This window comes from Panthera tigris, chromosome A1, assembly GCF_018350195.1.
Source record: "Panthera tigris isolate Pti1 chromosome A1, P.tigris_Pti1_mat1.1, whole genome shotgun sequence".
Classification (NCBI taxonomy): domain Eukaryota; kingdom Metazoa; phylum Chordata; class Mammalia; order Carnivora; family Felidae; genus Panthera; species Panthera tigris.
Genome location: NC_056660.1, coordinates 66127077 through 66564773, shown reverse-complemented (window position 1 = coordinate 66564773; position 437697 = coordinate 66127077). Strand labels below are relative to the sequence as shown.

The window sequence follows — 437697 nt, the reverse complement described above, 5'->3', positions numbered from 1 at the left end:
GCAGTAACCAAACTGATTTTATCCCCACCCACCCCTGTTTTTTTTTGTTTTTTTTTTTCTAGAAAGCATAATACAGTAAAACCTTGGTTTGCGAGCATAATTCGTTCTGGAAGCATGCTTGTAATCCAAAGCACTTGTACATCAAAGCGAATTTCAAGCACCATTGGCTCAGTGGTGATCATGTGACATTCGGCATCATGTACTACGTGGATTGCAAGACGTCACTCGTTTATCAAGTTAAAATTTGTTAGAAACGTTTGCTCGTCTTGCAGAACACTTGCAGAGCAAGTTACTTGCAGTCCAAGGTTTCACTGTACTTCCTCCTACCTCAAGGGGTCTCGTACATGTTCTTCCCTCCCTCCTATGAACCAATCCCCTACTTTTACCTACTTAATACATTCTTGTAATCCTTTAGAAGACCTCAGCTCAAAGGTTACTGCATCAGAGAACCCCTCTGTGAGCACCATGCTGTGAAGTAGCCCGAGATAAAAGTCCACAGGGTGAGAGAAACCTGGCCATCCGTCTCTTCCAGCCATCCTGGCTCAGGCTACAATGTAAGGGGTGCCATCTTGGCCTCTGGCCATCTGCAGGTGTATGGGTGAGCCCAAGTGAAGCCAGCAACAAAACTGCCTAATCAACCCTGACAATTGTACTAAACAAAACAAACAAACAAACAAACAAACCAACGAGTAACCATTATTTTAAAACACAGATGTCTTGGGGTGATTTGTTATGTAGTAATAGATAACTGAGTCATTCCTACCAAAATTCTTGAGTTGTACACTAAAGAGAGCTCCCTGATATTGTGTGGAATTTTCCCTTCACCTCCGTGCTCTGTCACCCTTCATGGAACTGTTGGCCCACACTGGAGTTTCTGAGTCATGGTCTACTTGAAAGATTGATACTCTGTTCCCAGCAGGTCAGTGAGTAGAGGGGGGAGATTGTTTCTCCCTTTCCATTTCACCATCTTGTCCTCTTAGCCTCCCTAAAACTGCAACACTACACTGGGAAAGGACCTTCTGATTCTGTTAACTCAAAAGTTAGAATAAGTTCAAGAGTATTTCGGTGCAGGAGAGGAACGGCTAAAGTTTTTCACCACTTGTCTTTCCCCAAAGTATAAAATGGAAATTATTTAATCCAGCCATTCACCAATATCCAGTTACTGGAGTAACTTCCAATGCCAACACTGTTCTCCTTACTCTTGGGTTTTTGTTGAGGGCCCTTCTTCAGTTCTCTTCATGTGACTCTCTACCCATCTCCTTCAGGAAACCATCCTCATAGAGACACCTCATCGTCACCCAAATAGATTTACACTCCCCTAGCTAGTAGTGCAAGTATTAAGTCTAAACCACTCAGTCTAGGGTGGTGGGACATTTTTCAGGCCACAGGTCAGTGGCATAGGGGTGTCTGAGAGAGAAAATGCTCTGATGTCATTGGCTTTTGGGTCTAGTGTGGGTATCGGTATCCATCCAGGACGATGGATTTCCTTCAAGAATCCCACCTCTGAGAGGTTTGTGAGTGTCTGTTTCTTTAACTCTTTGATTTGAAAGAACGAGTTGGTCTATAAAACTCACCTAGCTTTTATCAGGAGGTGAGGCACAAATTTCTGAGGGTAGACATCACTCCTCAAGGAAACAATGCAGACTACACTCATATTTAAGAAACAAATAATTTCCTTAACTAACCCAGTGCTTCTCCCTTATAGCTAGGTCTCTAGGAAATAGCACACCTTATTGCTGGGCGAAGAGGGTTTGATTTCTTCCTGTTCCACCACAGCATGGCCTGCGAGGCTATTAAAGGGACACTTTACCTTTAATGATTATTACCTTTGTTACCCCTGAAGGCAATCCTAATGAAGAGAAACAGACTAATTCCTTTTCTTATCCCAGAAGGTCTCATATAGGGAAGGTGTTGATATAATATTTTTTGTTTTTAGTTAGTTAGTTTCCTGAAATGAGTGATAATCCACGTGTCCTTCTTTTGAGGAAGAAGATTGGATATTAGTTAAATGGAGGGGACAGAGCCTAGACATTAGGGTGCATAGAGAACCAGGTGGGCTTCTAGGTGATGGGCTAAGATGGCATCATCAACAAGGCAACAGTGTCTCTGTGTTTATAATGTGGAGGATGAAGAACAGAGGTGATAGATCTAACCTAACTGTAAATCAGATTATCTGGATTTAAGAAGAGCTCATTTATCTTCTAAAGAGCATTTATTATCTAAAGAGCTATCTTTATCTGTTGCTGTTCCTTAAATGTTACCAAAGTCTTATTTCAGCTTTCCAGGGCAGATGCTTTTTGGGGAGCCTGGGTGGCTCAGTCAGTTAAGCGTCTGACTCTTGGCTCTCGGCTCAGGTCACAATCTCACGTTTCGTGAGTCTGAGCCCCGCATTGGGCTCTGTACTGACAGTATGGAGCCTGCTTGGGATTCTCTCTCTCTGTCTCTCTCTCTCTCTCTCTCTCTCTCTGTCCTGTCCCTGCTCTCTCTCTCTCTCAAAATAAATAGGTATAAATAAATAAATAAATAAATAAATAAATAAATGAATAAATAAAATTTACATTGTTTTTTAAATCAACTCTGCTATGGATTTCAAAGGAAGGATGTAACTGGGTCTTCATCCACTCCCCAGGTGGACAATTTATGCTTCATCTTCTTCTATCTCACTCTCTTCTCCTGGCTAACAGACCCCTGTAAGCCTGCTGCCTCGCCCTTGCTGATTTTTCTAGACCCAAGCTGGAAATGACTTACTCTTAACACACGCTGATGGCACGGGATTCTCCTTGGCCAAGCTGGCAGCTCGCTGGCTCATATCAGGAGGCGAGGCGCGAGCCACACTCAGATGGGTTCTACCCCCTCACTCTCCCCTCTCCCTGGAGGTGTGGAGGTGGTGACAGTCGGTGACAGGGATCTCCAACTCTCTGCCTCTAGTTCCCAAGCGTTTGCTCTGGGTTTTAATCTCTCCCATGGAGGAACACTTGATTGGCTGTTCTTGCAAACTACACTGTTCGCGCCAGCACCAGTGCCCTTCAAACTCAAAACTCAAGAATTCCATTCTCTTGTTCCTTTTTGCACTTGGTGTGGCCTTCTATTTCTTTCATGCCAAGCGGTGAAGGAGGAAGAGCAACGCGATACCAAGGGCATTATGGGGACACAGAGATGACATCGTGCTATTGTGTGAAGGCACAGTAGCCTTCCAGTAATACGGGGAAGTTCCCGACGCTGGCCGTTCCCATCGGTGCTCAAGAAGACAAGAGAGATTAGACAGATGAGCGTGTGACCCACAAGATCAGACAACAGGCCCTGAGAACCTCAGAAGCTGTTCAAGGAAGCAGAAGATCCCATCAGAAACTGTTGAAGGGGAAGAGGAATCCTCTGATAAAACAACACGCACATAATAGGGAAGTGGTAAGAAGCTGTCTCACAGGGTTTAGCCCACAAAGGGCTTTAACATCCACCTTGGCCCTGTGTGAGCTGGTAGGCACAATATGGACGTCAGCCGTTGTGTCCCGGCAGGCTGCAAGCCGAGGAAACAAACAAAAACAGAAGCTATTCTGGAGTTTTCCTCTCCCACCTAGCAGCAAAAGTGGCAAAGCTCTGAATTGCCATGGAAACCTAAATCAGCTTTACACAAATGCTGGCCCCTGGCCTGATTTCTGGAGATCAAGTAAACAAAGGTTTTCTTTATCAGATAAAGTTCCCAGATTCCTGTGCTAATAAGTACTATTCATCTTAAGAAAGAGACTGATAACTACAGAGGCCAAACTTTTCATTTAATAAATATATTCTAAACAAAATAAGACATCCTCATAGCAAGAGGAAAACGTTAATAGCCACTGTTTTAATTTTGGAGAGTTTTTAAAATCTCAATTGAAATAACGATTAAAGATAGATAAAATGCCCCCTACCCTATATGGTCCATGAACCGGCAGCTTTAACATCACTTGGGAGAGGACGAGAAATGCTGATTCTCAGGCCCCAACCCAGACCTACTAAATCAGAATTAACATTTTAACAAGAGTCCCAGGTGATTTGTGTAAACATGAAAAGTCTGCAAGGCATGGATCTATGCCACTTTAAAATTATTATAGATAATAAAGGCACATATTTGTTCGCGACGACAGATTGGAGTCTTTAGAACAATGTGATTAATATGTCAAGATAATATTTATTTCATAGAAGATGCAGGTTGCTTGTAACTATGACAAAACGATTCCCCTAAAATCTTGCCTAACTCAGATGTTCAAGATAAACATTTGCTTTGAGTTCAGAATCATTGATGTGCTGGAAAAATTAGCAAAACCGAGTTGAAGACAATGTTAGCCTTACTCTGTGTGAGGGCTGGACGCACTCAAACAAAGCAAACGTCTCATGGCCACTGTCTGCACCACTCACTTTCACATGTCGTTGCCCACAGGAGGACTTAGCTGTTACCACAAGTTCAAAACAAAGACCAAGGACAGTCCATAAACACCAGGTCAGCACACTCTGCATGCTAGTGGGCAATGCTCTCTTTTTATGCAGCTGTCTTGAGTCCGAACCCACCCAGCACGGCCCACTTAAACTAAGTCTTCAAACACCTTCCACGGAAGCGATAGTCAGTGGTTGATACAGAGAACATGGAGGTAGTCGTGTTTAGACATTATGCGGACGTTTGTTTTGAGCGGAAATCTGGTTTGGAAATTACTCATCCTGGTGAATGAATTAGATTTTGAACCCAATTCCGTTGTCACAGTGGAAAGAGGAGGAATCTGCAGACCCATGACCTTGCTCCTACAACATATGCTGGCATCCTTGTCCTTTAAGCCACAGTCCATCCCATAATCATCTCTAGGCACCTGCGTGCTTTAAGATGCCCTAAGCCTGCTACGGGTTCATGTGGCTTTTCCACGTGGGTATTTCTTGGGGCGCCTGGGTGGCTCAGTCAGTTAAGCGTCCGACTTCAGTTCAGGTCGTGATCTCACAGTTCATGAGTTTGAGCCTTGCATCAGGCTCTGTGCTGACAGCGCAGAGCCTGGAGCCTCCTTTGAGTTCTGTATATCCCTCTGTCTCTGGCGCCTCTCCTGCTCACACACTCTCTCTCTCTCTCTCTCTCAAAAACAAATAAACATTAAAAAAAATTCCATACGGGTATTTCTTCACGCCTGTCTGGTTGCCTCCTACTCTTATGAAGCTCAGTGAAGATTACCTAAGAATGGCTGGTCAAGACTGCAGGCCATAATACTTAGGTATGAGCGGCAGTGGTCAGTAGAGACCTCTATTCTGTTCTGTTAGTATGTTATCTTTAGTCTACATATACTGTAACATGTTCCTCCATAGCATCCGACAAATACACAGACAAATACACAGATTCATCACATCCCCGAATGACCTGTACGTAGGCGGGTGCGACCACATCCTTGCTGAGGACTCAGTGTGGCACCCGCAACCTGGCTTCATTATGAAATAGGAAAAGCTGGTCTCTGGCCACTGTGGGACCTTCTCTTTCAGTATGGAATCTCCTCATCTTGCCTTCGAAGAGAGATCCCCTCGAAGAGAGGCCACCACAAAGAGAGAGAGAGAGAGAGAGTGAGAGTGAGAGAGGCATTACAAACCACAGAGAAGAAGTTGTCTTGCTCACTGTACATAGGTTACTCTTTCCTTTGCAGGATTTAAAACAAAACTGCCTTGAAAGCAGAATGGAAGCTTCTGAGTTCAGCCTTGTGTTATCCAAGCAAGAAAGTTAAAGTTCAAACTGAGGATTTCCTGGACAATTAAGCAGTAAAATAGCATCACTGAAGTGAAGTTCTCTACTTGCACATTCAAGTTCTGCACGGTCTTATCACGTTGCAGTCTGACCTAGCCCCCCTCAGAAAGGGACTGGTGATCGGGATCAGGTTCAGAGTTACCACAGAATCTAACCACTAACTTAAGGGGGAAAAAACCATGAAAGGCTTTTGAATAGTTCACAAAATGTTGAGAAGGGGGACAACCAGGATTGGAAGTTGTGTCCATAGGAGAAATATGTCCGAGATTGGGTCACCCAGCTAGGTTTGTAAAGATGCCCTTGCTGTTGCCACTGGCCACAGACATGGCCCCTCACACCGTTCCTGGATGCTAGGCCCTGTTAGAGCTATTATCTCCACACCTCTAGAAGCTGGCTGGGGTAACACTGCTTGTGCAAGGGTGGATTCTACCCAGAACTGCCCCTTTGCATCATTAGTTCCTGAGTCAAAATCTTGTGTAGCTAAGTCCACTTGGCGGGGTGGGCCAGGTATCTGGCCGAGTGGGCTGGTGAAAAGACACTGCTGGGTGTTACCCTTCTTCCCTGCTGGCCCAGCTCCAGTTTGGATCTGGTATCTATACTGAATGTGGTCCTATGATTTAGAAAAAGATGCATCCAGAGGCTCCTGGGTGGCTCCGTTGGTTAGGCATCCCACTCTTGATTTCAGCTCAGGTCATGATCTCACGGTTTGCAGGATTGAGCCCCGTGTCAAACTCTGTGCTGACAGCCCAGAGCCTGCTTGGGATTGTCTCTCTCTACCTCTCTCTCTGTGCTCCCCTCCACCTCTCAAAATAAATAAATAAACTTTAAAAAAGAAAAAGAAAAAAAAAAAAAAAGGAAAAGGTGCATCCAACCACCTCAGGAAATGAATCTTAGGCCTTTCAGGATTTCTATTCCCTTGTCACTTACTGACTTAGGAAGGGACATGTGAGCCAACTTTAACCAACGAGATGTGAAGATAAGTTTGTTACAGGGGCGCTTCTGAGGAAAGTTATAAAAAAAAACATTTATGAATATAATTTATTGTCAAATTGGCTTACATTTTTTTAGGAATAGAATTTAAATTGTTTTTAAAAAGAGACACAAGTCAGAGGTAGTAGGCTTTTCCTTTCCTTTTCGGCCTACATATTGATGTGGTATGATGCAATGTTTGGAGCTTTTGCAGCCTTTTTGTGACCAAGAGGCAAAGTAATTGACATTCCAAGGATGACAGAGCAGAAAAGAAGAAAGGATCTTGGTCCCTAAAGATATTATTGAATCATCCTTATAACAACTATGCCTATGGAGATGATATAATTCATTTTGTGTAAGCCCATTAATTGAGTTAAAGTAATTTTCAGCTGGAAGCATTGCATCTAATACAGGACGACTCATCATTCCATTTTATAGAAAGAAAACTGTGGCTGACCTAGTTTAAATAACTTTCTAAAAACACATGGATTTTTTTTTTTTTTTTTTGAGAGAGAGAGAGAGAGAGTGCATGCATGTGAGTGGGGGAGAAGCAGAGGGAGAGGGAGAGAGAGAATCTCAAGCAGGCTCCATACTCAGCACAGAGCCCTGATGAGGGGCTCAATCCCACGGTCCTGGGATCATGACCTGGGCTGAAATCAAGAGTCACATGTTCAACTGACTGAGCCACCTACGTGCCCCTAGAATTTTGTTTAATTAAAAAGTAAGTTCACACCTTTAACAGAGATGTGTAGATGCCTCATGTATGAAATCTGCTATGAGAATCTGAGCCCCTGACAATCATCTCCTTTGTTAAAACCCAATTGTAGGTGGCACCTACACATGACCTTTTAGTATTCAGTTATACACTAGATCACATACTTCTCTAGATATTTGTCATATGTTCATCTGTGCCCCCAACTAGAAAATAAACTCATTGAAGACAAGTCCATAGATCTTCTGGGTTACCACAGCATCAGGGCATACAACAAATGTTGAATATAGACCAGAAAAGTGTCAGTCAAGACACATGAGTGAGTTTGGATTGTACTGACACATTAATAATCTAATTTTGCAGGGGTAATATAAGAAATTTAAAATTCTCTGCAGAGCTCTTTTTTCCTTTTAAGGGAGGTGGCCATAATTTCATGCTGTATGTGATTAATGATAATAAAATGTTAACAACAGCGATAGTAGAAACTATTGATTTAGCGCCCTGGGGCCAAACCTCCTGAGTGTGTGTTCATATATAGATACACACATATACATGTATTTACATGTATATAATTTTTAATCTTTGCGACAGTCTTGTGAAGCACATTTTAGTATCTCCATTTTACGAGTAAGGAAAGTAAGGAAACATTTTCTGCGAGGGCAACCTGATCATGGAAACCAAGTAAAGAAGCCGAGTTTGAACTTAAAAACATATCCCTTTGGCTTCACAGCCATACTTTTTCTAGTCTACCACATGGTTTCCATTGATGCTGCCCATATCTGTCTAGAAGCCAGGGGACAATAGCATTGGTGTTGTCCTTACTCCCCAAGTCGGGTCTGGATGAGATTACAGTGGCACCGACTGATGACAAGGGTACCCCCTGAGCAAAGGCGGGCTGTCCACATGTGTCCATATGGTGCTTTGTCACATTTAAGTCTGTTAAATGGCAAAAAGACTTCAGTCCCATAACTTTCTAGCATAGAATAAAAGCAAAATTTTCTTCACTCAGAGCCTTCCTAGACCTTTCCAAGATACTCAGTTCTAAGTTTAGGGAAGCAGAAGACAACAGGGCCTAAATGTCCTCTGCACCAAACAGAGCCTTGAAGTCTCAAGTGGTTAATCACCGAGCTTCAGTGTGCATGTGTGTGTGTGTGTGTGAGAGAGAGAGAGGGAGAGAGACAGAGACAGAGACAGAGACAGAGATAGAGACAGAGATGTACTAGGGAGGGGGACTGGCCTGCTCTCATGAAGGGACATATGAGAATAGGAACAGGGGTGCTTGGCACTATTTTCCCCCATTACATGCTCTGGTCATAGCACATGGAATTTTGAGTGTTTCAAGGGCCTATGCCAATATTTGGGTGCACAAAATAATTATCAGCTTCAAAATTTCAAAAGAAAGCTATAATATTGAGATTTATAGTTATTTAATTAAATATGTGTACAACATAATCTGTGACAACACCATTCATTGCCAATTAAGATTTGTTGAAAGTAATCTCTACCCCTAACGTGGGACTCGAACTCACAACCCCAAGATCAAGAGTAGTGTGCTCCACTGACTGAGTTAGCCAGGCACCTGCCAGTTTTAGTATTTATAAATGTTTTGTTATTCTTTTTTTTTTTTTAATTTTTTTTTTAACGTTTATTTATTTTTGAGACAGAGAGAGACAGAGCATGAACGGGGGAGGGTCACAGAGAGAGGGAGACACAGAATCTGAAACAGGCTCCAGGCTCTGAGCTGTCAGCACAGAGCCAGACGCGGGGCCCGAACCCACGGACTGTGAGATCGTGACCTGAGCCGAAGTCGGACGCTTAACCGACCGAGCCACAAAGGCGCTCCTAAATGTTTTGTTATTGAAACTGATTTGAATGGCCTCATTTTCTTACTGCATAAGAATTCCTAAACATATACACTATTTGTAGATATATCTATGGCGAGAGGTCTCAGAGCCGATCATAAAATAAATGAGTTACTTGTAGCCCCATAACTGCAAAGCAAAATCCTTTCAAAAATGATTCCAACAAAAAACATACTTTATGTAGGATGTGAGTGCATTTTGATATGTGATCTAATCTCAGGTGGGACCCAGCAAAGTATCCAGGGCCAACACTGACTCTGTGGGTGTGCAACCTGTGTACAGGGTCCCATGTTTGGAGGGCCCCGAAATTGTATAATGCTCTGTTGTTGTCATTTTGAGAGTCTTAATTTTTGAGCAGTGAACCCCACATTTTCATTTTGTACTCGGTTCTACAAATTATATAGCTGGTCTTGTCCAGAATTTAATAAGATTTTAAAACAGCCCTGGATAGGGGCACCTGGGTGGCTCAGTCGGTTAAGCATCCAACTCTTGATCTTGGCTCAGGTCATGATCTCACGCTTTTTTGAGTTCAAGCCCCACATGGACCTCTGTGCTGACAGCATGGAGCCTGCCTGGGATTCTCTCTCTCTCCGCCCCTCTCTCTGCCCTTCCCCCACTCACACTATGTCTCTCTCTCTCTCTCAAAATAAGTAAACATTTAAAAAATTAAAAAAAAAGAAGTCTCCTCTCTTATTAAAAAAAAATAATAATTAAAAAAAAAAAAAAAAAACCAGCCCTGGACAGAGCTGTGTATTATTCTAAAACAATATAAAGCAGTTGCTGCCCTTTGCTTCAGTTTACTTTTAGGTCCTGGGCTTAACTTATTTGAAAAAATGGGGGCACCTGGGTGCCTCAGTCAGGTAAGCATCCAGCTTCAGCTCAGGTCATGATCTCACGGTTTGTGGGTTCAAGCCCCACGTTAGGCTCTGTGCTGACAGCCAGGAGCCTGGAGCCTGCTTCGGATTCTGTGTCTCCCTCTCTCTCTCTGTCCCTCCCCCACTCACACTCTGTCTCCCTCTCTCAAAAACAAAGTAATAAACATTTAAAAAGTAATAAATTAAAACAAATTTTTTTAACTCTATTAAACAGAGACACAGACCAACATGGAAACGCATTGCAAACAGTACCAAGAATTTACAAAAAATAAAGGGTACTTCAAAATTAAATTCAGACTAAGCACTTCAAAAGGTATTGGAGGCCAAATTCCATCTAGGCTAGGAACCAAGAGTGAACAAACATTACCTCCACAAAGTAAATTTTAAGTGGCTGCAGGACATTTTCATCTAGTTCAGATAAAGTTTTAAAATGATTGTATCTACAATCCATCAAAGTACTGTCTAGACAAAGGACGGTATTTTCTGTTTGGGGAAGCCCGGAGAGGAAAAACCTTGGGGCCACATCCTGCTGATATCCTAGGAGCCTCAATGGCAGGATAAGGCCGTAAGTGTTCAGGGAGGCACACACCAACACTTAACCCTCCCCTTTCCTCCCACACCCTGAGGAGTCAAGGGCCAGGTGAGGACATTGCCATTTGTGGACATGAGAGGAAAGCTCGCTCGAGGGACTGGCGAGGGGGCACACACATGCTAGCCGACTTTAGTGCTCTTTGGACAGGATGGAAGGAAGGGCGGCCAACGGGAATGGTCTTGTTCATCACCGTCGTCATCAGTTCTATTATTTAAATAAAAATGATTTTAATTTGCTAGCCAATCTTTTCACCCTAAACCTAATATCTACCCATCATGGAAAGTTTGGAAAATATAGTAAAAAAAATACGATGGTTGAAATAAGTCCAAATACATCAGTTATCATAATAAGTTAAAATGGATTTACCAGGGCTCCTGGATGGCTCAGTCTGTTAAGCATCTGACTCTTGATCTCGGCTCAGGTCATGATCTCATGGTTCCTGAGTTCGAGTCCTGCACCTGGCTCTGTGCGGACACTGTGAGCCTGCTTGGGATTCTCTCTCTCTCCCTCTCTCTCTGCCCCTCCCATGCATACTCTCTCTCTCTCAAAATAAATTAATTAATTTAAAAAAAGAAAGCAGGGGCGCCTGGGTGGCTCAGTCGGTTGAGTGCCGACTTCGGCTCAGGTCACAATCTCGCGGTCCGTGAGTTCGAGCCCCGCATCGGGCCCCTGTGCTGACAGCTCAGAGCCCGGAGCCTGTTTCAATTCTGTGTCTCCCTCTCTCTGCCCCTCCCCCATTCATGCTCTGTCTCTCTCTGTCTCAAAAATAAATAAACGTTAAAAAAAAAATTAAAAAAAAAAAAGAAAGCATAGTCACATCATACAAAATATATTTCATCCCTAAAATAAGATTTGAATAAGAATGAAAATATTACATATCAAATCTTGTGGGCTACAGATACACTGTACTTATCCTGAGCAATCTGGTGTCTGTAACAGGTACCTGGTTTTACAACAGGTATTACAACAGGTATCTCTATTTTACAACAAAACAGTCGTTCCAAATTCCTTTGTATTCTTGGCGCGTGTCCTACTCCACCCCACCTCACCCACCCCAGTCCCCTCCACTCACACCTTTTTTTATGAAGTCATGATCAAAATATATTTTATCTGGATAGTCGCTATAAGAGGGTCACAGAATAACACGTTCCCAGTCCTTTCTAAATTAAAGAGACTGTTCACTTTAGATATTCTGAGGGCAACCAAAACCAAAAACAAAACTATTAAGGAAGGAAGGGCAAGTTTTCCCCCCATCCTAGCCCCCAGTCACCCTCTGCAGGGGCAGCAGCTGTTCAGTGCTGTGAAGCGCTTTGTTCACAAACACACCTGAGTGACATATGCTCGCGGTTCTGGTCTTTCACGAATAGCACATATGAAGACACTATTCTCCCTGATGCTTTTCTCATTTCATGGACAGCCTTCTATATCAGCACCTAGAGGTAGATCTCCACTGTGTTAATGCCCCACATGAATTTAACCACGACCAGTTTTGTGATAACATCTCTCTTCAGAGATACCGACACCCGTGCATGACTCTATCTTTAGGATGTGTTCCTGAAGTACAAAGTTGTGCTGAAACACACACCCATTAAAATTTTGATAGATTTCTGTTTTCAGAAACTTTCGCCAAGATTTACAAAGGTCCTTATGTCCACACTCTAGCCAACACTATACATTTTTTGATCTTTTATACTCTGTGAGATGAAAAATTGTACCTCACTGTTGTTTTAATTTGCATTTCCCTAATTATGAGCAAGGGTGAGCATCTTTTCTCTGGGTCATAAGCAAGTTGCATTTTCCCCCTATGAAGGATCTTCTGGATCTTTTGTTAAATTTTCAGTAGGGTTGCTAGTATCGTACCTCTTTTTTTTTTAATGTTTGAATTTTTTTTATTTTTGAGAGAGAGAGAGAGAGAGAGAGAGAGAGAGAAAGAGAAAGAGCCAGCTGGTGAGGGGCAGAAGAGAGGGAGAGAAACCCAAGCCGGGTCCACACTGTCAGCACAGAGTCCAATGCGATCTCATGAAACAGGAGATCACCACGACCTGAGCTGAGATTAGGAGTCCGTCGCTTAGTGGATTGAATAACCCAGGTGCCTCAGGTGCACCTATTTTAAATAAAAGTTGCTGAAGAGACTGTGCAGGAGGGACATTCAGATCCTCCCGGGTCCCCCCCCCCCAAAAAAAAAGCAGGAAATAAACCTCCCATGTGAAAGATGCCCTCCCTGTATCAGGAGGTCAAGAGACATCCTTATCACCAGAGATGGGAAATTTAGAGCCAAGCAGGCTGTGAAGACAATCCTTATTACTTTTTCCTAATTTACTACCCCAGCAAAACTCTGTTTAGAATTCCTTCTAATTGAAGCTAAGTTTTCTCATCCTGTCAATTCCCCACAGATCTATTGTCTTTTTGTATAAAAAGTATAAAAACTGCCTGCCTGGCCATTTCTTTAAGCCTCAGTTTGATTATCAGGCCTCCGTGTGCACATAAAACTTTGGGTTTTTTTCTCCTGATAATCTGTCTCATGTAAATTTAATTCTTAGTCCAGCTGGAAGACCTTGAAGGCCAAGGAAATTTTTCCCTTCCTTTCCCCCTGCAGCAAACTTTTACTTCTACTGAATCCATTTTAACAGTCTTATTCTCTGTGGTGTCCAGGTTAATGCCTTTTTAAGAAAGTCTTCTCTAAGCCAAGATTATTAGAAAGAAATAATCTATGTTTATTTCTAAGATTTTTATAGATTCATTTTAAAAATGTGTAAATCTTTGATCCACATATACCTTTTCAGTGTGAATTTGTATCAAATGTATCGAATTCTCAGTTAGCTTGTTACTGCCACACCATTTATTGAAGAATGTTTCTTCAAGAGTCTGGATTGCTGTCTTTGTCATTTACTAAATTCCTTCATGCACTGTTGTCCATAATTAGAGTCCACTGTTTCATGACTTTGCTGTCACCGAACTATTTTAATTATCTTAGCATAGGTTTTTGCCTTTTCTTCTCTGAGATGCCAACTCACTTTGAGTGCTTTTTCTGTTTTGTCTTATCTTTAAGCACATTTTTTCTTTAAGCCCTTCGGATTTCTTCGCAGAACTTTTCTTCCAGACAGACCCTATTTGATTTAAAGGATTACTATTCCTTCTAAATGTCCTTCCAGATTACTGGCACTTTCTGTCAGTGGTTTCAGATGGAGGCTTGGCCCCACAGGGCAAAGCTACTACTTAGATATATGAGTAGGCTCCATTGTTCTGGGAGTAAGACTGTTTACCTTGAAATTACCTCCTTTTCATGGAAAAGTCAGGTCACTAGTGTCTCTTAATTATAAAATTGTATAGCAAATAGGTCTTTGAGTCCTGTAATGATTTTTTTTTTAAGTTTATTTATTTTGGGGAGATAGAGACACAGAGTGGGGGAGGGGCACAGAGAGGGAGACACAGAATCTGAAGCAGGCTCTAGACTGTGAGCTATCAGCACAGAGCCCGACACGGGACTCAAACCCACAAAGCGCGGGGTCATGACCTGGGCCGAAGTCAGACACTCAACCGGCTGTGCCACCCAGGTGCCCCATAGTCCTGTAATGATTTATGCGACCTTGATTGCTCAGCTTAGAATCACAGAAATTGTTACATAAGGTGTAGACCCATGCGTGACTCAGGGAATAAAGTTTAACACGACTTTTTCTGTTTTGAGTGGCTTCAAGTCTCTGCTGTGGAGGTAGGAAAAAGGTGGGGTCTGGACTGAGAGGCACAGACTCGAGAACATTCCAGACCTAGCCCTTCGGTGGCTGGCCAGTAGTAGGTAAAATGGTCAGGTTTGTGAGGCAAGATAGTTGACGCCTGTGATTTTATGCTGTGCTGTGGGCCCAGGCCTATTTGGGTGTAAAGCCAACTTGACTTGGAGGAAAGTCTTCGTTCAGAATCTCTGTACAATGGCTGCACCAGCCTGGAATGTAGCCCCAGAAGCAGGGGATCAGGCCTCCATCATTCACAGGGCAGAATCTGTTTTAAGATACTTGGTGACACTTACTCCCTAGAGCCAAAAATCTCTGTAACTTTCCACTTTGTAGATAGGCTAACCAGCACCAGCTTCCCTTCAGCAGCCGGAGAACCGCTGGGCCAGCCTAAGCTGGAAGGGTGAGCTGAGCAGAAATGGGCCCTGTTTCCAATGACCTCAAACTTGGACTTTCCTGAGGATCCTGGTGCCCGAAAGGGAGGGGGCCCAGGCAGGGGAGAGCCTGGATCTGTCCCCTGAGGGCACTCTGGGGATGACTGGGGCACCTTATACCCCAAGTCACAGAGAAACACCCCCACTGCTCCATTAAATGTGACACATTGAGAGCATGTAAAGCAACCTTGACATTGTGATTCTAAGAAACAGATGAAGGGGCGCCTGGCTGGCTCAGTCAGTAGAGCATGTGACTCTTAATCTCAGGGTTGTAAGTCTAAGTCCCACGTTGGGTGTAGGGATTACTTAAAGAAAAAAAAAAAAAAGTGAAGGCATTCCTTTTTGCTTCTTGCTTTCAGAAATAACACTTTAAAAAAAAAATCATGGTGGAAATATGCCACTCTGGCATAAGGATTATTTTGAGCCGAAGGCAAATGAGAATTAACAGATGTGAGGAGGAGCCTTCTAGGAGGTTCCCTTGTGTGACTAAAAGCAGAAACTTTTGAGAAATGAGGACTGTCACAAATCCCCCATCCTGGGAAGGGTTAAGTCCATGAGGAAGACAGAAAGTGGGCGTCGAGATGGGTCTACAAACAAACCTTAGGAAAGAACCTCGTCTTCCATTAGTTTCCCACCTATATTTACGTCCCCACAGTGGGCCACCCCTGAAAACCTAACCCCCCTTTCTTTTGCCTTGTCATTTCTCTACAAACTTATTTTTCTTTGTTAAGATGCTATATATATCCCAAGTTCTAATGACCCCTCTGAGTTACCTATCACTGAATTTTCCCACACTGCATGTGTTGATAAACTGTTTCTCTCTTGTTAATCTGTATCAGTTGAATTTTCTTTTTTTTTTATTATTTATTATTTTTGAGAGAGAAAGAGTGAGAGAGTGTGTGCGTGTCAGACGGGAGGGGCAGAGAGAGGGAGACCAAGGATCCCAAGCGGGTTTGATGTGGGCTTGAACTCACGAACCGTGAGATTGTGACCTGAGCTGAAATCAAGAGTTAGACACTACCCACTGAACCACCCAGGCGCCCCTCAGGTGAATTTTCAAGGCCCAGCTAGAGAACTTAGCAGGGTGGAAGAAAAGGATTTTTTTTCTCTCCCAAATGTGATAAAATACATGTAACATAAAGTTTAGCCTTTTAACCATTTTTTTAAATGACTTTTTTTTTAAGTTTATTTATTTTGAGTGAGACAGAGACAGCACAAGTGGGGGAGGGGGCAGGGACAGAGGGAGAGAGAGAGAGTCCCAAGCAGGCTCTATGCCATCAGTGCAGAGCCCAGCGTGGGGCTCGAACCCACAAAGTCCTGAGATCATGAGTCAAAACCAAGAGTCAGGCGCTTAACCGACTGAGCCACCCAGGTGCCCCAAACCCTTTTTCCCACTTTTAAGTGTACTGCTCTGTGCATTAAGCACATTTACATGGCACAACAGCAGCAACCATCCCTCTCCAGAACTTTTTCATCTTCTCATTAGACAGTAACTCCCCGTCCCCCACCGCTTCTGCTCCCCAGGGCACCCCACCCTTGGCAACGGCCAATGTCATTTCTGTCTCTGTGAATGTGACCACTCTAGGTACCTCACAGGACTGGAATCACAGCGTTTGTCTTCCTATGACTCTCAATGTTTCTGGACACCAGTGTGTGGGTTCCCACACCGCCCGGTTTTCTGGTTCTCGAGACACCTACCCGGCGTCCTATAATGTCACCCAATTCTAACACCGTCTACCTGGAGTTAGCGTCAGACCCCACAGGTCCAGGCTCAGCCCCACAGGTCTGCCGGCCCCTCCCCCACCTCAGAAGCCAATCCGCTGCAAGGGGAGGTTGTCATCCGTGCTTCTGACCAACTGGCTGTGAATGGGGTTCCCATAACCCCCTCCTCGGGTTCGGTAATCTTCTAGAGGGGCTGGCAGAGCTCAGGAAGGCGGTTTACTAGCCAGACGTTCGTCATGAAAGGGTACAAGCTCAGGAAGGCCAGGTAGAAGAGATGCCTAGAGCCCGGGATGGGGGAAGGGGTGTGGAACAGCCACGCGCAAACCAGGGGCTCCGCTCTCAGCCCCTCCCCAGGTTCGCCAAGCCCGAGGCTCCCCGAACCCCTTCGTCAGGGCTTTTTATGGGGGCTGCGTTTCACAGGCATGATTGATCACGGCATTGGCCATGGTGAGTGACCTCCGTCTCCAGCCCCTCTCTCCTCCCCCAGGTGGGGGGTGGGGCTGAAAGTACCAACCCTCTAATCACCCTTCGGTTTCCTTGACAACCAGCCCCATCTTTACAAAAGTCACCTCATTAATATACCTCAGGTGTAGTTGAAGGGGGCTTGTTAGGAAAACAACTGGAAAAGGGCTGGTAATTAAAGACATCTTACCATTCTTCGTGCTCCTAAGGGTTTTAGGAGCTCTATGCCAGGAAAAGCATGAAGGCCAAATATATAGTACTTTTACTTTTCTTTTCTTTTCTTTCTTTCTTTTTTCTTTTTTTCTTTTTCTTTTTTTTTTTGAGAGAGAGAGAGCGCAAGTGAGTGAGGGGCAGAGAGAGACAGAGAGTCCCGACATGGGGCTCGAACTCACCAACCGTGAGATCATGACCTGAGCCGAAGTCGGATGCTTAACCCACGGAGCCATCCGGGCGCCCCCCACATTATCTATTTCTAATTATAAATCACAATATTACAGTCTTCAAGTCTCATCCATGTTGTTGCGTGCGTCGGAATTTTCTTCCTTTTTAAGGCTGATTAGTATTCCATTGTCTGTTTCCACACTTTGTTATTCATTCAAAAAATAACACTTTCAAGTGCACTTACTTTCTTCCTATAAATATTGACTTATATTCAGATGGGTTTCGTAGATGGGGAAAAAAACCCGAAGTTACTTGTTTCCTTCTTGTGTTGATACCCATGTATTAGTTTTTTGTTTTTGTTTTTGTTTTTTTGAAGGGCAGAAAATCGAACCAACAGGATTCTTTTTCCCTTATCTCCTGAAGATTAGTTTACTTTTTACATGTGAATAGAGTAGTGAGTGTATGTATTCAGCAAATACTGCTGATAGGTAAATAAAAGCTGTTGCTCTGTGAGTGACCGAAGTAGCTTATTCGACTCTAGGTAATTGTGCAACGTGTGCCATTTTTAGCCCTGGAGGTTCAAATAGACTTTCAAGTTGTGTGTTCTTGGCCTGGGCAATTTTTGCAAAACCATGCCTTGCTGGACAAGTTGCTTTTTCTGCCGTTCTCATCGTTAACGTCTGTGCTCTGAGCTTTGGAGAGCACAGCATTCCAATCGTTCAATCCAGCACGTTTCTGCTGCCCCGTTTCAACCTGCCCGAGGCAACTGTCGCTTCTACAGCCCGTCTTCAGATGCGTCCAGCTTTGTGGTTCTGAATTTCAGCAAGCACGTCAGACACGTTGACACAGCGACCATTCCGACCATTCCTTAACTTTCTGTTTCTGACTCTAAAATAATCGGTGAGGATGGAGAGGGAGGCAGCCGATGGGCTATGGGGGGTTGACATTTGGGTTCAAATCTTATTTTGTTTTTTCTCCATTGTGGAGACTTGACTTCACCATTCTTTCAACTTGTCTGAACTTTATTATCTGTAAAGAAAGAATAATGAGACCTCACAGTAGTCTTGCGAGGACTTAGATGATAAAAGGGTAGTACAGTTACACATTCAATGAACGGTAGCTGTTGTTTCATTCGTGAATGAAAAATATCATGCTTTGCCAAGCAATTGTCTTATATGATGTAACATTTGGTCTGAAGCATAATTCTAGATGATTCTAAATTTCTTGGAAGCTTGGATTTTTAGTGTGTTTTTCATGTGGATATTGGTATATCTGCTACTAGTTGCTGAGAAAGCTGACGTGGTGACGGTTTTATTTAGTAACCAGGTTTTGCTCTTTCAAGGCTGACTTCCAAAATTTGCGAAACCTCTGCTAATCTGTAGATGATACTAACAGCACTTCTTTTTTTTTTTTTTTAATTTTTTTTTTAACGTTTATTTCTTTTTGAGACAGAGAGAGACAGAGCATGAACGGGGGAGGGGCAGAGAGAGAGGGAGACACAGAATCGGAAGCAGGCTCCAGGCTCTGAGCCATCAGCCCAGAGCCCGACGCGGGGCTCGAACTCACAGACTGTGAGATCGTGACCTGAGCTGAAGTCGGACGCCTAACCGACTGAGCCACCCGGGGGCCCCTAACAGCACTTCTTAAATAATTTTTTTTTTCTTGGCGGGGGCACCCGGATGGCCCATTTGGTTAAGTGTCCGACTCTCGGTTTCAGCTCAGGTCTCACGGTCTCAAGGTTTTGTGAGTTCAAGCCCCACATCGGGCTCTGCGCTGCCAGTGAGCAGGGAAAGGGGTAACGTTAGGCAGGGAAATACAAGGGGCCTTCAGGGAGGCAGCTGCAGCTCCAAGTAGGGGGCTGAGGAATCCTCAGCGGCAGCAGAGTTTGGGGAAGAAGAGGAGACGATAAATGTGTTCCGGACCTGCCCGAGCTAGGTGTCATGTGTGAAGCCTCACGAACTTTCTGATGAGGTCCCAATAAAAAGTCAGGGACAGAAATCCTCAGCGGCTACCCAGTGGGGACCCCTCTCACTCTTGAAAGCTTTATCCTTTCCCTCAATAAACTTGATCGCTTTGCTCGCTTTCTGTCGTCAGCGAGATTCATTCTTCGACTCCGTGAGACCAGGACCAGTCTCTCTCCCACCCTTCTGTTAACACCAGCTCAGAGCCTGCTGGGGATCCCCCCACCCTCCCTGCCCCTCCCCCACTCACAGTTTCTGTCTCTCTCAAAAGAAATAAACTTTTTAAAAATTAAAAAAAAAAATTTTCCCTTGGGGCACCTGGGTGGCTCAGTTGGTTAAGTATCAGACTTTGGCTCAGGTCGTGATCTCAGGGTTTGTGAGTTCAAGCCCCACATCCGGCTCACTGCTGTCAGCCTGTCAGCGCAGAGCCTGCTTTGATCCTCTGTCCGCCTCTCTCTCTGCCCCTCCCCCTGCTCTCTCTTCTCTCTCTCTCTCTCTCTCTCTCTCTCTCTCTCTCTCTCCCTCCCTCCCTCCCTCTCTCCCTCTCAAAAAATAAATAAAACATTTAAAAAATGTGCGGGTAAAAAGATTTGTTTTAGTTTTTAATCACCCGTAATTCCACAATATAGAAATAATTACTGTTATCATTATGTAATATTTTCTTCTGATGTTTCTTAGTTTCATGCATTCTTGTACATAATTGGTACACTGGTTTCATGTCATTATATGATTATTTTCTGTTGTCTTAGTTTGGGTCCCTAAAACAAACTCTAAGGAATCTGAATGTAAAGAAGTTTTTTGGGAGGTGAGCCCAGGAAGCAATGGTAATTGAGTGCCAAGTGACACAGGAAAGGGAATGAAGACACGCTATCAAGCACATTTCCGGCATGGGCTACTGGCGTATAATGCTGCTGGGGAACTTTAGGAGACAGTGTGGGACACAAACCTGGGCATTGGGGGTATTTGTTGTGAAAATTAATGCAAGGGAACTTCATTTAGGGTGGAGTTGGAAGGCCGTGGGAGCGCGCGTGCCCCACCACTCCTTGCCAATGGCAGACCCAACAGAAGAGACCCACCTTGCACTGGTACTATTTTATTGCCCCAACAGGAGGAGGAAAGACTTTCCTCCTCCCCCAGCAACAGCCCAGCCAATGAGAAACTGTCACAACTCAGCCAATGAGAAGCTTCTATACTTCTCCCAGTACACTCCAATAGACTTTCGGTTTACAACAACTCCTCCCAACTCTCCCCCACCCCCTTTCCTCTGTAGGAGAGCTTTCCTCTCCTGTGTTCTGGGGTCTTGCTTTCTAGTATACTTGAACCTGGTGGTAATTTTCTGCTCTTCCTGAAGGAACCCATTTTTTCGCTGGTAAAATAATTGGCAGTTTTCTTTTTAAGGTTAACATTACTTGGTGATGAGAGGTGGGATCCAGAGAAGACCCCCAGCAACTTCGGAGGTGAGCCAAATAGGTGGCGCCCCCCACAGATCTAGTTGGGTTCACGCTCTTTCGCCAACCCTGGAGTTGGAGGGTATGTCCTCGCCTGGATTTCGAGCTCCATTCTTTGTATTAGAGCCGTCTAAACTTTATGTGAGATCTGTTTTAAGGCTTGTTCTCTCGGAGAGGACTGATTTGGCCTTCAGTCGGACTCCTTTTTGCCATTGGATTGTTCCTGTTGGAATTGTGCCAGTTTGAACTGCGTTGGTCTTTGGTCCAACTCTTTTTTTTAGGATCAACCTCTGCCTGTTGGAACAGTGCTAGCCTTCTGTCCTACTCTTGTTTGGAACTGGACGGTTCCTCCTGGATCGATGCAGGACTTTGGTCTGATTCCTTCTGGAACCAGGCTGTTCCTGTCGAAATCGTGCTGTTTAGGAATTTTTCTCTTTGATCTAGAGAAAAACCTCCAAGAAATGGGATCCCAGTCATCAAAATATTTTGAGCCCACCTCCCTCCACACCCTCACTCTGGCGTCTGGTTTGATGTTTAAAAACTATGTGGCTTCACATACACATTTATAACTAAATAGACTGACTTAACCAAAAATAATTTAGAACTTCCGTGGCCATTATGGGGAGCTTTTGCTCTCCCAAACTTGTTTTACTCAAAATTTAATTGGAAAGATGCAGCTTCTAGGGGGGAAAAACTGAGATGCCTATTTAAAAAAAATTTTTTTAATGTTTATTTATTTATGAGAGAGACAGAGCATGAGTGGGGGAGGGGCAGAGAGAAAAGGAGACACAGAATTTGAAGCAGGGTCCGGGCTCTGAGCTGTCCACACAGAGCCCAACGGCTGGAACTCAGGAACCCTGAGACCTGGACCTGAGTCGAAGTCTGATGCTTAACCAGCTGAGCCACCCAGGCACCCCTGGGATGCCTATTTTAAATGGTTCCTTGAGGCTTCCAAATATTTTCAAATATTCTAAGTTTGTCTCCCTGCAAAATGCTCTTGCTAAGTTAACTTAGACAAACAATTGAAAGGAGTCAAAGTGGTTTCTAGGCCTCTTTCCCCCACTCCCCTATCTTCTTTGTCTGCAACCACTTTGTGGTCATGCCTGCCTCTGTGTCATTTTCCTCTGTTGTCTCTGCCGAACTTCCCCTTTTCCTTTGTACCTCTCCCACCCCCCTCTCCTTTACCTACTAAAACTGCCTCTTTGAAGTTAACTCTCCTGAGGATCTAAAGAAACCCCAAATTTGTTATGTTCCCTGGACTAAGGCCAAGTTAAGATCCATAGTTAGAGAGTTGTTTTTTTTTTTTTTTAATATGTGAAATTTATTGTCAAATTGGTTTCCATACAACACCCAGTGCTCATCCCAAAAGATGCCCTCTTCAATACCCTTCACCCACCCTCCCCTCCCTCCCACCCCCCATCAGCCCTCAGTTTGTTCTCGGTTTTTGAGTTAGAGAGTTTTCTAAAGTAACTGAGGAATCCCATAAATTTGCTGAAGACTTTAGCATAGTTGTTTAAATTTAGCAACTGGCTTCTCAAGATTCATGTTAATTAGTCCACATGCTTGTTGGTGAGGGCCAGACCAAATATTGGATGAAACTAGCCCAGTGGGAACAACCTGAAAGGGATTTATTTAGAGAAACAGACTCCTAACTTTTGGCAGGATGCTAGAATGCTTGCTGGAAATCTCCACTGAGCAATTACAGTAGCTTTTCCTAAGCCTGTTGATTAGAACAAAATTTAGGCTGACACACAAAACCCTGATGAACACATTCATGACTGAAAATCGACTCCAAATTGTCTCTTAAGAAAGTTCAGGTCTTCCTTTAGAGGTTGAACCCACCAGGCAGCATTTAACTCTGTTTATTAATGGACTCAACCCAGATCTTTCTCCTTTAGTTAAAAGGACCAGGTTGGAATGGGAAACTATTCACTAAACATATAGTTAATTTGGCAAGCCAGCTCCCTCACATCCAAATGAAACAACAACAAAAACCCATCTAGTGCCTGCTGTCACTGGAAAGAGCCAGGGCATTGGTAAAAAGATGATTACAAATGTAAGTACTCTAGGCACCTTCAGTTTTCCACTGAGTCCAGTGTGTTTCTAATGCCCAGTATCTGGGCTCTGAGGAGCTTCAGGGCCTCTTCCCAATCCTCCCCTCTAACTGGCCCCAAGAAACTACTCCGGATTGGGAATGACTCTCGAACCACACTCCATGCCCAACCCTACCGCTATAAAGCAGCCCCTGCCTTGGAGTTACTGAATCAGTTCACATAGCGGGGGTCTCAAACCTCAACGGATTTCTGTCTGAACCCGTTCCCTTTTGTCTGTCCCTTTGAGAGTTATACACCCTTATCCTTGTAGTTCCTCTGCCTCTATTCATTTATTGGGCTAAGATTTCTTAGAAAAGAATCATGCTGGAATTTTCTTTTCCCCAAAGGGAGAATAATGCTAAAATTTGATCATAATCATCAAAATAGCCAACTAGGTAAATTAAATGGTCTTTTGACATTTTTTATTTGTTCTATCTTTAAAAGATATTTTATTTTAAAGTTTATTTATTTTGAGGGAGAGAGAGAGAAAGTGTGTGTGTGTGTGTGTGTGTGCACAAGTGAGGGAGGGGTGGAGAGACAGAATCCCAAGCAGGCTCCACACTGTCAGTGCAGAGCCCAATGCAGGGTTTGATCTCACAAGCTGTGAGATCATGACCTAAGCCAAAATCAATAGTTGGACCCAACCGACTGAGCCACCCAGGCACCCCTAAAGATTTTATTTTTAAGTAATCTCTATACCCAATGTGGGGCTCAAACACAACTCTTTTTTTTTTAATGTTTTTTTAAAATTTTTTTAAACATTTATTTATTTTTGAGACAGAGAGAGACAGAGCATGAATGGGGGAGGGTCAGAGAGAGAGGGAGACACAGAATCTGAAACAGGCTCCAGGTTCCGAGCTGTCAGCACAGAGCCCGACACAGGGCTCGAACTCACGGACCGCGAGATCATGACCTGAGCCAAAGTCAGCCGCTTAACCGACCGAGCCACCCAGGCGCCCCTCAAACACAACTCTTAAATCAAGAGTCACATGCTCTACTGACTGAGCCAGCCAGGTGCCCCTATTTGTTCCATTTTTGACGGCTCTATAGCCGAGTCCAGAGACACTGATTATTTGTTCCTATTGGAACAGGTGCCATCCTCGTTGTGGCAAAATCTTCCACCGATATTTCCCTACCAATATTGACGATCATTTTGTCAGTAGACCAGTAGTTTATCCTGAAGATAAAGATTTACCAGAATTGAAGCCGGTGACATCTGACAAGACCACTTCCCCAAGATGTCCAGACCAGGCCTGTATACTTTTTTTCTCACTGTTGCTTCTTTCTCTCTCTCTCTCTTGTGGGAAGACAGTGCCTCTGTCGGCATTTCCCAAGCCCTTGTGAAAGGGGGAAACCTTCTGATTATGGTCTTTAAGAAATAGCCTCCTCGTGATCCTGGGACAAATTAATTTTTCACTTGCTTTTTCTGAAGGGTTAGAAGGTCCAGAATTCACAAAAGTCTTCTTTCATTCGAACTGTTAACTCACTTTGGATTCTTATCCAAATTCATGGTCTCTGAATTTGCAACCCTACAGGCTGTATTATCATAACATTTTTAGTTCCAAACAGTTATTTTGAGATAACAATACTGTTTTAAGATGTCTTTGACATTTTAAGATGTTCTGCTCTTTTGCAAAAAGTTCATCAGCTGTTGCTTCCCATTTATACCTGGACTGCTTCTCCCCAGATGGACTTGTGTTCTTCCTTCAGTGTTGTCTTGCAGTATTCACTATTATGCTTTCATGACTGCTTTAAGCAGAGACTTCCAGGAGGCATACATGACTATGGTTTGCCTTCAGAAGGAGAATTTTTCTCCCTGTCAGAATAAATATTTCAGTTGGCTACTTTCAGCCCTAGAGTCTTGTTTTAGAACCATCCGTCATACAATTTGGAATTATGCTACTTCTTCTGTTTTTACGTATAATTACTTAAGTTTTGTATTTTGTCATCAAACTTAAAAAAAAAAAATGTACCCTATAAGGGGATGCTGGTTCAACACTTAGAGATGATCTCAAACTCTTATGACCTTGAGAAGATCTAGACTTTAGATGGGAAGTGGCTGAGAGTCCCTCCCTCCAACCCTTCCTTGTTATTCAAATGTGGCCTTAAGTGGTTTCCAACAGCTATGGACTTTGACATAGGACAGGAAAACCAGGAAAGGTCCTTCCTGGCACTGAGGGACAAAACCACTAAATATAAAGAAATTGACTACTGATTAGAGAGGCTTTCAAAGAAAGATCTTGATTAAAAGAGGGAAATGTGAACATTAATAAAAGGAAATTTTGTTTAGAAATGGAGTTGGGAGGACAGGCAGGGGGAGTGCGCATGCCCTATCACTCCTTGTTCATAGCCGACCCCACGAGATGAGACCCACCTTGCACTGGATACTATTTTACTACCCCTTCAGGAGGGAGAAAGGTTTTCCTCTTCCCTTGGCAACAGTCCAGCCAATGAGAAACTGTCACAGATCAGCCAATGAGAAGCCACTGTACTTCTAACTTCCAGTTTACCCTAATGGACTTTTCCCGTCTAACAGCCCCTCCCAACTTCCCGTTTTTTTCTCTAAACTTTTTCTCCTTTGTTTGGGGGACTTGCCTGCGGTTTTGCTGTAGCTTGCTTGTCCCGGGTTGCAACTCTCTGCTATTCCCAAATAAACTCTTTTTCCCCCCCTGGGGAAATAACTGGCAGTTTTATTTTTAAGGTTAACATCGCACACCAGCTCCTATCGGCCTATTGATTGAAGGCTTCTGGGGAAGAGAGCAGAGGGAGACTTGAATCCCCTGGCATTCCTGGCCTGCCTTGTACTTGGGCAGAGCAGACGGTGGTGATGGAGAAAGCCCTCCGGCAGAGCTGCAGGAAGTCAGGCCCAGGGCTGAAGGGCAGGTGCCGGCAGCATCCACCACACCATGGTATTAAAGACCGGCTATAGAATAGTCTAGATGGTGGATGAATGCCTTCTCAGGGATTACACTCCTGGTAATTATTTCTTTTCTGTTCCTCCTAAGGGTAAAATTTCTCAAAGGAGTTCTGGATAATCATTGTCTCCACACCTTCTCATTCCTTTCCTTCTTCAGGACATTTTTTATAGGGTTTCTATCGCCCTCTCTTTGAAATACTGCTTTAATTTACCCAAAACCCCCATCTTGCCAAATCTCATCATTACTCTTCTGTCTTCAATTTACTAGCCTTTCAGAAGCATGGGATCCAGCCTTTTCTTCTAGAAACACTCCCTTTGTGTCTGTGACTACATTTTTGCCCCCATCTGTCTCCTTGGGTGGGTTCTCTACCTGGAAATGTTGGAGAGCCTCAGGGCTTGGTCTTCGGCTTCTCTCGCTTTGTTAATTTTTGGGGTTCTCATCTTCTTTCGTTAACAAACATTCTTTTTTTTAACGTTTTTTTATTTTTTTATTTTTATTTTTGAGACAGAGAGAGATAGAGCATGAACGGGGTGGGTCAGAGAGAGAGGGAGACACAGAATCCGAAACAGGCTCCAGGCTCTGAGCTGTCAGCACAGAGCCCTACGTGGGGCTCGAACTCACTGGCCATGAGATCGTGACCTGAGCTGGAGTCGGACACTTAGCCGACTGAGCCACCCAGGCGCCCCATCGTTAACAAACATTCTTAAGTAAATCTAGCAAATGTCAACATTAAAAAAGTTTTCTTTTTATGTTTTTATTTTATTTTTGAGAGGGAGAGAGACAGAGTGTGAGTGGAGGAGGGGCAGAGAGCGAGGGAGACAACAGAATCCAAAGCAGGCTCCAGGCTCTGAGCTGTCAGCACAGAGCCTGGCATGGGGCTGGAACCCACAAACCCGTGAGATCATGACCTGAGCTGAAGTCGGATGCTTAACCGACTGAGCCACCCAGGAGCCCCCAGATGTCAACATTTCATATAATCTTGGGATATGTGTACATTTTTAAAGTAACATTTTGGGGATTATTTTTAGTATTCTTGAAATACTTTATATTTAAAGAGGAAAGAGGGGTGCCTGGGTGACTCAGTTGGTTAAGCGTCCAACTCTTGATTTGGGCCCAGGTCATGATCTCACAGTGTGTGGGATCAAGCCCCATGTCAGGCTCCGTGCATGCTGTCAGCATGGAGCCTGCTTGAGATTTTCTCTCTCCCTCTCTCTCTCTCCCTCCCCTGCTTGCATGTGTGCTCTCTCTGCTCTAGCTCTCTCAAAATACATAAACAAACAAACATTAAAAAAAATAAGAGGAAACTTTTACAAATTGTTTAGGAACACGTAAGCCATTTGTAAACCAAAGCACATGATAACATTCACTTCTCCAGCTGTCATTCCTTTTTTTCTTTTATGTTTATTTTTCAAGAGAGACAGAGCATGAGTGGGGGAGGGGCAGAGAGGGAGGGAGACACAGAATCCGCAGCAGGCTCCAGGCTCCGAGCTGTAAGCACAGAGCTGTCAGCACAGAGCCTGACGTGGGGCTCCAACCCACAAACCATGAGATCATGACTTGAGCCAAAGTCAGACGCTCAACCGACTGAGCCACCCAGGCTCCCCTTCCAGCTGTCATTCTTCAGGCAATTTCATCTCACAGAGGACAACTGAAGACAAGAGGCACCTAAGTTGCCAAAATTATATGCCCAAACTAATAATTATTCCTAGGAGAGATCCTCAGATCCTTACTTCAAGCCTATTAAACTGTACCTTAAAAATAGTGAAAAGTGAAATATTATTAGAAACAGGAGAAGGAATAAAAATATAAGAAAAACAGACATGAAACTTTAAAGAGTTAAATGGCCATTATTAAGTATATGTAAGGAAATCCATAAACCCCTATCCCTGTGTTTCATTACGCCTTAAGAGTACTGCATCAAATGGCATAATAATATATGCTGGTAATGAGACCAAATAATAACAGTTGTCATTCCGTTTTGCATACCTTAAGGGTAGAAGAGCATTAGCAATACAGTTTAGAAAAGTGCCCTTCAAAATTAACATTTTTTTGTTTTAATATTGAAACCTGATGGACTTCATTTCTGTCATCCACCTTATAATAAAAGCCTTAACCCAAAGATGTGACTCCAAGAATGGGAATCACAGACACAGATTGGAAACCCTGTGAGGGCATGAAACATGCATTTCAGTTAGATGCAGTTTGCTGCTTTCGTACAAACAGCTTCCCCCAGCGTGCAATTGAAAAACTTAATGTTTATTTTTGAGAGAGAGAGAGACAGAGTGCAAGTGGGGGAGATCAGAGAGCTGGGGAGACACAGAATCCAAAGCAGGCTCCAGGCTCTGAGCTGTCTGCACAGAGCCCAACACGGGGCTGAACTCAGGAACCATGAGATCATGACCTGAGCTGAAGTGGGTCGCCCCCCGCAGAGCGCAATTGAAAGTAGAATAACCAGAGGGGATGAGGGGAAGTCTCTTGTTAGAAAACAAAAAAGAATTCCAAAATTTCTTTATGTATTGAAAGTACTCCAGCTTTTTTTTTTTTAAATATATGAAATGTATTGTCAAATTGGTTTCCATACAACTCCAGCTTTTTTTAAATCCCTGAATGTCCTACAATGTATCTGAATATCCAAAATAATGACTGAACATTAATAATATGCAGTGCAAATTCATTTCACAAATGTTTCTTCAAATTCTATTTCTCTTAGTTTAACTGAAGCCATATTTAACAAACAGAAAAAAAAATTAATGAAGAGAAAACAGACCCACTGATTTAAATCGCCAAGGGTTGGGAAGGAGATTATAATGATAACTTCGGTAGTATTTCATAAATCATTATTTTTTTATTTTTTTTAATGTTTATTTATTTTTGAGACAGAGAGAGAGCATGAATGGGGGAGGGGCAGAGAGAGAGGGAGACACAGAATCAGAAGCAGGCTCCAGGCTCTGAGCCATCAGCCCAGAGCCTGATGCAGGGCTTGAACTCTCGGACTGCGAGATTGTGACCTGAGCTGAAGTCCGACGCTTAACCGACTGAGCCACCCAGGCGCCTTCATAAATTTATTTTTTAAAAATTGACAGGATAAAGGCTATGTCTGGCTTTCTAATTTTCTTTTTTTTTTTTTAAGTTTATTTATTTATTTTGAGAGAGAGAGCATGGGGGAGGGGCAGAGAGAGAGAGAGAGATTGAGAGAGAATCCCAAGCAGACTCGGTACTGGTAGCACAGAGCCCAATGCAGGGCTCAGTCTCACGAACTGTGAGATCATGACCTGAGCTGAAATCAATCATCAGACACTTAACCAACTCAGCCACCCAATTTTCTTGATTGAGTCAAGGAAAGCTGTATCTCTATCAGATGATGTATAAGTCTGTGAATTTCTCTAAGGGATCATTGGGATACTTTATTAATGTGGAATATTAATCTATAAATTATAAAAAAAACCTCTCCATTTCCTCTATTATTACCCTTCACCTTTTAGATACATAATCTTCACCAGTATTTTATCAGTATTTCATAGACCTTTTCTTTTTTTGAGTGGAAGGTACAGAGATTTCCTGTACCCCTGGTGCCTGCACATACATAGTTTCCCGCCCCCAACATCCCGAAGTAGAGTGGGTCCATTTGTTACAATTGATTAACCTACACTGAGGCAGTATGGTCAGGCAAAGTCTACAGTTTATAAGAGGGTTCATTCTTGGTGTTGTCAATTCTATGGGTTTGGACAATTCTGTAATGAGGTCTCTATCGTTATGGTGTCATACAGAGCATTTTCACTGTGCTCCACCTATTCACCCCTCCTCCCACCCATCCCCCCGCCCACTGCTCACCACCGATTTTTTAACTATTTCCATAGTTAGCCTTTTTGAGAATGTCATGTAGGTAGACTCATATACTATGTAGCCTTTGCAAATTGGCTTCTTTAACTTAGTAACATGCATTAAAGTTTCCTCCATGTCGTTTCATAGCTTGGTAGCTCATTTCTTTTTAGTGCTAAATAATATTCCATTGTCTGGATGTACCACAGTTGATTTATCCATTTGCTTATTTTTTTTTTAACATTTTTTATTATTTATTTTTGAGACAGAGAGAGACAGAGCATGAACAGGGGAGGGGCAGAGAGAGAGAGAGACACAGAATCTGAAACAGGCTCCAGGCTCTGAGCTGTCAGCACAGAGCCCGACACGGGGCTCGAACTTACGGACCATGAGATCATGACCTGAGCCGAAGTCGGACGCTCAACCGACTGAGCCACCCAGGCGCCCCTCCATTCACTTATTGAAGGACATCTTGGTTGCTTCCAAGTTTGGGCAGTTATGAATAAAGCTGCTGTAAGTATTACACAAATTAAAAAAAGAAATTCTTGTCCTTCAGAATTGCTCAACCAGTTTCTTTCCAATATGTATCCACACCAAACTGAAGAAGCACCTCCCCTGGTCCACTTCATGCTCTCTCCATCTTTGCCTTAATTGCATTATTGCGAGTTGATGTTTGCATATTAATTTTCTTATTTATTTATTTATTTATTTATTTATTTATTTATTTAAAACAATTCAGGAAAATATAATAAAGCACTCAAATGGATCTGTAAACAAGTGCTTTATTTATAGTGCATAACTGGTTGTTTTACAGAAATGAAACAAGTTGGTAGGCAGAGATGGATGGCGACCTTGATATTCAGTTGCTGGATGAAAGTCTGAATTTGAAATAAGAAAAGTGATGGTGTTAGGGTAGCAGAGTAAAGGTTGAGGTTCCATAGGACACACAGATGTGTGCTAGAAAGAGCCTGCCTGTCTGTTTTGATTGACAAGTAAAGACTTAAGTAGTCTGGCTGTTGAAAAATGAAAAATTACACACAGACACCCCAGTTGGTGAAACTTCTGGTCCAGAATTTGGTCTCAGTTTAGAGAGAGTGGTATCACTTACTGGGTACTAGCAAGCTGAAGCACATCGTGTGACTCTGAACTTTGCATAGATACATGACATGGGGTTAAATGTGTCCTTACAGACCAGCTCATTTGAAGAGGTGACATATCAGCTTTCTTAGCAGAGCTCTGGGCTGAAGGCCAGCTGCCCTTTTTCACTTGTTTCTTATCCAAAACTACTGTCTTATCTTGTTTCCTCCTTCTTGTAGACTGTGGGCAGTGGTAAAATACCCATTACCAGGAAGAATCTGGTGAAACCCACTGCAGGAAGTAAAAAAACAAAAAAACAAAAACCCAAAAATCCACCTTAGTCACCAGGGCTCAGGCACAGTCAAATGGTCACATGTTAGGAATCCAGAAAGAATCTACAGTTGAGTCAATAAAAGGTATTAGCCATTAGTGCAATGAAAATGAATCAATATACAAGTCAAATAGCTGGCTGGTCCTGAGTCCATAGATGAGGTGATAGCATGTGTTTACCACAAAAGAGAAGTAAAGGATGAGAAATGGGTAGAGTATAACCCTCTCTGCTATAGTCCCTCACCACGTCTTTGTTGCTTTTATCCCTGCTCCTAAGATACACCTTTTGTGGGTGCCTGGCCGGCTCAGTTAGAAAAGTATCGACCCTTTTTTTTTTTTTTTTTTTTTTTAATGTTTATTCATTTTTGAGAGAGAGAGAGAGAGAGAGAGAGCAGGGGAGGGGCAGAGACAGGGGGAGACACAGAATCCGAAGCAGACTCCAGGCTCTGAGCTGTCAGTACAGAGCCTGATGTGGGGCTCTAACTAACTGGCTGTGAGATCATGACCTGAGCCGAAGTGGGATGCCCAACCGACTGAGCCACCCAGGTGCCCTGAAAAGTGTGTGACTCTTGTTCTTAGGGTTGTGAGTTTAAACCCAACGTTGGGTGCAGAGATTACTTAAACATAAAAATTGCTTAAAAATAAAATCTAAAAAAAAAAAAAAAAAAATAGGCCTTTTGAAAGTTCTGCTTCCATTCTGGTCATGATTCCAAGCTCTCAATACCATTTTATTGGTTCCCCTTGCATGATTGTCCCTTCCCTTACTCCTTCCATGCTGTTTCTTTACATAGATCTGAATCTCTGACCTACATTATTTTCCTTCTCTCTAAAGAACTTCTTTTAACATTTTTTTGCAAGGCAGGTCTACTGGCAAAATAATCCCCCGATTTTTGTTTTTCTGAGAAAAACAAAATTTTTGTTTTTCTGTATTTTTTCTTCACTCCCAAAAGATTTGTTTTTCTGAGAAAAACAAAATTTTTGTTTTTTTGTATTTTTTCTTCACTCCCAAAAGATCATTTTACAGGGTATAGAATTCTAGGTTGTTGTTGTTGTTGTTTCCCTCTGCACTTAAAATTTTCACTCCACTCTCTTGTGTGGTTTCTGAGGAGAAGTTGGACGTAACTCTGATCTTTGTTTCTTTTATAGGCAAGGCCTTGTTAAGGTTTGAGTGTTCTGGCATATTTCAAAATGGTTCCTTTCCCCTCCCCCCCTGCAGGAAGCCTCTCTGATACCAACTGTGGGAACCTGATAAAGCTCTGGGAAGTAAATGTCACGATATTGTGGGCATCCCTCCGTGACTGGGTTCCCCCGGACTTTTTAACTTTCAGACTTGTTCACACTGAGCCTCCAGCAATTCGTCAGCTACAGTTCAGCTGGTCCCTCCAGGCTAGGGGTCCTGGGGTTCCAGGATTCACCTGTCTGCCTCCTCACTCTTGGGAAAATGGTTGACTGTGAGTCCTTCTCTCTCTTACAGACCTGGGAGGAGTTCTCTTTCTCATTTTTTTTTTTTTTAAAGCTACACTCTCCCCCTAAGTTATACTATATAATGCCATGGATTTTTAATTTTGGAATTTTTGGTGTTTTGCTCCCAGATTTACACAGGCTGGCTCCTTGTTTCAGTTCAAGCCTATCTTCTGAGTAGCATTCCTCACTAGGTAACTTAAATCAGCTGGCCAGCACCTTTAAGCACTCCCTTTCACATCCTATTTTCCTACATTGTCCTCACCAAACCTGAAATTATCTTGTTCGCCAATTTACTTACTTACTGTATTTATAGTTTACTGTCTATTTCCCACTATTGACCCTCAGCATTTTGAAGGGAATCTGATGTATGGTAGGTGTTCAAAAAGTACTTGTTTAAAAGTGAGTCATAATTTACTTAAACATTCTGCCTTTGCTGGGCTTTTAGCTGTTTCTAAATCCTATGCTCTGATAAGCATATTTATACATAAAGAAATCTGTACATAAATTATCATCTGTACTTTCCATTTATTTGTTTGTTTGTTCATTTATTTATATTTGAGAGAGAGAGAGAGAGAGAGAGAGAGAGAGAGAGAATATCTTAAGCAGGCTCACATTCAGTGAAAAGCCCAAAGTGGGACTCAATCCCACAACCCTGGAATGATGACCTGAGCCAAAATCAAGAGTCACATGCTTAACCAACTGAGTTACTCAGGCACCCCAGTACTTTTTCCCTTAATAATCCTATAAATGGAATTCCTATAAGTAGAATTACTGAATCAAGAGGATGAATATTTTTAAGGATCTCAAATGTATCTCAAATGTAAGTATTGCCAAATGTTTTCTAAAAAGGCCATTTTAAGGGTTCCTGGGTGGCTTAGCCGGTTAAGCATCAGATTTCAGCTCAGGTCGTGATCTCACAGTTCATGAATTCAAACCCTGCATTGTTAGCACAGAGCCTGCTTCTGATCCTCTGTCTCCCTCTCTCTCTGCCCTCCTCAGCTTTGCATGCTCTCTCTCTCTCTCTCAAAAATAAACATTAAAATTTTAAAAAATTTTTTAAAAATAAAAAAATAAAGAAAATAAAAAGGCTATTCTAATTTACCTTTTGCCAATAGTATACTACATACAGTGCCTCTTATGTTTTGCCTTCATTAACATGGGGTACATTGTTTTTTAAAAAAAAATCTTTGCTAATTTGAAAAATAAAAAACCTTTGCTAGTTTGATAGGTGAGAACAGATGTATTTACATATTTATATTTATTATTTGTATAATTTTGGTATAAGTTACTTTTTACCCATTCTTTTTCTAGATTGCAAGGCTGGAAGTAGGGATTTCATCTTTTTAGGTGTATCTTTTTCTGAAGACATCTTGATCAACTTTTAGCAGGTTCTGGACAACGAATCTCAATAATGGATTGGTTTTCCAAACGACTGAAAGCAAAATAACTTGAACTTTTGATATTATTATCACATCTTAAAGGAAGACCAGGTAAAATATATCGAACCAGGCTTTGTGAATGTTTTAACTATTTAACTCGTTACGATAGCATCATAACGTAGAAATGACTAAGATCCAATGGGAAGTGACACAAGTACTTCATTACTATTAAGGAAGTTCTGAAACCTAAGGATGACCTCTTTTTATGAACTAGAGCATGTTCAAGGTCACTTGTATAGTAACACGAATCTTATTTGCTTGCTTTCTTGAGTGGGAAAGAAATTAGTGGTGTTCGAGCCTATCCATTGATTACAGCAATGCTGTTCACAGAAATATACACTGAGGGGGCACCTGGGTGGCCCAGTCTGTTAAGTGTCTGACTTCAGCTCAGGTCATGATCTCACGGTTTGCGGTTTCGAGCCCTGCTTTGAGCTCTGTGCTGATAGTGGACAGTGGACAGATGATAGCTTGGAGCCTGGAGCCTGCTTCAGATCCTGTGTCTCCTCTCTCTGCCTCTCCTCTACTCGTGCTCTCTCATTCTCTCTCAAAACTAAATAGACATTCAAGGAAAAAAAAAGAATGTATTTAAAGAAATATACAGGGGCGCCTGGGTGGCTCGGTCTGTTAAGCGTCGGACTTTGGCTCAGGTCATGATCTCGCGGTCCGTGGGTTCGGGCCCCGCGTCGGGCTCTGTGCTGACAGCTCAGAGCCTGGAGCCTGTTTCAGATTCTGTGTCTCCCTCTCTCTGACCCTCCCCTGTTCATGCTCTGTCTCTCTCTGTCTCAAAAAAATAAATAAACATTAAAAAAAAAAAGAAAGAAATATACAGTTGAAGCCACAGCTGTAATTTTATGTTTTTTAGTAGTCACTTTAAAAAGGAACATGTGAAGTTGAAATCAGTATTAGCAAGATATTTTTAAACCAGTGTGTCCAAAATACTACCATTACAATATGTAATCAATGTAAAAAGTCACTGAGACATTAACATATATTTTTGTATTATGTTTGAAATCCAGTGTGTGTTTTTTACCCTTATAGCATATCTCAATTTGGACCACACGCATTTTAAGTCTTCAAAATCCTCATGTGAATAGTGTCGCTCCTTTGAACAACCCAGAGTTTATACTATTTGTTAGGATTTTAGGGGTGCAAGACGATGAATATAATTTTCAGTAATGGGAAGGATATTTCCTTCCCATTTGTCTTCATTTGGGTTCTCATAGTAGTAAGCCGAGATGAGGATTTGAGTGGATGTAGTTTATTTTGGAGGTGATCCCAGGACAACATTTGCAGGGAGTGGAGAAGTGAGACAGAGAAAGGAAGGAAGAAACAAAGGGTGTATTAGGTTGCAAGTTACTGCTTAGGCAGCTGGGCTCCATCCTGCTGGGGAGCACTGGGAGACAATTATTGTAGCTGTAGACAAGGAGATTGGGCATTCATCTACAGCTCCCCATCACTGGTTGAGGGTTGATTACAGGCTTTTGGCTTGCCTTGCATATGGGCCCAATGTCCTTCCATAGCCAGAAAAAGACCCTTAAGCAGGGAGTTGCAAGTATGCAGTAAGCTGCTGTAGACCTGGAGATGGGCACAGAGGATATGAACTGGAGAGTCCTAGGTCCTGCTACATAACGTCACACAATCTAAGTAGGGATCCTCTTAGCTTCAGGATCCGCAGAGATCTGTTACCACCAAGACTCTCTCTTGTATTACTCCTCTTGTTCTTCCTTCCTGGAATTGTTCTTGGTACAGTAGGTGTTTACTAAATAGTTGTTGATTGCATGACTTTCCATTGGGTACCTGCTTTATTCTTTCAGGCCTCTCTGCATACATGGGAGACATGGCCACCAGCAGTTATGGGTCATATCTTTACAACTCCCTGATCAGAAAGGAAAGGGAGGTTTTCCCTTTGTAGCTCCAGCAAAAATAAATTCTCAAGAAAGAAAGCCAGTTGGCTGGCTTGGGCCATGAGCCTGTTTCTGGGCCTGCCCCTCTGGCCATGGCCGTGGCATATTATGATTGGCTGCTACATTTGAGTCGGTGCCCACCCCTAAGGATATGGAGGTGAAGACTTACTAGAAGGTGTACTGATGGAGCATTTGTGCTCAACCCATTGGAGTACGTTTAAATTGTGAATGCCATTTGTTCCATATGTCTTGGGAGAAAAATGTTTGAAGAATAGCACTGTCTTAGCTGAACCAGCTTAGTACTGCATTATTAGCTCTTATACCTACTGCAGATTTAACACTTGATGCTTTGAATATTTGAGAGGGATCCTGAAGACCATCTAGTAATTTATAGCTTGTAAAGGCACAATATGCATCATGTCTCTGAGGTTTGGGAATAAATCAGGTATAAAAAGATTGAATGTCTCCCTAGATGTTTGCTCTTTGCTCCTCACCAGTCAATGACTGACTTCATTCACGCAGCATATTTTCAGTGTTCGTGCCTGTTATAGCAAATGTCAATGTCACTCCTCTTAATAAAATGCCAGATAATATTTCATTGGATGTAAGACCACATTCTATTTATCCATTCACCAGTGGGTGAGTTGATGGACACTTGGTTCTCACTCCCCCCAACCCCAACACACACCTTTTGGGTTTTATGAGTAGTGCTGCTATGACACTTTTTTTTTAAGTTTATTTATTTATTTTTGAGAGAGAGAGAGAATGAGCAGGGGAGGGGCAGAGAGAGAAGGGGAAGAGGACCTGAAGCGGGCCCTGTGCTGATAGCAGAGAGCCCAATGTGGGGCTCCAACTACAAACTGCGAGATCATGACCTGGGCTGAAGTTGGACACTTAACCGACTGAGTCACTCAGGTGCCCCTGACATTTGTGTCTAAGTTTTTATTTATTTTTACTTTTAAGATTTTTAGTTTTATGTAATCTCTATACCCAGTGTTGGACTTGAACTTACAACCCTGAGATCAAGAATTGTATGCTCTACCGACTGAGCCAGCAGGTGCCCTTGTGTCTAAGTTTTTATCGTGCAGACATGTTTTCATTTATCTTAGGTAGACAGTGCTAGGGTATGTCGTTGAAAAGACATGACCATCAGTTGACCCATGAGCTTCACCCCAGCCATTGGAGTCTCCTCACCCCCTTCCTTGTCCTCGGAATGTGGGCTCCCACTCCCAGAGGCTGCCCCAAGGACACAGCCTTGAGATAGTGATGTGGTATTGAGAGAATCTGCATGTTATATGTGTCTGAACCTAGTTAAGGCCTCTTCACAGATTTAAGATTTGACTGGTGGGTGTGGGGATCCATTTTTCTTGCTGCCACTCAAGACAAGCTGTATAAAAGTTCACTTTGTTTATGAACACTGCCACCTACCAACTGGAATGGGCTGCCTCTGTCTTCGGTCTCTCCCTGCCCTCCAAGTACAGGGGACAGTTTCAGGTTACACCAGGGGAGCTCTTGGGATGCCTCCAAACCAACAGATACCAGGAGTGGACTTCCTGGGTAAGGTGGTAATTTTATGGCTGTACCATGTTACGTCCCTGCCAGCAATTTGATTGCTCCACAGCCTGTCTGATACTTACTGCCTATGTAGTTACAGTACTGAACTATTTATTTAAGATCAGTGAACATGTAGGATGCCTGGGTGGCTCAGTAATGATCTGGTGGTTCATGGGTTCGAGCCCCATGTTGGGCTCTGTGCTGACACCTCAGAGCCTGGAGCCTGCTTCAGATTCTGTGTCTCCTGCTCTCTCTGTCCCTCCCCTGCTTACACTTCTGTCTCTCTCTCAAAAATAAATAAACATTAAAAAATATTAAAAAAAAATCAGTAAACATGTGCAGGTAATGCTTTGCATGCTCTGTGCCTGGCCTCGTGGTCATATACTTAAAAGGCATTCACTAAGCATTTGTTAAATGAATGAAAAAAAAAAAACCCTTTTATTTATATGTTGCCTTAGGTTTTACAAAGTACAGTTATGAGTTGTGAGGCTCACAATAACTCTGTCGGAAGCAGGAAGGGGGGGCATATTGATTCCCATTTTAGACCTGGGGAAAAGAAGGGTCAGGAAGTTTAGGTAATAAGTGAAAAGTCTGTACGCCTGGTCCCCTGGTTCCAAATCTAGTCTTCTCCCTATAATTTAACACTGGTTCTCATAATCCTTCTAAATACCATATTAGTTCATGTACAGGAAATAACGGTAAGAGGTTTCAAAAGATCTTAGTTTGAAAAAAAAAAGGACTCAGCAGAAGCTGAAGGGACAGAGTGTTTTTGGCAGTTTGTAACCAGCTAACTATAATTCTGGGAGTTGTAGGGCTGGAGAGTGGCCTGGGGCAGAGTGACAAGGGAAGTCACTTGACTTCTAACTTTAGAGAGCATGGCCTTCATCTTGACTCAGACCTGCTGGCTGAGCATTTAGGCTGGAAAATGTAGGGAGTTTCAAGAACTATAATCAGGGGAGGGCTGATTATTTAGGTTTATAGATTGCATTATCTGAGAAAGAGCTAACACAGAAAGGGAATAATTGAATAATTATAGTTTTCTTATAATATTGAGACCTAAATGTCTTCCTTTTTATAATGGAAATTATCAAACATACATGAAATATCAAGGAGATAGTATAATAAACTCCCATCACCCATCAATTAAACATGGTCAACATTTTGCTATTCTTACACATTTGACTTATAAAAAAATGAATATAGTAAGGTTTTCTTTTTGTTTTGAAGTATACTTATTTATTTTGAGACAGAGAGAAAGAGAGCACAGAGAGGAGAGGGGCAGAGAGAGAAGGAGAGAGAAGGAGAGAGAGGAGAGAGGAGAGAGAATCCCAAGCAAGCTCTGCACTGACAGGGGCTTGAACTCATGAAGGGAGATCACGACCTGAGTGGAAATCAAGAGTCGGACACTTAACTGAGCCACCCAGCTCAGCCCCAAGGCTTTCTTTAAAGGTCATTTCTCTCCTGCTTTACTGAGGTATGAGTGACAATCAAAAAATTGTACAGAAGGTGTACAACTGAGACTTGGTATACATCTACATTATGAAACATTTACAACCAAGCCAATCAACATGTCCATCACCTCACATCTTTTTGTTTAAGTCAAGAGAGACAGAGACAGTGTGAGCGGGGGAGGGGCTGAGAGAGAAGAGAGAGAGAGAATCCCAAGCAGGCTCTGAGATGCCAGCTGCTGAGCCTGACAAGGGGCTCGAACCCATGAACCGTGAGATCATGACGAGCTGAAACCAAGAGTCGGATGCTTAACTGATGGAGCCACCCAGGTAACCCCTCCCATCATCTCACATCTCAACCATTTTTCTTTTTTTCCTAAGTTAAGAGCACCCAAGATTTGCTCTCTCAGCAAATTTCAAGAACACAGTATACTTGACAGAATAGTATTGTCAACTATAGTCACATTGGTCTACACCAGTTTTCCAACATTTTTCATATTGCATAACTGACATTAAAAATCATTTTTTATTCAAGTATAATTAACACTGGTATTGTATTAGTTTCAGGTGTATATAATGATTCAACAATTCCATACATTACTCAGCGCTAATCATGGTTAAGTATATATATTTTTTTAATATTTTATTTTTGAGAGAGACAGAGCACGAGCGGGGGAGGGGCAGAGAGAGAGAGAGAGAGGGAGATCCAGAATCTGAAGCGAGCTCCAGGCTCCGAGCTGTCAGCACAGAGTCTGACACCAGGCTCGAACTCACTGACTGTGAGATCATGACCCGAGCTGAAGTTGGAGGCTTAACCGACTGAGTCACCCAGGTGCCTGGCAAGTGTACTCTTAATCCCCTTCACTTATTTCACCCACTCGCCTCCCCTCTGGCAACCAAAGCCATTATCGATAACACCATTTTAGCCAAGGTAAATGGGAAATTATTAAAAAGTAAAGTGATCTTGGGGCACTTGGCTGGCTCAGTCAGTAGAGCTTGGAACTCTTGATCTCCTGTGGTGTATTTGAGTCCCACCTTGGGGGTAGAGTTTACTTAATTAAAAAAAAAAAAAAGTGATCTTGCTGTAAGTATTTTGAACTGAAACCTTTGCTTTTTCTTCAATTAGGGTTGAAGGGAAGAGAAGCTGCTGAGCTGGTAAGATGGCCACACAACAACCAAAGACTTAGGAGTGGGAGTCCAAGGTTTTGTTCATCAGGTCCTGCAATCATTCATTCATCCCACCAGCCTATTTGGGCACTTTTCACGCACACTGACCATCACTAGTGGGGCAGCCCATGCTGGACTCTGACTTGAGTCCAACTTGGGTTTCATCATTTATGGACGATGTATAAGTTCTGTCCTTTAGTCTTATCTTTCTCATCTGGAAAACAGGGATAATAAATAACAACACCTTCTTGAATCTGGCCTTGTTAAAGTTAGAAGGGAGTCAAGGCCCCCCTGTAGTGCAACTAACCAGTGTTCTGTAACATGTTCCCTTGGCTACTTTTACTCTGCTGGGCTCCCAGGGCATGATGAATGAAACCATAAGGCCGGCTCTCTCCTCCCTACCGGCCTTTCTCAATCTCAGAGGGCAGCAAAAAGCTGCCAAGAGCTCCTTCGTGCAATGCAACAGGTGAGATGGGAAAAGCTTCCCCCAATGACAGCATGCATTCATCTTCAATCCTCTATTACCTTTCTTTAGGTCTTGCAGCTCTACAAAGATAATCTGTGCTAAATCCTGCTGTTGTCTGAGGTCAAACGTTTGGCTCGCAGGCTGGACCACCTGCCCTAGCACCCTTGTTTGGTCCTGATGAGGGCAGCCAGCCCAGAAGGCAGGCGAAAGCCGTCCCGCAGCTCTCAAAGCAGCAGCCCAGGGGGCGCGTCCGAGCCGCGGGGGCGGGCAGAGTCGGCGCCTCCCCTCGGCACCCTCAGCAGGGTGCCGGGGCTGGGAGCCCGAACTTATGCAAAGTTTGCATCCAGGTTTGAGCACGTGGGCGCCTCCGCGCAGGGCCCTGCGGGCCGCGAGCTCGGCCTACCCGCCTTCATCCAACGGCGTCGCCTCGCACCTGCTCGGGGTACGGGCAGCGTGGTCTCCGCCGCCCCCGTCCCGCCGCCTCGCACGCGGCGCGCGGCTCCCGTCTCCCGGCTGCAGCAGCTGCGCGGCCCGGGGTGGGGCCGGGAACGGGGCGGGCCGCCGGCGCTCTGCTCCCGGAAGCGGGTGGTTCTTGGGCTCCCGCCGTGAGGACCCGCGCGGCACAGGAGCTCTGGCATCCCCGCCCGCGTCTCCGGGAGAAGCACGACCCCGCCGGCAAGATGCTGCCCGTGTACCCGGACGTGAAGCCCAACCCGCTGCAGGACGCGAACCTCTGCTCGCGCGTATTCTTCTGGTGAGCGCCCCGCCCGAGCTGCGACATCGCGCCGCCGCCGCGCGCCTGCCTGTCGCTGCCGGCGCCTTCTGGGGCTGGAGGGCAGAGGGTCGCGGCGTGGGAGCTCTTGCAGCCGGCGACGGGAGCACGCGGCTTCCAGCCGCCCGTGGGGCCGCCCCACGCCGGCCGCGTGGTCCCCGTCTGCGCCCCGGCGCCCAGGGCGGGCGGGAACAGGGCCGGAGAGGGGTTCTGGGGACCAGGGGATCCCTGCCTTGGTGCTCGCGGCTCTGCCAGCCTCCAGTGCCTGGGAGCAGCAGCAGCAGCAGCAGCAGCAGCGACCGCCGCCGCAGGAGTCGGAGCAGGAGCTGGGGAGGGGGAGAGCCGTAGCTGCCCGGGGAGAATTACTGCCTAGTGGGAGAACCGACTAGACCCTTCCCCCCTTAGCCCACTTCCCCCGTGCCGCTCAGGGATTCGCACTTCTCATGAGCTAAAGCTGCACCTTTTTCTTCCTAAGCAAGCAGCTTGTGAACAGCTTCCTTTATCTAAACTTAACCGCAGTTTAATTAGTGCCCTGGACCATTGCCATCTCCCCCACGGCGTTCCCACCTCTTCCGATATTCCTTCTGTGACACTGAGCTGCAACTCCACCGGGCTCCCTTGTGTGTTTGTGTGGCTGTGACCATGTCTCTCTCTTCCCCTTCCTCTGTTCCTGTGTGTCTCACACCGTGTCCTGGTATCTAGTTGTGGCATATTTCGTGTGGGTAAAATAACAGCTTTTTTATTTAATAAATGGGAACACTGCTCTTTAACACGTTTTTATCCTGGCCACACAGAGCCACAACTGGAGCATGTCTTTGAACAGCCGCTTTCCTTATTGCAATTATTTCCATTTCCACCTTTGAGGACCGCTCTGGAGATGGGGTCCTTGAAGCCTGTGGTCTCTGGATCTCTAGCCTTTGTAGAAGTGATCCGTGGTCTTAATGCAGGTAGTCTTGTCCAGGCGCCCTATGGACCTAAAATTATTGGAGGGTCCCTGAGCTGGGAGAAAACACAGGGGTGAAAAACGGCTCAGAGAGGTGAAGCTCTTGGCTAGTTTTCCATGTCGTAGCTGGGACTACTAACTAGGTGGGCCTGAACCTTTGGACTTAAATTGCATTTGCATTAGATCTTTTGTTTCTTGACCCCAAACTAACCTGAAGGCTCTAATCTTACCCACATTCTGATAATTTACTCTTTTAAATGGGGTAAGCCTAGGAGATCCCAAGGGGGTGAGTATGCCTACGTTTGTTTTGATTGGTGTATTCACTTTGTGTGGGAACATCTCTTGGCCCTTTGGCCCCTCTGAAGGAAAGAGGACTATGGGTAGAAGAAGAAATTTGGATGTGGGTATGGTCAACAGTGGTGAAGCAGGCAAATGTCTCCTTAACTTCAGGCAGGGCAAGGAATTCTGAAGCACTTTCTGTTTGTGGATTTTTCACGTGAAAATGGGAAGATGAGGATTTTGGATGAAGCTATTTCCAACTTCCTTACTGCAGGGGAAGGAGTGCTTCTCTCTGTTTTACACCTGACAGTCCTGAAGCAGAGGTGAAGTTGCTTGGGATCACACAGCTATTTAGATGTAGAGCAGGATCCCAAAGCAGGCAGTCTGGCTCCTGAGCCTGTGTTTGTAACCGCTGTACTGAGCTGCTTCTGTTTGGACACTTGTTCTTTTTTTTTTTTTTTTTTAATTTTTTTTTTTAACGTTTATTTATTTTTGAGACAGAGAGAGCATGAACGGGGAGGGTCAGAGAGGGAGACACAGAATCTGAAACAGGCTCCAGGCTCTGAGCCATCAGCACAGAGCCTGACGCGAGGCTTGAACTCACGGACCGCGAGATCATGACCTGAGCCGAAGTCGGCCACTTAACTGACTGAGCCACCCAGGCGCCCCGGGACACTTGCTCTTAAATACGTGGAGAAGGCTAGTCCATACACACTTTTGGTCTTGCAGGCCGGAGTTTCTTAAAGTTACTGCTGTTGGAGATGAGATGGTGCTTGTGAAAGCTATCACCATGCTTTAGGGTGTCCTCAAAGCCGGGCTCTTAGGGCTCTTAACGGCTTTAGCATCTGCATCACCTGGGAGCTTGTTAGGGATGCAAATTCTCCAGCCCCCATTTCAGACCTGTTCTGTAAATTATGTAGAAACCCTGGGGGGGGGGGTTTGAAACAGGTGCTGCAGGTGATGCTGATGGAAGGTTGAGCCTGGCTCGCTGCTTGAAGCCACCGCCCCCAGTGGCATTGTTATTCCAGTTTTAAAAAAGGGTTGTGCAAGTTTTTTGAGGTCAGATTGACCGTGATTGCTATCCTACGTTGGTTTATTTACCTTCTGCAATTCTAGGGCTTAAAAAAATTTTTTTTAAGTGTTTATTTAACTTTGTGAAAGAGAGAGATCATGAGCGAGCAGGGGCAGGGAGAGAGGGGGATACAATCCGAAGCAGTCTCCAGGCAGGCTCCAGGCTCTGAGCTGTCAGCACAGAGACTGACGCGGGGCTCAAACTCACATGAGATCATGACCTGAGCCAAAGTCTGATGGTCAACCAATTGAGCCACCCAGGTGCCCCTGCAGTTTTAGAGGTTTTAAAGTCGGAGGCCACCTTAGTGATTTCCATGTGTACCCTTCTGGCTGCAGGTGGGAAAGCTGAAATGAGCCCAGTCAGGGAGTACTGCCTGGAGATAAGGCCCAACTTGTAGAGAAAAGCCCTAGTTTTCAGCTTCTCATTGGATATTTGCTTTTCTTAAATTTCATCTGCTTTCTAAACTTGTGAACTGGTAGCTGTCTATCCAAATGATGCTGATAACTAGCTTTACTGACTTCTATACAAAACCCCCTTACTGGGGTTTTGGTGTTTTCACAGCACACTTTGGTCTTAGAGTCTAGGGGTCATACGTTTGTGGCTATTGGCAGTTGTTGTGGATTTTTGCTTTATTTAAACAATTTTTAAAAAATATTTATTTTTAAGTGAGAGAGGGTGTGCATGCAAGTGGGGGAGGGGCAGAGACAAAGGGAGACCCAGAATCTGAAGCAGGCTCCAGGCTCTGAGCTGTTAGCACAGAGCCTGACGTGGGGCTCCAACCCACAAGCTGTGAGATCATGACCTGAGCTGAAGTTGGACCCTTAACTGACTGAGCCACCCAGGTGCCCCTGTTCTATTTTTTAAGTAGGCTCTGTGCCCACCCAGTGTGGGGCTTGAACTCACAACCCTGAGATCAAGAGTTGCATGCCCTACAGACTGAACCAGCTAGGCATCCCTGTTAGGAATTTTTCAAAAGAATATATATATATTTTTCTGTTTTTGTAAGAAATTTAAAACTACAGAAAAAGAAAGGAATATGGATGGTTTATTTTACAGAGAGCGTGAGTGGGGGGGTGGGGGGAGGCGGAGAGAGAATCTTAAGCAGGCTCCTCCGTAGTCAGCATGGAGCCCAACTTGAGGCCCCATCCCACGAGCCTTTTGACCATGAACTGAACTGAAATTAAGGATCCAATACCCAACTGACCGAGCCTCCCAGGTGCCCCTGGATGATTTGTTTTTATTAGCCAAGTATATCTGCTGATGTTTTGGTTGTGTTTTCGTCTTCCTCCTAAAACTCTTGTGCATGTGTCTTTTCTACAAAACCAAGTAGTCCCCCCCCCCCCCCCCCCCCCCCCCCCCGCCAAATAGTTTTGGATCCTGATTCTTTCTTAATTTCCAATGGTTAACATTTATATATGGGCTTAAATCGTCAAAACAGTATATTTAATGATTGTGGTTTATTCAGTCTTTCACTTGTGTCGAGTACAGTTTATTTCTGATTATGATGCAATGCACGTCCATGTATCTTTGTGCGTCTTTCCTTTTTCTCTATTCCCCGAAGTAGAGTAAGTGGTGAAAGGCAAAATGATTTCCCAGTTTTGGACCAGTTGACCCTCAATATCGGCTTGTGTGCATGTTTCATTGTGAACTTTAAATACCTGAATTAAGGTGCTTAAAAGGTTAAAAATATCAAAGTTTTAATTTGAATTTGATTCATATAGATGGAGCTTTTTTTAAATATCTTTGAATTTGTGTTACATTTTTTCCCATGAGGCATTTATACCTTTTGAAATAACTTATAATAGTGCTTATCATATTTTTTCAGATTTTCATTTGTCTCAATTTAGATCAGAGTTGTTTTTTTTTTTTTTTTTTTTCCCCAAATAATCTCTACACTCATTGTGGGGCTCAAACTCACAACCCGGGGATGAAGGGTTGCCTGCTGAACTGACTGAGCCAGCCAGGCACCCCTCCCCTACATAAATTTATGTGTCATTAATCGGGCTTTTCTTTCTGGTTTTTCCTTTTTTTTTTTTTTCTTTCTTTCTGGTTTTTCCTGTTGCTTCTGTAATAGATCTTTTTTAGATTCCGGCGTCATCTAAATCTCCATAAGCATTTTCTTTCTAATGTTAAAGGCAGCTAGAATTTCCTTTTGTATTTGGTGTAAGAGAGGCCCCATTTTTCCCCAGACAGCCCATTTTCTCATCATGGTTTATTGAATAATTCTTCCTCTTTTCCCATTATTGGAAGTAAATGGTGTGGTGTATCCAGCTGGGCACTAGATCGTCCTGTCCCTCAAGACTCCCTGGACATGTCCCCGGCTCCCCCGCTGCACAGCATCCCTGGGGGTGTGCTCTGCATTTATCCATCCACCCTCCTGCCTGTGGTTAGCAGCTCAGACCTGTCCCCAGAGAATGGGGTTGAGGAGGGTTTGGGCCACCGGAGAATGGCTTACATTCTCACTCCCCTGACACTGGCACAGTCGGTGAACTGTCATCTTGCAAAGTGAATGCTGTTGTGGAGATTGCCACTGGTGCCAGGGTAGACTCTCTGGAGACTTCTCAGAGAAGGCTGAGGATGCGAGGGAAGTGCAGATAATGCTGAGTGCTGTAATGGTTTCTAGAGGTTGGCTGCATTGGGCCCTCAGTGATTGGGAATGCAGACGTGTCATGTATTCATTTAGTTTAGTTTCTTTCCAAACAGTGGCTGTGGTGTACGTTATTAGGTAGCTGATAGTATTTTATTTTTTTTTTTTAAGAGAGAGCATGAGTGGGGTAGGGAGGCAGAGAGAGAGAGAGGATCTGATTTTTAAAAAAATATATAATTTATTGTTAAATTGGCTTACATACAACACCCAGTGCTCATCCCAACAAGTGCCCTCCTCAATGCCCATCACCCATTTCCCCTCTCTCTCCCCCCCCCCCCCCAATCCACCCTCAGATTGTTCTCTGTACTTAAGAGTCTCTTGTGATTTGCCACCCTCCCTCTCTGTTTGTAACTACTTTTTTCCCCTTCCCTTCCTCCATGGTCTTCTGTTAAGTTTCTCAAGATGCACATATGAGTGAAAACATAAGGATACTGTCTTTGATTTATTTCACTTTGCATAATACCCTCCAGTTTCATCTACACAGTTGCAAATGGCAGGACTTCATTCTTTCTCATTGCCAGGTAGTATTCCATTGTATGTATAAACCACATCTTCTTTATCCACTCATCAGTTGATGGACATTTAGGCTCTTTCCATAGTTTGGCTATTGTTGAAAGCGCTGCTATGAACATTGGGGTGCATGTGCCCCTGTGAATCAGAACTCCTGTATCCTTTGGATAAATTCCTAGTAGTGCTGTTGCTGGGTCGTAGGGTAGTTCTATTTTAAATTTTTGAGGAACCTCCACACTGTTTTCCAGAGAGCTGCACCAGTTTGCATTCCCACCAACAGTGCAAGAGGGTTCCTGTTTCTCCGCATTCTCGCCAACATCTGTTGTTGCCTGAGTTGTTAATGTTAGCCATTCTGACACGTGTGAGGTGTTATCTCAGTGTGGTTTTGATTTGTATTTCCCTGATGAGGAGTGACGTTTAGCATCTTTTCATGTGTCTGTTGGCCATCTGGATGTCTTCTTTGGAGAAGTATCTATTCATGTCTTCTGCCCATTTCTTCACTGGATTACTTGTTTTTCGGGTGTTGAGTTTGGTAAGTACTCTATTGATTTTGGATACTAACCCTTTATCTGATATGTCATTTGCAAATATCTTTTCCCATTCTGTCTGCCTTTTAGTTTTGTTAATTATTTCCTTTGCAGGGCAGAAGCTTTTTATCTTGATGAGGTCCCAATAGTTCATTTTTGCTTTTAATTCCCTTGCCTTTGGAGATGTGTCGAGTAAGAAATTGCTGTGGCTGAGGTCAAAGAGGTGGTTGCCTGCTTTCTCCTCTAGGGTTTTGATGGTTTCCTGTCTCACATTCAGGTCCATTATCCATTTTGAGTTTATTTTTGTGAATGGTATAAGAAAGTGGTCCAGTTTCATTCTTCTGCATGTTTTGCTGACCAATTCTCCCATCACCGACTGTCTTTTTTCCATTGGATACTCTTTCCTGCTTTGTCAAAGATTAGTTGGCCATACATTTGTGGGTCCAATTCTGGGTTCTCTATTCTATTCCATTGGTCTATGTGTCTGTTTTTGAGCCAATACCATGCTGTCTTGATGATTACAGCTTTGTAGTAGAGGCTAAAGTGTGGGATTGCGATGCCTCCTGCTTTGGTTTTCTTCTTCAATTATTTTGGCTATTTGTGTCTTTTGTGGTTCCATACAAATTTTAGGATTGTTCTAGCTTTGAGAAGAATGTTGGTGCAATTTTGATTGGGATTACATTGAACGTGTAGATTGCTTTGGGTATTATTGACATTGTAACGATATTCTTCCCATTCATGAGCATGGAAAGTTTTTCCATTTCTTTGTGTCTACTTCAGTTTCCTTCATAAGCTTTCTATAGTTTTCAGCATACAGATTTTTTACATTATTTGGTTAGGTTTATTCCTAGGTATTTTATAGTTCTTGGTGCAATTGTAAATGAGATCAGTTTCTTTATTTCTCTTTTGCTTCATTACTGCTGTATAGAAATGCAACTGATTTATGTACATTGATTTTTGTACCCTGTGACTTTGCTGAATTTATGTATCAGTTCTAGGAGTCTTGGTGGAGTCTATGGGTTTTTCCATGTAGAGTATCCTGTCTGCGAAAAGTGAAAGTTTGACTTCTTTGCCAGTTTTGATGCCTTTTATTTCATTTTGTTGTCTCATTGCTGATGCTAGGCAGGACTTCCAACACTATATTAAACAACAGTGGTGAGAGCGGACATCCCTGGCATGGTGTCCCTGATCTCACCGGGAAAGCTCTCACTTTTTCCTCATTGAGGATGATATTAGCTGTGGGCTTTTCATAAATTGCTTTTATGATGTTTAAGTATGTTCCTTCTATCCCGACTTTCTTGAGGGTTTTTATTAAGAAAGGATGTTGTATTTTGTCAAATGCTTTTTCTGCATCGATTGACAGGATCATATGGTTCTTTTTTTTTTTTTTTTTTTTTAACTTTTACTTATTTTTGAGACAGAGAGACAGAGCATGAACCGGGGAGGGTCAGAGAGAGGCAGACACAGAATCTGAAACAGGCTCCAGGCTCTGAGCTGTCAGCATAGAGCCTGACGTGGGGCTTGAACTCACGGACTGCGAGATCATGACCTGAGCTGAAGTCGGCTGCTTAACCAACTGAGCCACCCAGGCAGCCCTCTTTTCTTTTATTAATATGATGTATCACATTGATTGATTTGTGAATGTTGAACCAGCCCTGCAGCCCAGGAATGAATCCCACTTGATCATGGTGAATAATTCTTTTTCTATGCTGTTGAACTCGATTTGTTAGTATCTTATTGAGAATTTTTGCATCCATATTCATCAGGAATATTGGCCTGTAGTTCTCTTTTTTTGTTGGGTCTCTGTCTGGTTTAGGAATCAAAGTAATGCTGGCTTCATAGAATGAGTCTGGAAGTTTTCCTTCCCTTTCTATTTTTTTGGAATAGCTTGAGAAGGATAGGTATTATCTCTGCTTTAAATGTCTGGTAGAATTCACCAGGGAAGCCATCTGGTCCAGGACTCTTTATTTGTTGGGAGATTTTTGATAACTGATTGAATTTCTTCACTGGTTGTGGTCTGTTCAAATTTTCTATTTCTTTCTGTTTGAGATTTGGTAGTGTGTGGGTGTCTAGGAATTTATCCATTTCTTCCAGGTTGTCCAGTTTGTTGGCATCTAATTTTTCATAGTATTCTCTGATAATTGCTTGTATTTCTGAGGGATTGGTTGTGATAAATCCATTTTCATTCGTGATTTTGGGTCCTCAGGAGAGAGAATTTCAAGCATGGAGCCCACCGCATAGCTCAATCCCAAGACCCTGGGATCATGACCTGAGCCAAAATGAAGAGTCATACACTTAACCTTCTGAGCCACCCAGGCACCCCCCAGAGATGTTTCATTTTAAACTAGGGCTTGGCGCCATTTTCAAGATGCCCCCCACTTTTTTTTAAAGATTAAAAAAAATGTTTACTTTTGAGAGAGCAGGCACAAGCAGGGGAAGGGGCAGAGAAAGGGGGGGTCAGAGGATCCAAAACCGGTTCCCTGCAGAGAGTCTGATGCGGGGGCTTGAACTCAAAAACTATGAGATCATGACTTGAGCTGACGTCAGATGCTTAACCAACTATGCTACCCAGGCACCCCTGAAGGTTTTTTTTTTTTTTTTTTTTTTTTTAAAGTACACTCTACACCTAACATGGGGCTCAAACCCACAACTTGGAGATCATGAGGTGCACGCTCTTCTGACTGAGCCTGTTTGGCATGCTCCCAAAATGCCTCTTAATGTTAATCTTCCGTTGTTTGTTACCAGAAATCCAGATGTTACTGATGGAGGCTGGGTTAGCTTTCCAGGGCCCTTTTTCTGGCCTCAGCCTGTTTGTGTCTTCAGCATTTAGTTTGAGGAGTTTTGGCAAATTTGTACAATAACTACAGCCTGAAGCAAAACACCCTTGTTGAAATTTACTAAGCCCCTGCAGTGAAATAAACAGTGTAACAAAATTTACTAAGTTTATCTCCTATAGCTTAAACTTAATTTTTTTGGGTCTTTATCTCTATAGTTTCTGCATCTGCTCAACATAAAAGGGGTTAACTAGTGTTCATTCAGCTAATTTGCCTTTCTGAGTCCTCCAGGGGATCCCCTCCCTCCTTGCACATCTCCCAGGCTGCACCTGCTCTGTGGGGTGTGGAACCCAGGGTCCTTGTGTGCAACATGAGCCTTTATCCTAAATCTTAACCTGTAACTTTTCAGTGGAGCCAGGACACCCTGTCTGATACCACCAGAATGTCTCTGGGCGGGGGCGGGGGGGGGGGGAGGGGGGGTGTTCTTTGTGTGAGCTCTGAGCCTGTGCAAGTATTTTCAATGTTTCTATGCTGATGAATTGTGCAGAAGTGGTTGGCAGTGATGCAGTGGGAAGGTCTAGGCTTTGGAATGGACCCAGCTCTTATCTCTGGCCCTGCAAGTTCTTTGTGGCTGCATGTAAATGAATATCTGAGCCTTAAAATTGGGAGACGGGGATGATCGTTAATGCAGGTCACCTAGAAGTCACCTAGTCCAGAGTTAAAGCCTCAGGTTGTTATGGCCAGGGGGCTCCTAAAGACTGGAATATAAGTTTTAGATCCATTTAAAGATTGATCCAATTATTTTTATTTTAAAAATATTTTTAATCTCTACATGCATTGTGGGGCTTGAATTTGTAATCTCAAGATCGGGAGTTGCATGCTCTACCAACTGAGCCAGCCAGGTGCCCCAAAGATTGATATACCCAAAGAGATTAATCCTTTTATATATATTTATATATTATTATATTATATATATATTATATATATTAATATATATTATTTATATATATTATGTACATACAGTGACACAACCAAAAGTATAAGTTAGAGAGTAAGATGAATGTTTTTTAGAAGTTAAAACTCACGTTATCTGTTTCAGCAGTATTTTATGAGATGCCCATAAAAATACAGATGAGGAACCTTCCCTTTCTCTAGGTATCCTAGTTCTGATTGGTGTGGGTGGGATTTGGGGATCTACATTTTAAGTTCCTGCTGGGCACTTAGGGGGGTGGAGGATGCTTAGTCCTCCTGAGATGGGTCCATTTAGATAACAATACAGATCGTAACTAACACCTATTGGATGCTTCCTGTGGGCTCAGAATTTTTTGCTCACTCGTTTACATTTAATGTCCCTGTTAATCCTCAATTGTATAAGACCGTGAATATGTCATACTGGAGGAAATCCAGGCCCAGAGGGGTTATGTAACTTGTCTGGGACCTGTAGCGAGGAGGAGGGAGGAGGGGGAAGTCACTGCCCCAACTGGTACCCTGCCCACAGTCCTCAGCACACACAGTGGCCACCTGTTCTCAGGTTCCTGTTTTTGTCTGCCTGCCTTTAGCTCCGACAGGTTAACACTGGTTGACCAAAGAAATAAATGAGTATGCTGACTATCCAGCAGATATTTAAAAGTCATGTTAGTGAGTGAATTTGCTCTTCACAGATGTTCGTCTGTGAAACACATTTTCCTACCCTGTCTCCATCATGCCGTCTCCTGAATTGCCATGTGTTTTCTTGTCCATCCAGTTATTAAGACATGAATCTGTCCATTTTTTTTTAAATTTTTTAAATGTTTATTTTTGAGAGAGAGAGAGACAGTGTGTGAGTAGGGGAGGGGCAGAGAGAGAGAGACAGAGAGAGAGAGAAGAAGACACAGAATCTGAAGCAGGCTCCAGGATCTGAACTGTCAGCACAGAGCCCGAAGCAGGGCTGGAACTCATGAGCAGCGAGATCATCACCTGAGCCGAAGTTGGACGCTTAGTCGACTGAGCTGACTGAGCCACCCAGGGGCCCAGAACCTGTCTGTTCTCAAGGACTTTGTCTTCTGACATCAAATCCCATTGATTCAACTTCAGACATGCCCTTTGAGTCCTTCATTCAGCAAGTGTTTCCTGAATGTGAGTGTGTGAGCCCAAGGGAAGGTGGACACCTCTGAGCCTGTATCCCTCTCCTGTTCCAGCCTCAGCTCATGCTCTTGGCTTTTCTTCCTCCCAGCGGATCTTCCTACTTCCAGTCTTTACCCTAAAACAAATCCCTGCCATCCTCCTGCTTAAAAACCTCTGCTACTCCTTACTGCTTTCAAGAACAGTTCTTAAGAGTGGCATTTAGAATTCTTCAGAACCTGCTTTTTGAGTCTCCTCTTCAACAGTTTCTCACTATGAGAGTTTTCTGATGAGGTGAGGCAGATTTTGTAACTATTCTGCCTGTGCAGGTCCCCCAGAGCCAGGATTGGGGTCCTGACTGAAGAGAGGCAGCTGGCTCTCAGTGAACCCCTGGGTTCACAACCAGGGTTGTGGGAGCGGATGGGGGAGAGCAAGGCTGAAGCCTGTGTGGCTTTCCCAGCACCATTGCCCGAGGCACATTTATACAGCACTGAGCCCTGATCCTGGTTACAGTGGAACAGCGCGCCCCATCTGAAGCTAAAAGTGCCTGGGGATAAATCTGACTCTACGACTCCCCTGACCATGGGCAAATGAAGTGGGAATAATCGTCCGCATCCCATAGGGTTGTTGAGAATATGAAATGAACCAGACACTGGTAAACAGAATGGTGTCTGGCAGATAGTGAGCAGTGAATACATATGAAAAGGTAGCTATGTTACCTTAGTGTTTGTAACCTAACATTTTTGTTTGTGTATTGCCGTACTTTATTTCCTAGATAGCGAATCAATGTAAATTTCAGAATCTCATTCCTTACCCAAGGAACATAATCTGGGGCTTGGGGGGAGAGCTGTTGGCATCCTGAAATCAGAATTTTTTAACAGGATTCTGGGTGACTCAGATGCTTAAGGTTTGGGAACCACTTTTCTGAACTCTTTCTCAGCCCTTAAAATCCATCTCTGTTTGAGAGCACAGTGGGAGGCCAGGGGTACTGATTCAGCCCCTTTGTGGTTTAGGTAATAATTCGTTCAGCCAACATTTGAGTGCCTTTTTCATTGCGGCATTCAAATCCATAAAAATAACATTCCTGTTCTCAAAGCGCTCACACAGTCTTGTCTGTTTAATTCTGTAAATAGTGCTAGTTGCTGAACAAAACAAGCCCCAAATCTTAGTAATTTAGTTAAAAAACAAAACAAGCCACACTTAATCTCATGTTTATAGTCTGGGGTTGGTGGCAGTGGGGAACCACGCTGTACATTTGTTCAGTCGCTGGACTTTTCATGTCTTGTGGCTTGGTCCTTGGGTGCTCTCCATTGAGTCCTCTTTATTCAGCTGGAAAGAAGTTGTATGTGGCTGGTTTCTGTGTTCGTGGCGTGGAAGTGACCTACGTCATTTACACTCACATTTTGTGGGCCAGGTGTCAGTCACCTGGTCACCTCTGACCATAAGGTGGACTGGGAAGTGTGATCCATGTGTCTAATCACAACACGTCAGGTGTGCGCTGTTGTAGGGCAGAGTTGTGCTCCCGTGGTAGCGGTTGCATGAGGAAGGTGGGCGTGTGTGGGACACAGATTTGTGGAAAAGGGGTAGTGTGTCCTGAGAACATCGAGAAGTGTTGTGGATGCCCCTCAGTCATCTTGCCCCTCCCTGCCACCTCGTAGTGTTTGATACAGTCGTTCAAGACCACGTTCCTCCCCTTTTACATCTTAGCCAACCAACTTTCATACTTACCTCTTCTCCCCAGTCTTGTACTGCATGGACTTAGCTTCTCATTCCATTTCCTGGTTCCATGGCCACTTCTCTGCTGGCCTCTTCATGGGGCTAGTTTCTGTCTGCTCTTTTTCCCCAAGCTAGCTCCTGTCTGCCTTACTTCCAATGTCAGGGAATTATACGGTTGGACAGTAGAGTTCTTCACTCATACTCAGTACAGGAATCCCTTCCAGACATTGTGCAGTGGGCAGTGTCTCTTATGCCTTCATACCGAAATACCAGAAATGTTGTATTAAGCCAGTTTTCTTTTGGGCAGTTTCTAACCATCTGTATCGCGTGTGCGTGTGCGTGTGTGTGTGTGTGAGAGAGAGAGAGAGAGAGAGAGAGAACACAGCACATTGACTCCCCCCCTCACATGATGGCCTTGTGGTATTCAAAGACCACTGTCGTGGACCCATTAAATATTTCAGAGAATTGTCTCTAGTTCCTAGGATGCCTTTAAATGGCAGGGTTTTCAGACCCTCTTCCATCTGGTCGAACTGAATGTGCCTTGGTTTATCAATGTCTTTATATTAATGTGGCTTCTAGAACTAGACCTACTATTCTAGGTTTGCCCTGGCCAGAGGTAGTATTTTAACACTTTGACAATTTTTTAAATTTTTTTTTTTTTCAACGTTTTTTATTTATTTTTGGGACAGAGAGAGACAGAGCATGAACGGGGGAGGGGCAGAGAAAGAGGGAGACACAGAATCGGAAACAGGCTCCAGGCTCCGAGCCATCAGCCCAGAGCCTGACGCGGGGCTCGAACTCACGGACCGCGAGATCGTGACCTGGCTGAAGTCGGACGCTTAACCGACTGCGCCACCCAGGCGCCCCAACACTTTGACAATTTTAACAAATATTTTTGAGTGCTTACTACACTCTAGGTAATGTTCTAGACTAGGGGTTGGCAAACTGTGACCTGTAGGTCACATCCAGCCTACTGTCTGTTTTTGTAAATAAAGTTTTATTGGAATGAGGCTATGCTCATTCATTTGTATATTGTCTGTGGACTACAACAGTGGAGTCAGGTAGTTGCAACAGAGACTGTATGACCTGCAAAGCCTAAAATATCTATTTCTTTATTCCTATTCTATTTCTATCTGTTTCTAGCCATAATTATGATCTAGTTCTTTATAGAAAATGTTTGCCTGTCCCTGGTCCAAATTTTCAGGATATAACAGTGAACAAGATAGGTAACAGTCCCTGCCTTCACTTGACTTAAATTCTAGTGAGAACAAATAATAAACAAGATAAATAGGTAAAACATAGTAGGTTATAGGTGCTAAGAAGAAAAAAATGAGGCAGGGAAAGGGGTCAGGAGTATGTGTATGGGAAAGAGAGGTGGCAGTTTTAGCCAGGGTGGCAAGGGACAGCTTCACAGAGAAGTCCTGCACATTCTGGGGGAGTAGCCAGTGCAAGAGAGGAGGTCTGGAGGGCTCTGTTGGCCATTGGAGGTCTTTGGCTTTCCTTGGAGTGAAGTGGGGACCGCTGGAGAGTTTTGAGAAGAGACACGACATGGTCTGCTCAGGATTTAGTAAGATTATTCTGGCTGCTGTATTGAGAATAGACTGAAGAGCGCCATGGGCAGAAGCAGGGAGACCGGCAGGAGATTCCATGGTGGTTCAGGCAAGAGGTGAAAGTGGCTTTGACCAGCAGGATGGTGGGAGTGGCGGTGGTGTGGAGTTGGATTCAGGGAAGAGCTTATTCGAAGGTAGAGCTGGGCATCTTGGATATTAGGCTGTGGAACTTGAGAGGAAGAGACAGGCAGCGTTGCCTCTGGGTTCAGCCTGAGCACCTGGAAGGATGGAGTCGTCATGAAATTGAGCTGCTGAAGGCTGCAGGAGGACCGGTTGGAGAAGAGCAGGAGTTTGGTTTTGATCATGTTAACTTTGAGATGCCTGCTGCACACTTAAGTAGAGAGGTTGAGTAGGCAATTGGTCATGAGTCGGGGCTCAAAGGAAGAAGTCTGGGCTGGAGGTGAAATTTCGGTATTGTGAGCAGTGTGTGCAGTTGGGATATATTGGACACACGGTCAACTGACGTCAGAGTCCCTGGGACTTATCCACACGCAAACCTCTGTTGTATCGCTGTTTAAGTTCATTTTGTTGACGTCAGAGTTCAGCATCTCATTGTTGTCAGTTGGAAGTTCTTTGAAAACTTTTGTAGTCTGAATGCCAGAAAGGGCAAGTCTTGGAACAGTCCTGTGGGTTGTGGCTCATCCACTGATGAACACTGGGGAGTAGATTAAGTTGGCCACAGTTGTTGGGGGAGGTCATGTTATCTGTCTTATGGGAGTCCAGAGGTATTGTATCTACTGGGTAGTCATTCTGAAATCCTACAAAAAAGGAATTGAGGTTAGGTTGGCATGATTTCCCATTTTGTTAAAAAAAAATTATTTTAATAAAAAAGTTTTTAGAAAGCATGTGAGCAAGGAGAGGGACAGAGACAATCTTAAACAGGCTCCATACTCAGCACGGAGCCCGATGAGGGGCTCAATCCCACAACCCTGGGATGATGACCTGAGCCAAAATCAGAGTTGGATGCTCAACCCACTGAGCTACCCAGGTGTCCCATGCATGATTTCCTCTTAATGCAAGCTGGCTCTTGTGAAGTCTTGCTTAAATGTACTTGCAGATGCCTCCTTCAAAAGATTGTGGATGTGTATCATTTCTATTAAGCTTGCTAGTTCTCTTGTGTGGTAAGTTCTTACTAGTTAATACATAGCAGTATCTCAACCCTCACAAAAAATGAATTGCCTGGGCCCTCCGTAGGTAAACTTGAATTATCTCTGGGGGTGGAACCCAGGCATCAGTATTTCAAAAATATTCCCTGTGAGTTTCTGATGGACACTGAAGACCAAGAACCACTGACTGATTAACAGTTTCCCAAAGATCAGTCACCTTTCTGTGCATATTTCCATTTTTCTGGTCAAGGGTCCTGAACTGCTCTCATCCTCAAAGCATGAGATCCTTTGCTGCAGGTTCCTCTCAGAGCACGAGAACTGGTACCATAGGGTGTATTTTCAACCCCATGTGGACTCAGCAAGTGATTGGAGAGGAAGGGGGCTTGGTATATGGAAGTCTTAGAGATACTCCGTTCTTAGATCTTTATCTAACTCCTTGTTGAAGCTGGCCGTGTCCTCCTTTTGCCCAGACAGGACATCCGGGAGCTTGGAATTGAGTCAGGTCTGACTGTTTCCAGAGCACGAGCTTCCGCCTCCATGTTGCTGTGTTTATTTTTTCCTCCTGGTCAGACAAGGATGCCTGGATTGATTGAGTTTAGGAGGGTAATTGAGTGGCTATCCCACATTTGTCAATTAAAAGCTTGTGAATATAAAACTGCCCACTTAGGCGCCTGGGTGGCTCAGTTGAGCATCCAACTTCAGGTCAGGTCATGATCTGACGGCTCCTGAGTTCCAGCCCTGTGTTGGGCTCTGTGCTGAGAGCTTAGAGCCTGGAGCCTGCTTCAGATTCTGTGTCTCCTCTCTCTCTCTCTCTCTCTCTCTCTCTCTCTCTCTCTCTCTCTCTCTGCCTCTCCACCACTTGCTCTTTTTAAAAAAAAAAAAATTTTTTTAAAACTACCCACCTAATGAATTTTATTTGCAGATGTTTATTGGTACATTCTATTGGTCAGAAGGTGACTGAGATTGTATGATAAGCCCAATTGACCACCTCTTTTAAAGTCTTCTATTGAAGCCATTCTTCACAAAGTGGCCCATGTGCGTTTCTGTCTGTCCTTAATGTAAGAATTTGTAGAAGGGAGATTTATTGATGGCCTAAAATTTTAGGCTGGGCCTTCTTCTCAGTGTCACAGAACCAAATGCGGTATTTATGAGAACTCTGAATGTTCATTATACGCTATTTGTTCACCTGTAAAACAGATAAATGTATTTTTATTTTTAATTAGTTAATTTTAAAGTTTATTTTGAGAGAGAGGGAAAGAGACAGCAGGAGTAGGGGGAGGCAGTTGTGGGGAGGGGGGCAGAGAGAGGGAGAGAGGGAATGAATGAATCTGAAGCAGGGTTCTGTACTATCAGCACAAAGCCCAATGCTGAGCTTGAGCTTCCAAAACGTGAGATCATGACCTGAGCTGAAACCAAGAGTCAGATGCTTAACAGACTGAGCTGAGCCACCCAGGTTCCCACCCCCCCCCACCTCCGCCCCGACTCCCATTTTAAGTGAATTTTCCGTTATTCGGTTTCCCAGGAGAGAGCATCAGACTAGAGCCGGAGGACCTGGGTGCTAGTCCGTGATCGTGTACTTATTAGTTGTGTGACCTTTGGCAAGACGCATAATCATTTCAGGCTTCAGTATTCTCTTCTACAAATTGGGAAAATTAAACTTAATCTCGGTATGTTCTCGAAGTTATGTTTTAAGTATAATAAACGAATAGAATTCTCTACACTTATTTTTCATCCCCACTTGTAGTCTGGCAGGGCAAGTCAGCAGGGAGGTGTTGTGGAAGTGGTATCGTGTGTAATGTCCATCTCCAATGCATGGAGAAGTGACCTGTTCGCAACTGCTCCACAGAGATTAAGATCTATTAAAAAAAACAGCCACAAAGGAGAATATAATTTATACCCAGAACTGGGCAACTAGCTGTGGAAGCACTTTGAAAATTATAAGGTGAGGGGCACCTGGGCGGCTCAGTCTGTTCAGTGTCTGACTTTGGCTCAGGTCATGATCTCACTGTTCTTGAGTTCGAGCCCCACATCAGACTCTGTGCTGACAGTTCAGAGCCTGGAGACTGCTTTGGATTCTGTGTCTCCCTCTCTCTGCCCCTCTCCTGCTCATGCGTTCTCTCTCTCTCTCAAAAAAATAAAAACATTATAAAAAAAGAAAGAAAATTATAAGGTGGTGGTAACTACATCCACCAGAAGTCTTCTAGAAAGCAGTTTCACAGCAGAGCAAAGTGGTTGAAACTGCTCAGGTCCTAGCTTCTGGCACCTGCCTTTCCGTTAATGGTGCCAACACTCTGATCTCCAACCCTGCAGAGCTGTGAGAGACTACATTTTTGTTGTTTAAGTCACCCTGGCGGTGGTATTTTGTTAGGGAGCCCAAGCCGACCGAGGCACCCCACATGCCCCACGGAGATCTTGGTTGGAGTTAGTGCCCCTGGTTGTCATTGATCAGAGCTGTTTTGTTTTGTGGTCATTTGTGCGTTATTACACTGAGTCACTAAGGATTCTGACCCCGCAGCCTTAACCTTCTACTTGACCTGCTTATCATAGACCTGCTGACTCCCAAATTTTGATTCGAATTCAGGTAAAAATCCCCGAAACTTTTCAGACTTGGTGGCCATCCCCTTCAGCCCTTCAGAGTACCTTACTCAGGAGGAGAAGGAGTTCTGTCCCTGGACAGGCAGGCGGGTGGGTGTTCCAAGGACCATTCCTGCTTTTGATGTTAGATCACTCACTACTGTTGCTGTTAGTGTCCCAGAACCAGGTTTGTGCATCTGGTGAAGGGCCGTCTAGTGTAAGTTAGGTTCTTTAAGGCGGTGAGATAACTCAGACTGTGCTCTGAACTTTCTCTCTTATGTCTACATGCAAATTTAACCAAATGGTTTTGCTTCTGGGAAAGCCCCATGCAAGTCCTTCGTGTATCCAGTATTAATATTGGGTAACAGATGGCCCGGTTCGCGGGCAAACCCGGAAGCCTCTTGTCTCTCCCCCTTTTGAATATGATGCATTTTACGGTTTTCCTTGAAACCAGTATCTTGAAGAGAAAATTAGTCCCTCTGAGTAAGCCAAATTAGGATCCTCTCCCTCCTTCCTCCCCCTCCCCCTCCCCCGAGTGGATGTTGGTCATCTCTGCTAGGAGCCGCTCAGAAAGTGAATTGAAGTCTTGCAGGGAAATTCTTTGTGGCTGCCTCATCTGCACGGTTCCTCACGAGGGCGGGATTCCTTTCCTGTAAGGGGGAGGCACCGGCTCTGAGAAGCTTCCAGGAAGGATGAGGTGCAGCAGGAAGGAATCCCACAGAGCAGCCGACTCACACGCGCTTTTGAAGAGGGAATGAATCAATCGCCTTTGGCTTCTCGGAAGCCGCGTCTCCCCCTCCCCCCCCCCACCCCCCAGGGCAGAGCAGAGCGAGAGCAGCGTGGCTACTAAACGTCAGGCCGCGGGGAAGGTGGTGCGTGAGGGGGCGGGGCTCGCCTCGGTCAGATGAAACTCGGACTGGAAAATTTGAGGTGAACCGGAGGCAGGCTGACATGAGCTAGCCCTGGGTCACGCAGACAGAAGGTCTGGTTCAAAGCCATTACGCGGTTTCCTCTCTCACAGCAAATTCCTGGCAAGAATTTCAGGCGAGAGGTGGACGTGAGCGCGGCGCCCTTCGTGCTGAGGGGCCGCCCGCACCAAGCTGGGTGGACACTGTAAAGACGAGGGAGGCTGGCACGTTCTTTCAGGACCCTCGCCCCCAGGCGGGCGGCCTAGTGGCCGCAGCTCCTCCCCGTGGCTCCTGGGGAGCTGGTGGCGGCTGGGGGTCCCATGCCACGCTTCCTGCCCGTTCTGTGCTCCCTTCTTCCTCCCGCCCCGTGTTCCCACCCGTCATGCTCTCTGGAACCATCTCTGCTCCCTCCGCCCCGTCGCATGCTCAGCCCTGTTTACTGGTTTCCACGGAAATCCATCGGCAGTGGGGTTTGGGGATTTTTGGAGATGGAAGTGGAGGAGTATTGGGTGGGCTTTGCCCCGTTCCCCTCCATGTTCTCTCAGTTCCCTTCCCTCTCTGATGTCCCCCCCCCCCCCCCCCCCCCCCATCGTGGGCACAGCCCTTCTGATCACTCCAGGACTTTGAGCAGTTTTCCATCTTACTGTGTCAGTTCCTGCAGAGCTACCTCAACCGTGATAACGTTTGCCTCCAGCCGAGGAAACAGGCGCAGAGGTTGAATTTTGCGCCCAGAGTAACGCGACTTAGTAAATGGAGCGGACGGGGCTGTGTGGCCAGCTTCAGCGGCAGAAGTCACATGCATAGGTCCTCGGAGGGCAGAAGAGGGAGAGTTACATTCAGGCGTGGGTTAGCATCAGGAGCTGGTGTGGTGCAGGAACGCCTTCTGGGGACAGGTGGTGCTTGTAAAACTACATGGTGTTTTAGTTTGTGCAGAAATTCTCCTTCCTGTCCTTAAATTCCTAAAAGAGGCGCACCTCCAGAAGCATATTGCATTACAGACAATGACTTCTTTCCCTGGGCTTAGTGATCCCGTGTGGATATTCAGGCCCTGCCTTGACTTCAGACGTGGCCCCTGGCTCCTGATGGATTTTATCAGCCTTGGGTCCGATTGTAGAGAAAAGGGTTTGTGTTCTTATCCGGGTCTCCTAATAGGCCACCATCCTATGTGTTATTCTGGCATCTTTGTTCTTTAAGGATGTACATGGTTTGGTGTGCCAGCCTTTCTCCTACCCCCGCCCCGGCCACAAAAGGAAAAGAAACCCTACTTTGATTGGGTAGGAAATCAGATCAATAATAACATTTTTTGATTGCCTGACGTCCTAGAGCTGTCGCCAGTCTCTGTTGTTGTTAATTTTTCTTTTCACCTGTACCATGTGGTTCTAACTCTTGGTTTGCCCAGGACAGCCCTGGTTTACATCCTTTATCACACTGTCATTGTTAACAGCACTTCCTTTTACTCTTCAGAGGGTCTTAGATCGGGTGATAAATAATATCGCTTTAACTGAGCTGAAGTTCATATTCCATAAAATATGCCCCTCACCCCGCCATGGAACTTGGGCAGCAAATGTGGTCAAGGGTGATGCCAATATTTGCTAAACTTTTACGAGGAGTAATCGCTAATCAAAACCTATGATCACCCCCACCTAAGCGGGTACCCTTGGACCTGTGACCTGTGCTTTATGCGTAAGAATGACGGCTGTGAAAGTTACAGGGAGAGTGTGTGGTCCTGGAGGCGGCCCTTCACAGACCAGGCTGCAGGAGCGTTGACAGGAACGTCTCATGGGTGATCCAGTTCGTGCGGGCTGGAGGGACAATACCCAAAGGGTTCTCCCAGGGTGTATGTGAGTCCAGCCGTTGTAGTCAAGCACTTAGCTTCGCAGTGTGAGACAGAGCAAGCTGGACAGGAGGCCACGACCAGGGGTCTGTGCTGAGCTGTCTGGGAACCAGGAAAGTCCCCCAAGGTGACACAGACCTTCACTGTCATGGCTGGCTTGGCTGATCACCTGGTTCCAGAACTTTTGGGTGGGCTGATGCCTGAGGGGCCCTACACTTGGGGTCTGCGGAGCTGATGGAGGCTGAGAAGTGGTGTGTTTGTACTTCACCATGGCCAATTAACTGTGTGTGCTCTTGGCCAGATCCAGTCCGAGCCAGTTTCTGTATTCATCGATGGAACATACTGCTTACTAGTAACTCTGTGGGTGGACAGGAGGTGTCCTGAAGCCCAGCCACCGCTCCCAGATTCCCTCATTCACTCCCTTCTCCAGGACACTACAGGACAATCTTTTCTGACCTCTGCTCAATTAGAGGCAAATGCTTAGTGTTTCGCCCTTTTTCTGTAAGTGCCTTAGACCTTAGGGCTTCCTACTTGCTGTTCTTTTTGCTTGGAACACGCTGACCCTGCTCTCGTCCTTGGGGTCTTGGTCCACGCCTGGCCTCTGAGAGCCCGGCCTCCTCTCCCTAGCCAGCCTAGCCATCCCGTCCTCAGCCACATACATCTCTTTGCTTTATTTTCTGTCTGATCATGGTCATTGTTCTGAACCTCCCTTAGTTTGGTTGTCCCCTGCTTCCCTTCCTGAGTGTGAGCTCTGTAGAAGATGCTATCTGTGGTCTAGAATCTAGAAAAGTGCTTGTCCCGTGGTGGACAAGCACTTAAGACTTCATTTGAATTAGTGAATGTTAAAATTCCTGTTTCTTACAGTGTTGTTGTTGAGATTCCTGGTTTAAAAAAAAAAAAGTGAGTTGGGGGTTGCATTTTTTTTTTTTAATTTTTAAAAATTTTAATTAAAAAAAAATTGTTTTTAATGTTTATTCATTTTTGAGAGAGAGAGCGCAAGCAAGGGAGGGGCAGAGAGAGAGGGAGACACAGAATCCGAAGCAGGCTCCAGGCTCTGAGCTGTCAGCACAGAGCCTGACGTGGGCTTGAACCTACTAACTATGAGATTGTGACCTGAGCTGAAGTCAGACGCTTAACCTGTTGATCCACCCAGGTGTCCCCCCCCCCCCCCCCACCTTTTTAATTAATAAAGTTGTCGCACACATGCTGTGCTTTGAGAGCGTTGGAGGGCTGCTTCTGCAGGGATGAGGGAGGAAGATGTCATTTGGCTCTGGCCTCTTTGGAGGGAGAAAGGAGGTGCATCTCCTCTGCTCCTGGGTTACACAGTTGGGTGCTCACTGTTGTTCTCCACTCTTGCAGGGCGTATGTGGGAGGAGCGGTCTGTCTTCCCTCTGAGTCCCCTTCCTCCTGATGAAGTGCAGGTGACCTTCATGGAGGGATGAGGAGCAGAGGGGTTTGCTAGAGGGACTCGGATTTGCCTGGGAACGGCATTCAGATGGCTGGGGTTGATTTAGGACGGGGGACAGAGGACGGATGGGAACCAGGGGTGACAGGCCGTGTGTAAAGTATCTCCGTGTGGTATTCCCTTCACTTACTGACTAAACCCGCTTGTGTTGTTTTCAGTTGTCTTTTTTTTTTTTTTCCACCACTGAATTTTTGTGGTTATAGGAAACGTTTTTCAAAGCGAATGGGAGGAGATCCTAAGATTATTAAGAAAGCTGTTTTAGCATATCCTGAGATTCCCTATGGAGTTTTCCCTCTTCTGCTTCCTACGGAGTAAGCCCTTTAACAGACCGTGTACAGAGGCTTTTCAAAGGATATTTTTGTTCTTTCTGAATACGCAGCTATTCAAGCTGAGGGTTGGTATGTTTGTAGTTGACCTAATGTTTCAAAGAATGAACTAGTTTAGCTGGAATTTTCCTAAAAGCTGTCCCATTGACATAGTATTGCCTAAATAGAAAAGTGTATGATTTATAATTAGCTTTTCCCCCCCTTAACTCTGAATAACAGGCAGAGAGGTTCTTACATTTTAAGTTGGTGTTATCGTTTTTGGACAGCTGTTCTCCATGTTGTGTATAAAATACGGTACACACCGGTCTTCTTTTTTCTGGTCCAATTGTTTTTGCTTGTCAGAAGTGGCCGACGCATTCCGTATTCCAGGTCTGGAATCACTGCTGAGAGTTCTAAACTGATGCCTAGAAGAGAGATGGAAGGGGATAGTCCTGGAGGACTGATTTGGTGTGGAAGAGCAGTTTCAAGTTCAGGGCCAGCCCGAGCAAGCAAGCACCCGGAGACTTTTTGATCACACCTTCACTCTGCCTCGGGGCTGTGAGAGCCTTGTATGTTTTGTTTATGGACTTTAAGCAATCTGTTATTACCTTGTGGATAATTACCAGAAATATGAAATTATATGTGTTTATTAACCCTTTGCCTTTTCTCCTAAATCTAGGGTGGGGACATTATAAAAATTAAAGGAAAAACTAGGCTCTACTATGTTAATTTGTTATTGTGTTTACTTGAAGTAAAATCTTAGCTGTGTAACCACCTGTCCTTTCCCTCCACACTTCGTACCGTTTGCCAAAAAATAATTTTGGATTGTACGGCAACCCAGGCAAGGGGCTGACGTCTCCATCAGTGTTCCACTGGGGCCTTAAATAATAAAACTCGTTTTGCTGTGTGATGATCTAGAGAGAAATCTGATGGCCAGGCCAGAGGAGAAGGGAGCTTGGGCAGAAATAATAGCCCAAGCAGACAAGTTAATAAAATCCTGGCATCAGCTGGAAAAAGCCTGGAGAGAGCAAGAGGGTCTGTGGTGCTAAACCAAGTTCTAGGCCCCCGTTCACTCAGTAGAACAGAAGGACATGCACCAAATACTACCTCTGGATGTGTTGCCTTTAATTTTAACTTTTTGTATTTTTACTGATCTGCTTCAGGGAATTGAAGGCATGACTTTGCCTGATAGGTGGGCCTGAAGAGTCATGACCCCAAGGGAGGGGACAGGCACAAAAGGAAGCAATAACGAGGGATGCCATTCAGGACTTCACACCCGAGCCAAGCTGACAGAGCTTCCGCAAGGCTGGGCGAGCTGGAGCTGCCCCTGAAATTAGGCCCGGGATCCGTGAAGGCTGGAAGAGTCACCAGGAAAAGAAAATGTTTAAGAACCATAACACCACATGCTGTTTGGAGACTTCAGGAAAAAAAAAATGTTGGGAAGTTTTTGGGGAGATTTCCAAATCTAAATGACTTTTGAATTAGAGAAAACTGATGGCAGTAGATACTTCTTCCTGAAGTTTTTGGGCTAAATGTCTGCCTTTCTTTTTTTGAAAGCAGAAAATCAATGAGTTCACACATTGGGTGTATGTGTGTTATTTCTGGGTTAAGTGGAAGGTGTGTAGATTTGTCTAGCATGTGCTGTTCGCTATACCAGGCACTTGGGAGGAAGTGAAAAAAGTAGAAACAACCTGTGGCCTGGTGGGGCTTCTTGTCAACTCCGAGTAGAGGGGATTGCTCTTGGAGCTCATGTTTGCTTATGGAATTTGTGGAATTTCAAGAGAGGCTGGGCCGGGCACTGCCTGTGAAACGTTTGTCTGAGGCACACGAACGTGGAAAACCTTGTGAGTGTATTTCACCACAAACACCCGATGTGCCCCCTGCTAACGTTCTTCTCAGCTGAACCCTAAGAGCATCTCCCCCAAGGAAGCTCCCTCAGGGGTGTCCTTGACGTTAACCAGCCTGTGCTCTTTGAGTGCGGTCAGTAATTTAGATTTCTGAAAAATTCAGAATTTAGTAATTCAGTAATTTAGATTCAGTAATTTAGATTCAGAAAAAGCCAGATTCGAATGGCTTTTTCTTAGTGGGCAGAGCTTGCTTGGAACTCTTGGGTGGATGGGAGCTTCTTGGCTGTGGGGCATGTTTTCCAGGATTTTGGCTAATGGCGATGGAGGGCAGACAGAGTCCTGTTCCCCTCCTGCAGGTTCGTGTGAAGCCACACCACGCGTAGGCCCGCTGTCTGTCCTGTAAAAAGAAAAGGATGGATAATAAACAAATGAACGAACAAACATTTAAAAAAAATAGAAAAACAACCTAAAGTTTTTGTTAAGTATTTTGAGAGAGGGAGAAAGAGCACGCGTGAGGAGGGGAGGGGCAGAGAGGGAGAGGGAGAATCCCAAGCTGACAGCACAGAGCCTGTTGCGGGTCTCGATCTCACGACCGAGATCATGAGCTGAGCCAAAATCAAGAGTTGGATGCTGAACCGACGGGGCCACTCAGGTGGCCCAAAGTTAAGTAAGCTTGAACTTCAACCCAAGACAGTCCCACTGCATTCCAGAGCGTCTCAAAGTATTGTTGGGGGTTACTACCAAGTTCTCATCTGCTTCCTGCAAATCCAGGACAAATAGTGGTATTCCAAGGGCTAAGGTGATACAAATATTTGCCGAGGTTTTATAGGCAAACCATTTGTTGATCATCGCTGTGGCCTCGGGGAGTAAACAGTCTCCGTGGGGGTTTCTTTCTCAAGAACAGCGTGGCTGGTGGAGGGACTGTGAACCCAGGGCCCCCATGTGACCTTTGTGCTCTCTCCTCCTAGGCCAGCTGCCACGGTTTCCGTGCGGCGGCAGTGACCGTCTTTGCCAATCTCACTGTTGACAGCCCCGTCCTCTGACTCAGGGTAGCAGATACTGTTGTTGATAGAAGCCGGCCAGCCTGTATCACATTGCACACACTAATGTAATCTGTCTGCAGTTGTCTTGGCATTCATTTGCGAGCTGTGCTTTAAGACTGGAGTTAATCATAGGTCTGAGCTGAACTTTGTCACAAGTCAAGAGAGGCAGGCCAGCTGGCTGTTTTCTCGGTTGGGGCTTTTATGCTGTGTCTGCCACTGCTCATGATTTGATCACCGTCTCTGAGGCATCGGAAAGGAGAGCCTCTCCTGCGGGGGGCTCTGCCTAGGACCCTCACTCCTGCAAATGTGGTCTGCAAGCCAGGCCCATTGCCAGCACCTGGTGCTTGGAAATGCAGAGTCTCAGGCCGGGCCCTATTTAGTGAATCAGAATTCGCCTCTTAACAGATCCCACGCGATGCACCTGCGTGGACATAAGCCGGGCTCCTGTCGGTTGAAGCTGGGTTGCTACGTCCTCCAGGTTTGGGTGGGTGGGAAGAGGGGGAGTGTGGAGAGGTGTGTAGAGTTTTAAGGCCTGAGCCCTGCATGTGAGTGGCACGCATTCCCTCCTCTCCGGTGCCACATGGTTGCACCTAACTGTAAGAGGAGGCTAGGAAATAGAGTCAGACCCTGAGCAGGGAATAAGGGGAGAGGGGGAGAGACTCCCAAATGGGCCAGGGAGTGGATTAGGTGGGCTATGCTGTGGGTGTGGTTCATTGCTCAGCAGATGCCCATCTGTGCTTTTGCTGCTCCTTTTCTAGTGCTTTTTCTTTCTTTCCCTTTGTTTTATAAAAGTTTATAGGTAAACTTTTTAAAAGCTTATTTACTTTGAGAGAGAGCACACGAGTGGGTAGGTAGGGGCAGAGGGAGCAGGAGAGAGAATTCCAAGCAGGTGCCGTGCTGTCAGTGCAGAGCCCGATGTGGGGCTCAAACTCCCTGACCTTGAGATCACGACACGAGCCAAGGTCAAGAGTCGGACGCTTAACCGACTGAGCCACCCAGGCGCCCCTCTAGTGCTTTTTCTTTCCTTTCTTTTCCATGCCTTAAATTTGTTTGAGAGCATGGAGGAGAGGGGCAGAAGAAGAGAGAGAGAAAATCTTAAGCAGGCTCCATGGTCAGCAGGGAGCCCGACTCGGGGCTCAATCCCATGACCCTGGGATCATGACTTGAGCCAAAATCAAGAGTCGGACCCTCAACCCACTAAGCCACTCAGGTGCCCCTCTAGTACTTTTTCTTTTAATATTTTTATTTTACTTATTTTCTGAGTGAGAAAGTGCGCCAGCATGCGCTAGCTGGGGAGGGGTGGGGGGAGAGAATCCCAAGCACTGAGAGTGCAGAGCCTTATGTGGGGCTCAAACTCATGAACCGTGAGATGATGGCCTGAGCTGCAATCAGGAGTTGGATGCCTAACCCATTAAGTCACCCAGTGCTCTCCTAGTGCTTTTTCTTAGATCACTAGATTAATTAAACTATTTAAAAAGTATATTTACTGATGATTAGAGAAAAACAATACTAATTTTGTTCCTAACTACAAATGACATTGATTTAATAGTTGGATGACTCACTTTTATAGAGAAAATACCCAACATCTAGGACCCACACAGATGGGATTTTCCTCTCGTTTCCCTCTCTCCCTCCTTTTTATGATGGAGAATGACCAGCATATTCTACAGTAGAGGGAACAGTGTAATGAACCCCTGAGTACCATCTATAAGTGTCTGCAGTTTTCAGCTCATGGCCAGTCTTGCCCCTGTTCTGTTCTTGACCTGGATGTTTGTGTCTGTTCTTTTTTTTTTTTTTTTTTTTTTTTGGTAAGGCTGATGTGTGAACAATTGTGTTATGGGCTGAATTGTGTGCCCCCAGAACTCATGTTGGAACCCCATTGCAGGCCTAGTACCTCAGAAAGTGATGGTATTTAGAGAAGGGGCTTTTAAAGAGGTGATTAAAATGAAGACAGTAGGGTGGGTCCTAATCCAATCTGACTGGTGTCCTTAGAAGAAGAGAAAATTTGGACACACGTAGATGGTGCCTGTACACAGAGGAAAGGCCATGTGAGGATACAAAGGAGGCCATCTGCAAGCCAACGAGAGAGGCTTCGGAGGAAATTAACTCTTCCAGCACCTTGATCTTGGACGTCTAGCCTCCAGAGCTGTGTGAGAAAGTAAATTTCTGTGTGTAAGCCATCTTGTCCGTGGTGTTTTGTTATGCAGCCACAGCAGCATTATATGAATAGTGTTGCTGTTTCTTTTTTCTTTCTTTTTTTTTTTTTTTTAAGGGAAGGTAGCAAAACCTGCTTTTCTTAATAGGTCACTGTAAACATTCGTTATGTGATTTTCACAAGTATTTCTAGGAAATGGTCAATATATGATTATATGTAACATACACTGTTAAGTTATCCATTGTACCTCTCATTTAACATCAGTTTTGTAAGCTTATGTCATAAAAGAGGCACGGAATATTACACAAAATAAAGGCATAGCTTAGAGAATTATGAGGTTAGCCTCCTTGTAACTACCACCTAAGTTCCAGAATAAGATTTTGCCAGCTTTTCTTTCCCACCTGTCCCCATATCCTGTCCCAGTCACAAGCCCTTTCCGTCCCTCAAAAAGAACTAAAAGTTGCCTTCAAACTCTCCATGGTATTTTTTAAATCTTAATAGGCGTATATTTTTTGTCATAATTTTTTATATTTATATTTTATAAATATATTTATATTATATTTATATATTTTATATTTATATTTATTTTTATATTTATATATTTTTTATATTTATATTTATATTTTTTAAATTTAATTTTTAATTTTTTAAAATTTACATCCAAATTAGTTAGCATATAGTGCAATAATGATTTCAGGAGTAGATTCCTTTGTGTCCCTTACCCATTTAGCCCATCCCCCATCCCACAACCCCTCCAGTAACCTCAGTTCTCCATATTTATGAGTCTCTTCTGTTTTATCCCCCTTCCTGTTTTTATAGTATTTTTGTTTCCCTTCCCTTATGTTCATCTGTTTTGTCTCTTAAAGTCCTCATATGAGTGAAGTCATATGATTTTTGTCTTTCTCTGACTAATTTCACTTAGCATAGTACCCTTCAGTTCCATCCATGTAGTTGCAAATGGCAAGATTTCATTCTTTTTGGCCGAGTAATACTCCATTGTGTGTGTGTGTGTGTGTGTGTGTGTGTGTGTACACACACACCCCCACACACACACCCCACATCATCTTTATCCATTCATCCATCGATGGACATTTGGGCCCTTTCCCTACTTTGGCTATTGTCAATAGTGCTACTATAAACATGGGGGTGCATGTGTCCCTTTGAAACAGCACACCTGTATCCCATGGATAGATGCCTAGTAGTGCAGTTGCTGGGTCTAGGGTAGTTCTATTTGTAGTTTTTTTTTGAGGGCCCTCCATACTGTTTTCCAGAGTGGCTGCACCAGCTTGCAGTCCCATCTTTTGTCGCAATTTTTAAAAAGATTTTCTTTTTGAGTAATCTCTACATGCAGCGTGGGGATCGAACTCACAATGATCCCCGACCCGAGAAAAAGAGTCGCATACTCTACCAACTAAGCCAGCCAGGTGTCCCTGCTTTGTCTTATAAAAACAAACAAAATTATTGTTTTGAGGAGGTAGGGGGAGAGGGGGGGAGAGAGACAATCCAAGGAGGCTCAGTGCTGTCAGCGCAGAGCCCCACATGGGGCTCGATCTCATGAACCATGAGATCATGACCTGAGTGGAAAGCAAGAGCCAGACGCTGAGCTGACTGAGCCACCCAGGCGCCCAAATTCTTTGGATTCTTTAATTCTGAACCATATAATCATTCTTCGTGAAAATACATATTCAACACCTTCTCTGCCCCAGGCACTAGCCTGGGCACTGGGGAGAGAAAGTAATGGGCTTCTTTCACAGGATTTAAAGCTCAGTTTTGTGGAGTAAATTTCTAAAAGTTAAAAAAAAAAAAAAAAGGATGGTTGGAGGCAAAGGATACTCTGGCTTTGTAGGTTTAGTCACATATTCCTGAATTGTTTTAAAGAAAAATTGGATCAGTTTGAGATATTACAGTCTTGTAAATGTGTCTGTTAACTCATAGCCCAGCCAATATTGGAATGAACCCCCCCCACCCCATATATATATTAGAACATACATGTAAAAATTGGGTCTGGCCTGGTACCTTCAATTTATTCTAATTGTGACTCTCGGCAAGGCTGATGGTTTCCCAGCGTGATTTACTGCTGGGTTTTCTGAGCATGTTGGCTGCTTATCTGCAGCAGTAAGGTCGGGTCAGGTTTTCTCCTCAAAGGTGCCCCTGACTTGAATCCTACCTTCTTCGTGGTGGCGTGGCAAAGCCCAGGTGCTCACCTTCCCTCCACCAAGAGTCCTTTCTCCTCATGCATGTTGCTGCTGTCACTTTGCATAGCTGTCTGGAGCCTTAGCCTGGTTCTACCTTGAGCCAGTGGGCAGTAGTGACATGAACTGACAGGAACACCAGGGCCTGGTGTCCTCATTCAGTAGCTGGTCTGCTGGGCAGTGTCCACAATCCCTGCTCTCTGCTCTTCCCTCAGACATCTACGGTTCCTTTCTGGGTTTCCTCGGGCCAGGTTCCCCAGAAGCCTGGGATTTTTGGTCCTAGTTCAGTCATTTAACTGACCTTGATGTTTGATGTCTTAGGCTGGGTTTTCTCTCTGGGGCTCACGGGCTGCACCAGATTTTCTAAGGTGTGTTCTCTAACACCCTGTGATTAAAGAATCATTTACCACCCACCTTCATATGACTCTCTTGTCTGGAACCGTAATTAAATCTCCATGCGACTCAGACCAAACCAGTGAGGAGAGCTTGTTTAAAATGCAGATTGTCTGGGCACCTGGGTGGCTCAGTTGGTTAAGCGTGCGACTCTTGGTTTCGGCTCGGGTTATGATCTCATGGTTTGTGAGATCGAGTCCCGCATTGGGCTCCACACTGACAGCACGGATCCTGCTTGGGATTCTGCCCCCACCTCTTCTCTCTCTGCCCCTCCCCCTGCTCACGCGTGCAAGCTTGCTCTCAAACTTAATAAAATGCAGATTCTCCGTTTCTGCCTCAGATCTTGGGAAACAGAACCCCAACGAGTGGGGTCTGAGTTTATTTTTAATAGCTTCTCAGGTGATTTCATTGTAGGTTAGATGTGGCAACTGCGTCCTAGAATTAGAGCATGTGGTCACAAGGCAAAGGGAGGGAGCTTTTACCATATTTTCCTGGTCTTTTGCTTCCGGCAGAAGTGTTCACAGTGACAGTGATGGGCTGGTGGGCACCAGGTCTGGGACTATAGTTTTGTATTAACTGAGGTGAGGACGAGGAGACCATGGGGGAAAGAGGCAGAGTGGAGGGGCCGGTGGGGAGCTGACCTTGAGGCCAGAAGGAGCTAAGGAGGTGGTGTCCTGAGACGGGAGCATCTGGTCTTGAGCTCTGGGGAGAGTGTCCCCTGCACGGAAGCTGGCTCCAGCGACCTGGAATTCAGGCAGACCTCACAAGTGAAGGGCGCAACCCTCCATGAGACTGCCCAATTTTCAGACACCTCTCTTCACTTGCAGGTTCGCAGGGTCCCCAGGCCGCCTTCATTTCTGACCCAACTGGCTACAAAGTCTGTTCCCCAAACCCACTTAGGCTCAGTAATTTGCTACAACATGCAACTCAGGAAAGGGCTGTACTTACAGTGCCAGATTTATTATAGCAAACGGATACAAATTGGAACCAAAGGGAGGGTGAGGTCTGGGACGGTCCCAGACTTGAAGCGTTCTTATCCCTGTGGAGTTGGGACATGTCACTCTTCATTTCATCAGTGTGTGACAGTATTCAGAATACTGCCAACCAGGGAAGTTCCCCCAAGCTTTGGTGTCAGAATTCCTGTTGTGGTTCGATCATGTGAGCATCATCAGTAGACTCACTGATGATGCTATTGATTTCCATCTCCAGCCTCCTCTCACAGAGATTGTCCTGTCACTTACAGGCTCAACCCTCTGGTCACGTGGCTGGTCCTTGGAGCTTTGCTAGTTCCTATCCTGAGTCATCTGTTAGCATAAATTCTTTTGGGGCCACCATGAGTCACCCTTGTTAGCATAAACCATCAGGGCCCATACTCTCGTTGCTTGTAAAATTCCGGGGATTTAGAGGAGCCAGGACAAAGTCCAGGAACTGGGGACAAGCGCCAGCCAAAGTCTTTTTTCCACCCAGCTTTGAGGCATAATTGACAAAACTGTAAGGTATTTAAAGAGTACAGTGTGTTGATTTAATATATGCATACGTTGTGAGAGGAATCTCCCACCCTTTAGTTAATTAACACATCCATCGCCTCATAATTACACCTCCCCCCCCCCCCCCGCCCCCTTGTTTTAGGGAGAGCATTTGAGTCCTCTCCTGGCAAATTTCCATGATACGGTACGGTGTTATCAACCATAGTCGCCACGTTACACATTAGAGCCCCAGCCCTTACTCATTTCATAGCTGCAAGTATGTATCCTTTTTCTAGTCTTTTTATTCCCCCTCCACCCCCTCACCCACACTTCTGTTTCAATGACTTCAACTTTGTTTTAGATTCTACGTACAAGTCTCTGTGACTTATTTCATGTAGCGTAATGCCCTCCACGTTCATCCATGTTGTCACAAATAACAGGATTTCCTTTTTTAAAAAGGTTGAATAACATTTCATCATGTGTGTGTATACATAACACGTTTATATATGTACACACAACACCACATCTGACGTGAATACTGTGGTGAACATGGGAGTCCAGATTTCTCTCGGAGGTAATGATGTCATTTCCTTTAGGTGCAGAGGCGGGATTGCCAGATCAAGGGGTGCCTGCATCCTTAGCTGCTTGAGGATCCTCTTTTTCTAGAGTGGCGACACCAGTTTATGGCCCTACCAGTGGTGTATGAGGGTTCCTTTTCCTCCACATTCTCTCCAACACCTGTTACCTCTTTTTTTTTTTTTTTTTTTGTCTCTTTGGTAGTGGCCATGCTAATAGGTGTGAGGCAATACCTCGTGGTTTTGATTTGCATTTCCCTGATGATGAATGATGTTGGCCATCTTTTCATGTACGAATGAATCTATTGGCCATCTCTATGTCTTCAATAGAAAAAATGTCTGTTCAGATCCTTGGCTCATCTTTTATTTACTTAATGTTTTTATTTATTTTTGAGCAGGCATGAGTGGGGGAGGGGCAGAGAGAGAGGGAGACACAGTATCTGAAGCAGGCTCCAGGTGCCGAGCCATTAGCACAGAGCCCAGTGCAGGGCTCGAACCCACGAGGTGTGAGATCGTGACCTGAGCTGAAGTCGGACGCTTAACCGACCGAGCCATCCAGGCACCCCTCCTCTGCTCATTTAAAAAAAAATATTTTGGGGCGCCTGGGTGGCTCGGTTGGTTAAGCGTCCGACTTCGGCTCAGGTCATGATCTCATGGCCCGTGAGTTCGAGCCCCGCGTCGGGCTCTGTGCTGACCGCTCAGAGCCTGGAGCCTATTTCAGATTCTGTGTCTCCCTCTCTCTCTGCCCCTCCCCTGTTCATGCTCTGTCTCTCTCTGTCTCAAAAATAAATAAACGTTAAAAAAAATTAAAAAAAAAATATTTTGGGGGCGCCTGGGTGGCTCGGTCGGTTAAGCGTCCGACTTCGGCTCAGGTCACAATCTCACTGTTTGTGAGTTGGAGCCCTGCATGAGGCTCTGTGGTGACACTCAGAGCCTGGAGCCTGCTTCAGATTCTGTGTGTCTCTGTCTCTGTCTCTCTCTCTCTCTCTCTCTCTCTCTCTCCCCCTCCCCCTCCCTCCCCCCCCCCCCCGCTCACGCTCTCTCAAAAATAAATAAATGTTAAAAATTAAAAAAGAATTTTTAAGTAATCTCTATATCCAACACGGACTCGAACCCATAACCCCCAGATCAAAAGTTGCGTGTTCCACCGACTAAGCCAGCCAGGCACCCCCTTCTGCTAATTTTTCAATCAAATTATTTCTTTGCTGTTGAGTTGTAGGAGCTCTTTATATATATATTGTATGTTAAACCCTTGTCAGATATGTGATTTGTAAATATTTCCTCCCATTCATTAAGGTTGCCTTTTCATTTTGTTGATGATTTCCTTTGCTGTGTGGAAACTTTTTTTTTTCTTTATTGAAGTGTAGTTGACATACAGTATTCTTAGTTTCAGGTGTACAACATAGTGATTCAATATTTATATACATTAGGAAGTGATCCAAGTGACCAAGATACATTTATTCAAGTGACTAAGATTTATCCAAATGACTAAGATAAATTTAGCTACCATCTGTCACCATACAAAGTTGTCATATGTTATTAGCTATATCTCCTATAGTATACATTGTGTCCTTGTGTCTTACTTTATGACTGGAAGTTTATATCCTTTTATCCCCTTCCCCTACTTTGCCCATACTCTCATCCCCTCCACTCTGGCAGCAACCATCTGGTTCTCTGTAGCTGTGAGTCTGTTTTGTCTTGTTTTATTTTAGAGAGCACGCTAGAAGGGGAGAGGGGCAGAGGGAGAGAGAGAATCTCAAGCAGGCTTAGTGCAGAGCCTGAAGTGGGGCTCGATCCCAAGACCCTGGGATCATGACCTGAGCTGAAATCAAGAATTGCTGCTCAACTGGCTGAGCCACCCAGGCTGTTTGTGTTTGAGATTACATGTATACGTGAAATCTTACAGTATTTATCTTTCTCTGACTTATTTCACTTAGCGTAATACCTTCTAAGTCCATCCATCCATGTTATTGCAAAAGAAGCTAAACTAAGACTTTTTTTTTTAACTTTATTTATTTATTTATTTATTTATTTATTTATTTATTTATTTATTTTTGAGACAGAGAGAGACAGAGCATGAAGGGGGGAGGGGCAGAGAGAGAAGGAGACACAGAATCGGAAGCAGGCTCCAGGCTCTGAGCCATCAGCCCAGATCCCGACGCGGGGCTCGAACTCACGGACCGCGAGATCGTGACCTGAGCTGAAGTCGGACGCTTAACCGACTGCGCCACCCAGGCGCCCCTAAGACGTTTTGATATAGTCCCACTTGTGTGTTTTTGCTGTGTAAAATTTTCTTTTTTAACATTTATTTTTGAGAGAGGGAGACTGAGCGTGAGTGGGGGAGGGGCAGAGAGAGAGAGGGAGACACAGAATCTGAAGCAGGCTCCAGGCTCTGAGCTGTCAGCACAGAGCCCGATGCGGGGCTCGAACTCACAAACCGTGAGATCATGACCTGAGCCAAAAGTTGGATGCTTAACCCACTGAGTCACCCAGGTACCCCGTTGTGTTTTTGCTTTGTTGCCTTTGCTTTTGGTATCAAATCCAAAGTATTGCTAACACCAGCATCAGGGATCTTACTGTCTATGTTTTCTTCAGGGAGTTTTCTGATTTCAGGTCTTAAAGTCCATCTTTAATCCATTTGAGTTAATTTTTGTGTATAGTGTAAGGTAGTGGTCTAGTTTCATTCTTTTGCATGTGGCTGTCCAGTTTCCCAACACCATTTATTGAGGAGACCATCCTCTCCCCATGGTATATTCTTGCCTCCTTTGTCGTAAATTAATTGACCATATATGTGTGGGTTTATTTTGGGGCTCTCTCTTCTGTTTATGTGTGTATCTGTTTTTATGCCCATACCATACTGTTTTGATTACTGTAGCTTTGTAATAATGTATTTTGAAGTTAGGGAGAGTGATGTCTCCTGTTTTGTTTTTCTTAAGATTGCTTTAGCTACTGGGGGTCTTTTGTGGTTCCATACAAATCTTAGAATTATTTGTTCTGGGGCACCTGGGTGGCTCAGTTGGTTGAGCGTCTGATTCTGGCTCAGGTCATGATCTCATGGCTCTGTGCTGGCCCCTCAGAACCTGGAGCCTGCTTCAGATTCTGTGTCTCCCTCTCTCTCTGCCCCTCCCCTGCTCACACTCTGTGTCTTTCTCTCTCTCTCAAAAAGAAATAAACATTAAAAAAAATTTAAAGTTAATTACTAATCTCTAAAAACTTTCTGACCACTAAGTCTTTGAAGTGATTATCTTCAATAACTTATCAGCAGAAGTCACTCCCATCCACAGTATCATTAGAATACAGCATTGCAGTTGATTTTTGTTTATGTATTACACATCTTACAACTTGCCCGTAGTACCTTTGTGTTGGACTTTCTAATTTTGTAAAACTATATAAAAACCTTATTTTTCTCTGTCTGCTTCCCCACCGCTCCAACCTTTGATAGCTGTTAGCCAGTATGGGATGAGCCATCCCTTTCTAGTATCTTCCTTTAAAGGGAATAAATTTAGTGTGTTTTGCTAGAAAGCAGAGTTGCTCACAGATGTAGTTTCTTACATATTTAATAAATATATTATAGAATTATAAAATATATTTTAGAATATGTTACTGCTATGGTAATTTTAAGGAATTCAGAATAATTGGATACGGAGATGCTTCAGTTTATATTAAATAGGGTATTAAAAAGTTTTTTTAAAGAATGGTGTGAGTTGCAATGTTTTTCTCTTGTTTTGATAGAGTAAATTAGTAATAGGATATTGAATTTTATCTATTTATTAAAAATTTTAATGTTTATTTATTTATTTTTTGAGAGGCAGAGAAAGACAGTATGAGCGGGGAAAGGACAGAGAGAGAGGGAGACACACAATCCGAAGCAGGTTCCAGGCTCTGAGCTGTCAGCACAGAGCCCGATGTGGGGCTTGAACCCACAAACTGTGAGATCATGACCTGAGCTGAAGTCAGATGCTTAACTGACTGAGCCACCCAGGTGCCCCATAGGATATTGAATTTTAAACTCTGATTTCTGATCATGTGGTTTATCTTTATGGGGGAGTGGCAGTCCCAGAGTTAGGACCAAGCCATGGGAAGTGACATCTGTTAGCTACAGGGGAATAAGGCTGGGAGAGGGACCAGGATCTAGTTTACTTGCATGAAGGAATGTGGCTTATTGCACTGTCTTGATGTTTCTCGCAAATCCAATTCCTGATTGGTTTTCTTGCCTTCCAAAGTCTGTCATCTACAAAGTGGCTTGAAAACTGTATTGGGCGCCTGGAGGGTGAGCTCAGTTGAATAAGTGTCTGACTCTTCGTTTCAGCTCAGGTCATGATCTCACGTTTGTTGAGTATGAGCCCCAAGTCAGGCTCTGGGCTGAGTGGCAGAGCCTGCTTGGGATTCTCTCTCCCTCTCTCTGATGCTTCCCCACTTGCTCATATCCTCTCTCTCTCTCTTTCCCCCTCTCTCAAATACACTTAAAACAAAACAAAAACCTTGTACTCTTTCTGTTTTATGGGATAAAAGATAATGTTCAAATTCTTACATTTGGAGGATAAGACCTTTGGATAGTTACCCTATTACCGCACCAAATCCCATGTGGTTTTGAACCTGCTGTCCCTAGGCAATATGTCTTTGCATGTCTGGTTTTGTTTTTCTGGAAAATCCCTCTTTCTCCCTGCTCTCCTCAGTGGGCTCCAAATGATTCTTCTGAACTTGACCCCAGCTTTGTCTCTTCTTGGTAGCCCTCTCTAACCTCCTTTGAGGCTCCCCAGGTGCATACACTTTCCACTCTTCATTGTGCAGATGGCTCCTTGGACTGACCAGTGACCAGAATTGGCAGGGCTTGGGCGGCCTTTTGAAAAGGCCGCTAGTGGGGCGCCTGGGTGGCTCAGTTGGTTAAGCAGCCGACTTCGGCTCAGGTCATGATCTTGTGGTCCGTGAGTTCGAGCCCCGCGTCGGGCTCTGTGCTGACAGCTCAGAGCCTGGAGCCTGTTTCGGATTCTGTGTCTCCCTCTCTCTGACCCTCCCCTGTTCATGCTCTGTCTCTCTGTCTCAAAAATAAATAAACGTTAAAAAAAAAAAAAATTAAAAAAAAAAAAAAAAAGGCCGCTAGTGGCTTCTAACTTGGCTTACTCTGATTCAGTCATTGGATGGGGCTTCGATATATTTTGGTCTTGGGTTTAAAATGCTCCAGGCCAAGACTGGGATTTTACTCTTTAGCCAGGGTTGGGACGGTTGGGACTGGTGATATAAGGACCACACAAGAGCTTCCCAATGGTTATGCCAAAACACACTGTACAGCACAGTCTTTTTATTATTACTATTTTTTAATAAAAATATTTTATTATTTTTATTTCTTATGTATTTATTTTGAGAGACCATGTGCGTGTGCACGTGCAATAGGGGAGGGGCAGAGAGAGGGGGAGAGAGAGAGAATATCTGAAGCAAGCTTCACACGGTCAGTACTCGGGGCTCAAACCCTCTTCCCGTGAGATCATGACCTGAGCTGAAATCAAGAGTCAGACGCTTAGCTGACTCAGTACCCAGATGCCCCTGTATGAAACATTCTTAAATTTGGGCATCCTGGAAGAGTTGGTAAGACACAGAGTTGTGACACTCACTGTAGAGTTTGTGATGCATAGTTCTGGGGTCTGCATTTCCAACAAGTTAGGGGATGCTGATGCCGCTGGTCTAGGGATCTCATTTTGAAAATCTTTGCTGTACAGAAGATTGGTCCTTGGCGTGTGGGGTATTGATCTCTTACCCCTATGGAGACCCTGCAGAAAGCCAAGAAGCTGATCTTCTTATAGCTCATGACCACCCCTGCCATGTCCTGCTGTCATTCTTCAATATAAATCCCTCACTGGACTGTGAGTTCCTGGAGGAAATTTGGACCAATGAGTATGAAATGGGTTTATACTGTTACCCTTGTTTCGGTGGCTAAGGGACGACTAGGAGTGGCCTGTGGGTACTCTCTGGGGCCAACATTTGAAGGAACGTTTTATGGCTTTTCTAGAAACACAAAAAGCTTGGGACAGTGGTTCTGGCCCAGGGGATTTTGCCATCCAGGCAACGTCTGGAGATGTTTTTGGTTGTCACAACCTGGGGTGGGGAGATGCTCCTGGCATCTTGAGGGTAGAGTCCAGGGATGCTGCTCGTCAGCCCCCTACGACTAAAGCATCCAGCCCAAGATGTCAGGAGTGCTGAGCATACGAACCCCTGCTTTCAGTGGAAGGGTGTTCAAATAATGTAGGGTGGGTCTTTTTTTAAAACATTTTTAGTTAGTTTATTTTGAGAGAGAGATAGCACAAGTGGCGGAGGGGCAGAGAGCGAGGGGGAGAGAGAGAATCCCAAGCAGGCTCCATGCTGTCAGCGCAGAGCCTGATACAGGATTTGAACCCATGAAACTCTGAGATCATGACCTGAACCAAAACCAAGAGTGGGACGCTGAACCGACTGAGCCACCCAGGTGCCCAAGGTAGGGTGGGTCTTACTGTGAGATCTGTGTGCCTCTCATTTGTCCCTCCTCCCAGTCCCTGCTCTGGGGTGTCCTTGACCCTGACCACTCCACCTCCCTCCACCCCCTGTCCCCACCCCCCGCCCCCCCCCAGCTCTGCCCAGGTTGGGCCACAGGAGTTTCCAGTGACAGGTTGGCAGAATCTCCAGGGCAAATTAGCCAATGATTAATAATTAGCCACAGGTAGAAGTACTTTAAAATACATTCTTTCAATAATAAATGACTTACTTGAGTGGGGTTAGGGCATTCGTTGAATGATTTACTGACCTCAAATGACTTCCACATTCCCCTTCTCCTACAAGAGCTTAGCCAGGGTCCTAAGAATGTTCTCTGCCCCCACTTCTCAACCAGGGGAGAGTTTTGAGTGACTGACTCCCTATGTGCCAGGCACAGGGAACACCACAGAAGGACTGTCTTGCCCTCATGGAACTCTTGCTCTAGAGGGGAGAGAGATAAATCCACAAAATAAATGGATTTTTTTTTCTCTCTCAACAAATAGATTGTAGTAAGTAGGTAAAGAAGGTTAGAAGAGGGAAATAAAGGAGGGAATCGTATGTGTTTGTTTTTTTAAGAGACGGTAGCCTAGGTTTTGCGGTGGAGGTGGCTGTTAGTTTGGGACCTGGAGGAGAGAAGGCACAGCTGTGGGAGAAAATGGGGAACAACATTTGTTCTCAGCAAAGGGAACAGCAAACAGGACCTGGGAACCACTGAGGCCGGTGCTGGAACACCGAACAGGGATGGGGGTGGGGGACTAGGCTGGAGATGGGGCTGGTGATCCAGGAGGGACCCGGTCATGCATGCCACCTCGGTAGGAAGGAGGTTAGGTGTAATTCTGCTGCGGCAGAACAGCATAGCCTTGTGTTTTTAAGAAATCATTCTGGCGTTTCTGTAGAAAGACAGGGAAACCAAGAGTGCAAGCAGGCAGGTGAGTTAGCAGGCTGCTGCGGCCCCAAGACCCAGTGCGGGGAGCAGAGGTGCCAAAAGTGGATGGGGTCAGGAGGTAGCAGCTACGGGAGTAGTTGGTGGGTTGGCTGAGGGGCAGGGAGGCATCCAGTGACTACCAGGCTTCAGGTTTGAATGGTGGGCTCTTGTTTTGGAGGTTGATATTTACAGAGATGGGGAAGAATGGTTTTGGCGGGGAAATCAGGAGTTCCGCTGTAGACGTTAAAGGGAGCTACCTCTTTGGCATCTGAGAGGAGATGACAAGTGGGCATTTAGCCCTGGGAATCTGGGGTTTGGTGGGAGAGGTCTGACTGCCGGCAGGTGGATGGTATTGGAAGGCAGGGGGTGGATTGCTGTCCCCTAGGGAAAGCACAAGGCTGCACTCCAGGGAGCGGCTTGCAGAGTAAGTAAGAGGATGGCAGGTGCACAGTCACAGGCACTGATGAGCATGGTGGGGTCTGGAAGCCCATCTTTGTATTCATCAGAAGATTGAGAGGAAGGTTCCAGAAGAGATGAGAACCAGAATGTGAATAGCTGGGGTTTGGGGTGCTGTTTGTATTGGGTTTGGAAGCCACTTCCGGTGATGCAGGGAGTTGGGGTGAAGGGAAACCCTGGAAGAATGACAGTGACAGAGAATGTTGTAGGTGCAGCAGTGATAGCAGGTGCCAGGGGTGTTTACGGCTAGGAGGCATGGACCGGGTATGAGGCTAGAAAACAGAACTGGTATCCTGAAGGGCCATCCTGAGGCTGCAGGAAAAGTTGTGTCCGAGGGGCCAGCCAGGCGTGTGCTAAGAGCAAGGAGCTGAGGGCCCAGGGGAGTTTGCTGGTCACAGGAGAGTTTCCTATGGAGGGCTGGGAGGGAGAGTTGGGGACGGCAGTCAGACTGCTGATGGCAGCTTGGAAGGAGGAACTTCCTTTATGGGGATAAAGTGTCCTCCTTTATGAGGGATGAGGTTTAACAGTTTGGAAGAAAGCATTTGATTAAATGGGCACTCATGGCCAGATCTTTGCAGAAGAGTCCGCATCAGGCGCTCTTGGGCTCAGAGGGGATCTTGGGTGATGACTGACTCCTCTGTCTAGTGGTAGCCATGCTGGCTATACTAACTAGATAGGGTATCACCTGCTGGTTGTCTCCTTGCTGGTTCCAAACAATGGTGATTTAATCCCTTTAAGACCTTGTGAGTTGACCAGCAGGAGTAGGATCTTACTCATGATTCTTCTCACTTCCTGAATTGAACACAATATTTTTTTAAAGAAGGGGATTAGGACAGTAATCCATGCATGATGGTTATATAGTCTCTGTGTTGGTGATGGTGCGGGGGCAAGGGACCCAATAAAGAGATATGGATTAGCTGGTGGGAGTGGAGGAAAATAGGAAGGACAGCTGTGAGCCCTGGAAGCCCCAAAGTCGAGGTCAGGGCCCGCAATATGGGCCCTGGGGTGGAGGGAACTGGGGTGGTGACCCATTTTGAGATAGCTCACCTGCAGGGTAGGTGTTCCCGTATTGCACTGGCTGGATTCTTGCACTGGATGGATTCCTGGGACATCTGTGCCCAGGCACCATGACATACCAGGCTCTGTGCTTGGGAGTGAGTCCAAGTGGTGTGTGAGTCGTCATTGCCCTGAAGGGCTGATGGTCTGGTGGACTGGAGGAAAACACACTGCTGTGTTCAGTGCTGTGCAGGAGGCAGGAAGGAGAGAGTAAGCTGTGGAGGGAAGGACTGTTGGGGTGGAGCTGGCTCAATCCCCAGTGGTCTGGAATTGTTGGCTAAATGTCCCCGGGGAGAAAAGATAAGTCGACATTCAGAGGTCTGTTGTCTCAGGTCTCTGTGTCCAGTCCTTACTTAAGTATGTTTGCCATCAGATGGAAAAGCAAGCTTTTGGCCTTTTCTGGTGTCCACGGGGCTCAGCCTGGCTTTTTGGGATTTGGGCATTGGGAGGGCTGTAGTGAAAGAAAAAGTTTGCTTAATTAACTTCATCTAAGTTATTAGAGCCTTTTTAAGGGGGCCCAAATGTGATTAAGAGCTGTGTCATCATAACTGCTGGTATTTGGTGTGTTTTTTTTAAGAGGGTAGATTTCGTGTTATTTTTATTTACTTATTTAATTTAAATTCAAATTAGTTGACATAGTGTTGGTTTCAGGAGTAGAATTTAGTGATTCATCACCAGTGCTCATCCCCACAAGTGCCTTCTTTAATGCCCATCTCCCATCTAGCCCCTCCCAGTGACTAACCTCCCCTCCAGCAACCCTCAGTTTGTTCTCTGTATTTAAGAGTCTCTTATGGTTTGTTTCCCTCTGCTTTAAAAAAAAAAAAATTTAATATTAATTATATATAATATATAATTATAAATTATATATATTATATAAATATTTAAATTAATTTTTTAATTTATTTTTGAGAGAGAGACCAAGTGTGAGTGGGGGGATGGGCAGAGAGAGAGGGAGACACGGAATCTGAGGCAGCCTCCAGGCTCTGAGCTGTCAGCACAGAAACTGAGCCAGAACCGGGAAATCGTGACCTGAGCCAAAGTCAGACACTTAACTGACTGAGCCACGCAAGTGCCCCTCCCTCTCTGTTTTTATCTGATTTTTCCTTTCCTTCCCCTATGTTCATCTGTTTTGTTTCTTAAATTCCACATAGAAGTGAAATCATCCAGTATTTGTCTTTATCTGACTGACTTATTTCACTTAGCATAATACACTCGTTCCATCCATGTCGTTGCAAATGGCGAGATTTCACTCTTTTTGATGGCAGAGCAGTATTCCAATGTATGTATACACCACATCTTCTTTATCCATTCGTCTGTCAGTGGACATTTGGGCTCTCTCCATAGTTTGGCTGTTGTTGACAGCACTGATATAAACATCGGAGTGCATGTGCCCCTTCGAATCACTACTTTTGTATCCTTTGGATAAATATCTAGTAGTGCAGTTGCTAGTTGGTTAGTTAGTAGGTAGTTCTATTTTAACTTTTTGAGGAACCTCTATACTGTTTTCCAGAGTGGCTGCATGTTGGGTGGGTGTTTGTGGTATTGAAAGAAACCCCGGCTGACGCCCTCAGCAGCCTTGGGAGGTGTTCTCCCTGTTTCCCAGAGGCCAGTACTGAGAGATTGTGTGGCTAATTCAAGATCATACCACCAGAAAGTTAGCAAAGTCTGGAGTTCCTCCGGTGGTACACCTAGCAGAATTTTTTTCTCATTAAATTAAAAAAAAATTGTGGTAAAATACATGTAACGTAAAGTTTGCCATCTTTTTATCTTTTTAAATATTTATTTATTTGAGAGAGAGTGATAGAACCTGAGTCGGGAGAGGGGCAGAGAGAGAGGGAGAGAGAGAATCCCAAGCAGGCTCTGTGCTGTCAGCATGGAGCCCAATGTGGGGCTTGAACCATGAACTGTGAGATCACGAGCTGAGCCGAAGTCGGAAGCTTAACCGACTGAGCCACCCGGACACCGCCCCACCCCCCTCACCATTTTAAGTGTACAGTTCAGTCGTGTTAAATGCATTCACACTGTTACCTAACAGTTTTCATCTTGCATTGGTGTTTCGTCAAGTGCGAGCTTCCAGTTTCCCCTTCCTCCCCTGGCCCCCCGGCAACCACAGTTCTTTCTGTCTCTCCATATCTGACGACTCTAAGTACCTCCTGTAAGTGGAATCGTAATATTTGTCCCTTGTGACCCCACCATTTTACGTTTCCACCGCTCTGCGCCAGGGTTCCAGTTTCTCCATGTTCTCACCCAACTAGATATTTATTTTCTGACCGTAGCCCTGCTGATATGTGTGAGCTGATGTCTCATGTGGTTTTGATGTCCATTTTCCTAACGAAAAGCATCTTTTTCTCTTCAAAACCAGAATTTTAAAGAGGGCCTTTCAGGGCAGGGTGTCCTCATCTGGGTAAGTTCCACTGCTAATTGCATGAGCGTTTTCTGCAGGGAATAAATGACCCAGTATGTTTCAAGCTGTTTGGTGGTTAAAGCTCACAGATCTGTACTTTTCTCTTGGAAGGAAATTGAGACACCGAGATACTAGGTGACTGGCAAAGGGTCGTGGAGGTGCTGAATTTGTAGAATTGGAGCAGGGGCAGTCTGGGACCAGAATCCAGCCTTCCAGCTCCTGAACTGGGCTTCTTTGGAGGTACCAGGCTACCAGGGTTAGCAAAATCTGAAGGTCGGTTTCTCTTTTTTGCTTCATGATTCGTAGACATGCATTTATTCAACAACAAATTCTGGAGCACCTCTTTGGTATCCAGTATCATGCTAGGGATAAAGCAATGAATAAGAGAAGTAGAATCTCTACTTTCACAGGCTATTATTGTCTGGCCTCAGAAATTTCCTTACCCTGGTGAATCGGTGAAATGGTGTTCATCGTTAGGCCGTCTCTGCATATTAATTGTTGTCATCTAAATAATACATAATGGATTTGCAGAGGTTTTTTTTCTTTTAATCTTTAAAAAAATTTTTTTAAGTTTATTTTGGGAGAGACAGAGCAAGCAGGGGAGGGGCAGAGAGAGGGGTTGAGAGAGATTCCAAGCAAGCTCCTCACTGTCCGCGCAGAGCCCAATGTGGGGCTCGAACTCACGAACTGTGAGATCATGACCTGAGTCAAAGTCGGACACTTAACTGATTGAGCCACCCGGGAGCCTATGTATAGGTTTTTTTTTTTTTTTTTGATCCTCTGTACAGTTATTTTTTTGTTTCATAATTAGTAATTCGTAGAGATCATTTGGAATTATACAAGTACCGTGTTCCACATCAGACTTACACCCATGAGTTTTAACTTCATTGGTAATTTCCTAACTCCGTGGTTCCTTCTATATTTGCATTCTAGAATGCAAGAGCTTTCTCTTCTCTCGCGTTTCTGTGGCAGTAAGGATTCATGGATTCTTCTGTTACTTAATGGTTTGACTCCTCGCCATTTATTACGTGATGCTGGGAGCATCCCAGATTTGTCTGGTGAGAGCCCTTTGCACAGTCTCCTCTGTCTTTTGGACGCATCTTCGTGATTCCTTGAGTGTAAGGTGTTGTGGGCTCATCTCAAGCTTTCTCTGCCTGTTCTGTGCTCGTGTCAGCCTGTGAAGGGAGGTGCCCTTGTCAGGAAAGCCTGGGACACCGCTCACCTGGGCTCTGCTACTTTTGTGACAGCCCCGAGGGCATTGTCCCTTTTGCAGCCGGTGTTGTGGTCGGACCAGCCCGTGTGATTCTCGTGGTTGCAAGACGCGTCTCAGCGATAACCATCAGGGAACTTTAGAAATGACAAGGTTTATTACCCATAGGTTCTAGAGAGTGCACGGCATGCCTGGGCATGCACACACCTGGATCTGGGGTTCTGCCTCTACAGAGGTTGGGTAGGGTGCCTGGGGTTTTGCAAGTTCACTCTTTCTTGGTGAACTGAGAGCATAAGTGGGAATAAAGGCATGGGAAAAGCCAGCGGTCAGAGATGGTCAGTTATCTCTGTCATCCTGAGTTTTCTTTACAAAAGAAATTTTTTTTAATGTTCATTTTTGAGAGAGAGAGAGAGAGAGAGAGAGAGAGAGAGAGAGAGAGAGAGAGAGAGGGGCACAGCACGAGCAGGGGAGGGGCAGAGAGAGGGAGACACAGAACTGGAGCAGGCTCCAAGCTCTGAGCTGCCAGCACAGAGCCTGATGTGGGGCTCGAACTCATGAACCGTGAGATCTTCTTGACCTGAGCCGAAGTTGGACGCTTGACCGACTGAGCCACCTAGGCACCCCTAATCCTGAGTTTTCTTACAAGAAGAGGGAACTTTATGGGTGGTGTAATGTGGCTCTTGATTCAGTGTGGCTGTCTTTATTTGAGATGGAATGACTCCCAGTGAATGCCTCGGCAATCAGAAGCTTAATGCCAGGCACTTACATGACAATTAGAAAAGCTAATCGTCAGGTGCTTCCGCATATTGCCCAAACCTGGAAATGAGACATTTCTTCAAGGAGACCTGGTTTCTTTAGGGAAGAAAGATACTGAAAAACCCAGGATCTGGGTGCAGGAGGCCAAAAGGCATAAACTTGTAGTTATGAAGTAAGTAAGTCCTGGGGATGTAACGGACGGCATGGTGACTATAGTTAATAATTCTGTATTACGTATTTGGAAGTTGCTAAGAGAGTAGATCTTAAAAGTTCTCATCATAAGGAAAACTATTTTTGTTTTTCCTTATGGTAAAAAAAAACAAAACAAAAACAAAACCCAGAATCTGGGCTCTGGAATGCTTTTTGCTGCTGGAGTGTCAGTGTTCCCAGGGTCTCTCAGTGGATAGAGCTGTGTGTGTGTGTGTGTGTGTGTGTGTGTGTGTGTGTGTGTGTGTGTGCGCGTGTCTACTCACACACACATTTATTTTCCCCTCCATATCTCTATATTTAAAATGTACACTTTCAGGGGCGCCTGGGTGGCTCAGTCAGTTAAGCGTCCAACTCTTAATTTTTTGGCTCAGGTCATGATCTCACAGTTGCTGAGTTTGAGCCCTGCACTGGGCTCTCTGCTGTCAGCCCAGAGCCTGCTTCATATCCTCTCTTGTCCCCTGCCCTCCCCACTTCGCCCCTACTCATGTTCATGTGCTCTCTCTCTCTCTCTCAAAATTAGACATTTTTTTTAAATGTTTATTTATTTTTCAGACAGAGAGAGACACAGCATGAGCAGGGAAGGGGCAGAGAGGGAGACACAGAATGTGAAGCAGGCTCCAGGCTCTGAGCTGTCAGCACAGAGCCCGACGCGGGGCTCGAACTCACGAACTGTGAGATCATGACCTGAGCCGAAATCGGATGCTTAACCGACTGAGCCACCCAGGCGCCCCTAAATAGACATTTAAAAAAAAGTTTAATAAAATGTAAACTTTCAAAAAATTTGAAGTATAGTTGTCACAGGATATTACTTTAGTTTCAGGTGTACAGGTTATGCTGTGCTCACCACAAGCTTGGCGACCATCTGTCACCATACATCACTATGACAACACCACTGACTGGGAGCGCCTGGCGGCTGAGTGGGTAGAGCATGCAATTCTTGACGTTGGGTTGTGAGTTTGAGCCCCACGATGGGTGTAGAGATTACTTAAAAATAAAATCCTAGTAAAAAAGTCAACACCATTAACTATATTCCCAATGCTGTGCCTTTCATCCGTGTGACTTCCTCATTCTGTAACTGGAAGCCTGAACCTTCAACCCCACCTTTTGCACAGCCCCCTCCCTTCTGGCAACATCAGTTTGTTTTCTGTATTTATGGGTCTGTTTCTGCTCTGCTTTTTGTTTGTTCATTTTGTTTCTAGATTCCACATATAAGTGAAATCGTACAGTATTTGTCTTTTGGAGCCCCCCCCCCCCTTTTTTTTAAGAAACCCGATGAATGTAAGTTCTAACAAGACAGATGTGTAATTTGGATCTGTGTCACTCTTCTTTTCTCTTAATTTTTAACAGGTGGCTGAACCCCTTGTTTAAAATCGGTCACAAACGGAGGTTAGAAGAAGATGATATGTATTCGGTGCTTCCAGAAGATCGCTCAAAGCATCTTGGAGAGGAGTTGCAAGGGTAAGCCATGGGCAGGAATGAGCCGGGTGAGGAGGAATGAGAATTTCTAAGTGTGTGTCTCCTGGTTTGGGATGGGTCTGGCCTGAGCTTCCTTTCCTAATGCGGTACACTCACCTCCCCTTAGGCTGTCCCTGGGCTTAGCCTACTTTGGTGGCTGGGGAAAGCATGTTTCCTGTGCATTTGTGGGGTGGCAGTTGCCAGCAGCAGAGGCCCTGGATGCCAGGATCTGTCCCGGAGACGGTATCACTGGAGGAGGCTGTCTGGACTCAGGTCTGCCTTACTGGCTTGCTCATGGTGCTGTAAATCCAGCAGCGCTTGGCCGTGACTTGTTTCCTGAGACTGGAACTTTCTCCCTCAAGGCATGTTTTTCTGGTGCTTCAGGTTCCGCACCACACATCTTTTAGGAGCCCTGCACACGTTTAGCAGTGCCAGTGAAGCAGCCACAGAGTGCCCTATGATAAACAGAATGTCCTGTAAACACGTAGCTTTTGATTTGTCGTCGTCCCCCCCCCCCCCCCCCCCCCCCCCCCCCCCCCCCGTTCGGCCCTGTAGCCGGGTGTGTGGTTTCTCACTGTTCTTTTGTTTCTCTTGCAGGTACTGGGATAAAGAAGTTTTGAGAGCCGAGAAAGATGCACGGAAGCCTTCCTTAACGAAAGCGATCATAAAGTGTTACTGGAAATCCTACTTAGTTTTGGGAATTTTTACGCTAATGGAGGTAAAACTTCTACACACAGTGTGTTGTTTTCCAGTGTGTGCGGATGGGTACACAGATGGCAGCATTGCCGGGGACAGAGGCAGGTGGGTTACGGTCTGACGATAGAACACGTCTGGGAAACATGATGTAGCTCAGCGGTCGTGTTCATCTTCAGAATGGGCAGATACTTAAATGGGCCTCCGGCGGGGGTGGGGTGATACTGTTTTTCTTCTAACCAATCGAAATGCAGTGTTGCGGAAGGCTGGTGCTCTGAAGTTTTATGGCATGTTGGGATATTGCTGGTGCGTGGGAAGGGTTAGAAATGCTAACAGTGATCCTTGACCCAAAGAAGACTCTACAACCTCAAGGAATATGCGTGCTCTCGTTTGGAGGAATTCACTTTGGATAGAGCCCGGAGTAACACAAAGCATTTTACAGGTGCTCAGCGAATAGCAGCTAATTTGACCTGGCCAAATCTGATGAATGCTTTCCCAAGAAGGTATTACTGCCTCCCCCTTCCAGGGGAGCAGAGCCCCGGGGCTCTGTGTGGAGGGTGGAGCCGGCCAGAGCTCCCGAGAACACATGTCTCTCCGGGCTGTTTGCAGAAGGACATGTACTACGAGCCAAAACCCCGTCTGTGGAGGAATTCTGGAGGATTCACACACGACCCATTCTGGTTTCCTGTCCCCGGTTACTGGGGAGGATTGGTGGTTGGAAGGAGGAGCTTTGGTAGCCCGGCACTGCAGTGCGCGTAGGAGTGATGTGCGGAGGCAAAGCAAAGGCAGAAAGTCATCAGGTCCTTGACCTCCATTACCCTGAAGCGCCTCCGTCCAGATCCTCCAGTAAGACTGTGTTCTCCTGGACACGGTGTCGGTGAGCCTGTGCCTGTTCTGGGCTGCAGCCTGCTGGAAGCATGCTGCAAACCCACCTGGGTGGCTCGTGCTCTCTGGTACCTCAGTACTGCCTTAGGGACGTTGGTGGCCCTGTGAGTGTTTGTGGGTCGAAGGGATAGAAGTTGTGGTTGCTGGGAAAAGGTTGTTTTATTTTATTAAAAAAAATTTTTTTTTTTAATGTTTATTTATTTATGAGAGAGAGAGAGAGAGAGAGACAGAGCATGAGCAGGGGAGGGGTAGAGAGAGAATATGAAGCAGGTTCCAGGCTCTGAGTTGTCAGCATAGAGCCTAACGTGGGACTCGAACTCACAAACTGTGAGATCATGACCTGAGCTGAAGTCGGATGATTAACCGACTCAGCCACCCAGGTGCCCCGGGAAAATGTTGTTTTAGATGGAGAAGGGCGCTGACTTGTCCTGAGCGCTGGGCGTGAGATGGGTGGGCTGGTTGGTGTGTATGGGGGAGGGGCAGCTCCCATGTAAAAGGCTCTGTCGTATTGAAGGGCAGTGGGTGTAGGTAGGTGATCTCTGTCCTGTGTAACTGGAGGAAACCACAGGGTCTGTCAGCTGACAGGGGACTGGATGGTCCTGGGAGATTGATGACAAAGGCGGGTTGGCCGGAGGGTGGGGACAAGTATATGGGGCACCCATCACCACCTAGATACTGCTGTGGCTTGTTAAGGGCAGGGTGGAGATGCAAAGCAGTGGGACTGACAGGGTGGGGGGTGGGGGCGGTTGGTGGGAGAGGGTACAGGAGCTCCTCGGGCAGCCCCAGCTTGTCACTGACCTGTGGACAGGGGTCCCAGTGATGGTGTTTCCATGTGGTCACAGCAAATCTCAGTTTGAAATACACAGGGTGACAGGTTGGTGTTGTCGTGGCCGGTGTGTGTGCAGGATTTCCTCATCAGATATGGGTGCTGACCTCGCAGAGCATCGAGCTCATGGATTCTGCTTGGTGGGGAGTCCCGCAGCCTCGACGTGGGCCCCGTGTCTGGGTGGGGGTGGGCAGGCACGTGTGTCCTTGGACCTTGGGGCCGGACGGCGTCCCGGAGCAGCCTTCCTCTGCTGCCCCCGGTTCTGTACTTTCCCTTGGTGACAAGTCCTGAAGACGAGGGATCAGAAGGGTGGCCCTTGTGGCTGGGTTTGGACCATGCTCTGGCTTTCCTCACTGTAGTGCGCTGCGGCCGTCTTGGGGTGGGTCGCTAAGCCCCACACGGTGACTGGAACCCATCTCAATATGAGCTGCATCTTTGCTGCGTTTGGGAGAAGAGGTATGAGGTGCAGAGGCCGGGCTTCCCCCTGAGAGGATAGGCCCCACTCTGGTGCAGGGAGCACCGATTACTGAGTCGTTGAGCCTGGGAATACCTACTGCTGGGAGAGCTGGGGGTGCTGGGATGGGGGGCTAGATGAGGGTGCAGCTGGTGAGAGTGCCGGCCTCTTTTAGGACGTTGGTTATCGGGGAGTGGAGTCTGGCAAACGTGGGGCTCATACCCGGTAGTAGTCGCGGTGGTGGTGGGAGGGGCTCATACCCGGTAGTAGTCACGGTGGCGGTGGTGGTAGGGCTCATACCCGGTAGTAGTCATGGTGGTGGAGGTGGTGGGAGGGGCTCATACCCGGTAGTAGTCACGTTGGTGGAGGTGGTGGTAGGGCTCTTACCCAGTAGTAGTCACGCTGGTGGAAGTGGTGGTAGGGCTCATACCCGGTAGTAGTCGCGGTGGTGGTGGGAGGGGCTCATACCTGGTAGTAGTCACGTTGGTGGCGGTGGTGGGAGGGCTCATACCCGGTAGTAGTCGCGGTGGTGGTGGTGGAGGTGGTGGGAGGGGCTCATACCCGGTAGTAGTCACGTTGGTGGAGGTGGTGGTAGGGCTCTTACCCAGTAGTAGTCACGCTGGTGGAAGTGGTGGTAGGGCTCATACCCGGTAGTAGTCGCGGTGGTGGTGGGAGGGGCTCATACCTGGTAGTAGTCACGTTGGTGGCGGTGGTGGGAGGGCTCATACCCGGTAGTAGTCGCGGTGGTGGAGGTGGTGGGAGGGGCTCATACCCGGTAGTAGTCACGTTGGTGGAGGTGGTGGTAGGGCTCTTACCCAGTAGTAGTCACGCTGGTGGAAGTGGTGGTAGGGCTCATACCCGGTAGTAGTCGCGGTGGTGGTGGGAGGGGCTCATACCCGGTAGTAGTCACGTTGGTGGAGGTGGTGGGAGGGCTCATACCCGGTAGTAGTCGCGGTGGTGGTGGGAGGGGCTCATACCCAGTAGTAGTCACGGTGGCGGTGGTGGTAGGGCTCATACCCGGTAGTAGTCATGGTGGTGGTGGTGGAGGTGGTGGGAGGGGCTCATACCCGGTAGTAGTCACGCTGGTGGAAGTGGTGGTAGGGCTCATACCCGGTAGTAGTCGCGGTGGTGGTGGGAGGGGCTCATACCTGGTAGTAGTCACGTTGGTGGCCGTGGTGGGAGGGCTCATACCCGGTAGTAGTCATGGTGGTGGTGGTGGAGGTGGTGGGAGGGGCTCATACCCGGTAGTAGTCACGTTGGTGGAGGTGGTGGTAGGGCTCTTACCCAGTAGTAGTCACGCTGGTGGAAGTGGTGGTAGGGCTCATACCCGGTAGTAGTCGCGGTGGTGGTGGGAGGGGCTCATACCCGGTAGTAGTCACGTTGGTGGAGGTGGTGGGAGGGCTCATACCCGGTAGTAGTCGCGGTGGTGGTGGGAGGGGCTCATACCTGGTAGTAGTCACGGTGGCGGTGGTGGTAGGGCTCATACCCGGTAGTAGTCATGGTGGTGGTGGTGGTGGTGGTGGGAGGGGCTCATACCCGTTAGTAGTCATGGCGGCGGTGGCGGCACTGGTGGTTGCTCAGCCTCAGCACCGGGATTGCTAGTGTCAGCAGCAGCAGCAGGACTCACACTCAGTAGTAGCAGCAGCGGTACTGTTACTGGTAGTATTACTGGTGTTACAGCAGGAGCGGTGAGACTCCCACTCAGGCGCGTTAGCAGCAGCGGCAGAGGCTCATACGCTGTAGCAGAAGTTTTCTCACTGGTGGTATTGCTCCTCTTGGTGGCAGCGGAGCGGTAGAGCCTCCCACTCGGCAGTAGTATTAGTAGCAGCGGTGGAGGCTCATACTTGGTGGAAACGGCAGCAGCAGTAGCAGTTCATACTCAGTGGGAGTCGTACCACTAGGAGCAGTTTCCGCAGGGGCCCACACTCCGTGGTAAGCTGGCTCTGGTAGCATGGGAATGACAAGGACTTGAAACTGTCAGCAACTGCTACAAGCGCTTTACATGGAACATTACTTTCATTCTTGTAGCCAGCTCCCACACGGTGGCGAGTATTACTGTTTTCCCCACTGTAGGGCAGAGGACGCACAGCACCAGGTAGTTCTGTGGTGTGCCCGGTGTCCCACAAAGCATAAAGGACGGAGCCGAGACTCAGTCGTGGGTGCTCTAACTTAGGAAACCTGACCGTCTGGACGACTGAAAGCTCATCCGGTGTCGGGAAGGCTTGTTCTGAGGACTTCGACTTCAGGGTCTCAGATGCACGCATCTTGAACCTGCCTTAGGCTTAAAAGTAAACGGCTAAAAACTCCCTGGATAGAAAACGAGATTAGGGGTCGGGTAGAGCTCAGGTGACAGTGTCCCCTGGGAGCCGGAAGTGGCTAGGGTGCCGACACTGGCAGTAGCAGCATGGTGTCTTCAGATCAACCAGGAGCCCTTTAGAAAGCCACCTCTACTCTTTACTGTCCCTAAGTGGACGAGGGTGTGGTTGCCCTGTGCCTAAGTCTTAAACATCCATCTACACTCTTGTTTTGCTTTGCTTTGCTTTGCTCCCCTCGCCTCCCCTCGCCTCCCCCTCCCTTTCCCCCTCCTCCCATGTCCTTTTTTCTTCTCTTTACTTCTCTTCTCTTTTCAAGTTTATTTACTTATTTTGAGAGTGTGTGAACAGGAGAAAGGCAGAGAGAGAGAGAGAGAAAATCCAAAGTGGGCTCCACACTATCAACTCAGAGCCCAACGTAGGGCTCAAACCCACAAACCGTGGGATCATGACCTGAGCCGAAATTGGGAGTCAGACGCTTAACCGACTGAGCCTCCCAGGCGCCCCACATCCATCTACATTCTTGAGACACCATTCTAGATGAGCTCCTGGAGACCGGCCAGTGGGAAGACTGGAGCCTCAGAAGGCACTTGGATGATCTGAGCAGAGGCCGAGTTCTCTGTTGTTACCAGCAGGTACACCTGGCTCCCTGCTGAGAGATGGTGTCTCTGTGAGCCTCCGAGTGGGCGTGCGTTGGTGAGGATGAGAACCCCGGTCAGTCCCTGGTGTGCAGGCGTGTTCCCACGCGCACGGTGTGCAGCCGGCCCGAGGTAGCGCAGTGACCGTCTGGGGTGGACTCCGTGCCGGCAGCGGACACGTCAGGTGTGGAGTGGACCCGGGCTGCCGCCTGGAGGGCGCTTGCTCCTTCGTGCTGTGATGAGGCCCGTATCTTGGCGGTTTCCCGTATACAATGAGACGGTGGCCTCCGAGCCCGGTGACTAGCTCGCTTCTCACTTCATGTCTTTAAGAGAACACGCGCCAGAGCCCTTACTCCTGTGGCGGGAAGCTCAGGCAGCTCCCGGTGTTAGAGCTCAACCGGAAGTAAACCTTGAGTTCTTTTCTGACAGCGAAAGGAGCCTGAAATCCGACACACGTGACCCTTGTTTTCCTAGACTTGCCTGGCTGACACACTGCTGTTCTGGAGAAGTTAGAAATGAGTTTTGATGGTGGAGCTACTAAGGATCTGTTACATTTCAAAATCACTTTCAGGTGCTATTTTTTTCCGTGACTAAAGGTAGTTATTCAGTTTGATAGGATGAATGTTAGTTTATTATTTTTATTTTTTTACTGTTTATTTTTGAGAGACAGAGACAGACAAAGCGCAAGTGAGGGAGGTGCAGAGAGAGAGGAGGGACACAGTATCCGAAGCAGGCCCCAGGCTCTAAGCTGTCAGCACAGTGCACCCCGAACCCACAGCCCGCGAGATCATGACCTGAGCCGAAGTCACACGCTTCACTGAGCCACCCAGGTGCCCCGGCATGTTAGTTTGATAATAAACTCTATGAAGCAGCTTCTTGTTTTGTGATCTTCTGTGCTGCTTGTTGCTCTTTGTATTTTAGGTCGTGGAAGATCTGAACTCAACCATAGGATTTTTGGAAGAGCTTGAGGCTTGCTGATTATGCATGGTTTCTAAGCGGTGCAGGGTTCCCAGCCAAAGCGTGGGCACGGCCTTTCCCGGGCACTACCGGCAGCACCAGCGGAGAGAGGCAGGGCGTTCGATGCAGGCTAGGGCGAGGCTTTTGAGGTTGGATTTCACAGGAGCGAGAATCTCTGTCCCATGATGATTGAGGAACGATTGTAATGCTCGCAGAAACCGGCTCCGTGCTGATGTTGAACACAGCGTTCTTGCAGGCCAACGCGAACTCGAATGGAACAGCCAGCGAGTTCCCGGCCCGCCTGGTGCCTGTGTGCACCTCCATGGGGACGTGGTGGGGACCGACCAAGTCTCCTTCTGCCCAGAGGAGGAGCCTGAAGCCTCCTCGGGAGCAGGCCTCAGACAGTAGCGGGGACTGCCTCCCCATGCCACCCGGGGCCTTTGCTGTGAGAGGCGCGGTCACTGCCTGTTGTGTTGGTGGGGAGGCCGCACATTGCCGGTGTGCTCCCAGTGCCCCTGCCCTGACAGGGGAAGGGTGCCCGGGGGTTAGGTCTGCTACGTGGGATGCTTGGAAATAGCCCCAGGCGGCTGCCGGCGTTGGCCAAGGCCACTTTTGCTGATTGTGTGTGGTCCAGGTGGAGGCTGTAGGGAGGCGAACGTTTGCCTAAATCTTCAGGCTGGAACTCAGCTGATGGGCAAGAAGTAAACAAAATCCTTTGAATTCCCCAGTGTGGTTTATACCCCAACTTAGGGCTGATTCCAGGAGAGCTGCTCCTGGGTTTTTGCATTTATTTTTTTTAACATTTTTTTAAGTTTTTTTATTTTGAGAGAGAGAGAGAGAGAGACAGAGAGCATGAGCAGGGGAGGGGGAGGGAGAGAGAGAATCCCAAGCAGGCTTCGCACTGTCAGCGTGGAGCCCGACTCAGGGCTCGAACTCACGCACTGTGAGATCATGACCTGAGCCGAAATCAAGAGTCAGAGGCTTAACCGACTGAGCCACCCAGGCACCCCAGGGCCTTTGCATTTATGTCCTAACTGATCCTTCCAAGAGCCCCTCGCCTCTGCTCAACCCAGGGGGCTGAGGAGTGGCTGTTGGTAGCTGACACGGTGGGTCATGAATGACCATTAAGGACTGCTTGGCGAAGGCGAGGTGAGGAAGTGGACAGGAGACCTGCTGGGTGCACCTGCTGTGTACCCGCTGCCGGGTCTTGGGTGTGTAGTGTTGTTAGTATCCACAGTGATGACCGCCCCCGAGTCATAAATAAAGGTGATGCTTCTCATGCGTTTTCTTTAAGATGTCAGGGAAGTAGGTGACTGGTTACCGAAAAATTTTTTTAATGTTTATTTAGTTTTGAGAGAGAGAGAGAGACAGAGACAGAGTGCGAGCAGGGGAGGGGCAGAGAGGGAGACACGGAACCGAAGCAGGCTCCAGGCTCCGAGCTGTCAGCACAGAGCCCGACTTGGAGCTCGAACTCATGAGTGGTGAGATCATGACCTGAGCCGAAGTCAGACGCTTAACTGACTGAGCCACCAGGTGCCCCTAAGTGACTTGTGAGTTCGAGTCCTGTGTCGGGCTCTGTGCTGACAGCTCGGAGCCTGGAACCTGCTTCGGATTCTGTGTCTCCCTCTCTCTCTGCCCCTCCCCTACTCATGCTCTGTCTCTCTCTGTTTTTCACAAGTGAATAAATGTTAAAAAAAAAAAAAATTAAAAAAAAGTTTCACTCACTTGGAGTCCTTGTTCTCCATTGTCGTTTGTAAGCAGCAATGGATTTTCCAAGCCTGTGTGAAACTAGCCTCTGCCACTAAGAATAGAATAAGTCTCAGGGCACCTGGGTGGCTTAGTCATTTGAGTGTCTGACTTCGGCATAGGTCATTATCTCAGTTTGTCAGTTCAAGCCCGGCATCAGCCTTTGCGCTGACAGCATGGAGCCTGCCTGGGATTCTCATTCTTTCTCTCTCTCTCTCTCTCTCTCTCTCTCTCTCTCTCTGCCCCTCTCCTGCTTGTGTATATGCTCTTTCTCTCTCAAAAAGTAAACACCAAGAATAGAATAGGACTCTATTCTACAGGACTCCTCTGTAATAAGGGTGATCTTAGTTTATACTTAGTTTATGTTGGTTTTAGGGCACTTTGAGCAGTTGTATCTCATTTAGTTGTGCCTGGGTTCCTCTGAAGTAGACAAGGCAGGTATTTCTATGCATCAGGGTACAGGGGCCCAGGAGGGCATGGATGGAGTTAGGGTCATGTGATGTGCAAAATGGCTGACCTGGTTTCTGAAGCAAAGCATTCTGATCGCCAGGCTGGTGGTCTTTGCATTCTGTCCTGACGCCTTCTCCTGCCAGAGCCCCCACCGACAGTGGTCGGAGAGTCAAGAGTAGGTAGGTATGTGGGTTTTGTTTTCTTTGTTTTTTTTCCCCATGACAACAGTTCTGTGCTCCTCTGTCAACTGCTCCATATACTTTTTGTCCCCCCCCCCCATATACTTTTTAAGAACACTTCAAAAATACAAACATAGAATATGATTGAAGGGTAACAGAATATGCCACCCCAGGATATGCCTCTTTGGCATACAGATTATTTTTGAGAAGCATCAGACAGGAGAGGAGAAGCCCTGAAGACAGAGTAGAAGTTACTCTTGTGTAACAGACAGTTACATTTATAAAGGAAATCTACATCTGTAAGGGTGTCTCCCTCTTTGTGCCAGAAGACAAGACTGGCTCTAAATTACAAGACAGTCTTGTCAATGGAGAAGTCTTTTTTTTTTTTAAATTCATTCATTCATTCATTCATTCATTCGGAGAGAGAATGGGAGCACAGGTAGAGAAGGGGCAGAGAGAGGGAGGGAGGGAGAGAGAATCCCAAGCAGGCTCTGCACTACCAGTCCAGAGCCCGATGGGGGGCTCAAACCCACAAACCATGAAATCCTGACTTGAGCTGAAGCTGGATCCTTAACTGACTGAGCCACCCAGGTGCCTTTGCTTAAGCAATTTTTGATGTTGCTCCTGCTACCTAGAAAGTTTTTATTTGGTTAGTTCAAGTTTGAGAATATATATTTTACCAGTTTTATTTCTTAAGTTGTTGAGGGTGAGGATGTGTGGGAAGGCGTGGGCCATGAGCTGGCCTTACTCATTAGTGAGCCTATTGGTTGGCTGGATTATTAAGTACTATCAGAAAAATCCAGGTGCTTAGGTGGCAGTGACCTGCCTTTATACTCTTTTCGCTGGATTTGTTGCATCTGTCAGTTTTCTCTCTGATGGGTGACTCCGATTATATTTTCCTTTATCCACACCCATGTTAGGCTCAAATGGAGAGCTGAGGAACAGACAACAGTGACTCCCAGACACGATCCTCCATTTTAGGAATGTTTGGGACGGCGGGTGTTTACCGCTCGGCTGCTGGTGGTCGGCTCCAGGGCGTGTGCTGCCCGCCAGGGCTGGGACTGTCCATATGTACAGTTGGGAGTTTTTGCTTCACTGTGTAAGCCTCCAGATTTTCATCTCTGTAATCACCTAAATGGTCAGTTTTATGGCCCGTTGTGTTTGGGTTGCTTTCTTAAACTCTTAATGCTTCTTGGGATGAATGATTGGGCATGCTGGAAACGTATCAGTGAGCCTTTGTGTTCTTGAGATCTGATTGTCGTCTTTAATAAACAGCATTTCCTTGTAGAAGAGAACTGTCATGATGTCATGAAAGACAAGTCTGTCGGTGAAGCCTGAGAACGTGCGTGTGCATGTGTGTGCGGTGTTGGGGTTTAATGGCACACCCATGTGATGGATGGGAACATCTTTCTATAAATATCCTGAAGGGGTGCTAGTTGGTAGGGAAGAAAATGCATTTTAGTTTTGTTTTTGGATTTGTTTTTTTTGGGTTCCCTTGCCCTTTTGTGCCATGGGTTCCTCGCTTGGGACAGACAGAAAGAAAACCTGTTGGTTATTTGCCATGTCTGGGTTAATAAGGAGAGATTGCTTGAGGGGAAACGCTTGTTTCAAAGTCTAGTGCTTGAAGTATTTCCAAGCTTTTGGCATTAGAGGAAATGATGTTGAGGGCCTGTGTGTTTACTTTTGGTGATGTGATGTGGGCTTGCATTGAGTGTTTGATATTCTTTGATGCCAGGGGAAGGTACCTCATAAGAATGGAAGTAAGGGCACCTGGGTGGCTCAGTCAGTTCAGCATCCGACTTCAGCTCAGGTCATCTCACAGTTTGTGAGTTTGAGCCCCATATTGGTCTCACTGCTGTCAGTGCAGAGCCTGCTTCGGATCCTCTGTCTCCCCCTTTCTCTGCCCCTCTCCCACTCTCTCAAAAGTAAAAGAAACATTAAAAAAAAAAAGTGGAAGTAGGTTGTGGGGTGAAGCGGCCATCTGGCAGGGAGGGGCAACTTTTGCTGTTTCTTTGCCTTTTAGTTTTAGGGAGAAGAATTGCTTTCCCGAAGTCTTAGGAAGGAAGCCCCAGTGCCTCCTCCCTCATTGGTGTAGAATTTTAATTTTTTGCCTCGGGGTGTAAAATAGATGATGGTAAAAATTCTTCAAAACCGGCACCTGCCATGTGTGGCTGATAGGGAACCACTGATGGCATTCTTTTGAGTTTGGCTTGTGCTGTGTTAAACTCCTGACTCCAGGAGGCGGTGCTCAGTTTCACCCCTGCTATGGAGAGCCTGGGAACCTCTCAAGCCTGGTCCTTTTTCTTCCTCCATCAGAAGTTGGAGAATGGACTCCGTTCTCCGGACCTACCGGCATGTGGAGTTTGGGTTGGGAAAGATCGGAGGGTTCCCTCTTTGGGGTGTGTTTGGTTGCAAGGGTGTGCCTCCCACAAGTGAGCCATTCTTGGCTTTGCTTTGGGCTGGGACGTTGAGAGTGCAGGTGAAATCGGTGGGCACGCTGTGAGCTGGGGCTGCCACATGTATGCACATCCCTTACTCTTTTTTTTTTTTTTTTTTTTTTTTTTTGCTACTCTTTTCCTTATTCATTATAGGCCAAGACTTATTTGATAGTTTGCCAAATGCATTCTGAAACAGTGGTTGTAACATTTATGGAGCATCCACAGTGTACCCAAGCACAATGTACTAAAGCTTTATTGCCTTTGCACTTCAAATTTTGGCTTAAGTTTAAACTATTACTGGCCTGTCTTAAAGAAGAAAATAGTTCTGTTTTGCTTTGAGATTAGTGATGAACGTAGTACTTTGTTAAAGTGCTTTTTTTTTTTTTTTTTTTTTAACATGTTAGCAATAAAAGCAAAGCTCGTGTTACGAAAAACTGGTATGACCTGTATTTCTAATGAAGGCTTTTTTTCTTTCCTTTCAGGAAGGCACCAGAGTAATCCAGCCCATATTTTTGGGGAAAATCATTAATTATTTCGAAGACCATGATCCTGCTGATTCTGTGGCTTTGCGCGAAGCCTACGGCTACGCCACGGTGCTGACTGCCTGCACGCTCGTTCTGGCCATACTGCACCACTTATACTTCTATCATGTCCAGTGCGCTGGCATGAGGCTAAGAGTTGCCATGTGCCATATGATTTATCGGAAGGCAAGTGTCATTTGGTATCGTGTGTACCTCACCTGAAGCATCTCGTTGCGGGGGGCGCCTGGGTGCCTCGGTCGGTCAGGTGTCTGACTCTTGATTTCAGCTCAGGTCATGATCTCATGGTTGTGAGATCAAGTCCCACGTCGGGCTTCGGTGTGAAGTCCGCTTATGATTCTCTCCCTCTTCCTCTGCCCCTCCCCCACTGGCTCTCTTTCTCTCGGGGGCGGGGGGGGGTGGGGAACAAAACATTTTGGGAAAGTTCGTACATTAAAATTTTTGTATATAGCATCATTTCAATATCAGAGAAGCTTGGTACTTACATCAGGCTAATGTGTGTGTGTGTGTGTGTGTGTGTGTGTGTTTTCCTTTAAGTGAACTTTACTGATATATAATGAAAGTTTTCTATTGGGATCATATCAGGGCTGCCTTTGATAACAGGGCTGCAGGCTGTTGCAAAATACTCTATTTGTAACGGAGTCTAATTAAAAAGTATCTTAATTAATTAAAAAGAATCTAATTAAAAAGTATCAAAAATAAGTATCAAATTGATTTAGGCATGAACAATGTCCAGTGTTTTCACACCCTAAATCTCCTAGTTGTATGTATGGAAATGCTGTTCATTAAAACTTTTATTTACATCAGAATTGTATTTTACGAGTGACCTTCTGTGAAACTGGATCTATAAAATTGAAGCTGAGAGAAAAGATTCTATTTGAGACAGGGAATAATTTTTTAAATGAACCATTTAATCATGTTCCGTCTAATTGTGTTAATTAAAGAAAAACATAAATAGAATCCATGCCAAGCACATTCACTATGTTCCATAGTTGTGGTTGTTTTTAATAGTATTAAAGAAAGTAGTTGGATGTTTAGGATGAAACTTTAAATTTTACATTGTTTTTAGTAATTTTGGAGAGAACTTATAGTTTCATGTGCTTTACGTTGCTTTCCATTCAAATTATTATTTTATGCAGTATTTTCTTCTCCCTTAGTGTAGCAGTTTTAATGACAGGACCTGATTTGATGTGTTCAGTGTTTTTGTATGCAGAAAATGCCATAATCTTCACTATTATGAAGGGAGTGAGGATCTCAGGTGTTTTTACAAAGGAGTTGCCACAGACATACCAGTGACAAGAGCTCAAGGGCTTTGCACAAATTTGATCCCGGATATATCTTTGCCTTGGGCTTTAAAAACAAAACCACAGGGGCGCCTGGGGTGGCTCAGTGGGTGGAGCATCAGCAACTCTGACCTCAGCTTAGGTTAAGTCAAGCCATGATCTTGCGGTTGGTGAGTTCGAGCCCCACATTGGGCTCGCTGCTGTCAGCCTGTCCACACAGAGCCCACTACAGATCCTCTGTCCTCTTCTCTCTGCCCCTCCCCTGCTTGCGTTCTCTCAAAAATAAGTAAGTACGAAAAAATAAAAACACAGACACCTCATTTTAACTGTATTGTATATGTGAAATTTGCTAAGAGAGTAGATCTTGAGTGTTCCCACCACACACACACACACACAATGATAACCGAAGTGATGGATATGTTAATTAGCTTGACTATAGTTCTCATTTCCCAATGTATAGCTATATCAAAGTATGACATTGTACACCCTAAATATATACAATTTTGTTTGAATTTTTTGAGGTTGAAGTAATCTCTACACCCAACATGGGACTCGAACTTATGACCCCAAAATCAAGACCCTCATGTTCTTCCAACAGAGCCAGCCAGGCACCCCAATATATATAATTTATATTAAGTCCTTATTGAAAGATAAAACCAAACCGTTTAAAATATTGCTTCTTGGGGGCACCTGGGTGGCTTAGCCGGTTAAGTGTCCAACTCTTGATTTTGGCTCAGGTCCTGATCTCATCATGTTGGGTTGCGCGATCGCGCCCCATGTAGGCCCCTGTGCTGAGCATGGAGCCTGCTTGGGATTCTCTCTCTCCCTCTTCCTCTGTCCCTCCCCCGCTTGCTCTCTCCCTCTCTCGAAGTAAATAAATAAACATTTAAAAAACATTGCTTCTTGAGGCACCTGGGTGGCTCAGTCGGTTGAGTGTCCCAACTTCGGCTCCGGTCATGATCTCACAGTTCATGAGTTCGAGCCCCGCGTCGGGCTCTGTGCTGACAGCTCAGAGCCTGGAGCCTGCTTTGGATTCTGTGTCTCCCTCTCTCTCTGCTCCTAACCCACTCACATTCTGTTTCTGTCTCTCTCAAAAATAAATAAACATTAAAAAAAACTAAAAAAATATATTGCTTCTTTTACCTAGTTGCTGCTTATATAGAGCTTCTGTTTCTTGTGAATACTTTCCTTGGCAAAACGCAAGATGTCTCCTCCACGTTCTTCCTTTGAGCAGAGTCTTATTAATCTTGGAATTGTGTGAATCTCAGAGGCCTCTTACTGCCCGTGTTACGACATGTAAACTCCGGGTCCTCTTCTGTGACCTGGAAATGGTAGTAGTGCTTGTATGCTCTAGTCAAGGGGTCTTTGCTCTAGTCAAGCGGTCTTCGTTGCTGTCCCCCCGCCCCCCCCTCATTACTCCATTGTAGTCCATTGTACCATTTAGGAGAAGAATAGTCCGATTTCTCTGTAAATTAGCTAGATTTTTGTTTTTCCAGGTCATGCTTATTAGCTTCCATAAATAAATAGGAAATTCCACTAGGGCTCTACCGTGAAAACCTGCAACATGGAAGTCAGGTTTGAGGTGACATTTCAGTCCAGCAGAGCTCTGCTGCACAGGTTAGTTGTCGTTCACCTGTTTTTCTTCCTCTTCTCACTAACTTTGGAAAGTTACCTTTGGGAAATCCGATCTGACCTGGCACATTTGCTTACCTGGATGTAAACATCTCTCAAAGGTGTTAATTTGCTGGCTTGATTATCCTAAAAGGATTGTTCCCTCACAAAGAGGGTTAAACCAGTAGGCGTAAGCTGAAATTCCAGAAAGGTGGGAAACACCAATTTCTAGAATCCTGCTAGGTGAAGACATAGACATTTCAGCAGCTCTGAAAGCCCTCTGTGAACATTTGTGCCTTAGGCTCAGGCCCCACCTCCTGATCCCCGTCCTGGGAGAACACCAGGTTGGGTGTTGTCACTAGAGTAGCTATAGTTTATAATAGTGAATGGTGTTGAGGGATGTATCGTATATATAAATGACTTGTCATTTGTCTACCTTTGCACAGCTTTGGTACAATTACTCTTTAGAAGCTTTGAGATTTTTTTTTTTTTAAGATTTTATTTTTAAGCAATCTCTACAGCCAGTGTGGGGCTCAAATTCACAACCCTGAGATCAAGAGTTATATAAGCTCAGGAGCAGGCATTGATTGATTGTGGTAAAATATGCATGACATAAAAACTTCCCATTTTAGCTCTTTATGTGACATTAAGTACATTCACATTGTTGTGTGGCCATCCTCACTATTCATCTCCAGAACTTATCTTCCCAGACTGAAATTCTGTACACACTAAACACTGAACTCCCCAGACCCCTCCCCCACAGCCATCACCTTTTTACTTCCAGTCCCTAACCCTAACCCCTGGTCTAGGTACCTCCTGTAAGTGGATTCATGCAGTATTTGTCATCTTGTGCCTGGATTATGTCAGATAGCGTAATGTCTTCAAGGTTTATCCATATTGTCAGAATTTTACTCCTTTTTAAGGCTGGATACTATTCCATTGTATGGATGTACCACATTTTGTTTCCCCATTCATCTGTCAGCATTTGGGAGATTTGTCTCCATCTCTTGGTGATTGTGGATACTGCTGCTGTGAACGTGGGTCTACAAATACCTCTTCAAGTCTGTACTGGCAGTTCTTTCGGGTACATTCCCAAAAGTGGAATTGCTGGGGTATATAGGCTTAATCTTTTTGAGGAACTGCCATGCTCTCTTCTGCGGTGGCCGCATCATTTTACGTTCCCACTTGATCATTGATTTTTCTCTTAAATTTGATTAAATTAAGAGGAGTTTTTATGAACTATGACATGTTGCTTGGATTAGTGTTTCCAGTTGGTGGTCTGTAGAAACAGCCCATGGTGGTCTGTTGAGGTTCCTCAAATTTCTAGGGCATTTTTTTCAGAACTTTGTAGCAAGTCATGGGATTGTGCAACACAGGCTGTGTTTTTATAAAGTCACCAGATTGGCGTGAAGAACACAGGTTCCTCACCTTAGTGGTGTTTTGAACATTATACTTCATCATTTTAGAAAGTCCCTGCCAGTCACGAGTCATTTTCCCAGCATGGATTGCTATTACCTCTATGGTGGGACTAGTGGTTTACTTACTGTCTTTGTTCTTGGCCAAGACACAGAAAAGCAGGACATGTCCAGCTTCAAATATCAAGGGGCTACTTCCTCAGCTGAGAACACAGGAGGGTAGGTGCCAGGCTGGGGGGAGGATGGTACCTTCAGACGAGGTGTGCACGGATCAGAGGACAGTCTCCAGCCCCGTCACTAGTGGGGATGGATCTCTCATTTGCCAGCCTGACCTTGGCTTCAGGCCCAGGTGGAAGTGAACCTGAATGTTATAGGTCTGTAGTCCTGGGGTGGGCAGGATGGGAGTCTCAGTAATCAAGACGGTCTTGGCCTGTGGTACAGAGAGTTTCTTGTATTGCAAAATGCATATGGCACAGAGGTTTTTACTGAAGATCTTTAGTCCGATTGGCTCTGGGTTTCTTGACTTTGTGTCCCTGTTGGTGGTTGGTTTGCTCTGAATGCCGGGTAAAGCCAGAGCTGGCACTTTTTGAGTTCATGGATGTTGTTTTTTGCTACTTGCTTCCTGGTGCAGACTTCTTACAGAGTTGGATCGGTTTGACCATATTTCTTCTTGTGGCTAAAGTCTTGTCTTCACTTTTTTAGTTACCCCAAAGGATGATTTGTGAGAGAGTATTTTTCTTCGTTTGAACTTCTAGGATGAGCTGATTCCCTGCAAATATCCTGGTTTCCTTTTATCCTCTGTTGTGGATCTGTCTTGCCAGAATTTATATACAGTCAATCCTCATTATTCACAGACCCTGTAGTTTGCAAATTTGCCTACTTGCTAAAATTTATATGTAATCCCCAAATCAGTACTCGAAGCTCTTTCATGGTCATTTGTGGGTATGCACAGAGTTGCTAAAATTTTGAGTCACTAGCTGTCATACTGTAAATAAGTGCCTTTTCACAGTCTATTTATATTTAGTGCCTGTTTTCTGCACTTTTGTCCTTTTTGTTGGTGATTTTGCTGTTTAACATCGTCTCACATAGAGTGTGGAAGTGCTGTCTAGTGTTCCTGAGCACATGAAGGCTGTGATGTGTGCCTTGTGGAGAAAATATGGCACATACTACAGGAAAATGCCTGTCTGAGATAAGCTTGGTTCAGGTATGAGTTGTGCTTTTGGCGTGAGTCCAATGTTAATGAGTCCACAACGGACAGTAAATATGGTGTCATTAAATAGAAACACACAACATAAGGTTATGTGTGTATTGATGATAAAAATGTTATCAAAGGCTGGCAGGAACCCAAGTCTGTGTTTTCCCAGGAGCAATTAGGATTCACCAATTCATGGTCACAGTGACTTTATAGCACACACCTACCACGGATAAGGAGAGTGGACTACTGACATTTATGCAGTGCATCTCACGGGAGGGACATCTGTAGAGCAATCTTCTATGTAGAGAAATAATTTTACTTACCCCAAGTGTATTTTTAGTCATTTAAGTGGTATAGCTGTGTTTTCAGAATTCTGTAATTTGGAGAAAAAGACATGCTGCTTGTATCTATACTACTTAGATCACATAGTCTTTCTCAGTGGACTCTTCCCCTTTCTTCTGATCTTTTCCCTTAAGACCCTCTTCTCTTGACCATTTTACTTCTTCTTTCTAGACCCTTCTCCAGCTCAGCCGTATTGTAAGATCAGCAGTCAGGACATCAGGCACACTTTATTACAGACTCTGAGAAGGAAGTAGAAGGGGACCGGCCAGGAGGCAGAGTCAGCTTGCTGACTTCTCCTGAGCAGAGTCTGCAAGAAATGGAGCTGGAGTTAAAAAGCAAAAACCCCGTGCAGCAGAGTGTACTGGTTGTGAGAAGGGAAGGGTCCACCCCACTTGTTCACCTCCCCCTGAATTCACTCTCTACACTGTGCAAAGTTAGTCGGCATCTCAGCCACATGGTGTCATGTCCATAGTTCTCAGACAGAACTTTGTTTTGTTTTTGCTTAAAGCTAATTTTGTTTCAGTATAGACACCCTGCGTTTTGCTTTATATTTAGGCTGGATAATACGAGATTGCAGATATTCAACTGTTGAGGGCTTAATAAACAGCAATTTCATATGGCTCAATCCAGTATTTTGGCTATTAGTCTGTGGTTACATTTTCTTTCTGAAAATGTCTAGGGGCTAGCATCCTGAGAATACGGTCAGAGTGAAACTGCAGTATTAATGGAAATAGAGCATTCCTAAGAAGTACATTTGGTTGGAATTTCTGTTTCTCTTTGTAACATTCTGACAAAATTAGAATGAGGTAGTAATGCATCTTACATTGTTTAACACTTTAAAATCTTTTAAACATATTTCCCCCTCCATTTTCCCCTTTGGATATAAACTTGAGTTGGACCTGTGCATTTTGTGAAAGAAAAGTTCATCTCTAGGGGCGATTTGTCAGTGTTGTAGTTGGCTAGGGAAGAGCAGTGTATCCTCACCAAGACTTGGTATTGTCAGTATTTTTAATTTTAGTTATTCATGGGTATGTGTAATAGTATCTCATTATGGTTTTGGTCTTCACTTCATTGTTGAGTAATGATGCTCAGTATCTTTTTATGTGCTTCTTTGCTGTTCGTGAATCTTCTCTGTGAAGTGTCTATGCAAGCGTTTGCCCCTTCTCTTTTATAGTGGGGTTTTCGTCTTGATGAATTGTGTGAGTTCTGTATATGCAGGAGGCTAGTCGTTTGCCAGATGTATAAATTGCCAACATTTTCTTTCAACCTGTGGCTTGCTTTTTTATTTACCTAGTAATATCTTTTAAGGAATGGAAAGTTTTTGATGAAATCCTGTTTATCAGTTTTTGTGTTTTTTTTTTTTTTTTTATGGTTATCGTTGCTTATATTCTGTCTGAGAAACCTTTGTGTTTTATTCTGGGTGTTTTATGGTTTTAGATTTAGATTTTGGTTTGCATTCATAGTGTATTAATTTTTATATATAATGTAAGGTAGGGGTTGAATTTTATTTAATTTTGATATAAATATTTAGTTTCTGCACAATTTATTGAAAAAATTACCCTTTGGCCCTTTGAATTTAATTGGAAACTTTGTCAAAGATTAAATGACTATATGTGAATCTCTTTCTGGATTCTTATTCTATTCTGTTGATTTATAGGTCTATCCTTTCTCCAAAATGAAATTCTCTTGATTACTGTAGCTTTATAATACATCTTGAAATCAAGTAGTGTAAGCCCCCATCTTGTTCTATTTTGGTTACTTTGGTTATTCTAAGTCTTGTGTTTTCATAGAGGTTTTAGAGTCAAAAGATGCTATTTGGATATACATTGGAATTGCACCAAATTTTGTAGATCATTTAGAGAGAATGGTGTCTAAATATTAGTTTTCCAAAACATGAGTGTGGTATATCTCTTTAAAATTTTTTTTTTAAATGTGTATTATTTATTTTTGAGAGAGAGAGAGAAGGACAGAGTATGAGCAGGGGAGGGGCAGAGAAAGAGGGAGACACAGAATCTCAAGCAGGCTCCAAGCACAGAGCCTGACTGGGGCTCCAACTCACGAACTCTGAGAGCATGACCTGAGCCGAAGTCGAATGCTTAACCAACTGGGCCACCCAGGCGCCTTGGTGTATCTCTTTATTTAGATGTTCTTTAACTTCTCTTGACCATATCTTATAGTTGTCAGTATTGAGGTCTTTAGATCCTTCATTTAATTTATTCCTTAGTATTTTATGGTTTTTTTTTGGGGTATTATAAATGGTATTTTTAATTTTCATTTTCCACTTCTTATATAGAAGTACAACTGACTACACACACGCGCGCGCGCGCACACACACACACACACACACACAAACACACACACACGTTTTTTGCTTTGTTTCCTGAGACCTTGCTAAGCCCCATTTAATTGTAAATTTTTGGGTAGATTGATTAGGATGTCTATATAGATAATTATGTTGTCTTTGAATAGAGACAATGAGAGCAAGAGATTAAACATTCTCAACTGTGAGAGGTGGTCCATTTTCCTCTTTAGTCATGAAGTTTCTGCATCCTGACTTTTGAAGTCTCTCATTAGCTTTGTTGGCATTTCAAATTGAGTTGTAATTAATTAACCTTCACCACCATACACTGTTGTTACTTATGCTTTAAATATTCATTTCTTCAGAATTTAAAAGAAAAGGAACTATCATTTTTATTTATCTGTCTAATTACCATTCTATTGCTTTTTGTTCCTTCACTGCCAAGTTTCCATTTGGTAGGATTTCTTTTCCACCTGAAAAAAAACATCCTTTAGCATTTCTTAAGAATAGGTCTACAAGTGATGAATTCTCAGTTTTTGTTTATCTAAAAATCTGTTTTTCTCCCTTGTTTCTGAAGGATATGCTGGCTGGATATCGTATTCTGGATTGATAGTTCTTTTATCCCTTTTAAGTATGTTAAGGGTATTGTTCATTGTCATCCGGCCTCCATTGTTTCTGATACGAGTCATTCCTCTTTTGTGTCTTTGTTTTCCTCCTTGTTTCTGTTTTCTCTGGCAGGCTTTAACATTTTATTTTATTTTTTAATTGATTTTTCAGGAGAGTGCTACCTAGGTGTAATTTTCTTTGTATTTATGCCTCTTGGGGTTTGCTGAGCATTTTGATCTTTAATGTGGTTCTTTTTTTTAAAAAGTTGAGAAATATTTGGTGATTATATCTTTTTTTTTTTTTTTTTTCAGTTTATTTATTTTGAGAGAGAGAGAAAGTGTGAGTGGGGGAGGAGCAGAGAGAGGAGATAGAGAATCCCACGCAGGCTCTATACTGTCAGTGCAGAGCCCGATTTGGGGCTTGAACTCACAAACCATGAGATCATGATGTGAGCCAAAGTTGGATGCTTAACCAACTGAGCTACCCAGACACCCCAAGGCCATTATATCTTTTAAAATACTCTCCTCCTCCTCTTTTTTTTTTTTTTTTTTAAATATTTTATTGTTTTTGAAAGAGAGAGAGAGTGTGAGCACAAGCAGGGGAGGAGCAGAGAGAGAGAGAGAGAGAGAGAGAGAGACACAGAACCTGAAGCAGGCTTTAGGCTCTGAGCTGTCAGCACAGAGCCTGATGTGGGGCTTGAACTCACAAACCATGAGATCATGACCCGAGCTGAAGTTGGACACTTAACTGACTTAAGTCAGGCACCCCTAAAATATTCTCTTCTGATCTGTTCTCATTTTTTTCTCTTTCTTTTTAATTTTTCTCTCTGTTCTTCAGATTGGGTAGTTTTCTATTGATCAACCTGACTACTTTTTCTTTTATCTTCAAACTGTTACTAAGCCCAGTTTTTTTTTTTTTCCCCTTCCAGTTTTGTACTTTTCAGTTACAGAACGTCCACTTAGCTCTTTTTTAGAGTTTGTGTTTTTCTGTGGAGAATCTGTTTATTCCTATTTCTTTTCAATTCTTTGAACATACTTCCCTTCAACTCTTTAAACATAAAATTTTAAAAAATCCAATGCCTGGGTCAACTTGGGTTTGTTTTTATTCTTATTTATATATTTTGCTTTTTATTATGAAGACTGCTTTGCTTCTTCCTGTGGGTTACATTTTCCTGTTTTGTTTGTTTGTTTATTTTATTTTTTGCATGTCTAAGACTTAAGATTTATTGGACATCATGAATGCTACGGTATAAGTCTACATTCTGATAGTCTTTGAGAATGTTGAATTTTGCATTAATAGGTCACTTAGTGGCTGATCTCTTTGAACTTGGGTAGGCTTGATTTATGCTTTGTTAAGCTTACATTTTTGGAAATTCTATGGTGTTTTCTCTTAAGCGTCTCCAAGTTGGTGGGTCTCAACCTTCAAGCTCTGTGTCCTTTGTGGGTCCTTGTTAGGCCTCTGTATCTTTTCTTTCTTTCTTTCTTTCTTTCTTTCTTTCTTTCTTTCTTTCTTTCTTTCTTTCTTTTTTTTTTTTTTTTTGCCTCTGTATCTTTTCTAGGATGAGTCTAGAGCAAATCTGTTTTGTGGAAGAGATTCTCAACTTCACTACTACATTTAGGGCTGTGTAATTTTTTATTGGGTGGGGAATGAAGGGAAGCTCATGCGTGTAGGATGTTGAACAGGAACTGTGGCCTCTACCCACTTGATGTCAGCAGCATCTTTCTAGTTGTAACAGCTAGTAAGGTCTTCAGACGTTGCCAGATGCCCCCTGCGGGCAGGGGATCAGGACCAAAATTGCCCCAGTTGAGAATCACTGCTCCAGAGTGGTCTTTAATTCTGAGACCTGTTCTTTCTGGTGTGTCAGCTGCGTACCAGCCTTGTTCACGATACGAAGGTTTCTCCACTCTGGCTGGGCAAGAACTCCAGTGCCCTAACTTGACCTTCGAGTATCCGTGTTCTGCTTGCTATTCTTTGCATCAGCTCTCTGGCGACCTGGGCCTTTGTAGCCCATCCCTCAGCTAAGGCCTTCCAGCAGCACCCCTTCCTCGCCCTGCCCCAGGACTTTGGGGACCCTTTCATTGATCCTCGAAGAATCTGACCTCTGACTCCTCAGCTCAGTGGGGCTGCTGCACTGTTGGACTTGAGCTCACTGCCACAGTTGAAAAATGGTCTCCCGGCTGAGAGCCAAGACAACGGTAGTGTTTACCTCTTGAGTGTTTACGTCTTGAGTGTTTCTTCTCTCAGGGATCAGTCTTGCACCGCCTGTTATCTGGAGCCTGGAAACATAATTTTGCCCAGTCATGTAGCTGCGTATGGCAGAGGTGGGGGCTGGTCCCCTATCAGTTACTCAGCCATTTGTCAGAGCAGCTGTCTGCTCACGGCTTTTAATAGCTGGATGTTTATGGGCCTTGCAGCTGGGAGCTGTGTGAACACTGCAGGGCACGGTTAGGATCCCCTGGACGACATACCTGTTCAGCTTCCTTGCCGAGCAGATCAAGGGTGAGGCAGACATATGCTAGGCTGCGGGTCACTAAATTCTGTTATGAGTCATCTTTGTGCTTAACAAAAACCCCTCCAACCTGGGCTTAACCCCAGACCTACTCCCTCAGGATTAAGAGAAACCCTGGAAATCTGTATATTTAATCTGCGCCCCAGGGATTCTTACCATTAGGAAAATTGAGGAATCATTGTACTCCAGAAGGTGAAGGAAACGAGGGGCAGGGCAGCAGGGGCAGGGCAGGGCAGCGCAGCGCAGCGGTAGATGGCCCGGGGTGGGGTGGGCGAGGCAGGGGGGGGGAGCCTTCTTGGCACGTGAACAGGCAGCATGAATGTCTCCATTCCTTTCCCCGGGATTTATGCTAAAAACAGGACTTGATACTTAAGTTTTAAAAATCCAGTTTAATTTTTAAATTTTGATGTTGGTTGGGGCGTCTGGGTGGCTCAGTTCGTGAAGTGTCCGACTGTAGCTCAGGTCATGATCTCACAGCTCTTGAGTTCATGCCCTGCGTCGGGCTCTGTGGTGACAGCTTGGAGCCTGGAACCTGCTTCAGATTCTGTGTTTCCCTCTCTTCTCTCTCTGCCCCTCCCTCACTCACTCACGTGCTCTCTCTTTCTCTCTCAAAAATGAATAAATGTTAGAAAAAGTTACCAAAAGATTTTTTTATGTTGTTCTGAAAATGTTTTTATTTCTTTGTTATTTTAAGGTATTTCTGTAGGTTTAGAGTTTTGGTTTTAGACCACGTTTTTCCCAGGTCTTCAAAGGTAATCACTTTTGATTGATTGATTTTTTTATTTTTAAGTAATCTCTATACCCAAGGTGGGCTTGAACTCACAACCCTGAGATCAAGAGTCACATGCTCTGCGGGGCACCTGGGTGGCTCTGTTAAGCTTTCCACTCTTGGTTTCAGCTCAGGTCATGATCTCACAGTTCGCGGGTTTGAGCCCCACATCTGGCTCTGTGCTGACAGTGCAGAGCCTGCTTAGGATTGTCTCTCTACCCCCCCCCCCCCAATAAATAAATAAAGTTAAAAGAGTCACATGCTCTAATGACTGAGCCAGCTAGTGCCCCTCATTTTGTTTTTTATTTTTTATTTTTTATCTTTATGTTTTATTTATTTTTGGGGGGTGGAGAGGGGCAGAGAGAGAGAGGGAGTCACAGAATCTGAGACAGCCTCCAGCCTCTGGCTGTCAGTGCAGAGCCCAACGCAGGGCTTGAACTCACGATCCGTGAGATCATGACCTGAGCCAGAGTGCGATGCTTAACTGACTGAGCCACCCAGGCACCCCTCATTTTGGTTTTTAAATGTTTAGTTGTGGTCAAATACACATGACTTAAAATCGACCACATTTACCATTTTTGAGTGTACAACTCAGTGGCCTTAAGTACATTCACATCCTTGTGCAGACATCACCACTGTCCACCTCCGGAACTCTTTTCTTCTTGTGAAACTGAAACTCTGTACCCATTAGATCAGTTTCTCATTTCCCTCTCCCCAGCTCCTGGCGACCACCATTCTACTTCCTGTCTCCAGGAAACTGACTGCTTAGGTACCTCATGTGAGTGGAATCGTGCAGGATGGGTCCATGAGTGACTGGCTTATTTCACTTAACACAGTGTCTTCAAGGTTAACATCATTTTTTTTTTGAACAGGTGCAAGTCATATATTTACTCAGTGTTCATTGAAACAATGACAGTTCACCCGGATCCTCAGCAGTGGTGATAAACTTTCAGTTGCCTGTGGAGGAAAAGGAAGGCATTTCAAAGAAGACTGTACCCCTCTCTGGTTCCCTGTGCAGAGCAAGCAGCTCTGTCTTGGTTATGTGTTGAAGACCTTGTCTCCTCCCTTCTCCTCCCTCTGGGACTCATTAGTTGAACTGACCGGGTTATTTTCTTTGGTATCTCTGAGACTTAGCAGCCGTTGGTACCTGGCTGCTATTGGTTACACCCCTTGCCAGTGAGTAGGAGAGTGTGGAATTGGGTTGAGAGTGTGATGGGTTGCTTTGTGAGGGAGCATTTTCTTGCTCTGTGCACTTTTCCATTAGTCGCTTTGTGTGTACTGGTGATAGATAACAAGGCATTGCTGCTTTTAGTAAGTTTGGTTTTCAAAATGTATGCTGTGAAAGTCATGATTTAGACCGTATCTCCTCTCATTTTTCTCCTGCACGGATTGACTCACTTCCTGAAAGCTTCAAGCATGGTGTTTACAAGTGAATGAGTAATACAACTAGTTTTGTGACCTTACAGAAGTGTGCAGTGTTGCTTAGGTGTGCTGTATATCCAACTTCCTTAAGCTCTGTACTTTGATAAATATAAAACATTAGAGAAAAGGAAAATCCCGTTTGTAAAACACTCTTCATTTTGACGGTAAAATTATGCACCATGGATGAGTTCGTAGAGGGCATATCACTTCCCTCCTGTACTTTTGGTCTGAAGGAAGGCACATGATGAGCAAAATTTAGAAGCTTCTTTATAGACAAAAGAGTTCTAATTCTAAGTATAGTTGCCATAAAAGACTTAGCATATGGGGGCGCCTGGGTGGCTCAGTCAGTTAAACGTCTGACTTGGGCTCGGGCCATGATCTTGTGGTTCGTGGGTTTGAGCCCCACGTCGGGCTCTGTGCTGACAGCTCAGAGCCTGGAGCCTGCTTCGGATTCTGTGCCTCCCTCTCTCTCTGCTTCTCCCCTGCTCATGCTCTCTCTCTCTCGCTCTCGCTCTCTTTCTCTCTCTCAAAAATAAATGAACATTAAAAACGAATTAAAAAAAAAGAGACCTAGTGTATGGCCTCATGTATAAATTTTTAAGACTAAGCATGCCACTTTTCAGAAGATAGTTTATGCTCACATTTTTTGTTATAATTTTTAGAAACAGAAAAGTGTATTAAAAGATATTTTTAAAGTTGATAGAATTTTTTTCCTTCTATTGGGAATGTACTTCATTTTTATTTTCTCATTAAGATAGTCTCTCTAACCCTAAAGTGCATGTTTGTAAGTGTGTGTGTGTGTGTGTGTTTGCTTTCCTTTCTCTCCTAGTTACTGGGTTTTTCATGCTCACTGTATTGTTACTTCTTCCTGCTGCCCCACCAGCTCACCTTTGGCACAACTCTTTGTGCTGCTCGTCTCTCTCTTCTCCTCTCTTGTTTAGGAAACCAGTCACATGGGGCTTCTCTTTCAAAGCAAGAAATTGGTGATGGAAGGGTGTGAGTTGGGGGGAGTCTTTCATTATCTGGGGACGTGACCTCACTTTGAACACACTACCATAATTAATATAGCCTTACACATTCGGGGACTCATGGCCATTAGGGGTGATGAAGTCAGGGAATGTGGAGTCGGTCTGACCTCAGAGCAAATATCCCAGGCCCCCAAGTGGTTCTTGGGTTCCACAGTGGGGCCCTTGTGCTCAGGTCTTGTGAAGTCTGTACGTGTCTTTCTGGCCTCTGGACTCCAGTAGGTCACCATGGTCGAATGAAAAAGAAAAGGCCAGTGGAGCTAAAAGAAAGCTAAATGCCAAGGCTTGCCGAGAGCTTTCTGTATAGGTGAGCTGGTATGTGTGCCAGCCATGGAAAACCAGGCAGGAAGAGAAATAAAAGGCAGTGGAGCTCTCAGATTATAGACAGCAGCAGCTTGTTGATTTTGTGTGCACCTTGGTTTCCATTTCCTTGAATCTGTTTTCTTCTACAGAACCCCATGGGTTCATGGGGACGGAGAATATTAGGCTATCCCTGGGTCCTCCTCTCAGAAATGGAGTTTAATCTCTAGATTATGTCATCATGAAAGTCGGTGGGGCAGCATACTAAGCAACTCCAGGAAACAATATTGGAAAAATACAGGCAACTTTCTGCTTCAGATGAGCTCAGCATACTCCTCGCACTAGCTTGTTGTGATACCCAGTGTACCTGGAAACCGCATCGCCTGGTAGGCCCAGCTCTGCCGAAGGGCCACGAACCAGGAAGTACACCCCAAATGCGACAGAGGTGATACAAGTACTTGATTTTTTGTTTTGCAATTCCTTTAGGTTCTTCCTCAGAGCCAATTGACTGTGATTTTTCCTTAAAACATTACAAAGCTGTATCCTAGTTTGGAAAGAGCGGTAGGTACTGGTGAGATGGTCCACTGAAGGGAAGCCTGGCAGTGGGGAACAGAACGGATTTGTGACGTATGCAAAACTCCAAAGGCTTGGCCATTTGGGGCGGTCGGTTGGAAGAGTGTCCTCCACACGTACTGAGGATTATTGACGTTGGGTAGGAGTCAAGTTGGTGATGAGGAATCTGCATCATGAGGAGGTGAACTACAGTTTCTGCTTTGAAGGACAATTAGAGAAGCGATAGTTAGATGTCCATACTTGGGTTTTGTGTTTCATTTGTACTGATGAACATAATTGAGAAAGAAGAAACTGTATTTTTCACATGAATGACGAATATTACTTGATTTATTATGTTTTTTTTTTATTTTTTATTTTTAGTTTTTAAATTTACTTTAGAGAGAGGGAGAGAGAGGGAGAGAATCCCAAGCAGGCTCCATGCTGTCAGTGCAGAGCCTGATACAGGGTTGGAACCCATGAAGTGTGAGATTGTGATTTGAGCTGAAATTAAGAGTCACATGCTCAACCGACTGAGCTACCCAGGCACGCGCTTGCCCCATCCTTCCTCCCTTCCCTTCCCTCCCCTCCCTTGCTTCCCTTGCTTCCTTCCTTCCTTCCTTTCAAGTATTTATTTATTTATTTTTGGGGGGAGAGAGAGAGAGAGAGAGAGAGAGAGAGAGAGAGAGAGAGAGACAGAGACAGCATAAGCAGGGGGTGAGGGGCAGAGAGAGAGGGGAACAAAGGATCTGAAGCAGGCTCTGCACACACAGCACAGAGCCCAATTTGAGTCTCAAACTCAGGAACAGTGAGATCATGACCTGAGCTGAAGGCAGATGCTTAACTGACTGAGCCACCCAGGCACCCCACCCCTTGACTTATTTTTAAAAAATTGATGAAAATTAATGTTCTCGCCCAGATTATACGGTTGTCTTACACTCCAGATGTATTTTCACGCCCACCCAGGGAAGGAACCAGCTGTAAACGGATGCGTGCTCACATGTAGTTTGCATTCCGCGTTGCGCAGTGTTGTTTCTAATGGCCACACATATTCTAGCATAACCGATAATTAGATGGTTTTCCAGTTGTTTATATTAACAGATGTAGTGACCAAACCAATTAGATGGTTTTCCAGTTGTTTATATTAACAGATGTCAGTGAATGTGACCAAAGTGAAACCTTTGGAGACATCCTTAATTTTTCAGGGTATATACATCTCAAGGCTTTTGAATGCCAGATTTCCTTCCAGAGTTGGTAACTCTTTACAGTCTCTCTGGTGAAATGAGATGGCCCCACACCCTTGACAAAGATTGGATGTTCTGGTTGTTATTATTATTTTTTTTTGTCTTTGCCACACTTCCAGTTTCTAGATGAAAAATTATACTGCTCTGTTCTTTTAATTTACATGTCTGAGTCAGAATGAATTTGAGTATTTGCAAATTTTCATTAGCCATTTGTTTCCCATAGTGAATTTCCTGCACATATTCCTTGTCTCCCTTTTTTAAATTGGTAGACTTTTATAATTCTTAATGATACTAGGTGTTCTTGATTTATTATGATACTATTCTTGGGTCCAGAAGATAGACTGAGAGTGCAAATACTGATTGTGGTTTCTTTTGTTTGCCTTCTATTGCTCTTATGGTGGAACTATTTTGTTTTCACAAGGGAAACAAATTTAACCAAATAGTATCCTCTTATAACCTGTCAACTTAAGGAAATGTGGAACCAAAACATTAGCAGAATGATGACGCATTAGTACGCATTAATTTGTACATTGTTTTTCTCTACACCGGATATGAACTGTTTTTAAACTATAATGCATACAATTTATCAGAAACAAACTTCAGTTTTCTACATTACAAAGAAGAGTGGTAATTTTGCTTCATTAGAAGAAAAAATACAGTGTTCTCTGTGAGGCATGAATATGCTCAGCTTATTTTCTCATCTGCAAAATAAGGGATAATTTTTCCTTTGTAAGGTTGTTTCCTTTTTTTTTTTTGAGAGAGGGTGCAAGTGAGCAAGGAACAGAGAGAGAGAGAGAATCCCAGGAGGGGCAGAGAGAGAGAGAAGTGGGGCTTACTCAGGTGCCCAAGATCATTTCCTATTCAATTGTCTGGGTTATAGTAGGTGCTCATTAAAAGGTGGCTGTTTTTATGATGCTGCTGATTGTAAATGAATATGACAGGGTCTGTGCACTCAGTGAGCCGATAGTTCCAGGGCGGGGGGTGGGGGGCAACACACAGATCTTTGATTACACTAGATGCTCTTCTGGAGGTATGAACAGAGGGGTGTGTGTGTGTGTGTGTGTGTGCGCGCCTGTTTCTTTGGTCTCAGAATCTTTGATCATCAATTTTATACCTTTCTTTCTTTTAATGTAAAACATTTAAAGCTAGAAGTTTCCTCTAAGGCTTGCTTACCTGTACCTTTACAGGTTATAATGTGGTATATTTTCACTTTCATTTATTTAAAAATAATTCTGATTTCTCTTATGGGGTCTTCTTTGCCACATAGCTATTTAGAAATATGTTGTTAATTCTCAAATATTTGGGGTTTTTAGAGCTATCTTAGTGATTTCTAATTTAATTTTTTTGATATCGGAGAACATTCTGTGGAACATTTTTGTGTTTAGACATTTATTGAGATTTATATACCAGCCCTGGCATATAGGGTCTATGTTGAGAAATATCCAACGTGTACTTGAGAAAACTGTCCTGCAATTGTTGGGTGTGGTGTTCCACAAACGTCAGTTAGATTAAGGTGGTTACTAGTGTTGTTCATATCTTCTGTAGCCTTACTCTTTTTTTTTTTTTTTTTGGTCTACTTTTATCAGTTACTGAGACAGGGATGTTGAGATCTATGTGTGTTTTCTGATTTTTCCTTGTAGTTCTGTTTTTGTCTCATATATGTTGAAACTATAATTTGATCCATACACATTTAGGTGTGGTGAATTGACTTTATCATTATGATATGTTCCTTTTAATCTCTGGTCATATTCCTTGTCTCAAAGTCTGTGTTGTCTTATATTAATAGAGCCACACCGCATTCATTGTACCCGTTGTTTGCATGGCATATCTTTTTTATCCTTTTCACTTTCAACCTGTTCGTGTGTTTAAAGTATATCTCCCTTATACAGCAACTTAGGTCGGTCCTTTATTAATCTGTTGTGACAATTTCTGGCTTTTAATTTTTTTGTTTTTAACGTTTATTCCTTTTTTTTTTTTTTTTTTTGAGAGACAGAGAGCATGAGTCGGGGGGAGGGGCAGAGAGAGAGGGAGTCACAGAATTGTAAGCAGGCTCCAGGCTCTGAGCTGTCAGCACAGAGCTGGACGCGGGGCCTGAACTCACAAACTGTGAGATCACGACCTGAGCTGAAGTCCGACGCTTAACTGACTGAGCCACCCAGGTGCCCCTCATCAGATATATTTTAGTATTCCATTTTGATTCCTTTATTGGCTTTTTAGCAGTATCTCTTATGTTTTTAGTGTTGACTTAGGGATTCAAATAGGCTTCTTAGCTTGTCACTGTCTGTATAGTCCTACTGTTGGACTACTTTACCTAAAATGTAAGAAACATGCAAGCATAAAACTCTGCTACTCTTCCTCATTCACTGTGCTATTGGTGTGAATGTATTTCACCTCTATGTATACCATGGAGTGTTACCATTTTTTGCTTTAAGCAGCCAGTTGTCTTTCAAATAAATTGAAAGGAGATTTTTAATCTTTTATGTCTACCTGCCTTTTTGCCAGTTTGGTTTCTCTTTATTCCTTATGGTACATTTGAGTTTTTAGTCTGTTCGGCACCAGTTCCCTTTAGCTTGAAGACTTTCTTTTATAATTTCTTAAAGTTTCGTTTGGCTGGTGATAAATTCTCAGACTTTATTTGAAGATGTCTTAATTTCACTGTCATCGTTTGAAGTACATTTGTGTTGCTTATAGAATTCAGTTATTGTTTCCAGTCTGTTAGCTCTCGATAGATGTTCCACTGTTTGTGTCCATTGTTTCGGATGTCGGCATCACTTGATTGTTTCTGTGTGTGTAATGTGTTATTTTTCTTGGCTCCTTTCATGACTTTGTCTTACTTTCTGGTTTTTAGCAGTTTGTGATGTGCCTAGGGAAAAGTCTTTTTTTTTTTTTTTAATGCTTCTTGGGGTTTGCTAAGATTCTTACGTATGAAAATGAATATTTTCTACCAGACTTGGAAAAATTTCAGCCATTATTCCTTCAAATATTGTTTTCTTCCCAGGGTGCCTGGGTGGCTCCATTGGTTAAGTGTCTGACTATGGATTTTGGCTCAGGTCACAATCTCACAGTTTGGGAGTTTGAGCCCTGCATCAGGCTCTACACTGTCAGTGTGGAGCCTGCTTGGGATTCTCTCTGTCTCCCTCTCTCTCTGCCCCTCCCCTGCTCTCTCTCTTTCAAAAAAAAAATTAATAAACTTAAAAAATTTTTTTTTCTTCCCTATTTTGTCATCCTCTTCCAGGACTGCCAATTACATGTGTTTCATTCCTTATTATTGCCCCACTGAACCTTCAAGCTTTTTTTTTTTCTTCAATTTCTTTCTGTCTTTTCTTCTATTTTTCAGATTGTAATCTAAAAGGGTTGATGAATCTGGGAAGAGATCAGTGGAAATTTTCTGGTACTAAAATTATCTAGTGAATGTTTCATATTGCTCCTTTTTATTTATTTATTTATTTTTTTAACGTTTATTTATTTTTGAGACAGAGAGAGACAGAGCATGAACAGGGGAGGGGCAGAGAGAGAGGGAGACACAGAATCTGAAACAGGCCTCCAGGCTCTGAGCTGTCAGCACAGAGCCTGACGTGGGGCTCGAACTCACGGACCGTGAGATCGTGACCTGAGCTGAAGTCGGACGCTTAACCGACTGAGCCACCCAGGCGCCCCTGAAGTCGGATTCTTAACCGACCAAGCCACCCAGGCGCCCCCATATTGCTCCTTTTGATAGTGCTCATTTCTCTCCTAAAATTACCCATTCTAATTCCCTTGTTATAACCAGGTTTTCCTTTAAGTCCTTGGACATAATCTATAATAGTTGTTTTCTAGTTCTCATCTCTAATTCCTAAATCTGGATCATGTCAGGCTCTACTTCCATTGCCTGTGTTCTTTCTCCTTGATAATGGGTCACTTTTTCTTCTTTGCCTGTATAATAACTATTTACTGTGTTGGATACTGTGGGGGATAACATGATAGGGAGTTTTGACTAAAGGGTATTGATTATGAGCTTTTTTCTTCTAAGCGATTCCTGACAGGTCAGTCCTGTCAGGAGTGGATCTCTCTATCTACCTGTGTAACTATCCACCTTCCTACTCTAGGTACCTGTGTATCTGTCTAAAATGGTGTTTCCATTTTAGATGAAGTCCAGGTACGTGGCTCTTACTCTAGAGTATGATCTTTATTACTAAGGCATGGCCCTCCTGGTGTCTAAATGGAGTATTTGAGGTGCTTATGAAGATCGTTTTATTCTGGTTGGGCAGAAACTCTGTGACCCCCGGCATGACCTCTGGAGTCTCTCTTGAGCCCACAGCTACCCCCCGCTCCTCTGCTAAATCCCTACAGAAACTTCTGGGGCCTACCCTTCTGCCACCTGGCTTGCAAATTCCAGACGTTTCTGCAACTTGAAACAGCTGCCTCTTCCTCCTTGGCACAGGGAAACTACAGTTCTGCTGGCAGATGCCCCCAGGCAGGAAGCCGGCTGTCCCGGGGCTATGCTCTGGTGTTTCCCTTCTCTCTGCGCACAGGGTCCTGTGGCGCCCGTGGTTCCTGCCTGAAACAGTGGCCTCCTATGTTCCGTCCAGTTTCTTAGATTTACGGGCGGGGGCGAGGGTGGGGGGGTGGGGGCGGGAGTCCGGGACCAACCATTCTTTCAGGGGTGGAGGCAGCCTCCACCCAAGCAGTTTGCTTGGAAGGTGTGTCTTCCTCATTACCAACATTAATGACACTCCACTGTTTTTTTTGTCCTAGTCAGAGTGTGACTGCTTTTCTTTGGACAGATGATTAATTTCTGTGTTGGCTGCAGCGTTGTCCTTAACTTACGTGTGCTTCTGTTCCGGAGCCAGCCTTTGGTCTGTTACTGTACCTGGTCACAGACATAACTGAATGACAAGTTGTCCTGATGGCCCGCTGAGAAGAGCTTGGTCTTTTGCACAAATTGTCATCTGCACCCTCTTACCTGTGGTCCTCGTTGTCAGTGACAGTCTGTCCGTGATGATTCTAATTGGGTACAGTAGTCTTGAGAAGTTTTGAAAACGATCAGTCAAAAAAAGTTTTTTTTAACGTTTACTTATTTTTGAGAGAGAGAGTGTGAGTAGAGGAGGGACAGAGAGAGAGAGGGAGACACAGAATCCAAAGCAGGCTCTAGGCTCCAGGCTCCGAGCTGTCAGCATAGAGCCCAACGTGGGGCTCGAACTCACGAGCTGTGAGATCATGACCTGAGCTGAAGTTGGATGTGTAACTGGCTGAGCCACCCAGGCTCCCCGAAAATGATCAGTTTTAGAATCAGTTTTATGTGCTATTGACTTACTTTAATTGTTAAAATTAGTTATCATGTATCTACTTCCATAGTGTATCTTCTACATGAGGGATTCACATGTATTTGTATGTAAAATTGGCTTTAAAAATACTTTCAAATGAGCCTTCGATAATTAAGGCACTGAGGTTTATTTCTTCCTGTAGGGGCATTTCTTTCTTTTTTCTTTATAGTTGGGGGGGGGGGTTGTATTTTTTGTGACTGATGTACTTATATTTATGTAACACTTTTTATTTTCCAAAGTGTCTTCCCTTATATCTGGCCCTTCCTTTCCATTCACATTCACACAGCCCTAGCACACCATCTTTTTACCCTTGCCTGGACCATCAGTGGTTCCTAATCCTCCCTTCTTATAAGAGTCTCCTGGCCAGTGACTTCTACAGTTGAATCTTCCTAGAGTTGCGTTTCTTGCTCTAATGTAAAAAGACATTTCCTGCTCCATTCTGTTTTCCAGACATTAGCTGCTTTCCATTCTACTTTTCTAGCCGGATTTCAGGTACTCTTTACTCAGCTGCTTCTACATTTCTCTTCCCTGACTGCATGCTGTTCCTTCCAGTCACAGTGTTCTTCCCTTCTCTCCATAGTTTCTCCTCCCCATTGTCCAGGGTCTGTCCTGCCCACAGTGTCACTCAATGGAAACTGTCGCCAGTTCCCTGTGCTGCTGTCGTTACTGTCCATTTCACGCTTGAATTACCGGTGCTTGTCCATATCACGTCCTATCTCTAAACAGGGAACACGCCTCCTCAGTCACCCTATCTACTGGAGCACTTGGTGTCCTCCACGTAGTGGATAAAGAGTATCTGGCATCCCACTCATAGGGACCCTGGGGTCTGTCCAGGCAGCATCTGGGCTTATTTACATTTCCAGAACCAGGAGACTTAAGACCCAGACGTTGCATGCAGAATTAAGGACTGGTTCCAGATTTCTAGCTAGTCCGTCTCCTAATTTCTGTCCTTAGATAGCCTCTTCACTCTCGTAGAATGTGGCTCAAAATTACGTTAGTTGACTCCTGAGGACATATCCTTCTATACTTGGGGCTTGTCCAAACTCATCAAAACTGGTCTGGGGGAGTTGGCTTCTGCCTCCGTTGCTCTCGTTGATCCTCCAGGGACGTGGCTGCCACCACATTAGTCGAAGGCTGACCCCAGGTCCCTAGAGCCCTGCTGTCACAGGTCATCCTGCTCTCCCGACGTCACACAAGACCCCATAAAAATACACTCCATGTTCCTAGTTCTCTGAGTGTGGCTTAGTATCACTGTAGGAGTATAATTCTCCATTCCCGTCTCTGCCAGGCACTTCGCCTTAGTAACAAGGCCATGGGAAAGACTACTACCGGCCAGATCGTCAATCTGCTGTCCAATGACGTGAACAAGTTTGACCAGGTAAGCTGCCCCTGAGGGGGCCTCTTTCCTTCCCACCCCTTACTCGGTTTAACTTACTGGAGTTTCTGGTGCCGGTTTTGGGTGTAGGCCAGACTTCTGTTGGGGACAAAGACGAGGATACTTTTTATCCGCGTCTCATTTCTTCTGTGTGCAACTTAGCTATGATAATATGTGTGGTCCGGCAGGTAAGAGTTCTGTTTGCTTAATGTGTTTACAGCATACTTACTTGAAGACTTCATAAGCAGAAAGCAGTGTTCTCGTCCCGCTTGGTTAAAGGGTCCTAATAGTCCTTCAGGAGTGGGGCTTCTGAGCACACTGTGTTGGTATTGCTGAATTGTCTTCCTCCCTCTCTGGATGTTGACCTTCTGCTGGACAGGGATTGTTCTGGGCCTTCTAGAGTGCTTGCTACATAGGAAGTCTTTGATTAAAAAATGCCACATGGGTGATCCCTAGCCAGAAACAAACTGTTCTTCTGTATCCCACCGTGTTGCATTTACATTTACCTTATGAATATATCACACTTTCTGGGGGATCGTAGCTGCTGGTTGGATCTGTATGGCACTAGACTACTTCTCTTTCAATTATGCATTCATCAAACATGAACTAAGGTTCCTATTCAGTTTCAGGGATGAATAAGGCTTAGTTTCTGCCCTGGGGAAGCACAGCCTATCAGGGAGAGAAATGAGCAAGTAATTACTAGAGAGCATGGTAGGTAGCGTAATACAGGTTTTTGTGAGGTCCTGGGGAGCCCAAGGGAGGTGGGCCCAAGGGAGGTGGGGCTGAATTTTGTAGTAGAGGAAATTTGGGGGAACCCTGGGCCCATGCGTGGGGTAGACAGAATTGAAATCTTCCTTCTTTTTTTGGTTTAATTTTTAATGTTTATTTATTCTGAGAGAGAGAGTGTGCATGTGTGTATATACAAGTGGGGGAGGGGCAGAGAGAAGGAGAGAGAATCCCAAGCAGGCTCCGCACCATCAGAGCAGAGCCTGACACGGGGCTCAAACTCGAGAACTGCGAGATGATGATCTGAGCTGAGATTAAGAGTTGGACGCTTAATGGACTGAGCCACCGGGGCGCCCCTTGAGATCTTCCTTCTAGTACTGGTGGTCGTGTTCTCCCTGGATGTCCCTGAAGCCTTCGCTGTGTCCTGGAACAGCTTCATCTGGGGCGGATACTTGGGATCTTGGCGTTAGCAGGTTTAAAACCCACTGTGATCATTTCTGTGTAGGTTCCTGACTGTTCTTTGAGAGCAGATTGTTTCTGTCCTCACTGGTTTTGTGTTTCTGTAGTCCTAAGAAAGCTTTGTCTTTTTCTTTTAAGGTGACCATATTCTTACACTTTCTGTGGGCAGGGCCACTGCAGGCCATAGCAGTGACTGCCTTGCTCTGGATGGAAATAGGAATATCCTGTCTGGCTGGGATGGCAGTTCTAATTATTCTTCTGCCCTTGCAAAGCTGCATCGGGAAGTTGTTTTCATCACTCCGGTAAGAGAAACACTGGTTCAAAAAATAGGTAATATGTATTTGTTAATATCCATGGTCTGCTCCATGCTTTTTTTTTTTTTTTTTTTAAAGTTTATTTTGAGAGTGAGAGAGTATGAGAGAGCAGTGGAAGGGGCAGAGAGAGAGGCAGAGAGAATCTCAAGCAGGCTCTGTGCTGTTAGCACAGAGCCCGACTCGGGGCTCGATCTAAGGAACTGTGAGATCATGACCTGAGCCAAGATCAGGAGTTGGATGCCTAATCAGCTGAGCTACCCAGGCACCCCTGGCCCTTGCTTTTGTTCAAAAGCCAAACAAATGTCTTCTGTGATCTCTCCTTTGTGTTGGCTATTCAGGCTTGGCCAGTGGAGGCTCCAGCTTTAGGCTGGAAAGGTGAAGACATCCACTGGCTCCTCCTGGCCAGCTTTTTGGGCACCGTGCCTTGTAAGTAGTGTCTTCAAGCAAAATTTACATATGATGATGTTATTTAAACATGTATTAAATAATGCGACAATTTAAATGTCTATTTAGAGGCCCAGTTCTGGCTGCGTATATTTTTGTTACGCTTGTGTTAGAGCTGTTTCCAGGTGTGTATGTGTGTGCCTTGTTTGTAATTCAGCGTGTCCACTAAATTTTATAAGCTCCCCAAGGGCAACGCCAACCTCAGTTATATCTTTATACGTCCCACAGTCCTAGCAGCATACATGAGAGAAAAGTGGCTGGTGATGCAGAGCTTACTGGGGGTGAAGCAGGTGCCAGAGGACTGGGAGAGGGTCACGGTCAAGGTTGTCAGGTGGATGATGATGCGCTATTTGAAGCGCATTGAGTTCTTCTGTGTCTTTACCGGTGGTGTTTTCTCTATTTGAAATTTTCTTTCCCCTCTTAGCCATGGAGATATATTCTTTATCCTTTGGGTCCTGTTCCAAAACTGCTGGGACTCTGAAGCTTTTCTTGCTCTCCCCCTCGCCCAGTAGAATCAACAGCTCTTTCTTTTCTGCTCTGAAGCACTTTGTTACCATGTTATTATACTGCAGCCAACTGTATTATTGTTGTTAGATTCAGGCGCCTTTCTGCCTTCCCTACCCACTCATGACCTCCCAGAACAGATGGTTTGTATCTGACTCTCTCTGATGTCTTCCTTAGCCAATGTTGTAAGTTCTCCAAAAGACTTCTTGAATTGGGATGAATTGTTGACTTCCTAACTGAAGTCTTTTTCCATTTGTATTTTGAGTAGGAACTGCCTCTGCTGTCTGGGCAGAGTTGCTGTAGGGAAGCATTTGATCCCTGGTCTCTGACTGTGCCAGCTGCTGATAAGCAAAGTGGGGCTGTGATGGCTGTTATTCATCTCTCACGTCTGTCCCCTTAGGAATAAGACTGCGACTTTCACAGACGTCAGGATCAGGACCATGAATGAAGTTATCACTGGCATAAGAATAATAAAAATGTATGCTTGGGAAAAGTCATTTGCAGACCTTGTCACCAGTTTGAGAAGGTAAAGTTTCTGTGTATTTCACATCACGTTTCTATACTTTTCGATCTCCTGCTTTCACCGAATTGTTTGACAAGTCTCAATGAAGTTTTCACATTAAAATGTGAATTTAGGGGCACCTGGGTGGCTCAGTCGGTTAAGTGTCCGACTTCTGCTCAGGTCACAATCTCACGGCTTGTGAGTTCGAGCCCCACGTTGGGCTCTGTGCTGACAGCTCAGAACCTGGAGCCTGCTTTGGATTTTGTGTCTCCCTCTCTTTCTGCCCCTCCCCCTCTCGCACTCTGTCTCTCTCTCAAAAATAAACATTAAAAAATATATTTTTTTTAAATGTGAACTTAAATACTATACACCCCACCCTGTGCTTCTGCTACTCCAAAAACAAAATTTCAAATGCCTCTTAATACCCCAGATCCCAAACCAGCCATGATGGTAGTATTTGCAAATATGACATTTACACTGACGCTATAATTTGTGCGAATGTAGCACAAATAGGAAAATTATAGAGATTGGGCCAAACTGTCAGAATCACTATGATTCATTCCAGACAGAGACACAGATCCATGGAAACACTGGTCCTTTTTGTGTGGCTTTACGTTTGTAGAATGTTTTTCAGTCTGTGAGTTAAATATTTGATCAGTTGTGTGCCCCCCCCGCCCACGGCCCCTCTCTGACAGCCCTGTGCTTCTGTTCCCTCTTGCACTTACTTCATAGGTACGTCTTCCTCTGCTTCGAGTGCACGCAGCTTCATTCTTCCCTGGCCCCCACCAAGCCCGACCAACCTGGCTCGTCCCCCCAGGTTCCACTCGCACGCGTCCGGCCCCGACTCCACTGTTCTGAGGGAGGCACCTCTTCTCTGTACACCCACGGGGCCTGCACTCACTGTTTCTGTCCAGTGCACACATTTTGGGTTGCTTAGTCTCTTCTCCTTATGAGTTCATGAGTTCCCGGAGAGGACAGGCTGTGTCTGTCATCAGCAAGGAGCCCAGCACAGGACTTGTAGTCACGCGTGCTTGTTGAGTGAATGTTCAACCTGGTCTGATCGACCCAGAATGTTAACGTGCGACATTACGCCTCCGTTTAGTTAAGGTGAGCGGAATGGTTCTGAGCGTGTGGTCCTTATGTTGGAGCCTGGAAAGAGGCCACGGGCAACAGGCGCTTGAACAGACGACGTGGACGTTGATGCTTCCTTCAAACCTATATCCTCTCTTTTCCAGGAAGGAAATTTCCAAGATTCTGAGAAGTTCCTACCTCAGAGGAATGAATTTGGCGTCATTTTTCGTTGCAAGCAAAAACATCGTTTTTGTGACTTTCGCCACCTACGTGCTTCTTGGACACGTGATCACAGCCAGCCATGTGTTCGTGGCAGTGACACTGTATGGGGCCGTGCGGTTGACGGTCACCCTTTTTTTCCCTGCGGCCATTGAGAAGGTGTCAGAGGCGGTTGTCAGCATCCGAAGGATCAAGGTTTGGCAACAAATAACCTTGTTTTTTAAAATAAAATTTTTTTTTTAACGTTTATTTATCTTGGAGGGAGGGAGGGAGAGAAAGAGAGAGAGCGCGACAGAGAGAGCGTGAGAAGGGTAGGGGCAGAGACTGAGGGAGACCCAGAATCCGAAGCAGGCTCCAGGCTCCCAGCTGTCAGCACAGAGCCCGACCTCACAAACTGCGAGATCATGACCTGAGCCGAAGTAGGTCGCTCAACCGACTGAGCCACCAGGCGCCCCAATGACAAATAACCTTTTTTTTTTTTTTAAACGTTTTTTTTAAAAAAAATTTTTTTTTTAACATTTATTTATTTTTGAGACAGAGAGAGACAGAGCATGAACGGGGGAGGGTCAGAGAGAGAGGGAGACACAGAATCTGAAACAGGCTCCAGGCTCTGAGCAGTCAGCACAGAGCCCGACGCGGGGCTCGAACTCACATACCGCGAGATCGTGACCTGAGCTGAAGTCGGACGCTCAACCGACTGAGCCACCCAGGCGCCCGACAAATAACCTTTTTAAGTTGTAGGTGGATTTTAAGCATAACACCTGATTTCATTTTATTTTATTTTTTTTTAATTTTTATTATTTAAGTTTTGTTTTCAGAGAGAGTGCAAGTCGGGGGGAGGGGTGGAGAGAGAGGGGGAGAGAGAGAGAGAGAGAGAGAGAGAGAGAGAGAGAGAGAATATGAATGAATCCCAAGCAGGCTTCACCTTGCTGTCCATGCAGAGCCTGACAGGGGGTTGGAACTCATGAACATTGAGATCATGACCTGAGTCGAAATCAGGAGTTGGATGCTAACCCATCCGAGCTACCCAGGTGCCCCGAAACACCTGCTTTTAATTTGGTGTCCTCATGCTGTGGTTTAACTTTCTCAGCACGTGTTCCCCTCCCTGTCTTCTTGGGGGTGTGCCCTACAGAGAACTAAGTGGCTGATCATTCATGGGGGCAGTGATAGCAGTGGCACAGGGCCTTTGATCACCTGCAGGGTGATGAAGATGTCTGAGGCAGGAGGAAAACGAACAGATCTCCTCTCTTGTGCCAACTCAAATGATTCAGTAGCGACAGTATGCAGTTTTGGGGGAAGAAGATTCCTCTCTAGGTCAGGAAGGAAGGAGCTTGCAGAAGGGCCCTGGCTCCTTGGGTGGGGAGATGGCCTCAGCCTCACCGTTACTTCTCCCTGATTGAAGATGGGTTCTATCCCCCATGGATGCCTGCCTTGTGGTCTCTGAGTAAGTCTTTGGACCTCCACCTTTTGTCCCCTGTCCCCCTGTTGACTTGTTTTCCTGCCTCAGCCCATTTCTGGGAAGGTCTTTCAAATATGTCCCCTGCTTCCTACACCACCCCCCCCCCCCAATACCGCTGCCTCCTTTTCCTAATTAGCTGTGCCTACATTGCCCAGGGCAAATAATATCGCCAAGATGCAGGCCGACGCAGTGGGTGGTCAGGTGTTTGTGTGTTTATAAATAGGTCTAAAACGAAGATAAATACGCTCTGCTGACGGGACCTAGGCACAAACTTGAGTGCCTGGGCTTTACGAAAAACCTAGTTTGTTTTGTTCCTGTTCCTCCACAGTGATGGACGTGTAGTAGTATGTTTCTACTGAAGTTCTATGGCTCTGCATGTGCCTTTTTTTTTTTTTTTTTTTTAGTTTTATCATAAAAGCTGAGATTTTTTTTTATGATGAATTAAAAAAAATTTTTTTTAATGTTTATTTTTGAGAGAGGGAGACAGCGTGGGCAGGGGAGGGGCAGAGAGAGAGGAAGACACAGAATCCAAAGCAGGCTCCAGGCTCTGAGCTGTTAGCACAGAGCCCAATGCAGGGCTTGAACCCACGAACTGTGAGATCATGACCTGAGCTGAAGTTGGACGCTTAACCGACTGAGCCACCCAGAAGCCCCAAAGCTGAGATTTTTTATCATGAAATTTCTGTCCTGTAAAAAAATATTACTCATGAGAGAGATCAGTCTTAGGGGGCCAGTTCTGGTCCCCAAGTTTGTCATGCTTCCTCCCAGGGGCTTCCAACAACTTTGTTAAAGTTGTGGCCCATGCATTTCAATAAAATTTCTGTTTTGTAGCGTTTGCATCTTGAAAGAGCACATCTAGGAAGATACTTTGGCCACAGTGATGTTCTAAGCATACCTAGAACCTTTCCAGATGCCAGCTTCCCATGCACATTTTGCTGTCATTTTGTGACTGTCGCTGCTGCAGCCAGCGCTTAGTGAGGTCCAGGCACATTGTCTCGGGTCATCCTGACAGCAGTTCGTGAGCACTAGTGTCCCCACTTGACCGCTAAGGACACCGTTCCTGCAGCAAGTGAACCAGTGTGCCCATCCTCACACAGCTTGCACACGATGCACTAGGATTCTTCCCAGACCCTGGTTTCTTACCCCTTGTTACGTCACCTCCACTGCCTTCCTAGGACCTTCCGGCACGAGTATTTCCTCACATGTAGTTTTCATCATCCAGCCTCATTCTGAAGAGACCTGCAGGGGTTCCTGCAGAATCAAAATTTTAAGCTCTGGGTTTAAGCTCAACTGGCCCGTGTTTCCCAGCGCACGACCCTCCATTCTGGCCCCGGATGTGGGGGAGGGGAAGGGCTTGTCTCTGTGATGCACCACATTCATATGCGCTTTAGGGTTTTTGCCCATGCTGTTCTTCTCAGGGAGTTGCCTTTTTTTCTGTTCTTGATTTAGGGAAATGCTGCTGAGTCCCCCAGCCCCCGCAATCTTCCTCCAGCACTTTTTCTCATGCTGACCTCAGGGTTCCATATTAAAAAATTTTTTTTAAGTTTATTCATTTTGAGAGGGAGAGAGAGACAGATTGAGAGAGAGACAGATTGAGAGAGAGAGAAAGAGAGCAAGAGAGTGAGCAGAGAAGGGGCAGAGGGAGAGAGAGAGAATCCCAAGCCCCAGCGTGGGGCTCTATCCCATGACCCCGGGATTATGACCTGAGCCGAAATCAAGAGTCAGGTGCTCAACTGACTGAGTCACCCAGGCTCCCCAAGCTTCCATATATATGTGCAAGGCCAGTACCACACCGTTCAGCATCATGGCATGTGGCTGGTTCTGACTCGACAGGACTATACTAAGCCCCCTGACAGCAGATGATATCTGATAGTTCTTTTGCATAGTGGCTGGCCCATGTTGGGCATCTACTGGGCCTCAGATAAATACTGAATTAGTGGAAGCAACACTAATTCAGAGTCAGTGTAGACTCTGCTGGCCTGGCTTCTGGCCTGGGCTATTAGGTCTTATAGATAGAAGCATCTGTCTTCTTTGGTTAAAAACATTAGTTTTACTGGCCATTGTGTAATAAAGGAAGATGAAAACCATGTGGCTTTATGCTAAAGTGCATCTTGAATCCAAAGGCAATCTAGAGACAGAATGCTCTCTTTGAAGGTCAGTCTTTTCTTTCCTCCTAAGGTCTTCAACTGATTGGGTGAGGCCCACCTACCATCATGGAGGATAATCTGCTTTAAAGCCCACTGATTTAAGTGTCAGTCTCATCTGAAAGGTACTTTCACTGTAACATCCAGACGTGTTTGAGCAAATGACTGTGGCTTAGCCATGTTGACCCATAAAATTAACCATCACACCCACTGGAATCTCCCGTCTCCTCCTTCGAACTCCCCGGATGTGACTTTGTCCTCACTTCCTGCATGTGTGGGATGGATGTATTCTCCTCCCCGATCTCCAGGCTTCTGAAGACAGGCGCGGTGCCTTGTCCATCTTTGCATTCCTCACCGCACATGCTCAGGAGATGTGTCACTGTATTCTCCACGTCTGTGAGATGCTGCAGGCATCCAGCAGTTGAGCGTTGTTTTGTGATACATAAAATCACATAGCATGAAAGGGATCTTGCAGAAGGTTTTGAGGGAGTTGTATCGAAATATTTGGGTGGGACTTTTGATTGCTTTTCTGCTAAAATGCAGCTGAACTGTGTCTGAGGCTGGAAATTCTTCCCATGGAGATGTGTCCAGTAGCATCAAAGGTATGACTTGCTGAGAACTTTGAATTTTCCTGGGTCTGACTTTGTCAAGCCCCTTTGTGTCCTGATGAAGCATCTTTGATTTGGGCTGAAAGCCCAAGTCTTCTCTCCTCTGTATAAAGTTTCTGGCAGAAAGGTGGGCCTAGGGATTTAGAGCTTGTTGAGCAGAAGTTGTTTTCAGTAGAGGTGGGACCAGTGGCCGAGAAGGTTGGTGAGAAAGGGGTGGTTAGCATGGCAAACTGCTTCATGGTGGCTTTGAAGTAATTATTGAAGTATCTTTTTTTCTTTTAGATCTTAGACTTTTTTCCAACCCGTATGGTTTCTATAACCCCTTAAGAAATTTAGATCTCAAGTACATCAGAATCACCTGGAGGGCTTATGAAAAGTAACTCGTGACAGTTTGGGGACTCTGAGTCTCTGGGTCATGCAGGGCCCGAGGTATCTGTGTCCTAGGCAAGTGTGCCTGTGTTACCTGAAAACATGCCACACGTGGGAAACGTTGCCCCAGCTGCGGGAAAAAGCACACAAAGCCAGAATGTGCTTAGCAAAATGTAAAAAATGCCAGGGTCATGTTAAGACTAAAATCAGTGGACGGGAGGAACTAACACCTGTCTTGGTTTGTGCTAGACTTTTGGGGGGCCCATTTAGAATTCCTTCAGTCACCCCACAAAGTAACTGAGCGCCTACCTCAAGCCTGGGGCTGTGCTAGATGTGTATATACAATGATAAGCAAATGCACAGAAGGCTTGCCTGCTTAGAATTTCTGAAGCATCGAGAGGGAGTTAATAAATGCTCACACAATGACATTCACTGTTAACGTGTGTTTCGTGCCATCAGTCAGTCTTTGGAAGAAAAAGTCTGATGGGATGCCTGGGTGACTCAGTCGGTTAAGTGTCCAACTTCAGCTCAGGTCATGATCTCATGGTCCATGGGTTTGAGCCCCATGTTGGACTCTGTGCTGACAGTTCAGAGCCTGGATGGAGCCTGCTTCTGATTCTGTGTGTCTGTCTCCCCCTCCCCTGCTCATGCTCTATCTCTCAAGAATAAATAAACATTAAATTTTTTTTTCTTTTTTTAAGAAAAAGGCTGAGGTCCTATGAGGTGCTTTGTAGACACCGCTGTAATTTTGGAGGTGGGGCTTCCTGGGAAGGCTGAAGGAGTTCCGTGGAGAGTTACATGTGTGTGTGTGGGGGGGGTGTGGGGGAGATAGGCTGATACTCTGCATTTTTGGGGGGATAGTTATGTGGCAGAAGGTCTTATTAGAAAGCGCTTGGTGCACCAGAAGGAGATCCATGTATTTGACGATGAGGGCGCAGAGAGAGGCCTGAGCAGGGGGCAGAGCACCTTATAGACCACAGGAAGGTTTTTTGCTTTTGCAGAGCTCACTCTGGCTGCAGCCCAGGGACCGGATCCGAGGAGGTCGGGGTGGGGATCTAGTGTAGAGCAGGAAGTGTTCAGAGGCTAATGCAGTCCAGGAACCGGGTGATGTGGTTTGGATTAGGCTGAACTAGACGCAGTGAGATTTGAGAGCCACTCAGGAGCACGTACCTGACACAGGTAATAGGCAGTGAATATAATGGACTGATCCAGTGTTCACTCCTCTTTCCTTCCCTGCCTCTCACGTGTTTTGTGCAGTGAGAGGCAAAAATGGCAGCAGGCGAGGAAGAAAAGATGCGCTGAGGACACTCACCAGGTAGTTAGGACTAGGCGAGGTTTGGCTCGTAGAGGGTCAGAAGCTTGGGAGGCGCCCCGAAGTTTGCTGTGACACTGTCTCCTGCAGCCTGGGACTCAGATGATGTTTGGGAGTCCCAGAGGTAAATGCAGCACACCTCTCCACCTTGAAGGTGGCGCTGGGATCCCCAGCCCTGGCGTAAAGCCAAACGTGGGCTGTAGAGTGTATGTCTTCTTTTCCACACACACTTGTCAGTTTCCTTTTTTTCCACGTACTGAAAATGAAGGATTTACTACGAGGTTATAGGCCCAAGAAGTTCCTTCTATTTTTCTCTTAGTGACATTGAACGAGTCCAATAGGATTATAAAAGATCTTGTCTTAACTTCAAAGCAGTGAAAGTCTTAACGATGTCTACACCCAGTAAAGTGAGGTTATAGTGTTCACAAAGCTGCTTAGGTTTTTGCCTAGCAGCCACTGTGAAGTCAATCTTGTTGGCTTGAGTTCTGACGGCTGATGCTTTCCCGCATGACCCGTTCTGGGTATGCACTTCATGGCTTTAATGGCAATTTAATGTCAGCTTTTTCATCAGCCTGAGCACTCGAGAAAAATCCAGCCAGCACATCTGGCACCTTTATAAGCCGTTCATGTGTTGAATGGAGCCTCATTTAACCACCGGGAGACTGTGACTCCTTTCTCCACTCAGACCTATTATTTACGGACAAATGCTCAATAGATTTACTTCCTCACTGTGTGCATGGTTTCTCTTTTCTTTCTTTCCTTGAAGGTGCAGAATTTCTATTCTAATATGCACATACTGAATTTTGAATTTTATGTCTTGGTAATATGCTTAAGCTAAAATTTGAGTTTTATTCTGTCTAGACAAGATTTATGACACCTACAGCCTTCTGCTTGTTGCCATCTTAACTCATACTGTGTAAGACTGTAGTGATCTAGTCAGTGATTAGATTCACTCGAACCAGCCGTAGAGTCGGGTTCTTTAGGGGTTATCGTGACATGCTGACCCTTTGCTAGCCTCAGTGTGGGGTTTGAGTTGGGCTGTTCGTAAGTGCGTGAACGGCATAGTCTTCTCCCTCGCCATGACTTAATATCCCTTTGGGGATTCAGAAGTAGGGTCGGCAGTGCCAGCTAGGGCCCTTGTGAGCTGGTTCCCAGGAGGATTAGCATTTGAGATGGGTTAGGAAGGAAGGGTTGGTTCAGTACTCAGAGTATCAAGGCGGAGGGCACTTGGGGAGTGTGAACTTAGGTGCTCATGGGTCACTGAAGGGTTTTAAGCATGGTGGACGTTCTCAGAGGTGTTTCAGTGAGATCATGAGGGAGTGTGGGGCGCCTAGGTGGCTCAGCTGGTTAAGCAACTGACTTCGGCTCAGGCCATGATCTCCTGGTTCATGAGTTAAAGCCCTGCATCAGGGACTCTGCTGTCAGTGTGGAGCCTGCTTCGGATCCTCTGTCCCCTTCTCTCTGCCTTTGGCCCACTTAGGCTCTCTCACTCTCTTAAAAATGAATAAATGTTAAAAAAAAAAATAGGAAGTGGTGTTAGGTTTGACAGTGTTGGGGATGCTGGGGAAGGAATCGGGAGGGTATAGGGAGACAGCAAAAAATTGTGTCGGTGTTGTAAACGATTGGTGGTGAGATTCCAAAATTACATTGTTTCAAGAGGAATGAAGAATTGGAGGGATCGGAATTCTTGCAGAATAGGCAAGAGTTGCTGTCTGGGTGACTGTGGGAGAGCTGGTGTGGAAGAGAAATCAGGGCCATGCTGGGTTTAAAGCCTGCAAAGGAAAGAGTCCTCAGACCATCGTCTGTCCATTCTGCTTCCCTGTTAGACACGGGCATGGGGCAGAGAGGAAGGTTCTCAGCGAGCCTGGACGAGTGGAAGCATCTGTGAGCAGACCTCGCCTCCCGCAGGCTGCGTCTTTGAGAGAAATGCACAGGAACACGTTTTCCTTTTCCTGCACAGAAGAAACTTTGCATATTCAGCTTTAATCACATTTGTAGCTTTGCAGCAAGATAGATAAGATTTTAATGACTTAAAGAGTGTTTATGGTTTTTGGAGTAGCAGTTGACTTCTGTGTTGTTCTCCTGAAACATTTTCACATGCTTATTTCAGTTGCTTCCTATGTTGGTTAGGATGAGGTTTGCCCGTGGGTCCTAGAATACCCATGTTAAAGCTGCTTACACAGGTAGTTCATTTTTCTTTCCTGAGCAAACCTTTGTGAGGTTGTGTGTCGGTTTGCTAGCGCTGGGGCCGCAAAGTTGCCACAAACTAGGTGGCTCAGAGCGACAGGAATGTGTTGTTTCACGGTTCTGGAGCCAGAAGTCTGAAATCAGGGTGTCCTCAGGGTCGTGATCCCTCTGAAACCTATAAGGGAGAATCCTTCCTTGCCTTCTCTAGTTTCTCGTGTGGCTGGCACACCTTGGCGTTTCTTGGCTTGTGGTTGCCATCACTGTGATCTCTGTCTTGGCTGTTTCCTATCTGTATGTATCTCTCCTCCTCCTTCTCTTCCTCCTCCTCTTTGCCTCTTTCCCTCTCCCTCCTCCCCTCCTCTCCACCTCTTCTGCCTTCTCCTCCTTCTCCTTCTCCTCTTTTCCTCTTCCCCCTCCTTCCTCCCCTCCTCTCTGCCTCCTTCTCCTCCTCCTCCCCACTCCTCCTCCCCACTCCTCCTCCTCCTCTTTGCCTCTTTCCCTCTCCCTTCTACCCTCCTCTCTGCCTCATTCTCTTCCTCCTTCCCACTCCTCCTCCTTCTCCTCCTCTTTGCCTCTTTCCCTCTCCCTCCTCTCCACCTCCTCCTCCTCCTCTTCCTCCTCCTCCTCCTCCTCTTCCTCCTCCTCCTCCTTCTCCTCCTCCTCCTCCTCCTCCTCCTTCTCCTTCTCCTCCTTCTCTTTCTTCTCCTTCTCCTCCTCTTTTCCTCTTCCCCCTCCTTCCTCCCCTCTTCTCTGCCTCCTTCTCCTCCTCCTCCTCCCCATTCCTCCTCCTCCTCCCCATTCCTCCTCCTCCTCTTTTCCTCTTCCCCCTCTCTTCTCCCCTCCTCTCCGCCTCCTCTTCCTCCTCCCCACTCCTCCTCCTCCTTCTCCTCCTCTTTGCCTCTTTCCCTCTCCCTCCTCCCCTCCTCTCTGCCTCCTTCTCCTCCTCCTCCCCACTCCTCCTCCTCTTTTCCTCTTCCCTTCTCCCTCCTCCCCTCATCTCCGCCTCCTTCTCCTTCTCCTCCTCCTCCTCCTCCTCCTCCTCCTCCTCCTTCTCCTCCTCCTCCTCCTCCTCCTCCTCCTCCTCCTCTTTTCCTCTTCCCCTCTCCCTCCTCCCCTCCTCTCCACCTCCTTCTCCACCTCCTCCCCACTCCTCCTCCTCCTCCTCCTCCTCCTCCCCTCTTCCTTCTCTTGTTTTCCTTTAAACATTTTATTTCTGAGTAATCTGTGTGCCCAACGTGGGACTCAAACTCACAGCCCCAAGACTGAGAGCTGCACGGTCCACTGACTGAGCCAGCCAGGTGCCCCATTGTGTCTTCTTATAAGGACACAAGTCATATTGGATTTAGGGGTCACCCTACTCCAGTATGACCTCATCTGAATCAGCCACATCTGCAATGACCCTATTTGCAAATAAAGTCACATAATTGAGGTAACTGGGGTTATGACTTCATCCTGTCTTTCTGGGAGGGCACGATTCACCCCATAAGAAGTTCCATGGCTAGTATGCTGTTCTGTGGCTTTAGAGGCCCAGACGCTTTCCTTCTTGCTTGTGGCCTTGCCCCGAGAGTCATGGGCCAGAGAGGCTTTTTTTTTCCAGGAAGCAACCTTATTCCTGCCGGCACCGCTCAGTTGGGTTCGTACCTGAAGAACTGAGCCCCGAACGCCGTGTGGCATAGTTTTTCATACATTTTTTACTTCTTTGTCTCTCATATGTAGTAACATACAAACATGTAGTCTGATTAAGTGGTCTCATGTTACAAGGTCGTGAGGGATGTGGTCACGTATGCATATAACCAGGTTGCCTTGAGGGTTTTTTTTTTTCCTTTTCTCTTTTTTCTTCTTTTCTGAGGGAGGGGACCCTACCACAGCTTTGGCTAAGCTGCCGACTTCCAAGGCCCAAGCCATTGGGTGGAGGAAGGTTCCTGGGCATGATCACTTTCCACTGGCCTAAACTTAATCACCTGACTCTGCATAGCTCTGTGGGAGGCTGGGAAGAGGGGTCCCTTTCCCAGGCTGCCATGCTCTAAAAACGAGGAGTTTGTTTCCACAGAAGAACGAGAGCAAGTTTTGAGGGCCGTTAACAGTTGCTGCCACACATTTAAAGTTTTGGGGGTAGAGGGGTATTGGTTGTTCATTCTATTTGTACCAGTGTAGCTTTTCCCGTTGAATTATGTCTAGCATTTGCAGAGCAAGACCGAGTTTTCCTGTATATGTGATTGTGTTAGGTTTGTAATGGTTAGCATGACTTGGTTTGATTCAAATTGCACACCTTGCTGCTATCTGGTGTGGACAAGAGCAGGAAGTGTGGAAAAATACCTTCTCCTGCTGTCGAGAGGGTATTTGCTAAGGAGAAAAGACAAGTGATTATGAAGAGATGCTTGTAAAATAAATAAATATATATGTTTATTTATATTGGGCGTGGAGGCCAACATGGGGCTTGAACTCATGACCCTGAGATCAAGACCTGAGCTGAGATCAAGAGTCAGATGCTTAACCAACCAGGCGCCCCTAAAAATTTTTTTTTTTTTTTAGAATGATGACAAGTGATAGCTCATGACAGGAAGGATGCATTGCTGTGATGCGTATGGGGGGAAAAGCAAAGTGTACCCAAGTGCCCAGGGAAAGGGCAAAACAAAGAAATGGACAGAACCACGTTTTTCATTCAGAGTCTCTCTGCCATTGGTTCTGTGTTCCCAGCCTGTCCTTTTGCATCAACTCGATTTCTGGAGGCCTGGGGGTGGCCTTCGTCTGGGTGCCCAGCGTCTCACGTGGTGCTTGGCACATGGTGGGATTAGATAAATATTTATGTAATCATTTCCTACCAACTCCCATGTTTATTGTTAGTAACACAGGAGTAAAACCGTGACAATGTCCAGGTTCTAAATGTGTTCGCTGCTCGGAACTATATTTTCTCTTGAGGGAAGAATCCGTATACTTGTTGAGAAGGTTACAGAGTTAGCTTTGTGAACTCAGAGAGAGAGAGAGAGAGAGAGAGAGAGAGAGAGAGAGAGAGAGAGAGAGAGAGTGTGTGTGTGTGTGTGTGTGTGTGTGTGTACTATATTATATAATTACATAGTACATACTGTGTTCTGATGTGAGTCCCCCTTGTAAATACAGTTGGTAAAATGATACACAGGCTGCGTAAAATGCTACGTTGCAAATTCCAGGAAAGCAATTATTCTTGCTTATGCTTTGTTCCTACAGCTCAACCAGCCTTTTTCCTTCTTCTGCAGAACTTTCTGTTACTTGACGAGATACCGCAGCGTACTCCTCAGCCGCCATCAGATGGTAAAATGATCGTGCATGTGCAAGACTTCACTGCCTTTTGGGATAAGGTAACAAATCCTCCCTTGCAAGATCACAACTGGTAAAAGACAACCGGGGATGTAGATTTAATAGAGAATTTTGATTTTTTTTTTTTTTTTTTTTACACACCATATAAAATGTGACTTGCATTGTTTCCTTGAAAGTATATTATAAACATTCTCAAAATCAGGAATAAGGTTTGTAGTTAATGGGGATTAAGTATAAAATCAGCCCAAGGCATATGACATGTTCTTTGTCCCATTGTTAGGAGAACTTTCCAAGTATGATCACATTGTTTTCGGTGATAAGTTTGCAATGTCCCCATTTACAGGATTGAGCAGACAAGTGATACAGTCCGGAACGGGTTAGCTAACACGTACATCACAAGTTGTTACAGAGGAGAGACTGGGAAATCAGTGTACGTTTTTTACCCTGACGCTATCAGACCATCTCCTTACATATGGAGTGAGGCCCATGATGTGGCTATTTCCTATAAGGTAGTGTGAGGGCTCCCGTTCTAAGCTTCTGGAAGGTGCTGGCTACTTTGGGGGCAGGCAGGGGCAGGGAGGAGGCAGCTGGTGGGCACAGTAAGTGCCAGTGATTCCCAGCTTCTTCTGTGTGGGAAGCTGACAGGTAGGACAGGTGAGGTCACGAAGGTTTTCTGACACTTGGTTGATTTAGGACATTTAGGCAAATGGGAAAAACCCTTCCTACCTTACTGCAGCGGATTCCCTCCTGCTTGGTAATTCTCCACTGGTGCACTTGAAGCACTTCTAGAAAGCCCTGTTCCAGTTCCCTTCTGTGAGTGTTGGGGAGTTAGGTGGTGCACTGAGGTAGTTCCCACACACCCTGTATGATGACCCATCACCACCTTTCTTTTGTACGAACCGTGTAACACTGTAAAATGAGCACTTTTGTTCTTCTTCCCAGAACTTAATCACTTGTTCCCAGACTTTTCCTGCAGCTTTTGCGTTGTAGCACAGAACCACAGCCCCCCCCCCCCCCCCCCCCCCCCCGCCCCATCCTGTCCTTGTCTGGGGAAGGACTGTGCCTCTCACTGGGGGTGATTAGGGGCCCTATGGTGAGGGAGGGGCACAGACATTGGGGATTTGGGAAGGAAGCTGAGGCCACCGGGCTGGGAGGCAGAAGGATGTGGGTTTTCGAACCACCCACTAGACAGCTGGGTGGGTAGGTGGGCAAAGGTCTTCGTCCCCACCTGGTTTCGTTCATGAAAGGAATGTGCTCGGTTTCAGTGTCTGAGCTTGGAAGTGTATGGTCCGGTGGGAGCCTCTAAATCACCGCGGGGCAGGGGTTTTCATCCTGTGGTTCACTGCTATGTCCCCAGGGCCTACCCCAAGGCTGGGCTGGCTGGGCTAGCGCATTGCATCAGCCTCTACTGAGCCCCAGGGCACGGGGGCCTGAGCACCCCTGAACTGTCACATGCTGCCCCCTTCTGGTCACGCTCGAGCAGTGCCTGACCCTGGAGCCCGGGCCAGGAAGCAGCAACTTGTCTGGCGCTAACAGGAAGCTCTGAGGTGCAGGGAACGGGAAGCCAGTGTTGTTCTGTGGCTTCTTACTTTGTAGATGTAACTGAGTTAAAAAAAAAGAAAATGTAGTCAAGTAGGAACTGGTTCGTTGTTAGACATGAAGAGAGGAGTGGAAAAGCTTAAAAAAATGTTTCTATGTATTGAAATCCACCTTAATGACAGTTTTTATAATTCGATAAAACCTGGGGCTGGTTTTTTTGGTGTGCGTGCATGCTTAAATGTAATTGTCCTTGTTTTAGTATGTACCCATTTTATGGGTACCAATTATTCCAGAGAAGGTTTTCATTTTGAAGATCACACAGACCTTTTATTTCTCCTGCTGTGCCTTTAGCCTTTCTGCCTTGTGTTAACGGTATGTACACATTCCCAGCATAGAGAGAGGTCACGCAGCAGCCCAGCTCTGCACCTGTGCGTGGGAAAGTTCGCTCAGCTGCTTTTGGTTATCCATGGGTTGGATTCTTCCTCCCATCATCCCACGTAGTTGAACTTGCAGGGAATGTTCTGAACAGAAGCTCTGTACGTTTCTCTGCCCTTCACGTATCTATCTGGAGGTCTGTCTTTGAAGAACCCTTTTCTAGAAATGTAGAAAGTAGCAGTGCCTTAGATCAACTCACGGTCAGTTTCCTGTGATCGTGAGAGGACATTTCCCCAACTGTGTTTACAGAACACTAGCCCCTTACAAGCCTTCTTCAGAAAGGGTTTGGGACTCACACACATTCACGAGATCCTCAGTCCTGGGGCCATGCCTGGTCAGGACTCCCAGAAGCATCCCACGGGGAAATGAGGTGGAGATTGTAACAGTGGGAACGAAGCCCACGGTGTCAGCACAGGAGCTCAACGCAGGGCTCGAACCATGAGATCATGACCTGAACCAAAACCAACAGTCAGACGTTTAACTGACTGAACCACCCAGGTGCGCCATTTATTGAGAGTTTTCTTAACACTAAATCTCCTTATTGTAGAATTTATAGAATGTTTAGGAATACAACTTCTGATTAGCATGATTTTTGCTTTACCCTTTTCCGTTGTGTTGGATTCTGTGCTGTAGTGCACGCTTCCATGTGTTTTTTTTTTTTTTTTTTTTTTACAGTAAAAGTACTTTGTTGTACCTGTTTACTAGGACAGGTAATGCATGGTACGGGTATAAGACAGACTATTTCTCTGGTCCGTGACACCATATACTAACTTACTTGTTATTTTTGTTGGTGTTAAATTTGAGCTCTGATTACAGCCTTGACCACCACGCACAGGAGCCTTTTTGCCAAGAGTGATCTTACAATGCCAGGTGCCTTCTAGCTTTGTGAGCATTACTCAGATTCCTTCCTTATTAAATGAGAATGGAGAGGTTACGGGAGATTTCCAGTTACTTAGTAGGAAAGGGCCTGGCATGCCGTGTACTTATACTGCCACCTTATGGGGGTTAATGGAATAGACGATTAAAACCAAGGGTCATAATGTAAAACTTGAAAACTTCCCATACTGAATATTCTGTTAACTGTATTCTTTTAATATTAGTGTGCGCCAAGAAGTTTTCATTTCAAAAGGGTGCCTTATCATTTCTACGACTTAAATTTCATGGGTGTCTAGAACTGGGTTCACATGCAAATCTGATAAGAGAACAGGTCTTCTGAAAAGCAGCTAAGCCCCAAAGAAATATAGTTGAGGGGTGCCTGGGTGGCTCAGTCGGTTGAGCATCCCAACTTTTGATTTTGGTTCAGGTCATGATCTCACGGTGTGTGAGATCAAGCCCTGGGTTGGGCTCTGTGCTGATAGTGTGGAGCCTGCTTGGGATTCTCTGTCCCTTTCTCTCTCTGCCCCTCCCCCTTTGCACTCTCTCTCAAAGTAAATAAACATTAAAACATATATGTATATATATATTTATGTTTTTATATTTATGTTATATTTATATTTATGTATATATGTATGTATGTGTGTATATATATGTATATATGTATATATATATATATATATATATATATATATATATATATATATACATATGTATATGTAGAGAGAGAGAGAGTGTGAAAGGGACTCCAGCACATGGTATCTTCAGATAGGAAGGGGGAGAGATGTGGGTTATGTTCACATATCAGTGACTATTACAGTATTTTCTTTTTGACGTAATTGGTGTTACTTTATTGAAATGTGCCTATTTTTGTGAACTTGAATTTGTAGGCATCAGAAACCCCAACCCTACAAGGCCTTTCCTTTACGGTCAGACCCGGGGAATTGTTAGCTGTGGTCGGACCTGTGGGAGCAGGAAAGGTAAGTCATAGTGCCTTTTGACAGCTCGCTGCCATGCCACATCCCATATTAAATTCTTGGGGTTGGGCTGTGTGTAACACAAGTTTGACTGGGTATATCCAGAATGGCATTTCTCAAAATGTGTTCCATGGAGCATTGGTTCTGCAAGAAGGTCACACGGCCGCATCAATCTGGATCGTGTGGTTGTGTTTTTCTTGGTGCTTCAAGTGGCACAGTTCGGAAATGCTTATCTGGAAGATGGATGTCTCCGTGAAGGAAATTCCTTACGTGACTGCTATTTGGGATGGAATGACTAAGAAAATGGAGACTTCTTTTTGTCAGAGCAAATTCTACAGGAGGTCTTGGGGTTGTAAAGGCTCTTCTGGGAAGCTTTAAACATTTCTTTATGTGGCTTACCCAAGTCACGTCCGCGCACAGTGGTGAACGTATGGCCACGTGCATGGCACTGTGCTAAGAGCAAAAGACACGGATGTAAGAAGGCTCGGGCTGATTGCCCTCTAGAAGCACCCAGGTCCTGGGGCAAGACAGGTACGCGAAAGGATGATTTTGGCTCAGTTCTGAGCATTCTGTTAGTGGTAGGCACAGAGCCACCACGTCCGTATGTTGTGAAAGACTTGAAGGAGGTGTGTGTGTGCACTTAGCCCTATGCATCTGAAACAATAGAATAGGGAATGCTACGCGTAGGATGAATAAATGATCGAGCCGTCATTTGATGGGTTTTTGCTTTTTGGTAACCTGACCCCCTTCAGAGTCCCTTTAATCTTTCCTGACGCATCGGATAGATTATTTACACACAGCTTTTCAGAAACGAGGATAGCCGGATGCAGGACCACCTGTGTGAAAACTCAGACAGAGGAAGTGTGTATCATGCCAGCCTCCCCTGTTGGGAATGGCCAGCAGTCTGTCTTTGAGCACAGCATTTCATTTGGGGGGAAACGCACTTGGGCAGAGCAGGCGGGTATCCTCTGTTTTGTTAGCATTCGAATTTGATTTTAAATTTGTAAAAAATACGTATATATTTTTGGGAGAGGGGAACAGAGGATACCCTGCGGGCTATGCGCTGACAGGCTGACAGCAGTGAGCCTGAGGCGGGACTCGAACTCACGGACTGCGAGATCATGACCTGAGCCGGAGTCAGCCGCTTAACCGACTGGGCCACCCAGGTGCCCTCCAAGCATTCACATTTTTTATTGCACCTTCCAGGGCTGTACTTGAGTCTGTTTTAAGTGGAAGTGCACTGATGTGTATCAGACCCTGGGGCTGGGGGAGGCGGGATTGGGAATAGCAGCGGCTTGTCTGTGCCCAGTGCTGCTGGCACACACTTGCTTGTTTCCAATCTGTTTCAGTCGTCGCTGTTAAGTGCCCTGCTGGGGGAGCTGCCCCGGAGCCAGGGGCTGGTCAGCGTGCACGGAAAAATCGCCTATGTTTCTCAGCAGCCCTGGGTGTTTGCAGGAACTGTGAGGAGTAATATTTTATTTGGGAAGAAGTATGAAAAGGAACGATACGAGAAAGTCATAAAGGCTTGCGCTTTGAGAAAGGTAAGGACTTTTGAGTTACACATGCTTGAATTTCAAGTAATAATAGTGTTGATTGAAATGACAAGGTTGAGTTCCTTTTTTTTTTTTTTTTTTTTTTTGAAAGCTCTTTGGACATTATTTAATGCTTCAAGCTGGTCTTGTGGGCAGACGCACCACATGTAACTGCACAGAGGCACTGCTGTTTTAATCCTGATGTCATGAGGATCACAGGATGCTTCTCTTGTTTTGTGAAGTTTTATTCACTTTGCACTTTTTAAGTGGACAGTTATAAAAAAAAAGAGTAGCGTAAAGAGCCCTCATGTACCCATCCCCCAGCTTTAACCATGCTCTGCTGGGGGAGGAGGAGGAAGGCTGACCATTCCCCCTGCCCTCTGCCAGCCTCACCCACACCCCGAATTATTCTGATGCAGAACGTAGCCCTCCTGTAGTTCGTCTGCACGTGTTTCCTTCATTATCTCTAAAAGATAAGAAGTCCTCTGAAAAGAAACCATGTTATCACCCTTGAAAAGTGACCACAGGTCCTTAATATCATCACTGTCCTAGTCCACATGTACATTTCGTTAATTATCTCAGCAGGAAATCTGGTCAGCCATTGGTTTGAGTCAGACCCCACGTAAGGTCCATACTTTGCTCTTGGCTGATTTATTTCTGGGGTCCCTTTCAGTCTCTAGGTTTCTTCTCCACTTGATTTTTAACTTGCGATTTATTATTTTAAGAAAAGGAAATGCTTTCAAATTTATTTTGAATATTACATCATTGTTTTTGCAGAAAAAGGCAAGATGAAATGTTGAACTGTACTTGGGATTTAAATAAAATTGATGAATGAATGATAAAAACTGAACTTACTTGATAGGACAGTATAATTTAGCAAAAAGGAAAACAAAACGATCCGTAGTGATAAATATTATGTGACTCCCTTTGGGTTATAAAAATCAGTGGATAATGGTGATAAAGGGCTCTCCCTGGGGTCTGCTCGATGCAGGCTGGACATCCGACTGTTCTTTTATACTGTGTGGAAAAGGCCAGGACAGACTTTTAAAGGTATGGAATTGAAGGCTCCCAGCCAGAGTAGTGAGGAAATAGTAATTTTGCTTGAACAATGTCTTGAACATGATAGATTTTATCAGGCGAGTAGCATTTTATGATGTGGACAAAACATAATTGCTTGTTTAATGGGCTTCTATTTCTTTCCCCTGGGTCATTGTTAATGAGAGATTATGTGTTTTCAGAAATGACATCAGGTTAGCAGTGGTGAGCGAGATTTTTTGTTCAATGGTGTATACTGTGTAAGGAGAGGGAGAAAGCAGTGGTGATAACTGCCATTTATTTGGAGTCCACGTGCTAATCACTTTTTTGCCTGTCGTGCGTGCGCCCGCCCACCCACCCACCCACCCACCCACCCACCCACCCACGCACACACACATACCAGTTTTTAATCTTTTACCAGTGCTTTTGATGGCATGCACCACCCTCATTTTATAGTTGCTAGAACTGAGGCTTATAGAGATGAAACAATTCACGTAAACATCTGCAGCTCAAGTTCAGATTTTTCATGACCCAAATTCCATGCTTCAAGTTCAGATTTTTCATGACCCCAGATTCCATGCTTCAAGTTCAGATTTTTCATGACCCCAGATTCCATGCTTCACGGGGCCATGACGCCTCCCAGCAGAGGGAGTTTATAAGGAAGAGCGATTTTTAAAGTTGGGTAATTGAGGCGGAGACCAGTGGTGACACTGGTGAGAAGCCAGACGCCGAGAGGCAGTGGCCCCAGTAGCCCATCTGCAAGCCTGGTGGGTGAGGGTAGGACGTCAGCTCTGCTCCAGGAACGGTGTTGTGGAGCATTTAGAAAAATGGGGATGATGCAGCAGTTAACATCCAAAGCTGGATTCGAGGATGTCAACTTCGAGCATACAACAGGCATGTACACAGAGTAGCAACAGTTAATTCAGATATAACTGGAGAAGTTCCTTAGGCAGACACCGTCATCAAGTACTTGTGGACGTGGCATGTGATACCATGGGGGTGAGTCTCCTCAACGCAATGACTGCCGGGAGCGAGGAGCTGAAGAGGCCACCGTGTGGCCCATGTACCTTGACGTTGTGCATGTGTGAAGATTACAACCCTAACTGGGTACCAGGAGCTGAAGTTTTCCTTCTCATATTTACACCACTGCCTTTTCAGCTCATAAACTACTAGGTAACCTTATTCGACATAACTACTGTTTAATTTAATTTAATTTATATTTTATATTTTATATATTTTTATTATTTATTTATTTATTTATTTTGAGAGAGAGAGAGAGAGAGAGGGAGAGAGAGAGAGAGAGAGAATGCACACGCAAGTTCTCAAAGGGCAGAGAGAGGGAGAGGGAAAGAGGAGCGGGGCTCACCTGGGCTCTGGCTCACCCAAAGCAGAGTTCATGCTCACCCAGTGTGGGTCTCGAACTCAGGAACCATGAGATCATGACCTGAGCTGAACGAAGTCAGATATTTAACTGATTGAGCCACCCAGGTGCCCAATGTAACTACCCTTTAAATGATTTAAATAGAGGTTCTATGAGCGTCCAAAAAGAAGATTTTTTAAGACTAATAGAAAAGTACTGAAATTCTGTGTGGCCAAGAACATTCAGATAGATACGTATGTGCTCCAATCAGGAACAGTGTTTTCACATAAGATAGAAAAGGAAAAGTTTTTGCCTTAACTTGCCTCCTTCAACACTGAGCCAGTTGTAAATGATATGTTTAACTCTTGGCCCCTAGCACGAGAAATTATATTCTGTTGCCACAGAGGCTGGGAGAGCATTCCTGAAAAGAGGGACATTAAACTTATTTTAGCCCAAATAGATGTCACTTACTAAATAATGAGTAAATTATGTGATTTTTTTTTTTTTTTTAATGGGACAATTGAAGAAGGTGGGGTGTGGAGTATGCAATGAACAGAACACAGGCATTTTCTTTTCACCTTCCTCAAGCTTAACTCCTGATGCCCAGAGCAGACTCCGAAGAGCCAGGCCAGTGCTTGCCTGTTTCTTTGCACGGCCTTGCTTTTCTGGTGATAGCTCAGCCCTGCCTTTCTACTCCCCACATTTGACCATCCCTGGAGAAAAGCACGTGTTGGGACGGTGGCTGCCATTCAGCGTTTTCCCCAGGGACTGATGCCTTTGCCACCGCCACATGGGACGACTGGACCAGTGTGTGGGCCGCCTCTGGGGCACGTGGACTCTGGCGGGAAGGGCCCCTGCAAGGCGGGCTGTGCTGCGATTCTTGTATTCATGGCTCCATGTTGATAAACACCGTCGGTTACCTGTTCTGCGTGACACGGCATGTGGGGTCAGGGCCCCTTGTGCTCCTTCCCTCCTGGACAGAAAAGGAGGCCGAGCATGAAGCTGTAGTGAAGGGTGGAGTCCTGGCCCCAGCCTTGTCACTTCAGACACATCCTGTTACCTGTCTGGGCTTCTCCCGTCTGCTCCAAGTGACGACAGTAGGTCCGAAGATTTCCAAGAAGTTTGGCTGCAGTTCTGAAATGCCATCTATGACTCTGTTTAGTGATTGGTAAGGGCTCTAGGAAACCACAGAACCACCTGATGAGTTACGAGATCTTTTGCTTTTCTCCTCTTGGAACCCATCTGTCAACGGATGGGCATAAGATGGCTACAGAGGGTTGTGGCATCCTGGAATTATGTTGCCCGTAGATACAAAGACTGCATGTGTAGTAGAAAGGCCTTGGCCTTTGGAGAGAGACAGTCTCGAGAATTAACTTGGGATGTTAGTCCATTTCCTTATTAAATGGTGGGCATACGGGACTTCTGTCGAGACTAAGCAGACATGCCGGGTTTTTGAAAAATGGTAGCTATTGTTACAATTATAGTCCTTTTCTCTAAATTCGTATATACATATAAGTATAATAGAGATTTCTCCTTACAGCCTCCCCTAAATCTGGAGGGAAAACAAAACAAAAAAGGGCAACATTTCTTATGTTATGTGTATATTACTAACAACTAGATGTGTTACACTAGATCTAATTGAAGTTAACTTAAGTCGTTGAGCAGATAATATTTCTGAAATAAAATAGGAGGATATGAAGTAATCACATTTAGCAACATCCATTTAGACTGATGACATACTCAGAGTGACACTGTAGCAAGTCACAGAGTATAGTTTAGGGAACAGCTGGTTAAGTCCAAGGCCCTGGAGGCAGACAGTTGTGGATTGAGTCTCAGTCTATTTACCAGGTCTGTGATTCGGGTTACAAAGCTTGAGTTTCTTTGTCTATGAAATGGAGATGATCAACCTCATGTGGTGTTTTTTAGGACGAAATGCAATAACTTTCTTAAAGCACCTGATTGCTAGGGTACAAGCATTCTATAAATGTTAGAAAAGTGTTGAAGAGATACTGCCTCTTAATAAAAGAGCAGCCAGTTTTGCGTAGAATCACCTCTATAAAATGTGACATGTTAGAAAAGAAGGTATTTGAGTATATAACTTCCATTATTTGAGGTGATATTTGTTATAGGTGCTCTAACGTAGTACGTTACATAAACCACCAACAAAGATAGTGTCTAACAGAAGATAAGCAACGTATCACATGACATTTGTCTGGCTGTTTTACGTTGGAAGACTTTTTAGCATTTTTGGGTAATACATACTTGAAGGTGTAATATTGATAAATTCATGTTTAGTATTTTCTCACATAGGTCACTCGAATTTATAAGACTCTCTGGGGTGCTCACAGGCTTACAGTTTCTTCTATTTACTACATTTCTGCCAGCTTGGACATTCTCTTTTCTGATAACATTGACGGTTGTAGAATGATTATTGTTTTATCTTTAGTTTTTCATCTCTCACTTGAGATCGCTTTTACCTATGACATAGGAAATAAATAAGTACAAAAGGGATCTATAAGGCTAATCAAAATATGGAGACTAAGTTTATCGATACTTGTGTGTGTATAGAGAAGTCTTCAAGTCTTAATTTTGATATTATAAGTACACTTTTTGTTTTAAATATACTTTAAAAAATGTCTGTTTATTTTTGAGAGATAAAGAGCACAAGGAGGGAAGAGGCAGAGAGACAGACAGAGAGACAGAGAGTCCAAAGGAGGCTTGGAGCTGTCAGCACAGAGCCCGACGAGGGGCTCGAACTCATGAACTGTGAGATCATGACCTGAGCCGAAGTCAGACTCTTAACTAACTGAGCCACCCAGGTGCCCTTAAATATACTTTTAAATATATTTTTCAGTAACCACTTGGGGCAGCTTGATGAGGAAGGAAGAGTAAAAGGCTATGAATAGAGACAAAATTCATTCAGATTCTATCCATTCCATTTAACAGCTGGCAGTCCTCAGACTGTTATGTAACCTCATCTCAGTTTCCCCATCTGTGAAGTGGGGCTAATTCTTTGCAGCTTGTGAGGATTAGAGATAATCACTGTCAGACAACCGGGCACCAGGCTTGGTGCATAAATCTTACCCTCTTGGAGCTGGGGGAGATAAACCGTGCATGCGTGTACAAATTATGAAGCAGAATACGGTGGGCCCTTCCTGAGAAATCAGGGTCTTGGGAGTGTAGTAGAAAAAGGGTGAGTTCTGATTCAGGAAGCTCAAGGATGGTTGGGGAGCCGACAGGCCATGATAGGAAGGCCAGTCATGGGAGAAATGTTAGGAACAAAGCCTCGGAACTCAGGCTGTTTGACTCGGGATCCAGCCCTCCTTTGCCCCCCAGGCCTCGAGTCTGGCTCTCCTAGACTGTCAACAGTCTGCTCAGTGGTATTTCTGCTGAAGTCTCCACCATTGCCAGAGGGCACTCGACACAGGTTTTGGGCCTGGTGGCATCAACCCAGCATCGCTGTTTCTTGGCTTTCCTCTGGTCTTGTATGTGTGCTTTTTAGTGAAAACCATTACAGAGGAAAGAGTTGGTTAAATGTCACTGTGATGTAACTAACATTAGAATATCTTCTCACTGGGAGATTGGGAGAATTTGAAATATTATGCTCAACTCAGGCTTTTCTCCTTTAACTGAAACAGAAAAATTATGGTTTGAAAATTAGCCTGACTCAGATTTCACTTCATATTCTTTGAAATGTTGTCCCCACTCCCCTCTGCCATCCCCCCATCTGATGCTTGTCCATAGTTTGCAGAGTCAACAACACACTCAAAATCCTACTACCGGGCTCAGAGAGTGTCTGTTCCGTGTTCCCTAACTGTGCTAAGTGAAAGGGTGGATTTTAAGTGCCTTCTCTAGAAAATGGCTAAGGTTGCTCTGCCACAGTCTGGTGCTATTTTAGAAGGAGAACAAAGCAATATAAAATCAAGGCATAAAAACCTAAGAACACTTTGCAAGGACTGTCAACAGTGACTTGGAGGCCAAGTAAACTGTGTGGGTGGGTAGAGGCTGGGAGCCTATCTCAAAATGGCCCATTGTTTTTAATGGAAAGCAAAAGCAAGCGATAGTGTTGACTTCTGAGTTCAGCAAAAAAAAAAAAACAAAAAAAACAAAAAAACCCCGCGTGAAATAGTGGATTTTCATGATTGAGCAGTTGCTGCCTTTCATTTACCGTAATCCACTTAGGCTCTGAGCATGCAGGGAATTCTGGGAGTCTTTGTACGCTGTCAGGGAATGGGTTAGGATGGGGTGCTCTCTCTCCCTTCTCCTTTTGGTGGTGTGCTTGGCATGTTGTGATTCACCCTGAGGGGTCCCACTGTTGGTTTGATCAGAAAATCTGTATCAGCCACGAATAGCAGGTCATGATGATTTGTGTCCTTTTCCTACGTATAGAAGGTGTTTGTCCACGGTTTTGATTGTCACGGCATCCTCGAGCTTAGCCATTCTTGTCTCTCCAGCACATCTTGTAGAAGAGGAAAAAGAGGCTTAGGGAGATCATTGGACATGCTTGTCATGGACATTCCAGCATGCCGCTTGCTTTCTCCCCGATTTGCCAAAGTTAGAGACGAAGAGATGAGGGTTTATCCGTAGAAAGTGTTGCTGTGTATCCTAAGTCTATGCTTGAGAGGTGTGGTAGGTAACCAGCAAACTCCCCACATTCTGCTTGTCGATGCTAGGGCCTGTCTAGTGACAATTGAAGCCATCTAAATAAAGGTTTCTAATACAAGGTAATTAAACCTGTTACCCTGTCCTTTAGGGGATGTTCTTATTACTCCCTTTTTTTTCTCCAGGTACTATGATTGGTTCATTTCTTTCTTTTTTTTTTTTTAAATATAATTTATTGACAAATTGGTTTCCATACAACATCCAGGGCTCATCCCAACAGTGCCCTCCTCCGTGCCCATCACCCACCTTCCCGTCTTTTCCAACCCCCATCAACCCTCAGTTTGTTCTCAGTGTCCAAGAGTCTCTTATGGTTTGCCTCCCTCCCTCTTTGTAACTTTTTTTCCCCCTTTCCCCTCCCCCATGGTCTTCTGTTAAGTTTCTCAAGATCCACCTATGAGTGAAAACATGTGTCTTTCTCTGACTTATTTCACTTAGCATAATACCTTCCAGTTCTATTCATGTTGCTGCAAATGGCCGGATTTCATTCTTTCTCATTGCCAAGTAGTATTCCATTGTGTATATAAACCACAACCTCTTTATCCATTCATCAGTTGATGGACATTTAGGCTCTTTCCTTAATTTGGCTATTGTTGAAAGCGCTGCTATAAACATTGGGGTACATATGCCCCTATGCTTCAGCACTGCTGTATCCCTTGGGCAAATTCCCAGTGGTGCTATTGCTGGGTTGTAGGGTAGATCTATTTTTAATTTGTTGAGGAACCTCCACACTGTTTTCCAGAGAGGCTGCACCAGTTGGCATTCCCACCAACAGTGCGAGAGGGTTCCCGTTTCCCGTTTCTCCACATCCTCGCCAGCATCTATAGTCTCCTGATTTGTTCATTTTAGCCACTCTGACTGGTGTGAGGTGATATCTGAGTGTGGTTTTGATTTGTATTTCCCTGATGAGGAGTGACGTTTAGCATCTTTTCATGTGTCTGTTGGCCATCTGGATGTCTTCTTTAGAGAAGTATCTATTCATGTTTTCTGCCCATTTCTTCATTGGATTATTTGTTTTTCGGGTGTGGAGTTTGGTGATCTCTTTATAGATTTTGGATACTAGCCCTTTGTCCGATGTGTCATTTGCGAATATCTTTTCCCATTCTGTCTGCCTTTTAGTTTTGTTAATTATTTCCTTTGCAGGGCAGAAGCTTTTTATCTTGATGAGGTCCCAATAGTTCATTTTTGCTTTTAACTCCCTTGCCTTGGGAGATGTGTCGAGTAAGAAATTGCTGCGGCTGAGGTCAAAGAGGTGGTTGCCTGCTTTCTCCTCTAGGGTTTTGATGGTTTCCTGTCTCACATTCAGGTCCTTTATCCATTTTGAGTTTATTTCTTAAATAATATTCATATATAACTTGATAGATTCCCCGATCTTCACAAGAAAGCATGAAGCTTCTTCTTAGCTTTGAGTTCCACCTGGCTTGTGTGGAACAAGCATCTACTTAATTCAGCTGATCACCTCAGTGTCTCTTGAACACTTCCCTTTTGTTTTTCCTTTCCAGACTACTCTTCTCGTTTCTTGTACAGATCTCGTGAGTCACTCTATCACCATGCCTTAAATGTGAAGACAAGGGGGCCGCCTGGGTGGCTCATTCGGTTAAGTGTCTGACTCTTGGTTTCGGCTCAGGTCATGATCTCACAGTTTGTGAGACTGAGCCCCGCGTCAGGCTCTGTGCTGTCAGCATTTTTAAAGCGAATAAACCTAAAAAAAAAATGTGACGGGGTGCCTGGGTGGTTCAGTTGTTTAAGTGTCCCAACTTCAGCTCAGGTCATGATCTCATGGTTCACGGGTTCAAGCCCTGCACTGGGCTCTGTGCTGACAGCGGGAAGCCTGCTTGGGATTCTCTCTCCCTCTATCTCTGCCCCTCCCCTGCTTATGGTCTCTAAATAAATAAATAAACAAACAAACTTAAGTAGAAGACAAGGGTCAGGTGTTAGTTAACCTTCTCTGAGGGTGGGAAGCTGAGGTCGAGATCAGCAAACTGGCTGGTTAAGACACACTTGTTCTTTTAGGGGCGCCTGGGTGGCTCAGTCAACTAAGTGTCCGACTTTGGCTCAGGTCATGATCTTATGGTTCGTGAGTCTGAGCCCTGTGTCAGGTTCTGTGCTGACAGCTCAGAGTCTGGAGCTTTCTTTAGATTCTGTGTCTCCCTCTTTCTCTGCCCCTCCCCTGTTCATACTCTCTCTCAAAAATAAGTAAACATTAAACAAATTAAAAAAAACCCCACACTTGTTCTTTGATAAAGGAAGTCCCGTGGCTTTCCAAGTCATGTGTGTGCCGCCAGCTTGCACAAGTAGCCCTTGGCACAGACCTCCAGAGTTGCACGTCCAGTGCAACCTGATGTCCTCCGTAGGCATCTTGCCTTGCCCATAACCACGATCTCAAGTTGCATCTGCTGTCTTGCCCAGCTCAGTAGCCGGTGAGGCAGTTCTTCCCCTTTCTCACATGGAGGACGATACATCGCTCCTCTTCTGTCACCACGACCCCACCCCTTCATCCACAGGTGTTACAGGCTCGACCTTTGAAATTTGCCCGGAACCTGACCACTGCACTCCATTTCTGCTGTTCTCACTCTGGTTCCAGCCACAGCCTGCTCTCACCTACGTTCTTGCAGAATCCTCCTGATGTGTGCCCTGCCTTCACCGGGTGCCCATACCATCTCTTTTCCACAGAGAGGCAAGAGGGATTTCTCAAAACCCCAAGCCAGGTCATGTCCTCCTCCCCATTTCACTGGGAGTGAAACATGCCCCCCCGCCCCTTTACCTCTGCCCTTGCTCTCCCCATTCTTTTCTCATTTTGTCTAGCTCTGCTGGCCTGCCTGCTAGTCCTCCAACACCTTGGGCACCCATCTGCCCTATGGCCTTTGCGCTTGCTTGTTCCTGCACATGGAATGCTTTTCAGTTTCTGCAGGTGCACTTATCTATCTGTGAAAGCCCCTCTGATCAGAGACCTTCCTGACCCCCATGTACGATGCACTTCCCCTGCCCCTCTCCCCCTGAGCCGCCTTCGTTTTTCTTCTTAGGACTTGCACTCATGCTAATTTTTCATAGTGTCAGTCTCCCTCCACGGAAACTCAAGGGACTGTCTTCCTACAACCAAATTCATTGTGCCCAGAACAATGCCAGACATACAGTCGATGTTCAATAAAACATCTGTTAAAATGGTGAAATGCATAAATACTGTGGGGAAAAGCTGCCGAATGAAAACAAAAAGCCCTGAGTTTGTTGGAAAGGTTCAGGGTTACAATTCTGTCTCTTTGAAATATCATCTATTGTAGTTGATCCCATACGAGTATGAAGACCCGGTGCTGCAAGTCTAGGACGACAGGAGGATATATTTTACATCGTTTTCTTCTTTGTGTCTCCATGCAGGATTTGCAGCTTTTGGAGGACGGAGATCTGACCGTGATAGGCGATCGGGGAGCCACACTGAGCGGGGGGCAGAAGGCCCGGGTCAACCTCGCGAGGTAATCGCGGTTTGGTTGCCCTCCCGCGCCTGTGCTGTGTGTGGCTCCCAGGGGCGCCTCACCCGAGACCACCTGCAGCTGCATTGAGGGGGGGGGGAGGGCGCCGTGGGAAGCACGAATCTCTCATTATTACGGCGGCTCTCGGCATGAACGCGACCCGAGTTGTTGCTGAACGCCGTCAGGCCTCGGAGAGGTGGGGGTGTGGGGCGTTCTCCCCGCTGACGGCGCCTTATGTTTCTAGAGCAGTGTACCAGGACGCTGACGTCTACCTCCTGGACGATCCTCTCAGCGCCGTGGATGCGGAAGTGGGCAAGCACTTGTTTGAACTGTGAGTTTGCCTGCTCCGGTCACTTCTGCTAAGAACCGCGTGGGGTTTGGGGAAGAGGGCTCGGGAAAGCCTGGATGCCTCGGTAGACTCCGCTGCTTCTGCTCTGGCGGCCGTCTTTCTCCTCCCTTCCCTCCACAGACGATCCGTTTTAGAGACATTTTCGGGGAACAAGGGGGAAGATGCAGACGGTGCTTACTGCGTCGGGGGCGGGGCGGTGAGTGGAGAACAGGCTTTAGGGGGTTAAGAAATAGATGGCAGATTTCCCCTTGCTACTTGTAGGTGATAAACAAGACGTTGTTGGTGGAGTAAGGAGGATGCTGGATGGTTTTCTGAATTGAAGAATGGGACTCGGTAACGTGGTGCTTGGCTGCCAGGTTCTTTTCCTTCATCATTTTTGTTGATGGCACATTTAGAAGTGCAGTTTGCTGGTTTGTGCTAATTATCCCGTAGGTTAGGAAGTACTTGGTAAAGTCTAGAATAGTTTAAGAATGACTTATCCCGTATCACAGGATGGTTTCAATAATTGAGTGTTGCTTCATGGATTCTTAAAATTAATAGGTAAGGGCCCCCACATGTAGGGGTAACTTGAATTTGAAACTAGATACCCAGAATCTAGCTTATCTCCTGGCTCTCACTTTGTGTTTCGGGAATTGGTTTTCATTGGCTCTTGCTCAGTCGTGAAACCACTGATGTAAGTACTGGAAGCTAACATACGTGACTGATGCTTCCTGTGGACTGAGTGTAGACTGGCGTATGCAGAAGCATCATGAGCTCACTCTTGCTAAAACGGCATCCAGATCTACCCCACAGTTAGCTTACTGTTATTAAAGCCGGTGAGCACTTTCAAGTGCATTTCCTGAAGCCCTAATGTGTGCACGGAGGTAGAGGTTCTTGCAAATGATGTTGAAAGTCCAGACCAGGGTGTTGGCCCCTTCGTTTCTCCTGAGACCTCTCTCCGTGGCTGGCTGATGGCCGCCGCCTTGCTGTGTCCTCACACGGCCCCTCCTCTGTGCACGTGCACCCACGGTGTCTTTCTCCTTATGTCCTAATCTCTTCTAAGGACACCAGTCAGATTGGATAAGGACCCGTCATCAAGGCCTCATTTTCACTTAATTACCCCTTGAAGGCCCTGTCACCAAATTCTAAAGTATTGGGGGCTTAAGGCATCAACGTGTGAATTTTGGGGAGGACACAGTTCATTTACAACAAGTCCCAAGTAGCAAAGTAAAGAGATTCTAGCAGAGAGAGCAGTGTGAGGCAGCTCTGGGTTCTGGATACGAGGAGCTGGGACTCCGTGTCCCCTGAGTGTGGGTTCCTGTCATTTCTCCCCTAGAGCGTGTATGTACCAAGTGTTTCGTTTTGGGATGATGACAAGTTCTGGAGATGGGTGGTGGTGATGGTTGCACAACGGTGTGAGTGTCCGTAATGCTGCTGAGCTCTATGCTTAAAGATGGTTAAAATCGTAGATCTTCTATTTATTTTACTGTAATTAAAGAAAAAAAGAAGCATGGCAGCATTGAATTTTTCAGAATGCAGAGAGCCGAGCAGCTGATACCTGACATGGCCTCCAGCTCTTTGATCCGACCTCCTTGCCCATCCCTTCCTGATCACCACTGGATGAATTTTCCCTTAGGGAAGTGCCTTGTGGCTTGTTAGTGAGTTCGGTGACAGAGATTCCAACCCCCTCCCTCGGTGGCATCAGGAGTAGCCCAGCCTCCCTGTCCCCAGTGCCCCCCCACCCCCGGGCTCACAGATGTGTCTCCCCAACCTGGGTGGGGAGCGGGTATTGCGCACAAGCTCTCTATCGCTGTAAGAACAGTTTCCGCTGGCCATTGAGTTTGTGTCACTTGGGAGGGGAGAAGATGACCTTCTAATTGCCAGGTATCAGTGTGCTTATCACAGAAACTCTCCCAGGTTCTTCTTTGAACCCAGGAGGTATTTATAAAGTCCTCTCGCACCTTTCGGGTTTAATGGCTTTGGATATACACTTGATAGAAGCAAGCTTGTTAAAATTGTTGTTTGCTAATCAGAACCACGTTCTTTGGGGAAACTTAGGGCAGGGAGCACGAATGCAATTTAGGAAATCACTCAGCAGCAGCTGGAGAATGTTCTCAACGAGCTAGAAAATTGGACTGAACAATATACTATGAAAGATGGCGGTTGTGTTGAAGCTCAGAGATGTGAAGTGTTTTGTATTAAAAGTGAATGAGTTACACTTCTACTTGCCATTAGCAGTTTACTTCGGTCGTGAATATATATCCAAGGTTATTAAGGTTTGCGAGTCTTACAACTATATGCTGTAAACATCGACGTGGATTCTATCACATGTGGAAGGTTGGAGGCCCTCGGGTGAACAGAAGCGCATGTAACCTCTTGGAGCAGTGGATCCTGTCTTATTTTAGAGAGCCCCATATCCCTAGACCCTCACTTCTGCGTAATCAGTTCGAGTCTGTCCTAACTGGATCTGCCCCACTACTGCCTACTCTGTTCACCTTTGCCGCCTCAGGCCTCCACGGACCCCCTTCATGCTCAGGGCGCAGCTCAGCATCCTCAAGTGCCGAAAAAGATTCTTTGCAGTCTGACCCATTTGCATTTCCAGCACTTCCTCACGCAAACTCCCTACTCCGGCCACGCTGGCTCTCGTGCAGTGCCCTGAATGAGCTGTGTCCCTTCTTCCTATCTGCCTGTCTGTACAGATCCTGTTCCTTCTGTCCGGGAGCCTGGGGTCCAGTGCGCCAGGACAAAGAAGATGCCGCTGCCACCTTTCCCTCCCGTTTCTCCAGGGGGTGGCCTGTGCCCTTTCATCTTCCCAGAGCCCTCAGTGGGCTGTACTTGAGCACTGATGAGTCCCCCCTACCCCTGACTCACTGTGAATGCACGAAGGCACCTTTGTGCAGCAGGTTTCTCTCCCAGAGCCGCTGCACCTGCTGTACCTTCTTCCAGGAATGTTTCCCCCAGATATGCTCATGGTCCGTGTGTCCCCTACATCCAAGATTGCAGCCCTCACCTTGCTTTTTCCTTCTAGCATACATCACGACCCAAGAGTGCACTTTCTGTATTTATTTAATGTGCCTGCCTCTTCACAGTGTTGTCCGTTTTCTTGACCTGTAGATGTCCTTGGCACTTAGAGTGCGTTGTACCTCAACAGAGGTCTGTCGATTGAATGAATGAGGGTAGTGACTGTCTTATTTGTATCCTCTCTACCACAGTACATGTGCCCTCTTAACACAGCCCTTACACAGGATAAAGGTTAAATAACTTGTTACTGATCCTTCATTTTTTTTTTTTTAATGGCATGGCTTGGAAATTTTTACTGTTAAAAATTTGGCAAGTAGAGTATTTTCCTAGAGATTTTGATTAAAAAACATAATTTAGAAAAATTTAGAGCCATCACCTGATAACATCATTGTAATTCTTTATATTTCCTCGTGTTTGGTGGAATGTTAGGAAGAAAACATTTTAAAAGTTTTGCATTGGCCCATCTTGGACGCAGCAACCCATTAGATGTGGTGGTTAACATCCGTCTTCAGGGATTGCCAGCAGGGAATTTTGAATTAAGAAGTAACAGTTCCCTTAAACACGCTAAGCCTGAAGAGGGGTTTACTCGCTCAGGAAACTTAGGAATAAAAGCCACACCAAGACCTTTCAAAGGGGAAACATTAATCCTCCTGGATGTAAAGAATGGAATAATAGTATATATACCTACATCCTGGGGTCTTGCTTCTGATCTCAGGTCCAGTCTCAGAAGTGTCCCCTGAGGACTTTTCTGTCCTGAGTCCAAACCAAAGGGCCACTTGTGGGTTAGGGAAGGTGGAGAATGGACCTAACATTGACTGAGTGGATTAGTGTTCTTAGAACATACCTATGGGTTGTCATCGGCCTTATTTTGAGATGAAGGAACTGAGGTTCAGAGAGAGGTCCGTTAGCTCATCTGACATCTCCAGGCTAGTAAGAGGGATTTGAACTGCAGTCTGGGTGCCTGCAGAACTCTTGATCTGACCTACCTCAGCAGGTTGAGTTGGGGCCCACGTTCCTGAGATTTGCTGTGCAAGGGGCTCTGTCACCCAGAGCATATGCCTAGGGCCCTGCCTCTGGTCAGATGGCCCCGTCTCAGGCTATGTGCTGACCTGGACAGGTTGTGGACCATGGTGGGGTGCAGGCTGGAGTGCAGTTCCTAGGGGTGTGCATTTAAAACGAGGGGCACTTTGAGGAGTTACTGTAAAAAACCTACTTGAGTGCTGATGGGGCTCTTGGCTAAGAGGACTGGTGTGTCCTTTGAGCTGTTGAATGATTTCCACTATGATTTCGGCCCCTTGGATTCTCTTCTTTTGTATTCATATTCAGAAGGTTTTCAGTCCGACTGAAAGATGGTTTAGTGTTCTGGATGGGACTGTGGGGATATTGTAAACACTAATTGAGGACATGCCAGTCTTTGTTTTCTAATAGTATTTAGGAAGTGTGTCTAGAAAGTGTCTAGAAAATGCACTTTGGGAAGAAGGTTACTGAGAATTTAAGATTTTTTTTTTGGTTAATATTACATCATAAATCAATTACCTAGCAAACTAAGAAAAATGTACATTTTTGTATAACTTAGATCCCTCCTTCACCCAGTCATACATAGGGGTGAAACACTAGTATTTTCATTCAGTCCGGTTTTGGAATCTCACTATTGCTCAATTGTTTTTTCACCATGAAATACATAAATAATTGTTAAGCTGAGTTTTAGGGGGGAAAAATGTTAGTTAGCTCTTGGCGTCTCCTTCACTGGACTGCTTTTTGGAATTTCTTAGCAGAACTAGACTCAAGTTGGTGGATAAATTCGAGGACCTCGTTAGGTTCCCAGTGATTTACATTTGTATTTGATTTGTATCTGTATTTATATTGGTTTTTAAACTACAAATCTTTGACTAGTGTGTTGTCTTTGTCTCTATGTGTTTTGAAAATGTGTGTTTTTCAATTTGGAGCACCCCCATTAACGTGGTTTTTGCTTACTGTACCTTTTATATTTATAGGTGTATTTGTCAAACCTTGCACGAGAAGATCACAGTCTTAGTGACTCATCAGTTGCAATACCTAAAAGCTGCAAGTCAGATTCTGATATTGAAAGATGTAAGTAATTTCTAGACATCTGTGGGACTTGCTAGCACTCAGGTGTGTTGAAGGTGAGACCTCCCAGCAGGTCTCTTCTCAGGTTTGTGCCAAACTCCCTCTCCTTCCTTTGTTTTGTACCCTGTCCTGCCCAGAGCTGGTATTCCTGCTTTTAGGCATGAATCCAGACATATAGAAATGGAACTGTTCCGCTCTAGGCCATATTACCCTAAATATATAAAATTGGTGCCTCAGAGTTCTAAATTATAACTGTTCTAGTAAAATTGCTTGGGATAGTGATGCTGTTTTATTTAGAACTTTTGTTTTCCTCTTCTTCCACGTAAATCAAAGTGTATTATTTGAAAATTAGGGAGACTGAGACATACTCGTTTCTATTTGTCTTCTGCAGTTTAGCCAAAGAGCATCTTCCATTAGTGACAGAAGCGTGGTTGGAAAGCTGAGCGCCCCTGGTCGAGACATGCAGTCCTGCGTGTAGCCAGTTGCTAGTCTCCTGGCATGGGGTTCTATGTGTGCCCCATACGTGTGAGAGCCGGGGCGGTGATAAGTAAAAGTCCCTGCCATCGTGGGGCTTCCATTCTTGTGGGGATAGGGGTAACGTGTGGGGCAGGGGGCGGCACATACCATGACAGCCTCCCCAGGGAGCTGGTGCCTCAGGGGACCTAAGTGACATGAAGGTGCTGGCCGTGCAGTCACCTGGGGGAGGGGGGGTTGAGGCAGCGGGTCCAGCGGTGGGGTCCTAAGGAAGGAACTGACCTGGCATGTTGTAAGAATGTCTGGAAGACCCGTGTGTCTGAGGCACTGTGGGCGAGAGAGTGTGAGGGAGGTGGGCTCAGAGCAGTGGGCGGCTGGCCCGGAAGTGGGTTGGAAGCCATTGGATAGATCAGAGCAGAGGGGTGATGTGGTCTGATGCATGGTTTTAAAAGATCCCTCTTGGGGCACCTGGGTGGCTCAGTCGGCTAAGTGTCTGACTTCGGCTCGGGTCATGATCTCACGGTTTGTGAGTTCAAGCTTTGCATCAGGTTCTGTGCTGACTGCTCAGAGCCTGGAGCCTGCTTCGGATTCTGTGTCTCCCTCTCTCTCTGTCCCACACGTGCTTGCACTCTTTCTCTCTGTCTCTCAAAAATGAATAAAGGTTAAAATAATTTTTAAAAGACCTCTCGATGTTTGCTGGAGGGGCAACAGCAGAAGCAATTAGAAGTCTCAGTAAAGTTCAGAAGACGGAATCATGGGCTCAGATTAGCGTATCAGTTTCTGGAGCTGCCATAACAAATTACCACATACGGCATGGATTAAGTAACAGAAGTCTGTCATCATCACCCTTCTGGAGCCTACCAGTCCAAAATCAAGGTGCTGGCAGGGCCATGCTCTTGTGAAGGCTCTTGTGGGGAATCCTTCATCACCTCTTCCAGCCACTGGTGTTAGCCAGCTGTCCTTGGTGTTCTCGGCTTGCCACTGCAACACCGTGGTCTCTGCCTCTCTTGTCACATGGTGTTCACCGCGTCTGAGTCTTTCCTCTTAGAAGGACGTCGGTCATACTGGATTTGGGGTCCATCCTACTCCAGCATGACTTCAGCTTGATCACATCTACAAAGATCCTATTTCAAAATTAGGTCACATTCGTAGGTATCGTGTTTGGGCCTTGAATGTGTCTTTCTGGTGGAGCCATCATTCAACCCCCAAGAGCTAGCATGGGTCCCAGGGTGGAGGTTACTGAGAATTTTCCAGGCTTAGTAGTTGTTTGATGTTTCACTCCTTGGCTTGTTTACCTCTGAGCCTCAGCACCTCGGTCATGAACCCTGGTCTGCTCCAGCTGGCCCTCGCTCAGATCCTCACGACATCAGATGAAATTCTGCCCTAAGAAAGATGATGAGAGTGCAGAGTGTCTGCCTCTTGGGAGCAGTTACCTGTGTCGACTCCTGCAGTCCCCTGGGAATAGGACGCGCCGATTCCCCGAACTGGAAAACATTTAGTTTCATGTGTAGAGGGGATGATGGAGTCAGGTAAAACCCCAGCGTTGGCGGGGTTATGAATATAGAACCAATAGCCTATTTAGCCAGAGTCTGGATGTTTCGGGGTCCCCTTACTGTTTTTTTCTGAGGACATTACTCCCAACTTTACTACTGTCAGAGCAAACCGTTTGTCTACCAGTGAGCTCCGCTGGGTGAGTTGTTTATTTTTATTTATTTATTTAAAAAAAAATTTTTTTTTTTTTTAACGTTTATTTATTTTTGAGACAGAGAGAGACAGAGCATGAACGGGGGAGGGTCAGAGAGAGAGGGAGACACAGAATCCGAAACAGGCTCCAGGCTCTGAGCAGTCAGCACAGAGCCCGACGCGGGGCTTGAACTCAGACAGTGAGATCGTGACCTGAGCTGAAGTCGGACGCTTAACCGACTGAGCCACCCAGGCGCCCCTGAGTTGTTTATTTTTGAGAGACAGAGCGTGAGTGGTGGAGGGGCAGAGAGAGGGAGACACAGAATCCGAAGCAAGCTCCAGGTTCCCAGCTGTCAGCACAGAGCCTGATGTGGAGCTCGAACCTGTGAACTGTGAGATCGTGACCTGAGCCAAAGTCGGATGCTTAACCAACTGAGCCACCTAGGCACCGCTGTCCTATATAAATTTTAGGATTGTTTGTTATAGCTCTGTGAAGAATGCTGGTGTTATTTTGATCTTTTTGCTGCTTTAAATGCCTGTGGTAGTTACGCTTTTTTTTTCTGTTGTTAAAGTTTATTTACTTAATTTTGAGAGGGAGAGAGAGACAGAGAGAGTGTGTGTGTGTGTGTGTCTGTGTGTGTGTGTGTGAGTGGGGGAGTGGCAGAGAGAGAAGGAGAGAGAGAATCCCAAGCAGGCTCTGTGCTCATAGAGTGGAGCCAGATGCAGGCTTGATTGTGCACAGACTGTGAGATCATGACCTGGGCCGACATCAAGAGTCTGATGCTTAACCGACTGAGCCACGCAGGCACCCCGAGTTACACATTTCTTATATGACCCCCAGCACCTACCATAGGATTTGACTGAGAACGGAATGCTCCATTCTGTGTCCAGTTGAATTGAATGAGATGTGTCAACCAGAATTCCAGACCTAAAGATAATTTTCTTACGAAAATTCTAATGTGAGACCAGTTAAGTATTTTTGATTAGCATTAGTTTAATGTTATCAAATGTAAATGAACCATCAAATTCTTTTATTTTTATTTTAGGGCAAAATGGTGCAGAAGGGGACTTACACTGAGTTTCTGAAATCTGGGGTGGATTTCGGTTCTCTTTTAAAGAAGGAAAATGAGGAGGCTGACCAGAGTCCAGCTCCAGGATCTCCCGCTCTGAAGAATCGGAGCTTCTCGGAGTCTTCTCTTTGGTCTCAGCAGTCTTCCAGGCCCTCACTGAAAGATGGCCGTCCAGAGGGCCAGAATGTGAGTTCTCCTCTTGCAGCACGGCCTGGTTGTGTCTTCTCTTGTGTCCTCATGCATCTTGAGTCCGCTCTGTCTCTGACACCTTCATTTGTCCCAGAGTAGATTCTGAGGTTCCAAGGCCTTGTTGCATGTAATGGGTAGAATTAATGTAGAATGAAGGGAGCAAGCCTGATTAGGGTTCTCCTTTGGGTGTTGGACGGAGGAGGAGCTTGCGGGGCTCAGTAGTCGGTGGACTGCTATAAATTCCTGGGGGTCGGTGGCTCATGCTGCTGGTAGGGCTCTTGAATTTACCATAGGTAAATCTTCCTTGCTCTGGAGGCCCCAGGCTACCCTTTTGCATCCAGACATTTGATTTGAAGTCTCCTCCAACTGAGTCCTGCTGTGGTCCATGTTAAGTCAGCTACTTTTCCTATGTGGTGGAATGTTCTGCTGCTGCATGTGACCTTTTGTATTATTTTGCCCCATTGTCCGATGGTTGGTGAGAGGCCAGAAGTAGCATGTGTGAAGGGTCTGGCACATAGCAGACACTTTAGAGTTAGCTCCCATCTTCCTTTCTTACACAAGTTCAAGAACCACATGGTATCCATCTTTGAAACCATAGAGGCCAGCATACAGCCAAGGACATCTTTTTTTTTTTTTTTTTTTTACATTTTATTTATTTTAATTTTTAATTTTATTTATTTTTTTAACTTTACATCCAAATTAGTTAGCATATAGTGCAGCAATGATTTCAGGAGTAGACTCTTTAGTGCCCCTTACCCATTTAGCCCATCCCCCTCCCACAACCCCTCCAGTAACCCTCAGTTTGTTCTCCATATTTATGAGTCTCTTCTGTTTTGTCCCCCTCCCTGTTTTTGTATTAGTTTTGTTTCCCTTCCCTTATGTTCATCTGTTTTGTCTCTTAATGTCGTCATATGAGTGAAGTCATGGTTTTTGTCTTTCCCTGACTCACTAATTTCACTTAGTATAATATCCTCTAGTTTGATCCACGTAGTTGCAAGTGGGAAGATTTCATTCTTTTTGATTGCCGAGTAATATTCCATTGTATATGTATACCACATCTTCTTTATCCATTCATCCATCGATGGACATTTGCAGCCAAGGACATCTTTGGCTTATGTGAATCTACAATGCATTCTCAGTTCTCCGGATAGAAGTGCAGAAATATACTAGATCTCCCTTAAAAATATGCACAGGTAGTCCTCAATGTCCAAACTCTCACAGTCCAAATCTAGGGGCCTGGATGATTCTGGTAAGGGTTTGGATTAGTCCCTCACATTCCAGACTGAAGAATCACTCTTTGAAATTCAGGAACCAAAAAAATTCAGACCACGTGTTATCCGTTGCTGTCCAAACTCTCCCTCTTGTTGTTTGGACTCCGTTTACTGTATTTGGATAATATTTTGAGCTCCTACTATGTTTTATGTTCCCATTATTTAGTGGCACAAATAATCTACAGAGATAGCTCCATATCATTTTCTATATTACCGTGGAATAAGCTTCTGCATTTATACTTGAATTGGTTATGTTGTACACGTGCTGGAAATGGTTATGTTCTGCTTCAAACAAAATCACGCAGTAGTGAGTAACCTCGTACAAACAGTGTTTCCTTTTTGCTGATAGATTCCTAGAAGTGGGATGGCTGGGCCCAAGGGTGAACGCATATGTGGTTCATCTAGATACTTCTATACCCTTCTCTGCAGGACATGTACTATTTTGCACTCTCGGCGTGTAAGATGTGTCTGTTTTCTCATGGCTTTGCCAGCGGAGCACACCATTGACCTTTCAAAGTTTTGGGAGTATGGTGTAAAGGTTCGTCTCTCGCTGCTTTTTTCCCCTTGCCAGACTGAGAATCTACAGGTTACAGTGTCAGAGGAGAGGCGTTCAGAAGGAAAAGTTGGTCTTAAGGCCTACAAGAGTTACCTCACAGCCGGTGCTCACTGGGTCATCATCATTTTCCTTATTCTACTAAACATCGCTGCTCAGGTAAGTAAGGACATTCATTTTGTCTTGTGGCCTCAGCTTGATGTTTACAGTGTGACTCTACTGTATATATTTACGCCACTGTTACCGTATCACTCAGTCCACTTGGATTTGCATTGAAGCATGCTATCTTGGGGAACAAAATAACTTGATGTTTACTGTGTTGTGTGTGCTCTTAGAGAGCTTCTAGAAGAAGAAGGATGTCTTTCAAAGATTTAATTTTTTTTTTTAATGTTTATTTTTGAGAGGGAGAGAGACCGAGCATGAGTGGGTGATGGGCAGAGAGAGAGAGGGAGACACAGAATCTGAAGCAGGCCCCAGGCTCAGAGCTGTCAGCACAGAGCCCGATGCAGGGCTTGAACCTACAAGCCATGAGATCATGACCTGAGCCAAAGTCGGACGCTTAACTGAGTGATCCACCCAGGCGCCCCTCTTTCAAAGATTTTAAAATGTAACATGCACTTACTTGAGGTGTTGTTATCTGGGATGTGGGGTTTGGCTCAGACCTGAGCTGAAAGAATCGTGTCTGATTTCCAGAGCCTTTCAACATTCCTTTTGGGGGAGTGAGAGAGTTGAGGTGCTAGGCGGTGCTTGATATTTATGTTTATTTCTTCGTGCTAGGTTGCCTACGTTCTCCAGGACTGGTGGCTCTCCTATTGGTGAGTTGTTTCCGGTCTGATATGAGGTGCCCCCAAATTGGCAGGCAGCCTCTCTTTCCCACAGAGTCGGGTTTGTTGGGCCTCCTGTCCTAATCCTCCCTTAGTTTCCCTAGAGCAAAAGAGACATTGAAGTTCTTGCTGGTGGAGTGTGACCCTCCCACGGTCTCTTCCCACATCTGACCCTCAGTGTCTATACACAGACAGTTCTGAGAACTGAAAGTGTCACGATGCAAGTTGAATTTGTATAAAGAGGATGTACATGGGGCCCTGCATGCTTGGAATCCTTTCCAGCATAAAACATGTCTCCCAAATTGAGGTTAATTTTTTTCTTTTTGTATTCATCTAAATTCTGTCAATAGCTTAATATTTTTTTTCCCCCTTTTTCACAGGGCAAATGAACAAAGTGCCCTGAATGTCACGGTAAATGGAAAAGAAAATGTCACTGAGAAGCTCGATCTTCACTGGTACTTAGGAATTTATTCAGGTAAAGTTTAATCATTCGGTTTATTATCCGGGAGTCTGAGGTGCTTACAATGAGCCTGTGTGAGTAACTAGGGCTTCCAGGAGTAATTCAGTAATGTCTTAACAGATTAAGAGTCTGAGTCGCATTTACTCTGTGAATTAATTAGAATAATTATTTTTAAAATCTACCAGAAGAAAGAGGTTGAATGAAGACTCTTAATTTGCTCTGTACTGGATTTTGGAAGTTAAACCAGGATTGAGCATTCAGAAAATCAGCCACTGGAAATATGTGGCTATTGTCTATTCTAATAGGTTGCTTTAGCTAAATCTTATATCATTATTTGGATGGGCAAGGGGATTAGAAACGGATCCCCACCCTGTGGTTCGGATTGTTCCAATTCTGTCTGAATAAACCCTGGCTTTTATTGAACTTGGATGAAATCCTCTGGCAGCGAGGTTCCCCCACATAAAAGCATTATTCCCTCACAGGTATGCAAAGCTCCCTTCCCCGTACTGCTCATCTCCTGGGCTTCACTAATGACTTAAGAGAGAAGCTGAGCAGGGAAAAATCCAGTGTCTGGGAATTAGGATTCCTTCTCTCTCTTACCTTGAGATCACAATGTTATCGCGTCCCCAACTGTGTGATTAATTTAACATTTGGCTTGCCAGACTAATATTAACACAGCACTCTGCTTTCACAAGAGTGCTTAGAATATATGTGGCATTACATACTTTTTAAAGGAAATCCTCATCTGAAATTTTAAATATTCTCGCCGGAAACGCTCATACAAGCTTTCCGCAAAGATAGAGCGAGTGATCTTTGTGAAAACCTACTCACTGAAATGTGGTTATTTATTTCGTTGATCACTTGCTAAAGAACCCTGAATACATGAGCTGTTTCCCTTCCACACGGGTGGGCCGTGAGAGGCCCGGTGGCAGGGAGGGGGAGGGAGGAGCCGTTCTGCTGCACAGCCAGGCAGGATGGGGGCCTCAGGAAAACGCCTCTGGATGGCAGTTAGGACTCTGAGCAGCTTTCAGAGTGGAGACAACAGTGATGTGTCATGTGAGCGGTAAAAATGGACTTGATGGAGTATTACTCACAGAAGTTATCTCCCAACTCTCTTTAGCATGGGGAGTTCAGGAGATGATAGGAAAATGATGTTGATTTTTATGCCCATCATAGGTACTCATTTATGCCATTGACAAAAAGCTATAATTTAAATCAGTTGTGTTCATTTAAAAAGGCTTTGTGTTTGTATAAAATGCTTGGTGTTGGAGATTAGTTGCTCACCGAGGTTATTTCATGCTAATGTATAATTTGTATTTTCTTGCACTTCCGTTGAGAGATTTTCTACTTGCAACTTAATATGGTATTTTCATATTCTTTAAAGCCACCTGGGCATTTTCTACAAGGAAATGGCATGTCATTTCCCTTGTTCCCTGTTAATTCACATGCTGGTGTGAGAGCATACCGGAAGTTTTAGATTATGAGATGTGTAAATAGGGTAGCAAAACTTGAAATGTGGAGAAGGGAAGATCAACGAGTTTTTGTAATTATCTCTTTTTCTTTGGTTTTAATAGAACTTGTAATTGAATCAGGAAAGCCTAGTATGAAATTATCATTTACACCTGATTTTCTTTTGCATACAGTTTTTATTTAATGAGAGAAAAGTAAATGATATACTTCTTTATAAAAGTATCTTGCAAATGCATTGCACTCTTACAGAAGCCACATGTCTTATGACAGAGAATTTCATCAACTGCCTGCCATGCTGTGGCTTCGCCAAAGAAAAGGTGGGGATGTTGTGCTCTGAGTGATGTTTCTTTATTTCAGGTTTAACTGTGGCTACTGTGCTTTTTGGCATAGCGAGATCTCTGTTGGTATTCTACGTCCTTGTTAATTCCTCACAAGCTTTGCACAACAAAATGTTTGAGTCCATTTTGAGAGCTCCAGTGTTGTTCTTTGACAGAAACCCAATAGGTAAGTCAGACACCAGGTTTCTTTGTAAATCTGCCTCGTTGACACCGTTTGTGTCTGATCACTTTTCAGCATTGAGAATGGAGGAGACACTTGGAAGAAATCGCTGTGTGTGTTGATTCATTGTCCACAAAAAGCTTCACTGACAGTTTTCTACTACCCGACAAAATCTGAATGTGGGGTGCATATGAGCTTCTTTCTTTCTTTCTTTTTTTTTTTTTAGTTTTTTTAAATGTTTGTTTGTTTTTGGGAGAGAGAGAGAGAGAGAGAGAGAGAGAGAGGGAGACTGAGTGCTAGTGGGGGAGGGGCAGAGAGCGAGGGAGACACAGAATCTGAAGCAGGCTCCAGGCTCTGAGCTGTCAGCACAGAGCCCGATGTGGGGCTCGAACTCTTGAATCTGGAGATCATGATCTGAGCTGAAGTCAGACGCTTAACTGACTGAGCCACCTAGGCACCCCAGGTGCGTGCAAGCTTCTATTCCGATTTACGTGCGTGTGGAAAATAAACAGGTTTAGGAATCTGTTTGTTGTGGGGCATATGAAACACCCTTCGTTGGATGCAGGCGCGTTTAAATGTTGTTGACCAGTTGCCAGAACATTGACTGCATCATGTGGCATTAAACTAGGTCATCCTGGACTTGAAGGTGTACCTAAAATTATCATGAAAAATTAATTAAAACCCAAGATTGAAGTGTACACATCCTCTTCGATAGAAGCTCCTCACTCTAGCTTTAAAGTGGACTTTTGTTTCCATAATTGGAGGCTTTGTGGCACGTCGCACATAAGTTCCTCAACGTGAGCACACCTGGAGGGTGTCTGAGTGGTTGATGCCCCACCCTGAGGTCTTTGACATGTCTTGCTGCTGGGGGTGGCCTCCTGACCTGGGTCCCCAGGAAGAGTTTGTTCATCAACACGTGCTCCCACGGTTCAGGCCCAGGGAGGCTTGGTTGACGCAGGAGAGGATTGAGGGGACCCATCCAGGCAGGGAGGGAGGCTGGAGAGAGCACAGGAGTAGGCTTGGCCTGGCTGTTAACTAGCCGTGTGACCCAGGCCACAGGTGTACATACCGCTGGGCAGGTGACTCTCAAAGCGGGATGTTGTCGTGGTTAGAAGTGTGGACTGTGGATCCGGCTGCCTGGGCTCACACCTGTGCTAGCTGATCACAGTAGCTGGTTATGGTTCTGTGAGTACTCAGGTGCTAGTTACTTAATTTCTCTGTGCCTCAGCATTCTTAGCTGTAAAATGGGGATACTCTTGGTACCTTATCCAGACAGTGTGGGAGTAAAGCAGATCGGTACATTCACACAGCCTAGAGCAGTGCTTGGCCCGTGGTCAGCACCTAATGACTCTTGGCCACAGTGACGCGTGGCATCTTGGAACTTCCTCACCTGTGAAATGGAAATGCCAGCTGCCTTTCCTGCTTCACAAGGCTGTCATGAGGGTTAAATAAGACTGTTCAGGAAAGCATTTTGCGCTGTTTATTCAGCACGTTTGTTTAGCGCAGGCCGGGTACAGAGCACAGGAACGGTGATCTGCAGAGGCCCGACTCATCTGTAGTCTTGTTACAGCCGCGGTCAGGAGACTGGAGGGCGCACACATCTGACGGCCGGGAAGTTGCCGCACTTTGCCAGTTAATTTGAAAACTGTGGTCATAAAGTTGAGAGCATTAAGTGGGACTGCGTTTCTGTTATCACAGCCTCTGAATGCTCATGGCCACAGTTAACCAGGTTCTTCCTGTTCAAGACCTGTAGGCTTCTCCACATGCTGATTTATTTATTATTCAAGGATTTGGGACTGAGTCTAAATCTTCAAGGTCGCTAACCTTAGAGCCACACACTAGTGTTTATCTTGCTCTCCCCCTCCTGGATCTGTTAACAGGGCTTCTTTTCCTTCAAGAAAATAGAAACCCAAATAAGCACTCCAAAGATAGGCCCAGTTTGTCCAGAATGTTCAGAGGGCATGAATTATTTACTGTTTTTAGTGATAGATTAAAAAAAAAATTTTTTTTTAATTAGAAAAGTATTTTAAGTGGTAGATTTTAAATTTCCATTTGGATATCATTTTTATAGTTTTTAAACCAATGGGAAGAACACACCAAAGCTGTGCTTCATAGGGAACATCATGGATCGTATATATATTTTAATGGTTCTATAATATTAAAAAAGCAATTCCCCTCTATAGTAGAAGGGTAGGCATACTTCATTTTTTTAAAAGTTTATTGAGAGAGAGAGAGAGGGAGGGAGGGAGGGAGGGAGGGAGGGAGGTGAGGGGCAGAGAAACAGAGAGGGGGAGAGAAAATCCCAAGCAGGCTCACACTGTCAGCTCAGAGCCCAACACAAGGCTCAAACTCCTGAACCGTGAGATCATGACCTGAGCCGAGACCAAGAGGCAGACATTCAACCAACTGAGTGAGCCAGGCACCCCTAGGCAGACTTGATTTTTACGTTAAACATCTGTGCCCAGTGATCCCACTCCGAGTTACAGAGTGCCCTCCGAGCAGCATGGAGAATCCAGGAAGCATATCATTCTCTTCTCAGTACTTTGTTATCCAGAGCACCTTCTCAGGGAGATGTCAGTAAGTTTCCTAAGAGTTCGTGGTCCTGACAGCATCTTGGAGTTTGGAAAAGACGGGATGGGAAGGAGGGGAAGGGTGTAGTCTCCTGCAAGTGAGGCCTGGGGTGGCGACGGCATCTGCACACACTATAGCCTGGCTTGGATTTGCAGATGTCTGCCAGGGTTCCCTTCCATAGCCACCTTCAGTTCCCGCTTGTGCTGGAATATTCCCAGTGAACCCAATCCGGATTGTGGAAGTCTCTTTTTACATTTGTTCATGGGTGTTTCCACCCCAGATGGGCTGATTCCCTTTTCCTGCTTCTCCCATTTTGTTGATCAGTGGGAGATCTTTGACCTTGTGCAGAGAACCAGGCCTTCAGTGAAGGGTCCTGAAACATTGGCTGCCCCTTGCCCTGGCCCAAAAGTCCCAGGTTCTCTGACTTGGATTTAGGGAGAAGGACAAGGTGAACCCGGACAGTGCATGTTCCTTCTTGCTGGCTAAGTCTCTCTGGCTGCTCTTGAAGCACTCCAGAGCTCTGGTTTTTAAGAAGGCGCCATCTTTCCAAGCTTCACGACTAAGTTTCTCTTCATTTTGAACCCATGTATGGTTGCACGGAGTTAACTTACTTGCTTATATAATGCAGTACTGTTTTACCCACTGATTTTTTTCATAACCCAATCAGTCTTAAACTGGGTAAAATTTCAGTCAGCTAAGTGTGTTGTCTTAGAAGGGCAAAAAGCTACTTTTCTTTTCCTCTTTTTGCCTTCCTTTATTTTTATCCTTCCCTTCTCAGTGTATTTTGGTGACCGAATTGTGTGTCTGTTAAAGGGCTGCACGTTTTCAGCTGCCCCGGCATTTCCCGCACATTCTGATTGCGACAACTTGAGTTGAGTAGTGCCTGTTTAGATGTGGTCTGTGTGTGTTCCTGTACTGAGGGCCACACCTACCTCTTCCATGATCAACATTTGTCTTCTGTCCTTTCTGTTCTATCAGATCTTAATGCGCAGGGAATACAGAGAAGCAATTCAGAAATTAGAAGATTATGTCTATATTCAGCATAAACCATGTTCTCCTGAATTTGTTTTATTTTTTACGTCTGGCACAAGAGGGCAGCATGATCTATATTATTTCAGGGATATACTGTAAGGGCACCTTATTGCAAAAACCTATTTTTTTTTTTTTTTAATTTAAAGCTTAGAAATTCCATTTTTTATAGCTCGAGTCTTGTGTTTTATAGTATTGGTGCAGAATTTTAAATCATTGCTGTAGTTTATTATGTTTGAGACATTAGACTCTTTATTAAAGAATTATTCACAGTGTTGTCCCAGAATATCTGGCGTTTCACACAAGGTTATGTGGATTTCTAAACTGGAATAGTACTTGGAATGGGTAGCCGCTGACATCTCAACTGGATATATTTTAATCCCTGTGGGCAGAATATGGCCGCCTGTATGACCGGAGTCAAACATGAGTTTAGGGGAAAATATGACCAGGCAGTTTCTTCAGTTCCCTTCCACGCGAGCAATGGGTAGAGGTTATCTAGAATTTTACCCTTCACTTTGGAAACAAGATGAGTGGATAGTTGTTCTGTTTCTTCATGCCTAATAACAGTGACCTAACACTTGGCTGAATGAACTGTAATGGATTCCACATAAATAATTTGTTTATTTGCTTTCAGTGTGTTAATTCGGCTTTAAGAAAGTGGGCCACCGTTGTCAGGAGATACTGGTGTTTGTTTATTCTCTCAGGAAAGTGCAAAGTTAATATTGGGTTGTGGCCTTTGTGTTCACCTCACGTGACTGGTTATCCTGCAGTGGTGTGTGTGTGTTCACTTATTTAGGCATCCGGTATAAGATAAGTACAAATGCATATCGTTATTTTTTCCTTACAGATTAAGTTAGGGCCAGAGTACTATAAAAGGAGAAAAGCAAATGGACTAACCTCTTCTTTTGTCAATTTTATTTTTTTCCGATGGAAGTTTCTTGTGCTCATTAACGTATGGAACTGAGAGACATATTTGTGTACCCCCCAATCAAAAATCTGGAATTGCTCAAAGGGATAGGATTTCTTTTCTTTTTTTCCCCTTAATGTTTATTATTTGAGAAAGAGACAGAGGGCAAGCAGGGGAGAGGCAGAGAGAGAGGGAGACACAGAATCGGAAGCAGACTTCAGGTGCCGAGCTGGTCAGCGCAGAGCCCCACGCAGGGCTCGAACCCACAGAGCGCGAGATAATGACCTGAGCTGAAGTCGGCTGCCTAACCGACTGAGCCACCCAGGCACCCCAAAGGGTTAGGATTTCTAATTTGCCCACACGTAGATGACTTCGCACATCTAAACTCCTGAATTGGGATATGCGTGAGTAAGGAGCTGAGGGTTGTGAAGCAGGAGGCTGGGAGAGGTTTGAACTATTGTTTTGTTTCTTCAACCTTGAAAGGGACTCCTCAGCATCCCTTACACGTTGTTCATAAATAACTTGTGGAGAAGTAAAAAGTGAACTGAAAGCACCACGGTGAGCTTTTTGGACTGTCAGAAAAACTTGCTGTACTGTTTATAAAATCAGTTGTCACAGTACTGCTGCCCTGCTAGAAAAAAGAGTCATCAGTAGAGAAGAAAGATAATTGTAGGGATATCTCTCTGTTTATCCAGTTCAAATGACCACTGGAGTTAGTGCTAAATGCATATTTTTAACAAGTATAATATTTCAGCACCGTCAAAATTACCTCGACGATAATAGGCCTGTGAAATTACAGCTCTGTAAGTTAGGAGGGGAGGTGGCTCTGCTTAGCACAGACTCATCTGTGCCTGTCCACACAAGTGATTCTGCTGAGCAGGTAGCATGTTAGAACAGGAAACACTGGTCCTAAAACTTCTGATTTATGGTAGGTGTTGTTTTGACACAGCATCGAGACGATTTACAAGGCAAGACTTCGTGTTAAAATATTTTACCGGTGTCCTCATTCGTCACCGACATAAATATTCAGGAGTGATGCTGGAAAATTGGGAATGTGCCCATTCATGCCAAATCACTGGCTGTGTTTCCTTTCAAGTGAGATCTGTTGTGTGGATATGGTTAAAAGAAACTATGGTTTTTCTTTCTTGAGAGCAGATGAGCTGTAAGAAATTGGGAGTAAGAATAACATCCATCCTGACAGCTTTCATGTATTCATCTTGCTTAGGTTGCTTTTAATTCTGGCTTAAGTCCTACAGTCTTGTGTTTTTGTTTTTTTTTTTTTTTTCCCTTTCCTTGCTTGGTGCACATTGTAGAGAACATATTTATATGTACATTGGTTAAAGAGGCTTTTTGTGTTCAAAGGAAGAAGTTAGTCATCATCAGAAAAAGCTTTGTTGCAAAACAGAAACACACATTTCCCCTTTCTTTTTTCCTTGTTAATAATAACAAATGCAAGTGACTATAAAGGGAATAACACAAAAGATTGCATCAATCATAGTGATTCTCAATAGCTACATATAAATATTGTTTTTTCAGGTTTGAATGAAGCAGCTAATAGTTTGAAATAGGTGTGGTAATTAAATCCTGTCAGGTTGTCACACATTAAAAATAATGTTTTTTCACATAACAATGGTTATATGTACTTAAACTCTTATCATGGTGATATTAAGTCATATTTTATGGGAGTTGCTCATTTACTGCTAATAGTATCATAAAAGCCTTTGTTACGAGTTTAAATAGTTACATAGTTACATATATTTGATTACTATTGTTATTTTGTCAGTAATCTCTATAAGGGTGATTATTATAGCTCTTGTCCAGAGCTGGTAAATATTGCACCATTTTGGTATACATTTTTAATCTACTAGAATGTTCTGATTACTCTTATTCCTGGTTTTTCTCTGTAATAATCCTACATGGAAATACTGACAACTTAGTAACCGAGAAAGCACTGTTTGTGGTTGTCCAATAAAATGTTAATAAGATAAGATTCGGGAAGCTTGTGCCTTGTTCACAGTGGTAGTCATGTAATATCTCAGGAATTTCTAAGTACGACATTTTACTTGTGTTCTTTCATTTCCTAATAGAGTACATATTAAATGATATATGTATCCTAATATGTAAGTTCTCCACTTCACTCTAATATTTGTGGCTATGATGTTAATACCCCCAAACTCTTGGTTTTTATTGATTTCATATTTGTTGTCTCAACCTTAGCCAACTTGGAGCTAGGCAGTCTTTGGTACTGAGGACTTCACTAGTGTGTCCCACTGTCGGGTGTAAGTGTGCCCAGTAATTTGGCATTACCTTATGGGGTGTGTGATTTACAGTAATTCAGATTACTGTTATTTAAAGGCCCCCCCCCCCATCACACACAGATAATTACTTCAACTTTGTAGCTCTTTGTGACAGTCAGAAAATGCATCAAAGTATCTTTATGAGACAGTTTATTGCTTTTGTACAACCATTTCAAACTGGAATAGTATTTCTGGGTCAGATTTCACACAACTAAATATTGATAAGCATATAGAAAGCATAGTCTTCTGACATGGGGTGGGAGTAGATAGAAATTTGCTGGGTTGAAATCCCCTATGGTTTTGCTAAACGGTTAGTTGTTTCCCCTCAACCATTTGATTTTGGAGCTCTCTTAACGATGCCGTGGTGTGAACTTTGATTTTCATCTTCATCTTCTGTTATCATTTCTTCCCTAACCCCCTTATTTTAAACATTGTTATTTATTTTGACATGAAGAAAATGGAAAAAAAAAAAAACCCAGATGTTTACAATATTGAGCCTGTGACATTTTCGTTCATATAAGTTTAAAATTTGGTTATGTTTTAAACCACATCTCTATAGTACTTGTCCCAATTGTGGTTAAATTATAATTTAGGTAATTATGTGTTGACTCCCTGTCTCTTCTCTTAGCCTTGGGCTCTCAGACCTCATGGAGCATATCTGTTGTTATTGCAAAAGCCTCTGAAGCCAGGATGGGACACTTTGTAGCTGATTAGTAGTTGTTGGCTGGATAGAAGAGGGGATGGTTTCAGGAGTGTATTTGCATCTCTCTGTGCCACGCCCTTTAAGAACAATGCAACTTGAGAGTGTTGAAATAGAATTAGAGCCTTTTTGTCTTTGCGCTCAGTGTTCACGTTAAATTGAACCCTTCCCTATTTATTTTCCAAAGTAGAGTTTGCAATAGATTATTTATGGTAGTCTTTGTTTCTGGTATGTGATGGCATGAAGAAGAAACCATATACATTGGTTCTTTGGAAGCTGTGGTTCATGGAGCTACGCTCTACAAAGTTCCAGTTTCTGTTACTTACCAGTCAGGGAAAGGAAACCGTCAAATACCCAGTGCATTTCCTTGGGGTTTAGTTGTGCATTGAAGAAAAATGTTAGAACTTACATGGGTTAAATATTTGGTACTTGATAATTTTACCTTATAAACTACATATTCTTAAGAGGTAAAGAAAAATAATTCATTTTATTTACTTAGTGTTTATTTTTTTTATTTAGAGAGAGAGAGCTCAAGTGGGGAGGGGAGGGAGGGGGAGTGGAGAGAGAGAGAATCCCAAGCAGGCCCTGCACTGTCAGTGCACAGAGCCCAGTGTAGGGCTCAAACTGATGAACTGTGAGATCATGACCTGAGCTGAAGTCGGATGCTTAACCGACTGAGCTACCCAGACACCCGCGAATTCATTTATTTTAAAACATCAGTGGACATTTTAAACTGTTACTGAGTGGGGAGTTGAGATGTAGGTTGAGATGTGGCAAAGACCTTGTTCTGCTGCCATGTAGCTTTGGAGTAGCTAGGACGGTCCCTTCACTTCTGGCCTCAGGTTTCACAGGTGAAAAGAGGGAGGCCTTTTCACTCCTCAGGCATTTTTACTGGTCCTCTCCTGGTTGTAAGTTGTGGTCCCCAAGCACTAGGACAAAAAGCCCCTGTTTTCAAGGCATTTGCAAACTGAAATATCTGCAGACAGTGGATTGTTTGTAAAACAAAACAAAAAAAACCCATCCAGTATCAGTATTCAATGATTCCATGTAGAAAAGATAGAGACTCAGAGATTTAATGTAGCTGTAGGGCAGGTATCTCAATTCACATGTACACACAACACGCATACACGTAGCCCAGGGGTATATTTCTTTTTCATAAACTGTTTTGTTGGAATTTCAGGACAGATTGTTTCAAAATGAAATCATACCAGTTGGAGAGTGAGAGTGATTTAGGAAACAAAAGAAAGCGATGTATTTGAGGTAATGACCTCTAAGCTTATAGCAAACCCTGCCCGGCATCTAAGCAGGCTCTTGATGATACTCACCTATCCTGACCCGTCAGGAACCATCCAGGTGTCAGAGCTCATCTCCACAAAGTGCGTCAGGGAAAGAAGGAAGTCGTCCTTTAATGAGTATCTACACATAACTTCTCTTTGGACTTTTAGAAGTGTGTTACAAATGCTTAGACAGTGGGTAGGACATAAGCAACGGCAGCTTTCTCCCTGAGAATGTTGTCATGACATGAGCCATGATCTGTTGGGTGTTCTCATTCTTGGTAACCAGGATCATCCTTTTAGAAATTTCCCTCTCATTTAGGTGGACACTCTTTAACATCTAGAAAAAAGACAGCAAGGTCCAAAGGTTCAAGGACACTTTGAATGGAAGTTCATCTAAACACCATGGTTAAATGGAAAGCTGTCAGAAAATCAAGGTCTTTGCTGGAAATATTTTCCTTTTATTTCTTTTCTACATTTGCATTTTAATAGATTGTATCATGTGTATCATGAGGGAAATATTTCAACCTCTTGAAAACCTGGAAAATCTATTTTGGACTTGTTAGGTGTTTAAAAATCTTCATCCAGACGTTATTCCAAATACAGTCGTGCTCTCCGTGATGGGAAAATCCTGCCTCCAGGTTCACTGTTGGTTGAAGAATGCTGTAGAGCACTGTGTTGTTAAAAACATCAGCAGAAACCAGTGTGTCAGCTTAAGTCCCTGATTTTAGGATGTTTAAGTCAATACTTAGTTAATGATCTTGATTTGTCTGTAAACTTTATGTGGAGGTTTCAGGAAGTGTTCTTTTGGTTCAGTGACTGTGGTCTCATTCTTTACTCTGTTTGAGGCATAGAATCAAAAGGTATAGAAATTTTGAGAGTGTGCTAAGAAAAACAGTGTACCTGCTTCTTTTTTATAATTTTAATTCCTGTACAGTTGACATACAGTGGTGTTATATTAGTTTCAGGTGTACAATATAGTGAGCACCTACTTCTTTTTGTTGTGCATAAACATTTGAACAGGTACCACAGTGTATGTGGTTTTGTTCTTTAAATATATTTTCTCACATACATAATTCCATATGTCTAGATCACAGCGGTGCTTTGCAACTAAGAATCAGGGATTAATTTTTTTCATTACCTTTAAATATCTAAAGGTAGATTAAGAAGGAAATGGTTGTTTTCTTGTATATAGTCATTTCTTTTAGAACTTTTTTTTTTTCTTCCTTTAGTGTCAGAATGGCCTGGGCTCATTAAATTAATTTCCTCTGGGAGAACTATAAATTTGTTATTTTAACTTTTTGGAGAATAAGATGGTAGTAACATCTTAAAATTATATCTCATGCTAATGTAAATCACTATACTCTCCCTCTTAGGATAAAAATGAAAAGGGAGTCAAATGTAGTTGAATGAGTTCTATCAGTAAACTGTATTGTAGACAGAAGTGTTTGTTTTTGGTGCTGGCTTTGAAATGTTGGTCTTGACTTATACTCCTGTATATAAAAGGAAAATAAACCCCTGTTTCAAGATGGTGAGTAATCAGTGTTACTAGAAAATTGTTCTTCAAGATTAAATAGTTGTTGACATAAATAGCCAGAGTAATAAAAGGCAACACCTGTGTAACCCAGACAGTGGTTATCGTACAATCAGGTAACCTGTTTATTAACGAATTGTCAAGTCTTTAGACCAGGTGAATAGATTTGTTATACGTTAGGGAATTCTAAACATTGAATGAAGAAGCTTGAATCCTTGATGCCAAGTGTTCTGACCGCTCACATCTTCTTTCACAAAGGAGACATGACAGGAAGGTAATGCTTAAATGATCCGCCTTCAGGTATGTGTTCTTGTCTTGGTTCTTGCTCTGTCAGACTAGCCAAATTTTCTAGATGAGGTTAGGGTTTGAAATTTTAGGTGACAAAATGAGTATCTTGTAGGTTTTGGATAAACATGGAGTACTTCTTTAAAAATAGCCCATCTTTTCTTTCCCCGGAATTCTTAGGTCCCTTTTTAATTTGATGTCAGATGCGAGAAAACTTTGGTTGTCATCAGTAGGTATTTTACAGTGTTAATGGTCAGAGAGTGGGATGGAGGTCAAGGTGCTGGGATGTCCCAGTTCTGTTGGGAGCAGAGCTTTGGAGTAGCTGAGCCAGTCATCATCTCACTGCTACATCAAGGTCCTCTTGACTGAAGCACGATTGCCCTTAAGCAGCACTGAAGACGGGTGAGGTGGGTGTGCATGTTGAGAGAGAGACCTCTCTTCAGTTAGATTGTCACATCAGAATAAGGTTCATATTATTGGATTCCATTAAAGAGATGAAAAATTTTTAATTTGAAAAATGACCAGCAAATAAAGTGACCTTGAATTTGACCAATGTGAATGGATTTCTTGTATTTCCCAGTAGTGGTTTTGAATCAAAGTGTGATTCTGGCTCCATGGTAAAGAGAACAAACTTTGGAATCATACTTCCTGAATGTGAATCCAAGCTCTGCCACCGACAGACCTTGACTGAGTTACTTAATCTCTGTCTGCTTCAACTCTGTCTGTACACTGGGGATGGTAGTATAGTGGGAGAAAGAAGCTTTTTTATGTGTGTGAGAACTAAGAGGTTCCATATATGTAAAGCATTTAAAACAGTGCCTACCATATAGTGGACATCGATTTTTGACTCTTTAAGTGACATGTTGAAATTTTAGGGGTTTTCACCTCTTTTTTTTAATGTATTTTTTAAATGTTTGTTTATTTTTGAGAGGGAGGGAGACAGAGCATAGGTGGGGGGAGGAGCAGAGAGAGAGGGAGACCCAGAATCTGAAGCAGGCTTCGGGCTCTGAGCCGTCAGCACAGAGCCCAATGCAGGGCTTGAACCCATGAACGCAAGATCATGACCTGAGCTGAAGTCGGGGCTCAACCTACTGAGCCACCCAGGTACCCCATTGCCTCTTTTTTTTTTTTTTAAACGAAATCCAAATGCATATGCTGATTTTGATAAAACAGTGGGGTGGGGGAAAGGGAGGGTATGTTTTCCCAGATGTAAGGAAAAATAGGTAAGTGACCAAGACCAACAAGCCACAACACAACATCATGTTTTTTTGTTGGCTTGTGTTTGTTGTTGTTTTCATCGGGGCCTAGCTCCACTCCGGAGTTCATTTTAATTTAATTTGGTTTCACAAGGGGAGCTCAATTTTGCATGTAAGTACCAAACATCTGGTTTACTTTTTGTTTAAAAATGATATGGTTGAAGTTTATTACAGAAGTCTATTGTGTAATTAAGGAAAGACAGTTTGAAATTTATAAAATAAGTCCTACTTAAATGCAGCATTGGAATCATTCCAGGGAAGTGGGTATACTTCTTGGGAGTAGCAGGAACTTATTATTTTTAAAAATGCTATAACTGGTCAAAATGTAGAGCTTCTATGTATTCACCTTTTTTTCCAAAAAGCATGCAAAATGACAAATTTCACAAGCGAAAGTTAAAGTTGACCTAAGGCAGTTTTAGATTGTCAAGCCTTCACATTTTATTCATGGGATGTTTTTAGAGACATTTTGTGGTTTGTTCACTGCAGTTAATTCTGGGCAGTCCGTCTGCATTTCTATCAGATGGACATTCTACTTCAGAACTTCTTCTTGCACAAAATACAGTTAAAGCAGCTTGGGAAGAAAAGGAGATTCCTGGGTGGTTCTTACAAACTATCGATTATATTTTTAAAGCTGTTAAGGGAATAATAAATCCACAGAACAAATACAGCTCTTCTATATATACTGCCCAGGTAGTGTTAATCAACTGATCATTTAAATGCCAGAAATTTCTGGCTGGCTCTAACAGCACTGAGGTATATGAAGGAATAGTTTGGGGTGGAGAGACCCAAGTGAAGATAGAGTGCTTATTCGTTTAACACCTGTTTGCCAGGTAGCTGTGTTAGTAGTCAGGCAGGGATCACCTAACTAGTTCTGAGTCTTAGTGTTCAGCCTCAGTGACGTCTGAGAGGCCCTCAACGCCGAAACGCAATGGTTCTGTCTTCCTGCAGAACTCACTTACAAATATCTTGATAAAAAAGAGACTTAGAAGTAGGTTGTAAAGACTGATAGGATTTTTATGACTCTAGTTTTCGTACACCCTCGAATGTTTTAGGGATCTGTTCCATGGTAGAGGTTTCATCTGTTGGCAGTTATAATCTAGTTCCTTTGGGATCAGCCCGACTTATGGTAAATTTGGAATATTTCCCTATGTCTTCTCATTTTCTAGCAACATTGTAAATTTGTTTGATAACTTAAACTTACCAAAAGACTGTCCCTTCCATCATCTCATGTCACCTTCAGTAGCAACAAAACAACGAGAAACCTCCACTCTCTGGTGCCTCTGAAGCTTGTACCCTGCATTCCCTTGCCTTCTTGTTCACTCCCGTTGTTATCGTCCTCATTGGTTATTATGTGGAAACCGTAGAGTTACGATGCCTGTAAATGAAAATTAAGAACCAGATTGTTCTAATCGTTAACCAGCACGCAGATTTTAATCAGCATAGAGATTATAACTAAACATGTATTGAGCACCTCTATATGCCAGTGTGCTGGGAATTTTACATAAGGGAACCAGACACTGTATCCTGAACTCCCCATGGGTATTTTCTAAAGATACATCGTCCATTCCTATGCATTGTATTTTACACAGTAATGGTGGCTCTTCAGGTCAAGGTGAAATTGTTTAGCATAGTATTTCCTATGAAATGGATGTGGACATCATACTAATCAGAAACCTTTTTAAAATTGCAGAAAATTTGCATGACCTGGACAGTGCATCACATAATACGGGTGGTATAAGGAAGGTATAGGCAATCAGTGGATATATGTGTTTGTATTGATACAGAATTCGAATTTAAGTTACAAATATGAGAATAAGAAATACTTCAAAATTTGTGGTCTTTGGCCTCCTCCTTCTGTGTTTATTCAGCTTTTATGTGCACTTCCTTGCTTTTATCAGTTTGCAGAAAATGAATTCGTTCCAAAATGGGATGGGGGTGGGTGGGTGGATGGATCTTTGATCTGTAGGGAAAGTTACTGTTTCTGAAAACCAGATAATCACTTTAATCTTTTCTTGTGGCCCTAAAGTTTTAAGAGACTTTCACCGGTGCCTTCTCATGACGTACTGTTTATGTTTTTTGGAGACCTGTTTGGCATATAGCACTGCATAAGGTTAAGGTACACGTACAGCATATTGAGGTGATACATTTATAGTGCAGTATGATTGCTGTTGTGGCATTAGCCAACAGCTCTGTCGTCACATGATGATGACTTCTTGTGTCGGGAATAATTAAGGTCTAGTCTCTTAGTAGATTTACTGTTTATAGTATACTTTTGTTGTCTGTAATCACTGTGTATTCTGTCTCTAAGACTTTATTTATCTGTAAGTTGCAAGTGTGTACCCTGAAACAACATCTCTTTCACGCCCCTAGCCCCTGGTAACCACCATTTTACTCACTGCTTTTATGAGTTCAGCATTTTTAGACTCCACATATCAGAGATGTCATGGAGTATTTGTCTTTCTCTGTATGGCTTATCTCACTTGGCAGGATGTCCTCAAGGTCCATTCGTGTCGTTGCAAATGGCAGGATTTCCTTTTTTCTCATGGCTGAATAGTATTCCTGTGTGTGTGTGTGTGTGTGTGTGTGTGTGTGTGTGTGTGTGTGTGTATGAGAGCGAGAGCGAGAGATCTTCATCGTTGAGAGACAGGTTATTTCCAAACTTTGACTGTTGTGAATAAGGCCGGCATGAGATAGGAGTGCAGATATCCCTACAACAACCTGCTTCATCTCTGTCATGACTGTAAAGTTTTTGTAATTTTATAGCTGATCCCATGTTATGAAAACGTTAGCTCTGAAGTTTATAGTATTTATGTTTACTGATATTTATAGTTATAGTATTGATACTGTAAGAGACAGTGTGGGATCATGGGATTGTAGTGAGCTCTTCTTTGGCATTGGGGTTCTTAGGGGGAGTGAAAACAACATAGCACTTGATAAGAGCTCTTTTTAATAAAACGAGTCAGAGATAAAGAGTGTTAGTTCTCAAATCTTGTCAGATGTACTGCTGTACATGTACTGCTAACCATTCCAAGATGTCTGCAATCATTTGCATGAAGACATTAACTACCTTGATATAGGCTATATTGGAAATGAAGTTCAACGTATAGTAGGGCTCGTATTGACTATGAGTGGGAAAATAATACGGTTGGAGGTGTTAGTCATTTAGTCATGTAGTGGATGGAGCGGAGATCTGGGAAGTTTCCTGAGGAGAACCACAGCAAAATGACTTCGGTATTGTAGGAATCCCATCCAGCTATCCTATAGATATAAAGAAGCCCGGGGGTGTGGGGTGTAATAGAAGAATGGATAAATTCCCCTGTTGGTCTCTTTCATACAAACCATGCTGCCAGTGTCTGTGGTTCAGTAGCAGACTTATCTTGGGTTTAGAGCTTAAGTTAATAGCAGCCTGGAGCCACAGATGTATCAATCCCAATGAATTGCACTTAAAAACATTTTATTTGGGGTGCCTGGGTGGCCCAGTTGGTTAAGCATCCAACTTCAGCTCAGGTGTTTGATCTTGCCGTTTGTGAGTTCGAGCCCCGCATTGGGCTCTGTGCTGACAGCTCAGAGCCTGGAGCCTGCTCCAGATTCTGTCTGCTCTCTTTGCCCCTCCTCTGCTCAAGCTCTGTCTGTCTCCCTATCAAAAATAAATAAACATTAAAAAAAATAAGATCCACATTTTAATTACTCATTCAGGCTTTGGTACACAGTTCATTTTTCAGATTCCCCTCCTCTATTCACAAGTCACGGTAGTGGGAAAGGGAGAGATTCTTCCATCATCTCTTATGGCCTGTATCTTTTTTTTTTTAATGTTTATTTTTGAGAGAGAGAGGAAACAGAGTGTGAGCTGCCAAGGGGTAGAGAGAGAGGGAGACACGGAATCCGAAGCAGGCTCCAGCCTCTGAGCTGTCAGCACAGAGCCTGATGCGGGACTCGAACTCACGGGAGATCGTGACCTGAGCCGAAGTCTGACACTTAACAGACTGAGCCACCCAAGTGCTACCACCGGCACCCCCCGTATCTTAATTTTTTTGCAGTAACGTAGAATTTTTGCTTTCTTACTTGCTTGCTCTCCACAGAAGTTAAATGATATTTGGAAATTTGCAGGAAAATAGTGTCTAGGAAATCTTACTACTTAGTCTTTAAATGGCTCAATGTTTATAGTGAAGTAGTTTTTTGTGCTCCTCAGTTTATCACAAATCGTATAAGGACAGGATCTAATCCTAATTTTAGCCATCTTTTGGGCTTTTGTTGTTGTTGTAAATTTAGGTGTATGATGTTAACTCGTCACTGTTTCCTTTGCTTCTGGGAGAACCTGTTTCCATTGTCTTTTATGTTTTGATAGTCTTTTTAAAAAGTCAAACGTGGGAATCATTTTCCTGAATAAAGTCTGCCATTTGCCATTGGGGGTGTGGCTGGCTCTCTGGACGATTGAACCAGCTTCTCCTTTGTTGAGTTTCAGTAACATAAGGTTGTGGCCTCTTTACTCCCATCTTTGCCTGTAAGGTTCTTTTCATATATTGGTTAAAACATATTAAGGTTTATCGAAATGTCATTAGTCTCCCCCCATCGCCACCCTGTATAGAACGCACTTTGGTCAGAAGCGGTGGTATATGGAGCTCTGTATTCATGGTACATCCTGTGTTCTCTCTCTTTGTACTTCACTTGAGAGGAGTCTTACATTCTTTGACTTCTGAACTTTTTTGTTTTCCTTGTTGGGTTTGAGGACAAATGCGAGGCAAAAGTGCCCGGCTGATAAAAGAATGTGTCTGGACAGAATGTGAGGCAAAGTGAAACCTAGGTGAAAGTGAACTGACCTAGAAAGTCCAAGCGTCAGGAGTAATGTGTTTTGATGTGAGAAAAGAAAAACGCTACGTTGGACTCTCTCCCCCACTCATGTTTCGATGACATCTCACGCATGTGATAGCTCGACCTGTTCAGCCTTGAGCTGCTTGCTGCCTCCAGGTCGTAGTGTCTTGGTAAATTAAAGCTCTCTTACCCCTTTCTGATGAAAATATTAGCAATTTCAGGTTTGTGACTAGTGGATCTATTCAGCTCGAAGGAAACCTTTCAGTGATGAGCAACATGACTTTTCATCTGAGGCCCGTGGAGTCTGTGGCTGCCAGAGAGATTGGGATCCTGGAGTGATTTCGCTTCATTACAAGCCTGTACAGATACTATTTAATGCAAGCAAGTTTCGAATGCTGGTAAGGAACACAGTTAAGGTCATGGTCTGAAAGGACTTTGATGTCCTGCAGAAGCCTGATTTTCCCCTAATATGCATGAAAAACTTGTGCAGTATAGCTCTTAGGAGATGAATATTTGTTCGTGTAGGTTACAATAGCACACGTACCCGGAGAGTGAGGAGAATGGCGGGCGGAATATGCATTTGCAGGGAAAAGGGGGGACGAACTAGTATGTAAAAATTAGCCGTGGAAATCCATAAATAGCAGGCCAAGAATATTCTGCAAATGTGTCAGCTGGGTTTTACCAGGAACAATGGACAGACACCAGATCCTGCCCAGAAAGAATTTCTGATTTTCTTAAAAGTTAAATGATTTCCTTACAGATTTCAGACCCTCTTCAAGCCTTTTCCTCTTCTATAGAAATTCCTGTTCTCTCCTTAGTTCCTAGATGTTTAAAGTACATATGAAAGGCCATTATTCTGAGTGTGTCTTAACTGTCCACAAACTACCCTGTGCAGTCTTTGGTAGCCTGGATTACTAAGATGGTTTGCCGTTCATTTTATTTACTCGTGCAGGAGAGAAGTTTTAATTCTGTATTAGGTTTTTATACACGTGGCAAATTCCTCAGGCAGCCTATAGCTGGCCATTAGACTATCTGTGTCGCTTCTCGTTTGGAGGCTATAGGAAATCCATGGACTGCCCTGGCCTCTGAGGGAGACTGAACAGAGATAATCCCTCCCGGATGTTGGGGCAACGGTGGAACATGGTGGGCGTATCCATTATGTGTGCTGGTGGGATGTGCTGGGCTGGTGATGATGTGTTATAGTTTTAGGGGTTGACATCCTGCAAGGGAGACACTTGGGAAGGAGAACCCCGAGGCAAGGCTAAGGACGTGGGACCATTCGGAGTGGAGTCAGGAGAGATGGGGCCTGGAGACGGCGAGACAACACTCAGAATCCAGTTTTGGTGGTGGATCATGGAACAGATGAGAATGGGCGTTTCTAGCGCTTCTAGGCCAGGAGGTCAGCCTGGAGGCCATGAAAAGTTTCCGTCTGTGTTGCTGCCAGCTTCTTGCCAAGGATGCCATGGCACTTAGGGAAGCACGTGTTGGTGTAGATGTGATTAACCTCCCAGATACTTAGCATCAGGATCTCTTCCTGTGGAGCAGCTGCCGTGATGGGGAGCTATATGGGTATGAACTGAGTGGGGAGATGAATTCAGTGTGGCCCTGCCTGCTCGAGGGTCCTGAAGGTGCAAAGAAGAGAGTTAGAATGCAGAGCAGGATGAATTCTTCTGTTACTTGGTGAGTTGAGACAATATCCAAAGACCCGGCCTGTCTCACGGTAGAGGCAGACTGGAATCATACAGATGTGCGGGTTGTTTCGGAGCGCTCACTGCCCCGTCAGCGTGGGGGGGCTCTGGGAGCTGGAAGGATTCTTGACCACCTCCCACACTGGTAGCCCTCATACTTTTGTCTCAGGGCCATGCTTCTGGGTTGCAGCTGCCACAGGAGTTTAAACATGCTTGTTATTTTGGACTTGACCAGTGGTTATTTTTTTCCCCCTACCTTTTATTGGCATTTGCCTTTGGTGGCCTCTTTTATCATTGCTTTGAGTGGTTGGTGCCAGCTTGTCTCACCATTGGCTTCTGTTCTTGGAATGAGGGTCTCTTGTTTCCAAACAGGGCAAATACTGAAAATGCTGCTTTCTGAACACATTCACTTAACCTTCTACCTATCTGTTGAGGAACACTTACTGAGCCCTTATCGCAAGTCAGGCATGGTGTCACCAAAAGTTATGTGTCTCCTGCTAGACTCCTGTGCCAGTAGCCAGGTTAGTGTGGCTGTGATTGGCCCTATGGAAGAGGAGGCCCCGGGTGGACTTGGCGAGTGTCCAGGGTGACCTGAGCATGGAGGCGGGACCGGGGGCGGAGTGTGTCTGCAGGCACTGGCTGGAGAATGAGGCAGACTTATCCAGAAGCGGGAAGCGGGAATAGTTGGGGGCGGGGGTGGGCGGCTGGAAACCAGCAAGGAAGCCTGACTTGCGGGTGTGGAGTGAGCGTGGGCTAGAGTGACGGTTCGGCTCAGCAGTACCAGGCCAGGGTTGAGTCGTGCCAGGCGTGCGGAATGTTTTTAACCCCATCTCTAGAGCAATAGACAGTTTTTCTGTTGGGTACAATGCCTGATGGCGTGCATCTCCATGGTTGGCAAAGCTCTGTCTCGCCGGGGACCTTGTGATGGGGTAGGGCAGGATATTCTCGGGATTTTTCTTGTAACTTTGAAGGTATTTTAACATGTCCCAATTTTCGTTACTGAGTCCTGGTTCACATTTCAACCGCATGGTTTGTGCTGTTTGATTTATTTGGTTATAACTTAATTGTGTTGGGTATAACCACTGTAAATCCTGTCTTCTCACTACTAGAGTTCATAGTGCCTCGTGAAGACGTGGAAACTAACATTTGCTGCTCTGCCTTTGACCCAGGAAACTATCGCATGATGACTTCAGATCTGAACTTGGGTACACTAACGACAGATTAGCATATTGCCTATATTTATTTTTATGGTTAGAAATAATGACTAATCTATCATAGATACTTACCTACCAGGGGTTATTTAAAAAGTGAATTGCGGTAGAGTTTTGGTTCTGGAATGGCACTTGGTTGAGGAGGAAGCTACACAACATTAGCAGCTCCACTAGACTTAAGCTTTTCTTAAAGTTGTATTCTTGTCAGAGGGGGTTTATTTTGAGGAAAGAATAGGACATTTTTCTGTAAAAGTAAAAATGCTGTTCAGTGGTGTTCCTCCCCCCCCCCCATCCTTCCCTGAAAAAAATAAAACTTTATAGTGCTTAATCAGGTTTCCAGATGTTTGTATGTATTTATTTATTTGGATATTTATAGTGTTTTCTGTCAAGCAGTTTGCCTCCCTGGGTGCATTCCAGAAATTTTAAAAACATACATGGCAAAGCCACAAAGATCAAAGACCTGTGTCTTATGAACTCTTTACAGCACTTCAGGCCAGTCCCTAGAATGATTTATATTAAAAGAATTGAGTAAGAGCTGTTACCAGCCACATCTTGTTGTGAGGAATGTTTCAGATGGGGACCCAAGAACCTGGTGAGGACCCCATCCAAATTGGGGTTCTTCACTCTCTCCTGAGTCCAGGGGGCATCTGTCTGAGACCCTCCAACAGTACAAGGACTTCTGTTAGCTCACTGGGGCATCTCTGTCTGGTCTCTTGTATTTCCACATCTTAAACATGGGGATGTTTTGAATATTATTGTATATTAATGGATGTTAATGAATATTATTCTATGTAGAATTTTTAAAGCTGCCGTTAAAAGTATGGGCTTCATTTTCTATATTTTTAAAGTACGTACTATCTACCATCTAAATGGAAAACAGCAAGACTTTTTGTCGTAACCCACTAATGCTGCTGTGACTGATATCTCTGAAAGAGGAAGGGCCTTCAGCAGCTGAGGCCTGACAGAGAAGCAGCCGGAGGCATGACCACGCAGAGGCATTCTTGTCTTCTGAGGAAGAAAGTCTCAAACAGCGGTGGCCTTCTTTGATGGAGTTCTTACCTGGAAGCCGGAAGGATCATGGATTTGGTTTATCCAATCATTGATTAATGTTATAAAAGTAATTGGTAGCTGATCTCGTGCCTCACCTTCTCACTGCACATCTCCCCTTCTGGCGGGGAGTCACAGTGGCGGGGTAGGGGTTGGGGGATAGGTGTGTCAAGTGGCACCTTTGAAGAGAAAGTCTTTCTTACCTTCGGGCCTATCCTGAGTGCTGCATGCAGCCTTCCCAGAGCAGACCATGCGAAGGATAGTCGAGAGCCTCTTACCCTCCACTGCTGGCCCAGCTCTGGGTTTCACCCGCCCAGAAGGATGCAGTCCTTTCCGCACTAGGCCAGGAACCTTTCTACAATAGCAGCGCGCAGTTCTGGTGACGGATGGTGCCGACCCTGTGAGGTGATGTCGGGTCGGGCATCGGGCAGGCTTGCTCCTGGGCACCCCCTGTGACTCCGTCTCCAGGTGTGTGCTTCTCCACCCCTCTTCTCCCCCTGACATGTCGACCACCCTGAGGTTTGAGAGTCGAAAGGACTTTCACTCAGGGTAGGTGAATTGAGCCCGAAGGCCTGCGGGATTCTCTGTCGTCTCCAAGTGAGCGTATTTGGTGAAGAACCCTTTGCTTTTAGTTTGAGGCTGGATCCCCTCTGAGGAATCCTGCCTTGTAATCAGTGACTTTAACAGTATGACTTGGCTTAGGTCCCCGACGCTACCAGTGCATGCTGGGAAAACTTCAGAAATGCTACTGTCTGCTCAAACCATAGTTACCGAGGCATTTTTGTTTTCTAATTTGAGATCTCCTTTCTCAATAATAAAAGCCTTACTGTGCCTGAAGTATTTACAACAATTACTGAACCGTTTTTCCACTTAATGGATGTTGTGTTAAATTACATCTTGAAAAGTCAATATACCGGCATTTATTTTTATTTTTTAAAATTTAAAAATGTTATTTTTAAGTAATCTCTACACCCAGCATGGGGCTCGAACTCACAACCCCAAGATCAAGAGTCACACACTCTAGCAACTGAGCCAGCCAGACACCCCATGATGAGCCAACATTTAAGTACATTTTGCTAAATGTATTTTAAAACACAGGTTGATTGTTTAACTAGAGATGGAAGCTGTTTTCATGACCTAGTGTTCAAAAATCTTTGAATTCTGAAAAATAGTGGGATATTTTTTAAACCTAGCCTTTGTCTTTTTTTAAAATTTTTTTTTAAGAGAGAGCAAGCATGCAAGTAGAGGGGCAGAAGGGAGGGAGAGAATGAATGAATGAATTAATGAATGAATGACTTTCTATCTGAAGCAGGCTCCGTGTCTAGCATGGAGCCTAATGCGGGGCTCAATCTCCCCGACTGTGAGATCATGACCTGAGCTGAAATTAAGAGTCAGATGTTTAACTGGCTGAGCCACCAAGCACCCCAAACATAGCTTTTGTCTTTTTTATCTATGAGGTAAGTAGTGCCTTCAGGCTTCCATTTACCCTCCCATCTCTGCCATTATACATGGTGGGTATGGATAGTTGTCATGCCTAATAAATGAAAAAAACTGAATTGTATATAATTGTCAAAATATTTTTTCTTTCTAACACATGTTTAGAGTGCTAGTAACATCTTGATTTTCTGTATGAGAATTACAGCTGTTACTAGGATTTTACATGATACTGAAATGTAGCGTTCAGGAAAAGAAACCTGGTTGAGTTTGTGAAATTATAATTTCTGTGCTCCCCGTTTACTATTTCTGATTCTGACATTATTGTTCTCTTTTACTTTGGATCATATGCACAACATGGAAGCCATGTAAAGTGGTGTAATGTTTAGAGTCACGTTGGTGGTGATTGCTAAGTGGTGAGGGAAGAATGTGAACAAATCCCGAGTTCCTTGATCTGATCTCCAGTAACTTCTAAGGCTTATTCAGAGGCTTTTAAACAGTTGCTGCATAAGGGAGAAGATATTTAGCTAATTTTTTTATTGTGATAAAAAAACAAATTAGCTAATGATGTTACTTACTGCCTTTTAAAAATACGCATTACAACTGATGCCCTGGGGACACCTGGGTGGCTAAATTGGTTGAGCGTTTGACTCTTAATTTCGGCTCCCGTCATGATCCCAGCATTGTGGGATCGAACTCTGCATTGATTGGATCAAACCCTCTGCTCAGCGCGGAGCCAGCTTAAGATCCTCCCTTCTTCTGTGCTTCACCAGCACGCCTGTGTGCACGCTCTCTCTTTAAAATAAAAAAACAAAACAAGCTGAGGCCGTGTGATGTCTTCCATGCAGTGAACCTCTGGGGACAAGAGTCTCTATCCTGGATTAGTCATTTAGGTCCTGTATCCCATCCTGTCCATCAGTTTCGACATAACCGGACCGATGACACATACGTAAAACCTTGGATTGGGAGTCACTTGTTGTAACTTGTTCTGCAAGTGTTCCACAAGACGAGCAAACACTTCCAATAAATTTTAACTTGATAAACGAGTGATGTCTTGCACTATGAGTAGTATGTGATGACAGATGTCACATGATCACAACTGAGCCACTGCTTGAAATTCGCTTTGATATACGAGTGCTTTGGATTACAGGCATGTTTCAGGAACGAATTATGCTTGCAAACAGGTTTTACGGTATTCTGAAAGAGAGGCCCAAGCATCCCGGGAGCAATCCTTGTGTGGCGGTCCCTTTGGCATTTGGTGCTCCTTCCTCCCCTCTCCAGCCCCTGCCTTTGCTTGGAGGGTCCTTTCCCCTCTTCTGGCCCACTAAGCTTCAAGGCTCTTTTCCATCATTTAAATGATTCTCAGGATCACACTTCCCTCAATATGTGTTTGTGGATACTCTTCCCTAGAATGTTTTGTGGTATTTTTCTTCTTTAAACTCAGGACTAGCCCATCACCACTTTTCTGGATCCAGTGATGTATTTGTCTTTGCTTTTCATTCCAAAAGACATGTGCCCCGGAAGTGCAGAGAATACACACAGTTCACCCTTGTCTTTCATTCAGATCCACTTTTGTTTTATTTTGGTGTTTCCCCTTAGCTTCCTGTTCTTAGGTTATATAAGCTCACAAAAGGCAAAGGCTATTAGCGCTTCTCAGAGGCTCTTAATACTGCCTTTGGGTGTTGTTGACCAACCTAGGTCCTGTTTAGGGTTCTGAGGGGGCTGTCCTTGACTGGAAATTGTAGAGAATGGCAGGTTTTGAGGGACTCCTACTTGTGCTGATTTAGCCACGTCATCCAGTGGGGCTGAACTTTATTTATATTTGATTTTTTGCATCTTGGATGTTTTCTCACGGTGTTGGGAATGGACAAGATGGGGGCACCAAGAATATTTATTTGTGTAACATGCTTTTTGAGAAAGGTAAATGCTGTAGTGTTTTCTAAAGGTCAGCTGGTGCTTTGTGGACTAAAACATTAACACACTCTACACTCTCTCCTCTCCTTCATCCTGAGGTGGGTGGCATTTGTGACTGTTGGGCACCACTCTGCCACCAGCAGGCAGCCTCTCCCTTTGCTCATGTCCACCCTGTGCAACTTCACCCTGCTCTCCTCCCCCTGCGGAGAGCAGGTTCTCCCGTGTTGAGGTCTGGGTGGGACCAGGAGGCTTCTGCATATGTCTCTCGTTTCCTCACCAGGGTCTTGACGGAAGTGGCTGCCACCACAGGTGTCTCCTCTTTGGTCCTGGTGCACTGGTGCTAAGTGTGCACCTGGAGTTAACCATTCTACCAAGGTCACCAGGAGTAGATGAGTGTGACAGAGAGAATGGATTCTGTGGGAAGGATAGCCCTCCAGTTTGAATCCTTTTTTTTTTTTTTTTTAATTAAAAAAAACTGTAAAATATACATAAAATTGACCATCTTAACCATTTTTTAAAGAATTGGCCAACCAGTTTTTAGTCTGTATATTTTTTAATATGTATATTTTTTTTACTTTTGAGAGAAAACGCACATGCGAGTGGGGGAGGGGCAGAGACAGAGGGGGACAGAGGATCTGAAGTGGGCTCCACGCTGACAGCAGCCAGCCCAGTGCGGGGCTTGAGCTGATGAACTGTGAGATCATGACCGGAGCTGAAGCCAGAGGCTCAACTGACTGAGCTACCCAGGCGCCCCGACCATCTTAACGATTTTAAAGTGCACATTCAGTGACATTAAGTGCATTCATATTGTTGTACTGTGTCACCACCATCCATCTCCAAAATTTTTTCATCTTTCCTAACTGAAACTCTGTCCCCATTAAAGAGTAACTCCCCACGCACACGCCCTTGCCTGTGACAACCACCGTTCTGTCTGTTAATGTGATTATTCTAGATACCACATATGAGTAGAATCATATAGCATACCTTCTTTTGTGACTGGTTTATTTCATGTAGCATAATATCCTCAAGGTTCATCTATGTTGCAGCATGTGTCAGGACGTCCTTTCTGTAGGCTGAATAACATTCCTGTGTACATACGTGTATGTGTGTGTGCCGCATTGTGTGCTTACTCATCCATTGATGACCACTAGGAACTGCTTCTGTCTCTGGCGATTGTGAATAATGCTGCTGTGAACATGAGCGTACAAGTATTTCTTTAAGACCTTGTTTTTGGTCCTTTTGGGTGTATCTCCAGAAGTGGAATTACTGGGTCATATGGTAGTTCTGTTCAGTTTCTTTAGGAGCTACCATAGTGTTTTCCACAGCGGCTGCATCATTTCACATTCCCACCCAGCAGTGCAAGGGCTCCAGTTTTTCCACATCCTCACCAGCATTTGTTGTTTTATCTTTTTGGGGTGTGTGTGTGTGTGTGTGTGTGTGTGTGTGTGTTTGCTTGTTTGTTTGTTTTGTTGTTTAGTAGCCATCCCATTGGGTGTGAGGTGGTCAGACCCTGTATCTTCTTGAGTAAATCATAGGAGGTGGCTTTGGGCACCAGTGTAGCAAGTGCCAGGTCCCCTGGAACAGTTGGGTAGCACATTCCTGAAAGCAGGCTGGCCATGCGGGTCCCTCATGCGGCTTCTGTGCTCAGAGTGCAGGCTTCTTTGTTACTAGTCTCCTCCTGTTGCCTTTTCTTGGCACGCTTCCTCCTTTTTAATCCTACACTTGAAAATTAGATCAAACGCGAACCGTGTTTAGATTTATTTACAGTTTCTTAACTCCTTTCCTGTTTTCCTTTTGACAGGCCTGGCATAAGAAGTCTTTTTCAAGTAGTAAATTAATTTAGGTGGCAAGCACCCTACCTGAATTTTGTTACATGCTGGCAGTTTAGATAAATGGATATTATAATCTCAGCACATTTCTGCCCAACGCTACTGTGCCGATTTGCAAGAGTCTACAAAAGTGATAATATTCTGTCAGTTTGGGGCCTAGAAGAAGAAGGAGGAAAAAAACAGGTCATATTTTCTTATTTGTATTTATAGGATGCCTGTGGGGAAGCTGGAAATGCCATGTCGCAGTTTACATGCCTAAATACACACGAAGAAAGATAAGGAACTCAAAGACGTTTCTTTGTAGGTAGACGAGAAGAGAGAGGGTCCAGATCAGTGACTGTCAGCCGTGTTGCAGATACATCCTCTGTTGCGACCAAAGGTTTTTTTTTCCCCCCTTAAACTTACCATTTCCTTGAAGAATAGTCTATTTTTAATGACTTCATTGATTTGACGATTGGGTTACAATGTACTTTATTTACTGCTGAAATGTTTCATTCCCGTCAGCACTTAATGTGAATAAATCTACTTTTTGGCACCACTTTGATAGACTGTAAAACTGCTTATATTTGCAGGAAAATTTGTTTTGCCATGGTACGTTTATGTACAGACGCAGTGTGCCTCCCCCCGCTGCCCCGCAAATCATTCTGTGTCACAGTTGAGCTGAGAAGTAGACACACGCGGGACTCTTTATCATTGTGTGCTATATCTGAGCAGCATAGAACAAATTTTGCGTTTCACGTCAGAGGGATCACAAAAATAGGTTTAATTTTCATAATTAAAGTCAGTTTTTTAGTGCTTTATTTTTTTGCTACTGTGTTAAGACTGCATATTTTGATTTATAGTTTATGTATTTACTGAAGCACTATATAGCATATCCTGCATTCACTGTTATAGTCTGCGTATGAATTTAATATTTTATATCCAACAAGACCCTGTAAAAGTGGATCTTTATTTCCTATTGCCCAGTTTATGAGCAAAGTTGAAGTACATTTTGCTAATAAGTTTTCCATGAAGTTGCTTAACTTTTTCATGAAAACCATGTCATGTATATTTAGCTTTGATTCATTATAATAAATGCAACAGTGGGGGTGGGGAGAAGAGGATATAGATCTTCAAAAAAATTTTATTTTGTGAAACATTACTTTGGAAAGTAAGATGTAGTATATATTCTGTTCTCAGCAGTTAATATTTTAATTTCTTGAATCTTTCAAATGCTTGGTAAAACGAGTGATGACCCAGCATTTAACAAAGCCAGTCTAGGAAACTCCTCTCTGAAGACAGACCAATAGAATCATCGACAGTATCTGCAATATAACACCATAAAGCCCATTTTCAGCCAACTCGGCGATCTCTAATTCAGATCTGAATCAACAATGAAGGGCAAAAATCATGTATTTTAAAAACAGCAGCATTAGTGAGACTATGGAGCACTTGTAATGCTAGTGTAGGCAAAAACCAGCCTACAGAGCTATGTCGTTTTTCTTGATAGTCTCCTTAGGAAGAAATGAACTTGCAGGAAGGTAATAGAGTCCCTCTGAGAAAACGTGATGAGAAGTCTTTGGGAATTATCAACCAAACTTAAAACGGACCTCGGTTTTCACGGGCAGTTGTGTTATAAAGGGATGTTTAATTTAAAGGAACCGAGTTGATAAGGTAGGTGGTGCAGGAAACCAGAAATGTTGACCGCGTTTTTGCTGGCCAGACAAATTGTGTGGATCGAGGGTTTTTATTGCGGGCAGTCCTCTGCCGCTAGCGAAATGGCCAATGCTGGCCTTTCCTTGGGGCTGGAAGGTAGGTTCTGAGTCTGCTGTTCTTTTCCCTGCTTCTCTGCTTCCCAGAGGGGTGGTCAAATGTCCAGCTCTCTCCTTTTTCCCTCTGGAAGAAAAGAGTTGCCTAGCTAGCATGCTGGGACCCCAGGGCTCACGCGCCCATGTGCCTGGGAGCGGCCACGCACAGTCTGAATCATGCACTTGAGCAGTGTGCTAAGTGAGGAAGGAAAGAATATCACGCACAGAGGGTTGATGTCTTTTTATGGGAGAACAAAAGAGTTTCGATTCTTTCACTTCTGATTCAGCCTGGCCATTGTGTGGCAGAGGGGGTTTAATGAATCATTGTTTAACTAAGCTCCTGCCAAGTATTTGACCATTAAATAGCCTCTAGTGTGTATAGAGTTCTTCTCTGACAGACTCTTATTTGACTGTGATTAATTGGCATTGAATTGTTATTTAATTACACCTCTGCAGAAATCTAAGAACAGTTTGTGTTCTGATTAAGTTATTTGATGTAAAAACACACACGGTGCTGTGGAAGTCAGCTCCATCCTTTCTGCCCCTTGTTGCTGACAGGCCAACTCCTGGGGCTGCTCTCAAAGCCCATGGAATGTCCCTCAGTATCAAAAATCCAAGTAGAGTGTGGGTTTTAATTTTTCTCTTAATATATCAAAGTGTTTTGGGAAGCCCAGACTTTATAGTGTAAGTCTGGAAAGCTTTTCTTTTATGTTAACATTCTTTTTGAGTTTCTTACTGGCCTATGTTAGACATGTTAAGCAGGTGTATTGACTTCCTCAGTTCACAGTTACAATGTGCGTCCCATGGACACGCATGAGATGTCCAGGGGAGAAGACCTCCAGCTGGATGATTGCCAGTGAAGAGGGGAGGGAGAGAAAAGACAGCAGTGGCAGGTTCTGGTTTGGGCGTGTCTGTCCTTGGGGAGGAGCTGACAGCAAGAGAGGGGATGAAGTGACCATTGTGGGGAAATAGAGTTTGGAGAGGCGAGAACCTCAAAATACAAGGGTGGTGGTTGTATTTGGGGAATGAGCAGGGTAGCGGGAAAGTAAAGAGATGGATATTACAGGGAAAAATAATTCCACCCCAGCGTACATGCATATTTCAAAGAGAGGGTTATTAGAATGTGAGATGCTACAGAGAAGTCCAGAAGAATGAGGATCGGGGGTAACTGGTTATTGGTTTTAGGGACCGGATGGATGACTGGTTTATACCAGTGTCCTTGTGAACAGGACAGAAGCTGGATGGGAAGGGGGAAGGTACTTGGATAAGTCTCAGTTCCACATGCAAAAAAGACAGTTGTGTGGCTGAGAGGTAGCATGTACCCTAAGCGTTTTGTAACTGGCAAGACAGTAGAATTATAACACGTAGAGCCTTATTTGCAGCTCTGACAACTTTTTCTGAATTGTTAAAAGATGTAATAAAGTAGCTGAAAATGATTCCTTTCCCTTTTTTTAATGGTTTCCCTCCTTCCCTTTTTCCTTCCCTCCCCTCCCTCTCCTCCCTTTCCTTCTTAATTTTTTTCTTTTTCTTTTTCTTTTTCTTTTCTTTTCTTTTCTTTTCTTTTCTTTTCTTTTTTTTTTTTTTTTTAGACAAAGGTCCATTTACCTTCAACACAGCCCAGCCAGTTTTGTGTAACACCTGTTGGTGGTTCCCGCATATTAAAATGATGTGCCGCAGAGGAGACTTGGGTGTTGGTTGATCTGTCTCCAGCACACCTTCAGTTACTTTACATAGGGTGGGGAGTGGGAGGGCCCATTGTCTTCAAGTTTAGTCACGTTCTCACACCAGACGTTTTGCTGTCCTATTTTTGAGCATTACGTATAACTGGTATGTGTGCTGGAGATGGGAAGAGTTGATTTTGCATGTTGAAGGGTAATTTCCAGTCAGGGTTTTCTCAGCTATCGGATCTCACACTTGCCTTTGTGGAAGAGGGGCTTCTTTGCCAAGGTGAATGCTTCATGAACAGGTATTGCTATCACCACCTCTGTGGAAACACATCTCAGGGGTGAGACTGCTCCATGTTTTTACCCCCTCAGTGCTCATGCCTCTGGAAACAGGAAGTAGACACTATGCACCCAGCCTTGAATGACAGGGTACCCGGGCCAGGAAAAAATCCTTCCTGGAGACAGAGTTGTGCGTTCCTATGGCAGGTGAAGTCAAGTGATTGGTGGTTTCCTGTTTTCTTAGAATCAGAGGTTCCTAACTGAGCCACTTAACTCCATGGCCCTTTCACTTCCTATAGTTCATGCTTTAGCAATCTTCTGAAATCACGCAGATCTTTTGAGTGGGCATTTTCCAGTGGAAAGGGCTTCATAGCTTTCATCAGACCCATGGTGTTTCAGGTTCCCTGTCTGAGAGATTTTTCTACCTGTTGCTGTCCAATGGTCTGTACATCGCTGACCATATGTGGGCTGTGAGGCCACACTTCTGCGTGATGTATGTGTGAGGTCTGGGGTGAAGGAGTTAGCCTGATCTGTTTTCCAACGTTTTGCTTCTCAATACTTAAGATGTGTAAAATAATGATTACTTTGCAAAGCATTTCTGGATACTGCAACAAAATTGTTTCCCGGGGCAGTTTGTGAGGTATATCGCGCCTTCAAGGTTAATTTCCTAACCATATTTCTCCACATAAATCTCAGTAGGCAGTTTGACTTGCCCCAGGGCCACACAACCGGTTAAGGTTTGGGATGGGGTGGATCTCAAACCCCTGGACTTTGCTGATCGGTCCTGTGTTTTATTAGACTCGGTGTCCTCATTCCATTTTCTCGTTCATTTGCTCCCTTGTTAGTCTTTTCATTCAGCTTACAGTAACTTATGTAATTTAATTTTGAGGTGGAGTTATTTTAAATGATTTACTTTAATTATGGTTAGCCAAGAGAGAATTCCTGGAACTCTTTTAATCGGGACTGATATTCAAAGTGTTTCACATGTAGTAGAGCAGGCGTTAGCCAGTCAGAATGAGCCTGGTCTGGTCATCACACTTTATACTGGCCCTGCCTGTAACTTTATGGGTTCATCCTTATCAGTAGATACTTAGTAGAGCTTTCGAACGTGTCCAGTAAAGTAACTCCATGTCATTGACATGTTGCCTTGAACTGTCTGGATCTCTGTCACCCTGGGCACGAGTCCTGGCTTGCCTACCTTACAGCTGAATGTCCTTGAGTTAATTTCTTTCTGTCTCATCTGTAAAATAGGGACTGTATCTTGCATATGGTTTTGAGATGATGTGAGAGATGGTTTTGAGGGCGTGCTTCACAGTTTCCAGCACTTACTTGGTGCCCAGGTGGTGGTAGTGGGTGGTGGCATTCTAGAAACTAAGCATAGATGAACCAAAACAACCACAGGAGGAAATCCTGACTACATCTCTGATGTGTAGCACAAGGCTCTGGGATGAGTCGGTGTGGGGGGTTGTCTGTGCATATAGAGCCTGGAACAGAATTGGTCCCGGGACATCTTCTGTAGCACTCATCAGACATTTTCCCAGCCTGGGCTGGATATGTAAGACGTCCCTCCATCCTGACTCCACTTCTTCCCCGTGTCAGCACTTCTTCCTTACAGTCGTGGCTTTGAAGAGGCCCTGATGAAAGAGAGCATTTAGATCTCTTTCTGACCACAGGGAATTTTAACTGCAGGGAAAATCATCTGGATTTTCCCACTCCTGGCACCCAGGCGCTCTCCTATCTCCGCACACCTTAGGTCATGCTCTTCCCATCAACTAGGCAAATATTTGTCTTCCTTTTGCCTGTCCCACCTCTTAGTCCTCACACATGTCATTCCCCCTACCTGGACGAACTCCATTCTCCATCAGCCCCTTCTCTGCCCTCCTTCCATGTTGTCGGGCGGTGACTCCACCATGAAAACTTGTCAGGCTGACCCTGTAACTCACATCATCTGGTGACACCCTGTGCTGCTGCCTCCTGCATGCTCCCTGCTCTCTGGGTGTGTGCTCATGGTGTTCTTGGTCACTGCAGACACCGCACTCATGTCTGTGTGTCCTGTTAACCTGCTTCCAAGTTAGATTATAAAATGCCCCGAGAGACACCAAACAGGTTTTAAACCTAAATGGCAAGCAGTGAGTAGGGGTTAAAGATATTTTCCTTGGTTGGCTACCAGCGGGTAGGGTACAGAGTAAGAATGTGGTGACCTGGAGGCAGACTTGAAGGTGTGTATAGAAAACAGATGGTAATACTGCCCTTGGTCTCGAAGACATTGGGATTTTATAAGTCATCTTGTTTGGACAGTCCACCTGCTGTCTTCCAGGGAAAAGAGATGAGAATGATCCCATTAGGCAAAGAAAGAACACACCCATCCTTTTGAAACTCATTCCCCCCAGTCTGTCAAGTTATGTGATAAAACCTTGAGATTAACTATTGTTAATGTCTTAATTATATGAAAAGGCAGGTGACCACTGGACTTTGGCAATGCAGCGTGGTTATTCTAGAAAGGCACATTTTTATACTTTCAAAAAAATAGGTTTGTTTTTGAGAGAGAGAGCATACGTGAGTTGGGGAACTGAAGCAGGCTCTGTGCTGACAGCAGGGCAACAGAAGCAGGGCTAAAACTCAAGAACTGTGAGGTCATGACCTAAGTAGAAAGGCATGTTTTTATATCACTAGAGGAGAACTTGAGATCCCTAGTTGATTTACTGCAGTCCTGATTCTGTCTCAACTCCCATGAGATTTAAAAATCCCAGAACATTAGGTGACAGGCAAACACTGGGCAGACTGGTGTATCCCTTAGGTTTATATACCTGTGGCTTTTCCCTAGTCTTTTTTTTTTTTTTTTTTAATATTTATTTATTTTGAGAGAGAGACAGAGAGCTGAGGAGGGGCAGAGAGAGGGAGAGAGAGAATCCCAAGCAGGTTCCATGCTGTCAGCACAGAGCCCAGTGCTGGACTTGATCTCACAAACCATGAGATCTTGACCTGAGCTGAAACCAAGAGTCAGATGTTTGACCGAGTCATCCAGTGCCCCTTTCCCTGACTCTTTCAACTGCTGCCACTAGGGCGAGCAGGAGACACGCCTTGGACCTGCCCCCAGGACCTCAGTTCATCTTTTCCTAGCATGTAAGCAAGTAGTCAGGGAGGGCAGAGGAAAGCCAGCAACTAGAGGTGCGTTTATCCGGTATTTGCTGTGACGAGGACGAAGGGCCCTCTGAGGGGCTATCCATAGGGAACAGTAGGCTTCTCCCTCGGTGTGGGGTTAAAGTCACCCTCTCAGGCACCTCTTGGGTGCCACATTCAGTGCCTTAAGAAGATGCTGTGGGTTAAGGATACACCTTTTGAAGGCTGCCATTCACATTAAATGCTGTCTCTTGTGTGATTTTACCTTTGAGCTCTTAGGGGAAATTCCTGGCTTTATAGAAATTCCGTAAGCTGAGGCCATGGACAGGCCAGCACTTTTTCCTTGGGGCCTTCCCGTACCTGTGCCTTGTGTCCCCTCTGCTGTGTGCATGTTCCTTCCGCCCTTCCTACCTGCTCTCTGCCACCTGCTTCCTCGGCCTCACGTGACGTTCGTCTGCTCCACAGCCATCCCTCTTTCTTCTCTGTCAGCTGCCCCCCACCCACCCCTGTGGACTCCGTCCCCTTCCCCTCTTCTACCTCTGAGACACTGGGTTCCTTCACTTTCTAGTGCTTTCCTGGTGTCAACGTTGGCTTCTGTAAATTGCTGTACCCAAAACTCGTTCTGCAAGTGGAAATTTCAGACACCCTTTGAAGGAGCACAGACAAATTGGTTCAACAACGGCACAAGGAAAGTGACAAGTATGACAAAGCAGACACTTCATGTTGCAACATAAATTTCCCCAGATGGGAAAACACTGCCAAAAAAGACTGTGTGAAATATCGAGCACTTGAAATAAAGAGACGGAAATTTGAAAACAAACGGTTTGTTACTTATAGCAGAAGGACTTGTTTTATGTATTCATTCAGAATATGTTCAAGCGCTTTGTATGTGCTAGGCATCAGTCAGGCCCCGGGGAAACAGCAGTGAATAAAACAGAACCCCCTGTCGTATGGATGCCTGTGTTCTAATTTAATTTGTGTGAATAGAAAAAGAGACAAATGGTCTTTAGCTCTTGAAGGTAAAGAAGGGAATTTAGGGGCGCCTGGGGGGGGGCTCTGTCAGTTAAGTGTCTGGCTCTTGCTTTCGGCTCAGGTCGTGATCTCTCAGTTTGTGGGATCAGGCCCCGGGTTGGGTTCTGCGCTGACAGCATGGAGCTTGCTTGGGATTCTCTCCTTTTCTCCCCTCTCTCTGCCCCTCCTCTGATCACAGGTGCACACACACTCTCTTTCTCTCTCAAAATAAAAAATGAACATTTAAAAAAGGAATTTAAAAGGGCAGTAATTACGCTTGTAAAGGTGACAAGGTTATCACGCAGGTTCTTGAGACAGAAGGAACTTTCCAGATTCTTCCTTGTTACTCAGAGAGTGATCCGTGGGCCAGCAGCACCAGCATCACCCGGGAACTGTTAGAAACACAGGATGTCAGGCAGCACCCGTAGCTCTTGAGAATATACGTTTTGACCGAGTCTGTGGGAGATTCGTGTACAGATTAAAGTTTGGGAAGCATTGTTTTGATGAGTGTTGGGCTGTTTCTGATCTGATGCCACTCAGAGACTCATCCGCTCTCAATGTCCTGGTGAGTTTGCTGACGTGTTCATGGCTCAAAGAAGACAAGAGCATCAGTATGATCCCTCGTGACCAAAACGAACCTCTGATTGTGTCCCTTGATTGACATGCAGGAAGAGGCCACTGAGTGGGTTCCAGGTCTCACCATCTGTCTTTAGTGTGAGCTGCTTTCCTGACCTTTATTTTATACATTTGTTTATGTTTTTGTGTAAGAGTCTGTCTTTAAAAAAGAAAAAAGGTTGGAAAGTCACTGGGTTTATGGCATTTTATTAGCAAATCCCGTTTGGGCACCCGCCGGGCACTTGACATTTTGTTATATAGGTCGTGTGTGAAATGTGGTTTCTGTTTACAGAGGGTGTATAGCTTAGCTGTGAATGTAGGACTAATATACTTGAAAAGCAGTTAGACCGCTGAATGGATTTATGAGATATTCCGAGAATATCCCCAGACTCTAGAGGGAATCTGGAAGCAAGCTGGAATAGTCTCTCATCAAATAAAGTGTCAGAAAAACTGTGCCTTACACTGTGAAAATTGCTTATGTCTTTGCTGAGGGCGTATTGAGTGCTATTTCAGGCCCTGCTTGGTTGCGGGGTTGCCTCAGTCCTCGTCACTAAAAGTAAGAGTGGAGGTCAGAGGCAGGCTCTGTACAGCAGCAAAATGTATCGGCTGAAAGCTCTGTAATCTAGAACCATGGTGTGCGGGGGGTGCAGGAGAGTGTCTCAGGTAACCTGAAGCAGCCCCAGAAGACAGCGCCGTGTTTAGAAACCGTCAAACCATCGACGTTCAGAATGTTCATTCTGGGTTGTCAAGAAAAGAGTATTTTATGCTCTGTATCTTTTGTTTGCAAAGACGGAAAATCTGTAGTTCACGTGAAAGAGGTTCTGCTAAAATGATTACAATAAATAAAGCGTTTGTTACCTAGAAGGGTAATTAGGAATTTGAACATTAAACTTTACAAAATCTATCATTTCCCTAATTTTAGTAAGCAAATCTCTCGTTGGACCTATGGTGACAGTTCTAGTGAGGGCGCTTGGGATGACAGGGACAGGGTCCACCCAAGTTCAAAAGTTTGATTGCAAGGAAGCAGGCATCCCACTTTCCCAGGAGCTGGGCCCTTTGTCTTGGGGCTCCTGCATGTACCCAGGCCCCTTGGCTTGGGCGAGGAGTCTGTCCCACTTTCCTGCTTCTCTCTCTGGCCTCTAGGTTCTCAGCTAGTCAGCGGCTCAGTCACCCCATGCCCCTTGGGTCTGTTAGCTGTGGCCAGGCCTGTGGCGGGTTCCTGAGAGGGTGGCCCCGGTCTCCTGAGCCTGTCCGATAAAGATGGAGGAGGTCGAGTGACCGGCACATGTCTAGGAGCTGTGTTTGTCAGCAAGGGTTTCATGGAGGAGAAAGGGCTGAGAAATTTGGATGGGTGGGACTGAGCAAGGAGGGAGGGCCTTCTTGGCGGGTGAGTGGGAGAGAGGGAAGGCCCCCATGAGAGCAAGAATGCAGCCGGGTGTGATGGATGGGAGGCCAGGAGGGTTCCTCTCTTCTGTCCCTTCTTGCATCGCTGTTCCTAAAAGCTTTGACAGATTGGATTTGCCAGATAAAAAAATTGAGGATCTCCATCGGACTATTTTAAATGCAAAGTTAGGTCCTGCTAGTAATTTATGTGAGGTAGAGGTAAGTCAAAATGACTTAAAAGTTTTCACGCTGGTGTTTGGGCAGAAGTCTAAGGCAAATTTGGAAAAGTTGGACGTGGGGATTTGTGGGTCAACCTCTAAGGCTTCTGTTCAGTTTAGATGTGTCGAATTTAAGATGTTTTGTAGGACACCCAAGTGCCCCAAGGAAGCCCTGGAAGATCAAGGAGTGGAGATAAGATTTGATACGCATAAGCAAACAGGAAGTCATTAGAAGGAAAGTGAGTAGAGTGTAGGAAGAGAACGAGGAAAAGAGAAAGGTGGTCCATGGCTGTGTCCTTAGAAAAAAGTAGACTTTGTCACGTCTCCTTTTTCTGATGTGTGGAAATCCCAGGATGACTTGGCAGGAACACCTGCCCCTTATGAAGTGTCACCCTGAGCAAGGCTGGACCGCGGGTCCTCCTCTCTGTCACAAGGAGCTTCATCTGTAGGGATTTGAACATCTCTGTTAGCTTCAAAACCCTTTCTTCAAAGGCCGCCCCTGTCTGTGTGTCCAGATGATGGAAGGGAGCCTGTTTAGGGGCAGCTTGGGGAAGGGTGGGGTGTCTGGAGCTGAGTGAGGTTGGCTTCCGCCTCCTCTGCCACCTCCTTCTTCCAGGCACCTCTGTGCAATCTCAGACTCTTGACAAGACGTGGTTTGGAAATTACTAGCCCTGGTGACCTTTCGTGCCTCCTAAAAGCTCTAAAATCCCCTGTTGATAACTCGGACAACACCCTGCCACATCACAATTGAGAGGGCACCTTCACAAGCACAGTCTCGTTTATCGTGTGGTGCGGTGGAGGCAAGTATTCTCATCTCCTGTTGACAGATGAGGGGTCGTGTGTAAGCGGGCACCGCAGGACTTGCTTAAAGACTGGTGGCTACCGGGTGTCAGAGGACAAGCACTTTGCGTGTTTCCCGCTGACAGTTTCCTGATTCCTGCTGCGATTTAGGCCATTCCTGCAGCAGCCGCCGTGTCGACGACCTGTTCTGACACCAGAGGTGATGGAAACATTGAGTTCCCAAACTTCCTTAGTTCCCACTCCTGTTCTTGTGCTTGTCTCGGCTGCACTGGTTTGTGCAGAATGATGCAGAAAGTCCATGCTCGTCCTGCTCCCTCATGCCGCACACAAGTTTTCAGCCCGGGGACCGTCTCTGGGCTCCACCGAACGCTCGTCTCCACCCCATCGCGATGCGTTGTACCTGCCAGGTACGGGTCCGTTCTCTCTGCCCTTTTGGAGAGACCGTGGCCTCTCTTGGCCACAGGCTGCTTGCAGGCGCTAGCTCCCCCTTCTCACCGGCCAGCGGTTCTGCTTGTCCTCCCCACCCTACCCTCTACGCTCCACCACACTCATAAGCCGGCCCAGACCCAGCGCTCCTCGTTTCTGACTCCGCAGGGCTATTCAACCAGTGGCCGTTTTTTATCCAAATAATTAGGTTCTAGAGTTTTCCATGAAGCTACACATGAGCACTGGAAAGAAGTTCAAATATCCAAGAGCTCCTCATGAAACACAACTACTTTCACCCTTTAGGTCAGGTGTGGCATGGCCTGATGGGGCCTTCTGTGCCAATGTTCGTGACCACTTCGGTGCCAAAGAATACAGATCAGAAGAAAGGAACTACTGAGGCACCTGGGTGGCTCAGTTGGTTAACCATCCTGACTCCTGGTTTTGGCTCAGGTCACGATCTCGCAGTTTGTGGGTTTGAGCCCCACATCGAGCTCTTTGCTGTTAGTTCAGAGCCTGCTTCAGATCTTCTGTCTCCCTCTCTCTCAGCCCCTCCTTCACACAATCTCTCTGTCTCTCTCAAAAATAAACATTAAAAAAAAAAAAAGAGGGAACTACTGACATACTGTGTAGCATGGATGGACCCAGAAATGTTGGGCTCAGTAAAAGAATTCAGACACAAGAGACAACATACGGTATGATTCCATTTGTATGAAATGTCCCCAAAAGGCAAATTTATAGAGAAAGAAAGTAGATTTAGTTGTTGCTTGAGGCTAGGAGTGGGAACAGGAAGTCATTGTAAATGGCATGAGGGATCTTACTAGGGGAACAAAAATGTTTTCAAGCTAATCTTTGGCGATGGTTGTATTTCTCAGTAACATTACTTAAATTCATTGAATTGTATTCCTGAAACGGGTGAATATTATTTGATGTAAAATAGATACCTCAATAAATCTCAATATTTTATGATACCTAAACATGCCTTTTTTTGTTTAAAAAAATAAAAAGAAGTGCCTGTGTGGTTCAGTCATTGAAGCATCCAACTTCAGCTCGGGTCATGATCTCACAGTTCATGGTTCTGTGGTGAAAGCTCGGAGCCTGGAGCCTGCTTCAGATTCTGTGTCTCCCTCCCTCTTGCCCTGCCCTCCTTCCGCTCATGCTGTTTGTCTCTCAAAAATAAATATTAAAAAAAATTAAAAAGAACACATGAAAAGAATAGGGCCCACATTAGACCTGGGAGCTTCGAAGTTTCACATTATAGTTTGGTTATAAGGAGGCTGAGGTATCCTGGGTATGGCAGAGATGTCAGAACTCCACTGACTAATAGGTGGTTGACTCCACTTCAGACTGTAGAATCCATTCTTAAAATAAGATTCGCTAAAAATTTGTATTTGGACAAGTTTGATGACCTCTTCCATGAGTTCCTGTCTTATGGACAGAACAGTTAGGAGGACCCTGGTTGGTTCTCTGGTGGTGTGGACTTCAAGGGAGGTCTCTGCCCACCCCGTCCTTTGTTCCCAGCCTTTCTCTCCCCTCCCCAACTTACTTCCTTACACAAGTCATACATAGTCACTGTAGAAAAAGAGCACTGATAAAAAAAAATTTAAATTGCACATAATACATTAAACACTTGTTTCAGACTTACTGTTCAAGTTCCTACTTCTCACTTGCTGAATAACCCACATTGAACATATTTGATGCATTTTTTATTCACTCCCTGGAAATGGAATTTCTAGGTCATAAGGGATCCATTCTTTAAAGAAAAAAATTTTTTAATGTTTATTTTATTTTTGAGAGAGAGAGAGAGAGAGTGCAAGCAGGGGAGGGGCAGAGACAGAGGGAGACACAGATTCTGAAGTAGGCTCCATCCAGGCTCTGAGCTGTCAGCACAGAGCCTCACGTTGGGCTTGAACCCACAAACCATGAGATCATGACCTGAGCCGAAGTCAGATGTCTCACCGACAGAGCCACCCAGGCAAGGGATGCACTCTTAAAGTTGTTCATACATACTGCCCAGTTGTTCTCCCGAATTTACCTGTGCAATGTGGATTTTCATTATATGTGAGTCTAAGATGCGATCTGGCCACCAGAGTGGACTGTGCTTTTTGGCCTCAAGATAGGTTATTTATCCTGTGCAGAGTAGGGAAGATGGTGTTATGAGTCTGCCCCAAGGTAATCAAATGATGCCTGAGCTATTGATTTTAATCACGGGCACAAGGCATTCACTGAGACCGGCCATCTGAGTCTGGGCAGGACACGATGGCCAAGATGGGACACTGTGCTGTATGAGGACTAATTGAGGCACCGGGGACTCACTCTGGAAAGGATATGAGTAACTTTCTGCGAGCATTTGAAGGGCTGTCATGTCAAGAGAAATTAGATTCATTCCGTGTGGTTCTAAGAGCAGAATAAGCAGAGGGTTGGTTGCATGTTCTAGGAAGGCAAGATTCGGTTTAATGTAAGAAAGCCCTGCCTAACAGAATAGAATCTGAAAATGGATTGGGCTCCCCTTCCTTATCATGAATCCCCCTTCCCTCTACATCCCTGGAGATGTTCCAGCAGGCCAGATGCCATTTGGATGCAGAGGCATGGCATGTGTGTGAAGGGAATTCATCATACGGATTTGATTTGGGGACCTTTGAGAAAAGTTTAGAACTATGAGGCCATGAACTTGAAATCACAGCTCTGACTGTAACAGTCTATGGCAGGGCCAGATGAAATAGTCTGCAAACACCATTCGTCCCATTAATTGTTTCTTGGAGCAAGGAAGTAATTTATTGACTCTTCTAATCTCACATTTTCTGGACTCTGCCTCCTGGTGAATGAGAGTTTAGGGTTTTGACAGTCTTTGACATCCAGTTCAGTTCACTTATTGTAGTAGCTGTGTTGGGAGAGTTGGTTTTTCCCAGTTGTTTGTGTTCTCCTTGTATTTTATGCTGTGCGCCAATCATGGTTCTCTCAGACCCTAAGACTCCTGCTTCTGGTAGAAGGTAAAGGGGATGATTTTTACATATCATTCATCTCTGTTGCTTTTTCATCTTAAAAACAACAACAACAACAACAACTTGAGTATTGGTTTCAGTATTTTCTAAAATTTTTTTTTAACGTTTATTTATTTTTGAGACAGAGACAGAGCATGAACAGGGGAGGGGCAGAGAGAGAGGGAGACACAGAATCCGAAACAGGCTCCAGGCTCTGAGCCGTTAGCACAGAGCCCGACGCGGGGCTCGAACTCACGGACCACGAGATTGTGACCTGAGCCGAAGCCGGACGCTCAACCGACTGAGCCACCCAGGCACCCCATTGGTTTCAGTATTTTTTAAGCTGAACCATACTTTTGCAGTGTTCTGAGTCCTGACTATGTTGAAAAGCGGTACTTTTCCTTTGAAGAAATTACCAGTGTTTTAAACTGTGTCTTTTAACGTTTTTAGATGTGTGTTTTTCTTATCTTGGTATTGATACTTTGGGAAGTTAAAAAATAACTAGGTAGTCCACAAAATCTGTAAGAATATGTGGGAAATTGTCCGTCTAATTTTAATGTTTCTAAAGCACAACTGGCCAAACAACCACTTAACCTTTGGCCCTCAAAGTGTGGTCTGGAGAGCAGCAACAAGGGCGTCACCCCCCACCCCGCCGAGTGAGCTAGAAACGCAGAATCTTCAGCTCCAGCCTGAAGCTACTGAATGTGCATTTTAACAGGTTGACCTGACAGTGCCTGGTTGTCAGACTTTCTCAGGAGACTAGCTGCCGATCCTGTGGGTAACAGCAATTCTCTTACCTTGGTGTTTTGTTTTGAGCACCTGATAATGTACCTGGCATTGCGACTAGGTTCTTTCACATGCATGAGCCCATTTAATCCTCAGAATCACCCTCTCAAGGAGGTATTGTTAGAGGCTCAGAAAAGCTGTCACCCAGCCTACCAAAAGTGTCACCATAAGAAGCTGTTTTCTGGAGTCTGTATTTCCTACACCTGAGTCAGGAAAATGGAGGCCTGGGAGTGTCACGGTGGCCTAGTGAAGCCTTCAGTTGTTCCAGCTCTTTGCTTGAGTGACCCTGGGCTTCCCTGCTTCCTGGCAGTGGAGGCTCGGCTGCCAGCCTCTGGCCATTCAGCGTCCAGTTGTAGCTTAGTATGAAGGGCCCGGGAGGAAGTCACTTCTGACACATCTCCCCTGCAGGCTGGCTTCCTGAAGCCTCCAGTACAAAAGAAGTTCAGGGATCTAGACAAACGCATTTCTCAGGAATTGCTTACACCAAAATAGGCTGTGTGTGTGTGTGTGTGTGTGTGTGTGTGTGTGTGTGTGTGTAGCTTCCATTTCTTTAAAATCTTATCATTTAAAAGACTAGATATTTATTGAAAGTTTGTTCTCACATTCCAGTTCTCAAGCCTTTAGGATGTCCTGTTCTCATGGATTCTGAGAAGGGATATACAATGAGTAATAAGAAACCACCTTTAATCATTAAGTAATATTTCTTCTTTCCTGCCTACGTTCCTCTGGTTGTGTTGGAAATCTAAGAAGGAGTCTGTGTCACACTTGGTGTACCTCAGAAAATAGCGACTTATAATCCTAGTAGAAAACTCACAACCGGGGAATGGCAGGATTCCAACATTTGCCAAAACGTGAGATGCTGTGAACCATCCTGAGGGGGAAAAAAAGGGAGGTTATAATTACATCTGTTTAAAAACTACCACTTAGCAAAATTCTGATTACTAAAGCAAAATTAGTATAACAATTGGGGGTCAGTTTATGTATTTTGCAATTGTTTATTTACCAACTCAGCCCCCGAATGGGCATCCTAGATGGCATCTAAAAGGAGGGAATGTTCTAAAATCCACCAACCCTTCCCTGTACCGCTGTAACGTTTTTTTCCTCTCCATTTTATCAAAAGTCGGCCAAATTTCAACTCCCTGCCCACTGCCGTTGGTGGTATTTTTGTTTTTCTTTGGGTATCATCCTGTTTTCTTTTTCTTCACCACTGACATTGGCTTATTTCGTATGAACGCGTGATACGTTAAATACATATACGTTTCAAATGTTTTGACTTGCCTGTGAATCGTTTCTCTTAAAGGGCCGGCCTGGGGAAGTGAGTAATGTCTCGCGTCCTGTTGTTGTAGGAGGGATTTTGAACCGCTTCTCCAAAGACATCGGGCACATGGACGACTTGCTGCCCCTGACGTTTCTGGACTTCATTCAGGTAATGCTGGCAGTGACACCCAAGTTCTCGCATGGGAACTGCAGTTCCTGTTTTTTCCAGTCCTTTCCTTGGGGGCCGTGGGTGGGCCCTTCGGCCTGATGAAGTGGCGTTATCTTCGTAAAGGCCGTGGCGGTAAGAGGAAGGTGTGGCTCTGATTCGGAGGCCAAGTTCACATGAGTAATACCCCGGGTGTAGGAGCGGCTACAGAGTCATGTCAAGGTGGGTTCGAAGCAGCTACAAGCTTGGTAAGCGGCTCTCCGTCTGCCTTCCAGGCATCTGGCATGGATCTCACTCGACCGTGAACACATTTCATAATATAGAAACAGTCACCTCGCACGGAAAGATAGCCTAGATTAACTAAATTATGCATTGTATTACCACAAAGGACAAATACTTACTGCACCGTTTTTGGGGGATAAAACCAGGTGTGGTTACTGACAAAGAAAAGATTAGTAATAATAAGGTGAAAATAATACTTCGTTAGCAAGGACAATAGAGAGCAGTTATTGTAGATACAAAGCCTTTAAAGGCAAGTACATTTAAGCCAATAATTTGAGTACAGGATCAGAGTCATCTCAGAAAATGTCCTTCTTGTTTTTCTAGGCAGCTTTTCTTTCACACGCTGATTGTGCTAAGTCTTTTTTTTTTTTTTTTTTAAATTTTTTTTTTTTAACGTTTATTTATTTTTGAGACAGAGAGAGACAGAGCATGAACGGGGGAGGGGCAGAGAGAGAGGGAGACACAGAACTGGAAGCAGGCTCCAGGCTCTGAGCCATCAGCCCAGACCCCGACGCGGGGCTCGAACTCACGGTCCGTGAGATCGTGACCTGAGCTGAAGTCGGACGCTCAACCGACTGAGCCACCCAGGCGCCCCAGATTGTGCTAAGTCTTAAGGTGTGTATGTATATGTGTGTGTTTTAAACCCAGCAATCCTGCAAATACCTTCTCTACAGCATTTGTTTTGTCTATGAACTTGAGGTTCTGAAGAAGTATGTTGGGTCATCTCATGCCTCATCTGCTTGCTCAGTATTGCTGCACACATGGGATGCTTTTCCTGCTGTTTAATTCTGTCTACTTTTCAGTGATTCAGGCCAGGGGACTTTCTTCTTCATTTCCAAGGGTTTTGTTTTTTGTTTTTTGTTTTTTTAAATGAAGTGCTTTTATCAACAACTGCATGCACATTTTCTAAAATCGCCGCTGCTGTTGCTAATACTTCATGACCTTGTGTTTCACTCTCCTCAGTGGTCTAATGATGAACTCATTGTAAGGCCAGGAAGTAGAAATGCTACCACTGAGGTCTGCAATTATCGCTTCATCCTGATGGTTCCTCCTCCCCCCCCCCCAACCGCCCCCCCCTTCCCCACACTTTTTTTTCAATGCCCAGATGCGCTTCCAGTCAAAACTTAGGGATTTTTCTGGAGCCATTGTTATAAAAGGAGCCAGAATTACTTAATTTGGAAAATTAGCTATGTCATAAAAATCAGTAATAGGCCCGAAATGACCACAGGCATTTCTGTGAGTCACAGGGGAAATGGAGCAATGAATATCTGCCTGCAAACAGTGTAGCCAACGAGGAAAGACGTGCGCTGTTACTGGTGTGAAGAAAGGAGACTCCGAGGCAGAGTACTTTTACTGCGAGGATCTCTGATTTTTCCTTCCCTCTTCTGCAAGCTTATTGTATAAATGTGCCCTGCTGGGTTTTGCTGTGTAATTTATCCCCAAGAAGCAATCTCTCACTAAAACAGAGTCACATTTTGACAGAGATTGTTTATCGCTTTGAGAAGATCTGGGGAAAGATTCTGTTTCTTTGCAAGTGCAAGTTAAGGCAGAGGCCGAGTTTGCAAAAGCGGGCTGTCCCACTGCGTGCTCAGCACATAGTTAGTCCTCATAATCAGAGTCACCCACCTCTTTCTGAATGATATATGGAGACACAGGGATCGATGCCACCTGAGTTCATTATAAAACATTCTGAGCAGCCTCAGAAAATTCTAATCTCGTTGTACTTCTCTTTAACCAGAGAGACAAGGGCCTTTTTATTATCTGCTCACTTAATCTTGGTGAGACTTATCCTGGTGGAATACCAGTAGTCCCGATTAGCTGATTTCTTGACTCTAATAGCAGAGGTAAATCTCGATGTTATTGTCTCCAAGAAAGGAGTTTTGTCTAAAGGATAACTCAGTTATCAATTATGATAAAGATCTATTGTCACTTGTTTTGTTTGCAGGTGTCTTTAATAAGGCTTCCCATAATCCCTTCAGGAAGAAATATTTTCTCCTTTTAAAAATAGTATTAGCTAAATATAAAAGCTCTGATCCCTGCCATTGTTGTTGATTCTTTGAGGGACATTTCCCAACATTCATTGTTTAAATGGTTGTCAGGAGGAATCAAGGGAAACTTCATAAACAATGCAGTAACTGGTTCATCTTACTTTGTGTGCAGAGGCCTTTCTCCAAAGGATTTGCATGCGATGAGCAGACTTTTGACTGAGGTATCACTAGGATCATTTTGAAGTATTTGGGCCCGTTGCTATATTAGCAAGCGAAGATTTTTTTTTTTTTATTAAAGCCACAAAAATGAATTTAACCTGCCCTCAAATAAAGGCCAACAAAAATCAAAATGTAAATTGATTACTTTTTTTTTTTTTTAAGTTGGTTAGGACTCTGTAAGGATAAAAACAACCCAGTGGTGTTCTGAGACTCTTAATGGAATCATGTAAAGTTAAAATAAACACTATTAGGGTAAGCACATAGAATGAAAACTAATTTTCCAAATCAAATACATTATATTCAATTCATTTTCCCCAATCAACCAAATGTTTAAAACCTGTTAGTTATAACAGCAATCTTCTGGAAATTAATTAGAAGCCTATTAGCTCTGCTAGCTGAGCCGAATGAAGAGGGTTGCTTGTTACATTTCTAAATAGGCTCCTGAATTAAAGCAAAGCAAGGTCAAAATGACAATCAGTTTGACTCACCTCGTGGCGTTGCTTAAGTAGTTTATCTGGTTTTTGTTTGGCCTTTCTCAGGTGGGTGAGAGTTTTTTAAAGGAAATTTTACCTACGTTGACTCAGTCCTCTGAGAAATTTAAAAGTTTTAAGTATTAGGGAAAACATACAGGTTATCACGAATATTACCTGTGTGAACAGCGGCACCTTCCCAATTGCATGGGAATCTAAAAGGGAAACAACTTTCAGACCTCTTTAGAAACTCTTCTAAAGAGTTTCATTAGCCTCTTTCGGAACTGAGATACTAGAACGTTGCCTTGTTGCCTTTGTTTCTGATGTCAGTAGCAGAATCAGCTCCTGGCACCGGGAACCCCCCCCCCCGGTTTTAATGTCTCACATCTGGTTCTTTGGGTAAAAATGTTCTGACTGTGGCAGCCCCGGGGAAGCTCACAGAAGCTCACAGATCCTGAGTCTTTCCGAGTGTAACAGGTGAGTTTAATTGAAACGGTTGAGTTTTAAAAGGATTGGGAATTTCCTTGTCAAGAAGTTCCCCTTGGTATTATCTTGCAGGAGATGTGGGCCTTCCCAGTCTGCATATCCTCTACATCAGGTATTCCGGAGCCAGAAAGAACTTGGCAGGATTTACATAGTAACGAATAGAACGCAAACTGAAATCTAAAACTGAGATACCTTCCTGAATAGGGAGTTAAGCTTTCCACTTATCAGAATATTCAGATTAAGACTGTCTTGTGCAGTGTGTGTGTGTGTTTCCCCCTTACTAAAGATACGTATATGATCATGCATTTTTTGGAGAGTTAAAATCAAATCGATATAGAAATAATGTGATTACAGGTATCCATGTGAGCTTTTTAATCCATATTACGCATGTTTGATTGCTTTTTCTGTAAGACAATGATAGTTTTGTTGGTTTTGTAAGCAAGAGTTCAGAAATGTGAACCATTGGGTTAGAACTTCATTGTTTTTCCAATGGAGTCTGATGCTGAGAAACGGGAGAGACGGGAGAACAGAACCTTCCATTTGAGCCGTGGTGGCTGGAGTCAGTAATACTCTGTAGAAGCAGGTCAGAAATCAGGGGCAGATTTTATTACCCGTGAGATAAGACAATTCTGTTTAAAACCTGAGTATATTTGCTGACCAGGTAGAGCTTATTTTCCTAACTTTGTCCCTTGGACTTCAACAAAAGATTTATATTTGTGTAAATATTTGTAGGGTTTTGTTTATTTTTTTATTTTTTGTTTTGTTTTGTTTGGATAGTTAGCTGTTCCTAATCCAGCTCGTGGGAGACTGTGACACCTTGGATTTTGAAATTGTATGTCATTTCCTGTTGTCCTGTGTTAGAGTGGGGTTCCTGTGTGGGATTTGGGAGCCCGAACTGACCTGGGCACGGAACGGTAGTGAATGAAGAAAGTTCGATTGTCGACCTTCTATTTTGGAAGGCTGGGCCAGAAGTGAGGTAAATTTCTGAGTATATTGTAGGAAATAAATGATTCCTACAATCCAAAATAACAGCAGTCTGCAGGTTACCTCAGGGTTGCCCTGGGCTTATCAGATAAGTTAGCCAATGGCTGGCAGGGCACATCTGGCTTACCAGTGTTGTTCAGACACGTTTTGTTTATTCGCTTTCATGAAAATTGTAACAGCTTTGAGTATTAACGATATTTTTAAAACCAAGTAATCTATCAAGCCAGATATAGTTCTTCACATGTTAAAACTACATGTCTTTACAAAAATAGGGATCAAAATACAAATAGTGTCAAGATCTTCATCTAGACCTCAGACATGACAAATCAATGATGAATAGGACTTTGGCCTTCAAAACGTGATGTATTTGGGTAAACAAAAGCATAGAGGTAGTGATTAAAATGTCCATTTTTGAGTGTTTGGCTGACTTCCTAATGCCATAGCACAAATACCAGCAGCATAAATCTAGTCTTTAATTTTCTTTCTTTTCTTTCGTTCTTTCTTTCTTTCTTTCTTTCTTTCTTTCTTATTAGAGAATGCAAACTGGAGGCAGGGCAGAGGGATGGAATGAGAGAGAGGGAGAGAGGGAGAGAATCTTAAGCAGGCTCCACACTCAGCACAGAGCCTGATGTGGGGCTCAGTCCCATGACCTTGGGATCATGACTTGAGCTGAAATCAAGAGTTGGATGCTCAACTGACTGAGCCACCCAGGTGCCCCTAGTCTTTAATTTTCTTAAAACAATGATTAATTAATAAAGGTACCAAGAAAATATGTAATATTTTTAATATTCTAATAACATTTAAGTTTTAATTAATGACAAATTAATTTTTAATGATTTTGAATACACAGGTGTAATATTTGTGCAGATCTGTTGTTTTGTGAACATATGTGCAACTAGATACATAATGGAGAATCTTGACTGTTTGTCCCAAAAGGGAAACATTGTTTCTTACTATGTGTCTGTGGTGTGCAGATTTGTAATGCTACCATATTTTCTCATTCCTGTAACGTGTCTTCCTTTTTGTTTTCTCCACCCCATCTTTTATTGAGCTCCTACCATGTGCTGACAAAGATGGAATCTGTGTCTGCCTTCATTTGGCCAGCACTTCCCATGTTCAACATGCCATGCACCTGCTGGGCTTGGTTGTGGAACTGAATGACATTTAATTCCTGTCCTCCAGGGTCACCTGAGTGGCTTAGTTAAACGTCCGACTTCGGCTCAGGTCATGACCTCACGGTTCGTGAGTTCGAACCCCACATCATGCTCTCTGCTGTGAACATGGAGCCCACTTCAGATCCTCTGTCCACCTCTCCCTTTACCCCCCTCCCACCCCCCCACGCTTGCTCACTCTTGCTCTCTCTCAAAAATAAAACTTCAAAAAAAAAAAAAAACCCGTTTAATTCCTGTCTTCCATGAGGCACATTCTCTTGGGAGAGACCGAAGGTCAGCAGTTACAATGCTGTGTGACCTTATAAAAGGAGGGAAACTGTGTAGGAGAGAGGATAAAGCTCTAGCGTGAGACCAGTCTGATTTCCAGTCCTTGTCTGCAATTTTCAGTTCACTTATCTTAGGAAGAGTTCTGGGACATCCAGGTGGGGGCATCCTGCAGATAGTTGGGGGTGTGAGCCTGGTGTTTAAGATCTGGCATGAACATAGAGCCTGTGTATTCTTCTCTGAGCAGGTCATTGATGGGGGGGTGGGGGGGTGGGTGGATAAGATTGCCCAGAGAGAGTGAAGCATTTTTAAGGGCCAAGACCAGAACCTTACGGAAACCTTAATACTTAAAGAGAAAGGCAGAGAAGAGAACGCAGACAGACGAGACACAGAATGAACAGTGAGGGAGAAAGGAGGAAAATTGGTGCTGGAAAACCAAAAGAAGACAGGTGTGTTCAGTGCAAAGGAGGAGGTGAGGAAGCAGAAAGCAGTCAGTTGGATTTGACGATTAGGAGTCCAAGGAGCAGCTGGAGGAGGTTCAGGATAGAAGGAGGCCAGATTGCAAAGGCTGTAAGTCAGAGGAGAGGAAGTTGACATAAGAGCAAGCTGTTTTTGAAGGAGTTTGCTCAGTGTTGCTAGGTTGTTTGGGTTTTATGGCTTATGTGGGTGCTATGGGGGGTAGTGTATCTCTTCATCCCAACATCCCCCCCCCCCATCCCCACTGATAACCAGGGGTTAGATTCGAGGTCTTGAGATACAGAGGTGAGTAGGCGTGAGGCCCTGCCCTCATGGCTCTCCTCCAGCCCTCCCCAACCCCCACCCCCACCCCCAGGAGAGGGAGCTGTCCAAAAATTCATCCTTGGCTGAGTTTGGAATGCTAATTTTGCCGAGTGCCTCAGAGGAAGTCCTGGGAGGCAAGCTGTTAGGTCCAGGAGCTCACCTGAGCTTTCAGGAAGTGACCCTCCATCAGAGAGGAAGAGGCTCCTGTGGGTGGTGGAGCAGGAAATGCTTCTGGAAGTGAGTGCCCATGTGGGACCTGAGCCTGAGCTCAGGAAGAGATAGGAGCTGGAAGGCAGTTGCTTAGCTTTGTTTGAAAGGATAAAGTTAGTGCCAAGGGTGTTCGACTCCTTTCTGACAGTTCTGTTCATCCTTGGTATATTTGATAAGCCTTGAGAGATACTTGATCATTTTAATAACTTTTATTACTTTAAAGTGTTTATTCTGTATCCTTTTCCTCAGCTAGTTCCTTCTCACTCCCTTAAATGAGATCTTAATTTAACATTTCGTAGTTATAAAAAAGACCCATCTTTGATTATTTGTTTTCTTCTGTCTTTGCCTCATGAATATGCCTCATGAATACTGTGATACATAGATTAACCTGCCCGTGGTCTTCTGAGATAAGCAGATACCTTTGTTCTTTGCTTTCAGATGCCAGTGTATTTGCTTATTTCAGAACTTCATGTATTTTCTTCTCTGAACCAAAGACTCTAATATGTCATAGAAGGGTAAGACCCTTCAAGGGATAACTGGATTTCATTTTCCTCTAAGACGGGCCGTGCCCAACGTGGGAACAGGGGTTCACACCCTTTCCTCACACCGCAGTGCTGTCTCGGAATATATATCTGAATAGGTTTGTTTTGCTTTGTTTGCTGGTGATTTGTATGACAGCAGAGCTCAGGCCTAGAGAGTACGATTCCCATCTTCTAGGTATTAAGTTTAATCTCTCTACAACTCCTGGAAGGGAATTCTACATGCCTGCCAGGAGGACTATTGATGCTCTTCTATGTGTTACATATACACCTTGGATGCAACCTCAAATAGACTGTCTTCATTCTTCACAGACCATCAAAAGTCTCTTCTTCCTATTAGCGAAGCTTTCCTTGGGCACTTTGTTCTGCAATAAAACTATCCCTATCCCCTCTGAAGAAGCTGGGATCCTCGAACCGTGGCCGAGTGCAGTGCTGAGCAAATTGCATTACGACCTCACTTCCACTCGGTCAGTTAGTACTTCCTGTGTACCAGGCACTTTTCTAGGCACTGGTGTGTAGAGGAGTGAATCGGGCATTGGCTTCCAGGAGTTTACATTCCACTGCAAAAGACAGATGGTAAACAGTTAAGTTTATAAGGCAATTATAATAATCTCCTAGTGCATTAAGGAATGGGAAGTCTTTGCAGGTGACTTCCGGGACTGTTGGGACATGGTGAGCAAGGAAGTGGTGATTTTTGAGTTTGGAAAATATGAAGGAAACAGCCATGCAGAAAAGACTTGGAAGCAGATGGGCAGAGTGTGTGCTCAGGAAAAGAAACATGCGCAGATGCTCAAGATGGGAGCAAAGTGGCATGTTCCCAGGTAAAGAGAAAGCCAGGCAGTGAACAGAGTGGAGACGTAGGCAAGAGGGCACTTGAGACCTAGGCAGAACTGGACTCCATAGGTTAAGAGGTTCGGGTTCTCTTCTGGATGCAACGGGAAACCACTGGAATATTATAAACAGAGGAGGGACATCATGCTCATACTTCAAAATTGAAAAAAATGTATATTTGATGCTAATCATGAGGCTTAAATATTTTTTCTAATGTTTTAAGTCATCAAAATATGCATAATCCCTTAAAGGCAAGGCTCTAAGGCTGTATTTCATGGCATTCTCTCATGCTCAGCACAGCTTCAGGAACTGAGGCAGATCAGCACTTTGTATTTCATTCAAGTCATGAAAACTGTATTGAGTTATTCCCCAAATAGGAAAGTGGTTCTCTGTAGTCAGCGTGGACCTCTTATCTTTCCAGCAGCCTACCCTTTTTAGGGCAGTGGCTCTCAAGCACCAGGTTGCCCCTAGCTGAGGTAACATGGAAAAAAGAAAAAGGATGGTGTAGGATTCCTCCCCACCCTGCAAAGCTGAATTTTCTGTTTTTCTCTTTCGGACATTTTGTTTTTTAAATATAGTCGAGTGGCTCTTAGCCAGAAGGTGTAAAGTCAGTACAAAAGGTGATAGGTAGTCCAAATGACCTGGAAATAACATTAATCCTAGCTAATGTTTAGAGACTCCTTCCTGGGTGCCCAAACTTGTTTCAGATCTTTTATTTGTATAATCTGTCATCTTTCTGGCAACTCCATGAGTTATGTACAGTTATTGTGCTGTTCTCACAGATGAGGGAAATGAGGCCCAGAGGAGTTACATAATTCGTCCAGGATCACACATCTAGTAAGCGATCACTTTGAGGCTTTTATTTTTATATTATTGAGTTATACTCGTTTATGTTCATGAAGGAGAAGCAGAGTTCCCCTTCCTGTGTTTTGATCACATCAGACTCTTCTCAATGAGGGAGATTCCAGGTGGAATCTCTAATAATAATTAAATTATTTGTCATCTGGTGCCTATGCTGCCTCTTCAACAAAAGTCGTAAAAGTGCTCATGTAATGTGATCCCATGGTATTTGAGATGTAAATCTTTTGAAATTGTGGTGCTGGCCTTCTCTCTCTCTCTCTCTCTCTCTCTCTCTCTTTTCTATCTTTTTAGCACGTGTGAACAAGAGCCAGAGAGAATCTTAAGCAGGCTCCATGCTCTGTGTGGAGTCTGACACGGGGCTCGATCCCATGACCCTGGGATCATGACCTGAGCTGAAATCAAGAGTTAGATGCTCAACCAACTGAGCTGCCCAGGCGCCCCTCTTTTTTCTTTAGAATTAAAGATGGACAAATCACTTTCCTCCTTCATGAATGCTTTTTCAAATTTTTGCTGGTTGTAAAATCCAGACTGAGAGCTGCTATTTTCAAGAACTTTATTCCTTAGCTAATGATAAATCTGATTTCAAATACAAGTATAGGAGAAGTTGTGACTATGTTTTAGGTGTGAGCATCATGAAGTAGAAGATACAATATTTACACATTTTAATGCACATTTGTTTGGGTTGTGATATACGTAGCTCTGGAGTACTGTTATGTAAACCAGGAAAAGTAATCGGCTATGATGAAAACAAAGGAGCATTTCTTAAGATTTTGTTGAAAAACAGAAGCTTAACTTTACATTAAAACAGTGAACAACAGGTGATTTTATACTGTGCTAGTACTAGGGGTTAGAAATACATTCCTTATAGACAATGACACAAATCTAGTTAAAAGTTAAGTTGTTAAATTTAAACACTAGAAGTGTATACACTGAATGTAATAAGTTTATCATTTACATGTAAAAAATAAATACTTTATAGTTAATTTAACCGAATGTCCAAGTAGCAAATTTACATTTTGAATACTTAAGGATCTAAACTCTCAATTTTAAGATTTGATAATGGAGGCAATAGCATTCTCTTCTGTGAAGATAAGAGTTCTGGTCTACTTGATTTCAGGCAACAGAGCTTGTCTATGCTTTATCTGGTGTGTGTACGTGTGTAAATATAAATGCACATATACCCTCAAGGAGCAGTCATGTTATTGATTAGCAACCCTTTCAAATCAAGTAGCTGGATGTACATCTTAAACTGTAAGGCAAGGAAAATAATGTTTGTGGTTGTAACAGAGGGTTTTATGTAGGGCTCTCTGTGAATCATGGTCTGCAGTTTAAGGGAACCTGGAAAACTTGTCTGAGGAATTTATATTTGAACCTGTGAACCCTTGGCCCCATACAAAATCTTTGAGCAGGAAAGTGGCCGCTCACCATGTAATTCTAAGGGCGACAAGGACATCTATCTCCTTTGAACATGTTATTCCCATTTGGTGGATTTTACTGAAGATCAACAAGGGTGATAATGTGGTTCGTGTTGTTGCATGTGCTGGGAGGTTGCCTATGAATTGTGCCCTTGGCTACTTCCTGGAAAGGATCTTAATGTTTCAGATTTCGGTCTCCTTTTTGTGGTCTTTTGCAAAAGGCTTTGTGGCAGAAGGCTTCCTCCTCCTCCCGCCTTGCTGGTTCCAGCCAGCATCTGTACTGGCGTCTCAGGACGGGGCAGCGGGCGACCTTGTTCCATGCCAGGCTTCCCTGGGCTTCTGGCTCTGCTTCTCCCATTTCAGTTCAGTGCGCTGGGATGCCAGGACCCCAGGTTTCCTGGAAGCCTGACAGTGTTACATGATCTGATTTATTCTATGAGGCTTTCTCCTTTCGGGAGAATTACGGATGAAGTTAGCAAAACACGAATTGAGTGAAGCTGGAAAGTTAAGACGTTAACTCTAAACCTGTCCTTGAACCTCCGGAGGTAAATACTAGTCCTTAGTCATTTTTTAATTTCTTCGCTAAGGAATGCTGTAGAAAGGATGGCAGAGTCAGCCACCGTTCTTGGTGTTCAATCCATTCCTCCTTTTTCTCCGATTCCTGCATTTCATGCTCCTCTCCATCCCACTGTAAGATGAGCTTCTAGTGGCTGTCTCTGGGGTACGCACTCTCTCCGCTCCATTCTTTGGCCTTCTCTTTTGCCAGAGTCTGTTGTGATTCTTCCTAGACTTGTTCCTGTTCCTTACCCATGTTGTCATCTCATAATGACAGTACTTATTGTGTGAACTGATAAGTAGGAATGCCAAGTGGAGTGCTTTGGGAAGGCTTAATAAAAGGCTCCGCTTAAAAAAAAATGGCTTTAAGTAATTAGGTATGGATGAGACAAGTGACTGCGGGGGAGGGAGTTGGAGAAATACAGGAGGAATCTGTGCTGAGAGCCTCACAAAGTGTCTTCGAAGTCCTAGGTGATGCATTATGGGTGTGAGTTTTGTAAGAAAGACCTTGAGACACTCCAACACCAGATCTGTACATGCTTTTATTTTTTTTTAATTTTTATTTTTTTAAATTTTTTTAATATTTATTTTTGAGAGAGAGAGACAGCATGAGCAGGGGAGCGGCAGAGAGAGGAGACACAGAATCCGAAGCAGGCTCCAGGCTCTGAGCTGTCAGCACAGAGCCCCATGCGGGGCTTGAACCCACGAACCGTGAGATCATGACCTGAGCCAAAGTCGGACGCTTAACCGACTGAGCCACCCAGGTGCCCCTGTACGTGATTTTAAATTAAACCAAAACTTTAAGATTTTGTATTATTTATTTCTGAATTGGCCAACTATTAGTTCAGATTGTAGTACTTAGGACCTCTCTGTAACCCTGCCTGGGAAAGTTGGGGATGGCTTCCCGGTGATCCTGAGCCTCGTGTAGGGGAGAAGCCAGTGATCCCTGAGCCTCATGTAAGGGAGAAGCAGGCACCAATGACAGGAAGTCCAAGAGAGCCTAGGAAGTTTGCAAGGACACCATAATGTGAAGTTTGAGATCGGGCATCAGAGGGGATAAAGATGGATAGGTATAGAGGAGGCAGATCACAGGGAGACTCATGTCTCCAGTGCAGGGATTTGGATTTGGAATGTTGGTAGAAAGCCATGGAGAGGGAGGAAGACACCACAAGAATAGTGGGTTTGGCCAAGTTTCTATTTGGGATATCCAGGTAGTGATGCCAAGTGCGGCTGGTGAAAACCCTTTGATTTTTTTTTTTTCAACATTTGTTCATTTTTTGAGCGATAGAGCATAAGCGGGGGGGGTGGGGGTGGGGGGGGGGGAGAGAGAGAGAGAGAGAGACAGAGTGCAAGTAGGGGAGGGGCAGAAAGAGAGGGAGACACAGAATCCAAAGCAGGCTCCAGGCTCTGAGCTGTCAGCACAGAGCCCAATGTAGAGCTCGAACTCATGAACTGGGTGATCATGACCTGAGCTGAAGTTGGACACTTACCGACTGAGCCACCCAGGCACCCTAAAACCCTTTGATTCTGATTAGTGGGTCCACACTGTGGAAGAGTCCCTCGCCTCAGAGATGTCATTCATAAGCCCATATCCCAGCAGAGAGCAGTCATGGGTCTGTGTGTCATTATGTATGCCAGCTCTTATAGCTACCAGGTATGTTGCCTGTCCGGTCAGATTATGGTGGATGGCCAAGTCGGAGCCACTCGCAGTTCCAAAGGAAGAAGGAAGGCAGCATAAAAAAACAGACCTCTGTATCTGTTTAGTGTGATCCTACCTGAGGTTGTAAGAACCCCGCAAATGTTTTTTTTTTGCCAGTGCTCTTGGTTCTGTAGGAAACGCTTTTGGGCACCTGGGTGGCTCAGTATTAAGCACCCACCTTTGACTCATGTTGTGATCTCATGGTTCATGGGTTCGAGCCCTGTGTCGGGCTCTGTGCTGACAGCTCAGAGCCTGGAGCTTGCTTCAGATTCTGTCTCTTCTTCTCTCTGCCCCTGCCTCCCCCCCCCCCACCCCCGCCACCACACCCCAGGCCCACAAATATTAAAAAAAAAAAAAAGAAAAAGAAAATATTCATGTTTTAATGGTGTGAGGGTTGAGCGTGCTTCTGTAAATTTTTTTTTATAGATTCAAAAATTTTTTCTCAATGTTTATTTTTGAGAGAGAGAGAGAGTGTGAGTGGGGCTCAAATTCATGAACAGTGAGATCACTACCTGAACTTAAGTTGGACACTTAACCACCTGAGCCACCCAGGCTTTTTGAGAGAGCATGAGCGGGGGAGGGGCAGAAGAGAAGGAGACACAATCTGAAGCAGGCTCCAGGCTCTGTCATCACAGAACCTGGCGCTGGGCTCGAACTCACAAACCGTGAGATCATGACCGAGCCGAAGTCGAACATTTAACCGACTGAGCCACCCATGTGCCCCGAGTGTGCTCCTGTAAATGTGATTATGTGTTCATGGGCATCACTTATAATGTAACTAGCTTTAAAATATCGTGGAGGGGTTATGGTGGGAGCCCTCCCAATCCCCGCAGTCTGCCTTTCTGAGTTTGATCCCTGCTCTGCCTCTTCCCGTTCTGCCTCACAGAGCCACACATTCTTTATCTGTAGGAGAGAGAAAAATGGCACACTTCATAAGGGTTGTTGTGAAGACAAAATTAAATCATTTTAATAAAATTCTTAGCATAACATCTGCATGTTAAGTATTGCATAATGGGTAGTTATTTTTAAAGCACTACATACCTTTTTAAGTGGGAGGAAGAGTTTGGTAATAGCATTATATTGCATCAAAAGAACTGTCACCGAGTTGTCAGGCCCATAAATAACCACCACATGAGTTTTTTCACAGATATTCTAAGTTTGATATCCCCGAAAGTTTTTAATAGATATTTTTACATGTAGACTCATGGGATCAGATTCCGTTACTCTCAGAATAGACTGTGAAGCACTGAATATTTCATAGTAACGAACTTAATGCAGTTTTTGAAACTCTCAGATAATATTTGAGTAAGGAGTCTCATTTATTTAGAATTCTTGACATTAACAATTATCACCTCCCAGAAGTCTTCCTACTAGCGAAGCAAGTGAAAACAAAGGTAGGACGTGGAAGTTTTAGGCATTTTTCTTTCTTTTTTTTTTTTTTTGAAACGTGGGACTCGTTGAGCATGTGAACTTGCACACAGCTGCCCTCAGCAAAATGCCGTAATTTATTGAGGAAAACTGAATTGCAAAACCTTTCTTCCCCACACACCCCTCATCCAAAAAAAAGAAAAAAAAAATCAACAGCTTGACTGAGCTTAAGTAACTGACTTTTCATATCCTTTCATGGAGCACAAAGGGCTAATCCTGAGGCTACTTGAGCCACCAATGCAGACAGTGGTGGGGACCACCATGGAACGTGTCATTCCCTCCTCACCACACACAAAACACATTGACTGCGGCTTTATGAAGTGAAAATGCCCGAGAAAAAAGAAAATGTGAAGGAGGTGTCCACAGTCATTTCTTTCCAGAGGGGGAGCAGGAATGAAAAAGCTGCCGCATCTGGGTATTGAGAACAAAGCGAGCCGAAGACTTGGGGACAATAGGTTGGGTCGCTGGCTTTTATAGAAGCAAAAGAGTGGAACTGCCTTTACTTGTCTCAGTACCACTGACCCTTGCATTGCATTGTGCGGAGATGTCAGGGAAAGTGTGTAGAAAGCATTCCAGCCTCTTTCAGCAAACAATGACTTTGTCATTTTGAGATTTCTATGGTGTGTTGACCCCTTCCCCCCACTCCCGCCCTCAAATCCCATTGGACAAAGGAGATTGTTAGTTAGGCCACCTTGCCCTCATTTAGAAGATCTCTGTTTTACCGACTCTTTAAAAGTAAACCCATCCATTTTAACTGATGCACACAGTTGCTTTCACGCTTTTAAAATCAATGAAAAGCGTTTTAGCCAGAGCCGTTGGAAGGTTGGAATATCCCGTGAAAATGCCAGGCCCAGAGATAATGATTCATGCAAATGGCCAAGTTAAAGTGGGTTTCCTTGCTAATAGGAGGGGGAATTGGTGATATGAGTTACTGGAAATATTTACAAACACTTGACCCTTGGGGTTGTGAGATCAGGGTGGTAGGATTCACACAAGCCCACTCATATGATTCCTTTACCTGTCTTTTTTTAATGAAAGACAAGACGGTTGGTTTTCCCCCCCACCGCCCAACACGATGGTTAGCACAATTAGAAAAGCAGCACCGTCAACATCAGCGTAGTGACAGTTAATCACCGGGGACCCTCCCAGGCTGGCAACCAGTGTTCCAATTTGTCTGTCCCAGCATGTGTGCTCCAATGATAATGTTTGTAGTTTAACAAGAAGCTAATTAAGACCTAAAAAAAAAAAAAAATAAACATCTCATTTTTATCAAGCATGGTGGTACTGTGCAGAGCATAGAACTTTACATTATGGCGTTATTGGATGACGTCCATTGCAAAACAGTGGCCACTCACGGGGCTTTCTCGCCTTGCCACTTTGCACTGTTAGGGATGATTAAATGGACAGTCGTTGCTAGGGAGAGGAAAATGGCTAAATATTTACTTAGTTGGAGGACCTTTAGAGTCCCCATAGGCTGTTCTTTGTTACATTCACTCAGTTCTGGCTACTTCAGGAGTTTTCTTTATAAGATGAGCAAGAAAGGGACAGGCTGGAGAACTTCAGTTTTAGTAAAATCTCACACTTGCCATTTTATGTATGGATTTCTTTCTCAAATCTGATGTGGAACCTGATAATTATAATTTATACTGTCTTCTGCTTGTGAGTTTCATGACTCACTTGTCTCTTGGAGCCCTTTCTTTTGGGTTCTTTGATTTAGTGTTCTTTGATCGTCATTGGCATTGAGTCACGAAGCAGATAAGAACATCTCTGGCATTGGTGCTAAGGGGCAGCCCTCTATGGCAGATATGCCAGATGTGGTTCAGGAGCCATGCTTTGTCTGAGGCCTGCAGGCTGGTTACCATTACCCCTTGCAGGTGCCCCCCTCCCCTCCCGCCACAGCGCACCAAAGGAGATCACCATGTGCCATTGTGGCTGTGTATTTACATGTTGTCAACACCTGCCTGAGCATGACCAAAGGAATGGGAGAGGAATTGTGGTGTCATGATCTTCTATTTAGCCTGTTGATATTTTTATTGAGGTACAGTTTACATACAATAAACTAGGGTTTGGTTTATTTGGTTTTTTTTTTTTTTTTTTTTTTGGTAGTTTGGTGAATTTTGATAATTGTATATCTCTGTGACGATTAACCAAAACAAGATGTTGTGGAGCGTTCTCATCACCTCAGAAAGTCTGTCTTGTCCTTTGTCATTCTTTCCACACCCCACACCTTTCCCAGATTTCCAGTGACATAGAATCAGTATTTTTATTTTGGAGGCTACTTATGTATAAATGGAATCAATGTAGTACATGTTTTTCTGTGGCTGCTGCCTTTTTTTTTCAGCATCTTTTTGGGGATTCATCCAGTTGCGTGTTGAATGATTCATTTTTTTTTTTCCCTGCGTGATATTCCATTGAGTGAAGATTTCACAATTTCTGTAGCCCCTACTTGATGAACATTTGGGTTGTTGAGTTTTTAGCAGTGAACCTTCTTGTACACGTGTTGATGTAGACATGTGTTTTCATTTATTTTAGATCAAATACCTAGAAATGAAATTGCTAGGTCATAAGGTCGGTGTATATTAACTTTAAAAAATTTTAAAGGTTTTCAAGATACTTGCAACATGTACTCACCAGCAGTATGGAGGTTCTAGCTGCTGTCCATCTTTACAACAGTTAGTATTATCAGTCTTTTTGGTTTTAGCCCTTCTAGTAGAGATTGGTCTCATTGGGGTTTGAATTTGTATTTCCCTGATGCTTAATGACACTGAGCTCCTTTTCATGCATGCTAATTGGCTATTCACATATCTTCTTTTTGTGAAATATTGGTTCAGATCACTTGCTGATTTTTAAACTTAAACAAAAATTTTATTGTTGATTTAAAGGAGTTTATATGTATATATATATATTTTTTTTTTTTTTAATTTTTTTAGTGTTTATTTGTTTTTGAGAGACAGAGACAGAGCGTGAGCAGGGGAGGGGCAGAGAGAGAGAGAGGCACAGAATCTGAAACAGGCTCCAGGCTTCAAGCTGTACAAAGCCTGATGCAGGGCTCGAACCCATGAACTGTGAGATCATGACCTGAGCCAAAGTCGGATGCCTAGCCAACTGAGGCACCCAGATGCCCGTATATGTATATATTTCTTAATACTAGTTTTTAAAAATAATACTAGTTTAATACTCGGCCTTTGTGAATCTTTTCTTACAGTCTGTGGCTTGCCTCTTTTTTAATGAAGAGCAAGTTTTAATTTTGTTGAAGTGAAATGTTTGCTTCCCCCCTCATCTCTTGTAGTCCATGTTTTTTGTGTCCTAAGAAGTCTTTGTGGGATGTGAAGATACTTACTTGTTCTACCTCTTAAAAAATTGAGCCATTTCTATTAACTTTTTGTATGGAATGCAGTTGATTGTTGTTGTTGTTATTTTCCCCAGTTATTCTATTCACATTTGTTATAAAGACTTTTTGTGCATTTAACTGCCTTGGCACCTTGGTTAAAAATCTTTTTGACTATATGTGAGCAAGTCTGTGTCTGTTTTGTTCCACTGATCTGTTTATCTGTCTTCACACCCACATGGTGGTTGTGGTTATTGTGCATTTTGGTAAGACTTGAAACTTAGTAACTTTGTACTGCTTTGTCAAGATTGTGTCGATCATACCAGATCCTTTACTTGACTATGTACATTTTAGAAGCCTTTCAATTTGTTTTTTATAAAAGCCTGCTGGGATTTTGATATTACCTTTTAGCTGTAGATCGATTTGAGAAGTCGGTGATTCTTAACTGTATTGCATCTTTCAGTTATGAATGTGATCTACCTCTCCACTTATTCAGGTCTTCTTTAACTTTAGAAGTTTTTTGTATAAACATTTTGCACTCCTTTGGTTAAATACATTCCCTGAGTATTTAATGTTTTTTTACATCTACTTATGAGATTGTTTTTAATATCATTTTCCACTTGCTTGTTTCTAGTATACAGAAATAAAGTTGATTTATGTATATTGATCTTGTGTCATTGAACTTGTGAACTCAATTTGCAGTTGTTGGAGTTGGTGGGTTTTTTGTTGTTGTTGTTCTGTAGAATTTTCTACATACACAATCTTGTCAGCTGTTCATAATGATAGTTTTATCTCTTTATTTACAATATAAGACTTGTATTATCTTTTCTTAACTTAGAGGGTTAGAGCTTCCAGTACAGTGTTGAAGTGATGAGAGGGGTACCTGGGTGGCTCAGTCAGTTAAGCATTCGACTTTGGCTCAGGTCATGATCTCATGGCCCTTGAATTTGAGCCCCACATCAGGCTCTATGCTGACAAGCTCAGAGCCTGGAGCCTGCTTCAGATTCTGTCTTCCTCTCTCTCTGCCCCTTCCCTGATTACATTCTCTCTCAAAAATAAACAAACATTTAAAAAAATTTAAAAACAAGAAATGATGAGATAAGATATACTCTTGGGGCACGCTTAGTGGGTTGAACCTCCAGCTCGTGATTTCAGCTCAGGTCATGATCTCACGGTTCTGGGATTGAGCCCACGTTGGGCTCAGCGCTGACAGCACGGAGCCGGCTTAGAATTCTCCCTCTCTCTCTCTGTCCCTCCCCCGCTCGTGCTCTCTGTCTCTCTGTCTCTCTCTCTCTCTCTCTCAAAATAAATAAACACTTAAAAAAGGTATTCTCATACTCTTAAAGCAAAATCCTTCAATATTTTTCCATTAAAAATAATGTTAATTGCAATTTGGGGGTTAGATATCTGGATCAAATTTTAATTTTTTTTAAATTCTGGATTTGGTGAGAATTTTTACTTTTTTATCAAGAACAGGTGTTGAATATTGACAAATATTTTTTCTACATCTCTTCAGATATATGATTATTCACCTTTTACCCTTTTAACAGGATATATTATACTGATTGATATTTGCAGATTAAATTAATCTTGTATTCCTGGAATAAATTCCACTTGGTCATGTGATCACATTTTTTTTTTTTTAATGTATCACTACTGTGGATTTGTTGATACTTTGTCAAGAATTTTTTATCTGTTGTTCATGAAGGATACTGGCCAATAATTTGCTTTTTCCCAAAATATTTTGTCAGCCTTTGGTATCAGAGTTATGCTGTCCATGTAAAAAGAAATGGGAAGTATTTAATAGTCAGTTTTGGGTATCTGCTTGACTAGGCTACTGTCCCCAGTTATTCAGTCAAAAAGTAATCTGAGTGTTGCTGTGTATGTATTTTGTGGATGTGATTGGAATCCATAATCAGTTGACTTTAAGGAAGATTATTGTAGTTCATCTGTGTGGGCCTGATTTAGTTGAAAGGTTGCAGGAGCCAAGGCTTCCCCAAAGAAAAAGAAATTCTACCTGTGGATAACACCGTCTTCTACCCAAGAGTTCCAACCTGCCTTTCTAACCACCTGTCCCGTGGATTTTGGGCTTGCCTACACCAGTTTGATTGTGACATTATTATCCTTTTTATATTGTTAGGTTGAGTTTATTGGTATGTTGTTTAGTGTTCTCTTTCTTTTAATATCTTTTTGTAGTTTTTATATCATAATGATACTGGAGTCAAATTCTGTGGAAGAATTTGGCATAACTTCTTTGCACAATCTTCTTGTGAAGCCATCTGGGCCTAAAACTTCTGTGTAAAGTTTTAAAATTATGGATTCAAATTTTTAAATTGATACAGAATTCTTCGGATTTTCTATTTCTTCTTATGTCAGTCTTTGTATATCAGTTTTCAAGCAATTTGTTCTCTGCATTAAAATTTTTAAATGTCTGTGGCGCCTGGGTGGCCCAGTCAGTTAAACGTCTGACTTTGGCTCTCAAGAAGAAACGTCTGTCTCTCTCTCTCTCTCTCTCTCTCTCTCTCTCTCTCAAAAATAAATAAGCATTAAAAAACATTAGAAAATTTTTAAATGTTTGTCATATGCTCTTTTTAGTGCCCGTGCTGTGTTATCCCCTTTTAATTCATGATAATGGTAGTTTTTCTTCTCTTTTCTTTTGACCAGTCTTGGTAGGAGTTTATTAATTTCATTTGTACTTTGAAAGAATCAAGCTTTGGGTTTGTTGATTTTTCTCCTTGGAAGTTGGTTTTCTGTCTCATTAATGTTTACTATTCTCTTCATTTTTTCTATATACTTCAGTTTAATATGGTTTTTTTAAGATGTGTTTTTAAACCCTTGACTTTTAACCTTTCTTCCTTTTTTTCTTTAATGAGGCTTTATGTTTTTAGAGCAGTTTCAGGTTCACAGCAAATTATAAGAGGAAGGTAGAGACTTCCCATGTATCCCCTGTAGTCCTTCTTTAAAAAAAAATTAAAGGTAAAAATGTATTTCTAAACACAGCTTTAGTTGCAGACCTCAAATTTTAATATTAGCAGATTTTTATTTTATGTCAAGATACTTTCTAATTTTATTGTAATTTCTTTGAACTAGATATTAGAGAAGTATATTACTAAATTTCCAAATGTTTAGTGATTTTCTGGTTACCTTTTGGGTATGAGTTTTTGTTTTGTTTTTTTGTTAAATCCACTTAGGTCAAAATGTATTCTGTATAATTTCTGGCCCTTGAAGTTTGTTGATATTTGCTTTCTAGCATAGAATATATATTCAGTTGAAAAGGATGTATTGTGCAGCTATTGGCTGCAGTATTTTACATTTCTTAATTAGATCAAGTTTGTTCATCACATTTTCATAGCTTCTGTATTTTTATTTTTATCTTCTAATCTATCAGTTATTGAGATAAGTGGGTTAAAATCCCCCACTATGATTATGGATTTGTCTGTTTCTCCTGGGTTCTTTCAGATTTTGCTTTCTACATTTTGGAGCTGTGTTATTAAGTTTATATGCATTTAGATTTTTTTAATGTCTTATAGATAAATTGGCCAATTCTTCTTTTGAAATGTTTTCCTTTATTTTTAGGAACGCTTCCTAACTTAAACATTTCTGTTTAGTGTGGTATAGATAGTCCAGCTTTCTTTGGGTTAGTGTTTTTCATAGGGTACCCTTTTCCAACCTTGTCTTTCTTCCTTTATTTTTAAGGTATGCCTTTTTTTTAATTTTATTTTTTATTTTTTAAAATTTACATCCAAATTAGCTAGTATATAGTGAAGCAATGATTTCAGTAGATTCCTTAATGCCCCTTACCCATTTAGCCCATCCCCCCTCCCACAGCCCCTCCAGCAACCCTCTGTTTGTTCTCCATATTTATGAGTCTCTTCTGTTTTGTCCCCCTCCCTGTTTTTATATTATTTTTGTTTCCCTTCCCTTATGTTCATCTGTTTTGTGTCTTAAAGTCCTCATATGAGTGAAGTCATATGATTTTTGTCTTTCTCTAATTTCACTTAGCATAGTATCCTCCAGTTCCATCCACATAGTTGCAAATGGCAAGATTTCATTCTTTTTGATTGCCGTGTAATACTCCATTTTGTGTGTGTGTGTGTGTGTGTGTGTGTGTGTGTGTGTGTGCGCGCGCGCGCGCGTGTGTGTACACACACACACACCCCACATCTTCTTTATCCATTCATCCATCGATGGACATTTGGGCTCTTTCCCTACTTTGGCTATTGTTGATAGTGCTGCTGTAAACATGGGGGTGCATGTGTCCCTTCAAAACAGCACACCTGTATCCCATGGATAAATGCCTAGTAGTGCAGTTGCTGGGTCGTAGGATAGTTCTATTTTTAGTTTTTTGAGGAACCTCCATACTGTTTTCCAGAATGGCTGCACCAGCTTGCATTCCCATAAGGTGTGCCTTTTAAAAGTAGCATATGGGTGGACTCCAGCCTTGAATTTCAAAATAAGCTCTAACACTGAGAAAAGGGAAAAGGAAGCTATTGATCCGTGAGATATGCTGAACATAAAAAAAAAAAAAGGGAATAATGATTTCTGTTGTGTTGGCTAACAAATTGTAAGCCTAATACCACCATGTACTCTTCAAGTGGAGTTAGCAACGACTCAGGAGTAAGGGCTAACTGAAGGATACACACTTCCCAGAGCTAGATTGGATATAAAAAGATCCGAGGCCAACAAATGGAGGGTGGAAAGTGATTAGTAGATCTCAAGGAAAGGACAAGTTTCAAAAAGTTTAATCTTTTTAAAAAAATTTTTTTAAATGTTTGTTTACTTTTGAGAGAGAAAGAGACAGAGCATGAGCAAGGGAGGGGCAGAGAGAGAGGGAGACACAGAATCCGAAGCAGGCTCCAGGCTCTGAGCTGTCGACACACAGCCCGACGCAGGGCGTGAACTCACGAACTGTGAGATCATGACCTGAGCCGAAGTTGGACGCTTAACCGACTGAGCCACCCAGGCTCCCCTGAAAAGTTTAATCTTAAAGAGAGTTTGTTTAGATATCTTCGTATAAATAAGACACACCAACATTCCATAAAGTTCTGATATAACAGAGCCAAATGAGTTGGATGAAGTCAAGAGACAGGTGACAAAGGAGGGATCTGGGAGCCAGAGCTGATGTCTGAACTCCCTGAAGCATGCAAGGTGCCATGTCAGCATGTCACTTACACCTGCAGACTTAATGCTAACCGTAGGTCAGTATTGAGGTTTAGGAGCTTACATTTAAGAGCTTTCCATATTTTTCCCTTTGCTTTTATTTATCCTATAATTGAAGAGTAACGAGTATGTGATGGGAATTACATTTTAGTTCTTAATACTTTGAGTTTTGTATAGCCTGTTCAAAATTTTACTGCCTCCACAAGAATCTTGTATTAGCCAGCAGCACAATCTATGTGATAGTCATTTCATTGAAAGGTTTTTTTTTTATCTCATATGTTTCCAGAATAAATAGGTAGAAGAATCTCTCCTACACCCACATCAGTAAACAGCTTACTGATTAAAAACTAGGCATCATTTTTTTTTCCTCTCTCTAAATCAGAAGAAAATCTTGCCGTGTTTTCTTGCCAAGAAGTGAATCTTGCTTTGTTTATTGCACGTAAGCCCTATCTTCTGCAAAATCAGTAATCGTTTAAGGCAATCTGGACGATTTGTACTTATCAGAACTTGGAACAGAATTTTTAAGAGCTGACTGACAGCAGAATTCAAAGCTTTGAAATTCCTTTGAGGTGTTAGTAGTTTTAATGATCCTGATTTTATTTTTTAATACTGTAAACAAGTAATAAAAGTACTGTCTACTGACTAAGTGGCCTTATGATTAAATACACATTTCACTTTGTGCCTAAGAGAAGTCTGAGCACAAGCAAGAGTTCAAATAAGAATGGGGTGAGCCAGAAGTATGGATGACATATTTATTTGCATAAAATAAGAATACATTTTTACTGTTGTTTATAGAAAACATGTTCCTTGGCACAAGCTTCACAAAGACAAGCAGGAACAGAATCCCATTGAATTAAGTTTAAAGGAAATTGTGGGTAGATACCTAGGAGTTCCTACAGGGCTGTAAGCATTTGGGTAGTTAAATGTCAAACAGACAAACCAGTCCTCTATTTAATACTGCTTGTGAAAGAAATATGCTAAAATCTGTAAGATTAGGGATACAGTATTAATTCTAGAGGAAAACACGACCTGGGGAAATGCTTTGTTTTCACCACCATCCCAATATACATATGTGGCATGTAGAATAATCTCATTTAGGGTCTTTGGGTTTTGTGTATTTATATTAAAGTTAAATTTGGCTTTTTCCTTCCTTCCCCCAAATCAGTTTGCTTTCTGGGCTTAGACTTCATCTTATGAATCTTTTTTATTTAAGCAGTATTTCTTAAATCAGCATGTGTTTTGTATGTTCTATTAGCAAACATTTTTAGGACCTTTTTACTGATCAGCTCTGCTCTGTGCACCGAGCAGGTTTTTATTTCCATAGGAACTGGGAATCTAGACTGAGCACCTCCTGGGGGAGACCAGCTACAACCACAAGAAACCCAACCAAACTAGAAAATGCAAATGAAAGGGAAAATGTAAAATGGGAATACATTTAGGAATAAATTTTTTGAAGGATGAATCTTTATATGAGATGCTGTATCATTCAGATATTGTAGGCTTGGGGACACAGTGACTCTGAATTATCTAACTTAGGGCAAATCACTAAACTTCTCTGAGCATCAGTGAGCATCAGCTTCATTCTTTAAATTTTTTAATATTTATTTTTGAGAGAGAGAGAGGGAGAGACTGAGCATGCCCCTGGGAGGAGCAGAGAGATAGGGGGATAAGAATCCAAAGCAGGCTCCAGGCTCTGAACTGTCAGCACAGAGCCCGATGCGGGGCTCGAACTCACGAACCACAAGGTCATGACCTGAGCCGAAGTCGAATGCTCAACTGACTGATCCACCCAGGCACCCCACATGAGCTTCATTCTTTGTGTGTGGAGGTGATAATCCCTCCCACTCAGATTGAAAGTGAGGATGGAATTACTGAAGAGGTGGGACACAAGGCAGCCTCACGAGATGTTATCCACTATTGGTATGGGGGAGGGGGGCAGTTGTACCTGTCTTTGGTAGTGAACAAGATACAGGGATTTTCTTCAGTGTAATGAGGGAATTTGCCATAGGCGCTAGCAACCAAGCAATGACATTTTTCTCAAGATTTGTAACTGGGCAATTTTTCAAACAAAGCAGTTAACATTTTCCGTAAGAATTATTTTATTTTATGGCTTCTATAAGCGACATTAACAATTCATTTAGATACCCCTGTGGTTTAATCAGAAAGAGTGGCTCACAGGACAGCTTCCTTTGTAAGGGAGAGAGGTGCTCATCCTTTCTGTAAGTGATGGTGACAGGGCCCTCCTGGCATCTGAACTAGCATGCTTGCTTGCCAGGAAGGCCAACCTGGAGTGGATACAGCTGAATTTCCTGGGATTCACTAGTGCACAAAATGTAGCTTTTGTATTTCCCTTGATATCGACACCAGTTCATGATGCATGAAATAGAAAATGTCACGATGGACTTCTTTGTCCCTATTGAATAATCTGGCGTTTGCTTTGGTGGTGTTGATTCGGAGGCCCAGCACAGTTTTCCTTACTCTCCCAGAAGTGCTGAGCAATTTCAGGGCAGGAAGTCTTCACTAAGAAGTGAGGCTTGGGGTGCCTGGGTGGCTCAGTTGGTCAAGCGTCCGACTTTGGCTCAGGTCATGATCTCGCAGTCCGTGAGTTCGAGCCCGGCGTCGGGCTCTGTGTTGACAGCTTGGATCCTGTAACCAGCTTCGGATTCTGTGTCTCCCTCTCTTTCTGTCCCTCCCCCCACTCATGCTCTGTCTCTGTGTCATAAATAAACAAACATTAAAAAAAAAAAAAAAAAAGAAGTGAGTCTTGAAACACTAAAAGAATCCAGAATAAGAAAAGAGACATCTCAAAAAATGTTGAGTTGCTTCCACTATCCTGAGGTTATCAGTCTTTGGGAGACCCTCAGGTGGGGTGAAAAAGGAGAGGACAGAAAATGTAGTAGGCATGAGGTTTATCGGTCATCTTATATTCAAACAAAATAGACCTCAGATATGATGGCTAAAGAAGAGCCACAGCCACTTTGGTATATGTGACATCATTACCACATCCAGGAAACAATAACACTTGCCCTGGTGTCGCTGGATAGTCCTAAGCTGTGTCAGTGGTTAGAGTGAGACACGTCTCAGGCTCCAGCTTCATGATATTTTTAAGACACTTTAGGCCCATAAATCTGTCAACGCACTGTTCCTTCTCTTCTGGCTGCTGGCATCTAGAGCATACTGAAAGGTAATAATAATGGTACTTAAGGTTTCTTTTTGTTAAGCATGGACTGCTAAGCACTTTATATAATTATCTCACGTAATTCCTACTACCTTCCGACATCTTTTTGTGGTAGTGGGTAGCCCAGTTTTCACTAAGGCAAGATGGTGGGCTGTGTTCCCTTCCCTGTTAATATTAGAGAGGGTTGGTCTTAGACCCTGTTGGATAGCATGGTGCTAGGCTAATGCTATTGCCCTCCAGGTCTGGATTGACGTTCTCTGTAAGCTGCAGAATTACTCCCGATTAAGCAAAATCAACATGTTCTCTCAAGTGAAGGACTTTTATTCAAGGATTGTTTGCATTTGTTCACATGGGTTTAAATTTTTTTTTTTAATGTTTTTTATTTATTTTTGAGACAGAGAGAGACAGAGCATGAATGGGGGAGGGGCAGAGAGAGAGGGAGACACAGAATCGGAAGCAGGCTCCAGGCTCTGAGCCATCAGCCCAGAGCCCGACGCGGGGCTCGAACTCACGGACCGCAAGATCGTGACCTGAGCCGAAGTCGGACTCTTAACCGACTGAGCCACCCAGGTGCCCCTGTTCACGTGGGTTTATAGATTTTGGATTGACTTCCTAACGAGTATGTTCCAGTTGGGATACAAGCATATCAAAAAAACAATTACCCTTAGATCTTGGGTGTCAAGGCTTGGGTCAGGTGCTTCTGGGTCAACATGTTTCTTGCTGTATATTTATATCATTGTCTCTTTGTGCCTTAGTGCAACAGAGGTACAGAAGCACTGGCCGTGGGGGTGGGTCATCCAATATAGGTTTGGAATCCAATCATTTGGGCAGAATTTGTGTACATACTTTGGAATTCCTGAGAATGTGGAAGGAAGAAATGAGACTGGCTTTAAGGAGGGGATGGGTGTTTGTTTTGCACCAGCATCTTCTGTGTACCCTTTCGGAATGTTAGCTTTTTTGCTTACTGTTTTTGTCCTTGCCAACTTCCATAAAGAGTTTGCTGGCATGGGCACCTGGCTGGCTCAGTTGGTAGAGCATGTGACTCTTGATCTTGGGCGTTTGAGTTTGAGCGCCATGTTGGGCAGAGAGATTACTTTAAAAAAAAAGAGAGAGAGTTTTCTGGCAGTAAAAGATTCACATGTGTATATACATGAATACATATAAATGTAAAATCAAACATTGTGTATGTTTTTACTGTACAGTATAACATCTAATTCACTGTTCAGCTGGCCATAGCATGACCTGCAAGTAGAAATAAAACTCTTATAGAAAGCCTTTTTGAATTACTTCAGAATTTGGGGACATCAGATCTGAAAGCCCTAACCTAACCTGGGAGTTTCTGAGAGCATCAGTTACGGGTCTTTAATGAGCGCCAAGAAGATGGCTCCAGTGGAGCCCCGTGTTTGGAGCTTACCTCTGCTGCCCAGGTAATCTGCCGGGCCGGCTTAGCCACAGAAGGCCCCCACCTTCGGGAGAGCCGGGTAGTTGAAACTGGTGAATATTGTTCAATCAAGTGATGTTAGTCTGCTCAAAAATTGTAAATTTTAATATTTTCATAACCTTTCAGATTTTTTTTTTTCTGGACAACTAACAGTGGTAAGCCTAGTGGTCACTTAAGGGCAGACATAGAAGGGTCTAAAAGGACCCTTCCTCTTGGCTTCCTAATTAGTATAGAAGAGTGGGATGCATCAGTTAACCCAGTAGCTGTGAGAAATTGGCCAGCTGTAGATGTAAAAGGAGAGAGGTGCACAGCCTGCTTTCTCCACTTACTATTGGACTTTGTTCCTTCAGAATTCCATGCCTCTTCACCCTGGGTTTTGTATGGACACCGCAGTAGAGACTGGGGGAAACAGAACGCTTGGGTCTACATCAAAATAATGCAGTTTTGATTCACTGGGGCTCCTGCCCACAGATTCACAGTTCTAGAAGTTTCCTCCTTCCTCCACTCTTCTCCTGCCTGCACGAAGCACCTTTCACAGGCACCATTCCTGGCTTTCTCCATCACACAGTAACTTCCTGGGAGAACTTGGGACCACCACTTAACCTGCCAGCTTTCACAATCCTTATCTGTAAATGGAAATGACAGTTCCTTCTTTGCTCATTCACAAGCTGGTTGTGATGAAGCTCCGAGAAAACTGACTTGGAATAACTGTGAGATGATAACATGTGTCTCCCTCAGGCATTGCCCTGCTAGTCCTTCCCTTGGAGATGCGCCCGGGGCCCGCTGCCCTGGCTGGCACAGTGGGGAAGGCACTGGGCAGGTGCCTTCTGAGAGGACACGGAACAACCTATGTTAATGTGGGCAGGCACCTTGACCTTTGCAGCCCGACTTCCTCTTGGGCAGTGTTTCCATCAGCTGTGATTACTACTGCAAGTTATTCATTGCCGCTCTTTCTGTTTGTTAAACCAGCCTGTGAAATTTGGTTGTAAGTTGAAGAACCTTCCGGAAACTATTCATATATTCTTCCCTGTATTTCCACAGCCCCCTGTGCCTCGTGCATATAGTCCTGGGTTTGTATCCACCTGAATTCACAAACTTTGGAGTTCACATGCCATGTGAATGTGCCCATTCCCACCATCCAATGAGCCCACTGTCCTAGCAGGCAGATGCAAAAATATGTTGATTGCACTCATGTCACCTGAAGTTGTACACCATGATACCATTTTTTTCCTGATAAAAGTGGATACTTAAATCAGCATCATCCAGGTGACTTGGGTTTCTATTCTGCCTGCTCTTTTTAGCCCAGTATCATTTCCCAACATAAAATCACCTCACAAGATGAGGTCATGATTGAACATTCATAGAACTCGGTACGCTACCTGTGTACAGCCCATACCTGACACAGGGCACTTGCTGTTGTTGTCATCATTAGCCTTTGAGATAGATATTTTAAATATCCTAATGATAGAAAATTGCCTATCCAGATGATAAAATTGATTGTTGTTCTGGCAATAAAACATTTTTTGTCGTATTTTTTATTTGAAATACTTATTTTAGAAACAGGATAGCCTGGCCTGTAAAAATGGGAGCATCAAGACAGCCTGATCCTTTTTTAAATCGAAGTATAGTTGACACGCAACGTACGCAATGACACTCACGCATGCAACATAGTGATTCTACCACTCTTCGTAACACTGTGCTCACGGCGTGTGTGGCTGCCATCTGTCCGCATGCAACACAGTTTAGTAACAGTACCATTGACCGTATTCCCTATGCTACCTTTCATCTGACTTATTCGTCCCATAACTGGAAGCCTGTATCTCCCACTCCCCTTCACCCAATTTGCTCATCCCTCACCCCCCTTTGGCAACCATCAGTTCTGCAGTTGTGGGTCTGTTTCTGCTTTTTGTTTGTTTTGTTTTTAGATTCCATATGTAAGTGAAATCATATGGTATTTGTTTGTCTCTGACTTTATTTCCCTTAGCGTAATGCCCTCTGGGTTCATCCGTGTTGTCGCAAATGGCACGATCTCGGTCTTTTTTATTCAGTTATCTGTTGATGGACGTGTGGGTTGCTTCCATATTGTGGCTGTCGTAAATAATGCTGCAGTAAACATAGGGCTGCACATATCTTCTCGAATTAGTGTTTTTCTTTTCTGTGGGTAAATACCCAGTAGTGGTATTATTTATTTATTAAAAAAATTTTTTTTAACGTTTATTTATTTTTGAGACAGAGAGAGAGCATGAACGGGGGAGGGTAAGAGAGAGAGGGAGACACAGAATCTGAAACAGGCTCCAGGCTCTGAGCTGTCAGCACAGAGCCCGATGCGGGGCTCGAACTCACCGACCGCGAGATCATGACCTGAGCTGAAGTCGGACGTTTAACCGACTGAGCCACCCAGGCGCCCCAGTACCCAGTAGGGATATTTCTGAATCACGTGGTATTTCTATTGTTCTATTTTTCCAGAACGTGCATACTGTTTTCCACAGTGGCTGTACCAATTTACATTCCCACCAATGGTGCATGAGAGTTCCCTTTTCTCCACATGCTCACCAACACTTGTTATTTCTTGTCTTACTGATACTAGCCATTCTGTGGCAGAAGATGATCTCTCATTGTGGGTTTTGATTTGCATTTCCCTGATGATGAGTGATGTCAGGCATCTTTTCATGTGTCTGTTGGCCCAGATAATAAAACTTAAAAAAAAAGATTTTGGACTTTGTGTTTCCTTATTTTTAAAACTCTTCATAAGATTTCTAAGAAATCTCAGAAATTTGTTTCCCTTCTTTTGTCCTTTTTTAGCCACGCTGATAAACTCTGAAATTCCTTAAGCAAGGTCTTTAGAGGAAAAAATTCAAGACAAATTAGGGGGCTCAAATAAGTCAAGAATTTTTTTCCAGAAGGATAAAAAGTTGGCATTACATTGAGGGCAAGCTTAAATATATAATGATGGCTAATGATGTAGGCTTCTATGACTAATGCTTTGCAGTCTTCATCAAGTTGCTTTTCCCCTGCCTGTGCTTCAGGGTCTCCATGTGGAAAGGGAGATAATACTAGTATTGGATAGGGCCATTCCGAGGATTAAATGAGTTAGTACATGCAAAGTACTTAATGGGTAGCACTGTACACAGTGAGCACTCGGTAAATGTTAACTGTGGATAGAAAGCCAAGAAAGAGGAATCCTCACTTTCAAAGGTAAATACTTAAATTTCTCCCTCCCTTTCTGACCACTGAATTTGTAATTAGCCACTTCTTTATCCCTACATGTATAGTTGAATCTTCCGAATTTCTCATCTATGATTTCTGCTTGCTGATTTCCCTGGTAATATCCACTGACTCATGATAGTTTGGGATTCAAGTCTTATTCTCTCTGAGTCTCAAACTTTCTCATCTGTTAAATAGGGAAGATTATAATGCCTATCTCCTAGGGCTACTGAGTGTATCAAAAGAACTAATATCTAGAAAATTCTTATTGTCTTTGGTACATCACGATTAGGTGTATAAATATCATCAGGACCACTTGTAAAATTCTATTATATCTTTGGAAACCATGCCCTGCCATTCCAACAAGTCTTTGGAAGAAAGGAGTTGAATCCTAACAAAACAACCCTTTAAAGTCTATGTTGGAAGAGAATTCTTGGTAAGAAGGCCTTTTTATCTCTTTTCCCTATTTCAGACATTTCTGCAAGTCTGTGGTGTGGTGGCTGTTGCAGTGGCGGTGATTCCTTGGGTCGCGATACCTCTGATTCCCTTTGGCATCATTTTCTTTGTTCTTCGGCGATATTTCTTAGAAACATCGAGGGATGTCAAACGCCTGGAATCTACAAGTGAGTACAGAGGTTCTCAGGTTGCACTGGCGATGTGGGCTCACTTCCGTTTATGCTGTAATTAAGGAGACCCCTGAAATTGTGCAGACTCTCTCTTCCAGAATTTTTTCCAAGCTCATGTTAAATAATCGAATATTATGGCCACCATGAGTCAGAGTGGCCCTTAGGGCACATGGAGCTAGTGGCCTGCCAGGCCGCTTTGCAGGGTAGCACAAGGAAGAAACAGAGGATATACGTGTAGTGATGCTCCACTGGAATGTGAGCACTGTGAGGACAGGGGCCATTTCTGTCTTACTCATGACATGCTTCCTAACGTAGAGCAGGCACTCAGGTAATTTTTTTAAAGAAATATTTCATGTTGGAAATATTTTGGAAATACAGAAGGAAAATGGAATTTTTCTTTCCTTGAAGGTTCTGGAAATGACAAAGAAAGGGAAAGATTAGGGAAAGGAGCAGAGGTGTCGGGAAATATACTCGTATGTCAGAAGTGATACATTTGAAAAACAGATTACTATCACATACTCAAAAAATGGCAAATAAGGTACAGCTGGTAAATATTTTGTAAAGATAAACAATTGTGTTCAGTGTTACTCTTTATTATCACCAGTGTTTGCTGTCATGCCACACTGTTTGAAGCTTTCCCCCCGCTCAGGCTGTTCCTATAAATGGATCCTGGATGTAATTCCCTTAGGAGGACCCAGGCGAGGGTTCTGTTCAGTATGCATTTAGTTTGTTCTCCATTCAGCTTCCTGGTTTTGGAATAATGGGAAAACATGGGTAATCACAGAAGATGAAATAGTTCAGAGCTTATCTCATTAATGCACAAAAGTATGTTGTTATTAGTAAGACAAATCATAAGGAGAGTAGATTGTTATATTTAAAAAAAGAAAGAAGGAATAAAGATGATAGCCAAAACATAAAGAAGTAAGATATTTGTATCAGAAACTGCAACCCTGTGGATAGTTACTGCAAATTAATACCAGCTTAGCTTCCTGCAAGCCAGACTAAGAAGAGAAACCTATTGGGTCTCATGGTTGTCTGGAAAAATACAAGTTCATCGGGACAGAAGAGATTTTTTTTGTTATGGCATGTGTGTGTGTATTTCTTGTTTTTTTTTTTTTTTAATTTAATTTTTTTTTTAATTAGGGAGAGAGAGAGAGACATACACACACACAGAGTGCAAGTAGGGGAGGAGCAGAGAGAGAGGGAGACACAGAATCGGAAGCAGGTTCCAGGTTCCTGGCTCCTAGCTGTCTGCACAGAGCCCGACATAGGGCTTGAACCCACGAGTGGTGAGATCATGAGATCATGACCTGAGCCAAAGTTGGGCGCTTAACTGACTGAGCCACCCAGGCGCCCCATGTGTTTTTTTTTTTTTTTAATTTTTTTTAAGAGTTTATTTTTGAGAGAGAGAGAGAGAGAGACACACACACACACACAGCATGAGTGGGGGAGGGGCGGAGAGAGAGAGGGAGACACAGAATCTGTAACAGGTTCCAGGTTCTGAGCTGCAGCACGGAGCCCAATGCGGGGCTCAAACTTGGGAATGGCAAGATCATGACCTAGGCTGAAGTTGGATGCTCAACCAACTGAGCCATCCAGGTGCCCCCCGTTTGTTTCTTTTTTAATAATATATTTTTGAGAGACATTTGTCATAAGCATTTGCATAAAGGATAATGGGCATCGATTTTATAAGAGCTATAGGAAAACTTCTCAGTCGTCAGAGAACCAGCTGACCTCCTGTGAGGTGTGGTTTTGTGAGGCATTGCCTTGGGGCGGCAGGCAGTGTAGTCCCAACGTGGGCCGTCCTGTCTCTCAACAGGTTACTGTGGCGGAGCTTAGAGAAGGCGGAGGAATAAAGGATGAACTCCAGCCCGTCTTTTGTGGAGCCAACAAGGCTCCAGACATTTTATAAGTGGAGGCCGCTCATGAAATGGAGTCTGTCGACTTCAGTCAGTCTTGTTGCAAAGAAGGTCTCTGGTTTATTTAAAACGAGGTCTCTGGAAGAAGGTGGAGATTTTTGTCTGGGACAAGGGCCATTCCCCATCCATGCGGAAATGGAGAGGAGGAAGGGGACCTCATGAGGCTTTTTTCAAGAAACAGTATAGGATTTTCCCAGTGCTTAATCTGGAGATTTTGAGAACTTTAGCATGACCCCTAGGGTATTTGGGAATATTGTGAACATTCCTGCACCCCAGTAGGCTGTGACAATACTTTAAATACAGATATTCCTTCTTCCTCACTCCCAGATAACCTAATGTGGTGGTCAGTTGATTAGAACTGTTTGTTGTCATCTGTCTGGCTTGTGGGTCTGTGCCATAAATAGCAATTCTATTGTTTTCTTTAAGCAGTGATAGTATTTCTTGAGGCCATCCCTGGAGCCACCAGGAAAAAGGAGGACAAAAAGAGGATACCTGATTGCTCTGACTATAAGGCATAAATCTGCTTCATCCTTGTGCTTTGAAAGGACTCTGAAGGTCCTGAGGATTATTTTCAGATCCTATTGCCTAGCTGCCTCTGAAACCTCAGGCTGGCATTTAAACTACCTTACTGACAAATACGCAGTTGATTGTAATGAGTTTCCATTTTTGCAAAAGTGAGCATGGTAGCATCGTTCAGGCAAATCAGGATCTGCTTGATCGGTTAGCAATGTCTGAGTTATGCAGCCACATCCAAATTCCATGTGTAAGGGTACTGTGATCAATTAGCAGTGTCTGCCATGGGCATCGCTGGGGAGAGTTAAATGTGTGCCACGTGTTTCAGACCATTGACTGACTCTCGATTCTGCTGTTGTAAGTTCTCATGATGGGTTTCCAGGGACTGTTCAACTGAAGGTGCTTAATCTGTATGATAATGGGTAAGGCTATTGGATATTCACTAAGTTTGATTTTGGGGTTTTCTTTCTTCTTCTTCTTCTTCTTCTTTTTTTAATGTTTGTTTTTGAGAGAGAGGGAGAGAGAGAATCCCAAGTAGGCTCTATGCTTGCCAGCACAGAGCCTGATGCGGGGCTTGAACTCACAAACTGTGAGATCATGACCTGAGCCAAAATCAAACACCGGACACTTAACCATCTGAGTCACCCAGGCGCCCTGATTTTGGGGTTTTCTAATCGTAAACTACGAAGTCTGGAGAAAACTGCATTTAGTCACACATTGGCATCTTTAACCTGATTATTTTCTGTCTGAGACACTGTGGCAGTGATTAAAAGCACAACCTTGGGAATGAGAGTTCGGTCTGACCCCCCAGTTCTACCACTTGGGTTAATTTACTTCATCTTGGCCAGTGCTCTTAATCCTTCTGCCTGTTTTTCCCTCTAAGATATAGCAACACCTGCCCTGTGGGACTCTTGCAAGGGTCTTGTGAGTTGATGCCTGTAAAGTGTTCCCTGGCCACTCGGAAAGGTGCTAGAACCTTGAACGTGAGGGAATTAAGACCATAACAACCAGCAGGCCTCACATAATGTAAATGATAAGCCATAGCATGGCTGTCAGGTCCTTGAAGCAGCTACTGCCTTCTCCCTCTTGGGGAAGGGTCTGTCCCAAAGAGTCCTCAGGGTCATGGGACACACAGTCGTCAGTCTTGTGTCCGTTTTGTGAAACGTAAGGTTGCATTTGCCTGTGACTGCTGGCTAACACCATGGGTGCTACAGGGATCTACTTCAGGATAGCCAGCTCGATCCTTGTGGGGGAAAAGGCATTACATTGGGCAAGAGAACATACCAGAGCCTTGGCACTCTGTTTCCCTCTGTGCCAGTTAATTTTCTTTGCAGACCCTCCAACTCACTCATCCTGGCATCCCACTCAGTCCTAAGTAGGGTGTGAGAGAGACAGGATAGCTTTTCTCAGGGGCAGATTCCTGCTGTACCCCTGGAACTCTTGGGTGTGAGGTAAAGTTAGTGGTGGGGTCTCTGGGTTCACTGGTTTTCAAAGCTGGGCGACCCCTGATTTCTAAAGTCAACCCCACTCTGAAACCCTGCCAGAGAAAATCAACTGCAACCTTGATCTCCTGACGAGGGACACGGGTGGGGGTGGCCACGCTGAAGCATTTCACTCAAGGACTCTCCCTGAGTCAGCAGCCACATCTCCTTCCTTCTTAGAAACGTTTTCTGTGATGAAACTGTTTATATCACACCGTTTGCTCAAGAAATACGAACATGGTTCTAGTGAGTTCTTGGTGTTTCCTGGAGCTGGACTGTAAGTACTTTCTTGATAGGAACTCTGGAACTTTGCTGAGTCATCCCGGGAAGCACCCTGTTTCCACATTGACCACGTCTTGGGGGACAGACTAGGACATGTGCTGAGAAGTGCAGAAAAGGCCTATTCGGAGCTTGCAGCCTTTCTTCTTTGGGGCATGAACTCAGTCCCCTTATGTTCATATTACTGCCTTAAAAGTACAAACTTAAAGGAAGCTAAAATGAATAAAGGCTAAAGATGACTCAGTATAAATGAAGGGAGAGAGCGGTGTGGGTGCTAGATCACAAACATACAACTGGATGGTCAAAACCACCACCGAATCACTTAAGGCTCTTTGCCGGAAGTAGATACAGGGGGAAATGTTAGGTCATGCCTCGGTTCAGAGAAGGTCTTTTTCCTTAAAGGAGCATCACAGGCACGGGCCCCTAACAGTTAATGTCCTTAGTCAATATCTCAGGAAAGAGGTCCGCAATGGAGGAGGTGGACAGCAGGCCCGCAGCCCAGGGTGTCCCATCTTCTCTGAGCCCCACTGTCTTTTGTGGGGAAGCCTGCCTCCTCCTTGCCTGAGGAGCCGTGGACACTAAGCTCCAGGAGGAGGTTCTGTGTCCGCACATTTGTGCCCAGCATCCCTGTCCCCCATACATGCGGTGCCCATGTGACTGAACTGTCACACACAGACAGGCGTTCAGATGCCAGGCTAAGGATCAGTCTCTGAAGTAAGTTTGAGTTTTTCTCTGAATTGTTTCTGTCCGTCATTTTATAAAACTTCTGTAGCATCTCAGGAGATAAGTGATCTGCCCTTCCCCTGAACACCCAGGTGTTTTCCCAACAAGTCTTCTCTAGGAGGTGCGCAGGTAATAAAGTGATAAGTCAAGTATTACCTGCTGATACAGCACAAATTGTTACTCATCCCAGACAGAGGCCACAGACTCACAGTCCTGCCCCTGACAACAGCTGGTCATGGCCTTATTTATGGTGGGGGATGCAAGCCAGACGTGACCATCCCTGCCCAACACCTCCCTGGTGGGCAGGAGCCAGCCCCTGGTGCTGACACACAGGGTGCTCTTAGAGGAGATGGCAGGGAAACAGATGGCTGGTCACATGACCTCAGGCCCCAAGCCCGCATGAAGTTACTCAAAAGAGAATGGCTGCTAAGTCCATGGTCAGGTTCTGAAAGAGTTATGTCACTGTCACGCAGTGACCTCCACAGGCCAGGTGTCCAGCAGGGGAGTTGCCTCCAGCCAAAGTCAAAGCTATTCAAAGACTTTGTGGCTGCACAGGCCCCGTGGGTGCAAGGGCACTGCAATACCTGCGTTCTCTGTCACCCAGAAAGAGATTCTTGACGCAGGAGCGGGACTGGCTGTTCACCGAACTTCTCACCAACCTGTTACCATTTCAGGGACATACTGACTAGATCCCAGTCCTTCATAGTCACAGGTGGAGCAAACCATGATTCCGTGTGGTGAGAACTGTAGCAGAATTTAGTGTAAGAACGTTAGCGACTCAAAAATTCCTGAACAGAATTTCCTCCCAGAAGGCTGTCAGGGAAGAGTTCTGGAGGAAGGCCATATTGGAGGAGGACCTTGGACAAATGAGTTAGCAAAGAAAGAATTTAGTTATTTAAATCTAGCCATGATTTGAATTTTGTCAAAGATAGGTTCGAAGAGAAACTTGTGTTTTCGGGTCGTTAAAGGGAAGCGTGGTGTGACCAGGAGTTTGAGGGCTGACGTGTTTGTTCCTCTCCAGGAGGGGCATCGTCCCTTCTCCCCTGGGCAGCCCGTCCAGAAGCTCTGGGTGTGCCATTGAGTGGGATGTGCGGCCACACAGCACGAGAGGCAGGTGCTCTCCTCAGTCCCGCCTCACCGACTTTCTGTCTGCCTCCCCAGCACGGAGCCCGGTGTTTTCCCACTTATCGTCGTCTCTCCAGGGACTTTGGACCATCCGGGCATATGAAGCTGAAGAGAGGTTCCAGGAACTGTTCGACGCACACCAGGATTTGCATTCAGGTCTGTGAGTTTCTGGAAATGGTTTCAAAGAACGGTATATGCCCCCTCTCTTGGCCTTGCTGGGCAGCACCTCTCTGTCTGTCTTGCCACCAGCCCAGCCCCACATCCTTCCTCAGCATGTCTTTGTCCTCTCCCGTGGGCCATGACTCCTCTCAGAATCCCCTGTGTGTTCCCCCTTCCCCCTGTCACACCACTGCTTCCCCGTCCCCCCTACCCCCAGTGGCTTCCATTGTCCTTCCATCACTTTCTGTCCTTTTAGGGCAGGAGTCAATGGACTTTTTTTTGTTAAGGGTCCAGATAGGAAACATTTTAGGCTTTGTGTACCATATTATCTATTATAGCAATTCAGCGTTGCTATTGTAACAGGAACACATAGCCGAACATAGTATATCAGCAAATGACCATGGCTGTGTTCAAATAAAACTTTATTTACAAAAACAGGTGGTGGGCCATGTTTGGCCTACAGGCTATAGTTTGCCAACTCTTATTTTGAGAGCATTCAGGGTGACAGAAGTTGCTGAGGAAATCAGTTTCCTGATTGTCAGATTTGCTACCTACTTGATGTGGGAACTTTTAGCAAGATGATCCTTGAGATACTGGCTCCTAAGGAATAAACACTGTGTGCAGGACCCCATAGTAGGTACGGAAAGTACTGGAAACAAAGTGGAGGTTTTGCTGTCTGTTATCAGCTGGGAACAGTAAACCACGTGAGAGGATAAGCTTCATGTTGAGCCTGGCACTCTAAGAAAGGTACTGATGAGCCCATTTTTCCGAGGTTTTTATTATCCTATTTCTACTTATAACCTCTGAGTTGCATTTTCCTTTTCTTTTTTTTAAAGTTTATTTTAATTTATAGAGTGAGCAAGTGTGAGTGGGGGTGGGGCAGAGAGAGAGGGAGAGAGAATCCCAAGTAGGCTCCACACTGTCAGTACAGACCCTGCTGTGGGGCTCAGTCCCATGAACTATGAGATCGTGACCTGAGCTGAGATCAAGAGTTGGACGCCTTAACCGACTGAGCCACCCAGGCGCCCCTTGGTTGAATTTTTCAATGCATGCCTCCCACAAAGCCACTGTACCAATTCCTGCCTGTACCATACATTGCTTTGTGTCAGAAGTTGGCTTTCCGGAACCTTCTGGTTCCTTAGGTGTGCAGCTTTGCTCTCCATGAGAAAAAATTCTCGTGTAGCTCAACCGGGCAAAGTGTTCTCCCGCATTCAAAGTAATTAACATGGCTTTTCGACTTACTCATTTTGCTTATTATGCTTCGCAAACCCAGAGGCATGGTTCTTGTTTCTGACTACGTCCCGATGGTTCGCCGTGCGTCTGGATGCCATCTGCGCCATCTTTGTCATTGTCGTTGCCTTTGGGTCCCTGATTCTGGCAAAAAGTAAGTACAGATGTGAATAACTATTTGTGGTATGATTACAATTTATAGCTGCGTTTACAGTTATTAAATTAAACCCTACCACCTTGTCCAATACCATATACTGTCTTGTTCTAACGGATCGCGTTAAAGCATTCGCGGTGTGTTGGGCCGGGTGTGATTTTGCTGTGTGGTCTGTGTAGAGTGCTTATTTGGACCCTGATGAGTTTCTTTTATCTTTGCATAGGTTGAGGACCATGTGAGTGTAGCAGCTAACTTTTTGTACTTTCCTGGGGAAGTGTCTGGAGAATATGGAGAGAACCAAGTTTTCCGTTAAGTGTTTTGTCCAGCTTAGGGCTTTAGGTTTTAACTTGAGAGCTACTGGGATCTCTTGGGCATGCAAGCCTGGTACACTGGGTTGATAAAGCCATTCAGCAGGAGAGAATGCTATGCTCCCCACCAGGTGGGCACCACATGAGCAGGTGTTGGTGTGCAGGGGGTGAATTCACTACCCCTGACTATTCCATTGTGACAGCACTGAATCATAGTATTAATAATGGAACAGTGAGAGTAGTATTTTAGATTTCAAGGCTGGCTCTCAGAACCCATTGCCTTGTTTTTAGTGGTTTCTAACTGTGGTCGCATTGGATGTAGAATGTGAAATTACGTAATGATTCTTGAAACAGTAATGCCAAAAGTCTGAATAATGACATTGTTTGTCACCTATGCAATACTGTCAGGTGTTTGTCAGTCCTGTTGGAGTTCATAAACTCACTTAACAGTCTTTCTGAATTTATAGTGTTTTTTTTTTTTTTATTGTCTTATGGTCTTAGTCATCAGATAGTAAAAGTATAACTATTACTATCATCATGTGTCAAGTATTTACGTATTACAAAGGAGTCGTTTTGGTAGAGTGAGAGGAGGACCTGTACTCGGGATTAAGAATGGGACTGATTTGATTCCCCTTCTCCTTCCTATTTTAGCTTTAGATGCCGGGCAGGTTGGCCTGGCGTTGTCCTACGCCCTGACACTCATGGGGATGTTCCAGTGGTGCGTCAGGCAGAGCGCCGAAGTGGAGAATATGGTAATGTTTATCTTTACGTTCTTAGCCTTTTCAAGTCTCCCTGCCATTAAAGGGCATGAAAGCACTTCTTATGTAAAATATTAAAACTGTTATTTTTACATCGGAGCTAACCAAGTTTTTCAGATCCTTCTTCCATCTGTTTAAAGTTAGTGTAAAATAAAATATACACATCTTTTCCTCAGTCTTCTGTGTGCTATGTCAGCGGGTTTTAGATTCACCGCAAGCTGTCTTCAAATGTAATAAATGTTCTCTCTGTAGGAGGGAGGTTCTGAAGTCCTGGAGAGGATATAAGCTAATTTCTTAGAGGCCTATTTATTTTTGCTTCTTAATGGGTAATTCCTCATTCCTGATAAAAGAATTCAGTATTTTGAGGCGGTTCGTTTAATTAATAGGTATCTCCCTTTGCGTGCCTACCCTCCCTCTGCCTCATTTTAGCATTTATTCTTGTATGTTGTTGAGCACCTGAATTTGCTAATGTCCCTTCTTTCTGGTAGGGTAAGCTCCTTCTCAGAATGTGCTAGGCAAAGGTGTCAAGATGGTTGTTCAGGAGGCCTTAGTAAGTAAATTCTTTCCTCTTTGGAATAGTTGCACCTTCTCCTGAAGGGAAATGAGAAGAGAAATGAAAGAGAAATCTTTCCAGCGTGCTCTTCTAACAGAGTAGAAAGTGACTGATCATGAAAATGAGATTTAAAAAAAAATTTTTATTTATTTATTTTGAGAGAGAGAGAGAGAGAGCATGAGTAGGGGAAGGGCAGAGAGAGAGGGAGAGAGAAAATCCCAAGCAGGCTCCGTGCTGGCAGCCTAGAGCCTGACATGGGGCTCGAACTCATGAACTGTGAGACCGTGACCTGAGCCAAAATCAAGAGTCGGACGCTCAACCGACTGAACCACCCAGGCACCCCTAAAATGAGTTTGACGGGGGTGCCTGGGTGGCGCAGTTGGTTGAACGTCCGACTTTTGATTTCGGCTCAGGTGTCAATGATCCCAGGGTCATGGGATCGAGACCCATGTTGGGCTCTGAACTCAGTGTGGAGCCTGCTTCATAGTGTCTCCCTGTCTCAGCTTGTTCCCTCTCCCTCCCTCCCTCTCCCTCCCTCTCCCTCCCTCTCCCTCCCTCCCCCTCCCTCCCCCTCCCTCCCCCTCCCCCTCCCTCCCTCCCTCTCTCTCTCTCTCTCTCTCAAAAAAAAAAAAAAAAAAGTTTTTTTTGATGACTTAGGCAGTTCAACTCCCCTGAAACAGATGGCTCTTCTGTAGCAAGATTGCAGATGGTTGGCCACAAGTGTTCCTTTCTTTGACAAAATCCTTGGTTTTTTTGTTCAGGTGTGAAAAGTGGAAAAATAAAATCTTAGGATTTACTTCTCTAATTCTTGTAGTTTCAATGTAATGCTGAAGGAAGTAGCCATAAGTGAAAGTGTTACAAGACTATGAACAGGTGTGTAAATTGCATCAGTCCTCATCAGATGCCTTCTTTGTGGGTATTGGCACCTGAGATATACTTAACTAGCTAGTATCAAAGAGCATTTCATTTTACAGTCTCTTAACATGGATGAGAACCTCCCTTCCTAACCCATGTGATGTCCTGTGTCTTTCAGATGATTTCAGTAGAAAGGGTGATTGAATATACAGACCTTGAGAAAGAAGCCCCTTGGGAATATCAGAACCACCCTCCGCCGACCTGGCCCCAAGAAGGCATGATTGTCTTTGATAATGTTAACTTCACATACAGTTTAGACGGGCCTCTGGTGTTGAAGCACATGACAGCGCTCATTAAACCAAGGGAGAAGGTTTGTTTAAACCATCTTGCCTCTTGACAATTTCAGTTACAGATATAACCCTTCATCCACCTGCAGGCTTTCTGGTCATGTGTCAGGGGGACTCCTTGTGTCTCTGTGGGTATAAATTAGACCGGATGATCTTACTGGTAAATCTTGCCTGGAAACTGACCACGGAACGGGGATGCCAGCATTACTTTGCCTCGTGTTGTGAGCTGCCTCATGGTGCTTGGTGGGCAGAGCCAGGACACTCTCTGAAATCTGATTCTTCGTGCCTGAGACTTGGGAGCTCCTCGTCACTCGCACTTCAGTTTCTGGTTCCCACCTATTCTTACTGCTTTGTATTTCTCACATCCTCCTCTTCCTTCCCGTGGTGGTCTCTGTTTATGGCCCTCCGTCCCTGTCCCTTTCCAGACTTGCCCTCCTATAAGCAACCCCCCCGTCCTTCCACCCATAGAGTGCTTCTTTCTGGCACACGGATCTGATCCCTATGTGGCCCCCGGTAGCTCCCAGCCTGGACAAGCTGGTGCTGGAGCCGTATCGAGGCCCAAGTCCACTGGAGCTGGGGCTGCAGGCCAGCTCTCAGCCACCAGAGAAGAGCCCGGAATCTGTGACCCAGTCAGGGCTCAAGAGCCAGAGCCCCCAGCGGGAGGCAGTAAAGGGCTCAGAGACTTGCTTGAAGTTGATGAGAGGCAACCCAAGGGGACAGGGGATGATACACGGAGAACAGACTTGCCAGCGTCTAAGTCTGCCAGCAGTGAGACTTGGGTCCCTCGTCCCAGACCAGATTGGGCTCTTGAAGAAGCAGTGAAACCAGAATAGACAAGGCCATAGGAAGCTCTTTCCCCACCTACCTCTCCAGCCTCAACTCCTAACATGAGCAGTGCCCCCAAATGAGTACTGTGTAGGTTTTTCCATTGCACCCTGGCCCCCCGATCCCCCTGTCCCCAGCATGCGCACACTGCCCCTCTGCCTCAAGAGACCCTTCCCTTCTGTCACTTGGCTGGTGAAAGTCTCATTTTCAGTCACTTCTAATGCATCTGCCTCTGTGAGACCCTCAATTCTTCCACATCTTACATATGGTTTTTAAAATGTTTATTATTTTGAGAGCGCGTGCGGACAGGGGAGGGGCAGAGAGAGAGGGAGACAGAGAATCCCAAGCAGCTTCTGTGCCGTCAGCACGAAGCCTGATGCAGGGCTTGAACTCACAAACCGTGAGATCATGACCTGAGCTGAAATAAAGAGTCGATGCTCAACCGGCTGAGCCACCTAGGCGCCCCTGAAGATCACGGGCATAGCACACCTGACTTTCTAGCAGCATTATGGATGCCTGGAGTGGAAGCACTGCACGTTCTTCATCAGTGGATGGGTGGATAAGCAAATGTGGTCCGTCCACACAGTGGGGTATTCCAGCCTTAACAAGGAAGCAAATTCTGACACGGCAAGAACGGCGAGGACATTATGCTAAATGAAATCAGCTCGAGGGCAAAATAGGACAGAGCCTGTGATGCGAGATTCCTAGCCTGCTCCGATCCACAGACACAAATAGTAGAGAGATGAGTGCCAGGGGCTTCGGGGGCAGTCAGTGGGCAGTTAGTGTTTCATGGTGACAGAGTTTGAGTTTTGCAAGGCAAGAAGAAATCTGGAGATTGCACGACCGTGTGAGTGTATGTAACACCCCTGAACTGTACACCTAAGAAATGGGCTGGTAAATTTTATGTTCTGTGCATTTTACCACAAAAACATAAAATTAAAGCATAAAAGGTAGCACTTGCAGCCTGCTGTGCCATTTGGGGTCTGTGTCTCACAGTACCCTGAGGCTGCTTAAGGCCAGGGAGCATCCTATTTTCATCTTTCTTCCCCCAGAAAACGGCATCCTGCAGGGCACACAGTGGGTGCTGAGGGTCTGCTGGCTGGGACGGGAGGGAGTAACGTGCAGGTGTGAAGCAACCAGTATCAAAAACATACTTCCCAGCCAGCTCCTGCAAGCAACCCCACACCTAGATGTGTTAGATATCTGAAGAACTATTCTTTCAAGCTCCTTCTACCACAGACCCGTTGAGTGGACTGTAGCCATAATGTGATGATTATACCCTTGCGACACGGAAGAAGAAATGTTGAACTTAATGCCCAAATGATACCCAGGGAGCAGCTGTAGTAAATCACATGGCAAAAGCTGGCTCCTGATTATTTCCGGCCTTAATGCAGGTGAGGAGAGGGCTACTGTGCCGGGAAACGTTAACTGTAGCTCATGATGAAGTTCTGTCCCTGTGAGCACCGTCAGGGATGTTTGCTTGCTCACAGTGTGCCCATCAGATGGCATGTTCTAAACATAATTCTGTTAATCTGCATGCGTCTTAAATTTCTCTTGAAGCCGTAAATTATGAATCACCTAAGAAACTGTAGTACAACTTAGAAACATAACAGATTTGTATTTTTCGGTCTTTACCCCCAAATCATAGGATTCTCTGAGATTCTCAATGTTGGGGGTAGGGATCGAATTTGGAGATAGTTACAATAATGCCAATAACTTTTGTGTCTTGGTCCACTGGTGGTGTCGCCTTCAGCTCCGTTTATGTCATTGGTGATCATATCCAGGCTGCAGAGTCACGAAGTGACTTCACTGCCTGTGTAGGTCCCAGGTCTCGTTTCCTCCCCACCCACCCCAGCATTTAGGGACACCACCGCCCCCGTCCTTTGGGGTTGCATCGGGGTTTGATCGGGAGAGGCTGTTGTGGGGTCGACGATGTGGGAATGTGCCAACACAGCAGAAGCAGTGCTTTATTCTTCCAGCTTTTTCCTGTACTGTCCAGATTCCCCGGAGTTCTAATGAACAGGAAAACGTAATAGGTAGTAAACAGGTTTCTAATTAATGGAAGAAATAACAAGTAAAAATGAAGAGCCCAAATGAGGTAAATAGCACCCGAGGCTTCCTGGTTAGATTCTGAACACTGGCTGCATTTTTCATTTAGATGATTTTGTGGTTGATTTGATCATTTTAAGGAGTACTGGGCCATTTTAAAGCATTTTCCAGCTCTAGAAGTAGATTAATTTTGGTTTGTTATTTTTTTTTCTTGCTCAGACCTATTACTTGGATAATACATTTTTACAGATGTGTACTAGACCTTGCTATAACGTGCAAAAATATTAGTTTCCTACATTTTCTCCTTTTTTACATAATATTTTTTCAAGAACCCCTTCCCTCACTCCAGCTTGCCTCCCTTCCCCTGCTGACTTCTTAATTTCTTGCTATCCAGGCTGTGGTACCTGTGTCACCTGGGAGCTTCTTGGAAATGCTGACTCTCAGGCCCACCCAGACCTCTTGTCTCTGAATTGCCTTGGAACAAGGCACCACCCTGGTAAAGTCCTCTCTCCCACAGGCAGTTGTGGATGACTCTAACTCATGATTTCTAGGAAATATCCTTTGACAGTTTGAAATTGGGCTCATGAATTATCCCACCCCCTGTGACTGAGCATGACACTCTAGAAAGTTCTATGCTACCACCCTGCTGATTTATTTACTTTTCTATTCTGCAAGTCATGAATTTACATTAGAATTTAATTCTGTATGACTCCAGGTTTAAGCATGCATTTGCCTTTTCAGTGTAGTCTGGCTGCCTCATAGACAACATTCCTTTTTCTCTGTGGCTTCCCCATATCCTCCTACAGGGATTTGGGTCTAGAGTCGGAGACAGCCCAGTGTAGCAATATATCTAAGGCCCTTTCACCACCCAGTGGGATGAAAAATTAGCCTCACTGCCCCAAGCAGGGCACTAGGTCTGTCTGGCCTGTTGGCCAGGTGCTCTGTGTTCTTCTCCTAGCTTCAGCCGTAGGTGCCTGTTCTTCCTGTTGACAACTAGCCCACCTGACGACAGGTACCACCTCTTTGCTCAGAGCTGTGGGCTCTTTTGTCCACTCACCACAGTATATTCCCCTGTATCCACATCATGCTGTAAATATCAGGTGATGGGATCTGTGGGGTAGGCCAGTTCCTTGCTGGCTGCCACACCTCTCCCCACTTTCTTCGGGCCAGGCAGAGGGACATAACGAGGTGCCAGGCCATCCACGTGATGAAGAGGCCATCAGCAGAATGGACAAGGAACAGGCAGAACTGGGTTTGAGTCTGTCCTGCCCCGTTTGGACTCTGTTACTTCAGGCAGGCTAATTAACCTTACTAAGCCTCTGTCTTCTCTTCTGCAAAATGAAAGTCATAGGTCCTCTAGGGTTGTGCACCTCCAATGAGATGAGACACCCAGCACCAAAACCAGCACAAAACAAATGCTCAGACGACGATCGTGTAGAATGGCCATAACCAGTTTTGATGTGTAAGTTGTTGTCTGCAACAACTGAAAATGAGGGCATGGCCATTTGAGTTAGTATTTATGGTTATAGGATCTGTTTGCCACGTCTGTCTTCTCTGTCCGGCTTATCCTGTACCTCAACACTATGGCGATAGATTTTCCATAAGTTTCTCCATCCTGACTTAAACGCCTCAATTCTGTACAAAATGCCCATTTGGCACAGGACACCGCATGCAATACAAAGAATACAAAGCTGAATCCGTTTCAGATCCCAGTAGAAGAAAGTCCAGTGGAAGAAAGAAGGTTGTATAAAAATGGCTACTAAATAAGCTAGAAGGCGGTCAGAGTTTTTATCGAAGTTTAGAAAAAGATGACCTACCTCTTCTGGGTGGGAGGAGCCCACATGAAGGAACAGGAGGAGCATTTCCGAGGTATTAGGCACTTGAGGTAGACTTGGTGACATGTGGGTAGGATCTCAGCAGGTGGAAAGCATGGGAAGGGCGTTTGGGCTGGTGGGACCAGCGTAAGCAGAGGCGTGATGCCTTGATCCAGCGAGTGAAGAGCATTTGAGGGAATGAATTACCAGGTGTGTAGCACACACTCTCACATTTAATCTTCACGACCTTCCGGGTCACCCCAAGGGAGCTGACTCGTGGAGGTTAAGGACGGAGAGTCAGTTGGGACACTCCCGTGGCAGGGACTTCCTGGGACCGCATGACAGGCAGGGAGCTGCCCTGTAGAAGCTCATTCTGAGAGGAGGGCACCCGTGATCCACGGTGGGAAGAGGCAGGGGAGAGGGAGTCAGTAGCCACCCTGTTCCCCTAGCAGGTCGTAATGGCGAAAGTGAGTCCGCTGTTTGGAATCACACTGATGTGGATTAAAACAAAGCTGTCACGCCCAGGTGCGTGAATGCACAGAGAAAACAGGTGGGGGCCAAAACTGGTGTCCTGTTTCTGGAGGGTAGTTTGGCAGTACTTGACAGCCTCCTTTGAAAGTGTTTATACCTGTTTCTCAGCAATTCCACATCTGAGAGTTTATCTCAAGGAAGTAATTAGGGCTGTTTTCAGAGATTTGGCTTCAAGGATATTTAACACAGAGTTACTACTTATAATCGCAAAATATTGGACACAGCCTGAATGTCCCCAAATGGAGGGTTTGTTAAATAAATGATCGCATATATGGTAGTATTATATGGCCGTTAAAATATTTTCTTGAAATACTAAGTGAAAACAGATTACTGTAATATGTTCACATTAATCTCATTTTGTGTAAATATACGAGTTTGTATCTTAACATATGCATGCACTTAATTCCAGAAAGAAAATACATCCTCTAAAGAATGGTTTTAAATCAAAGTGTTAGGGTTATGACTAGTATTTATTAAGTTTCTGCATTCATTTGCACTGATTATGGTCAAGAAAAGGGTTTTGTTTTCTAAAAGGTAATGCAGAGGACCCTGGGTGGCTCAGTCAGTTGAATGTCCGACCCTTGATTTTGGCTCAGGTCATGATCCCAAGGTCCTGGGATCAAGCCCCACATCTGGCGCCTGGAGCCTCCTTAAGATTCTCCCTCTGTCTCTCCTTCTGCCCCTCTCCCCTGCTCGCGTGCACGCTCTCTCAAAAAAACTAAATCAAGGTAACACAGCCTTGTACTCAGGTCAGGGACTGAATCATAAAACGTTGTGGAGGTAGCATCTTTAGGGCTTGATACCATGCGGGACTAGGAGAAAGCTGGAAAAGGAAGGTGAATGTGTTGAGCCCATGAGCCCAGGAAAGAAGTCATGAGATTAAAATGGAGAAGTTGGAAAAAGCAGCTATTTTGAGTGGGAAATTGTGTGTTAATCATGTTGCGTTTGATCTAGAAGAGATCTCCATTGAGAACATGGAGAAATACACAGAAGCCATGTTATGTCTAGACTAGTATACTAGGACCTACCCATGTGTAGAAAATGACTCCTCTGTGAAATATAAATTAGGACCTACCGTAAGGGACAAAATGGCTATAAAGATTATAAAATTTGGTGAAGCCACTTTCCTTGTGTTTATCTCTTATTTGATCTAGAAAGAGAACTTGATCTAGATTTGATCTAGAAATGTCTAACGTGCTGGTGTGGTTGTCAGGAACCAGCCTCAGCCTAGTTGGGAAAACATATGGGGATAGTTGCAAATCAGCTAAAGTAAGAGTATCTTCAAGTATTTCTTTGGTTTTGAGAACGTAAACTAACTGATATTGGTGATATTCTCCGTGGGAAGTTTCCTCTTATGTAATACACCTCTTATGTAATACAACCCCTTGGTGAACTGTGAAAGACACAGGCTATGGTTTGATGACTGGAGAGTAGAGGGAAATAGCCAGAACCAGGTTTTCTTTGAATTTCCTGTTTGTTTTTACCCTCACTTGAGTTTGGAGACCACAGACCTGTGGTTGTGGGCAGGCCTCTGCCCCCCTCTCATATCCCAGCCCTTTACCAAAAGTCTACAAATGTTCCAGTTTGCACAGATGGATCAGTTTTAGTTGTGATGATAGCACGGGAGCATCCACACGTTCTCAGAGACACAATTCTTGCCTGTATCTTGATACACGTTGATTTACATTTGAGAACACGGAGAAATACACAGAAGCACACAGAAGCCGTGTGTGTCTAGACTAGTATACTAGGACCTACCCATGTTCAGAAAATGACCCATCTGTGAAATATAAACTAGGACCTACTGTAAGGTATAAAGTGGCTATGAAGATTATAAAATTTGGTGAAGCCACTTTTCCTAACGTTTATCTCTATAAAAGTAGACTCGCTCTTGAAATGCCATCAATGATCGTTGTGTAAGTTAAGCTTTAAAACTTGGGAAGTACTCAAATGAGATAATATGTAAAGTTCCCAACATAGAATCAGTGCTCAGAAAGTTATTCTCTGTTGAAAGTTGTGAGTTTTAAAAATTTACAAATGTTTGAAAGCCTGTCCTGTGCCCTTCATTGATTCCAGATACCTAGATGAGATGATATCATCTCTTGGGAAGCTCCCACCAGGGAATTTGTAGTTGGGCAAGCTCTTTGGTTTAAAAAAAAAAAAACAAAAACCAAAAACACAACAGTTTCTGCATACAGGTTTAAATGCACACAGCTGAAAACCAATTTTGTGCAATACAGTTTTGTTCCTGACCGGCATTTTACCTGTTTTATATTGATTCTTTGATCTTATTGTCAGTGTATTTAATTTCCTTGTGCATTGGTTCTAATAACCAGACTGATACTGGACACGTATTTTTCCTAAGGGGGTAATTGTGAGTATTAATTACTTTGTAAAATGCCTTTTGAACTGCTCAGATGAAACGCCCCATATAAATAGCAAATGTTATTTGTGTTGTTGTTGTCGATGATGATCTCATTATGGGTATTTCAGCTACTGGCTACTGTTTTTTAACACACTGAGACTTGCATTTTAAAACGTTAAGATGTTTCCTTTTGAGACAGAATGTAATCAGGTGTTTAATAGCCAGAAATGATTTGGTTGTTCTACCAAAGAATAATTATATCACCTCTTATGTAATAGAATTCTGGGAAAATGATTACCTGTTTATGTATTGCTTCTGACTTGTTGACAAACTATAAAATTATCCAAGAAATTCTCAAGGTTCAAAATAACCAGACACTAGGAATAAAGCTAATTTTGAAACTTACTTATCAACCACTTAGTAGATAGCTGGGTTTTCACTGCTGGCAGGCTGATTGTGCTATTTTTAACTTTTCTTTAGACCAGTGGATCTCAACCAGGGGCAGTTTCCCCACCCACCGAAGGGACACAAGGGACATTTGTTAATGTCTGACATTTTCGGTTGCCACAATCGAGGGGTGCTTTTGGTATCTAGTAGGTAGAGCGCAGGGATAGCGACAAACATTTTACAATGTACAGGACAGCTCTCTACAACAAAGAATAATCCAGCCCAAAATGTCAACAGTGCCAAAGTTGAGAAACTCTTGGACTACATTCAATATAGAACTTCCTTAATCTGTCTTCAACAACCAGAGTTTCTCCTGATACATTGTGTTTTGTGACTTCTTAATCCCTCCTGGATCTCTTTACAGGTTGGCATTGTGGGAAGAACAGGAGCTGGAAAAAGTTCCCTCATCTCGGCCCTTTTTAGATTGTCAGAACCAGAAGGTAAAATTTGGATTGATAAGATCTTGACAACTGAAATTGGGCTCCACGACTTAAGGAAGAAAATGTCCATCATACCTCAGGTATACAAGTCAGAGCATCCTCACATGTCCTTTTTATAAGAGAACCTAAGTTTAATTGCTTTTACTTTTATTCCTTTTTTTTTTTTTAAGTTGAAGGATTGATCCTTTTGCCCCAATAGAACATATTTTTAACAGCAAGTATTTTCATCGGATACCGGGTTTTGTTTTTGGGCGCGGGCACGTGCATGTGTGTGTGATTTAATAACTTACCCGGTGAAATGTCTGGACTCTAACTTCCCCAAGTACCCCAGAGTTATCCACTGATAACCACATGATTCTGAAAAGAAAATGATGAATGATTGGTTTAGCTCCTGAGAGGCTTCTGTAGGGAAATGTGGATTTTAAATGTTTTAGTGGTAGACTTTTGCTGTAGGAAATGTAACTTCTCAAAGGTAATTCTCTCCATGTAGGGCTTTCTGTGAAACTGGTGGGCTTTGAGAATTACTGTGTATATGGATGCTTTGGGGAGACTTAGAATCTAGCCATTAGTAAATGATTGTAACCAGGAAGCAGTAGAGAATAGTGAGAAAAATACAGGACAAGGAATCCCATGTCTCTGGACCTCAGGTTTCTCTCCCACAAAAGGCATCTCCCGGAGCCGTTGTGAGGACTGGGTCAGCGGCTGTGGAGTGCTGCTCGCAGACCCAGGACCTGGCTGCTGTGATGATGGAGGGTGCAGTTGGCCGTCTCTTTCTGGGCTTTGATTCTGTTCCCTTATTCTGCTTCTTAATAGAAGTATGACTTTCAGGAAATGTTTTAGTGATTGGATAATGCACAGTAGAAGCACCTTTCATTCCTTGTGGTCCATCATTTCAGTTTCAGTAAAAATTCAGAAGGTATTGGGAGCCTGGGTGGCTCAGTCAGTTGAGCATCTGACTTTGGCTCAGGTCACTATCTTGCCATCAGCGTGTTTGAGCCCTGCATCAGGCTCTGTGCTGACAGCTTGGAGCCTGCTTCAGATTCTGTGTCTCCCTCTCTCTGCCCCTCCCCTACTCATGCATGTGCATGCACACTCTCTTTCTCTCAAACATTAAAAAAAAATTTTTTTTTAAATCAGGATACTCCTTTCAGAACCACAATGAGATGCTATCTCATCCCCAATAGTCACTACTATCAATAAAACGGAAAACACTGGGGCACCTGGCTGGCTCAGTAGAGCATGTGACTCTTAATCTTGGGGTCATATGTTCAAGCTCCACCTTGGGTATAGAGATTACTTAAAAAAAAAAAAAAAAGAAAGGGAGAGAGGGAGGGAAGGGAAAGAAAACACCAAGTGCTTGGAAGTTAGTGGGAGAATTTGAACCCTTGTTCATTGCTTGTGTAGGTATAAAATGAGGCCACTGTGGGAAACAGAACAGAGTTTCCTTAAAAATATAAAAATAGGATCACATAGGAATGATCATATAGAATGATCTTATCCTATTACCAACTCCACCTCTGATTTTGTAGCCAAAATCATCGAAAACAAATTCTAAGAGGTACTTGTACACCCATATTCATAGTAGTGGTATTCACAAGAGCGAAAATGTGTAAGTGGTCCAGATGTCCTTAGGTAGGTGAGTGGAGAAAGTGTGGTGTGTTCACACAGTGGACTATTATCCGGCCTGCAAAAGGAAGGAAATTCCGACATGAGCTAAGGCATAGATGAACTTTGACATTGTGCCAAGTGAAGGAAACCAGTCACAAAAGGACAAATACCCTAGGATTCCACTCCCATGAAGTACTTAAGCAGTCAGTTTCCTGGAGACAGGAAGTAGAATGGTGGTCGCCAGGGGCTAGAGGGAGGGATGGAGAGTTAGTGTTTAATGGGTACAGAGTTTGGAATTATAAAGAAGAATTGTGGACCTAGACGGTGGTGATGGCTACACAGTGATGTGAATGCATTTTAATACCACTGAATTGGTCACTTAAAAATGATTAAAGTGGTAAATTTTGTGTTATGTGTACTTTAGCACAATTAAAAAATTTTTAATAACTCTCCTATCCCTGATGCTTCTATGCTTTTTCTTTTTTTTTAATTGAAGAATAATTGACATACAGTATTAGATTCAGGTGTATAACACTGTGACTCGGTACTTACATACATTATGAATGGTCCTCACGGTACATCTGGTGACCTTTTTTCCACCTGTCACCTTGTCATCATCTTCATCTATTTTATCCATTCGGAAAAAAGAAATTTGTTTTTTAAAATATCCCTTTCAGGAAAAATGAAAAGAAATTTGCAGCACTTTCAACCCCTGTATTTAAAGATTTCCTCTGGCTGTTAGATTCATGACTTCGTGACTACAGTAGAAAGTAAAGGAGTTGAAATTCCCAAGTTTTGTATTTCGGTTGTACCTGTCTCTGAAATGGGCCAAACGAGATTAGTGAGCAGAAACAATGGGCGTGCCTGTAAAGTACTTTCATGTCCTTGGATGAAAGGACCTAGGAACACGTCCCGTGTTATTTTTAATGCTTCTTAATAAGAAATGGTTGTATGCTTGTGTACATAAAAGAACTGTATAAATAAAGAAATAACGTTGGATGTTTCTTGGCTCTGCCAGTAATGTTTTGGAAGCACATCTGAGCAAAGACTAAATACACCTTGACATCACCACAGGTTTTGGTCCTCTTCCATAACTTCCCACCCTAGTTTGGAGCATGCTGTAGGTGCATACTCCGGAGAGCATGCTTACAAAACAGTACTAAGCTTTGTACCCATGGAGATAATGATCACCAACCATTGTAAACACACAACCTTTCATTTTTCACTTCGTGTGCCTTTGTCTCTAAGGGGCAATGTTTGTTGATTAAAGAGAGTCTAGAGAGACCATGTAATGTGTAAAGGGTCCCAGGATATCTTCTAGGAGGCAGCCAGGATAGAATCTTTAAGACCACATGACCCACATTTTTATTCCAGCCCAGTCTCTGGACTGTGTGAGTGACCCTGATGACATCACTTGGCCTCCGAGCTCCAGCGTCCTCGTCCTTGAGCCAGGTCTAGTAATTGCTGCCTCACAGATTTGTCATGAAGATGTAACCAGATGAGAAAACGTCTGTGGCCCAATGCCTTGCTCTTAGAAATGCTTGGGAAATAGTAACTATTTTTACTAAGGATCAGGGCACTAGCCTTTTGGGTGTTCTGGTTACTTACATAAAAGTAGTAACAGGTTCTGGAAGGACTTTGCTCTTTAATTTCTATTTATGTTTTTGTGATCCTTGGTGATTTCCTTTACATCTGTTGCTTATCACACAAACCAGATTATTTCTATAAACTTAAAAGAGTGAAACAAAAGTGTGCACAATAAGAATTCGAGGGTAAAGTGTAACAGAAACCTATCAGCGTTCTTCTCACAAGGAGCAAGAGAGAACATCACTTTGTTTTCTGGCCTCCCTCCCACCTGCTCTTTCCCGACCCCCGCTCTGTACCCCACTGATACGCTGCAGTGCCCCCTGAAGACCCTGGCATCCTTTCTCCACTCCCCCCACATGCTCGCTTTTTTCTAGCTCTTCCGGAGGCTGTGTCTCCAATTTCTATTGCTCCTGTGCTTGTTTTCATCCCAGATGAGTTACACAAGTGTGAATAACTCCTAGTATTTGTGGAATCCTTCACATATTTGAGCCTCTTTCCCTACTGTCTCCGCCTTCATCCTCACAATTATATGGTTATCTTCATCTGACCCATTTAAAAATTGAGGCACAGTGAGTTTAACCCACTTTACGAGCATGTGGCAGAGCCAGGGTTCCTGTTTATGTCAAGGACGTTCTCGGGCAGCTAACCGCTCCTCCAGGGACCAAAGCACATTGGTGACTGCAGTCCCCCCTACAACTGCTGTGTATCACAGTTCCGCGGGCACACCCATGCAGACACAAATATTCCACAAAACACGATTACTCTTAGTGCTCTGCACTCTACTTGCTATTATATCCATTCTGTTCTAGTTCATAGAAAAGACAAAATGGTCATGAGGCACAGAATTGATTTCATGATCCGTTGGCTGCACCTGCAGTTTGAAAACCACGTTCCCTCACTGTCCCCTGCTTGGCTGGGCTCCTGATACATGGTAGCCCCATACCTCGAGCCCTGGTGGTGGTCCTGATTCTCACAGCAGCCCTACAGGGTTAGCCCTGTTTTCCAGTAAGGAAACAAAGGCTGCTGGATACAGTTAACTCAAGGCACACTCAGCACTAAAAGAAAATCAATTTAGGAAAAGGTGTTAATTCCCTTATGTGTCATGGGCTAGCGTCAGGAGAAGATACTCGAAATCTTACCTTGCTAGAGCTGAGAGCCCTTTCTCTTGACAGTGTGACTGGCTGCAGAGGTGGGAACAGCTGTTGGCCTGGTCCCTTGAAGGACGACTTCCACCACTCTTCCCACCAAAATGAATAGGAAACCGTTTCCTTGTGTCTCAACACCCTGATTTAGGGAACTAGGGAGTTTGGAGCTGTCTCTGCAGAGCAGAATGAAGGCATGTTGCTTGGAGTTCCCAGTTTAGGTGAGCCAGGTCGGCGCCCTGTTCCTTGGCTCTGTCTCGCTGTGATCCTGGCTGCAGCGGTGAGCTTCCGTGGCGGCCCCGCGCTGCCAGGCTCGTCTCAGTCATTGCTGACCACGCCATCAGAGATCAGAACTGGGACAGGTGTGATAGCAGCCAGGGCCGTGGTGGGAACGGGAGGCAAGGGAGCGGTGGGGATAGTTGGGGGCCAGTCCCGCAGGGAACTTGGGAAAACACTGTATTCTTTGAATGTACTCCTTGATTTGTACAATTTATGGAGGAAGTAAAACATGAAAGTGCTTTCTAAATAATTTTACAAACAGAATGGGTAGCTAAAATAGACACTTCCTTTGCGCTTCCTTTGCGTCTTTATTTATTTATTTATTTTATTTTTTTTATTTTTGGGACAGAGAGAGACAGAGCATGAACGGGGGAGGGGCAGAGAGAGAGGGAGACACAGAATCGGAAACAGGCTCCAGGCTCTGAGCCGTCAGCCCAGAGCCTGACGCGGGGCTCGAACTCACGGACCGCGAGATCGTGACCTGGCTGAAGTCGGACGCTTAACCGACTGCGCCACCCAGGCGCCCCTCCTTTGCGTCTTTAAATAGTTAAACGCATTCCCCAAAGAGAATAGCAAGATGAGATTATATTTAGGGAATAACTTATTTATCTGAAAGGATCTGGAAAAACGGATTTCAAAACTTTTTTGGATGGATTCTCTACATCTAAGGCCCCTTTCCTTTTGGCACCAAGAAAATGTTTTCAGTTGAAAAGTGATTCCATGCAAATTCATTATTTACGATTGCACCCCAAGCAAGGGTTGGCACAGATCAACAGCTATCATCTTCATCATGATTAAACAGATTCACTTTTTATATTTAATAGGCTTTTTAAAATCAAAGCAAAACCTAGATATTTTTTAAGCAGTCCACTGTGCTCCTTTGGTATTTCTATTCCCTGGGTTATCCTCAGTGTGTTGGAAAAGGCTAAGCGAAGCTGTCCCTTTAAGACTTCTTCGTTATTACCTGGTTTTCTTTTCTCTCTTTTTTTTTTCTTCCCTTGTTGAGAACAAAACTCAGAGAGAGAGAAGAGGTGGGTATGCTGTTACTAGTAAAGAAATACAACTGGATTCTAGCCTAATGGAGTCGGCCTTTTGTTTCTGACACTGAAGTCTTCATTAAAGCCCTTGGAACTGCTCCCCAGAGCTCCTGACCTTTCTGTATCGAAAGAGGACTTTACACGACTTAAATTCTTTTTCCTTTGTCGGCAAACAATGTTCTTTTCTTCTGAATATGGATGATGATCGGTTCATTCAGGGGCTACAGGATTTAAAAAAAGAAAAAAAAAAAAGGAAATCAAGATTTAAAGCTACTTCAGGTGATTGTCTCATTCTTGCAACTGGGAGACGAGCTGCCCTTAATAAAGGTCCTTGGCTCAGCAATGAAAATGTAGCTCTCAGGACGCATGGAACCAGCAGCCGCTCTGGAGGATATATTTTAGTAGAGGGCGGTTTCCTGGTTGGGGGCTGGAGTGATTAGGGTACAGTAAAGTGTTGTGCTTTCTCTGCCTGGTTTGTAACCACTTGTATGGTTTTTGTCTTGGACCAGGGTCGTTTTAAGCTTCTGAAGGTTAGTGGGTAGGGTTTCTTTTTGGGATAATGAGAGGTTTGTCTTCCAGTAGCATACACAAAAGGGCTAACAAGACCGTGGTTCTCAGTCTCCCCGTTGTGTTGAGGGATTATCAATTTACTACGCCAAAAGCTTTGATTCAGAGGTGGCCATTTTGGGTCACATGGCTGATACGAACTTGTGGTATGTTTGTAACAAAGGAAAAAATTGCTGAACGTGGCACAAAAGATAAAAAGAAAAAAAAAGTCAACTTGAAACTGATAAAAAAAAACCAAACAAACCAGGTTTGATACTAATGTTTCAGTTAAAATATTACCCCAAACAAAAACATTGGTTTACCTAACCGTAGCATGCCAGCTAACTCTTATTAAATGAGGTTTAATTGTGTACCTTCAGAAAAATATATACTTAGGCTAATACATTTAGTGTATATGTTTACATGAAGGTTGTATGTCCTACCATAAATCTCTGCACTGAAATGTTCTGCCTGCAAACATTTTTTACAACACTTATTCATTATAAGATTAGTTTATTAACTTCAATTGCTTGGAGGTGGGTACTTTAAATAATAGTATCTATCAGAAATGATAATTAATTTGACCCTTATCTGCTCTTGCAATGTGTGTCTCCTATGAATACTTTTATCACCTTTTGAAGATAATATAGTGGTTTCTTACTTGGCAAGTGGATAAAAGCGGACTAGATAGAAACCAAAACGAGCACCATGCATAAAGCACACGGGCATAGTAAAACAGACACTGTTAACAAATTGCCTGCTGCTTTTAAAGAAAAAGGCAGCTTCATTCAGCTAATCTTTTAATAAATCATTCTCTTCATTCAAGTTTTGATCGAAATTGTGCTCATTTTGAAATACATCTTTGGCATGTCATAACAGAAAAAAATATTCTAGTTTACTGAACTACTTTGTTCTAATAGCTGCTAACTAAACATGAGCAGTCGCCTACTGTATCCCTTTAGATTGACTGTATGGATTTAAGTGGGGACCCTTCTTGCATTGGGAAATGCTGAAAATGTAACTTTTTCTATTTATGATAGCAGTGACTTGCTGATAATTAGCAGGGCCTCCTTAAGGCCTACAGATAGCTGAGGTCTCTGTCTAAAACTCAGCATAAAGCTGCTGCAGGCTCAGCATCAGAGTGAGCAACTTCGATCTCGGCAACAAATCCCACATTAGTGCCCCAGTCTTTGGAGAGATGGATCCATTTCAGGAACTTTCCCAAAGAGAAAAAGGTGAAGGGGGTGACGAGAGGGACCCTTCCTGTTAATGAAGTAGGCGATCGAACTTTAAACGTGTGCTCCTGTGCCTGTCCTGTTGAACCACCCAAACCGTGGCTCCCAAATGGGCAGATACAGGGCCTTTTCATCGTTTCACAAAGGAAGAAAGGTCTGTCTTTTAACAACAAGGCAGTTTTTTGATAGATGAGCTTAGGTAACACTTCCATAGAGTGTACTTTGAAAGCCAGGTGGACACTTTATCCTAGACTTCTTACCGGATGTGCATTTGCGCTGTGACAGGCACATGAAGGCCAACAGGTCATGTAAACCTGGATAGGCTCGTGGTTGCTGTGAGCAGAGACCACCTCCCACTTCTTTCACTGGCTTGAAGCCCATCCCTTAGCCTGTTCTCTTTCAGCCCCTTCATCTCCTTAACCACCAGTCCTCAGAGTCTCTCAGCTTGGGCCCCAGAGTGGATACTGCCCATGGTTCAGAGCCTTGGCGGGACGGGGCAGAGCATCAGGAAGTGAGGAAGGTTGGGTAGCAGCCCTTCCCCATCTGGCCCTGGTTTATATCGTTTTTATAAACCTCAGAGAATCAGCTGAAGGAGGAGACGCATTGGCCTTGATGGACTCTTTGAGTTGATAATTACAAAGTAAGATCAAGTAGAGTCTGAAGAATTTCTGAAGTAGGATGAATGAAGAATTTAAAATCCCAAATAGAATGATGATTATTCCCCTGACAAGGAACTCTTACTGTTGCTTAAATTGTTGTTCAGTCTTTGGTCCTAAGTTCGGTAGTTTTAGGGGAGACTATTTATTTATTTATGACAGTGAAAATTTTCTTTTATGAAGCTTTGCATATAAAATCGTGCCCCAAAATTAAAATAGTAGAAAGATAAAATAAGTATTGCAGTAGATAATAGGAAAAAGGGTGCTGTATTGGGTTGAATTGTGGTTCCTCCAAAGATACGTCCCAAGTCCTAACCCCTGGTACCGTGGTCTTTGGACGTGTAATTAAGTGAAGGATCTCAAGATTGACTGGGTGATGCGTATATCCCGTGATAAGTGTCCTTATAAGAAGAGGAGAGAAACACAGATGCAGCAGGGAGAAGGCTTATGAGAAAGTTAAGGGTGACTTTTAACTGGGGTCTTGGGATCGTGCAGTTCAGTAATTTATTTTTGAAACGTTGAATGACCAGTGATTTTTCAGTGCTTTTGGGCATATTGGCCACTTAACTTTATAAAAATGATGTGTCCTTTTTAAATGTCTTTCAATATTTGGAATTTGCCTTTAGGCATGCACATTTTTTGGTGGCCCACGTCTCTGTCTTCTGCATCCATTTGTCCCTCCTCAGTCTTAAAATTGAGACCATAGGAAAAGACGGTCCAGGAGGCTCTCTGAGTGTCATTCTTCTTCGCGGCTTGAGAAAAGTTTACCTCCTTAGTCTTCTCAGGCTTTTGAGAAGAGAGGAGGAATAGTCCAACCCCAAGGTCAGGCAAGGCAGGCAAGATTTGAGGCTGGCGATTCCCTCGAGCCGTGCTTGGATGCCTGTGGAAGAGTCCAGTCTTCTCTGATTCCCCCATCTGTGTGCATCTCGGTGCTGTACCACCTCTAGTGTCTGCTGTCCGTGTTCTTACGGCCTGGGTTATCAGAGCCTTCCAGAAGAAAACGTTAATGGCCTACCTAAGGTTATGCACCAGATTCTCTCCTGAAACCCAGAAGGAGGCATATATTGCAAGAGTGATTTAATTGTGGCTCCTCCTGAAGCACATGAATAGGAAGAGCTATTTAAATTAAAATCATTTTATTATGACGCACGTCACAATGGGTTTCAGGTTATCCTCCCCTTGCAGTTAATAACGAGGTTCTGTGAGGCATGTAATCCTGATGCACAGACAAGATAATGTGGGGATTAGCTGATGCAAAACCATAGGCATCTCCTCGAGAATAAAGGCGCCACTGGGCCCATTAGTTTACATTCTCTTTGGACAAAAAACAGGATGTCCCCTTTGCACATGGGGACAGATTCCCAATCCAAGAAAACTGTTCTACAGAAGGAGGAAATATCCTGGCTTCTTCATCAGTGCAAATGGGAACATACTTGAGAGTTTGCTTTGAGTCACAAACGTCAACTAATCGTCCTGTTGGTGTTTTCCAGTGTCACACCAGGATTGATAATAAACTCACATCTCTTGATATAAAGCCCCTCAAATAATTATATCCTTGTTTTTCCTGTTTAAGCAGATATTACTAGGAAAGCATTTTCAAAAACCAAACCTTCATTTCTCTTCTTCAGTTTCTTCTTAAGACGACACACTTCAGCAGTTTCTTCTCTTAGTGTTCAGTGGTCCGGAAGACACTGGGGGTCAAACTTTGTAGGATGGAAAATTAATAGATATATTATTTTGTAAACAGGCATCTGCAACCTTCGTGTTAATGATTATAGTGAATTCTGGTTTTTATATTTTAATTCTGTTTTGGAATTTAGCATCGAAATAAAATGAAAAGAGGCTACAGTAATAACATTCACTATTCTGGAATATTTAGGAACCTGTTTTATTCACTGGAACAATGAGGAAAAATCTGGATCCCTTTAATGAACATACAGACGAGGAACTGTGGAGTGCCTTAACAGAGGTAACTTATAAAATGCAATTATTTTAAACTTGTTACCATCAGTATATATGTACGTACTTCTGGAACATTGCAGGTAGTTACTGGGAACTTAACTGGTTTAACTGACTGTCGACCACCCAGGAGAACATTGATGATGTGGATATACTTAAAATGTATGTATTGATGATGATGCGAACCAAAAATGAAGTGTCTCATGTTTTCACAGTTAACTTTCTTCCTAGAATGCAAAGCAACTAGATACGTATCTTACTTGTCTTCAGCAAAGCTTGAGGTTATATTTATAGATTCAAGTTTTGGTGGCCAGTTAGCCTGCAACGTATATTTCACTTCTCTGTTCTTAGGGGGCACCCACTAAATAGAGACAATCATGGTTTTTCATTATTAACTGAAAGATAAATGAGCTCATCCTAATGAAATGCTTTGAAGTTTTATAAGAAAGTGTTTGTAAAGGTAAATAATACAGCTAGAATGTGTAATAATTATTTTTGACAAATGTGTCATTTTAATGCTACCGAGTAAATGTAGGTAACAGGACCCCGGAACTTTTGCTAAGTTTTTATACCGATATATTCATCTCTAGAGGATTTTCTATTATTTGTGCAGTGTTTCCATTTGGGCCATCTCTTTGAAATTCCCTGCCCTTGCATGGAAGGGCATGGAAGGATATTGGCTGTTAAGATGCTGTTGGTTTGTATATTTTAACACTAATCGTTCTGTGTATTTGCCCTCATTCTACAATTGATTCCAAGCTCCCGGAAGTCAGAAACCACATCATACTTCCAAATCTTAGACTTCTAATCCCTCATGGGACCTAGCTCAGTCTTTTGCTTTTAAAAAGTCAGCCCTTAAGGGGCACCTGGGTGGTTCCATCAGTTCAGTGTCCAACTCTTGATTTTGGCTCAGGTCACGATCTCACAACTGTGTGCCGACACCGTGGAGCCTGCTTGAGATTCTCTCTCCCTTTCACTCTGCTCCTTTCCTGTTCTCTCCCTCTCTCTAAAAAATAAATAAATAAACATTTAAAAAGTACCTAATAAATAGGTACTAAATATTTGATCTTTTCTTTTTGGGAACGTGTGGCTTATTTCTTTTTAAAAAAAAATTGCACAGATCCCAGTGACTGATCACTCACGTTGTGGCGGTTTTGCCTCAGTGTGTTTGTCATTTAGTGCCACCCTTCCAGGGAACACTCTGAAATCTTTCAGTTTATAGGTGAGCTGTGACTGTGAGCGGGGAGAGTTGGAAGCTCGACGGTTTCCTGCCAGTAATTCTGGTTTCTGAAGGCATGTCAGTGCTGAGTCTTTACACACCCACCCTGCTTTCCAGTAACTGAAGGGATTTTATTTGCCTAAATTGGGCCGGATACTTCACCTTGTCCTTCCTACTTGAAAGCACTTGATCTCTGATTTCAGTTAAGTTTGTGAGTCTTTCTCCAGTGAAATTCTAGAAGAGGAGGTGTGTAGAACAGCAGTTAGCCATCAAACCTAGGGAAAAATAGGACGATCCACTGCTCTTGAACTCCTGTGATAAATTTAATGGTGTAATTGTGGCACACCTTAATAAAACAGGAATTACTGGCAAATCATTTTTCTCTTTGTTTCAGAGCTTGAGATCTCTCCTCATAGATTCCCAGATAGTAAAATTACTCTAGAAACACATTGTCCCAGGACCATGAAGAAATGTTAATTAGGAGACAAACCATATAAAATCTTAGAACTTTGATCATCACTTGTATTTCATCTTCTTTCTTCTGCCAAAATTAAAATAAAATTTAGTAGCCTGCTAGAATTCTAAAAGTGATGTGTTGCAAGTGGTAATGGTAAAATTTACCTTTATTTTCAACTGCATTTGTAACTTCCTATAAATAGGAATAAACATGATGGTTTAACAAAGTGAAGTGAGTGGTTTTCGTGTGTTGCTTATGCAGCTGACCTCATTGCTTCGGCACTACCTCTCAGAGTGAGAAGTCATGCCGGAGTTGTATTGCTCTAGGAATTGTTTCTTCGTGACGTGTGTATGTTTTTCAACGAAAGGTTTGGCAGATTTTCTTAAAACTTGGATATATCATTGTATTTTACAGTATGATTCCAGCTGTTTCAAGCATATATAGATTCTGGAACATGGACCTGATAAAGGCACCAAAACATAAACCTTGCTTATTTGGGGAGTAATGATAAGTGATTTTTTTTCTTTTCCTCTTTGACTTTTCTGCATTCTCCAGATTTTCTCTCATGCACCTTATTGCTTTTATCATCTGGATCATACTCCTGGCAGATGAAATGCAATAGACCTTTTCACAGTCATTGTAAGGGTTTCATGAGCCTGCTCAGGGAGGTTGGGATCATTCTGTAGTAGGTCAGGGACTCTTCACCTGGATTCCCTAGAATCTCCAGGCCTTTACACTATGGAATAAGAATCTTCCCTAAAAATTGTACCCATGGTGTAGTGTATGTGCATTTACCTGGAGAGACGCCATACAGAGGATTCAGCATACAAGTCTAATGCCATTCAGATTCTTCTGGATTTATCCTATTCAGTCTACCCATCGTCTCCGTGGCTTGCTGCGTCCCTTTACATCTGAACCTGAGCATCATAACCAGTCCTGCTCTTTAACAGATGGCAGGAGACCTGGTATCTTTGGCAGCTCCCTATAAGGTGGACTGAACACCCTGGTCAGCTGGTCTACAAGTGATGCCAAACTGGAAACTGGAACCCAAGTTCACAGGGTCGGCTTGAGAGCCAGTAAGAGAGCACTACTATTTTCTCTTCTTTAAGAACTTGAATTAAAAGGAAAAGATGCTTTTTTTTTGTTTGTTTTTTTAAGTCTTCTTAGCTGTGTTTTCTCCTCCTCTCTGGATGAGTTGGGTGTTCAGAAGGGAGACAGTTGGCCATCTCATCCAGGCTCTTTTTTCATATATTGACAAATAGCCATAAACCAAAGAAAGTTCATTAGAAATTAGTAGCAGTAAGGGCACTTGCAAAGCACCAGCAGTTCCTAAATGTAAGTAATGACTAGAAATGAAGCAGTTTATTAGTCAAGGGGCAAAAGATCATACCAGATAAAACTCAGAAATTCAGCGGTATGTTACTTCTTTAAAAAAAAACAAAAAAACAAAAAAACCAGCTTTAATACTGGGATATGCGACCAAGAATATGGTACATTGGGGCACCTGGGTGGCTCATTTGGTTAAGCATCCATCTCTTGATTTCGGCTCAGGTCATGATCTCACGGTTCATGGGTTCAAGCCCTGTGTCAGGTTCTTCGTTGATGGTGTGGAGCCTGCTTGGCATTCTGTCTCCCTCTCTCTCTGCCCCTCCCCTATGCTCTCTCGCTCTCTCTGTCTCTGTCTCTCTCTCTCTCTCTTTCAAAATAAAGGAACAAACATTAAAAAAATTTTTTTAAAAAGAATATGGTACATCATGTCAGAACTGTGGAGAAACCGTCTAGTTACATTCAACACTGATGGTATCTCTCTTAGAATACAGGTACATCTCATTATACAGGAAGCCAAGACCAAGAACTCTGAGCATCAGCAGTGTATACATGGGGAAATGTAATTCAGCTCTTGCTTTCCTGACATGTTGCATTTGCAGTTTCCCCTGGGCCATGTATTTTGGTCAGTGGGCTCCCCCTTTACTTCATTTACTCTTGGCTTTCTTCTAGCAAAAGCCCTTGTCCACCTGTTGACTGCATTTCAGTGTCTCTCTTCTCTTTCTAGCCCGCATCAGCCTTTCTTCTTTGAAAAGTCAGAAAGTTCCACGGAACGTGGAGATCATTGACATCTGTGTTAACCTCCTGTGAGGGTGCTGGCACCTGGTGGATTCAGTACACATAGTATATGATGATAGAAATGGATGTCTTATAAATTCAGTGTATTATTTTCAATTTTGCTGTAATTAATTATTTTCCTAAGCTTAAAAATCTGAAGTACTCTATACTAAGATAAGTCATTTTGAATACCATTATTTGACCTGTTTTCCTTAAACTATAATTTTTTTAATTAAATGCTTTGTACATTTTAAAATATTTCTTAATATTTATTTTTGAGAGAGAGAGACAGAGCATGAGTAAAGGAGAGGCAGAGAGAGAAGGAGACACAGAATCCGAAGCAGGCTCCAGGCTCTGAGTTGTCAATACAGAGCCTGACGCGAGGCTTGAACTCATAAAAACTGTGAGATCATGACCTGAGCCGAAGTTGGATGCTTAACCAACTGAGCCACCCAAGCGCCCCATATGCTTTGTACGTTTTAAAGTACAACGTTATGATATCTTGAAGGTACATAGTTGTAAAGAATACATTTCTTTTACAGTGACACGTAGTAAGAAAATAGTATTGTATAGATAATCTATATGGATATATTTTCCAATTTTTATAGGAACACATGTCACAAAATGGGATACACTTGTGGCTTCATTCACACATCCAAAAAGTACTCTTCAAGAGAGCTTTTTAGAGAGGCATCCTTATAGATTCTAGAACCCCTCCAGTCATTAAAAGAGACAGTAACTCTCTTGGAGTAAATCTCAGGAAGAAGATGGAAAATAAAACCAATGCATATGTAACCAAGTTTCTGTGCTGATATAGGTGAAGAAGAAAAATAAAGCAGAACATGAAGGGATGGTGACTGACCACATTATGGATAGATGATACCTATTGATCTCTTAGTTTGTATCAAACACTGTTGGAAACCCTACACATACTGACTCATTTTCTATTCCAACGTTAGAAGGTAGACACCTTTGGAATTATTACAGTTTTATTTAAAGGTCAAGAAGTTAAGATAGAGAAAGTTCAGGAACTTGCCCAGTTGTCAGTACTCATGCCTAGGCAGTCTGTCTTCAAGGTCCCAATTTTTTATTTAAAAAATTTCAGGGGCACCTGGGTGGCTCAGTCAGTTAAGCATCCAACTCTTGATTTTGGCTCAGGTCATGACGTCACAGTTCATGAGATCAAGCCCCATGTCACTGACAGCACAGAGCCTGCTCGAGATTCTCTTTCTCAAAAATAAACAAACTTCCCCACTCGTGTGCGCACTTTCTCTCAATAATAACCTTTAAAATAAAATAAAAAATGTTAAATCACAAGAAAGTAGAAGTAATAGTATCATGAACACACATGTACCCTTCACCTAGATTCACTGGTTAATATATTGCCACATTTGCTTCCTCTTTTCTGCAGTCTCTGTGGTGCTCAACTGGTGGAAAACAAATTGCAGAAATTTTCATTATAAGTTGCAATTCACCCTTAGATACATAAATATATACCTTATAAGATTAAGGACATCCTCCTACATAATCCTTATCTCACTCAAATGGAACGGTAATATTCTACTATCAGATAGGTTTTCAGATTCTCCAGTTGTAACTCCCACTTCCTGTGTTCTGCCTCTCTCGCCTTTTTCTCGGTTCTAGTACTTAATTACAACTTGAATGTGTGAAAACACTACAGAGGGCCTTCATGTTTGTATCATTCTTATAATCAACCCTGATTCATAAATGAAGAAATGTGTGTCTCAGAAAAGCCTGTTTTCTGGGAAACCTGTTTATTCTTCTTCAGGCAGATACGGACAACCCAAAGGAGGATCAAAAACCAGACTAGTGGTGAGCTGTCATCTGAGTCAGGAGCAAGCATGAGGTTCCTTCTTCGAAGTCAGGCTTATACAAGTATTACAAAAGTTAGCTCAGAAGGCAGAGCTGATAAAAGCCTTGGTCAGTTCCATCACCTGGGCTATAGATTGATGAATGGGTGTCATAAAAAGAATCACCCATGAGCCCTCCTACTTGTAGTGGAAGAGGTTGACTAAAGGGACATCTTCCACTTCATAATTTTCAGTGCAAGGACTGGCCCCCACCACCCAGATCTTCCTCTTTAGATTTTATATACCTTTCATGCTAATGCTGGGTACCAATACTGTATTTAATCCTAACTCACATTGCCCATTTCTGGGGATTGGACTTTGATCAAAAGCACAATAATTCCATTCACAGAAGTACTTTCAGCATTTAGGATGTTGTAAAAACACTGCTCACTCACCCTTGTGTTTTGTCATTTGACATTGTAGTTCTGTGTCCCTGCTTATTGGCCATCACCCTTTCATCCGTTGGTCTCTTAATTTGAAACGTATTTATTCTCTGTTCTTTAACTCCCTAGTGGAGCCTGAGTTTGGTCTTGTTCTATAAAATTTTCCCAGACGAGTATTCATTGAGCTGAGCTCTACCACTGTGTGGTTTCAGTTTATCTTTGGTGTTTAAAAATAAAAGTTTGTTTTTTGGAACTTACAGTTTTATGAAGATAGATTAATATAAGCACTATCTAAACTCATAGTCTGGGGGAAATAAGATGTGATGTTGTGCCCTATTTTTCATGAGTTTTCATTCACTGCAGAACATTTACGAGATTGAAGTAAATGAACTTGACTGGTCTAGCAGAATGGATTAAATTTGGGAAAGAGCCATCCCCCAAATAGGTTCCAGGTTTGCTAATATATGAGCTGTGGTTTGCCATTGTTTAATTTTTTTTTTTAACTTTAAAACCTTCCAAAATGGTAAAGCGCTGACAAGATTATACCTTTAGAGAACCTTGCTTCTTGCAATAATTAAAATTTTTTTTTCTTCTCTTTAGTGTACTAACTCCTATACAAAATGTATTTTGGGAAGCTTGACTCAACCGTAACAATCCTTTTAACTTTTTTAAATGTTTAGACTACATTGAGAAAAATGGCTTCATTTTTTGAGCGATTTCCTTAATTAATCCCAAGGGGGAGGTTCCTTGTAGGCATCATGTGGCAGGGATGGGGGACACTGAGATGATTTCTTTTCACGAACTTTATTGAGAAATAATTTTATATGCCAGAAAATTCCCTCATTATAAGTGTGATTCAGTGATTTTGGTAAATTTGTAGTTAATCATCATAGCAGTCCAGTGTTAGGACATTTCTGTCACCATCCCAAAATTCCCTCTTCTCTGTTTACAGTTAACCCTCTGCCCCAAGCAACCACTGTTTTTTTGCTTTTTGTCTTTGTAAATTCCTACTGTTACCTTTTATCTAAAAATTATGAAGGAGCATTATTAATTATTCCGTATTTTACTTTGAGAATAGCATTATTTAACATAGTACATATTTCTCAATGCATGAACAGATGATGCCTGCTGATGGCAACAGAGAAGAGTCTTGATTCCCATTAAGCTTGTGCTCCTGGGGCACCTGAGTGGCTCAGTCGGTTGGGCTTCTGACTCTTGGTTTCAGCACAGGTTATGATCTCACAGTTTGTGAGTTTGAAACAGTAGGAAGCCTGCTTGGGATTCTCTCTGTCTCTGCTCCTCTCTCTGTCTCTACCCTGCTTGCGGGTTCTCTCTCTCTCTCTCTCTCTCTCTCTCTCTCTCTCTCTCAAAATAAATAAACCTACATTTTTTTTAAATAAAACAAAATAATTAAAAATAAACAGGGGCACCTGGGTGGCTCAGACAGTTAGCATCCGACTTCAGCTCAGGTCATGATCTCACAGTCTGTGAGTTCGAGCCCCGTGTCGGGCTCTGTGCTGACAGCTCAGAGCCTGGAGCCTGCTTTAGATTCTGTGTCTCCCTCTCTTTCTGCCCCTCCCCTGCTCATGCTCTGTCTCTCTCTGTCTCAAAAATAAATAAAAACATTAAAAAATTTTTTTAAAAAATCCATGTGCTCCTAAGTCAGAGAATAGTTCTGGCCTGAGTTGACACAACCATCTTTAAGTAGACAGTAATTAGAAGTAACTCTCCCATTCACGTGACTGGACATGTAAGATGTGTAGGAAGAACTAGAACTTCAGAGCTCTTGTGTCTGGTGGGCTTGTCTATGTCATTACTACTTCGTTTAGGAAGAAGTCCTTTCTGCATCCACAGGTGCAGCTTAAAGAATGCATCGAAGATCTTCCTGGCAAATTGGACACCCAATTAGCAGAATCAGGATCGAACTTCAGTGTCGGACAGAGGCAGTTGGTGTGCCTCGCGAGAGCCATCCTCAGGAAAAATCGAATATTGATCATTGATGAAGCAACGGCAAATGTGGATGTGAGGTACAGAACCGGGGTCCATGAACCTTGGAATCCAAACTTTAAATGTGGTAAATGGGAAACATTTAATGATGCTGAGAAATGTTTCCAGGTACTCTCTTTGTCCCAAAGATATCATTGGTAATGTTAATTTTGGAAAGCAGGAAGAAACCAAAAAGAAGTTATACGGTGATAACGATATTATTAGGCATCCTAAGACAGCTAGATTTCCTCAGTGCTACCCTTGATAGTTTCAAGCAAGTGGAGGGAAGCATATTTAACATCGTCATATGCAAAACAGGAAACTTCTGAATAGGTTTTCTTATACTCAGTTTTTTAAGAACTATCTCATGTTTTTGATTTTTAAAAACATTATGAAAATGTCATGATTGTTTTAGGGCCTAAGTCTGCTTCTCCTGTCTTTACTGAACTAAATCCAACTTTTTTGGTTCCAGAACTGACGAGTTAATACAAAAAAAAATCCGTGAGAAATTTGCCCAGTGCACTGTGCTGACCATTGCACATAGGTTGAACACCATTATTGACAGCGACAAGATAATGGTAAGACCCTCACCTGTGACTTTTCAGTTTTTTCCATTTATGTTCAGTTTTTCAGCTTAACCTTCCTTATACAACCTGATAGAAACCTCTAATAAGTTCATTTTCTGTTAATTTTTCCTCTCATTCCTGATAGTGACTCAGGTACTTAACTGTACCTTCATAATGTGCTATTAAATAAACTAATGATTTCATATTTGCATATTAAAAGTTTATTTGAATTGTTCTTTTCCTTTAACATGGCCAACCATGAAAATCTTTCAAATTCAAGATCTGGCCTCTTCTTACAGAGGGGTAAAATAGTACTTCTCACCATGTCACAGTTGTTTCAGTATTTTGGATTCTCTTAATCAAAAAGTTACCATTTCATTTAGGCTGCCAGGATGTTATTGGGTAAATTGCAGAATTTCTTGTCTGTCGGGATGTTCACAAGATGCACTGACAAAGGGGAGTCTATGAGGGGAGAAGCCGTAGTCAGAAACACAAAGTATTTCAACAGAAAGGATTTAACGTAGGAATTGGAAAGCTGGAAAAGTGGAAGAGAAAAACTGGGGTAATGATTTTAGGAAGCAGGTACCGAGCCCCAAGACAGATCTCTAGATCTGAGAACTCAGAGGAAAGACCCTAAAGACTCATGCTCAGACCTCCAAGGAGAGTCACTGCCCAGCCACTGGTTACATTTGTGAGGGACTACAATGAGACTAGTTCTCAATGTGTGTTCTAATGGAAGAAGCGGGGGTGGTGCCAGGTCCCGGGCCCCAGGTGATGTTGCAGGAGCAACATAGGCCATGGTGACCATTTGCTCTGTGTCTCACCTTCAACACCCCCTTCCCCAAGTGCCCCCTGCTAGTGGAACCCAACAGAGCACCAGCTGGCCAAAGCTCTCTGGAATGTGGTTTGCAGAAAACAAATGAGCTGAGAGTGTAGGAAAAATGGTGGATCTGGGGCTGAGACTAGGTGACCAAGCAGCAGGTCTCTTACACAGCACAGCCAGGGACTACACACAAGGCAGGCTTCAAGCTTTGGTCTCTGGAAATCTGTCCAGTATCTGCCAGGTTTGATTGGCTTTTTCTTTTTCTTTCTTAGTAATTCAGTCCTTCCTTCCTTTTCTTTTATCCTCCCTCCCTTTTCTCTCACCCTATCCTATGTTTTTTCTTCTCTTTTCCCTCTTTTGCTTGCTCAGTTTCAGTTATCTTAGGATGTGGTTTTATGAAATGATAAGGAGGCCATGCCTCAAAGGAAAACCCTTTGGCTACAAATAAGCCCAAGGAATGCACGTATTATTTTCAGGGTAATTCCCAGTCCATGGCAACAGGCTGATTTTCACCTGTCTCATGGATGCTGACCGTTGTTACCAGACACCACAGTATCTGGTGGTGCTTTGATTAGTGGTGAGGAAGTAAATAAAGAAGGCCTACACAGCGTGTGAGAGGCAACAGATAGGGTTAACCAAGTTTTTGATGATCTGTACTAAACAGGTTAGTAATCAGTAATAAGCAGTAATATCCAAGCTTCCTTATGTCCAGTGAAAACAGAGATGTCCCTTTTGACTCTTTGGGCAGTTTCTGGAATATTCCCTCCCACCCCGTTTCACATGCATTGTCAGACGGGATCATCAGTGGGGGCAGTGAGAAGATAACCGGACTCTCCACAGTGAAGCGGTGCCTTCAACCTTGGCGCTCCCCAGGCCTAGACATTGTGCAGGAATGAGCTCCGATGAGGTTGACAACAGGAGCTGGGTGTTCCCAACCAAAGGGATGCTGTAGGCTTCGGGCAGCATGGCTGGTGTGGACTAGGACACCTAGAACTAGGAAGCAAGCCACTCCAGCAGACTTTTGTGAGTGACCATGTGACATTCCATGATGGCGGGACAGTGACTCTTAGATTCCAGATACGTTGTGTGGCATTGGTAGCATCCTTATTCCTTCCGTTTGAATGGAAACTGGAAAAATAACCTTTGATTTCTACTTGCTACCTGTCACTTTGTTCTTGTCTCTCGGCTTTGTATTTCACAGATGGTCCCCAGAAGCCTCCTTTTTCCACAGTAAGTGAATGATGCTAGAATTTTCCCTGTTTGAAGTGCTTTACCAGGCTTTGGTTGCAGTAGCAGAAAGCTGGCTTAATCTCCAGCTCAGTGAAGAGCACCTTCACATCAAACCTTTGCTCCTAAATGTACCGTATAGATTTATTTCAAGGTTTTGGTATTACAACATTTTGGTGGTAGTAGCTTCTTTTTATCATCTCATTCTTAGAAATACTGCCACCTTGGGATGCGGGATCGTTTAGGGAAACAGCAGAGAAGGACAGAATTTGACAGACTCGTCAGCTGGTCATTCCTAAATCTTGTTTTTGGTCATTCCTAAGCCTTACCCATTTGCATTACCCATCAGCATTTGACCCACACATGTGAGCTTGAGTATCCCCTTAACCAGTGCGCCTCATTGCCGTTAGCAAAGTATGTCTGTGTGTTTAATGCTTCCCTTATGAGTATCTCCTGATAAATTTCAAGAAGCTTAGATTTTTCTCTCTGGGCCAGGGGTCTTTGTCCAAATCCTTAATGTGGTTTTGCAAAGCAGTTTACAGCCCCTCCCATCCTTTTGAACCTGGCCCTGCTGTGTTCTCTTTCTTTCCTTAAAGAGAGAGTTAAAATCGCTTATTAAAACTGTCGTTTGTCTTTTGGTTCAGCTGGATGTTGGTGGCTTAGACTAAGGCGCCAGCAGTGGAAATGGTGAGATGGTTGGATTAAGAGCAGGTAAATGACGATGTGATGGGTGGAGCCTGGGGTGTGAGGGAAGGGGCCTGAGATTTGGAGGAGTTGGGGAGACTGAGGGAGAAGTCAGTTTGGAGACAGGAAGCACAGGGTTCCTTTTAGAGTCTGTGACCATTGCTGGGAAGGACCTTACTTTCCATGGTGGGCTCTGCGTGTTCCTGTGGGGCTGCTGCTCCCACTCCCAGCTCCAGTGATGAGGGACTTCAGTCCAGGCCCCCCCCCCCCCCCCCCCCCCGAGAGCTTGTCAGGGACATCACGGGCAGGTGAACTTGGCCACCTGCTTACATCTTGGTCAGAACTGGTTTTGGTTTGCTGACTCTTTTGACAGGGAATGGCAGGATCAGACCTCAGGGGATCCAAGTGGCACGCATTCTCTCGTTCATCGTCAGGGAATCGTCCTCTGTGTTCCATCCACTCCAGGGAGAAGCCTTCTGTTTTATTCTAGAACTTCTGATTGCTAGTTGGCTTTTAGTCTAGCAAAACACCATAAATAATGTTCCTTCTTGAACCTTTGATTTTTGGAGCAATCTTTTTTTTTTCTTGCTGGCTTTAGAAATACCCATTTCCTTTCCAAAAGCAAGTGATCATCTGTTCTGTTATTCTGAAAGCTTTAGGGACATAAAGACGAGTCACTCAGCAGCAAGGCCTCCTGCTCCAGAGGGTGGCGGTCGCTCACGGAGGGGCTGGGGAAGTGACGGATGCTAATGAAGGGCATAACCACAGCCTTGTCATCGTAAAGTCGTGTAATTGCACGCGCTCACGGTGTAATAATTACATTTTGTTGCACTGGTGAATACTTCTGCACAAAGACGTATGGATATGGTTTTGTTTACTGTAAGTAAATCAAACAAAAGGCTTGTTGGGAAACAACTGTGACCTAATTAATAGCTTTGTTTATGTGTTGGCTCTCCAAAGGGATTTACCCAGTTTTGGTTCATTAAGCGCCATTAATGTGTTAGGCTTAGAATTCTATTTTACAAAGATGTTCTCTCAATTTTAACTTTATTAAACATGATGTAGTCATAATGACAGCTAATTTAATCTTCCTCATTTGCTCAGTTGCCACAAAACAGTGGAGCAAGACAGACAAATTAGAAATCCTCTTTCTCCTAATACTCACCACTGTCTCTGCGTTAAAGACAGCTCTTCCCTGTAGTTTTAGGATTAGCTGGTTACTTGTGACCTGCCGTCTCTTCAGCCAGTGGCACAGCGTTTTTCTCTCGTCTCTGTGTCCCCTCAGTCCTCACTGCACCCCCGGATTCTCCCTGGTAGCAGCAGCGAAGGAAACACCGGCAGACATACAGCTGGTGCAACAACACTGCGTCTCTGCTCAGCATTTTCACTCCCAGGACTTAGGGGGTCTGGAGAAGGAAAGCCGGGGCTGAGAAACCCAGATTCCACCTCTCTGCTTATGGGCCACCTTACAGTTTTCTAATCTTTACCTCTCATCCTAAACTCAAGCCTCTTTTCAGTAGAGTTTTCCCCAGAGAAATCAAACCCACACACTGCTGTACCATACCCACCTGGGAGAGCACAAACACACCTCAGAGCACAAACACCTGGAGTTTTATTTAAATTCAATTTTTCAACTTCATGGAACTTTTGATAAGCCTGTATCTCAGAACGTCACAGAAGAGAAAAGCTCCTTAAAAAAAATACACCAGGAGATTTCCACTCATGTTTTCAGAGGGAAAAATAACTAACATGAAGGTTGAAAGCACAATCCGGAAGAAGAAATACTTTGGGAAAGGAGGTGTGTGCTTCCATACAATAGCAGGAATTTGGGGAGCCGCTGTGGCAGTCGCTGTGACCTGGCCTTCATCTTCCCCAAGTCACAATGACTGACCATTTCAAGACCTAAGAGAGGGTTTTGAGTAACACTTGCCACCGTATCTTATCACAGAGAACCTCACAGCCATCCACCTTACCGGTGAGGGACCCAACCCAACTCCCAAGCTTGGAGAACTGTCCCTATGCCCCTTTGTCTCCAGGCCACCAAAAGCAGATGTCTGAAACTCAGATCTTCCCACTCTGCTTGCTGTTAAGTGGGATCTGCCTCTGTTGCTTATTGCCGATCGAAAACTTCCAGGCATCTCTTTCCTGTTGTCAGGTTTCTTCCACCCTGCCCTGCACACCCCCTCCACACCCGCCTCTCCCAGCAGCCACCCCACCATCACTGATACAGCATCCTGGTGTTTAAAATGGATTAGATTATTTTGCAATGGGTCCATTTAATTTTTATATCTAGGACAGCTCCCTGCCATATCTGCAGATACACAGGCCTGATAAGCACATCTTCATGGAGTTTATGTAACTGACTGACTCATCCAATATAATGGATTTTTCCTTAACCAGCGAGAGCACGCGAGTGATTTGAGGTTGGTGTTCCTGGAGAGATCCCGGCACCATAGGATTGCTCTCACACCAGTTTGAATGTGTGGTTTCATTTGTAGTTTAACTTGGGTTATAGGGGGCACAGCGGGAGATCACAGGAGCCTTACAGTTACGGAAGATGTTAAAGATAAAAACTCAAAATTATACCTGTTTTTCTGTACATAAAGAAAATTTGGAGGGGCGCCTGTGTGGCTCAGCGTCCGACTCTTGATTTTGGCTCAGGTCATGATCTCAAGGTTCGTGAGATCTCCTGAGGTCTAGCCCCGTGTTGGGCTCTGCGCTGACAGTGTGGAGCCAGCTTGGAATTCTCTGTCTCCTTCTCTCCCTGTCCCTCCCGTGCTTGTGTGTGAGCATGTGTGTGCTTGCTCGCTCTCTCAAACTAAATAAACATTTTTTAAAAATTGGAGTTGCTTTGTGTGCAGTTATCATAAAAGACCTGGAATCTTTGCTCAAACCAGTAAATGTAAAGGCAAAATGTGTACAGTTCTGTTCCAGGACTTTTCTCAGTCTGCGCCCCGAGGGGCTCTGTAGCGCCTGGCCTGAGTCCTGGCGGCTCCACACTCTTGTTTCTGCCAGTGCTTTTTTTTTTTTTTCTTCTTCCAGTATAGACACTGGCAGTCTTTCTTCTCTCTCTTAGTATAGGCTCCCGAATGTCAGGGGCTGTGGCTTAAATCTCTTTTGCCTCTTCTCCAGCATCTGTCATGATGACACGAATGCACTTAAGTATGCCATAAATGTTTGCTGAACAAATTCAGGAATTAATGAAAGTTTACTTATTTTCCTCAAATGTGTTTTTGCCACATATTACTTGTTCTTTATTAATCCTGAAAGTTTAATAAAATTGGTTTTCTTTTTTTGTGTCTACCAGGCACACAGTAAATAATGTGAGCCCCAAGTATAATAATGCAGTGGGGAATGTTTACATTTATAGGCATATTTTCTTAAGTTATACAAAGTTAATGTAAGGTGTTATACATATAGAAAGGTATCTTAGAAAATTGAAGTTAGGGGCGCCTGGGTGGCTCAGTCGGTTAAGCATCCGATTTCAGCTCTGGTCATGATCTCACAGCTCATGAGTTCAAGCCCCACATTGGGGGTCTGTGCCAACAGCTCAGAGCCTGGAGCCTGCTTCGGATTCTGTGTCTGTCTATCCACCCCTCCCATATTCACGCGCGCGCGCTCTCTCTCTCTCTCTCTCTCTCATAAACATTAGGGAAAAAAAAAGAAAATTGAAGTTAAAATTCTCATCTCCCTTATATTGTATCTGATAATAAGTAATCTAAATGTCTTTCTCTGGGAACGCACATGGAAAGAATAGGGGTTCGGACCTGTGTTTGGATCCCACTTCCGCCATCTACTGATTCCGTAGCCTCAGCTAAGTTACTTAACACTTCTGCACCCTCAGTCTTCATCTCTGTGAATTTCTGGACAGAATGTATCTTGCTCATCTTTGAATCTCCTATTCTTAAAACAGTGCTTTGATATTAGGTGTCAGTATTTCCTGGATGGATGGATGGGAGAATGGAGGTTAAGAAGGAAAAAATGATAAATAGGTGGTGGGTGGCAGGGAGGGAGGGAGGAAGGGAGGAAGGACATTATGTACCCTGTATACCTTGAGAATTAACAGCAATGTCTACAAAGCATGTAGTACAATGAGTGTTCAATCCACAGCTATTTTCTTCTTTTCCAAATTCAAAAGACCACGATTTTAGTTACGAGGTGACTTTCTAAAATATTATCTTAAGGTAGTCATTCTTTGTTAAATTGCATTTATATTTAATACTCATAAGGCTCAAAGTATTTTGACCAAAATAAATCTTTTGGTCATTTATATTGTTAACTCTATTGCTTTTTAAGAGCATTAATTTTTTTCTGGCTCTGCCTTTTCAGACACTGGTCAATTCTGAGAACTGCTCATCTAGTGGCATTTGTGTGTTTTCAGACGGTAGGAGAGAAAATGGAAAAATGTGCTGTTCATTCAAATTTGAATAAAGTAGGAAGTTGGACAAGGACAAAATATCAGTAAATAGTTTCATTCCATTAAAAATTGCATACAGTCTTGATAGTTGGAGAACTCCTTTTCCACCAGCTCTGGTGATTTTTAAAAGTTGTTGCTTTTGCAGAATATCAGGTTCTTCATTGTATGAAGTAATTTGATTCGCTTATTTACTTAGTCTTCAGCATGAGAGAAACCTGTATTTTAAAATTGGTTTTTTTTCTTCTTCTTCAACATCAGGAGGAGTGGCTATGCTCTGTAATGCTATGCTTAAGTAAAATTACACATTTGGGGCATCTAAATTGGATGCCAAATTATAGGACGTTTTAATTATTATGTGGATGTGACAGATTCAATTATTCTTGAACTCTTTTGAGAAAACTGCCCTTAGCAGTGATTCACAGTAGTAAACACAAGATTAACAGGAAAATGCCCGTTATGAGACTTAATAAATGTTTCCGATTAAACACCACGGGACGGAATTAACTGCAATACCTAGATGTGGACAAACAGCCCGTGTCCGGCTTAAGAGTTTCAGCATATTCCCTTAAGATAAATTTACTCTGAATACAGCCTAAATGAAGAACTAAGCACCACTTAACATCAGAACTGTTTTCCTAGGTACATCATCTGGGCCAATGGTTTCAGACTCTTTTCTTCCCTCCCAAACCATTAACCAGAGCTACTAATAAGTAGAAATGCAGAGTTAAGAGCCCCTTCCTCTCCCTTTCAGTTTCCAATTAGTGGACATATTAATGAGCAATAAAATGGCTTGAAAGGCAGGCAGCCGAAGAAAGAGAAAAGGAAGCAGGAAAGATACTTGTGCAAACAGATACTCAGATCCTCTACAATTGAGATTGGGCTGCCCCCGTGTGCTGTGCAGGCCATGATCGCTGGAATTTGGAGCTCAATTTCTTAATTACTTCTTTAGTCTTATCCAGAGAGAAAATTGGATTTCTAGAGATTTCTTCTGTGCAGAGCAATTATGCTAAAGCTGCTTAGGGAGCAGCTCTTTTAGCCAGCCTTTCACTCCCAGAATAATAAGCTCCCACCAAAGCCAACTTCAGGGCGCACCTTAATCTCGCTGACGGGTATTTTGTCCCCTCTTACCAGCTGACATATTCCAGGACCCTAAAGAAATTCCAGAAGCATTTACTCCTTTTCCAGATATTGCTCAGATTCTGTCAGACCAGCTTAGCAGCTAATTTGCTCTCAGGTCACTGCCGTCTGGCCTGGATGACATCACCCTACTTTTTCATAAATTGAGTTTGATTTTCCTAAATCAAGAAATTTCCCAACTCTGAATGTATGTATAAATAACCCTCAAAGCTCAGAGTCTGAGAGCTAAAAGCACTAATAACAACCCCAAAAGCCTTTGGCAGAATATAAAACGCCACAGGACTGCTGAGTGCCCATAATCATAGTCTAAAACTTTCATTTTCTTCCTTTCCTATAACATTATAATAATAAAAGGTCGGGCTAGGCCTTTGTCTGCCTAGTAAAACAGGGTAATCAAACCGTTTAAACACCAGGCAGGCCTACCACCCAAATGGATTCTCTCTATTCTCCTTCTCCGGCCCCTTTCCGAAATATTGTCTGGCTTATAATATGTTACTGCAAAACATTGTGTGCTAATGGGTTTCTTTCTGCTGATTAACAGGTTTTGGATTCAGGAAGACTGAAAGAATATGATGAACCGTATGTTTTGCTGCAGAATGAAGAGAGCCTGTTTTACAAGATGGTGCAGCAGCTGGGCCAGGCAGAAGCCGCTGCCCTCATCGAAACAGCAAAACAGGTAAGCGGGCCGTGAGGAGCGGTAATTAAAGCTCATCTCAGCCCTTCACTCCTCGCAATCTGGCACGAGGGGTGCTCTAACAAGCACCCTGTGCCCTTCTCAATTATAAGCCTTCGGAGACAACGCTTCACGACTGGGTCTTAACAACACGTCCCAGGTTGAAGTCAGGTCTGCTGAGAATGGGCAGAATCGGTGGGGGAGTGGGGGTGCCCCAGGTGCGCATGCTCGCGTGCGCAGGCACGTGGGGGCGCTGCGGGGCGCAAGCACCTGTGCCCAAGAGGAGCGAGAGATCCAATTCTAGAGAGGTGTCACATGTTGAACTCCATGCTTTCAGATTCTCATGTGGCACAGAACTTCCACATTTTGCAGGCCTGTTACATTTCATTCTAATCGGCGCTCACATTTGAGTTGCAAATACGGTCAAGGCACATCCAGGAAATTTTGAGAGTTTTTAGAAAAAAAGAATGTGGGATGTTGTCCATTGGGTCTAGAAATATCTAGCAGGGAAATGTGTAGGTTGCTTTTCTGTTTTATAATTTGCAAAGAAAACCACATGATACACTTCTTGCCCAGGTTTCTCCCTAATTCGTGGTGGTTTAGAAGAAGGCCTAGTTACCCCCTTGTGCTTCCTCTGCCTTCTAGATGATGAAACGGTCATTGGGATGATCAAGAATCTATGTTACCTTGGGGCGCCAGGCTCATGCTTGCTCGCTCGCTCTCCCAAAAATAAACATTAAAATTAAAAAAAAAAAAAAAAGAATCTCTGCCACCTTAACGCTATAGTCTGAGTGGTGCTTGGAGATGTACAAAGCATTTTCACAGAGATGCTGTGTGTGCAAGTACTAAGCACTATACGTGGTGCTGATGTTCAGTGAATAACATTCAGAGTCGGGGGTGGGAGGGAGGGGAGGGTGGGTGAAGGGTATTGAAGAGGGCATCTTTTGGGATGAGCACTGGGTGTTGTATGGAAACCAATTTGACAATAAATTTCATATATTAAAATAAATTTTAAAAAAATTCAGATTATCTGGTATCTTTCCAATAAGTAATGTATTTTCTCATTCTACACGTGTGATGTGAAAACTGCGGCCTGGCTTAAGGGACTTAGCCAATGTCCTGCAGCCACCTGTAACTCTTTCTGATACAAGGTGGGAGTTGGCTTGATGGAAGGAAGAAAGGGAAGTCAGGTGTTCTTGCCCCTTGAGGTGTGTGGTTGGGATGGCATGGGATCAGTAGTCTTGAAGCTCCCCATCAGAACTATTTCTCCCTGGGCATTATAATCATAGGTGCATTTTTATGTTCATCCTTTTCTGCATTTCCCAGATTTTCACTGCAAGAGAAAATTACTTGTGTAATATCTTAAGTATCTATTAAACACAACAGGAGAAAATCTGTCCTGGTATCTAACAGCCCTTGTGTGTGAGAGATTTATCCAAAACACAGCTTAAGTTCTCTTCTGTCACTGTTTCGTCTCATCCCTCCAACTCAGAAATAAAGAGCTGTAACTGCCACCATTCGTAGAACATTTCTTCAAATGCTGCTTCATCCTCAAAAACCGTTCGGTAAATGTGTATGTGTGCCCGCAGTATCGTGCTGGGGACTAACAAACATGTCAGAAGTATTTCTTAGATATCCCCAGTATAATAAACCCAAGAGCTGAGAAGAGCAGAGATGCTCTGTTTATGTGCTGAGCAATTTGGAGGTGCGGGATGAGGCTCTGACACTCATCGTGTGTAATGTAGGTTCTCTTGTCTTGGTGCCGGTGTAAGAGGCTGGGAATCTGAAGGGCGCCTGCGTGGCTCAGTCGGTTAAGCATCCGACTTCAGCTCAGGTCATGATCCCACAGTTCGTGGGTTCGAGCCTCACATTGGGCTCTGTGCTGACAGCCTGGAGCCTGCTTTGGATTCTGTGTCTCCTTCTCTCTCTGCCCCTCCCCACTTGCACTGTCTGTCTCTCAAAAATAAACATTAAAAAAAAAAAAAGGCTGAGACTTTGAGAGGGGAAGGAAATTGCTCAGAGTCACACAGCTGGCTGGATAATTGGCAGAATCAGAGTTTACACCCAGGGTCAGGGATGAGGAAATCTGAATTCTGAACTTTTCATAAGTACTTCCATTGTACATGAATGTAGAGAAGCCAGTGTACTGCTTTCAGGGCTGAAATGCAGAGACTTTCACCAACTGGATGTCTCCCAGTCGGTGCTTCTTCCCTCGGAAGACCCAGGCAGTCAGTCATTGGGGATCCCCTGTATAATCTGCTCGTAAAACAGCCAGGAATCTTACAAACCCCTTTGTTCTCTGACCTCAGGCATTTCACATCAAACAGATGTGTCCCCACCTACGTGTCAAAGCCTCCGTTTTAAAAATCTGTTATCATTGTGTATCATCAAGGCGTTGAGTAATGACAAATAAATCACAGATGGGTCCAGATAACAGAAGATGGTATAGTTCAACACCCTCTTTTTACAAATAGGAAGCTAAGGCCCCTTAGAAGTAAGGTGGTCCTATATATAGATAACTTACGTTAGCTCTCATTTGCAACAGACACAGAATTAGACATCTGCTCTTTTAAGAAATGTTTTAACCAAGTGTGACATACGTACAGAAATGCTCAGAGGTTGCAATTAGAAACCTTGGGATTCCTGGTCCTGTAATCTTGCACCTAACATAGCAATATTAACGGTGCTACATTCGTATAGCTCTGTATCATTTATCTTACGTGGTTCTCACATGTGTGAGTTCACTTAATCCTCCTGGTGGTTCTTTCTTTTTTTTTTTTTTTTTTTTTTTTAAACGTTTATTTATTTTTGAGACAGAGAGAGACAGAGCATGAACAGGGGAGGGGCAGAGAGAGAGAGGGAGACACAGAATCTGAAACAGGCTCCAGGCTCTGAGCGGTCAGCACAGAGCCCGACGCGGGGCTCGAACTCACGGACCATGAGATCATGACCTGAGCCGAAGTCGGACGCTTAACCGACCGAGCCACCCAGGCGCCCCCCTGGTGGTTCTTTCTTATCCCACTTCATGGACAAGGAGACTGGATTGAGGACTCACCTAAGGTCACAGAGCTGGTCAGTGGAGAGCAGAGGGCTAATTGCTGGGTGAAGCTGAGAGTTGCTGTGGTCCACATGTCCAATTTCAAAACCCTGCTCCTTTTCTCATGTGGAATCCAATGTGGGGCCAGGTTTACATAATGGCAGCACATCCCTCTGGGATCTCAGAGGCTCAGGTCACCTCTCTGGAAAGACATAAGGAAATACGTATCCCAGTTGAGTATCTTCTTGACATTACTTCTGCACATGCTTGGACGTCTTAGAGCAGGCTGTCAGATTGTCAACTTTTTAAATGTGTAGCCATCAAATATCAAAGCATCACTGAGAATGGTGACAGTAGGAAGATGGGTGTAAGTTAACAAGCTTTCGGCTCCTGACAGGTTGGAATTCGTTTCTTTGAAAAGAAAATGCAACATCTAGAAAAAGGTACTTCCACGTCAACGTTGTCTTGACCACGTAGTTGTTTCTCTTCAAATGTTGGTATAGGCAAGCGTAATTACTCTCGTTGACCCTCAGAGATGATCTGTGGAATGGTAGAGAAAGTACTTTTTAGGTACATAAAGCGGGGAGGTGCGTTAGTCTTCTAGGGGCTACCCCATCAAAGTATACAGAATAGGTGTCTTAAAACCACAACAATTTGTTCCTCACGGTTCTGGAAGCTAGAGTTTTGAAATCAAGGTATCGACAGGGTTGGTTTCCTCTGAAATATCGCTCCTTGGCTTGTCGATGACCATCTTCTTTGTCTTAGTGTGGTCTGCCCTCTGTGTGTGCCTGAGTGCTAAAGTCCTCATACAAGGGCACCAGTCAGATTAGATTAGGACCCACCTCTGTGACCTCATTTTAACTTAACTGACCCTATCTCCACATACAATCACATTCTGAGACACTGAGGGCTTAGGACTTCAACATACAAATCTCGAGGGGACACAGTTCAGCCCATAACCGAGGTGAATCTTGTCATTCATTCTCCTCCATGATGAAGCAGACCTAATTGAGGTTTTTTGGAGTTCCTTTGTTCCCAGTATATAACAGGTGCCATTTTATCTATTGGTGAAATCACCAGCTGTAACCCCAAAGTTAGGAAATCCTGATAATCCTGTGTTCTAGGAGCCTGGACCAGTTTGAATTGGTAGAAACGCTTAGCAGCCCCATGGCCCCGTATGTCTCCTGAGGTCTCTGAGCTGCCCGTTCCTCACTTGTGCTGGGGTTACAGCAAGGCCTAGCTACAAGGATCAGATGAGACACTGTATGCTTACCTGCTTTGAAGAATGCCGAGCCTTTTACAAATACAAGAGTTTTCCCTCTCAACAACGAAAGGGGATTGGTTTTTTAAAGGCTGTGGATTGAACCATTACCTCCCTAAAATAACAAATGAAGTACCCAAAGTTCTCCTAGGTAAGCTTTAGAGACTCTAAATTTGTTTTTAGTAATAAGTTTTTTTTAACAGATGATATAAACTAATGCTATAAAACTCAAAAACTTCACAGTTTTTTAAAATGATTGTTTTAGCTTATAAATAAAAGGTACGTCATCCACCCACTCTTCAGGACAGAGCCCTGACACCTGTGTTGACCCTTCTGCTGATATAGCCCATTTGTCAACACAGACTTGTGCATATATACTTTCTGTTTTGTGAGCACAAGTGACAGCTGTTTCTTACTTCTTTCAGTTAATGTATCTCATATTATATCAATGCATATAATTATCTTTTTTTAAAAGTTGATTTGTTTTGAGAAAGAGAGAGCACAAGTGGGGGAAGAACAGAGAGAAAGAGAGAGAGAATCTCACGGAGGCCTCGATGTGGGGTTTGAACTTCCAAACCGTGAGATCATGACCTGAGCCAAAATCAAGAGTCAGATGCTTAACCGACTGAGCCACCCAGGCGCCCTGGTTATGTCATTCTTTTTAATGGCTACATAGTATTTATGCTTTCTCCACTCTCTTCTCCCCATTTTTTCCTTCTAATTAAGTTGTTACAGTTTAGTTTTCTTTTCCCAAAGAATGAGCTGGTAGATTTACTTACTGATTCTTGTACTCTGTGTTCCAGTTTATCACTTTCTGCTTTTATATGTGTTAATACCATCTTTGGTTTATTTTATTGTGGTTTCTTGAATGCATTTGTTTTCATTCGTTCTTGTTCATTAATATAAATATTTTAAGGCAGTCAACTTTTCTCAGAAGACTGTTCTAGCTATATGCTATGTTATACGCTACTGGGTTCTGGTATGCAGTGCTTTTGTCATAGTTAAGTTTTCAAATACAAATCTAAAGTTTTGTTTTCTTTTTTTTTTTTTTTTAATTTTTTAGAGAGAGACAGAGCATGAGTGGGGGAGGAGCAGAGAGAGAGAGAGAGGGAGACACAGAATTCAAAGCAGGCTTCAGGCTCTGAGCTGTCAGCACAGAGCCCGATGTGGGGCTTGAACCCATGAACTGTGAGATCATGACCTGAGTCGAAGTTGGACACTTAACCGACTGACCACCCAGGTGCCCCTAAAATTTTATTTTCAATTTTCTCTTTGGTTCAAAAATTGAGAAAGGGGCCTTTAAAACTTCCTGGTGGTGGGGTTTTGGTTTTTTTTTATGTTTTCTAGTTTACTCATCAGTGTTGATTTGCATTGCCTTGTGATCATAGAGTTGTCTATGCTGTTTCCCCCCAGAAACAGTATTTGTTAATACTTTTCTTGTGTTCTAGTGCATAGTCAACTTTTGTGAATGTTTTTCACGTGTTTAAAAAGATGGATTAGTGTTTATTTACAGTATAGCATTTAATGACTTTTAATTAGATTTACTTTAGTAATTATTTAGATCTTCTCCTTATTTTGGTCCATTTGATGTGACACATTATGTTAGTCTTATATTATTACAACCTTTCACTTTATAGTTCTTGTCATTTTTGCTTTGCTTGTCATTTTGGTTTTTAATTTTTATGTTCTCATTTTTTAGTCCACAGATATTCTTGACTTGGGTCTTCACTGTGAATTATATTTTCTTCTATTTTAAAGTGCTTTTCTTTCTTGGCTTCATTTAATGCACCTGGCCCTGAATGCAGGCAAGCTGATTCAAAATTCCAGTTGAGTCTCCTGCTTTTCCCTTTGTTTTCATTCACCTGGTATATCTTAGTCTTTTAGTATCAGATTACAGAAATATTTCCTGAAAATGGCATATAGTTCAGTTAGCTCTGAGATTTAATCTTAGTCCTCCTTTTTTTAACAGATGAGTTTAGTCCATTTACATTTATTGAGAATCACCATACTTCTATTATGTTTTCAGCTTTTAGTGTTCCTTTTTTTTTAACCTTTTAATTAGTATGCATTTTTTTTAAGATTAAAAAAAATTAATTGATCTCTACCCAACATGAGGCTGGAACACAACCCCAAGATCAAGAGTCTCAATCTCTACTGACTAAGCCAGCCAGGTGCCTCTATTTATTTTTCTTTGCTCATTGTTTTATGTGTGTACCTTTCATTTCTCCTGGGAACACTTTATTATTATTGATTCCCCATTATGAACAATGACAACATCTCTTCCCTCTCTCCCTGTGCTCCCACCAGATTTTTGTTGTTTAGTTTTCCTTATACTGTTTACTGTCAAATCTTTAAAAATACTTAAGCCTTTTTATTTTACTTGCTTACTTGTTTTATTTTTTTTTTAATTTTTTTTAACGTTTATTTATTTTTGAGACAAAGAGAGACAGAACATGAATGGGGGAGGGTCAGAGAGAGAAGGAGACATAGAATCTGAAACAGGCTCCAGGCTCTGAGCTGTCAGCACAGAGCCCAATGTGGGGCTCGAACTCACGGACCGCGAGATCATGACCTGAGCCACAGTCAGATGCTCAACCGACTGAGCCACCCAGGCGCCCCATTGCTTACTTGTTTTAAATGCTACTTTCTCTCTTAGTTAGCTAAACTCTGTCTTCTAGTATGTTGTTTTTCAGACTTTGGGTTGTGATCCGGTTGTGGAGTTATGAAATCTGTTTCATCAGTCATGACCTGCATGTATTAAGAAATGAGGTAGAGGGGCGCCTAAGTGGCTCAGTCGGTTGAGCATCCAACTCTTGATTTGGGCTCATATCATGATCCCAGGGCCGTGAGATTAAGGCCAGCATTGGGTTCCATGCTGAACTGAGTGTGGAGCCTGCTTAAGATCCCTCTTTCTCCCTCTGTCCCTCTCCCCCTCTCCCCCTTTCATACTCTCTAAAATAAAAAAATAAAAGTAAAAAAATGAGAAAAGAATGGAATGGAAAGAAAAGAACAGTGTAACTGTCATAGTGATAGTAAATATTTCTTGGGTCTGTACTGAGTCTCAATGTAGTATGAAATGTACTTACTCCTGATCTCATGGCTTGTGAGATCAGGCCCTGTGTTGGGTTCTACTTGGGATTCTCTCTGTCTCCTCTCTGTCCTTCTCCTGTTCATGTGCACACATGTGCTCACTTGTGCATGTGCTTGCTCTCAAACGTTAAAAAAAAAAATGTACTTACTACTGTGGGTGACAGTCAAAACAAAAGGTTGGAAAACAGTGCTCTGTACCATCTTAAAGGAGGGTTCGTTGGAGTTAGAATCCCCCTGACTTAACTGTGTGTGTGTGTATATGTATATGTATATGTATATGTATATGTGTGTGTGTGTATATATATATATACACACACACATATATATATTTGTACATATACATATATAATTTGCTGCACCTCTAATTTAAATGCTTTGGCTATAAAATTCTTGGGTCCCACTTTCTTTCACTTAGTATGCTATAAACTTTGCTCTAAGGGTTCTCTCATTGTTTATTCATATGGAGCGGTCAAGTTAGACTTAACTTGATCTTCTTTCCTGAAGCCCAAAGGACTCTTTCTCAATTTTGAAGGCTGTTAGTTTTTCCTAGGGTATGATGTACCCTTTTGTTCCCTAGCTTTACGTCTTTTATTTCTGGAAGTTACTGGAATTATAGCTTTGAAGTTCTCTTTCTTTGATTGGAGTCTCCTCTTTACACATATCTATCATGTATATGTTGTTTGTTCTTTATGTTATAAAGCTATTTTCTCCTTGATCCTTTTTAATTATTTTATTTTTTTAATGATTTTATTTTTGAGAGAGAGAGAGAGACAGAGACAGAGCACGAGCTGGGGAGGGGCAGAGAGAGAGGGAGACACAGAATCCGAAGCAGGCTCCAGGCTCCGAGCTGCCAGAGCCCGACGTGAGGCTCAAACTCGTGAACTGTGAGATCATGATCTGAGCTGAAGTCTAGATGCTTAACTGACAGAGCTACCCAGGCACCCCTTTAATTCTTTATTAACTTCTAATTATGCTTGCTTTCTCAATTCTGTCCCCTGCGTCTCATCCTGTTTCTCCAGTGGTTGCTGAACTACTCTGTGCTGCGTTCACACAGCTGCCCTTTCTGTGATGCTTCCCTGTTCTCCTCCATTCCAGTCGTGGCCCCAGTCAGCTCCTGCTTCATCGTCTCGTGTTGCTGTGCCACATTTCCAAACGTTCAAATTTCTGTTGTCCACAGGTTGATTGTTCTGTATTTTCTTTGAGTGTATTACATTATATTTTTTTCACAATTTCCGTTTGTTCAGTGAGTATTTATTTGACATGTGGTTATCTTGTTCCTTTTCCTCACTGTGTATTTTACAGATCCTGTACTACTACTATAATGTTGTTGGTTGTTGTTGTTGTTGTTATTCCTACCACTCATCTTTGAATTAAGTGAGTTTTTCCTAGACTATATTTTTATAGGATGATGGTGGCTAGGGCATTATTTCAGGCTAAAGGGAATTCTGTCTGCTTAACGTAGAAGTTCCTTATGACAGAGGGAGAGAGAGAGAGAGAGAGAGAGAGAGAGAGAGAGAGTATAAGCAAGAGAGAGAAATTGAAGATGCGTGTTCATTTAGCCTGTCCTCCTCCCTAGCCTGCTGAGATGGGCAGTTACTTGCATGTCAGTATCTCCCTTCTCCTAGGGCCTCATCAGTGTATATGCTTCAGGCAAAGATGGGGATTCTGTACATTCCTCATTGACTCACCTTAGAATTTGCCAGTTAGTTGGACAACTGTGCTCTCCCATGATTGCTGAGATCTCCGCTAGCTACTTCCTCTCTGTCTTACCACAGCCCCACTGGATCCAGTTGCATATGGCAGCCCATCCGGATATCTTGCCATTTGGGATTTCAGATGAGTCCTGATTTCATTAAAGATGGGCTTCTTTTTTATCTCGCGGTATCCTTGCTGTTTAGGGTGATTTCTGAGACGATTAAGGGGAGGGAAAAATCCATTTCTGTTATCTTAAAAGCAGAGGTCTTCTCTAACTCTCCGGTACTCTTTAACCTCAACGACAGACCTGCCAGCGTGTACCTAACCAGAGTTAGGCCTGCCGTAAAGATGAGTTTGAGAGTTACCAAAATTGAGCTAGGGCCGTACAGTTTAGTGAGAGTGAACTGGCAAGAGTCTGGAGCCAGAAATCACCATATTGAACCAATGTAAATGAAAGGTCACTTGCTGGCCTTCACTCATGCATGGGCAGCTTTTATTGCTCTGTTGCTTTTAGTAAGATCTAATTCCGTGATGGTTGCTTTATTGACAAGCCAGCGTCCATTACTACACCTTGTTTGAGCCTCCGTTAGAGCAACTGTAATGAACCAGACCCAAGAGAAAGAGGGGAAGAGGGACAAGAAGCCCAGTACTCACTGGGCATACGGTCTGCTTGCCCTGATCTTTAACTTATATGGTATTGTTCCTTTTAACTCACAACTGTATTAAACTGGCATTATTGCCCCTTATAACAAATGGAGGAATTGACACCCAAGAGCCCAAGTGTCTGCTCAAAGTCAACAGTTAGTGAATATCAACTGTCATAGGCGTTTTGTTTTTTTTTTTAAGTTTATTTCTTTTGAGTGGGAGGGAGGCAGAGAGAGAGAGAGAGAATCCCATTCAGGCTCCACACTGTCAGCGTGTGTCAGTGTGTCACTGTCAGCCCAGCGTGGGGCTCGAACCCACAGACCATGAGATCACCACCTGAGCCGAAATCAAGAGCCGCTTAACCAACCGAGCCACCCAAGTGCCCCCTTTCGTAGTCTGTTAACTGTCTTTCTGCCTCCCCGGTGACCATATTCACCGAATTAAAGGTGTCTCGGCTCCAACTCGGGTTCTGTAAAGATAAAACCAAAACAGCCACAAAGGGCCTCCCAGCTGTTTTGTTTTCATCATTTAAGCGGGTGATGCTGCTACCTTCTGTGACCGAGGAGCCACTTCTCGGAGCGGCTTCGTAATCACACCCACCACTTCACTTCAGTCTGCAGTTTGTAGCCAGTAATTAGTTCCTATGAGGTAAGTCACTGTCTCACCTGACAGGTGAGGCCGCCGGTATGGAGAGGACTTGAGTGATTTCTCCAGGGTCAACAGTGAGTCCCAGGAAGAGCGGATGGAGATGGACCTCCCCATCCTAGGCTGAGCCTACGGCACGGGGACCCGTCACCCAACTGCTTTCATAACCCGCACCCTTCATAACCCGGGAAGAGGAGGGCTCCTCTCTCGCGTGTGCTGTTAGCTGCAGTGTATTCCCGGCCGTGTCAACACAGAAGAAGAAGGGTCAAATCAAGGATTTTATACACAGGAAGCTCGCTTTCAGGATTTAGTTTTAGGTGTCTCAGACTATGAAGCTAAGACCATTTCAGTGAAGCATTGCCAATAATGACTTTCCTGTATAAAAAATTACATTCAGAGGGTGATAGGGAAAGGAATTGGCTTTTTTGGAGAGGACTACCAAGCAGTAGAAAATGAAAAGGTACTTTTATTCTTCTGGTTGTTTTTAGTTTCAACAAGATACCTCTTTTTTGGGAGTGCATAAATCTATAACTGTACAAAATATTGATAGCTTTAAATTAAAAAAAATTTTTTTAATTAACACCCCCCAAAGGTATTTTTTTTAAATACTTGTGTTATAATGGAAATAACTTCAGATTTCACCCAGTGAAGTCCAAACGTTCTTGGAGAAGGCCTCATTTTACTCCTTCAGTGACATTTTAATATACAGTATTTCATATGTAATGTTAGTTTTGGAGTAGCAAGTCTGTAAGCAGTAAGAGAAAAAGAAAGTACACTTAATCTGAAGGTAGATGTCCCAGCAATTTTCCTTTTTGTATGTGAAGCCCCTTCTCTCCCATGATAACTTTGTTGATAGCATCCACACATATATTTGGAGCCAGGTGTTGTAAAATAGATCCGGAATCGTGTGACTTAAGAGACCCAGCTCATGACACGTGTCAGCCTCAGATAGATGGTACATTTTCTGTTTTAAAGACTCAAACAAAACTTTTCACATTCTTCTTTGGGAAAAAAAAAATTACATTTGAAGTCCTTTTTCACCCAAACACATTTTGAGATAAGAGCTCACAAGTCTTGACATTATTTCATTTTGTTACGCGCATCTGTCAAGGAACCGAGATATGATACAGCTACTAAAAACCGATGATTGTGGAACAGAGAAACTTGACAGCATTTCATTCCCTTTATGTTCTGATTATACATTTATCAGAAAACCTGTATCTCTTCTAGTTCAGCTAGAAATTGGTAGAATTCAAGAACTCAAAGGCCTGGCAAAGAACTGTCCTATTATTTGGTATCATCTTACATTTTAGAGAAGATGCTTGGTTGAGTCATTGTTAAAGCTTTTGCTTCTCTTTTCATTATTGTGGCCCACTATCCACAGATCACATTTCTATAGGCCCTATAACTGCTCTGCCGCACAAATTAAACGCGGGGATATTTCATACATATACGCCAGCATTTCAATGCTTGTCAATCAGAGTTTATAAAATATAGGGATTACAACCTGATATTAACATCCAAATCTATTGTGCTCATTTTATGTGTGAAAATGAGAAACCCTCGTGCAGACGCTATATTCCCCAGCCTTTGTCACCCTGTTTTTAATTTATCTTCAGGTTTTGAGTCAGTAAAATGATTTTGCTTTATCAATTTAATGTAGTGATAAAACATATCTACGAATCAGAACGATCAGAACCAAAGTGGATCTACAGGTTGTTTGACATTAAGCCCCCGCCCTGCTGAGGGCATTAATAGGGCTGCTTTCTTCACAGAAGGAATATATCACTGTTGTGGGTTTGTTTGTTTTTTTATGGTATTGTTTTTATTTTCATTATTTTTTTAAGTCTATTTATTTTGAGAGAGAGAGCATGTACACGAGCAGGGAGGGGCAGAGAGAGAAGGAGAGAGAGAATCCCAAGCAGGCTCCATACTGTCAGCGTGACAGAGCCTGACACAGGGCTCGAACGCAGGAACCGTGAGATCGTGACCCGAGCCGAAACCGAGAGAAGGACGCTCAATCGACTGAGTCACCCAGGCAACCTGTCCCCTGTTTTTTAAAATTTTACTCCAGTCGTGATGTGATTCACTTCACGTGAAGAAATAGACATGGAAATGCATTGACCTGGGGAGGAGGGCTTGAAAATCTCTAAACGTGTTCTTTTTATACCTTTTTTGTTGTTGTTCTTTTTTTACAGGTGTACTTCAAAAGGAACTATCCAGATCTTACTCACAATGGCCATGTGGCTCTGAACGCTTCCAACGGACAGCCCTCAGCCTTTACGATTTTTGAAACAGCACTGTGATTGCACCACAGCATCAAGTCTATTCCAGAGGCATTTTTCTAATAGTTTTTGTACTGGGTCAGTTCTCTTGTACTTTTTTTACACTAGCAAAAAATATTTACACGTGCAAGGTGTTTATTTGGAGTGCCCCTCCAACTTCACCCAACGATTTCAAACTCTAGCAGGATGATTTACTATTTTTTTATTTATATGCTGTATTTTTTTTTTTTTTTTTTTTTTTTTTTCTTATCCAAATCACAGGTGCAGGACACCACTAAAAGCTGTCTACCAGGTTTGGTGCCTTAAGAGACTTCAGAGCCAAAGCTCATTTTGTAAGGCCTAAGACAAAGTTGTCACAGACTTTTTTCTTTCTTTCTTTTTTTTTTTTTTACCGGCCCAAATTCTATATAACTTTCCAGTTACATCAGGGATTCTATTTACTTGAAGACTGTGTGAAGTTGCCATTTTGTCTCGCCACTTTTTTTTTTTTTTAACGTAACTAGGATCCATTACTTCTCCCTAAAGGCCTCTGGTTGAAATAGTACAGCTAAATCTAATAGGAAAAACCAAAAATAAACTTTATCTTAAGTGACATTATAGTAGATAGAGTCTACCCCCCTCTAAAAAAGATACATGCTTAAAATACAGGAGGGTAGTATTTAATTATATGTTCTGAAAGGCAAGGAAGAGAAAATAATGCTTCCTCAGAATTGGAGCCATGGCCATGTAGGTGATTTGATAATGAAGGACACAAATGTGATCATTGATCATCTTCTAGATTTGCAGGACTCTGACATGGTAACTGCCGTCATTATGGAGATCGTTTCAAAAAAGACCAAAACACGAGCTGTAATTCTGGACTACAGCATAGGAGTCTCATTTGAATTCCTGGTTTACTAATAACGGACGGACTATTGACTATAAGCCTTTTGGCTTAGCGTTTATTGAAATCCCGTCTCCACTGTGTGTACGAGCTCTCCTGACTTGGTGAGAAAAACCGAAAATCATCACAAACAGTGGCTGTAATTGTGCAGTGTACTCTCAGGCTGTATCCAGCAGGCTCCCTTTTATGAACCTGCCCAGGTTCTTTTCCCTCGGACCACTAATAGCACTTTGTTTAAGTCTCTCTGATGAGTGAGTCAGCAAACCACTGTACTTCCTAAGGCCTGCTGCACTTTATTTGAACCACGGGTCTTTAGTTTTTCTTGACGGTGGCTGTGGTATGTGAGTTCAGATTGCTAGAGGTTTTACTGTTGTGGTTTTAAGTTGGACTCTCGTGACCTCAAGAATAAGGTGTAACCACCCTCAAGTTGCATACATTCATATTTATGCTCTCATATTGTAGATTTTCAGACTCTTTAAAGAAACAAATGGTTTGTAGCGTCAAGCCTTAAAAAGCACTCAAGGCAAACTACACAAAATTTGAGTGCAGTATCTATTTGACTCTTTGTATTTAGAAATAATATGGTTAATGTTTAGTTCAGTAAGCCAGTAAGTTAATAGTCATGGATAGTATTTCATGACACTGAAATGGCAACAGTGATAGTTATGAGGCTTGTTGAAACAATGGGAGACACTGCAAATGTGTATGTGCTTATTTGGTCTTTAGAGGTTAAGGACAGTTTAAAAAAAACATGTTTCTATTTTATTTCTATTTCAGTGTCATCATAGAATTTTTTTAATGAAACAAAATTCAGTTGAAATAAATGACCGTTTTCATCTCCATTCAGAGATCTGTGTTTTGTTCTTGGAGGGATTACTGACTCGTGTTCTTGCTGTTGAAAGCCCACAAGTTTTCCAGAGATCGAAAAATAGCTTCATTATCAACTGGTTCTCTCAGCTAACTAGACGTAGCACGTATTCTAAGTAGACAGGTGGGTTTCAGGCGGCCCTTGAGGCAAGCCTAGGTGTACTCTCACCCAGGAAGGGAGACCGTATTAGCTTATGCCCTAGGCTGGAGCAAGTATTAAATTGTTGAGGTTTTTGTTGTTTGAAGGTGACTTTGCACTGAACTCACAGGAAACATTTATTGCTGCTACATTAAAACACTGTAGAACACGGGTTCTCAAAGTGTGGTTCCCTGGACCAGCAGCATCAGCATCACCTGGGAACTTGTCAGAAATGCACGTTCTTGTGTCTCATCCCAGATCTACTGAATCAGAAACTGTGGTGCTGTGGACCAGTAATCTGTGTCTTAACAAGGCCTACGGATGGTTCTGATTGAGAAACCAGTGCTGAAGAACATCAAGTACTCCTAGAGCTCATTAAGAAAAACACAGAAAGCCCAATTAGAGAAATGGACAAGAGACTTAAATAGGCACTTTGCAAAAGAGAATATCCAAGTGACCAATAATTGGAAAAGTGCTTACTCTTATTGGTTACCAGGGAAATGCAAATTAAGACCACAGTGACATAGCACAAAACACCCATGAGCACGGCTAAAATTTAAAAGACTACCGAAGGGGTGCCACTGGAGCAATGGGAACTCTCATATAAAAGTGTGTATAAAAAAAGTGTATCTTGAAAAAACTTGGGAAAACACTTTGATGGCATTTACTCAAGCTGCATACCCTGTGGTCCACACACGTATGCTCTAAGAGGTGTGTTCGAGGACGTTCCTGGAAGTACAATTCCTAGTAGCCCCAAAGTGGAAATAATCCAAATGCCCATCAACAGCAAAAAGAGAATAAACTGATGCGATAAAATACTCCACACCAACTAAAGCAATTAAATTACATCAGTGACACAGGTGAACCTCAAAAATTTAAGCCTGCCCCAAAACAATATAACTCCATTTACACAAAGTTCCAACATAGTTTATACTGTTTAAAGCCTAACAGTTGCTTTGGGAAGGCAGAAGATGTTGGTAATTGGGAGAAGTAAAAAGGGAGCTTCTAGGGTATTTCTTTCTGTTCTTTTTTTTTTTTTTTTTTTTTTGGCCACGTGGTGGTTAGATCAGTATTGGGTTCTTCATTTATTTTCTGCACTCTTCTGTTGCATGTGCCATTTTGCAATTCAAAAAGGAAAATTCTCAGCCTTGTTTTTCTTTTAGAATATCATTCAAATCCAGTAGCTAACCTGCATCTGGGAAATTACTTATGCTGAGTGCTTAGGATAAGAGGCTGTTGACACCTTGTCCTGTGGCCCATAGCTAATGGCCTCATTTGAAGCTCTTGGTACATGAGAGGTCAGGGTCTATATTTTCTGTGGCTAATTAATAAGCTAAACCTCACTTCATCTCCAATTTCAGGGGAAATTTAAAAAAAGGAACTGTAAGATTTTTCTGGGTTCTTTTTTAAAAACCACTTTATTGAGGTATGATTGACATAAAAACTGTACATATTGAATGTGTACAACTTGATGAGTTTGGAGATAAGTCTACACTCTTAAAGACATCACCACAGTCTATGCCATAGGTGGCTTACCCATTGCTTCCGAAAGTTTCCTAACACCATAAGTGGTTGCTGCCTGAACTTATTAAGGAACTATTTCAATCAATTCAATGCAGTGAATTAGACTTGTTAAGAATTGTGATAATTTGGTTAGGTAATGATTAACTTAGCTGGTTACCCTGTCCCTGTGTGAGCTGATGAAAATCTGTTGTTTTTTTGTTTTTTGTTTTTACGGAGGGTTTGACTAAAGATTCCTGAGTATTTTGTTTCCTATCTAATTCTGAAGTTTAATCATGTTCAGAATCTTATGCCTTGAAGTGTGTGAAATTTAGCACCTGAATGTGTAAAGTCACTTTCCACAATTGTGTTTTGGAGGGTTTTCGAGATACATCTTTACCCTAGAAAACTTAGGGCATTCAAGACACCACTTCTCAAGAATAAATTGTAAAATCCCTCTAATGTAGTTCACAGTTGACTAAAAGGAAAGACATCTTTCACTTGGAATGAGGAAAACTAAAAGTTCAAATTAACACAACAAAAATCCTAAAAGCCGTGTTAATGGTTAACCCATGTTTAGTGACAGAGTGAATTCTCAAAAGATCTTTCATTGAAAATTGATTGTGTGTCCATAAAAGGAAATTATATTCTCCATCAGAAAGTTATAAGACCACATCATTCCACAAGTACAGGCTGAAAAATAGTCATAGGTTTTCTCAAAAATTGCAATAAATTCGTGGATTCGCTTCCACAAAATATGTGTTTTATTGGGTGTTTTGATCCTTATCAAATTGAGTATTTTAAAGGATAACCACATTCACACACAAAGTCTTTCTTTACATTTTGTATTTTATTTGGGAATTTAGAAATAAATGTTAAAGTATATATATATATATATATATATATATATATATATATATATAACCAATAATTTTCACTCCTTTCTTGTTGAACAAGAAACATTAACTCTCATGGGGCACCTGGGTGGCTCAGTCAGTTAAGTGTCTGACTCTTGATCTCAGCTTAGGTCTTGATCTCAGGGGTCATGAGTTCAAGCCCCGAGTTGGGCTCCACACTAGGTGTGAAATCTATGTAAATAAATAAATAAATAAAATAAATAAATCCCAAAAATCTAATCAAGTACTGGAGTCTCTTTTGATACATGTTGCACTTTGGTTCTCTGATACAGAAGGTGCTAGGGCAGTAAATTAGCACCATCCTTGACAAAGATGGGATATGGTCACCCTGTAGCCAGGTGGCCTTACTTACATGCTTGGGTTTCTCAGCCTCTCTGAACCTCAGCTGCTTCATCTGTAAAGTGGATGTGTTTCCTGCCCTTGTATAGTTGCTTGGGTTGGGGTGATTGTTGGGCCAAGAGCATCCAAAGAAACAGGCTGGACTCATTGACCTTGTATAAGAAGAGGGTCCCCTCTTCCACCGAGAGAGGAGAGCAAGGTAGGTGTGGATGAAGATAGGTTTGTAGACTGTATGTAGAAGGTATATTTGAGGAGGTCCTCATCTGATGGCCTAAAACGAACTTCTTACTTCACATATAATTGAAACCAGCACAAGCTCTGGAGACAGTCTTCCAGGTTCAAATACTGTCTTGTCTGCACGTTGGCAGTCTGGGTTTGGATAGGAGTTCTGCCTGCTCGTTGTGGGATCTTACGGTCAGGAAACAACATGCTATGCTTCAATTCCTTGGTAAAATTGGGGATGGTACATTTCTCAGAGGGCTCTTGCAAAGGCTTAACTATGTGACACAGTGTGTGGTCTGTGGACTAGTGCCAGTCCACGAACTGTTTGCAACCAAGAATTTCAAGAAAACTAGAAGCACTTTAGCCATTTGACTTCGCCGTGACATCGGAACTCAGGATCTGTGGAATCTTGTCCGACAGGCTAGAGAACAATTTGGTGAACTTCCATGGTGAGGAGTGTGTGACCGGAGCTATACACTAGCTGTGAGCAGTAGAATCTTGTATTCGTTTGCAATGGACTGAAAATTTAAATTAGTAAAACTGATTTCTTTTTTTTCTTTTTTTTTTTTAGTAAAACTGGTTCTTAATCCCAGACAGCTGAGAAGCATTGCTTTAGAACAATGCTGAATATGTAGTTAGCTCTCAATAAATATTGGCCTGTTTATTAATTGTTACCATATCATGCAAAAATTATTCCATGATATTTATGTTTAAAATTTGACCTCCTAGGCTTTCAAAAGGTTCTACTCTACATTTGGAATATTTAATAACACTAAAAAGTTAAAAATAAATTCTTGCTCAAAGCTAAGAGTTTTTTCCTTAGTCTAAAAAGATATTTTAAATTTTTTTTTTCAACGTTTTTTATTTATTTTTGGGACAGAGAGAGACAGAGCATGAACGGGGGAGGGGCAGAGAGAGAGGGAGACACAGAATCGGAAACAGGCTCCAGGCTCCGAGCCATCAGCCCAGAGCCTGACACGGGGCTCGAACTCACAGACCGTGAGATCGTGACCTGGCTGAAGTCGGACGCGTGAGATCGTGACCTGGCTGAAGTCGGACGCTTAACCGACTGCGCCACCCAGGCGCCCCTAAAAAGATATTTTAAAAAATAACGCTGTGCTTGTGTTTATACCCACTATATCCTTGAATCTACAGCATGGTCTTGGAGAAGGTACCCGGGGACACACAGGCCACTTGAAAAATCCTTTGAAGAACTTAAGGTTTTATGTGTAAGCTGTTGATTTCTCTTCAAAAACAGAATATGGATTAACTGAGCTTTTGCTTTTTAAATCTAATTTTTGTTAAGGAAAATAACCTCATTTCCCCCAAAAAACTAAAACAGCAGTCTGTATTGAAAAACAGTTACAAACATATGATTTATTTGATTTTAGAACTTAAAAATAACATTAATAAAAGGAATAACATGTCCCAGCCCTATAAGACCTCCATGTATACTCCTGGCCCATCTAACTTGCCTTGGGGGTCAACATTGGGATTGTAAGATTTTTTTAAGAAGAACCAAGATCAAGACGTAGATACACTACGAATGTTTTACAGAAAGCTTACATTGGATGGTTCTAAGTTCAGTCTTTCATTCAGCAAGCATACTCCTAAAACTCGCCAACTCAATTATCCATCCCAATAGATGGAAGTTTTGGGTATTCCAAAACAGTGTTTGATCCAAAAGCTAATCGTATTTAATTTTGGAGGGCATTACGTGAAAAACATTTTTTAAATTAAATTTTGCAAGCTACCTAGACAAAAATTAAAATGAGTCTCTGTGAGACAGAGTTTATATCATGTTAAGAGTGCTATAAGAAAGGAAGTCCACAGAGGATTGAGGATTTTTAAAGTTAAGTTTCATAACACCATGGCTTTTTAAAAGTCCATGAGTCCAAACTGATTCTAATAAGATAGGTGATAGGTAGATAAAAGGGAAAGCTCTTTTTCGCAGTGAAATACCAACTAATAGATGTAGGAGGATGGACAGAAAAAGTACCACGTTGCAGCCATCACTGTCAGAAATCAGACAAAGCCCAACATTGGCTGATAAGTGAATATAGGGTGAATGGTTTTTTTTGCGGAAAGGGGTAGGGCATTTTCATGGACTGAAAATATCTTCCCAGACGAATTGGTTCACAAGGGAGGAATTGTATCTTTTTAAAGTGGAAAAATCTGGCAGGCACCACCCTAACCACGTGATCAGAGTTAACATTACTAGTAATGGACCAAGTGACACCCTTGTCTCTGGGTGGGTGAGGCAGTGATGACAAGGCATCATTTCTGTGGTATTTCTGCCTCTCCACCAAAGAAAACACAAGTATAACCTAAATCAAATCAATAGACAGACAAACCCAAATTGAGGACATTCGACAAAACAACTGGCCTGTGCTCTTTATTTTTTTTAATTTTTTTGAAGTGATCTGTACACGCAACGTGGGGCTTGAACTCACAACCCTGAGATCGAGAGTTGCATGCTCCACTGACAGAGCCAGCCAGGTGCCCCTGGCCTGTATGCTAAAAATGTCAAGGACAATTAAAGGTTGAGGAAGTATTTCATATTTAAGTGGAAACTGCAAAGATATGACGAATGCATTGTGTGATCCTGGATTTAAAAAAGTTTCAATAAGGACAGTACTGTGATAAATGGTAAAACTGGAATGAGAACTGCATAGTAGATAATAGCGTATCAATATTAAATATCCTGAATTGATTCATACCATGGTTACTTAGGAGAATGTCCTTATTCTCAAGAAATACACACTGATGTATTTAGCAGTAAAGGGTTATGGGGTCTGTAACTTACTTTCAAACGGTTCAGTAAAAAGGATTATATATATGTTATATATTATACTGTATTATATATTTGTTATATCATCCTGGATCAGAAATGATAGGTCTATGTATCTATGTTTCCCGAAAGGGAGAAAGCAAATTAGTTAAAAATGTGAATTCTATGGGATTCATTGTACTATTACTGCAACTTTTATGTAGATACAATTTTTTTTTTTCAAAATAAAAAGTTAAAACAACAACAACAAAACAAAACAAAAACAAAAAACCTTCCCCCAGCTCAACCACAAAGTGAAATCTCCACATTCGGATAAGCAAGAGTTGGCTCTAAGCCGTCCATAAAAAACACCAAAATCCAGCTTGAAGTGAAAGCCCACCTTCCCCGCAGTCAAGGTGCCCCCCACTAACCAAATTATTTTTCACGTAGGCAGGATACAGCATTCTGTGACGTTTTAAGGATACAGTGATGTCAAAGGCAGACTCACTGATGGGCCAAATTTCCAGGACTGTCATGCCCTCCACTGTTGGAGGGGGCGGCCGCCTGTGGGAACCCCCTGAGTTCCGAGTGGCAGTTCTGTCAATAACAGAAGAGCAATTAGGAGTGGATGCCCGGGACCTGAACGGACAGTTGCGACACAAAGTGCTCTTCATTGCCATTCAACAGAAGCACTGTGGATGATTCCAAACCATGTGTCCTGGCGTAAATTCATTTTTTCCAGAAGGCTCTCTGTCTCCTGTGATACGTAGATATTTCTATCTGGAGTTGTACCAGTCAAGCTTATTCTGGTCTGCATTTTCTTTTTTTTTTTTTTTTTTTTTTTTTTTTTTTTTTTAATTTTTTTTTTTTCAACGTTTTTATTTATTTTTGGGACAGAGAGAGACAGAGCATGAACGGGGGAGGGGCAGAGAGAGAGGGAGACACAGAATCGGAAACAGGCTCCAGGCTCCGAGCCATCAGCCCAGAGCCTGACGCGGGGCTCGAACTCACGGACCGCGAGATCGTGACCTGGCTGAAGTCGGACGCTTAACCGACTGCGCCACCCAGGCGCCCCTGGTCTGCATTTTCTTGATCTGAAAATAAACTAACTCCTTTTCGTTAGTTTTCTTGAAGATCTGGTTTAACTGATCTGATTCTGCCACCAGTGAACTCGATAAGAAAATGTCATTGCTATGCTGACGCTACTTGTAAATGTAGTAACCGAAGCCAACACATGTGCACACAAGAGAAGGATATTCACTCTAGAATTCCTTTCCTTCAAATAGAAAACCATTTTCAAGAAAGTTCACTTTGGCAATTTGAAATCATGCTGAGAAATAAGGATGTCTGATTTCACAAAACAGATGAACATCTCTGGTCACTTTACAGTCCAATGGAAGTTTGATTTCTCTTACTAAATATTTATAGTTTTTCTTCAATAAAATAGTCTTTCCAAAGATAATTTAATGATATCAGTAAATACTCATTATTTAATATGAAATGAGAAACATTATCTAATTGATAACACTTTTGTGAAGCACATTTGTATCTTTAAAACTCTGAAATTAAAAATAAAACTGAAATCAAATAATCAAAATGTTAACAATAGATATTTCTGACTGGTTTATTATCGCTGATTTTTATTTTCATTTTTTATTTTTGTCCTCCAAATTACCCTCAATATGGGTTAATTTTAAGGTACAGAAATTCTGTAAAGAGAAGCCTTAGTGCCTCTTACAGTTAAGATAGCGAGTTTATATTTTATTTATGAATAATGTCTTACTGTCCACACAGATGCTCCTAGCTTCAATATCTTTACATCAGATACTCCGTTAGCTCATGAGTTGTATGGGTTCCTTAGAAACATTTTGTACCATGGTCTACATATCTTTCCGGTGTCCTCCTTCTCTAGCAACATCTGGCCAGTTTGAAAATTCCAACGTATTCCCATAAAAGTACAGGTCACGTGAGTACTAGACTTCATTTGCATTGGAAAACAATTTTTGAGCGACACTTTTAGGACAGATAGCCATCCATTTCTAAAACCATGAAGTCTTTTTTATAAAGACATAAATGTCACCGTGAAAGGGGTAAGGAGAAAACCAAGTTAATGGTGATGAACTCAACCTATTTTGTCAATGCAACATCCAAACGGCAAAAATAATGGTCTGCCATGTTTTACATCTAGGTTTTACTGACATTTTGGCTTCTAAATTACACAATGGGTCTAAATTTGCTACCACATGTCTTGTGGGGAGGCACCTAAAATCAAATTATCGGGCAAAGAGAAATGTTTAGGCAAACTTCCCCAAGAAACTTGGCGTTGCCCCATATTGCAATAATGTTCGAGCTTTTGATTTATATGTTTCAGGGCAAAAATGCGGACGATGACTAGGACCCTAAGACAATGACTTGTTTTGGTGGAATTCGGACTTTCAAGTCTTTCTCAAGCAGGGGGGCTCCAGGGGAGAGGATGGGTACGTAGACTGTATCAACAAGCCAGCTCATCCATAAGGTCCATGGCTGGACATCAACAAGTGCCATCAATGAAGAAGGACAGGTTACCTGTCTGTAGGTAGCTTTGGGTTCTCTTCATTGCTTTCTCAGCTTTGTTCCCTCTCCCACTAAGTAGAACATGATTCCAGCTTAAAGAGTTTCCTGACGATTGATCTTTGGATAGAGATAGTACAGCCTTTTTGAGAACTAGTTCTGTATTGAAGTCAGCAGTAGCCACCCCTTACCTAACAAAGATATCACCATATTGATTTCATTGGTGCCTGGAGCCTGCCTTCAAAGCTAGGTTTTTGAGAAGGTAGACCAGGTGCCCACCCATGTACTGGGATTGAAGGAGCCCTGGGAAAATCCTCCACCCAAAAGATGTTTTCCACGGATGCTTGAAGGGCCATCATCGGTGATTCATTTGTATGGATACCTTGTGCTCTTTCTTTGAGGTCCTTTTAAAAAATGAGATCCTGTATTCTAGTGAAGGTGTTAAATGTGAAGTCACGAATACTTTAAGGTGAGTTGACCATATTGCTTTCTCCCTAATAGAAGAAGCAATGGATATACCACACATGATTTTGAGGAAGTGATGTTTGTGACTCACCTGGAAGGGAAGGGCTCATCCTTAGGAAACATGACAGAAACTTCACCAATAAAGATATTTCAACAATCATGTTGCATAATGTCAAACACAATGAGGAAATTGCCAACATCCTATATAACACATAAGCAATTGAATTCGGCTTCACTGTGTGTAGCCGGATTGGACCACCACCTACCTGCCCGTCTTGCCTATTAAGCTGAATTATCCCTCAAATCCACTCTGGGTCAAAGTTGGTTCAAGGATCTTGTAGGATTTGAGTTCGAATTCATCATTTTGGGGAGAAGGAACATGAGAAACCAGGCTTGCTTAGTAAAGGGAGGTCTTTGCCTCCCTAAGGTGCCAAGGGAGGTTTTGAGGGCAGCAATCCTCTTTTATCAGAGCCTGGCTACACATGGCTTCTGGACCATACTAGAATAATCAGTGTCAGGTGAAAGAATGAATGGCTTTCATACTGAGTACTAGTTGAACAAGTTGAACCTTGTTTCAGGCAAACAACTGTCACCTGCATCTCAACATCAAAAAAATTCAAGATGTAGTTCAAACTTTTAGATCACTGATTGGAGATGTGTATTTATATACTAAGTGTGCTATTTATATCAATCATTTCTCTGTGGGGTTTTTTTTTTCTGCCTTAATGTAGAAAGTGTCTACTCCTGGCAGGACCCATTCCTACTATTATCCAGCCCAGAGCAAGAGAACAAATGGAGGCCCACATATCTCATGTCTAGATAGGTAAGGCTACAATCGCGCTAACAAAACGTTCAATAAAATATGTTTTGTCCTTCCACCTTGATAATCCTTCAGAACCACCTGGAAGGCCTCAGTCACATTTAGAATTCTTGGGTTCTCAGAGTTCTGGGCTGAAATGTGGAAGTGGGGAGAGCTGGCCCATGCCCACAGCCCACACCTGGGAAAGCCTCATCTGCACAAGTGAGGACACCCCAGATGGCACAGGCAATTCTGCCCACCCATCCCTCCCCTGGCAAATAGGCCTCCCAGGCCCAGGGCTACTCTCACACCAGTGCTGTCTGATGATGTAACCCTTTCAAGGATGGACGCCGGCAACAGGGCCATGCAGGGCCTCCTTCAAGTGGGCGGGAGCCACTGGGGGTGGGGCCATTCCAGCATCCTGGCTGCCCTGAGTGGTCTAGACCAGTGCTTCTGGATCTTTAATGTGTGTAAAATCCACTTGGGAATCTTGCTAACATGCTATAGATCAGACAGCAGAGCCTGCATTGCACACGCTTCCGGGTGATGCTGAGGCTGCTGGCTTGTGGACCACACCGGGGTAGCGAGCCCCGGAGGGAACGGGCCCTGGGTGGCTGTGTCCCCTTGGCTCTCAAGACGCTTCATCCCATGGGGACTGGCCATGTCAGCACCAGATGCCTTTTGCCCGGTCTAAGGGTGGTTCTGGCCCCTTGTTTGCCCATGTTCCCATTGCATCAATGGGCTCTGTTCCCACAGTGCGGGGCCCTGGTCCTCCCCCAGCTCTGCCACCACCACCTTTGATCTCCCACCCACTCTCCCCAAATGGAGTTTCTCTTGGCTCCTTTCCCTGCAGTGTTCCACTCCTTCCCCCGCTTTTCTCTTACGCCACACAACAAATGTAAAAATAACATTTCAAAAATGTTGAAAATTAATGCTGATGAAATCGTGTTTTTGTTTTCTTGGGAGGTGAGCAGGCAGTAACAACCCTACATGCAGTCTCTCCAGGGCCTAGCTATGATTTGGTAACAATATCATATCTGCTCACTCATTGCCTGAAATCACGAGTTCCAAACCTAAACGCTTGCTGGATTAGAGCAGACTGGATTTTCCTCCCCTATTTTTATTTTGACAAGGCTGCAAAAGCTATCTCCCCATCTAATGGGATCGAATAGGCTGCTAAAAATAATTCCTGCAAGTTTGTGTTACAAATGGGAAACTCCTCTCCCCATTCCTGCCTGTTACTCCGAGGAAGCTTAATCCTTAGACTTGTGTTCAAGTATTTGCACTGGTTTGTGTTCTTTTCTTCTTCCGAGGCTGTTTTTCTCTATTTGCCTGAGTTATTTGAACAGGTGGGTTTGCACAACCTATGCTAATGTGAGGCTTTTGTCTGCTTTGAGATTGCACAGGGAGTCGTTTATGGGAGAAATGTTTCTTTCTTGCTACACGATTCACACCTGTTCTGAGAATCACCCTGCGCTAACTAGAATACCACGCCGGAGAGGTCTTCCTCCAACTGGTCCCCGGCCCGGGAAAGCAGAGGCACTGCTGACCGCAAGGAGGCACGAAGCCACCTTTTTCTCTTTTCTCGCGCACGTGACAAGCAGCCAAGGGCCGTGTTGTGTGGCGTTGTGTGGCTTGGGGTTGGGTGTCCCCCTCCCCCCTCGCTCTGTCCGGACGTTGAGCGGACAGTAGGGATCCCTGCTGCGAAGGTTGGGGAGGGGGGCCCTCGCCGGACGTGGCCAATGTCGTGGCGCAGGTGGGCGCACGAGGCCTCCGGGGAGCCGCGGCACACCGTGGCCGGCGGCCTGAGCGCGGCGCCGGGGGCCCTTTGTCCGGGGCCACCTCGGGCGGGAGCATCGGGCGCGGGCCCGGAGCCGCGTCTGGCGGCCGATCACAGGCGGGCGCCCGGGGACGCTCGGCGCGCGCGCTCCCTGGCCGCAGATCACAGGCGCCCGCCCGGCCCGGGAGCCCGCTTGCTGCCTGGAACGCGATCACAGGCCGCGCCTCCGGGCCCCGGGGGCGGGGAGGGGCGCGGCACGGGCCCGGGGGAGGGCGGCCGCGGGCGCGTTCCCACGGGGAGGTCCGGGGCTGCGCGAGGGCTTCTCCGGGATCCCCCGCAGGGGGTCCTCCGCCTCTGCCGGTGGGAAGGCGGCGCGGCGCGGCGGGGGGGGGGGGGGGGGGGGGCGGGAAGCAGCCCTCCCGCGGCTGGGGCCAAAGGGAGGCCGCTAAGGGGTCCCAAGAAAGGCTGTGTAGACGCACCGCGATCACTGCCTTGCGATAGCCACCTAGTCAGGGACGCGCTGGGGATGGGCTTTTCTAGAACGTTTTTTGAGGAAACTGCATTCTTAGTTCCCTGGCCATAAGAAAAGAAAGAATGAAGTGAGGGGGCGGGCAGGCTGGGAAATAGTTTAAACAAAAGTGGGTGTGATGATGCCCAGTTGGTTCACCTAGCTCTCCACTCCTCACCTTTACGCTGTAGGTGGGCTCCCGAGCTGCCTTTCCTACTTCACCGGTGTGTGTGTGTGTGTGTGTGTGTGTTGGGTGTGTGTGTGTGTGTGTGTGTGTGTGTGTGTGTGTGTTGCGGGGAGGGCAGGGGAAGTGCCTAGCCCTCTTCATCTCTATTGATGACCCATATACCTACCTTGACCGTCAGGTCCCTTATCCCTACAGGAGGCCTATGAAAGCTGGCATCTGGTGCATGAAGGTAGGGGTTCCCATCCAATGGACAAAGGCCACAGGAACTGTTGACAGGTAATTCCCGGATGCATATGCTCACCAAACATTACCTGTAAATGAAACCAAATGAATGTCCAGAAAATAGTGCTGTTTTCAAATTTATGGAGGGGTTCAGACTAATAAATTATTTTAGGGGCACCTGGCTGGCTCCGTGGGTTAAGTGTTGGACTGCGGCTCAGGTCGTGATCTCACGGTTTCGTGGGTTTTAGCCCCGCGTTGGGCTCTGTGCTGACAGCTAAGAGCCTGGAGCCTGCTTCAGGTTCCGTGTTTCCGTCTCTCTCTGCCCTTCCCCTGCTCATGCCCTGTCTCTCAAAAATGAATAAACGTTAAAAAAATTATTTTAAAGTGTTACCGAATTCAGGGTAGCACTCCTCAGGAGGCATTTGCCACAGCAACAGAGCACAGCCGTGCAACTCAGTGTGCTGCTGGTAGGTGGCATCGTGGCTACCTTCTGGGTATCCAGCCACACCTGCCCCGTTGAGTGGCAGCCTCTTATAACTGTTTTGGGTTGGCCCAAGCCAGTGGTTCACAAGCCTGGCTATACATTAGAATCGCCTGGGAAGGATCTCTGACGCCCAGAAACTCCAATAGCAACTGGATGGCAATCCCTGGAGTGTGGGGTGACTCTCACGTGCAGTGGCATTGACAGTCGCTGGTACAAACCATCAGAGGACCCTCATCCCTTTGCCACAATGATTGGTTCAGAGATGGGTAGTGGCCTGAGGCCCACACCAGTCAGCGTCTGATGAAGTGAGCAGCTGGGACGAAATATGGGGAACCAGAAAGAATATAAGCAAAAATACGGAAATATGAAATGCAGTGTATACAAGAGTAAGAGGTTCACACGCCAGAAGCACAGAGGGTACGTTATGGAAGGTGGTGGGTGATGAGGTTGGAAGATGAGTCTAAGAGGTTATTATTAAAGAGTTCTAACTGGCATAGCATATGGATTTACTTTACAGGGGGAAAGAGAGCAAAAATTATTCTTAAGCCTAGAAATTACATGATCAGATTTGGTTCTTGGGAAGGTAATTTTGGTGTCACTGTGGAGTAGGGATCTAGATGGAGAGAGATGAGGGCCCATAAATTAACCAGATGGACGTGGTGTCTGGGGAAGAAATGCCCAGGACTGGGGGAGTTACAAGACATTCCAGAAACAGAGGGTTTCCATATCACTTGAGAGATGAGATCTTGGCATAGAATTCTTCTTACTTACCTTTGTCACAGTGGCCAATAATGTTTTCTAAGGAGGAGACACCGGAGGAGGGAAGGAAATTTTCCAAACTTGAAAAACAAAGCAAAACTGCAGAACAACATGAAAAATTATAACACCCTGTCAGAACATTATCAGGAGCTCAAAAAAATCACAGATTAAATGCAAGAAATTATCAAAATTTCACGGATAGGCCTTTTAAAAGTGGGTTTATTGAGGTCAACTTTATATAACATAAAATTCACCCATTTTAAATGCGCAGTTTCATGAGTTTTGAAATGTGTGTAGTCACATAACCAGCACCATAAGCAATATATGTAACGTGTCCATCACCCCTAAAAGTTCTCTGTGTCCCTTGGAAGTCAAGCCCCTTCATACGCCTCCAGCTCTTGGCAACCACTGATCAGGTTTCAATCCCTACAGCGTTGCCTTTTCCAGAATATCAGATAAATGGAAGCATACCGTTTATAGCCTTTTGAATCTGGCTTCGTTCACTTAGCAGAGTGCTTTTGAAATGCATCCAGGTGATGGCATTTATCAAGAGCTGGTTCTTTCTTATGGCTGGGTAATATTCCATGGCACGTATATATCACCATCTGTTTCTCCATTCGCCAGTTGATGGACATTTGGGTTGTGTAGTGGGCTCAAGAACCTGTGAAAATTACTTCATGTGGCAAAAGATGTGATTGGGTTAAGGATCAAGAGGAGGGCTTTGTCCTGGATTATGTGGATGGGCCCTGAGGGCCAACTCCTATGTCTTCATAAGGGAGGGGCGGGGGGCGTTTGGAGGTAGACCCGTGGAGGAGAGCAACAAGAGAGAGGCAGCCACAAGCCAGGGAACACCAGAAGCTGGAAGCACCAGAAGCTGGAAGATGAAGGATTCTCTGCCAGAGCCTCCTGAGGGAGAGCCGTTCTGCCTGCACCTTGACGTTGGACTTCTGGCCTGCAGATCTGTAAGAGAATAAAGTTCCGTCGTGTTAAGCAGTGAATGAGAATTCCAGCTTCCCCACATCCTCACCAACACCTAGTAACGTCAGGCGTTTTTTAATACAAGTCCAGACTTGAGGTCTAGCATATAATAAAGTCAATTTTAAAAACTTTTATTCGCCATTCTAATGGGTATATAGTAGTATCTCATTTGGTCTTAGTTCACATGTCTTTCCTGGCTAGCGATGTTGAACACATTTGCCTCTCTTTATTTCTTTGGCGAGAGGTCTGTTCAAATCTTTTGCTCAAGTTTTACTGGATCTTCTTTTTATTATTGAAAATTTATGTGCCTTTAATATACGCTATTACTGATAATAACTTATACAAATGCAACTTTATATTATTGAACCACTATATGACAAACCATGTAAAGAATAAAATAAACGTCTTTCAGTTTATACTTTGTATTATACTATACTGAATAGACTTTTAATGAACTCTATTTTATGTCTCTTTATCAGGTATTAACATTTGGAACAATGGGGCTGAGTCAGAACTTCGTATCAGGTGCAACATCAAGTCTATTCATTTATTTTATTTTTGTTGGAGCACAGAGGGTGTTGTAGCAAAGGGAAGAAGAACACAGATGGCATGTTTTGCAATATTTGGGTATCTTTGCAATGGGCTCCTCCAAAAATCATTAATTATTTCATCTTGGAGAGCTCACCTTCCAGTTTTTCAGGATCCGGAGGCTGAAATTATTCATCTTCACTCTGAACTATTCAACTGTTTGTTTGTTCAAGTCCGTAAGATCGGCTTCTTGTTAAAACTGCCTTCTCTCGGATACATCGATGAGAAAAGGTGAGTGGGATAAATGTTCTAACACATAATGAGCATTGAATACTGTCACAATTGTGTGCTGCGATTATAGGATTCCTAACAGGCTGCTAATTATTGACTAGACAGCATGCCGCCGTAAGTTAGCAAATATACTCGCAGCAGATCCACAGGAACCCTACATGAATGTGCATCAGGTGACCTTACTTTCTGGTCTCCCGGGTGTGTTGTGCCATTTTTAAAGGTAGGCTATCTGAATTTGATATTGATCATATATATGGAATTTTTTGCGTAGCATTTTTTAAAAGAATTGCCCATTAAGGAGCAAACTGGTACCAAGCAGATCCACATCCATTATTTCACAGAATTTTATCTAAACTCACAATCAGTTGAGGTCAAACTTTAGCAAGTGTAAATGTCCCCTGGGGAAGGAGTTTGTGACGGCACAATCCTCAGCAGGAATCCTGATTCATTTGGTCTGGATAGGGCCTCCCCATTCTGTCCAACAACTTCTAAAGGTTTATCAAGCTTTGAGAAAACACATGCAGCCCTCAATTGTCTCAAAACGAGCATTGTTAAATTTTCTGATGGGGTTTCTTCAGGGGTACAGGGATACAGGGGTGGGAATTCAAAAAATTATAGTCTAGTAACAAGCAGGGGGGAAAATACATACATCAAGAACCATGTAACAACAAAAAATCTCTTCCTTCCTCCCTTCCTTCTTTCCTTTTTCTCTTTCTTCCTTCCTTCCTTCCTTCCTTCCTTCCTTCCTTCCTTCCTTCCTTCTTTCTTTTTCTTTCTTTTCTTTTCTTTTCTTTTCTTTTCTTTTCTTTTCTTTTCTTTTCTTTTCTTTTCTTTTTTCTTTCAAGTGCAGCAATACTGTGTACATATCAGCACTGGGTACGAATTACAAACCCTAGGGTAAGTTGGAGCCATGCTGTCCTGGAGGGAGAAGAGCCCAGTTCCTTGTCCTTAATGCCCACAAATGGCCTGTGCATGACCTTCTCAGATCCAATGGAAAGGAGCACTCGGGGGTCCCCAACCAGTCGACGTGGGTCTCTCGAGGCTGTGTTGGTTGTCTGGGACAGTGGGTCCTATCCTGGGGTTCATCGGGACTCCTCGAAGGGAGGGCAGGGCAGCACGTAGCTGCCTCTCCCTTCCCGTCCTCCATCTTGTGAAACAGGGAAATCCCCACTGATCTCAGAAGGGTTGGAAAACCCCAGGGCTGGATGCATTCAAAGGCATTTCAGTTTTACAATTCAGTATTATCTATAATGTAAAACTCAACTCAGATAACATTTTGGTTAGAGGAGACTGAGGGAAAAGGGAAAGAAATACAGTATTATTAATAAAGGCGGCAGACAGAGAGATGAAAACAAAATGATTTTGCTTCATGATTCTGTCACCCCCTTCTGTTTGCTGTTGTAGGCAGAATTCTAAGACGTTCCCCCAAATTCCTGGCCCCTGGTGTAAACACATATTTTCCTAGTTATTCAATAAAACTCCAACCTAGGTGTTGCTGTGAAGGGATTTTGCAGATGTAATTAATCCCAAATCAACTGACTTAAAGAGAGGGAGATCAATGGGTAGGCCGGACCTCAGGATCTGGAAGTCAGAAAGAGGGAAGTCAGAGAAATTGGAAGCGTGACCGAGAGGGGGCCGGGTCGTGTGGTATGGTGTGCAGGTTGCCTCTGACAGCCAGCAAGGAAACAGGATCCTCAGTCCTACGACGCAAGGGACTGGATTCTGCCTTGAACAATCTCCATGAACTTGGAGGCAGAGTTTCTCCTAGAGTCTCCAGACGAGAACTCAGCCTGGCTGACACCTTTATTAATGCTGCCACACCAGACCTCTGACCTACAGATCACTGTGAGCTAATCAATGGGTGTTGTTTTAAGCCACTTAAGTTAGTGGCAAGTTGCTAAGCGGCAATAGAAAACATTGCAATACACACAATGTCTCTCTTTCTGTATCTCGTAGTATAGACATCCTTGTTTTTGTCAAGAATCCTCACCGGGAAGATTAGAAGTTTTATAACTCGTTGATCCCTAAATCTGTTGCCTTTTAGGGAATTTAAAAAGCTTAAAATCCACATCATTATTTTACAACTTCATTCATGATTAGGGGTCTCAAATTTGCCTTGCTCTTAGGATGACCTTAAGCCAAATTCCTCTCTCCATTCTCTCTCTCTCTCTCTCTCTCTCTTTTTACGTTTATTTATTCATTTTTGAGAGAGAGAGAGACAGAGAGAGCACATGAGAGAGGGGAAGCGAATACCAAGCAGGACCTTGCTGATAGCCTGGAGCCCAATGCAGGGCTCAAACCCACGAACTGTGAAATCATGACTTGAGCTGAAACTCAGACACTTAACCAACTGAGCTACCCAGCGCTCCTCCTTTCTGTCTTATTTTAGCTTTCCTTCTTTCCACTAAATAGCCTTTAATAGCAAATTTATCAAAGTCTGGGGTAATTTTATTTGGCTACTCACTTGTACACAATGCATTATTTCAGCTACTGTGGTAAAGGATAAATGGCCGTGAAATGTGGAAAGTGAACTGTTGCCAGTGGCCAGCAAACAACGGAGAGGAGGTGCCGCTTGCCTTTACAAGCCACGTTGTAGAAACACGTTTAAGTGGCAAGCGACATGACAGAGAATTGTGCACAAGCTGCGACTTTGATTAAAACCGGGTCAAAATGGACGCACCGGTTCTGTGACCTTGAGCAAGTTACTCAACCTTTGCTGACACTGGATTATAACTTCAGTTTCTAGGGTTGTGGTGATGACATAAGATCATATATGCAGCCTATAGTAGTTGCTCGATAAATGACAGGTTATTAAAGGTTAAACATTTTATTTTTTTTATTTTTTAAAATTTTTTTTGAAGTAGGTTGAACTTTTATTTTTTAATTAAAAAATTTCATTTTAAGTCTAGTTAATATACAATATTATAATAGTTTCAGGTGTACAACATAGTGATTCTACAATACCGTACATCGTCTGGTGCTCATTATGGCCGCTGTACTCCTTAATCCCCCTCACCTATTTCGCCCATCCCCCCACCTACCTCTTCTCTGGTAACCATCAGTTTGTTCCCTGTAATTAAGAGTGTTTCTTGATTTGTTTTTCTCTCTCTCTTTTTTTTCTCCTTGTTCACTGTTTTGTTTCTTAAGATCCACATATGCGTGAAATCATATTGTATTTGTCTTTCTTTAGCTGACTTATTTCACTTAGTATTATACTCTGGATCCATCCATGTTGTTGCAAATGCCGAGCTTTCGTTCTTTTTTAATGGCTGAATAATATTTCATTACATCTATCTATCTATCTATCTATCTATCTATCTTGCTTCTTTATCCGTTCTTCAATTGATGGGGCTGAGCTGCTTCCATAATTTGGCTATTGTAAATAATGCTCCTATAAACGTTGAGGTGCATGTATCCCTTTGAAATAGTAGTTTTGTATTCTTTGGGCAAATACCCAATAGTGCAATTGCTGGATTGTAGGGTGGTCTTATTTTTACTTTTTGAGGAATCTCCACACTGTTTTCCACAGCAGCTGCACCAGGTTGCATTTCTACCAAGAGTACACAAGAATTCCTTTTTCTCCATGTCCTTCCCAGCATCGGTTGTTTCTTGTGTTGTTGATTTCAGCCATTCTGACAGGTGTGAGGTGATATCTCATTGTAGTTTTGATATGCATTTCCCTGAGGATGAGTAATGTTAAGCATCTTCATGTGTCATCTGGATGTCTTCTTTGGAAAAATGTCTGTTCCTGTCTTCTGACCATTTTTAAATTGGATTATTTGTTTTTTGGGTGTTGCGTTTTATTATTTTTTTTCAATATATGAAATTTATTGTCAAATTGGTTTCCATACAACACCCAGTGCTCATCCCAAAAGGTGCCCTCCTCAATACCCATCACCCACCCCCCCCTCCCTCCCACCCCCCCACCAACCCTCAGTTTGTTCTCAGTTTTTAAGAGTCTCTTATGCTTTGGCTCTCTCCCGCTCTAACCTCTTTTTCTTTTTTCCTTCCCCTCCCCCATGGGTTTCTGTTAAGTTTCTCAGGATCCACATAAGAGTGAACACATATGCTATCTGTCTTTCTCTGCATGGCTTATTTCACTTAGCATAACACTCTCCAGTTCCATCCACGTTGCTACAAAGGGCCGTATTTCATTCTTTCTCATTGCCACATAGTACTCCATTGTGTATATAAACCACAATTTCTTTATCCATTCATCTAGGTTAAACATTTTAAAGCTGCCAGTTTATGTTGTCTGCAAGCCAGTTTGCTCGTCATCGTCACCTATGGAACTTAAAGGGTCTGCTCATTATCTCAGACCTCCTCAGTCCGAGTCCCCAGGTGCATGCATGGCCCAGGCATCTTGAATTTTTAAAAGCTGGTCAAAACAGTTTTGTCAGTGGTGCTGTCCATGGGCTACCCCACCAGCAGCACATTTTGTGACAGGACGGAGCTCTGCTGTCAAAAGGAACTGGAAATGATGTGCTTCTGCTCATAGGAGTTTAGCTTTCTTTTTGCATTGGGGTTGTTTGAAAGCTAGTCATGATAAAGAAACCAGGCTGTGTGGAAATATGGCTGATTCTAGGGCTGGGGCAGGGAAGGCGCAACACAAGCCTGGAGCATCTTGAATTAGCAGAAGGTAAGGAAGTGCTCCAAAAACAAAACATTGGGGCCACTTAAAAGGGACACGAGCCAACCTAAAAGAGCTCTGAGTGGCCAAACCCGGGACAATTTGAGTAATAAATACTGGATTATAATCCAAGGCATAAAATAAATATCCATGAGTCCATATTGATATGAGAGAATAATCGAGTAACTAAGTAAGTAGGGAGAAGAGGTAAATATACTGTACAGAAGAATTCCAAATAGTTTGTGTAGATATCTCCCCTTAAGCAGAGGGAGCTCCTTTCCCTGGGTGTGGGCTGTGCTTAGTGACTACATGTAATGGGGTGTCCTGGATGGGCCCTGAACAGCAAAGGGACTTTAGGAAAAATGTCGCCTCCTTGTTTGTGACAGGTATACCATAGGAAGGTAAGATATTAAAATAGGGACACTGAGTCAGTGCAACTTTTCTGTAAGTCTAAAAGTATTCTCAAATAAAAGTTTAAAAAAGAAAACAAAAACACCTGGTTATGGGGCACGTGGGTGGCTCAGTTGCTTGAGTGTCCGACTCTTGATTTCGGCTCAGGTCATGATCTCACGGTTTATGAGATCGAGCCCTGCATCAGGGTCTGTGCTGACAGTGTGGAGCCTGCTTTGGATTCTCTCTTCTCTCTCTCTCTCTCTCTCTCTCTCTCTCTCTCTCTGTCCCTCTTCTGGGCCCAAGTTCTTTCTGTCTCTCTCAAAGTAAATCAATAAATTTACCAAAAACAAAAAACAAAAAAACCTGGTCATAAAAATGGATGTGTTCATTATATAAAGCCTGAAGCTATAGGACATTATAGCTGCCATGAAAAAAGTCAGGCCATGGTCAACTAAATTTAGCATCTATTAGGTGTAAAATACAGACACTTTTATTATTGTTTTATTAGAAGTTCTATCTTTTTTAAAAAAATTATTTATTTTCAGAGGGAGTGAGAGCATAAGCTGGGGAGGGGCTGAGAGAGAGGGAGAGAGAGAATCGCAAACAGGCTCGGTGTAGCCTCCCTGCATGAGATTAAGATGGGGCTCAATCTTACCTACTGTAAGATCATGACCTGAGCTGAAATCAAGAATTGGACGCTTCACCGACTGAGCCACCCAGGTACCTCATAAGTTCTACCTTTTTAAAAAACACAATGCAATTCAATGTTTATTTTTATTTTACAGAAATTGGTTAGCTTTTATTGACAAATATTTATTGACTTTTACCAATGTGCATTACGTAGTTTCTGGGCTTATCATTGTTTCTGGCCTCACTCCTTCCTCTTGGATTTCTTTTTCTTCCTGTGAGGTATTTTATTTACTTTCATTCATTGAAGATGCAGGGGGAGTGTTATGGACTGAGGGTTTGTGTACACCCAGAATTCATATGTTGAAGCCCTAACTCCCAATGTCATACTCATAGGAGGAGGGGCCTGTGAGAGATGATTACAATTATCTGAGGTCTTGAGGATAGAGTCCTCATGATGGGATTAGTGCCCTTATAAGAAGACACCAGGGGGGCACCTGGGTGGCTCAGTCAGTTAAGCTTCCAATTCTTGATTTTGGCTCAAGTCGTGATCTCACCATTGGTGAAATTGAGCTCCATGTCGATCTCACAAGGGAAAGCTGCATGGAGCCTGCTTGGGATTCTCTCTCTGTGTCTCTCTCTCCCTCTCTCTCTTCCCCTCCCCTACTTGCACTTATGCATGCATATATGCACATACATTCTTTCTCTCTCAAAATAAATAAACTTAAGAAAAAAAAAAAAAAACAGAAGAGACCAGGGAATGTCCTTTCTCTTTCTGCCATCATGTGAGACTATGGCAGGAAGAGAGCCATCTGCAAGTCAAAAAGAGGGTATTCATCAGGACCTGAATCAGCTGGCATATTAGTTTTTTTTTTTTAACATTTATTTATTATTGAGAGACAGAGAGAGACAGACCATTAGCAGGGGAGGGGCAGAGAGAGAGAGGGAGACACAGAATTTGAAGCAGGTTCCAGGCTCTGAGCTGTCAGCACAGAGCCCAATGCGAGGCTCAAACCCACAAACCGAGAGATCATGACCTGAGCCGAAGTCAGACACTTAACCGACTGAGCCACCCAGGCGCCCCCCTTTTTTTTAATTAAAAAAAAATTTTAAGTAATTTCTATACCCAATGTAGGGCTCAAAATTATGACCCCAAGATCAAAAGTCACATACCCTTCTGATTGAGCCAGCCAGGCACCCCTCAGCTGGCATGTTGATCTTGTGAAAACTGAGAAATGAATGTTCTGTTTAAACCACTCAGTCTAAAGTATTTTGTTATAGTAGACAAAAGAGATTTAGAGTAGTAAACTTTCTGAGTTATTGTACATCTGGGGGAAAAGATTTTTGCCCATCCCCTCCCCATGCCCATATCAGCACTTGCACCACTGTTGATGATAGTTTATCTGGGTATAGAATTATATATGACAATTATTTCCCTTTATCATTTAAGAAGTATTACCTCATCATTGTCTCCTGGCATCCAGTCTTCTTGGTGAAAAGTCCACTTTAATTTTAATTGTTTTTACTTTGTAAGTAATCTGTCTTTTCTTAATGATAGCTTTTATTATTCTTTTTTTTAAGTTTATTCATTTATTTTGAGAGAGAGAGCAAATATAAGTGGGGGAGGGGCAGAGATAAAGAGAGAGCAAGAGAATCCCAAGCAGGCTCCACACTGTCAGCTCAGAACCTGACAAGGGACTCCATCTCACAAACTGTGAGATCATGACCTGAGCTGAAATCGAGTTGGACACTTAACTGATTGAGCCACCCAGGTCCCCTTATGATTCTTATCTTTGATGATGTATCATTGTGTTATATTTTAAATTTATTTAATTTATTATTTTTTTATTATAAGTGTACTTTTTAATCCCCATCCCCTATTTCACCCAACCCCCCCCCCCCCACCTACCTCCCCTCTGGTAACCATCAGTTTGTTCTCTATAGTTAAGAGTCTGTTTCTTGATTTCTCTCTCTCTCTCCCTCTTTTTTTCCTTTGCTCATTTGTTTTGTTTCTTAAATTCCATATATGAGTGAAATCATATGGCATTTGTCTTTCTCTGACTGAATCATTTTGCATAACATAATACTCTCTAGCTCCATCCACATCATTGCAAATGGCAAGATTTCATTCTTTTTTATGGCTAAATAATATTCTATTGTGTATGTATATCACATCTGCTTTATCCACTCATCTATTGATAGACACTTGGATGATTCCATAGTTTGACTTTTATAAATAATGCTGCAATAAACATAGGGATGCATGTATCCCTTTGAATTAGTGTTTTTGTATTTTTTGGGTAAATATCCAATAGTACGATTACTGGATTGTGGGGTAGTTCTGTTTTTAACTTTTTGAGGAATCTCATACTGTTTTCCACAGTGGCTGCACTAGTTTGCATTCCCAACAATAGTACAAGAGGGTTCCTTTCTCTCCACATCTTCTCCAATGCTTGTTTCTTGTGTTTTTTTTTTTTTAAATTTTAACCATCCTGACAACTGTGATGTAATATCTCATTGTAGTTTTGATTTACGTTTCCCTGATGAGTGATGTTGAGCATCTTTTCATGTGTCTGTGGCCATCTGGATGTTTTCTTCAGAGAAATGTCTATTTATGTCTTCTGCCCATTTTAATTCTATTATTTGGCTTTTGGGTATTAAGTTGTCCCAGTTCTTTATATATTTTGCGTACTAACCCTTCGTTGGATATGTCATTTGCAGGTATCTTCTCCCATTCACTAGGTTGCCTTTTAGTTCTGTTGATTATTTCCTTTGCTGAGCAGAAGCTTTTTATTTTGATGTAGTCCCAATAGTTTATTTTTGCTTTTATTTCCCTTAGCCTCAGGAGACATAACTAGAAAAATGTTGCTGTGGCCGATGTCAGAGAAATTACTGCCTGTGCTCTCTTCATGGATTTTTATGGTTTCGGGTTTCACAGTTAGGTCTTAAATCCATTTTGAGTTTATTTTTGTGTATGGTGAAAGAAAGTGGCCCAGTTTCACGTTACAATATTTTAAAATGTGGATTCACGTCGCTTGGAGTTAAGTCACAGTAAGCAGGCTTCACAATAGACCAACCACATCTTAAGATCTGTTAATGATCTTGGTGTCTGTGGTGATTATTCTCCATTTGACACTTTTCATCTTCATCCATTCTCTTCTTCTCTGTCCTGCTTGGAAAAAAAAAACCAAAACACTCTTGGGCTGCTTTGAGGGCTGACCTCCAGTTGGTTTGGCCAGTGGGAGCCTTCATCAGAAGACTGATGGGCCAGAAAAGTGGGAAATGGAGGTTAGAGCTTCCTTTTCCCTTCCTGCTTCAGGGAAGCATGTCTGGTAGTATCTGCGTCCCCACCCATGACTATAGCTCTTCCTCCCAAACCCGCCCCCCACTGGGCACAGACACTACTTCTCCCCCTGCACCAGCAGTGTGGTTCTAACAGCTTCCCATCGTTGCCCTTCTCTAGGCCTCATTGTCACGAGATCACCCCACCCCAGCATCTTTGTAGAATTTGGAGGGGCTGGCAGCAAAGATTTTCTCCAGCACCACTCCCTCACAGCTGTAGAAATGTAAGATATAATTTCATTCATTCATTCATTCGCTCACTCATCCACACGTAAGCATTGTGCTGGGCACTGCTACAGACCCAATGACAGACATAAAACATGTCTCACAGGCCCCATACATATGTCATCATCTGTCTCTCCACCTCATCTCTCCCTTCCTCCTAGCCGGCATCCTGCTAACATCATGGTGTCTGTTGTCTTCTTATAGTGACGCTCCTTACGTTACTTAACTGGTGCTTCCTTACCTGGCACTTCTTACCTTAGTGCTCCTCCTCCTCCTCCATCTCTTCAATTCTTATTTAGCCTCAAAAATCCATCCACGCGACAGTTCTTCCAGGAAGCCTTCACCAAGTCTCTGGTCTTCTTCACATTTCTCTGTTTCAGGATTATTCTCAGAGTACTTGGTATAAAATATACCAGATACTGTGCTAAGCCTTTACATGCATTGTTTCCTGGATCCTCAAAACAGCCGTATGAGGGTGATACTATTATACCCCCATGTCACAGATTAGGAAAGTAAACCTCAGCTTGTTTAAATGCCAAGTCCAAGTTCACACAGCCAGTAAGTAGTGGAGCTGGGATCCTAACCCACGCGGTATGACTTCAAAGACCATCATGTAAAACCCCTTCACATTTAGCAAACACTAACAATCTGTTATAATTCTTGGGGTTTTTTTCTACTTGTTTCCACCACTCAACGACAATCTAAGGACATTATTTTACTCACCCATGCTCTTCTGGTGACTGCCACAATGTTAGGGAAAGAATGAAATCATTCTCAATCTCAAAACCTACAGAAAGACCAACTCTATATTCCCTAATGCTTATACTTGCTTTGGAGAAATTTGCAATGTGGTGAGGCCTGGGAGCGGCTTACATTCCAGAATCGACTTTTAAAAAAATGATTCTTAATCACTGCTAAAATATGCTCAAAGAACTTTTGGCTTTTCTGTCAAGAGATTTTCTTTCCTGTGGATTTTTGCAGCAAAGTTAAGATTGTACATGAAATGATGTAAGAAATGACAGGTGCTTGTGCCGCTAATTTTATGTTTTTTTTTTTATCCCCAGAACCAGACCTTGAACATTTAAATAGCCCAGTAGCATGTAATGGAATAGTAACCATGGTAATGGAGTGGGGGATGGGAAGGTGGAGCTTTGGGCTTCTGGGCATCTTCATGAGTTCTGTCTCACCCATAAAAGCGACTCTGGTACATTGGGTCCACATGGGTCTTTCAGGGTAGCCTCCCGTTTCTCAGTCAAGAGCAAGACGTGCTTATGTAGAAACACTTACTATAATATATGGATTAGGCTCTCTGGATTACTCTAATTCTTTGCAGGGCATGAGTTTTAGTGTCATATAGATCTGCATTGAATTTCGGTCCTACAATTTACTAAAGTGACTTTGAACAAGTTATTTAACCTCTGTGATAGAGTTTCCTCATCTGTAACCTAGAGATACTCCCTAAATCTATGACTATCAACTTTCTTATATGCATTAATATGACCACACCAGCCATTAGAAAAGAATGAAATACTTCTGGAACATTTACTAGGGCTCTCCTGCCTGCCTCAAGCCCTCTGTGCTTTCCCGTCACCCAGCTGTCTTGGTTTCTCCCATAAGACCTCCCTTCTTCAGATGTCCTCATGATCCAGTAAATAAGGGGTTAATGCCCAGTGCAGTATGGGCTTCCAGATCCTGTTCCAGGTGTGTAGGGGCCTTCCCACATTTGTTCTGATTCACAGGTGACTGTGTAAATATTTTGACTATCATCCTACCTTCAAGGGATTGTTGAGTAGATAAAATGTATCATTTATAAAGCTCTTTGCACAGTTCTTAACACTTAGTAAATACACAGCGTATGATATTTATAGTGGAGATTTATTTTCTCTTCTGGCCTCACATCTATTACCTCTTCTCTGGACACAGACCGTATTTTCATATTTTCCATGCATAACCCCCCCTGGATGTGGGATGGCAGTAGCATACGAACATGCCTAGCCAATCAAAACATTTCATCTCTCCTACCCACGATGGTTGGTATAAGAATGGGGACATGACCCAAAGTAGATTCAATGAGCCGTGCTTAGCTTAGAGCAACACATGAGGAAGAATTTGAAGTGGTTGCCAAGTATCCCCTAAAGCCCCTTCCAACTCTAAGAATTTATGTTATAAAACACCCAGTTGATGCTGATAAGAGTCATAGTCGACATTAAGAAGTGAAAGACTGCAATCTGAGTATTATGAGTACCTGCATCCAGCAATGCCTGTGTGCAATTCTGAGTTTTTCAGGAAGATTAATAAATTTCCTATCCCCCTTTTTTGTTTAAATAAATTTAAGTGGGTATTTTGATGCTCACTGAAAGAGTCCTATAGCAGTGGCTTAATACTATGATTGTTTGGCAAACATATAGTAAGTACCTGCCCTGTGCCATTATTCTGGCTTCTGTTTTCATCCTCTGTGAGACTCGGTTCCCTTCAGCCACCCATCACATCTAGCATCTGGTCTCCTGGAGGATGAAGACATCGGTGCCTGTGTGCCACTGACACTTTGCTTCCTTTTAAGACTCCCAAAGAAAGATCTTTCTGCCCTACATTTTGTTACTTATCTAAGCTCTATCAATGAACTAATGATGTGCTCTTCATTGAGGCTGTGAAATCTCCTAAAACAAAGGCCACGTTTTATAAATATTTATTGCTCCCTGTAAGCAATGTGTTTCCCCAACGCGAGTGAGTGATAGATGCTGGCCAACCCTCTTTAAAGTCAAATAAAATGGAAAAATATCCATTGTTTGTGATCAAGTAAGACTGTCACTACACTGATTTGCCCAGTTGACTAGTGACTTCTGGGCACTTAAAGTCTGATGCCCTAAGAGTCATTGGAACCCTTGTATCGACCTCTGATTCAGTAATAAATCTGGCCAAACTCACTGGTCTCTGAAATGTCTCTTTCCCTTGCTTTTGGCCTTGTTAGTAACTAAATCAGGTCAAGTTTGTGGCTTTCCAATCAGTTCTGCCATGGCCCGAACAACCCAAACCAACTGACTGTGGGAACTGTACTTATTATGTGACTAAATGGAAAATTATTATGTGCTCACTTTTTTTTCAGGTCACACCCTCTACCCATTGGGCATTTGAGCACAGAGTTACAATGCAGATTCTCTTGGCAAGCCTCCAATTGAGCTTTCTGGAACTTCTCTTTCCAACCATTCATACAGGTGAGGCCTGCCCTCTCGGCACATCCAGAGGGGAAATTTTAAGAAATGTCCCTGCTGAATCCTTTCTGGAAAAAATGAAGTTGCACAATTCTTTCAGAAAGTAGTTCCCTGGGGAGCTATTGTTTTCCAGAGCCTACTCAGATTCCCTGGAGTTGCACTAGGGAATAAGTTTGTATGATTACCGTGCAGGACCCTTGGTCCATTTTTCTGTGCATCTAGGCAGAGAACAGATCTATGACACATTCTTTTCTTTCTTTCTTTTTTTTTTTTTAGAAGACAAGTGTTTAAGTTTATTTATTTATTTTTGAGAGAGAGAGAAAGCGTGAGGGAGGGAGGGGCAGAGAGAGAGGGAAAGAGAGAGAATCTCAAGCAGGCTCCACATTGTCAGCACAGAGCCCCATGTGGAGCTCGAACCCACAAGCCACGAGATCATGACCTGAGCTGAAGTCTGACACTTAACTGACTGAGCCGCCCAGGCACCCCCGTGACACATTCTTCATGCAGAAACTTTTCTTATTCCACAGAAGGGCCCTGCCAGGAACGCTTTCATTCAGCAGGACCCAACTTCAGGCATTTGATTTGATTTGATTTGATTTGATTACAACTTACTACTATCAGTCGAGTATTCTGCAAAAGAGACTTCGGTTTGGAAAGAACTCAGAGATTACTTGGTGACCACACCAAACTTCTCCTCCTAGGTCTTCCCAAAGTGGGTAGATTACACAGACAAAAGTGAATCTGATGAGCAGCCCTGAGTGGCCCTTCGTTCTCTATGGAAAATATGCAAAGAGGCTCTTTTATAATACAAGGGAGTGAACCCAAAAAGATTACACATAGTAAGTTTTTCACAGACTAACCTGAAAACCGGGGACTTCTCGGCTGAAGTGCATCAGGGGAGGGAAATTGGAATAAAATACCGAGTACAAGAAAGGCCAACAGAGTCATGTTCAAAACCACATGGGAACTGCACTGACAAATACAGAACACATAATAAGATATTCCACATGAACATTTGAAGTATATCAACATAGGTATCTAAATTCCCTAATTACTGTGTTCAAAGGAGCAAATATTAAGGTACCACAGCTATCTACCAAGTATTTACTTTGGAGATAAATTTTTCCATGCTTGCTTTTAATCCTTAGGCAGTTTTTTTTTTTTTGAGAAAAAAATATCAGATGAAATTCCCAGCCACTTCTAATTATGCAAAAGAAGAAAACGAGATGCCTTTCTTAATATAAAGAAGAAACATTACAGTGGACTCCATGTTACTTTGATGGGTCTTTCTGTGTGAAGTTTTTGGTGATGCAATTTTGACACGTAACTTCCTACAGATAAAGGTCTATAAGATCTCTCTCTTCAGGAAGCACTTTGGTGACGATTGACCAAAAGAGCCAGAGAAAGTGGGCAGATCTATGGAGTAAGCTCATTCATTCGTTATTCATTCATTCCTATATAGAGGACTTAAACTGATAAGCCAATGAGCTAATAATCTAAGTCACTCATCTTTCAGTTTCCAGGGACTTGATGGGTAAGTATAAAACAGGAATTGGGCTTTGAGACAGAGGGTCATTTCTGATCATTAAATAGAATTAGCCTATCTCGGAGGACTTCCAAAGAAAACAGTATACAGCGTGGAAGCCACAGGTTTGGTAAAGCATCCCAGGGTTCCTCAATCCCAGCTATACAAAAGGATTACCTGAGGGGCTTCCAAGAAACTAGACAATTCCCCACCCCCCAAAGAATCTGGCTTAGTGGTTCAGGGGTCAACTGGGCATCAATTGCTTCTAAAAAGCTCTCTGAGTGAATCTGCTGTGTAGCCAGGATTAAGAACCACTGAGCCAAAGACCATTTAGAACATTCAATAAGGGAGCAAAATTGGTAGGTCTAACTCCAAGAATCCACTTAATTAAATACATTTTATTTTTATTTAACATTTATATATTTTTTGGGAGACAGAGACAGAGCATGAGCAGGGGAGGTGCAGAGAGAGGGAGACAACAGAATCGGAAGCAGGCTCCAGGCTCTGAGCTGTCAGCACAGAGCTCGACACGGGGCTCAAGCTCACGAACTGTGAGATCATGACCTGAGCCGAAGTTGGTCGCTTAATCGACTGAGCCACCCAGGCGCCCCAATTAAATACATTTTAGATGGGACTTTCAGGATTCTGGAGGTTTTAAAATCTCTGTGGTAGAGAGGCAAAGAACAATATAGGAAGCAGGAAAAACTGGGTTTGATGACTGGTTCTACCTCTAATTGGCACTGTGCTTGAACAAGATACTTCTTTAAGACTGTATTGCCTGAAAAATAGGAGTAATACTTCATGAGTTTTTTTTTTTTTTGAGGAAATCAAATTGTCATCATAATGTCTAGCATGGTACCTAGTTCTTAGCAAGTGTGGGAGGTTGAAAAATGATCCCCCAAAAGATATCCATGTCAAATTCCTAGAACTGGCAGATCTTACCTTTTCTGAAAACAGGGTCTTTTCTGATGTGATTCGGGATCTTGAGATGAGATCATCGTGGGTTTTCCAGGTAGGCCCTAAATCCTATGCCAAGTGTCCTCATGAGAGAGGCAGAGGGAGGTTTGAGACAGACACACGGAGGAGACACCCAAGAGGAGAAGGGTCACATGAAGACAGAGGCAGGATTGGAGTAATGTGGTCACAAGCCAAGGAGCACCAAGGACTGTGGAAGCCACCAGAAAAGAGAGAGGGAAGGCGTGGACGGGATTCTCCCTCACAGTCCCCAGAAGGAATCAGCCCTGCCCACGCCTTGGTTTTGGATGTCTGGCCTCCAGAACTGTCAGAGAATGAATTTCCATCATTTGAAGCCACCACATTTGTGCTGTTTTTCTCCGGCAGCCCTAACAAATGAATAGAGTAAAAAGTCAATGAGTGCTGGGGCGCCTGGGTGGCTCAGTTGGTTGAGCGTCTGACTTTGGCTCAGGTCATGATCTCACGGTCTGTGAGTTTGAGCCCCGTGTCAGGCTCTGTGCTGACCGCTCAGAGCCTGGAGCCTGTTTCGGATTCTGTGTCTCCCTCTCTCTCTGACCCTCCCCCGTTCATGCTTTGGCTCTCTCTGTCTCAAAAAAAAATAAACGTTAAAAAAAATTAAAAAAAAAAAGTCAATGAGTGCTGACTTGCTTCATGATTAGGACAGAAGAGGAAGCTCTAGAAAAGAAGTATTTGGCATCATTTTCAGGCAGAAGCCAAGCCCTTCTATGGAGAGTCTAAAGATGTTTCTAGAGCAGAACAAACACTGAAATACGAAGAACAAACCATACACTCGAAAAGCTGGAGTAGTAGGGGTGCTAGCAGTCTTCCTCTGGGCTTTCTTTCACAGGGAGCCCAGGATGGGACGCATGACCCACCACGAAATGCCCGTATGTCCCCGCCAGCGTGGCTGAAGACTATACCAAGTGATGGCAAGGATGTGGACCCACTGGAGCTCTCGTACACTGCTCTGGGTACCTAAAAGGGAAAATGGTGTTTTCTTCAAAAGGTATAAACCTATGCCTAACATGTAACCTCGCCACCTCGCCCTGAGGCATTTACCCAAGAGAAATGGAAACATATGTCCACACAAAGACTCATTCGTACTGAGTTTTCATAGCAGCTTTACTGGAATACCCCCCAAATGGAAACAACCCCAATGTCCATCAACTGGTGAACAAACAATGAAATACTAATTACCAATAAAAAGGAACCATCTACTGATGCCTTTAACAACTTGAATGAATATCAAAACCATTATTGGGAGTTAAATAAAACAGATACGAAAGAGTATATACTGTATTATTCCGCTGATAACAAATGTTTGGAAAATGAAAGGTAATCTATAATAACAGAAAGCAGATGAACACTGGGCAACCAGTGAAGTGCGGAGAGGTGTTGGGGGAGGGGGAGGCCAGAAGGGATGGAAAGCAAAGAAACACGAAGGATCTTTTGTAGTGATGGAAAGTTAGGGTCTTGTTAGCAGTTGTGATTTCATGGGTCTATAAGTTTCTGAAAACTCTTCAAAGTGCAGATTTTAAGAATGTGCAGTTCATTTCCGGTGAACTATGCCTCAATAATGTTGTTAGAAAAGAAATGTTAGCATCCACCTCGGGGAGAGCAAGGGGGCCAAGTGAAAGGCCGTTGGGAATCCAACACTGGAGAGAACGTGGAAGGGCTGAACGGCATGACAGAAGAGACGGTGTTCTGGATCCAGTGTCAGCAGAGGGGTAGGGAAAGCGGACTGCTTCAGAAGGTTTCATGGTAACTATTTAAATGAGTAACCAAGCGATGTGAGGAGCACAGGAGTTCCCCTTTCAGTCAGGCCCTCATTTCTCAGGATCCGGAGCCTGTCTGCACAACGCTCAGCACAGTCTGCTCCCTGGTGCTTGGGCAGAATTCTAGTTATGGGTTTGTCTTCTCTGGGAGAAATGCCCTCTCCGGCTCCTGTTCAATACGCCTGTCTTCCAGGGCACACGCTGAGTGTGGGGTCCCGAGTCATTCTCTAGACTCCTGGGCCAGCCCCCGCTCCCTGAAAAAAGCCCACTAGCGCCCTCATTTCAACTTCCCGAGTAGATGGCTTGTACTCTCTGCTTGAGTGTTTATTCTGCTCCAGAAAACATCTTTAGACCCACGGTAAAAGGACTTTGCCTTAGTCGTCTTTGAACAAAGCAGAACAGTTTTTACTTTTCCACTTTAAACCAGGATATGTGGGGCCCCTGGGTGGCTCAGTCGGTTAGGCATCCGACTGTGGCTCAGGTCATGATCTCACGGTTGGTGGGTTCGAGCCCTGCGTCAGGCTCTGCAGTGACAGGAGCCTGCTTGGGATTCTCTCTCTCTCCCCCTCGCTCTCTGCCCTTCCAGCCCGTTTTCACGAGCGCCCTCTCCCTCTCCATCTCTCTCAAAATAAATAAATAAACTTAAGAAAATTGTCATTATATTACATACACAGCTTTATTTCCTGCTCCTTTTTTTCTTTAAAAATCATTACCTTTTGGCCACTTTTCTGTGTTATTACTTGGCCTTCGTAAATATTATCTTTAATGGCTGCGTAATATTTCATTGAGTGGCTGTGCCATTGTTAACCATGGCCCTATTAGCAGAGAGTTTGGAAAACAATTAGATGGGGATTTCACACAGACAGATTTCACTCAAGATATTAAAGGAGGAGGCCTGATGGGTGAAAGATCCCTTGACCCGAAGTAGGTCTCAGACTTTGCTTCAAGCTGACTTCTTAGCCGGTAACCTTAGCTTATGTCATTACTTCACCACAGCCTCTTGCTTGCTCAGCCATAAGTCCTACATCCATGTAGCTGTTTATGGTTCCTTCTAGCTTTACGACTCTGGGATTCTGTGGGGCACCTGTCTGGCTCAGTCACTGGAACATGAGACTCTTATTCTCAGGATTGTGAGTTCAAGTCCCATGTTGGGTACAGAGATTACTTAAAACCTTGAAAAAAAAAATATTCTGGGACTCTGTGATCTACTCCACTAAAATGCCTGATTTGACCACCCAGGTTTCTTACCCATCTGTCATTCTTCATATTTTCTATGGATTTGAACTGAAGTCATTTGAGTGCAATAGGCCCTCAAGAAACCTTCATTTTGACAGACCTCAGTGGGAGGAAAACCAATTTAATTCCTTCATTTATAGAAATAAGTATTTTGAAAGAGCCGACCTGTTTTCTACACATTCACTCAGGATAGTTCTAATTTATTTCATGTCACATCATTGAGAATGCCCAAAATTAACATGAGTTTCAATGTCAACAGTGGTCTAGAAATCAGGAAACACACAAGACCAGGTGGGCAAGGACATGGTAAAAATACACATCTTACTAATATCTACAATTGAAATGAATCTTCAGGCTTGGAAAGGCTCCTCTGAATTACACGGAGCTCACTGGATTTGTCCCATACGTAACAACTAACAACTTTAAATTTGCAAGATTGTACGCCTCCAAAAATAATAGGAGAGACTCCTGCCTGGCTGGCTGGAGCCCGGTAAACAACTCCATTAATTAAAAGGTGCAAGTCATTAGCATATGTTACTACTGTTACTATGTACTTCTCTCTAATGTAACTTACATTTGTGCTTCTTTTGACCCTTAAAACAAACCCCAGCAGTTTCTATTTTGTATTTACTGAATAGCATTATTATAGAGTAAGGTAATCTCTTTATGTCTATTGGAGGACGAATCCAGCCTTAATAATTTAATCACCACTTGTAGAAATTTAAGATGCAGAGTCACGTTTCAAAAGCAAAAACATTAGTGCTTAGAAATATGAAATCAGTGTATACAAATGACTATTTAACCAATATTCCCAAGTGATATTGTTATATGCTGGTTAACAACTTCACCTAGAATATCACATAGTGGTTAGCGCATTAACAACAGAAAAGCATACAGGAAAATATAACAGATACAAAATGATGGCACATCCTTGGTGGTCCTCCACAGAAAACAGTGAAGGATGGTGGGAAACAAAGTAAAAATATAATTTCCCCAACTGTCTTACAATTTTTAATAAAACATTTTAGCCAACTGTTTTCCTAAAATGGAACTAAATTTTAGTATAAAAATACCTGCTTTCAGTCCTCATTTTGGTGTTTTTTCCTTTGTTTTCTTTTTTAATTGTTTATTTATTTATTATTTTGAGAAAGAATGCATGATCAGGGAGAGGCAGAGAGAGAGAGAGAGAGAGGATCCCCAGCAGGCTCCGCCCTGTCAGTGCAGAGCCCCATGCGGGGCTCAGTCTCATGAAACATGAGATCATGACCTGAGCCGAAATCAAGAGTCGGACGCTTACCTGATTGAACCATCCAGGCACCCCATTTTGTTTTTTTATGAAAGGTAGAAGCTTTGGAAAATTGAGCTCATTAGATTACTATGAAAGTCGGTGTACTTTCTCTCAATCCTGCAAATTATTTTAGATTAGCAGAATCCTAAGAAGATCACCAGTTCATATCTTATAGAAGTTCACCACACTTTAAAGAAGAGCCTTCTTAACTTTGCCAACTGAGTTTTACTTTATAAAGAAAATTACATTTGAATTGGTTTAAATGACCAGAAACAGTGAAAGTCTATTGATTTTTCAAGATAAAAAAATGTTCCAGCTGCTCTGTGGGCTTGGAAATGTCTTCATTTACCATAAAAATGCATGGTATGTCTCCTTCATTTACTGAAGATACCTTAGGGTAGGAATTCATTCAATCAGGAGAGCCATTGATCAATTCGGAAGTGGATAACCCATTCATTCAGTTCATTCATTTAATATATGTATGAAGTGTTTCCTACGTGCCCATACATTGGAGGAAAATACTAATTATCAATTCTTAGATCACAATCAGATGCTCCTGAAGAGTCACCGTAAAGTCTTCATGGACACACCCCCTCCGAATTTTAATTCTCAAAAATAATTCTAGCAATTGCTTGCACACACCTAACATATCCCTCCATCTATGTCCTCAGTCATTGTTTACAGAGAGTCTCCCACGTGCAAAAGGCTGTGGCAGACTCACACATAAATAAAATCAATCCCCTACCATCCAAGTGCTTACCACCTGGCAGGCAAGGGAGACAACGTTACCAATAACAACAGTCCTGGAGGGTAGAAAGGGCTGAGTGTGTATGAGGATCTGCCCAAGCTCAGAGGAGGAAGAAATTACTTCTGTTCCGGGAATGGGGTATAATTACTTGTTAGATTTTCTTTCTTCCCTGATGTAGTCTAAGCTCTGTGAAATCAGGGCATGGGTGTGCCTGTCTTAGTTGAATCCTCAAGAAGGAATGCATACCTGATACATACTAGGTGTGCAAAAATATTTGTCTAATGAATGAAATGACTTGGCATTTGACTTAGGTTGTAAAAGATTAGGATTCGGTTACATGGACAAAGGAGGTGGTAGGGGGCATTCCTGATGAGGGCAGTGTGAATTGGAGGGGAAGTGCAGGTGCATAGCACAGCTTTACATTTCCAGGTTGAATTAGTCAGGGTAATTAACATGAGGTGCTGCAGTAGAAAAATCCCAATTCTCAAAGGCTTAATACAATAATGTTTTATTTCTCTCTCAGGTCAGCACTTAACGCGGGTTGGGCAGCCCTCCCTCCTTATTTTGCAGCTCCACCATGTGGAATACATGGCCTCCAAGGTTGCCATAGAGGGGAAACAAAGGGATGGAGGGGACGTGCAGGTGCCTCGAGCAGGTGCCTTGGCCTTTGCTCACGGTCAATTAGAACTAATCCTGTGGCCAATCTAACTGCAAGGGAGGCTGGGAATGTGGGGCAAGAAAGAGAATATTTGGCGAGCACTATCTCTCTGCCACTTAAGTCTATGTTTATTTGTATATCACCTGTGTGTGTTTTCATTTGTATAATTTTCATTTGCCCCCATTTCCTCTAGGCTTTTCCAGATCACAGATGAAAACCTCTTACTTCCTTTGTCACTCCCATAGACTAAAGGTAAGTGCTGTATCCTATCTAGCTGCTTAATAAATGCTGCTGATAGTAATGATTACATTCAAGTCTCACACTGTGCACATGAATAATCCGAATTTTATTCATAAATACAAGAGATGGAGTGTAATCATTTATTTGATTATAATGTATTTGAATTGGAAATTTGAGGTTAAGAGGTTTTCATTTTGAGCTAACCAAAAAGGAGACTTCTGCCTAATGTTTCTATCTATTCAAGCTTTCTGTGCCTCAGTTTCCTCATCTGAGAAATGGGATTATGAGACTCATTGATAAGATTCTTTGTTTCCTCCAATAACCCTAATGCTCTGATCAAGGATGAACCACATAAGGATTAAATACTTGACTTTCATACATTACACATAATTACACATGTATGTTACATGTGTGAAAGCAATTGCTAGAATTATTTTTGAGAATTAAAATTCAGAGGGGGTGTGTCCAGGAAGGCTTTACAGCAGGAAGGTGTAATGGGCACCTTGTATGTGGTCTTTGATGTGTTCCTAACATTTATTTCTTTAATTTTGTTTTTTTTGTTTCCTGTGAGAATGGAAAATGAGTTGGGATTAGTCAGAAGAGTAGTGGGTGAATGTTTGATTGAGAAGGAAATAAAACAGGGGGGAGTTGGGTAAAGATTGCGATGAATTTTAAACTAAAAAAAAAATGGGAATAGGTCAAGCTGAATTCATTCTGGATTTGAATTAGGCATAATTTAGCCGAGCATCAGAAAAAACGTGTACAAATAAACAAAACCTCGTGTGAATTCTTTGAAAATGCTAGGGTCTTGGACTCAGGGCAAATTTGTAGTTAAGAAGAAATCTTGGTGGCAAATACCCTCTGGCCGTCAGGCATGGGACTATTTCTCTCCATCAGTCTTTCTCCACCCTCAGGGCGAAGATACAGTGGGCTCCCAACCCCAGGGATTCTGATTCTGTAGGTCTGGGGTGGGACCTGAGAATCTGCATTTATAACATATGCTATTGATGCTGCTGGCCTGAGGGCTAAACTTTGCGAACCACTGTTTTAGCTCCTTCTTTGTGAAGATGACTCAAGGAGGGAGAGGAGGAGAAGCCACAGCCCATCAATGTCTCTGGGCATCACACCCTACATGGCTGGGTAAGATCACACTCCACGGGCTGGGGTAGCATCCACTCAGCACATCTTGCTAATTTAATTTCTGGAATGGAAATGGGATCAGGGGGAGGACGGATATTTGCATCGCTTGCAGACAGAGTCAATTGAGGCGATCATTTTAGGTTCCAGTTCTTTCACAGAATTTGAGGTCTGAGAGGGAGGTTACAAATGCTTTGAGAGGAAATACATTGTGAGAGAGGCAACCTAAACTCAGTTTATTCCATTTGGTTTGTCAGTGGAGTGAGGGATATTATAGCTACATACGGGTCTCATGGTCAACACAGCACTTGCATTGACCAGGTCAACATTCTGTAGGACAGTGATTTTTTTTTTTAATTTTTTAAAGCTTATTTATTTATTTATTTTGAGAGAGACAGAGAGAGCAAGCGGGGTAGGGGTAGAGAGAGAGAGGGAGAGAGAAAACCCCAAGCAGGGTCCACATTGTCAGCGCAGAGCCCGATGTGGGGCTTGCACTCATGAACAGGGAGATCACGACCTGAGCCGAAACCAAGAGTCAGACACTGAAACGACTGAGCCACCCAGGCGCCCCTGTAGGGCAGTGATTTAAAACATAGCTTGATGTAAGTTTTGTAAAACTCATATAGAGACTCTTTCATGTGTCCAAATCAAAAATACCTGGATCGGAAGGGACAAGTTAGTAGCTGAGATAAGTTTGTCCAAGGGAGCTTGTCGAAGTCAGTCTCTCAGATAGCTAAACCAGAAAAAAGAATCTCCAAATTGCTAATTCAGTCACTGTGCACAGAGGAATCTTTCGTCTTGTGTATAAGTGAGTCTCCTTTTACTATAAACAAATAGCAACTACTTAGTAATTTTTATTAATAGAGTTTCTGTACATACAATACTACTTTCAAGTCTGATATCATATTACACAAGTGCCTTGTAAAGTAGGTAATAAATGCTCAAATTATAAGGAATGTAGAAATGCTAAGGCAGCCTTGCAAATTGGCATGAAAATAAATCAGGCCGTACAAAGTTTTAATCACCTTTCCACACACTAGGAGTTTCACATGGAATAAAATAATAAAAACTGTAGCATTTTTTACCTGCCTGGCACAAGTTGCTACTCTCTAAGGGTTTAGTGGGCACATGTTCAGAAGCTAGGCAAGAGCGCATTGCCACAGATTAGTTTCTTAGGGAGAAGGTAGAGGTTGAGCCCATGTCACTCCCCCACCCCCCTCCCGCCGGAGCTATTGTGGATATTAACTGGTCTAACACCGTGCCTATAACTTCCTTCTCTAGGCTGTACGAGAAACTTACTGACAAAGAGGATATTTCAATAGAATCCTGAGAAATATTCAGGGCAAGATTCCAAACTCCACGCACGGTTGGGCTTTTAGAAACACTACTTATTGGTGATGATTCTTAAGCACAGTGCCTCTGACTTTCCATCTTTGTTCTGATCTTCCAGGAAATTAGAGGACACACACACACACACACACACACACACTCCTTCATTCTTCAGTATAGGCATATATCTGGATTGGGCAAAGACTTCTTACCCTTACTTTAAGGGAATCACAGTCCATAATTAATGCAAGTGATTCTTTCACAGAAATTCTATGAGGTTCTTGGCACCTGGCCCTTGAACAATACTTCCTGTCCACTAATTTCCTTCTTCACACCCGCCTCTAGACCTGACTTTACCAGTCTTGTGTATTTGTCTTGAACTGCTGGGTCCCGCCATACCTTGCTTTAAGCCCAGTAACCCTGCAATTCCTATAAAAAGTTTGGCAGTCATGCCCCACTTCTCAGCAAGACTTAATAACAGTGATCTTCAGGAAGGTCTCATAATACTAGGTCATCATTATTTGTATAATATATGCTATTAAGAATTATCACAAATAATGGAAACTAAACTGCACTTGTAAAAATAAAGAAACAAAGTACACGCTGTGGTGTGGCCGTCCAGAATGATTCTCCCAGGCACAGGGGTGAATTAGTTAAGGGTGAAATGAGTGTAATGAAAAACCTATAGTCAAGTTTCACTTGTGTGTTGCAAGCAGTAGTTTGGGTTTGTTGAACTTTGCTTTGGTTTTTACCCACTGATACTTAAATATTATATTATGACATTTTAAATAGATGATATCTTAATAAACTGCACCCATATGCATAACACTCTGGCTAGTCGACATTATCCAATTTCCCGAGAATAAGAGAATAGTGGATGGCAGGGGTGCAAAAAGGCAATCTGAGTAGTCATGAGGAAAAAACCCCAGATTTCTGAACTACAAGATGAGAAGCATCAGAATACAGCCACGGGACAAGTTTCACCAATAATATTAATCATGGCCGCCACTCACAGAGTGCTACCCAAGGACCATTTTGTGGTTGAGGAAACAGAGGTATAGAATAGATGGCTTGTCTGAGGTCACATAGTCATTGGTGGAGCCGAGGTGTGAGCACAGGTCTGAATCTGAAGCTTTGCTGTTAATCCACAGCACTGTGCTCTCTCTCCGTAGAAAAATGAAAATCCAGTCTCTGGAAGCCAGGGGGTTGGTGCAATGGTGACTGGGCTGCCCCTCTCTTCTGCTACAGGTTTCAGGCCAATGTCCCGACCCTCCTGGCCACACAAAAGCCCAACCAGGGACTCAATGCTCTGTGTCTCAGCAAAGGAATTTGAGAGGTTTTCCACAGTTTTTCTCGGAGTATCTCCTTACCGCTGCCCCACCAATTTGAAAGATGGGATCTCCACTCGCTAGGGCTAGCCCTCAATTAAGGGTTAGAGAAAAGAGAGACATGCCAGTCTCGGCCACCGCTGCCTGTCAGACAGGCTTAGTCACCCTATAAAGGCTGGTGGTGAGAACGTGCTAATGCTCTGATGGCGTTACAAGGCTCGGGACGGGGTTCACAGAAGTGATCTTTGTTCTCATCAACCAAAGAAAGAACAGAAAGGAGTTCTAGTTTGTTCAAATTCCTGCTGTCCCCAAAGCTGTATCTCAAGCATATTTACATGGAGGGCTAGGACCGGCCTTGTCAAGATACTTGGAGGGTTACTCAAGCCCTGAGGTGATGCTCAAACCAGACTTCTTTGGGGAGAGGCTGGCAGAAAATATGGAATAAGGCTAACCTCAGGTGCTCCCTCCAACTCCACACGTCTCCTGCTCACTGCCGAGGAGAACTGCAAACATGGAGCAGATTTCCGCATGCTAGGCCCATGGGGTGGGGGCGGGGGGTTGCAGTAGACCCTGGATGCTTCCTTTCTTCTTTTGCAATAATGCAGAAAGCTATGTAATAGCTAAATACTCTCAGGAGCACTCTGGCCCTGCCCAACGTTACCTGGCCAAGATAGCATGATTCACCCTGGCTGAGGTAGCATCAGGTGTAAAGGGTCAGTGGCCCCCCCAGACTCCCACTTTCGGGAATGCCCTGCCCTCCAACACTGGCTGCTTACACTCCTTCATTTCTCAGACTCCAGGACGTCTTATGGATGCTTTACGGTGAAGCTAATGCTAACTGAAGGAATGCCCCTTGTATTTTCCTACAAAATCCCCAGCACTTATTACCTCTCCAGTCACCATCAGAAGTGCTTACCATTCTTTTTGCACTGATTCGTCATCAAGGTTGACAGAAGCACCTTTTTTGCCTTTTATGAATGAACTCATCCTCCTCCTGTCCTACCTTAGACGTCCTTAGATGCCTTATAACTCATTGCCAGGCTTCCACCATCAATTGTACCAAAGATGTCCCTCTTTGACTAGCCCTTTGATTGTGCTCCTGCCTCCTCAGAACCTGTCAGAAGACTTTTATTTTCTACTCTCAGCAAATGACACTTAGGATCACAGGCCCTTCACTCAAGCTGGTTATCATTACGCATCCATTGCTTGCTTTTTTCTCCCATCTGTTAGTACCAAACACCCTGCCTTCATGAAATCCTGTTCTTTATTTTAAAAACAGTTAAATCAATAAATAGGATAAGAAATAGCTCTTCTCTATAGCAGAATGCTGATTAATAAACGAGGGAGGAATGCTTGAAGTAGAAAATTACCACTTGGCAAACACCACAGTAATAACTATTGTAGGCAAGAATCAAGGGTGGATAATAAAATTAATGGGCATAAGTATAATGAGAAACAGAATATTTGCACAATCTCAGTGTTTTCCCATAAGAAGCTCATTCATTACAAAGGGAAAATGGTAGCCTTTCTGTGGAGAAACTCAGGTGCCACCAGAACCAAATGATGAAAATGAACGCCACCCAGAATGAGACACGCTGACATTATGTGCTTGATAGGGGCACAACACGCTTCAGTGGAATTCTTGCCAAAAGAGGACACAATGCAAATCTAATCAAGAGGATACATCAGAAAGATTCCAACTGAGGAATATTCTAGAAAATAATGGGGCAGTGCTCTTCAGAAGTGCCAAGGTCATGAAAGGCAAAGAAAGACTGATGAACAGATTCAGATTACAAGTAAGGAAACATGACAACTAAATACATGTGTGGTCCTGTATTGTATCCTAGATCAGACAATGGCTGTTAATGGAACAGTTGGTGAAATCTGAATGTCTGTAGACCAGTTAATAGTATGGTAACCATGTTAACTTTCTGGTTTTGATCATTGTTCTGTGGTTATGTAGGATGTTAACCTATGAAGATGAGTGAATATATACAATGGAATATTACTCAACCATCAAAATGATGAAATCTTGCCACTTGCAATGACATGGATGGAGCTAGAATGTATTATGCCAAGCAAAACAACTCAGTCAGAGAAAGACAAATACCATATGATTTCACTCACTTGGAATTTAAGAAACAAAACAGATGAACATAGGAGAAAGAAAAAAAGAGGGAGGCAAGCCATAAGAAAGACTCTTAACTATAGAGAACAAACCAAGGGTCAATGGAAGAAGGTAGGTGGGAGGATGGTCTAAATGGGTGATGGGTATGAAGGGGGCCACTTGTTGTAATGAGCACTGGGTGTTCTATGTAACTGAGGAATCACTAAATCCTACTCCTGAAACCAACATTACACTATATGTTAACGAACTAGAATTTAAGTAAAAACCTGAAACAGGAACAAAACAATTTTTTAATGAAGAAAGATTTAGTGAAAGACATAGGAATTGTTTTGCTGTATTTGCAACTTTTTTTGGAAGTCAGAAATTATTGACGATTAAAGGTTAAACATGTTTTTAAACTTTCTCTAACAACCAATTTAAGTGTGATTTCCCTAAAACCTGCTATGTAAACTTTAGGCAGTCAGATCACATGCACAACCACTGTGGCAGAGTGTACATTCAGGCTTGCTAGTGAGTGAAGAGCTATTAGTTCGACAAACATTTATTGAGCACCTACTATGCCCCAGTACTTACATTAGGTACTGGGACTTCATGGTTGAGTGCATTCAGTTATGCTTATATGCCCTGTTTCGCTGCTTATACGGAAAACTCCTAAAAGATTAAATTAGTATTTCTTTGTACGTTTCCACAAGATGCCTGGAACAGTGCCATTTACATAGGAGCCCTTTGGTAAAAACATCTTCAATAACTGGATGGCTATTTCTGTTACTCCTTTCTGCCCGTAAACATGGAGGGTTGGTTACCAACTGATCTCATTGCCCACTTAAAGGCAGGCTCTACCCGGCCGTCTCCCTGTATCAAGCTGTCCTGGCTGTTTCTCTGTACCGCAAGCCTCAGGTTTTAGCCGTGTTTCCACCAGTGTCTTCTTTTTGCTCTCTCTTTCTGCTGATAGCTCCGTGGGAGCACGTCTTTGTCCCTGTGATACCAGGGGCTGTGGAAACACCGACGAAAAGATTTGCCGCAACCGTTGGCAAATCGCTTGACCTTGTGCCTCCTTTGCTCAGCCTCTAAAATGGGAATCCTGATAAAGATTTGTCAAGGGCTGTGACATCCTTCTTTCCCAAGTCGAAGTGCAAATTATCGCTAATTAAGAGCTACTTGAGTGAGTCTGCTCCTGGGGAAAGGCAGGCCTGTTTTGACCGTTCAGTCAGAGAAAGCTTCTTGTGCTTGAGATGCTTTTAGTCACGCTTTCTCCTGGGTAAATCATAGCTGGCAAAAGGCTTGTTTGTTCCTAAGAAAATGTATCCGGAAAGGAAACAAAATCATATCCCAGAACCCCACCTTGGCAACTGCTCTCTTTCAAAGGATCAAAATCCTCAGGATACATTGAGTATATTATACCTATGCCTCTAGCGATTTTATGGTAGTCTGGAAAACATAAATAGGAATAAAGATCAGCTATTTTTGAACAATACAGGAATACATTTGTCATCTTCCAGATTCAATTGCAAAGAAAAGATGTGCCATTCTAAGGGCATTTGGGGCGAAGAGACCAGTACCCCCTCCTGCCTTTCTTTCCTAATGCTGAATCTGCCCTTGCGATGAAGTCCGCTGTTTGTAGGAAAGCCAGTCTGTTTATTGCACACCTGCACCCCTCAAGCCATAATTCTCAATGGCATTTTAGCGCCTCTGTTATTGTCTATACTAGAGGGCTCAGTGTGCAAATACAAATCTGCTACTTCATATGGGATGTTTTATAGAAGGGTCCCGGTATTGACAGCTTAGGAATAGTTAACTAGTGCCTTAACCGAGATTGGTATGGAATCGCACATCCTAAGCAAACAGGCGAGGGTTTGGAATGAAGAAGGGTACACATTTTCGAACAGCTTGTCAACTACTGTGCTTATGGCAGCTGCAGCAAGACCTGCACGGAGACTAAAACAAGCCAGAAGACACAGGCAAGCATGCATACGATGATCGCATTGTTGCCGTGTGCCAGAATTCAAAGCAGGCAGGGGCACGTTACTGTGGTGGGAAAGCTATCTGTTACCATTCCGAATACACATTCAAAGATGAGCATTTCAGGAGATGTAACAGAAAAGGGAAAATCCAAAGATTTTGTGACTCAGGAAGGGCACAGAGAGAGGACTCCCTAAGGACTGGAAACTAAATAGAAATATGCATGCTGTGGCTGCCGATAATAGAGACTCAGGCTGTGAGAGTGGGCTAGCTAGTTTAGATGGACGGCATTCAGCATATTCAGTATGGGCAAGAGTGATAGAAAAATAATCTGTTTAACACCCCGGGTGGAGGCCGAGGTGCTACAGATGCGGCTGGATACAGGATCAGCAGTATCCCTCATCATATGGCAGGAATGTGGAATATCCCTCAGACGTGTTAAATTGATGGAGACAGACCAGCTAAGGATGCATATTTAAGAAAAGGAAAAAAAAAGAGAATCTCCTTAAGTAACTGTAAAAAAAACATCAGGATCTAGCATCAGATACATACGCCCAGTAGAATGCTGGCTCCAAACATTTTGTTCCCGTGAATAACTCCTTAAAATTCAGCTAAGCTGGCACTATTTTAGCATAATTCACTCACCCCCACCGACCAATCGACAAATAGCTGGACAGCCAAGCAGCTTTTGAACATGGATCTGAAATATCCTAAATAGAGTGGACACAGGATTTTAAGCTGACTGAAAATAAACATGGTTCCATTGGGGGCACAGATTGTATATTATGCCATCTGGCCCGAAATAAAAAAAATTACTTGAAGAATTAAAGGTCGCTCTAAAAGGTCTCACGGGAAATGGAGAGTTGAACTTTTTCTTTCTGTTAATAAAGCTTGATAATGCTATCATTTGTCTGTCGGAGCAGATCTTGGAACTTTTAAGTGGAAAATCTGACAGCTCAACGTGGAACCCAGACTGGTTTCCTTGCAGAGGTAGGGAGGTTATCGGGAACACTGCTGCCGGCATTGAGCTCCAGCACTCCCTAGCTATCTGGCTGTGGAGTATTTGGGGCATTTCGCTGCATCTCAGGTGCCTTGTCTCCATCTGCAAATCGAAGAAAACGCCAGTGGACCGTCCCACCTCCTAATGGTGTGAAAGCCAAAGTGCAAGAACATCTGTAGAAGAAGCACTTGGTAAATTGCAAAACACCGTACAAATGAAGAGCTTCCATGAAAACACCCTTAGGTTGAAAGAAAACACGTAGCTTCGGATGGACGTTGAAAAAAGACTACAGTGGTTTTGGAAGCCTCTACAGCGTGAAGCTGCACAACAGTGATTAAGAACCAACCTACAAAGTAACCTTCACGGTGCACGCAACTTCATGCAGAAGGCTCACAGGAGGGAAATGTAACTGGCAAGAAAACTTTAGAGAAGAGAATAAACATTTTAAAACTTTTATTACATTTAAATAAATTAAATAAATAAATTACATTTATTACTTAAAACATTTTAAAACATTTTTATGTCTTTAACGCCTTACAAACTTAATGTGAATCATTAATAGTCTGCCTTCCTTTCACACTGTCTATGAGATATTTGACTCTCCTTAACAGACTGTTCGTTCATTCTGCACAACAGAAGGTCGGAAAGTCATCACAGTTGATTCTTTCAGTTGAGTTGATTCCAGCTTCCCCAGAAAGGGAAACAATGAAGTTTTAAGAAGCTCAGTATTTATTCACTCAGGGCCCTGACATCACTCACTGCTCCACCAATCAATGTGCAGTAGAGAAATTTCCCAAAGCAGTGGTTGCTCAGGTTCCAAAGATTCATTTGTATGTTTCTAGAGTCTGGTAATTAAACTGCAAAGATCCCTTCTGTCCCAAGGATGCTTCTTGACATTCAGAAAGTGATTATAAAGAAAATTTGGTTAGTAGCTGTGGGGTTGTATCAAAGGTGCAATTGGTTAGAAACTGTAAAGATTCTGCTGTTTTCATTCTCACTGAGTTCCTGTTGCTGGAGTGGCTTAATTAGAAAAAACCCAATCTTTAACATAGGAGAATAATACACAGAGAGCCTGGGTCTAGCTTGAGGACACAAATTCTTCAGAACAGACCACTTCTGGACAAGGACCTCTGTGATAGGTATCTATGGAGAAAAGGATACATTTTGGCCCTGTTTCTATACCATTAATTCAAGTGAAAAAAATCACATGAGAGGAAGGTGCTTGGGAATCAGTTCACTAACAATAATGAAAGGACAATCATCATACTGGGACTTCATCAACTGTAAGAATTGATATTTAAACATAAACTAAGAGTTAATAGTTAATAGACGTACCTACATTTATGTAACACCTTGCAGTTTATAAAGTGATTTCACATAGCTCAGTGGATTCTCATGTGGAGGAAGACAGACCTGGGAGGACTGACATAGATTCAAAATCCTCTCCTACTAAATAGCTGCATGGCATGAGCAAGACATTTAACATCTCTGAGCTTCAGTTTCCTCATCTGTGAGAAGGTGATACTATTAGCCTTGGATGCCATTTTGTGGGCTAATGTTTCTAATACCCCCAAGAACAGGTGTAGGTGTTAATTTTCCTCTCCGTATATGAAAGTTGATGCGTTTAGACAGCCTTTTGGAACTGAACTTGAATGAATCAATGGGCAAAACTCTACTGGGAGTTTTGGTGGTTTCATTGACCAAACAGACAGTACAGTCCTAAAGCAAAGCATAGAGTTAGCACCCCGGACAAATTATGAATGGCTTTTTCTCTCTTAGAGCAATGCACTAATGGCAGACATTAATTTTAATGAATGCAGTGCAAGCTCATTTGGGAAGGGTCTGTAACCCAAAGCTTGATCAGTGGCTGGAGCCAGTCAGTGCCCAATAAACGTTTGTTGAACACATGAATGAATAAATGTCTCCCAAATCCTGATGTCTTTTCTCCTCCTTACTCTTTTTGGCCAGTTTTGGACATTCCTATAATTTACCCATAGCTTTAAAATATTTTTTTCCCATGGGTTTTTTTTTCACTTCCTTGCAAGAAGTCGAGAGATCTCCCTCATCTAGACCCACCATGAACTGGTTGGTTACTTAATTTTTTGTAGCTGTTCTCAGTCCAGAACAACTGTTCTCTACAGATGAGCATTCCGCTTGGTTCCCTGCCCTTGGGAGCTTCAAGGGATGTGATTCCCTCTGTAGAGTTTCTGGCATGATCAGATGGACTCTCTCCTTCCCCTGGTTCATGCCACAGACACAGTCCTTCCTTGGTGGAGACCTGGCCCAGGTGGTTGCTGGTCAGACCAACTTTTGATTCAGCACTGTTTCACCAGGAGAATCATTTGGGCTTGTTTTCTCAGTTAACTGTAACAGTTACACGGGGAGTGACAGCTCCTTTAATGCCACTTCTTATTTCCCACAGTTCAATTTTAAAAATCAAGGGAAAGTGATATTTGTATGTCAAACGTACTCATGTCCCTGGTTGTTTTTGACATGTACTTCAGGGACGGAGTTGGGGGAGGGGAGGGTAGGACACTAGTAAAGGAATTAAGTCTTATAGCAACCTCTTTCACTGATTGCCACCCAGTATCAAACCAGAAGAAATGACCATTTATTTTTTGTTTAATTTTTTTAATGTTTATTTATTTTTGAGACAGAGAGAGACAGAGCATGAACAGGGGAGGGACAGAGAGAGAGGGAGACACAGAATCTGAAACAAGCTCCAGGCTCTGAGCTGTCAGCACAGAGCCCGACGCGGGGCTCGAACTCGCGGACCGTGAGATCGTGACCTGAGCCGAAGTTGGCCGCTTAACCGACCAAGTCACCCAGGCGCCCCAAGAAATGACCATTTAAACAATAGAACATAATTTCAAAAAAATCAAGAACCTGTAGAGTGATAATAGGAAATCTTCAGTTTTTCAGTGCTAATAGCCTGTCTTCAGTATGAGAAGATTTCAGTACAATTCACTAGACATCAGAAAGATGGAGGAACGTAAACCTGAGTTTTTGCCACGTCATAGGACACAGGTCAGGCCGTTAGTATTTTAAAGGGGTTTTGTATTTATCATTTCATTTACATGTTTTGTCATAGGTCTGAGTTTACAGGTGTCGCTGCTTTGCACACATTTTCAGATTGAGAAAATGCAAAGCTACAGCCTCTTGACATTCTACCTTCCTGGCTGTGCGTGAAAGGGTTCCTTGAAAAATCAACAACTGAAAAAACCAATTGGCCCAGGCATTTTTAGAGCAAAGATCAGAACAAGCATCGCTTTTTCTTTTCTTTTCCCTTTGAGGTTTGCATAGGATTCAATAATTTAAAATTGACAAAGGTGCTGCCTTATAGACTCAATGATACCACGGCCTTTGGGGTTTTGGAAAAAAGCAAATAGAAGGAAACTTTTCCCTAAAATGTAGGCTTGCAAAAGAGGAATCAATGTGTAGTCAAAAGATGGTCTGCATAAAACCCCGCCAGAAGTCTCAGCATTGTGATCAGTTAAGGATAACAATTTTAAATATATTTAAAAGGTCATAGCTCATCTTAAGGCCAGTACCTGGTAATTGAGAAGTTGCAGAATTCACTGTCTTTAAACCATCCTTGCCAGTATAGTTCAGATGAGCCCTAAGGAAGTTATTCTAGCCAGTTGGAGAAGAAATGCATGTATTTAAAACACATTAAGTATTGTTATGCAGCCGGTCACTGCATATTTCAACGAAATAAAATGCTTTCAGAAACTGCCTGAACCGTGCCTGGGGTTCTGCCTAGCACGGTGTCTGATACTCAGTAAATAGCTAATGAATGAAATAAGTCTTTGCTAATCTTGATTTTAAAAAAGAAAAGAAAAGAGAAAGAAAGAAAGAAAGAAAGAAAGAGAAAAAGAAAGACAGAAAGAAACTAAAGCCTACGGAGCTGTTACACCTCTGAGCCAGTGGAAATCCACAGGGCAAACGAAAGGATCTCCATGTGGGGCCCTGACAGTGCTGTGGGCTAAAGAGGCTGGTACTTAAGGTTGAAGAGGCCAAACGCACGGAGCCAGCAGGTTACCCTGTTGCCTGCTCAGAGCTCCGGCTGACCTAAAGTAACACTCGTCAGCTCAAGTTCAGAATCTGTGAGCAAGGGCTGGGTGCGGGATAGAATTTCCACCTCAGTTTTTGGCCGGCACAACTGACTTTTGTACATTCCACTCCGGGACTCCTCCCCGAGCCCCGAGCTTTGTGCAGACTCTTCTTAAGTTACCCGGAGTTGGAGCAAAAGGGTATCTCAGACGGGGCTGAGATGATTTCCCTGCTTAGGCGCTCTCAGTTTCCTTTCTTTTCTCCCCCTCTCCCTTCCTCCCCGGGGAAGTGAAATGCTGAGAAGGAAATTCTAGGGTGACGCTGCGGGTCGGGGACTGCAGAGCCGCAGAGCTGAGGTTTGACGACGCCTGTGTGCGGGCCGCGGCGCGGGCGCTCCCGGGCGCCGGGGCGGCAGGGCGGCCAGGCCGGGGTGCAGAGCCGCCCTCGGGCACACGCGGCGGCCGCGGCGGCCGCCAGCTCGGTGCGGAGACCACGGGGCTGTGGAACGCGACGCGCGGGCGAAGCGAGCAAAGCCCCCGCCTGGCGCTAGAACCCGAGCGAGCCGCGCGCACCCCGCGCCGCCCCCATCCCTTTCCGCGCGCCCGGGGGTTCCGGGACCTGGCTCGGGCGCTCCGCCGGGGTCCCCCCTTTTCTCCTGGGGAGGGGGCAACCTCTCTCCTCTTAGGACTCGACGATTTAAAGCCGCTCCCAGCTCGCTTCTGCTTTCAGACGGCGGTCCCCCTCGTTGTAGCCCCCCCCCCCACCGCAAAGCGCTCGGGAACCCCCACCCCCACCCCCGCGAGAGGCCCCGCGGTGCTGGGGGAGGACAGAAGGGGGAGCCAGGGACCGTGCCCAAACCCAGCAGAGGACCCAGGGTGGAGGTGAGGGTGGGGGATCGGGGCCTGCAAAGTCCCCCTGCCCCCGTGCAGCGTGGAGGGACCAAAGGGAGAGAAGAAAAGGATATGACCGTCTGCTTTCGACCCCAAACTTCAGGACCGGCCCCGCGTGCAGCTACGACTGCTTGCAGGGAGGCCGAGGGCGCGAAGGGCGCCCGGGCCGCGAGCCCGCGGAGACCCTGGCCGGGGCTCGGCCCCCGGCGCCACCTTCCGCGGCCGCGCCTGGCCCATTAGGCGCCACGCCGCGTCGTCCCCGCAGCCCTACACTTTGTGGGGCCCGCCCTGGGGGAAGCGCAGTGTCATCCGCCTGCGGGGAGCCGCCGAAGGACAGAGCGCTCGGCCGCCCGGCGCCCCAGCCTCGGCCGCGCAGACCGGGCTGGGCGCCCTCAGCGCAGGCCGAGCGGCCACCCGGCGCGGGCGTCTGCGGGGCTCCGGTTGCTGGTCCCCTGCTGCTGCTCGCGCGGGGTGCGAGAGCCAGGCCGAGCCATCCGCGACCCCCGCCGCCCACCCCCCGAGCCCTCGGGGCCTGGGACCAGCAGGGGGAGAGACCTGTTGAAAACTCTTGACGCCAACTTGAAAGACAATCAAATCGCCCGAGCAAAAACCCTCTCTCCAATTTGATATTTTTGAAATGTCATAAAAGCTGCACTGCAGCAAGATTGCTGCTCTCTTAAATGGGCCAGTAATTTCCAGCTCTCTCCCACAAATTCCGCCAACCGAGGATTTCAATGTAAAGCAATTCAAATAAGTAAAAACCACTTTATTGCTGTTCGAAAATTCGCATGCATTTATTCTGCTTAAAATTTGATATAGGGCATTTTTTTTTGTATTCTCATTTATCGCTTGCCAAGAAATAATTAAGAATAGGAGCTCGAAGATTAATTTTAAATAAAAAATCTTCTCAAATGAAAATGTCAGGTCATAAAAATTCCTTTTAAATCATAACAGCATATAAATCTTTGAAATTAACCATGTAATTACAATGTCTATCAACTTTTACCTTGAGCTTTGAGCCTCTCTTTTTAATCTTCCATTCTTTTTTAATGAATAGCTATTTTGAAATTAAAAAGTACTGTTCATTACACATGCCCCACTATAATAGGGTTTTTATCATATTTGCTCTATGTAAAAATACTTGCTACTTTGTAATTATTCACACGCCGATCCTTTCCTATATTGAGTAGAAAATAAAAAATGAAATAGAAGTCAAAGGTGCTTTAGAGCTGAATGATTTACACAATTCATTAAGGACGGTGATTTTTCAGTTAGCATCAGATTAAATGGTTACTTACTCTCAAATAGCCCTTGGGGAGTTGAATTGCTGGGTAGCAAACAGATTAAAGTTTGCATTGAAAGAAAAATTGAATTCAGAGGTAATCAATAGCATAATAGGGGCAGTGAGTGGTGCCTGCTGACTGAAATGAAATTACCATATTTTTAATCTTAATTTTCCACTCTGTTTATCTGACAGTGTGGATGTGCAATCCAAACAGATAATGAGAGAGTGGGATATTGACACTGCTGTCCTCTGGAGTGCTTGTTTTCAGTGATTAAATGCTGTGATCTGTGATTACTTTGTGCAAGGATGTCGGGGCTGCTGGCCAGAACCATGGGAGGGGCACTCACTCACAGCAGCTGAAGCTCCCGGCTCTCCCAGGTCCTAATGTCTGAAATCATTTTCCACTGGCAGTATTGAAAAATAAAGATTACCTATTTATGTATCTACTTCGGCTGCACAAATTACAATAATTAATCCCATTATTGTTGTTGTCCTGACTCAAAAATGTTTAATTAGATCAATATGTGGTGAACCTTCTCTGTAAGTTTCATATTAATGAGCCAACAAACTTGCTTCTTATGAGAAGATGTGAGTTATAAGTGCAAAATGCTGGAAAACTTTGAAGGGAAACTGTATTATCGTTAGAGAGGCAGTACAGAGAAGGAAACCAGGGGCATTGTTGCAGGCATCCAGCCCCAGTGGCTGTAATTATATAACAAGCTGTGATAATTTTTAAAAATGCAAATAGTCTTCTCTGGGTGTTGGGAGAAAGTCCTCTTGTACATTTAATTAAATTAATACCTCTAGCCAAATAACAAAGATACCCAATCACAAAAATTTAAAGTCATATAAAACCTACATTCTCTGAATTTATCGTCTTGTGATGTCGAAATGCATCTTGTTGTCAGGGTAGTTCTGAAAAATACCCTGCATTGAAAGTGTTATTCCATTTTTGCAATGAGGAAATTTACAATGCTTCACATTAGACAACATATTATGGATGCATCATTTGAATTTGAATTCCCTTAATCCTGCTGTGGGAATAGATTTACAATAGATGGTGGCTATCTCCCATCTACACCAACGATGTGCAATGTATAGCCTACTTCTGCTTCCACTGGGTAGAGCCTGCGTGTGTTTGGAGAATTTAGTAATTATGCACAGCTAATTAATTTATCCTCCCTTTATTCATATGTGGACACAAATAAAAAGACGTGAAGAGGAAGAGTGACAGGCGGCATTGGCTATCTGATAATAGATTATTACACAGCATTTACTTCTCCGAATTAGAGAGCAGTCACAACAAAAAAGTGATAGTGTCATGCCTCATTCAATCATTCCTTAACTTCGGGTGATGTACAGTCTTTAATCCCTAATGCACATAACTTTATTTTTTTTCGCAGGCATTTCTGATAGGCACAATCCTCTGGTAGCAGAAAGAGATCGCTAGGCTAGGCTCGTACTCAGAAGTGAAGAGTGAAAAATAACTGGAAAGAAGGTGAGTGAGTGACACGGCTGGCTGTGAATTCCAGTTTGTTGACTCCCTGATCCTCATCCCTCAGGAACATCCCCTTCTCCCAAGGGGCAGGTGGTTAAGATTGGAAAATTTTAATAAATTAACATTTTAACCCTCACGTGGCCACAGGCATGTCCGTCTGCTCTTGTAAGCGTGTATTTACTGGGTGAAGCATCTGGGGAGGCATCCATGCTGGTGGATACTGACCAAGGACTGTTGCCGAGTTTCAGATTTGAAGCACAGACGAAAGAAATCCCCTCCTTTTTATGAATCCGCAATGAGAATTGCACATCTCGGTTTTACCGCTTGCTTTAGATATGCCATATGCTGTGGTATTTTGTAAATCGCTCTAAAGAAAGGTGACATTAGATCCACACAATAAATGACTATCGTCGAATCCCCGTGAATCTATACAGCTGTGCTGGAATGAGCTTAAAATTTTTGCTTAGAGTCTTTTTAAAAAATCACAAAAAGATGTATCAAGCAGATTAACAGTTTGGACCGATTCTTTTACACAGAGTTTTAGTACCATTTTGACAATTTATTCAGTATTCAGAAAAATCCATAAACTTGAATATAAACTACATACAGTCCTGTCTTCATTACAACAAACTCATCCAATTTTTTGATAACTTGTATTGTGTCCTTTAAAAATTTTTTATCAATACTTAACCATGCTGATTCTTATAGCCATGGAATATGGCTGATATATACCCATTGACATGGAAAGTAGTCAAAGTGCTATTTGAACTTTTTTCCCCTATCTCTTGACTACCTCTATAATCCAACTGAAACCTAGGTTTTCTAAGGATACAAAAGCTTCCCTCTACCCCTCTACCTGCAGTCACCATTGGAAGTTTATTGAGCTTTAGAGCACACAAAGAGAGTGAGAAAATCCAAACCAATCTCTTTCCTTTCACTTTCTAAATCCTGACATGGTCCATCACCTTTTCAAAATAGTGAGCTGGCCTTCCCCAAAAAGGAGAAAGGAAACACAATCTAATGGAAAACAATAGCAGAAGGATAATCTAATCTTTAAATAAGGAGACATGTTTCTGAAAGCTTAAGTAGAGTGAGTTCCACGCTGATGTCACCTTCTCCTGAAAAATGCCAGCTCTCCAGGGGGTGAAGAGGGAAATATTAATGCCATTAATCCATTGTCCCCAAATTCCCCCTAAATAGATGGGATTTGAGGGAAGGCTCTAGGTCACAAGTGGAAGTATTCACGGAAAACAAATGGTTTGCCCCTGATTGGCGTTTGGTTCGTGCAACCATTAACGAGCTAGTCCTGGGAAACCTGAATGTTCCAACGAAACACACACACACACACACACACACACACGAACGAGTAGCTATTCCGATATTTCTTCCCGTAGGTGACCCAAGCCTTCCTTCTGATGTTAGCTTCTTATGACCCGGAGAAGAAAGAAAGCGTGCTTGTCACAAACGCTGGTAAGGAAAGTCCATTCTGGGGGCACTGCTGGGTTGACTGAGGTCTCCTGTGCATTCGGTGTTAAGGCAGCAAACTCCAAAATGGGTGTCTTCAATGGACAGTGTCTTTACGGGACCCGGCATGACAACGCCAAATATTCTCATGATTTTTTTTTTCACCCATATAAACCAGAGATCTTTTGATTTATCTTTGAAGCCTGTACGCCCTTGGGGCATTAGGCACAATCTTGTCGGCAGGAACCGAGAAAATAAAGCTACCCATGATGCAAAAGGGGGTGGTGACAATTTCTGTCGAGTGAAGGGGAGGAAGAGGCAGTGAGCTTCATAAAACCCGCTTGGGGACCCAGGTGGCCTATTCATTGCTCTGTCTCCAGTCTCTAGCACAGTGCCTGCCACGTGGTAGACACGAATTACCTGCCCGATGGATGAATATACGGGAAGAGCAAAAGTTCGACAACTGCCAGATTTGGTTTTAAGTACCATTAGTGACCCAGACCTGGAATGCGTAAGTTATCGTCAAAGGCCAGTATTCGCAGGGCTGGGCGCTCCCTAGCTATACTCTGTCTGCCTGTTTGTTGCCCCACTAAGTCACTTGGACAATAGAAGTGGTGGCCTAGCAAGTGAAATAGCTTGTGCGAAGGCAGCTTATACAGCCCCTACTGCTCAGATACTCAGTGAAGGACAACCCATCACCTTCCAGACACTCTTGGTTCCAGCTGCTAGCCCACGTGTGTTCGGGCTCCACCTCCTCACCACATTGTTCTGCCGTCACACTTCAGATTTGTCCCTCCCTCTCCCCTTTCAGAAGATGAGCTCCTTGAAGACAAGAACCAAGTCGTACCTTGGTTTCCTCTCTCCTTGGCACAGCGAGTCCTCCCTATGTGTCTACTGAAGGAATTAAAACAAGGCTGTGGGGCATGCTGGCAAAATCGTATTTTGAGATCTTCCTGGTTAAACAAAATAACTATAAAGATCATCCCGTAGTGGGGCGCCTGGGTGGCTCAGTCGGTTAAGCGGCCGACTTCGGCTCAGGTCATGATCTCGCGGTCCGTGAGTTCGAGCCCCGTGTCGGGCTCTGTGCTGACAGCTCAGAGCCTGGAGACCGTTTCAGATTCTGTGTCTCCCTCTCTCTCTGCCCCTCCCCCCATTCATGTTCTGTCTCTCTCTGTCTCAAAAATAAATAAACGTTAAAAAAAAAATTAAAAAAAAAAAAAAGATCATCCCGTAGAGAGTTTAAGTCTGAATTCTGCCTCTGCCTCACGGTCCTCTGGGGAAGGCGCTTAGTAACTAGGGCCCCTTTAGGTCATCTGTGTAGCAGAAAACGTGGTTCTAGGTAGCTTGCAGCTTTAGAATTCTACGAGTTCAAGCTACTTCTCGTAAAAAAAAAATGTAGCCCCTGACTAGATTTGTTCACAAACTGAACCTGTTTGGAGGCCGCAGTAACTACAGGTGAAAGTAGAATTTTCTAAATCACCTCTCCCGCCTCATTCCGTGTAGAGAAGACTTAGAATAAAAGAAAAGCTTTCTTTGGAAAGAAATCATGACAAATCATGATTTGTCATAATTTCTTCCATCCCTGCAGGAAAGCCACAGGAAAAACAGGTTTTCTCTATAGAAACACAACTACAACATACACCTTCAGGAATGGCCTCACGTTTAAGTGCCTGTGAATAAAGCATTTCCTTTGATTTTGCTCTAACCAAGACCCTCCCACAGCCATGAGGCCTGTCTTCTTTCAGCCAGAGAAAACTCACAGCTTAAAGGCAGACAGAAGCCCATTCTACTGTTACCGGCTGTAAGTTTTGTGGTGGCCGGCCTCCAACATGGCCTGCAGTAATCCCTCCCCGCTGGTCTTCATGTCTTTGTGTCAGCCTCTCCCACTGTCCCACACTGTACAGAATTGTCTGTGTGATCAACAGAATACAGAGAAGCGATGATATGCCACTTCCCAAACTCAGTTATAAAAGACTATGGCTTCAGACCTGGGTTCTTATTGTCTCTCTCTCTTGTCCCTTGCCCTAGTGGAAGCCAGTTGCCATGGGATGAAGACATTCAGGCAAACAGTGGAGAGGCCCATGATAAGGCAGAAAACTGAAATCCCTGCTAACAGCTGGTGAGGACCTGGGGCCCACCTATTGGTGGCCCCCATGAGTGGGTTTGGAAGTAGACATTTTCCCAGTCAAGCCTTCAGATAAAACAGCGGCCCTGCTCAACAGCTTGACTACAACACTCCTTCCCAGCGAGCTGCTCCTAGATTTCTGTGCACAGAAGCTGCGAGATCATATATATTTGTTATTTTAAGCTGCTCTGTTTTGGTGTCATTTGTCACGCAGTAAAACCAGTTCTCAAAATACAGATATCAAGAAGCTGACTTCAGCCTCATGCAATATAGGTTGTACATCTTCAGGAATCCTTTTTGTTTTTAATGAACCTTTTCTGCCTGCCTTAGTAGATGTGAGGGCCAACGTTTCTAAGCTGTGAAATCTATATTAATGATATCCTAAGATGTGGCGGTGGCCCTGTCTTGTTTTTAAAGTTTGGGGCAAAATGTCTTCTGGATACTATTTTGACTCTAATATTTCAGTTTGCGGACTGCTTTTCTGGGACCTATATTTGCAAAATATCAGAGGTTTTATCTGGGTCAATAACTATTTCTCTGGTCATAATTTTAAAACTTATGCATGTATCAAAAAATTATACATGTATCCAATACACTTACAGTTTGCACGAGAACAGAAGAAACCATAAGATATTCGTGACCACCAGTTCATTTTGTACCACATTTTGAAAATCAGGGTAATGGACGCATATGGGACCAGAGGAGATGCTAAAAGCAAGATGTGACTATAAGTGCCATCCTTGATTTTATCCAGGAGACTACTTTTCCTTTTAAATTCTCCCCCACATTACAACATGGTAAATATTTATAAGCAGAAGCACGCAACTGGTTTGGGGTTCTGATAGAACAACTATAATACATCTGTCCAGAGTAGAGAACTAGAAATAAATTCTAGTTCGAATAGAAGATATTTCCCTTATCAGCTTAACCTGAATATTCAACAATAGCTGTGAATTTATGACAACACTAATAATGACTGTTTACTGACAACCTATGTGATGTACACACACATTTGCACGTCTAATCCAGACCTTCCTTTAGACCGAATTTGAGTAAGAGGTATTCTTCTCCCATTGTATGGGTGAGGTCTTGAGGCTGAGGGGATTTAAATAGTTTGCCCAGGCCGTGCAGCGCGTGCTAATGGACAGAGGACGCAAAGCCAGGCGTTTCAGGGTCCAAGGTTCATGTTCTTAGTACGATGCTGTATTGCCTTCCTATATCAGTTTATTTAATTTTAGTAACAACAATGTGGTAGCAACTGTTGAATTCTTTAGTATAGATGTATAGCAAATCCATAACCACCACTAACAACAAAAAACCCTCATGCTCCGGAAGATTTTCTATTACATTCAAGGTGAGAAAAGGAGCACCTACTTACTGAGAAGATGCTCAGAAGAGACCAGGGAAAGGGTGATGGTTCCTAGCTTCTGAACCCTCCTCCCCGCACGACTGAGGAGAAGGATGCTTTATGGACACACTTTCCTCACGTGCCTGCATTCTGTTGCCACCTCCCGAGTTTCAGAGCTGGCCCTTTGTCTCAGAGTACCACTTCCTTTGCAGTTTTCCTATTGAGGGTAAATATGATTTTCATACATTTCTGAGTCTTCAGTGCCAACCTTTAAAAAAATCTATACACATATAATTAGATTTTTTTTTCCAGGGGAGAAGGCCATATATGTTATTCATCTTCCCCTGGAGTCTGAGCTCTAGTCTTTTGGTTTTCTAGTTAGGATTCAAATCAGGCAGCTTCGTCAGAGAATTTCCGGGCGACAGGGGCCCTGGCGCTGGGCAGTGTTTGTTGGTCGGACTTTGAGGGGAATGGGTGGAAAAGAAGACGGCAAAGCTGACTAATACTCCTGATTACGGAGGATGCATGTTAACGTCTCGGGACTCCGCTGTGTCTGTGGCCGTGCTGCCCTGCTTTGCATCACCACTGAAATGCAGAGAGAAGCGATCCAGCTCATGGCTCCTTCCGAAAACGAAGTTCCTGACCATTTATTAAAGTACATCCTAAATAGGGGCACCTATGACTCATCAGCTTTAATAACAACAGCTTGTCTTGTAAAAATTGTAGAAAAACGGACACATAGGTAGTCAGTGCTTTGGGTGTTTTGTGTCACCGTGTGTGTGTGTGTGTGTGTGTGCACGTGCTCACCTGCTGTTGTTTAGAAAGTGCTGCAAATTCACTGCATAAATAATGTGCTTCTCAAGTGTTTCTTTTTCCTTCATATTACAGTGAACTGCCCCATTTTGAGGATGATTTGCTACGATATTACTGCCACTGCGGTGTGTAAATATCACTGGCAGATTGAGAGCAGAAATATTTTTCAAATAACTGTGCCTGGATCCTGTCTCTATAAGGTAACTATCTCAGACTTCTTAGGTTCACTTCCTTTATTTCCTAAATTCTTATTTTTTTTTTTTGTTGCTTTCTTCTCTTAAGCTAGATGTTTCTTCATAACTTCATGCCACTATCTTCATGTTAAAGATAGAGAAAGGTATAAAACATTAACCTTTTATTCAAGATTATCCCATAGCATAGATTTGTACTGTCCTGATTGATGAGCTGTGTACCTGGACAAAACACAGTCTATATCTGCTTTATCCGCCACTGCTCCAAGATAAAAGTGGTCCCAGGGTAATCATCACCAACAATCGCTAAGAAAAAACGTATATTACCTTGACTCGGTAACTTTTACAATAGCCACGACATTAAAATAGAAAAGTTAAATCAATGACTTATAAGTAGATTAAGTGGGTATTAGAATACACCTTTGGTAATTTCTGGTTTTGTAAGGAGATTTTGTTTCCATTTGCCTTGTTTTGGAGAGCTTTAGACAAAGTGTACCTATTTGATTTAGTTATTAGAACAGCTGATGCAATTTAAAACACATTAAAATACAGTTTTGATTTATTTTTTGGTTGCCGTGACCATGTAGACTATTGTAAAATCTCTCTCCTATGTTTTAGGATACTAATATTCTACTCTCCTTATAGAAATTTATAGCTTACATTAATGAATTAATAGATAATGAATATAGTTTCAACCACAGGTCCCCAGATACTGTTGAAAGCACATCCCAGTAATTAAGGAAATCTGAGTGGGTACCCCCAACTATGCATGTTTATTTATAAAGTATACACATGTACTGCTTCAGGCAATCAATATCGCTAGGGCTTAGTTTCTTTCTTATGTTTTAGGTTAAGAAATATCAGTTATATTTCTCTTCCTATCACCCCAAAGGATTATTTTCGGCATATGCCATTTTGAAGATGACTAACATGAAACATTATAGAGTTGCTACTTTCAAGTAGAGATTTTTTTCCCCTTTATTTAACATTTTCTTTACCATTCATGTACTTATGTTACATATATAGTGTTTTAACTGTGATTTCTGGTGTTAATGTAGTTTTATTGCAATGTAAATGCAAACGAGGACCCCAGCGTTAAGACCAAAGTGTAATCCAGTCCTATGATCTGAAGCACAGTGATGCAGCTCGTATCATCAGAATGTTTGTTTCTATAAGGTTGGTGTTACGGGAGAAGGATGATAGCATCAGTATGGTCAACTATCTGAAAGTCTATGAGAAAGAGGCTCCTGTGTGTTCTGTCTCTTTCCAGAAAGACTATTTAGAACCTAGTGGAAGTTACTGGGAGGCAAATTTTGCTCACTGGACATTTTAATGGGTTGATCTATTGGCAATACAGGCTGCCCTATGGCAGACCGCTGACCTCTGATGAAATGAATTCCCCATCTCAGGGGCCATTTAAGTAGGGGTTGGAGCTGTTGGAAAGATGTAGAGGGATTCCTGCATAACAGGGAAGTCACATGATAGTCTATGACGTGCCTTTCAATTCTTAAGTACTGTGATTTTATAATAATCAGAGAACAATTATTCTGAAGGCTTTGGAATCCCTCTGCCACAAAAAGACACATTGACGGTGCTCCAAAGTGTGAAGGTTACACAGGACGCAGAGGATGAAGGGAGGTCCAACTCTAGAACTACAAGAAGAAATCCAACTTCAGTGGGGCACAGGGATAGTTGGGAGCATCAGTCATGAAGCATTATATGATGTGAGTTTGGGAAGTCTCTTTCCTTAGAGATCTTACAGAGGGAATAAAAAATTATCCCTCTGGGAAGATCTGAACTTAACTAAGTCAAGGGGAAGCTGATCTTACAAAGTCCCTTTGGTTTCTCTGTTTTTATGGGTTATTACGACCATCTGCTATGGCTAATCAACTAAAACCTCGAAAGGAAAAAGAGAAGAAAATTTCCATTAAAGAACAGAGGAGAAAGTGTCATTTTAATGCTTTTCCTTTGACTTGATTCCTTCGGTTATGAGAAATTTACTATGAGTCAGTGGGCAGAAGCAGACGAATCATGCGTTATCTTTTTAAGAAATAATGAAATATGATGTTGTGTCATTTCTCACAGATCCAGAACTAAAGGCTGTGTGTGGGTTTCTGGTCTCTGAAGTATCTTACGAAAAATAAACCCACTGGAAAATAAAGATGAAAGTTCCATCACAGAGGCATGAGAACCCGGAGTCTTCTTTCCGGGTGATAAACAGGACAGCATCCCAGTGAAATAGTTACACTTATTGAGAGTTTCTGGGAGCAGAAATCAATGCTGTTGCTTACAGGGCAGGTGCAGTGCAAATAAAGCCCCTCAGTTCTGTCCCGGGCTCAGAAAGGCATGAGATCATGCAGTTCACACAGGCTGCCAGAAAGCTGCCAGCTCGACCCATCTGGAGGCCACTGTCACGATAAAGTCCCCAAAGGAGCGGGTGCCTGGCTCTTCTGCCTTGCCTACTCTGCTCACAACTTCCTTCCTCAGCACAGGCCAGGGAAGAGCAGACATCCTCTTTTTCAGGGCCACTGGCTGTTACAAGACTCGGATAATGGGGAAAGTGCCAGTTGTACCAACTGGACGGTCAGTGTTAACTGTTGTCATGCTCTAATGATTTGTAGTCAAAGTTGGGGTAACTTGATCCACAAATGAAAACCTGTATGTCTAATGTGCGCCGATGAAGAGGGCAAGCTAAGTCAAGACTTTGCACCCAATTATGACTTAAATACTAAGGACAAGCCAAGTAATGACTTAAATCGTGCGTTCTTTAACATGTTGCCTGGAATATTTTGTTAATCCTTAATTTGCTACAAACCACGAATATTGCCTTAATTTGTGCATGTATTTGGTTTCTGATTGTATTTATTTACTTTTTAATTTTTTTTTAACATTTATCATTTTAGAGAGACAGAAAGTGAGCAGGGGAGAAGCAGAGAGAGAGACAGAGAGAGAGACAGAGAGAGAGACAGAGAGAGAGGGAGAGAGGGAGACACAGAATCCCAAGCTGACTCCAGGCTCTGAGCTATCAGCACAGAGCCTGACGTGGGGCTCGAACTCACCAGCCGTGAGATCATGACCTGAGCTGAAGTTGGACGTTTAAGTGACTGAGCTACCCAGGCGCCCCTGGTTTCTGATTGTATTTAAAATAAATCCCTTATGTTATGTGAATATAATTATATTAAATTAGTCGATTTCAAAGTTTCTAAGGTAGAGCTGTTTTTGATTTAGAGTTTTAGTGGGCTCTCACATTGCAATGAGAACAAACATAGAGAAAGTAATAGTCAATTCCATGATTTGTCTTATCCATAACTTTGAACATTTTAAAATTCTGGGCTTACTGGTGTGCTTTTAAAGTCTAATCGAGCTGGACAAGTTTTTGCCAATTATTGAGGGATTGTAATGTCTTAAGCAAGAACTGAGCTGAACTTGACCTTTGTATAGCCTTGAAGAAATACTTGAGGCAAACCAGATGAATCGGGCCAGGGGACCCAGAGTCGGACAAGTATAGTGAAATTTAGTCGTGCCAACCAAACTCATGACAGACTGATGTATAAACCAGAAGTAATGAGGCTAGAGGTTCAGAGGTAGGGCTGCATTCGTGCCCCTGGGTCACACTCAGCCTCCTTGGACAAGACCATTGTCTCCTGCCTCTTCTGTGTTCACTCTCAAAGAGTAGGCTTATGTCCAATTTCTGGGGGCATCTTATCTCTTTTAGATAATGAGTGATTATTGTTAACAGTGATGCATCTAGTGTGAGCATTATCCAAAGAGAAAATCATCACTAGTCATTTTTCAAAACAGATAAATTTTTCATATTATAAAATCCACCCATCGTAAGTATACAGTCAATGATTTTGGGTAAAGCAGGGTTGTGCAAACATCACTACAAACCACTGGTAGAATATTTCCATCACTCCATGAAGATAACCTTGGGTGTTTGCTCCTGCTCCCATGCCTACTCCCCCAAGTCCCAGGCAACCACTGATCTATATTTTCTTGATGGATTTTCCTTTTGGGGAAATTTCATACAATGGTAACCAATACGCATGCAGTCTTTCACGTTTGGTTTCTTTTACTTAGTATAATGTTTTTGACGTTCATCAGTGTGGTAGCATGTATTAGTACTCTTTCCTTTTTATTGCTGAATGATACTTCATTGCAAGACTGTGTCACATTCACCACCGATATTTATGTCGTTTCCACTTTTTGGCTACTATGAATCATGTTGCTATAAGCATTCCTACACAAGTCTTTGTAGGGACACATGTTTTCACTTCTGTCGGGAAGATACCTGAAGGTGGAATTGTTAGGTCATATGACAAATTTATGTGTAACTTTTAATGAGATTGTCAAACTGCTTTCCAAAGTGGTTGTGTACTATCTTACATTTTCACGAGCAATGTATAAGCATTCCAATTTCTCGCCATCCTCACCAAAACCCGAATGCCCTTCGGGGTACAGCCATGCTAGCTCTCAGAGTCATTTAATGTGCATTAGCTCATCTAACATGAGGGCTGACGGGCTCAGGAGCCATAAACACCACGCCCAGGGCCACCCCGATGGCAGACAGTGCTCAGTGCTCAGCCTACTCCGTTGCATTTTGGCCAGTTTAAGAAAGAATAAGTGGAGTCATAAGGTTTCCAAGGGAAGAGAGTAAGGGAAAAGGCTCATCCTGAGCAACCAGCCTACCTGCCTTGAGAATTTCTCCTCTCTCACTTCAACACCTCATAGTCCCCCTGATTCTAAACCTGGGCCTGGACCCCTCCCTCTTCTTTACCCCACTAACTGGCCGAAGCGGGTTGATTCCTCTTCTGTGAAGCCTTGTGCATCTTTTTCTGTCTGTATCTACAGACAGATCCTGCTGTCTGGATGCCCTCATTGGAATCGTCTCTCTACCGCCAGTCCCCTGCCCACTCTGATCCCAGGCTGTTCCACTCTCTCCATGGGATGAAGGCGTCCTCCGCGACTGGCACACAGGCTGGCTGTCACCTCTTCAGGCTCATGGTCCCTCTCCCTGCCCAAGCATCCTCTGCTCCCAACAAAAATGTCTCCAAACATTGACAAATATCCCTGCTGGGTGTGGGTCTCAGAATCTCCCCTGGTTCAGAACCACTGCTTAGCTAGCGGTTAACATGTCCCACTGCAGAACTCGTGACACCGGATTAGCATAATCTCCTCAAACCCTGGGCCTGGCTTGTAGCAAGTGCTCCGAAAGTTTGGATTCGTGCTTGCAGAGAAGTGAAGACTGAGAACTTTAGACTCAGGCCGGCCTTCTGTCTCTTGTCTTGCACTGCCCTGTGTGGGAGGCTGGGAAGTTATCTGACCTCCCCTAGCCCTGGTTTCTTCATTGTAAATGGGGTAATCATGCTATTATTAGGTTTATGGTTCAGATTACATGACGTCGTTATTTGTAAAGACCTTATCCAGTTTGGGGTGGAAAGAAAACATTAACAAACGGTCCTGTAAACTATATTCTCCACCTGCTTGACAGCAGAGGCCCCATGTCATTCCTTTTCCGTTAATGGGGCCAGGCACACTGCCCCACACAGAACACTTGTTCAGTGTACCTTTTCGGATGGGGCTACAGTGATATGTAAAGATGTTTGTACACAGGGTTTTCAGGATGCAGAGAGGAGTCAGGCGAACAGAAATAGTTGAAGGTGAAGAAATGGATGGGGAGAAAACTGCCAGCAGATGGCCTCTTCCTGCTTTATCTTCCTTGCTCTGGCTTTTCTCTCATTATCTGATCCCTGTGTGACTTTAAGCAACTTCTGGAGAGAAAGAAAATAGAAACCAGCAGCTGAACTAGATGCAGAACAAGCTGGGTGATACAAGGTGCCTTTTACTCAAAATCAAGTGTGTATATGTTTTCCTTTCCCTAGGAGATCACAGCCTGCCTGAGGAGGGCGGGGGGGGGGGGGCTTGTTTAGGTAAATCTCCCTTTTCCAAAACCCTAGTTCTGGACAAAGATGATCAGGAGATGAATAAACGCATGTCGGATGTTGAGAAACCCACCATTGAGTAGAGCATGTATTTCACGGAGCTTTTTGGTTTGTGTTAAGTTACCGGCAATGATTTGTGGCACACTTTGGTCACACATCTATTGTACTTAATGGTTGGCAACAGGACTGGCTAGAGACAGAGTCAGAATTTGGGGCTTTGAGACAGCTAACTGGGTCAGCTCCCACAGAACTAGCTTTTGCTAGTTACTTTTTACTGGTAATAAAAGAATCCTTTTCACTGACATCAGTGCTAACAGACCAACTTAATGGGCAACAGTAAAACCAGAGTACAAATAAGAAAACTAAATGGAGACCCACCGAAAGGTGGAGGTGGGGAAGAAAGAAGCAATTGATGTTTTAAGATAATTTTTCTCAAAGTGTGGTCTTTGGACAACCTGCCTGAGAATCACCTGAGGAGGACAGCGTGCTTTTTAAAAAATACAGGTTCCCAGGTGCACATGAGACCTATGGGATTAGAATTTGTTGGGAAAGACCTCTTCACTCTTTTTTTTAAAAATTACTTTTTAACGTTTATTTATTTGTGAGAGAGAGAGAGAGAGAGAGAGAGAGAGACAGAGCACGAGCTGGGGAGGGTCAGAGGGAGAGGGAGATTCAGAATCTGAAGCAGGTTCCAGGCTCTGAGCTGTCAGCACAGAGCCAGACGCGGGGCTCGAACTCACAAACTGTGAGATCATGACCTGAGCCAGAATCGAACACTTAACTGACTGAGCCACCCAGGTGCCCCTCCACTCTTTTTTTTTTTTTTTTAATTCACACTAAAATTTGAGAAACATTGCTCCAAAGAAAAGAGAATTTAATGTACACAGTCAGCTTCTACCAACAGCCTTATTCTTCTTGCTTGATGACACTGGGTGGATTCACTGTTCTCAGAGTATTTCATAAGGTCTTAGGAGACAGGACAGTGGTGTTAGACAAAGAGCGGTGGTTTGCACTTAGACCTGGGAACTGGTCCTGTCAGTCTGCCTTGGGCCAATCCAGCCTCTTTGGTCTGCAGACTCCTCACCTGCCATTGGAGGCGATCCAGATGTTCCCCGATGGCCCCAGGGTTCAATGAGGCTGTGGTCTTCAAAGCCCTCTCTGTTGTTTTATAAACATTAGAATAGCAGCTGTTTATATCGCATGACTCGAGGTCAGGTACTGTGCTGAACACTTTACATACACTAACTCATTTAATCCCTCTCCACAACCCTATGAGGCAGGCTAACCCCAGTGTATGGATAGTAAAAGTGAGGTGCAGAGAGGGTAGGCAACTGTTCAAGATTAAACAGCTAAATGAAGAACCGAAAAGTTTATTTTACACGGAAAATTATTATTTCTTTTTTTAAATTTTTTGGTTTTATTTTTATTAAGAAAATTTTTTTTAATTTTAATTGAAAAAATTTTTTTACTGTTTATTTATTTTTGAGAGACAAGAGTGCTAATGGGTGAGGGGCAGAGAGGGAGGGAGACACAGAATCTGAAGCAGGCTGCAGGCTCTGAGCTGTCAGCACAGAGCCCGACACGGGGCTCGAACTCACAAGCGGTGAAATCATGACCTGAGCTGAAGTCAGACACTTAACCGACTGAGCCACCCAGGCGCTCCCTTTTTTTTTTTTTTTCTTAATTGTTTTTTAATGTTTATTTATTTTTGAGAGACATAGTGCAGGAAAATTATTTCTACACTCAGAAATTTTTTTTCTCTATTCAAAATCGTAGAACAGGGAATCAGGAGAACTGAAATCTAACCAGAGCTGCTGTTACTACTTATATGACTATGCTGGTCACTAAACTCCCTGGCTCTCATTTCTTGTTCAGTGAAATGACATTCCAGAACATTCTAGGGTCCCTTCTAAAATCTTTCTATATTTTCAGCACCAATCTTCCTCACTCTATTTGGTATACCTATTATGTTAAAACAAACAAACAAACAAACTCAGTATGCACCAAAGGATGATTATCATTACAGATTTGCTTCAGAATTAAAGTACTTTAAATTCCTACTTGAAAATGTCCATATAAGTTAACTTCCTTTAAACAGAGACATAAATGTTTTAAAGGTAGGTATTCTATTTCCAAGGGTTTATTCATTTAATAAATTATTTAAATTAATTTTTCTTCATGTACCTGGTGAAAAATGAGGGTGCCCTGCCCTGGACACCTCATGTACCAAAAAGAAGCTTCCAGAAATGGCGAAGAGCTCCACTAATCCAGCTGCAGTTAGTTCTTCCTGTTTTAAAATGAGGCGAGAGCTTATACAGCTATTCATATCGCTGTGAAAATTTCATCTGTTTTTACAGATGAGTTTTCCCAATGGGTGATATAGAATCCTATAAGTAAGCACACCCCAAATGTTTCCTTTTCATAATTATCTAAAGCACAGACGAGTCTTGAAAAGACAATTGTATAGCTTCTTGTGTTGCTTCATGGGCTTTAAGTGCCCACAAAGAGGATTCCTTATGCTTTAATTTCTCTTTATTTTTCTGACTGCAAAGACCCTTGGGGTAAGTGCCAGCCCCACAATCCCGCCGTTATATGGTGACTGTCAGCCTGCTCCAATGATGCTTCCTGTTCACTAGGCCCCCTTTCATCTGACCACAATGTCCTGGCTTTGTGGCAATTCTTAGTCAACGCCCATCTCTTCACTAGCCTGTGAATGGTATTAAATGGTGTTTATGCTAGCTATTGTGGCCTTTTGTGGGGTTTGTCTAATTCACAGAGAAAAGTCTGCTTTTGTGCTCCAAGACCAGCTACGTCATGGCACGCCATGTGCCTTCTGATGGGACCCAGTCCTGCTGAGTGATAACATTGCAGGCCTGAGCTCCTTTGCAACACAATCCCGCATTCTTAGCGCAGTCAATACGCTCACAGGCAGACTGGTTTACTCTTTTTATTAAGAGGTAGGGGAAGATAAAGCACAAACAAATACCAGATCCTGAAACAAAACAGAAACGAGGGGTAAGTTCAACTGATTTGCAACTTACTCAGCCGGCCAAGAAGTGAGAAAGCAAGTGGAAAGGAAATCACAGATTTATTCTATTAGCAACCAGACGCGACAGGTGTACCCACCGTGGCAGCAAACACTTCGCGTTTCAGGAGTAAGATTGCATTATGGTTTCAAGGTATTGTTTAAAATGACACTTAATACCAGAGTCACTACTCCACCGGGCTTTTTCTAAAGTGCTCACAAAAGAGAAAGGATATAGTATTGATGATTACATTATCCTCTGGTTCAAGAGTCTTTGCAGGGCAGGTATGTTGCTATGTCTTGAAAGGGCTTTTGATGTAAGAAGATCATTACCGGGCTCGGTGGTAATTGATCCTCAGCAGCCCTGGCTTTTGGTGCCGTGGTTTATTTCATCCTGTTGCGCTGCGTAATCCGTTTTCCAGCTATCTACAATCTTTTTTATACTCCTAATGGTGGCTTACATTTTAGTTTATTATTTTTTTTTCCTTTGAGAAGAGAAGTGCTTTTCCGACAAAAAGAGTCAGGTGCATAGAAAGGGAAAGACTTTACCGTTAGCTGATGGTACATGTCTTTCGGTATAGAGAACGTGTTTCTGAATTGTGGGTCCGGCTTGTTTTCCTCATGTCTTTCCACTCTCTGACATAAAAATCAACCCTATGTAAAACCGAACCCAGGCACAAAGAAGGAAAAAGAAACCAGGAGCCATAGCTTAAAAATGTCACAGAATCCAAGTTTTCTGGCAAAGAGAGTGCAAACTGTATCATTACACTGAAAAATATAACCCAAATGAGATGATTTTAATTCCTGTTTTACATTCTGAAAACGTAGTTATTTTCTCTAATGAGAAAACTAAAGGGGAAAGAGTAAAATTCCCCATCCCGTGTCCAGTCCAAGAAAATCAAGAGATCTGGAGGTTTTTTCCTAAGATGACATGGGTTTCATGTCAACCCATGAAAACCCACGCCCTCTGGCTCAGGTGACAAATACTTATTGTGCCTACTATGAATCTAGCATGGGGCTAGATGATGTGGTAGGTTTCCAAGAAGACGGATTCGAAGTCTCCTGGGAGAAAGTAACATTCTAAAGAAACCCAGGATAATTCAGTCCTAGGGAGGCAGGGTGATGGCGAGCCCAGGTCTGGGGCCAGGGCAGCCAGTGGGAGGCAGAATACCAGGAACACAACTGTATGCCATTCATCCCTGTGTCTTCAGGCCTTTGCGCAGGGGATGACATATGACAGGTGCTAAGTAAGCATTGGCCTCATTTAGATAGGCCTGTGTTGGAAGGATTAAAAAAATACTTAAATAGGGAAGGGAGAGAGGGGTCCTTACAATGCCTGGAGACAGAAATGGACTTCCAGGGGTAGGACCTGAGGCTCGAGCAGGGCAGATGTGAGGAGTGCCTTTTCCTGAGAGCGGCTTATTGGTTGGGAAAGGCAACGGCAATGTGAGTAGTGGAGCACTGAGTCACAGAGCAGGGAGCACATGAACACATGAGTGAGGTCATCCCTCACTGGTGACCAGCCAAAACTGGCGTGAGGTGGTCGTTCATCTGAGTCAGGCACCTCGCTGACCAGAATGAGCAGAGGACAGGGGATGCCTCAGAAGGAAGTGAAGTAAGTCTTGAAAGCAGGGAGGGGTAGGCATTCAGACTCAGCAAAAACAGTTCGCACTTGAGGAAGTGGGTCTTCATCCATTTATTCATACGTTTGTTTATCATTTGCACAATACCTATACATACCGTGCGGACCGTTATATTTAGGCGAAACACTGTACGAGGGTCTCTAGAAGATTTCAGGAAAATTGGGGAATCATGTATAATGGCATGCTTTGGTCTCTATCCCGGAACTATTTCAATCTCCACAGCTGGGGCTACTCAGCCATCACATGAGGGCTCACCCCCCTTCGTGGCTGAAGGGACAGGACATCTGCGTCCACAGCATGACCTCAGCGGTGCTGCCGGTCTTTGACTCCTTCACTCCTTCGCTTATTCATTCATCATATACCTATTGAGCCACAAATATGTACCTGGCACGATTTGAAAAATCAGTGGAACATTGTTTCTAGCTCTGAGGGGCTCATGGTCTAGTGCAGCAGTCAGACATTGAGACTAATTAATACTAATAATTACTAATATAATCCTTATGTGGAAGGAGCTTTTAGAACACAGAGAAGGAGGTGCCTATCTCTGCATGGAGAGGCCTGGGAAGACTTCACACAGATGTGTGAGCCAGGTCTGGAGGAAGGACTGATAGAGCGCCATGGATAAAGGGGGGAGAACGTTCCAGGCAGAGGGGACAGCAGGTGTAATGAGAGGGCCATGTGTTCAGGAACTGCAGCTGTCTGGTGTGACCAGGGTAGGATAGGGGATGACATTGGCAGAAATAGGCTGGGTCAAGAGCATGAGGGTCTTGGTTTCATTGAACTCTACTTTCAAAAGTTAGTTTCTTGCTTCTTGCCATGTGACCAAGCTCCCCTTTTGATCTCTTCCTTAGTTCGTTTGTTTACTAACCCAATTCCCACCTCCCCCTCTGGAGAACCTACCTGTGGCCAAACCCCTCCTCACCTCAGATGCAGCTACTTCTTTCCTAAACCTCTGCCAGCCGTCTCCAATCACTTTCTCCTGACCGAAGCTACCCCACCTTTCCCAGGTGCAAGATCTTAGGTTCTCCAGAATGGAAAGAATTTTGAAAGAGTATTGGACCAGTGGTTTTTCATCTTTTCTCCCCCTGCCTTAGCAGACATGATGGATGTTCTTGTGCAAGACATACTTCCAAGGGTGCACTCATATCCTTGGCTGCAGCTTATATAAGAGAGCTTGAAACCAACCGTGTCCCTCTCTTTCCCATTCAGCCAATGCTTAATGGGATACTGGTAATTGAAGGTGACATTATTATAGGACTAACATTGAAGCTGCAAACCTGGTTCTGTTTAACATGTAACAAATGCCCTGTGACTGATTTTATATCTGATCTCAACCAGTGCTTGACCTCTCTTACGACACCCCTGGACCTCACTTGAATATTCTTGATGACGTAAATCTCACTCATCAGGCAATCATTCAATCTGTGGACAGCTCCAAATAGTAGAGAATTCTTTCTTAAACAGAGTAGATGTTTCCCTTTCTGTGACTGCACTGTCTCAGTCCCACTCTCTGTGATTACAAAGGATAAGTAAAATCATGCTTCCATATCATAGTCCTTTAAATATCTAAAGGTGATTACTCACTCTCCAGTAACATATTTTTTTTTCTGGCTTAAATATCCCAATGACATGGTTTCCATTCTTGGAGGAACTGCATCTTGTCAACGTATCTCTTAAAATATGACACTCAGAACTAAAACAGTTCTCTCAGCTCAGGCATACCAGCAAAACATACATCTGGGACTCTTACTGTTTTTATTCTGGGTGAAATATTTCTATTAATGCAATTCAAGATCTCATTAGCTCTTCTGGCAATTCTGTCTATTGGCCAGTATTGCAAGTTTCATTAAATGAAACCCCCTCAACAATTTTATTTGAATTGCCAATGGCTCAGGTGTCTCTCATCTTATAATTGGTCCAACATTTTTTTAAACTTCATTGCAGAACTTTACATTTGTCCCTATTAAATTTCATCTTATTAGTTTTGCTGATTGTTCCAAGCTGTCAAAGTCAATTTGAATATGTATCTGACATCAAGCATATTAACATCCATCCAACTTTGTGCCGTTACTAAATCTAGAAAGGATACCTGTTGTATTCTAATTCAAGTATTTAATCAAAAAATCGAACAGGATGGAACTAAATACGGAGACTAGTTATATGCCACTAGGTACCATCTTCTTTTAGGTTGCATGGATCTCGATTAATATTAACAGAATAAAATATTTTAACCAGTTGTGAATCCACCAATCCATAATGTCCTCTGTCCCACTTGGCCATAGATACATCATGAATCATATTTTTGAAATAGTATTATTTTGAAAGTCAAAATATGTAACTCATTTGGAATAAAATTCTTTTGGAAATATAAATTGAAATTTTAGCCCATTTTAGTTCAATGCACCCTGATATAGAGAAAAGGCCTTTGAGATTCTCAGTAAGTGAATCAGTAAAAACAGAAAGAATAAAGTGAAAAAATGAGAGCTATGTTAAATGTTCACATAGAAAAAAATCTTAAAGACAAAAAAATAAGTAAAAAACTGGGTCAACTACCTGGAATATAAATGACAAAGGTTTAATTTCATTAATGTACAAAGAGCTCATATGAGTTAATAAAAAAAATGAGTAACCCAAAAGAAAATGGGCAAAGGACAAGAACAGGCAGTTCACTCATGCACATGGACGCACACGGTCAATTAACAAAGAAAGAAATGTTTGGTCACACTCACAATTAAAGAGCTGGAAATTAAAATACTAAACGAAATGCCATTCCTCATCTATCAGCTTGATAAAGATAAAAAAACTCTGGATGTATGCAGTGCCATTAAGGGCATGTGGAGAAAAGCCCTCTCATATTATAAATTGTAAATTGGTAAGACCTCTGTGGAAAGCAATTTGAAATTATCAATCAAGATTTATTTATTTATTTATTTATTTATTTATTAAAAAAAATTTTTTTTTTAACGTTTATTTATTTTTGAGACAGAGAGAGACAGAGCATGAACGGGGGAGGGTCAGAGAGAGGGAGACACAGAATCGGAAACAGGCTCCAGGCTCTGAGCCATCAGCCCAGAGCCTGACGCGGGGCTCAAACTCACGGACCGCGAGATCGTGACCTGAGCCAAAGTCGGACGCTTAACCAACTGAGCCACCCAGGCGCCCCAACAATCAAGATTTAAAATACACATACTTTGGGGCATCTGGGTGGCACAGTCGGTAGAGCCTCTGACTCTTGGTTTTGGCTTAGGTCATGGTCTTAAGCATTTGTGGGTTTGATCTTCACATCTGGCTCCGTGCTGACAGGGTGGGGCCTGCTTAGGACTCTCTTTCTCTCCCTCTCTGTCTGCCACTCCTCTGTTCACACTCTCTCTGAAAATAGTAAATAAACTTTAAAATATACATACCTTTGGATCCCATAATTTTGCTTCTAGGATTTTATCCTATAAATATATCCAGAAGGTACGAAGTTGTAAAGTATATATGTATCCATAAGGTACAAAGAAGTAGAAAAGTCATAGAGGATGGATGGGATCTACCTCTTGTCAGACGTGTGACCTTTGGCAAGCCAGTGCCCTCCTCTGTGAACCTGGGATGATAATATGATCTGATAAGTGGAATGTTATGAGGAATAAATGAACTCTTTAAAACAGCATCAACCACATTGTAAGTGCTATATATATTTGCTTTTTTTTACTGCTATCATTTACTTACTTCATCATGTACTGTTTTTAGTGTCTGTCTCTGCCCATAGAATATGAGCTCTATAAGGAATTTGTTCTTTTGTCATTTTTGTTCACTGAAGAACCCCAAGGGCCTGGAACTGGACAGCTGGTAGACATACAACAAATACGTCCTGACTGATGCTGGCTATCATCCCACGACTGCACTGTTCATGAAGATCAACCAACTCCTCATGCTCTACTCCTTGACCACTGAGAGTCCTCGGGTTTCTTTTTCAAGAAAATACTGAGCAGCCGGGGAAAAATTCTACTTACCAAGTGATTACATTTTCTTGAAAACTTATTCTGGCTATGACTCAGCCTCAGGAGCTTGGTTGGTGTGAATATACCCTGGGTGAGCTAATAAAATCAAAGCCCTGAAAATGCAAAGTTGAGGTCCCAACCCTGAATCCATGCTCCCCTGGGGACTGGGACGAGAAAAAGGGCAGTGCAGATGTGGAGAAGTGGACAGCTGACGATGGGAGGCACTCTAGGGTGTTTGAAGAAGGGCATGCGGGTGGCTGTGCTTTAGGATGATTGACCTGGCTGGGCTGCGTCTAAAAGGAGCAGTCAGAGCTAACTTAGTGGTCCCCTGTCATGTTCTTCTTGGGCAGCTCCAGGTTCAAAGAAGCTCCACGCAGCTCTGCAGGTGGGTTCAACCCAGACACATGGCTCTCAGTCTGCAAACATCATGTCTTCACTGCACAGCCTGCCCTCATCGAGAAGGGTGTCTCCAGTCTTTCCAAGAACATGACACATGACAAAGTTAGGACAGGACTGTAGACTCTCCAAGCTCCCTATTGTACATGACATGGTTTAAAGAATCAGAGTTTTCCTGAAAGAGGTAAGTTAACCTTGACTTGCAGAGTATTTGGACAGTCACAAAAAGCCATGGTAAGCAATAATTGTTCTGCTGGGACTTTACAATATCAAAATCAGACATTGATGTCTGTCCACCCCATGCATTCCCCTCCCTCTGTGTGCAAGAATTGATTTCCACTAGTTGAAATTCACACAATAAAGGAAACTTTTGTTTTCAATTCTGCTGATGAGAGAGACAATTATATGCGACCTCCTCATTGATTGACTGTGCTGTTTTCTTAGATTTACTTCTTGGGAGAATCATTAAACATAAGAGAAAATGATTTGTTTCCATCGATTGGATGATGTGTCCATCTGACAGCCCTGGTTTTTATATTAAAGTTATTATGTCATTAATGTAATTTGCAGAATCCAGAAGAAATCACTCAGGTTCTGATTGTATTGCTGGTTATGTTTTTTTTCAAATAAATAAAAACTTTTTAAAGGAGATAAATCTGGTGACAACAATAATAGATGAAGAGGCCAACTGCTCACTTCATAAATCACCACAAGCTTAAGGAAACTTGGTTACTTAAGTGCTGAGTGCTGCAAAGCTAGGTTTCTCAAAATGTCCATTTTCATATTGTGAAATTCTTAGGATCGCTGCTAATTGCAAGTACTTAGGAAAGATGACTTCCCATTATTAAATTCCTTTCTCATTCTCATGGCTGTCTCACTGCTTAAGGTTAGTAAGTTACACGGAGCGTGGTAAAGCCGGGTTTGATTCGGGTTTCCCCAAGTCTCCTCTGAACTGCGCGTGTTCGTGTCAGTTGGGGAGATTGCATGACTATGCCATTCTCAGTAACTTTTCTCTCCCCTGGCAACGACTGCCAAGAAATTAATTATGACAAGAAAGGAAGCACTGATGCCTTGTGGTCTGGCCCTGGCTGACTGCAAAACTCCAACCGCTGGGTGTTGAAATTAAGTGATCCTTGGAATTTTCTAGAAAAAAAAAATTGATATCGACAGGTGCAATTTGTGGGCCCTCTTTCCCCATTGGTTTTGAAGGGTCTTATCTACCACTTCTAGTGCTACTTTTGGAGCACAGGGCTAGTCGTGCATATTTTTCTGACGTATGACAGGTGCCCAAAAAAGATCCTCTTTTCTTTTTACCATGGAGGCCGGCCTGGTTTCATGGGCATGACTACCCTCCAGTTAGAAGGTCCTGGCACTTGGTTTAATGTGCTGCAGTTGCTGTCTTGAAACTCTTAATAAATTTTGAACAACAGGTTATGCATTTTCATCTTGCACTAGGCCTGCAAATTATGTAGCCTGTCCTGAGTGGAGGGCTAATACGTGGCGTTTGTATGTGCTAAAGTGATCCTGTTGATTGAATAAGCACAGCCCATTAGCACAAACCAACGTCTGAGTATGGAATGACCTCCTCTCCCATACTGTGAATTTCTTTTGTTTCCCCTCCTTTCCTTTTTGCAGTAATGGAAAGATGCCTGTGACAACTATTCATACCTTTAAGGAGGGATGAGAGCTTACATTCTGAAGACTGAGTCTTCCGACAGTGGGTACAAAAACCCTTAAGTAAAGGCAGATTATTCTAGGAGAATGAATGGGGAGTTTTTGAGTTTTTCTGCTAAGCAGTACATGCCGTTTTGTTGTGTTAAGTATTTTATCATTATTAATATGTGAAACAAGTATTATAGAGTGAAATAGCTTTTTGTGTTTGAATCTCCCAAGAACATATACCAAGAGAACCTATCCTGTTTTCAATAATGTAAAATAAACATGGCATCTATCTATTACGCGGATAAGAAGACATAGTCTACAAAATGATGCTCAGTGTCACTAATATCAGGGAAATGCAAATTAAAACCACAATAAGATACCACCTCATACCTTTTAGGATGGCCATTATAAAAAACCCAGAAAATAAGTGTTGTAAGAAATATGGAGAGAGTAAAGCCCTTGTGCTCTGTTGGTGGGAATGTAAATTGGTGTAGCCTCTATGAAAACAATATGGAGGTTCCTCAACAAATGAAAAACAGAACCACCCTACTATGAAGCAATCCCACTTCTGGGTATTTATCCCATAGAATTGAATCAGGGTCTCACACAGGGATTTGCAGTCCTATGTTCCCTGTAGCGTGATTTATAATTACTAAGGGGTAGAAACGACCCAAATATCCATGATGGATGGATGAAGGGATAAAGAAATGTGCTACATATGCTACACTATGAATGAACTTGGAGGGCACTATGCTAAGTGAACTAAGCCCGTCACAGAAGGACAGAATTTGTCCCCATAGAAGGACAAATTCTACAAGATTCTACTTTTATGAGGTGTCTGAAACAGTCGGCCTCATCGGAACAGAGAGGAGAATGGCTGGTCGAGGGGGAGCTGTGGAGCTGCAGTTCAGTGGGTATAAAGTCTCAGTCATGCAAGATGGAACAGTTCTAGAGATCGGCTGTACAGCATCGTGTGCAGAGTTAACACTATACCACATATTTAAGATTCTGTCAAGAGGGTAGATCTCATGCCATATGCTTTCTTAAATCACAATGAAAAAAAGGAAACAGTTCCTGTCACCAAAGTCCATGTAAGCTGTGCCCATGTTTCCACTCGTCAGTTTTTTTTTGTGATATATACCCTGATGCCTCTGTCTCCTCAACGCTATCAACATTCACACGCTTAGTGAGTTAGTCTAGACAACTTTAGTTTCAATTGGCTTAAGTTTACTTTATTCAGAGGACAGGGGTTATATGCAATTATGTCTCAAAACGGATGGGGCTATTAGGTATCCTTACTGGGCATGCTCCTGTTCCTGAGGAAGTTCTGTATTTTTCTGCAGGTGGGAATGTGAGCTTTCCTTTAACTTAATTGGCTATTAGAGGTATTTGTATTTGCCTTTGACCTGCTTCCAACAACCAAGAGAGAAGTGATGATTTCTTGCTGTTCTCGACGTCACATCTGCTAGTAACCGTCATCCTGGGACCCACGCTGATTTCAGGCTGCCCCTGTGTCCCAGTATCTCCTGAGCTATGGGAGGTATCATGAAAGGACTAGCCTGGACCAGGTTCAGCAGATGGAGTCTAACACTTTGCTAAGATCCTTTAAAATATAGAGTGACGTTAGCAATTGCCTCATGACATGATTCCTGTTTGTTGATTTACATAGACTTCCGCTTACATATTTCATAATAAAAATAATCTACATTTGGAGTTCTTAGTTTTGCTCACATGCGTGGTGGATTGCAAAGGATGCCCCCACTGCCCACCATGTCACTTTGTGTGACCCTTCCATTCCAAAGCTGGGCTCGGCCAAGTGACTAATTTGGCCCGTGGGATGGCAGCTGACGTGATACAGGCAGAAACTTGAAAGGCACCTTGAACTATTTGGCCTGGTCACTCTTGCCCTCTCTGTCATCTCCATGAGAAGGACCTGCCTGGGCTAGCCTGCAGGTTGATGAACTGGGCCACCTTGGATCGGCCAACCGCCGGCTGACCTCCACACATGCAAACAAGCCCAGCCCAACCCGGCAAATGTACTCACCACCCTGCAGCCAGGCCTCTGCCGAGTGCGGCCAGACCCGCTTCACCTCAGAGTCTCATGAGCTGAATGGATGCGTACTCTTATATCTATTGAAGTGTTATGATTGTTGTGTAGCATTATTGTTATAACAGATTAGTTGCGTAGCGTGATTGTGGCAACGGACAACCGATTGACGTGTTCTTACGTTGGCAGGCTGCACACTTCTATTCCTGGAGACCAGGAAGGATGTGGAAAATGACCGCCTAAAACGTCTCCTGTGAATGTAAGACCGTCAGCGGGAGAGACTGACATCACCAGGCGGGACAGAATAATCAGAAAGGTGGAGAAAAACCCCTCTGGAAGTAGAAGTGTAGGAAAGGTGTCAAAATGATAGTTGAGAACCCACGTAAGGGTGGCAAATGTGTCCCTGTCATCTTCGTGGCTCCAGAATCTAGCAGAGAGAGAGGCACTAAGAGGGAAGGAATCAGTAAATGACGGTGGAGTGGAGTGGAACATTTACTCTTCTCCTTTATTTGCTATTTAGCACATCTCAGTTCAGGTCTACAAAAATCCAGAGCTGCCTGGATCTGCATAGATGTTTCCTGAAGCATGTCATTTCCTTTGGGGGGTGGCTGAACAATTGGTCGTTGAAACATTTAAAAATCACGAATTCAGATTTGGTGTAAGTCAGCTTTTGATTTCTCTCTACTGAACAAATCCATTTGAAAGAGATTATGTGAAATAATAGTACAACTGTTATTCCAGAGCAAATATTTAAAATATTTTAGAGAACAAATGGTTTTATTCACTCTTACTTCCAAGACAGGCATATGTATCTATTTTTAGCATTTGGTGACTTTGAGCCAGTGTTTAGTTAATTCTAAATATTAAAATATAGTTTACACCTGGGGCGCCTGGGTGGCACAGTCGGTTGAGCGTCCGACTTCAGCCAGGTCACGATCTCGCGGTCCGTGAGTTCGAGCCCCGAGTCAGGCTCTGGGCTGATGGCTCGGAGCCTGGAGCCTGTTTCCGATTCTGTGTCTCCCTCTCTCTCTGCCCCTCCCCCGTTCATGCTCTGTCTCTCTCTGTCCCAAAAAAAAAAAAAAAAAAAAAATATATATATATATAGTTTACACCTGAGAAACAATTAACTTCATTCAAAAAGCTGTTTTCTCGTGTTTTTTTTTAAGTTTATTTATTTATTTTGAGAGAGATAGGCACAGTGTGAGTGGGGGAGGGGCAGAGAGGGAGGGAGACAGAGAATCCCAAACAGGCTCTGTGCTGCCTGTGCAGAGCCCCCACTGCAGGGCTCGATCCCATGACCCTGGATCTGAGCTGAAATCAAGAGTCAGATGCCTAACCAGCTAAACCACCCGGGCACCCCTCAAAAGGCTGTTTAATTAAAAAAATAAACTAGTCTGATTTTATTTTCAGCAAATACAATTTACTGACATTTTATTATTGCTAAAAAAACAAAACAAAACATTTAATCATGGAACTCTCTTGCTCAGTTTGAAAGAGTTTTGCTTTGTTTTTCAAAGAGTTTAATTTGGAAATCTTAAATTTTCCAGAAAATGCTATCCTGCCTTGAACCATCACCAGGTGGGAATGTTATTGCAATGATCTTGGTGGGTTATTTCCCCCCATCTGAAAGTACAAAAATGGATTTTGTAAAATGTTTAAAAACATTACATGAAATCACCTTTTCGCCATTTTGTCCCATCTGCAACTTGTCATTTCTTGTCTTTCTTTTAAGACAGAAGTTGCTGTGGAGGACTCAGAAATTCCAGAATGTCCTGGAACATTCCAATAGACCAGCATTCAACAAAGCTTTAACTGGTAACTTCTATACCTGTACTTGAGACAGATGGATGAACTTGACCCATTCAGCCAGCCTCCATGTTATTTCCGGTGAATCTGGCTTCTTCCCTTCCCTTAGTGGCTCAATTGATGACCTCAGGCAAACTTTGTCTTCAAAGAGTCAAATAGTAAATATTTTTGGTCTTTTGGGCCATACAGTTTCTACTCAGCTCTACCATTTCAGTGCAAAAGCAGCCTTAGATGATGTGTAAACGAATGAACGATGCTTATGTTCCAATAAAACTTTATGGACGCTGAAACGTACATGTTATGTAATGTTTACAGGTCACAAAATCGAATACTCCTTTAGATGAAAAAAAAGTCATTTAAAACCATAAAAACTGTTCTTAGCTCACAGGCCATACAAAAACAAGTGGTGGGCTGGATTTGGCCCATGGCCGAGATGTGTCAGCCCCTGACCTTAGGTTAACTAGGCTGATGGACCGGACACAACGGGGTGCCTCAATTAAGAGTGCACATACTGAACCCAAGCTTGAATCTCAGCTCTGTCTTTTCCCATCCATATGACCTTGGGCTAGTTTCTTTATGTAAAAAAAAAAAAAAAAGAAATCTTAATAACAATGTTCTGAGGATTGGACGCATTCATGGAGCTAACACACTTGGTACCTAGCAAAGTACCATATGCCTGCGAGCTGTTTTGGTTCTCATTGTTACTTACCACAGTGGGCAATGGTTTATTTCAGAATATACAGAAGAACTAGGCTGACCCCGTGGAATCAGAAGCGTTGATTCTCATTGGACCCACTTGCCCTAGATTTGAGATTCTTTTTGCTCTGGCAGCTGGCACATGGTTCATGTTCATGCTTCTGCAGGTGCAGCCAGATGTTGAAATTCCCAAATAAAGCCATAGCGTTTTCCCTGACCTATTATTTTTAAAGCATTTGTCATAGTTAACCAATGTTAACGTCGCAAAAAAAAATCCTGTCTCTTTATGAGGAAGAAATACTTAAATACATACACTAACCCAAATTTTGAAATGTTGATCCTTAAAAGGAATCTTGATTTTTTTTTCCTCTTAGATCTTCCCTCTCCAGGTAATATTAATAAGGCATGTGGCAAATACTATTGGAAAATAAGCACTTACAATTTATATTTAATTGCTAAAATGACACCCAGAGTATCTTGTTCTCATGTGTTTTTATTAATACTCAGAATGGTTAAAAACTTAATTTAGATTATTGCGTTGACTTTGCTACCAAGAGGAATGTCCATGGCCTCTTTCTTGATCATAGCACAGTGAGGATACCCTATTTGTATCTTGTCGTCTGTCTTGGGCTTCTTCCTTATTAAAATTTTATCCATCAGTAAAATGAAAAAGAACATGGAAGTAACTTTGAAATCAGGCCACACAGCCAACACCGCCAAACACAGGGGCCCTGACCACAGACTGCACTCCCCCAGGCCTGGCTCAACAGCCTGTGACAAGGTGACCTGGGCTGCAGGTTATATGTGATTCCTGGCACCCTTTGCAAGTCCCTGGGCACTTAGCAGGGATGCCACTCGAGGCAGCTTTTCAGACTCGAGAGAGACAGTGAAGCTCTTAGGGACTGGTCCGGCCTCTGCTTTGATTACCAGCACCCTCCTCCTATTCCCCCACAAAAAAACCCAGGAAAAAATCATTTCACAGTTATTATTGTCATTACTGTTATTATTTAACAACACTGACCTTGACACCATGGTGCGTCATGACTCTGCCTGACAGCCCCTACCCTAAACAAGCAAAGTCTAAGATGCTCCTGTCCTGAGTTTGAACAGTGACAAATGAGGTTGTTTCAAAGACAGCGCCTTTAGCCTTGTGGCTTCTCTCTCTATGGCTGGCTTAGCATCATAACAGCGGTCGTGTTGCATTCAAAGCTCATGATAGAAGAGAACCTATTGAAAATTTTTATTATTTACAGGAAAGGATATATGCTCAGTTTATGTAAACTATGCTAAATTAGCGTACCGTAGGCTAATAATTATGTTTTCAATAATAGAACCTTCAATCTTTAATAAGTCTTAAACTAAGCTATTTATGTTACATAATGTCAAGTGGCAGAACTCTTTTGATAATAAATGGACAATAGGTTGAGGAAGTAATGTCACAGTTTACTATATACTCAGCAGTACATTCATCCATGGATAAATTTATTCCCAAATATGCTTTCTTGGTTCATAAAAATTCTAGTCAAAAACAACTAACCAACAAAACTCAGCCCCCGTCCCCCGATCCAAAATAATGAGGCTTTAAAAATGTATGCTCAGAATTTAAGCATTAATTTTGTGTACTAATTTGTACTCATTTTGTTTCAGTATTCTAATAGGGAAAAACACATCTGGAAAGTCTGTAGCTTCAATATAAATTCAGCACGAGAGAAATGAGGGGCAGGAATGACTCTTTAGAGCCTGGTATGAAACTGCAGAGTCTTGAGTTTCCTGGCGTTGGCAAAGATCCTTTAACTTCCTGAACAGCTAGGAAAATTGTTGCTTCTGTTAAATATGCTCTTTGAATGTCAAAATACCGGATTATGAGATGAGATTTTATTAGCATGGGCACTAATTCGAAATGGTATTAAACTTCTACTCTTACCTATAAGGCTTGTTCAACATGGGAAAAAATTAAAAAAGAGAATTATAACAATCACATAGCTACTTGAAAAGGGAAGGCTAACTGTAATATGCACATAATTGAGGAAAAATTATTTTGTCTGTTCTAAATTGTCTGGGTAACTACCTTAATTATCTACCTCAGGGTGCCAGCATGGCGTCTGTCCTGAGGTGGCTATAAATCCCAGATTTTAGGAAAGGTAACTCCAGAATGCATTAGCACTAGGGAGGGTAATTCTGGGGCCAGGATTTATGGGAGCGGTGATTGACTTCATCGCTGACTTCCTGGCCCAAGGGGAAATAACCCTACACCTTTTTGGAGTAGGGAGGTATTGAGATTGCTTTGAGGGCAATTAACCTAATTTCTTTTCAAATATAAAGTATTGTCTCACCTCTGAATGTGCAATTGTGCCTCCAAGTGCAAGATTCACATTTAACACAGGCCCCATTGTGCTGCCCCAAACCATTTGTCCGATCTACACAACGCAAAATATCCTTGCCAGGGGGATGGGGCACGGAGCACATTTCAGGCGTCTAGATACTGCTAAGGCACTGGCTTTAACCCAAACTGACCTTATTTTGGGTTAGTTTGGTTGGTGACGTGTGGCCACAGCGCTCTTCTGACAGTTACTGGGGGTGGGGGGCGGGGAGGGAAGAGGAGGTTCTGGGCAGAGACAAGGATGAGCTGGTCCCCAGTTCTTCAAAGATCTTTGGCTGTTTGCTTTGCAATTTCAGAAATCTCTCCCGGCATAAAAACTGAAGAGTACACACAAAAGAAAAAAAAAAAAAAAGGAACAGAAACAAACCGGCTCCTGTCATCTCTGTTGATTTTTCACTTAGTAGACTTCTTTATGGATTAAAAAACTTTTTTTTTTCCGGCTTCTTGTAAAGCAATGTTCATTGGAGCTTAGCCAATAGATGGTATCATTCCTTCCAGAGTCTATGCTATGGGCGGCCTATGGAAAGCATATCTGCTCAAGGCATTCATGCAAATTATTACTTACTGCCCTATATGCTCATAAATTAATAGCTTCTCTGTGGATGAAAAACAGAAATTAGACAACCATTAAGGTTGAACAATGTTTAAAGAATATTAAATATTAATATATGAAATGAAAAAATACTGTGAGTGATATCAGTAGATATGCCAGAAGCATAACAAGCCAAACCTAAGAATGCAAATAATAAAAACATGTTTTCAGCTAGATATTCTGGATGGTTTAGTATTCAAATTAAAGTTGATTTTTTTTTTTCCTTTTCAGTTAAAAACAAAACAGAGTATTTACAGCCGGTGTACTATATGAGTATTCATTTTCGTACTCAGAACAAAAATGAATTTAAGGCAAATAAATGAATAAGGAGGTCCGGGCTCTTTCGATCATTGTGCTTATGAGAATTTTCTTTGCACTATTGAAAATGCATCCCATGAATATTTAGAAAGGCAGTTTTTATCAGTCTACAGTGTATTTTTTATTCCCAGTATTAATAAATAATTGTCAAGTTGGCATGTCATATCCTGAGGATTTTGTCTGTCAAACGCTTTAAAATTGGGATGGAAATTGGCAGAAGTATCTTTTGGGTGATAGGGATGGAAAGAAGGGTTACTCTCTAGGGGAACAGGCGTGGCCACTGGTCTTTGTAACAAGAAATTTAGGATAAAAGTTTTCATGACTTGGAGTACCTGGCTGACTCAGTCTGGTAGAACATGCGACCTTTTTTTTTTTATATTAAAATATTCTTATTTATTTTTGGGAGACAGAGCATGAGCAGGGGAGGGGCAGAGAGAGAGGGAGACACAGAATCCGAAGCAGGCTCCAAGCTCCGAGCTGTCAGCACAGAGCCCGACGCAGGGCTCGAACTCAAGAACAGTTGAGATCATGACCTGAGCCCAAGTCGGACGCTCAACTGACTGAGCCATCCAGGCACTCCCAGAGCATGTGACTCTTGATCTCAGGATCATTAGTTCAAGCCCCACTTTGGGCATGGAGCCTACTTAAAAAAAAAAAACAAAACTCATGACTAGAAGCCTACTCTTAAAATTCACTATGCTCCCATTAGACAGATTTAAGGTCAGAAGTAATCCTGCACCAGTGATCAGCGTCCTGCCCCTACTTTGAATTAGATGTGAGGTTTTAGGCAAGGCAACCTCTCCAGGTCCCTTCCTCATTGATTACATAGGGCTAATAAGGCAAACTGTATGGATATCACAGAGGTCCTGGGTTTGGTTGGCCAGATAAGATAAAACCCGAATAAACAGTATAACACATTCAGTCAGTCCATATTTTATTTATGCAGCCAGGCATTCGGGCAGTCACTGGGGGTTCAAACCTGAATGATCAAAAAGTGCTGGCAAACATGTTCATATCATAACATCTCTTGCACAGCAACTAATCTCATCCTCAAAATGACCTCATTAAGTAGATACCTCAAATGACTCCTTTTTACAGATGATGAAACCGGAGCACAGAGAGATTAAGTAACTCATCCAAGGTAGCACAGCTAGTGAGTGGCAGAGCTGGGACGTGATGCCAGATAGCCAACCCCAGAGTCCAAACTCATCAGTACCCTACACTGACCCTAAGACGGCCTCATTCCTCCAGGCCCTCAGGGTCTTAGAGCAGACCATTGTAAGACAGCATGGGATGCACTAAGAGCCCTATGGCCCAGGAACCATGGAAACGTGGGGAGGGGTGGCTAACCCAGCTTGGAGTGTACCTGGGTGTGTTGTGCACCCTGGCAGTTAGGTTGACACAGGCTGTGGAGGGCTTCCTAAAGTAAGTGAGACCTCAGCTGAGTCCTTTTTAAAAAATTAATTAATTATTAAAAATGTTTATTTTTGAGAAAGAGAGAGAGAGGGTGTGTGTGGTGAGCAAGGGAGGCACAGAAAGAAAGGGAGACAGAGGATCCAACGCGGGGCTCGAACCCATGAACCGTGAGATCATGACCTGAGCCAAAGTCAGATGCTTAACTGAGCCACCCGGTTTCCAGACTTTGCCGTCTTTTTTTTTTTTTTTAATTTTTAAAAAATGTTTTATTTATTTTTGACAGAGACAGAGACAGAGCACAAGTGGGGAGGGGCAGAGAGAGAAGGAGACAGAATCCAAAGCAGGCTCCAGGCTCTGAGCTGTCAGCACAGAGCCCGACGTGGGGCTTGAACTCACAGACCACAAGATCATGACCTGAGCTGAAGTCGGACGCTCAGCCGACTGAGCCACCCAGGCGCCCCCAGACCTTGCTGAGTCTTAAGGGATGAGCAGTGGGGCAAGAAGGGTTTTTCGGCTGAGATCACAAGAGCAAAGGCCCAAAGGCCGGAATCCACATGGAATGTGTGGGTTCACAAAGCTGCAGCCGGACAGATGAGGCTGGAGGGTGGCTGGGGTCCAGGTCTCAGGGAACCCTGCGTGCCAGGCTCAGGAGGCATCAGGGGACTCCACGAGGATAACGATGGAGACCAGCGGTAACATCCGGCTGCAGAAACAAGGCAGGACAGAAGTGGAGACAGCAGTGCAGGTGATGGCAGGACATCCTGCGGCAGGAGTGATTGGTAAGGAGGGATCCTATATTCCAGCGCTTTTCAAACCCTGATGTGCGAAGGATTCAATGAGGGCACTTGTGAAAAATGCATGTTCTGACGGAGGAGGCCGAGTGGCCCCTGAGATGGCAGCTTTCCCACAAGCTCCCAGCTGACGCCCAGCTTCCCATTCGGACCTCTCTCCGAGAAGCAAGGCCACTGCGAGTGTACGGAGCTTAGAAAGGTAATTCTCTGTTCGCTAAGAAACCCCTCAGAGATACCCCAGAGCACAGGTGGAAGCTGGTGCATCCCAGGGCAGCGGCAGAAGATGCTATGAAGTGTAATCTCAGCCAGGGATTGGGCTAGTTTGATTAAGGCTGCTGACCTCCTTTTTCCTGAGAAAAACACATGTGGTCCTCTGCTAGGCATTTGGGTTCCCCCAACCCCCAAGACCTGCTTCCAGCCTCTTCCTTTATTTTCTAGAAAAGTGGGATTAAGGGATTAAGGAGGGCGGTGCAGTGGACAGAGAGCCTATGGCATGGAGTCCAGACCCTTTTAAAATTTCTTATTTGTTTGCTCTATTAGGCCAGACCTTCCCCAAACTGCTTTGTTGAATGTATGTATTTATAAAAAGGCAAGGCAATAAAAATCACCTTGGCGTTGAAACATACATAGCATCTTTTTAGGTAAGTCAAGGTACACCCGGAGAGGTCACAAAAGGAGAACTGGAAAACCCTAAGTTCGAGCTTCTGTGAGCTTGCATTTGTGGGAGGTGTCCTCTCAAAGATATTCGGTGGGGGGGAGACACAATTTTGGGGTTCTCATCATGCTTTGAGAACATCACATTGTCATGGGGTTTGGGGGAGTCACAACTCTTTTTTTTTTAGTTTATTTTGAGAGAGAGAGAGAGAGGGAGAAAGATAATGAGTGGGGGAGAGGGGCAGAGAGAGAGGGAAAGAGAGGATCCCAAGCAGGCTCTGCACGATCAGTGCAGAGCCCAGTGTGGGGCTCTAACTCACCCACCCGTGAGAGCATGGCCTGAGCGGATGCTTAACTGACTGAGCCACCCAGGAGCCCCTGGCGCCACAACTCTTGACGCCTGCCACTGAAACTCAATCTCCTTGAACAGCAGGGTGCCCAGAGAGCAGGAACCCAAGGCCTCGTAGATGTCGGGATCACCCTGAATTCTGCCCCTCGTTTTCCCTTCTTCCATCCCCAAGAGAAGTGAGGGTGTGGCCGAAATTAGTTCCAGTAATCTCCGAACAAAGAGCTCTCCTCAAAGCAAGGAAGAAAAGAAGGGACACACCAACTCGGGGTTCATACTAAATTAACCTTCATGTGGGGTGAAATGAAGTGCAGTAGCAGAGAAGTGACAATCAACGTCCGAAGGACACCATGGAAATTGTTACTTTGGATTTAGTTCATTGGACAAATGAACTTTCACAGGTGCCCTGAGCATTCCTGCACCTCACAGGCGAGCAGTTCTGGGTCGCTCCGGGCACCGGCAGACCCCAGAGGGCTGAGCTCCGATCACTCTTTAATGACTTAATTTCTTAGCATCACTCCCTCAATTTAAGATGAAAAGCTTATATTTTACATACATTTTCCATTGTGCAAGGACCAAATATGCATTCTGAAAACTTTGGGGAAAATATCCGAGGGGAGAGACAGCATCAATTTTCAATTTTATTTTTATATCGAGGACTTTTTCTAGTCTCAAGTTGTGGACATTTGGGCATGTGTGAAATTGCAGGAAAAAAATAGCCGAATCTGTTGCCTAAAGGCAGCAGGGCTGATTCAGGGCAATTCACTCTCTGGTCTCTTTGCTCGGAATTTATATGGCACCCATCGCCTCTTAAATGCTTCCTAAACAATTGTGACAGGAGGCTAAAAAGGGAAGAGTTACAGAGTAGATTCAGGAAATCATTTCAGGACACAAAGGCTGTGACTATTTATTCAAGGGGGGTGAGTGGTGGGATTCAACTCCACCTCCCAATGGGGGGAGTAACAAAGAATTTGCCACCATGTTTAATTCTACCACTGGGCGCAGTCTTGGGTGAGGTGATTCCCGGTGACATTGGGGAATACCCAATGAGGGATGCAGCTGTCGGTCCTCAGTAGCTGACCTTCCCAGGACCGGGGGTTGTGTGTGCCTGTTCTAGAGAGGGTATCTGCTGATGAACCACAGGGTCCACTGCAGGAGCAATGATGCACATTCCCCAGAATTAGCCCCAAAGGGTAATCAACATTAGATTGTATTTTGGGGAGGAAAAAAGTTTGACAAGAGTTTCATCTAAGCGACTTCCCTACTGTCGTTCCACAAGGGGGCTTGAAAGCCTAGGATGCAAAGTAGGTGTGGCCAGAAGTCAGCAGAGTCAACAATAACACAGGATCACCCTTCAAGTCTATGGCTTCAAGGATGGGAAGATATCTGTTGAATGGACTCTAACAGAACTTGTGCTAAAGCCCTTGATATGGAAGATCCACAGGCAAAAAAAAAAAAAAAAGGAAAAAAGGAATTCTGGGTCTCTGTGTCCTTGGAAAATTTATGGTGCCCTTTAAAATCATGGACTATTAGAGTTAGAGCTGAGAGATATTGGTGACCATTGAGCCCCGTTTCCATTTTGCAGAAGAGAAAATACGATCCAGGGTGGGAAACAACGTATCTAAGCTCCAACAGCCGGGTGATGCTGAGCAGGTCCAGAACCTGATTGCCTGACTTCCAGCCTGGTTCTCTTTCTTACTCCAAGTCACTTTCACGGAGGAATTCCTCTGGCAGGCATCTGGCAGTCTCCGATGTGCTTCAAGGAACCTGGGCTAGGGCTGGCCCAGGATCTAGAATTTCTGACATACGACTTTTTTTTTTAAATGTTTATTTATTTTTGAGAGAGAGAGACAGAGTGTGAGTAGAGGAGGGGCAGAGAGAGAGGGAGACACAGAATCTGAAGCAGGCTCCAGGTCTGCCTGAGCTGTCAGCACATAACCCTACACGGGGCTCGAACTCACCATGACCTGAGCCGAAGTCGAATGTTTAACCGACTGAGCCACCCAGGTGCCCCATGACATACAACTTTGACAGCAGGCATCAAAAATGTACAAGGATTCTGTTATTAAAAAAAAATTGAAAATGGGGTGCCTGGGTGGTTCAGTTGGTTGACTCTTGATTTCAGCTCAGGTCATGATCCCAGGGTCATAGGATCGAGCCCCCAGTGGGGCTCTGTGCTGAGTGTGGAGCCTGCTTAAGATTCTCTCTCTCTCTCTCTCTCTCTCTCTCTGTCCCTCTCCCTTGATTGCTCACGTGTTCAAAAAGGTAGAAAAAAATTAAAAATGATTCCTCTAGGAAAAAGTACAAACTTTTATGTGTTTATCTTTTTTTTTTTTTAAGTCTGCACACCCATGTAACAGCACCTAATGAAAAGATTGGAATTTCTGGTTTTTGTTGTTTGCTTTAGAGTCAGGCCAGTCCAACAGAGAATCCAACTTCTGAATCTCTTAAGTGCAAGGCTCTTTGCCACGGGCTCTTAGGACTAAAAAACTGAGCAATATAGAGTCCCTGCTCTCAGAGAACTTACCATCTAATCACAGTTATGTGAAGTGAGCCCCACAAGGGTCCTTGAAAGTCGTTTTTAGCTGCTCACAGATAGTGGGGGACCACTAAAGATTTCAGACCATGGGAGTATTATGATTAGATCACTACCTCTTTAGGAAGATGTTAGGGGCTGTTTCAATGGTCTGGATGATCACAAAGAGCCTGAAGCTCTGGGGTTAGGCAGAAGGGGGCACCTTTATTAGGATGTCAGAGGATTAATGGGAAGAGTCCCAGATATAGTTTTTCTTTAATCACATAGCAGGGCGCACAGAACCGACTCGTTTATAAACAACATTGACGAGGCAATGCTGCAGAAGGCAGAGTCGTCATGTGACTCGCAGATCGGTGATCCCACCTTAGGTTAACTAAATGGGTCTCTCTTGTCTAGCAGATGCCTAATAAGCAGGCTCACCTTTCAGGGACAAATGAAAACACAGATACAAATTAACGCGCAAAAAAGGGCCTCAATCGTCTGTCTGTGTTGCTTTACAAACAGCTCAGCAAAAGCATCCCGGTGAGCTCCAATCACTCCATTTTCCCTTTTTCTTTTCTCTCATTACAGTCATTATTGGTCACAAAAGGCTGCTCTCACAAAACAAGGAGTGATTATAATTTAATGCATCCTTTCTGAAACCTGCCGGGGAAATGAAAGCAGGGAGCTACCCGGGGAAGATGGGACCGGGAAATGGGTTGAGCGCAAGGGAGGCAATAGCTTCAGGTGCTAATTGTCCGGCACATCCCAGGCGTCTGACCAGGGCTGACCTTGGGGTGGGACAGTCGAACTCACTTCCTTTGCAAACTGAGTCCCAGTGCGGTGGTTTTGGAGGTAGGGGATCTCAGATGGAGTCCCCTCGGCATCTCAGGAGTCTGGTGTTGTTCCTAGACCCTAAGGACAGCCCAGAAATGCCCGTCCGTGTCACCCGGCATCCAAAGTCAGCTCCGGGCCAGGCAGGTATGCTGTCTGTTGGCGTCCACTCATGGGGGGCACGACAGCAGTCTAAAACATTTTCTGCTGGCATTAGCATGTGGCCTCGCAAAGCACCAAGCATTCCATTTGGAGTGAATTCTGTTTCTGTCACTGTCTACGACTCCCTCTATCACCACCCTCCCAAGGAACCTGAGGTCAGAGCCAAAGGATAATAAAAACCCAAATCATTGAAATGAAAGATACCCCTTCGACAACTGAAATAAATGCTCTTCTAACGGTCATCAATGAGATATATAGCTTTTTGCAAAGACCCCAGATCTGCAGGGCCATTATGGTAGCCACCAGCCACTTGTGGCTATTTAAATGTAAATTAATTTAAATTAAATGAAATGTTCAATTCTCTTCTTTGGTCACACTTCTCAGTTTCAAGTACTCACTGGGCCTGCATGGCTAGTGACTACCCTATCGGACAGCCCCAAACCTCAGTGCATACAGAATAGTAAAATAATTTAGACGTAATGAGTTTGGGGTATTTACTACCTTTATTTCTACTATAACACTTGACATGTTTATGGAATTTAATTTTTAAATGATGATGAGGCTTGACAACCAGCTCATAAGATTCCTGAAAATAAAACAATCAACCCCACCAAGCCAGTAAAAACCGGCTCCCGCACACCACTGCCACTTTTCCACCAGAGCAGAAGGTTCTGTTGGACAATAATGCCTCAAACAAGGCCCCGACTTGCTAATGTGAAGATAGCAAGAGCCGGGGTGAGAAGGAGACACCCACCCCCACACTGGTAGCAAAGATAAAAGACTTTGCAGGTCGAAACCGCCCCATGGGTCCTTCCCTCTCTCAGACCTAAACCGAATTCCTTGCCACTTCTTTGCAGAAGGGAACATACACTTAATTGCTTTAGAATGTATCATCATCCTCTCCGATGCTTTGCGACACTCTCTCGCCCGTCCTCTGGCACGCTCCATAAACCTCTTCCTTCCTTTCCTCTCTTCCTCCGACCGACCGTAAACCTATTTTTTTTCTAACGTCATCATCACAGTCAGGCCCGAGGCCTGTGATTATCCAAGTCGCAGTCCAATTCACCAGCATCCCTGGTGTTTTGCATAGAATTCAGGACAATGCTGCAGGCTGAAACCTCACCAGAAATTTATACAACGCCATAATGTTCTTCTGATTCCCCAGGCATTCTTCCCTCGATTGGAGCCTGGGATCCGTTTGCTTTCTCCAGATACCAACGCTTGTTTCTCTGGGTCAGAGAATTCAGAGTGAGGTTTGTTTCAGAATAGAATGAGCACACAGAAGAGTCTTTCTTGTCGGCAAACCCAAGACAGAAGCTTCTTTTCTTTTCTCCAAGAAGAATATGCTCGAGAGAATATTCACAGGAGGTGATGCCAGTGAGTTTCGTTTTTATTTTGGCTGAAACCAGCAAGCGACATTTGGGTCTCGAAGTTGAGTGTTTCCAAGGAGTACGGCCAGGGTGGGGGCCCGTGGTTCTAGAGCGAAACTTCTCAATGCTCACTGTGCAGCAGAAAACCCCGAAGAGCTTTTACAAAAGGCCAGAGCCCTGATCCCACGCTCAGAGAGCCTCATTCCCGTGGTCTGGGCCTGGCACCAGTGTTTTTAAAAAATTATTTTTGAATTGTGAGAAAACACACATAAAATAAAATTGACCATATTAGCCAATTTTAAATATTTATTTATTTTGAGAGAGAGAGAGAGACTGTGTGTGTGTGTGTGTGTGTGTGTGTGTGTGTGCATCTGCGGAATGGGTAGAGAGAGAGAGGAAGAGAGAGAATTCCAATGTGGGGCTTGAATCATGACCTGAGCTGAAACCAAGAGTCAGACGCTTAACTGACTGAGCCGCCCAGGTGCCCCTGTGTTAGCCATTTTTAAAAATTTTTCAATGTTTTTATTTATTTTTGAGACAGAGAGAGACAGAGCATGAGCAGGGGAGGGGCAGAGAGAAAGGGAGACACAGAACCCAAAGCAGGCTCCAGGCTCCAAGCTGTCAGCATAAAGCCCGACGTGGGGCTCGAACTCACAGACCGTGAGATCATGACCTGAGCCGATGTTGGACGCGTAACCGGTTGGGCCACCCAGGTGCCATTTTTAAGTGTTCAGTTCAGTGACATTAAGTACAGTGGCCTGGTCCCGCAGCCACGACCACCATCCTTTTCCAGAACTCATCTTGCAGAACTGAGGCTCGATTCCCATTAAACAGTAACTTCTCTTTCACCTCTCCTCCCAGTCCCGTGGCTGTCTCTGTGCATTTGACTACTTTGATACCTCACGTAAGTGGAATCTTACGGTATTTGTCCTTTTGTGTCTAGCTTGTTTCATTTAGCCTAATGTTCTCAAAGTTCACCCACGTTGCAGCGTGCGTCAGAATTTCCTTTGCTTTTCAAGCTGAGTAATATTCAGTCGTACGGATATGCCACGTTTCGTGTATCCGCTCATCTATTGATGGACACTTAGGTTACTTCCCCCGTTTGGCTGTTGTGGATGCTGCTGCAGTGGACAGGGGTGTACAATTACCTCTCTGAGATCCTGTTTCCAATTCTTCTGTATACGTACCTGAGTGGACTGGCTGGAACACGTAGTTTGATTTTTTGAGGAAGAGCCTCCATGTGTTGTCAATAGAGGCTGTACCATTTTCCATTCCCACCAAAGGGTGCAAGGGACTCGATTTCTCCACGTCCTCACCAACGCTTGTTCTTTTCTGTTTGCTCGTTTATTTGTTTGTTGGTACCCATCTTAATGGGTATCTCACTGTGGTTTTGCATTTTTTAAAAAGTGCGGTGATTCTAATGCGTGTGAATGAGAATCATGGCTCCAGAGAGGCTTTGGACACGCGGTAGGTGGGGACATCTGGGCTGACATGGTGGGCTCACTGCACCCTCTAGAGAGACCGGAAGAAGGAGACTTGGCTTTGGCACCTGATGGTTCCATGTGAACTTCGGGCCAATCACTTGGCTCCCTCTATCTGCTTCCCTGTTTGTAAACAGGCGAGAACCCCCTCTTTGACCACTGTTGTAATTATTACCTGGCAAATAACTGCGATGACATGTTGGAATTTTTACAAATTTGGAACGTCACACCTGCTCTCTCGCTGAAACTGAGAGAGAAAACTGAGCCCTAACAAGAATAAGGAGTTTTTCTGAAGGTTTTATTTAATGTGTCAAGCCATCTAAATTAAAATCTGGCTTCTGATGGCACTTGGCTTCATGCCATCCTCTCCTCTTATCCGTGATTCCCCAGAGGGAAAGGAAGGAGGAATGGGTGAGTCCCTTCACTTTTCATCCTTGCAGGGATATAAACAACTCCGAATAGTCTGAGCACCTGCTCAAGGTCATGTTTTTTTGTTTTGTTTGGTTTGGTTTTTCAAGATCATGTTTAAATTAAAGCTAGGGGTACCCAGGTGGCTCAGTCGGTTGAGCATAGGACTTGGGATCTCATGGTTTGTGGGTTTGAGCCCTGCATCCAGCTCAATGCTATCAGCACAGAGCCCACTTCCGGTCCACTGTGCCCCTCTCTCTCTGCCCCTCCTCTGCCCTCTCTCTCTCTCTCTCTCTCAAAAATAAAATAAAACTTAAAAATAAATAAATAAATTAATTAAAGCTAACATCCCTAAAGAAATCACACTCCAGAAACAGATGGCCAGGCTTCCACCAACCTGTAGAAGGTGGGCTAAGTGTTTACCTTAACACAAAAGGAAACATCATCTTTACCATCGTTCTTTATATCAGCAATAATGCCATGTTAGTTTTCTCTCCTATTTGCTTTTTTTTCAAAGCATTCCCATGGGCATGATCACACTGGTTCCTCATGACATCCCTGTGGAGTAGGTGTGTTAGAGGGAATCCCCCCATTCCGCAGATGCGACCTTAGAGGTGAGGAAAGATGCCGTCACGCATGCAGGTGAAAATATGTTATTGCGGCTCTCCGAGGTGAGCAATTTCTTATTAAGAAAGGCCTTAAGCCGGAGCAGAGTCCTTTCGTTTGAAACGATTTTTTGAACCTGCCAAGTTGCATGTTTCAAAATCGAACTTTCTGTAGCACTGCCCGGGCAGAGCCTCGCTGTTTCCTTACTGGTCAAGGGTTGGAGCACTGAGGCTTGCCATAATCCTCTGAGAGATTAACCACATGAATTTCCCCCTGGGTTATATTAGATGCTAAACATTTAACATGTGGTCATAAATAGGAAGTTACACACCGAAACGAACATTTAATAATGATCAGAACCACCTAAGGATGTGCGGACACTGAGGGGTTCGAAATTAAATCTAAGTGGCACCAAAAAGCAAAGCCAGGGACGCCCAAAAACCTCTTGCGTAGACAAAAGTACTTGGAATGAATTCACTGAGATTCTCTCTCCTTGCCCTCGCAAGACCTACGGCTAACTCGTCACGGGCGCTCACAAGAAGGGCCTGTGATAGTTCTCAGCTCCGGGAAGAAACTGGTAAGAGCCAATGGACCAGCTTTCTAGTCGAAGGACTTTGAGATTATGGTTTGGAGATTGTTTTAATGTCTCATCATGCAAAATCATAATCTTAACGATAATGCTGATTATAAGACCCACATGCAGGGTTGTTCTGAGGCTTACGTGAGAAACGCTTAGGAAGTGTGTGTAGCGCTGTGCCCAGCGTGGGATAAGGGCTGGTAAATGCTATTGATATTGAACTGCATGCCACATCTCCTCGATGAGGCTACATTTTCTCTTCTTTTTTTAAAAAATTTTTTAATGTTTATTTTTGAGAGACAGAGCGTGAGAAGGGGAGGGGCAGAGAGAGAGAGGGAGACACAGAATCCGAAGCAGGCTCCAGGCTCTGAGCTGTCAGCACAGAGCCCGATGCGGGGCTCGAACTCATGGACCGTGAGATCATAACCTGAGCTGAAGTCGGACGCTTAACCCACCGAGCCACCCGGGCGCCCCTTTTCTTTTCTTTTTTAATGTTTATGTATTTATTTTGAGAGAGAGTGAGCAGGGGAGGGGCAGAGAGCAAGGGAGAGAGAGAATCTCCATCAGGCTCCGTGCTGCCAGCGCAGACCCCGATGTGGGGCTTGATCCCATGAACTGTGAGATCGTGACCTATGAGAAATCAAGACGCTTAACTGGCTGAGCCACCCAGATGCCCCGAGGCTGCATTTTCTTAAGACCAGAACAAGAGCTTACACCTCTGCATCCCACGGAACCCAGAAACAGTGGCTCCTCAAAAGGTACTCTCAAGGAACAGACATTGCCTCCGTCATTAGAAGGAGAAGCCAGGGATCCAGATAAAAATGGTCGGTGGCACACCTACGGTGTGCTGTAATGTTTGGCCCTGTCTGGACCTACCTGGCGGAGCTAGCAGGAAACTAGACCAAGCAAAGACCCCTCAAAGTGCTTGGACAGTAAAAGGGCTATTTAAGTATTGTGAAGAAGAAAATAACAATAAGAACAACAACACTCTCTACCCACTGCCCTCACCTGCTGAAGATACCCACCGAGCCCCTGTGGGGCGCTGACTCAGTTCTGCGCCCAATCCAGTGAGGTGGGATCCATCAACGTCCCCATTTGGCTGCTGATAATAATTACTACATGTCAGTATTAATTCATTTAATCTTATCAACAGCACTTGGCGGTAATGACTCTTCCTTTTTTTAAATGGATCTTCGGGGGTATAATTAGCACACAATAAACTGCATAAAATAAAGTGATTGTAACTCGATAAGTTTTGACATTTGTACCTGTGAAACCATGGTCACCATCAAGATAGTGACCGTATTCATCACTCCACCAAAAGTTTTCTTGTGCCTTTTAAAAACTCCCCCTCTGTAGGGTGCCTGGGTGCCTCAGTCTGTTGAGGATCTGACTTTGGCTCAGGTCATGATCTCATGGTTCGTGAGTCAAGCCCCGCATCGGTTCTGTGCTGACAGTTCAGAGCCTGGAGCCTGCTTTTGGATTCTGTGCTTTCTTCTGTCTCTGCCTCTCCTCTGCTCATGCTCTGTCTCTGTCTCTCTCTCTCTCTGTCTCTCTCAAGAATAAATAAAAAACATTAAAAAATGTAAAAAAATAAAAAAGAAATTCCCCCTGTGCATCAAAAGATCATAAAGGAATGTCACGAACAACTCTACGCCCTCCTATTTGATAACATAAATAAATAAAGATCCTCCCCTCTGGTCCCTCTGACCCCCAACTGATGAGGTGCTTTGTGTCGTGCCTATGTTAGTTTGCATGTTCTAGAATTTTATATAAATCAAGTTATACCCTGTGCACTCTTACTTGGCATAATTAAGTTATAACTATCCATGTTGTAGTATGTGTCAAAAGTCATTGTTTTGGTTGCTGAGGATTATCCCATCGCTTAGGTATTCCAGTTTTTTTGTTCATCTGCCTGCTGATGGACATTTGGATTATTTCCAGTTCTCGATGACTACAAATAAACTTGCTCAGAATATGTGGGTACAAGTTTTTCTAAGGACATATGTCTCTATTTCTCTTGGACAAATTCCTAGGAGAAGCATGGCTGGGTCAGGGGATACCCTGTATGTTTAACCTTTTACGAAACTTTCTAAACATTTTCCTAAGTGGTTGAACTATTTTACGTTCTCACCAGCTGTGTGTGAGAGTTCTACCTCTTGCACATTATTGTGAACATTGGTATGATCAATTGAAATTTTTAGTCATTGTATTAGGGAGCAGTGGTATCTCGAGGTAGTTTTGGTTTGCTTACGTCTTCTTTGGTGAGGTGTTTCTTTAAATAACAGGCCATTTTTTCAAAAAGGGTGGTAATATCAGTGGTCTAACATAGGTATTTACATGTGTTGGCATGTCTCCAAAAAACAAGAACACAAGGCGAGAGTAAAAGAGTGTGGAAAGAACTTAATCTTCTTTTGATCAAGTGAAAATGTAATAGATCCTGAGCCAAAAATTATTCTTGGGATAGACTTGTTTGATGCTCTAAATTCATCAAAGTAAAAACCAGATTTTTTTAAAAACATCTACCTCAGTCTTTTGAAATAGAGGGATTGATTTCTAATGGACATCAAAACTGGAACATGTTGTCTTAAACTGACAGAATATTCTGGCTGGAATGGGTCTCAGTGGTGATTAAATCCAGGAGTTATGAATCATTTTGTGCTCACCACACAGTTTCTGGTTATTCTACTTAAGGGAACTGAATGAGTTAAAGACACGAAGAAGACAGTAGTAATTGTAACTATAATCCCAGCTACAGAATATCAGTGTTTTACCAGGTGCGTAAAGAGATCCACACGTGTGGTCAGCCTTCATTCCTGGATTAGTGACTGAAAAGAGCCCCAGATAGTCCACATACTCATGAGACAGAGTTCTCACAGACTGAAGAAACATGTGATTTTCTTTGATGGTGGCTGTTGTTACCTAACGTGTTTACCAGTTACTTGCAGAGAGCAGCCCTCCACTGTTTTATCACGTGACCCATTTGGCACAACATAGCCCAAGAGAGACGCTGTGAAATGTGAATTGTTACCAAAGTTCAATTGTCACAGTAATTGAAATTTGGTGGCTTACCAAGGTGCCTCTGCCAATTCCTGGGAGCCAGTCAGTCTAAACTTCCCTTCTCTGGATATGGCCTTGACTGGGGTCTCACTCTCAGATAAACCAGAATGGGATTGCCTATCTCTACATGTCCAGGGCGGTGTCCTTTCTGTCGCATCTGCCTTTTTCTGCCTCAGTTAAATGCAGTAGTTATTTACAGAAAAGGACGAGTTATAGTTATTATATATATATATATATATATATAAACTAAATTCATAGATGAAACAACTTTATTTCACATTAACAGCGACTAATATACTTAGGCTCCCAGAATCTCAAGAAAATACGATTAGAATTCTTAGATTTCTTCCTACTCATTTCCTTCATATTCTACATCATGTCCATGGCCATCATCCCTGTATGGAAATGACTGACTTTAAAATCACAAATGACCTACTTCTTGGCAAGTTTCGTGGCCTTTTCTCAGTTCTAAGGTTCTTCTCATGCTCTGTAGCCCTTCATGCTTTGTTTCCTTCATACTAAATCCACGTGCACATTAGGCTTCTTTGATCTGAACTTTCTGGGTACTCTTGACTCTAACTTTCCTCCACTCCATTGTCTTCTTACCCTCTCCATCAATCATTGACGTTTCCTATTTCTCTGGTTTATATTCTCTCTCTATTCTTTTGTGTCTGTATATCTTTAATGAATCATTTGTTTGTATAAAACCAGTGTTTGTTTATCTTTGAGACAGAGTGTGTGAGTGGGTTAGGGACAGAAAGAGAAGGACAGAGGATTTGATGCAGCCTCTTCACTGACAGCACAGAGCCCAATGCCAGGCTCGATTGAACCCACGAACCATGAGATCATGACCTGAGCTGAAGTCGGGTGCTTAACTGACTGAGCCACCTGGGTGCCCCAGAATCGTTTGTCTTCTAACTCTTTCAACCCTCACGTTATTGAGATTACTTCGGAATCCATGGGAAGCTCTTTCAATGAAAAGACTCTCCTCTTTCTTCAATTCTAGAAGTTCTTTCCTCCTGGAACTTTTGTTAGACCTGAAATTGGAGCTCTTCAATCTACCTTCCTCATCCTTTGGCTTCTCTTATATTTTTCATCTCCTTGTCCCTGCGTATTTTATTTTTGGTGGTTTCTTCAGTTGAAATGACAATGTTGACAAACTTCTGGAGGCTGCATGTGGATTGGTATGAGAGCCAGCAACCCCTGGAGGCTGTATCTTAGGATGGGGGGTGGCAAACACTTTTCATTCCTTCCGGGAACTCCATCGGGGTCTCGCAGTGGAGATCTAGAAAGATCTCATGGCTCTGGCAGGGGAGGGGAAGAGTACTCCTGGTGAAATACAATAGTTCTCCCATATTCGTGGTTTTGCTTTCCATGGTCGCATTACCCACAGTCAACCTCAGTCGGGAAGACAAAAAGTCAGAAGGAAGATAGCAGCCCCGTGCTACTTTGCGACGCCTGTGTCCTTCACCTCACTTCGTCTCGTCCAGTCAGCATTTTATCATCTCCCATCATCACCAGAAGAAGGGTGAGTGTAGCACAATAAGATGTTTTGAGAGAGAGGCCACATTTATATACCTCTTATTATAGTACATGGTTGTCCTTGTTCTACTTTATTATTAGCTCTTATTGTTACTCTCTTACTGTGCCTAATTTATAAATTAAACTTTGTCATAGGTATGTTTGTATGGGAAAAACACAGTACATCTGGGGTTCAGTGTTATCTATGGTTTCAGGCATGCCCTGGGGGTCTTGGAACATACCACCCATGGATGAGGGGGCCTACTATACATGTAGGACATTCTCTGTGGAGTAAAAGACTTTCCCAGAGCCTCATCCCAGCTGTGCTGATAGCTCAGAGCCTGGAGCCTGCTTCGGATTCTGTCTCTCTGTCTCTCTCTCTCTGCACCCCCCCCTGCTTGTGCTCTGTCTCTCTCTCTCCCTCTCAAAGATAAACATTAAAAAAAAAAATTTAAAAAGGGGGGGGAGCTGAGAAACACTTGTAAAAGTCATAATCCAGAAGCACAGTTTCCCTAAAAGACCGAGATTAATCATTAAATTTATAGAACACTTGGGCACCTGGGTGGCTCAGTTGGTTAAGACACTGACTCTTGGTTCCAGCTCAGGTCACGATCTCATGGTTTGTGAGTTCGAGCCCTGCGTTGGGCTTGGCAGCTGGTGGGGTGGGGGTGTGGAGGCCTGCTTGGGATTCTGTCTCTCCTCTTTTTCTGCCCCTCCCCCTCTGTCTATCTCTCAAAAAAAAGTTTATAGTATGCTTTTCTTCCCCCACATCTGACTGCTATACCAAGACAATTCTGATGCAGGGCAAGACTTATGTCACCCGTTGTTAAGCCTTATTATGAAGTTATAGAAATTAAGAGGGGGAAATATTAGTGTAAGGATGGATAGATGAATCAGTGGCAAGGATGCAGAATCCGGAAACAGAGAGGTAAATGTAGGACTGTACACCTGTGTGTTGAGACAGTTGGTTTTCCACATGAAAAAACGGGTAGTCTGGTTCCTATTTCACCCCATACGTTACAAACCTCAGATGTATTAACAACCTGAATCTGAAAAATGGCTACATAGTAAATTGTAGAAAAATAATTTTATGACAAGGCAAGACAGAACAGGATTTGTCCACTAAGATATGAAACCAAAATCGTGAGAAAAACATGACAAAGCTGACTACGTAAAAGTTAAAACCTCTACATGGCAAAAAAACGTCACAAGAAAAGTCAGAAACTGAAATAAACGATTTTCAACATACATACAAGGCAAATAATTAGTATGCTGAATACATAAAGAACTTGCATGAATTGATGTTAAAAAAGAAACTACTGAAATATTAGAAATTGGGCTGAGGATATGATCAGGGCATTCACCTGAATGTCCAACTGAAGTGTACTTATTTTTATGTTTTTAAAAACGTGTATTATTTGAGTTGACACATGATGCCTTAGTCTCAGCTGTAAAACCTGGTGACTCAGCATCGCTACGCATTTTGCTGTGCTCCCCACCAGCAGCTACCATCCATCACCACACAACACTGTTACAACGTCACTGACTGTATTCCCTCTGCTGTGCCTTTTATGAGGTGTATTTCTTTCTTTCTTTCTTTTATTTTTTTTTTTAACATTTATCCATTTTTCAAGAGACAGAGAGAAACAGAGTGTGAGCGGAGGAGGGGCACAGAGAGAGGGAGACACAGACTGAATCAGAAGCAGGCTCCAGGTGCTGAGATGTCAGCATAGAGATCGACCTGGGGCTTGAACCCACGAACTGTGAGATCATGACCTGAATTGAAGGAGGACGCTTAGCCGACTAAGCCACCCAGGCTCCCTTGAGGTGTATTTCTCAATTTCCAAATGTTTCAGGATTTTGTAGTTAACTTCTTGTGAGTTTTAGCTCTTCACGACTGTTGTCAGAGAACATACTCTCTGTATGTTCTACATATATCAATACACCAATTATCTGACATTTTCCAAGACTTGATTTGTGGCTCAGCATAAATGACTTATTTAAATGCAGCGCTTAGATTAGGATATTCTATATTAATGCAAGCTCACAAAATAGTTTATGCTCTTCTCTTTGTACTTTTCTTTCTATTTGCCGTTTTGCTCAGAGCGTCAGGATCCCCTGAGATGACTGTGAGCATTCTATCACATGCGGTGGAAACACTAGGAACCTGGCTGGAGTTGGAATTTTGGCTCAGCGACTCATGAAAAGTTCTCAAACACATTCATCTCTCTGTGCTTTCTTCTTCTTAAAAATGTTTACAAAAATCTTTCATGAGGGATTAAGGGTGGAATTGGAATTAAAATATGCAAAAATGCTAAACCATTTTAAGGACAATTGTGGGACTATAATTTCCCCCAGATATCTTAAATGTATATAAACAGGTTGTTCACTCCCATGCTCATAATGCCTTCTAGATTATTAATACGATGACTCAATTTGTTAGAATAAAATACCAATTTGAGCATGTACTTAAATAACACTGTCCAATGAAAACAAACAAACAAACAAACACATATCTTCTATGGCTGCAATTGTGGATCCTTGAAAGGTATTTCTTCTTTGTGGAATTAATTCTAGAAAAATACCAGGAAAGCTCCAAGAGGGGGAAAACTCTCCAAAGAAAATGAAAGAAAAAAAAGGAGGCCATTCTTTGATATTGACATCTTAAGTCAGAAATTGTTACTGAAGGGGCGCCTGGGTGGCTCAGTCCGACTGGTTGAGCGTCTGACTTCTGCTCAGGTCAGGATCTCACAGTTGGTGGGTTCGAGCCCCGCTTCAGGCTCTATGCTGAAAGCTCAGAGCCTGGAGCCTGCTTCGGATTCTGGGTCTCCCTCTCTCTCTGCCTCTCCCATGCTCATGCTCTGTCTCCATCTCTCAATAATAAATTTAAAAAAACGTTAAAAAAAAAAAAGAAATTGTTACTGGAAGCATCGATAAAAATTTCCCAAGTGAAAGACAAATGAAATGAATAGCTGTCAAAAGTCAAAACCCACTTACGTGAATATCGGGAATACAGGTAGCAGCGTTTGGCTGGCCAATCTCTGGGATGTAAAACAGTGAATGTAGAAATCCTTGGGATAACGTAGATCTCATTCAAGATGAATCACCCTGGAATTTGTACGTAAGCTGGGAGCGGATCCTGCCAATTGTGGAACACGGTGTGAGGCCCTTTGAATAAAGGACAGATGCTTTGCAACAAGCTTTTCACAACTTAGAAAGGAAGTAGTTCGTGGGTGCAAAAGGAGGCCACTAAGATATTCTCTTACGATATCTTTGTTTCAAATTAAAAAAAAAAGCAAAATATCTGAGCAAGTGACTGGTAAATATGAGAAGTTATTATTTAGAAAAGTGTTTCATCAAATTATTACAAATTCCTAAGTCCTACCCAGAAAAAGATATCTTCAGTCATCTTTATTTTAAAGGTTGATTTGCTCTGACTGACTTTTAGGTATTGTTGGCTGAATTTTGTCACTGTATCTTTAACCGTGCATTTTTTTTAAAAAGGATGTTGCTATGTTGGACGCCATCCTGCCTAAACCATTTGTTCAGGATGCTACCTATGTTTCTTTCCTTATTGCTGGGCATTCTGCGTAACAGTTTTATAGTTTGATCTTTTCTTTTCTTTTCTTTTCTTTTCTTTTCTTTTCTCTTCTTTTCCTTTCTTTTCCAGAGAGAGACAGAGTGTGACCAGGGGTAGAGGGAGAGAGAGAGAGAGAGAGAGAGAGAGAGAGAGAGAGAATCTTAAGCAGGCTTCATGCTCAGCAAGGAGCCCAACAAGGGGCTCAATCCCATGACCCTGGGATCATGACCTGAGCCCAAATTAAGAGTCAGACGTTCAACTAACTGAGCCACCCAGGTGCCCCAGATGTTTCTTTTCAATGATAATCAAATATACTGTAAAATTAAAATAGCTCAGAAAGAGAAAAATGGTAGAAGAATTATATTGTCACCTAGCACACGGCAGGCATTATATGCCAAATTTTAAAAGAGAGTCTGTGTTGTGGCAATCAGCATATCTTACATATTACAAGGTTGCAATAATCTTTTCAGCAAAATAGCATCTTGCTTTGATGTTGCTAATTGGAATTTAAAATTTTTTATTATATTTGACTTATAATGAGACCATTAGCATTAGGAAGTTATGTTTTTTTTTTAATTTTCTGTTTATTTAGTGAGTGAGAGAGAGAGAGAGAGAGAGAGAACTCAAGTGCATGCACGACCAGGGGAGGGGCAGAAAGAGAGAGAGAGAATCCCAAGCAGGGTCTGTGCTGAAAGACTGGGGCTCTATCCCATGAACCCCGAGATCATGACCTGAGCCCAAATTAAGAGTCAGATGCTTAACTGACTAAGCCATCCAGGGGCCCCTAGTTATATGCTTGCATATTTTTAAGTAATATTATTAGTCAAACTTTAAGTCAACCATTGATGATATAGTTTTCCCCTTAAAAGAAGTGTCTTCATATTTAAGCTTGAAAAGTACTAATCTAAATTCCTCTTCAACAAGCTGATGTATTTTTGTTGACCTGTACAATGGCAGTCAGTCAAGAAAATATGGCTGCTTAGGTTCTAGCTAGAAGAAGGCATTATTTATTGGATGATTTGGTCACCTGACTCTTTTGCTCTACTGGGGGTGCCTGTGATGTGACCTTCACTCCATGGAGGCCCCAGGAGTCAAATGTCAAAGTAAGTTTTTGTCAGCTGGTTATAGTTGTCTTCTGACTCTAGTCCCTGCTTCCTGCAGGTGGTTCCTCTTTCTATATGGGTCCAGGTAACCCACTGTCTTCGTTGGTTGCATGGTTTCAGAGATTTTTTTTGGTATGAGGTTGTTTTTTCCTTTTTTTTTTCCCTTTTTTTTTTTTAAGATTTTAAAAAATATTTATTTATTTCTAAGAGAAAGGGAGACAGAGCATGAGCAGGGAAGGAGCAGAGAGAGAAGGAGACACAGAATCCGAAGCAGGCTCCAGGCTCTGAGCTGTCAGGACAGAGGCCGATTCGGGGCTCAAACCCACAAAGTGTGAGATCACGCCCTGATCCGAAGTCAGACTCCTAACCGACTGAGCCACCCAGGGGCCCCGAGGTTGTTTTTTTCAAGGGAAAAAATATCAGATCTCTTTTTTGAAACATAATTGTACTTTTAATGGTGAAATATATAATATATAATCACATAGATACCATAAATTCAGTAATACTGTCAAATGGATCTTAGAATTTTAATCATTACAATAGCATTTACATGGTTTTTACAAACAGCCCTTATGTGCATGAATGCTGCTGATTCAGTCTCCTGAGAAGGGTTGGTGTGCCTAAGGATGCAAAGACCACCTGAAGTAATTCGTGGTCCACCAAGGGCACAAGGCCACGCGTTGGAACCACTGCTGTGGTTGTTACCACTCATAGTTTCAACGAAGAAAATAAGCTCTCACCAGAGCAATCACAGGACTTCTTGGCATTGTTAACAGCTACCAGAAGGGCAGCTCCAACAGGTAGGGGAATAACTGACAGTTGAAATGACTTCTTGTAGGTCACGTGAGTTGTGTTTTTATGTGTGTGTGTGTGTGTGTGTGTGTGTGTACGTACATACATATGTATATATAGCAGATATATACATATGTTAAATTAATATATGTAAGTATATAAATATAATAAATAAATATATACGTTTTACATTCTACCATCATTCAGCTGCAGACCTGGGACAGGAAGATTTTTTTTTCGGCAAGGCTTCGACAGATCTCCTTATTTCTGAAGCAGACACTAAGAGAGAGGACTTCAGGAAGCAGAAAACAAATTATTCATTAAAAAGAAACCCTCTTCCCCTCTCCAGTGTTACTGCCCTACAACGTACAACAAACAAAACTCAGGGTGGTGACATGATCTTTAAAAACTTTCTTGGGCTAGAAGAGGCAGCCAACTTTAGTAAAGTGGCTGAATTCCAGAGCGTTGACTGTTGTCAACCGAAAGAGTGAAAATGTTATCACCTGGGTAAGCCCCGATGACTGAGGCACTGATGAAACGTTCAGAAGCAAATCCAAACAGTCACACCCACGTTTCAAGCAGCAGGGAAACCAGGTGAGACCAGTGTCTGAGAGAGGGCCCACTTTCTCCCCTTCTTTGGCAGCCGAGTAGAAAGAAGGAAGAATTGCATTAAAATGTAATGTTTGTCAATGGCTGTGATTAAAAAAAAAAAAAAAGGGAGAAGCAGCAGGAAGGAAGGGGGACCTTCCCAGCCCGTGGCTGGCAAAGGTATGCAGCTATCTGAATGCATTGGCGCTGCGAGGGGCTGATTAGTTTGGAAGGCTGCCTACAGGTTAGCAGGCCTCATTTCAAATCTCTGACAGCAATATGTGTCGTTTCACGTTCCATCCTCACTCCTCATGTTCAACACAAACCGGGGTCACTCTATATATGGAAATCACTGTCTTCAGGGCAAAAAAATTAAAAAAGGTGAGATTGCCGCTTTAACCTCACTGGCCTCAGAAAATATGTTTTAGTCTGATACATTATACTAGTAGGAATTATTTATCAAGAAGATACAAGCTTGATATTTCAGAAATAATGAGATGTTCTGGTTTTGCAGCTGAAATTTTATGGTCCACAGAGCATCAGCTATGAATCCAGGGGAATGAAGTAAACTTGCAATGAATGATACACACCATGCAGCCAAAGAAAAATGGCCGTGGACAGGGTAATATGAAAGTTATAACACAGCACAAAGCTTTCTAGAGCCAAAGTTCCTTTGTTGCTAAGAGGGGAAATACATTTTTAGGAAAGATACAAAAAGGTCCACACAGAAAAATCTTTCAGACTTTCCTCCCTGCTATTTTATGTGGCAGATGTCCTACAGGACGAAGAAACGGTCATAAACATTACAGTCTATGGTTTACCTGAAATATTAAAAAGCTCACACAGCAAAATCATCTGAAAAGCCTCACGACCTGTAATCGTGTAATGCGAAAGCTGTAGCAAGAATAACTTGTAGACACGGCAATTAGAAAATGAATAAAATATATGACGGTGCTTTTTAGAAATGTGGATTCTGCGTATATGTTTCTTGGTCAGATGGCTGTAGTGACGATAGGCCATTTGTCATACTTTATTTCCAGGACTTAAAAGGACCCCACCCCTCCTAGGAAATAACAGGAAAACACTAATGTAAAAAGGATGGTAACAAGCAGACATCCACCAGACAGTCTGGCACGGACAGTTCTTAGGTATCCTTCCCTACTCTGCTTCCAAATTCAGGTCTTTCCTGGTTCTAGAGCCATGGCCCAAGGTCGCTGAGACCACTCACAGTTCAACAGCACACAAAGTCAGGACTTGCTGCCCCTTCCCACTCCCGCCCCTCCCACCGCCTCCAAAGCCCGGCAATTTAAAGCATCAACTGGAGACTCCAGCCCCTTTGGGATATTTAGCCAACAAGTCTAATCATGAGGGCTCTTGGTCCCAGCACACAGCTTTACAATGCATGCTTCTCGGCACAGAATCTTAGAAAATAAACATCAATAATTTAGAACCCTTTGCAAACATAATTACCCAAAGTACCAGGTTTTAAATCAGCTTCTTAGAGACCTGTGCATTTTCCCTGTCAGTCAAGGTCACCAAAAAGCATTAATTAAATGCTTCAGGGTACGAGTTGCTGCGTTAGGCTGTGTGGAGGGTATCAAACAAAAGAATCTCTGTGCGTCTCATTTTCTCAGCTGTAAAAACTTGTACTTCTCAGAGATGTTATGAGAAACGAGTGAATATATGCTGAGCACTCCAGACAGGGCCTGGCACATTATGTGCAATAGAGTAGAAAGCCTTGTTAGGTATGGTCACTTCCCTATTCTGACAAAAATGGTTAGTTGTCCCCAATATCTGTTCTTTCTTGGTAACAAAGTACCTGGTTTTTAACTGGCCACATGGAATCAGGACAATTTTTCCCAACCTCCTTTGCATCTAAGTGTGGCCACGTGTTGAGCCAATGGCTTATAGAAGTATCACTTACAATAGGTGCTTTTAAAGGGTTCCTTACTTCTTTCTGCTGTCTAGAAAGTGGCTGTGATGGCTGGAGCTCAAGCAGCCATTTTGGACCATCAGGGGAAAGCAACAGGTTTGAGTAAAGGAGTACACACAAGGAATCTGGGACCATGCCAACTTTACAAAATTGCTTTACTAGCCCTGGACTTCCTACCTCTGGGGTTCTTCATATTGGAGAAATAAAGTTCTATTTTGTTTAAGCCACTGTTACTTTGGGTTTAGATCACATGCAGAAAAACCCTTTTGAGATTAAATGTTCTCTAAACTTTTTTAAGTGGAAAAGCAGCTTGCTGGAGAGGGCATCAGAGTGCTATGCCTACCTGTTGTGGCAGATACTGCAAAACGATAAGGCCCTGGCTGAGACAGACATTTGTGTGTTCGTACATAAAACAATATTTAACACGCCAGGCATTTGTAAGTTGAGAATTCCTGGATTTCATTTTAACCTTTCCTTCCTTAAAAAAAAATTGATGGTCATGAACCTTGTATTCACCTGGTGGGAGTCCTAATCCTGTACAATGAGTGCGGGGCTATACGGGGATAGCAAGCTTTAAGAAACATTGAAACCATTTCTCTTGCAGAAAACATTCTTTTTGACTGCATAAAGAGGTAGAAGTGTGTGGTTCATCAATGACCACTGCACAGTTCGAGGATAACCCGGATATATTTTAATCACAAATTTTCACACTGTACTTTGGATTGCCAGATGTTTTCCACACTGCAAGAAACTTGACTTAAAGATGCTTAAAGTTGTGTCATATATTATTTGCATGTATCCTCTTGGAATTTTAATGGTGATCCCTTACATCTTAGATTTTGCATTTGATCGTGCAGGTTTTTTTTCAACATGTTATTTAAAAAATAAGTCATATTTTGCCTCCTGCTACAGGTACGAGGGGCAGCTTATCTGATACCTCCTGGACGTCCATCTTTGCTTCCTTGTTAACTGCAATTTTATTTGGGAAACAAATTATTTTTTTGTCCCCCAATTATTGATTTGTCCCCGAATTAAGGGACATGTTTCCATTTCCCAGATCCTGAGAAGATACGAGTGGCCACATGACACAGTCTTGTCCAACTAGGAGTGAGTGCATATCTGATGGAGAAAGGGCGAGAAGTCTAGCTTTTTCTTGCCTCAATTGTTAATGCGGTGTCCAGAGCTGTAGGATCCATTGCCTAAGGTGACAAGCATGAAGAGAAAAGCCTGCATCCTACAGAGGGTAAAACAGAAAGGCACGGAGTCTGGTTTCCTCAGAATATCAGTTAAAAGATGAACAAGCGTCTTCAATTGTCTACCTCCAAACTTCTGTTCATGGACAAAAAATAGCCCTCCACCGTTACCTGGATTTTCATTACTTATGGCCGAAGACATTTCTAACTGATATACTCTGAAGCAAATGAAACAAATATGAAAAGAGCCCCAAATTCCATTTTTAAATCACTCCACACTCAAGATGTGTACCAGTGAACATTTTTAATGATTTTAGTAGAAGATTTTGAACTTAACACATGTATTTCTGCTCCCACTCCCAGATCCCAATAAATTAAAGAAATGTTTAAGAATTTAAATGTTTATTTATTTTTGAGAGAGAGAGAGAGAGAAAGTGGGGGAGGGGCAGAGAGCGAGAGGGAGACAGAGAATCCCAGGCAGGCTCTGAGCTGTCAGCACAGAGCCCGATGCAGGACTTGAACTCATGAGTTGTGAGTTCTCAACCAAAACCAAGAGTCAGACACTTAACTGACTGAGCTACCCAGGTGCTTCAAGAAATTTTTTAAGAGTGTAATCCCAAGCAATGAAGAGAAACTGAAGGGGCTCCTAAGTGGATGAAAGATTGAAAATATTTCTGGACGAAAGAGTGAGTGGAAAATACCGACCGAGATTTAAAGCAGAGGAGGCTGCTGTCTGCAACATACACGGAAGACATAACAGCAAGGAGAGAGGAACCAACCTGGTAGAATCTTGGGGCGACGTCATACCTGAGTGAGGCATTTACAAAAGAGGGCCGTTGTGAGAGGGGTGATTTGCAGGGAATTAATTATTGGTATGTATTCACTTTCCTCGAGAAGTCCCCCAGCTGACAAACACTGCCCATCCACATCGAATCCCCACAAACCTTCCCATGGCCTCATTTTTAAAAATGAAGTCAATCAAGAATCGCTAGACATTTGAAAGAGGTTTAACAAGCCGAAGATAAACAGAAAAACTGATCAGAAGAAGACAGAAGAGAAATGCACTCAGAAAACAAGCAACGTGTCATAAAAAGAAACAGAGAGGTCTTGAGAATTAAACTCTTGAGTGTTGAAATGAAAATACTGACTGGACATTTGAAGGACACTTGGAGAACAAAAAATCGAAGAAGAAAAAAGGTAACACCAAATTCTGAAACAAGAAATGTAAGAGAAAGAATAAGGATATGGGGCACTAATTCCGAGGAGCCGACATACAGCTAATAAGAGTTCCAAAAAAAGAAAGTACAGATAAATTGGAGGTGAGGAAATTAGCAAAACAATAATAAGGACAAATCAGAGAAATTTCCTGGAGCTAAGAGAGACACAAATCTTCAAATTGAAAGGGACTACTGAGTACTAAATAGCCTGCTTAAAAAATTCCCACACTTAAACAATCATTATAAAATTGCAGGATGGGAAGAATAATAGCATATATTTAAAAGTTCTAGTGAGAACGAAATAGACTCCTTACAAAAAACCAACAATTAAACTATCATCAGACTTATCAGCAGTCTGGAGGCTCAGAGACCCTGGGCAGTGCCTTCAAAGAAAAAAAGCATTTTAATGGATTTATGTATCCAGCCAGAGGAGAGCAGACCCATAAAAACTTGTGATTTATTTTTCATACACTCTTCTTTGGGAAATTATTTGAGGATATAGTCCAGTAAAATGAGAGAGTAAACCCAAAAAAAGAAGACATGGGGTGCAGGCAACTGTAGACTAATCCAGAAAAGCAAAGAAAGGAAGTTCCAGGAAGACAGTCATGCAAGAGGCTTAGAAAGTAATCAATCCAGACTCATGCAGGTGGATGAAGGCTTCCCTGAAGAAGGTCTAGGGGATGAAGGGATTCCATTGGATGGCAGATAAATTGAGACTTTGGAAGAGCTTGAGGATTTACTGAAGGTACAGAATGCAAGAGATAAAATGACACTGAAAATTTCAGGGGAGAAAAAAAACATATAAGCAAGCAATGGTCCCAATTTGAAGGAATCGCTCCTGACTAGCAAAGAAAATCAGTTGATTTGTAAAAAGAAAAAAAAAAAAAAGAAACAAAAAACAACCCAACCAACCAAACAAAAAAACAAAAACAAAAACAAAAACAAAACAAAGAGAATAAAATTGAATTCAAGTAATGGATAGAATGAGTAAAAAGCTTGAAAAATATTAAGAATATTTTATGAATGGAAGTGATTCTTCTCTCAACTAGAAACAAGAGTCAGTCAGAATCTCACGGAAAATCAAAAAGCTGTGCAAAGCCTGATGGGACTCCAAAGCAAATAGGACTATAGCAAACTTTTCAATAAATAATGGAGTTTAATAAAGATGATTCTATTCTGGGGGCACTTGGGTGGCTCAGTCAGTTAAGCATCTGACTTCAGCTCAGGTCATTATGTCACGGTTTGTGGGTTCGAGCCCTGCGTCCGGCTCTGTGCTGACCGCTCAGAGCCTGAAACCTGCTTCGGATTCTGTGTCCACCTCTCTTTCTGTTCCTCCCCCCCTCATGCTCTGTCTCTGTCTCTGTGTCTCTCAAAAATAAATAAACGTTGAAAAAAAATTAAAAACAGAAAATGATGATTCCATTTTGACAGTGGAATGGGGGTCATCACTTCAGAACTATAGAGAATGAAATACAGTTATATCCCAACACTTGAATCTGCAGTAAATACTATTCACGTACTGACCTTGGTTTTTTTTTTGGCCATTTTGATTTTGAAAAACATAGTGTGACTAACAGAAATTGGGAAGTAAACGTTGGGGAGGAGAGCTGGGGAGAAGCATAGGGGATCTGATGTTCTCACCTTACACACCTGGGAGTTCAAATGTACTGTCTCTGGTTGACAGAATGAGAATGTGAATTGAAGCATATTTGGTAATTTACAAAGGCAAACAGAAAAAATAAAATATGGTGCTAGTAAAACAAGGACAGTAGGGGTTTAAGTGAAGCTAAATCTGCTTAAATGGTAAAGAATTGAAAGTAGGGACTGTTTGACCCCCCTCCCCCTCACCATGCTGGGAGGTAGCTGGGGTGGGGAGAGTTGGTCAAGGAACTATTTTTCCACTATAAGCTATTTCTACTATTCACTTTTTTTTTAGTCGTATGCATGTATTACTTTTATTTTAATTAAAATTCTTTCCACATAGAAATTTGCCACAGGAATTGAAACAGATTATCATATCAATTTAAATGAACTTAAAGCAATAGATTATTTGCTATAAAAATATTCTCATTGATTGAGGGTGTTTCCCCAAGGGGAATGAATATTATTTCAAAGAAATCAACTTCTTCATAAAGAATATTTTTCAATAGTAACGCTATCCAACTTTTAATGACTTAATTTTAAAAAGGAGATTTCTCATTGTTGGCTGGATTCAAAGCACTGGGAGTACAACCTGGAGATTTCCCAAAAGGAAACCATCTCTTTAGATGTTTGGGTCTTTCTTACATGGTTTCAGAAGGAATCTGTTGGCCAAAAGATTTGGTCTCCCCCAAATCTAAGTATACCATTAGGTAACACAAAACTAAATTAAATGTAAATAATTCTTGCTTTAAGGCAATCAGCCTTGCGTGTGAGTTGAAAACTTGCAAATGTTCTTTGCTTTAGAAGAGTGTGGAAAGAAACCTAACTTTCTCTAGAATTTTTTCTCGCGCCGTCCTCTAGCCTTCATTACCTGGCAAGCACCTAGTCATATTTCAGGATTCGGCTCACCTAATCTTGATGTCACAATCCCTTTGTAGTCTCACTCTACCCTATACATACATCTGTCACCGTGTTGTTTACACATTTGTCCTACCAAGAAGTAGACAGAAAGCACTTGCGAGATTCTTCATTTCCAGATCTCCTATCCATGTTTCTATATCCCCGTTATATGTCACTCTTGTACCACTTAGTGACAGTAGCCCAGTTAATAGTCTGTGGATGGATAGAGAAATCCCCTGTTCTGTCTGGAACTATATTTGACTTGTTTCGCGTATCCCAAATACTCAATGCATTTGTTATTTTTTAAAAAAATGCATTAGTAGAGGGGCGCCTGGGTGGCTTGGTCAGTTAAGCGTCCGACTTCGGCTCAGGTCATGATCTCATGGTCCGTGAGTTCGAGCCCCGCGTCAGGCTCTGTGCTGACAGCTCAGAGCCTGGAGCCCATTTCGGATTCTGTGTCTCCCTCTCTCTCTGCTCCTCCCCTATTCATGCTCTGTCTCTCTCTGTCTCAAAAATAAATAAACGTTTAAAAAAATTTTTAAAAAATGCATTAGTAGAAAAAGGTGTAGCTACCAAAGGGGCAGAGGGAGAAAAGAGAAGTGTTAAGTTGTCAACTAGGGGCACTGCCTAGACAGCATTTTCACATTGCCTTCTATTCCCTACTTTCCCCTCTTCCATTATTTTCTCATTTCCCTTCTTCCTTATTTCCCATCTAATTCCGCAAATGGATTGGAAGCGATGCATAATAAGACGTATATAACGTAAAACAGAAATGGCAAGAGTACGACAATTTTACCACAACCAGGAAATGTATATCCCTTTATTCTACAAATATTTATTGATCACCCCACATTCCAGACAACGGGTTTGGCATCAGGGACAAAAAGATGTATGACCCGGATCACATGGAGATTACATTCTAGTGGAACAAAATTCTTTCACTAATTAAATGGCAAATTTGGTTCTAAAACTTCAAAGCACAAAGAAAAAGGACAACACTTTAGAATAAGCTCTTTCCGTTTTGTATGATAAAATGTTTGGGAAAGACTAGTTCCCTCAGCCATGTACATCAAGAAGATTAAGTGAGAAAGTGCATATGACATGAAAGCATAGATAAATGTTAGTTATTACATAAAATATGTTAAATAGGGGCACCTGGGTGGCTCAGTTGGTTGAGCGTCTGACTTCGGCTCAGGTCATCATCTCACAGCTCGTGAGTTCGAGCCCTGCATCGGACTCTGTGCTGACAGCTCAGAGCCTGGAGCCTGCTTCGGATTCTGTATCTCCCTCTCTCTCTGCCCCTAACCCACTTGCATTCTGTCTCTGTCTCTCTCAAAAGTAAATAAACATTAAAAAAAATTTTTAAAAACATGTTAAATAATGTTTCAGCAATAGTTTTGCTGAGTATATTGAAGTATACTTCATAAAGACCCAATGGCTGGGTATAATGTAAACCTCTGAGAGCTTAGCTGTAGCTCTTGGGAAAGGGGAGGGAGACCCCAATTGACTGACGTTAGGTCTCTACCACTCTCATGAAACGAGGACTTAAAATAAAAATTAAGCTTATAGAGAAAATAAAATTCAATGCATTCCTAAGTTTGTGGACTGAATCGTCCTGATACATGTCGGGGCTGGTTTGGGATTGCTGAGGATCCTTGTACAGTACATCACTATCCGCACCGGGGACTGATTATAAACCCTAGAATTAGAGCCAGGTCACTTGAACAATGGCCCTGCAGTGAAGAAGAATTGGAAAACAGAGACAATTTGGACTCTTGGAACTCACTTCTGGGGAACCATTCTGAGACAGAGTTTGCAAGAATACTAAGGGGGTTATAAACTTTTGGGTAAAGACACAGTTTGGTCAGTAGATGAAAAGAAGAGAATGTATGTGTTAAGCCCTTCTAGAATTCGGTGACAGCATTGAGATCGTGGATTCCAAGGACTATGCCTAGAAAACGAGCATCACCACTGTAATAGAATTTGACTCCATGTTTTGTTTGACTGCTGGCAGCTTTTAAATCTCACTCCTTCTATCTCTCTCTCCCACATCTGGAAAAGCTGATGAGACAATATGGGTGCACTCTCCTTTGGTGCTGGCAAGAAGTCACATTACAAAGTGGAACACTTGCCCCATCCCCAAACTACTATAACCCCCCAAGTCAGTCTCCTTCCCCTTCTCTCTTAAGAACTCCCAAACCACTGTAGGGGCCAGAAAAAAGAAACAACAACAAGAAAATAAAATTCAATCCAATGAGCAAATGGGCAGCAGAATAAAAGGGAAAAAATAACAATCAAACATATTTAGAAAACATAAAATAAGATGGCATGAGTAAGCCCAAATATATGAGTAATCACAATAAATATGGAGGAATCAACTTTCTCTGTTACTTGAAAGGAATTTTCAGAGTAAAAAAAACCATAATCTTGTTCTATGTTATTTATTAAAAGTACATCTTTTAAACAATAAATGGGAGTGCCTGGGTGGCTCAGTGTGTTAAGCATCCAACTTGGGTTCAGGTCATGATCTCACAGGTCATGAGTTTGAGTCCCTCATGAGTCGGGTGAGCTCAAACCCTGCTTCGGGCTCTGCACTGACAGCGCGGAGCCTGTGTATGATTCTCTCTCTCTCTGCCCCTGACCTACTTGGGCGCCCCCCCCCCCTCAAAAAATAAAGAAAAATAAACAATAAATGAAGGAGTTGAAAGTAAATTTTGTGGCAAAATATATAATAGACAAATAGAAGAAAAATAAAATGATGTAGCAATACGTCAGATCAAATCAAATTCAATGTGAAGCATTAAATGGAAGAAAGAAAGAAAGATGCTTCATATGGTATAAGTACAATCAACCAAAAGATGGAATGACCTTAAATCTTTTTGGTATCAAATGATACATCTTCCAAACGTATAAGTCAAAAACTGGTAGAAATATAGGGAGAAGTATGACAAATTCACATTCATTATGGGATTTTTCTGAGAAAAGCCATTCGTGACTTGAGCATAAGACTGATACCCGGTTTTATACAGGATTTGGGGAAGAAGGGTGATGTTCAGCGATTGGTGGGTTTTTCCCAAAATGGAGGTGTTTAGAAATTGCTTGACCTTTAGCTATGACAGTATGGGTGGATACTCTGGTGACACTGTTGCTGATTGATAAGAAATGTGTCCATTAAAAAATGTTTTTATCTTTATTTATTTTTTATTTACATTTTTTAAGGTTTATTTAGAGAGAAAGAAAGAGAGGAAGAGAGCATGAGTAGGGGAGTGGCAGAGAGACACAGAGAGCGAGAATCCCAAGCAGGCTTCACACTGTCAGCGTGGAGCCCGACACGGGGCTCAAACTCACAAATGGTGAGATTAAGACCTGAGCTGAAATCAAGAGGTGGAAGCCCAGCCGACTGGGCCACCCAGTTGCCCCCGCGCTTTAAATGTTTATTTATATTTGAGAGAGAGAGAGAGAGAGAGGATGAGTGGGAGAGGAGACAGAATTTGAAGCAGGCTCCAGGCTCTGAGCTGTCAGCACAGAGCCTGACGTGGGGTTCGAACTCATGAGCTGTGAGACCATGACCTGAGCTGAAGTCAGATGCTTAACTGACTCAGCCACCTAGACACCCTGTTTTAATTTTAATTTTAATTTTAATTTTAATTTTAATTTTAATTTTAATTTTTGAGAGAGAGTGAGCATGTAAGCAGGGGAGAGGGTTAGAGGGAGAGGGAGTGAGAATCTCAAGCAGGCTCCATGCTCAGCATGGAGCCTGACTGCGGACTCGATCCCACAAGGTGAGATCACGACCTGAGCAGGAATCAAGAGTCACAGACACTTAACTGACTGAGCGCCCCAGAAATGTGTCCATTAGAGTGAAGCTGTTGTTGAGACACTGATTTTCAGAAGCCCCTTTACTGATGCAAAATTGTGATCAATCAATTAGGATATGTGTAAACCCAGTTCTGGTGCTTTTTGCTATCAATCCAAGGAAGACATTATTAAGGTTAACGGAAGTGACATTGTGAAAATGGAAAGACATAGCAACAGAGAGAACCCGGCTGAGACAGAATCAATGGGGTGTGATTAGATAGGAAAGCAGGAGTCAAAGAGGACTCTGTGATTCCAAGTACCAGTGGCTGCACAAGAGACACGGACAGTCAGAAGGATGAGATGATATGGAGAAGAAGACAGATTCTCCTTCATGAAAAGTGTGGGAGACGAGCCACGGGCCCCGCCGCTATCAGGCCTAGTGATTGGGAGTGAGATCTCGCCAGTGCATGTGTGTGTGTGCGTGTGAGAGCGTGTGTGAGCACACGCATGCATGTGCGTGTAGGAGTTTTCCGTACTAAACTGACAGTTGAATAACAAGAGTCAGTGTGTGAGTAGAGAGCTTCAGATAGAACTTTGGGGACCTATGTTTAGGGGGTAAGGAAAGAAAGCAGAGTCATACAAAGACATGGGAGGAACTTGAGAAACTTAAGAGGAGACCCAGGGAAGTGTATCAGAGGCAAAACCTAAAAAGAAGGTAGGAAGTGTCCGTGATGTCAAAGGCTGCAGCAAGATGGACTAACGTGAAGATAGATATGTGGGGACTGAGTCATTTGAATAGGAGATCATCTTCATGAGATCGTCCAGGGGGATAAAGCCCAAATGCGAGGTTGAAGAGACATAAGGAGAAATGAAATGCAAGTGTAGGATACCTTTTCAAGACAGCAGTGGAAGTAAAATCGCAGTAGGACGGAAGTGTCGGGGAAAAGATTTTTGGAACGGAGTAGGCAGAGCCAGGGAAAAGGGAGAGATTGAAGATGCTAGAAAAAGAGAATGCAAAGTTGGTAGAGAAGATTTCTGGAGGTGGTAGGAGGCGTGTTGTATTCTAAAGGGGGACGGGCACCTCTTCTCCAGAAAAGAGTGAATGAAGCATTTCTAACGATGTAGACATAAAGGCAGAGGTACAGATGAGGGAAATTAAGGAACTTGGAATTGAGTGGTGTTGATTTCCTCTGTGATAGGTGAATTTACGCAGAAAGAGTCATGAGGTGAAGGCCAAATTCTAAGTTGAGAGAGAAATGGCTTAAGGATAGAAATGCAATTAGAAGCGAATTACAAGAAGAGCTCAAAGGGTTATCAGCTACGAAGCCAGAGCGAATGGGTACAGAAAATGTGGTATCTACACACAATAGAATAATACTTGGCTTTGAAAAAGAAGGCCATCCTGCCATTCGTCACTACGTGGCTGGACCTGGAGGGTATTATGGTGAGTGAGTCAGACACAGAAAGACAAATACCGTATGACCCCATTTTTATGTGGGATCTAAGATGGTCAAATACGTACAAGCGGAGAGCAGAACAGGGGTTGTCAGGGGAGGAGGACAGGGGGAGTGTCGGTCAAGGGGTACAGAGTTTCCGTTACGCAGAGGAACAAATTCTGGAGATCTGATGGGTAGCATGGCGATTATCAGTGATAATATCATACCGTGTACTTGAAATTTGCTCAGAGGGTAAATCCTAAGTGTTCTCATCTCATAAAAAGAAAAATGGCAACTGTGTGAGCTCATGGCCATGTTAATTAGCTTACTGGTAGTGATTGTTTCACAATGTGTGCATATATCACATCAGGAAGTTGTACATCTTAATATATACAATAAAAAATAAGAGTATTAAGAGCAGTATTAGTGGCAGAGACATTGTATAGATTGTACTGTCTCATCTGAAAACCTCAGCAGTCTGGATGAGATCAGGCTGGAAACAGGGAAGGTGGACCTGCCCAGCAGAAGGTCAAGGTGAAGGAGGTTGTGGGGGGTGAAAGGGAGTCTATTGCAGAGACCGATCAAGAAGTCAAACAGGGTAGGCATCAGGGGTGAGGCCAAGGAAGGCAGATATTCTGGCAGAGTGGAGAGGGACTGAGGGACTAGGTGAATGGGTACAGACAACATGGAGGGACCCGGCTGTGGTGATGAAGGGGAAGCACTGAGTTCAAGATCTCGGGGATGGGACAAACTGACCTGAACCGAGGTCCTCTGTGTGGTAACATCGTGAGCATTGGAAACCCTTTGGAGAGGAAGGTTGCAGCGTTGAGATGATGAGCCAACATGACGCCCACGTGTTGCAGAGAAGGCTTGTCAGTGAGGGGGAGGATGTCACCAACAATGAGGAGAGCATAGGAGGGGAGAGGAAGATGAACCAGGGCCGACAGACAGATTGTCTAAAAGATCAATAATGACTGTGATGTGGACAGAGAGGAGACATGGGTGAGCAGTGGTGATAGAAACCCACAGGAGACCAGCCTCTGGTCAGAGAGTAGAGCCTCACACTGGTTCCTGCAGGAATCTTTGTGGATGCCTCTCTTCTACTGAGTTCACAGGCCAATGAGAATGAAGAGTACTGGGGCTTCGGGGGCTTGCCCCCGAGTTAGTGTCTAAAACCCGTCTCCCTCATTGGCGTCCTATTGCATATGGCTATTCAGTCAGAGCTTCATTTGCCTGAAGCCCAACACAGAGGTTTCTGCCTTTGCTAAAAAGCCTCGCAGGGAGGTTGCACATAATCAGTCACTAAACATAATCATTCACACTGACTGCCCATGGACCTTTGATAGGATGCAATGGAAACAACACGCGGGGCACAATGGCATGAAAGGATAGAGGATGGAACGCCTCCCGAGGAGGAGGAAAGGGATGCGAAGGGGAAGGCAGTATGAAGTCAGGCCCAGTTGCCTGGACTGGAAAAGCAGGTTTTGCAGGGCTTAGGAAGAGCAGGTGCCACGCAGAGGCTGAGTGCAAGGATGCTTGGGATTGGACTTTGGAGAGCTTGGTATCTTATGGTGATACCAGAATCAGTCCCTTGTATTTATAATACTGGCTTAGGATGCCACTACTTGAGACGGGCGTAGATGGCCTGCATCTTCAATTGCATATGGCAGCACTCTCCAATAGAGATAGAATTCAAGTCACACAAGTGAACCACCTATGCCGTTTAAAATTTTCTAGTAGAGGGATGCGTGGGCGGCTCAGTCGGTTAGGCTTCTGACTTCGGCTCAGGTCATGATCTCACGGTTTGTGAGTTCGAGCCCCGCACCGGGCTCACTGCTATCACCACAGAGCCAGCTTCAGATCCTCTGTCCCTCCCCTGCTCTCTCTCTCTCTCTCTCTCTGGTGTGCGTTCTCTCTCAAAAATAAACATTAAAAAAAAAAGAGTAAAATGAAACAGGGGCAATTAATTTTGACAATATATTCTATTTAACCCAGTATCGCCAAAATATCATTTCAACACATAATCACACTTTAAAAAGTGTTGAGGTATTTCATACTTTTTTATTGTACTATCTCTTTGAAATTTAGTATGCACTTTATACTCATAGCACATCGCAATTTGGACTGGCCACTGTTTGAGCGCTCAGTAGCCCCATGTGGCTGGTGGCTACCGTGTTGGGTGGCCCAGGTATGTGTTTTAAGACTCACCTGTGTCAAAGGGGCAGTACGGATAACATGTGTCTTAGGATATTAGGAAGGGGCAGAGATTAATGAAGGCTGATCGTGTCAGGCTGGGTGATTCTTTATGGAATTTAGGATGGGGCTTAAAATCTGGATGGAGGGCAGGGAGACGAGAATGGGCCATTTCAAGGCAAAATGCCTTTGGGAATATTGAGATATGGGAGAGAAGGGAAGAGTAGAAAGCTCCACCATCTAAGGAGAATGGGAGGAGAGAGAACAAGGATCGACCCAGTGTGCGATTGCGGGAAGCAGCACATCACTGCCAGACATCCTTACAATTGTCACCTCTCTGGGTATGGTTCCCCTGCCCAAATATCACACCAAAGTCCCCTCCGTCTGTCTCCCCATTGTGACTATACACAGCAAGGCCGGCCTGAATTGCATTTATAAAATGTTGATTATTTAGAACTGGCTTTTAAATGTTCAGATTTGTCCTTCACTCCACAGCTTTTGATCCTGCACCCAGCAGCATTTTACGAGGGTCTGGGGGTGGGGGTACTGGTGGGGGGACGGAAAGAAAATGTCCTCACAAAACAAAAACAGTATTTTCAGAATTGCACTCTGCTGCTTTCAGACTGTTTCCATCAACCCTCTTATTCATTTTGATTTATTTCTATCCATAAGCAGACTAACGCTTCTCTATGCTTTTATTGTTCTTCAAGAATAGGCCTTCTATTGGAGGAAAATAATGTCTCTACGACCACCACTTTGCTCAATGCAGATCTTCATTAATCTGCAGCCACAGAACAGGCTTTTAGCAGCGAGCACTTGGATGGGAATTGAATTTGATATTGCATTATGGTTCTGGGGCGTTTCACAATAGACTGTGTTCTTTTCTGTGTCTGAGCACAATCAGAGAGACCCAATTAAATAATTTGGTGCAATAATGGAGAACAAAGGAGTATGAGGGCTTAAAGTGAGGGCTTCAGCATTTGTATTCTCTCTTTTCTGTATCATGTTAATTAATTTGCCTCAAAACCAAATGAAAGGACACAATATGGAAGACCATCGCTCATCGACAACATGTAGACACTTTAAATGCAGATGCCAAGCCAAATGGACTCTTAAGGAAAAGCCAGCGCACTACTGGGCTAGGGCTGCTATAGTAGAGCACACCCAACTCGGGGGCTTAAAACAGCACAAATGATTCCTTCAGAGTTCTGGAGGCCAGAAGTCCCAAATCAAGGTGCTAAGCAGGGCCATGCTCCCCCTGAGACTCTGGGGAGAGTCCTTCCTCGCCTCTCCCAGCTTCTGGTGGAGCAGTCGATCCTTGGCATTCCTTGCTTCTAGCTATAGCACTCAGTCCCTGCCTCCATGGTCACCTGGCCTTCTCCCTGGGTGTCCCTGCCTTCACCTGGCATTTTCCTCTCTTTGTAAGGACACCGGTCATATTGGATTAGGGCCCATACTAATGACCTCATCTTTATTTGATTACTTCTGCAGAGACCCTATTTCCAAATGAGGTCACATTCACAGGCGAACGTGGGGTTAAGACTTCAACACGTCTTTTGGTGAGGACACAGTTGACCCCATAACAGGCAGTCTCTGAATTTTCAGGTAAAAAGTGAAGTGTTTTTTTTTTTAAAGGAAGGAAAGGAGGGGAGAGAGTGAAGAGAGAGGGAGGCAGAGGATCCAAAGTGGGCTCTGCACGGTAGCAGTGAGCCCGATGTGGGGCTCAAACTCACAAACCGTGAGATCATGCCCTGAGCTGAAGTTGGACCCTTAACTGACTGGACCACCCAGGCACCCCTGAATTTTTACTCATGCTCATGCTGAATGATTCCCTGCTTGGTTCAAGTGACAGTCTTTGCTGCTTGTGCTGTTGAGAAGACCAAGCCCTGGAGCAGCACAATAGTATTTTCTAGTAAATAATGTGACTTTAAAATATAGCCAGGGATGTGAAAATGAACACTGTCCCAGAGGACAGTGACCTGGTCAGACCCAGACTTTGTAGAGCTGCTATCAAATACTTCCAACAAAAGTACCCTGGGAACTTTAACTCTAAAAGTTGACTTTTTCTAAGGTTGTTTTGGGCACCTAAAAATGAGTATTGTCATTGCAATGGGTCTCCAGTGCCAGGAGAGCTAGGTAGGAGAGTTTCATCTTTTTTAAAAAATTTATTTATTTTTGAGAGAGACAGAGAGAGAGAGGGCGCACAAGTGGGGGAGGGGCAGAGAGCGAGGGAGAGAGAATTCCAAGCAGGCTCTGTGCTGTCAGAGCAGAGCCTAATGCAGGGCTCGCTCTCACGACTGTGAGATCATGACCTGAGCCAAAATCAAGAGTTGCACGCTTAACCGACTGAGCCACCCAGGTGCCCTGCAAATTTCATCTTGCTGCAATCATTGGCTCTGTTATTGATCAGAGGTACAACATACCCTTCTGCAAACTTTGTCCTGGGTTTCTGCTGAATAGCATAAAATATACACCTAACAAAGGATGGCACTAAATGAGCATGGATTTAGTTACGTGATGTAAGTATGTCTGTCGTCATGTACTAAGCAGTACATTGGTCTAACTTCCCTCCCTCCTGTCTCAGACCTGAATAGATGACACCTCTTTGTTCAGGCCACTCCACAAGTGCATATATCTAAAACTTAGTTAACTTAATGGTCATCATTTCTGTTGTCAGCAAAGGAGAAATGATCATTAAATTGGAGGTAAGTGAACATATTCATTAGATAGCCCGGCAGTAAAGGGATCCAGATGGGATTTATCAGGTAAAGCTGTAGCTTAGAGCTCGCAGGGTCTTGGGTTCATGCAGGTTCACCTCTCAGGGGGATCCAGTTCTAGTTATGTTATAAAAGAAAAGGGCAGCAGGGGAGGGGTTACATGGTTCCAGATGGAGTCTCACGCCTGTGACCCAGACACAAGAAATAGCACATTAGATCTTGGAAGGACGAAGTGGGGAAGGCGGGCGCTGGCTCTTGCCTGGAGCCCCGGGTCATTTCCAGTGGCTGGCCCGGCCCTGATTTGGGATTTCGTTCTAGCCCGCTTTGAAGTTCAGCTTGGGTGCTGGGGCCAAGAGAGTAGAAAGCTGAGGAAGACTGGAGAGGCAAAGCCGAAGGCTTCGGGGACAGACCCAGACCTGCATTTGGGCAGCTCCTCACACATGTTCCGTAACGGGTAACATGGACAGGCTACTTAGTACCCCTGAGTCTAAGTTTCTTCATCTGTAAAATGGGATTCATAGACCATTCAGTGGGATGATATGTGTACCCAAGCGGATTATAACTGCCCCGTAAATATTAAGTTTTCCAAGATTACCCCTCTGAGGGTCACCAGCGGCCGTCAAGCTGCCGGCCCTTCCTTGCTCATTTTAGAGGACTTCCCTCGAGCGACGCTTCCAAACATTCGTACATCATGGCGCACACGAAGATGAAAATATTGGCGCAGCACCCTGGAGTAAACACATGATACTGCTCGCAGGCCACCCTGTGGGCTGAGGTCCAGGCAGCAGTATATTTCAGGAGGGCCCCAGGAGAGTCTAATGTGTTGCCCAGAGCAACATCGACTGAAGGTGCGTGGAATGAGGACAGGTCCTGAAACTCTGGGCAAGACGTGATTTTGTAGAAGTCAAAGGATTCAGGTTCAAATAGTGTATAGGGAACAGAAGTCCCAGAAGTTATTTTGAAAACTGACTCAGTATTTTTTGGCATTTATTAAATTGTGGTAAAATAGATGTAAGGTTCACCTCGTTAGCCATTTTCAGCATACAATTTAGTGGCATTAAGAACCTTCACAGTGGTTTGCAACCACCGCCACTCTCCATTTCCGGAACTTTATCATCACCCAACACAGAAACTCTATACCTATTAAATAGTAACTCCCCACGCCTCCCCACTCCAGCCCTCGGCAACTACCATTCTACTGTCTGTCTGTACGAATTAATCATTCTAGGCACCTCGTGTAGTAGAATCATACAGCATTTGTCCTTTTGTGTCTGCCTTAGTTCCCTTAGCACAATGTCCTCATGGTTCACTCATGTTGTGGCACTGCAGTCCTTTTAAGGGCAGAGTAATACTCCATGGCGTGTGTATACAGCACTTCGCTCATTCATTCACTCATTGATAGACCTTTGAGTTGCTACCACTGTTGATTATTGTGGATAATGCTCCTATGAACACTGGTGTGTAAATATTGTCTGGGTTTCTGGGGCGCCTGGGTGGCTCAGTCGGTTGGGCGGCCGACTTCGGCTCGGGTCATGATCTCGCGGTCCGTGAGTTCTAGCCCCGCGTCGGGCTCTGTGCTGACAGCTCAGAGCCTGGAGCCTGCTTCATATTCTGTGTCTCCCTCTCTCTGACCCTCCCCTGTTCATGCTCTGTCTCTCCCTGTCTCAAAGATAAATAAACGTTAAAAAAAAATTAAAAAAAAAATATTGTCTGGGTTTCTGCTTTCAATTCTTCTGGATATATGCCTGGGAGTGAAATTGCTGGATCATATGGCAATTCTCTGTCTTGATTTCGGAGGACCCGCCGGGTGGTTGTCCACAGCACCTGCACTTACACTCCCAGCCCTGCGTGGAGGTCTTGATTTCTCCGTGTCTTTGTTAATAGCCACCTTGATGGATGCGAAGTGGTATCTCATTGTGGTTTGGATTTGTATCTATTTAGTTTTAGTGCTCACAATAATCCTCTGAGGTGAGCATTACCAGCCCCTGACTTTAGTGATATGGGAACTGAGTCAACAAACCTGTCCACGGTGACTTAGACAGTGGAATGACAGGACCAGGCTATGTAACTGCGTCATCTACAATGGAAGTGCCTGTGTAAAGAAATTCTGTGGGTGACTTTTCCATAGAGAAAAACCTTTTGTTAAGTAGACATGATGCTTTCATCTTTTTCTAGGTCCCGATGGTCCTAATTTGCTTAAATTGAGGTCACCCTGCCTTGTACCACCAGTGGGCTTTAAATTTCTGCAGCCTTTCTTTTTTGGTTTTTCTAAATGTTTATTTATTTTTGACAGAGAGAGAGAGAGAGAGAGAGAGAGAGAGAGAGAGAGCATGAGTAGCGGAGGGGCAGAGAGAGAGGAAGACAGAGAATTTGAAGCAGGCTCCAGGCTCAGAGCTGTCAGCACAGAGCCTGATGTGGAGCTCGAACCCATGAACCATGGGATCATGACCCGAGCCAAAGTCGGACGCTTAAACGACTGAGCCACCCAGACGCCCCTGCAGCCTTTCTTAAAATATGGTAGTACTGGGTGCCTGGGTGGCTCAGTTGGGTAAGCATCTGACTTCAGTTCAGGTCATGATCTCACGGTTTGTGGGTTCGAGCCCCACCTCGGGCTCTCTGCTGGCAGTGTGGAGCCTGCTTGGGATGCTCTCTCTTTCTCCCCTCTCTCTGCCCTGTCCGTGCTGTCTCCCTCTTTCTCTCAAAATAAATAAATAAACTTAAAAAAAAATATGGCAGAGCTGTGCTTCCGTCAGAGAATCCTTCTATTTTTTTATTCCCCACATGTCACCAAGAATTTTGTTAGTATTACTGAGGGCCGCCATGACGGCCTTCAAGAACAGGGACTTCTATCACTGTCACAGCTGGACTCCAGGAGACACGCCTGTGAGGCCCCCGATAACAGGTGCCGCATCCTGACAACACCCCAGTAGTTAACTCACCCTCCGCTGCAGGGGCAGGAGGGGAGTCTGGAGGCAGGGAGTCCAGGACTCACGACTGCTCCTCAGGGTCCCCCAAGAGAGAAGGTGTAGGGCACATTCTTTCCTCCCACCAGCAATGAATGCATCCTGGAGAAATTCTTTGTAGTTAAAAGCGTCATGTAATAAAATACCTGTATACTTCGTATATTCACATTTTGGAAAATATACCAACAGGACGAAAGCCACTTTGGAATCCATCAGCGGAAGACCTTTTTAGATTGCAAGGTGATTGTTGTGGAAAACCCTGCCTTGGTGTGTGTGGGTGGTGGAGAAGTTCCTCCTGTTCCCATGCTACGCTGGTTTGAGCGGAGAGAGAGAACCCCATCCCCCCACAACCGGCTGTACTCAGGTCCGCTGGGAGGGGTGGGTTGTGCTGCCCATTCGAAGCCAGAGAGCTTCCCGAATAGAGGCTGTTATTCACCCTTGATCCCGAGAGTCCCAGGGGAGCCAGAAAATCATTTAAAAAACTTTACCCTAATGGTAGGAAGATAGGCAGAAGTTGTGGGACGGTGGAAGCTGGGAGCAGAACTGGAGGAGCTTAGAACTTTCTGTTTTCCCGGAGAGGTCATACTCTCTGTTCTCATCTTGTTTTACAAGCTGTTAGAGCAGAGCCTGGGTGGCTCAGTCAGTTGAGCGTCTGACTTCGGCTCAGGTCAACTCTCACGGTTCATGAGTTCAAGCCCCGTATCGGGCTCTCTGCTGTCAGGTGCAGAGCCTGCTTCAGATGCTCTGTCCCCTGTTTCTGTCTCCCCTCTCTCAAATACCTCACATTTCAAATGAATCATAGGATACAACCCCTTTCTAGTGCTTCCCTCCCAACACACTCATCCAAACGGGTATTTCTTAAGCTGCTCAAAGCCCGACCGGGAGTGTGTTCAACTTGCTAAGATCACTGGGACCACAGCCTTCTGGATTCTGCTCCCAGGATGGTTGGGTGAGTCTGTGGTGCAGGTACATGGGTGGCCACCCCAGGGCCCCACTGGCTGAGTGACTTTTTCTGAGGTGAGTTACTTACTCTGTCACGTGATGCCACAGATCGGTAACTCTGCTTGCGACCCGTCAGCCATCGTTGGAACCAGCCATTGTTACTTTGCCAGCCCATTGGGAGGGCTTGCGAGTTTTCTTTATTAGTGCCGTCCATTCTGGTGGCTCCTCAGGGCCGGAATTGAAATAAACGAGGCGTGCTGTTGTTACATTACGTTTTTGATTCCTTCAAAGAGGAGGGAGACAGATGAAGGCAGAATAAACAGTTTCCTCGGGTCTCCTTAAATGCCCACAATAAGTTGGCAGAGACCGGAGGTGGGGTGAGGGGGGACGGGAGGGGGGGAATGGAGGCACAATCTGCATTTCCTCATATTCTCAATTAATTCAGCCTAAAAGTATCACTCTTATTCAGCAGCAGTTAAAATAGGCTGTGATGAGAGCATGACAATTTCCAGCTAAACTAGAGGATAATTAGAAATGCCCTGTAGCAGGCAAGTCAGTGCTTCAATTTATTTGCTGTTTATTACCGAGTCCCTGCCCCTCGGGTGTAATGACTGTAAAACCTCGCCGGCAGCTTCCCTGGGTTTGATTTAGTGCTGTAAATGGTGCTCAGAGAGTAGATTAAGCTGGAATGTGATCAAACCTTATTTGCAATCCGATTATACAAACTGCTCCTTGCACTGACCAGATTGAAGTAATTTCCCTATAGAAACGTTACACTCACTTTGGTGTAAAAATGATTAACATTCCCTGACTGTAGGTCAGCCTTTCACTTCTACTGTAATTCTTTATCAGGCAACATGCCCATCTTTCTCTTAGGTTTGTCGCGTTCGTGTACTGTGTGGTATTTAACCAAGGCATAGCATCTCGGCCAATTTAAAAAAAAAAAATTATAAGTAACCTCTCAGGCTTATGGTGATGAATGATTACAATAAATAAACACTCAGAAAGAAGCAGATTAAGAGCATATTTCCTTCCGGCTTGATTGTTGAACATTATTGACACACTTAATGATCTAGTGGAGAACGCTCATGGACCTCCACGGAGATCTCCATATCCTTTTGGAAAGGGCTATTGAGGTCCTTGGAAGCAAGCGGTCCACGGGCAGGGCTTTAACTGCAGAAGGGTGTGATTTGGGGACCAGTGTTAATCTCTGAGCCACCCTTCAAAAAGTATTTAAACACTAATGGCTACTACTAATCCTTTCTCTTTTAAATAATCATCCACGTAGGGTGTCTGGGTCCCCAGGAGTCTCTCCTCCACCTCCCTTTACCGTATCAGGATTTCTGGATGTGAATACAGTTTTCATACAATTAGCCTCTGGTAATGAAATGCAACCAACTCCGTGCTGAACACTGAATGCAGACCCTAGGCTCCTCACATATTTTTGTGACAATCAAAGGAAATACTTGAGTCTGAAATTCATTATCATAGCCTAACTCCCATACCCGCAATAACATGTTTTGTTGTACAACATATTTAAGCTGATTTTCTTCAGACATTTTCGACCTTAACCCTTTAATAACCATGCACTCTATAAATACGTTCTTGGGCTTCAGCTAGATAATTGAAAAATGCCAGGACAGCAGAGGTTAATTATCTTGGGGAGTATTTCTGAGTGATTTAAAAACTTGCAGATGGCATTAAATGAAAGGGCCACATTTAGATAAATTCTTTGTAGAGCATTTTTGGGGGAAATGTAAATGGTGCATCAATTACACCCAAAGTCGGTGCAGATTGGAGGAGAGAACTGTTTTTCTGTATTTTCTCCCTGCTCCAAAAGACTTTATTTCTCGAAGTCAGGAACCTTCAGGGTAACAAAACCATCGCAATTTTTAACGGGATTGCTAATTTTCTTTGGAATTTACAATCTGCAGGCTGTGTGGGCAATAACGTCAGACAGCTGGACCCAAAGCTTCAGAAGCAGGTTTGTACATTGTTTTCTTTCTAGGAATCAGGGAACATTTGGAAGGCAGGAAGTACAATACCGTGCAACTGAATCTGACCTTTCCCAAACGGCGTGTATGTGCATGGGTGTACGTAACAGGCAGAGTTTATATTAGCCATCGAGAGTCAGCAAATCAATGACAAGGAACGCCTTCTCGATTTCCCATCTCCTTCTCATAGCAACGATTTGTTAATGAATTAGAAATGAATTAATAATTCAGAAGTTAGGTCTGCTAAAAGGCATTCTAAAATCTGTTCTTCGCTTTATTTGCTATAAAAATAATACTATTGTAAAGTCTGAGAAATCACTCGAAATTAAAACCCACTGGAAGAACCTATTAACACTCCACAAACAAAATGAACCCTGCCTGGTGGCTTTTAGAAATGGCAACAACAGCAAGTAAGCAAACAGCCCTGACCTCAAACAAACCTCTGAGCGACCACCTCTGTCCACTTACATTTGGGGTCTGACACGCAGAACATGTGGGAGAGACATCAAGTCACACTTGAGCAGCTATTGCCATGGCCCCCTGCTGCAGAACACCTGCACCCCCAAACTGCAGCGGCCCCGGGTGCACAGGGCGGCCAGCTGTCTTCTCCCGCAGTCGTTGGTGTGAACAAGGATTGGGAGCCCAGGATGCCTTGTAAACCTAGTCTTGCGGCAGAAACAGTCTGGTGGCAGACCGGGGAGGTTAGGGCGGTTCTCTGTGCACCTGCGGCTTTTGGGGAGAGACAGGGAAGGCGACGCTGCCTGGTGAGCCGGTGTCCACGCACAGTGGACCTGACCTGAGCTTGGAGGGGTGGGGCTTGGGGCAGCCAGCCTGCCCGGAAACACAGAGATGTCGTGCCCAGGTAGCCTGGGATGGAGGTTTGCAGCTGTCCAGAGAACCAACCGATGCACTTGGACAGCTAGACTCCCCTCTCTTGCCCTGTTCTTGTCTCACCGAGCCTTCTCGATAGTCTTCTTTGAATGACCAGGTTCTTTTTGTGTGTGACACTCTTAGAGCCCGTAACCTTTCCTAATGTGAAATCTGCAGAATAAGAATTTGTAAAAGCTGGTGAAGAAAATCACGCATTATCAAGGAGAATCCGGGGGACGTGGTTCTTAATGCCTCATTTCAGGGCCACTCCGAATACTTGAAATGTTTCCTGGATGTTTATTCTTAAATTACCCCACCTTGAGGGAAAATGCAAGGTTGGGACAAGACGTGAAATTTATCTCAAATGTGACAGCTCCAAAACTATCTTATGAGTAATGCTTTGTTGGCATAAATAAAATATTTTCACATTGAATATAAAGGACAGGGTCTGTTTCTACTTCTGCCCCATGTCCCAGAGGCCTTCCTGTTTCATGTTATGCATTTTTTACAAAGCGTGCTGACTGGCTAATTTTGCAGTGCCATGTATAAAATAAGTAGCATATGTATTGTTTCCAACCTATAAAGTCCAGTACTCAAATGTCATAAAAATCACGGATTTGGGAAACATCCACATAATAGTATTTAGTTTCTGATTTTTCATAGTATCCAACTAAGAAAACAGATCAGAGGTTGTGATCCGTTGAAGTGACTTAGATGTTGCTATTGGAAGATGGCTTCTTATAACTAAACCTGTAAAAATAATTACCGGGTTAAAAAGAGGAATTATTCTGAAAATACACGAAGTTGGGCACCATCTTATATGTATTATAAAATTAGAATTTGACCCTACTGTCTTTGCCCTCCAGCGGTACTCTGATATAATCATCCAAACAATATTCTAGGGACTGCTTTCACTTTTCAAAACAACTCCTGTCTGCCTGTCCCTGAACTTGACGGGACAACGGCATACCCTGAACATAACCATTCACAAGGTTCCTCGCAAGCCCCGAGAGGTACACAGAACGTACACCTGCTCAACCCCTCTAAATGTTTCAGACCTGTGACTTTTGCAGATGACCCTCCTTCCTCTCTGATGGCCAGTGACACTAGAACAAGTATAAATTATTTTTTGAAACAGTTTCCAATTATGTGAGACATTTAATTTTTGGTTCTAGTGCCCATTCATCCCTAAATAAAAGTAGGCCGACTTATTATACAAAAGAAAACTGATTTTCCAGAAACAAAACAAAACAAAAATAGAGGAACAGGACTTTTTCTCTCTGTCTCTCTCTCTCCCTCGCTCTCTCTCTTTGCCTCCTCCTTTCCTTCTTTCTCTGTTCTTCCCTCCATCCCTATCTGAACCTATCTGGATATGTGTTAAGTCTGCTACACATAAAACAAAACTTTGTAAAACAGTAGATGACAGGAATAAAAAGAATAGGAAGATCCAGGCAAGTGTTTTAGTGTCAAAGGCTTAGGAAGTGTAAGGAGAAATAAAGGTAGGGTCCAAGGTGCTATTTCTGCAAAGGCTTTTGCACACACACTCTGGAGCCCTCTGGCAGAAGTCAGCAGTGTGGATGAACCGCAGAACACAACTACTTAACTGGTACAGAAATTCGAGCCCACGTTTTCTGGCTTTCCTGCACATTATTTGTGATGATGGCTGTTCAAACTAGCATCATGGGTGTCTTTTCTTAAAAACAACAGAGGCTGTGTAATGTGGACATCTGTATAACGTCATGAAATGTAGGTGACACAGAGCAACTAAAAGTACACTCATTTCTTCCAGACCTTTTGTCCACATCGAATCTGGGCCTGTGAGGCTTAGTTTGAACTTGCAATTTTCCACATGGCTTTTCCTCGGCCACACCTCCAGTTCCTTGTCTGCTCTGCTACAGGTTTAATCCTCCCTGGTACCGGTGCGTACATGAGGGATATGCATGTAACTTTCACTCTAATTCTGTGGCTCTTTTGAATATCTCTGCAGCCGTCACCTTTTCATCCTGCAGTGGAATCAAAGTGATGGCTTTGAATGATGACATTGCTAGACCTAACGGTTGTTCGAATGAAAATCCGGTGTCTCTTCGTGGTTTTGACCACTGTTGGGAGGACACCATGATGATATTAGCTACATCTGTGGCAGATTTCTGCTTGGGTTTTGGAGATACTTTGGTCATAATGTTACCAATGGGGAAATGGCGATGTCAGAAGCCGTGCCAGGAATCACACCCAGGCATCGTCCTGATTTGTTCTGTTTGTTTAATGTACCCTCTTTAGTAACCAGGACATTTCAGGACTTCCTGATGCTGTTGCTAATGGGCTCGCTTGGCAAGCTGGGATAAAATTCAATTTTGGAATTTGGGTGATAGGCATCAGATGATATGGCACATACAGCATTCCACTTAAAAATTGAGGGCCGACTTCCTAATAAGCACTGTGCCATCTATTTTGGAACATGCCTTGCATACAGCTTCATGGAGGTATTTGCCAGGCAGAGGTACAAGAACTCTAGTTGATTTTCAATTAGGTTGGAGTGATTTGATACTAATGGGAGAGAAGGCCTGGGCCCCATCCTGTCGTAGCCTGCCCTCCGGGACAGTCTGGCCCGCCATCCTTCTCGACACTGGCATTTTGTGCCTTTCCGGGGTCTCCTCTCTAGGGGCAGCGGCAAAGGGAAGTCGCCGAGGAGGCTGCACAGATGGGGAAACGCATCTCCCAATTGGAACAGCGCTGGGCTGGCTCCAAAGGCCGAAAGATGCTGCGAACGGTCCTCCCAGATGCAGCTGCAGCTGGGGGTGGACAGCCTGGTACTTGCCGTGCTGTGTTAACTGCCAGGACGGGCTGGCCAGCTGCTGCCCAGCAACGCAGAGCCACGGAAGGACTGAAAACACCTCCCCTCACCCACATTTCTGCAGAGTGCTTACCTAAGTCCTTCCTGCCGGCGGCTTCCTCAAGACACAGCAGCAGCCTCCCCTGCTTCCCCTGGTCCCTGAACTGCCTGGCCAAGGGACACACGTGCCCTTGCTCCCAGGCCAGCATGTGATCCCCAGGCCCAAATCCTGCAAGTCTGTCCAAATGCTACTGAAAGCAGAAAAGTCACGAAATATATTCGGGTCCAACTTATTTCATGCAGGCAAAGTCCAGAAGGGTTCTTGGGGTTTATCTAAGCTACCATTCTTATTTTCCAGAAGGGAAAATTGGACCCATTGAACTAACTGGGTCAGAAGGCACAATACTGGTTTGTGTCAGAAGCAGGTCTGGCATCCGTGTCTCCCGATCCTTATGATTTGCTTTTTTCCCCGAGGAAAGCTTGGCAATTTGGTTCGCAGGGTATTTCTCTGCCTCTAGACACTGAACCTCATGAGAACACCTACCCCTTCATCACCTAACATGGGGTCAGTTATTCAGAAGGGATTTGTAACATCCCCCTAAATGCTGGACACTTTATGGCATGTTGACCCCACAGCTGTGGCCAAGGCCGGCACTGTCCCTGCCTGCACCAAGCCCACACCCTATAATAGCTTTTCAATAAAGAATTTTTCAACAAAAGAATATAGATTACTTTTTTTTTTTTAACCTGCCTACGGTATGGGAAAACTACCATATTTTGGTATTGGCTGACCCATTGGCAAAATAAAAGCAAAACTAAACTTGAAGCGGAAAATATTTAAATCCATTGGTTTAATCTAGTCTGTCCTTAGTTCTTTTTAGAAATTGTTGGTGGGACGCCTGGGGTAGGTCAGTCGGTTAAGCGTCTGAATTCAGCTCAGGTCATGATCTCGTGGCCCGTGAGTTCAAGCCCTATGTTGGACTCCGCACTGACAGCTCAGAGTTTGGAGCCTGCTTTGGATTCTGTGTCTCCCTCTCTCTCTGCCCCTTCCCAGCTTGCACTCTGTCTCTGGCTGTCTCTCTCTCTCTCAGAAACGAAATAAATGTTAAAAAAAAAAAGAAATTGATGGTGATGTGCCGTCAAGCAACACTATATAACAAAAGACCGTTGTAACTGGTTTTTATTTTTATTTATTTTATTTATTTTTTTTTTTTGAGAGAGAGACAGGTTGCAAGTGAGCGAGGGGAAGAGTGAGAGGAAGAGAGCGAGAGGAGGAGAGAAGCGGGGCTCAAGCTCACTCAGTGTGGAACTTGAACTCACGAACCATGAGACCATGACATGAGCCAAAGTCAGACGCTTAATGACTGAGCCACCCAGGCACCCTATAACTGGTTTTTAAATGTTTATTATTGAACTCGATTGTTTTTAGAATTATATTGTTTTTCAGCTACTATAGCATTCCTCTGTAATGAAGGTTGCTGACTGCTGGATAAAGGCAGCCTGAGATTAAGAATAAAAATAATTAAATGTGGGTGGACGGGAGAGCTGGATGTCCTTTGCTGCATTCAGTAATAGTGCTGAGTTTCATTCAGTAGGTCCTGTCTGTTAATGGCTATGTCCAGGGCAAATGAGGTGCCTACGTGTATCTATAGGGTCAGGCTCAAAGTCCCATGGTCTTCTTTGTGCAGTCTATTTCCTCCACCAAGAGCAGGAACTGGATTGGCGGGAGCCCAGCATGATTGGCTGTGGTTGGAAATGGGGCACAGGGAGCGGGCCATATGTGCATGTTCGTGTGATAAGTGCATACAGGCTTTGTACACAGTGTCCTTTAAAACAAGATGTGTATCTCTATTTGGATGGGGTTGGGAACATAAAACAGAAGAGCAGAGGCACCCTACAATCCTTCAATCTAGCCAGGGACATAGCCCTACTGTGCTTGAGCGGATTCCAAAGACTTCTAGATAATTTACTGCATTAAACACAGAGGTGATGGCTTCTCCCTTTTCATATGAAAAATTTAAGGGTATATTTCATGATTGTTCCTTATTTACGTAATGGACTTACAATGGATATCTGGAATTGACTCAAAGGAAATCATTAAGGAGACATCTGTCCTACAAAGCTTTTCTTCTGGTGTTCCAGGTGCCCAGTGCCCCTAAGGGGTCTGCCCCAACTTCAGTTGTAGTGGCCTGTTCCTCCTCAGGCCCAGTGGCAGCTAGCTAATCTGAGACAATCTGTTGTGTTAATGGGGAAGGTGGTGATAGCAGAATGCTGATGAGGAAGTGCATCAGAAGGAATCCTCCCTCTGGCTAGCACACTTACCCCTGGAGAAGGCTGTCCAGAGCCAAAACTCTCATTAGAAGACGTTACTCTAATGGGGGTTATTTCTGGGACCGGGACTAGATATCCTCAGTCTTCAAATCACACCCCAAAGATAGCTGCAAACTCTTTAATGCATGTATGGAGCAGACGAATCACTCCGATGAAGGTAGATAACACGCATGCGTGTACGTGT

At 43.6% G+C, this 437697-nt stretch overlaps 1 protein-coding gene and 2 long non-coding RNA genes across 16 annotated transcripts; 1 reads left to right on the top strand and 2 right to left on the bottom strand.

Annotated features, from left to right (window-relative positions):
• The first annotated feature begins 16841 nt into the window (after nt 1-16841).
• ABCC4 (ATP binding cassette subfamily C member 4) lies at nt 16842-303379 on the top strand. 14 transcript variants are annotated; one of them, XM_042979281.1, is made up of 35 exons: nt 16842-16899; nt 16978-17081; nt 20837-20895; nt 33899-34077; nt 40059-40087; nt 88244-88354; nt 88949-89069; nt 100412-100636; nt 123629-123718; nt 125039-125202; nt 126563-126688; nt 127900-128149; nt 139267-139368; nt 143065-143154; nt 144501-144692; nt 155110-155204; nt 155446-155532; nt 160545-160641; nt 163842-164051; nt 165897-166037; nt 166656-166693; nt 167083-167177; nt 168990-169136; nt 211330-211409; nt 242373-242523; nt 248603-248722; nt 249999-250109; nt 251069-251169; nt 252762-252953; nt 261326-261481; nt 271371-271460; nt 279338-279510; nt 279942-280047; nt 288865-288999; nt 301568-303379. In XM_042979281.1, the coding sequence occupies exons 6-35, from the start codon at nt 88299-88301 to the stop codon at nt 301673-301675; spliced, it is 3849 nt and encodes a 1282-aa protein (XP_042835215.1). In that variant the 5' UTR covers nt 16842-16899; nt 16978-17081; nt 20837-20895; nt 33899-34077; nt 40059-40087; nt 88244-88298; the 3' UTR covers nt 301676-303379. The 14 variants fall into 14 exon arrangements, with proteins under 14 accessions (XP_042835215.1, XP_042835242.1, XP_042835205.1 ...); XM_042979308.1 differs by having other exon boundaries at nt 16894-17081; nt 33973-34077; XM_042979271.1 differs by having other exon boundaries at nt 16894-17081.
• LOC122236693 lies at nt 55469-64043 on the bottom strand. The gene is made up of 3 exons (XR_006214890.1): nt 63964-64043; nt 57524-57807; nt 55469-56273 (listed from the first exon to the last, which is right to left on the bottom strand). It is a non-coding gene; the product is annotated as an uncharacterized LOC122236693 (long non-coding RNA).
• Nucleotides 210598-214648, bottom strand: LOC122236691. Its single transcript, XR_006214885.1, has 2 exons — nt 214384-214648; nt 210598-210854 (listed from the first exon to the last, which is right to left on the bottom strand). It is a non-coding gene; the product is annotated as an uncharacterized LOC122236691 (long non-coding RNA).
• Nucleotides 303380-437697: the final 134318 nt, after the last annotated feature.

Bases quoted from the DNA above. Each gene is read 5' to 3' on its own strand.
- ABCC4 (XM_042979250.1), top strand. From the start codon at position 41,246: ATGCTGCCCGTGTACCCGGACGTGAAGCCCAACCCGCTGCAGGACGCG. The intron at 211,410-242,372 runs GTAATGCTGGCA...TCCCTATTTCAG, and splicing joins CGTTTCTGGACTTCATTCAG to ACATTTCTGCAAGTCTGTGG. The intron at 280,048-288,864 runs GTAAGACCCTCA...GCTGATTAACAG, and splicing joins TTGACAGCGACAAGATAATG to GTTTTGGATTCAGGAAGACT.